This window comes from Columba livia, chromosome 2, assembly GCF_036013475.1.
Source record: "Columba livia isolate bColLiv1 breed racing homer chromosome 2, bColLiv1.pat.W.v2, whole genome shotgun sequence".
NCBI classification, from domain to species: Eukaryota; Metazoa; Chordata; class Aves; order Columbiformes; family Columbidae; genus Columba; species Columba livia.
In genome coordinates, this window is record NC_088603.1 from 118,381,157 (window position 1) to 118,884,380 (window position 503,224).

A 503,224-nucleotide genomic window follows, 5' to 3' on the forward strand; every position below is an offset into this window, starting at 1 on the left:
ATCTGAGATGTGCTTACACCTATGTTCTGCTTCCAGCAGCAACATCTCAACTTCTGCTCTTGAAAACAACCAGAACTGTAGCGCTCGGCTTCAGGTTACTGAGTTAAAGCTTGATTCCAGTTAGGAAAGCTGAAGCGTTTGAAGCTCATCTTTTTAGCAGCCAACTCCAATTAGTGCTCATACCCTGGATTTTTATTTGGGATCCCCCTCACCTCTCATTGTTGTTATTGTGGTTATAATTTGTATTATGCCATTGAATTAATCTACAAGGATAGCTAAGAAAAGACAAGTGACTACTACTGTACTTCACACATATTTTTTTAATGCAAGTTACTAAAACTGATCAAACTATTTTATAATTATTACTTTCACTTCTTAACTCCAACACTCATAAGCCTCAAACACAAAAGCAGGAATTCAACTGAACGACTATTAGGAGTGTGATGGACAGTGGTAGAAAAGGTGCTTGCTTTTCTGAAAGCCAGAAGGTTGAAAAGGGTTTTTTTCTCTTTGCAGGCCCATAAATTTATGTTAAAAGAATACGTGCTGCCAGAAAGATATAGATATAGAAGATACATAGACATAACAGATACAGAACATGAGTTTTATTTCCTGGTGTTCTCTCAAAACTGTATTGGTAAAGAATGAAACACTTAAAAAAACCCACAAACCTTCATAAATATTCCACAAAACAGAGAGTGTAGAAGAATGCATATATGTAAAAATGCAATTTCATGCAGTCATACTTCAGCATGTTCTGTGTCTGCTAATAAGCCCATCAAAGGATGCAGCAGTAGAGAAGCTATACTAAAGAGAGGGAAACAGACTGGTTACCAGGTGTGGAACATCACAGAGCAAGCTATGACACAAGTAACACAATATTTGAGCATACTGTGGAAATTATATTGACACGTGCTAGTCTTTGATTTAAGAAACTTTATTGATTTAGGCATCACGATTCAGATGAGTGGTTGGTGCTTAAGACCCAGCACTCAGGCAAGCCAGGCCCAGATGTAAGCAAAACCCACAACCACGTGTTTTACTGCTACACTTGATGTTCTTACTGTTTCCATGCACACCTATGCACGTTTAGAGGTTATCTTACGGTTATGTTTTTCAATCTGAGGTGTATTAGATTTCTTTTCCAGACAATTCTTAGAGCTGTCTTCCAAGCTGTCTATCCTTCATGCAGGACTGTGGAAAGAGCAGTGAAAGAAACCTTAGTCTGTAGCACATTCCCTTGTGTCCTTTCTGGAAAATTAATGAGTTATAGCCTAAGTAAAGAGGAGATCTAGCTGGCACCAGCAGATGGGCATTACAGCCTGAACAAACTTCCATTTCTTGCGCTGCAGTGTGGATGAGACAAGCATTAAGACAAAAGCCCAAATCAGAGCACAGTTAACTTTCACTATAGAAAAAGCGTAATTGTTTTAACAACTGTGGCTGGGATGTTTGTAACAGTTCAAAGTTTACTAAGTAAATGACCCAAGCATGGCTTTCTGCAGCTCAGGGGGAAATAATTCAAGGCCAGATTTGAATCCAGTGAAATCAGTAGGGGAATTCCCAGGTCTTCAGTGCTGTTTGCTAATTATGTGTAGTACTGAGAGGAAAGCAGTGATTTATTATTTCGAAAGAGTGGGCATGTTGTACCACTGGTACATGCAAGAAAACGTTGAACAGCATAACTGCTCCACAGGTATGTATGGTATTAAAAAAAAAACAACAAAGAAACCCAATATCAAGACAAGTTATATTCTTAATCTGTCAAAATGGTAGGAAAAGAGATAAGGGCTCAGGATGGCTTAGAATGAAACCTTGGCTTTCAGTTTTCATTCTGTTACAAGTTATATTAATAAATTAATAATGATGGAGTTTCTTGCATAGGGAAAGCTGCCTAGTATGGCAACTTCGGCTTTTAATAATTTATGACAGTGTCTTGTTTATTCCCTAACTTAAAGCTGTGTGCTATGCAACAGCCTTTATCTAGGAAGCATCTAATAGTTCATTCCTGCCTACTTCAAGTACATAATAAAAAGCAGAGAGAACTCATGCAGGGAGCAAACCCCAAATGATTAGCTGCCAAGCCAGACGAAGAAGGGACTAATGTACTGGGAGGAATGGGTAAAGAGGGAGCAGCATGCGACACCTCAGAGTACCCTGGAATGTGTAACACATAGGACTGAGGCAGTGCTTCCCTCCCCATCACTGCATGGGCTAGCATAAATCTGTCAGTATTCAGGATGTCTATGCTGTAGAAGAAGAAAGCTTTCCTAAGGTGGCTAAAACCAGTTTAGAGGCTCAATTTAAGTTTCAGGCTCTTTGCAAACTTATCTTGGCCTGTTAACCTAGTTTATAACTCATGGCTATTTAACCTGGTTTATAACTCATGGCTATTTAACCTAGTGTCAGCACTGAATGCTAGAAAATGATCACATCTCTTCTCAAAAATTGCTCTATTGGTTCCAAAGCCAGTTGTCCACTTGCGGTTTCAGTTTGCCCAGCTGAGGGACCTTGTCACTGAATGATCTTAAAGGTGACCTCCAATTTTGTTTGAGTGACAGCTGCTTTTTACTACATCAGCAAAAATATTTAAAAAAACAGAGTTTTTGTGTTTCAGAACATGGCTAGAATTGGCTAATGGTTAGAAAACAAATGAAAGGAAACAATTTAAGCAGTGTAACCAGTTTATGGCTTGTTAGCTGTAACAGGGCTTCTCCCTCTGTGTTCGTTCTAGAGCACGCCTGGAGCGCTGGGCCTCATGCTGGGGAAATGGCCACAGTGTCAGTGGGCACTCGTTGATGAGACACATAGTATTCTGCAGAGACGTGACATGTGGCCTGGCCTGGTTCCCACAGTCCGTGTTTAATCTTTGTGATGCTGGAGTTAGTTAAAAGCCATGGATATTACGGTATGGAGAATCACACAGCTGAGGAACAAGGGGTGCTGCATATCATAGGATACCAGTTGTGCTGGATGTGTCTGGTTGCCACACTACAGCAAGGAGATGGGTGACTCTGGGCATGTACAGGCTCCTGTGTTACCAGCAGATACAGTTTGTATGGGAATCCATGTGATCTCTATACATTTACTACCTGGAAACTAAAAGTCATCTGATCTGAAAAGAACATGCATCAAAGTAGAGTGAGCAGAAGCTGCTGCCTTGCGCAACAGCAACAAGTGTTTTCTGCACTGATAAATGGTAACTTGTAAGGCAGTTCTTCCCAGTTCTGGCCTGTTCACAGCACTGAAGAGACCTTGCAACCTTACTCTCAGAGTAAAGCAGGCTCATAAAGTACGCATCACGTGTGAGGGGATACATTTAAAGAAGATGTACCCTGTTTCCCCAAAAATAAGACAGGGTCTTATATTAATTTTTGCTCCAAAAGATGCGTTAGTGCTTATTTTCAGGGGATGTCTTATTTTTCCAAGAACAACAATCTACATTTATTCTCGAACAAAAAATAAATATTTATTCAAATATAGTCATGTCATCACATTCTGTCACATCTGTTACATCTGTCCTGCTACATACCATTGGCAATTAATTTAACTTTTTTACATGTATAGCTGTCTGGACACTATTTAAATTGACTTTTTTCCAAACTCTAACTAGGGCTTATTTTTGGAGTACGGCTTATATTTTGACCATCCTCAAAAATCCTGACAAATCATACTAGGGCTTATTTTTTGGGGTAGGTCTTATTTTCAGGAAAACAGGGTATCACAAGTAGCAGGAAAAAAGCAGAGTCTTGGTTTGGGGAAATGCACAGCTGTACCTTTTGGTTCTTAGCTGCTTTACGACAAATTTTGGAATCTGAAGGTAGGTATTCCTGAGATGAACCTGTGGGACTCATCATCACAGAGGACTCTTTAAACACACAGCTTAATCCTCATTTCCTCTGCTGCAGATCACAGCTCCTTAGAGGTTTGCTCCATATTGTCATGATGATGAAAGAAAAAGTCCTAGACAAAATATCACATAAAGGTCACTAGTCAATATACTCTATTAATAAATAAACCAGGCTTGAATCCATTCTTGGGCTTTGAGGGCAAGCGGCATGGTACATCTCGTGACCATATAATTAAACTCTCTTCCAAGTCAGGGCAGCCTCGTCCATAGTGCCTACTGAAAACAAGTCCTGGCTTGTGTTATCTCCTCACAGTGCTGGGAGAATGCCAGCTGGCAGGGCCTGGCCCAGGCCAGGGAGCCGGCTGATAGCAGCAAGGACAACCACAGGGCAGCACCTCAGCTTCTGCTCTGCCCCCTTCCAGTTGGCTACCGGGAAAGCCTGCTGAGCACTGGCCACAGCACTCCACACCACTTACACAGTTCCCTTCTTCCCAGCTCTGCTTTGGATTACGCCAGCTCCCTCCTGCCAGCCTCAAATAGCATGGATGCACAAGAATCCCCTCTCTCTGCAGCACAGATATGCTGGGCTTTAGCAATGCTTAAGATGAACTTTCTGAACTTGAAAGGATCTTCTTGACTGTACATAGTCAGCAGACCCCATCCACTTTTCAACATCTTCTTCCTTGGGCATCGCATTACTTAAGGTTTTTCAAGAACAGTCTTTGCAAAGTCTTCAACACAAGGGTACGCTATGGTCATGACAAAAACAATTGTGCTAAAGTAGTATTAATACTGGACCTAAAAGAGGAAATTCCATTTCTGAAGTTACTAAAACATATGAAGTGTGGTGTTATCAGTACATCAGTAATTTTAAAATCTTGTTGAATTAAAATAACAGGAAGAACTTTCGTAGGAGTAAACTGGTCTAACGATTGAAGTTTAAAAAGTGCCACTTTTTTCCAGCCCTAAATATGTGCCTGCATTTTTTTTTCACCATTTAGAGCCAAAACAGAGTACTTTGATGATAGATGTTCAGTTTCAGCTTGGAAAGTCTTACTTTCTTTGCACTTCTCTTGTTAAACTACAGAGACATTTTATAAAAAGTAGGCAAATACGCCTCCTAAATGTTACCGTCTGTCAGAAAGTTATGTACTCATATTTCTTTTATAGCACAGAACACAAAGAAATAGCAGAAGACATAAAAATGTCATTCATCACGAGATACAATATGCAGTGCTTGGTGGTGGGATGCTGAGGTGACCGGGCTTGTGCCCAGTTTGTAGCCACCCTGCTCTGGTTGGCAAGTGGGGAAGCCCCCAAGGCTGGAGCCCCTCATGGCTTTATGGCCCAGGGGCAAGGGCTGGTAAAAAGATGCTGCCCGGGTATGTTGATTCATTTAAAATCTATTTTTACTTTTGATTCTTAAACGATCAGCTATTAATTTTTTATTTGTATGAATGTAAGAACTTAACTCCATTTGCTTCACTGAAATTAGGCATCCCCTGAGGTTTCTTTTTTTCTCCACAAGTCTACAGCTTGCCTCAGCATAGCCATGCAACATACTGTGAAACGGTATAATTTAGTTTATATCAGAACTGACACTGCAGCTTTGGGATTAAAAAGACTGAAGTGTTTCATGTTGTTTCCTAGGAAACCATAGGAAGCTTGGAATCACCAAACCGTAACACAGTCTGCCAAAGAAAACGTTACTTTGGGTCTAGACTGGGGATCTGCCTGGGATCTAGCCTAGGCTTTGGGATCACCTCTTGCCTGTGTTGTAGTTGAAACTTAGAGCTAAGAGTTTAAACATTAATAACAGAGCAGAAAAAGCTAGCAGCTTTAACAGCTAGAGTAGATAAAGCCTATAGATCATGCTATATGAACTGTAACAACCATATTACAACAGGCTGAAGAGCTAACTGCAGAATCGGCCAAAACCAACCTGGGAGGGTGTAATATTATGTAAGAATATGACAACATAGCAATCTCTTAGTAATGAAACAGCAAACAAATCAAACCAATAAAAAGCAAGAAGACTCCAGACCTCTTTATTACTGTTGGTCCGAATTATTGCATGAGGGGTGGGGAACTTAACAAAGAGGGTTTGACTTTCATAAAGGAACCTATTTTTTGGCTTGTGCAGAAACCTACAGTCAAACCCTATCAAAGTCAAACCATAACCAAGTTATGGTGGCACGCACACAAGTAATTTCCTTAATACCTGACAGATCCATAAAAATCCAGATGACCTTGAAAAACAGACCCTAAAATACATAACAAGTTTTTTTTTCCTCCTCTATCTCACCCAATTAAGTGGCTTGGATATTTGTGACTTTTAAAACTTTACTACGGAAATGACTCAACCCACAACCTTTATGTTTGAATTTGACATTGTCCTTACCAGGCTTTATACACTGGAAAGCTTTTAGAGTTGTAACTTAATGCTCCATTAAGAGGAAATTAATCCAAAAACTCATGTGAGAATGAAGGACAAGCACATTCAATCGATAAAAACCACATTCTCCAAACTTCAGTAATTTAAGCCTTTTTATATTTTGATTTATTTGTATAAAATACATTGTTTTTCTTTGAGAGAGAAGTTATTTCTACACATGGATTTAGAAATACCAGAGCAATCAACAGCACCACCAATAGATAAATACTCTTTTTTTCTGGATGGCAATGAAGAAAAACAGTTTTATTGTTAACAGAGATTTCGTCTTTTTCATAGAATTTTTATGCAACAAAAATACAAAAAGTAAAAACATTCCCTGAGCAGCAGCAAATTTGATCTTGAGCACAAACACAGCCAATCTGATAAAAGAGCAGATTCAAGCTATTATTTAGGCCTGTGAGAACACAGACATGTTTGTATATGTAGATGAAAAAACAGTTCTTCAAAAATTATATAGCTAATTGTGTTCTGTTTTCCAAAAGTATAATGCACAGAAATTTTTAACAGACTTGAGGAATAACTTACAGGTATCATGCAACCTCAGATTTTGTCAAGAAGCTCAGCATCTACTATTCTTTCTCTACAAAAACATTATTTTAAAAAACAATCTCAGGTCTATTTTAATTCCTAATATACAGGGTTGTTTTCAGACCCGTTTCCATGTCGTTTCAGTACTTTTTTATGGACAACACGAAAACAAACAAAGGAACCTACTGATTGGGTCACCTTCTTGGGATTCTACAGAAGTTCCTCGCAGGGGCGAGCATCTTGGAATCCTTGGAAGAAGTTTATGACCAGAAAAGAATAATATAGACTCATTAAGCAGATCAGACTTCTGTGGTCCATGTATTTCTCTGTGATTTAGCTCAAACATAACCTATTTAACTGAATGGTGCAACAACATCCTGCTTCAAATATCAAAGAAAACCAGTTTGATTATATATAATAGAATTAATTTGTCAGTCTGGTAATTTCAGAAGAAATACCACACATTTTTGGAAGGAAGAGAACACGGTGCTTTTAACTCTGTTTTGAACATAACAATGAAAGGCAGTATGGGGTTTGGATGGTGATGTTCCTGGCTCTCTTCTCTTTGCAAAATTTACTTTAATTAGTGGCAGTTTTATAAAGGGAATGTGAGATGGGTATTGGCCACAGGGTACCTTGGAAAAAATACAAACTGTAAACTATAGACGTACATATATGTAATTAGGGTTTAATAATAAAAAATGCAATCATACAGTACCTTCTGTCAAAATGTAAGTGCTTTACAAATTTTAATTAAGCTATGAGATGCAATTATTACTATGATTATTATTACCAGGATTGTTTATTATTCTTAATAGCAGCACTGACAGCCGAAGCAATGTTCTCAAGAACATGCAAACGCAATGAAAAATAACCTATCTGTCCCTTTTCTGCCAATGTTTCCACCTTCATCAGAAAATTGTTTTCCAAGATCATCAGTCCTTTTTTTTTTTCCCTTCAGTTAGCTGCAATTATCATTTTCTAGAAAAGATGGTCAATTCAAAGCAGTTTCAATTCCAAGTCCCTCCATCTTGGCACTGACATTACCCATTTTACCCGGAAATTTATCACCTTATTTGTTGTTTCAGGAGTTAATCTTAATCACAGAATCACAGAATATCAGGGATTGGAAGGGACCTCGAAAGATCATCCAGTCCAATCCCCCCACCGGAGCAGGAACACCCAGATGGGGTTACACAGGAAGGCGTCCAGGCGGGTTTTGAATGTCTCCAGAGTAGGAGACTCCACAACCTTCTTGGGCAGCCTGTTCCAGTGTTCTGTTACCCTCACTGTGAAGAAGTTTCTTCTCATATTTAAGTGCAACCTCCTGTGTTTGCACCCAATGGCTTAACAGTAAATGCATTTTTCATAGTGTCTTGCCTTACGTTTAGATGCTACTTGGTTAAGTGTGTAGGCCAGTGGTCAGACTCCTGTGCTCTGTTTATTTCCTTGTGGTGCCCAACAGCACCATTCTTTTGACCTCATTAATGTTGATAAATATGTAAAGGGCGAGTGTCAGAGGATGGAGCCAGGCTCTTCTCGGTGACAACCAATGACAGGACAAAGCGCAACAGGTAACCTCATCTAGGTGTTCCTGCTCCGGCAGGGGGACTGGACTAGATGATATTTCCAGGTCCCTTCCAATCCCGAACATTCTGTGACTCTGTGTGTGATTCTCTACACCGTCCCCTTAGGAATCAGAGCTGCAGCCCCTCGGGACCTCGGACCCCTCGCCATCCAAAAACGGAGGAAGAGCAAAGCCGTGATTGCAGCGGTCCCCGCAGAGCGCATGCGCACACCACCTCCTCCCGCAACTCGGCAACCTCTGCCTTCTCCGCGGCGTCAGCCGCGCTCCACCAATCAGAAGCCGCGGCTCTCGTGGCGCCAAAGCTGGAAAGGACCTGGGGGTGTGGCCTGCGGCTCCCGCGCTGGGAGCGGGCTGGGGGGAGGAGGGGGTTCCCTTTTGCCACGCCCCCTCCCCGGGGCTTCCCCGCCATGTGACTGCGGACGTGGCTGCCTTGTCAGGGGGCGATGCCCAGTAGGAAGGTACCGGCGGGAGGTGGGGGGGGAAAGCGGCGCTTCTTCACGGTGAGGGTGGCGGGGCACCGGAACAGGCTGCCCAGGGAGGCTGCGGAGTCTGCGGCTGCCGGAGGCGGCCCGGCGGAGCTCAGTGCTGGGCTCGGCCCGCGGGGGCGGGGAGTTCCCGCCGGCTGGTTGCAGAGCGGGAGTTGTGTGTTGGCGACCGGCTGCACTGCGGCGGGAAAACGGGCCCCTCATTTAGGTGTTCCCGCTCCGGCACGGGGGTTTGAACTAGATGATCTTTTGAGGTCCCTTCCACTCCCTGACATTCTGTGATTCTGTGGTTCACCGCCTTCGGGGTGTTCTCGATTGCGCGGCGTTGACGTTTTCTTCATCGTTATACAGTGAAGGCGCAGCCGTACCGTGGGGAAGGTGTAATTCAGCCTTTTTATTAGGTGACAGTCCGGGGAAAAGTGCAGGGGGAGTAAAGCTATGAGAGGAGAAGAGAGTTGACAAAATTGCTAGCCTTCATATTATTTTTTCAAGTAGCTTTGGGCATAAACGGGAGTAGAGGGAGAAGCCACATGCGCTTTATTTTGATCTCCTCACTTTGGTGCGTTTGGTGCTACTTGCAGGGTAGCGATCAGGATGCTGTCCGATTTGCAGCGCTTATGGTAATATTGAGGTACTGCTGAAAGAGAGGCTACAAGTGTCATGTTTGCTCTGTAAAAGCTAATAGAGTTCAAACGATAGGTCTGGACTGTAAAACATTTTGTTTTCCTTTTAGCATATAGTTAAAATGATGTGAAAATGCTACACTAGTTTTTAAATGTAACTACATTTTAAAGTATTTTTATAGAAGAAAATGTCAACGACAGGCTTAAAATAACTATAGTTCCTTTACGTTACTTTGTAAGACTGACACTATATATTTTCTTCTAAAAGCGTTGGAAGTTCTTGACTAGTGAAAACCTACACACTCCCACTGCCAAGGTTGAACCAGCTCTTGTTGCAATGTCATGAGAGCTTATTATAACAGTAGTTTCTTTTGCAGACAAAGATAATGTTTCTCATTATTATATCAATGAAAACTATACAGATCATGTGAAAGGGCAGCGGTCTTCTCCACGTGCTGACTATTGTTAATCAAACCATTTTACAAAACAAACCAACCTGATAAATAACAAAAAGATATGATGCTGTTATTGTATCCTAAACATTTTGGATAACTTAACTTTGTGTAAGCTTTTCTAAAACACATCTATTTTAACCATTTTGATAGAGTGCAGATTTCTGTCTAACTAACTGATTGGCACCAGTTATGAGTATAAAGTACATTTTGATAGTGTTCTTTTTCCATAAGGGTTTGGTGGGTTTTTATTGTGTGGTTTTGTGTGTGTGTGTGTGTGTGCGTGGTGGGTTTTTTTGTGTATGTGTGTTTGGTTTTGTTTTCTTGTAAGCATATAGTAATTTATACTGTTGCTTGAATAAGCACGTATAGGTTAAAAAGAACCCCGATGTTCAAATGGTAAGATTATATCCATATATGTGTGTGTGTATACATATCAGTCAATGAGAATAGCCTTTTATTAAGAGTAGTAAAAATCGTGAACACAAAGAAAGATTTTTAAACTGTGTTTTAAAAATACCAATCTCAGCACATCACTATCAATAGGAAAAGTATTTTCATGTTGTTGGGGTTTTTTGTTTTGAGTGTTTTGGTTTTTTTTCCCTCTCCAAATGCACACTGATGGGATGGAAAGCAGTGTGCCAGGTCATTGTGACTGTGGTCATACAGTCCAGATTTTTTAATGAATGATTACAACTTGATGAGGTCCTTTCTCAGTTAGGATCGTAGGTATCCTTGTGAATTGTCTTTGAAAAATATGTGTACCGGTTTTCATACCAAAACAAGAAAATCTCGGCTTGAAAAAAAACACAGACTGTTTTAATTCTGCAACCTTTATTTAAATCCTCACTTGAAGGTTTAAAATGCATGGATGTTTTAATATTAAATTAAAACTTCACTTTCTATCCAGGCACTAAAAACAGTAATTATGCTTTCAGGACTTACTGGCATGAACACTGAGTTTTGCTGAAAATGGGATGCCTGCTGTCAAATTCAGTTTTGTGCTGTCTTAAAATTGGGCTCTTAAAACACAAGACTTACTTATTTTAGTTTATGAGTACTTTTACATGAAGTATATGAGGACAAAAGTGAAAGATTGGCTCTCGGTCTGTGTTTGATATTTTTGTGTGCTTTTCTGCAATTGTTCCCTCCAAAAGGTTTGTGGTGTGGTCGTTGTTTTGTTTTTGTTTGTTTCTCAGGGTTTTTGTTTGTTTGTTTAAAAAACCCACAATAAGTCTCTGGAAGTTAGAAGCGCTATTTTCAGCCCTTTGGTGTTTGTTCTGCTCTGCGTTAGAGAAGAATGCGATGATTGTATTGAAATACTTCTGAGTGATGCCTTAGTGACATGGCTAACTTCTGGATTTGCATGTCCATAGCAGGAGGAGTTCATGTAGTGAAACATTTTGTTATTGTTTTTGTCCTTCAGTTTATGTTGTCTTTTGTGTTAGAGAATGTGAAGTGTCAAAGAAATGTCACTTGCATATGAGGTAGATAATATATCTGGTCACGTTTTCCTGGGGGATCATTCCGTGGTTTTGTGGAGCAGCCCAAAGAAATGGGATTATCTGGAGTGTAAAGGGTTGTGTGGTGAGTAGTCTTTGAACATATGACCCCAGTGACTTCATACAGGGTCCTTCTGGGATACAAATATTTGGCATAAGTATAGATTGGTTGAGTGGAGTTGTTCTAGATAGGACTGTAAGGAAAGTTTAAGAAAGGAATGTTGTTTTTACAACTGATCTGGCACCTGACGCCAGCAGGGGGGAAGGACTGAGAGACATCAGACTATGAATCCTTAATGTAAAACAAAGTGTCTTCGAACTAATCCCAGAATGCAAACTCGTTACTGTATTTATTGTTAATAAAATATGCTTTGCTGAGAGATCCTGCCTGGGCCTATTATATTGGCAAGATGATTGTTTCCTACAGGACCGTCTATTTAAAAGTCAAATCTAGCCCCCTGGCCCTATACTTTTAGTAGTCTGTTGCATAATCCTTACATAGATTTGTTGAATTTTCGGAGTGTTCCTCCTTTTTTCTCACACCCATGTAGGCTGACTTACCCTTTACCTCCCTGAAAATAACTAAAGGAGAAATGGGGGAAGGATTACTTGCCATGCCTTTGACGTGGAGGGCTTGATCTAATTCCACCAGCAGGAGTAATTTGATTTTTTTCACTCCTATAGAAGGAACTGCTCCAGAGACAGAATGCAGTGAACAGAGGTCAACAGGCAATTTCTGTATCAGGTAGCCAGCCTAGCCTCTCCTTTTTTAGCTCAAAATTTCAGAGGTCGTGTTTTGTCTTCAGATGCTCTACACAATCCACGAGATTCTTTGCCTGACTCTTTGTTTTCTAATCTTTATTTTTTCATGAGGTATGCCAGGTCTACACAATCTAGCACTTTCAAGCCTGATTCAGTGATTTTTTTTATTTTTCTTTTTTAATACCAATGTCTTGTTTCTAGACACTGCATGCATAACATTAATAAATTACCCAAGATATTTGTTGTATGCCCCATTGTTATGCCAGAGGGAAAAGATTATGATTAACCTTGTGACTTGAGATTAAGAGAACTCACTGTTGTTGCCGCATTCATTTGGGAACAGCATGGCCTTTAGATTAGCTTCATTAGAAATATTTATTCCTGAGAGAAACAAGTTTCTTAAGACATGAGTTTCTCTGTTGCCTTGAAGCGGGCTGGAGTAGAAGCAAAGAGCCTTTAAACCTTTCTGTTTCTGTACACCAGCCGGTGTATTCCTCTGTGCCAGGGTGTCAGGGAGCAGCAGCCCCTGCGTTGGTGGCCTTGCAGGGACAGGATGAAGGTCCCCTCCTTGGCACAGGAACCATCCATCATCCCTGAAGGCAAAGAACTGAATAGATGCCTCGCAGAGCTGCTCCCAGCTCCATTGCACGTGGCCTCCCTGATGATGTAGTGCATTTGTCCTTTGGAGCGTGGTGACATTAGCTGGGTGTGGAAAGTGCAGTCACTGTGTTTCTCTTCAGTTCTTTGCATTGTAGTCGTCATCCAGAGGGAACTCCCTGGTGTCATTTGTGTCCCTGAGAGTTTTTTCTTCCGAACTGCACTTGTAACTTGTTATATACCTATGTCTGTAACACTTTTCTATTGCACACAACATTCCTATTACAAATTTTTAATAAAAATACATTTGTGTGTTTTATATCTGCACACAGATGTCATGCATGCTCAAACTATATACATTTTATATGGCATATTTTTCTTTAAAAAAGTGTTTGGTGTATGTGTGTATGTACCTGTATACATGCACCCGTAAGTATATATGCATCTATGCAGTGCTACTGTGACAAACTCCTGCTCAGTAACTGTGGATTTAAGCTGTAGGTCCAATTTCCAGAGTTCATGTCAGGTATTTATATGGAGAGATATAAATTTTCATGGAGTCTGGGATGAGGAGGGTTGTCTTTAGGGACTGTTCTTTTACTATTTATTTTTTAAGGTGGTGTAGGATGTGGGAAATAGTGGGAAGGTACCTACATTAAAGGCATGGAACCGTCAGTATCAACAATTGTAAGTCCTTCTCTTTCTCTTACCTCCAAATGGTATCTGCCAGAAACTTGCAGTAGCTGAAGAACATCTTGTGTAGAGGCTATATTTCTTTACTTGTTCTGGGACTTCAGGAACTTTTCAGTTTTTCTCAGTAACTGTAGTGGCTATAAATTTCTGTGTAGTGGTAGCAGAAGCTGTTAGATTATCCTGTATCTGGGGAGCAGGATGTGTGTGGCGAGACAGAGAGGTAATTAAGCAGACCTGTCAGTACTGACGGTTTTTCAGGTTGTAATTAAGCTGACATGGTGTCAAGCAGCTGCTGGAGTGGTCCCACTGGTCCTTGTATCCTTTCTTCCGTCACTGTGCCAGCTGTAGATAACTAGTGCTTCTTCCCAAAGAAGTTTTCTGCCTGCTTGGTTCCTCATCACCATGTCTGCACGGGGTCTGGCGAGTGCTGAGCTCTTGGGAAGCACAAGTGGGGAAGGGCTGGTCTATCATGAGGCCACCTGCACTGAGACATCCTGGTACTGCTGCTCTGAAAACCTGAGCAGCGCTGCCCTTACCCAGGATAGTGGAATGGAGGATTAAATAACACTCTTCTGTTGTTAACAGCCATTAACTATTAAAACTCTCTTTTTGCCTGTCACAGACATGATTGTCTAGGTGCCTCTGAAGGAATATTCCCAGCTGTTTAAAAGGCATTCCCAGTGCCATTTCGTGCTGCACTCTAACAATCTAAATATAAGCATAACCATCTGTACCATCTAAGCATAAAACCAGCTATTTGTTCTACTCATTTTAGCATTTTTTTTTACCTTGTCAGCTGTAAGCATACCCTTTCTACATATGTACCCTAACCCTTCTTACCTAGGGAGATGGAACTGGCATGTAGCTTTTATCCTACCTGTTTTTATATGGCATTCCCTTCCCAGATCCTGACAGTTGTGCACCACCTCAGCTGCCACATTTTGCTGCTCATCGCCTGCCTCTTGCGCTGTGCTCTTTCCTTGCTCCATTGGTATTGCACAGCATAGAGAAATAGAGAGACTGTGTCTGTCAAGATATTTAGTGATTTTCAGAAGAACATGGATGAGAAACTTAACAGAGTCGTATCTAGTTCTGTGTTTATTTGGCTACCTAACAACATAAATCTATTACAAAGCCTTGTTTTTTATAATAATGAGCATTTGTGTGGCTTTTTCACTTGTTTGCAACTGTTTGCTCTTTTAATTGGCCATCAAAAGCAGTGTATCGTAAAGCCGTGCTGAAATGGTAGTGCTCTTTTTGGCACATATATATTCTTCAAAACTGGAGTGTCCCATTTAAGAAACAAGCTTAGATGAACTGCATTTTACACTGTAAATTTTTGTCTGTAAAGTGCATCTTGCAAAATCATCTCGAAGCTGTGAAAACATTTGTATAAGCAAGACTTCCTGCACTGGCTAAGGTTGAAAAAAAACCCCATGAAACGAACCAACCAAACAAAAACAAAATTAAAAAATCAAACTAGAGCTGTGCTGGCTGTACTGCTGACTTGGGGCCTGGCAGAAGTCTCGCACTCTGGGGAATGCGGAGGTGAAGTGAATGTCTCCAACTAGAGTAAGGCCTTGCCGTGACATTTGGACACAGAAGCAAAAAATGTGTCTTGACGTGTTTCAGTTATTAGTATTTTCCTCATCCACACTTTCCTCTGTGCAGAGCCAGGAGTACTTACCAAGAGGGCAGCGCAATGCAGACATTCATGTCTAAGCTGCAAATGGAGTTGTGGGCCAGCATCTCCACTGGGAGGAAAGCAGGATTTAAATTCTCTTGGTGGAATAACGTTAACCCTTCTTGTTTAAACCGCTGTGGCCTCCTTACTTGACATCATGTCCTTATTAAAGTGCTTTTGATTCCTTATTTAATACCACATCAGATTCAAGGTTGTACTTCTCATTTATGTATCTGTGGGAGCAGTTTGACCTTGGTGATAGTGACCTCTTGTGGTAGCTGCTTTGCGGTGTAAACACCCGCAGCGGTTTTAGAAGAGGTTTTTAGCAAGGCCAGCTGCTGCCAGAGAAAACTGCAAAGCCCATTTGTTTTACTTTCTTCATGCCACGCGACAATAGGACCGGCTGACTGGAGGGGTGAATCGGGATGCTGCTCACTGTATGGTCTTGGAGAGTTCTTGTTCCATTCTTGCAGGCACTCAAAATATGTAGAGGAAAGACATACACATTATCAGTTCCAAAATGGACAAAAGTTACCAAAGACTTTTTTTATTTGCATATGTTTCATAGTTCAAAGTGTATGTTACAGTCCTGATTGACCAGCCTGACTGAAAATGTACTGGTTAACATAACTTTGGAGTAATCCCTAAATACAGAGAGGAACTGTAGTTGCTTGAGAAAGTGTATGAAAAGAAGAAAGATACATTCAGGCAGATAATATGGTCGGCATTTTGTAAGATAAGTTTCAGTAGCAGAGTGGGCCAAGATGTTTATTGTGCTCAAGATCAATTTATATGTATAAACTGGGGTAGAATCCTAAAACAATAACTTTGGATGTGGTAACAGGCAATTCTTTCAGCTTCAGCTATTCTCAGACATTAAAATCCATTGTATGGAATTAGCACTGGATGCTAATCAGCATCCTGTTCTGTGATTTATCTAATAGTCCAAATGACTTCCAGCGTCCCAGGTAAGAGGAAGGCAACATTTTGTCTACAGTTTTTTAAGAAATGGTTGTGAGAACAAATGTAGTTCTTAAAGCTGAAAGAGTCTGGGGTTTGTTGGTTGGTTTTTATCAGAGACCTGAATAGTTATTACCTAGTTTGACCTCTGAATAACATAGAATTCAATCAGATAAAACGTGAGTTTGAAGGAATTATTTAGTTAAGATGTATTTTCCTCAGCTGTTCCTGTTCAGGACAATATTTTCAGCTTCACTAGGCAGCTAACAGGTATTACAAATGTAACTTAGATCAACAGAAAGTAGTGTACTTATAAAAAATTAAATTTACCCACGACATTTGGGTTGTTATATAATGTTGCATAAAAAAATGCTTGCAAATGTTCAAGACTTTTTTTCCCCAGCTTATTAAAAATTTGAACTGATATTTGTAAGTATTCAGAAGAAGTGGCGCTCTGGATTAAGTAAAGTTCACTTGGAAATAATTATGTGTACACAGTGTTTTTAATGGGTTAATTTTTCCTTGTAGCGGAAGCGATTTTGGAATGCAGAATGTACACCCTTCCCAGATGAGACACCCCTACAGCTGAAAAAATCGAATGTCAGGACATCAGTGGCTCTTACTTCGATTTCCAATGCGTGGCTTAGGTGTGGGGATGGTTTTCAGAGCACTTCAGTGCTGGAGGTAAAATGCTGGCTTACTTAACTGTGCAGAAGATGCAAACTCACAGTTAAACCAGTTTCCATGCTTGACTGAATTATAAGATGTTGCTTGTTTGTTTCTCAATTAACAGCATATTGGTATATCTGTTAAAGCAGATGAAAATGGAAAACAAGTTTACGTAAGGGCATTGTCTTAATTTTCTGAGCGTACATTAATATGTTCTAGATAGCAGGTATCACTTGAAAAAATTCAGTAATACACTGAGGGCTACAAAAGTAATTTGACATATGGGATGGAGCACTGCATTTCCTAAAAAATATGGAACAAAAAGACTCTAGTTTGTATCTGAAGATTTTTTTTGCCAGATCTGAAGAGTATGTTTGCAATAATGAATTCACTATAGAAAATTCTACTTTTTGATGACTCTGAAGGTGTGGAAGTTGGTGCTGATGCTCTTTTGGATGATATATCAAATTATGCTTAATTTTTTGTCTGTGTGTTGGTCTTGTTGGTCATGAGCAGAGATGTTCAGCCAGCTCTGAGTGAGGAGTGTATTTTGCTGACAATGATCCTTATCCAAGTTGCTTTGCTTTTTCTTCTGATACTGGGCAGTCACAGTGTTGCATAGCTTATGTGATTTAATAAAATCACAGACAGGGCCACTGGGTGCTTCTTTTTGTAACCTTTGAGTAGGGCACATGCTTTATCAAGCATGCGCTTCCTTCCCACTTTTAACATTTTAATGCTGAAAATACTGGCTCTTGTTCTTCACAAGATCTGATGTGATTCTTCTCACAGTCACAGCAAGTTTGTATTTTCCAAAACAATGAAAATTCGGCTTTTCTATTAACTGTTCTCATGCTTTACTATCTCAGTTGTTATATAGCAGTCCAGTAGAACAGAGAAAAACTAATTTGAAATTGTGCTACTAATTTGTGGTGGATGAATAACAAACAGTTGTGAGTATGTTACTATGTGTTAAAATTGTCTTTAATGTCTTGGTGATTAAATCTGTCTCCCTGTCTCTTTTTAATATAGTCTGTGAGATCTACTGATAAGAAATCCAGGATTAAGAAGCATCTTGGACCACTGTTAACATCTGCTGAAAGTGGAGTAGGTATGTTATAACTTTCATATTAGCATTGTCAGAACATTGTAACTTTGTTTTGCTTTTTATGAAGGTAGAAGTTGGCTCAAAATATTGGTGGCCGCCTTCTTCTGTTATAGTCAGAAGCTAATTTTGATAAGAGACATGGTCACGATGCTATTGTGATTGGGCTCCTCTGTTCACTTAGAGAGCCAGAAATACGTTCTGCAAACCTGCAAGCACTTCAGGTATTGCTCTTGAACAGGTGAAGGAGGCATCACCAACAGTGTATATAGTGTGTGTTCTGGCAGGGAGAGGATACTTTAATTCTTCACATTTTTAAGAAGAGGGAATGAGAAACAACCCTTAGCTGTCTAGGTGGAGGGCGAAATAATTCTCTCCTGCTAGAGACAGACATGCAGGCATGAGTGAAAATGTGTGTTTTGTAGGTATGAGCAACAGATAGAAAACCAGAATTTTGTCAACCTCCCGCTTTCACCGTCTCCTGTGTGTACACAAGTCTGTTTAATATTGTTACAGAAAAAGAACTCTAGGCATAATAATGAGGAGGAGGAGGACTTACTGACTCGACTGAGTTCTTTCCCTTTTTGAGTCCAAAGGAAAAAAGGAAAAGAGGCTGCAGTGGCTTCTTCAGTCTTTGTGCTTGCTCTAGCAGCTGTGCTGCCTCTGTTGGAGGGAAGGGGCCTACTGGGCACCTTTTGGGGTTCAAAATCATGCTTTTCCAGATTTCTGAAAAGAACCTCTCTGTTTGCAAGAGGAGACATGGTTGTGTTTCTCTCTTTTGGGCCCTCCTGCCTAATTCCAAATCCCCAGTAAGTGTCTAACTTCTCACTTACCTAAAAAACTTCAGTAGTTTTAGGAAGTGGAAAATTCTGCCTTCCTATGGTTGCTAATTTTGCGTGGTCCACTGTAAAGCGTTAGTCCTTTTCTCCTTGCTTTTGTATTAAAAATGATGGAGAAAGGTATTTTGAATTTAAATGTCACACTTCGAAAACACAACAGCTATTCTTCATTACTCCTGAAAAGCTTAGATTTTTTTTTCTGTTGAGACAAAACTAGAAAGTCATCTCTACTGATGGCATACTTCTATTCGTTTGTTATTCGTTGTATAAAGCCAGAGAAATCCTAAACCCAGAATTCTAAGGACAGTCTTTATTTAAACCACTTAGTGTTTTGAAAGGGCACATGTTGGAGCATTAGGACTGTATGTAGAGGACTGTATGTCAGACAGGCATTACTTGTCCTCTCTCTGCCGAAGGACTGGTTGACAGACTCATTGTATAAAATGAAGCATTAGCATTTATTGTGGAGAACCAAAAGGAAAATAATGCAGGTATGTGTAAGAAATACGTGTGAGTTCATGTTCCAGTATTCATGTCTGATGCCTGGTGACAGAACTGATTTTTTTTTTTTTTCCAGTTCAAAAATAATAGTTTAATTTTTAAGACGTTTAAGTTTAACAATATCATATTTATGTAACAATCTAACACCTTACAATTCTTTTTAATAGGATTTGCTGCTGCTGAAAGCTCTAAGGAGGCTGAGGACATAATATGGACCTCTAGTGGCAGTGATTTTTCAGATGATGAAAGTAAAACACTGATTTCAAGGTTACACAGCAAAAAAAGTCATGCTTTCAAAACAGAGGTATCACCTAGCAGATGTGACTTATTGTTAGAGGACAGTAGTAGTGAAGGTAAGTTCAAACACAAGAAACCATCTGTCAGCTTCAAGTGCCGTAATGAAAATTCTTTGAGGTCATTCCGACAAAATGACATGATCTAATCCTATTTCAGTTAAATCAATTGGTGATTTTATCCTGAATTTCATCTGAGTATGGAATAGCACTTAGTATAAATTATGTACAAAAAATTTAAACTTTGGAATAAAGTAGTTGGGCAGGTTATACATAGAGTAAAGCATGTCAGTTCATTTAAATATATTATAGTTTATTTGTACCACTTTCTTCTCTGTGCTGTGGCACAGATACTTGGGTTGTGAACAGCTTTCTCTGCATGCCCTGTTCTGCTGGTGATATTGCTCTCTGCGTCTACTGCCTAGCTGTGGCAGACTTTGCAGCTGCAGATAGCATCATGTTCTGTGATGGGAGTTTTCATTTCAATACACAGTATTCCTTTTTTCTCCTCTTAGCTGCATGGTGCGAACAACCATGAGTTTTGTTCTTAGGACGTGCTTTCTAATTCAGGGAGCAGGGGATGACAGAGGGGAGAGAAATGATTTAAAAGTGAGGCTGAAGACAGAAAAATGTTTACTTGTGTGCTCCATTGCATAAATGTTAATTAGGATAGTGTTTAATTTGTATTAGAACTCGTTAGAAAGTATTTTCAGTGACTACTTCCAGAAAAATAAATCAGGTTAGCTTTGTAATACTTCAGCCAGATCTGAAGTATTACAGCTAGACTTGACATCCTGGATGTCTGGCAGTGTGCAAACACCACTGTGAGTTGGTTCTTTCATCCATATTTTTGTCATGGATTTAACAGTGTCATTGACGTATCTGATAATTATATTTTATAATGCCTAGTAATTTTCTTTTCTTGTTTTGGAAATGGAAGTACTTTCCATTTTCTAGACTGCAATCTAATACTCACCAGTAATGTTTCTAACCTGCCATTAACATCATTCTGTTGCACTTGTTTCCTGCAAGTATATCCTGCAGGTTTTAAGCTTTAATTCTCTTTTTTTAAGGGACAATTCACAGACTTAGTTTTACTCTTGTCAGATAGCAAAATTTGGTTTCTCTTTGTAAATGGAGAAACTGTGATGCATTATGTTTCTTCTTGAAGGTATTGAGAAAGTCCAATAATTTCCTGTTTTTCTTCTAAACCCAAAAATATATGGAAAGCAATTGTTGAAAGCAGCAGGTAGTGAAAGAACTGTAATTTCCATGCTTTTTCAAGTAACCATCATATACAGTAATTACAGTATTGTACGCATGCATCTCTGTGTGTGTGCATATATATGTGCAGTTTAAGTATGGGGATAATAGCTGAGAAAGTGTTTTTAAAAGTGACATTCCCTTTCACGTGAAGTTCACCTTTAGAGACATAGTGTTAGTACTTGAGCGTGGCAAAATAAAACACACCGTCTTGTGTTTTATTAAGGAATTTATATGGCTGTCACAAGTTGCACGTGGCTTGCCACTCAGCTTCAAGAGAGACTTCTTTGTGCTACCTGGTCACTGATGTCTGTGTTTAAAATTTGTGATGGAGCTTTCTCATAGTTAGAAAGGCATTCATACGCATGAAAAGGCAGAAACACCAGAGCTATGTGTTTATTTGTCTGAGTGACTTCAGAGTTTGCAAGTCCCATGAAGAAATCGGGGATTTAGCCTACGGTAGCACTGCCAAGCCCAGAAGGTGCTGCTGCGGTTCCATGGATCTGTACAGATGCCTGGAGCATTCTGCAGTTGCCTCCTTTCTCTCCTGCCTCTCCCCTGTATGTTACTCTTGTGGTGTTAGAAATGTGACTTTAACAAAAGCAAAAAAGCAAAACCAAAAAAGTTTTCATCCTTCCTCCTCCGAATATGCTCATTTATACAAAATACAACAAGATTCTTCCTCTGAGGCACTTGGACCTGCAGGGTGGTGGGGCTGCTAGAGCAGCTCAGCTTCCACTGCCTTCAGGAGATCCTTGGAGGTATGAGTGGAATTTTAGAGTGGCATTAAACACCACCTGGTTGTGAGGATGGTGGAAGGACTGTTCTGTATCTCCACCTTTGTTTATCGCCTTTTTCTTTTCATAAACTCAATTTCTTCTTGTGCCTGTTTCTATTAATTTATCCTAAACAATCCTCTGATTTGCAGACCTGTGTATTTAGCCATGGTATTTTAGGTCAACATTTCAACTAGGTTTTTAATTTCTCTGGGGGGGTTACCACTTACAGCAGATGTTAACTTACACCGAATTTTCAGCTGTGCCAGGTTGCCGAGGTATTTGCTTAGACCAGTTAATTCTGAACAAGTGCACTTGGAAAATACAGTGCAATTGGGGAAAAAAGAAAGCCTAACTAGAACCTAGGAAAACTAAAAACTAAATTAAAAACCCACTACTTACCTAAGCAGTTAAATATACTGCATTCTTGTGGGCAGTACTTTGAAAACTTCTTTAAATGTAATTTATATATCTTTCTTCACAGAAACTTCTATTGTCTGCTAGTAGGATTTAGCTTTTATGAGAGACAGGATCACAAAATAGTTCATTGTAAAGATCAGTTGAACATATGTAAATAATAACTTTGCACTTTCTCCCAAGTGAGGGATAATTGTAACATTACTCTGTTTGACTCGGTGCTTATGAATAATATATGGTGATTAAGATAAATTATTTTTGTAAATATTTTTATTTTAGATGAACCAGAATTCATTGATTGGGAGAAGGACAGTGATTCTACCGATAGGTGTGATGGATCAGAAAAAGATGACAGCTCACTGGAGATATCAGACTCGGACTCCTGCAAAAATATTAATTCTCTGCCTGTCAAAGAAGAGAATGATGAGCTTTGTAAGGTAAGAAACTCAGGTTAAGAAAAAAGAAGTTTCTACTATAATTTCTACTATATAGTTTCCACTATAATATTTGATTGCATTTAATTTGGAGGAACGTGAGGTTTTTGCTTACCTCATCTCTTCAGAAGAAATTCTGTAAACAAGAATTTCAAGGCATTTTCTCTGACTGCCAAACCTCAAAACCAGGCAGTGTCCCACACCTGGAGCTTGGCAGTGTGGTCACTGAGTCACGGGTGGCTGAGGCAGGAGGGCACCTCTGGAGATCCTCTAGTCAAACCCTCTGCTCAAAGCAGCATCAGCAGGTTACTCAGGAGTCTCTCCGGTTGGGTTTTGAGTGTCTTCAGGGGTGGAGATTCCACAACCTCTCTGGGCAGCCTCTGCCAGTGTTTGGTCACCCTCACAGTGTGGAAGTTTGTTCTTAAATTTAGGTGGAATTTCTTGGATTTTAATGTGTGTGCAAAAAGGTGATGAAGTAAGTAGGTTTCTCACTGGAGATATGGTAATCTGGATTTTTTACAGCCCCTGGCTGCCTGTTGCTAATTAATGTCCAAATTTCCAGTAATGTGGTGGGTGAGAGAGTTATCTGTTTATTTTCAGTACTTTGAGACCTTGGCCATATCAAATCCAGGTATCATGACTAGAGCGTGTTCTGAGAGCGATGGTAAGGTACTAACTACAGGATCACCCACATCACTGAAAGGTGATGCAGATTGAAGAGCTCGGGAAAGGGGCAGCAGTGGATATTGAATCATACCAGCTAAGATTTGGTAGTATTTTTTTTTTTTTGTAGAAAACATAAATTTATTTATAGAGAAGGCATGCTGGATCAAGTATAAAAGGTGGCAGAAATTTTGATCTTTATTTAGTGTCTTCAGTGCCATGACTTGTATTAAAAGACTGGAGATTTGACACTATCCTAGGCGAAGTTAACTTTTCACCTCTGGTGCTGGGGGCTGCCTGCACCTGCAATCTTGGAGGATCTGGTCCCATCTGGAATACTGCATTACGTTTAAGAAGGACAAGGAATTACTGACAATACTCCAGTGGCAGGTAACGAAGATTATCAGGGGTCTGGAGCATCTTTCTTTGGAAAGACTGAGAGAGCTGGGTCTGTTCAGCCTGGAGAAGGCTGACATGGGACCTTGTTAATACTTTTAAATATCTCAAGGGTGGGTGTCAAGAGGATGGGGACCAGACTCCTTTCAGTGGTGCCCAACTATAGGATGAGGGGGCAGAGGGCACAGACTGAAGCACAGGAGGTTCCATCTGAATATGAGGAGAAACTTCTTTACTGTGAGGGTGCCAAAGCACTGGAACAGGCTGCCCAGAGAGACTCTGGAGTCTCCTTCTCTGGAGACATTCAAACCCTGCCTGGACACATTCCTGTGTGATCTGCTCTGGTGAACCTGCTTTGGCGGGTGGATTGGACTAGATGATCTCCAGAGGTCCCTTTCACCCGGCACAGGGGAGGCTTCAGCTGGAGGGGGAGTGGGTGGAGGGAGCTGGAGAGCCTTGCTCGGGCAGCCCCGGCCCAGCGAGTCTGGGCTGCCGGAGCTTCCCAGGGCCCCGGAGGAGCTGAGGACACGCAGCCCCGGGCCCGCTCCCCCGGCGGCGCTGGGCCTGCGGGCGGAGCCGAGGCGCTGCGGCGGGGCTCCGGCAGAGGGCGCCGCCGGCTCGGGCTGTGCGGCGCTGCCGGGGGCGGGAGAGCGGCGGGGCCGACGCTGGCAGGCTGGCCTGGGCGGAAACGGGCCGGGCTGCGGCCGGCGGTGGAGACAGGAACGGGCGAGGCTGTTGCCGCAGCGGATTAAAGCCTTACTTAAATCCGTTTAAATTTATGTATCGATTCTTTATTAAAAGTCACTGTGAGAGAGTATGATGCCGTGGCCACACGTGACCTGGCTTCTGGCTCGTAGCAGAAGGTGTCCATAGCAGTTTAGCATCTGTAGCTCAGAGTTCAGCAAGGGCTCATCAATTACCTGAATGCAGGGTGTAGCATGGAGGGAGTTGGTCTTTTCTCCCAAGCAGCAAGTGATAGGACATGAGGAAATGGCCTCAAGTTGCGCCAGGGAAGGTTTAGGTTGGATATTGGGAAAAATTCTTCACAGAAAGTGTTGTCAGGCATTGGAACAGGCTGCCCAGGGAAGCAGTGGAGTCACCATCCCTGAAGGGGTTTAAAAGACGTTTAGAATCAGGTTCTTAGGGACATGGCTTAGTGCTAGAGTTAGGTTAGGTTATGGTTGGATGTGATGATTCTGAGGGTCTCTTCCAACTGAAATGATTCTATGATTCTATTCTATGAAGTACTTTTCAGGTTTGTGAAGAACTGATTTAAAATAGCTCCAGTCCTGGGTGACAGAAGAGACCACACAGTCTACATAAACCTGGGAAAGTCCTGGGATTTATGCAAGCAGTAAAAGTTGTTCTGCTTTTATTGTACTAGCATGACTTACCCCAAGGTAGATGGAGAGTTGGATAAATGTTATGAGACACATTCATATTAGTAAATGGTGCTCATGAGAGGGCTTTTTCAGATGTAACTGTACTTTAATAAAAGTTTTCAACTCTAACCAGAATAGTTATGCTACTACAAAAGATATGGCTACCTTGAGAATCTAAGGATGCCTTTGCAGATTTCCATTTTCCCCTTCCCAGCTGGAGTGCTGTGCAGTGGGAGTTTTCATGGGTGGTCATCCTTACCAGGAAACTTTCTTCTGGGAATTTGGTGTATGCAGGAGGGTAAATCCCCAGCAATTGCTGTGGCTGTTGCAGGCTTAGTTTTGCTTTACTTGGGATATGCTGTTTTCCTAGAAAAAAAAATGCAGGCAAGCTGTTTGAGAGGTTTCCAAGAGAGAACAGAAAAGCAGTGTTCACTATAGGAGGTCATTTGCTGTATGAGTATTCTTTAAAAGGGCCTGTTAATTATGTTGCCTAGTTCATAGTGGGGGAAGGAAAAAAAGCCAAATGTTGATATATCATCATTTTTGTGGTATTTACTAAATCTCTGGAACCTAATGGAGTGTGTGGATAATCAAAAGACCATGAAATTTATTTTACCCCACTTCAAAATATGCCAAATACCAAGAGGTCCTGGAGGTTTAGGATTGCTGCCAAAATAGCTTTATGGTAGTATTTACCCATGGTAGGGCCGTACTAGGTTTGTAATGGGAAATCTCAAAAAATGAATAACTTCGCAGCTTTTTTTTCCCGTGTACATACCAACGGATCTAATTTGAAAATGACTTCTATTCAGTGATAATTAACTACATAGAAAGACTTCATGTATTGTTTTGGTATGAAGATAAAACTCTTGCTTATCTGTAGGGTGTAAAACTACAGTCACGATTCAGGTTATGTTCCAAGTCCCTGTACTGTGTCTTGCCTATCAACTCGCCACCTCTGATGTGTAAAGCTGCTTGATAGAGGATAATGAGGAAGGCAAGTTGAAGCTGGTCTTGTGGTGAGCAGCAGTTAGCTAATTTTTGGTTTTGGTTCAATTCAGAATTTTTGAAGAAAACATGTGCAAGATATGACATGGTCATGCTTGACTTTGTATAGTTTTAGGGGGTGGGAGACTTTATTTTTTAATTTTTAACTTTCCTTTGACCTATAGCTGGTGATGCAGGACAGAGATCTGGCAAGACGTGATACCGGATGGTTTTATTCTGAGAGTTCCTCTGCTTCAGGTTGCCTGTGGTGGATACCTAAGTTGAACTTTTTATTGGAGACTATGGTGCTAAAATAAAAATTAACATTAATGGTTAATATTTAAGCATACATGTTTTCTAGAAAAGTAGTCACCTCAGAATTGATCCAACATATTTTTATGCATTGGTAATGACCATTTTTTGCCTGACTTGCACATAGACCTTGTCTCATGAGCTGAAGTTACATATTTTGTAAGAATTGTTCATCTCTAAATTATTTTCAACTTCTAAATGTTTTAATGCTAGGCATTAAATGAAATTCAATGCTCTTGTACGTTAATTCATGTCTTCTGCCATACTGCAGGAACCTTCTCTGGCCCTGTGCACTGAGTGGCATCTTCCATACTCAGATCCCTTCTTAAAACACCTTCTGTAACTCAGTCCCTTCAAGTAAGCCAGTGTTTTTCTGGAGTATATAATTTTGGTATCTTACAGAGTATGGTCTTTTCTTTTTGTCCCGCATGTTAAATCTACTTATCAGTTTCCGATGGGCAGCCAGATTTGCTTGCTTTATATGCAAGACGAGTGAGATTTATCCCAGAATGGTGTGAGGAGAATTTTTCGCCCTTGTATTGCTAATGTGTAGGAATTAGGTAGTCTTCTGTACTTGCTCTGTAGCACTAATAAGGTTTTAACTGGTTACAGCAGTCCCTCTTTATTGCAGAACGCACTAATAAGCTTGTCTGCTCATCTTAACTTCTAATTTGGATGAAGTTAAAAAAAGCCACATGGTTAAGAACTCATTTCTTTTAAATAAATACAGAATGGTAATACACCCAGAGTATCTTGCTGTATGCTGACAGACAACTGAAAAAGCAAATTGCCATACTTTGTATGTTTCAAAACTTTGTTAAATGAAACACCATCATGTTCTCAGCTCTCTACACTGCTGTGGGCTATGTGTGCTGACAGTGGGTGATCTGATGTTGTTGAGTCTTTTGCAAAAATTGTTGTAATCTTGTGCAAAAGGTTAATATTTGCGTTTTCCCTGAGTGAAGAACACGTTATTTGAGAAGTCCTTCATGTGCATGGATGTATGTCAATGTATGTCTTTTACCTGAGACCTTCTCATCTGTGAAAATAAGGTTCACTCAGTCGCTTAGTTCAAGGCTTTATCGCTGTCTTAACGTTGCCTTTAAATACCCCAAACTCTGTCCTTCTCTGAGGGGGATTCAGCACACCTAATGAAATTCTGAAGAGATCACTTAAAGGGTGAGTGGGCCAAGATTTTCCTGTTATTTCTGGGCCTGCTTTCATGTCCTTACTCTCTTGATCCATTATAATGGTAGTTATAACTATCATTTGCTTTGTAATTAGATTTAAGTCTAGAACTATTGTTGTGTAACAGAATTTAAAATAGGTTATCTCAAGGTAGGGAATCATTATTATGGCAAATGGAATTTGTGTCATCCTGTCAGACTGATGACTTAACTCTGATAAAGGGTGATGATACGACCATGTTATTGCAAACAATTATTTTTGTCAGTCCATTACCGAAGGAAGCTTATTAGAATATATACAAGAATACCCACAAGCGTACTATTATTTCTAAATGTGCACTTCATGGAATAATTCAGGTTGATAGGGACTTCAAAACATCTCCAGTTCAACCTGCACAAAGCAGGCTCAGGTGCAAGATCAGACAAGGCCGCTTAGTGCTTTATCCAGTTGGATCTTGGAAAACTCTAAGGATGGAGACAGCATAACCAGTCTGGGCAACATCCTTCTTTCCCTGCCTCTCTTCTCACTGTTTCCCCAAAAACTGGAACCTTACTTCTGTGGGTAGAACTGGTCTTTTCTGGCAGGGCTCCTCAGGTGGGGTTTTTAGGCATGACTGTTAATCAAAAGACTGCAAGTTAATAGTGGTACAGAAACAAATGTTTTTGCATTCATATCAGCAAGGTGGAATGATTGATATCTGAACTGCTAGACAAAACTTAACTTGTGTACCAGCTGCTTTCTGCTGCATCCCACCTGCAGGGATTGATTTTAAATCAGGATTGAAGATGCTAATTCAGCTAATTCCTAGCTGGCTCAAATGTTCCTTGCTTTGGTGGTTTGAAGCATCCTGGGAAGACTTTTCTTTATAATTCTGAGAGACAGAAGTTCAAATCTTAGTGTAGCTGAACCGGCTCATTATCTTCCTCAAGAATGACACAGTCAGTCATATGAGTGTCTTGACACTCATTAAGTGTCTTTCTGGTGGTGTAGAAATGTTGGAAGTCCATGCTGCCTGTTTTGAAGGAAGTTTCTGTGATCATAGTTGCTACACTTGCAGGTGCTTGCATATATGTGTGTCTGCTCTTGTAGGTGTTGCAGAGTGTCACGGAGGTAGCTGTGCTTCTTTATGCCTAGTTTGTGAAATTCTCCAGATGTCTTATTATCTGAATGTAATGGCGACTCCTATGTGCCACGTCCTGGGTGTACAAAATCTGACGGATCGCAGGAGGTACCACAGTGACATAAACAGACTTTAGACCTTGTGCTGTCATTCCCAGACTGTATTTTTCTGCTGTTTGAAGCACTAGGCTGTTTGTGCATGCTAATCCAGCCCCTCGGCTTTGTATAACTTAAGGCTTCAGCTGAGCCCAATGTTCTTTCTTGCACAGCTCTGGAGAGGAACAACTTTAAGTACAGCTGACAGCATTGCTATCTCAGCATCCGCGTACCAAATGCTCTCCTCTTTGCTGTCTTCCCCCCCTCCCCACCACGTTTGCCTGGTGATTTAAACAAGATTCAAGTGGCCTGTGTTAGTTTTCTTGCAGCACACATCTGCGTTTCCTCAGGCCTGGCACCTCTGGGCATTGTAGCTCTCTTCACAGCACTGCAGAGGGGCTTCAGGAGTACTAGGGAGAAGGAAAGTGACATATGTTTGCACCGTCAGGGCCCTACCTCCATCTCAAGATGTGAAGCTAAGAAAGAGGGTCTCTCCTGTCTCCCTTTGGTAGCCTGACTGGTGCTCAGCAGAAGAGGCTACAGGGAAGAGACGGGCATGTGCTGCCAGGAGTGCAGTGCTCCAGGTTCCAGTATAAGTTGGGGAACAACCTGTAGTGAGCAGTGTAGGGGAAAGGGACCTGGGGCTCCTGGTGGACAGCAGGATGACCATGAGCTAGCACTGTGCCCTTGTGGCCAGGAAGGCCAATGGCATCCTGGGGTGTATTAGAAGGGGGGTGGTTAGTAGGTCAAGAGAGGTTCTCCTCCCCCTCTACTCCGCCCTGGTGAGACCACATCTGGAATATTGTGTCCAGTTCTGGGCCCTCAGTTCCAGAAGGACAGGGAACTGCTGGAGAGAGTCCAGCGCAGGGCAACAAAGATGATTAAGGGAGTGGACATTCTCCTGTATGAGGGAAGGCTGAGGGAGCTGGGGCTCGTTAGCTTGGGAGAAGAGAAGACTGAGGGGTGACCTCATTAATGTTTATAAGTATGTAAAGGGTGAGTGTCATGAGGATGGAGCCAGGCTCTTCTCGGTGACAACCAATGATAGGACAAGGGGCAGTGGGTTCAAACTGGAACACAGGATGTTCCACTTAAATATGAGAAGAAACTTCTCCACAGTGAGGGTGACAGAGCACTGGAACAGGCTGCCCAGGGGGGTTGTGGAGTCTCCTTCTCTGGAGACATTCAAAACCCACCTGGACATATTCCTGTGTAACCTCATCTAGGTGTTCCTGCTCCGGTGGGGGGATTGGACTGGATGATCTTTTGAGGTCCCTTCCAATGCCTAACATTCTGTGATTCTGTGAAAAGGATGAAGCCAGAGGAGTTAACAACATTAACAGAAAGTGAAGGCTTTTGTCTTACTTGTTTCTGCACCTCTAATGAGAATTTCTGTTGTTTGCCATTATGGATCATTTGCTAATAGTTTTGCGCTCTGCAAAGAGCCATGAGGACAGTGAGAAAGCTGCTGGGTTTTGATTTGTCCAACTTTATCTTCATAACTAATTCCTGAAGATATGTGTCTCCGGACTCCTCAGGCCAAATTGGAGGAGAGATTGGTTTGAATTTGTTTGAAATCCATTTTGAAGGAAATGGTGAAAGAGAAGTTTTAGTGGAATGCATAAGACCAATCTTAAACATTTCTTGTTCTGAAATATGTGCTTTCTAAATACTGTGGTTCTGGAAGGAGACCTGAACAGAGTAGATTGGCTAGTAGCTTGAATTCTTTAAAAACCTTTGCTTCAATCTTCCTTGTAGGTTGTCACTTTGTTTTAAAAATAATTTAATGATCTTTCAGTGGCTGGTTCTGTAACCCTTCATGCCACTTTGTTTCATCAAGCAGAGGCCCGAATATATCAGGGAAAGTAAAATGCTCTTTTACTACCAGGCATGTTTTTTGCATCCAGTGGTGAAGAAAATGTTTCTTGTCCTTTTAAGGCACCTGGTGTAGTTGCAGCTTGCATCTTTTCACAAGTGAGCCTTACTGGTCTAGGGGTTTGTGGCAGCTATGCAAGAAACGCATATGTATGGCTATCTGGAAAAAAAAATGCATGTGTAATACTGCTTATAGAATGGCTATTAAGTGAAAAGAAGATATTTAAATGTCCAAGATAATCCGGTTCCTGGTAGAACAAGTAAAACATGAGGTATACAAAAATCATCCAACTATCCCTTTATTTAGGCTTCATCTTCTTCAGAGTTTATTGTCACTTTTCACCAAAACAGAACTGTTCCTTTGGTGGTAAGGCTTTGTATATATAGGCTTTTTGTAGAATCGACCGAACTGTGAAGATCATAGAATCACAGATCATAGAATGGTTTGAGTTGGAAGGGACCTTAAAAATCATCCAGTTCCAACCCCCTGCCATGGGCAGGGACACCTTCCACTAGACCAGGTTGCTCAAAGCCCCATCCAGCCTGGCCTGGAACATTTCCAGTGATGGGGCATCCACAGCTTCTCTGGGCAGCCTGTTCCAGTGCCTCACCACTCTCATGGTGAAAAATTTTCTTCCTTATATTTAGTCTAAATCTTCCTTCTTTCAGTTTAAAGCCATTGCTCCTTCTCCTATCACTACCTGCCCTTGTGAAAAATCCCTCTCCAGCTTTGTTTTAAGTCCCCTTTAGGTACTTGAAGGCTGCTATAAGGTCTCCCTGGAGCCTCCTCTTCTCCAGGCTGAAGAGCCTGAACTCTCTCTCTCAGCCTTTCTTTGTAGAAGAGGTGTTTCATCCCTCTGGTCGTCTTGGTGGCCTCCTCTGGCCCCTCTCCACCAGGTCCGTGTCTCTCCTGTGCTGAGAACTGCAGAGCTGGATGCAGAACTCCATGTGGGGTCTCATGAGAGTGGAGTAGAGGGGCAGAATCACCTCCATCAATGTCCTGGTCATTCTGCTTTTGAGACAGCCCAGGATACAGTTGGCTTTCTGGGCTGTGAGCACACATTGCTGGCTCATGTTGAGATATAAGTGAGATATGGAAATAAATTAAAAATATCTTAGAAAACACAGGAAGATGGAAGTTTAAAAACTTCTGTACTAACCTTGGGGTTATTATGAAACCCCCAAGGTTTTTCCATTGTGTTTCTCCCCCTCTTAGTGGATGAAGCTGTTGTACATCTGTACTTGTTTTTATCTTGCATGGAAGGAGGCAGCTATGTGGGGTTTTTATTTTGTGGGGTTTTCTTAAGCCATGCCACTGTATCTTTTGCTTGGAAGGAATGCAGTTTGATAGTATAGGGAACAGGACGTTTGTTCTTGACTCCCATTGCAATGTGGAAATATGTTGGGCAGATAAAAGAGGAGTAAACGAGGGCAAAACAAATGGAATAAAACTGAGAATGTTTATAATAAAACTTAAGAAATTTGGAGGTGGGAACTTTTGTTTGGGGGGGTGGCTTTCTTGGAGACAATGAGTTGGGACTGGGGTGGGGTGAAATCTTAGTGTCTCTCATATCCAGTTTGGCAGGGTCTGTGTCATGTTTTGTTGCTGTTGCTTTGTGATAAACAGTTTCTATACAAACCTCTGAATCATCTGTAGATGACAATTCAGATTTACAGTTGTTTTGTTATCAGGACACTTACATTCCAGACTAATAACCCTGGTGACTGATTAACCCTTTCTATGGAGATAGTCTGTAGCGATGGGCTAGAACTCTATAACTGTAACATGTCAAAGAGGATTTTGCCTGCTCTGCAGGAATCTGTTAACACACACTCATGTAAATGCCAGCTGCATATAACCCTGCTCCCACGCTTTTTTTTTTTTCTCCATTTAGTGTATCACTGTTTGCCTTCAGACCAGGGCAGCAGCCTTGACTGCTTGGTGGTTTTGTCTTTGTCATCAGTCTCTCTGGAAATATGCTCATAATCTGTTACTTTATATGATATCTCTTCCACTACTGCCAACTCTAGCCCAGCTTTGTTATTCCCTTCTTGGACACACGAAGAAGCTGTTCCACCTGGCTGTTGATTCCCTGCTCAGTCCCAGCACAGTGACATACTTTTTGACTCAGTCCCAGTCATCCTCCTCCCACTCTGTCTCCTCTTCCAGGCATGGTCACTATTTCACTCGCTTGTCCCCATTCACCCTCGCCTGGTCATTGCTCCGTCTCAGTTCACTGGTTCTCTCTTGCCTAACACAACTGTTTAGTTCTGTGCCACCAAATGCTGTCATCTGATTGCAGCTCTTCAGATATGGTGGCTGCAGTAGCTCCTCACATCATGAGTCTCACCGGCGCAGTTCTCTTGTGGCAGCCTCTCCAGTCTTCTGCACACAATGACTCTTGTTTCTCTGTGTGTTTTTCTTGTCGTTACACTGGTGGAGGAAAGTTCTTTTCCCCCTTTGAAGGTATCCTGGTGGTGCTGCTGGGAAGTTTGATGCTTCTGAGAAGAAATGGCTTGTTGGTATTTTGCAGGCACCTGGAAATGGGAAAGGGACCGTTGAAGCTAAGTGAGAAAAGCAGATCGGAACTGTCTGCTTGTGAAGGCAAACACAATGGGCAGAACAGCTTCATCCTGACATAAAGCAGTCATGGACAAGAAGGGTTGAGGTTTGTGTTGGGGTTTAGCTACTCTGAAAGGCTGCTAAAAACAATTCAATTTTAAAAATCCATTAAGTTTGCACATCAGCTGTACTTGTGGAGGCTAGTTTTGGTCCTATCATTCATGAGAAAAAAAAAGGTGTGGTGGAATTAAAAAGCTTTGGAGCAAGTTGGTAAGAGTGATCAGACGTATCGGATATTTTCTGCATGAGAAGAAATTCTGTAGAATAGAAACCTTCATCCTCAAGAAGAGCTTGCTGTGGAGAGGACATGAAAGAAACCCATGAGTCACAAATAGATAAAGTAAATGGAATTACTAGGTACTGCATTGATCTAGGAGACATCAAGTGAACGTAGCAGGTTGATTCAACATTAAAAAGGAGTTTATTCATCTGACCATATGAGCTGCGGAGTTCCTTGCCACAGGATTATATAGATGCTGAAAGATTACATGGGTTCAAAGCTAATTGGACAAACTCATGGAAGACAAATCTGTTAAGGATTAAATACAAAGATCTTGCATCTAGTTGAAGCCGCAAACCGGAATCGGGGAGACTGTTCTGTGGCAGCGTTGCCACATGCTTGTCCTGTTTTAAACTCTTCCCTAAACATCTGACATTAATCATTGTTGGAGGCAAAAGTTAGGGGCTACAATAATCCTTGGTATATTCCCCTACAGCTGTTCCCATGTTTGCGTGCTGTGGGCTTTTCAGCGTGCATGAATTTTGTCCTGTGTCCATTGCCACCCTCAGTGCTTTCTCTGCAGAGCAATGGAGAAGTCACATACCAAAACACGATGTTGCAAATGGGTCCCCACTTGGTGCAGTGCCGCAGGTCCCCTTTGTAGCTCTAATTCTTTACCATCTGTTGCTCTGTGTTGCTTCTGCAGGGTGTTTTTTTCACAGTCTTGTTTATGATTACCTCATGTTTTTAATAAAGCTTTTTGAACAGACATGGGGATGGTGAAGAGCCTTTGAGGCAGCATAGATTTTGTGGAGGGTGATGGCTGCAGCCAAACTTGCCTAGGGAAAGGTTTAGCTTCCCTGGAGTGAGCTGGTGACAGGCTTCACAGACTAAGTTTCTTTAACTTGCTTGATTGGGTGAGGGAGAAGTGCAAAGGTAAGGTTTTGTTTGTTTGTTTTTAATGGAAATCTTTCATTTTTATTACTTAAAAACATCGGTGGTGCTGAGTTTCATTGTGAATTTGGTGTGTTCCAGTAATGAAGTGATTTGTCTAGGATATGAAGCACTCCAGGATCTTTGGGAATGGGAAGACAATGTAACTAGCAGTACAAAAAGAGTAAATACTATAAATCCGCAATACTGATCTTCCTTTCTGGGGTAAGCAGCGTAATTGCAGCCACCTTTCAGAACATATATGTGAATGCATGAGTGTATAACGGTGTGGTCTGAAGTTGGAAATAGGTGCATAACACTAAAGTAATAAAGTGTTATTCATGAACTGCTGACACAGGATTATATTGGCCTCCCAAATTTATAATAGTATTGGGAGAAAAGTGTAAGACTATGTGAAATGTTGTGTGGTGGCAGAAGGGAGGATCTGTTGCAGTTTAGGTGCCTGCTGAGCCAGAAGTTGCATTGACAATATTAAGTCTGAGAGATATTATGAATTTTATCTTTCAATAGCTTGCTCAGTCCCTTTCTGAACCAATTTAAGTTTGTGGTCTCCAGACAGAATTAGAGAAAAGACCATTTAGTTGTGGCAATTGCAGATAAAGCATTGTATTTCCTTGCGCTCTGTTCTTTGCAGACATCTATAGAGAAAAGAACTAACAATATTACAGACAGCAATGTAACAGTTTTATAGAGCTGCTTGTAAAACCAGATTATATAGCTGCATACCAGGAAATGTCACAAATGGTGAGCTTTGGCTAACGTGTTCCTCCTTTACAGGACTTAACATGATCATCCTTACAATGCAAGATACCTGTGGTGTGTTGGGAGGATAGAAGAGTTTTTGTATGGCTTTTAATTACTGTTTTAGAAAGGAAGGGTCAAGGCAGCTCTTTGCACAAAGAAGCTTTGTCATCTGCCTCAGCCTGTAGTTATCAGAGGAGGAAGAGGTGAGGAGAGAAAGAGATGTATTGTTCTCTTACATAGTTTGTGAGAGAAGGTTGGATTAAAAATATCAGGTTATGTAGACTTTTCAAAGGATTAGAATATTAGTATGAACTTGGGACAAGGAAATAAACCAGGACATAATTGCCACTCTCATATGCCTAAAAAGCAGTGAGCCAGACATCAGATTATAAAATTGTCAGTTTAAACAACAACAAAAATCAATGTTTTTACAAGCAACAAATCTGAAAAAAAAATGCAGGAGGGTGATTATTCCCATATAATTTTTAACCTTTACATGTACTTGAGTCTCATTTTCCACATTTTTTTTTCCCTTGCAAACAGTAGAGCTAGATTTTACATTGGTTTTGATTGGTGGTTTACACTACCTACAGTTTAAAGATTCTGTGATTGCTTAAGTGGCCATCAGAACAGTGCAGAGAATTGTTTTCTTACATGGCTTTACAATTTTGGAAAATGGTTCCCATACATATTGATGGTTTCTTAAATCTAATGAGCTCAAAGCAGAAACTACATCCGGGAAAATATCTGTTTTGATTTCTTCAATTTTTAAACAAAACATAATTACCAAAAAAGATGAATCATCACTTTTGTTGATAATGAGGATGCTAAGTTGATTCATCACTTTCACGTATGAGTCTAAGTGAAAAATATTGCACATATCGCCTTGGTTCTGTTGTGCATGCTGAGTATTTGTAAATATTTAAGTTAGTTAACATCATCACAACACAGGTCATTATGTTGGGAGCTAAGTGCAAGAAATAATCGGAGAAACGATGGAAAGGAAAATCAGAACATGATTTTACATAGTACTGTAAGGCAATGCAACTTCTGTGCCGCACCTGTGGTGCAAGTCACTTCTTAAAAACAAGAATGACAGTGAGATTTAAGAGGGGGGAAAAACCCCAAGAAGTTGTACTACATTGTTATAAAGTACTGAATGTGCTTTTTGTTGCTGTACGTATAACTTTGCAACTACCTTGAACATTCTAAGGTTGGCATTTCTGTATGTTTAATTAAGCAGTTGCTTGTGGAAAATGACTTCAAAAACTTGACTGAAAAAATGCTGGAAATTATCTGCATGCAAATTGCATGTTCTTTTAATTCTACTTTCCTGTTACTTAATTGCCATAAATTAATTTGTAAGCATTTTGTAAAGCGGTGGTGGAAGTTTTCTATCAGTCTTGCATGCTCCAGACACTCTGAACAGTCAAAAATAATAATATAGACCATAATAATTCAGCTTTGCCACAGTCATGATCCTTGTCGTCATCACACATCTGAAAAAGAAAGACTACTGGTGCTATAATGTGTTGTGTTTTATTCTAATATTTTGAGCAGGGAGGGATGATTTGAGACCACTGAATGCTAATTTCTTTTGCTTTGTTACCATGCGTATTTTAAATGGAAGAACAGCAAATGGATTTAATTTTTATGAGATTTGCAGCCAGTAGATCTTAAAAATTCTCCATCTGCTTGTTAGCTGCACTGTGCTCCAGTTTCAAAAAGAAGAAAGAAGATGGTAATGTAGCTCATGTGTTTTCCTGAACTGGAATGAACTGGAGTGAATGAATGAAATGTTCTGAAGGAGATCCCCAAGTCATAGGAGTATTGTAGGGTTTAACTGCAAGAAAAGTATTTTACAGTGTATTTTTTTTCCTTTGGCGCTATTGACTTTTTAAAAATGCACTTCATTGCACAGGCTCTTTATCTGGCACAAAGTCATTGAGCAGAGGTTGCCACTCCTTTTTGCCTTTTTTGGTACAGGTCTCAGCATAACGCTCCTTAACTTTTTCTGAGGCTTCTTTAGGTGTTGCAGCAATAATACACCACAGTGACTAGAATGGAAACCTATGGCTGGTGACCCATCTGTGGTCGCTTCCAATTACTTTCTTTGCTGACATTAAAACCATTAAGTTGTACAATATTGCCAGATTTCTGTGGAGTTTGGTTTAAAAGTGATGGAACAGGGCTTTTTTTTTCTTTCTGGGGGAAAATCCCTTAAACTGGTAAGTCAAGATGCTCCCTTGGGAGGTTCTGGAGTTGCAAATCACTTCACTGTGGAGGAGTATTTCAGGGGAAAAGTACTCATGTGCTTTGCACTTCTGTGCTCCACGTGTCTCATATAGGCCACCGTCCCAGGTAGGATGCTGAGATCAACGAATCTCTGGCCTGATTTGTTCTTGCTGTTTTACTTTGTTTCCTTGATCTCCACAATTTTTTTTAGTTGCTGGTTTATTGTGCTTTTAAGTCCTCGGCTTCTAGAGTCTGGTTAGCATGTTATCTTATGTGGCATTATGCCAATGTTTATGGGCTTAAAGCAAAAGGAAGTTCTAGTTTGCTGTTTACATCTAAAATGCAGAGTGAATCCAACAGCTTACTTCTGTTTAGTGAAACTGAAACTTTCTACCTGGTGCCTCCATCTCTCTGGCAGATGTTAGTCCCCAGTATGTTCAGTTTCTAAAAAGAATAATGCTTTAATTTTTGCTAGATAAAACTAGACTAATTGCATGTGTAGAAATATAAACAAACAATGCTGGAAAAAGTTAGAAAGGAATTCTTTTGTTTGGCTTTATGGGCTTAACTATGTAGTGTTGTTGCTAGAAGTCTTAAAAACCACACAGGAAAAACTGAGGCAAACTAGTGCATAATGAAATGGAAGCATAAAACTAAAGTGAAGAAAGTGATAGGTAAGGATGTAAAAGAATTAAGAAAAAGTGAGAATGAAATTAAGACTGAAGAAACCAACTTGAGATTTTATTTAAATAAGATGTGATTACAAATCTGTTTTAACGTTATGAAACTCTGTAGAATCCAGAAGCCTGATGGGTTGTATGACATTGTTACTGTGGTTAAAATGTGGTCAGTGCTATAAGTGTGTGTGTTTGTTTTTAGAAAAGCACCAAGCTGCTCTAGCTTTTGAAAAAGAACACACACATACACACTCCCAATCCTAAGCTGCAATTGGTTAAAATAAAACCAAATACCTAGAAATCTGTTCCTATATGTAGCTGGCAATGAACATCATCTCCTTCACTGCAAACAGTAATAACTTGTGTTTAATACGTTGAAAGGTGTTGAGTTTTGCATGCATAGTCAGATCGGTGCAATTTGTCTGCCTCTGTCTGCATTTATTGGAACCACAGATGACGTAAATCCCATTGTGTTGCCCCATAGGTCGACAGACCTTTTTTCCTTCACCTATTTTCTGTGCTTTTCATCTGGTAAAAAGTAATTTCCAGACCAAAGTATTATGAGGACTGAGAGGTCAGGTGTTATAAAACAGCAATAGAAGTAAAGTGTGTTGACTTTGAATGTTCTAGAAGCTGCAATGAACGCTAACCTTCTTCTGTCATTATCCTGTTTTTACTCGCTTATGAATGTGATTGTCTCTCTCATGTGCTGTTGCACTTCCTGCTTCTCCAAAGTCATGTTTTTAAGTTGCTTCTTCACTTACGAGTCACTCTTTCATTATGGATCTGTCCTAGATTCTGTTCTCTGACCCTCTAACCGGATATTTTAACTGTGCTGAAAAATGGGGGAGGAGAAAGTAGGCAAACACGTTAGGTTGTCAGGTTCTGCAGCATTACTGACATGTCCCATGAGTGCTCTGTGCTTTATTAGCAAATGACCCAACTCTCAAATGAATAAATCAACATGTTAACGGAGCTACAAGGTGTTGCTCTTCTTCAGTATCTGAGTCTTGTTTACACTTATTTATAAGGAGGATCACATATCTAATATAATCTTCCCTCTTTTGAATTGACAAACGGTGTTGTATTTAAGAAAATAAAAGTATTCCTCTTGCCTACGTTGTTTTCCTACCTGGCAGGTGTGTAACTAGGTGTAGTTGTGTGCTGCTGTGGTTGCTTTCATATGTGTATAGTTGAAGATGGTTAGAGGTGCATTCATGGCTCAGGATTCAACTGTGCTTTGAATATAGGACTTTACCGTTAAAATATAGGGGTGTATGAGTGTTTTGTTGGTGTGTTTTGTTTTATTTTGTATGTTCAATAAAAACATAACACGCTGCAATTGGAGGTCTTAATTCAAACAGTGCGTACTAAAGTCAGGGAATGTGTTACTCTGGTTTTGGTCTTGGTGCAGCTAATTGCATCCAATCACTTGAGATTCCCTAAACCACAAGTGAAAATATTCCAGGACTTAACAAATTGAAATACTTCATGTTCCAGAGAGATGAGGTGGTTTAGGAGAGGGGCAACGGAGCCCAGGCCTCGCTGCCTTTTGTGTTCAGCTACAAACCATGAGGTCGCGTTGCTTTATCTTTTAGTTGTAAGAGATCCCAACTATTTTTTTTTAAAATCCCATTCACAGTCTCGAAGCGTGTAAGAGCAAACGATCTTATTGAATACATACTTTAACAATACAATATAAAAATGAACCTCGCTCTGTTTGAGCTAGTAGTCCTGTGCCCTTGCCCAGAGGCTGTCAGCCGGGAAGAGAAGTGGCCCGTGTGACTGCGGCAAGTGTGTCACATCCTGCCCTCAACTCTGCCCTCCTTGGAGGCTCTGGCAGGCTCCCTGTGGTTTGCTCACTGGCCAGCTGGGAGTGGCTCCAGAAAACCTCTCTAACCTGTGGATCTGGTTCTCGAACAAACTTTCAGACTTAACAGTATCTCGGCACTCTTTGCCAAGCCCAATTAGGAGAGGAGTGAGGGTGCTGGGGCAGGCTTTCAAAGTTTGGTGGAGAGCTCACCTGTAATTTTTTTGACAAATTCGTGTGTATTCAAAGCATGTTGTATGCGGATCACTGCGGGTTTGTCGTTGTGGTTTTTTGTTTGTTTGTTTTTTTCCTTGTCAACCCAGTAAACTCCTTTGTAAACATGAGGCTACTGAAGAGCTTCCCTCTTCTGTGAAAATCTTCCCCCTGTCTCAGCTGCAGGAGTCGTGTTCCTGGCTGTGTTTGGAGGGGAATGGGCAGGTAACTGCTTCGACATTAGATGCGTACATTGTGAATGCCAGCGCATCTTTGTTAAGGAAGTATGAACTGCTTCTTCCATGGGGATTTTTAAGGATAACCTATCAAGTCAGGGCATGTCACTGGAAACTTACTTGCCTTGATAGGAATTCCCTGTCATCTGTGTCCTCAGCAGTCCGTGTGTTTCTTACTTAAATGCCTTCCTGTAACTTAACAAACTCTGAATTCACTTTATCTCTGCTACTTATTTAGGTGCCCTCTTTGATCTGGAGCCTGACTATAGAAAGATGACATTAGAAATTATTACCTCCATTGTTGTTTCTATTGCTCTGTGAAAATTTTCATTTATATGTAGTTGTGTAAAATGATCATTAATGGTTTATAGAGAGCTTTTAAATTATTCGTTCGTGAAGTAGTACCATTCTCTACTTTGTCCTGATCAACATTTGTGGAGCATTCTCCATATGTGAATGTGTCCTTGGTGTATCCTACAGAGAGACAAAAGAAGACATTTAAGAATTGTATTTTTCATATCTCCCTAGACTTTTTTTACCTTAAGATGCAGTTACTCAGAAAATGGCATTTTGAACATCAAAAAATATATCAAGAAAACATCAAACACGTCTTCTTTCTCATTATTTTTTTTTTAATTTTTGGGGCATTAAAGCACATTTTTTTTTTCCCCACTGTTACAGTATCAGAGCTAATACTGTTTTAATTTGAAAGACATAAGCAGGGTTCTGGTTGGAAGAACTTTTGAAAGGATTTTCTGTGATGCTAAACAGGGACAACTGAAAGGGTCTAATTGCTTCCTGTACAAGTTTTATTGTCTCTTTGGTTAACAGATAGTTTATTTCTATAGTCGTAATAGTAGCTTGCAGTGTTTAATAGTCAAGGTGAAAAATAATCAGTGCAGCTTTCACACATAACCCAGGCTCCTGATGTTGGAAGGACTGGCCAGGGACATGGATCATCTCCTAGATGCGTGTGTTGCATGTCTCATTAGAGAACCTGTAACTAGCCAAAAATGTTGTCACCTTTTAGCTGATGGGTGAAGGGTGGTGGAACACTGGATTAGCTATTAACTGATGCGCCTGTTCAGGTTTGCACTGAAATAGTGGAAGCAGCTCCAGTGGGCTGTCCAGGTAGGGAGCATGTTTGCCTTACCGTCTCCTGTGTATCCCTCTAACCGCGTGCTAAGCTGAGGGTGAGTGTGCTGAAAGTAATGAAGGTGAAGCTGGATCCATCTTTCTGTCGTTGTGGCTGGAAGGTGTTGCTGGAGCCTTGCGCCGTCAGGACGCTGCGGGTGCAGGTGGCAGGTGACTGGGGAGAGCCCACTCAGCAGCTGTCTGTGAGCTGGTTTTGATCCTGCATCTGCAGGTATCAAATGTCTCCATCAGTCACTGAAGAGGAGGATAGGACATCAGGAAGAGAGGCGGAAAAGGGACTAGACTTTGAAGAGAAAGAGGGGGAGTCCCAGACAGAGGAAACATGGAGAAGGGAGATAACAGCCATATGGTAGGTGTGTGAAGGAAGTACATCAAGTTCACGGTTCATTAAGTTTATTCAGCCTGTTCTCCTTCTACTTGTTTGCTTTTCATCTCGCGACAAGAGTGTTAGCACAATCTGTTTGCGAATGACATAACTGCACGGCCGCTCATCCCCTCCGGACGTGTGGCACGAGGTGCAGGCCGCGTCGCCTCTGCGCGAGGGCCGGGCGAGGAGGTGAGTCAGGGGCGGCCCTGGCGGTGCCACAGCCCTGCTGCCCTTCCCGCCCGGCTCGGCGCCGCGCTGGAATTTTCCAGGTAGGGCACAGGGAGAGGTGAGAGGGAGAGCGCGTGGGACGGAGTTTGGACAGGGGAAGGCTCGTCCTGAGGAGAACTGCCCCCGTGCCGAGCTTCTGGTGCATGAGGGAACACTAAACGATACGAAGAAATCGGGGGAAAAATGCAGCAGGCGTGTTTAAAAACGTCTAATGCCACCTTTGCATTTTATTACCTTTTCATTACCATTTTCCTCTATTAATTTGAAGCATACACTGACTTTTTATTTTTTTCTCTCTCTCTCCTGCGTAGATTTCAACACATTTTTGTGCGGGTGCCAAGAACACTGTGTTCTGTTAAGTCACGGGGTGACGTAGGGTGCTGGCCGGCTTCCAACCTGGGTCAAGTTCATTCAAATAAGTTTCAGTGGCAGCTCTTGCTGCCTCAGCCCTGTCAGTCCCGCCTTCGCATGGTAGGTGGCTCTGTTGCGTTAGTTTTCCAAAGAGCCTGAGATTTCAGGGCTTTGAATTTAACAGGCTTTTGAATTTTCTTTAGTGATTGAGGAAGGATTTTTTTAAAAGAAAAAGCCCAATCTCACATGAATCTGTGAGGACAGAGGAGATGGCCGTGGGTTTAATGAGCAGAACAAGGTCCACAAGTTGTAGCGTGTGTTGAAGTGTTTTCCTTTCTCTGCCCACTGATTGTTGTTATTTGCCTTTTATTCCTGTGCTTGTAATGGCTTTTAATCACAGTGTGTACTTCGTGCCTTTAAAGAAGGAGCTACTCTTGAGGTTCCAGTGACAAAATCCTGCTCGTGACGAAAACAGACGAAAAGGCACATAGTGCATGAAAGTGGCAATAGCTGTGCTAGCTCAGTCTCTTCCCCTTCCTATGGGATTTTGTGTTTTCTCTTAGCCCTGGAGCTTTGGACTGCTCTTAAAAATGCATTAAGTAAAGAAATCTCTTCTTCAGGGTGAGCTTTCTGTGTGCAGGATTGTCCCTTGTCATGGTGTTGAAAAGACAGACCGGTTTTCTTGGTCTCTTTATTCCAGCTTCCCTTTCAGGGCACTGTGTTGTTGCTACTTTGCATAGTAGCATACTTTTCCTTCCTGTAACCCTACCACAAATCACACTAGATCCCCTCCCCTTCACTTCCAGTAACTGCTCTGTGAGCAATAATTTTGGAACTACTGGCAAAATAAGAGTCTTTGACAAGCTCATAAAACCCTTGCAACAGGATAGCAGTTGTAATGCCAGACACATCACTAAGTGGTCTCTAAGACAACCGTTGATATTTTAGTATTTGATGAGAAACCCATTCTTCCCGTTTGCTTCTGGGATATATTTTTTTGACTTAAGAATGAGATCTCTGGGAAAACTTAATGTTTCTAGGGAGAGGTGAATGGAGAAGTGAATTTATGGGTTGCAGTTTAGATCTGTTTTAACTGTCTCTTATTTGGACAGATTAGCCATTTTAGTTTTGGGGTTTTTTTCTTCTTTTGAGTTGTGCGCTAAGTTTCTAGGTCTTGGCTCACTTGACGTTTGGCTTTTAAGAGAGAGAAATGCAGTGGTGCCAGGTTCCCATGATTCAACACCCACTCCTGAGTTACCTGTCAGTGCTTGCTGGGCTTATCTTCTCTGTGTGGGAGAGTGGAGGATGATCAGATTTGTGTTCATCACTAGGTGTCACTCACTTGCAATTACTTAAAGTATGTTTCAGGATAAAATTAAAAGAAACAAAAAAGCTCTCTTGCTTCCTCCCTCACCCAAACTGGGTGTGTATGGGGGAAGGAAATGGTGTGAAATCTGGAAAAGAATTTTTTCCCATCCTTCTTTCCAATAAAACTATTGTATGTGGTGTTTTTTAACTTTACTGCTTTATCGAGGATCTTGATCTGTATTTTTGTTATCCTTGTATAGTTCTATTGATGCAAGATAAAATTTTCTCGTATATTTTCAACGTTGTTTTCTTCCCTCTATTATCAAGCAGGCGAAAACTTAAAGAATAGCAGATAGCATTGTGAAAGATACAGCAGTCTGGCCCAAGGGAGGTGCAGTGATGGAACTATAGGATCACTTGACAGAATGCTTGGAAGAAAATGGAGATTACAGGACCCATAAAATTGTTCTTGGGACTTGACCACAGAGCTATGTTGGGCAGAGGATGATGAATAAAAACTGTGCACGTATGAAGATGATTTATACTTCTGTTATCTAACAAATTACGTGGTATGTGGTGCCTCAGCTGGGTCCTTGTCAGCCTTCTCCCTCGTCAGGCAATTAGTATGGGGAATTTATGTTCAGTTGTTGTTGAACTACAGAATACTTCAAAATTTTAACACCAATACTGAAAATATTAGAGGAGGAGAGGAAGAAGGTTAAGCATTAAAACTCAATAGGTTTGTTCAGAGCTGTTGAACATACATCAAATGCTCTAAATATTTTATTCCAGAAGGAGAGTTTCCAGAGAGTGTACAAGTGTCCATGTGGATAACTGGAAACTTTATTGGCAAGGATGACAATACTCCTGTATCTCCTGCCCTTTCCTTTCCTTTTCTTTTTCCCTTGAAATGTGTCTTTTATCCAACCTGGTTCTGTCGTTTGGTTTGAGGGCTGGTACTGCTGTGGATCAAGGTGTTGCATAGACCCTGCCTCCCCTCCTTCCGGTTCAGCTGAGCTGAGTCTGTGTTGTGCCTGAGTTTCTCTCCTCAGGAAACTGAACCTCCTGGAGGATCTCCAGGCAGTGCTCACTGGGGAAGGTTCTCTAAATGGCTTCAGTGGTGTTAAATGTGGACTTTGACTGTCAGCAAAAAACTGGTGAAAAACTACAGCTTGTCAGTTGTGTGTTTTACACAGAATCACAGAATATCAGGGATCATCTAGTCCAATGCCCATCCGGAGCAGGAACACCTAGATGAGGTTACACAGAAAGGCGTCCAGGTGGGTTTTGAATGTCTCCAGAGAAGGAGACTCCACAACCTCCCTGGGCAGCCTGTTCCAGTGCTCTGTCACCCTCACTGCGGAGAAGTTTCTTCTCATATTTAAGTGGAACCTCCTGTGTTCTAGTTTGTACCCACTGCCCCTCGTCTTGTCATTGGTTGTCACTCAGAAGAGCCTGGCTCCATCCTCATGACACTCACCCTTAATATATTTATAAACATGAATGAGGTCACCCCTCAGTTTCCTTTTCTCCAAGCTAACGAGTCCCAGCTCCCTCAGCCTTTCCTCATAAGGGAGATGCTCCACTCCATTCTCTCTCCTGCGTAACCAGCCGTGTTAGTTTAAAAGGTCTTGCTTTATACAGAAATTACCTTTCCCCCTCTTTTCTTATATAATACATTATTAGTGGTGGGTATTTGAGATCAATGACTTCTCTGTGAAAGGTGACCTAAGCCAAGGAAAGCCCTCCCAGACAAAAATCATTACTGCTATGGACCCAGACTGATGATTTGGTGAGGGTAACAATAATGTTGCAGGGGTTGAAAATACAATGAGAAGAGAAGGAAAAGATTTCTGGTTTGTTTATGCCAAATGAGATTCTTAGTTCCATCCTACCCCTCTGCGCAACATATGTGTGGATATCCATAGAAGTTCTGCGCTAACCATATAAACAAGCAAATCTCTTAAGCTCTGTGTCAGACCCTATGTTTGTAGTGTCTTTGCTGGTATTTAGGCCTTAAAACCAGCATGAATTTCTTATTCTAGTTGAGAAGAAGACACACAGCCTCCACTGATACCTCTACAGATATGACAGAACTCTTAATCATAAGATTTAGTTTCCCTTTGCGAAGATTATAGGTTAAAAGATTCATCTCCTTGTTCTATCTTGGATTACTAAGTGTTTGTGGCTGTGTGTCACTGTAGTTATCTAGTCCGCATGTTGTATTTGAATTTAACAGAGAGTGTGTTTGGATGAATAAAGTAGCATAATTTCCTTCCCTTCCCCTGAAGGAGAGGTGGGTTTCTTTTCAAGTATGGCAGCTATTATGACTAACTGTTTAATTACACCTTTAATCAGAGTAAAATATTTTAGATACACAGTAGCCCCATTTGGCCCCTCACTGTTGAACTGAAAAGCCTCTAAAGATGCATAGTATGGCCTGTAGTCATCATCGTCACCTTTAATCACTCAGCGTATTTAAAGCCACTGTGCAGGAGTGTGTATGGCTGCGTGATTTACTTTTGGGGATAGTGGTGAGGGCAGGGAAGAGAGGGAGATATTATTGTAAATTCCTTTCTCTGCCTCTAAATCTGCAAGGATGCAATTGTGTTTCTCTTCTTACTGTCTCTGATCATAATTTTGCCAACACTCAAGAGATTTCTTCTGCAGTTCTCTTGTGTTTGGAGGTGGACATGTCTCTGAAGATGTGGGGAGAAGTTTGTAGGACATTTGGGCTGCTGACATTTTTGAGAGGCTGATGGGTGTGGGAAACAAGTTGTTCAATGCACACTTCAGAGGCACAGCCTCCAGAAAGCCTCTCTTCCTCTGAACAGTGAGCTAAGTGAGCTTGTCCTCGCATCTCCCCAAAGACCCAGCTCTGCTACTGTCTGTCTCATTTTAAGCAAGCTAAGTGTGGGTCTCTAATTTCTGGCATATTGAAGTTCATCCTCAAAATAACAAAAATGTACTGCTCCAACTAACATATCAGTTTTGTAATTTACACGCTCCACCCTCCATGTTAATCCTGTATTTTTAATAAAGCCTAATAAGTGCTGTTTCTTGCAAGCCTTATTTGTGCTAGCAGCTGTTTTTAAAAGAAATCTTTTGCTGTAGTTGAAATAGTTACTTAAGTATTCTGCTCTGTTTCATGTTTTGCCTGATATGTTTGGTTTACGTTCTTTTTTTTTTTTTTTTTGTGCAAAGAAGATGAATAGAGGAGGAAAGGAAGGGGCAGATGTCACATGGTGAAGAAGGGACAACACCAGAATGGCAGTTCTGTCAAATAGAGCCAGATGCATGAATTTCACAAGGTGGCACATATGGCTCATTTTTGTTTTAATCCCTGAACCTATTGTAGGCTGGTTTGGGGCTACAAGGTTAAATGTTGTTGGGAGAAGAACTAAAAATGGCCAAGAATACTATTCGAGGAGGTTAGAAAGAGCTCAGGGTTGTGCTGTAGCAACTGATGACACATGGAAAGGCCCAGAGTTCACAAGTGAGCAGATCTGTAGTTCCAAGACAGATGTGCATGACAGTTTGCAGGCTTAAATATGTGTGATCTATTTTACTCCATCAGGAGAGAAAAATTTTGAGCATCATGTTTGCAAAATGACTATGCCAAGGCTAGACTTTGTTCCCTATTACTGCCTGTTTTCTCACAACTTCCTGGGTGTACAAACATTGCAGAGGGATGTCGGTACAGCACAAAGATAAGGGCAACAAATTAAAACATAATAGAATGGGAAAGCCTATGTAAAAATGTGCAGACAACTGCATTCAGCACAACTGTTGATGGCTTGGCCTTGAGCTCGGTGGAGCTGCTGCCGCCCGACTGCCAAGATGTGTGTGATGTAATCGTGCCAAGCCCACGCTATCATGGTATTACAGCAAAAGCTGTGTCTGAACTGGGCACATTCCCAGTTACATTCAGGTACAGTAACAAGGTAATTGGAAGGATTTGCTAATACCGTATGTGTATAGTTGCAACTTGAAGTGGGTGTTTTGGGGCATGAAAGGCAAAGTATGTCTCTTTTGCTGGCCAGGTACTAGTGGACGTAATCTTTAGTCGATACCTTTTTTTATCTAACTCTTGTATTAAATGACCCTACAAGCGTGCACTGCTTCCCCAGCTGCAGAGGAACGTTTGCTGATAAGATGTAAGAATGGCTATATAGGATAGACGGAAGTTCTGTCTAGTCCATCGCCCCTGCTGTCCTTGTGACCAGATGCCCACAATTTGGACACTGGGTATAAATGTTGGCTAAGGTAAATAGATTAACTGGCTGAAAATCATAATGCCAGTTGCTTTGCTGCTGGCTGCACATGCATTAAAATGATCCCCGACCTTCAGAGAAGACTAGGTGCTTGAATGCTAGAAAGTTGTGAGTGATAGGGAAAACTTCAACAAAATTTAGCAAATGTTCTGGTTTTAAATACATTTGTTATGTATTCTGTAACTGAAAAGGTGCATAATACGAATGTCTTGGTATTGGACAGACAGTTTTAAGGTGTCTAAATCTAGTCTGTCTAATCGGTAAATAGGTCTGAATGTAACAACTGCTGGGATATCTGTTCTGTCCTTTCAGAAACGTGCAACTTGACAAGAGATTGTTTTGTTTTTTTTTTAATTGGGGACATATTCTTAAGATATTTACATAGACTGAAATTGAGCTTGTTTATGTGGTTGCATGCAGTTTCTTCATGCAACCTTCACAAACCCTTCCTGCTTTCTGAAGTTTTTGGAACAGTTAGTTAATTCTAACTCTCCATCTTCCTCTTTGACTGAAATTTGCAATTTCCTTTCGAGAAACAACTTCCTATTGAGTTGTAACTTATCTGACCACTTTGATGTATTTCAATTTATTTTTTTAAGCCCTGAGTGCATTGCAAAATCAGTGTTGTCTTCACAACTTGAATTTCTGCACTTCCCGAATTGGGGAAGTATAGAAGTGGACAGGAACTCTTCTAACTAACAAATGAAAATCCGGTTACATTGTGCTTCGTCATGCAGTGTCATTGTAAAATTCCAAACTGCAGTAATTGAAATCTGGTTAGGCAGCTAGAGAGGACTGAGTTCTCACATATTTGCTGTGATCAGCATTAACTTAGGGAGGTTTGCCTTTTGGGAGTTGTGTGGATTTCTAAAAAATGCTGCAGCATATTTGGAGGCTGATACAGAAACGGGCTGATTTTTTGCGGTGCAGCTGATCGTCATGCCAGAACTACAGGAATCTAAGTCCTGGCCTGCAAAATAGCCATTAAACTTAGATTTAGATGCCTGTGTTCTGTATACAATGAACAGAAAAGCTTAAGTGCTGAATGCCAGGATTCCTAGCTACTGTCTTTCTAACCAAGGAACGCTTAAGCTCCCTGTTGTTCCTGGATTTTATCTAATGCCTGTTTGATGTGGAACAGGGACTGGAGCTCTTAAAGACCCTTTGAACCTTGTGGTTTTTTTCCTGCAGTGGCCCAGCCTTCAAGGGAGAGGTAGAAATGACCTCCTCGTTGCTTTGTTTGGTGGGCTGAGTGCTTTCCTGAGAGGGAGGGATTTGAACTCTCTTAAGCTGAAGATCGTTGTGCTAGAATTTGGGTTTCTTGCTGCTTAGGCTGAAACAGCTGGAGCGTTACCCAAGAGTTATGTGGTTACTGTTGTGGATGTGCTTGTCAATGTGAGCAATGCATACAGCATCTTGTGAGTGGAAATCTCTGCAGAGCAGAAACCCGCACCCACTGAATTAAGCCCCTAGACAGGGTTAGGTACAGAAGTACCAACTTTGTACTCACAGGCTTACATGTGACACAAACCACAAGTCTGCAGAGTTGCATTGCATCTGGGTATGTCCAGAAGCAGTGTTTTAAGAAGTTCTTGAAATATTAGGTACTGAAAAAGCTGGGTTCATCAGGAGGCTTTAGGGACAGGAGTGGAAGATTTTGTGCCTGACCTCTTAGACTTTGATGTCTTAATGCGATCAAAGTGCCTCTCAGAGTCTGAGTCTTAGCTCTTATAGCTGAGGATAACCTTATGTATTTATATGTGTAGAAAACTTGTAACAGTTTTTATTTTTTCTTTTGTGGTCTCTCTGGAGCTATAAAAGTATCTATAGTCTCCTATTTTGTGAGGACAATTAAGTGAGGACTTTCAAAAGTCTTTTAAATGTGAATGCCTGCTTATGCTAAATTCACATGTAGATGCTTTGCAGTTCTGCCTTTCCCACCTGTGGACACTCAGCCTTAGTGGTGCTCAGTGCTATTATGTGGGAGTTGGTGTCTAGCACCTGTGCAAAATAAGCTTGAGAGCCAAGTTGCCAGATAGAGTTGAGAGTCACTTGTGAAAGTTTTGTCTTGAACAGCATCTCCCCAAACCACATGAACTCATGTTAGATCCAGTCTTAAATGTCAAGCTTTCTGACTCAGTCCTGTGCTTACACCACTAGTTCACATTTTATTGTGAAGGTTCATGTGTTCAAGCAGTACTTCATAAACATCATGTGCTTTTTAAAGTAGATCCTTGGGTTCCTATTACAGCTATGTTTTCCTCTCCTGTGTCTGAAACAGAGAATTCCCCAGATTTCTCCCAAGAGCATTTTTTGCAAAGTTCTGGGTTGTGGTCTCTCCTTAGAAATGTTCTGATTCAATTTTATTTATAAGTCACAAGCAAGCTCTTTTGGTGGTGGTTGCCATCTACAGCAAATTGCATTCCTCTGCTTCCACCAAAGTGGTTTTATATATTGTCTGACAGACCACTGTAGACATCTTCTGTGCTTCTTTCTGCCAGGGCTGTATCTATAGAAAAACCACATTTGTGCACACAGTCTTCAGTTTTGGCCACGATATGTGGTAATATTATGATACCTACAAAACCCATGCACATAAATCCAGTGGTGTTGCTTTCACAGAAAGCCTGATTTATATGCTTTCTGGATCCTCTCCCTACACTGTGCTTTTTAAATGGTTGTCAAATGCAATAGAGGAGCTTTTCTGATCAGCCTCTGTTTTTCTGGACTTCCGTACTTGCTGTTCAGGACATGAATAAGGCATTGGTTTAATGTTATCAAAGTACTATTTTATCAGTGTAGCATCTCTTAAAACTATAGAACCTCTTGGGATATTTGCTTTAAGTTTTGAGTTTTTGAGTAGAAGAAAGTGTCACTGCTTCTGCTTCCTATTTTTGTGCGGTATGTTTCTGAAATCCTTCAATGTAAAGTTAGCTGACATGGAAGTCCTGCAAATATTTTCCTATATTTGAAACCAATTTCTAGAGTAGGTATGTGTGTGTAGCAGATTGTCATTTGGAGTTCAGTTTTGGGGCTAGGAAGAGTAGATGTGTCGGCACATGCATCTGCTTTCTGTGTATACTGTTCTTCCATTTCTGTTCAGTAAAATTTATGTTGAATTAAGTTAGTGAAGGTAACTGAAGTTGCTCTTTTGCAAAAAGCGGAGCGAATTGAGGAACCCCTTTATAGCCAGAGTCCTTATGGCTTAGGCAGAACTAGCTGTAGGTTAGCATTAGCTATATAAAAATACACAAAGACAAACCTAGAACTGGGGAGAAAAGTATGTGGCGTTTCCTAAATGGAAAATGACAGTTTGTTTAAATATAAACAAAGAAATGTAGATGCTTGTGCTTGGGGTGTAGTGGGGGCGTGTGCATGTACACATGCGTTTTTTCACCGCGGTGTTTGAGAGTGTGGGTGACTTGTTAAATTGAATTTTAAATTTCTCGAGTGCTTTTTCCTTAAGAAGTGGTTGTCTTATCAGGTAGTCTAAATGTAATTGTACATGTTTGCTATTTTGCATAGGGTAGGCTTTGCGTTCCTTCTATAAGTGCATTCCAGGAATAATAATACTTATATTTGGCCTAGCGATGCAATTTTCCAGCACTTCTGTTAATAGTGAAATGGAAGAGGAAAAAAACCCCTATTTGTTTGATGGTAGTCTTGCAAATGAACGCAAATGCTCAACTTTTGATCTAGAAACTCAACTCCTCCCTCCAAAGTGATTAGTACACAACAAGATTTGTTTACTTTTGGCAATTTGAGAGGAAAATACATTTTAAATGTCTAAGATTTCCAAGTGTAAATTTGGCAGCAGTAGATGTCAATAAACATGTCAAAAGGATTTTTATCCTGGAGTCTTGATATGTGTTATATTACTACTTTGAATTGCAGTAGCTCCAGTGAAAATCTTAGGGAAGTGTTTTGGAAACAAGGGTTAAAATAATGCACTTGTGAGTGTATTTTTACATTAATTTGACAGCTGAGTTTAAAACTAAGAAACAGTCTTTTCTACAAGAATGTTTAAATTCTTGTCTGAATCCTGAAGTTATGTTCCCCTTCATGCCTAGCCTGAATCATCTTGCAACACTATATGATGCAGCTGTGTTTGTTTTTATTTGAATTTTCTTAACTAACTGAATATTTTGCTTTATTTTAATAATGTTTATAATTAGTGTGTAGTTTGCTTTTAATGAATTAACTCTAGAAAAAAAAACCATGGTACCTACCATTCTGCTGTTGTCTAAACACTTGCTTTAACTTTGTCTCTCCTTATTTGAGAAGAATTGTAATACACTGGTAGATCTGTGGTAGTTACTGTCCTACATATAGAATGGAAAATACTGAGTTGGAGTCTAAATCATTAAAACAGCAATCAAGATAAACTGATTGGGCTTTTGGCAAGCAGAAAGCAAGATTTTGCTCCACTGCCCTATATTGTACCCTGAAAAATGACCCTTGAAGCATGTGAAATTCTTTGTTCTTTGGATTTTAAAAGTCTGATTTTGATTTTATTTTTAATGACAATGAACTCTGCTGCAATGCCTTGCCCATCTTTCTGACCAGAATAAAACTACTGTTGTTGCGAGCTGGGGAATGCAGATCATCCAGATGACAGTTTAGGTTACAATATGCACAAGCACTTCTTTGGCGATTCGGACTGGGGTATGGAAAATGTTGCAGTGTCTTAGGTAGTTTTAATTGATTCTGAGGACCATTTGTTGCTCCTCAAGTAATTTGACTGCCTGCTACCCTGAGGTCTAAACACTAAGAAAAAAAAAATCATAGAATCATAGAATGTCCTGAGTTGGAAGGGAGCCACAAGGATCAGTGTGTTCAACTCCTGTCCCTGCACATGACAACCCCACAGTTCACACCATGTGTCTGAGGGTGTTGTCCAGTCTCTTCTTGAACACTGTTGGGCTTGGAATCTGATTAAAATAGTTGCCACTAGGGTAAAATCGACACAGTGGATGCCAACATTTCCACTTCTGCATTTAGTCAGTGAAGCCGCCTGTATCAGATGCTTCCTAAAAGTGCTGCAGCCGAATGCCGGCGCTGCTCGAGCGCTTCCTGCAAAGTGCTGTTCCTGTCCCTCTGGTCCCTGTCCCTCACCCCAGCTCCTCAGTGCTGAGCGCAGCTCCCAGAGCCAGAGCTCCAGCTGCTGCTGTTGGAGAGTTCGCTGCTGTTTAATAAAAAATGTTTTCCTTCCATTTGCTCTTAGAACAAACTTCAGGCCTCGTTTTGTGGCCCCAAACGTATAAGGAAATTGCAGCTTGCACAGTGTTTTAGTTGCTTCATACGTAACGTGTAAGTTTTTGAACAGAATGCTGATAGGTCACTTACGAGTTCAAGGAAAAAAAAAGATTTACAACACTTTAAAAAAGAAATCATGCTAGTTGCAGAGTTCATTGTGAAGGACAAATATGACAAGAGTATTTTTACTTTGGGAAGGGGAAAATAAGCAGAGAATGTCTAATGGTATCTTGAAGGACACGTTTTATTTTTAAATGCTCTTCCTAGAAGCTGAATTAACTCGTGTTATTTTAGCATTATCTTGTCAGCTTTGAGGTTTTTGTATTTTAAAAAAAGAAAACAGGAGTGACACACCACCCTGTGAATCTTGCAGAGGTTGCATTTTCCATGTGTAAATACACATTGACATGTGCTCATCTAATAGAAAAATATGACAGTTCTACGTGATTTTTCTCCCCCCACTTCCTAAAGTAAAGCAAGCATTGATTTCAGAATGGAAGTGAAATTGAGCCATCACAATCACTTGGTCTGATTTGAGATAGAGGAGGCATGAAGCCAAAAGATGCCGGTGACTGCTGTGGAAACCAGTCAACTGTTGCTTTTAAAAACGTGTTCAAGTGTGAAGACATGCAGCGAGGTTTTCTTTTTCCCTTTGCCTGTAACTGAGAAGCATTATCTTAATTCTTTTTAATCTTCCTAATTTATGCAAGCATTATAATCCCTATAAGGAATTGCTTAGTAGAAATCTCTGCTGTTTGTATTTCAGGGCTGTTTTCTTTGCAAGTTCTGCGTGCCAGTTGCTAGCCAGTTCTTAGACTCACAGTCCATTGAGTGTAATTGTTCAAGGATTGTATTTGATTACTGCCTTACTGGGACATTTCAAGTGTGTTTTTCCTGGTATGTTTGTGTGGTCTGCTTATTTACCAATGAAAGTTTAAAATATCTGTAATTGTCTCCGTGTGTCCTTTAATGTACATTATACCCATATTATGGCAATCATGTCACTGTATGTAACATAACACATATATATTACAGCACACATGTGTTTTTATTCTAATCTAGATCTCAAAGGAGTTTTAATTGGTCTTTGCTTTGAAATCTTTTCATGTACTGTGAACAATCAGTGCAACTAAATGTGTCAAACTTAAGACAGTATTGCAGCAATTAGCACCTCTGAATTTCTCTATAGAATGTGTATTGATGAAAACATTACAATTACCAATTACAGTGTGTTACCCAACGGATGGTTGCTTTATTTTCCTTCTGCTTCTCCAAAGTGTAGGTGCATGATCTAAAAGAAAATCTTTAAACTTAGCGTTGGGCTCCTTTGTTCTTTGTCCAAACAGAATTAATTTTAGCGTTGTACATTTAATGCATTTTTGTAAACTACTTTTCTTGTTTGGTGTTGTTTGACTTACTTGGAAAAGCAATTAACTGGGTCTTCTGCTTCTTCAGTCTGCATAGAGGCTCTCTTGTCACTGTTAGAAATCAGCTCAGGTGAAGGTGCTGCTTTCGTGTGCACACACGTCCTGTCATCACTAACACAGTATTTCAGACGTGGTAAGACATTTCCTGCCCCAAAATGTTAGCTGCTTAAAATAGTTTTAGCAGTGCGAAAAACATGAAGCAACATTCTGGAAAAGGTAGGCTGTGGAAGGACTTCTGGAGAGGAGGGAAAGGGTCGGAAGGAGTTAGAAATGAAGAGGAGGGAAGAAATGAGGCGACTATTTTAGGCTTTGGGGGCAGTACCGCAGGCACTGTGAAGCAGTAAATGGGGCAAAGGGGAGAACAGTCAAGTGAGAAGAATGCGGAGTGAGTGGGAGTAGAAGAAAATGAATGTAATGTGCTGCGCTGCGCTGCCCGGCAGCCCGGTGTCCCCTCCAGCTGCCAGGGCTGGAGCTGCCGGAGCTGGAAGCGCAGAGGCTGAATTTCAAGACGTGTCTGTGTGTACTTCTGTGGAAATTATGAACAAAAGAATTTCCACTGAGTGCTGAGCATTATTGCAGAAATGATGCCTGTGTTGCGTTTGTGTGTTATACAACACTCGTGCCTGTTATGTTTCCTCTCTCGTTTTTTTTTTTTCCTTCCATTTTTGATAAGTGCTTTTCTAAGGGGTTTCACAGGAAACTGCAGGCAGATCGACCGTAAATGAGAAGTTGGTGTGTGTAATTTGTATTTCACAGTATCACAGTATGTTTGGGATTGGAAGGGACCTCAAAAGATCATCTAGTCCAATCCCCCTGCTGGAGCAGGAACACTGAGTATCTGTGTGCAATCTCTCATTTAGTTAGTTATTCTGGAATTGCTTCCTTTCATCTCAAAAATAACACGCTTGCAGTTGTCACCTGCTTTTTGAAAGAGAATTCATAATGCGGAAGATGTTCTAAAGTCTTCGACTATTCCCTGTTCAGTCTAAACAGTGGCAGAGGGGTATTTTCTCATGGTTTCTTCTTTAGAAATAATTTTTTTTAAAAGCTTGCAGGATTGCTATTCATGACTGCATAGGCTAGAGGTATAAGAGAGAAACAATTTTAGAAGGAAAGATTGAATATATTTAGAGCAAGCGATCTATTTGGAGTAAGAAAAACTTGACATACTTTTGGGACCTGTAGAAGGGCTTAGTGCTGAAAGCTTGTCTATTTTCCCACAGTTATATGTTTGTCTAGTAATATTACCTCTCATTACAAGTATTTGTTCTCTCTGAAGGCTCTGAACAAAACAAGATTGTTGCTTGAAGATGGAAATGTATTTCCTCCCTTAACAGTTCCTATTGAATCCTGCAGGTGTTTAGTCTAGGTGCTTTAGGATTTAGCTCATAAATAGTAATTTGGCTTTTAATCATGCCTTTCAGTTGAGTCCTCTTTTGTTACATCTAAGCTTTAACCTGGATGATTACCATAGCATCACCTAAAATAGAGACAATAAAACTGAGGTTGCATGGCCTGAATCCACTAACTTTAATAAATGAAACTGAATGAATAACTATAAACAAAGAATGTGAAAGTAGGTTATCAAACCATGTGATAACATCAGTTCCTTGGAAACATGAAAGTACCTATTTCTGTGTCAAGAACTAAACCCTGTTTAAGTGGTATTATAAGCTGACTGCAATTTTGTCATGTGCCCAAACTGCAGTGCATGATGTTGAGGCTTCTATGCGAAATGATGTAATTATCGGCATGCCCTATCAGAGTCAGGTATTTGTATTTGAAAACCTGGGTCTCTGTCATTTGGAGGATCCTTATCAAGATGAGAGCTCAGCTGCGTGGGATAATACGCAGTTGCAGGAGAGGAGACCTGGTTCTGTCCCTGTATAGTTTGCAAGATGCAACACGTGAAGTGGCGTCTCCCCCCACCCCCCCATTTTTTTTAAGGAAGGAATGGAGAGCAAGGGTTACAGTAATTCACTTGAATGTAGCCTTGGCTAACAGTATGCATAAATTGGTCCAAATTGTCTTTAACAGCCAGTCATTTTCCCTGGGAGAAACTGAAAATGTCCTTGTACGATGGAAAAACAGAGCAGACAAAGCAGAAGAAACACTTGTAGGTTGTCTCTATTGACATTTTTCGGCATTTTTGCTTCTGTTAGAAGTTGACTAGTACTCCGATCACAGACTGATGGAGAGAACAATGGTACTGCAGAAAATTAGGAAGTGAGAGATTGACTTCTTAACACTAAAGCTTCATTGACCTCCTAAAATGATACTTCTAAGAGGTGCAGTTGCAGCACGAATGCTGCAGATGCCAAGATTGCAGCAGGGTTTTCCTTACACTCCATATGGTACAAATCAGTATCCCTTAACTGCTGCTGGGTAAACTTCTGCTTTGTACCTTAATAGCTCACTGTTCCCTGCTATTCCTTCCTGCTCTTGTGCCTAGCAGACAGCTTCTTTTGTTCTGTCTTACCTTCAGAATCACTATTTAATTTTACATCTAAAGAGTACACTTAGAAATAAATGCAGTGCTTCTTGCTTTAGTGATTTATTTTGTATAAAAACGCACTTGGGCTGTGAAGAGAGCCTCACCTGTTTCGGTCGGCTGATCCATGCCTGAGAACAACCTGTTCTGGGAGAGGCAGGCTGGAACAGCTCGTGGATGTATCTCCAGAGGTACAGCCTGCTAAACCTGTTTGCCTTGCAAAAGCTGAGGTTTCTGCACAGGATTAGAAGTTATGGCTTCGATTTCATCTCCCTTACCACTTGTGTATTCTTTACCTGGCTTTAAAAAAAGAAAAAGTCATTACATCTATAAAAAGTTTGTTGTTTCACTGCTCTCCCAAAGTTGTTTGTTTTTTTCCAAAGATCACCTTCATGTTCATTTTTTTTTTGTACGTGTGTGTGCAAACTCTTATTCTAATATTACATTTTCCATTCTTGTTCTCTGAAACAGTTAGTGCTGCATGCAGGATGCTGCCTGCCAATGGTGTATGTGTACAGGATTGTGTGAGAGCTCAAACCAAACAAAAACATGCACCTCTCCCTTTACGAGAAAGAATGCACAGCCAAACATACTGCATCCTAATCGTCACCTCATTTTCCACTTCAAGGCAGTATGATCTACGCAAGATATGGGAGCTGATAATTGATGATACAAGTTATTTCGTTGTTATTTCATGTGTGATATAAAACATCATTTTGTGGGCTGTGTAGCATGCTTCAACTTCCTCACTCTTTGAAGTGTAAGAGGGAGTTTTCCCATTCATGTCACCCTCCACGCCTTTTCTTGGTTTCAGAAACCGTGCAGGAAGCCCAGCATCAGAGGATAACTGGCAATCGAACTTGACAGCAGCTGTATCGTTCCACTAAATTCTGCATTTACATCAAAGCCCTTCCAACTCCTGCAGTCCATGAAAGCATCTCTGAAACTGTCCCGTTTGCTTTTCTTTGATAACAGCTATTGGTATTTTCCTTTGAATTTCATCATACTTGTGCTAACCTTTTAAGACAGTAGCGAATGCAGCTATAAGTTTTGATGGTGCTTGCAGAATGAACGGGGTCAGACATGGGTAAGATGTCCCCAGGAGATCTCCGGAGGGAAGCCCAGCAGAGTAAGCAGTGGTGCTAAAGGTTTAGTAGCTGCCTCTAGGGATCATCACCAATCAGTTTCCTTTACCGTGGAAGCTCTGGGCTGCTGGATGCAGTGAAGCCTTTTTAATTAGTCATAGAAGAGAAGTCCTAACCACTTGTTTAAAGGTCTCAAAAACACCATTAAGAGGAGATGAGGGTGCAGTCTGTGACCAGATTCTGCTTTGAATAATTACAGTGTTGCTGCCTACACTTCTCCGTATTCAAGTAGATACAGCATTCTTCTTTGCTATTTGGCATAAATGATTTTGTGTGCTAATAACTACTGCATTCCAGCCTAGGGGTGGTGGCATCTAGGAGACAGCGAAAATTCATTCCTGTGTCTGTGTGAGGTTTAGTGGTGGCTGAGCAGGGAGAAAAAAGCAAACCCTTTGTCAGCTCAGCAATAGTTGCTCTAGGAGAGTCCCAGACTGACGCTGGAGGTGGCTGTTCTCGTGCCCTGGAAGAGCGTATGGCCCTGTTTGTTTCCTGCCGTGGCAGCCACAAAGTGCTGGTGTGTGTGGGGCAGAACATGTCATTTCCTAGTGCACTGAACCAACACCACTGATAAATATTTAGGACAGCTGAGATGGTCTGGGCGCATGTGCTGAGGAGGAATGCTGTACTTAGCTAAACAACCAGGCATTATCTGAGATCCATTTTAAATATAAGCTGCCTCTGTAATAACACTGGGTGGTTGTTCCAGATACAAAATTTCAGTTAATCTGCTGTGTCAGTTTGGGCTTGCAAGTCCAAAAATATCTTCGTAGTGATTTATGTCTTTTCATTGTTATTCTTTTTCGTCATACGATTATCTCTGCCCACGCACTGCTACCTCATCTCGCACGCTCTGCGTGCTGTTCCTGCGGTTGTTCCGTGAGAAGAAAGCTTGGTGTCACCCACAGAGCGGCACACGCCTACCTCTGCCTTCAACACCGAGTGCCTGCTGTGAGGGTATACCTCAATTTTCTCTCTCTACAGTGCAAGCAGCTAGCTTACCAAAAACCAAATTATTTCTCAAGATACTAGGAAAATATTTGGCGTAGACTTCAGTGCTTCAGTTAAAGCTTCAGAAAACACGATGCTTTGAAGAGAACTGCAAGTTTTAAATCCTTTATATCTTTAATTATCTTTATAGACCTGAATAATATCCTGGACTCTCTGTGCACACAATTAATTTCTGTTGATTAATTAGGGGAAACCTTTTTTCTTTTACCTTTGCTCCCTATAATCCTGCAAGCCAGCTTCTGGTAGCTTCAAGCATTCATTAGCATAGCCTGGGCCTTTGACATATTGCGCTGGTGATTTATGCTTTTGAATATTTATTGTAGCAAATCCAGTGGCTTTTCTGCCCAGTCTTGTTTTTTGGAAAGTACAATGCAAAATATAAAATCTCCTTGCAGTTCCTTGGGGTAGAAGAATCCCTTTGCCTGCATGACAGCAAAGAGTACCAGCAGTGCAAATGTAGCATTGCTTCTCAGAAAGGAAGGCTGCATAAAAGGAGAGGTGGTAGGACAGTTGCCTAAGTTCACTCTGTGTGTGGAGAAATGCAAATTAATTCTGCAAAGAATAAGGAAGTGAGAAAAAAGTCCATGAGAACAAGCAGGGTATAACAGAAAACGCTTTCAGAGTTAAAGGCAAAGATATGTGAAAGAACAAATAGGAAAGGACATGCCACAAGATTAATTTTCTTCTGTGTGTACAGTGATCAGTGTGTAAAACTCTCAAATACTATTTCCATTTCTGACATCGCTTGGCTCTGTGACTTGAGAAAGATGGCACCCTTAGGGAACCAGGCTGAGAAACCCTATCAGGTCTTTTGCCATTTGAGCTGAGCTGTAGTAAGATAATAGGAGGGAAGAAATCTATTACTTTAGAGGAGGGAAATGAGTGACTTTCATCTGTAAGAAGTTATTTCAGTGTGTATATAGAATTAGATAGGCATTTTTTGTCAGTAATAGGAGACCTGGACATACTGCAGCATACTGAAGCATCTTAGTTTCAGCTGACAAAATTATCTGGAATATGTGTGAGCTTTTATTGAGCATCATATCTGCAAAGCATCTTCTTGCCAGCTGGAAAAGATTTACAACATTTTCTCAACCTACGATGACTGAACAAGTGAAAGCGTGTAACTAATACAAAAGTAGGCTGTATATACTGATACTTTTCCACGGAAAAGTTTCACTGAGTGATACATCTTGGGAGGAGACCAAGGGGAATAAGAAACTCTCCTGACTGCTCCTTGCCTCTAATTAGTAATCAGTGTATGAGAATGCCTCTTTAAAAAAATACAATGTTTTTTTTTTAGTAGGATTGGTATGTCAGCTTTCTTTTTGTACAGAAAGTTTTGTACAGTTCTGCTTTCTGGGCTGAAGCTGGAATCTTCAAGTGGAAATTTAACACTTCTCATATTAACTTACTGCTGTTTTGTTGCTAAGAAATAGTAAGTGCTTATTAAAGTGATCAAATACAGATATTTCTTACTTCCATCACTATTGAAGTGAACAAGTATTTTTTTTCAGACCTTTTAAAAGCAAATGCTGTGCAAATTACAGAGGAACTCCCTAAGAACTCGCAGGGTGTTGAAGGCAAAGCAACAGGCAGCTGAGGGAAATCTCTTGAGAGTGAGGGAGGGAGTACTTGGTCACCAAAGGAACAGCATTGTATCTGTGCTGCCTGCCTGCAAAATCTCCATGCTTATGGAATGCTCTCTTCAATGAAGTTAAAAGTTTTGTCTTTGAACAATTTGGGCCAGGATTTTACTATTTCTGTGGAGTTTTGGTGATTTTTTTTTTTTTTTTTTTTTTAATTAATTTAAATTGACACAGGTAGTCACATATTCTTTAGCAATCTTAACTGTTTAGCCAGGGGGGATATTTGCTGCCTCTCATTCTGGTTTCTGTTTTTACATTTGTACCATCCTCTATGTTAGCTAGTCCTGGTGAGTGCTGTCAAAAATACAACATCATACATTAATTCATCTTGAGAGCGCTCTCAATGCATTTTGATTTAAACATAAATATAGGGTCCTGGATGCTCAGCTACAGTACTCAGTGACTTCTTTGTTTTCCTGTAGTCAAATCATATCAGAAAAAAATGGCAATATTCTGTGCATTTTTACTGAAGTAATTTTTCCTTAAAGAGCCATAAAAGGGGAGCATTTAGAACCTTTCAAATGAAACCAGTCACAGAGAAAATTGATTTATTCTAAAAGTAAACAAAATGAGCCATGTTTGTCATTTTAGTGAGACAGAGATTGAGGTCAGCCCCTGCAATTTTTTTTCCCTCAGCCCTTGGACATGGAGAAGTGGGTAGCATCACATCAAAACAGAGTGTGTTGTGGCAAGGCCATCATTGGAAATGGCAGGTAAATATTAGTGAACAGTCTACAGAATCACAGAATGCCAGGGATTGGAAGGGACCTTTAAAGATCATCTAGTCCAATCCCCCTGCTGGAGCAGGAACACCCAGATGAGGTTACACAGGAAGGCGTCCAGGCGGATTTTGAATGTCTCCAGAGAAGGAAACTCCACAGCCTCCCTGGGCAGCCTGTTCCAGTGTTCTGTTACCCTCACCGAGAAGAAGTTTCTTCTCAAATTTAAGTGGAACCTCCTGTGTTCCAGGTTGAACCCATTACCCCTTGTCCTGTCATTGGTTGTCACCGAGAAAAGCCTGGCTCCATCCTCATGACACTCACCCTTTATATATCTGTAAACATTAATGAGATCACCCCTCAGTCTCCTCCAAGCTAAAGAGCCACAGCTCCCTCAGCCTTTCTTCATAAGGGAGATGCTCCACTCACTTAATCATCTTTGTTGCCCTGTGCTGGACTCTCTCCAGCAGTTCCCTGTCCTTCTGGAACTGAGGGGCCAGAACTGGACACAATATTGCAGATGCGGTCTCACCAGGGCACCAAGTATTTGGAGTGATTGGGACACATGGGAGACAGTCACGGAAAACCCCAGGATAGGGGTGATTAACTTGGGGGCTCAGGGGCTGGAGGAGGGGATTGAGGGGCCAAAACTGAGCCTGTGTGCAGTGCGGAGCATTGTACCTTCAGCCACCATAACAAAAAATTGATATATTTTGAAATAATAAGCAATGTGGAAAAGTAATCTACTTTTAGTTTGACACTTCTCTGTGCTTAGCAATGGCACTCTTTAGAAACTCATAGTAATTACTGGGGATATTATTTGAAACAAACAAACAGGGAAAAAAAAAAGGAAGAAACAAACAAAACAAACCCCAAACCCAAACAAAACAACAAAAACTACTCTTAAAAATTCAGCTTCACTATGTTTAAGATATTGCTAATTGATAAACAATTACTTCATGATTTATCAATGTTTGTTTTAAAGTGAACCTAAGAAATTACATTGTTTTTTTCTTGCCAGCTGTCTACCACTGTAATATTCATAGACGTGCCAGCTTATTTACCTGAGACTTGAAAAATCATATTTGTATGTTTTGCAAATAATTTTCTCATTTCTCTGTTTCTGATGGTGGCTACAGTGAAATAGTGTGTGGAATTGGAAAGCTGAGCTTTTGTTCTTTGTTTTTCTTCTTCATTTTTATAGCTTCCTCTTCAGGAAAAATTTCCAACTGACCAGTTAAAAAAACCCAAACAAACACCAAAACACAAACTCAGACAAGCAAACTAAAACCAAAAAACCCCAAAGTATGGTTTCCGTAGGGAAGTTAAGTCTAACAAGTATACAATAACAAATATTAGCAGAAGAATTAAATGATTTATTAAACAATCTTTATTTAGGAAAGCTTCTTAACTCTTACAACAATCAGTGGGATTAAAACATGTGCTTAACTTGAAGCACATCCCAAAGGCTTTCTTCATATGCGTTTTACTTGCTCAAAGAACTACAGGTTTGCATCCTTTTTTTAGATGCAGTGGATATCATAGCAATTAAGCAAAATTAAATCTTTCCTAAAGCAAAAGAGCGCATTGGAACGATGCTTTAAGAATGAAGTGCTTGCTTTTTGCTTTCGTACTGTTTGAAACCTTTTATTTCTGGCTCTTTTCCAATGTGGAAGGAGTTTGTTTTCAGAGAAATATTGTTGCCAAGGGACGAATGTTGACTGTGTTGTGTTTAGAACAGGCTGATACTAATTACATACTTCTAGCTGTTCTTCTCTGGATAACTTTAAAAAAGGTCCTTCCAATTTCCAGAATACTTAGGTAAGCTCTCAGAACATGAACGCAGTGTCTTCATCATTTACATGAAGAACATATTAAAGAGCTGGCAAGAGCCGAACTCATTTTTGTGCGCAGTTGAGAAATGTTGGCTTCAGATGATTACACTAATTAATAACATACAACAGCTTTGGTGAATGTAGTGATTTCCCTCTCTTTCCTCTTTTATCTTTAAAGTCTCTATTTGAGCCGGTTGTCAGACAACCTGTGTGGGGAGCTGCTCACTGCAGCAGACCAGGGGAGCAGGTTCATTTTTTCAGGACCTGTTCTGTGACTGGGGCAGTATGATCAGGAGCAAAGTCAGTCTTTGGGGTGTTGCAGTTCCCTGTTGATAATGTGAACCCAGTGTTTTGCATTGGGTTTTGGTTCTTTCAAGGATCACGCTGACTTGCTTAACTTGCCTTTTCTACAGATGAGATTTCTGCAAGCCTCCTTGAGCTGGGCTAGTGCTGGAGGTCCCAGTGACAGGACTGGTACTGTGTTCACCCCACCAGAACTTGCACAGAATCTGGGTTTTTTTTTCTTTTCCAACTAGCTCCTGAAGACTGAGCCCAGCTCATGTTTCTTAGTCTTCTGCCTGTTTCAGGGTTATAGATTGTTTCATTCTGTACTAGGTAAAAAGCCACTTCCTAAGTATTTTTGCTTAATACCCAGTACTTTAAGAAATACTGGGTCAAGAGACCATAATGTACATAACAACTATACAGAACTCACCCTAGGGTGCCAACCCAGCTCCCTTGCCCTACTTGTGCGGAAGCCCTAGAGTAAAATAAAACAAGCTGAGCCAAAGCAGGTGAATTTTCCCCACCAGCCCTCTCCTCAGCCTTCCATGTCCCTTTGCAGACTTGTTTTTGGGGCTGCTTCTCCTCTCATCCCTCCTTCAATGGGCTGAGTTCAGTGTGTCCCGTGGGTTTCTGGGAGAAGAGCTTCAGTGAGGTTTTATGAGTCTGATCGCCAGCCCTTCTTGCTCATGGCCTTGGCGGCTGACCAGGGATGGATCCTTGCTGGCGCTATTAATACCTGGATGCACCCGGTAGCTTATGCTCAACTTCTGAAGCCTTCCTGGGAAGCTCTAGGCCTGCTGGACATGGGTGAAGGCCAGCTTTAGTGGCCAAAATCTTGTTTTAACAAAAGGTTACATACTTTTTGCCAGCTATGAGTTCTCAAAAGAGTAATGTGTTGCCTCCATTCAGACTGGAAGCCAGCCTGCCTTCTTACTTGAATTCTGATGTGAAAGCTCCTTTTGTCTCAGCTTTCCTGCCAGTCATGATCCCTGTCACTCAGTAGCCTCTTTCTGCTTTCTCAAAAACTTGGCTTTACTCCTGACACCTGTCTGAAAGCTTCCCTTGGTAGAGATAAGCACTGGCTTACCATTTTGATAAATTTTCCAGACCAGGTTCTTTGAAAAAGTAAATGTTACTCGTCACAGTTGTCCCTCAAGACATGGTCCTTATATTCAGGAGTTTATGTTGACTTACGAAATACTATTGTGCATTTACAGTGAAGCTGCCCAAGTTATATTAATCAATAAGCTGGCATTCAATTTATGGATTATTAGGGAACATAAATAACTGCCTACATAAACCTGTACTACCTCATTAGCATTCTGTTTAAATAGCTTTGTATTTGTATTTGTTTAGACAACTCCGACAGACATTTCTGAGTATTCATCCGATAACGACAGCGTGGGAGAAGGAAAGACAGGCCCAGCGACCACCGCTCCGGGATCCAGTGAGAGATTGGGGCCAAGGCTGGGAGTGGACACTGGGGATGCTGCAGCACGACCGGCCAGCGAGTGGCTGAGGTCTGCGCAGGCCCTGCTCCGCACCCCCGGGAAGCAGGGGGGCAGGGCCCCCCGAGCCCCCACCGAGTCCGCCAAGAAGAGGAAGCTGCTGAGGTAAATGTGCTGTCTGCCTTAAAGGATTTATTTTTTCTATTGTAAGTAAAAGAATACTTACAGAAGAGTAGGAATGCATTGCGAGGATAAACATTATAGAGATGCAAATTACAAAAACATAAAGAGTGTATTTATCTCTAAACAAGCACACAAGGCAAGAAAGAGTTCAGTTTTAATATCTGTGATGAAAGCTCTCGATCTGGGACTCCTGTGTACAAATTGATACGGTTTTTGCACTTCTAATTCTTTACAGTGCCTTACAGATGTGTGAGCGTGTATATCAATATTTCTGGTTTAGCTTGTAACCATTTCATTGCTTTCTGCCTCACCAGATAATCTGAAAAGTTCCGTACCTCTGATTTTGTTTAGATCCTCTCCAGATTTGTCAGGGTAAAATTGTCCAAAATGCTGTAGTAATGGGGTGGATGAACAGTGGTGCTGAATAGTGCAGGACAGAGTGATATTTAGGCAAAGGTGGGATGTATTTGTTAATCTGAAATGTAAATCTCTGGGACTAAATTAAATACGTTAAACAGATATCTAACTGCTGAAAGAGAACAGCCTGAGCCTGAGCAGTGGGAGGCCGAAGTTCACAATTCACTATTTCTCCAACTCATTACAGTGCAGAAGCCATCACTTTCTATGTTGAATTAATGAAAGTTGCTTTAACTTCAATGGTATATGTGAAGATATGCTTCAAGCTATGGAGACTACCATTACAAGCAGCACTGCTATAGATATATATTGTAGTTTCTTTTTACTTTTTTTAAAGCTGATTCTATGCCCAGTAATCAATCAAGCAATTACTTAAAAAGTAAATCTTCACTTTGGTTAAATAACCATACTTTATTTTTCTTTAAAAATGTTCTTGGCTATTTCACAATGCTGACTCAGGGAACAGTTTTGAAAGTCCTAATTACTGAGGATCTGTATCCTTAGAAGTGCTTTGCTTGTGCAATCAAGCTTTATTTCTTGTTACTTTAAAAACGTAAAGATACAACTGTACTAGGTCAGACCAAAGCTGTAACCCCCACAAATGCCTTTTAGTGACCAAAAACAAGTATGTGTGAAGGTAATAAGAACAGGACAAGCGTATAGTGATACTTTGCCCAGATGCACTTCCAGCTTTCAGCAGTTTATTGCTTGGGAGCTGTTTGTTACCCTTAGTGGGTTTGTCTTTTCATGAGTTTGCCCAGTAGTTTTCTGAAGTCATAAAAACTTTTGCCTGCTGCAATAGGGTTAGAACTCCCAGGGTGAGGAGTTCTGTAGCTTAAACTTGAATGTGCACCTATCAGCTTCACTTGATGAGCTCTACTATCAACAGTCTTCGTGCAAAAATAGATTTGACAGCAAAGATACTCTAAAGCAAGTGTATAAGAGACTAAATAGCTTTGAAAGGAAACAAACAAGCAAAACTAAACAAACCACTACGATATAGAATGCAATCTGTCCAGAGTGGCCAGAGGAGCAGAGCTTGCAGCATTTTTCACTCTTCCATCCTGTGGTTCCACTTTGAGTTCCTTTGGGAACAGGGAAGCAGACAGGAAATTCCTCAGTTATGAGTTTTGTTTATCTAGTTATTTTGCTTGTCCAGGTAACTGTTATCTTTTCACTCTTCATGTTCAGGGCATTAATTCCATGTGTCTCTCTTTCTCATCCTTCCTTTTACTGTTGATGGAGAACATTTTCACTGGTGTGCTAGCAGTGGATATAAGAGTCTGCATCCTCAATAAGAGAGCTCAGGTTTTCAGTGCTGTGGATTGAAAGCCAGTTTGGGGAAGGTGTAGGGTCCTGCACCTGGGGAGGAATAACCCCAGGCACCAGTACAGGTTGGGGGTGGACCTGCTGGAAAGCAGCATTGTGGAGAAGGACTTGGGAGTTCTGGTCAACAACAGGTTGACCATGAGTCAGCAGTATGCTCTTGTGACCAAGAAGACCAACAGTATCCTGGGTTGCATTAAGAGAAGTGTGGTAAGCAGGTTGAGGGAGGTTATCCTCCCTCGAGGATAAACAGGTCGAGGGTGGACAAGGAATTACTGGAGGGAGTCCAGCGGCAGGATACAAAGATGATTAGGGGTCTGGAGCATCTTGCTTATGAGGAGAGACTGAGAGACCTGGGCCTGTTCAGCCTGGAGAAGAGAAGGCTGAGAGGGGATCTCACCAATGTTTATAAATATCTCAAGGCTGGGTGTCAAGAGGGTGGGATTAGACTCTTCTCAGTAGTGCCCAATGATGGGATGAGGGGCAATGGGCACAGACTGAAGCACCGGAGGTTCCATCTGAATATGAGGAGAAACTTCTTTACTTTGAGGGTGCCAGAGCACTGGAACAGGCTGCCCAGAGAGGTTGTGGAGTCTCCTTCTCTGGAGACATTCAAACCCCACCTGGACACATTCCTGTGTGATCTGCTCTGGTGAACCTGCTTTAGCAGGTGGGTTGGACTAGATGATCTCCAGAGATCCCTTCCAACCCCAACCATTCTGTGAAAGGTTTGTCAGCTTCTTGATTGAAGTGGCAACCTGTTCTTTCTGGTTGTATAACTGAAAGTTACATAGCAGTTGTTGCTTCTCCTTTTCCTTCCTTCCTACCTCTGCTGCAGATCAAGGCCACAGCAGAAAAAGCAGCAAGCAGGGCAAGTCATCCTGCAAGCTGGACCTGGCCCACAGGCTCCCACTTGGAATTGCTCCCATTTGGAACTGTGTATCAGGTAGAAGAGAGCCGAGAGCCTCGGCTTAACTGGGTTCTCTTTGTCCAGGCTGATCCCTGGGGAAATGTGGGTTGAGCAGAGATGGTGCAGGTGGTAGAGCTGTCATCTTCCTGTGTGAATTCCTGTGCAAGAAGTTCTTCTTTGAATCCAGGCCATATTAAGTATACTTACTTCATGGAGGAGTCCTGATAGGGGTAGAATAGACCTCATGTGTTTTTTGTTTCCACTTTTAAGCAAACAGATAATTTCTATTTTCATCTCTGCTGCTTGAGATGAATAAAGCTGTCTTCAAAAGGAAAGAGAATATTTAAAAAAATTAGCTTAGATTCTCTGAAAAAATCTTATACTGTGTGCAACAGTCTCTTCCAGATTCTTTAGGCACACTGCAATCTATGTTTATATTTGCATTACCTGATTGCAGCTATGCTACTGTTAGCTCAATGGCTCCATTTTTCTGTGTAAGGTCAAAGAAAACCCCTTAACATCCCCACTTCCCCCCAAACCCCAGCTAAAAGCACGCAAGCAACCAACCAAAAAAACCAAACCAACCAACCAAACAGAAAACCCACAAAGAAAAGAGCCATAACAGTCTGTGGAAAAATTCAAATAAGTTACTTTCTACTGTCCTCTCCTCCTGGAATCCTTGTGGTGCTAAAATGCAAATGAGTAGTTGCCTGGATGGGAGGAAAGAGTATTGTGTTTTTGATCCTAGTACAGATGTAATTGTCATACACTACAAAAATCAAGATGTAACCAAACTAACAGAAATAATCAGAAGTAAGATTATTATGGTTGATTAAAATAAATTTTGCTGATCCTAGTGTTAGAAATTTGAGTGTAAATTCAACAACTTTGGGTGGAAATAAAAGGAGAAACGCATTTCTGTCTCCAAAAGAACATACACAATATACAGCATTGCTTATGATGAGAGAAATTTGAAGGGGCATGTTGCAATCCTCTTCTGTTAGGAAGTAAGTGGGGTTTTGGAAAGTAATTAGCATCTGCAGACAAGAAAGACATGACAAAAGCAATTCCTCCCCCACCATGCCTACTGACTGCTCTGTTCTGCACCCTTGCCAAATTCTTGTATGTTTTCATGTAATGTTAGGTTGTTGGTTTGTTTGTGTTTTTTTCAAATTTGTTCTAAGTAAGGATTGTTCCTCTTTCTGCCACCATCCACAGGGGAGAGCAGGTGGTCTGTATGCTTGTGTTTGTCCTTCAGGAGTGTTGGTGGTCCCAGACAGGTTCTAAAGCAACCTGAAGGGCTGTGCTGGTGGAGGTGTCCATCTGTCATGCTACTAGCAAAGTATCATCTCTTTCATTCACAGTCATTAATACCACTGCTCCTGGACATCCTTGCCTTAAACATTGTTTTGTATGCCATGTTGTGTAGACGCCTTCCTTTATTGAAACAAAACTGGTGACGGATGGGAGTATGAGTGGTATAATTTTCCCAGGTCTTTGTACTGCACCCATGAGCTACTAAGAGAGTTAGTTGATAAGGATGTGCTACTAGTGGTACCTGATACTGAGGTGGATCGCCTTGGTGATCAGGTCAAGAAATATTGGGTTTAGATGTTCCTACACTTTTATTCCACCACAAGGTTTCAGTTTCTCAGCTTGAGTTAACACTGCATGGGAAAATAATGCAAGTGATTTGCAAACCTGAGGGGAGAGAGTATATACTGCAAATAACAGTTTTCAGGAAGCCCTTCTTTTTAGATTTGGAATTCTTGTTAATGCTACGGGGTGAAACGTCTAAACTGCACTAGTTCCAAGTCTCTCAAAGTTCCCTTGTAAAAGAAGGTAGAAGTGAAGAGTATTGAAACATCTCTAACTTTGTTACATTTCTTAAACCAGTAAATGGGTTAATTCACTATTTTTAAAGAAGAAAACTCAAAATGCATGCACTCAGCGTTTTGTCTACAAGTAAACTTTTCTTAAAGGTTTAATGGATTGTTTGCTTTTTCTAGTAAGATTTTATTTCAATCAGGAAAAAAACAGTCTGGGTTTCAGTGCAGGAAATAGATAAGTTATATAATGTTAACCCTGCTTTTAAGTCTGTCATGGTGCAAGCGCTTTTAGTAGTGAAGAACAGCTGCTTTAGCTTTTTCTTAATTTTTTAATATTCAACTGTCCGTCTTTAGTTTCATAGTAAAATAAAATCTTGGGAAATTCTGTTAAATTGTCTCATATCGACATGTATGCAGACCACTTACAGATCTGATCTGCTAAAATTAACTTTTGTTATCAAAAGTGGAGAAAATTACAGAATGTCCCAGTACTATATGCAGTAAAATGAAACCCAGTTGTCACATGAGGCCAACTGAGGTCCTGAAAATAAAGGAAATTGCCAAGGGAGGAAGGAGCTGGCAAAAAGGAAGCAGGATTTCGCTCTAAAATTGGGTCTGCTCTTTCTCACATGCATCCGCAAGTAGCATGGGGGTGTAACAGCAATAGACTGGCCCTTATGCTGATTTTAACTTTTGGATTAAGTTTTCCTTGCTGTTGAATTTCTTGTTGGATTAGAAGAATATAACTGAAGACTATAATGGCTGCATTACAGATGTACCACTTGTAATCACCAGCAATATACACCAGCAAATTGTTTTGCACTTGCTGAAAGTTAAAATGTCTTTTCTTTTTTAGAAAGTGTGGATGGTTTGACTAGACCAGATGTTTGGTGTTAACAAACAACAAACAACAAACAAAAACCAACCAACCAAACCTCACTTTCCTTAAAATAACAGATTTCTCCCATTTTGCATGCCCTGTATTTTACTGATTGGTATGGCTTAGCAAGGTACAGTTGTTCCCCATCAGAGATAAGTAATTTTGATGCCTTTGGTTTGTTTAATCACAGAGTTTGCTTTTCTGTTGTAGGATCTCTGCTCAGGCAAGCCCAAACCTTCAGAACTGCAGGGAAGGCTCTTCCCTTCTCTCGTGGGGCATGGCTGTTCCCCCCTCAAAACTGGTTCCTAAGAGTCTTTCTCTCACCTTTGTTACTATTTTCTATAATTGTGTGTGAGCTTGGTGCTTCATTTTTTTTCTTTTGAATATGCCCTTTTAAAAGGCCAAGAAAGGGATAACTTATTTCTGGGAAGACTCTCCTTACTAAATCATCTTACTTCTGCTCACAGCCTCTGCTGTAAAAGGTATGAAAATCTGAAATAGGGTTTTTTTTTCTGTGAAAGAGTATGAAGAGCCAAAGAGCTGTGCTAAACTTTTCAGTGGTGGTTGGGTTTGTTTTGTTTTTCAGTGGCTGGTAATTAGGGGCTGATGAATGTTTTGAAACCCATGAAAGGAGCAGGCCCCAAAAGCTCACCTATTCCCAAAGATATTCCTAAATTATTTCAGATATTTTATGTGAGATAACTTGGCGAAGTAGAGGCATGCAAAAATCAACAGCCTATGAAGTTTTACTTAAAATCTTTCGCTGGAGGCCATATGGGATGTAGAAAGTGCTCACCCACCCTGTCCTCAGCAGTACTGACATCTCTCTTCCATCTCTTCCTTTATGCTGTCCGAGGCATCTAGGAACTGGAAACCAAATCTCACCCAGGTGAAACTTTGTAAATCTAGTTGTTGAGTCAGAGCTTGAGTGGGGCTGATCTGTAAAGCTAAAATTAGTATTTCTGAGCCCTTGTTACTTCACGAAGTAAACAGCTTCTCTTCTGTGCTGTGGAGGAGGTGGGCCTCTGTACAGGAGACTTGTGCTTGTGTGGCCAGTATTCTTCAGTCATGTCTTTCAAATGTAACCATGTTACTTTGTACTCAAGGACACAGGGTAACAGTTTTAAACTAAAGGAGGGGAGAATCAGGCTAGACAGAGGAAGAGATTTTTTTACAGTGAGGGTGGTGAAACACTGGCCCAGGTTGCCCAGAGAGGTGGTAGATGTCCCATCCCTGGAGACATTCCAGGCCAGGCTGGACAGGGCTCTGAGCAATCTGATCTAGTTGGAGATGTCCCTGCTCATTGCAGGGGGTTGGCCTAGATGAACTTTGAAGGTGCCTTCCAACCCAAAGTATTCTATGATTCTGTGAACTTGAACTTGAATGCTGACTTGAACTGTCAGCATTCAGTGTTGCTTTTTATTTTGCAGGTTGTAAACTAGCTGATAATAGCTGATGGGTTTGCAGTGTTGACAAATTAAATGGCAGCATGCTTAGGAGTCCTTTTTTCTTCTTTAGCAAGGACCCATGGAGTGGAAATGGACAGCAGTGTGTTGCAGGAGTCGATTACTTCACCAGTTAACTTGGAAATATGAGAGGAGTTCTCTCCTTGCTTAGAAAAGAGAGGAGGGAAATTGACCAGTCATGAGACAGGGATATATTATTTGTGTAACATACAATGTTTTAAAATACATGGAGTCCTGAGTAAAGTGTATATGAGGAGAAAATTCAATAATGAGATGCTTAAGTGTTCACTGTTCTTAAATTCAAATGAAATCTGGAAAGGAGTAAATTTGGATGAATGTGGGGTTATTTTTGGTAAGCGCCCTGCTGAATGAAAACCTTAATAAATAAACACAGAGCGATCTCCAGCGCTTTGGAAAGATTGAAAATGACTTCTCAAAACACAGCCTGTTCACTAATGCGTCTTCCCCTTTGCCCCATTGGAGTTAGAAGCTAGGGACCAGCAGTGTGAGAGTCACAGATCAGGCTCAGTGTTGCCTTTCAGTGACCCTTGTCACATACTGGCACAAAATTCTTCAGTCTTGCTGTTCAAGTTTGTGGAAAGGGGCAACCACCAGGAACTGAGCTTTTGTACTAGATGCTGAGCTTTGTTATGGTCATCAAAGCTTTCTTTCATGTGGATGTTGTTGGACATGGACAGCAATGGCAATATGTTGTTGTAAATACAGTATTTCAACAAGCTCAGGTTTAGTACAGAAATAGAACGTGGATTTCTGCTTGTTAAATCTGTCTGCCCTCAGGGATTTAAAGGAACAAAATAGTTGTACTGAGAGTTTAGTGATTAAAAATAAAAAGGTTGTGGGCAGTGGAGATTGTATCTGAGCAGTTTGGCCTCAGTGAACAGGCTTTACATTAACAATTTGACAAATGCATTCAATTTGCTCATATTAAAACATTTTTGGGGGCAAGTTTGAAGTGCTGGTGCATAAAGTATGCATCTCAAATTACAGTTTTTGTTATTTAAATACAGTTTGTCTGTTCTCTTGATTACAGAAATCACACATTAGTAATCAAAATATATTTGCCAATTATATACATATACACACACACACCAGATGTTGAGTTTGTCACGAAGGACAATTGAATGCATCGTAAAGGCCAGATCTGTGCCAAAGGGGAGACTATGTTTTTCAAATCTTCATGAAACAGCTGGATGCAGAAACAAATACAGACTGCAGATTAACCAACACCTGGTACTGTAGAATCCATTTTCCACCTTTAATGCCCACAAACCTCTCATATCTTGCAAAATTAAGCCAAAGAGTTTCTGCAGCATAAAAAGTTGGAAAGCAAAGGGACTTTTCAGACAGATAATGTGTGGACAGTGAAAAATAAGTATTATTAATTGCTACCTTATATTAAAAATATAAGCCAGAAGTTATTTCTGTATGATAGAATCTATGCCAAAAAATGACTGTTAGTCTCAGTAAAACCCAGTTAGCTACCAAAGACTGAATATAGAATCATATCATCGTTTATGTTGGAAAAGACCTTTAAGATCATCAAGTCCAACTGTTAACCTAGCACTGCCAAGTCCACCACTAAACCTTGTCCCTAAGCACCACATCTACATGTCTTCTAAATACCTCCAGGGTTGGTGATTCCACCACTTCCCTGGGCAGCCTGTTCCAGTGCCTGACAACTCTCTCTATCTAAACCTCTCCTGGCACAACTTGAGGCCATTTCCTCTTGTCCTATTGCTTGTTACTTGGCAGAAGAGACCAATACCCTCCATGCCACAACCTCCTTTTGGGTAGTGGTAGAGAGCGATAAGGTCTCCCCTTAGCTCCGACTCTCTCAGCTGTTTCTTATCAGACTTATGCTCTAGACCTTTCATCAGCTTTGCTGCTCTTCTTTGGACATGCTCCAGCACCTCAATGTCTTTCCCATAGTGAGGAGCCCAAAACAGGATTTGAGGTGGGCCTCAACAGTGCTGAGTATGGGGGACAATCACTTCCCTGGTCCTGCTGGCCACCCTGTTCCTGATACAAGCCAGGATGCTGTAGGCCTTTTTGGCCACCTGGGCACACTGCTGGCTCATGTTCAGCCAGCTGTCGACCAGCACCCGCAGATCATTTTCTCCCAGGCAGGTTTCCAGCCACTCTTCTCCGAGCCTGTAGCATTGCCTGGGGTTGTTGTGACCCAAGTGCAGGACCTGGCACTTGGCCTTGTTAAACCTCATACAATTGGCCTCAGCCCAATGATCTAGACAGTTCAGATTCTTCTGTAGAGCCTTCCTACCCTCCAACAGATCAACACTCCCACCCAAGTTGGTGTTGTCTGCAAACTTATTCAGGGTGCACTTGATCCCCTCATCCAGGTCATTGATGAAGATTTTATTAATAAACAGAACTGCTCCCAGTACTGATCCCTGGGGAATACCACTTGTTACCAGCCGCCAGCTGGATTTGACTCCATTCACCACAGCTCTTTGGGCCCAGCCATCCAGTCAGTATTTTACCCAGTGAAGAGTGTGCCTGTTCAAGCCATGAGCTGCTCATTTCTCCAGGAGACTGCTGTGAGAAATGGTGTCAAAGGCTTTACTGAAGTCTAAGTAGACAATATCCACAGCCTTTCCCTCATCCATTAAGTGAGTCACCTTGTCACAGGACATCAGTTTAGTCAAGCAGGACCTGCCTTTCATAAACCCATGCTGACTGGGCTCGATCACCTGGTTGCCCCATGTATGCTTTGTGATGGCCCTCAGGATGATCTGCTCCATAATCTTCCCAGGCACTGAGGCCAGACAGACAGGCCTTTAGTTCCCCAAATCCTCCTCCAGACCTTCTTTAGGTAGTCATCACATGTGCTAACTTCCAGTCAAGTGGGACCTCCCCTGTTAGCCAGGACTGCTGATAAATGATGGAAAGTGGCTTGGTGAGCACCTCCACCAGCTCCCTGAGTACCCTTGGATGGATCCCATCTGGCCATCCATTGCAGCACTGCAGTTGAGAGAGTCAACCCAACTCATCTAATCTCATCATATCATATCATATCATATCATATCATATCATATCATATCAGTAGTTTTCCAGCTGCACAATGGCTTCCAGGTCCTCCTGTTTGTTGCCCATGTTTGTGCATTGTTGTAGATGCTCTTCAGTTGGGGTGTTGATCCCACCACCTTTTGAAGGTGATTCCCTAATTCCTACATGACCGTTCTCAGATGCTCCTATGGTTTCTAGCACGTCAGTAACCCTTGCATCTTTGCTGCTGCATGGATCTCCATCCCCAGTCTCCACTGAGATGGCAGGCCGAAGGACCTCGCTAACACACTGGTCCTCAAGTATTGGCATGCCACCCTCAGGCTTACCTCTAGCAGACCTAGTTTTATCCCTTTCCCCCTTCAAATCTAGTTTAAAGCTCTTTCAATGAGCCCTGCTAACTCCTGCGCAAAGATCTTTTTCCCTCTCCGAGACAGGCGTAGCCCGTCTATCACCAGCTGGCCTGCTGTCGGGTAGACCAACCCACGATCAACAAACCCCAAATTCTGCTGGTGACACAGGGCTCGGAGCCAAGTATTGATCTGCTGGCTCTTCCTGTATAAAAGCTCATTAGATGTTTAATGATTCAGAGATCTTCAACTGGGAATAATGTTATAGTAATTTTAACGATTCAGCTTTTTTCATAACATGGAGTTGGTTCTTACATTGAAGCTGGCACCTGATTAATACCATGCTCTGCTTTGTGTAAGCTCTGTGTAACTGTCGTATCTCTCATGAACAGACTCTGACTGCATAGTTCACAGTATCTTACAGAACATACAGAAACGTTTTCAATAGTGTGGGTACCTGTACTGTATGTGAAGGTATTAGTAGTTTTCAAGTGCCATTATCATAGAATCTGTTAGAATATGTAACAGAAAGCACCTTTTTCTTTGTTTTGTGTGTTTGAGCTAAGGAGGAGGTTGATCCTCCTGGGTTTGAGGTGGTGTTTAAGTATCTTTGTTTCTACCTTTTAAAATAAACAAACCATAAACTACTCATTCCTTCTCTTGCCATAGAAATTCCTTTTGTGCATGGCACGTCCTTGCATTGAGTTTTCCTGTTCCACAATGTGTGAAACAGACATTATAAAAGAAACATTTCCGAGGCCAGTTGAGAACCTCTCATAAATGAATTCGTTGTTATATTTTATAGTCTGCAGCCAAGCAGATGCAAAATGCTTTACAATGTTTTCTGTTTAATCTATTTTTAACTGCATTTGGAATGTGAATGGAAGTATGATGATTAATAAATATCAATAAATTTTATGAACACAAAGGGCTGCTAAGGAAAGCCACATTTTTTACTTTTCATGGACCTTTGTGATAATTATTATCCTAATACAGACATGGTTAGCAAATTAGTGATGAAGTTGTGTCAGTGAGACCCTCCCTGGCAGGGATATCAGGCCTGAAACAGGAATGGTGTATTACTGCCATGTGCAATAGTCACAAACCCAGGAATTTGATTTCCTTTGTGCTATAGTGTGTTCCTGCCATAGGTGAAGCAGCAGTGGGCTTATAGCAGAGCAGGAACTGATTGACTGGACACAACCATAGCTCTGTTCAGGGAAAGGGGGAGAAACCAGGCTGGGAGCCAGTAATAGCTGCTCTCTTGTGTAGGTTCCTTAAGGCTTTCTAGCATTATGTGAACAAATAAAATATATTTCTTTGACTGTTGTCTGTGGAGGGAATGGAGTGGGGGTTTAGAACACTCTGTTAAATTAGTTTTTGAGCTACTAGCTGTATAGCGTGTTGCTATAGTCCAACCACAGAGCTCAGTTGCAGACTGAAACCTGCAAGATTTAAGCAAGCAAACTCAAAATGCATTTAACTGCTTGTCAAGGTTTGGTTGCGGGGTGACAATAAAACCGTGGCAGATGTATTGTTGGCCCCCTCTCCTCCCCCTTCAGCCCCTCCCTGTCCCCCCTTCCCACTAAGGACAGGCGATTGGAAGGGAAAGGAGGACAGAGAGAAGAGAGCTGGAAAAATTAAAAATGTTCTACTAATGCTACCAATAAAAATAGATAAAATAATACAAAATATACAAAACCAATCTTGAAAATCCCAGCAACTGCTCCGGCAGATGTAGGGCCAGCACCCAAAGTCCTGGACTGGACTCTGCTCCAACCGGAGCTGGATTCAGTCTGTCACCAGGCCTCAGTTCACAGGGACGACTCACAAGGTTCTCTCCTAATGTCAGCCATAAAGAAAAAAGGACGAGATCCTTGTGATCTCCCACTTTTATATGAAGTATCATGTGAATGGGATGTTATACTCGGGCAGTTTTTGGTCACCTGTTTCTCGTTGCCCCTCTAGCGAGATGTGCATCCATTCTTATCAATCACCTCACATTCCATTGCTTTGTCTACCAAAACATATTTCTGGCTTTCCAGGGAAATGCAGCTAATATGGAAGCTTTAGCTGACAGGCAAATTCACTAAAAGAGAAACTTGTTTTTAACAAAACCAGGGCACCGCTGCATTTCTAAGCCTACCTGAGCTGGCAGCTACCCATTCCAGGATGGCTCCTGTAGACCACACAGCCAAGCTGAATTACAGCTGCATCTGAGAGCAGTTCCCTGGCAAGAAGAGAAACTGGGTGGACAGTTTGCTGGAGTTTGTAGAACTGTCTTGCCCACAAGTGTTGCGGTGTGGGAATGCTTGAGTGTTAAAGTTTTAGGGTGGATGTGGATGAGCGGAGTGTTATCAGCAGTGTAGATTATCCTGTATGAAGTTCTGTGCTTGACTGTGCTGCTCTCAGTACCAAAGCTTCCATTGCACTTCTCTGTATTAGTTGCCTGTGTCTTAAAGTCCGTGTAGAAAGCAAGAGTAAATAAGATTGTTAGGCTTACCTGGAAGTTCACTGGAGCCCAAGATTTCCCAAATACTTTTGTTTGTTTTCCTCCTTAATATAGCAGGTTTTACAGCTTCTTAAGTGTAGGTTCTTTATTTTGGGGTTCTGGGCACTCTGAAAGAGTCTGAGTTTCTCTCTTCCCTTCCTGAACCACACCAGCCATAGAAGAGATGCTGTAATGTAAACTACAAAACTTTTGTGGATCATTCTGCGGCAAACGTGGCTCTTGTATTTCAGAGTGTTCACTCTGTGATCTTTACTACCAAGATGTTTAGCCATGCCACCCAACAATTATTGTGATAGTTACGATTTTGCAAAGTATATAGTTCGTTAGAAATTCAGCTGAGACTGCTGACTACTTTTCATATAACCTGTTGACTTGTCTGCAGGTGAAATTTCTTAGTAATTGCTAACCAAAGAGACTTTTACAGTCTGCCTGAAGGGCTGCTTAGCGTTTTTAGCTTCAGCTTGGTTTCCACAGGTGTGAGTCCTCCCAGTTTCACATTTGCTTTACCAAGCTGTTTGGCTTTTTTTTCTAAAAGAAATAATTCTATTCATGTGCACAAGTAATCGTAAGGTGGTTGTATGTTACCTCTGTTGATTCCTAAACCACTTTAACCCAAGGACACATTTCACCTTAGTAGAAATCTTTATTGATAAACTAGATAGTACCTGTTGTGGAAAAGCTTGTGCTGTAAGGAAAGAATGAAGTAGATTTTTAGGCAGACAAGTCATTTGAAGCAGAAGAAACATCCTCAAATACTCCCATAGTAGTCCAGAGCTCTTCATAGTAGCCCAAAGACAGCTTCCAACACATTTGTCTTTTTGTTCCTAAAGTCAGAATTTATGTCTTCTGGCTTTGTATCCAGGTGTGGGAATTGCTGTAGTGTTACCTTAAGTGTATTTGTGCGAGATGCCACTCCTCTGCTCCTCACCTTGGGAATGCCAAATTAATTTCATCTTGGAGAGCGTTCAGACCACTGAAACTGCACACTTGACCCAGCTTGTGAAATGAATCATAGGGTCAAGTATGGGTAAAAGAATATTTTTGTGATCACTCCTTGCCAACAGACAAACAAATCTATGAGGAAAAAAAAACCCAACCTGTTATAACTGGTGGTTACACTGGTTTGTTTTGAATCTGCAGTTGTCTGTGGTATCTATCAAGGTATAAGTGCAAAGAAAAGTTGGGAACTTTTCATTACAGTCCCTTTGCTGGAGACGGGGCTGAAAACATGAAGATTTTGGACACCCAGATAGTGAAAATGTTTTATTGTGTGTAATGACTTTAAGTCTATGGTTTTTTGGGAGTATATCCATTGGAAAATCAAAGTTAGGAGAACCAATCTGCAAAATGTGATTTTACTGTATGTTTGTCTCTAAGGGCCAAAGCATACGTATTCCCTCTGTCCTAGGGCTTGTCACTTGGCAAAAACTGAATACTGGTTCCTGGCAAAACTGAGCATTCCTTTATTCTCTGCAGGGGTGGCCTGGCTGAGAGATTATGTCGACTGCAGAACAGAGAAAGATCTGCCATTAGCTTTTGGAGGCATCAGTGTACTTCAGATGCTAAAATCCCCTCAGGTAAGAAGCATTATACATATACTACTATGAGAAAATATTACTTAAATATGTGTATGTATGGCCCACATAGGGGTACAACCGGAGTGTATAGTCTTTGTGGTTTTGCCTGAGTTGGGTTTAATGCTCTCTTGATTGTATTTTGAGCTAATATTGCATTTCAGCTAAATATGATGGTTTATAACATCTCAGTCATCAAAAGTGTTTGAATGTAAAAGGTAAAAAACTTGTGAAGAGTCTAGATGGAGGCTATTTAAACAACTTGATTTCCAGCATCACCTTGGGAAATGGTGTTTCCAGCAGGTTGTAGGACAATTCAAGGTTTAATTTATGGGTGTGCAGATGTTTTTTTGGTTCTTCCTGTTTCTGTATAACCACCTTTCCCTATTTCCTTGTTCATTTTTCTTTGGCTTCAAGTCAACCATATTCATGGATACATGCTGAAATGGTGAATGACAGCAAATATGGACAGATAGACCACAACCAAGAAATGAGTGTGAAGAATAACTACGGTGGGCATTTCACTTGAAAAGAAATGGTGGGAGTTCTGCGAATTAGTTACAAGTGACTGACAGCACCACCTTTCAGTAGTATTTCTTGAGAGATGATGGGTTCGTAGAATTTAAGTGTAAAAATGGTTAGGTTTTTTGATCAACTTGTGTGTGTGTGACTGTATGCTATGAAATCTCAAGCATTTATTGTGCATTTAGCCGACTATTTGTTTTTGAGCACGTATTAACTGCCATTTATTTTTCAGAAAGTCCTCGGGTCTTGATTTGAAAACATGCAGATGAGGGAATCTATCACTTGCCTTATGAGTTTGTCCTTAATTCCACTCCTAAATTTTTAGAAGTGGGTTTTCTTCCAAATCTGAGTTTTTCTGGCTTCAGTTCCCCTCTTTTGTTTCTCGTAAGGCTTTTCTCTATTAGATTAAAGAGCTCTTTAGTATGTGGCATTTCCCCTCTCTGGCACTTGCACAGCAAAATCATGCTGCCTCACAGCTCTCATACACTGAACAGACCAGGCTCTTTAGAGCTCTCTAATGCATTTTTACTCATCTTCAAGTGATTTGCATGGCTTTTTACTGTACCCTCTCAAACTTTTCAGCATGGTCTTAAGAACAAGCACAGCCACTCTGTATGTATTCTTCCAGTTCTAGTCTCATCAAAACCAGTGGCCAGGTCCAGTTCATTACTCAGCCTCCTGTATGTTCAAGGCCTGTTGAGTCTGGTTTGGCTTTGGTGATACTGGGACTTCACGTTTAATTGATTGTCCGATATGATTTCATAACTTCTGTAGCTGCTGTTTTCCAAGGTCCAGTTTCCCACTCTCCAGCTACTGTTTTTGTTTCTTCTGCCTAAACACAGGGAAGTTTTTGAGCCATATCCAGCTTTGCTTCATTTGAGAATGCCCAGCTAACCATGCAGTTCAGATTGTTGTGTATGTCAAGCCTGTACTCTTTTAGTCATACATTTGTTGAATTTGTGGTATCCACATGGTTTCTTATATAATTTTTAACTTGTTTTTATGTCATTGATTGAACCATTTAACAGCATGAGTGTTTACTTTCCCATCCTGCTGGAACTGCTCTCCCTCAGTTATAATTCTCCACTGGTAAAAAGCTCTAACTGTAATTCACAAAGTTAGTTGTCTGAAATATTTTTTTAATTGCATTTCACTTAAAGGATATATTACTGATAGTGAAAATGGTCGTTTTTTCATGAGAAGGTTGTACGATTTCAAGTCACACCCAAACTGTTGGCTAAAGCTACTCTCACAGTTTCTCACTGGAACTTTAGATGGCTTATATCCCTTGGCCGCTTAGATGTTACATGTTCAAAATGGCACTCATATGGAATCGTAGAGTCACAGAATCATTTGGATTGGAAGAAACCCTCAAGATTATCGAGTCCAGCCATAAACTAACTCTGGCCCTAAGCCATGTCCCTGAGAACCTTGTCTATATGTCATTTAAGCCTCTCCAGGGATGGTGACTCCACCACTTCCCTGGGCAGCGTATTCTAATGCCTGACAACCCTTTCTGTGAAGAAAGGCGACTTCTTCTTGTGCTATTGCTTGTTACTTGGGAGAAGAGACCAACCCCCTCCATGCTACAACCTCCTATCAGGTAGTTGCAGGCAATTATAAGGTCTCCCCTCAGCCTCCTTTTCTCCAGGCTAATCCACCCCAGATCCCTCAGCTGCTCCTCATCAGACTTGTGCTCCAGACCCCTCACCAGCTTCATTGCCCTTCTCTGCACTCTCTCCAGCACCTCAGTGTCTTTCCTGTAGTGAGGGGCCCAAAACTGAACACAGTGTTTGAGGTGGGGGCTCAGCAGCACCGAGTACAGGAGGAGAACGGGATGTTAAATTTCTGACCTAAATTCCTTACTTACTTTTCCAGTCACTTTGCATAGATCTGATGTCAGGCTAGCTGATCTCCAGTTATTGTAGGTCACTTTGTTTGCCTTTCCTGAATACTGGCGCAATATCGTCATCCTTTTCAGTCTTCTGGAATTTCCCCAGTATTTGAACACTCACTAGGAAGTAATACCAGGGAACCAGAAATGTCTTCAGCCAAGTCTTTTCAGAACTACTATGTTGAAAATTATGCAGGCATGCTGACTTAAAGCCAATCAAGCCTTCTGCATTTCATTAATCCTCCACCTGAGTTAGTAACAGATAGGAGATCATAATTCTTACATGGTATGAGGACATCCTTTTGCTGCTTCTGAAATATGGAAAAATTTGATATTGAATAAGTCTTTGTAATAAAATGAAAAGGTTTAGTTTTCTCTATAGTAACAGACCTGCAACATTGCTAATATGCTAATATTTATTATTTTTGTCCTAGCTTCACACGTGTCATTACAAAACCTTGTGTTTGACTGCTCACCATTTTGTTAGACTTTAACGCCTAGGCTGAAATTTTCCATGTTAAACATCTGCCTCTGGCTGAATTCCTTTCTTTGATTATTCTTCCTTCGTTCAGAAAATGAGTCAGAATTTGTGAGCTTTTTCTGAGAAAAAGGCTAGGGGAAAATACCTTGCTCTATTCTAAAGTGCTTTTAAAGAATTCTGATGAGTGTCTTCAAGACAATTTAGTTTTCGCAGAAGACGAGCCTTTTCTTGGATGTGCCTTTTGTCATAATGGTGAAAATCTACAAGAACTTGGACAAGTTAGAAGTCTTTAGGACAAACTATTGTTCCATTTACCCTCTGAGCATTTGCGAAAATTTCTGAAAGATGCTGAACATGCCATAACTTGGGAATACACTTCAACTTCGCAGCCTAAATTTAATTTCTGTTTCCTATTCTTTATTCCAAAGCATGAAGATGATAATATTATCATTAAAATAGCTGTGACAGTATTTTGTGTACATTTTTTCATCTAGGGCAAAATTAATTGTTGATAGTTTTGGTTTTAGAATGGCCATACCGTTTCATGTCCCTGAAATAAAATTGGTGTTTGGTTTGGAAAATGTCAGTCAGAATGGTTGAAGTTTTAGTAATTTAACTAGAATTTAACTAGATAACCTTCTAATTGCTTCTAGGCTAGAAATGTGAAGTGTCAGCAGAGCAAATTCATGCCACTTTCCACTTTTATCTTCTTAGGCTCATACTAAGGGTGTTTCACTAATCCGAGATTCTTCTTGTACTTTGCTTCCCCTTCTGTTTTGCCCAGTAATATCTCTAAACCACACTGTTTCCAGGACTGTTTTTGAAACTGGCAACACAAATAGCAGAAAAAACTTCTCAAATTACAAACTCAAATGAGTTATCAAAGGAACTCGAAGATTAATGTGGGCGACTGAAGGAACTTAGTTGCTGGGAGAGCTGTCACATCATTCTGGATATCACATAGACATGCAGGCCAGAAGTTCATTGCTAAAAGGCAAAGGGGAGCAATTTCAAATGAGATCAGTTTGAAGTCCTCCTTCCATTTGAGATTTAAGGAAAAATGTTTCCAGAAGTGCAAGCTGTCCCCCTCATTAGGCATTTCATGTCACAGAATTTTATGCCTTTGTTTTGCTGTTGTTTACTTTTACATTGCATCAACATCTGTGTTATCCACAACCCCTTTGTTTTGGCTTTTTTTATTTATTTTTTTTTTTTAATTTTTTTTTTGTTTTAAATTCCTTTCTGTTTGCTCCCCTGACCCCTTTCTGTAAGTAACCATTGTGGTTTGGCTGTCTCTTGGTCGCTGGGATGAATCACCACCCCAGAAAAGAGCGCCTCCTTTCAGCACGCCATGTCTGCCTTTTATACAGTGCACGGGGGTCTCGCTTTTGGCTGACTCACTCTGAAGGGTGGAAGAAATCTTCATGTTTTCTCCATTTTGACAATTTTGGGTAAAAATTGCATTTGGTAGCCAGTGCTGGCTAGATCCTTGCTGTGGTTCATTTCTAACAGAGATGAATGTCAGGCTCTTCCCCAGATATCCTGGTTTTTCTTCACAAGATATAAAAGGGAGGGTGTGGGGTGTGCAGTCCCCATAACAGCAAGTCTTTGATCAGTCAATCTGATGGTTTGAGAACACTGTGTGCAAGGGCTTCTAGACTATTTGTGGGCTTTCTTTTTTTCTGTATGCAGCACTGCAACTTCCCCATGAAGTTTCCTGTTTGGACAAAGAGGAGACCTGGACAGTTGAGAGGCAGAGAAAAAAATAAAAACAACACAAAACACACACAAAAACCCAACATGCCCCCCAACCACACACACAAAACAAAACATCACAAAACAACAACAACAACCAAAACAAAAACACCCCCCCACACCCCGTTTTCCTGTCAGCATCCACTGGTTATATGGGAACTGCGTGATGCAGAAGAAAAAACAGTGCTTTTTTTGAGTTACATTCAGACAACTTTTCTGTCTATAGGAGAGGACACTTAATATTTGAAGGGAACTCATGTAGATTCCTTCTGCACCTTCTGAAATTTTGTTTTCTTTAGATTTTATTTTCTATTGTTTTCCTTTTCCTTGCAGTTATCAAACCAGTTCTTTACCTAAAATGCAGAAGCATGTTGTTCTCTAGCATTTGTAATCTGATACAAGATATTTGGTCTTTGTTGGCCTGAGATTAAGATTTGGGATTGGAATACAGTTGAATTTGAGTAATAAACTGGTAATAAACCCAAACCATTGATGTTTCTTTCCAAACTGCTCCTTCCTCTCTGGAGTAAGTGACTCTCAAGGGGCAACAGTTCTTGGTTTGCTGAGGCAAGTGGAACGCACACATGAGGGAGGAGGGTGAAGCCCCAGAGATGAGGACAGGGTTTCACAGCTCACATCACATTTTCAGGGAGGCTGCAAGACTTAGAGAACATAAATAATCATTCCCCCACTTCTTGTTTCAGTGACTAGTTAAGGTGGTGGGAAGAAAGGATTTCAGCAGCTTGAATGCCATGAGACTTGCACAAAGATTCATCTGTGTAGATGAATAAAACAAGGATAGTCCTTAACAGAGTTTCATTTTACCATGCAAAATTCTTCTAAAAACATGAAAGTCCAAGCTTTGCTAGTTGTTGCTTATTTTCTTAGTTCTTGATAGTTTGTTTTGTTACTTAAGAGTTAGTACTATAAATTAGAGACATGGCAAGCGGCCAAATTTATATTTGTCTTTTTTCTTTCTTTTTTTTTTTTTTTTTTGCTAGGCAACTGTCTGAACTTGTTACAACATTGGGAATGAAAAAAAAAATCAAATGTAAACTTGTCTTTTTCAAACAAGCATTCTTTGTATTATTTTCTTCTGAGAAACAATAATGGCATGCACAATCACTTTAAGTAGCTTACATATATTCTTGTAAAGAATGTATGTTTAAAGCACAGCCAAATTCAGCAGCTTTTTTAAAATGAATATAGATATGGCGAGAAGCCATCATGCCTGCAAGACTCGGTGTGTTTTTGAGAAAAATCTTTTTGAATGGCTTCAGAAGTTACCAGCCCAGTAAGAATAACAAACAAGATGTATAGATCAGTATAGCAACCACATGTTTTTGCACAGCCTGTGAAAACGTTGGCATCTCCACCTGGTTTTCAACATTGACTTTGGATTGCAAGGGTCTGCTTGGTATCTACCTGCTTACCAAGTTTGTTATGCCTGCACCTGCAATATTTTACATGAGGGAGGAGGAAGAACAATAATGGGATGCCAAGCAAAAGAATGCCTGTTGTTTGCTTTATGCCTGTAAGCTGACATTTTATACTTTTTACACTTGAGAATGATGGTAAGACTTTGTGGCCTGAACCAGAAAATGTAGGTTTGGCTATTCTTCCACTGCAGATAGTAAGTGCTGTCCCAGGAGAGTGTCTAGCAACTGCAGTTTTGGAACTCACATTAGACAATTAGAACTTAAATTATGTTGGTATGAAAACAATGCCTTTGATAAAAATAACTGAGGGAGGCAAATTCAGAAGTGTGTTGCTAGTTTGCTTTATTAAACAAGGCATAAAATTAGGTTTTCTTTGTTTACTTCATACTTCCATAATATGTATCTGATCTTTCCATCACAATGAAATGCAGAAATTGACTTTCATTTGTAGTGCAGTAAGTACTGTTCCCAACATTAATTGCCCAAGATTCTTTGTACTTTCAGTGGGAAATGTTATTTTATAAAAGCTTTTAACTAGGATTAGTAGAAGTTTGACTTCAGTGTAATACCTGTATTTCTTGTATTTCATATTTCTAAAGAATTTGCCAGTTAAGTAGAAGTATAATTTAACTTTTCAGCCATATTCTTTGGAAATGTCAGCTATGTCAGGCCAGTGCAAATTTCCTTCTAAACTGCAGTTCATATATCTGATTTCTTTGATAGCTCTTTGAGCAGAAGTAACAGTAATTTGTTTTTCTTAAAAGCATCTGTCCCTCTCCCATATCATTCGGGTCTCAATAAGATCAAGAATTGTGCATTGTGACTGTTTAGCTGGTAATAACAAAATCAGGTTGTCCTGACTGCCTTTGCACAAAACAAATATTTGTTAACAGTTTTTCAAAGATTAACATGACTTCTAGCGATCTCATCTTCCTCCCAATCCCTTGGGTTTTCTTATGAGTTTGTCTTCTCTTTTTCACAAAGGTCTACTAATATGAGTATCATTTTTTAATTGATTTAAAAGTGTTAAAGTACTTTCCTTTTGCCTCTTGCCCTGCTTGCTTGGCTTCTTTCATCCATGTGACTTATGGGATAAGTCTTGTGGCTGAGGAGTTTCTCTGTTATTTTGTCATTCTTGCTTTGCATGGTAGTCCACCTGTATATTTACTGGTATATGTGTGTGTTCTTTATTAGTGAAGGCTTTTTACTATCACAATAATAATCATAGAACCATAGAATCATTTACGTTGGAACAGACCTTCAAGATCATCATTAACCTAACTCTGGCGCTAAACCATGTCCCTAAGAGCCTTGTCTATATGTCTTTTAAACCCCTCCAGGGATGGTGACTCAACCACTTCCCTGGGCAGTCTGTTCCAATGCCTGACAACCCCTTCTGTGAAGAAGTTTTTCCTAATATCCAATCAGAACCTCCCCTGGCACAACTTGAGGCCATTTCCCCTTGTCCTATCACTTGCTACTTGGGAGAAGAGACCAGCCCCCTCCATGCTACAACCTCCTTTCAGGTAGTTGTAGACAGTGATAAGGTCTCCCCTCAGCCTCCTTTTCTCCAGGCTGAACAGCCCCAGCTCCCTCAGCTGCTCCTCATCAGACTTGTGCTCCAGACCCCTCACCAGCTTCCTTGCCCTTCTGTGAATTCTCTCCCGCACCTCAATGTCTTTCCTGTAGTGAGGAGCCCAAAACTGAACACAGGATTCAAGGTGGGGCCTCAACAGTGCTGAGTACAGTGGGACAGTCACTGCCCTAGTCCTGCTGGCCACACCATTTCTGATACAAGCCAGGATGCTGTTGGCATTCTTGGCCACCTGGGCACACTGCTGGCTCATGGTCAACTGCTGTCAATCAACACTCCCAGGTCCTTTTCCCCCAGGCAGCTTTCCAGCCACAATTCCCCAAGCCTGTAGCACTGCCTGGGGCTGTTGTGACCCAAGTGGAGGACCCAGCACTTGGCCTTGTTAAACCTCATACAACTGGCCTCAGCCCAACAATACAGCCAGTCCAGATCCCCCTGTAGAGCCTTCCTACCCTCCAGCAGGTCAACACTCCCACCCACCTTGGTGTCATCTGCAAACTTACTGAGGGTGCACTCAATCCCCTCATCCAGGTTATTGACAAAGTTATTAAACAGAACTGGCTACTCTGCTCTTCTTCATGCTTGCATAGGAGTATTTTTTTTTTTTCCAGAACTCTACATTGCTTGGCATTTTACTAAACTCCAATTTTCTTCTGTGTGTGTAATATCTGTTCTGTGTGCTTATAGTTCACTGTTTTCTGTATTGGTACTGAGACCTTTATAAAAAGTTATTTATATCTTGTATCATGTACGATTTTTACATTCAGATGGGCATATCACGTCCTTCAGCCCTTTTGGTGAGACACATTCCCTCAACATCACAAGAGTTTTAAATTCTTATGGAAGAATGGAAAACTGAAAAATTCAGGAGCACCCACTGTGCTAGAGCCAGCCTGCCTTTGCTTTACTTGTGTTTTACTGGTGGTGGTGCTGTTACTGGTTTTATCTCTGGGGAGCTGGTCTGCGTGGAGGTGCACTGGCTGTCCCAGCCAACGCGTTCGGATCATGCAGAATGTGGTACATTGCCCCCTGGCCCAGCTTCCTCTTCAGGACCTGGGAGGTGTTGCAGACCTCAGTTTGTTGTTCCGAAGCACTTCTCTTCACCCTGTAGGGCTGCTAGGGACCGTTCTGCTGCTGGACTTCTATCGACTGACTCTACAGAGAGTTTGTTCCCTTTGGGAGTTTTCCATTCATGCTTACAGATGCTCTTTTGGAAAACTTGGAACAGTAACATTTTAGCAAAATTCACTTGAGTGAGGTGAAACTGCATGTCCTCTTACTGATGTGACATCTGATGCATCTCCATGCATCAAGTCCCATGGATCCTCTCCCTGCAATGTGTTCAGCTCCCTGTCACTACGTAGCAGAAGAAACATAAAATATGCAGTCCCCAAGAGATCATAGTTTCCATATTTTTCTTCTCATTTGTCTTCTTTATTGGTAGTTACAGAGTTGTTAAAACAAACTTCAGAGTTTTATTTCAGGCACTGAAGCCAGAATGTCTGAACACTTCTTTTTTTTTCTTTTTTTTTTTTTTTAAATTGTGCTCCTCAATATTTTTCCTTTTCTCCTCTGCAAACTGCTATTTGGTTGTTAAGAGTCAAAGCTGACTGGCTTTCTTCTTAGCCTCCCTCCTGGGCATGGCCAGTGCATTATCCGTGATCATGTACATTCGGTGTTGATGTGGCTTAAACATATGCATCTGCTGTGAAGCCACTTTGTTAGGTCTGAAAATAAATGTCATTCACTCTGCCAGAGACTGTAAAGTCATGCTGAAGTTTTCAAAAGGCTCAAGATCTCAGGGTCCATGATCTCCAAAGGGATAGGGCATTTATAAGGCATTTATTTTTTATCTTCCTTTTTTTTTTTTTCTTCTTTTTTTTTTCTTAACTCTCCTGGAATTCAGAGTAATGCAGAACATCTGCAAAGTACTGCGTCAAAACACATGTTGATGTCATGGTATATGACATGGTATATGACTGAAGGGCAGCATCACCCTGTCTGCTAGAATAATAAAGAGAAATGAAAGGAACTAACCAGGGAATCTGATGCATTCAGTGTGAAATTTCTTTGTTCATTTCCCATGTGCTTGAAATATCTTTGTGGATTAATTGAGCTACTTCATGTCTGAGTTGCAAATTGGAGTGAGAGACCAACATCTCAGAGGTTACCTGGAATTAAACTACGGACATAAGAGCAGGTCTGCTAGGTGGTCAAATTGGGAGTTCCTCTACTTTAGGATCCTGTTTCTAGCAGTGACAAGAGCTACCAAAATGCCTGGGAAAAGTTGTAACAGGGCTCACACTTGATGATATGTCCCCAAAGTATTCTCCCAACAATCTCCCAAAGACCTCTGACTCAGGGACTTTCTGAACGAGAACTAGTGTCTGTGTTATTAGTAGTTCTAAGTGATTTTTTATTTCTCTTTCCAAGAAGTTACTGGTTGTTTTTCTGAACTTGTGCATACAATGTAGACCTGTTTTGATCACACAATTGTGAAGGATCAGGCTTTTTTAGAGATTATGTCCAAGGTCTTTGGCCAGGTTTGTTCCATTACTGCTGTTGCCAAATAGACCTTTCCCTGTGATTGCAAAGGTTCTGCTAACAGTAGCAGTGAGAGGTTGATGTCCCATTTGCCTGGGTTTAGATCAGGATTTCATCATCTGTCTCTGAGAAGCATGAAGATGTGGCTCGTGTGTATGCAGGTGGGATGGTGCTGAATGTGCCTGTCCAGCCTCCTCATGGCAGGGATGCTGGATGGCTTTTGTCAGAGCTTCTTGTTTCCTGGCTGGGACTCGAGGGAGGTTCTTGTCAATCATGAAGAGGCTTCACCAGAGATACCTCCCTGCTTAAATGGCTTGTTCCTCCCGCCAGTCAGTCTTGCCTGCTGGTTTCACTCATTCTGGGCCACTTGTGAGGTCTGGAGGAATTAACTTGTTTGATCATGGTCCATCTAGCCATGATTTCTGTTTGTTGCCTTCCAGTGGGTTGGCACTTACCACAGCAGTGTTCTGCAAAGGACTAATGTGACCTTATGGGTGGAAACTAATCCAGCTCATCACTGATACCTGGATTTTTCTTGTACTCTGCGACCAGCCTTTTGAATAACTAGTAGCCAGCATGTTGCTGCGTGTCTTTGTGAAGATTTTGTTTCTTATATGGAAAATTGTGTTAGAAGTGAGGGAGCATTACAGTCCCTGGTGGCTGATTTTCCCTCCTTTTCAACGGTGCTCTTTAGAGGAGGCATGTTGGATATCCTAAATACCTCTTCAAAATTCAGACTCAGGCAGATTTATCAATGCCTTTCTATCTTGCTTCTTGCCACCTTGAGCCTTGTGTATCAGGGACTGAATTTATACGTCATGTCCCTGGGATAAATAAGCTCTCTTGTTTATATTCATGGGGCCAGATCTTTCAAACATCCTTGAGCCTGTGTCAGTGGATGTTTTCTCTGACTTTCCAGCTGACTCTGTGTGAAGGCTACAGGAAGGTGCGGGAAGGGGCAGCTGTCCCTGCCAACCTGTGTTCCCGGGCCCCCGAGCTGCTGCAATCCTCTGTCACCAGGAGCTCAGAGAGCCCAGGGCTTCGCTGAGAAATGCACCGATGTCTGACACTGGTCAGGCAGCTGTCTCGGTTTCCATCTTCATCTCCCTCAAACATTGTGTGGCTGCAGAGGCATCTGGCACCGAAGACGAGCTCTGTTAAACTGTCCTCAAATTGCTGCGTGAGTGGAAGGTTTCTAAACGCACCCAGGCAGCTGTGTGCTCACTCTGTGAGTGTGCATGTGGACTTGTCTTTTAATGGGAGAAGAAAGGCTACCTTCAAGTAAATAAACTGAAGTATTTTTCAAACGAGCATTACATAGGTACCTGCAGTTCTTAATCCTTCTCTCTTTCACAGAGTCCCTCCACTACATAGTGTTACACTTATAGTTGGTGGTGGAAAGATAACACTAGATATGCTCTGACTCATGTTTTCGTTACTGTAGTGTGGTGTTTATCAGTTGTGGACATTGAGGCTCAAAGATGATGAAGGAGAGTCTGGCCAAGAGTTGTAGAACATATGTATGCTTACGGTATCAAATGTGCCTGCGGACTACAGACCTTGAACAGCCAGTATCTCTGTTCAGTGACTTCATCTTGCCTGTCCTTCCTGTGTGCTGAAGGAGCTTCTTGAGGACAGTCCAGCCTGGGCAACACAGAGGAAAACAAGTAACAGGATAGTGTCTGAAATGGGCTTAGTCCAGCCTGGTTGGGCTGTCACTGAAAAGAACCATCCGCCCTCCATCCATTCCTGCCCCACCTCCCCCTTTCCTATCACTTGTTCCTTCCTCCTCTACTATCTGCTCATGTGCTTTGGTGGCTTTGCCATTAGCTGGATTAGCTCATTGAATTTTGTTAAAAACTAACCCTGAAGAAATAAATTTATGAGTGCTCTAGATAGCAGAATGGGAAATGAAGGAATAGGCAGTGTAGGAATGGGCAGGATTGCAGCACAGTTATTGCTTGCACCTTTAAAATGCATATTATTGTAGTGTATTCTTCCTTGTTTAGGATTACTAGGTATTGCCCTGAAACCTGCACATCTGCATGTTTGAATTTCTTGAGCCACAATTCTGCTTTGCAAGTGAAATTAAGTGAACAAGGAATTCAGCAGGCAAGTGAAAACTTCTGTGAATTGTCCATGGGTGAAAGAGAACATTGCAAAAACTTAGTTTAAGTTTTTCACATGGATGAACAAACAAGTAAACTCTGGAGGCTGTAGAAATTGCAGTGATCCAGCCCGTCTCCTCACCCACAAATTCTCCCTTCAATGTGCAGCCACATATGTTTGATTTATTTTTGATTGACATAACAATACAAGAGCCAAATGAATTAAAAATGAAGCTACGTTCTGAACTTCGGTGTTTCATCACATGCCAGGAATCCAAAGTGTTTTGCCGTGTTGTTCGAGAGAGCGTTCTATCATCAGCAGTAATAACAATTTCTGAGTAATTAAATTAAACTATCTCTGTGCATCTAAATAAACAAATAGATTGTGGTTCTGCAGAATGTGCATGTGTGCCAAGTGTGAGACTTGGCTTGTTGTTAAACTGTGCTGCTGTTAGTGGAGAAGCGTTTAGCTACATTTAGTATCAGCTTCCAGTGCTTGCACCAACTGTAAGACTGGCTTGCAAGAGACGATGTTACCTTGGTAGGGGTTTTTCCCCCAATGTCTTTTAGAAGCTTTCATAAAGATATAGTTCTTGATTAACCTAGTGGCTTTAGCTGTTTTATATAGAGGTTATTTAAAATAAAAATGTTACTAGGTTGTCATTCATTGTCTTCAACCTACTTTATCAGCTGAGTAACATATGCTGCTGACCAGCAAGAACTGTCATGAAAATCTGCACGTAAGAAATGCGTAGTTCAAAAGTGATGAAGAATTTCTCTCATGAGCTGTCTTAATACTTTTTTTAAAATAAACTGTTAGTGTGTTTCACAATTGCATTTGATTTTTTTAGTGACTTGTTTTTTAAAGGGGATGAAAATGCAAATTGTGCAGTATGCCTAGAGGGGAGAGGTAAATGCTCAGTTACTTTGAAGGCTGCGAATTCTTGTGGTTGGGAGAGTTTGTCCATGCCTGCCAGATGACTTGGGGTTGACAGAGGACCACAACTGCAGCTAGTCAGGCAAAACAGAATTCAAGTGTGAATATTCTCCTTGCCTTTATACACAGAAAACCAGTCTGCGCTCACACTTAGCAGAATTTTGCTCATAAACAGACCTTAACACAGCACAGTGAGCATTGGGGGTGACATTGGGGGGTTACAGCTTCCCCTGAGAAGGTGACAGAGGCGAGGAGTCATAGCAGTGGCAACCACCTCTCCTCATCAGTCCGTCTTAAAGGACTTGGCAGAAAGGTTCAGTTCTCCTATTCCCACTTCTCAGATCTGGAAAAGGAGGTTGAGCTGTAACGGCTCGGACAGAAATGGCCTATGTACCCCTATGGGGGACTTGCTGGTGGAACCCTTTATCCTGCTGGAAAATACCGGTTCATGGGAAACAGAATGATTTGCAGAAGCATGTTGCATGTGATGAAAATTTGGTTCACATAAAAGTGGTCTTGAGAACATTTCAGTTTTGTATTTCAAAATTACTTTATTTCAGTTTCAGTATAAAATGTAATAAAGACTGGGGAATACAAAACAGGGACAAAATATTTTCTTTTTTTTTTTTTCTTTTTTGTAGAATTTAACTTTATTTAATAAACCTGAAAGATTTTAGGGCCCAGTTTCTTTGGTTTGGGTTTCTTGAGGGTTGGGTTAATTTTTTTTGAAGTTTCTCATAAACTGAAACTAAAATATTTTGATTTATTTTCCAAAGGAAAGGCATTCACAATTGTGAAATGGGCCTTAAAATAAACAAACAAATAACTAGTACAGCTCTGCCATTAAGTTCCAGTATCACAGTCACAATTCCTCCCCTGCTTCTTCTTTGCTGTGGGAAGACAATAATTTATATCAGCTGTTTTTCTTGGGATGCTGTGTTTTTCCCCATGCAACTTGTGACCCAAAATGGGTGGAATTTGGGCTCTGCTGCCCCATCTCCTGGCACCCTGTCTTTCCCCACTAACTGCTCGTGGCATTTGGCAGGTAGATAACAATTATCTCCTCTGTGACCAGAGTGCAAATCTGAGCAGGGCTGGGTAGGAACAAGAAGAAATCTGACATAATCTTACAGCACAGACCCAGGTCTGTCTGAGTAGCTGCTGCCTTGTGCAAACTGCAAAGGGAACCGGAGTAAGTTCCTTTCAGTGCAAAGTTGTTTCTTGTTCAGCATAGACAAAAGTGCTTCAAGTGGAACTGTGGGGATGCTGGTGTCCTTGTTACTTTAAAACAAGAGAGCCTTCTGTATCCTGATTGCCTGCTGATAAAATGCATGATCAGTTTTGCAATAATTATTTTTAGGCAGTGCATCTATCTTGTTCCTTCTTTCTCCACATCCATCTCTAGATATGAATCATCAACTTTTAGATGCTTTGTACCTAACAGATACTCTTCTAACTTGCTCCCTGTCAGCTGCTGCTTTGAGAAGAATCAAGAAGGGCAAACACAGCTTTGCTTTTAACACAGTGTGATTATTCTGTTTAAAATGTATTTATTTTGTGCAGTATCTAATAAAAAAAGACTGAAGAAAGTGAAGTGGATGCTAGGTTAAAAAGTTCATACTTGATGGGAAAGGGCTTCTTGTAAGGAGTTTGTGATTTCACTGGTGTTTGGAAGAAGAGTTGGTAGGCTTTTGTCTTCACAGTTAATAGAATCTACAAAGAAGAGGTAAATGACCAGCAAACCTTAACATAAGCCTTTTGATGGGGCAATGTATTCTACTCATATGTGGATTTTTCAGAGTCAGGCAGATCTGCAGAGAGCAGAGGAATGCACATCTTCAGAGTGCCAGAATTTTGTTTTCCTCATCCAGATTTTGCATTTTTATTTTTTTTCATTTTCATTTACTTTCCAGATAAATCTGGTGTTCTAATTGTGAAGATCTTAGAAATGTTTGAAGAGTGTACAATGCAAGTTGCCATCTGCCAGCAGCTGGAACAGTCTCCTGCTGCCCTTTCATCCGAGGATGCTGTCGTCAGTGCAGAAGAACCGATCCTCAAAGTCCTCTTTGCGAGAGAGACAGCAGCTCACCTGAAGAGCAGGCCACAGGACGTCATCCATATCTACCCTCCATGGTGAGTAGGGAGCACTGGCCACGTTTGCTGTCGCACTGCAGAGCAGAGCGGGGTTGGTGGAATGCTGGTGGCGTTGTTGTAGGAAAGACCTTGGGGGTAAGGGGGTAGCAGGGCTCTCTTGTGGTCATCTGTCTCTGGCAGCTGAAGAGACTTTGACAGATACCTTAAAGATAGCTCAGATAACAACTAAATGTGTATCATGATGCCTCTAGTGTTGCTCAGGGCTTCAGTTTTGTTTTCACTTCATATTTTCATGTTTAGAGCGATAGAAAGGCCTGAGCAATGTCTTATCAATGATAAGGCCAATAAAGTGCATACTTTCTGGTAGCAAAGTAGTTCAGGAATGCTCATCTGTTGCTGTGAGCATGGGTATAATGTTTCAGTGGAAAAGTCTCTATTAACTGTATAGCATTTAGCAAAAACAACATGCAGCTAAAAAAATGGGGGGAAAAAAGAACAAGAAATGAGAGATTCACACTGTTCTTAAGGAACTGGTAGACACCGTTTTGGTAGTTCCACGTTGCTGCTGCTGTCACTGTCTTCACTTCCCCAAGTCCCTCTTCACTGCCACCATTTCTGGAATTTTTCAAAATCTTTGGTCTACATTTGTGACTTTTTCTTAATTGGATTACTTTCCTGATTTTCAAGGGTCGCATAAAGTGATGCAACTAATAGTAAAGGAGCTGCTTGCTGGTGGCTTTAGGTTCGAAGGTCTACTCTTCATAAAAATTCAAGAGAACTTTGAAGTAGGAATATTACTCTTCTTTTCACTCTTTTCCACTCAAATTATAAAAGAGGAAATATTTTTCATCTGATGTATTTCATCATTCATTACCTGAGTTTTAGCCTCCAGCTGCAGTAGAATCCTGCCTCTACTGTTTGACCATATCCTTTTGCAAAATACTTTTTCCTGTTTTGCAAAAGTCCATATCTGTTTTTTATCTTCCTTGATAGCTGCACATCTTTTTTTGGGTTCAACAGTTTGTAATCTTTTACTTCTAAAATGTTGTTGAACTCTTTTTGGAGGTGATTCAAAAATTAAGCGAAGATACTTAATCTGTGGTTTAGTATGGCTACAGATACAACTATTGATAGTTTAGATGTAAGTAGATCGGTAGCTAAGGGAAATACAGTTGAATATCAAGTCCTAGTCTGATATGTCACTGCTTTTTTTTTTAGTTCTTCCCACCCCTAAGGTACTAAAGTTTGTTCTTGTTTACCTTTTCCTTCAACAAGCTTCTTCTCATGCTTTATGTTTGCTTTTGTTTCCCCATTTTCTTGTTTCCTACAAACTTCCATCTCAGTTCTATCTTTCTCTTCAGGTTTCCTCTGTTGTTTTTAAACCACGAGGCATTGCATTTATGCTGCTGTACCTTTCTGTGTAGACCTTAAACTATAAAAAGATCTTTGTACCAGCAAAATTGCTTCAGTTAGGGTGTGATTCAGCTTTTTTTTTTTTCTTTTGCTGAATGGCATACTGTCGGTATCCTCAGCACGTGTAAGTCTCAGTCTGCTCCAGCTTATTCCGTGTCTGCTCTGGGAAGATGTAACTGCACTGATACGATCCTTCCCAGACTACAAGCCTCTGCAAACCGTACTAGTGTGGTCTTCTCATTTGTTTAAATTCTTAGATGTTCTGGACGTAAAACTTATTCCTGTATATGTGTAAACTGAGATTTCTTGAGACAACTTCATAGCTGTCAGTCTTCCCAGAAATATCACTTTTTATTTGCTTATTGGTTTTTATTTTAGTAGGATGTGCTTTTCATGGAAGCAAAAGGTTATTTCATAAACCCAGAATGTTTAGGCAGGGGCTATGTCTGCGTTGTTGGAGTTGCTTTCCTGAACCATGTGCCTCTCAAGGCACTTTATAGAGACATTAGTCAATAGTGGCAAAACTGTGTTATATCTCATCTCTAGTCCTATGTTCTATCATTTTGGAATTATCTACATGTCAGTTGTCTCTTTGTTTACTCAACCAGAAGCCAAAGAAGTTGGGCTGGATACTGTTAAACTAAGCCTACTGGGGGCAGGGAAGGGGGAGGATGATGGATGTTTTTGGTTTAGATTATTATTTGGCACTTTTAGTTTACATTAATTAGAAATTGGACTTGTACACTTAATGGAAGTTTCCTCTATCATGTTTCCAAGCTTCTATTCTGTTAAACTCTGACTTGAGAGCTCTGAATGCTGAAATGTAGTTTGTTGCTCTGCATTGAATTTGTACTTCGGTTGTTAAAAACAAATACTGTTTGTGTTAAAATGCTTTCCTATTGATTCAAATGTGCGACTAGTTTAAAAAATCAATTAACTAAATCTACCCCTGACATGGTGATATACACATATTTACATATCTTATTGATATCACCAGTCTGAGGCAAAAGGGAACAAAAAAAGAAGTAGATGCAGGGGGAGACAATCCTTGAATGACCTGCGTGTAGCTGGGACACAGCACATTGAGCATTGCCATCCTGTATTTTGAGATACTCATATAGCAAGGCAGAATGGGATGAGATGGGGTGATTTATAAGTGGACTGCTGCTGCTGCTGTAAAGTGGCATCCTGAGAGTAGAATGTCCTGGTATCTTTAAAATAACACCCCAGAATTATGTTCTTTGTGTTTTGCTTTCTGCCAGGCAGCTGAGTGAGCAGGTAAGATGCAGACACAAGGCTGCTTTGCTTCATGAGCAAAATGTGAATGCATCATTTTGGAGCTTTTGTAAAATTAGACTTTGCTTTTGTTACTGTATTGTATGTGTTTTGAACTTGGTGCGCAACTTGGTATATGAAAGGTCTCTGGTGGTAGACTTGTATAAATACTTTGGGAAGCAGGGTTTAGTGATTTGTTGACATATTTGTTGGTATTTGTTTGCATACAGAGTTCCATGATACCTCAAAACTAGACTAGATGCAATTTAATTGATAAAAGATTGACAGGAGGCTGCTTGTAAGAATCTAATCAACCTGGACATTGCTCATGAGAGCGGTCCCACTGATTTTCAGAGGAGCTTTGTGTCAGAGTAAGAATTAGCAGGACTGAGCTCTGATCTTTTAAAACTCTATGTGGATTTCTTTGGGTCTGTTGTCTCAAGGTACATAGTTACAGTTTGAATGAAAGGATTTCATGTGAGAATTGTGACTTGCTGTAGGGAAAGCAACCCCGATAAACCGATTAACGTATTCAAACCAGCGTGTCTGGTGGCAGAAGGTGCTCAGCTGCCTGACCTGTGAGCTGGCTGATGGGAGCCAGCTCTGATCTTGAGGCTACAGAGAAGTATTATTGCAGTATTACTGGATCCAAAAAAAGCCTCTTAACTTGGGCACATCACATGAAAACGGTTGCGTGTTTTGGGCCGGAGCTGGTTTGTGTCTGGCCAGCTGGGAACACAACAGGCAGAACTCAGCCCTGCCTGCCCCTGCCTGCGCAGGCTTGCCTGTGGTTGGCTTTGCAGTACCTGAGCAATTTCTTGGATTAAGATTTTAAATGAACACCTCATAATTTTTATAAACTGGATCTGAATCATTAAATGTTTTTAACAGCTGGAAAAGGAAAGGCTTATTACTGAGTATAATTAAATTGATTACTAAGGCTTTATTCACTTCACAGAACTACATATCCAGCAAAAAGTGAAAACTGCTTCATACTGCAAAGATACAAGAGAATGGGAACAAAGGCTTTCCAGTTCAACTGGTGGTGATTTTATGGCTTCAGCTTACCTGTTTTGTTTTTTTATTTGTTTGTTTAACTGTAAAAACTATAGAAATTGTTTACCATACCTAAAAGAAAGTGTTAGGAGTTGATATTTTTAGAGAGTTGAGGATTCATTTTTCTGCTGACATCAGGGCTTGAGGAAAGGCAGTTTCCTTCAGATATTCAAGATAAATTAACCTGGAGAAAATAGTGCAGATAAGAATTATTTTCCTTGCCACTGAATTTAACAACTTTGAAATGTTTTTTGTGTATTTCTGAAGTTAAATGACTAGAAGTGCTTTGGTATTAATACAGTTATTGGCAATAGCAATGTAAACGACAGATCACGTTTGATTTGGACACGCTCAGAGATCGATCCGTATCTACTGATAGTGAAGGTCTGGTATGAAACCTTGAGTTCAAGAGGTTGACACGCTGCTGGTAACTGGAATGCTGGGATAGTAGGAAGGGGTCAGAACCACTTTGTGTTCTGTTCTTACATTGCCTGTAAACACTGGCCATTACACACTGCAGAAGACAGGATCTTTGGCTGGATAGTTGCTATTCCCTGTGCAACTTCTCTGTGCTTAAAAAAAAAAAAAAGAGAGTTTATTTTAGGAACTCAATATGGTAAGTATATAAAACACTTAACTCTGTGACATCAACATGCAACTTCAAAGTTGTTCTTTAGTTTCTCTTAACCTATGAAACCACAGGGAATCATAATTACTCAGCTTTGAAAGTGTTCCAGTGCCTGGTGAAAGTGTTTAATGTGGACTTCTCACTTCAGCTTGCGTTACACTAGATTCAGTCTCTCCTCAGTGAAAGAGGTTTAGAAGAGTCTGAATTATTTACTACCAAGAAGAGCTGATACAAAACATTGCTGCAGATCAGCTGATGGCAGTTGCTGTAGAAATACACAAACGAGCTCTGAACAAGTTAATGTATGGGAAGCAATCTAGCTTTGTGGACTTTTCTATTCTTCTACTTCAGAATTAGCCTGGTTATGTCATAGGCTGTTTTGTTGGCTCAACAACAGGACTTACGATAAATGGATATATTACTGTGATTTTTGCATTGTCCTGCTTAACACGCTGTCTTACATTGCATGGTCTTACATCATCTTGGTGAGCAGTGAGAGTACCAACATGAGGAACTAACATGAAATAGGTGTTGTGAACTAGTGTTACTGGTGTTAAAGAGGGTTTTCTTTCCATTTGATAGAGACTTCTTACCACTGTTGCTCTCACTAGTCAAGGGAAGCATTTAAGAACATTGTTACAGAATACCTCCCTATCACAAGACCATGTGAAAGTAGGATCTTGGGCTTCATTAATAATGAAATGCAAAAACAACCTACTGCTGCTCGGTAAGAAGGAAAGTATCTATATCCTTTAATTTTGTTCTAATTCCTTAAAGGTAAAATACAAATACAAATTAAAGACATGTAGGGAACATCTTTCGCATACATTCAGTTTCTCCACTGACTGCACAGAGAGAGGCAGCTCCAGCTGGACAAAACTGATCTCTGTGCACTATCTTCCTTTGATGAAATCTAAGCGTTGATAAATCTTTCTCTCTCTCTCTCTCTTTATATATATATATATATGTATATATATACACATACACATATAAATACTCAAACAGATGGAAAAGAGGGGGAAAAAGATCACCAGTCAGATCTCTCCCATCGGAAAAGATGTTCACTCTGTCTTTACATTCTTTCTTTGAAGATGTTACAATAGCAGAGTGGGAGAACCCTGATAAGGGGGACAAGGCTCACTCAGAAGATAAAATTCTACAAAACTTCAGAGCTGTAAAGCCAGTGTGGGCACTATTTCTAAAGTACATATGGGAATGGCCTTGGAGCCAAAGATCAGATCATATCATCTGCTTGGAATTGCTTCTCAGAGATCATGCAGTTGTGAAAATTGAAGCTTCTTTCAGAAGAAGCTGGAGCAGCTGCAGGATTTTTGCAAATGTTGGTTTTTTTTGTTAGAATATACCTTTTCTAATGCAATCACTTCAAAAGAGATGAGCTGTCTTTTGAGACTAGGAGTACATATACTTTTTTGTGAACTGAAAGTTGTCTCTAATAAGCTTTCAGTGTAATTTCTTCAATACTTTTATTGCTTTATCCGTTTTGACAGTGCAGTCCTTAGGATTTTACTGGTTTTTCTGTTTTTAAAAAGAAATTTTATTTTTTGTCCATCCCCTCACGTAAAGGGAGAAAGTTGTATCTGTAGAGCTGCTCAGGTATATCCTATTTTATGTCTCTAGAACTAAAAACAGTGCGGCATTAGTATTATTTGTGTTGGTTCACCTTGCATGTAGAAAAGCAAAATAACACCATATCTTAATAATCAAATAAATGAATAATTATGTTCCTCCATCGGTGGATGACATAATTGTAAAAATACAGAATTATAAAACCTTGATTCCAAGAGGAAAACAAGTAATTTATGCCATTTCTGTAATCTATCACAACCTCCTGAAGCAACCGATACCCAATATTTCAGATATGGACTATGTCTACTAAACACAGTAACACTTTTACAGTGAGATAGACTTGTTTATTTTTATAACTATGGCATAAATAGATGTACTATGTGAATGTCACACGTAAAATATTAGTACAGTGAAACACAGAGATGAAAGAGCTGCTCTCTATGAAAGGGATTTTCCACAGAGGAAAGAGTGGAAACGCGCTTTGGGAAGATGGGATCCTCCAGATAGTTAATCCAGAGTCCCGTAGAAGATTAAAACTGGATTTTAGACATGCCTGTCTGTCTCTTGGCTAATAGCTGATGGTATCTTGACACAATGAAAAGGGGACTTTCCACTGTATTGTACCAATGAAGTACTGGGTGTTGTTGATCTGTTTGTTCGCTTTCAGCCAAACCAGAGGGCTCAGAAGCAAGCAGTATGTTTGCAAAGCGGCAGCTTGGTTTTTAGAGCAAGGTTAAGATGCGTTGTTGTCGGCACAGAAGCCTCGAGCAGGGGCAGAAGACGTCTGTCTGTCTAGACGGCTGTCAGAGTGGGGGACGCGCAGTCAGGTGTTGCCCCCGCAGTCTGCCCAGAGCTGTTGTTGGTGGGTAACGCTGCACGCCCCAGGGAGCCTCCACTGGGATGACTTTCTTCAACATGTGCCACTTCACCTGTTAGAATAAAAGAAGTGTAGAAAAGAGGCAGGGAATATGAATAGCCTAGTTTATGCTGGGGAGTGGAGGGCTCTGCATTTTTGTTGAATACTAGATACCATCCAACATTGATCCTACTGGAATGATTGTAGCATCCAGTTAATGGGAAAAATCTTAACCACCTCACAGTGGTGCTTACATGTAGAGGAATTAGCATACATTTGAGTCCATGTGTTTTAGGAACAGAAGAGGAAAAATATGTTTTTAAACATGCATTACTTGCAGTCAGCGGTGCTGTTTATGTTTGAATTCTTAAGTTACTGGAAAAAATATTCAGTGAGAATGAAAATGCTCCATCTTAATAATCACAAAATATTCTCATCCTGAAAATCTAATAGTGTGTACTTTTTTTTTTCTTTTAATGAAAGGTCTGTACTTGAAACTTCCCAGCTTTTATAAGTGAGGAAATTCCAAACATTTTGTAGTGACAGATACTGTTAGTGGGTAGCTGTCCACTGACGTCAAAAACAGAGGATGGCGAACAGCTTTGTTCAAGTCAACGAAAAATGTACCGTCTTGGATAAACTCTGTGTTAGCAACGGAGCTATCAATGATATACGAGCAGCTTCACATGAGCTCCCATGTGCATTCAATCCAATGCTAAATTCCAGATCTTGTTTAATGAGCAACTGATGGAGCCAAGACCTGGCACTGCACAAAATCCTGCAGTCTGTTTTATCCAGTCATGAAGGAAAAACAAGCTAAATAAGTTCAGATGAACAACTTCAGAATTACTGCACGGTTATTAAAAAACTGTGATTTGTATTCCTCTGCTAATGTTTATGACTAACACATTTGGGACGTGTAAAACAATACTTAATTTGTAAAAGGACTGTGTGCCAAAATTCCTCCAGTAGTTTAACCACTAAAGAGCAAGTTTTGACTGTGTGAATGCGTTTGTTTAAATGTTTAAGATTATCAGTAATCAGCTAATCTTTTTTAAAAAGTTACATTTTGAAAAATGATTATTTCTTTTTGTTGGATTGGTGCTCAGCACTTTCGCTTTGTGACATACAATGTATTTCCATAGCTCACCGTGAAGAAACAATTTTAAAGTCGAGTGCCGTTCTCTTTAGTAGGTGTGATTTGCTACTGTAATGGTAGGTGTGTAGCTACAGTAAGATTTTTGCATGCAGTTCTGTGTGCAGGCTTTGAATATGCTTGATGTTTTCTACCACAGTTGGTTTTCCTCCTAAGCATGCTTGTGTCTTTATGCAGTTTTGTATGGGCAAATAGATGGACGAAGTCTGAATTTACCAGATTGTCATGTCTGGTGATAAGGCGTGCTTTCTCAGACTCTTCCTCCTGAATGTCATGTTTAAGAGTAGGTAAGCAAAAGTTAATTACTATGCTCCTAGCAGAAATAATAATTAAAACCCCAAGTATTTCAAAAGGGGAATGCTGCTTTCAAATATTTGAAAAATCTGGAATGTTGCTACCCAAGATGCAGTATTTAAAACATCTCTGGTATCCTGGGGGAAAAGGGGAGAACAAATTTTGCTGTTACTTCTACCAGGCAGATTGCTTTCAGTAAAAGCTCATAGAAAAAATGCCCGTGGTTTTATGGAGTTTTGGCTGCAAAAATGTACTTCGGTATATAAAGTAGTTCAGCTGTGAAACATTCATTGCAGCCTTTTGTGTGTTTGATGAAGCTTCTCTTCCTACCCATCTTCTGAGTCAACATTAACTGTTCAGATTGCCATGTATTACTCTCCCTGAGTGGCAGACTCCTCTGACAGCTTCCTGAGATGTCCTGAAAAAGTATTTCTCTTGTTACTGTCCCAGTACAGCCTTCTGGCAGACCAGGCTTCTCCCAGCAGAAGTCCCAGAACGGTATCCATGACGTTAGAAGTGGTGTGCAACCATTAATCTTACCTTTGGGGGATTCACTGTGTGTTTTGAAAGCCAAATCACTGATGTGGCTCCAAAAAAAACATACTTGGCAGTATGCGGGAAGGGGGTTTTTTGTGTGTGTGGTTTTTTGGTTTTGTTTTGGTGAGGTTTTTTCCTCTCTTAATCTCTTCGGACTCCTGAAATGATATCTCTTATGTCTTCCTCCTTGATAAAAGAGTTAGAAAGCCAAGTGAACATTTCTGTGGGTGTTTCTGGTTTTGATGGTACTTCATCTCCCCCCTTCTTAAATCTTGGATTTTATTTTTTTTAATAAGTGGTGTGTGTTTGTTGTAGAGCAGATCATGATGATGGGCTTTTCATAGCGTTCCTGGGAATCATTGTCTGTTGTCAGTCTCCATGGTCCTTGGCTGGTGTAGAAGAGAGGGCTGCACGTCCACCTTGAAGCTGCTGCTGCTGTTCCCAGCACGTCTGTTAAGTGCAAACCCAAGTCTGTCAGCATCTTCAGCTAATACCTTGTAATTTGAACTGAGCCTGTGAAGAAATACCCCCTTTAGACATCTCTGAAGTATTGTTGGAACAGACATTGTAGATCATAACTACTCCGAAAAAACCTGGCAGACTATCTGCTAGAATGCTGCGTGCTATAACACACTGAAAGCACTGAACTTGAGAACACTTCACATTCGGTATAAAACCATAAATTGCCTTGATTGTATTTGTGTTTTCATTTGTCTTCCCAGCATGGCACAGCACGTCTGCCTTTTGTGTTTCCCGGAAAAAAATCACTCCTCCGAGTCGAGGTTCATTTTTGAGAAATGTGGGGAACGCAACTATGTGAGACTTGCACATTGCATTTGTGCCTTAGCCAGTACTGCTGGTCTTCTGGTCCCCTGAGCTTGTCATAAGTATTAATTTAATAGGGCTGGTACTATTTTATGCATTGTGAATGTACAGATTGAGGAAGAAGTAAATTTTATTGATACGGGCTGTTGCTGGAATGTACAGGGTTTGTAGGCTTAAAGGAGCCCAGATGTACAGTATATGTATATCATAGTTGTTCTTCAAATTTTTTTAAGAACTATACTGTTTGTATAGAATAGGATAGTTCTTTATGATCTTCCCAAATATTTCATACCTCCCATCTCTCACACAAAAATAAATAAGCTGTCCATTATTTTCTTTGTCTTTTTGCAGCCTCCTTTGCCTGACACTCTTGGTTTGCAGTTTGAGAAGCTGGGCGTGAGGTGATTGTTTCATTTTGCTGGGTGATATTAAACTCTGGGAGTTTACTTTCCAATCCTGCTGTATAGAAGGGAGCCATTTGCTAGCTATACTCAAAATGAAACCCATTTTAAAAACAAACATCAACATACCTCATTATCAACTGCTAGAACAGGCCACCTAAGCCTTGAGAATTGCCTTTGGTTCCTAGTTTCTTCAGATACGGCTGCAATTTCCTGATTTTTGAGGACTGCCATTCAGGAAGGAATGGAATCCCATTAGGTTTACTCGTTACCCTGAAGTTGCCCTTAGCACCAGCTCATCTTAGAGGAGAAAACAAAGAGGGGGAAATTATTTCCACAACCTAAATATAAATTACATCTTTTGAGGGAAAAAGAAAAACAAATGCCACCACCAAACCACACTTATGTAGATTTATTTTTTAGATTAGAACAAATATAAAAGTATTACCTTCCTGTGTCTTCCAGCTGTTAATTGGTCAGGATCCTTACCTGCGATCACAAATCTTGTTCTCAGGCAAACTCTACACATTGAAGATTGCCTTTGTGAAGAGGTCAGAGCTTTGAAAATATGTGTAATCTTACATGTAAAGCCCTTCTCTGTCTATTTTCAACACCCATTTTCTCAGTACAGGTATTACTTGGTTGCGGTGTTGATTTTTTTGAATCTTTTCTTGAAAATTGATTTCCTGTTCTATCAGCTGTGCTGATGTGCTTTGGCTATGTCTAGGTAGAGCCATTTTCCATCCAGAATGTGGACTAAATTTATTAGTTCATACATTAAATTTATTATTCGCTGTAGTTTGTTTATTTAACTGCTATTATAATGCTTTATTAACTTTTATTAATGCTTTATTAGCTACACATGTATTGTGGACAATTCAGAGGAAAATATTCCCTGCAAGCAAGCAAGGCAAACTCCAGCCTTACTGTATAACTTCATCAGATGTTAAAACTTAAATAAAGTTAATATATTGACATGTGTGAATCCTACCTGATGAAAATGTAGAAGCCGGAGTAGCATGCATGGCTTGTTATTGCTCTTGACCGAAACTGGGCAAGATCATAATCTGAAATGAGAGATCCTCAAGTCTGGGCATCAAGAGAGATGTACTCTCCTCCCCTTACCTTCTGCTTTGGCTTTCCTCAGCTTCCTAAGCTATTTTGGAAGTGACATGAGCAGTCATACTGGTGATGCATTCCTTATTTTACTATATCATGAAGAATGTTTTCCCTTATTATATTTCCCTTCGTCTGCTGCGCTGCTTGTACCAGACCTTTTGTGCTTGGGACTGCGCTATACACTGAAGCAGTTAAATAATTTGCTTTGAAAAGAAAATCTGTTAAGTCAGGGTTGTTGAGCAGTATGGTTTGCAGCGTGGTCTTGCGGTGGCACCAAAGACCCAGCTGAACCCACCTGGAGCTGGGCACGGGCTGGGGCTGAACCGCGCAGGGCGAGAGCGCTTCAGCTAGTGCTGTGAGTCATAGAATCATTTCAGTTGGAAGAGACCCTCAGGATCATCGAGTCCAACCATAACCTAACCTAACTCTAGCACTAAACCATGTTCCTAAAAACCTCATCTAAATACCTTTTAAACACCTCCAGGGATGGTGACTCCACCACTTCCCTGGGCAGCCTGTTCCAATGCCTGACAACCCTTTCTGTGAAGAAATTTTTCCTAATACCCAATCTAAACCTCCCCTGGTGCAACTTGAAGCCATTTCCTCTCATCCTATCACTTGCTACTTGGGAGAAGAGACCAACCCCTCCATGCTACAACCTCCTTTCAGGCAGTTGCAGACAGCGATAAGGTCTCCCCTCAGCCTCCTTTTCTCCAGGCCGAACAGCCCCAGTTCCCTCATCCGCTCCTTATCAGACTTATGCTTCAGGCCCCTCAGCAGCCTCGTTTCTCTTTGAGAAAGCCCTGCAAACAGGAATCGCCTTACGCAGCGCAGCGGCGGGAAAACAGCGTTTCCACAGCGATCCCCCGGGGCAGTGGGGCTGCGGGAGTCCCGGTTCCCCGGGCCGGGCCGGGCGCCTCCGCCGCCGGCAGCCCCACGGCCCTGCCCTGCCCTTCCCGCCGGCTGCGGAAGGTGGCAATGTTGTCAGCAAAAGCCCAGGTAAAACTGGTCCTGGGCGACTGATATTCTCCGAGATAGCCTCGGCGTTTATTTGTCCAGAACTTGTTCTGGCGTCAAAGTTTCACATCCGTGAAGAAAAAGTCTGCAGAAGAGGGTTTTGTTTAGGTTTGTGCACCAGTGACTTTTGCGCAGCTTTTAATAACTCGGTACATTATCTGTTCTGATTGTAGGGATGTGCATGAGACAGTCACCACACTGTTTACACAGTTTCTCCTCCATAACTCTGTAGAAGGCCGTGTGCCATTTAGTTTAATGCTTTTAAAGACTTCTCCACACTGGCTGTCATTGACCTTGTACTGACCAACCACCCTCCACCCACAGAGCAAAACTCCCGTCCCTAACTGAAGTTTCATTTCTGCAAAACACTTGTAAATGTTTCTGAAACCCACTGTAATTTTCTGTCCCCGTCCCCCAAGATGTTTACAAACTTTGAAGTGAGTTTGCCAGGAGAAAAACTGATAACTTCTCTGCTTGCCATGAGTTTTAAGAGCTGTGACAGGCTTCTAACCTGCTGAAAGCCTAACAGACCTGTTCCTGGGTTTGGTGGAGATTATTTTCTCTTCTCCCTCTCCCTTTCGCTGTCCTTCTCCCTCTCCCTCTCCTTCTCCCTCTCCCTCTCCTTCCCATTTCAACTAAGTCCTTGAATCTTTTTAACTACTCAAATGATCCTCTCTAAGACTTTTTGTGTCCTGTGATTTTTAACATTTTATTTATGCTAATTCTCCACCCTTGAGGGAAAGCACACAAGTTCTTGGTTTGTGTTATCCGATTCCTTTCCTTTTGACCCTCATCTCTGGATTCTGCTGTGAAAATCATCACTGATTTTAAATTATCATGAAACCTTTTGACATATTTAATTACTGGGTTTGCCTCTCACTGTGTGTTCCATACCAAGCCTCTCAGACGAGATTTAATGGATTTCATCCACTTACGAGGTCAAATGGGGCAAAAAATACATATTCTTGATGTACTTTATGGTAAGCAGAAAGCAAATAATGTCAAACTCCAAAGAGGAAACAACTGAAGATATGGTGGGTTATTACTACTGTAATTTTTGTAATTATTTATTTTTGTAGTAATTGCAGTATTGGTCTTCTTATTGCTTTAAGAATAAAGTGCATATGAAGAAACAATCTTGGGACTTTTCTTTCTTTAAACACTGCTAAGTAATGCAGTCTCATACTGTTGTGATAATAGTAATATGCCTGTCTAAGCAGTAAAGCTAAACAAATCGAGGTGAAAACTTTGCGATCATAAAATTTTCACATTAAAGGAAATAGTTGCTACATGCAAATATAAAACATGGAAATAAACACATTTAAAATTTTTATTTTCTCTTTCCAAACCAAAGGGAAAGAAGAGACTTCCCTGTGATTTCAGAGTATTGTTAACAAGCCCTCATAGCTATTAGAAGCCTGAAACAGTAAACAGCTTAGTAACAACATAATTATATCTATAAACCTAACATCCCATTAACTCCCAAAACTTCTGTACAAATGCTTCCATTTTACATTACAAAAGAAGTTTTCTGAAGTCCATTTGCCCAAAGATTTTAATGGAACAGCTTAATGATTTGACCTCAGATCTGCGTGTCCTTTTTTTGAACATAAATATGAATACCAAGACAATTAACCCGGTAATTTACCCAGGCGTACTGAGCTGAGGTTCTGCAGGCTGGTATTGCTCTGAGCGCAGTTGGCATGCTGTCTCCCACACATTGACGGACTCTCGCTCAAGCCCATATGGGCCCTCCAAGTGCCTTAATACTGCGGGAAGTTCACCCTCAGGAAGCTAGGTTCAGATGAGTATTTTAATTTTCTGGGGCACCAAACTGTGGAATGCTGCTGCAAAGTCTGATGATCGTGGTCTCTTAGATCTGAGTCAGCAAACCCGCTGCTGTCATTCCACCACCACGTCCAGCCAGCAGCAGGAAACAGCGACACACGGAAAGAAAAACTGGGGGCAAAAGGAGGGAGCATACTTGCAAAAACTAAGGACAGACTTCAAAGCAGTGTTTGTGTAGTGCGAAGAAATTGTCACCTTCTCCCGGTACCAGCCTTCCAAAACCCCAGCAGGAGTTTTGGTTCTCAGGATCTCTGCTCCTAGCCCTGTGTATTGTTAGCAGCTGGCATCTGTGCTGTTTTGTTTACCAGATGTAAAAGGAAATCTATGAAATTAAAACAATTTTTCCCTGTTTCTGGTCCTTTGCAGTTAGAAGTATCTGAAGTGTTACAGAGCACACTGTTGGCAATTGAAATTTTAGTGTTGGTGAAAACTACTTATCCATTCAAACAGATGTGTAAACAGAAGAGAGTCAATGTCTTTTTCTCTCTGATTTCTGGGTATTATTCAATTTTCTGCTCTCGTTCTCTGCACTCATTGTCTTCTAAACCTTGCTACTCATTAATTAATCCCTTTTCTATAAGTGCCAGAAAACAAAGAGACTTCTCCCTCTATAAGTCAAGTAACCTGCTGTCAGCTTGCCAATCGGTAGCAAATCTGTACAACTCATGACTCTGTGTTACTCTATTGGTGAAAAATAATATATTTTTCATGAAAATATGTTCAGTTTTCTGAGGCTGAATTTCCAATCTAGTGTCCCCCTCATCTGTTGCTGGCAGATGGAGATCAAATCACTTGCTAGGTTTTTCCAGGAGAAAGTTGGCCCTGGTAGCATGGCAGTGTGTGCGTGGAACAAGGCCCATGAGTCACAGGTTCTTGAGGCGGCCTCCTCAAACACATCTGAAGCTTAATTCTGTGTACCATGCACAGAAGGGAGTTCTCACTGTGACTTCATTCATGCTTTTGGCACCCCAGTGTTATTTCTGGTGATAAAAGAATAATGGAATGAATAAGCAGCTAAAACACAGGAGAGGAGAATGAATTTAAGCTTCTGGGAAGCTGAGAACACACCCCAGCTCTCATCGCTTGTGTATGTTGTGCCCATCCTGACTTCAATACTAGGGATTAAATAGTCAAACATTTTAAAATATTCATCTTTCAGAAATTCTAGAGTCTGATTTTCGGAAGTGACCCGGTATGATTATAAGTCTGATGAGGAGCAGCTGAGGGAGCTGGGGCTCTTCAGCCTGGAGAAAAGGAGACTGGGAGGAGACCTTATCACTGTCTACAACTACCTGAAAGGAGGTTGTAGCGTGGAGGGGGTTGGTCTCTTCTGCCAAGTAGCAAGTGATAGGATGAGAGGAAATGGCCTCAAGTTCAGATTGGATATTAGGAAAAATTTCTTCACAGAAAGGGTTGTCAGGCATTGGAACAGGTTGCCCAGGGAAGTGGTGGAGTCACCATTCCTGGAGGGGTTGAAAAGGCATATAGATGGGGTTCTCAGGGACATGGTTTAGTGACAGTTTTAGGTTATGATTAGACTCAATGATCCTGAGCATCTCTTCCAACCTAAATGATTCTATGATTTGCACGTATTTACATTTTGATAAGATGAAGTTTGTTTAAAAAATAAAATATCTGAAGGAAAAAGGGAGAGCTTTTAAATCCCTAATATATAGCTGAAAAAAACCACTGTGTATATCTATCTCTGCATATAGTATAAGATAAAAAGTAGAAAATGGAGAAGAAATGTCAGGAACTAAAAAGTGTGTAGTACTCGTAGTATTCTTCAATGGCTGCAGGCCACCTTAGCTTGAGCTTGATTTTAGAAGTTACCGAGGACATATTTCACTTTCTTTGCCTTTTAGCTTAGAAAATCAACTAGTTCTACTGAATCACTACTCTATTTTATTTAGGTAATAGAATGTTTTTGTTTATTTCCTCCTCCTGTTTTTCAGTGATAGAAACTTCTTGCACTTTCCTTTTCTCTCATTTTGTGGCAAAACATGAAAAATGGTAACTGTATTTAATAGTCAGGTGTACTGGTGGCTGTCTGTTGACATCAGGGAACTTCAGTTAAATTTATACATGTGTGTGTAAAAGCACAGATCAGATGGTTTTTTCAGAAGCCAGTGGCTGCAGGAAGCTGCCTTAGTGCTTTTCCAGGTGCCCATTTAGTTTTATAAAATAAAATTAATGAGTTGTCATGTTGTCACATTTTCTGACAATACCAATTTGTTTATATGCTGCATCATGTGAATATTTGTGACCTCTGCATAAGAGGGCAGAAAGGTGGTTTGGGGTTTTCTGGCTGGTCAGATGTGGCCAGCTGGTGTAACCAACACTTGCAGGCTCCTTACCAGGAAAGCAATGTGTTTACTTACCATGTGGTTCTCCAGAGAGCAGGTTTCCTTCCAAAAGTCATAGTTAGCATGAGGTTCATCAGAGGGTAGACGTATTTATTTGACCTTTTAGGAACAAGTTCCTACATTAGGAGAAAACCCAAACTTTTTTTATTTCTTAAATTGCCACAAATGGAGTGAGAAGCTGGGGAACTGGGACTGACAGACTACCTGCATGTTTTGGAGCCATCTGGGTCTAGCTGAAGAGCTAGAATAACACTGACAGCATCTAGCTGATTAATTACGATTCATATTGAAAGTGATACAACTGTCTTGCTGCTTAGTGTTTCCAGAACTGTATTTTTTTGTTGTGGTCAGTCAACACTGAGAAATTTGTATTTATTATGTAAATATTTGGTGGGAGAGTGATATACGCGAACTCTTGACTACCACCAGTCATACTCCGTAGCTATTCAGGGTGAGTTTTGGCTTCCTTTGCATTCCCTGGGAAATAATGATTAAACTAACATCCACACATGAGGGTTTTGTCGGTTTTGGAGTGATGAAATTACATATTTTAACTCTTTGTTACATGATTAGAGACACATGAAATTGAAAAGTGTTTCTTGAAGAGCTCTTTCTTCATGTCCTCTAGAAACGAAGGTTTTTCCATATTTTTTCCACATTTCCTAACCTACCTTCCCACTCCCTTGGTGTGGTGGAGCTCTCCTTCAGCTCCACCATGATCTGGTAACAGCTCCTTTTTACACTTCCCTGTCTTTGCTACAGTTGTTTATTAAAATGTGTGGGGATATATTTTTTTTCAGGCAGGACATGTTGTAGACTTTTAAAAATTTATGTCCCAAACGCACCAGACTAACTGGACTAAATGTATTAAAAGGATTAAACTCCCCGACTGCAACTTAACCTAGAATCTCTATTATGTAACTTTAGCTATTATAACAGTTGATTTAAGAGCAGAATAAAATAATGCCATTTATTGTTCATGTATTGTGATAAATGAGGGATGTGCTGAGTTGAAATCCCACCCCGTCTCATTTTGTCATGCGTTTGAAGGTAGATATTGTATGACAGGTGAAAAAACGGAGAAGATCCGTGTTCCAGAGCCGTGTTTGGTGGATGAAGGCCGCCTGTCCCGGTATCCCTGTCGCGTCACGGTCTCTCGGGAATGTCTTAAAAAGTGAAAAAAACAAACCACCCCGCGGGAGCGCGTCAGTGTTTTCCTTGGCACCCCTCTGCAGCGTGCCTTCGTGTGGAGAAACGAGACCTAAAATGAAAGAATCATAAAAGGCAGCTGATTTAAACCTACCAGGGACCTGAGGTTTATCCGAAGCAGATAAACTATTTAAGGGCAAGGAGAAGGGGTATGTGGGGTGGCTTGAGCCCACGTCAGGACTCTCGGCTGGGGCACCATCGCCCCGTCCTAGGTTTATTTAAGCTCAGTATTTGTGTGGGGAAGGCAAGTAAACACCCGGAATGATACGCAATCTCTTAAATAAACGCGAGTTTGGCTTTTTTTCTGCAGGACGGAGAACTCAGCGGGTGCCATTGCCGCCTCAGAGTTTAGCGGCGAGGAGCTGGGGGTGACTCGGTCCCGCCGCCGGGCCCGGGCCGGGGCTGCCCGGGCCGGGCGGGCCGGGGAAGAGGGAAGAGGAGGGGGAGGAGGAGGAGGAGGAGGAATGCTGCCGCCCTGACGTCAGGAGCTGCTCCTGGGAATGTTTTGCATTCCTCTTCCTGGCAGTGGTCAGGTGGCTTCCAGCAAGAAGGAAGGAACAGACGCTTCCAAAAAGAAAAAGAAAAAAAAAAAGGGGGTGGGTGTGCAGGGAGCGCGCGAGGAGGAAAAGAACACTTTATAATAAAAGTATTGTGGGGGAGGCACTTTTATTAAAAGCCAGATTGGGAATTGGAACCAGATGTTCCGCATTCGAAGGCTGCACGAATGTTGAATGCGTCTGTTAATGACTGTGATGGCTGAGGTATTTGGCTATCTGCCGCACTTTAATCTCATTGCTCTGTATTTAAAAACGGTTGAGAAAAACATCTTTTTTTTTTTTTTTTTTTTTTTGTACCCGACTTAAAGCAGCTTCCTTTATACAAATGTTAATTAAAAAAACAAAACAAAACAAGATTTTTCTGGGAAAATAGAAACGTATGTGAAAGCAAACTCTTTCTCTCTTTGTTAACAAAGTACTTCCTATTCACTTAGTTCTCTTTATTGTCCCTGTCAAAATTACTTCAGATAAGTTAAGAGCAGATGCTCGATCTGAGGTGGGTAGTGTAGGAACTGTGTTCACCACAGGCAGTACTTGTCCAAAGACAGACCCGAGTGCATGTTACACCTCGGTTTCAAGAGCAGTGTCTCCACCTTGGTGGTTGTACACCCTCGGGAGTACTGAGCACCCAGAGCTTCCATGGGGACTTCTGGTTTGTGCCCCAGAGGGGTCGAGATACCTGGCAAGACCACAGCCTGTATAGAGCAGGCAGGTTTGGGGTGTCTCCCAGGCACATGTGCATCCTTCTCCCATTGCCAGGCTCTGCTGGAAGGAGAGAGGGAGCTGCAGTCATGTCTCCCTTCAACTGATAGACATGGTGATGCCCTAAACCCACTGTCTCTTCATCATCTTTCTCTGTACCCCACTGGAGAGCTCCCTTTTTACCTTTTGGGGCTTGGCTCTGGTTTTTAAGAATTCTACTTCCTCAGGCAGGGGACAGATCCTGCCCAGGGCTGGTGCAGCAGAGCCGCCTCTGGATTCAGGGTAGGAGAGCGAATACAATTTAAATTGCACCACAGGCACTTGCCAGCATCCTCATCCAACACAATTTTTAAATTATTATTAACCTTACATGTTCCTATTCATCAAAACTGCATGAAGTACTGAGCTTATTCCCTGGGCAGTGTATTCTGGGTGGGGGGGGTGTGCAGGAAGCTGGCAGGAGTGGGGAGCGTTTTGTAGTTTGGGCGAAGTTTTGCTGAGCTGCGTCTGGAGCCCAGGTGAGGCCCGTGACCGCCGCCTGTTTCCTGGTACGGGCTGAAGCGGGGAGGCAGCTTCCTGCTACAGGGTGGATGCTCTGCTGAGGAATTTCCAGAAATGCTGAGAAGTGCTGACTCACAGCTTACGGCCCGGCTGGGCTGAGGGGAGGTTTTCGAGTCCTTGGCTGAAGCCAGGGAAAGAAAAAAAAAACAACAAAGTTGCTGTAATGTACTGTTTTATTTTTAGCAAGGGGGGAGGCTGTGTTGCTTAGGATGAAATGCTCGTGAGTGGTTTCAAAATGACAGACACTATTAATTTTTTTTTTTCTTTTCTATTTTTAGAACTTGGAAAACAGGTTGTTTTGCTGAAATACAAACACTTCTCTGTTTCCCCGTTAAATGGGTTGTTGTAAAGGAGCCTTAAGGAGTTCCTGCAGGAACGCTTTTACCACCACTGCAGTTCAAAGTGTCCTTCAGACCAGGAGATACTGAAGTATTTGAGACCGAAACTCAGTTGGCACCTACTTGCATGTATTTCTCACTTCTGCTGAGGTGGGACTGCAGCTCCCAATTGTTGGAGCTGAAATGTAGCCAGGTATTTGATTGCTGCTGTTAGGAGATTGTTGTAAAAGCTTGGTGCTTGGGTTTCATCCTCCCTTGGTTTTAGCAGTCACTTCACAAGTAATTGGCTGTGCATTTTCTTTCTGAGCAGAAAATGCCCTTTCCTGTTCTCTGCTAATGTTAGTTAGAAACTAGAGTGAGGGAGGAGTCATTTTGAGCTGTATCACCTCTCAAAATATAATTTTGGTTATTAGATTGTAGGGACAAAGTTATCCTTTTTTTTTTTTTTTTTTTTTTTACGTTTAGTACATTTTTTTGAACATATTCTTGTGTATGCATATTATTTGTCTCTTGAACAAGCACCGAGTACTTTGGGATGATCTCCAATATATGCACTGTCCCACAGAGTATCCTAGATGGAATACAAATTTGTAAAAACTCTTTTACACTTACTTCTAATTTCTAAAATTTGATAGCAGCTATTCTTCACTCACAGCTCTGCACGTCTGTGTATGGAATAGTTTGGAGCCCTTTTTTGCATCTTACTAGTGAACTATGTAAGTGAATGGTCTGCAGCCTACTTCTAACCACAGTGCCAATAATTTTTGAACCTATTGCATAAACCAGCACATTTTGCACACACAGACCCCCCCAGAGAACGAAACCAAAACCTCGTACAGTAACCCTACAGCGCCTGGCTTGAGAATAACTGATGTGCAGCTTCCCTGAGGAAGTAACTTTCCCTCTTGTAGGTGGATTGTGTTTGGCTGCTCTCCTCAGTTTTTGCCCTGGGACTGAGCAATGGTATGTGTTCATCAGATCCTCATCCGACAACACAAAAACGATACTTCCATGCAGGAATTACAGGAACATGGTACAAGGCTGTTTCTGTGATGTGCAATGAGCTGATTTATTAGCTCACCACTGTGAAAAAGTCTCAGTCTTACTCCTTTTAATGGAAATGCAGTCCTTGCATGTGAGCTGTTGGTCATTTTTGCAGACACAAATCACCCGTAGGCCGTCTATGTATCACAAAATTTCCCAGTCAAATCCACTTTTACTACTGACTCTAACCTTGTCAGCTACCCATGTCCTACCCTTATCTGCCAGTTCACTCCAAGATTTTACAGCAGCTGCATAATCTCTTTTAAGAGTCGCATAAGCATCTTTTCTTTGGTTGTGTCCTGGCACCCACCACTATACTGGGAAAAATAATATAAGCCTTACATTATTTCTAGCCACCTGTCAGTAAATTCAGGCGAAGAGCCATGAACTAACAACCTTGCTTGTGCCTCCTTTAGATAGATGTGTCATCTGACCTGGGTGAACATGCCTCAACTGGATTGCCTGACTCTGGATAACCCCTGCTACAATCCGCTGTGACTTGACCCCTTTCCAGTTTGGATGAGGCACAGAACGTACCTTTTACCAAAGATTCTGTCCCCAGACTTTTTTTTTTTTTTTTTTTTTAATTATGCATGAATGTTGTCCAGCTTTCCAGGGAACATGTTGGTACAACATGTGTCAGTGTAGTTAGAACATCTACTCATTTTACGGTCAGCTTTTTGTAATTGAATCTGCCCTAGTTGAATCCAGGAGTCCTTTCTAGTAATATCATACTTCACGGACTGGTTCCTGTCTTTAATGCTGACATGCCCTGCAAAGAGCTTTCAGCTTGAGGCAGTGGAAGCTCGTGCCTTCTCAGATATCTTGGTCTCCTCGTGCTACCTGTTCTTGCATAGCTTTCTGATGTCTCCACTATTTGATATGTTTTGCCGCTAGCTGCACTACAGCCTTGGTGGCTGTGTGAAATCTCAGCGATGCATGTCTGTGCTTCAGCTGTCACACTACTTATTGTGTCGTTGTCTTAAGTAATTTCTACTTTTGATCTTGAGGAATTTCACACACTGTTCCTGTATCTTCAGTTAGGGTCATCATGACAGCCTATTTCTTTGTGATTATACTGGATGCCCAAAAGAGCGAGAAAACCAGGTTAATGGTAAACCTTGAGTAGTCAGCTGCCTTATCATTATCATCACTTATGTGATAGCATTATCGTTAATTGTCTCTTCGTATGGCCATAGTAGTATCTGTTGGTGTTCAGAACAACGCAGCTCAAGAGCTGAACTGCATTTTACTTTACTGTTTGCTGCAGGGGGTGGATCATACATTGATTTCTTTGTAAAGATGAGATTACAGTGGTAGAGAATGAGACATTTAAAAACTAATAGTCAGAATTTGAGTATCCTGAGTAGCGCAATTAAGCCAAGTTGTTTTAGTAAAGATTAGAGGAAGGCTTTGTAAGAAATTTTAAAGAATAGCAGACATATGTATGTGTACATCTGGATACATGAACGATAAATTTCAAGAATGTAGTCTGATGCTTATAAGCAGTTTGAAGCAGTGGTCTTCTCTTTGAGTTTTAATTGTTTTCTCTTATTTTATTTTCATTACCATCATGAGCCCATGGTGTAAGCAAAATCAGAAGCTGGGTCACAAGCTATCATTTAAAACTTAAACTAAGTCAAGGTTTGCCTCTTCCAAGGTGAGTCAAATGTGATGTCAGTCTGCTTCAGGGTTCCCATATGTTGTGGCTCCAGTAATCAATGTATCAAAAAAATGAATGCATCTGCAGCTGTTGAAGAGACTTGTGCCAACATCACTGATTTTGTGGCCTGGTAAGGGCTTCATTACTAACACATATTCACATTGAGAGCCTTGTGGATTCTACAGCTTCAGTGCGTACCAAAATCTGATCATCTGTGTGCCTAGAACTGCTGGGTACCATCAATGTCATAGTTTGGTGATTTCCTTCCTATGTCATTTATTCCAGACTCCATTTCACAACAACTGTGCTGCTGTATAGCTGGGAAAATGTCTGTCTTTCTGCATTTCTGCCTTCCCACAGTAATACATCCTTCTGAGATAATGAAACTGTCAAAGGATGCAGGTGGGATCGTGTATACAGAAGGCAAATTTGCCAAGGAACAGGAACATGGTTTTGACACAGACATGTCTGTACTAGCAGGTAATGTGGTATAGTAGGAGCAGCTCTGTGGAGTTAGAGTTGCTGTGGGAGATGTGGTCCTGCTATACACACTGTGGGGTTTTACTCAAGATGGGCTGTACGCTGGTCACGGTGGACCAAATGCCCTTTAGCAGTTGGAGCACAGGTTTTTAGTTTCATAAGAAAAGAATCCCTTTTTCGAGCTCAGAAGGCTGTTCCACAAGCCAAACCTAAGCACAGGGAAGACTGAGAGATTGGTTTCAAAATCACGGCACTGATCTGAACTGCAGGACTGGTGGGGTCACACCCATGGATGACCAGACATCAGACCAATCCATCTTTCCCAGTTTGGCTTGCTCGGAGAATTCCTATTGTCATACATACACACAGATGCACAGTTGTAAACAGATAAAACCCAGACAATAAGCTGTTTTTTTTTAACATTAAGAAGAAAAAAAAAAAGGATGTTCAGCTTTTAAATACCTGGGCATTGCTCAGTCTGGTAATGGTGGCTGTGAAGCCATCGTTGCAGCTGACAAAGGTCTGGACCTTGTCCAACTCCTTTCTCTTCTGGAGGCTCTAAAACTGTGCTAAAATACTAGCCTTGTTCCCTTGTAGCTAGTATGTATGAACTTGAAAGAGGTCAATTTTCATTCCCATGGCTGCCCCGGAAATCTCTGGCAACCTGTGCCATACCATGTGTTTGATGACACAGCAAACAGATACTTGGAATGATAAGTGGGGAAACCAGTCTTAAATACTGTAACTTTTTATAAAGGAACAAATTCAGAGCTGACTGTGACATGGACACTTAGCAGAGACTTCTCTGTTAGCTAAGGAATGTAAGATGGTGGTCCTTTACCCTGTTAATGTAAATACAGAATTCTTGGCTCTTTCAGGCTTAATTTTGGTGAAGTGATAGGAGAGAGGTATCACCCAGATAGAATAAAGTGCACACACCACAGCTATTGCAGACTCTTGATCTCCCCAGCATCCAGCTCAGGTTACTGAGGTTTCCATCCAGCCGAAGTACGCAGGTTCATGTGGACTTTTACCTTGTTCCTCTACAGAGCCAAATCAGAGCCGGGAGGTATAAGAAGGCCAGAGCAGTGCGTCAATCAGACCCAGTCAGGTTTGGGCATCTTTTAGCACACTGCTACAGCTTGCTCTTCCAAACAGAAGCTGCAAATAGCCAACATGCAAGTAGCAAGTTTTTAGAAACATTTATTGTATACAAGTGAAACACTAAGCTGGCAAAATGTGCATCGATACATAATTGCCTTGGAGACAGGGTTGCAGTAAGCTTGGGTAATAAAAACTGGGCTGAGAAAACAAGTGGTGTAGCATACGGAACGGATGGTTGCTTTATGAATTTTTCCTTTTCCTGTTTTCCTCTTTCTGTAGAGAATATGCATTGCCTTGAAGACAGAGAAACAGAAAGTCTTGGCAATTTCTGGTATGCCAGAGACTTTGTTCTGCTCAGTGAGGAGGGGTGCAGTTCCCAGGAGAGACCTCAAATACAGTAATTAATGTTCTTCCTCCATGTGGCGGGCACTGTCTGTATTTGGAAGCATCTGAGCTTGTGCTTGAATACAAGTCACGTAGCATTTTTATTGATATAGTGAAGAGCTTGAGTGTTTTTATTCATGATACTTGAGGCTTCGCTCCCAGACATAGTTTAGAAATGCGTGACATTCCTTTTACGTTTCGAAGTGAAAAGTGAGCCAGGGTGAGCAGGAAGGACATTCCGTAGCTCAGTGAATCTTTTAGCAGTTTTTCATTGTGTCATATTTGTTTTTATAGAAGCGACTTCAAACTAGGGCAATTTGAGCAGCAAATTAAATTTTGCCTCGTATAAAACCTGCTTATCTGTAAGGGGTTATTAATGGAGTCAATTTTTATCAGGATATAACATTTTCCTCTTTTGACAGCCTTCTCTCAGACTGATCAAAACGTAGTATCTTCAAAACAAACAATGTTTTTAGTTTTCCTTCCTTCTTAGCTTCCCCAGTTTCCCTAACAGTGAAACGCTAGTAACCTCATTTGAAATAATCTCTGTTTGTATCCATGTCTTTTATGGCTGGGATGTGGTTCCAGTAATTCTGCTATGTAGGAAGTTACTTCCTATCTTAGTCATGCAATATATCTTCTTGTATTTTTATTTCCTCTTGTTTCAGAATATAAACATTGGCAAATATTATCTTGATTTATTATCTCCCTGTTCACCATCGCCTCTTTCTCTCTCCCTGTTTTGAGGAAGAGTAATAAAATGCAAGTTTGTTCTTTTTCAACCAGAGACTACTAGTTTCTGTGAAGAAGAATGTCCCTTTTGTCTTAAACACACTTATTTTGTTTTTTTTTTTTTTGTTTGTTTTAACCTGCATGGAAATAATTGCGATCTGAATCAATGCGCCTTTTCTGTAACCTCTCTGAACTGGTAGGAAAGAGTTAGTGGCCTGGAACAAAGATTTTGGGCGATAACCTCAAATTTCTTAGCAATATAACATTGCAAATGGACAATTCTGTGGTCTAGCAAATACATGTAAACATTTTTAAGATCCTGTTAATCTGACTTTGGGGTCACGAAAGAAGATGGCAGCTAGCCCAGATACCAAATAGTGACAGCACAGGGTCAGAGTTTTTCTCTTTAGGCAAACCTAAATTTAAGACAGTGCATGTAACCTCAAGTCTGCCAAAGCCCTCCCGGGTTCACAGTTTGTTCAGGGACAGAGGAGGATCATATGCCGTGACCTCGTATGCTACCACCGTGTCATGGTAGTCCGTGTCACACACCTGGACGTGTGCCAGTCATGTGGTCACAGTCTTGTCCCCATCTCTGCTGGCTCTTGGCCTGACACACACTCGAATGTCTTGTAATACAAGGAAGGAACATAATCAAAGACTACTAGCTGAGGAAAAGCAGACTTTGTATTCAAAATACTCTTTACATTCCTGATTTCGTTTGGTTTGTGCCACAGACTTCCCATAAAACCTTCAGCAATTTATCTGTTGTGAGCCCTGATTTGGTGTAAAAAAATGAGAGGGGCTGGGAGGGGAAATTCCCCTTTTCTTAGGGAGTTTGGATGAGCCACATGAGAGGCTGCTGTAGTTCCCAAGAGCAGCAACACACTGAGGGAGACTTAAAGATGCTTCTGGCTGCTCCTTTATGAGCTCTGTCTGAATCTTGTGCTTTTTCTCTCTAGAGGCGGGTACAGACTCGTCCTTAGGATGTATTTGTTCATACGGAATGTGAGAATATAGAACACATCTAAATTTATTTACTGCTGACTAGCCAGAGAATTTCACTTTGGATTTGAGAGGAAACAGGAAACTTCAGCTCAGACCAAGTAATTTGTGTTGTAAGCAGCTAAAGAAAGAGTAATTAGAAAAGGCTAAGTGGGACATAAATAAAATTGGAGGTTAGCAAGTGCAGTCTGTTCCAATGGGATACATTTTAAAGCAGAAAATAAATACACTGTGAATTCAAGACATTTCCATGTATAATATATGTTTTACTGGCTAATGCTGCATTTTCTTTTCCTGTTATTTTCTGAGTATGTACCATTAACTGTGTTGTTACCACATCTTCAATGTAAAAGCCAAATATTTAAGACCACAATGCAATATACAGAATATCACCGCATGAAGTCGTCCTAACAAACCAACACAGGTAGCTCTGAAGCAATTTTTGAAGCTTTTCTGAGAGGAAGGCCTTTCTTGTGGGAGAACAGATTTAATAGCCAGGCATGCAAAGTGTATGAGGGGATAGCCCACCCTTGGTTTTGAGCGAGGTTTCCTGTTAAAGCAGCGGTGGAAAGTGTTCTTCCCGGAGGAGGACGTGTGCCGTTCTGCTGTGTTTGCCTGAAAAAGCTGAATTCGGTCATTGTGTCTGTACTTTGGCTTCTTTCCCACTGTGAAAGTACAGAGCAAACTCCTGCCTGCTGCTCCCTGTGAGCTCGATATCCTCCTCATTGAAGACCAGGGAAAAGAAAGGGGAAAACCCGAGGAGGTGAGTGAGTTCATTTACATACTGCGCCGGGACCAGCACATGGTTCAACACGTGATACAGTAGTGAAGCCTTTTGGGGAACTTGCTCAAGCCATTGAGAGGCATTCCCAGCTGCAGAGATCCAAGACTGAAATTTCTTGCTCACAAGCAAGAGTGAAAGTGCTTTATGACTTAATTACAGAACATTAATAACATGTTTTGTATTTAGTAAGACAGAGAGCTGGGACAGTATTTGAGTTTTATTGTTGTGTTCCTGTTCTTGCTCTTAATACTTGAAGTGTTTGGTACTTGCTGTCATTTCTGTCTTAAAGGTCTGTGTCTTATGGTCTAGCTGATGAGTTAGCTAGGAGGAAAGGGCAAGGAGAAGCACCTAAAATGAGCTACATTGATGGTCATCTTGCGCTGTGACATCTGCTTGGACACTTTTTTTGTCTTTGAAATTGGGTTGTTTTACAGTGCTGTTTTACTCCATTCCTGAGCAAAGAGCCATGACTGCTGCCCCAAGATGGGGTGTGTGCTCCTGCCATTTCACCTGTGCTGTCTCCAGCACACATCACACCCTTCAGGGAACAGTTTCTGTTCATCATCTCTGCACCAGTATTTTCCTGGGTTGCTGAACTGAACCAGCTCACAGACATTGGGGAGCAGGTCTGGGCCCTCCCTCCCTTTTTTAGGATGAACCAGACCTTAGATATGCTCAGCTGAACCATCTAGCCTTAAGCTTTTGTCTACAGTAAGAAGTTTTTCTGGATTCTGAAAGGATTTCAAGAAAACATTTGTATCTTCTTTTCTGCATTTACTTTTGGCTGGAAGTTGACTGTAACCCGTTACAACTGGGTTACATGCAAGTGGAGTAGTAACCTCTTAACATGGTTTAACATCTAACAAGCCAAGAAAAAAGGCCTTGTTCTAAAGTATGTTGTTTAGTAGTATAGCAGACTTATGAAGACTGTAGCTTGTAGTGCACCCTGTTTAAGAATAAATTGCATTAGGATAATAAGCATACTTATGGTGGTATAATTGTGTCTGTATAGTGAAATACAGTGTTGGTAACTGAACTGGTAAAGGCAAATAAGTGCAAGTTCATGTGGACAAATAAGAGGTTGAAAGGCCTGCATGAACACAGGCGTCTATATCAGTATATTGAGCCTCCATAGAGATATAGCACTAAGATCTTAGAAAGTCTATAGTGGGTTTGAGGGACATCTGGAGGAAGAGGGTAGTTTTGTTTGGGCTGAGGGAAGATGGAGCTGGAGAAAACCAGCCATATGACACACAATGGGAAAAAGCTTCGATATGCAAGTCTGGTGAAGGGAGGTAGTTCTTAACTTTTCTGTCCTCATGATTTTTTATGGCCAACGATACCTTCAGCAGTGGACATACATCACTAAAAGGATTGTTTCTGGGTAAGAAATCTCCCTAGTTTCCCAAAAATAAAAATAAATTCCATGTCTTGCATGGCTGCACATAACTATGACTGTCTGGTCTACCCTACTCCTAGGTTGCTTTGTATGGTTTTGGTCGTTCTCAAAGGCATAGTTAATTTTCAGTATCAGTTCTTTTCTAATTTGGAGTATAAGGGAGGGAAGAGTGAAAATTCAGAGTAAATTAAACCTGTTCTCTTCTTCGCATGTTTTTAGTTACTTTGAATGCTAATAACCAATTTTATACACGGTTCAAGAAACTGCATCTCCTGAGACTTTTCAAAGAGCTGTGGGGCTTCTCTTGGGTTGGACTCAACTGAAAATATGAGACGTGTTTCTTATGGTCTCAGTTGTTCCTTAAAGGTCAGAGCACCAGTTTAATTTATGACTCAGCACTCTAGTTACTAGAGTCTAGGTAAAATGGAGACTGTTAATAATTTTCACCACCATTTCTCAATTTAGAAGCAATGTGTTCCTTTTGCACACAAAAAAGTGCTTGTTTTCTGCCAAAGTGTTAAAATTTCAGTTAAGAAATTATAAATTTCTCCACTTTGTAACAATTGAGTAAAGAAGAATTCAATCTCCGCTTGTTCTTCTTTGTGGCCAAACACTTTTAAGTAAGTGATTTAGGAGGTCGTATTCCAACAGGCGGGTTTCGTTTCTGGTTATTGGAAAGTGAATTTTTATCTTGTGTTTGGGAAACTGTATCTGAGTTTGGGTAGAAATAAAAGTGTATCGCAAAGATCAAGACTTAGAGAGAAAATCTTAATAACAAAATAGTAAAATATAGTTTAAAAAAGAGTCTGCATAGGCTTATCACGGAATCTTGGAATTTTTGTTCATTTTATGGTTACCATTAAAGCAAAAACATCATGACATTTCTGTGAATCTTGTGTGATCAAGGCCTATAACACTGAGACCATGTTTATATTAATTTTTCATTTAAACATTTAAAAGTGAATACTTATCTGTCCTATGATTGAAGTTCCTGTTGCCTGCTACCAGCCTGGCAATTTTTGCTCTTGCTGGATTTTTCAGTGTTACCGTGAAAGGAGCTCCCTTCCTTAACATCTTTCTTTCAAATGACGAAATTCAAAGTTGGTGTCTGGATGACAGCGAAATGAGCTTTAAACCATTGTCATTGACCCCGTTTCAAGTAAAGATGAACCTTTCTCATTTACTGAGTGTTGCATTTTAGCTTGATCTGCTCTCTCAGGAGTTTATTCTGAAGGAATAAAACTTGAAGTATATTCTCAGCTTGGTTTTAAGTAGAAAAGCTCAGAAACAGCAGTCGTCAAAGCTGGCTTTGGCTGTACGTGGTTTTGGCCCGGGCAAATGTACTTTCTGCTGAGGGGGAAAAAAGAAATTGCAATCCGTACCAGCTTTAGCAAGCCCTAATAAGGGGCTAATACGTGCCAACCTCAGCAGTCTCAAGAGCCCTTGCTCAGAGAGAGGTGGGGGTTTGCCCAGTCCTGACGCTTCTGGCGGAGGGTTTTGGGAAGCCGGGCTCTTCCTTTCCAGAACAGAAATCCCTCTTGCGACACAGCACTTTCCTCCTCGCCCTTGAAATCTTGGAATCTGTAATAGAGGCATGCAATTTTGCTTGTGAGGTATGCAGTCCCATGGTCCCCTTCACCTCAAAGGCAGCTTGAGAAAAATCTCTTCTTGTGTCTTTTCTCCAAGGCTTAAATAGTCTTTACATTTAGTAAGTCCTTCTGCTGAGATGCTGATGTAAAGATTTGTGTAATGAATTGCCAACAGCCCAAACTGAAACATTTGCAATATGAAGCTACTTGAACAATTTCACTGTTCTGTCTTTTTTTTAACTCATACTGTCGAGGGACGGTTTTTATTTTTCCCCTGGCTCAAACATTTTGGAGTTTTTTCAGCATTTATTGAACACTTGGCTCCAAAAGGACACCGAGCACTATACTAGAGGTTTAAGATCAATTCCAATGATAACTATGTGCTCTCAGACCTTTAAAAAATCAGGTGTTTTTTTAAATCCAGGTATTTTGTAGGCAACTCACTGCTTGATACTGGAGCTGGAGGCATCGTGTTATCATGAATGGATGAGTTAAACCTTTGAGTGAATGCTTAGAAGGATAGATGACCATACCTGTATGCGGGGTAATTATCTTAGTGGAAATATATGTGAGCACTATATATCAACTTAATGACAACAATGGAAGTTATGCTATTGCAACTTTGACACTTTAGTCCCCTGTTTCCACTGGAGTTGACTGGTTCATTGCCTTTTGCCTGCCCTCCATGGTCTGAGGAGCAGTCTGAAGCTTGCTCTGTTTTCCTTGCAACTTCTCCCTTGGGCTGCCACATCCCTTTGTGCTTTATTTGTTGTCAACTTGTTTGATTAGATTAAGGAGGGATTAAGGGATCCAGTACTCTTAACAAAAGGCAACCCATCATTTATAAGTTTGCAAACATAATGTAATTACTTCTTAATTCCTTGTGTTAAACAAAAAGGGAGATTATTGAGCAGATAAACCCTGACAGTTTTTTGTGACAGTCAGATGAAGGCAATTTGCTGACTCAAAGATGTGTGTGCCGAAGATGAGTAGCCCCCACAAAGCTCAAGTTTTAGTTGATATGAAGAGCTTCAGCTGCTTTGATCTCCTTGTGATCCAAATAATACGCTCGGTCAGTCCACACCGATTTCTAACTGTTTCTGATATTCCGTAAGGAAAGGAGGTTTTGTCTCCACTTGGACAACTTGGGATTTACCATTAATTGGTAGTTCAGCTCTCTTTACATTAGAAGTGGTAAAGGATAAAGAAAGGAAAGTATTCAGCTTTTATTAAAAAAAAAATAATGTTTAAAAACCCTAACACCCATTTTGCTTCTATTTCTGCCATTAGCAGAGCTGTACTAGTGGTAATTCTGGGTAAAACAGTCATAAAACTCAACAAGGAAAAAAACCTAAAAGGTAACTTCCTGTCTTGGTCTCCTTGCATTTGTTTTTTTTTCTGCTTTCACAAATTAAGGTAAAAAGCTCTTTAAAACAAAAGAGTAAAACAAAAGAGACATTGAGGTAACATACTGTGTGCGCTCTATTATGTAGGTGATTTAAAGGAGAATCTCAGTTATGAGCAGAACCATTTCTGTACAGGTCCTGTCAGTTTCAATTTTGTAATATTTTACTGTTTGAAATTTGGCATCTTGATTTCTAGATTTTTTTTGTAGGTGGTGTTTCCTGCCTCTCATGTGGAAGCGGAATTGAGAAGTGTTTCTCTGGACAGCGCCATCCCCATACACTTTTGTAACTCCTTGGCAGTTGAATGTTTCACCTACTTTATTCTTTTGGGGTTTGGTGTGCATTATTTTTCTTCTTTCTTTCTCTGGCTTTGTTGTCTATACTCCATATTATGATTGAGACTTTATTATACCTCACAGGTCTGTAACTGGCTAATTCTGAGCTGGCTACCTGCAATATATGTTCTGTGATAATGAGAGCAAACAGCAGGGCTTTCCTTACATGTCTCTGCCAGGCTGATGTCAAAACACTGATATCGGAAATGATGCCACCAGTTGTGTGGCAAAGGTTTCTGTTACCTTTTTTTTTTTTTTAACCCAAGACTCTGACCATGATCTGCTATGTCGCCGTTGAGCTCTTGCCATGATGACTCACATTTTACCATAGAATGAGTACCTACAGTTTTTCTGTCGGCCACAAGGCACTTGAAATGAGTTGCTGAAAGGTTTGGAGCCTTGCCTTGGGTGTAATGATGAGCTTCCTTATAACAAGCTCTATTTTAAAGAACAGAGATTGTAAAGCCTTTCTGAAAGAAGACTGAAATTAACTCTGGATAAATTGTGAATGACTTACACTGACATGAGATTAGGGAACAGTTTGAGAAAAATACTTAGATTGCATTTGTAGTGTTTGTGTTCCCTTACTTCTGTCACTTCTGCTAGCTTGGGATGGGGACTGTTTGGCACTTCAGTTTTGACAGGGCCTAGGTTACATGAGAAGAACAAAGACGGAAGCAGCTATTGCACACATGGCAGTTCCCGGTTGTCTACCACAACTGCAAGGGAACAAGTCGCAATTGGTGTAAGTGTTGGAGAGCATGTCTACTTTGGAAGTTGGGTTTTGCATGTATTCATTGGTGTGGGTTTTTTTTAAGGCAGTAAAGAGCGTGAAGCACAGGATGTGTTAGAGGGTTTCACTGGCGCTCTGACACCCGAGGCCCGTGGTGCACCCTTCCCTCGGTTGTTGCGCCTCCACTGACTGTTCCAGCCCCTGCACGATGGCACAGCCTCGCTGGCACAGCCTCGCTGGCACAGCCTCGCTTCCGCCGGCATGGGGCTGACGGAGCTCTGCCAGGACCTGGGTCTGACCAGAGGGACTGCTCCAGCTATAAGATTTTCTTGTTCTCTTTCTTTTTTTGAGGGCGAGGTTTTTTGTTTACTTCATTTTTCAAGTTGGATGAGTTCTTGATCTGGTTTGCACAGCCCACAAACGTGTCAGCCTAAATGGGGGGTTGGGGGTGCACTACAGGGTGAGTGTATTGTGAAGCCAAAGCTTCCTTTGCTGTGTTGCTATGGACAAGCTACCATCCTTTCTACCTTCACTTCTCATTTCACGAATTAAAGGGAGAAATAGTTGAACTAAGTCAGGAGTTACAAGACTCGTGTTTATCAAAACTGTTGTGTGAGCTCTTTAATTTTCATGCAATACTCTAAATTCTTCAAGGAAAGGATACTATTAAAGAACTGGGTATTGCTTTCAGTTGTCTTACCACCTGCATTTTTAGAGATTAATGCAGTTAACAGTTTTAATTTTAAAAACACCTTTTTCAGTAGGGGGGACATCGTGTGCTCTTAGACACAGAGCTACCCATGCTGGGGTTCCAGTTGTCAGGCCAATAGCTCTTTCTTGTCGCGAGGACTGAAGCGGCATGCTTAGAAAAATGTTCAATGGATTCAGAAAATCTGTATGTTTAGCAGAGATTCAGAGAAGTCACAAATGGTCTCCTTTCTGTTTTGAATTTCCACTAATCATGGTTGTCCTCTAATCATTATTGTCCTTTTAAAATCTGCCAGAACTAGTGTAAAACAACCTCTTGTTTCATGATTTGCTGTGACATATCAGCTGCAATAGAGCAATGACACCCGTGAGCAAAAAAAAGTATTGTTTAATAGCATGAGATACAAGTTTTTAGAGTTAAATTGTCCATTACCTTCTTAAAACATAGTTGCAAAATGAATGCCTGCAATACAAGATTATTGCACTTGGGAAATACAGTTCCTGAGCTGCACCAGAGCATTTTCTGTTAGACTAAGTTAAGTGAAATTGTTGGAACTAATAAGTGTTTTCAGTCCTAAATGTGAAAGTCCTTGTTTTAGTTTAACTTCACCTCAATTTCCTTCTGCGCTTTCTTTGTCTGATAGAGGCCGATACACCCACGTACATCTACAAACAATCACCAAAGCGATGAGCTGACGAAGGCGTTTCTCTTGAAGGCTGAAGGGAAGGGAAGGATTGATGTTGCCGAGACACGCCAATTGTTACAGGCTTATGGAGCCACACACCTGTGTAATTAGTGAAATGTGGGACTTCACATTTGGCAAGTGATATCTCTAGTGAGTGTTTCAGTAGACATTTGTTGGAAATAGGCGTTTTAGATTTGCGTGGTTGGTTTCAATGGGGAGGAAGGAGTTGGCAGAGTGTCTGGGAGATTAAGACTTGCTGTGTGAATAATATGTAGAAGAGGTAATAGGCTGATAAAGGTGGAGTTAAAATACTCTCGTCCCTCAAATACTAAAATATGACTTATGTTGTACTCACAGTAACTTTCCCTTTGAGGTATCTGGCTGAAGACTTAGATTTAACGCTGTCTTTGTGACTTATCTCCTCACTAAGTTGAGTGGGCTCAAGAGCAAACATTGCCAAGAGTGCAGGCAGGCCATGGGAAAAGGACTGTGCTTTGGTTTGTGGCTGCGTACCTTTATGAACGTTTATTTCTGTGGAAGCTGCAATTTCAAAAATAAGATTGTCTGAACGAGTATTGCCAATTGTGTTTCTTCTTTACTGTGTTGTAGTGGCATGAACATAAATATTTCCCCCTCAGTTCAGGAATCGGCCACCCTTCTGCTGAACAGTCAGAATCTGGAGCCAACAACTAGGTGAAACAGTCAGCTCTTATTTTCTTCACGACATTCAGTTTCAGTCACACAAATAAAGTAGGATCAAAAATGAAGATAAATTGCAGAAACAGTCATAATGCAAATCCTCAACTTCTGATGTTTATCAGACGAAAAAGTAAAGAAATGTCTAGTGCATGGTATTCAGTAGCATTCCCGAAAGCAGGCAAGGAAAGACCCTATTCTAGGTAACTAAGTGAGGGCCAAAATATAATAAACCAGGCACTCTTCTATTTGCCATCAGCCGTCATGGTGCTTATCTGTGTTAAAAATCTGGGTTTCTTTTTTGTATTGGAGCAGCTAAACTCTGATGCAACCCCTCTGTTTGACTTCCCGTGGTTGTAAAAAAGGTAGTGCAGCAGTGGAACTGGGGGCCTTAAGGCAAAGCACCCTTACCTGTACTACTATAAAAAACTCGAGGGATAGCTGTGCCTCAAAGCCTTATACTTTATTGCATTATATTAATTTTGTTATTTAAAGCAGTAATTTTGTGGCTGATTTACATTTTGTTTATAAAGGGAAAATAAATTATTTTGGTTTTATTTTTTAGGCACCAAATAAATCTTGCCAGCATAACCAGTTAACCTTGTAATAGCATCACTGAGATATTAATGTGTGCACTACCTTATTTTCTGCTTTATCTGACCTTTATTTGTTTATTTTAATATCCTTTGTGGTTGTTAGTTACGTATTTTTGTTGTAGACAGTGAGGGATTTTGGCTTCTGTTCAGCAAAGTTTAGCCATTGCAGATGCTTGCAGCATCACATCCTCTTGCAAGGCGTGAGTGCTTGTGATTCCTATCACTAAACTAGTAGAAAACTAACCAGTGAAGGGCAGGTGTCCTCTTCAGCTGGGTCTGGGAGAGATGGACCTGGTTACAGCACACCACATGCTCGTGGATATATTACGGTTCTTGGCTATGTGGTCATGACTATAACCACGCTATATCTGCTGTGCTGTTCGCTTCTTCAGAGTCACTTGCGCGTTTTCAGTGTGGGACTGTGCTAAGCACTAGTGTTATTCCCATTTGTGCAACCGTTTGTCAGTTAGGCTTCCACAGTTTGGAGATAGGTAGGAGAACATGAACTGTAATTCTTCGGTGTGATACCATGCTAGTTTCTCAGTGGGTGTTTTCCTTGATGCGTGACATCTGATTTGGCTTTCAGGGACATGAAAAAACCTGTGAGTGATTTAGTTCAATTTTCTTGAAAGTCTACTGCAGCGTTCTCAGGGTTGAAAAGTAAAAGAAAGCAGAAATAGGAATGGAGATCTCTTCTCTTAGCTGTATCTCTCTATCCACAAAAGTATGTGGATGAGAAGACCTTCCTCTTTCCAGCATCAACGAGACAGAGATGTGGGGCCTTCAAAGCTCATGTAGTGAAAACCACCTGCAGTGACCAGGGACATCTTCAACCAGATCAGGTTGCTCAGAGCCCCGTCCAGCCTGGCCTGGAATGCTTCCAGGGATGGGACATCTGCTGCCTCTCTGGGCAACCTGTGCCAGCATTGGAACAATGTACCATCTTGGAAAAGAGGTAGATTTAACTAGAGGAAGCAGAGAGCAGTCTGCAGCAAGGTTTCGTTATGATTTTTCATAACCCAGTGAAGCTGCCTGTGATGTGCTGCTGGAGCTTGCGGTGCTGAGAGCAGCTGATGCTGTGAGAACCTGTGCAGAACTCACCTCTGCAGAACTCACCTCTCCCGCTTTGGCAAGGGAACTTGCCAGGTGAGCGATTGCCCCTGTGCCGTGCTGGCCCTGACTGGGCAGCACGGCGGGCAGCGTGCCGCTGAGGGCAACTGTGGTATGGCTGTGCCAGCGTGGGCCACGCATCCTTCTGTGGGAAACAGTGAGAAGGACATGGCCAGTTCTGGAGCGTATCCCCTCTTAAGGACATCCAATGAATCTCATTCTGAAGCTGTTTGTTTCTGTTCATCAACTGTAAAGAGAGACAAGGAGACTGGTTCATAAGGTTTGCTAGACAAATCTCAGCCTTAAATGTCTGATAAATGTTTTAGGCTTGGAACGTCTCCAGTTATTTACTGATATCTTAGTGTCTAATGTAATACTTCACGTGTCCCTGCAGACGGTGCCACTCTACCCATCCATATGACATGATATATTTTAAAGGTTTAAATTTATGGGAATGCTGTAGCTGAAGTGAGCAGCAAACATTCTTACCATAAACCTAGTACAACTGCTGTATTTTATTTTAGATAGACAAATAAATTGCTATTTTGGTAAGCAACTGTTTTCTTTCTTGGCTCCAATTACTTGGGTAAACAAGACTTCTAAGGTTGTATTTGGAAAGACTGATGCTTTGTTTATATTACCTCTTTCTGTTTACATATGTGCTCAGATTTAAGGTATTATAGCTTTAGAGAAAGATAGGTTTAACTGTAATACAAAAAACCCGATAGCAAAACCGTCATCTTGCACTGCTGACATGTAGTAGATGTGCTGCAGATCACTTCGTCACATGAATGTGAGAAGTGAGATTCCATTTAGCAAATTCTCCTTAGCACCCAGGCTGAAGAGTTGGCAAACTGTAGAATAAACTTATTAACGTAAGCATTTTTTGTTTGGATGCAATGATTATCATTTGTTCTCTTTGAGAATTACATTCGTGTTACATCCTGCTCTTAACAGAGCTCATGGCAGTTGCAATTTGTCAAAATTTGCCTTCTTTATGAACTTTGGTTTTGCTGACAAATTAAATTCAAAATTAAAACAAGAAATTGAGTTTACACTTTTTTGCTGCCAGGATCCTTCCCCAAAGATGGTTAGCATAAAGTTCTCGGGAGAGACTCATATCCTCTTCTTTTATAGGAGGTGTTTTAATGAGCCACCTGAAGGCAGAGAGTAAGCAAAATTACTTCCTTTTCTTTTTCCATCAGGATTATCACTTAGAGCAAGTGTTTTCAAACAAACATTAGAAGTCTCTTGCTGTGTTTACAGTTTGGGAGGAGGGCATCCGCAGGTAGGTTTTTTCCATGTGTAAGTTTTATATTCAGTTTCTGTGAAAAGCGTAGAGATATTTCCCTGGCGTAAAACAAACACATATGTATATGCCAGTAGATAGAATTGCTTTTGTCATATAATGTGTGCCCTGTAGCAACCTTAATCTGGCAGCAAGGAGCACTTAATGTCGAACTAACTGAACTGATTTTCAAGGTAAATAGGTGAGGTTAAGGGACATAGCAAGGGGACCTACTTTTTTTACTTATTTACTCATTGAAAATTATACTGATACAAATGGTATAATTATCTCAAAAAAGCTATTTGAAAAACGGACTGGCCTCTGGAATATTTTCCATGTTGAGCACGAGATACCGTGGCTGCACATCCCTGCAGTCCTTGTCCTGCAGGTCTCTGTTTGACCTGCATTTGCCCTGCGCTGGTTCCCTGAACATGTGTTGGGATAGACCTGAATTACGTCCTTTGATTGGGGAACCAGACAGCGCTTGTCAGTCTTGATGTCGAAACCCTTTTTGTCATCCGAGGGTGACTCTGTGTTCTGTTCTTCCTGGAAGTGCCATCCCTTTCCCTGGCTCAGAGGGGAAGAGTGTGCGGATTTCAGCGCTCGGGGGGGATCCCGGCTGGGACTGCGAGTTCTCAGCCGCAGAGCCTGGTTTTGTGGCTGCGCCTGTTCAGCTGGCACTTAATCATAACACTGTTAATCATAACTCTGCCTTTGAGATCCGGCACCACGGGGTGATGTTCGCTCGTTGTTGGAACACTGAGAGACAGAAAAACAGCTGGCAAGAATCTTTCCGGGAAGAAAGAAAGAAAGAGAGAAAGAGAGAAAAGAAAGAAAAGAAAGAAAGAAAGAAAGAAAAGAAAGAAAAGAAAGAATGAAAGAAAGAAAGAAAGAAAGAAAGAAAGAAAGAAAGAAAGAAAGAAAGAAAGAGAAAGAAAGAAAAGAAATAAAAGAAAAGAAAAGAAAGGAAAGAAATAAAGAAAGAAAGAAAAGAAAGAGAGGAAAGAAAGAAAAGAAAGAAAGAAAAGAAAGAAAAGAAAGAAAAGAAAGAAGGAAGGAAAGAAAGAAAGAAAGAAAGAAAGAGAAAGAAAGAAAGAAAAGAAATAAAAGAAAAGAAAAGAAAGGAAAGAAATAAAGAAAGAAAGAAAAGAAAGAGAGAAAAGAAAGAAAAGAAAGAAAGAAAGAAAGAAAGAAAGAAAAGAAAGAAAGAAAGAAAAGAAAGGAAAGAAAGGAAAGAAAGGAAGGAAGGAAGGAAAGAAGAAAAAGAAAGAAAGAAAGAAAGAAAGAAAGAAAGAAAGAAAGAAAGAAAAAGAAAGAAAAAGAGGAAGAGAGGGAGGAAGAGAGAAAGAAAGAAAGAAAGAAAGAGGAAGAGAGGGAGGAAGAGAGAAAGAAAGAAAGAAAGAAAGAAAGAAGGCAGCATTCAATACAGAGTCTGTGTTTAGATTTTTTTTTTAAATCTTCTCACCTGCAGTGTTTGCTGTATGTCTGAGTCTGTTATAGTAGCAAAGAGACATTATTATCCTTTCAGAAAGTGCAGCACACATGATACAGGCCGAGCCCAGGAGCAGTGGAAGCACGGTAAAGGCTCAGATAAGATGATACAAGTGAGCGCAGAAACAAAATGCTTTCTTGACATTTTACTAGTCATTAATTCTGTGGCATGAATTACCGATTTTCAATATTCTTTCACTGTGTTTTCTGGTCTAGCATAGTCTTTTTTTCCCATCTGTGCCTACTCAAAATTTTTGCCCTTCATGTGTACCTCTTTACTATTACATTGTTATTAAAATGCAACAGCAACATCTACGTGGCAGTACTACCTAAATAGAAGCCAACATTGCACATAGGCATGTATTTTGTAATGGACATGTAATTTTACCACATTTAAAAAATTGTTTGATGGCTGTTAGGCCTGTTTTTTGGTGATTTAAGAACCTGAAAACGACAGCTTGGAGAACAAATAACTGGTAAGCTGCCACAGTTGTGTTTAGTGTGTGTCCTTATGCCAGGTACCCTCTCTGACAGCACGAAAGAGAAACTCCCTGGATGGCTTAATGAGGCTTTCCAAATTACCGTGTGCTCTCCTGCTCAGTCACAGCCAGACCTTCAGAGCTCTCTGTAGAGGCCACCTGCCTTCTGAAGTGGAAGGGGGAGGGTTTGGGTCAGGAGGATTTACATTTACAGAGAGCTGTTGTGGGTGACAAGCATTTTGGTGCTCTTTATTGGGAAGAAACTCTTGCGTGTATTAAGGTCTTGAATTTTTTCAAAACTTTTTTTTTTAAGCCTGATAAATCCCAGAACAAGTTTAGAATATAATAAAGTGAAATCTGCTTGCATCTCAAGCCTTTCCTGTGTTCTGTGATGAGTTTATAAAATTAGGGATTTGTATACTCAAATACGTAGCCATGCAGACATAGGTTTATGACTGTCATTATGTGATTGGTTGGGTCATGGTCTGTGGCAGCAAAAGGCAATATACTGAACACTGTCAAGACAGGACGAGCTTGGGACATACAAAAAATGCACATAATGCTTAACTGCTTTTCACAATCTGCTTTTCTGTTAGGCTGTGCCTTTATTGGCATGGAGGCAAAGTGTGGTGGGTGTGATGAACAGACCAGCCCTATCAGATGAGATAGGAGTTCTGCCTATCTGGGTACCCTGTCTCCAGGGGTGCATGTCGGTGGGGGAATAAAAGGACTGGGCAAACACAGACAGATTCTTGCCTGGATTAACTTGCCAGCCTTCAGCAAACTTCAGTTCAAGGATTTCCAAGGCCAGAGGTTGCTTTTCTGCACTTGGCAACATTTATTTTAAAATGCACTTAGGCCAGTTTTTATGGGAAGGACAGTAAGTTACATTCAGTTTAAAATGAGTGCTCCTGTAGTTGAATAAGGCTTTGAAATGAGATTCTCTAATGCTGTTTGGTTCTGTATAGCTGGTTACCCAAACAATACCTGAATGATGAAGCTCTGTTTAAATAAGCTTCTTTAAACGATTTTCAGCCCACATGTACGTGTAACCACAATGTAGAAAGCAAATATGAATGTTTGACAGATAAAGACAGTGGTGGTGCAGGAATTTGGAGGACAACAACAAAAAGAAATTAAAAGACAAGTGATCTGGGGGTAAGGTTGTCTAAAGAAAAAAAAAATCCACTTCATTCCCTCCCCAAATTTAGGATGTGGGTGTTTTTGCTGTGTATGTCAGCCTCACAGAGGTCAGGCTGTGGCAGACAGGTCTCTGTTCATGCCATGCAGCTTGGCAGCAGGCAGCCAGAGGGGCTACTGACAGCGATAGCTGAAGGCTGGGGGTTCCGACCCTCTCCCCCGAGCGGGCAGCGCTGTTCTCTGGCGGGCAGCCCAGGGGAGCTGGAAAGCAACATGCTCTGCACAATCTCTGCCTCTTGACCAGAGACAGTCAGGGTCGCAGACGTGAATATTATCTTTGTGACGCTTCAAGCGAGCAAACAGATTATTTTTTTCTTTTTTCAAAGGAATGTTGCATGCAGGCAGTTGAATGTAAAAACGCCGTATCAGATCTTTCAAGAGCTGTTCCCTTGAGGGGATGTTGGGTCAGCTCAGCCGCCCGGCCGGGGCAGGGACAAGGCAGGGGAGAGGGAAGGGAGCGCACATGCGTGTGCATGCACTTCTGTGTGTGTGTGCACGCACGTGTGGGAGTCACGGAGTGGCCCCTTTTCCCTTGATGAGTCCCTTGTGTCTTCCCTCCGATGGTAACTGAGCCAGGGAACTCCTCTTTTTTCCTGTATCATAGTCCGGGAATCTTGCCCTGGACATTTTGTTAGCCGAGCACATTTACATAAAGGAAATCAGTCCAACGACGCCTCTTTCGAACAGTGTTTGTACTAGACAGTCTTGCACTGGTTTCAGGTGTGCTCCTTTTTTTAAAAAAAAACTGATAAAGAGCAAAATACAGAACACTAGTAGCTTTGCTTTAAAAACAGATGTATAAAGGTGTTAAAATACAATATCCTAAATACATTTACTTGCACAACCTAAAGCAAGAAGGCACTGACATTATTGCACTTATATATGTTTTTTCCACATCCTGTTTAGTGATGCAGTTGAGCAAGAGAATATTTTTTATTTGGTCCATCTTGAATTGCAAATGAATACGAGTGTGAAGCATCAGGAGGAGCAGCACGGGAAGGGTCTTGCAGGGTAGCTGCAGACCAGAGTATGCTCCTTGGGAAAGGAGACTGAGAGAAGCGTGCCCTTGGTCTGACTGAAAAACAAGGGGACAGTCTTTGAAACAGAAAACCAAATAAATAAATAAGCAAACAGGGAGGGAGAGGGTCTTGCCACCAGAGAATTTTGGCTTACACAGGGATGAGTTATCAGCTGGCACAAGTATATTTCTGTTGGAGTTAGAAGATTATTTCTAGCTGACAGTACTTCAGTTGTAGTGGGAGTAGTCAGGAGAAAAGGCAGGTAGTTTTGCTGGAGCCTCATTGCTTTGTCAAAGATATTTTTCTCCTGGTTTTGCCTGTGGTAGCACCTGACCCAACTCAAAAACAGGGCCTGGTTTGATCCTGTGTATGTAAAGCCTGGCCTATGTAAAGCCTGTATCTGCTGTTATTTTAGCAAAGGTACATATAGAGTGAAAAATCTGGAAAAGAAAAAGAAAATGCATGATGATTCCTTTATGAGAAGTCAGTCAGCTAGGCCTTCCTTAGATTCAGATTTATCAGGTTTTTAAATCTGGCTGTAAAATCCCTGCTTCTGAAACTTGGTATGAGCTTCCAGGCCTGAGAATAGAGATGGCATCCTGTGTTAAACTACATGGGATATGTTTCAGCCCCTGACCTGCTTACAGTTGTTTATTTGGTAAATGTGTGTGTAGAGGAGTTCTTTCACCCTCTATTGTATAAACCTTTCTTTGTACTGGGTAATTTCACTATTGCTCTTGGAATGTCATTCTTACTTTAAACTTCAGGGTTTTTTGCTTTGCCAAGGCCAAGATTTCCATGATGGCACACCTTCTCCCTTCTGTTTCTCTCTGTTTTTCTCCAAAATCTGTATGTTTTTGCAGGTGTTTTCCCACAACTTCAAAGGCTTTGTTTCTGCTCTTTTCAGCAGAGCAGGCCTGGGTGCAATAGCAAGAGGTACCTGTACTCCAAAATGCTCCTTTCCCCTGGAAGTGTGTTGCTTCTGCAGAGCTCTTCAGCTGAAGCGGGTTGTCCAAGAACCGGCCCTTCATGTGTGACCGTGTGTCACAACCTCACTTCTGCCGCGACTCTTCTCAGTTTGTACAGGCTGTTGATGGCCCCTGTTTCGGTAGGTGTGTTTGTATCAGGCTTGTAGGAGTTTTACTGTGTTTATGATAGTGCTTCAAGCAATGCAGGTTGCAGTTCTGTTTTCTTAGGTCCTCTAGGAAAATACAGATCTCTTTCATGTTCTGAAAAAGTTGGCCCTAGGTTTTCTTTCTGTAATGATGTGTCTGGTATTTTCCCCTTTCTTTCAGCTTGGTTTACAATTAGTTTCAAGGAGCTGTATTCATATGACTGTGCAACATTGAGAATTGTGGTAGGTAAACTTGGCTTATTGGGATGGTAGATGTTGAATCATTTTAAAGAAATACAGAAAAAGACGTCTGTGTACCTTTTTTTTTTAAATAGTAAGGGCATTCATCTTGCTGCTGCACCTGTAATTGCCTTCTATCTGAAGCAGATAAGACTCTTCCCTTCTAGAAATAAATATTCTTTGAAACAGAAAAGCAAATCTGGAACATGCTGAAGCTGTGTAGCCTCTGAAGGCTGATGGGATCACAAAAAAAGCAATCCAGAGGTTCATCCATCTCATTGCATTATTGAGTCTGCTGTGCAAAGTCACCAGCCCTCTTAGATGAATCTGAAAAAAGAAATTCTGGCATGTAAGAATAGTGTGATACAGCATGAAAATTCTCCCAGACGTGATCTGGTGGCTGCTTGTTGTTGCAAATGTTCAGTGAAATAAAACAAAAATTAAGCAATGACTTGGAGACCACAAGTATAAGATACCAATATTATAATTATAAGCTTTTGCTGGTTCTGCACAATTATGTCTTTAAAGTAATGCAGGAATATTAAGATTGCTTTTGATTCAAAAAAGAAAAAAAAAAAAGACAATGTTAAGGACAATGTTGAATTTAATGTTATTTCTCAGAGGGTTTTTCCTTGTTTCAAGTGTAAGAGAGCAAAGGTATAGAATCAATCTGTTGTGATTTAATGGAGAAGATATGTACTATCACATAGAAGCAAAATGACACTCTGAAAATAATTCTTTTGAGTGATAACTTCAAAGTACATGTACTATTGAAGGCTGTTTTCCACCCTGAAAAGAAGAAAGGTATTTTGTTCATCACAGCAAAGCGGTGTTTCTGTGGCAGGCTGAAAGTTTGACTCAGGCTGTGTCTACACCAGGATGTTTCAGTAAGAAAAATTCCCACTCCTGCTGCTGGCACTGCTGTCTTTTCAGTGATGACTCTGGTGGGTGGATTACTGTAGGCAGGACTTCACCTAAAATAGATTTCTGTGGTACGTGGCTTATCCTCACCGCCTTTACCTTTGTTACACATTTATCAATGGTAGCAGCAAATACAGTGGAAAAATGGATTTTTCTCAGCTCAGTAAAGGTGAAACGGACCACAGTGCAGGTAAATTTGTTCTAAAACCTGCATAAGGACCTCTGGAGCTCTGGATGGCAGCTCTCTGTGTGGGGTCCAGCCAGTTCCCTTTGCCTGGTGCCATTCAGTGACACCTCCAGGCTGCTGCCCACCTTCTTGCAGAAGCAGAGTTTGACCAGCTCGGAGGAACCTTCAGCTTTGCTGTTGTGCTCCATGGCACTGAGCAAGCTCCTGCTACCTTTAGTGATCCCTGCTGTGCTAGCACAGAACCCAGAACTACTGCTACTTTCACCTACTCTCCCCGTATTAAAGTGTTGATGGCACTGGATTTGTCTGTGTAAGAAAAGAAGCAACGGCACCAGGCCAGACCAGAATTTGGTCTTGCTCCATGTCCTGGCCAAGCAACAATAGGAAATGCCCAGAGATGAGTACCAGAATGACGGGAGGAGTATAAGAACAAGTCTGATGGGAGTTCTTAGGTTCGTTTGTAGTTATGTTTGTTTGTTTTAATATTAGGTTTAATAATAAAATACTTAAATAAAATCAAGCATATGCGTATATTGAGCTGTCTTTCTGAATACTAGAGTTTGCTCAGGGACAGGTATTTGTTCTTGCTGCTGTGCATGTGAAGACACTTGTGAGCGTGTGTGCAAGCACGGACTCGTAGAGAGTCCTCGCCAATAGCAAATGCCAAATCTCTGTGGGAGAAAATGGTGATGTTCTTAATAATCTCTTCAAAAGGTTGAATAATGTGTTTGAAAATTGAATTTATTTGTTAAAGTTTCTTCGACAATCCTCCAAACTTGAACCAAATGGCCATGTACCCTGATTCTCTTTACCTTGGCCAGCAGTTCTGAGGTCAAGTCCTTCTCTCTGACACATGGCCCTCAGCTGCTTGGGTGGATATTGCAGAGCTCTGCTGGTCTGACAAGCAGCTTCTCCTGATACCTCAGCAGTGGTGTCACTGTGTAAGAGGGGCAGAGAGACCACCCTCACCTTTCCACCACAGGCAGAGGACTTGTTGGTGTAACCTGTTGCCTCAGATCTCCAGTGTGTTGTGGTGCCTAGGAAGGAAATAAAGAATTGGACACCTTCTGTACAACAGAATACTATGCAGGTTTCCTTCCTCTTCAATGGCAAACTGTGGTCCTTATACTCCTATGGAGCTGGAGAACATGTTCATGCTCCTGTGGGGTGCTCTAGAACTAGGGCTGGAGGAAGGATTTGACCTTTCTTACTAGGTAATTGTAGGTAAATGCAAAGTGCACCAATAAAATTATGGACTCTGTCTTGTTACTATCCAGGAATGTAGTTGTAGTGTTCTGCTAGCTTTATTAATGTGTCAGAGTGGAGTCAGAAACATCATGATGTCACTACAGAAATTCACGGTGCATTCTTAGGTTGGAATTTCAGTCCCCCAAATCAAAAATACGTAGCAGAAGTGGGAAAACGTCAGAGAAGAATGACAAGGAGAGCTTTGGAGCAGCTTCCCTATGAGAAATGACTATGATTACTAGGTTTTTTCACCTTGAAAAAGCAGTGTCTGTGGGAGGATGTGATAAAGGCCTGTGTTAGGAAGCGCATCGAGAAGGGTGATCGCTCATTGCCTCTTTTAAAAGCAAGAAGTGGGGGGCAGCAATGTGACCACGAGGTGACAGATCAAAACAAATAGAAGGAAGTGGTTTCTCACATGCGTGTAATTAGGCTGTAGAGCACTGTGGATGCTGCAGGATGTTGTGGATGCTGTAAATGTTCAAATGGTCAAAAAGCAGGCCCCTAAGTTCCTGGAAGAAAAGTCTACCAAAGACTGTTAATTAAACAGACACTACTTCTGCCCTAGGAAGCCCCTAAGCTGAAAGTTTTTAGAAGTTATTGTTCTGGAGAACTTTCACTGGGTGCTTGCCTTTTTTTTTGTTTTTAATAGTCTTCCTCAAACATCTGTTGTTTGCTCCTGTAAGCTGGAGTAGGGGTTGGTGGGCCTCTGATCTCACACCGCTACAGCCATTTTTGTTATCTCCGACATTCACCACGAGTTTTAATATGATGTCACTTTGCAGTTTGCTGGCTTCCCCTTTTTTCACCTTTCAGAATCCCTCTGATATATCCCTGTAGTTTCTGGTGGCTCCAGTCGTCATCCCTCAGCCACCTCAGACTCTACGTGCAGTTTAGCACTGGGAGCAGAGAGAAGAAGTCGTCTGAGTAATGATCTCGTGGCTAGTCAGACACAAGCTGATATATGGGGTAAACACACAGATTGGAATTCTTTCATAACATCTTGATTATGAAAAGATAACCATGATGTTTATATCTCCCTAGTTACTTGTAAAACCCTCACACTATGTGTGGGGGGGAATGTTTTTGTTTTGTTTTGTTTTTAAAGCAGCTTTTTTGTTTAATGCTTTATTTTGTGCAGTGTTTTTAATAATAGAACTTTGCATATTTTAAAAATTGATTTGTGCCTGAGTTTTGTGTTAGGTGTTAGAAAAGTCCCAGGATCACAGCTGGAGTAGTTTGATAGCAAATTCTCTCAGAAGTATTACCCCAATGAGCTCAAGAGATTTTTTTTTTGTACCAGTTTGTACGTAAGTGCAGCCTGTGAGTGGAGTTTTATGTTTGGTGGTGCCAAAGGTTAAGCTTTGTCGTGATAAATTGTGGTCCAGAATGCTAGAAATTTCAGGTGCTTTCTTCACCGACGAAGCCAGTGGCTGGAGGGCTCTAAGCAACTTCCCAGTCTTGGCAAAGCCTGGTGTTCCTGGAGCTGCGTGAGGTTTGCTTTGATACCCACCCGGGCTTTCCTACATCAGAAGACCTGCACATCCTTTTCAGTTAGCCCGTGGTGCAGCTCCCTGCAGAGGTCGGAGCACTGGGCGTGTGATACAGCCGTGCATAATGTTAACCACAAGCTTTTTATAGCAGAGCTCTTCTTAAATGTGAAAATTTCCATACAACTTTTTTTGTCTTTTTCATGCTACAGGGTGTCACATTTCAAAAGGCAGCACTATGGCAAGCCAGTGGTTAGTTTATATAATTACTTTGAAATTAGGAAAATGATATAGTGATAAAAAAGTTGGCTTTGTGTGCAGTAGTTTCTTGCTGGAGTGATTTTTTAGGTTTACAAGTAATTTTGTTGAAAATAAAATATTATTTTGCTAAAAGAACTTATGCTACAATAGAGAAGATTTTTTTTCATTACTTGTGTTGTTTTGCTAATTTCCTTAGTTTGCTTTTCGCCTAAGCGTGAGTGACAAATGGTAACAGATTAGGTTATAACAATATATACATTTAATAGCTATGTATTCTTTTCTCTGTGTGTTTTATTCATGGAATGAATCCTCAAACAAAATATTTTTCCAATAGGGAAGCAAAGCAAGTGTCTAGCTGTTCACAAATAAAATGCATCAAATTCTAGAAGCAGACATTTTAGACATAGCATGAGTAGCTTTTTTTTTCAGTTGTATCTTCTGCAGAGCTGCTGTTCTGAGGTGCTGAAGTTTCTTTGGAAACATGACACAGTTGAGAATTGTATACGTGACATACATGACTCTGGACATTGGTCTGGCTGTTTAATACTATTTCTTCATGGAGAAAAGAGTACAGTCAGCCTTGAGAACTTGTACCACAATCATCTGTTGCTTTGAGTAAGATAATTTCACAGAAAGAGGTACCAGCTGATTTTTGTTTTCTGTCTTTGAGGGGAAGAAATTTCGCATTATGAAAGGGTGAGCTCGCAAACACAGTATTCATTCAGATTGTTCGGCTGATGGTAAATGACACGGATGGAGGCTCGCATGGGAGGGGTGAGATTACTCACTCGTGGATGAACATTTGGTTTGGGGCAATCTCTAGGCATGGCAGAAGGCAGATCTGTTCCTAATGGCTTTTCTATTTGGGCTACATATTAGGAAGATAGTTATTGTCCTTGGGTGGTATATGGGCAGAGATCCATCTGGACCTGGGAACTTTGGTGGGTTTTTTTAGATTGTTATCAGTGTTTGTTCAGGCATTTCTTGGACACATTACAATTTTTCACAGGTAAAACATTACAAATGGCACTCAACCCCAAGCGAGCATAAGCAACTTCCTCCATATTGGACAAAATAAGCGATTCCTAGAGAGTTACGGATGAGTCCTGTATGATGTTCCTGTGGGGGATGATTCCTCATGCTTCTGGGCAGCAGAGTAAGGCTCTGGCATGCTTTTATCCTGCACGTACTACTGCTGTTCCGCTTGCTGGGCGCTAAACCTTCTTTGCACAGAAATCGTTGTTCTGAGACTTGAAATTAGCCTGTTTCATAATTACAGTGCATGTTGTAGGTCATTGAAATGTTAAAGAGTGTTCGGTTAATGCAGTGTATTCTTCCAAAAAATGCTCTAGGCATTTTACACTTTATAAAAAAAAAAAAAAAAATAAAAAGCCTAATAAAATACGCAGGGCGAGCAAACAAAAGAAAAGTGCGTTCTGTAATTTGAAGCGATCCAGAGCCGTCTCGAGTTCATGAACCAGCGCCGGCGTTTGATGTCAGCAGAAAGGAGCGGAAGCCTGTGGTTTGTGAGCTCCTCGCTGGCTGAGCCCGCGGACAGGACGGGCTGTGCCGGGGGCACCGCCACGCAAACCTGACGTCGGCAGTGGGATTCGGGCCCTGCCTCGAGCCGAGACTTCGTACGGGGCCGTGCTGGAAGTTTCTGCGGTGTTTGGTATCTCATGGTAGAGCACGATTAATGGGGAAGTAGGCTCGGACATCTCTTGTGCCCTGCCAGATTGCCGTTTCATCATAGGAGGGAGGAAGAGAAAAAGCAAGCTCCATCCGTGGAGAGAGAAGCAAGCTGCTGCTGGAAAAGAAAAAAAATAACGTTATTGCCTCATGTTCCTTTAGCATGTGACCAGTTACGGCAATTGCTGATTGTCTGCATACCAGGAAAAAAAATGCCCTGTAGTATAAAAAGTTCACAGGCTCTACTTCAGGTCATTACAAGTGACCTTTCCTCTAAAGGCAGTTATTAAGGAAGTCAGCTACTAATCCAACCTTTAAATTTAATTTGCTGAGCAAGAAGAAAATTGGAGAGTACAAGAGAGGGTGGATTTTTTTAAGTCTGTAGTGAACTTTATTTTCTTTCCATTGTCTCTGTGTGATTTGCTGAATGAGATGACGTCTCTCATTCTTTGAAAATAAGCTTTTAAGTATAACGAAGCAGAAAGAAAAGAAGAAATTTAAGAAAGGTCACAAAAGGCTTGAGAAACACATTTAACACTTTATCCATCAAGAGGATGCTATGGAGTATAGTCTGCATCCTGCAGAGTGGGGCTGCTTCTGGCTGGAGATAATTTGCAGCTGGAACAGATGCAGAAGGATGAGGGGATCAGTGATGGTGTCTCAGGCACAGGAGCAACACGGGCAGCTCAGGACCACGGGGTTTGCTTGGGGAAGTGATTTTTTTTCTCCAACTGTTCCGGCTTGACAGACTTTCTTTTCCTTAGTCTGTATCTTTCAAGCAGACAAGAAGAAGTAAGGAGTGTGTGTATGATGTTTCTAACATGGTTGCCGTTGAGGCAAAGAGAACAGTATGAGCAATACACAGTGGCAGTGTGGAGTTTTCTGCCATGATGATGATTAAAACTCCCATCCCACAGAACTTGTTTGGCCTGAGAAATATTAGGAAGAATTTCTAGAAAAGGAGAGAGTTCACATTCAATCAGTGCATATTATATTAATAGTTCTATTCTTCGGATTGAAGTATATATATAACACTTGAGAATAACAGATATATATCTTTATTATATATTATATAGATAGAATATACATTATTTTCTGTATATTGTATATATGCATATAGAAATATAAAATATTTTCACGTAGCCATCCACCTGTACACAAAACAGTGAACTTTTAAAATTTCATTTCAATTGGTTATTATTTCTATTTACTGCTAGTCCTTTCCATTTCTTATAGGGAGGAATCTGTCCACTGAGAAATAGGGAAGAGTTAAGTAGACTGCTGTGATAATTCCTCTGACCTAGCTGAAGAGTTACTGCTAAGTCAGTGGACACCTGTGCAGGTCTAAAATAAACAAGTCATTAGGGAAAGTGTTTTTAGTGAACTAATTGCAGGTAAGAAATGGGGGGCTTCTGAATGTGTGTCCCTTTTTTGCTTGTGGAAATGCTGAGTAGCCATTAATTTATGCATTACCCATGTAAAGATTTGATGGAAACTGAGCCGAGAAAGCTCTTGTACTCAAGGCATGAAATGCATAGGCATAGCAAAACCATGGTACATGTAATTTGGGTATCAGTAAAACCTACCTGCTTTAAAAAAAAAAAAGAAATAAAAAACTGATCACATATCTGCACAGGAAAATAAAAATAAAACCATAAACCTCAGAGTTCCTGCGAATGATTTGCTACTAACGTCAGTATTTTTTTAGAGAATGAGATGATTTAGATCAAGCAAACATTCTTCTGACATTAGTGACGTAACAGTCTCGTGTTCAGAGAGATTTCCTGTTTACTTTGGGTCTGAACACAGACGTCTCAAGAAAGTAGGTGCTAAAATTTTCATTCCACATTTGCACATGAAGACAGCCCAAACTGTTCTGAGATCTGTAGCAAACTTTACAAACATTTTTGTTCTTCAGAAAGAGTGGGGTAGTGACAGTTTAAAAATCTCACAAGATCAGAGATGTCTTGGTTTGCTGACCAAGCCAGTTCCTCAGTTTTCATCCTGTAATGCAGAAAATTACCAGGCAACGTCCATTTGGCAGCCTTGTGAGCTACTACTCTGAAAGGCAGAGATCATCTTCCTGTTGCATTGTTTTCCTAATTATAAAAAACTGGGGATTCTATATAAGAACTTACTGTGACTCTTCCTATTCTTTTGAAAATATGTGTGCATCAATTTCCATGTAGCTGTCCAATCTGTAGAGAATGAAGGAATCTCTTACAAACAGACCATGGTCAAGATCTTGTATGGACCAAGATCGGAAATAAGTATTACGGACTGAGGTCAGAAATAAGTATTTTTGATGGGGGTTTGGTTTCATTTGGTTTGTTTTTCTAACCTTGTATGGTTGCATTTTGAGAAATAATGTCATAGATGTGAAAACTTGCTTTGTCTCCATAATGTGAGTGTTGGGCAGTCTGGAGACTGAAGTCCTGAGGTTACTTCTGAACTCAGGTCACCTCAGCTTTGCTGCCAAGGCAGGAGACCTTGTTTTACTCCCAAGTGATACAAATCTAATAGTAGAAAAACACAGCCTGCAATAAAGTCGTGAAGTCAATTTTGTTTCTGTTTTGATGGTCTCTAGAAAATGAGATTACTGATTGTTTTTGTTAGCTGACTTCATTAGATTTGTATCCTGTTGAGTATAAAAGGCGTCTTTCTAAAATATATGATTGTGATACTAGCGTATGAAAAAATCCCAACATTGAGATATGCTTTGGCATTAAATTATTGTTTGTTTAGGGATTCTGCAACCATTACCTTAATCTGCTGGGGTGAGAAATCGCTCTATGTGAAGCTGTTTGGGAATTTACATTATCACTAGAAACAAAAACTGGGTCTCTGTGAGCAGGTTTGTGACAGCAGCAAACGTACAGGCAAAATAATACATGGCATATGTAACCTCATGTAGGTGTTCCTGCTCCGGCAGGGGGATTGGACTAGATGATCTTTTGAGGTCCCTTCCAATCCCGAACATTCTGTGATTCTGTGAAAAGCACAAGATTTTGCTTTTAGAAGAAGGAGGAAGCAGAAGGAACAGCTCATGGCTGGCTGCGGTGGGAATGAATTTGGGTCAGTGGGACACACTCACCAGATGGGGACATCCCACGCTGCAAGAGCCAGGCTGGGTTGGATTAACACAGAGCAGGATTAATAATCTTGCGTTCATTGATTTTTACCTCAGTTACTGTACTTAGGGGTTCCTGGTGCTCCTGGTTCTGCGCTGACAATGTGGGGACACCCAGCAGAGTTTGTGTGAAGCCCGATGGGGTTCTTGGGGCTCATCAGCTCAGCAGCTTCCAGGTGCAGGTTGTCCCTGGATGCCATGGAGCTCCACTCGCCCAGGGCTGTGCCTGAGCTAATGGGGCTGATCCAAGCTGAAGGTATCTACGGGTTGGTTTATTTGTGATTTGGATAACACAGCTTTGAATGTTTTAGTGGCAACTACAGAAAATAAGGGAGAAAAATGCAACACAACACAAGTTTTAAAATAGTACTTGTCCGTGGTTTAACTTGTAATGGATTTGATGCCACTTAAATTATTTATTTCCAGGCAAAAACTGCTCCTCAAAAATGCAGATGTTCCTGTTATCATGAATACATATTTTAGTCAGAAGGTGCTGCTCAGTGAACATTCAGAAACAAGAGAGAAGACATATGGTCTTACAAAGATGCTTATTAGGAAGCATATTGTATCTTTGGCACAGACATTCAGACTAGATGACCCTGATGATGAGTTACACCAGGAATCTTCAGATAATCAGGTAAGGTCCATTTGGTTCACAGTTTAGCACTTGCTAAGAAGTTGGAGATATTTGGAAATCATAACAAAAACAAAATTTCTACATTACTGACCTGTTCAGTTTCCACTTTCATTTAGCCAAGGCTGAATAATCTGCAAGTGTTTGTTTTAATAATATTTTCTTAGTGGAGGCTTTTGGCCTATCCAAATGCTTAACTGCTGTGAGGTTATTTTGCTGAAGTCTCACTACTGTGCTAAATAGTAATTGTAGCTTGGTTTTTCATTTATTTTTCATTAATTCTTTATAGCTGAACGGCTAAGCTTTATATGAAATAAAATCGTGTTTTCTGCTAACTCGCTCAAGATATTATTTCAAATAAACATTCCTTTTTCCCACTCCTGTTGACTGGGAAACTCATTTCCTAATCAATCCTGTCCTTTCGTTAAAGCATCGATTGCTAACTGCCCTTTCCCACCCTTTCAGTTTGATTTCTTTCCTATTTTGAGTTTCTTGTATTAAAATGACTACTGACTATGCATGTCTCTAGCTCTGGTGGTACAAGCTGAAGTATTTTAAGCTATCTGGTTTTCTGATAGTCTGTGCCAGCACTTTCTGAAAGAAAGGCTTTATATTGGCCACCCAAAATCTTTCTTAATATTTGAGAATTTTGGCCTTACGAGTTTGATGAACAACTCTGAGTGTCAGCATTTTTTACTTTATATATAATTACCATTATAGGCCAAATCCTAATCTCCTTTCTTGCTTCAGCTTTACTTTGTAAAAAGCTTCTGCTGTGGTATTTGAAAACCAGAACGATTTACTTGTTCCTCTCACGGTTCCTAACAAACAAAACCACTTCATTTAAAACTCAGTAGACTAGTTTTATTGCAGTCGCTGTGTAGACAAGTGGGTAGTGTTATACCACAATTTTCCTTTAAATACTGCAAATTCTCCTTCTCTACTGGTGGATAATACTTAAAGCATGACTCTAATACTCTGAAAACCTTTCTCAGCACCCAGCTTCTTATAAAAACAGGTTTCATTGTGAAAACAGAATTTTGGCTTCTGCTGGGAAGGAGCCGATGTATATAGACCATGTTAGTCTATATCTGCATAAAATTTTTGTTAAAAGATATTTATTTAAAATTTAAAATTAATGAAATTGCTAATTTAGATTAAGGCAAAATGTAGCATAATTTTATTAATACTATTTATTTTGAAAGTTTGGATTATTTTATTCATAAGATCTATTTTGGAAGTAGTGAAAAAATAAAGGTTTGTACTTTCAAAGTTTTATCCTTTTCGTGAATCATCTAATTCTTTTACATTGAAACATTCTACATTGAAATGTGTAATTCTGAGAACTAACTCACTATTCTATAAAACTAGACACCTGTTCATTTTCAACTTAATCTCAAAGTCCATTCAAGGTGGATTTTACCCCTTTTTTGGAAGAGTAAGGAAAATAGGAAGGAAAGAATACCAGAGAAGTAAAAATGAGGGTCAATTCAAGGGGAAGAATCATAAACACTAATATCATTTCTGTTTTTCTGCTGGTGTCACCGTCATCTCTCATGGATCGAGTTAGCTCAGTCCAGAGCACCAATTAAATACAGGAGAGCACTGTGTGCTCAGCTCTCTTGAGTGTTCATTAAAAATCCACCATGGATAATGGCCATTAGTCTCTAAATTAGTTTAGGTGCAGTATGTGTTTTGAAACTGATTTCGCGCAGTGATTTTTCATGCTGAAGTTTTACTCTTTAGCGCTACATTATTTCAAGGTCCCATGAAATGCTTCTGTTAATGTATTTTCCTTCACCAGGTCGCTTGTGCTCCACAAATTCACCACAAGTGTGATTGGAAACAGCATTCCTTAGCACAGGGTGCTGTTAATGATTCTCTGCTTGAAATGGTGGAAAGCCAGGGAGCGGTGGGATGGAGAGAAGCGCAGGTCCGAGTTGTTATCCAAAGGGTGTACTGTTTGCCTGCAAGAGAAGCTTACAGAAGCCACGTTCAAGGAAACAAGCCTCTTTGTGCAACATCCATCATAAATTCAGATCCTCCGAGTGTCAGGTGAGTAATAAGATTCATGGGAATTTTCCTTTTGAGACTGTGATATATGAGAAACCGTAGGGGAGGGAGTTTGGAAATTTCATCCGTAGTCATCAGCTCGCAGGGAATAAGCACAAGTTGCAGGGCTCCTGCTGGAAGTGGTGTAGTTTTTTAATAGGTATAGTGTGACACACAAGTAGTCCTGCCCAGAGGAGAGAAGGATCTGTCTATAATCCATGTGTTGCATCAACAGATGACAGGAAGATTGAAAACTGATTAATGGGAAGTTAATTTAAAACCAGTGATGGTCATCGACATCTTACACTGTTCATTGAGTTTCACAAAATAACTGTTACTTCCAATTTACTTAATTCAGTCTCCAGTATGTTCTGCTAGTAAGTTCTGCTCATAGGGTGGTCTTTTGAAACAGAAGAGAAATACATAGAGAGAAGGAGCAACAAAAGGCTTTTCTAAAAAGGTGATTTCGCACAGATGCCCTTGGAGAAACATAAGTATACACGTGCAAACTTCCATTGTGAAGCCACTGGAAAAAGCTCCTATTGGCTTCTGGAAATCTGAAGGTCACAGCAGTTCAGCTGCTCTGCAGTAAAAAGTGATCTGGTGTCAAAACATTAACACCAGTGCAGAAATCTTATACGCAAAACCCATGGAGCACATGGATTTAGACCAGTGGTTTAAGCCTCTCCTGTTTTAGTCTTTGCATCCTAGCACTCATCTGTTTTCAGTGTAAGGAATCAAGAACGGGACCTTGTTTTCTTAATTACAAAAGATACATCAGTCACAGTTTTCCCTTCTGACCGGTACTGAACTGTTGAATCCTTTCCTTGTCCTTTCATGATCCTCAAGGTTTGAGACCAAAGACTGATTTCAAAGTCTTTCTCAGCAACTCTCATCTGAGATCACTGTGTTTATTATTGAATTTCCTTCCTTTGCTTTTGCACTAACTTTTGATTCATAGAATCATAGAATCATTTCAGTTGGAAGAAACCCTCAAGATCATTGAGTCCAACCATAACCTAACCTAACTCTAGCAGTTAAAATCATGCTGGCTTAAAATTTTAAAAGTAGAATACATTCCATTTTGTTTTCACTCAGGAAGCTGATTAAAGTGAGTTGCAGTGGCAGAGCTTATATAAATCTTCTAAGTCCAGCTTTTCAGGACATTAGGAGATCCATCTTCCTGCAGAGTTTAGGACCTGAGTGAAGATGTGCAATTAGTTTAAAAGGTTTCATTGAGAAATCTCCAGATGTAATTTGCAATAGGCTTTGAAGGGATTCTTCAAAGGTTTGAAGAATTTGAGTTCCTGTAAGCCACCCTGCTGGTATTAGTAGCGTGCTCACAGGTCCTTCTTCCTGAGCTTTTGAAATACAGAAATTCTCCCCATTCTTGCCACCTTGTAAGTTGCTGGATAATTTACAGAACTCATTGATGAATAAAATTTCTCCAGGAGGAATTTAGGAAGATTATTCTTTCATAAAATGCAGGCTCTGTCATCACCCACAGAAAAGTAAGTATCAGCAGCCTTGTCTCCAATATTTTTTAAAAGCTCCTTTGCACAATAGTTATATTGACTTTAACGTGCATTTCTTAAAAAGTAATCTTTTTAATTTATCAATTTATATAATTTATCACACAATCATCTTGTGTGAATACATTGCTTTATACTTAAGTCTTTCTTTTTACAATATACTTTTTTTCAAGTGAGAGGAAAACTACTTTAGCAGCCCCACATCAATATGTGATTTTGAGGACAGTATTCCTCTGTGTAGATTTTCTCCCAGGGCTACATTTGACCAAAAGTCAAGGCAGCTGACAGTGTATTATTCAGGCTGATTTTTAACACCACCAATTCTAGCAGAGTTCAAGCGATAATACCCTCTCCATTTCCTTTCCAACTTTTAACCAAAAGTATACTTGAGATCACACAATTTGAGGTAGTTAACCTGCCTGAGCCCACACCCTTCCCAGGAATGGGGTGAAAGAAAATAGAAATCCCAGATTGCACTTCTTACGTCAATCTTGAAACAGGAATAAAATAAAAAATGGGGGTCCAGTGTTTCCGCGTACATGCTGTCGCTGAGTGTTCTCACACACAGTTAGTTGTTCAAATGGTCTCTTGGAAGTTCCTCAAATTTTATAGATGTCGCAGCACAAAAAAAGAGCCTGATGGTTGTCCTTTGCAGCTATTGGACTGTCTTTTGGATCCCAAAAAGAAAAATCAAACCACTTTCTCTTCTGCAAAGAAGAAAACGAACGCTTGTAGAGACGGAGGAATGGAAAACACCTCATACTGCTTTATCAGCTGCTATTTCCATGGCTGATAAGCATCCACATGAGACTTTTCTCCTCTATCAAAAATGTCTGTGTCTGTCACCTGATAGTGAGCAAAAGAGTCCAACGCCCTCTGGCAGTCCTTTGAACCAAGTGATGGCTCATCCTTTGTAATTAAAATCAAAACCAAAACAAAAAAACCCAAACAAAAAAAGAACAAAACCGAAAAACAAACCCAACAACCCCCCAAAAAACCGGCAACAAAAAAACACCACCTGCTTTTTTTCTTTGCAAACTTCTTGTTTTTGTGAAGTAAAACTGCCACGAAAGCAGCGTTTGTATTTTATGAGGCAAGATGAGTTACATAATTAATTGTTTTGTAAACAAAAGTTTCTCATTAGTTATCAAGGTAGATGAACAGTTAATTGATTTGTATTTTAGACAGGCTGTTTTATTGTGTATCTTCTTTTGTAGCACTCCACAATAACCTAGATGCTGTTGCCACAGGGAGGCATAAAATCACATTAAGATGAAAAGAAACATGAAATTAAATGTGGAGCAGGGGACACGATGCATTTTATTCAAGGCATCCAGTTTCTAGAAAGAGACTGGCAAATTGTGGGGGAAACCTCTATTTTCATTGTGAGGAAATGGATTCATTTAAATGGTTAATACTAACACGGATAAAGCACAGAAATTACTGTAATGCCTATATGCGTCTAGCTTTTACTGTTCAGGAATACACATGTATAGAATCTGGCCTTTTACCGATAGACAAATGGATACGTCTGATGGGTTTAAGTCTGTTTAGCTGAGGTATCTAAACCATTTTCCGAGGATGCTGAGAAATCATTAGAGACTAAAAAGTTCTCTGGCTTGTGTCTGCATAAATTGGTCTCAAGTTCCCTGCATTATTGTCAAATAATTTGCCTTTCCCCCCTGTAATTAACTGTTCTTGCAAATGGACTTTTCATGCTGAAGGAGTTCCATGGGGGGGGAAAAAAAAAGGAAGAAAATATGACTCTCCGAGACTGTCTGCCCCTTTCCAACATTCCTGGCATACTTTTTGCTGCCTTTTCCCCTCTGAAGAGAGAGAGACTTTTGCAAACGACACGACACGTGTTTGCCTAAACCTGATCGCTTTGACTCGTTTTGAAAAAGGCCTGGCTTACACGTACGAGAATACCAAAGAGACTCCAGTCAACCTGAGGAGCTTGCTGGCGCTGAGGTGTCTGACTCACTGCCTCGGCCTTGTACTTTGTGTTCCTGGGCTAAAGCGGTGTATAATTTGGATTTTGCTCTTGCCAGTATCTGTTTGTTTTGAGCGGGCCACGTGAGTTCAGTAAAAAATAGAGCTGGTCAGTTTTGTGCCTTAAAGGATGGGGCTGGTTGTGTGGTAGTTGGTGAAACTAAAATAGACACATTTTTAGGACTAACAGGCAGTTAAACTGGTCAGAGCGCTCAAAAGATTTGGATGAGGAGGCTGGAGAGAAAAACGTGTTTTCTGTTAAGAAGGAAAAACTAATATAAAACAATACTAACTGTAGCTGTGAATCCACATTTTAAAATCTTTATGGGTGACTAAAGAAATTTTCCATTCGCTTTTCTTGGTGTGTGTTTTGACCTACTTCCCACCTGAGCGTTAGCACTCTGGCCTGCTGTAACTTTCTATTCCAAGAACGCAAGAACGACAGTACATTTACTTTGAAAAGTAATGTGATGTGCCTCTATCCATTAGTCATCAATAGCTCTTTTGGTTTCACTCTTTATTTTGTTTTCAATTTGCCAGATCTTAGAGAAGCGGAAAGTTCAGCTACCATGCAAGCAGGACCCTTGGGGAGCAAAATATTTACAGGAGCTGAGGATTTGTTGGAGTGGCTAGAAGGAATAGAAGTGTGGGGAAAGTCACATTTCTCTTTCTGATCAGGGTCCCAGAAATACGATAGTCAGTTGCTGGGATTCATTATGCTCCGTTCCTATGTAATTCTGTGTAAAAAGGTTTTATTTGCAGGGGTAATCCCATAAAACTAACTCGTTTCAAAGTTGTGTTTCCTTTTTTCCTCTCTTTCTTCATCTAATGATCTTTGCTGTTTATCTTAACACAAATCTAGTCAATGGGTTAACCTGCCCTAAAAGTTGAGAGTCAAGTGCTACAACTGGCGTACCGAGTAGGTGGACTAATATATTCAAAAATCACCCTTCTGCTACAGAAAACCTAGCTTAATTTTTATAAAGCATATTGAAATAAACAACAACAACAAAAACCTGGAGGTCTTCTTATTTGAAAAGAGCCCAGATTGGAAAGGACTGCCTTGAAAGATCCATATTCACAGATGCTAACATCTGTCAGAATGTTTTTTGTGGCTGACTTAAATCTGTTTACAGCATTCCATTTGTTTTTTGTGTTTTTTCAACAAAACATTTTAAATGGAATGGTCATAAATGCAAGTTTTAAAAAATTACATTATGTTTCTGGGATGTGATTTTTCAAGTGGGAAATAAACAGGAAATAGGTAACTGAAGTGCAGTAGAGAGTACTCCATAAGATACAAGTTTTCTCTGATTTCTCCTTTTCAGATCCTTCTCAGAAGTGAAAATGTGTGCTTTTAATATTCTTGCAAAGTAGTCTAATTGCTAATTGACAGACTTGTAATAGTTCTCCTAACAGCTGTGGTTCAAGGTCTAATAACCTGTTTCTGCTTTGAAGTCTCTCTTTTTTTTTATCTTTTATTCACAGTTAAGACTCCCTGACACTTGGATTATTCCCTTTTGCTCCACCCTGCTCTATTTGTAATTCTCAAACTGGAGCCACCAAAACAGAGAGTGAGGACAAAAGACTGTTGGATAAACAGCTTTGGTATCACATTGTGCGGCTGAGATTAGATTTTGTTATACATTTAACATGGTATCTTCCCTGTGCTGTTGCGCAGATAGCCCTGAAAGGCTGTTTTCCCTGATGCTGATGCTGCAGACAGATAGATAGAACTTGGGCTTCTTCCAGTGCCACTGTAGTACAACAATTTGTTAATTTGACATTACTGTTTATTTTTTCAGTGCTAAATATTTACATAATCTTACTCTGTCCAAGGGCAAGGTGAAAGCACTGTTATCTGATATACTCTGTACAAATTTTAAAAAAAGGACCTCTCTGCATACACCACCATTTTTCAGCCCTGCGTTGGGAATAGGTGATTAAATAATCTATCATTCTGAAATATGTTGGGGCGATGGTAAAAGCTGCTGATACAGAAAACAGTCTCAAGAAGACAGTAGCCAGCATAGACCACGAGGGATTCGGTCTCTCTGGAAAGCAAATGGGCAGGAGCAAAAACCAGCTGTCAGATGGCCAACATTGTGTGTGCAGGCTCCTGTCTACATCTAGCAAAAAGGAGACACTAGTTGCCAGCTGGTGTTTCCTCCATGCTCAAGTGCTTGGACTCATCAGTGAAGTGTGCACGTCACACCCCCTCCCAAGCCTTTTGTTGGTCACGAAGGAGGAGTAGCTCTACTTATGATATATTCCCCATGATAAAGAAATTGCAGAGATATGGAAATAACATAGAGAGGCAGATAAATGGCATGGAAGCCTCATTATGTAGAGCTGTGTATTCACCACCACTGACCTTGGAACCATACCTTTTCATACCTCCCACATCTGATGTTTGCATACAGGAAGCTGGGGAAGATTTATTGCACCTGAACACCTCATTTCCCGCTGATGTGTGTTTTATGGCTGTATCCACCTAACTGTTTGGTTTTTTTTTTTCAAGGCAATATGTAAATGGAGGGAATGGGAAGAATTATGTAGTCTCCTGTATGTTATCCTATAGTGGAAACCAGTATAGAGAGTAGAAAGCGAACAATTTGGAAAGGTAATTTTCCAGGCCTAGAGCCACAGTCAAGGTATGTGCTGCTCTACGTTGTCTGATTTACACCAGGAATAGTAATTTTCCAGTACCTGTTATTTGTCAAGAATTATTCTAAGATGGCCTACGTAAAAGGTATGGAATCTTTCCCTTGGTTTTGACCTTTCTTCCCCTTGAATTTTTGTATCCCTGAAAGTTATGAGGTTGACAGAACTGAGAGCAGAAATCTTCCATGTGTATTTTACGCCTCTACCTTTCACTGACTACATGACTTCGGTCCTGACCTGAAGGAAGTGTTAAAGTTGTGCTGGAGCTCTCTGAAACTTTTATAAAAGCCAGATTGTGTCTCTGGGATTTGTTTTCCCGCTACCATGGTACAGAAGACAAGGACCATGAGCAGCCATAATGTTATAAATGCCTAGATGGATACACACTGAGCTAACGATTGGAAGAGAAATTTAACCACCCAAATATTGCATGTAATTTTCATGCAGCTTGTGCAGGTAAACACTCTTTGTATGCACAGCCTTAAGTAGCTGCATAGACCAGCGGATGTGCCAAGAAACATCAGTGTAGACTTAATACGATAGCATGTTTCTGAAGAGGAAGATTCTTAGAAATAACTTTTTGTCATCAGCTTTGTAAAAGCTGCTGTTTGGCTATAACAAATCAATACTCCTTGTAAAGGCATTACAAACATATCTTACCCTTTTGGGAAAAAGGATGTCTTTTGTCCCAAAGAGTGTGGAGTCAGGAATACTCTTTCCTATGTGGTTTTAAAGTTATGGGCACACTTAAGTAATTAAGACAAGACAGAGTCTGAAAGGAACAATATTGCTGGGACATAGGCCTGTACGTCTCTGTCTTAAGCTTTTATATACTTTATCTTATACAACACAAAATATTAACGTACAGCAAACAATACAAGTAAAATAAAGCTCCTCAGAGAAGACAATCTTAATTAGTTCTTTCAGTAAGCATTGTGGTTTAAAATTAGTACGTAACTTATAAATGCACTTAACAAAGTTATCTCATGCTCACGTGCCAGTCCTGCCTGGCTGCAGCACCTGCTGGTTCTGTTCAATGTCTCGCAGCCAAAGGCAGTCAGCAACATCACGCTCACAGGGATCCGCTGCAGGCTCTGCTGAAGTCCTCAAACTCATTTTGGTTAATGCCTCAGCTCCCTCTTTGGCTAAAGGGACATTCACAGGGTTTGGGGAACAACATGCTCCTCAAACGAGTAGAGTGATGAGCAAAGGCCTGGGACGAACTTACTGTGTCTTACACTTCACAGTGTAAGGACTTGAGTGGAATGGTAGCTAAAAGAGATTTAGTTATTTTTGTAATTTTAGTCATACAGTAAGAAAAAGTGACCTGATACATACTGCGTGATATATGTTCAAAATGTTTTTGTAACTCAATGAATTCAGCTACTTGATTTGAGGCCTGTGTTTGGCTGCAGCATGAGCTCCTCTGGACAACCTGCTTTACAAGAGCTTAAGGCTAGGACTGAATGCAAAATGTATTTCAGAGAAGGTTCACGTTTAAATGGACCAAGAATTATGTCATGTAGTTCCAGAGTGTAGTTTTTGGTTGTGTTTGTATTGTGGGCTGTGTTTCATTCAATATCACATGATAACAAGATTTCATATACATATTTAAAAAAATATATATTTCTCTGTATCAGTGGTTTCCCAACTTGGGCACTCTTACTTTTGGTGGTATGCCAGTCATGGAGAAGGATCTCAAAGAAGCAGCTCCAGATCCTGCCCTTCTGGAGGTGCTGAGTGAGCCATCGGGCAGTTACCACCAGCCAACTATGGTTGTGCGGCTGCTTACTCCAGCTTGGAGATACTTACTGGTCTGTGCAAGCAGAGGTGGCAGGCCTACACCTGAAAGCTGACTTCATACGGCCACCTCAGAGTGCGGTGAGGGCACTGGTTGCTCCCAGTAGCCTTTCTTGTGTCTGCAGCAGTAGAAGGAAGGAGGCAAAGATGGAACTGAAAGCACTGGGCAGGCTCTCCCTGCTTTTTGGTAGGTCCTCTGCCCAGGACGTTGTCATCCGCTGTTTCACATACACACAAACGCGGATAGCAGGGAGAAGTTTCAGAGCAAGACACAGTTAAAGTCTCTAGAGTGTTTTCACTTTCCCTGCGTTTGTGCTGCAATTTGACACTTTGAAACTTCTGCTCTCACCGCATGATCATGTCTTCTGTACAGCAGCATCATCCTTACCTAGGAGGATGGCTTTAAGGAAATTATTATAACACTATAAAATTATTCTGTATTTCTGAGTTGTTTCCCAACTATTCTAGGCCAAGGGCAGCCATGTACTTAGGAGTGCCTGCCTGGCAGGTGGGGTACAGTCCCTTCCACAGTGATGCAGTCATGGTCCTGATGCAGCATGTCCTGCAGGAATTCCATCTGCAAGGATGCGTTCCCCTCTGTTTCTGAGTGAGTGAACAGAGGAATTGCAGGGAACGTGCCATTAGTGACGTGGGACAGGAGGTTGCACTGGAGTCCCAGATTTTCAGAGGTGGGAATTGTGGTTGGGATCATGGAAACAGAGTCCCAGGTGAGGGAGAGCATGGTAGGTTGTGGGAGAAGGAAGTAATGCATGGAGCTGAGGTCCTCGTATAAGCAATGTGAAAGTGGTCATAAGGTATTAAAATACCATTTTGTGGGAGTTACCTTTCTGTCTGCCCATTAATTTCCCTTGAGCCTGTGTAGTTCCTGCTATGGATTTCCTGAGGCAGCAGCTTTCTCCGCTATTGACTTCAAATATGATCTAGGCATGACAGCTACAGATGTTCTTGTCTTTGTCCTGCAATGATGGGATAACCCATTTTCCCCCACCTCTGAACAAATGCCAAAATTTATAAATTCAGTTTGAAACAAGGAAGAACATGCAAGGAAATTTATTTGATTGGAACAAGAAGTTATGTCACATCTTCAATATAGAACTGTAAATTAATGGGCCATAGTACCATAATGTAAACAGGAAGTGGGAAAACTTGTTAGCAAAAACATTCAGTGCTAAATCTTTGCAAAAATGTTTTTATTTCTTTATTATTGTATTCAACTGTAAGAAAATACAGAACTAGAAGGAATTGTGATGAGCCCAGCGGAGTGGGTAGCAAGCCAGCGTGCGTGGCCTCCCAGCAAAGATCCGAAGATCTGTCTGAGGTCACCTGCTGAAATACAGAGAAGCAGACAAAGTATCTGCTTTCAGTATAAAGCAAACTTATTTTAAAATAGCAGATAAACAGTCCAATAGTCAAAGAGTAATGAAAAATGTTTGTGTGCAGCACGGTTTAATAAAAATTGCTGAGTGACTAAAAATTGCACTTCAATATCCTGATGATTTGGTCTGAACTTGCAGCCCTGGAGTTGCATGCATCCTCTTTTCCATTGAGTGGAAATAAATGTTTTTTCCCTTTTCTGTTTATATACTGGATAAATCTGAGTCTCTTTCTTCTGCAGTTTTGTTTTATATCTGGCACAATAAAAACATAAACCCTGTAGTAAGTTTAGAGAGCACGCAGAACTCTGAACGATGAAGCATCGTTTCTCTGCTCCTTGTATGTCATTGCAGGCATTATTTATTGTCACCAAATTCCTCACAGCAGGGCAGCAAAGCAAGTGATATTACAGCAAAACACAGCAGTATATTGTAAGAATCTGGCTGCGCTCAGCCTCAGGGCAGACTGACATTTTTATGCCCATGGGTCAGCCCCTCGGTTAATAGACATTTCCTTCCTTCATCCTCGCCGTCACGAGAAGCCCGGAGCTCCGGGTTGCGGGAGGGTTTGCTGGGCGGCCACGTGCCCGGTCTCTCCCCCGGCGTCCCCCGCGCTCGGCGCGTCCCTGCACACCCTGTTCGGTAAACAAGCTGCGCGGAACCAGAGCGAGCTGGTTCAGAGCAGCCGGTTCATTCACACAGACCACTTGGAAAGCGATGCCTTTGCGCAGCCCTGACGTACAGGCTGAGGGAAGCGGAGAAGTTAGTATTTATGTTTTCATTAATGCTTTTTATAGCTGCGAGCCAGCTGTAGCTAGTTAGCATTAGCCCAGGACATCTATTAGCGTGCAGACCTCTTACGCAGGATAAAGGGCTTCTGATGGAAACAGAGTTGTTACTCATGGTACTCATGGCTGTGTGTTTACATGAAGGCTGTTTGTGCTGACATAGGATATCTATTAGAACAGCATGCACCTTTTTATTGGACAAATCTTCCAGGATTCGAGAGGATTTTGTGTAAAATCCTTTAGTGTAGCAAATAATGAGATTTGCATCTTCAGATGGCTTATTGCTTTTTTAAAAGCTATTCTTTTTAAATAATGCTTTGCAGCTGCACAGATACAGAAAGTATTTTCTGTTTAGCTTTTAGGATGAGTCGGAAATAAGCAGTATTACTGCAAGTCTTGAACACTCTAGTTTGGACTGCTATATTTTTTGCTATGAATGATGTAAGTGGCTGGCAGTAGCACAGGATGAATTGGACCTAAGGGTTTGGCCCAGAGGAACTGATGGCTCAGCTATCCTTCTCTGGTTTATCCCAGTTCTTGCCTTTTTTTGTTTTCTTCCCCTCTTCTTCTGGAAGACAGTTAGTCAGAAGGGTATTTAAAAATAAATAACTAAAGCAACTGCAAAACAGAGAATGAGGAAGGCACAAAAAGTGCTGGCTTTAATGCTCCAGTATGACAAGCACCGTGGTCTCTGGTATTTGCGTCAATATGACACTTTCCTTTTCCGGTCAGTAAGTGTTCCCCAAACAATTCTGACAGCTCTGCTCCTCCAGGCAATGGCAGAGGCACATAAAGAAGAAGTAGGAAATTTTTGTCTATCCTCTGCTTTGCATTTCTGTAGAAGGTGTGGAATGAGCTTATTGCTTTCTCACAGCTAATTTAGTCATTTTAATAGTTAAAGGTTTGGAATGGAAAGTTTCAGGACTGGCTTCCCACTCAAGTTTTCCTCTCCTGAGGAAGGTAGATTGCACTGAAGACTATCACTGCTATTCCTGTTCTTCCCAGGTGTTTTGCCTCTACTTGCAGTGTGTTTTACAGAGACTAGAGAAGATTTCTGAGCCATTGTTAAATGGTCTCAGCATGAATTTCCATTCCTCTTATCTTTGTCACAGTCCCACCGATTATCAATGATGAACAACTTCAAGTCCAGGGGAATTCAGAACTTCATTGTAAAAAGCTTTAGTTTGCCTTGTTAAGCCTAGTCTCCTCATTAAAATGTTGATTACATCAGCCATCATCATGTCAGAATTATACCTCGACAGTTCACAAAGAGAAGCTTTATAATGCTGTTCTTCATCTGCACAACAGTATCTGTATGTGAAACTGCCCGAGTAGCCCCAGATGCCAGTGTCAACTCACATGGTTGAACTATAGTCTTACAAAAAGTCACGTTATCTCCCAAAATTGAATCACTTCTAATCTCCTGTTCAGATAAATTTCCTCCACCCATCCATTTAGGTACACCACCCTTAATGATCCACTTGAAAAGAATGTGACAGGCTCTGGGAAGCCCTGTGAGACTGTGGAAGCACAGCTCATGAATTATGCATGTTCCAGTGCCTACAGCTGTACCCTCAAAATGCAGGTGGGAAAACTTATATCAGCAGTATCTAGACTTCCTACAGAGTGTGTTCTGTGATTTGGCTCTGTATTACCTTTACAAATATGGGCCAAGGCTCAGTTCATTCCAGTTTCAAAGTCAGCCAGTCTTTTGAGGACCAGAAGAGTAATTTCTTACTCAGGCAAAGTCAAGCTTTGATGTGCTCACATTCTTCCTTTTAATGCAAACCAGCAAAATTGTGCTGGAAAGTTTTGTGCCATTTGGTAAATCCGCTGGAGACTTTTGTTCATTGTGACCTGATAGAAAACATTTTTGTTCGTATTTACTGTTCTCATAAATGCTTCATAAGCAGTTTTTGTGATGTACATGGAAATGACCTACCTGGTGTCATCACGTGCTGGCCCTTGGGCTTGTTTTGAATTGTTCTCATGTTCTGCTGTTCAGGGTCCTTTCTCATTTTTTCCTCATGCTCTTCTGATTGAAACTAAAACCTCTGTGCAAGAACAGCTGGAGGAATGTAGAGATTTGGGAAAAGAAGTTTTCTCCCACACAGGTTTTCCCATAAAGACAGCTGGGACAATCAGCATTGTGCTACTAGCTTTAGATATTGTGGACATAGATGGGTGTATCAGATACTGTATTACAGGACTGTGTAGCCTGAAAAGCAATGTCTTTCTCCTGCAAACAAAGGTGTTTTAGTGTTTTCTCAAAGTCCATGCTTCTGTGATATGTAATTTAAGGCAGACATAGCCAGATCCTGACTGAGTCAGTCTTCTGTTCTCTTTAATTTATGGGTCTTGCTAGTTTTTCCAAAACACAAACAACATGTGTTTAAAGGTAAAGAGGCATTTTTGACCCAGGAAAGGCACCTGGCTACAGCTTGGATTTTACCATTCCTCGAATGCTGTGATAGCACAGGATAGTACATTATTATGCTCTGCATCCAAGTGTAATATTTTTGACCAGATCTGGCAGGGGTTTTTCCCTGATTTTTCGGATGACATTTTCTCATGGCTTGAGGATGGTCTTTTTCTTGTGTGTTCTGTCTGTAGCATTCTAATGAGGCACATGATACATGGGAGGCATGGATAGGAGAGAGATAAAGCTGCAGTTTCTGTCATCAGGCCATGCTGGGTTGACAACCACTAATTTTATCTAATCTATTCACTATATACATTACTCCTTACTGTGAGTAATTGCCAATTCCCTTCTCTTGGCCCCTTTGCAAAATAGTTTAATGCATCTTTTCTCTCTCTGTATATATATGTATTATATTAGTGTATTTCAGATCTCAGAAATAATCAGGTTGCCTGCTTAAAAAAAAGGAGATGGTTGTCTTGGGATACAGATGTCCAAATGAAATGGATGCTGAAGAAGACTGAGCATTAAGGAGATACTGGAACTGGAGACCTTGTTGGTGTGGTTGTGGAAGCCATCCATACGTACTACAACACTGATAAAGATAAGAGACAGCAGGAAAATTTAACACTGATTTCTGCAGATTATTTGTGTCACCTATTGTTCTCTACACACTCACATTTTTGCTTCATAAAATCATAAAATCATTTCAGTTGGAAGAGACTCTCAGGATCATTGAGTCCAACCATAACCTAACCTAACTCTGACACTAAGCCATGTCTCTAAGAACCTCATTTATACATCTTTTAAACCCCTCCAGGGATGGTGACTCCACCACTTCCCTGGGCAGCCTGTTCCAATGCCTGACAACCCTTTCTGTGAAGAAATTTTTCCTAATATCCAATCTAAACCTCCCCTGGTGCAACTTGAAGCCATTTCCTCTCATCCTATCGCTTGCTCACTTGCTACTTGGGGGAAGATCCTTCTGTTAAAATTTGCTAAGTATGTGAGCAGTCTAAGTGAACTGTTACGTATCTCATGTGCCTAGTCTGATGGGGCGTAAACCTGATGAAGATTTCTAGACATTTCTATGATAATTGTCATGTGTAACTTACAGCAGAAGAGTGAAAAAAATCTCAGTTATTATTCATATGGTGCCATTTACCAATAATAGTTTTTCATTTTTATTTCTATTTGGAAACACTGAGCTAAGCTTCCAGACTAGTCTCAATTGGTGGTCTCTGCTAAAATGTAAGTTACAGTGTCTATAAACCAATTGTCACTTCATGTTGAGCACTGAAAACTATCAAATGGAAACAGTCTTTATATACCAGTGACTTTGACAACATCTTAACTACCCCTTTTTCCCCCAGTTATCAGTGACCTTTAACTACCAGTTTCCTCCACCAGACAAGTCCCATTTTCTCAGTCCACCACATCTAAAATCTAAAAACTCAGATGTTTTGTTCTCAGTGGTACCTCTTCTAGTATATTTGAGTGTGTTCTTGCAATTAGCCAAACTCACAGGTTTTCTTCATCCTGCTGTGAAGAAAGTGTTGGCTGACCAGGCTTTTCTAAGTAGGGGAGGAGAAGGGAAGGTAAGATTGGAGTAATGTTCCCATACTGGGAACCTTAGGTCAAGGGTGAATGTACAGAAAGGTGTTGACATCTTGGGAGAAGCTGCAGGCAGTGAGAGTGATGGTCTTGTTGAGCAGCTTCCTTGGGGACTTGGCAGGTTGGTGATGTGTGAAAGATGTGGTAGGGTTAATTCTTTTAATGAGCAAGTGCTCAACTATGCTTCCAGTCACCAGCTCTTCTGGCCTGTGTCTGCTAAACCGTCCAGTAGGGGAGTGGAAAAATAAAAAAGAAATCCAAAGCAAGCTCTTTTTATTATGAAATTATGACATTTTTGGTTTTCAATATAACGAGTTGCTCTGAAAATTCAGAGCCTTCAGCCCAAGCCCCTCACTTCCTCCACTGCCCCAGCAATGCAAAAGAAGAAAGCAGATAATCATAGTTTTCCTCTTTGCTGAAGGCTTACCTATATGCAGAATTCACAGGGAGATGAATGCCAAATATCTGGGGTGCACATTTAAACTCTGTTCATTTCCCACAGTTAAATTATGCACATATGCACATCTGAAGGGATTTTAGTCTAACTAAAGATTCATGCCAGAAAGTTGTTCAGCTTGTCCAGTGTTTTTCTCACTAAATGCTTCTTGAGTCACCTTCCATCTTTTGCCTCTTGGTCTAGGGACTAAGAGTTCTGTGTTTATCTTCATATCAGCAGTAGCACTCAAACTGGGTATGAGAGCTCCTGCCAACCCCTCCGCCCCTGAGAGGCAGGAGAGAGGGAGGACCGGGGAGGAGGCAGGGATGCTGATGCCATAGGGGAGTGGAGTGGAAGGGGACATCTGGGTGGCGGAGGTCAGGAGGGCCATGGGGGAAGGTGACCCCATGGGAGACGGCTGCTCTCACAGGGCTGGGCGTCCGCACAGGCAGAGAGCAGGAGCCCAGAAAACGTGGCTCCTGCTGTTGCTGAATCCCACCCTGCCAATTCTCCATGGAGGCCTCTAGCATGGGTTCAGTAGCTCCTGGCAGCCAAGGGCTCTCTGCATTGCTCATTTGTCCTTTGGCTAGAGCTCACGAAGCACAGCTCCATCAACAGCTTATCACATGCTCTGCTCTTCTTCCTGAAGCAGCACATGCCCTCTCTCCTTTCCCCTACTTTGTGGAAGGCTTAATTGTGAACTGCTGTTTCAGAACCCTACGGTTTGCTTGGCTTCTTACCCTATGTAAGTGCATTCCCTTGCCAAAGAACTAAAAATCTGTTATTTTTAAGACGTGACAATTAAGGTGATTGCAAAATGGCTAGAGGAAGGATGAGTTCGAGTTACGTCACTGGGACCATGCAATATCTCGGCAAAGACTAATGCAGCACAAAATGAAGTGTATTTACAAGCATGTGTAGTGTTTGTGAGGTGGAAGCAACCTCTGCCTATCGATAGTCTGATACTTTCCATTATGAAAAATTCTCGTGACCTTTTATTTGCAAAGCTGTTTCAACCCCATTGTTTGCCATAGACTTTTGATATTCAAAGGGGAATGCCCTCAAGGTAGGAAAATACCTTGTTTTCTTTGGCAGCAGCTATGGCTGGCTCTAGCGTGGAAACAGTTGTGGTTGCAGAGGGAGAAGAGGGAGAGAGAAGAGAGGTAGAGTTTCCTCCTTCTGCCGAAGAGGTTCATGTCACTTGAGGCAGGAAATATTTCAAGATGAGACAGATAGTTAAAGTAAAGCTCTTCTCAGACCATCCTCTGAATTACAGCATAGACTACGTGGTCCAGCTGTCTCTGTAGAAGCGTCGCACGGTACTTCCCATGCATGTGGAGCAGCAGCTTGGGTGGCACTTACTTATAGTCAGGCCCAGGGCTGGCAGCTTCCCACTCTCACCCAGCAGTGGACTCCAATGTTCCCCTTTTCAAATCATAACAGACTCTTCAAGCTATAGACTCTGCTAATGCAAATAGAGATTCTCTAACCATATATTGAGAAGCACAGGTGCAAAATACTCAGAAGAGATGTAGTACCAGATTTCCTGCAGTGCAGAATATACGTCCTAAAAACTGGATGTGTCATCTGTTGATTTCAGAGCACTTAACCTTGTCACCTTCAGACTCCTAAGGCTGGAAGGGTTTATAAGTTTTGTTTATATTTGCCTCATGCATTAAAAAAAAAATCAAACCCACAATGACTTAGAGTGTGTGGGTTTTACATGTGTATTTATACGTATGAGTGATACATAGAAGCTGTGTGTTTATTCTTTCTAGACCCATGTTTTCTCTCAGAGCAGCACAGCCTCTTGCAGTTCTGATTTTTGGATCAGACTACTCTTTCCATTTTCTGCTGGTTTTTCTGTTGTCACAGTGCAAACTTCACATTTCTATACTAGCTAGTTTGCAGTCAGTATACAATTTCTTCATGCATTTAAAGTCATATCTTTTTCTCTCTCCCCAGTTCAGTATTATACAATAGAAAGAGATGAATGTTGCTAAATAGTCACTATTTGTTTTCAGAATTGATGTGCCGTGTAAAGCAAATAATTGCACATACAAATAGCACTGGTGCTCACAGCTATTTCTCTTGGATACGCAAATAAAGGTTTTACACACTTGTAAGGTCACATTTTGCTTGCATAAATGATCTTGTTGCACTATGTGCAGTGTGGTCTTCCAAGCATTGTGGGGAACATAAAAAATGTCAACACTACATTCAGATCATTTCGGTATATGGCATACAATATATACCACTTACAGAACATGTGGAATAGGGCAGTACAATGATTAGAATTTTATTCAGGAATTTGTATTTCTTTTGGCTGTTTCATGTTTAAAGCAGTTTGTACATTCAAGGTGAAGAAAAGTTTTCTCTGAACAAATCAGCTGATCTGGGCTAAGGAGCTGCTTCTCTGAAAGGAGCAGAGAGATTGGAAAGAACACCAAAAAGTAACATTGGAGGTGTGGAGGAGTAAGGAGAGTCAAGGGCAATGCGGGACCAGTTCTTGAGGAGTTGTGCTAGAGCTGAAACACGGCAGTGGTCACTGATGCTCTTCCAAAAGGTGAGGACAGAACACTGTGTGCAGAGGGTGGGCTTGGGACCAGCGTCTTCTCTTTGCTCTGTATTAAAAAGGTATAGAGGACATCAAGGTATAGATACAGAAAAATAAATCCCAGAATGTGTTAATCTGCGGGCAGGGATGGAAAAGGGAGGTGGGGAAAGAGAATGTGGGAAAAGAAGGAGGTGAACATTCATTTTTTTTTACTGTGGTTTGAAAGTTGCGCCTAGCATTAATTGATGAGGATTTGGTTAAGTGGTAATTGAGTAACAATGTATTAATCAGATAATCATTAATTCTGACCAGATAACGAGGGAGGTTAGGAGAAACTGTGTGTTTAAACAAGCATGATTTTCCCTGAGAGCAACTATCTATTAGAGGGGCTGGAGAGAGTGGGCTACTGGACATTGCAGTTTTGCTTTGTTTGTCAACTAATTCTTCAGACCCCGATTTAGCTGGTTTTCACAGTGGATTGACCCAGGATTTGACCTTGCTTCCTTTTCGTCCCTCGCTCATCTTCTCCTCAGAGGTTGTGTGCACCTTCATTGCTCATGTCTGTGGGTTGCTGGGATTTTCCCACTTCTAAAATGCATCTCTCTGTGTCATTCTCTTAAGTTGATGCAAACCACCAGCCAAGTGTGAGTAATTCTTTATGAGTAACTGAAGAAACCTTATTTTGAGTAAAAGAACATTTTAAAGCTTATATAGCTGAGAAGGGGAAGGAAAGGTGAAGTGACCTCTATGTGAAGATACTTTCCTTTAATTAAAAAAACAAACCAAAACAACAAACCCTTCATCCTGTAGGGCTTTTAGGTCTTGATTACATTGTCAGGGTCTTTAGGCTTTCTTCATCTTTCCACATCTTGTAATTTTGCTAACAGCCCTTGATATTATGATAGCGACAAAATACAAGAATTCAGGTAATTGCATGAACAGAATACTAAAAAAAAAAAATATTCCTTATAATTAATTTTTTCCATCCATAAAGACTTATACGTACCTTCTTGCTTTAAACTAGCATAATGGTGATAAACTAGCATTTCTGATTATATTTAAAGCTGTCTGGTGAATGTTTTAAACAGGTGAATAAAAAATTCACCTTGCCATTCACTTGTTGGAATAGTCTGAGGCTGGCTGTTTAGAAGAGAGGTTAGGTAAAAGGCTGAGGAAAGATGTTGCTATTTGAATATTTGAGGTGATGATTCATTTCAGGCCTTAAATGAATAAATATTTTTTAACTAGCATATGTTTATTTAGGTCCAGATTATAATTTATGAGTTGCTTGACATTCCAAAAAACAGGCAACAAAAGATTCCTTATACATAATTTTAAAAGCTGTGGCAAACAGGTAGGATTATCTGTTTCATGGTGTCATAATATCTCGATGTTTTGGCATTTTACCCTTTTGTCGTTTCCTAGAAGAAATATAGTAAGCCACATGCAAATAAGTTTTTTATTAAAAAAAAAAAAATAACAAACCACACTTCATTTTGGCCGTATTTTAAATATATTAGGCAACGGTTGGCCATGTTCTGAAATCTCCAATGATCTGAAGTGGAACGCAGCATTTTATCATTCATCAGTAAGAAGCTTCAATTAGTGCACCAGCATTTTTGAACAAATATGATTAATGCTTGAAGTCATCTGACTAATAATACCAGATAATGAGTCCTCCCAGTTTCCCTGGAGAAACAGGCCATCATTTGACTTGTGGAATAGTCAAACAAGTATGGTACTTGAGGCTTTTTGAGAAGGATCAATCATTTAGTTCCCAGGAACTCAGTTCCCATTAGTTCTACTCCCAGGAAAACGTTCCTTTTTCTCCTGTCAGTTCTGGTTTTGAATTGTTTTGTGTTGTCCTCAAAGGGCAAACGGTATGATGACACCTTTACACGTAGTTGTGGTGGCACACACTGCTGTGAAATTAATTCTGCCATATATTTCTTGTCTGCTTTTTAAGAAGATTAAATCTTCGGCATATGTTTCCATTGGACATCTGAGGAGCAAAATTTGCTTTATTGTTAATGACTTTTCCTTTTACAGGTATCACACCTTTACGGAGGTACCATGGAAAGAAATCTTCTAGATGTTTGCCTGACTTTTCAGGAAAACATACACCCTAGGTTTTGCTATACCAACTGTGCCCCAGAATTATTTTTGAGCTACATTGGGGAGTTTATAGGAAGTTGCATCAATTATTGGAAGTACTAATAAAACTTTGGCCATACCATGGTCATGATAAAATTCTGAAAAGCTGCCTCACCTTTGCAGCCTGACTGGAAGGAGCTACCAGGTGGCTCTCAGGGGTCTCTTACGTGGTCCAGACTCTTCAGTCTTGACAAGCAGAGAGGGAACAGGAGCAGAATGCCCTTCCTAAGGAGCCAGAGAAGAGCAGCTTTGGAAATTATTTGCTGCTGGGGAAATCTGTGTACTCTCTGGCATACCCACACGCTATACATTCAGGAGCTGCTCCTGGGTTAGCTGCATGTTTGGAATGGCTATTTCAGGATGATTTCCTACAGTTGTTGAAGTCAGGAGATGTAAATGGTGCAGGTTTAATCCTGGGATAATAATATGAAAGTCATTAATTTAGTGATAATGAAATCCATCTGCATGTGCAGGGAAGCAGGACGTGGCATTCGGTCTCTTGGCTCAGGAGCCATTTGGCATGCATAGTTTTGTGGATATAAGGGAGAGGAGGAGGTTATCTTCTGTTTTCTTAATAGTTAAAATCACATAAGGTTTGAACTGCAGCAGGGGTGGTGTATGTGTGGTTGAATTTTCTGTGGAGAAAGTATATATCTTACCTTGGTCAGAGGAGGAAGAGAGCTTTGATATCACTCATCCACACACAGCCAGGCCAACGTGTTCCTGCTCGCCGAGTTAGAGTAAGGTTCTGCTCTCTGTACACACTGATCAAAACACATCTGATAGAGGTTCTTAGATGTTCCTGTAGATTTCTCAAACTTAGACAAATGAGCAAGCGGTAGTGCCGAGGGCTAAAACCAGGAGAAAAACCTGTGTTCTGCCTTTTGTTACAACCATGCATATTGTCCTCTTGAGCCTTAGGCCCATCTGCAGGATGGCTTCTTCCACTGGGGTGAATAAACTGTGTTTTGTATTTGTTTAAAATTCTGAAATCTTCTGCAGACAGAACATGTTTCATATTTAGAGAGAAAATCTTCAGATGGGCTTCATCTTTCAGGAGTCCTTTGGAGCAAGAATGTTTAAAACATTGTGTCATAAAATGAATTGCAACAACCAGCTCTCAGAGGCTACTGGAGTTCAGTGAGAGGTTTGGGAAGTGACCAGCAGTTATGTATTACATCAGGTGTTGTAATAAGTATCATTACCCTTGTAAGTATTTCACTTCCTCTGTAATGCTAAATCTAAGTGCAAGTGTCCATAGGATCCAAATAATTACTACTATATTATCACCATATGATGGAGCAGCCTATTTGGTGTGCATATTGACATATGGGTAATGCTGTCCCTATATGAAAATAAACGTCGTGTGAGTTTGCGAAGGATAAACAATGAAGAGAAAATTAGTTTCACAATAATAAAAGCTCCGAGTGCCTGTCAGAAAGGAGCCTCATTTGCCTTGCTGAACTTGATAGTTGAAGACCACCCTTAGCATTGTGTGGAGGGGTTGTTTTTGTTTCTATTTTGCCTGCTACCTTTGTGAGAGGAAATATTTAATAATTTTTTCCCATGAATGTTTTCCTGTAGCTCTCCGAAATTAAGAATGTCTCACTCTACAGGAATGTGAACTAAAAACCAAATAAAGCTTGTAGGCTTCACAACACAGTCATTCCTGCCAGTGCTCTGGCCTGTGCTTAGTGATGACCCAGAGTCTGACGATTTATATCCATTTAGTTCTTTAAAAACAGCAAACATTATTTATTTTCATTTTTTTCCCTTTAAATGAGCAAGAGAGATCTTGCTGGTTTTGTCTCTACCTCCTGATTGTAAAAATGTTCACATGGGTAGTATTTTGCTTATTATGAAAAAAAAAATTAACTGTTCATAATTCGTGTAAATACAAAGTGATAAATGAAAGAAAACCGTGTTTTCAACAGTCTCATTTACCAGCTGATCTGCCTGAGTCTCAGAAGAGGAAATGCTAAAAGTAAATATGTTCATTTGAATGATAATTTTTCACTCTAGTATATTTCAACAGTTGCAGATATCACTGGAGGATTTTTTAAACAAATTTTAAATAAAATTGTGTATAAATGAAAGTCAGTAAAGCAGACCATTAAATAGCATCCACATTTGGACTTCTAGGTGAGTTGAACAAATTCAGTAAACTGTACAGAAGATACATGAGAAGAAATACGAGTCAGAAGCATAGTGGCTGGCACTTGGACATGAACTGAAATTTGGGTTTGAAAGCCTGGACTTCAGTTTTGAAGACTGTGTTTTAAATATTTGGTGTTAGTGAACTAATTCTGGTAGGGGAAATTAGGTTATGTGTTTGTGTGTTTTTGTAGTGTACAGCTGTAAATGCACATTGGAACACCGAAAAGACTAAATGAACTTTAAAATCTTCAAAAAAGTAAACTTTATAAAAGTGAACTTTTTTCTAACATGTTTTTCATTAGAATGGCTTTCAGTGGTTTTGAACTGTTTTTTTCTGTTCCTTTTAGGTAGCTTGCATTTCTAAATTGTTTCATCTCTTCTGCAGTTATAAAATCAAAATGTGATATTGTTTCTAATGTTGCATTTTATCCTGTAATTCATGTAAATATTTTGTGTAAAAGTTATTCTTACAAGAGTTATTTTTACAAGATATGAGGATTCAGACCAATGTTTCCACCAAAGCCAAGCCTAAGGACAAATGTTTGAGGCACGAGTGTAGTGATGGACCTTCAGCCAGTGGCAGAAGGCCCATTTGTTTTTCTGCTTCATCTCAGGTATGACCCAGCCTGTAGATGATCCCTTGTTGAGGAAGTCCATGATAAATTATTCTCTCTCTCTCTAAACTGACTTAAAATTAGCCTCACTCCACGTCCATCTCTCCATCTCTTGACCTGGAGAGCTGTCTTGTCACTGCTACATGCCAGGGTGCCCCTTCAGTTGAGCTGGAACAGCTGTTTGTGATGCTAAGTCAGCAAAAGCTGGTGCAAAAGACAAATAGAATCATAAAGTGGTTTGGCTTGGAAGGAACCTTCAACGCTCATCTAGTCCAAGCCTCTGCAATGAGCACAGACATCTTCAACTAGATCAGGTTGCTCTGCACCCCATCCAGCCTGGCCTGGAACATCTCCAGGGATGGGGCATCTACCACCTCTTTGGGCAACCTGTGCCAGTATTTCACCACCCTCAGTGTAAAAATTCTTCCTCATGTCTAGCCTGAATCTCCTCTCTTTTGGTTTTAAAACCATTACCCCTTGTCCTGTCGCAGCAAGCCCTGCTGAGAAGTCCATCCCCTTCTTTCTTATAGGCCCCTTGAAGTACTGAAAGGCCACAACAAGCTCTCCTCAGAGCCTTCTCTTCTCCAGGTTGAACAACCCCAACTCTCTCAGCTTGTCCTCACAGGAGAGGTGTTCCATCCCTCTGATCGTTTTTGTGGCCTCCTCTGGACCCTCTCCAATAGGTCCATGTCTTTCTTGTACTGAAGACTCCAGAGCTGGAAGCAGTATTCCAAGTAAATAACTTAGTTCTTGCCTGTGAGATGTGTTTGTTAAAGTCAGATCAGTTCCCTGATCTGATTTCTCATGCTGTCTTGTCCTGATTGTCATCACGGTTGTGAGGGAGGAGGGTGGACATGTACTACAGCTTAGGAGTGAAGAATCAGTTGTTAGGGCAGATACACCTTCATCTGGTATCTCCACTGAATACTTCCTGCCATGAAACTGGTTTTTAGTTTGTGGATGCTTAATGTGCATAATTTTTAGTTTGTGGATGCTAAATGTTGATGCCACCTGACAAACAGTATTTTTAGTCTGCAGGTTTGATATGGAGATATATATATATATGCATCAAAGTGTGTGTGTGTGTATATATATAAATACCCACATTTGCTTATGGAAAAAATGTTTTGTTTAAATCTCGCTATTCTTGCAGAGCATGAAAAATACCGAATTTTATGATCTGTCAGGAAATTCTTCCAGTGGGTATGATTTCAAGTCGTAGTTAAGAAGACACGCTACAGAAAACACAAATTATCTTGACATCTATAGAGCACTCAAATGCATGTCATGTGAAGCTGGACATTTTCCTAGCTGAATATGGTCATTGAAAAGTTTAGTTTGTGGGGAAGTGTAGGTGGAGATGTTAATATTTCTTTCATTACTCAACTAGAAATTTGAAAACAACGTGAAACGTTTGCTGTGTCCTGAGATTGCCTATGTTAAATGTCAGTCCAGAACTGCTTTTAATATCACAAATCTTATACAAAGGAAGTTGAACATGGAAGGTAAATTTGTCTGTTTCTGGGCAGCGCAAGTATTCTGACCCTGAGCACTGCAAATTCTGACTTCTGTTTTGTTTGGGCAGCTTTACTTAATTATATAAATACAACCTTATGTTAGCCGAGATAGTAGATATCTTTATTTCTTTTCACATGGCATTCTTCTGTGTCTTACATAGTGCAGACTGGCCTCATGACAGTATTTTGATTTGATTACACAGAGGTGTTGGGAAGGACTTGAAAAGACAGTGGAAAGGCATTCCTTGCCTTCTCCTGCTGTTATGGTTGTGTCTTGGGAAAACTTCTGACTAAATCCCACTGAAGTGCAAAGCTTGAGTGGAAGTTTCATGCTGTACCTTCAAATGCTGCTGCAGTACTGAAAGATAATATTCTTGCTTTCTGGGAGCGTCACTTTGTGAGCAGCCATGATAAGATTCTAAGTCATTTTTGTGTGATGTGTAAATACGCGGTACTTTATCTCTGCCTGGTGTAGGCTTCAGATAAATTATTCTGAAATCTCCATTTACATGATGTAAGTTACATGAGAGTTGGAACTGTAAGAGGTATTTCTGTAGTGGAACTATCTGTTTACCTGTATACCAACATACAAAATAAGGCAAGTGTGAAGCTGTTGTGATGAATTTTGGAAGTGATGGTCTGCTGGCAATGCACAGCTTTGTTGGCTACCCAATAACCATTCTTGTATAATCTTTATAAACCACAATTTACCATTTCTAATTCAATTTTGAATTTTTCCAGCTAGGTTGTACACTTGTAAAACTGTGTAATGAGATACTTTAAATATATGCCTAACATATATGCCTAGCAGGTTTTATTTTGTGACTTTAGAGTACCAAAGGTAACATTTAATGTCTCTGGAGATTTTGTGGACATTAAAGAAGTAAATAGGTAAAGAACATCTCTTTAAGATTCTGATGTAAGTGCAGTCTATTTTAATATTAATTATTCCTCCCAAATTGTGCTGTCTGCTCCCTTTTTACACAGCAACCAGGACAAATGAGGTGTAATCCATTGACACTTCAATTGTTTTTCAACTTAATCTTAGTCAGATCAACCTGCAGGTGAAAAAACTATGAAGGATGTAAAATCCAGACAATCCATTCCCCCTTACAGGGTTTCACCCAGCGTGATACTGAAATCATGCAACTCATTCCACAACTGCAAATACCCAAAGTTTGAATCACTTCATAACTCTTAACACCGTGGTCAGGGTTAGGCAATCTTTTCTAGCAACTTCAATAAACTGAGTCAATAGAACAAGAAGATCAGTTTGGTGATTACCATAATTCAACGGTTTTAACAGTAGCTTCCATTTGTGTGTTTCTAAACCTGAATAAATAACACCTTATAAGTGCTCTTGAAATAGATGAATTGTCACCATTGTTCTTCAGGTAGGCAAAAATACAGGTGATGAGGATGGTGCTTTTCCCAAGCGTGTGTCCTTCCAGGTCAGCATCAGCACTCTCTGTCTAGGTGTTGAAACAGATGTTCAGAAGCGATAAGCTGTTCCTACAACCTCATTTTGGAATAACTGCAGACAGTGTTTCTCTCTGGCACCTGGTGGCTGCTTGCTTTCTTACTGATGCTTATAAGCACTGATGCTAGAGAAGTTACCCAGAGTCCCAAGACAAATCTGCAATGATGCTTTAGGATTTCTGTTACTCTGTTTCTGCCTGTAAACCAAAAAGAAGTTCTGTTTGCTTCCAGGTTTTCCCCTATTCACCATGATCTTTTGTTAGATGGTGTATTTTAGCTAGAAAACAATGTTGCTCACTAGGGAAATATGACTGCCTTCTACAAAACATTCTTCCCACTTCATCAGTTAGATGATGTCAGTATAACTGTATTTACAAAGTTGATTTGCCCCAGGTCCCTATCACTTAATAATAATTAAAAATTACAATATAAAACATGCAATGAATACACTATTTACATTAATGCTGTAACACATTAACATCCCAGCTGTAGGATTAAAACTATTGTCTACTCTGTGGAATGAAAAAAAAAAGGGGGACACTGGGAATCTTTCATTGATGTCTAACATTGAAATTTGGGGTCGGTATGTAATAGAGGTCAGCATATGCGGCACTGAAAAACACGTGTAGTATGGCAGAGTAGGAAGAAAGGGGAAATGGATGGAGGAAGAGGGAGATTTATGAATTCAGATTAAAAAACTGTAGAGTGAAACCAAATGTTCTCTTGGTGTCTCATCCCAAATCAGATGACACTAGATTTGTTTACCCTACAAGAATAAAAATGTTTGTCTGTGCCGTAGATAAATAACTTTTTGGAGTATAAAAATTTAGTTATTAAAAAAACATTGCATATGTGGTATACAATTTTCAGCATTGATTTGGCTGGCAGCTGGGAAAGCTTTAGCCTTTCCAAAGAAAGTCAGTTCCTCCTACTGTATTATTCTGCTATCTTTCAATGCTTTCTCAGTCTTCAAGCTTTTTCTTGGGCATTCTGTCTTATCAGGTCAAGCTAAGCTGGGAATGTACCCCTGAAGCAAAATGCTTTTTTATGCCTTTGTAATTACATATTTGGTTTAACACTATATGAAAAATATATGTATTTTTATATGTGTATATTAGTTTACAACTAACTGTGCTTAGAGAGAGGTCTTTTGGTCAAGAAAGGAAAGTCTGTGGTGAATTAGGCTTCTGTACAAATTTTAAAAAGTCCAAAATCTAGTTCTAAGTGTGGAACATTTTTATCATATTTTGTGGGACTGCTATTAAAAGAACCTATTTAGGTAACTGGCTTAAAAAGAGCAGTGAAATATGGTTCATGCCTGTTGCCATTTCGGAATTATAATTAGTGATAATGACACATCTAAAAGGGGCTAGGTACAGGTTGTAGTGACCACTTTTTTTCCAAGAAAATTCTCCTGAGTGTTTTTCCTTCTTTTCTTTGGAAATGTATGTAAACCACCTTTGAAATCAATAGGTGATCTGTAAAATCCAGGTCAGATCCTGCAGTTGCTGTTGGGAGTCAGCACAGCGTCATGCCTGGCCGAGCGTCCCGCTAAGGGAAGGCAGGGCAGCAGAGGAGGTTGGAGGAGCAAGTCCCTTTTCTTGGTGAGGTTCTGGATCCTCACTGGCTCTCTCCACCAGCTGCCCCAAACCCCCCTGGCCATGTTCAGGGCAGGCTGCTGGTCCCACACGCAGCCTAGTGCCTTCATATCTGGCGCGTATGATGGCAGGGGTCTGAGGTTGATTCCTCAACACTGGACACTTTCAGGATTCAGCTGGACAGGGTGCTGGGCCATCTTGTCTGTACCATGCTTTTGACAAGAAATGTTGGACCAGATGATCCTTGTGGTCTCTTCCAACCTGGTCTTCTATGATTCTGTGATTCTTTGTTCAGGTTCAGGGCCTGGACCCAACCCCAGTAGCCCCCAGGAGACAGTCAGAGCCACGTGGGACCTCCAGGGATGGTGCTGGCAGTCTCAGCCTCTTGGTGCTCTGTAGAGGACCCAGGCTTTTTTTGGTTTTGCTTTCTAAATTTAAACATTACCTTTTTTCCCACTAAGTTTCTACTTTTCCTAAGCTTCAATTGGCTATTTTTAACAACCAGAAAGAGTTAGAAGCCCAGAAATTTACTTTTATTTTGTGTAAGTTCTGTGACTTAAAATTTGCACACAAAAGTTGTTTTCTTGTAGCTTTCCCTACAGTTTTGCTTCTGCATAAAAAGAAGTTACATGTTCGAACATATTTCTACAACTATTATGAGAGAAAGAGAGGGGAAAATTATATAGTACATTTCCATCTCTCACCATTTAGCATTGCTTCTACTTACAGGCATACTGGCTAATAATTCTTCGGTGTGCTGGATAATCATGTTTTGTCAAAACAAAGCCTTGAAAATTAATGAATATTTACTGCATTACAGTTTTGAAAAATATTTCTAGGAAAAATGGCTGGGAATTCTTAAAAGAATTAATTTTCTGTCAGATCATCTTGTAAAAAAATGAAAACTTTCTTATGAAAAGCTGCTACAACCAACTGAAAAATTGTGAAATTGCTGAAGTGCTGTGTTTTGAAACAATGCCATTTTCCTACTCTAAAACCACTTGTGTAGCAGTTCCATCTCAGCTATGATTTTTTAACTTAGTCTTTTAAAATTAATAAACCAAAATGCTTAGATTGGTCCAAGTGGGATTCACCTTCTGTGTTTTCATTTATTGTGTTTTTGTCTGGTTGACATTTTCACACTCCTGCAGGGTGGAAGTTAGGAAACGTGCTGGAAAATACCTGGTCAGAAAGCACATGTTATTAAATATGTAGGCATTTTGTCTCCTATTCTTGAGAATATAGTTTGGCAGCTTTGCCTATATTTGTTTTAGTGTATTCCCATGTTTTAAATTTAGGCTCTTTTTGTGCTTCACATTAGGCAAATGTGATATACATAGTGTCACATGATCCAAAATCAAGGGTGTCTGACATTACCTGGCAGTGGACATAACACCATGAACAATGCGTCCCATGACAACAGACAATGCATGAAAATTTGGCCTATATGCGTGTGAAATATCATCATTTTTATATGCTGGTGGTTCTCTGCGTCTTATATCGTGCATCTAGTAGGAAGGAGCCCCCTCGAAGCAACCTTCAAACCTCCTTCTGATGGCTCCGGAATGCTTGCTTTGGGGAATGGGGGGGAGCAGTCAGTGCAAGGAGATTCTACTTAACAGAGAAACTGAGAGGGAAAAATACAACTGCTAAGATGCTGACAGTACTCCGAAAATGCAAATACTAGCCCTGTTGCGTGTCGTTAAGAAGGATAACCAACAACCACTGATATTTAAGGAGCTACGGCAAAGCTTTGATCTGTTTTTTGACACAGTGGGGATCAGGGCTTGTACCCAATATCCAATGCTCTGTACGCCTGTAGAAGTTGTCCCTGCCTTTATGCTTCCTCAGCGCAGTTCAGTGGAGTCTCAATTAGGGAAGGTACGTGTGACAGGAAAAAGAGGACACGACTAGTGTGACAATACAGAATACTATCAACAGGAAACTGCATGTTTTAAAGACAAAAGGTATCTTGTTATCTTGGCTGTGATGTTCCATCTCCTGCTGGCCTGCAGTGGGTGACAGCTCCGGAAGATCCAAACTGTGTTGAGCTGTGCTTCTCCAGGCCTGTGCTGAATCACATCAGGGGCTGTAACACCAGCACGGTGGCAGGAGAACAATGTGCTATTGTTGATATTCTTTTGGGTAAGACAAAACCAGAAGCTTAACCACAGAATATTAAATCACCTCTTTTGGCATGAATAGATAGGTTTACTAAGGGCCCTAATCCAGTTCTAATTTACATTGTTATCTTCTGTCTCTCTAAACTCTTCCTGTAGTTTTGATTAGATTTGGTCCTCTTTTTTTCTTTCCCTTGCAATATAAATAATGAGAACAAACTATGCTGTACTGATATTTGAACAGATTCTTACTTTCAGGACTGTTTTCTTTTTTGGGGGGAAGGGAAAATCAGAATCAATTATACCACACATGCAGTTCCTCAGTATTCGACCAGGGTTATTATATTAAATCCAGTGTAATGACTGATTGTGTCATTACAATAAAATAGTATTCCACATGCATGAGATATAAAATAAGGACTCTCATCTGTACAGAGTTAATTGTGATTAAGATGCTGTAGTAGAGATTTTTTCTTTTAGACCATTTCCCACTAGCACATGTAATTTTTGAAATCTCCACATGTATCCAAAGTTAACCAAAATGATGAAAAAAGTGAGAGATTCTCTATGCACATCCTAATATTACCCAATTAAATTTATAAAAAACAAAACAGGATATTATAGATTTAAGATTCTTTTTTATGTACTGTGTGCTGTGCCCCAAGTTCTGATCCTGCTAAAAACGATTCCTTGAAATTATGGGAAATTGTGAGTGTGATGTTTATAAAATTACTTCAGTTTACGATCCTTGATTTGTGTTCAGTTTAGGTAGTTTTATAAGAGAAACATGGAATTTGCATGAATGATTGAATGAAATCAAGGTGGAGAAATGTTGCTGGTGCTGCCCAGGTGTTTTCTCTGCCTGCTATACGTCATGAAATGAGGCTCATTGAAATCAATGGAAATGGAGTGAGGTTTGGATAATGGCTCAGTCCTGCTGCTTATTTAAAAGTAATTTATAAAGACCTAAAACAGAAAATAGGATTTCTCATTTTGGAAAGTTCAAATGGAATCTTAAAAGGGTAATAACACTTTTATTTTTTTCATTTTCAAATTGGAAAACTGCTGCCACCTGCACTTCCCTTTCAGCAGCAGTTATTATGCCCATAATTTCTGATATTAAAAAAAACAAATGTCTCTGGAGAAAGTGCTTCATCAGCGATGGTCATAGGTCATCCACAGGATTACACAAGTGTGGCCACAGACCAGCATTTTTTTCCTTAATCTCTAATTACCAGAGACATGGAGAACAGCAAGGTGTAAGAAAGGAAGTGGAGAAGAGGTAATATCAGAGAGCATTTCCTCCTGACCTTTGTTTTTGTTACCTTCCACGTTTTCCTTCTGCTGTTGCTTCGTCTCCTAACGATGTCCCATTGATTGACCTCTCGTTTGCATTCCTCTCGGCTGGATACATTTCCTCCTGAAGCAGGGCATGATGGTGGCCTGCCACCATGGGGTCAAAATATGGGGAGTCAAAGGACTCTTTCTTGTACATGGGTTATAACTGCACCCTAAGCAATTTAGGTTTGTTTCTTTCTTATCCTACTCCTGGGAGTTCCTCCAACAAGCAGAGGCTGTAGCTCCACCACATTCTCCTCTGGCTTCCCCAGAGAGAATGAAAGAATCATTTTGGTTGGAAGAGACCCTCAAGATCATCAAGCCCAACCTAACTCTAGCACTAAACCATGTCCCTGAAGGGGTTTTACCAAAGTATATTGCTTCTTTCCTACAGTTATGCAGCTGATAACTGCTCTCCTCAGAGCTGCAGCATGAGTTGGATCAGTTGGGTCCTTCATAGATAGCACTGTGAACTGCCCACCAATTTGGGGACAAATTTGGCAGGCCAAACCCACAATCACAAGAGAGGAACCATGCTTTTCTTGTGAAGGTGTCGTGCTGGAAGGGAGGGGGTTAAATGACAGGGTGCCCTTGGAGCAAGATGAAGTAAGTGTTCAGCAGCAGTCCTGTCCTACCAGTACTGGCTCTTCCAGGCTTGGCTGGAGGCCATGGTGGAGGGCAAAATGGTGGAGTGGTGGGGACAGTCCTGAGGCTGCTTCTCCGGGCTGCTGGGCTCAGCTTTCTGGCAGCTGCCTCCCCGGCCCAGGATCTGCAATGGGAAATAGGGCTGCTCGGTCCTGCTCTGTCACATTAGAGCTCATCAGGGCAATTGTAAATTCAGCAACTGCTGCAAAAGATTTATGAATAAATGGAGAACAAAGGGGAGGAAAAGCAGGAAAAATAAAAAAGTTTCACATTTAAAATATATTTTTAAAAAATCTGAAAATCAGGTTTTCACTCACAGACCTGAATATACATTTTTGCACTTGGTGACATTGCTTACACAGAATCTTAGAGCTTGCAAAATCAGTAAAACCAGGGAAATATCTTCCTTCTCCTCTTTCAGTTTTGCAAATCATGTGTTTTTATGATTATAAATAGCTAAATCAACAAACTTTTACTGACTAGCGATGTTAAGCACACTTCTGTTGTTGACTCTTGGAGCTATTTAAACTCCTGAGTGCTAAAAATTAGAATTCCCTTTGGAAAAGCTTGTAGCTTTCATTGAACTCGGTTGGAACCCCCAGTAAGAAGCAGTTAATAGGTAGGCTGTGGTGGCTCCAGCAAAACAAGATAATCAATTCCATCTGCTTTTCTAATTAATCACCCTTAATATTGAAAATCAGGGACATCATGAACTTGCACAGTAAGCATATATTTTGGAGAGCAGGATTGCAGTTTGTTGCCTCAGTTGCCGTCGATCAGTCCGACTCCTCTTTTCACCTCCCAGAGAGAAGCTGGGGGCAGCCGCCCCCCTGCCCAGCAGCTCATCTGTCCACCCCAGGCATCCTCTGTGCGCTCAGGCCGCTGCAAGGACACCACGCACCCCGAATTTTTGTGTTTTTAACCAGTTTTGCCTGTTCTTGTCAGAAAAGGAATGGTTAAGAGGGATGGATAGAACGCTCTGTTTGGGACTTCAGTTTTCCAAAATAAAGTATGTAAGTGAGGGAAAGGTTTCATTCAGTTTTGGCATTGCTGTCTTAAGTCGGTTTAAGCCAAGAAAGACTGTTATTCCACGCTGTTTGCCGATAGTAGAAAGCTTACATATCAAATTGATTTTTTTTTCCTTGAAGGGACAGATCTCTTATTTGCTGTGCAGAAGAGATTGTTCTGTTAACAACTCATCAAGAAAGAAAAAAAAAAAAAAAGGATAAACAGGATTAACTGTTTACTTTAAGTGAGCCGAAGTCTGGTTGTTTTTCCGAAGAAGAACACAATGTACTGTTGTATCTGGTTTCCAGAGCGGTGTTTATCATAATTCCTCGTGCGGTGGTTGGTAGAGTGCTGGGAAGGCTCTCCGCCCACTCGCTGCTCGCTCCCTTCCCCTCTCCCATTGAGGCCTCCGGCCAGGACTGCGAGATGGAGCGAGCTGTCCTGGCTGATCTTTACTGCCTGACATGAGCTGACACTGACCCAGAATAAAATAACAGGGGCCGTTTCCTAGAACTCTCGGTGGACTGCTGAGAACTGCTACCACCGCTCTGGTAAACACGCGAGGCGCACACACAAACACGCTCCCTCTCCCGCATTTAGAAACACACCTAGGAAAGGCAGCCGCAGGAGCAGAGACAAACAGCTGAGTGAAAAACAGAAACGGCAGACCCTGCGAAAAGGAGTGGAAAATTGCCTTTCTGCCAGGGCAGGAGCGCCAACGTGATATCACTTCTTCTGCTTTTCTTCTTTGCTCTTTATCCTGCCTTTTATTTCAGTTAATATTATCTTTTTGTGCTAGTTCGGTGGGATGATGTGGCATTGAAACAGCAGAATGCCTTATTAAATACAGACACAGCTCTGTAAGAAATCCTGCAGTGTTATTACATTTCATTTACCCTTCACATGCTTTGGGGAAGCACATGTGCAATGCTATACTACTAAGAATGTGTTTTAGGATGTTCTGTGCCTGCTGAATGGACAGTTACTTTTTTTAATACTCACTTCACATTGTTTTTTTTGTTTGTTTGTGTTCCTTTTTTTTTTTCTTTTTTTTTAAATTCAGTCTTCTAGAATCGCATTCATTGCCTGTGTGGTTCAGAAGTAAATCTGGTGAGTCCACAAATAATACTGTGTTGAAAGATAAGCGACCCTGGTACTGCTGCTGCAGTATTCTTGCTTCATTCCAGATGCTGTAATATTGTAAAGCCCTTGCCATGGGTTTTGCAGTGGGACTCGAGAGCTATCTAAGCCTGGTAGCATGGAAAAAATGGGTAGATACTGCATGGAAGCCTTCTCTCCATACATGCATGCATACATACAGATATATATATAGATAAATATATATATATAGCCTCCTCCTCTAGCTCAAATGGGATCTAGCACACAGAATACGCTTTGTAGACCTGCCCTCCTAGATACCACTATTATTCAGCTGTTGCTTTCAGTTCACCCTTTGAAGACAGGACTTTTATTCTGCTTTTTATGTATGAGGAACCGAGGAGTGGAGGAAATATAATGTGGCAAAGATGGTGCGAAATGTTGCCAGAACCAGCAGTTGAATGCTGATTTTCTTGGAAAGGAGGGTGCTGAGCACCTTGCAAGAGAAGATCTTTTGGCAGCACCTCGCCGACTGTTGGAAATCTCATATGCCAAAACAATAATTACCAAGTCTTAAGATTAAAAAAAATAAACAAAGAACCCCTCCTCAGATTCATAGATAAGTATTTTAAATGACTGGGTGGTAATTACACGTTATATTTGGAACATGATTTTTCTACTGGAGATCATCCATAAGAGAGACTTGCAGTTTTCAGCTGAGGCTGTAAGTTTCTTAAATGTAGATTTTGACTCTTGATTAGTAGATCATGACATACAGGAAAATAATGTTTACTCTGCATTGTATACTGAAATAACCAAGGAATTGTAAAGGGATTCCATTCTGAAGGAGCTGAGGAACCTGAGGAGTGTGTGCATCATTATTTTTTTTTACCAACTACAATTAACAGCATACTGAGTCCGAAACAAGCTGGGATGATCTGATGTGCTTGCTGTTTTGTTACCACCCAAAATTGTTTTTATTTACATAACAGGCTGTACGGAATGGATGTTAACAGAAGGACCGTAAATTACGTGCAGCGTCGTGTTGTGCGGGGGAGATGCCTGGGGGATCAGGAGGGAGGAAAGACTTGCTGGTTTCTTGCAGCTGAACCTTTATACAAACTTTTAGGCAATACTTAGAAAGTTATTTTTCTGTGTCTTCCAAACCAGCCATCACTATAAATTTTTACTTACGTGGCATAATTAGTTTGGATTTGAAATATTAATATAGAACAGCTTCAATATTTGTTTATGAATCTGAGTTAAGTGAAGCTATCGGCTGATACTGAAAATATTTCTCAGATGCAACTCCGTAACTCCTTGAAATTTTCGCTTAGGCTCCAGATTATATTTGAGTGGATGTCAGGAATGTCTTTTTATGGTTTTAAATGTCTTGTTTACTTTTGAGTAAAATTCTGTGTACAAATAAAACGCACACATCAGCAGTTTACTTTGAAAGTGCACTTAGAAACAGCGTCAGATGGGGGGTTTAAAAAGTTCATTCGGTGACACATGAAAACTTTGTAGAAGAAATGGTTTATGCTGAAAAAAAATGTCACGTGTGAAGCCGTGTTTGTCATTGCAAGTATGAAAAGCTGTCTGGTTTTGTGCTACACCCGTTCTCGAGAAGCTGTACGTAGTTTCCACCAGGCAGGTGGTGTTCCATGTTTCGAGTGGGAACATTTACAGAGTGGTGGAGCTCCATTCTCTGCATGCATGTTCTGCATTAAGAAGGGAGCCCTGCTGATATGTTTGGCTCGTGCAGGTCTCTTCCTACGCACAAAAGCCATTTCCCACAGAATTGCTGCTTCCTCAGGTCATAGACAGAAAATAGTAGGTGGAAGGATTAAACTGAATGAAGAAATGGAAAAAGCAATCAACAGGCAGGGATTCATGCAAGACACTGTGAAAGTTGCATCTGATTTTCCAGTTTGTATTGAAGTAAGTGACTGTTCAAGGAAATGAATAAAAGTAAGCAACAGTTATTTTATAACCACTCTTACTCTTTTTCATTTTTTTTTTAACACATGCATAAAAATGTAAGGAAAACCAAGGAAAATCCAAAATGATGGGCTTGGTATAGTTACTGTAGTGAGTTATTGCAAAGCATGTTATATAAATACTCACATGCTAAGAGTTGCCTGCAAAGAAAAGATTCCTTTCCTGACACGGGGGAGGCCTCTGCAAAATATTTTCTGTTTGAGATGCTGAGATAAGATTTGATTGCCCTGGTGATACTCCTGTCACATGTGCAGTTTCCACCAATACTTCTGCAAGGTCAGCCTGTGTCTCACTGGAGGGAACCAGAGTGTCTGGTGTTTAACTGTGTGCGCTGCTCCTGCTCTGCCAGGTCCAGCACTCCTGAACAGCCTTCTCCTTTCTCTCCTTCTGGGGCCTTCCACAATTGCCGAACAAGAACTTAAATGATCGCAAACTTCACTTTTCAGTAGAATCATAGAATGTCCTGAGTTGGACGGGACCTGTAAGGATCATCAAGTCCAACTCCTTCCTTGCATATGACAACTCCAGAGTTCACACCATGTGTCTGATGGTGTTGTCCAGTCTCTTCTTGAACATTGTCAGGCTTGGGGCCGTGACACCTCCCTGGGGAGCCTGTTCCAGTGCTCCACCACCCTCTGGGTGAAGAACCTTTTCCTAATGTCCAACCTAAACCTCCCCTGGCACATCTTCCTGCCATTCCCTCGGGTTCTGTCATTGGTCTCCAGAGAGAAGACATCAGCGCCTGCTCCTCCTCTTCCCTGTGTGAGGAAGCTGTAGCCATGACAAGATCTCCCCTCAGTCTCCTCCAGGCTGAACAAACCAAGTGTCTTTAGCTGCTCCTCCTATGACTTCCTCTCCAAACCCTTTACCAGCTTTGTAGCCTCTTCTGGACACTCTATAGCAGCTTAATATCTTTTCTATCCTGTGGTGCCCAGACCTGCACCCCGTGCTCCAGGTGAGGCCGCACCAGTGCAGAGCAGAGCAGGACAATCACCTCCCTCGCCCGGGTGGCAATGCTGTGCTTCATGCACCCAGGACACGGTTGGCCCTCTTGGCTGCCATGCCACAATGTTGGCTCATGTTCAACTTGCCATTGACCAGAACCCCCACAGAGTTGCTTTCCAGCATCTCGTCCTCCAGTCTGTATGTACAGCCAAGGTTGCCGTGTTCCAGGTGCAAAATCTGGCACTTGCTCTTGTTAAGCTTCATATGGTTGGTGATTGCTGAGTTCTGCAGTTTGTCCAGATCCCTCTGCAGGGCCTCTCTGTCCTCTCAAGTGTCAATGGCTCCTCCTAAATTTTTGTAATCAGCAAACTTAGTATTCCATCAAGTCCCACGGCCAAGTAATTTATGAAGACATTGAAGAGTGCTGGCCCTAAGATGGATCTCTGTGGAACCCCACTAGTGACTGGTCACCAGCCTGACATAACCCCATTTACTAGAACCCTTTGTGCCCGGCCCATCAGCCAATTGCTCACCCACTGCATTGTGTGTATATCCAGCTTTATGCTAGACAACTTGTCCAGGAGGATACTGTGAGAGACAGTATCAAAGGCTTTACTGAAATCCAAAATGATCACATTGACAGGCTTCCCTTGGTCAGCTAGTTGGGTAACCTTGTCATAGAACAAAAGTAAGTTGATCAAGCAAGACTTCCGCTTTGAGAAGCTGTGCTGGCTGGGACCAATGACTGCGTTGTCGTTCAGGTGTTTTTCAATAACTCCCAGAATAATCTTCTCCATGATTTTGCCAGGCACAGAAGTGAGACTGACAGGCCTGTAGTTGCCACGGTCATCCCTGTTGCCCTTCTCGAAGACATGGACAACATTTGCTTCTAGCCGACTGGGACCTCTCCAGATACCCAGGACCATTGAAAAATCATGGAGGCAGGTCTCGCTATGATATCAGCCAGCTCTTTAAGTACCCTTGGATGAATCCCATCAGGCCCCATTGACTTACAGGGATCTAGCTGGAGCAGCAAATCCCGTACAAGTTCTGGATTGATTGGGAGTTTATAATTCTTGCAGCTGTGGTTAATTTTAAACCTCCCATTCTCAAAGCAAGTTACTGCCATTTGGGTCATCTCAGTGCTTGAAACCAGAGCATCAGTCTGGGTGCTAGAAACATAGAACCACAGAATAGTTTAGGTTGGAACGGACCTTCAAAGTTCATCTAGTCCAGCCCCCTACAATAAGCAGGGACATCTTCAACTAGATCAGATTGCTCAGAGCCCCATCCAGCCTGACCTTGAATGTCTCCAGGGATGGGGCGTCTACCACCTGTCTGGGCAACCTGGGCCAGTGTTTCACCACCCTCACTGTAAAAAATTTCTTCCTCACATCTAGACTGAATCTCCTCTCTTTTAGTTTTAAACCATTACCCCTTGTCCTATCGCAACAGGTCCTGCTGAAGAATCTGTCCCAATCTTTCTTATATGCCCCTTTTATGTACTCAAAGGCCACAATAAGGTCTCCCTGGAGCCTTCTCCAGTCTGAGCAATCCCAGCTCTCTCAGCCTGTTCTCATAGGAGAGGTGTTCCAGCCGTCTGCACTTGGAAGGAATTATGACCAGGATTCTTCTTTGAACTTGACATTCCCCTTATAAAATGGAAGCAGGGGTGCTTATGTTTTCCTGTCTACCTGTGTACCTCTGCAACCATGCATAGAAGGGGTTAGTCATTGTCACCATTATTTTTTGTTTGTATTGGTGAATCCATAGTTATGCTCTGTAGAGCTTCAGTCACTATTTACTGGCAGCAAATCACATGGATCACATGGAACTCTGAATCTTGTGTCTCCCTAAAGACTGCTACAGCAGGTACATAGTTTTCAAAAGGGAACATGAAGCAGTTTTTGATCTGGTGAATACAGTGCTTTTAATAGGAAAACCCTTCTAGTGTTATGTGGGAGTGGGGGAGTTGGATTGTTGTTCCCTCTCTGTTTAGAGCTGTGGCCTGAGCTTTGATTTTTTCAGAAATAATACGGGTATGGTGAAAGCAAGGAGCGCATAAGGTAGGGATAAATTGAATCCCGGTAGGGTGGTGTCCTGCAGGTTGCAATTTGAATCTGAGCCGTATTAGCAGGAGTGAATCAGCTCCACCTTGAGACTTGACCAGACAAGTTGCTGAATTGGCGTTGTGTTGTGTTGTGCCGCTGGTGATTAAGGGAGAGAGGGGGTTTTTGTTTATGTGTGTTTATGTACGTGTGCTTTGTGCCTCTGCGAGGACCACACCTCAAAGAGATAAGAGGTCCTTCTGACAAACAAAGCAGCAGCAGCTGCCTCTTGGATGGTTAAGATAAAGGATGAGCAAATATCAGATCTAATACAATTCAACTAGTTTTCAGGCATTTCCCCATTCTCCTCTTTCCCTGCCTTCCAAAGAAAGAGTAACTAATGAAGTCCTTGCTGAGCATGGTGAAGGTGGTGGCGTTTCCCTGGTTATCCCGCTCCTCCTGCTGTACTGCACGGTTTAGCTGCGCATGAGGAAAAGCTGCTGTGGGCCACATGGTTGTCCTTCTGCCCAAGGGTAAAATAATTATTTGTTAGTTAAGATCTGCTCGTGACAAATTTCTGCTGCTTGTTTTCACAAGACTCAGTAAAGGCGATCCCTGTGTCATCAGTCAGTTCTGGCCTCCGTGCGCTCTCATCTCTGCAGGCAGATCTTCATTTTCTTATTCTTTTCCACTGGCTGCTGAGGAGGCTGGAGGTGACCAAAGCTGAAGAAGGTTTTTATTGCACTCACCTCTCCAGGAAGTCAGCTGCCCAATACAAAGCAGTAGTGTGGAGAGAGGTGATTTTCCATGCATAAAAAAGTAACAGTAGAAGAAGGTTTTACCCTTTATCCATGAGGAGTGACTAACTAGGAGAAGAGCATGGCAGAGTAATCCTGTAAGCTTCTCCAGATTTCTACTGGGAGATATTTTCTCCTAAAGATGAGCACAGTCATAGAAGTAATGCAGAGTAATCAGACCCATCTTCCTCCAGCCCTCATCCTTGCTCCTGGCTATTAACAAATTAACAAAGTCTTCCCAAGCATTTGAATGAGACTTACTGTGTCATTACTTAAAAAAAAATAATAAATAAGAAAAAAAAGGCTAATCTCTGCTTCACTTATTATTCCCTATCTTCGCCCCCTTTGTTATTACCAGTGACTCATACTTCACCTTTCCCTTAGTCTGGCGTCGCCCACACTCACTCCTCTGCTGACTTTCCTGCTACCCCTTGCTTCTGGAGTGAATTTGCATGAGAAATTTAAGTTTCCAAAATCATATTTGAATCTCAAGTCTTACGCAGGGTTGCATCCTATTGTCCAAAAATAAAGGTGGCCTTTTTTCCTCCCTACATGAGCACTGCTGATAAAAATGGTGATCTTGCCCTTTTTAACAACAGTTCACTACTATGCGTACTGACAAGGCTGTGGTAAAGGTATGTCTTAGTTTATTAACTGATTCAGTACAAACACCGCATTTTATGGAAAAAAAAAAAAGTATTTGTGATAGATGTGCACAAAATATAAATGCTGAATTCCTGGAGGCAAATACTCATTCTGGATTTATAGTTTGTCTCATAATTTAGATGTGGGTTTTCATCCTAGTAGTGAGCTTCAAAGGGGGGAAAAATCATGGGACAAACCATTGCTTTAATCACAGTCATACTTGCTGCTAAAGCTTAATTTGCAAGAACATTTTTCTGCAATATGAGAGCAACACTAACATGGGAAAATAATACAAATGCACTTTTCTCGGAATGAAGTGAAATCAAGGAAAAAAACAATGCCAGTGAGGAAGTTAAGGCTATGAATCAACAGCCTCTGAAAGCCACTGAACTACTGTGAGTGATGCTAACAGTGTGTGCAAAATCCATTAAGAACAGAACCATTTTCATAGAATTATAGAATGATTTGGGTTGGAAGGGATCTTCAAAATTCATCTAGTCCAACACCCCTGCAATGAGCAGGGACATCTTCAACTAGATCAGGTTGCTCAGAGCCCTCTCCAGCCTGGCCTGGAATGTCTCCAGGGATGGGGCATCCACCACCTCTCTGCGCAACTTGTGCCAGTGTTTCACCACCCTCAGTGTAAAAAATGTCTTCCTCATGTTAAAAAGTCTGCCCCCAAGTTTGAGATTAGTTCTCCAAATGCATTGCTGAGTCTGTTGTGGAGTTCAGCTTATTTAACAGTAGTCATAAAGTAGGAAAATCAGTTGTCACTCAGCATTAAATATGTATAGCATTACCAACTCAACCTGTGTGAGACAGATCAAATGGTGTTGAGAGTATTTCAAGATTTTGTCATCATTCATACTGTTTTAGAAGTGTGCTGAAGCAGGGAACATGCGTCTGTGAAGTTCTTTTCATAGCATCAGTTTGGGATATTCCTTTTCTCAGTCTGCAGTTGGGTAACTGGAGGTTATTTGTGAAATTCTGTCCTCCAATTGAGTGAATATATACATTTCATTTTAAAATTGTGAATACCTTTTGGATGCTGTTAGAACAAGTATAGTGTAGTGGATGTCTGCTCATATCTATGGTCCTGGCAGAGCAAAAGTACTTGGGGTTTGGTGCAAGAGGTTCTGCAGCTCTGTGTTTCTTCATGATGCCAATACTCATGAATGTGTTACTAATGTGAATGGGAACATTAGTGATATAAGCCCCAAGTTACCCAGTTCTTTCTTTACTTCTGTATGTTCATCTTGGTCATAAGATGACCATTCTCCCATCATATGACCTGGGATGTTGTGCTGCATACACCAGACAGCTGGAGTGGAAGCTTCAGCTTCCTCATCCTGCCTTGGAAAATACATCCTTGCCTAGAAGTGGTACTCCACGCAAACAGGAGTTCACTTCTACAGAGTTTATTTTCAAGGAGCTGATCTGATTATGATTATTTGGCTACAGATTTTTTTTTTTTTTGGTCAGATCCGTTTCCTATCCTAGTCATTAATGCTACCACCACAAAGGGATGGAAATATGCAGCCAGAGATGTGGGGATTTGAGACTGCTATGTCTGACAGCAGCCATCTCTTTGCTTGTCTTAAAAGGACTGGGAAAATGCACTTTTAGTGACTGATGTGTTTGGCACCAACCAAGCTAATTTTATTTGGGCAATTAACCTGTCCCAGAGGACTTAATATGAGCCTGGTGCCAGCTAGTCTGAGACTTACTTGCATTCAGTTATGGCTCACTAAAGATATGAGAAATTCCAGTGATCAGTTAAGAGACTGCTGAACTGATCAGATATGAAACGCTAACTCAGTTGGCCCTTGCTTGCTCCAAGATACAAAGGCCTAATTTCTCACAATTAACAGTCACTGGATGTTTTGTTAACATAGGCAAAACTGTTTGCTTTGTTTTTCCTGTTCCCTTCAATCTGATTTTCAGAAATTTCCAGAGTGTGTTAGCTCTGTTTTTCCAAGCAAAACAATAGCATGAGGAGTTTTAGTCCAATCAGTTAAAACTCGGGAGAGTTTTTAACCGGCTGCAAGGTCCTGACACGGAAAGCGTTGGGCAGCTGTAGTTCTTCTGCTTCTGGGCTGTCGTGTTCATGGCTCATCAGTCTTTGTCCTTTTGAGTTGGGGATCATCTTGTGGTGCAAATCCAGAAATTGTCTCATGGGTTGGTTTACACAGAAAATGTAAAGAGTGACAGAGCTGTTGAAGACACAGGTTTATACTGTTAAAAGTCACCCACTTTCTAGGATGCGAACGCCACTCATCCCAGAGATCAGGGTACATATCCTTCCAGCCTACACATCACAGCAGCATTTGGTTTCCTCCTGTTGGTCATTGCTCAGGGTAGAAGCAGAGTTTCACAGCTCTAAAGGACTTCTGAACTTCGGCAGGCTGTGTAGGAATTGTACTTAAGATTTCTTTGCCTGGTGAAGACTTTGTGTGAGACCCTTGTAGCTAGAGATAACGGGGGAAATACGGGAGCCTTTGTTAGTGTTTATCCTACCACTCCCTGGTCCTCAAAACCAGCACCAGAATCTGAAAAATGAGGACTCTCAGCTGATGTTAGCACAGCTGCTGATGTCTGAAATGCTTTGGAGTTGCGACCTGTGTCAAATCCAGCCCTCTCAAGGGTGTAAGCTGGAGTTAAACGGTTCATAATGAAAAAGGAAACTGTGATTAGTGATCTTCCATGTACCTAAGCTTCCCTGTGAAAAAATACTTGGATTTCTTCCAGAAAAATTTGGGAGCTCATTTAATTTAAAATGTGTTTTATAAAGATATAATGACTACTGTTGAATGCTTTCAGGATGCGTATAATATGTTATATGAAGTCCTGCAAAAGCAGTGGGAGTCAGCTTGCTGTGAACAATGGTGCTGCTCTGGGGAGGTACTTTTGCCAGGTGCCTTTGAAATGAGCCGAATTCTGCTGCCTAGTGCACCCCAGAGTTTTATTTAGAAATAAAGATGCATGTGCTACCCTCAGAGGTAACTTTTGTCTCCCTTTGAAAAGTTTCCATGCTTAACTGTCTCTTTCTGGGGCAATTAAACCCATCACAGCGTGACTCATGCTATCGTGGCTGCTCATCTCAGGTGCAGAATCTTGTGAAATGCATTTTTGACTATCTAAATATATGACATCCACTGATTTTGCCATATCTGCTATGACAGTAATATCTTTTTGAAATGCCAGCAAGTTGGTTGAGTGATATTTCCCAGCCCTACAGACCCTACTTGCATAGATTACTTTAATCAAATTGTTTGTTTAACAGGTTCTTTAATTACCTCCTTAAAATAGTTCCTCTGGGCTTCTTCATACCCAATATTGAATATGCTAATCTGCAGTTTCATGTTGTTGGTTTTGGATTGCTTTAATAAAAATTGACATTTCACTCTTTTTTGCATCCTTAGGACTCTTGTAAAAAAGTTATAGAAAAACCTAATGTTTGCTTTGCCAGTTTCAGTGTTGGTGATTATTACTTGTGAAATATGTTGCCTTGTTTACTTCTAAACAGAATTTTTACATCGATATACATGCATGTATGCTTGCATCATTGCTCTGTCTGCAATGCAGAATTCACTTCAAGCAAGGCAAAAACTCAATCTTCTTTTCATAAGTACACAAACCACACAGTGCATGACAGTTTATTTATCTAATAACCTGTGGAAGCCCTTTATGCTTTTTTTGGTCATGCTTCTCTATTTCGTGGCCCTGTTACCTCCTGAAAATATACAGGAAAAAAACTTTGATGGTGTTGATTTTGTTTATTGATACATTATTTGGTAGAAATTCTCCAGATATGGTAGAGAATAAGACCTGTCCTGAAGCTTGTAATATAATTTTCATAAATTTATGAACTCTTTTGTTATGAACTGGAGGGAGGGAGTAACGGAGGAATGTTTTGCAGGTTGTGCCTCCTTGTCCAGGACGCCTATGGGATGTTCAGCGAAGTGCAGTTGCAGTCCCTGCGCTCTGCAGAAGACGTTGAGCAGTACTGCAGGAGGTGGGAAGGAAAATCCTGCTGCTTAGCTGGAATGAAAATCTTGCAAAGAACTACAAGAGGAAGGTGAGAACAATTTGCGGCAGAATGTATTGCGTCCTGTGGCAGGCAGAGGTGATCTGCCTTTTTATTTCTGTTACCAATATTTTTTGGAACAACTTAATCTGTCTTTGTTCAATTAAATGTCTTCATTGCCTTTTCTGGGACATCCAATAGAACTTGGGCCAACCATACTCTAAAAGGAGCATAAATAAGTTAACACACGAATACACACTTAGCAGAGAAAGGAATAGAGAAGAATTGCCATATGCAATATTTCATAAAATATGAGTGTTTTCTTCCTCTTCAGTAGATTCAAAGACTGAAAAACACTAGTTTACCTCCCTTTTGTTAAAGAACTGTTTAGTACATTATGCTTTTCTACAGTACTGCTCAGTATGGCTCAAAGTTTCAAGCACAGACTTTCCCTTAGTATAAAAGACCTTAATTCAGTTACATCTATATGGTCTTAGAAGCACAGTTTATGTTTCTTTAGAAAAAAAACAAACCTAAAATCTTGCAAAGCATAAAGCCATTCTTATTTTGAAATAAGAATGTCCACAGGCTTACAGAAAAATCCCCCTGGATAAGTAACAAATTGACTTATGGTACCTCTCAGATTTTGCTTATTCTGTGATTTCTTTTACATTCTTTGAATAAAATAAAATATCTTTAATCAGGAAAAGTAATTCAATAGATCAAGTAGCTTACAGAGTATCTTTCTAAGGAAAGTGACACGGTGTTCACATGGGGACCTATATAAATATAATTAGATTGGTTCAGTTCTCAACATAATTTATTCGTACAAGCATCCAATCTAGATAAGCCTTTGCTATTAGAATGGCTATGATATTTCTGCTGACACTTTTTTTCCCCTGTTGAAAAATGCTGTTTCATCAAAACCGGAATGTTTCATGGAAACATTATCTATTTTGGAGACAATTTTCTTCAGAAGATTTTTTTCAGGTCCAGAGGGAGTGAATACTCTCTCTCTCATCCTCATTTCATGAAAACGTTCAGAAAGTCTCGTTTTTGTTTCATATTGGAACAAAAACAAATTTCAAAGCCTTGAAATGTTTAGCAAAATGGAATTGTTGTTTTCCAGCCAGCCCTATTCAGTATGCTTTTCTTTTTATGTACTTGCAGTGTTAATTTTCAGATCCTTTGGATTTCAAGCCTACTTGCATTTTTATGGAGCTTTAATAACAAACACGTCTTCTTATTTAATTATTTTATTGGCTTTTTTTTCTAGTTACATTTTTTCCAGACAAATTAAATAATGGCTTTGGAATTCTGGGTACAAATGAAGTTTTACAACTGGCTGCTGGTGTTTCCAGTACTCTGCCTAACTAATAAGAGACAGACTTTTCTAATGTAAATTGTGTTTCAAAGCAGCAGTAACTTACTTCTGGCTATTCTGAGGAAGATTAGAAGATACTCTGCTGAAAATGCTGGTGGCTCAGCTGGAGCTGTGCTGGTGGTAACCCTGCTAGGAAACATTAAAAGAAAAAGGCTGGTGTAGCTTCAGGGACAGTGCAGTGGTTAAAACGTGATTTCATTGTACAAGATGGGTGGGTGGGGGAATTGTTCAGGGGGTTATGTTTTCCTTAATTGTTTTAGCCTAAGTTCTGCTTTATAGCTTGTTATTACTTTTAAATGTTGGGACACGTTTTGTGTCATTCTAGGTGTGATGGAAACCACAATAAAGCCATAGCTGAAATGAATATAAGGGAGTACTTATTCACACAAAGCATAATTAGACTGTAGAACTCATTGCCACTGGATAAATGGGTTTCCAGAGCCAGTGGTGTATCCAAGCACATGATGGGATATGCCTATGAGTGCCCAACCTTGGCTCGCAGCACATGGGTGAATAAGAACTATGTGGTTTGCCCTGCTAGAAAGACTGCTGCCTTTTTTTTGGAAGGAGATGGCTTTTAAACTGTTTGTTTCCTGCAGTCTGGCAGTGGCTTTTAAAATGGATAAAAGGGAATAAAATGTAGGAAATATGAGGGAAAAGTCATGACAGTCATGACTATTTTTTTTTCTGTGCCTTTGAAGCACATGATCTGGAGAAAGCCAGGAATGGCTGATAGGATCCCATATGTGCACGTTGTCCCGCAGTCACATGGATGGCAATTGCTCGTACAGAGACAGAGTGCTTCCTCAGTCACTCTGTGAGACAGAGGAGATTTTCTTTCAACAGATATAAGAGGTTCTCAAACGTTTTGCATCAATGGACCACTTTTACTGTTGAAAAAAATTTTCCAGGCCGTCATCCATCTTCATCATCAAGTATTTAAAGTACTATTATCCATTCCACTAAATGCAATTTTTTTGTCACTGTTTTAACCTGAAGTTGCATGTCAAGGACTAAAAACCTCTAATAAAGGGTATTTTACATCCAGGCAAAAACCTGGCTGTAAACCTGACTTTGATCTTTGAAATGGATCTGTACTGTAAGATGTGCTAAAAAAACACTAAACCCATTTCTTATCCTAATAAGAAAACACTTGTTTTGCAAAGGAAAAGTGGGATAGAACTCTTACAACCATCTCCTGTCTTGACCAAGATCAACCCTGTGAAAAATTAGAATTATTATAATCTTAAATTGAGAGAAACACTGTTAATGTTCAGTATTGTTTTTGAATACTCATATGCTTTAACAAGTACTAGGCTCTTGTACTAGGTCATTTGAAGGTCTTTCATTGATTTAGGCTCTTTTCAGAGCGAGTCCCGTACCCCGCATAAAACGTAGCCCCTGAAACCATCCCTGCAAGAAATCCTTGCCCTTGCAGTCCCGTAGAGAAGCGGTGTTGCCCTTTGCAGTCCAGTTTCTGGCGATCCTGTAGGACAGATGGGTAGGACTGAGTCACGGCGAAGTTGCCGTGGCTTCTTTGGGGTCTTCTTTCCAGCAGTTCTTCTAGTCTTTTCATGGGGCTGTTGAATGAGGTAGGATCCAGTGTTGTCACAGCTGAATTAACAGCACTTATGTGGTTCAGCGTCTGTTTCTTGACACCTGTTCACCCTCTCATTCATACCTCTCTCCTACCCTTTCTACGGCTGTTCCCGGAACTACACACTTAGTACCAGCAGAAAAAAGAAAGATACAGTCGTTTAAAGAGAGAAGAATGAGGAACACTCATTGATCTGCCACTGGTGGTGTTGGCTCCTTAGAGTTGTCTGTTCTCTCTCATCCTCCCACTGCCTCATCTGTCAGTCTTATAAATTCAGCCCCTTGAGAGAGAGGAAGTGAGATTTTGACGGTGTACTGCTGGAGGCAGAAATTTTGGTTAAGAATCTGTATGCAGTACAACTGAGATGTAACCTCCCTGTTTTAATAGATCCCAAGGCATGTTTCAGGTATGTCCGGTATAACCAGTAACTAAATGGATGCAATTAGATGCAGGGGCTGAGCACTCACTAAAATGCCTCGGGAGTAAATAAGCTATAAATTGTCGCAGTCTGCTGCTTCCTGCCAGAAGTTAATTTCAATGAGCTTGGATAAACTTTGTAGTTACATATCTCTCTTTATCAACAAAAATATCAATTGTATGTTTTTAGACCTGACTGGAGTTCTGCACAGAATAATAATTTGGATTTTGACAATTTGTGTCTTTTCACCTGATTTGCCAAACACTGAGTTGTTTTACTGCTGAGTATAGCAGACCTACCTGCTGCTTCTCTTTATGCTTTCCTGTAAGGTAGAAATATGAGGAGTTTCTATTCAGCAGAACAGCAAGATGACACCAGTTTATAAATGAAGGGAGAAGGAAGAAATACTTCAACATCATAAATAATTAACACAGGGTGTCAGTACTGATTTTGTCCTTAAATTGAAAAAATGCTTTAAAAGTTTCGAAAGAAGGTGTAACTGTTGCATAGATAGTGTTAAAATCCACACTTATGCTGGGGAGAGTAAAACACTTCGAAGGATACATCAACTCATAATCTTTGGCACACGACCCAGCCTTTAACTCATGGCAGGTTCTTCCACAGTATTTTGCTGTGCTACCTGTTGCATTTCCCTCTAAAGAAAATCGACTCTGAATATTGAGTTCATCAACCAGTGTTATGTTTCTCTGAGAAATGTCTGCATTTTCAAATAAAGTTGGCTTCTGTTGTTTGTCATTCCAAACTTTCAAATGTTAGGCAGTGAAGTGTGAAATCTCCCTGTGTGTCTGTAGTGTTGGTCACTATTGTGCCTGAGGGTTTTCTTTCTTTCTTTTTTTTTTTCTTTTTATTTAAGTCACGTACTTCTCTGGCCTCTCTCTCTTTTTTTCCTCTACTCTTCACCATATACTTTATCTTCTTTTTCCTTTACACTCAGAAGAGAAGACCACTGCTAACTGCTATATAAGAAAGTGTTTCAACGGCTGGACGTTGACAGGAAATGTAATAGCAAGAATGCTCTTCAGAGCAAGAAAATCATAACTTCCTTCCTTTGGTTTTCCCTCCTCCAAAAAGACTGCCATCTAAAAGAGCCACCCACGTCTCTGAGGTTTTGAGGTCCCAAAATGCTTCAGTAATTGCTGCGGTTAAAAGTTCAGTTTCATTTAAAGCATAATTTCTATAATCGCTTTGACATGTTGAATATTTGCATTACCTTTTAATTATTTTTGGTGACCGCTTATGTATCAGAGACAAACGTATTTTCCACAGTTTTCTTCTCTTTAACAATCACAGGCTGCTGCTTGTATCTTCAGTGCTTCTGTCATGAAGCTGTTCAGTAACCAGCATTGGAGAATAGCGTAGGCATGTCCATATTGAATCAAAAGTATTTTATATTATAATTTCAGTGTTTTAATGTAATATATGTAATTTCTAATATACTATAGAAAACTGAGTTATTAAAGTATGTAAAAAATTATTCAACAAAATTATTTCATCTATCTAAAAAACACTTACGGAAACAAAGCCAGCAACACTTCCTCTCTGTATGTTTAGTAGGCTCGGATTTTTACTTTATGATTTTGTCGCTTTTATTACTGAAGTCTGAGAAAATACAGTGTCGCATAGCTTGTGCACTGTAAGGTCTTAATAAGTCAATTAAAGGGAGAGCTAGCCTACAGTAGCAGCTTTATATTTGGATTGCTTGTCTTTTGATAGTTGAAGCTTATGCAGTCTCGGTGATTATTACTGAATTTCTTTTCAGTTTTGAGCAGGGAGATTTTCACAAAGGGCTAGGAATTGCTTTATTTTTGAGGTCTTAATGATTAAGACTGATACTGCCAAAAGAAAACTGGGGTGTTTTAGACTAAAATTCGGAGAGTAGGAGAGGAGTAAACAGAGATGTGCCAAGTCTTGAATCCACAGAGCAGAGCTGTGGAAGATGTTGGAAGAGAATCTTGTCACCTTTCTTCATAAGCCCTACTGTAAACCTTACATCTTTCTTTCTTCTTTTCCTAGACATTGTTTTCCTTCTACTTTCTTTAATACTGCTAAAATTTTCTCCCTGTAGTAACTTTCCCCCGAAGCTCTGATATGATTATTGAAATCAAAAAATCCCCCCCCAAATTATAAACTGTTGTGTTAAAAAGTAGAATCAAGCATGTCACATGCAAAGTTCTTGGACCAGAACTGTAGATGAAACTGTATTTGTGAGAGAAATAAACAAAATGTTCTTAGTAAGGTACGAAATACGTTTCACATCAGAGTCAGTGAAATACAGTTTTGAAAAATCAAAATTTGGAGTTGATTTTTGCGGTATAGCTTGTAGTGCGAAATGAATGAAATTTCCATAGGATCAGAGTAGATGTACTGAGACTGTAGATACCAGTTTATCACTCTACTAGGTCTAAATATAATTACAGTGGCTTTTCTCTTTAATTTGCATGCTTTTATCAAAAATCATAGAGTGAACATGTATATGCCTGTGTGCACATCTGGATGTATGCCATTTGACTGTGCAGTGAGGGGCTGAACAAGCCAGGAAAGTTAGAAGCAGAAGGGGACTTCTGTCTCCTGCTGAGCTGTGGAATTGAGACGGAAGGTGTTTAGGTGAGGAAATGAAGCAGCTTCTTCTGTACAGGGCAGCACAGTCACCATCTATGGCAAGAATTGTGGGGAGGGAGAAGTAAATGCTATTTTACTAGTATCACTTGCAATCTTCCAGTTATTTTTCTATGAAGCAGTTTAAGACAGTTTGTTAAATAGTTCAAGATTAATTTCTGCACATGCTCCATGTGTATTTTGCATTTTCTCAGGCATGGATTCAGCCTCTTCAAGGGTATGGAATCTGTAAAATTCTCTGACTGCTGTCTGGGTGCACAGCAGGCAGTTCGTGTTTGTGGATACACAGAAAAGACGTGCCAAAGTTCAGCAACCAAAATTTAAGCTGAAAGAGATGCCTTTTGAGCACATAGGATAATAAAAATAATTAGGGATACTAAAAATAATTATTTGGCATATTATGTATACATACATATGTCTCTGTGTGTGTATATAAATGCATGCACACATATATAAAAGTGTCATATACAACCGAAACCTGAAGCTGTGGGTTTGCAGAAGAGAGGAGTACCTGTGTGTAGAGGACTGCCTGCCATAAGTCTGTACTTCTGTGTAAGTCTGTACTATAATGCTCCTTTAGAGTTACTGGTGGCCTTGCTGTGTTGCTGATGAACAGTGGACATCTGCATATTTAATATGGGACAAAACAATTTTTACCATAGATTTCAATTTAGCATGGGAAGTAGGGGGTTGAATCTGTAATTTGGAATCTTATAGATTATTTCTGTCCTCCTGCTGTGGATTCAGTCTTTTTTTCCTTTTTTTTTTTTTTTTTTGTTTTGTTTTAAGGGAAGTTATACAGTATTACAAGAGTCCTTGTCTCTGAAAGAAAATGAAAGTTACTCAAAATATGTGTCTTTTTTATCCTTGACCCTGTTTCTTCTCACTTCTTACACTACTTTTCAGAAGTCTATCCTTTTGTGACCAGAATGATTTTAATTTTTTTAAAATAGTGACTAGTAATTATATTTACAGAGCAAAATTTTAAATTTTTTACTTTGTCTTCTGTTGCCAGAAAGGCTCTTTGTGCACTTGGGGGCTGAGCATGTTCCTTCACCATAGCACGGAGCCAGCTGTTCATCTCTCATCATGACTCTATACCTGAAGAAGGATACGCACATTGGATAAAATACACCCACTGTTCAAGTCAGATTGAAGTGGGATTTGAGCATTGCTTGGCCAATAAAGGGAACGAATTGTATTCTTTCTGTAAGGATAACGATTTTCTGCAGAGGAGGACACAATGTCTTGCCATTTCTCAGTTCAAGAAGGACAGGGAACTGCTGGAGAGGGTCCAGCGTAGGGCAACAAAGATGATTAAGGGAGTGGAGCATCTCCCTTATGAGGAAAGGCTGAGGGAGCTGGGGCTCTTTAGCTTGGAGAAGAGGAGACTGAAGGGTGACCTCATTAATGTTTATAAATATATAAAGGGTGAGTGTCACGAGGATGGAGCCAGGCTCTTCTCAGTGACAACCAATGATAGAACAAGGGGCAATGGATACAAACTGGAACATACCTGTGCTCTACCCCTGCCCTCATGCTGCACGTTGCATGAGGAAGGCCACGCGTGTACCTGCCTGAGTTGTACTCAGTTGCTATGCTCTCTTTTTGTAACTCTTCTTTTTAAAGTCCCAGTCAGCAAGACCAGTTGGTTCCACTCGGCACTGGCCTTCCTGTGACTGCGAAGAAGATATTGTTCTGTACGATACAGGACAGAAAAGAAGTGGTCAATTTGCTGTAAAGTCTCTTTAACACCCAAGAAGCGTTGCTTTGTGTGTTGTAATGTTCTCACTGTTAAAAACAAACAAACAAAAAACCCCAGGCTCTGAGCTCAGCCTTCTCCTTTTACAGACTCAGCGATGATGCCCTGTAAGTCAGGTTCATTTCTGTAGAAGAACAGCCCATTTGTGTTTCTGGTCTGTTCACTGGTGTGGAGAACACGACTCCAGATAGCAGTGTCATCTCTTTAATCTGCCGGCTTGTTACCTGAATTGTGAATCGTGAGCTTTATTCCACAAGATCCAGTCTGAGATTTACATTTAAGAAACTTCTTACAGTGCTGGTCCAAAGGCATCACTATTAACACTGAATCATAGATGGTATCTGGTGCTGTATGAAAAAACGTGGGAAGAAGTTCACTGCCTATAGACACACAAAGTCTAATTGCTTAAGGACCTGGAGAAGAACTAGGGAAATACAGAAATGAATAAGCTTAAGCAGAAGTGAGCTAAAAGCAGAACTTTAAAGGAGGGTTTCTGTGACCCCTTGAATAGAAGCAGCATATTGCAACATGCTTCAGCCCTGTACCAGAACATGCCTTTTCCTTCTTCTGAACAGTTGAATTTAGAAACTGATATTACTTTTAGCAAGTTTGGGGCTTCATTTTTTTTAGAGCTGTTTCAGAAATAGGGGCTTTCTTAACTGGAGGAACAGACAACGCGTTCTTGGAAGCAGCGTGGGATTAAAATCCAGATCTCTGTGCTTCAGCTAAACAAGACAGAGAACTAGGACAAGATAACTGAGAGCTTTAACTCAAACATGCATGCCTCTTCAAGCTGGTTATCTGTAGCTATTTCCCCTCTCTGGTCTGTTTTCTTGGCCTCTCTCTCAGATGTTCCTGCCTCTCCTGCAAGGATGCTGTACCAGCTGACAGGGCAGCCACTCTCCAGCTTGACACGCTAAAGCTAAAGAGCCCGTAGCATGCTGGGCTCTTAATTCTATGTTTGTTAAAAGTGGGAAACTTGCAAAATAAATTAATAAAAACCGTAACTAAACAAGCAGCTGTGTAGGAAGGAGACCACCTTCTGCACATGTAGTTAAGATAACAAAATCTTGCCTGTTTCTCTATGTGTGATAGTTGCTGACTTTCCTGAAAGCAGTTACAATCAGCTGTTAGAGAAAAGCAAGAAATGAAAATGTTAGAAGCAAAACTTTAAAAAAACTAATAGTGGTATCCGTGTCCTTCCCAAGCCAGCATTTACCCCAGTTGCCCTGAATTTTCTCATGTAGCAGGCCGTTCTTGGCAAAGGATTAAATATGATTTGCTTGTCACTTAATGTGATACATCCCTTCCCTCCCTCTCCACCCTGCAGCAGAGATGATGGAGATTTAACTAGACCAAATCAAAACCAGCTCCCAGAACACAAATACGATATAAAATTGTTTTCATAATCATGCAACGGTTTAAATTATATTTCGTAATGAATCTTTTTAATATAATGTGTAACACTGTAAAACATTTTAAACCTGATTTTATTGGTCTTTTTGAAGGTCATTAGGACTTTTTAGTCTGATAGACAGTTTGTGGCCTCCAGCAGTGCCTGTAAAAGTTCCTGGGCAAAGTCAAGACTCTGAAATGGTAAGTCTTGATACTATGGAAATGTATTTTTTCACTCACAACTGCTATTTTTGTTAGTAGTGCAATTGTGTTTACTTTGGGAATCAGATTCTCTCCCTCTCTTCATCTTCTGGGTTTTGGAGATTAACTTCTGTCCTAGCCCAGCTGCTGGAATCAGGTCTATTACTCATTAGGATGATTTTAATTGGTATTTGTCTCATGTGAAGACAGTCAAAGGATAAACACAAAAATTATCTACTAAAAAATAATGAGTGTTTCTGTGGTTTTAGGGGTTGGTGAGGTATTAAAATGGCTTTAGAGTATGTTACCATGCATTTGCAAATATAAAATTGCATCTTTAATTTTTCTTTAATTGGCTTTTGTATTTGAAAAGGAGTTCTGTCGTATCAAGTGTCATTTTGGTAATACGAGATAGTTTGAGAAGCTTCTGGGTAACCAAGTGCTTGTGCCATCCTGCTGTTCTCGTATAGCTGTTCTTTGGGGAAGAAGTTTGTGGTATTAGAAATTTGTGTCAGAGCCTAGAGGAGTCAATGAGGATGCAAATTCCAGAGAAGAAGAAGCTGGAAATAAACAAGTTTCAAAACCAGGGGACATGAAAGGTGGATATAAGTAGTTATTTCTAAAGTCTTCTCTCTGCAATGCAGAGAGCTCTTTGCAGGGGTTTATGTTGAAGAATAAAAAGTTCAGACCTTGGTTATATATAAAACCAAGACTGAAACCAAGTGAAACAGCTGTTCTTGCCTGGACTCCCCCTTTCATCTAGAGGTTTCAGAAGTCTCAGAAGAATGGATTGTTTTATGCAATAAAATACTGTGGACAACAGAACAGGAATATCCATGGATGGAGCAAAGCTCTTAAATGTTGTTTAGCAGTGTTGTGACTCTCATTTGTTCTTCATTTTCTCTATTTTATTAGCAATCTAAAAATGGAGGAAACTTTCCATAATCATGAAATTTGCACTTCTGTCATGGGTTTGAAATACTAATTCATTCCACAGAGGATCAAGTCTCCTTACATTCTACTGCTGCAGGTTTTTGGCTGGGTGGACTTTTTTCAGTTGAGATACATTTTTCTTGATACAAACAGTATAGTTTCATGCACAGTTTTATAGAAGCAGTTTTGTTCATAGGTACATAAATCATATTGCCAGTATGCTGATAGTATTGTTGAGAAGAGATCTGTGAAACTGATTTCTTTTGAGCCATATGTACATTTAGTTACCTTCTTCAGTGCTGTCAGAAGCAAACAGAATTTGAATTGATGCCTCTTGCTTTTTTTTCCCTTTATGCGGATTATTTTATAATGAGTGAGCAGCTGTCTTTAATAGATTCATATTTCTTTTATTAAATGAAATGCTTTATTAACAACAAACATCGCTAGAACAATATTTTACCATATCCACAATAAAAATTCTTTATTAGCATTGTCTTTTTTTTCCTGAGAAACCTTTCTAGTTTGGGACCTCTTTAAGTGGTGATTGATAAAGTTGTTACATCACAATACTTTTCAAGGGGTGGGAAGAAAAATCTGGCATAACACAAAGAGAGCAGCTCTTGTAGCTGTTGTGTTCCTGTTCTTCATTATCTCCTTGTGCTGTCCTGGAATTAATCTGGCAGCTTTAAAAGTTTGTCAGCTGTTTACTATCACAAAAACCCACCCACATGCAAAAGTCCCCAAATCTCAGAAAAGTTACGGATGGTAGAAAAAAAAAAAAAAAGAAAAAGAAATAAAAATTAAGAAAAAAAAAAATAATCAGTGCACTCCTACCACGCAATAAAAAAATGCAAAACCAACAACAAGTACCTTGAAATAGTCACAGTGTTTGCCAAGCGTGCCGGATCATGAGATGATGTGATGAGTATCAATGTCAGATTATGGAAAGAGTGATACACACAAGCTGATTTCACTTAAAACTTGTGAATGTCAGTTTATTAACTCAACTTCTACTTCAGATAGATGTTATTAACCGTATAATTTCGTTTTCCCATCCATCTTAAAGTGTAAATTGTATGGTTCATTTTGGCTATTATTATAAAGCCTGACTGACCAAATTAAAGTGCCTTTTCTAAGGTCACATTTCTTTTTCTTACTTTTTAATAGGTGACAACTAATCTTCCTCCTCCCAGCTTCTGTTATATTCTTACTATTCAGTCTGGTGAAATACATGTGGAAGTGGATGAGGAAGAACAGATTTCTAATTTGTACCAGCCACCAGCTGTTTGTGGTCTAAAGGAAATTCTTCAGGTAATCTGTTTTACAAGTCAGATAACAAATACTTTGTACCACTGGATTTCTGGTATCATGTTTGTCTCATTCCCTGTTTTTGTACTATTTTCAGATCGATGGTTGTAGTGAACGTTGTAGCTTCTGGGCGCAAGTGCTATATCTGAGGCAGAAGGTAATCTTTTCACTTTTAGCAGAGTATTCAACGTAAAATCAACATAATGTTTATGTGAAGAAGCCAGCATTTATTTTGTTTAGGGAAAAACAAAGCCTCCCTGGATTATCTTCAAGAGTTGTATGAGCAAAATTATCATCAGGTCTAAAATGTTTGTGAATGAGTAAAATGAACTGCATCTCCAGTTTCAATACCATCCAGTCTAGAAAGTGAATTATTTCTGAATAAATTACTGTCTAACAAGAGATAATATTTCACCCGGGTGAGGGAGCTTGCAGGAAGTTTGTTGAGACTCAATTCATAGCTAAGTGCTGTCCTTAGATACATAGCAAAAAGTTCCCAGTTGATTAAGTGTCTGGGTGTAGAATTTAACAAATTATGGTTATATAAAAATACAGCTTTGCTCTTTGCATGCAAGTGTGTGGACTATTTTTGTTCACTTCAATAGAAGCCCCTCAGGCAAATCTGGCTTTTATGGTCCAGTTAGTAGAAAGGAGGAACTCTTAGGTAAATACATCTGCCGTCCATACTTTGTTGGAAAGCGTATAAATATGTTTTATTTATTTGTTTCTGAATGATGCTAGAATTTTCTTTCAAAATGTTGCAAACTCCCTCAGTAGTTAAAGGAACCTTTTGCCGCTGATTTATTTATTTTTTCCTGGCGACTGTATGCTGAGTACAGCCAGCACTGAATTCTGGTGGAGAATAATTTGCAATTGTCCATCAGCTCCACAAGAAACAAAGTGTGAATCAAAGCATATGAACCAAAGACAAAGAAATTCCAGAACAGCCAGCAAAATAGCTGGAGATGCTTCCCACCAGCATGAGACATAAATTTAAGTTAGGTCTTGCCCTTTTGCTTCACAAGCCAGTGAGTTATGATTTGATTTTTAGGCAGGGAGTACTTTTAACTCCTGAGCTGAGGAGTATCTCTTGTGTTTTCTCTGTGCTAAGTGAGAATTTACTGTGACATTTGCAAATGTGAAATCAGGGCTGGCTTGATGGGATCTTTAGGATGTTAACTGAAAGATGGGCACATACATGCGTTAACTTCTATTTCCAATAAACCTGTTCTGTTAAAACATAAATCAGAATTACACACTAGTGGTACCCTAGCCAAACACTTTCGTTTTGAGGAATGTCTACATCTGAGATGCTGTGGGTCATTCGTATACTTGTGTAGAAGCACTTAATAACTAAGTTAGAGAAGAGATGAACCATGCAGGAACAGATGTGATTTTGAAGAATAGAAGCTTGTCTAGCAGGAAAAAGGGTCTGTGATTTCTTCTTGCTACTAGGAGGTTTATTAGCTGCTTTGTAATGGCTGTTCACTTACTGAACTGTAAGCACTAAGTTTTCGTAAGTGAACAACATAAGCGCTCATAAATTTTTTGAAAGTAACATTGGAAGAGCAATAGAAGATATTCCTCTTCTGCATAACTTGTGGCTGATGCTTCTGGATAACTGCTCTAGGAATGTAAAGGTATTTACCTGCTGTTAGTGTTCTGCTTGACTTATCCTCCCAGAAGAAGGTCACAAACAGCAGCTTGTTTATGGCACTTGCCTTTGCCAAGAGGACGTATCCTTCTCATGCAAAATCACCAAGTCATATTAAGGGAGGAAGGGACTACATTGTGGTTTATTTTGCAGATTTATTAGGTAATCTACTACATGAGCTAATTCAAATGTACTTTAAGAATAGCATTTATTCGGTGTAGCTACAGTATTCTGAGATACTGCATTTGTGTGAAGGAGGAATGGAAATATGCTTTTTTGATTACTTAGAATCTGTACTGTGGTACAGCAGGAATATGAGGAAATATATTCCATCTGTGGTTAAGGAGCTGTCCTTCCTTATAACTCAATCCTGCTGCTATTTGTCTGTTGTGTCCTCTCGGTTCAGAACAAATTGTCACACATAGCAAGATGATGATTTTATACCAACTTGTGATTTTTGCTGTTACTATGATTTATTTTTTTTGATGGTTCTTATGAAAGCCAGCTTTTAATGTGTTAGTAATTCTTATGGGACAGCTGTAAAAATTCTTTCTTTGAAGCTATCCTAATGCTATCTGCGCAGAGGAGGTGCTCAAATATATGTAGTTACCAGGCAAAGAAACGACGTCAATGCAATAGGCAGCATATCTTTTATTAAGGCATAACCACAATATCCGAGTTATGAATGTTCCCAGTCATTATTTGCAATTACTGCATTTGTTCTAAGAGATGCTAGCATGAAAAAAAAACAACTGATTGGGTTTTGTGATTAATGGTTTTAAGGTTTGAATTCAATTAAAGACAAAAAGTTGGGGTTCTCATTGCATTACCTCATGCTAGAGACATGCAACTTTGAGAATGAAATACTTATGTGATATGTGTCTCTCCAATAGTTGTAGTATTTCATTTTCATTTAAATGTTCAAAGTATGAATTTTTAATCAGCAGACTAATTAAAAATAGTAACAAAAACTTTTTAAATTAAGAAAAATACTTTGATCTTAAATATTTTGAAGGATTAGAATCTCAAAATGTACGAGTTACTTGGACTGATAAATGTGAAATATGCTTTGTGTATTAAACCCATATTTTCTAAAGCATGAGAAAATTCACACACAGATATTATAAAAGGTGTGTTAAAAAAAGAAAAGAAGAAAAGCATGAATCTCCAAATTGTAACCCATCCGATTTTGTTAGAGATCCTGGAATAAGCACCAATGTAATGTCTGCCTGGTCTGTCTTGTTCATCATCCCAGTGTGAAAAATTTAAAAAACACTACTGATTTTGTGATAATTATTTTTGGATATGAAGGCTGAGATGAACCACATCAGTGGTTGTGATACACCTTAATTTAGTCACACCACAGTATTTTTATACCTGTCTTAGGCAGAAAACTTATATCGTCATTGTGAATTCCAATGTCTCTTGTGAGTTATCTGCTTTCCTATGTCTCTGCGTCATTCAAATATTTAGAGGTGTTTGTTCAACAGAAAGAAAAACTCCAGCTTCATAACTTACGGTAGCAATTAGCCAAGGACTGGTGCTCTTGGGAGACAGATAACAGTACATGGAAATTTTGCTCACACAGGAATAATACTAGTAGTAGCATTAGCCTTTTTTTTTAAGGCAAAAATTATGTAAGTCTTTGTTCATAAACAGAGCCAATTAATTTTATATATATAAAAAATACACATATGATATAAGTATATGTAGTATATATAGCATAGATTTATTTTTAATAAAATATATTTTCAAATCCCTAGTACAGTCCAAGTGAGTTAAGATAAAGCATGATAGCTGATAGAGGTAAAGCCAAGATTCCAATGAGTCAACCTCAGAAAGTTAATTTGAGGTGGAGATGTTTGTATCTGCAGCAAGGAATAATAAAAAATTCCAATAAAGCTTTGATTCATTATCCTGTATGAGCACTAAATGTAATAATTTCTGTTAGCTTTATTAGTTATTTAAATATGAGGATGTTACTTCAGTCATTCTGTCTACTAAAAGTAAGGGCTGCGTTCCAATTTTGTATATATATGTGTATTCTTTTTTTAAATTATAGACTAAACACAGTGTTCCTATAAATCAAAGAGAGATTTGGTTGTTCGTGACTGACTCCACATTGCAAAATGTGGCTCATATCACTCCAAAAGTTGTCGCTGTGTCAGTCACTGCATCGTGTGTCCTCAGCACGGAAATCACGGAAGCCCTTAGCGTTGCCTCGCGACTCGTCTTCTTCAAGGATGCACTGTGGGGGAATGGTAAGATTTACGCCTGGTTTTGAAGCGGTTGGAATCCAACTGGAATAGCATCCTAATCTCTGATACTGCAAACATGACCTAGAGGGACAGAGACTTTGATTCTCAGTTGACGATAAGACATTGCAAGTTTGGGGAGAAATTTGAAAGGGGTTGTCATTAGAACTTTCCCGTAAGTTTTCTGTTTTACATTTATCACTTGATCTCCAAAGTGAAGGAGAAATTCAGTGATCTTGTTCTATGTCCATCAGTTCTTCTGTCAGTCTTCCCTGATGGCTGTGTCAATCAAATTTGCTAGCAGACAGAAAACTCAAAGGCTTGCAGTTGGACTAGATGGTCATTGTAGGTCCCTTCCAACTGAAACAGTCTACTTTATTAAGAAACTTGGTTTCATTTGTTTTGATATTCTTGCAGAAACTTGCTTTATTGAATTTACTACCTCTAAAAGGAGTAAAAGAGTGAATCTAGAGACTTGCGTGTCCCTAGACACAGAATTTTTACAAACTCTTCTATACCACCTTAAGTGAGATTTCACCACCATACAGATCATGTAAGGATGGTAGGTAACTTTACTTCCATTTTTAGTTGCTCCTTTTTGAGGTCCAGGTATGGTTCTCTATGGTGCCTGTATGTGTAGTTCACATCTCCCACCTTCAGTCACTTCCAAAATGTTAGTGGACTGGAAACACCTACGTGTGTAAATGGCGGTGTGTCCTGAAGCAAAAATCTCTGCTTTGGAGAGAAAAACATTGCATACACCTACTCTTTGTAATGTTGAAACAAAGACCACCTGAAGGGGTGCCCCAGCTTATTACCAGGGAAGATATTTGCGGGGAGCACGGTGCATTGCAGTGAGAGTGAAATCGGACTCTCTTCTGTCATGTTTGAGTTTTTCAAACATCTTTTTTTCCCTGGGAGTCAGAAAGCGTAACGAGAGCATGATGCATGTGTCACTGAAAGCAAAATATTTTGTCATTGAGAAAACCTGATGGAGTCTATCCATCTGTTTAGTAGGTGGCAGAGATGGTTGTCTTTATTGGCCATGACAATTAACGTGGTCACCTTTTTCCTTGTTACTGTACTGAGTTGAAATGTCTTTGTTGGCAGGTAGGATTATTTGTGTTGAACGTACTGTTCTCTTATTACAAAAGCGTCTTTTGTGCTCGGCTGCCGGTGCTGACCTCAGTGAGCTGACTGGCCCTGTCAGACTCGATGAGCTGGATTCTACAACACAGGCCAACTCCATCTGTGCTGTAAGAGGTTTGTATGGCCTTTCCTGAAATGAATGCAGTTAATTATTTGTGCTCACTTTAATCTTTTCGGTCTTCGTATTGATTTCTTGCACAAACAGCGTGGAGGGATAAAAAAGCACAGAGTTGCTGGAGGTCATTGGAACATTTAAGTTTTTTATACTTCTTTGTGGGCTCTGTTTGCCTTTTGCTGGCCAAGCTCTGCACCCACTCACTCATACCCTAGAATAAATGTTTGATGCACCTTCACCATCTTCTTTCAGGACCCTTCTGTTCACACCAGCCTTGTTGATGTTGGCAACAGTAAGGTATACCAATATTTTTAGGCAGATGGGTGAGATATACTAGCCTGATCCTAAATGGTAGGGGTTAGTGTCTGATTTCCATGGAGCTTTGCTGCAGTGGGGCAATTTAATATTTCACCATAATCATCTAGCATAACTTGGCCAATATTTGCTCACCAGCCACTTTGGATCATTGCTTTGTCTAATATTTCAGTCCTACCACTAACCATGCAGAAACATTTCTTAAAAGTATTTTCTAATATTTCCTAATCATGCAGAAACCTTTCCTACTGTGTATTTTCTAATGCTTTGTCCAGTCAGCTTCTTAAACCTCCCAGTTGTACAGTACCTATAGGGAAAAGTCCTTAAAAGCCCAATAACTCTTGTCCTTTCTTAATTTAACCCTTATGACTCCAGGAGCCCTTGTAGAAAATTCTTGATACTGTTTACACCTTCAAGTGTTCACTGGAGCATTTGAAATGAGCTTTAAAATAATTGCAAATAATGGTTACAAATTAATCCTTCTAGCTGTAACTTGATGCACTGAAAAGACAGTTTGAAACCACTCAAAGCTGTTACTAAACATACCTTCTCTTATGGTATAGCCACAAGTTAGCAAAGCCTCTGTGATTAATAAATGAGCACCTTCCAGTGATGAACTCTAACACTGCATAATGTAAAATGAGCACAACTGGAGGCATTTCACTCAAAGCCTTGTTTGTTACGTACATCGCGCATCAGTATTGTGAGTTACTTGAAAGATGTTTCTCTCACTGGGAGTGAAATACTTTTTGGCTTCTTTTTTTAATAGTTAATGCTAAGAATTATCACTTATCCAGTCGTAATTTTATAACTAAGTATGAGAAGTGCCTGTCTTCTTTTGTCCCATTGAAAGTGTACCGAGTAGGATAAAGCGAACATTTCTCTGTCCTTTCTTTTTCCAGTAGAGCAAAGAAAATACACCTTCGTGATCTCTTGGGTAAACAAGTACTTACTTTACACACATCAAGGTGTCACGCATTCCTTGTTCTGTATTACAGATGGAAGAAGCACAAAAGGAGAAATTAATCCTACAACTTGTCTTGCTTTATCTGAAATGTGTCCAGGGTATCTGTTAACAGTGTGTTCCCACACGTTTGTACTGATGTAGAATATAAAGTGTCTGCTTTGTACCTATGCTAATGCTATACAGAGATGGTAGCTCTCACTTTTATGTGTAACTAAAATTGTTTAATAGCATTTAAGATATATATCCAGTGTTTTGGAATTCAGTTAGCTATTGCCTGCATCTTTGTACTGAAGAAGTAAAATTAATAGCATTAACCCTACTTTGTTGGTGGGAGCACATGTATTTGATGGAGTAACCCATGAAGGAAAATTTATCATCTCTAAAATACCCTTACTGTCTCTGTCTCTTAACTCAGAGAGTTGTTAGTCTGTCTTTCAATGGGAAGCAGTATTAGTTGCCACGTTCATTCTTTTTCTTTGTGCCCTCCTTTCACTTCCTGTACTTTTGGTCACCTACATGTGCTGTATGTGGGTCTCCTCTCACCTCACACTTAAAGAGGCTGCAAAGGCTTTATTCTACCCCTTCCTGAAGTAGTACTTCCTCCTGCTCCTTCGCAGTCATGGCTGCTCCTCCTGGCTCTCAGGGATTCAGCAGGCTCAACCTTCCCTAGAAAAACTTATTTTTAACCAGTGGAAAATGCAGGTGGTCACTTGAGTCCCCATCCTCAGATAGGGCACTTGGTCACAGCGTCAGAGCCTCCAGGAATGCTGGGACTGAGGAGGGGCTCAGGCCATGCTGCCTGACAGATTTTAGGTAGATCGGTCATTTTTTGGAAGGTGTATAAATAGGATAAGTTAGATTGGAAAGAACCTCTGAAGTTCCTCCAGTCCAGATTCCAGCTCAAGGTGGACCCTGAGCAACCTCGTACAACTCTATAGCTGCCTCAAGCTTTGGGCAGGAGTTTGGACTGGAGGAACTTCAGAGGTTCCTTCCCCATCAAAAATGACAAAGTTACAGTCCAAGCAGATGCACTGAGTTTGTCAGAAATCCTTGTTTCAGGGAGGTCCAGTCATATCAGCTCTGGGATGGAGAGTGTTGCTCTTCCACAGATGAGTGAAAACCTGTGAGTGCTTTCTACTGGAAAGTTTATTCTTCTTTTAAAGATGAGTCTGTGGTTCCCACCTGTGATCTCAGGATTAATGGATTTATTTTCATATGACTATGCATTGCAAAGTAATTTCTTACCTCTTTTTGCTGTATAGTAGCAGTCAGGATAACTTAAATGTTGGCAGTTAATACTGCACAGAACTTTTTCCTTTTAACCATGCTTATGAGCAAATTCTAGTTAGTCCATACCGCATATGTTATGTGGGAATATTACTTGATTAATGATATTTGCTTAGTATATGACTCACCACTAATGATTGAATTTTGACACTGGATATTTTCGTATTTAAGCTCTTACTCAGGGGTGGGGTTTTTTTCAGTTTCCTTCTTAACAGTGTGAATAAAATGGGGTCAGTCAGTTTACCTAGGTTTATCTTTTTTGATTGAACTTTTCCCCTTCCTGTCCATTAATCAGGGTAACTGAAAAAAAAAATCTACACATACATTTTTTGAATGTTTCAGATGTGTTGCTTTTAATCCTCAGCCCTTCTTTGCATTCATCACCAGAGACCTGTTTTTCCAGGTGTTGTCCTATTATCAGTTTCTCCTTAATGGTATCAGCCACAACCCATAAAAATAGACTAGAGGTAAAAATTGATTTGAGCTAGGTGTGTTTCCGTTTAAAAGAAGAATCTCAGGGAAATATCCAAAAGGTTTGTGAACGTCAGGCAAAATCTAGAGCCTTGACAAAGATGTGCAGCAGTTCAGCAGCTTAAACCTGAGAAATCACTTTGCATGCAGAATGCACATGACTGTCACTGGATGTTTAAACTTGTTGCTGCTATGAGTTGTCATCACTTCAGTCATGTCTGGTGGTTTTCTCAATGGAACTCTACGTTGTCATCAAAATATACCTCTCCACTAGACATAATCTCATCAGTATGATCCTGATTCCTTTCCTTCAAATGTACTTGAATTATTTGTGCACTGGTATCCTGCAGCTGCAATATGGCACACAACTGAGCGAAAGTTAAAAGGCTTAGAAATAGATCTCTTGGAAAAGGGTCTTTTGTTTTGGTTTTAAGTGATTTTTTAATGAACAAGGAAATATTCAGCAAACTAATTGGTAGCTTTTATTTTCCATGACCAAGAATCATAGAATCACAGAATACTTTAGGTTGGAAGGGACTTTTAAGATCATTGAGTCCAACCGTTAAACTAGCATTGCCAAGTCTACCACTAAACCATGTCCCTAAGAACCTCATATATACATCTTTTTTTAAACACCTCCAGGGATGGTGACTCCACCACTTCCCTGGGCAGCCTGTTCCAATGCCTGACAACCCTTTCTGGGAAGAAATTTTTCCTAATATCCAATCTGGACCTTACCTGGGGCAACTTGAGGCCATTTCCTCTTGTCCTATCACTTGTCACTTGGGAGAAGAGACCAACCCCCTCCATGCTACAACCTCCTTTCAGGTAGTTGTAGACAGTGATAAGGTCTCCCCTCAGCCTCCTTTTCTCCAGGCTGAACAGCCCCAGTTCCCTCAGCTGCTCCTCATCAGACTTGTGCTCCAGACCCCTCACCAGCTTTGTTGCTCTTCTTTGCACTCTCTCCATCACCTCAATATCTTTTCTGGAGTGAGGGGCCCAAAACTGAACACAGGATTCAAGGTGGAGCCTCAACAGTACTGAGTACAGTGGGACAATCACTGCCATAGTCCTGCTGGCCACACCATTTCTGATACAAGCCAGGATGCTCTTGGCCTTTTTGGCCACCTGGGCACACTGCTGGCTCATCTTCAGCCGGCTGTCAATCAACACCCCCAGACCCTTTTCCCCCAGGCAGCTTTCGAGCCACTCTTCCCCAAGCCTGTAGTGCTGCCTGGGGCTGTTGTGAGCCAAGTGGAGGACCCAGCACTTGGCCTTGTTAAACCTCATACAATTGGCCTCAGCCCATCAATCCAGCCGGTCCAGATGACTCTGAATGGCCTTCCTGCTCTCCAGCAGATCAGCACTCCCACCCAACTTGGTGTTGTCTATAAACCTACCGAGGGTGCACTCAATGCCCTTGTCCAGATCATTGATAAAGAGATTAAATAGAACTGGCCCCAGTGCTGAGCCCTGGGGAACACCACTCGTGACCAACCGCCAACTGGATTTGACTCTGCTCACCGTTCACTCCATTCACAGAGAAACATGCCCATGCTGTGGCAGAAAGCATCCTACCTTGTAGTGGCAAGTACTGATGGAAACTCCTAGTTTATCACAAAAACTGAAGAATCAGGATTATGCTTGTAACAGTGCAAGGGGTTACATACACAGAATTGCTTATTTTGTCAGTGAAATCCATATTGTTCATCATACACATAGAAATTGGGTCATAAAAGTTGTATCCAAGAAGTACCTTTCTTGATCTTCAGACTTGGTGTCCTTTGAATTCCCCAAGAAAATCATGGTTATGTGTAGCTCCCTACTTCCTGTCAGTCCTTACCCCAGGAGAACCAGGAATGTGAGGAATTAACAGATCTGGTCTTACAGACCAGTCAATGCAAATGCTTCCTAGGCTCCAAGGGGTTGTTTTCTTGAGTGTGGTATGAAACTGTGAGATTTGTGCTCAATAGGAGCTGGAATCTTTAATCTTTACTTCTGTTGTACCAGCGAGGGTTTCTTTCAGTATAATTTGATTCTTACAGGTGATTCACTTTGAACACTTCAGAATACTTAGATGTATTTCCTCCATAAATAATGCTCATAATTTCAGCAAATTATTACCATAAAACATAATACACTCTTTACTGGCTTTTCATAAAACTTTGAATATATTTTTTCTTGCCAAAACTATCAAGGCCTTTTGTATTAGTCCAGAGTATCTTTGGCATTTCCTTCTTAGTCTGTGAGCCAGATCCAATCTCTGTTAAATCAGTATAAATGAAGAATAACTCCTTTGTTAATAGAATTTAACCTGCATTGTTGTTTTTGAAAGGGACTGGGTCTTCTCATTCATTTGTGTTTCTTAAATATTGATATCAAGCTATCTGACCTGATGATTTTTATAGCTATTTATTGCCATGAAAACATCAGTGGACAGACCAGAAAGAAAACAAACAAATAAAAATCAGAAAATGAACAAAAGCCACACCAAAAGAATTGAACCTGTTAGGAAAAGTTAATTATCAATTATCTGCCTTCTGGTATTTTTAGAATGTTATACACTCTGCCTTACTGTCATCCCTTGTCAGAGGGATGAAGGAGAAAGGGAGTGAGATTTTTGGAAGAGCTGATGCTCACTCCAGCAAATCTTAAGCTGAGAGTCAGAAAGGATCAGGCCTGCTGTGAAGCCGGGAGTGACTGTGTTTGCCAGTTTACTGTGAGTATCTTGAAGGAATCTCATCTTCTGCAGGTACTGTTGTTGGGGTTAATGAGAGCACTGCTTTCTCCTGGCCGACATGCGACAGATGTGGCAATGGAAAGTTGGAGCTGTGTCCCCAGATCAGGTGAGAGTCAGCGTGCTCTGGAGCACTCCAGGTGTTCTGCAGATGTAACCAGAACAGCAAGAGGTGATGCAATGATTCCTGCAGGCACGGGCTGCACTTTGTTCCTTCCTAAAACTAAGACGTAGTATTTTTATTGCTGATAAACTGATAAAACCTGCAAGGTTAGATTAATGTATTAAGAGAGATACAAGTAGATAGGAAGTTGTTTGAATTTGCAGTTATCTCTTTTTTTTCAAATTAATCTTAAAGTATTGTGTATAAAGATTTTATAGCCCACTGCATTATAATATTAGTTTTAATAAACACACGCATAAATCACAGATCTGATTTTAAGCTCCTTTAGAAGTAGGTTCTTGTGTTTGTCTGTCTTACCTTGTTACACTGTGTACCACCAATTCACCTCATTTTCATACTGAACTGTGATCTTTGCTGTAATTTATGTAAGTGTGGAAGAGTGGTGTTTCAGACCTATAGGATTTATAACTTTTTTAAAAAGGATGTTGAATAATTCTGGGGGCACAACTGTCCTGAATGTGAAGACTGAGGCTATAGGATCTGTTACCACCTGAAAAGCTAAACCTACATCACATTGGCACGTTCTTGAAAGCCTCCCCTTTGGCTGCTTAGCCATTGCGATCTGGCAGAGGCTGAGATACGTGATGGGACAAAAGAGGAGAAGACAGTAAAAAGAAGGAAAAGGGGGTTCTTTCTACAGGAAAGGCTTACAATAAGCGCAAGTAGAAGTTGGGTGGGTTTGATCCCGTTGAAATAGATAACATTTTCCTAAATATTATAAGCTTTACCACTTACATTTTGTTATGTATAGCCTCCAGGGCAAAAAGGCAGAAAATAAAATTAAAAAAAAATATTCTCCTGTATTTTACTATCAAGCAAAAAAATGAGGATGTGAGTATATGTTCACATAATAGTGTAATTCAATTAAAAAAAATCTCTACTCTGAAAGACGCTTTTGCTTCATTTGGAGAACAATGTAGCATCAATATTTGTTCAAGGCGTTATTCCAACAAGAACTTATAGCTGAGCTTAATTTTATGCCTATGACTTAAGTGTGTGCTGAAAATGTTGAATGTTTGCTGAACGAGGGCCTAAATCAATCTTACTCGAGCCAAATCTATACTATAAATTTTCTTTTGCCATAACTTTTAGAAGGTTGTAAGTGTAATATTTGCTTAAGTGGGATGACTATAAATAGAAACCTTTCCCCATGTTGCCAAAACTTTATAAAAGGAAGAAGAGCTTAGGTCCTCTAAGAGAGTTACTTAGCTCTACCAACAGAAGAGCTCTACTTGCTGTTATCAACTGAACCTCTGCCAGGGCTTTTGTACTAAAAGTCTACCTACAAAGTATTTTAGAAAATAAGCTAGCTGGTCTTTTTCTGTGTTTTAGTTTATGACTGATAGCTTTCCCATTTCTCTCTTGTTTTTCCATCATTATTTATGTTTCAGAGGATTGCTGTATTGCAACCAGTGCTCTGAGGTTGTCGTTTCACCAGTTTTGAAAATGCAGCTGGAAGTCTTCTTGAGTTGTCCCTCCCGATCTCAAAGTACAGTAAAAGTAAAGGTATGGCATGAAGTGAACTTCTGTCTCTTGAGTGTAGTGAGGCTAGGTATGTGGACATGTAGGTACTCTAAGGCACACTTTTATAAACAGCTCTGTCAGAAGAAAAACTAAAATATGTACTAGTATCCCATAATTTAATTGGATACTAAACTTGTGTTTCATTGGACTGAGAACCCAGTTCCCAGATCTTACTCAAATAATACAGTCATTGAGTTCACCGTGAGGTTTGCAAACTGTTTTACGGTCCAGCTGAAGGGCTTTGTTGGGTTGGGCCTTGGGAAACCTCAGTCTCCACAGCCTAGAAGGAACATGTATTTTTAGATTCCCATTCTGAACATCTTTTGTGTCACGTCTCCTCTGCTTTCTTAGCCAGAGAAGCAAAATCAGTCTATATTAAAATGATAAATCTTTGTTCAACATGACTGTTTTCATCTGTGAACAGAAGGTCTTTGCACACATGAAACTTTTGTCATGAACAAAATCTGTTAATGTTGTCATTCCAGCTGTTACAGAGGTCCATCTCTTCTCTCCTGATGTCTGCCGCTAATGAAGATGGGGTAGGTACAATTAATGTTGACGAAAGAAAGCTCAATTACATAATCTACTGTAGAGGCAGAGTACAGGAGACGGGAATCAGGTGGGAAGATACACAAATCGTAAAAATGAAAGGGATTCCTGGAGGTCAATGTCTGACCTGCCACTCACACCGGGCTATTGCCACTGTGTAGGTGGGTCAGCTGTGACTTCGGCTGGCAGGGTCTTGAGAACCACCCAGGATGGAGATCCTGCCTTTCCAGGCAGCTTGTTTCAGAACTGGTAGGAGATTTCACTAGAAATAATGATTTTTTTCTTGTGTCCGGTCTGGGATTTGGGTGGGCTGGTCCCTTTGGCAATCTCACCTTCCACCAGCTGGTGCCCCACTATAAGCATGGGCTGACACCCTCCTTTTTAGAAGAGGGATGCCATGAATGGGATGTGCAGACAGCTCTACCTCAGCTGCAGCTCTGCAGAGCTTTCTGCAGACACCTCTGTGCACAGACATTCAGAGCTGCAATGGGCAGCACTGAGTTCTACTCCATTTACTGACTGGGGATCTAAAGACAGCAAAAATACAGTCTAAGCCTCTTTTTTGGGCTGGTCTGCTAAACCATGTAAACCACAATTACTTTCTAATAGCACAACTATGAAACTACTAGCAAGTGGTAATAGTAGAGAAATTTGCAAAACACATAGAATCATAGAAAAGTATAGGTTGGAAGGGACCTTCAAAAGCCATCTAGTCCAACCCCCTGCAATGAGCAGGGACATCTTCAACTAGATCAGGTTGCCCAGAGCCCCATCCAGCCTGGCCTGGAATGTCTCCAGGGATGGGGCATCTACCACCTCTCTGGGCAACCTGGGCCAGTGTTTCACCACCCTCACTGTAAAAAATTTCTTCCTTATGTCTAGTCTGAATCTCCCCTCTTCTAGTTTAAAACCATCACCCCTTGTCCTATCGCAACAGTCCCTGCTAAAAAGTCTGTCCCCATCTTTCTTACAGGCCCCTTATAAGTATCAAAAGCCCACAATAAAGTTCCCCAGCACCTCCTCTTCATGCACAATAATACTTTGTATGAATGAAACACACGTAAAGCCATGAGGATCCATGGGCTAAAGTACAGTTTATGTGCTCACAAAGTAGTTATTCCTTTAATCTGAGATATCAGAAGAACCTTGACGTTTGGCACAGTGACCCAGATTTATCGCAGGGGAGGGAGGCAGCCGGGTAGGTGCCTGGCTGGCATTGGCTGCCGGATGGAGCGGCACCTTCAGAGGGTGATTAAATCCAATTAGAATCCCGAGATCCCCCCCCACTCCATTGCACGTGGAAGGGAGCAAAGGTCAGCTCGTCGTCTTGTTTAGTCATCCCAGTTAAATATCTTCACTTAGGTGACACGTATTGGGGTCATTTTGCTCTCCCTGTCTTATATAGTCGTCTAGCATTTTGCTGTTACGTGCTCTGTGGTTTTGATGGGATTTATGAATAATATTTAAAGTGGAACATTGCTCTGAAATGGTAAATTATTTTTCTTATGCTGGAGGGTGTGTATTTCATTTAAGCAAAGAGATACAAGAACTTACCAAAATATGTTTGCTCTTTTAATAAGAGTTAAGTCTTGCTAAGTTTCACAGGATGTGTCTGGTTTGGTTACAGACTGACAAAACGTAGTTCTTTTTTGAGTTATTAGAATTCAAACAACCTCTTTTTCTTGTTTCATTTTTTATAATGCCAGTATTTAGAATTCTAGCAAGTTAGAAACATTTTTTTCCCCCTAGCTCAAATGCAGAGATAACTTTTTTCCTTTTTTCCTTCAATAAGAGTTTTCCGTCTCTGAACTGCTGCATTTTAAAAATCAGCACATCTCAAGAAAGATTAATCACAAGAAATAATACCACTTTGAGGTGGCATTTTTTAGCAAGTGCTGCTGGAGTTTCTAAGGGAGTGGCTTTGTAATCACTTCTTTTGGCAGGGAGGTCAGTTTTAGCTGGCACTGCCCTGGCCACTTGTTCCTTACCTTGTGACAACCCTTCTGTGACACCAACATAGCTGTTTGTGCAGCTGCGTGGTGAATTGGACTGCGGAACTGGTCTGGGGTAAAAATAATATAGGAAAAAAAAAAACAGAAAAAACAGAAAAAGGTTGTTTATACCTTGAATCAGGCAATAGATGTGGGTATCATACACATACCTTTACAAATGCTTAACCCGGGAGAGCAGGGACATGGTCAGAGACTGGTCCCTCTGAGGAGAGAAATGGGTATAAAGCTGCCACCTGAGACTGCCCGAGGCCCCCCTGGGCCAGGTATCAGCCATCGGTGTTATCAGTTCTTCTGGTAACGTGCTCTCTCGTCTTAGAGAAATCACCCCAGCCTCGCATCCCTCTCCTCCATGCAAAACGCAGGCTCTACGGATTCGCTCAGGCACAACTCATGTGCGTAAACTGCCAGCTGGCTCATTAAACAGAGGGACTGTACAGGTGCCAGTGATCATAAGCGATTCATGATACAACACAAAATTAAAAGGGGGGGATTAAAAAAGAGTTACAAAATACTTTTTCGTTTAGTGGATCTATTAGCTGAGGTAATCGAGATAAGGTTATGTATATACACATTGCTAGCACATGTGAATTCCTACGAGTGTCTGAAAGCTAGATGAAGGGAGCACATGTAGGTAATGCTTCAGCAAAATTGAGTTCAGAGTCACAATAGCGTTTTTTTTGTTGTTTTATCTTTTTTTTCTTTTTTAAACAGCCCATTTTTAAAAGCCTGGTAGGGAAGCAGCACTTTAAGCAGGAGTGAGATCTAATTATTGAAAATCCTATGCGTTCGTGCTTTCCATCGGTTCTGATGCACCTTTATTTTTTGAGTCCTTAAAAAAAATATTGTCTGTTGGAAGAGGACCTTACACCCTGCATCTTCCAAGCAGAAAGCTGCTTAGAACAGAATGTCCAGGACTGTTTGTTTTAATCAACATGCTTTTATCACTGCAGAGTTATGAGGTGCAGAGCGTGCTGGGAAAGGAGGTGGAGTTATTGAACTGCTACGTCCACTCCGTCACCAGCCACCCCAACTGTGTTGCACTGGAGGAAATCGTTCTTCTGGAAGCGGCAGACGGACACTCGGCTGAACTCTAGTCAGCTACTACAGTATCTGTGGACTTTGTAATGTGGTTATCTGTTAACTAGTGCCACAGATAATGTGTCATGCAAGTGTGATAAGTATTAAGATAGTTTTTGACAACCGTGATTTACAAAGCACCTTGTGCTAATGCTGAAAAAAAAATCTATTAAAATCCTATCAACTTTCTGAACTCTTCTTTTTTGGATCTGTTCAGAATTTAAGAATCCAGTTCTTTGGCATGTTTGCTGTTCATGTATGTAAAACATCTTGTTCTGGAGTTTTGAATGGTTGTAAATTTTTTTACAATATTGTATTTATTATGTTTAGATGGAAAACTGCTGTTTTTGAAATCAATACCTCACCATAGGGAGTGAACATTGGTCTAAGCTGAGTTTTATCAGCGAATTCTAGCTGCACCAGCAGCCGCAAAACACCGCGTTGTGTGCGAATTCCAAGTTGTAACATTTGTTATCACCTTGCAATAAATGTTGTAAAGATGGAGATTTTAACAAAGCTTATATTTTGAAGTGTCAAGCGTATGTAAAGTTAATGTTTTACAGCTGATTGGTCTCTAAGCATAGAAGTGCTGTGTTATCTGTAGCTTCCCAGAGAGGGGGGGTTTAATTATACAGTTTCTGTTATGGGTAACAAGTAAACTGATGTGTAACTATCCTGACCCTGATTGTACAGGGACATGGATTACAAATCAGATAAATAATATCAAAAATCTTCCTATCTGTGCCTAGTTTAAGATTCAAGAATTAATATAGGAGTTCAGTCAGAGGCTGGATTTTTTCCCCTTTCCTGATATTAAAAAACCCCTTAGAGGTCAGAAGAGGAGGAATGGATGGTTTTGCACAGGGCCTGGAATGCATCAGAACAGGAACAGCAAACTTGGTGCTACCAAAATCATTCCTGCAGCTGAGGCTGACAGCGCATTACATCACGATTACTACAGTGATGACCCAGCTTTTGAATCTCCCTTTTTTTTCCCCTCCTCCAAGCATTTTAGTCTCTTACCTTCCTCCCTGTAAGGAAGAAGAGGACATCGGCCCATTCCTGTGCACAGGCCCTTTTAAACCAGTTTCCTCTCTCCTGGAAAGCATGCGCTGTTGGAGATGCTTGTCCTATCATGAAGACATTTTTCTATCGGTGCCCAACAGATGCTGTCACCTTTGTGCTTGCTCTGTTGAAATTCAGACAAGTAGCCTAACCTTTCGTAATATATTCACTCAGCCAAAGACTGGCATTGTTTCCTGCTTCACTTTCACTGGCAGTGATCAGTGAAAGTGGCCTGCTCATGATAGCCTGCAGAGAACTGAAGTGCGTGTGGGCAACAGCATCTCCTTGGGGACTACAGCCGGGTCAGACTTAGGAGCATGTTAGTGCAGGGGCAACTTTGCATTCTCTGGAGTGAAAAACCTGCTTGGAAGGGTTTTTTTAACAGGAATTTGAAGTAACGGCGTTCTTGTGTTATACTTATTTTTTTTTTTTTTAAATAGTTTTCTGGAAGTCCTGGCCAAGGAGGAGCCCCTCTTGCTGTGCAACTTCTGCTCAGCCCCAGCAGCAGCCAGTGCATGGGCAGCTGCTGACTCTGTGTCCCACCACAGCCAAGCAGCCCCAGGTGGAAGGTGACTTGGGAACCACCGCCTACAAGAGTCCCAGGTGGTCTCACCGCTGCATCGGCTGCCTTAGAAAAAAACCCAAACCACTGTGCACCTCACCCCCACTTGTCCTCACCTCCCCGTGTCCCCCCCTGCCTTCCCCAGCGTGGCGCGTTGGCAGCAGCTCCTGGGAAGCCAAACTTTGTCCCTGCCGCCACCCCACTGCTTGCAAGACACAGAGCAAAGGAGAGCAGGGTTGATTTAAAATGCTTTTCTTTTTTATTCTTAGAAATGCTGTAAAAATTGATATAAAAGGTCGAGCATGCTCAGTCTTTACTGTCTAAAATACATGGGGTTTTGAATCATTTTAACAGATGTACCATAGCTGCATCGGTACGAGTAAAATGTAGAAAAGACGAAAACTACCATTACAAAAATAATTTAAGGGGAGAGAAGAAAAAAAAAAGATATTTAGCTTTTTTAGCTTTTTTCCTTTTTTTTTTTTTTTTTTTTTTTTTTGCAAGTTTCGTGGTGAAAGACCCAGGCGTCGCCCCACGTCGCTACAACATTCAGAAGGCGGCCGCCGGCCGGCGGGTCCCACCGCGGCTTCGCGCCTTTTGCCCGGCCCGGGGCGCCGCGGCACGGCCCGGCACGGCACGGCCAAGGCTCGGCAGGGCTCGGCACGGCCCGGCAAGGCCCCCTGAGGTATTTATCCACGTTTCTCGCGGAGTCCGTCTCTCCGTCCCGCTCCCCCCTGGTTACCGGCAGTCGGTGCCCGAGCCGGGCTGCAGGAAGGAGGCGCTGGGCAGCTGCTTGAAAAAGTGCCGGAGGCTGGTCAAGTCCCGGGTGAGCTGCTCGATCTTCTTGTGCAGCTTCTCGTTCTCGGCCGAGAGCTCCAGCAGCTTCTGCTGCATCTCCTGGTTGCGCCGTTTCGCCTTGTCGCGGCTCTTGCGCACGGCGATGTTGTTGCGCTCCCGGCGCTGCCGGTACTCGGGGCTAAACCTGTCCACGCACTTCTTGCCGCCGCGCTCCTTCCCGCCGGCGGCCGGCGGCGGCGGGACGCCCTGCGCCGACCCGGAGACGGCGGCCCCGGCGGCGGTGGGGCCCGGGGAGCGGGTGCTGCAGCTGGAGGGGGAGCTGCTGCCCGGCGGCTCGGGGGAGGTGGGCGGCGTGGGCTGCCCGCTCAGGTTCATGATGGTCTGGGCGCAGGTGGCGATCTGCGAAGGCAGCAGCGAGGAGGAGATGTCGCTGTCGCTCCAGTCCGGCTCCTGCTTCAGGGCGCCGCGGGAGGAGGAGGAGGAAGAGGAGGAGGAGGAGGAGGAAGAGGAGGAGGCGGTGCGGGGCTCGGCGCCCAGCAGGGTGGTCATGGCAGCGCCGAGGTCCTTGGCGGGGTCGCGGCCGGCGCCGCCGCCCGGCGGCAGGTACTCGCCGTAGTCCCCGCCCCGCTCGGGCTTGTGGTTGCTGTTGAAGAGGTCGGCGAAGAGCTCGTCGTTGCACAGCTCCAGGTTGGGCACGGCCGACATGGAGTCAATGTAGGAGCTGAAGTCGATGGCGCTCTCGTCCTCGTACATGGCCGGGGCGGCGGCGCTCAGCTCCGCCAGGTTGGTGCCGCTGCCCCCCAGGCCGCCCCCCGCCTCCTCGCCGCTCATCCCGCAGCCGCCGCGGCCCCCCGGCTTGCAGGCGGGACCCAGCCCGCCGCCACTGCCCACCTTGGCGTCGTAGAAATTGGCGGGCTCCAAGCACCAGTTCTTATAACATGCCGGGGAGTCCAGGCTGTAGAGAGCGGCTGCGCTCATGGGCGAGCGGGACGCGGCGCCGCACGGCCGCGGCGCGGGGGCTCGGGGCCGCGGGCACCAAACGCCGCTCCGCGAAGATCGCAGCTCCAGCCTCCGCCACGGGCAGGTGGGGAGCGGGGCTGCTGCTGCTGCTGCCGGTCCTGCTGCTGCTGGTGATACTGGTGCTCCTGCTGCCGTCCCACCGTCGCCTCCCCGAGGGGTCGATGCGGGTTCGGGTCACGCCGTATGGGGCGATATGAAGCGGGGATGGGACAAGGCGTCTCTGGACCTGGGAGCGAAACGCCCGCTCGGTCCCTTCTTATACGGCGCCGGCCCCGCCTCCTGCCCCAATGACGGGGGAGCGACTGTTGCCGGCACCCCCGGGGACCCGGGGGCGGGAGCGGGTGGGGTGCGCGGCCGCGGAGGCTGGGCTCCCGCCGCGGAGAGCTGCCGCCTCCCGGTGGAGGGTGGCCGCGGGCGGGGGTGGCGCCCCCGGGGGGACGGCACGGTGCGGGGAGGGGGCAGACTCCTGTGCCCGCCGAGGGCCGCCCCGACGCCGCTACCGGCCCCCCATTCCCTCTGCAAGAACGTTTATTTTCCCTCTTCCTGGCTTATTTCCACGTGGGCCATCGGAAAAGCTGTCGGAAAAGTCTCATTTTAAACCCCTACCACGCTGCATTCCCTCCCCCCGCAGCTTCCCTTGGGTGAGCGATACGGGAAAGATGCTGCCTGCCCCACGCGTGTCTCTCTGTATCTCCTTAGCGCCCTCCCGAGGCTCCGCTCCTGCCGCTGGAGCACGGGCAGCTGCACCCGGGAGGGCTGTAAATCCCCCCGCAGTGACGGCGCGTCTGCTTGGGCTGCTTCTTGCAGGACGTTCCGGTGGGAAATGGGTCTCCGAGGCATCTTTAGCTGCTTGGCGCTGTCTGGGTGAAGTTAAGCCTCTTTTAAAAACTTGCAGTAATTATGCACATTCCCTCCCTCCCCCCTTGTATCCAATAAACTACTACTATTAAATTGGCAACTATCAGAGAAATTAAAATATTTTCATTTCAAATATGCAAAATCCTACTTTTTCCAGTTACATAAAGCAGTTTAGAAAACAAAACAAAACAAACAAAACAAAACAAAACAAAAAACAACAAAACAAAACAAAACTGGCTTAAACCCCCAAGTGCTCCATAGGCCAAATTACAAAAGAAATACCAAAAAAAAAACTTTTAAAAAGTCTATTTTAAGGTGTTCTGTTGTTTTTTTTTTTTTTTTCCAGAAGACCCAGCTAGATTTATGACCACTCACTAGGATTAGCCCAGCCACTGACTTTTCAGCCCAGCACTCAGATGACACTTCTGGCTCGAAGCTGTGCCCTGCGGAGCGCTGTGCTGCTCGGAGGTGGCTTTCTGGGGACGGTGGGTACGTGCCAGTCATGCTGGGCCTGCCGCCTCGCTCTGGGCAGGGCTCCATCTGCCGCTACCGCAGCTGTTGCAGTAACGCAGCGTTTTATCGAAGGGGTGTGTATTTTAACACACAGAGTTGGGACTGGGCTGGTACATGCTCGCCTTTTGGCTGTAAACTCCTCGTGGGAAGGCTTGTGGGATGAGGATAAGTGGGCTCTGCCTGGCAGGTGAGCTTTTGCCTGGAAGGGCTTGGCTTTGCTTTTAACCCTAGTGCTGCAGTTAGCCCCATGGAGATGTTGTAAATAAGCTTGATTTGGTTTGCTTGTTTGGGTTTCATCACGCAACTTTTATCCATGTCACATTAAGCACTGAATTTGACAGTGCTTGTTTTCTGGTTGTTTTCTTTGGGTTTTTTTGGTGCTAAAAATTTTCCTTTTCCACATTGTCAAAACATAATATGCCCGAAGCAAGTTGTTATTTTCTGCCCTCCAGCACTGGGGTACGCTCACGTCGGGTGACTCTGCACCACCTGCCCCCAGCCTGGCTGTCCAGCAGGAACTGCAGCTGCTGTCTGGTGCTGCTGGTCCTTGTTTCTTGGCATGAGATGTGGAAAGGTGGGTGCATGAAGCGTGGGAAGTTAGGTCAGAAGCACAAGGCAGTTTGACACCCGCTGTCTCCCCCTTGCTCTGCAACAGGGTCCATTGATTGCTGGAGGGTGATACATCTCACCTGGTTTAGCTATAAAATTATGATTTGTCTTGGAAAGCATCTCACTGAACTGTTTGTATGTGGAACTGTGCCTATGCTTTCAGCTCGCTGAAGTCCTTAGCCCCAGAGGGCATCACTAGGCGGTGTTGGTGTGCAACTGCACCAGCCCAAACAGTCTCATTAAATGCCCATCCCACGTTACCCAAAAAAAAAAGACTCGATTCCCAGCCAGGTTACTCAGCCCCCAGTGGGCACCCTGCTGTATGGCAATTAGATTCTCAAAAGTCCTCAGTAAACAGCGACCTGCCGGGAATGGAAACCCTGTGTAAGCCCTGATAGCTGCCACCCGTGTCACACCTAAGCCCCATCACAGAGGTTGTCATCAGGACCTGGAGGTGTGTACAGAGCTCATGGTCAGACATGTCACCACCTGTCCCCCAAAACCAAGCACCGAGAGCTGGCCCCTGGAAGGCAAGCTGGTTGTGTTTGTTGCTGAGCCTGAGATGGGTGGTTTCAGGAGCACATTTCAGGGTGTTCCCCCATGGGCCATGTAGATTTTGAAGGCCTGGGGCGGTGGTGCTACACCTGCAGTGAAGTGTCCAGGAGCAGGGGAGTAAGTGACACTTGTTGCTTACCAAAGCGCTGGCCCCGAGGCAGGACAATGTCCACTCTCTACTGTTTCCTGGGGTGGATTTGGCTGGTACCTTGGCAGCTAGATCTGTTCCTGTCTGCATAAATAATTTCATAGAGACTGAAGCAGAGACAAGCCCTTGATGCCCTCACCCATCCTGCTGAGTACCTGACCCACTGAATCATGGCTTCGTCTCCAATAAGTTTTAAACAGCAGTAAGAAACATTTGAGCATCTAAATTTCAGAATATTTTCTCTAAGACTTGTTTGAATGTCCTACTCCAAATCAAGAAAAGAGAAGCATTTACACCTGGAGAGAAAGGACAAGAAACCTTTATTTAAAAAAACATTTGCAGAGGAAAGACAAAATACTGAATTACTCTGGAGTGTGGCTGTGAATCCCAGAGAAGCACCAGGACCCTGAACTTTCCAGGGACAGCAGTTAAAACACACTGTATTTCTTACTAGTTTTTCCTGATAAATGGGGGCCAGGCCACCAGGGAAGGCAAGGAAACAGGGCAATGCTTCAGCCTGGCTTTAACCCTTCCTGGTCTCCTCTCCTCTCAACCCAGCCAGATGTGCAGGACTTCTTTTGGGCAGAGGGGCCAGGAGCCTGGCGAGGTTGGGCTGGTCCTGTGGAGCCCATGGAGCCTTTCTCTGCTCTTGGGGTGCGGCAGCACCAGCAGGACACCAGCTCCTGGGGGATGCATGGGCTGGGGTCAGGTGGTTGCGGAGCAGGACTGCGGGAGGGACACCTCATCCAGGGGAAGCACCTCACGGTGCACCATGGAGTTTCACAGGAAAATGGTGGCTCGACAGTGACAAAGAATCACACACAGAATCACAGAATTGACTGGGTTGGAAAAGACATCAGAGATCATCAAGTCCAACCCTTGGTCCAACTTCAGTCCAATCTCAGTTTAAAAACCTCCAGGGACGGCGAGTCCACCACCTCCCTGGGCAGGCCATTCCAGTGCCTGACCACTCTCTCTGTAAAGAATTTCTTTCTAATATCCAGCCTAAATTTCCCCTGGCAGAGTTTAAGCCCATGCCCCCTTGTCCTATTGCTAACTGCCTGGGAGAAGAGACCAATCCCCACCTGGCTATAACTTCCCTTCAGGTAGTTATAGAGAGTGATGAGGTCACCTCTAAGCCTCCTCTTCTCTAGACTAAACAACCCCAGCTCCCTCAGCCTCTCCCCATAGGTCTTATGTTCAAGTCCCTTCACCAGTCGTGTTGCTCTTCTCTGGACCCGCTCCAGCACTTCAATGTCTTTCCTGAACTGAGGGGCCCAGAACTGAACACAATACTCCAGGTGTGGCCTCACCAATGCAGAGTACAGGGGAAGGATCACTTCCCTTGTCCTGCTGACCACGCTATTTTTGATACAGAGCCACCTGACAAGGAGAAAAAGGGGGAGGGGTGATTTCCCTGGTTTTCTCCTCCTCCCCAACAAGAAGCAGTAGTGCAACGATCATTTTGTTCCACAGCTAGAAGACCGGAATGGCACTTGAGGGCTAACCAGGGAATGGGACATAGAGATGAGCAGATGCAAATTGTTTGGGGAGAGTCAAAAAAACCTGCCAACACTCTCCTAGGGAGGGACAGTGCCTTCCTGAGGGTGGTGTTGGGTCTGGTAAGGCAGCGCAGCGGCTGCTGGATGGACCCTCCCTATCCCCTCATCCCACCTGTGCCAGGGCTCATGCCTCCCCCTCATCCTGAATTGCTGCTCATCTATTGTCCTCACTTGGGTCAGCTCATTGCACTGATCCAGCCTGCAGCCACCTCACTCCTACCAGCTGAAGGAATTTCTTTATTTTTTATTTTATTTTTTTTTTAGTTCTTTTAAGCTCTGTGCTCTGACTCCCTGCAGGTGTTTGAGCCCTGGCAGTGCCAGCCTGGGCTGGGTTTGTTCAGCTGCACCTGTGGCTGTTGAGTTGCTGAATTAAATCTTCCACATACCCAGGCTCCTGAACGGCCAAGTGCCACCGCAGGGAAACGCTTCGGACCCTGCACTCCTGGTTTTCTCATGTTCTTTGGTGGGTGCCCTAAACCTTTTTCCAATAGAGGTTTTGCATGAGTTTCCAGCAGGAAGGAGATTAATGAGATCAAATTCTCGGCTACGTCTTTGGCCTCACCAAATGAAATGTTGCACAGTATCATTTACCATGAGTTTCATAGACAGGTAGACTGTTACCTTCTCTTGTCCCATCAAAAAGGAAAAACAAAACAAAACAAAACAAACAACAACAACAAAAGCAAACAAAAAACTGTAAATAATGTGGAAACTGTAACCAAACCATTTCCAGTCCTTAGCTGCTGCTCCCTCCCAAAACCTTTTGCAACAAAAAAACCCTAAACACCCTTTTTTGGACACGGTTGGCTTAATGTAGGAGGTAGCTCTTTGGTAGTTTTGCTACCAGACCGGTGACACTGTTTGGTGCTATGGGTGATTGACAGGCTGTGACCTTTCTGTGTAAGTGCCATTTCTTACAGGCAGCATATTTTAACAATGAAATTTTTGAAACCTAGCTAATTTCCAGATGAGGCACATGGTGTTAATGAAGTGACTTGGCAGATCCCCATCCTCAGTACTTGGGGGGGAAAAAAATAAAGCAGCGGTAATCCTTATTTTAACTCCTTGATTTTGAAAAACGTAAGTTTGGGGGGAAGTGCCTCTAAATGTAGATGCTTACTTCCCTGACTTCAGGAAGCAGCTGGCCAAGCCCTTCAGCGTGAGGCTCAAAGAGCTGTAGGAAACTCCTTATTCCCTGCATGAAGATGGGCCTAATTCAGTGTTTTTGTGGAGAGCTCATAGGCTCCTTACTGTGCCCAAAAATGTACTGGTGCTGTACCACATCTCAGCCTCAGACACCTCCAAATAATATTTTAATTGTGGGGCAGTGATGGGGACTAAGTAAAATCCTGAGCACAACAAGCAGCATGCAGGAACCTCTGTATCAGCTGGGAAAGGGGACTGCAGGCTGCAGGGCTTTCCTCTGTGCTTAGCAGTAGTAGTATTTTTAGTTAGAGTGAAATTATGACAGCGATGGTGATGACTAGCTTGAACACGAATATTACTCTATATGCTAAAAAAAATGCACTGAGAATATATGCTAATGGTTTACATAGCTTTTTAGATACAACTAACGAATTTCCAGATCTAGTGCACACCTGGTTATTTAATCTGAGAAGGAGATATTCTGCTGTACTTGTGGATAGTTACTATGTTTTGTTTTGCATCATGAGACCTGAAGCAGTCCCTGACTCCAAGCCACATATCATCTTACTCTTTTCTGGAATCCAAACAAACCCACCCAGTAAAGCCCTGAGCCCACTGACTTGAGGTTTTCATTCCATCAGTCCTTGCCTTGCTGTTTCATGGGCGGGCTCCATCCTTTCCATTTAACTGCTGTATTTTATGGAGAGCAGCACTCTCCAGTCAGGATTGGGTATGGCAGCTGTGATTGACATCTGTCAGAGGTTATGTTCAGGCTTGTTCTGTTGCACAGGGAAAGCTCCATTAGGACAATTCCACTTGCTCTGCATAGGATGTTTCTGCTCATGAAAACCCAGCAGCTTTGTGCTTTGCTCCTTACCTGACACCTCAATTTGACAAATAGAATCCTAGAATCATAGAATAGTTTGGGTTGCAAAGGAACTTCAAAAGTCACGTACTCCAGCCCCCTGCAATGAGCAGGGACATCTTCAACTAGATCAGGTTGCTCAGAGCCCCGTCCAGCCTGGCCTGGAATGTCTCCAGGGATGGGGCATCTACCACCTCTCTGGGCAACCTGGGCCAGTGTTTCACCACCCTCAGTGTAAAACATTTCTTCCTCACATCTAGCCTGAATCTCCCCTCTTTTAGTTTAAAACCATCATCCCTTGACCTGTTGTAAGGTGCCCTGCTAAAAAGTCTGTCCCCATCTTTCTTACAGGCCCCTTTTAAGTACTGAAAGGCCACAATAAGGTCTCCCTAGAGCCCCCTCTTCTCCAGGCTGAACAACCCCAGCTCTCTCAGCCTGTTACAACCCTCTTATAATCTTCGTGGCCTCCTCTGGACCTTCTCCAACAGGTCCATGTCTTTCCTGTATTGAAGGCTCCAGAGCTGGACACAGTACAATCTCTAGTTGGACACATATAGCAGAGGTTCTCAATTGTAGCACTTTTTAAGGGCCAAATGGGAGCTTTTCACTACTGTTAGTGTCATGGATGTGTTATAAGCTTTTTTGCGCTGTTTGGGACACTTTCACCTGCCCGAGGCTTTCACACCTGGACCAAGGGCCCTTTGCTATGGACTGAAAGGGTGGCGCAGGGCAGCAGTCATCCCAATGCCCTTGCCCTGGACGAGCCAGGCTGTGCTCCTGCTCCAGCCCCTTCCATAGAATCATTTCAGTTGGAAGAGACCCTCAGGATCATCAAGTCCAACCATAACCTAACCTAACTCTAGCACTAAACCATGTCCCTAAGAACCTCGTCTAATTCCAAAAGGCCCAGGAGGACTTGGCTGGTGCTGGAGGGAGGTGCATTGTACATGAACATCTCTTGCTGCAGAAGGTATCAAAAGTCCTATGAGAAGAGCCTTGTTAAATGATAAACCTAAACTTTGTCCTCTGCGGTACAGGTCAAAGTACCTAGTAAATATCTGAGGTATGTGCCAAAAGTGCAATGAAACACCTACGACCAGCCACTTCATTTCCACATGCCTCCTTGCCTTTTGATGCAGCTTTTTATTGGGCTTTAACTTTCTTGTATTTGTAGAGTGACAGTGTGAAAGCTGAGTGCCTCGCCTAACCAGGCCTTAGTCATAATGCCACCGTCTTTATTGATACCAGAGATTAAAGGAACAAAATGGACTTATAGTCTATATATACTTGTGTAAGATGTCTATCACACACTTATGAAGAAAACGCTGTCCATTAATTATCTCTCTAAATAGTTAAATGTGCATGTTTTCTGTGATTAAAATGCTGTAAATTATCTTTTGAAATGAGGTATACACTGGAAAATCTGGTTTTATTTTTAAATATATGTTTACAGAAATTACAGCTGAACAATATTTTTCATTAATAAAACCTGATAAAAATATTCTGAATTTCTTGATTTACAACACTACTGACATAAATAATTGAGCATATTTATTAAGAAGGAAGGTATCAAATAGCAATTGTTGCTGGAGAGTATCTGAAACAAAAACAAGCTCCCCACTATTCCTTAGGCCTCAGTGAGCAATATCCTGAGTTTTTCATGGAGTTTTTATGCAGGAGGCAGATCCCCCTGCTGAAAGGTTCATTGGGGACCGGTGCCAGTGGCAGCCCTGTCCCTCAGCAAGAGGGGGACAGCTCCATCGCGAGGGAGGTGACAGGGAAAGCTCACAGACAGTGAAAGGGCAAAGACTCATTTTTATTACACCTTTTATAATAACTATTAAAAGCCTCAATGGAAGCGATCCTCTACAGTGAATTGTGGGTAAGAAACAATCTTGCCACCAAGGTTACCTGAAGATTGGCTGCCGGAGAGGAACAGCCACATGTGGTACAACCTTGGCACAAGTGCAGCGGCTGTTCCTGTGCGGAGCTGCCATGCTGCTGGGTCGGCCGGGGCTGCTTTTGGCTTTGCCCAAACAAATTAACACTTCCAAAGGACAGAGATAATGGAGTATAACCTCGAACTGTTAAACAACAATCTGCTGGAACAAACTGCCACAGTCTCATCATTGCCTTCTCATTATCCAGTAATGAAATAATCACCCAAATACTTTAGGTGTTATGTAAAGCTGAAAGCCATTTTCTGTTTGCCATGTGCCTCACTGTTTCTATTAATATGAAAATATTCTAGTTTTAATTACAAGTAACATACGTCTGCAGAATGGTTTCAGCTGATTGTCACCAAGGTCTCTGTGAGAGACAAAAGCACAGACTTTCACTACAAGGATGCCTACAAGTTTGCAGGGTTTGAATTAGCACTTTCCTCTGAGTGATCTCAGGGCCTTTCAAATAAGTCCTTAAGCTCTGTGGCCTCTCCAGTTCTTTCTATGTTGATTTTAACACAAAGACAATAAAGCTGCTTTGCTGACCACATATAAGAAAAATAATTTCTAAAAAGTCACTGTTTTAATACAGCTTTAATACAAAAAAAAAAAGCATTTTCTATATTAGTCAAGTTAACCAATCATGATAAAAGTGGTTAAAAGCTTTTTTTTCCTTTTGGCCTTGAAGTTCTGATCTGGTTGCAGCTGTGTCAGGGTACAGGTCCCTTGGCAGACTGGGCTTTAGCGAGCAGCCCCTCACATCCAGGGTTCCCATCCTTCCCAGACTCTGCCAAGAATGTTGGGGTCTGTCGCTTGATCGATGAGGCATCTCACTTGGGTCTCTTCTGAAAGTCCGTTCTCCGGCTCTTTGGCTCTGATATTATGATCAGGATTACCGCGAGCCACAGCTGCAAAATCATTATAAGAAGGCGATTTCTCATGGCCCAGGCGTAGTTCATCACTAGAATTGAGAGCACAGAAATAAGCTCTTAGTGAAAGCAACCAGCAAAAATCTGAGATGGATTTTTAAATATGAAACAGTACTTGAGCAGGATTCATGCTGCTCTATTTTTCAAGATGTGGAGACTGCTCAGTAGTGGTAAAAGGCTTGGCCAGTGAAGACTGGTGATTTCAGGTACCCTTTACTAGTGAATATTTGTGATGAATATTTCGATCTTGTTAACTGCCTTTAACTGAAAGAAGGATGCAGCAGTTTACATCCAAGCTGTTATCTCCTTACCTGCCCTGCTGATTTGTGTCTGCAAGAAGTATTTTGCTGCCTTTTGCAGTTCAGCCTTGACCGCAAAACGGACTCCTCCCAAGTCCTGCACTTTTCAGTATTTGTATGGTTTTAAAACATACTTGCTCTCTTCACTTTTTTTCTTTTTTTTCCTTGATTAATCCAAAATGTCTTTTTAAAAGAGGATGGAAGGGATTAATTGTACTTTAACCGAACTTCAAAGACACTCTGACTTGAGCCAGACTTGACTAGACTGATATAAATAAACTGAGAATACCATCAGATTTAAATTCCATGGTTTTGGGGAGCAGCTCACCTCCATGCCTCCCATACAGCTGGTTCAGGTTCCATTTCAAGCAACTGCCCAGCAGAAGCATATCGATGCAAATGCTACCCCTAGCCTAAAGGCTGTGGCAACGAGCATAAAGAACAGCAGTCTGGGGAGTGAGAAGTTAAACAGGCTCACGGGGTGGGGATGTGTGTGCTGCCAGGAACAGTAAAACCGCTCAGAAGGCCTGAGCTGGAGAGGGAACATTCACAGGGAGATATCTGGTGTTTTGGCTGGCAGGGGGATCCAGAGAGCTTTTGTGGACCAAAATGATTCTGACAGGAGATTTGTTGAAATTTTGCCCTGTCTGCTTCTTCTCTTTCCCTAGCTGCCATTCCATCTGAAGGGAGCAAAATCTGACACAGGAGACTGCCAAGGCTCGTAGTGGAACAGTTTAAAGCAAAAGGAGAACATCTTACCAAGTGACTGCGGCTGGATTGGCACCCGTAAGCTTTCTTTTGACATAGCTGACTCTTTGCAAAGGGTACCAGTTTACTTCAGATGTGTTTATTTCCTTAATCCACGTGCCTCCTTTTTTCAGCTGTCTTTGTTCAAAGTTCTACAGAGAAAACAAATTTGCCCTATGTATCATGAATTGCACACTTAAAAGGACCTTTAAGCCACTACATCATAGCAAGTCAAGCCAGTAATTCTTAACTGCATATGCAGTGGACAACAAAGTAGTAAGATGATATCTAGCCTGCTTTTAACTTAAAATTTAATTTACAACTGAAGTTACTGAAGCACAACTAGTATCAGATTTTTTCCTCTGTAATTATTAGTTTGATATATACAGTGTTGTTGTGTAAATTCAAGAGGCTCGATGCAAAACATTGAAAATATTTATGCTGCTGCTGCCACAAGTGGCATAATGCGACCAAGAGATACCCACGTTTTTAGGATTATCACGCAGATAAAGAACAGTACACTGATAACACAGACACGCACTACTATTCTTTGTCCATCAACATAGAATTCTGTCATTTTAAATCTTTTAAGCTCAGTTACTCTGAGAAATTAATAAAAAAAAAAAAGAAAAGGAGCACTAAAAGACAGCATCAAATATTTTCTTTTCCAGCAGTTTTACCCTTATGGCAATTTAAGAATTTTCACATGAAGAAAAAGAGGAAAAATCCCACCTTCCAGTCCAAAGAAGGCTCTTTTACAAATACATCCATTGTGCTGATGAGGAGATCGGGATCCCTACGATAAGCCCTTAGGGCATGCACCATCACACTGTAAATGAGACCCCACTCTTTCACTGGCATCATCAGATTAACAAACTGGCGAGTCAGACGAAAGGGCATCAACTCTGGCACACCCAAGAACTAGCCAAGGGGAAGGACAGACAAAAGAAAACAAGATTTAAGAAACCTTGGAACAGAAGAATTAGAAATAAGCATTTTGCTCTTTTTAAGCTTTGAAACCCTCTTTGTCACTTAGCTGAAAATAACTTGCAACACAATAGAACAGGACCAAGTTGTGACATCAAAGCTCTAGTCAGGAATATTTAGTGACAGTGGTTGAAAGCATGGCTGAACTATACAAAACACCACCATATAGACTCCATGAAATTCTATAGCTCCCTTCATGTCTGAGAATATCTGAAAACACAGATTTTACTCTATTAACTAGAAATAACTTGTAAAGATTATTTTGCATCAGAAAAATGGCAAATGAGGAGCAAATTCAGTACTGAGAATACAATGCGTAATCGCACCTAATAAATGCAAAAGCTGTAACAAATTAATTAGAGAACAAATACCTGCGTAGCTGAGCCAAATGCATATCCAAAGTCTATTCCCACCATGCCACCTGTCTCCTTGTTAATCATGAAGTTGGACAGATGTCTGTCTCCAATACCAAGTATCCAGTGGCTGATGGACATCAGTGCGTGAGAGCTGGCAAAATGGGACCGCAGGGACAGGAAGGCTTCAGGAGATGTACTCATTTTCACAAAGGCTCGCCTTAAAATAGAATTCACTTGTTGCACACAGCTAAAAAGCCAACATCGGTTTCACAATGTGTAGTCATTAACAGCGCACTTACCGCAGCAGGTCTTCTGGAACGCTACTTTCCCTGCTTTTGAAAGACATCACTGTTTCTGTTCGGCTAGCGTTTCTACAAATGAATGAAGGAATAACGTTAGCTACTGAAATAACAGCCCACCAGATGTTAAAAGTCAAGATGTGTACATGACTGCATTGGCACGTCATAACCCAGTGAGCAGTACAGCAAGCAATGCAGAGTTTGCCCAAAATTGTTTATTTGATATTAGAAATACCCCCTCCTCTCTTTTTCTCCCAACAGTTATTTCCCTGACTGACATTTCTTAACACAAACCTATGTAGTTCTGTCAATTTTCCCACAGATTAATTAGATGGGTCAAGTTTTAATGCAGCAACATTACTGTGCCCTTTCTGGTTGGACAGTCTCTTCCAAGCAGAGAAACCTATTATCGTGGCCTTTCAGTACTTAAAAGGGGCCTATAAGAGAGAGATTTTAGCAGGGCCTGTTACGACAGGAAAAGGGGTAATGGTTTTCAACTAACAGAGGGGAGATTCAAGCTAGATGTAAGGAAGACATTTTTTACACTGAGGGTGGTGAAACACTGGCATAGGCTGCCCAGAGAGGTGGTGGATGCCCCATCCTTGGAGACATTCCAGGCCAGGATGGATGGGGTGCTGAACAACCTGATCTAGTTGAAGATGTCCCTGCTTATTGCAGGTGGGGGTGGACTAGATGACCTTTGAAGTTCCCTTGCAACCAAAACCACTTTATGATTCTATGAAACTAAGGCCCTAATTAGGCCTCTCAGCAGCTTGCAGAGGCTACACTGACACTAGGAATTAGTGCAGCACAAAGGGAGGCAGCAGCACTGAACAGGTGGTGCTGAGGACATCCATGGCCTACACATTTGGGGAGGGTGACTGCTCTGGCCTAGCCCATGTCTGGTCCTGGGACCTCAGCGCTGGTGAGCAGCTGGAATGTGCCTGGGTGTTGTCCTCCCAGTCAAGTTTCCTCTGACAGGAGCCAGTTTATGTATGAGGAGACAGCTCAGCCACGGAAGCCAGCGTGAGATGAGCGGGGGTGGTGATCGGGAATTTACTTCAAAAGCACGACTGAATACAAGTATTAACGTAGACACAGCTCAGTTAAACGAGTCAATTTTCCTTTAAAATGCAAGACACTTACTTAAGCAGGTTATTAGCTCACCAGAAACATTCCACCACAAATTTCACTTCCCCCTGTGCTACAGTGCTAGATCTAAGCAGGTGTAGAAATTCCTCCAAGAGGATGCTCAAGTCACGACCCCAATCATCAAATATTCTCAAATTCTCAGTGAATCACAGTGATTTTCTGTCCAACTTCAGCAGGTGCTCTGACTCTGAGGCAGCTTACCTAACTGCATAATTAGGAATAAGACACGTAGTAAATAAAGTTGAAGAGGAGCATCTGCCTCTAGACACTTCCTTAAGGAAGTGAGCAAGCTTCTGGAAGCCTTCCTGTGCTCTGGTGTGATTTTGGCAGTATTAAACTCCTCCTGCAGAGCACCTCCAGTAAGACAAAGCAGTACAGCAGGCAAAACAAAACAAAAAAAGAAGATCTAGCCACCATATTATAATGCAGATCATATTTTTCCTGGAATCTCTACAACTCTGTGTGTGTGTGTGTGTGTGTGTGTGTGTGTGTGTGTGTGTGTGTGCACACTCCAGTTACTGTATTTTACATGCAGTTCTCTTTTAAAACCTACCTGTACATAACATGGTATCGAGAGATGCCTTGTGCTTTCCCACTCATCTTGTACAGCCACTCAGAATAGGTAGCACGAGGTCCTTTTTGGCTAAGGAAAGAAAAAGGTGCTGATGATTTTCTTATATTTTCTTACCATTCTGTACTTGAATACCCCCAGGCTGTGCTGCTATAACAGAGGAGGTTTTTATGCACAGGAGGAGTCAGGAAGCTACAGCCTATGTTAATTTTAGCCCTGCTATGGAAATTATGTTTCTGCAGTCAGCGCATAGGCTGATCCATCCATCCATCTCCTTCCCCCGGCTTTGAATGCACTTCAGTCATATGTGACAGGAGATTAGACATCTCAAAGGTGTTAATTTGTCAATAGGTACCGTGAAAATTAGATGCTGCCTTGAGAAGAAAGGCCCAAAATAATTTCTCCAGGGAGGGAAAGATATTTTTAACACAGTCTTGTATCCATTTGAGAGAGCATTATGCAGCCTACCACAGTATGTGCTGCTGTTTGTGCATCCAAACAGGTAGAGAATGCAGGAAGGACATCTGTTATCTCCTCAGTGTGTAAAAGAGAGGAGGAATGGGGGCTTGAGGTATTAACCCATAAGCAGCTGGTCTTCATTAGTTGCACTGCTTATAGAATATTTTTTCTTATAGAAATATTTTTCTCCCATATTGACTAAATACACAGGACATTAAACTTCTGTTCCAGAGAGGCAGCAACTCAGCAAGCACCTGCCTTCTCTCTTCCTTCCAAAGCAAGTTCTGAGATACAGAGCTCCTTTCCATGTAAGAATTGTTTATCATTTATAGACGGTGCAGCCCATCACTTTGGGATAAAGAAAAGGACTACAAAACTTCAGAAAGTCATTCCCTCTGTCCCAACCAAAATATCGCCTGCAAGGATTTAATCAGAATTTTCCTTTGCAAGTGCTGTCATTCAACCATAGCTCAATATAAAGGGTCTTAATTGAATTGGTTGAAGAACATGTGGGAAAATATTTAAAGTCTATACATAACAAGAAAATAAAGGTTTTTTTTTGATAAATCAGTAACTTTTTTTAGAAAGACACTGATGATCTACATTTAGTATATTATTATGGAAATTTTCTCCTCTTATGAGGTGGTTCCATGTGAGTCCTCCTCCACTTTCCCAGTCAATGAATTGAGACCAACATAATAACACTGCTGTTCACAAAAGTGAAGCATACAGCAGTAACGCAAGAAGAACTAAACTGCTCACAAATCAAATAACTGTAGAAAAAAAAAAAGAAAAGGCTCTTTGGAGTCCAACCTCCACGCTGGAGGTTCCTCCCACCTGCCCCATAAACAAGAGAATAGTAAAAATAAATGGTGACAACAATGCTTTGATAAACCCAAACAGAGATTACGTACTGTGAACAACATTGGTAAATAAAATCACATTTCTAAATTCCAGGATAGAAACCGTCTGAAATACTAGAATTGGATCAATTTTACAAATATTCATCCTCCAATTACAATCAAAAGAAAGCTAATTTATTCAAACCCGGCATTTGTATAAAAACAGAGAGTGTTCTTTTACAGTTGTATTCTCTGCAGCTATTAACCATATTCTCCATCCCTGACTCACTGTTGAACTCAGGTTCTGAACTGTTCTGCCCCTGCTCCCCTCCCCTTCGCTCCCCCTCGCAGACCTACCCATTTCCTGCCTGATCAAATCAAGAGATCAAAATCCTTCGCTTGTAAAAATCAATCTGCTGATAAGGAAATGGTGATGATAATGACGTCACACATGATTACAAGCCTCTTGTTTAAACAAGCTGGGTGGAGGATACTCCAGGTACAATGGTACTCATTAAACAAACAGTTGCAATTACTAATTTGGGTCAGGAAGTACAAACTGCCTCCTTGCTTATGGGTGCTTTCATTCCGTTCTTTTAAAAGAAGAAAATGCTGCCACATGATTGTCAGTATCAAAAAATCCATTAGTAGCGGTCTCTATTAGAGCAAACAGCTAAAGCAAGCATTACCTGTTATAGTTCACGTCTTCCTCTTCAGACATGCTATTCTTAAGGAATTCTTTTAAAGTACAAGTATTTTCCAGCCACTTGATGAGTCCCAGTCTGGAACGAAAGAAGTCAGAGATGTGAACAAGTAGCTCAGAGTTGAATTTCAGAGGAATACCACGAATAAGAAGCAACATGTTTTAGTGCCTGCTTGCTAAAAGAAGGTTGAAAGCTACCAATTTAAATATACTCTGAAAAACAGTTTCCAGACAAAGCAATTTCAATGTTGTTTAAAAGGTAAAGAAAAAAAAAAGCCAAGACACAAACCACTCTGAAGCAGAATCTGGCATACAGAAATCTCACTTTCCAACGCCCCAACAGTAATAGGTGTTAACATAAAGATTTCTGTCCCTTCAAGATAAATGCCTACCTTGTTGTCACAGGGATGACCTGGTAAGTTTTTAACTGCATGTTCCTTTGGCTACACATAGCATCTTGGGAAAGGATAATGTTCATAACATCAAACAGCTGCTCAATACGTTGGTCTTGTCGCAGGTCTTCACCACCTTTGACAAGAAAAGGATACTCCTGCTCGTCACTGCCTCGGATTGTTATACGTTTCGGCTTCCTCAAGGATTCCATTACACTTATCTTGGAAAAATGACAGGAAAAAGCAAAATATTTGTGACGGAAGACTTGGCCTTACAGAATAATCACTGAAATTAGGCATATCTATAATTCCTAGATGGCATAATCAAGTTGCTCAATTACTACTAGAGAAACAAATTCCAGAGCTTCCTTTAGATGCCGCAAGATGCACACACAAGCAACAACCTTGTTCTTATTTTTTCAAATGGAATAATACGGACACAAATTTATACCACACAGGATTTTGACTCAAACTTATAAACATACCCGTTCATCAAATCCAGATATTTTTGCATGGTATTCTGGCAGTGGTTTCCCTTTTCCATCATACTGACCTGAAGGGACGGTGGGGAAAAAAAAAAAGAAGAAAAAAGTTAACATAGACTGATTTTATTTTTTTTAAAGTGTGTTTAGGAACAGAATACACTTCCAAATATCTTGTCAAATTGGCAGAATGATTAACTGTGAAGAAAAGATTTTTAAATGCATACAAATCATATGATTTTGTCTGAATTACTAATATGCTTTCCTGTTAAGCTGTTAGAATTGCAGCTCTTAATGGTTTCAGAGGCCACATCCTTTTTGAACTGGATTTAAGCATATATTAGATTTATATAGCAGATTTCCTGGAGTCAGGTCTTTAAAAAAATACTAAGTTCTTAGGTAAGAGTTACAATTTTAGATACAGTTTTAAAAATCAGGGCTTCAGCATAAGAACAGATGTAAGAGATGATGAATGAACAGAGTTATTTCAGATGAAATCTACCTCTGTATAAGGCCAGAAAGAAGGGCCATATGGCCAGTGTAAGAAGATGACCTCATGAACAGCAGCTTTCTTGTAAGGGAGACAGTTCACCACCGACGCTGAAGGGGAACTTACCAGGAACCTCTAGTTCGTTCCTCAAGAACTCAGCTCTGAATTCACTCATCCATGGTGAATATTCTTTCAGGTTTCTGGGTTCTTTATGGGTTTTGTTCATTTTTGAGAGGAGGGAAGTTGCAATTGCATCAAAGTCACTGGCATTCATGTCCAACAGTTCTGAACCACCTCTTCCAAAATGATGGTCGAAGTCCTTCCCAAAAGCCTGAGGTTCATTTATAGAATGGAATCCTGTTAACATGGTGCTAGGAACTCCCCCAAAACACCAAACCAGTACCTTCCTATCTACACACACGGCTTCATCTGGGCTCTGAAAACAAATCAGTCCTCCTTCCACTCCAGTTCTTTTTTTCTCCATTATTTCTAATCTGTCAGAACTCCTCATTGCTTGTTTGGTAGACCGACTAGCTATTATCTATAGAAATATCTTCTTTTTACCTACTCAGTGATATCAAAGATCTGTAGAATTAGATCATAAACCTTTTTGCCATGTCAAAACCAGAAGCTAATCCCTTTTCACCTTCCTCCAGCTGCACTTGGATTCTAGATGAGCAAATCAATAACGTTGCTCATCGAACTTAATACACATACCTCTCATTTGGTTACAAAAAAATAATATTAGCTAGTGAAATATTAATAGAAAATATAAATATTTAAATTTGTACCTATTAAACAAACACAAATTCCATTACTAATCTAAATATAGGATTAATGTAAAAACATGTAATTGATGCCTCAGTCTTTAAATGTTATTACACTTTCAAACTGCTGTAACAAAAGCCAAAAACTCCTCAACTATACAATTTACAAATGGTAAAAAAAAAAAAAATACACATGGATAGATTAGTTAATCCTTCTCCCTGCTCCCCCGCCCCCAGTAGGAATAGTCTGTGCTTTATGGAAGGTGTGGGGTTTTTGTTGGGTATTTGATTTGATGGTTGGGTTTTTTGTTTGTTTTTTTGGTTGGTTTTTTGTTATTTTTAAAAAAATGAGCAGCAACTGTATTACACAGCAAGCAAATACAGCCTAATTTCATATATACATTATTTGCTAACCAAAAGATATATGTATATGTAATACATGTCATCAAGCTTCACGTATTAAGATAATTTTTTGTGTTGTGTTAGAAAACATAAATTTAAATGCTTTATTTGCCATCTCATTTATTATTTGTGATCTGCTTTGAGATAATTTTGGGTGTAAAAATGTATAAAATAATATTTTAAAATTATTTTAAATATCCTGAAAAAGTGCAAAGACATTTAATACGGATCCATTTAATAAACAAAGCATTATCTGCAAGTAGTTAACTGAGTTGACTTCTTGTGTTCGTAATTCAAGGTTCTAAAAAAAACAGATGTCCCCTCTTGGACCTCATTGGTTTTAGCAGCTTGGAAAGATACGTAAGCTCCTTTGTTTTTTCAATGCCTGATCATTTTTCTCCCAAGCTATGAAGGGACACAGCTATTTCACTGAAGTAAATAGAGAAAATATTATCCTTCTGAAGAAGAGACTGCCAGTCAATGTCTTTATCACTTTAAATCTATTCCCAGATGATCACCCAATTGCTTTCTCTGTTAAAATTCAAGGCAGCAAATATTTAATAGCCCTAACACTATTTTAATTAATATAATCCAACAACAGTGTTCAATTTATGCATGACTGGAATTTCATGTTAAGAATAAATGCAAGATTCTTATTATTTAAGGTACATAAATAATACATATGAGATTACAAGCCTGAAGTATGCCACATATTAGAGCAATTTTATGTGTCTGTCAAGAGATATATATTTTTTTTTCCCCAGCAAGGACACTAGAAACTATACAGTTATCCTTGCAGCACACTTTGTTTCTTCATGAATACTGACTGCATCATGAAGGTAAAGAGTTCAGAGCCTGTGCACCATCACCCTGACCCTCTTCTCCTGAAGCCACCAGTGTGTGGAAGGAATGCTGCTCTCCCTCTTCCCCCCTGCAACAGAGGGGATCAACCTCTTCTTGCATCTCCCCTGCTGTTCTCTCCCCATTCGGTTTAATTCAATAACAATTAAAAAAAGAAAATATATATATATATATATATATATATATATATATATATATATATCTCCACCAGCACTACTTATAGTGTCCTTTACTAGTGCACATTTCAGCTTTTTAAAGAACCATGGATTTTTTAAGTGGGCCAAAGTACATTCAAATCATCCGAACAACCAAGCGCAGACTGTTTTGTGCCTGTACCCTGGATGGCTCAGCCTACAGCTGCTCCTCTCCCTCTATCCCCACCCCGGCAGCACCACATCCTGCAAATTTTCATTCCCGCACTCTTAAGTTCAAAGTAATTATCAGACACCCAGATTGTCTTGAGCAACATATTGAAAGGGCCAGTATGCCCCTAAATTCCTAATTACCCTTTTTGAAGTGCATCACCTCACATCCTCCACCTTCCCTGCTCATGGGGTAGGAATCTCCCTAGAGACACTCGTCTAAGTTTATCTAATGCTAATATGACATATGAACGACCATATGGGAGAGACCTGGATGCACCCAGCCCTGGCCATGGCACTATGCACGTACAGTACAAGCAAACAGCCAGGCTTCTACAGGAGTATCACTCTCCTGGCCTCCAACAGTTTGCAGCTGAGGGATTTCTGGACCCAGAAATGTGTATTTGCATATAAAGGCTCACAATGTGTTTTATCCCTCTCCATGCTATTCTGTACTTGCTATTCGAACCCCTGAAAGCAGACGTAACACCCTGCAGCAGGAGGTCAGGTATAATGAATGAGGAAACACTTCTCCCTGTTTGTTTTCAACCTGCCATTTCCATACAGCATTTACTTCACGCCTGGCACTCCTGATATTAAGAGCTTCATTGCATCTGGCCTCACTGTGTCTTTTCCAGCTGGAGGAATGCTACAGTTGGTTCTTGTTCAGAGGTTATTCTGTACCTCTGATTATTCCCACCGCTCTGAATGTCATCCAGTTTCTTTATGTCTACACTGAGAACTGCAGATGAGGACTACGGTATTCCAGAAGCAAGAGTCAGAGAAGGCTACTATGTCAACATATAAATCCATGTTTTGCTCTCTATTCTTAAAAAATAGCTGCTTTTCTTTTTTCACTGCTCTTGAATATTCACAGCTGATGTTTTCACAGAACTATCAGAAATCAAGATTTTGTTCTTGAATTGCAATAGTCAGCTCAAACCCAAAGCATTTATATATGAAACTAGGGTATTTTTTTGCCATATGCATCACCTCATTCTTCTACACTGACTTTCTCTATTTTAGATCTCATTTAGCTTTGTAAAGTCCTCTCTGTAATTCTTCATAGCTGTAACCCTAAATAACTTAATATCAACAGCAAATTTCAATAGCATGATAGAGCAAAACACCCCAAAGTGCTCATATGTCCTTGGCAGCAAGGGAAAAACCAAGGCCAGATTCCTGTGCAGGTTCATGGATGGTCAGAGAGGCCCAGGCCCTGAGAACCTGGCAGCGTGCAGGCACAGGGTGGGCAGAAGCTGAGTAAGTGGGAACATTTAGTCCTGCAGGGCAGTCAGAAGTGGAAAGCGAACTATTAAAAGTCCATAGCTTCTAGCAGAGAAATCCCAGTCCTGTGCTCCTGACTTGGTCTCTTCACAGTATCACAGTATGTTTGGGATTGGAAGGGACCTCAAAAGATCACCTAGTCTCTTGTCTCATCCAGTCCTGGAGCACCTGTAAGAGCTGTGATCTGGTCCCCTCTTTTGACTTTCTAGTCCCTTCTAGAAAAGCACATGATGCCAACACTACTCAGTAATCACACATACCTCAATAAACCTTCTCCTCAGCAACCCAAGGCCAGGAGCCTCTAAATTTCCCAAATTCTTATACATTCCTTCGTACATTTCCTTCAGCTTATTTTTATTCCTCTGAGCTTCTCTCAACTCGTTTCTGACATCCTCAACCCAATCCTGCAAAGAGAAGGAAACAGATCAATAGTGAGAAAAAGTTTACAGACTCACACTCTTTGGTAATCTGCTCAAATTGCATTTAGGTTACTGTATTTATTAATAGTCAATGTGTCTTTTGACAAGCAAAAGAGCAATCAAAGCACTATGGAAATATTTCCCTTCCATTCCATTTCCAGAGAAAATATTTCTATGTAATAAAGTAACATAATTATGTTCACTACCATAGTGTCTAGTGCAAAGTAAGAAATCCCCTATGGGCCCAGGAGTGGTATCTAATATAAGATGAGAATCCTTTGGATGATGGACTCAGAATGTAGACAGGAAAGCCCAGCAGAGAGCAGGGAAAAGGCAGAAGAACACGAGTAGTCAGAAAACATACAAATGGCCCCAAGCAGTAATTCTGTAACACTTTTGGAACAATTAAGGAAAACTGACCATGGGACAGGGCAGAGACCCTGAAGGAGAAAGCTGAAAAGCACCCGTGCAGAACAACCAAGAGGGGGAGACCATCACCAGTAGAAGCTGCTGACAGCACCCCAACATCATCACCAGTTGATTCTGGGTTGAACTGCTTCCTGCAGCTGTGGTGTCAACTGCGGCAGCCTCCACCCAGTACTCTCCTTCTTAAACGGAGGGTGAGGAATGAAGGGAAAGGTAAGGAGAAGAAAAAAAGAAAAAAGACAATTAACCTTAAAAAGCATTATGGGATTTGACAGCTGTTCCAGGGAATGAATAAAATCTTGAACTACTCCTCCCTTGTCCAACTTATTTCTGATCCTTTAAAAGAAAAAGACAAAATGCATCACAGAACAGGAACTGCCATCATCATCTAAGCCTGCAGATAAGCAATGCTCCAGATCGTCTACTATGTTTATTCAAGAATCTGACTAAATAATCTGGGGCTAAGTAGGACTCCCTTCAGAACTCTCTCATGGGCTGCATGACTGTCCTTGCCATGCAGCTCCCAATTTTTTAATTAAGCATTATACTACGAAAATAGGAACTTGGTGGGGGAACAGAAAGCATATTTGCAACATAAATGGTTATTTATTGCATAGTAAAACAATGAAGGGAGGGCTTGTAGAGGAATGCATGTGCTGCACACTTAACAAGTAGAGAAGACAACAAAGAGCTGTCATTCCCCAAAAGATAATGTGCATCCATTTCACTGGCACTTGCTGAAGTCTGGTAGGAGCATTTATTCTATTCAAGTATCTCTACCCTTGCTTGGTATTACAATGATTCTAAATGTCCAAGCTACCTTCATCTTCATCTTTGATGGGTACTGACTGTCACTGCTAAGTCTGCTACAGTAAGAGTCTAATAATGCACTGAATTTCCCTTCACCCTCAGCAGAGTAGGAAAAGGAAAAAAGAATCTTTGACTACCACAGAATTACCAGCAGAAAGGGCTTGCCCGCTGTGGTCTTCTTGTTTTTCTTTGAAAAAATTCTAACTTCCCACAGCCTGAAGACTGTATGTACTCAACACTTCAGAAAGTATTCAGGCCACCAACCTGAGTATGTCTAATAGTAAGAGAGCTTATGTATTGGTTTTCCCTGTGCCTTTAAATGAAAATTCAGTGTGCATGGGACTACCCCTAAAGAAAACAGTTTCATTAGAAAAAATAAATATCTCCACTCCCAAATAATAATAATAATAATAATAATAATAATAATAATAATAATAATAATAATAATAATAATAATAATAATAATAAACATACAGAAGAGCTACTCTGATTGCAAATTCACCTTTCTACAAACTCCTTGTTCTTACAACCAGCTGCAGTATCTTTGAAACAATAACTTTCACTGCTGATCATGAAAGGGTAGATGATTGCCTGCGGATAGGTATTTGCGATCTCTTCAACCGTATGCTGCACCGCTACTGCTTCATCCTTGTCAAGTAGTGCCATCATCTGGCTAATCCAACCAATGAACTGCCAACAGGGAACTGAAGAAAGCTGCAAAAACACAGGCACTGCTTTCAGCTTTGGTCCTCCTTGAAAATATCAGACATAGCAAACACAAACAACACTGCTCTGTGGGCCAGCCTGACAGACAAAAACATGTGAAGAGGAAACAAAGAATATCAACTCAGTTGCACAAAATAACCCTCAATGAAGCAGATTTCATTATTACTATTATTACTATTATTACTACTACCACCACCACTAACTGCTGCTGCTTAATAGGTTTTCCTTTACAAAGATTTGGAGTTTGTTGGCCAAGAGGAGGCTTTCTACTCAAACTTGTGGCTTTTTTGTCTGGATACAATAATTTTTGATCACCCCATACAAACAACTCAAAAATTTGAAGGGATAGTTCAAACATCACTGGGTTGAAGTCCTTGTTTGAGTAAAAAAAAAAAAAAAGCCAGGAAGGAGAATACTTTAACTCCTACCACTGTTTTTTAATTCCTTCAATTTTAAAGAGGTTTGATCTTGCTGATATATATTTACTTCAGTAGAGCATCCCCTGACAATATACTCTATGCTCATCTCACTCCAAAAGCTATTATTACTTTTGAAAGGAGTGCTATGATTTATTTCCTTGTGATAGCATGAAATGTGAGACCAGACTCCGATCCCTTTCCTCCTGTCTCATCCCTTCCTAAGCTTCTAACAGAGTTTAAGATCGGAGCACCAGTCTTCATCTCACAGGAAGAGAGAGGAAAAAGAAATGCCTGGTGAAGTTATCTTCTGGGTGAGGTTTGTTCACTGGACCAGGTGTCAGGTTCTGTTTGAACGGCCAGAGTTTCACCGTGGCCACACCTTGAGCACCTCACCCGTTTTTGCTATGCTCTCAGTTTCTTGGGATAACTAAGCCGCGTTTCTGTCTCTCTCAAATTCTTCCTCTGACAGGCCCTGGCACCCCACGAGCACCAGCACAATGGGCTCGGAAAGGCGGGCAGGCCAAGGCAGGAGCGGGCATGAGTCACAGAGGACATCTCAGCTTCCCTGTCCCACAGCAGGAGGGAAGGCAGCGCGGCTCACGCTATCCTACCGCAGAATGGCAATGGAGGGACAGGCCGTGGAAGGGAGGAAGAAGCTGTAGTAACCTCCGATGGAGAGGGAGAGGTGGGAGAAGTGGAAAATGAGCCTGGAAAAGCTGTTGGGTTTCCTGCATACAGGAAACTCAACCTACAGAACTAAGATACGTTCCTCACCCTAATCCTACGCACTTTTATCAGCCCACTTAAATCATTCAGAAGGAAGAAAAAATGCAACAATTTCTGCCCAGCAGCTCTCAGACTAACATTTGGAATCAAAATAATGATAAAAAGTTAAACTTTTCAGAAAATTAGTTCCTGTCCATATGAATTAGATTCAGCAAGTTACAAAAAAGACAAGGAGCAGTGATTGGATAAAATTGATCTGATTTACCTGAGGCAAAACTTACCAGTCTAACCTCTCCATCCATCCAACCTCCACCCCCACCTTTTAAATGTGATTTATAGCAACATTCGCTGCCAGGAAAATGGAAGCAACTAACCTCTCGTGCCACTAGACCCAATGTCTCTGCTGGATATCTTTCAATTATTTGCAGCAGTCTAGGAAATCTCAGCCTGGCTTCTCTGGAGTTTAGTTTTAAAGCTTTTATCATTTTCTCCACCACAATAGCTGGGAATAGCTGCAGATCTGCAGTGCTAATTTCTGCCAAGAGACATAAAAAAAGAACTATCAGAAACACCATCACTCATTCTATGTCTTTGATCATCTGGAACATTCATCTTTACAATTCAGTATTTTTTTTTCCCCATGTATTTTGTATTTTTACTTTGTTCTCCTTCCCATCTGTTTGAACTGCACACATCAGCAACACATGTTCTTGGGGACTGTAAGGATTAGCTTTATCAGGAAGCTGCATCACTGCTGGTATCTTGCCTGCTTTAAACACAGCCCTGCTGCGGTCTGGGAAGGAACAAGAGAAGCATCTGCTGGATATGATATATACCTCACAAGTGAGAGGGAGACTATGAGTGATTCACTAGTACCAAAGCTAGCAGTAATTTTGGGAAAAAAAAGGGAATATAAATACTGTTGAACTAGAGGACAAACTGTTCCATTTAAATTCAAGCTGTGCTACTCAGGGAGATCTCCTGGGTATCACAAAAGCTCATGTGTCACAGATAAATCCATCTCACACGCTCAGTAGAAATCCTGACTAACCAAGCAAGCCTTCTTCTTCCCTACGCAGATGTTGGTCACAGAAACCAACCAAAGTCATATACGCATCGATAACTCCCATCACATCTACATGTTCCATGGAGCGGGACTGCACCTCCTCTTCAGACTTCCTTGCGGCACTGCTGAAACTCTGAAAAGCCTTCTTGTTCAGACCTGCCAATACCTGAAATTCAATCATAAGAGAAAAAAAAGACACGTTAGCAAGCAGCATTCAACAACTATTTTTGAAACTGGAGCTTGGTTGCAAGTCTTCAGTAGATAAAACTTAACTGTACTAGAGGTTTTGAGCAGCTAATACAAAGGAAAAAAAAAATGGGGTATTATTTCTAGCAGTAATTTCCAGAATTTTAATTTCCACAATTTCCGATGGAAAAATATAAGACATGCTTTTGTCTTTGGACATGTGGAATTTTTGTAACTGTACAAAAGTTAATGTTACTAGAATTTCTGCAAATAGTTAACAGAAAACATAATAATAAAAAATGCCATTTTTTCCTAAGACATATTTGCAACATCTGCATAACAGCTATACTTAGAATTTGTGTTTAAAAAAGCACGCGAACTGTTTCGAATATGATGTCTTTTTCCCTATTACAAACATAGTCATAACTAATCATACGTTTCTAATGCAGCACACGCAATGAAGGATTTGACAAGATGCTTTACAACTCAATGTTTATAAATCAAGTACATATGTTCTCATATTGCCAACAAGCTTACCAACCTCAGATATTGTAGCTACTGCAGTTACTAAACATACAAAATTGCTGCAGAGCAAGCTGGAACAACTGAAAAGTGCCATAACTGAAATTAAATAGTTTATATTTCAGGTAGGTACAAAAGAAACTACCAGGATCAGAGTACTGCTTAGTATTAAGCTAAAATAAGGCTAAAATCCTTAATCTTATAGAAATATCTGGTTTCCCAGTCTGACTTATCTGATACAGAAGAGCTTTTATGCTTATCTTTCAGATTTCCTTAAGAAGAATGCTCTTCATAATTACATAATAAATGAAGCTTAAGCTTTTGCTCAAGCTTCTACACACAGGAAAATTTAAAATCTTTTTTGCAGCAATCTCTTCTTTATCTGCTTTTCTTTAAAAACCATAACACCACAGATCAATAACAACTTTTTACTGTTAATTGATATGGTTTATATATAAGGATCTTCATCGTAGCTTTAGAAATTAACAGAAATAAGTCAGCAGTGGTACTTAAAATTCTTAATCAATTTGACAGACAAGAGGTCAGTGCCACAGCACCTGAGAAAATTGACAAAACATGCAATTTCAAAGTTGACCAGCATATGCTCCGTCTTAAAAAAAACCCTCTCCTCTCTATCACTAAAATTTAGATAAAATGTGTATCAGTACCATGAAGACCACTTTATGAAATAAAACATATTGATAGCATCAAGAAGGTCAGAAATGCCCAACTGAAATAAAGTCATTCTTTGAGGAGTTTTGCATGCAGGTGCTATGACTGTCTTTCCCCTCCACAGAAAATGCAGAAACAGAGAAATACAAGAACACCGTCTCAAATAAAAAGGCTACAGTGGTGCAGAACTCTAGGAGAGCAGAAACCAGACAAAAAAGCAACCACAGCATTTTGTTGCTGGTGGTGTTTTTTCTTCCCCTAGCTGGTGTTCCTGGACAAACCACTGCTAAAAGCAGATGGGTTTCACATTCTCTGTATAAATCCATACCCACCACTACCTACTTAAGTACTGAGTACAATACTGAAATATCCAAAAGCTTTTCCCCTCTCATTTACCTTTTCAGGACTCTCAAGACTTTCTCCTGACACGACAGATATTTTTCCAGCTTTTTCTTCCCCAATTTCCTTAAGACATCTTGGATCCTGACTAAGAGCATTGGCCATGATGTGGTATGTAGTACCCAGAAGAAGATTCTGGTTTCGGGAGGCCATTATATTCTTGCTAACATAGTCAGATTTGGTATCTTCTGTTGGAATTCAAAAACAAAGTTGGTAATTCGACAACAAAGCAGCTTTGTATAATAAACAAGGTGAAGCAAAGAGAAGGCTGTTACCAAGCAGGGAGATGGTTTTTAACACTGAGAGTACGCGTTCAGGACAGCTCTGGTTCCAGCTGCAACTATGCATGAAGCGGCAATAAGCGTGATTCCACCTCACCAGCCAGTCTTCTCTTGTTTTGGTGTCTTTGCGCAGGTCTTTCAGAAGCTTCTTGGCAACTGAGAAGCTGTTCTGTATCCAGATTAAGACAGAATTTTCAGATAATATAGCTGATGAGGAAATAAAAACCCTTCTACAACCAAATTAAGGGATGAGAGGATTTAGGTAACATAAGTAAAGCTATAATAAGCTAGAGGTCCACTTCTCGTCAGGTCTCATATTCAAAACCAGATTTGTGCTAAAGGAGAAATATGAAAAAAAAATGTTGGACAAACTGAAGAAATTAAAATAATTCTTTCTGTGTGACCAAATAGGCATTAAGTGTTCTGTAGTACAAACATACATGAGAAATGTAACTTGGTTTATAATACCATTACACAAATCACTTATGTTGGTGCTTTGATGAAAAGTTTCATATAAGTAACATTAAAGGAAATCTTACTTTTAATTTACTATATGTATTCTACACAGCAATAATTTTATATTTGGTTATCACAGTGCTTAAAAAAACCCTCTGTCACTGATTGCAGATTTTTGCAACATGTCAGAAGATGAGACCTCAACTTAAGTATTATTTTTCTTGTCTTAAGCTTGAAATACCAAAGGCCCATCAAAGAAAGCTGTTTCACTCATTTTAACAGCCACAACCAAAACAAAATTTCTAAGTCACTTAGCTTTAGTTCTTTATAGAAGTGCTAACCTAACAGCATTAAGGAAGACCATAAAAAAACCCCATTATCATAAAAATTTTCATCATTTCTGACTAAAGTAAATGATATTGATTCAATCTGAATTTGTTTTCTTGTACAGAAGAGATTATTTGTAAACAAGAAAGAATAATGTTAGGTTGCAAGCATCCCTTCCATTAAAGACTGAAGCATTTCATATACTTTATTTATCCGCCCTTTGGAGTGTCAGAAACCATCTGTGGATCAAAGGGGTCTTCAGGCACATTTCCAGTAATGACAACTCATCATCAAGTTTTTAATGAACCTTTAGCCACATGTTTTCTTTCTCTGCAGAACTGAATTTCTTGAGCTTTTGAAATATCCTGGGCAGCAAGGGCAAAGAGAGACAAGCTCTGCTCTGGCAAAAAGGTTCCTAAGGCAACCTACAAGGTTTTTCCACCTGTAGTTTCTATGTATTTTCTCACAAAATTGGAAGCTATCAGACAGTACAGTCACCTGTTTCCTGGCACTTTCTAGCATCTTCATTTTCATGTTAAATTTGCAGCTTTTAATCATTGAGCAAATGTCTTCATCCTGTTGATCCACTTCCATTTGGTCACCAGCATCATATTCTTTATCCACCTCCATACTATCATTGGCCTGATCACAGAGAAGTTTCTCCTGCAGCTTGTCAAGAAAGAAACACCTGCACAAGGACAACAGGAGTAAAAATCACTCCAGTATGCATCCAAGGGAATAAACACTCAAACGTGTTGATCTGCGTGACACTACACAAAGCTAAGAAAAAAAGGCAAGCTATAGTGATCACTTCTAGCAAGGGTTAAACATACTCCTTGAAGAGCCTAGGAAATCACAATCAGGGACTGGTGACTCTGAGAGCATTTCAGGATCTTGAATTGATGATATTAAGTATTAGAAAACATCCATAATAGAGTGGGAGTTTTTGCTAGTTTCTTCTTTTAAAATCATATGAATTGATGATATTAAGTATTAGAAAACATCCATAATAGAGTGGGAGTTTTTGCTAGTTTCTTCTTTTAAAATCATAACTACAACCTCTATGTTCACCGAGCAATCACTTGCATTCCAGCTTGACAGAAGTGCAAACAAACAGAAGTCTTGTTTATATAGTATAAGCACCAGGCTGTGTTTTATGCTGACATGCAATTCAAATATATATGACACCAAGACAAGTAAACAGGTACTTTGAACTTTGTGTTGCAGAAAAGACCAGTGACCATACTCAACTTTTGAAAGAGAACTGCCATGAGCCACTGCTAAATCCTTTTCATTCTACAACCAGTTCTACCTAATTTAATCGCATCCCTCATTATGTATTATGTATATTCAATGCGGAGGACAGCATTGCAGTCTGGAGTAGAGCTTGATGCTAAACAAGGCACATCCTTCATCACCCATTTAAGATGAGATAAAGGTTGTCTATCCACACGTAGAAGTGTATATAGACACGCCGACAGCCCTTCAAGTAATGAAGGTTATGAGAGTTCGTAAAGGACTAAGCTATGCCATGTAATTCACGTAATATTTAACTTCAAAAAGCTCTTCTGTAACCACACTTTCCCGACACCCAGAGATAATAAAATAAATAACAGAGTACACTGGGTATCAGCAGAGTTGTTAAAGAAGTTATCACACAGATTCAGAGAATATCAGGGATTGGAAGGGACCTCAAAAGATCATTTAGTCCAACCCTCCTGCCGGAGCAGGAACACTTAGATGAGGTTACACAGGAATGTGTCCAGGCGGGTTTTGAATGTCTCCAGAGAAGGAGACTCCACAACCTACCTGGGCAGCCTGTTCCAGTGTTCTGTCATCTCCACTGTGAAGAAGTTTCTTTTCAAATTTAAATGGAACCTCCTGTGTTCCAGTTTATACCCACTGCCCCTTGTCCTATCATTGGTTGTCACTGAGAATACCCTGGCTCCATCCTCGTGACACTCACTTGTTATATATTTATAAGCATTAACGAGTTCATCCCTCAGTTTCCTCTTCTCCAAGCTAAAGAGCCCCAGCTCCCTCAGCCTTTCCTCATAAGGGAGATGTTCCACTCCGCTAATCATCTTTGTTGCCCTACGCTGGACTCTCTCCAGCAGTTCCCTGTCCTTCTGGAACTGAGGGGCCCAGAACTGGACACAATATTCCAGGTGTGGTCTCACCAGAGCAGCTACTCCTCCCAGCTTGGTGTCATCAGCAAACTTGCTGACAGTGCACTCTATTCCCTCATCCAAGTCACTGATGAATATATTGAATAGTACTGGTCCCAGTACCGACCCTTGAGGCACTCCACTAGATACAGGCCTCCAACTGGACTCCGCCCCATTGACCACGACTCTCTGGCTTCTTTCCTTCAGCCAGTTCGCAGTTCACCTCACTACCCGATCGTACAGTCCACACTCTCTCAGTTTAGCTGTAAGAATGCTGTGAGAGACTGCATCAAATGCTTTACTCAAGTCAAGGTAGACCACATCCACCGCTCTGCCATCATCTCTCCACCTCCTTATGTCCTCATAAAAGGCTATGAGGTTGGTGAAGCCATGTTGACTCCCCCAGGAAAGGAGAAAAAAAAAATCTAGATCTGCACTGGAAGAATGGATTGGGATGAAGATAGACACCACAGGGATGTCATAAAACCCTCAAATTTGAAAAAGCATTCCAGCTTCATTACAGCTAATCCAAAGGAGTCTCCAGAGGACCTTTGTTCTTTCTAGCAAGAGTCACACAGCAGAAATCTCTAATTACAGCAGTGATCATTAACTTTCTTACAAACACATGAAACACTGATAGTAACTGGGCTGGGCTTCTTTCGTATACTCCCTAATTTTAGAACTGCCTATGAAGTAGGTAAGTATTTTTTGTTCATAACAGACCAGCCATTTGGGTGGTTTCATTGAATTAAATGCAGCTGATCTACTCAGTTACAAGTCCATGTGTTTGAGGGCTGCTGAAGTGGGGTATTTGTGCCATGCATGTAGTCTCTGATGGAAGAAAATGCCTGAACTGAGATTTACATTTCTATACCAAAATGTGGTTTATTCCCTCGACCTCCATTTGCTTCTCACTACACGTTAATCACACAAAAAACAGTTATATTGATAAAGTTATTACAACAGATTAAAAAAAGAGTAATATTCTGGATCAACAACCTCCCATATGAAAACAAGCAGAATCAGAAAAAGCCCCTCTCAGAACTCAACAGGCAGACAGAACTAAAGCTAACCCAAGAATGTAATTTTACCGATTTGTAATGATATCATCCCAGATGTTCATAGGATCCATTTTAGCATCTGGATATCTGCTTGTCCAAATTCTGAGAAGTCTCTTAAGGGAAGCTTGTGAAGCTAAGTTACCTAGAAATCAATTAAGAATACTTTATGTGCATCTAAATCCAAACAGCTCAAAAAAGGCCTAAACTAAACATAGTCTAACATTCATACCACAAAACTGCAATAAAACAACCCACTTGCATTTCCGGGCTTGTATTAAATGCACTACTTGGTGATCATATTGTTTTTGTTTATTGCTGAAACACAGGAGATTCAATAAGCACATCAGTGTCAACTGTCAGTGGGAATCACCAGTGGGTAGTACCTTTCTGTACAGGAATATGCAGGAATGCAGTGGAACTGTTAAGTAAATTCAATACATAATTCAATTTATATGCATAAATTTGCATTTCTTGACTACGTCTCTAGCTATAAATTGTATATCACATCCATCTTTTAGTTCTGCTAACCACTATTTGCTACTGAAAGTTTAAAATTGTTACGTACATTTTTAAGAGAGATACTTAACTTTTATCACAATAGTTAGGCTAATAAAACTTTGCAATAGAACACAGAATTATCTCCAAGCCTATCTTATACAATTGCAATTGTTCTTACTATCAAGATGACAATAAGAAGTAATTTCAGACCTTTGCTCCTTCAAACAGTAGTTCAGTCCTCTAAGAGTAGACACAGAAATTCAAAGTTCAGATAACCAGGATTATTAAACACAATGAAAGGAAAATCACTTAAGAAAAATATTTACTTCTCTTAGTCATAAAATTGATGAAATCCTGTATTTCTGTCAAAGCTTGTACAGACTGCAGCTTTGTCATTCGACTTTGATATAACAAACTATCGATGCTGGAATAGCTCTGAAAAGAAAGGGAAAGAATGGAAGATTTCATATACAGAATTTACAGTATGGTTCTATTCAGTTCTTTACAAACTATTTGATGCTGCTATATATTATGGTCTACAACACAACTTTGTAAGTAATTTAATAACCTGTAATCTGAGAGCACCTCTGCTTTGGACAACTATAGAGGCATATGCTAGCTGCAATTTCTGTCCTAGGTTTTAGGACAGTCCTACAGTCTAACCAAAACTTGGTAACACATGGAACTTGTAACCTCTCAAGTTAATACTCTCTTTTTGAGTTTGTTCTGGGGACAGGAGGCTTCTGAAAGGGTGAATGAAATAAAATTGCTATTAATCTGCACAAACAACTACTCTGAAAAACTTCTAATAGATAAAATAGGCAAAATAAATTAAAACAGGAGGATGCACTCCACTGGTTTGCTCAACCTTCATCATTGTACACAGTGAATTAAAATGAAGTTTTAGCGTGTGATTTGAAAGCACCTAGATTTCATTGTATTTGGGCGTTTCTTTCAAGAGTATAATCTATCAGCAGTAACAACAACAACAGTTTCATTTTTCCATGAGTTTACATAGAAAAATCAGACCAGAGATAGCAGAGACTGTTACCTGCATGAAGATCTGCATCCCATTGCTAATGTAGTATTTGGCTCTGTCAAAATCATCTTGCAGGATGTAAAGGAGACTAAGCTCTTGGCTGTAATGCATTTCTATAATGGCTTTCTTCTGTTCTGTCTTCATTGCCTCATCAATAAAAGTTAACAAAGTCTGGTCATTTTCCCCATTGAGCAGCAACTTCAATTTACTGCGTATTATATAGGGTAGATATGTCTCCTACAAAGAGAAAACAGTCTTTATTTCTAGGAATGGAATACTAGATGATCAATTTTTTATTATCAGTGGCAGACAAAATAAATATAAAAATATTTTGAACAGATTTCTTAAATAATTCCCCTTTAGACAAACTTCAATTTGCTAACAAATCATAGCAGCCTTTTCTGATAGGCTGAAGAAGTTGTTAGCAAATTCTGCCAGTTTCTAAACCAGTGGTTTGGTAACATTTAAAACATGAAACAAATAAAAGTGATAAAAGCAACAAAAACATTGCAAGAAGAGAATGACGAAGCTGGTCCTATATGATCAGCCATAGACTCAAGGTAAAAACTAAACACCTCAAAAACAGCAGAAATTGTTGCTTCCATTATATCTCAGACTCTCTGCTAATTTCCATGATAAAAGTAACTTTAATAACACAACTTGCAAATAATGCAAACCCACAATCACATTACTGTAGGACATCCCTGCAGAGGCAAAGACAGTAGAGTATCAAGGGATTGATTTCTAAAAACCTGAAAAAATGGATCACTCCACGTTTTGCTTAAGTCTGGAGGTTTTCCACTATCGATATTAATGGTAGCACAATGTTCCAGAGACTTCCACTCTGTGAGGTGGTCATAGCATTCCAGAGATGCAAGTTCCCAGAAGTCCTTCTCCACTTCTGCTGGCTCTCCGTCTTGCCAGTCTTCTTTAGAGAGTGCCTGGGGAATGAATTTGAGGGGGAGGAAGGTTCTCAGCTGGAATCTGGTACTAGTTTCAGTTTTCAGTCACCAGGAGCTTAACAATGATTCATTGTCTCATAAAAATATCTATCCATTTACCAGAATGTGACAGCAACATTAAAAGTAGAAAATTCTGGATTGTCAGTATTTATATAAAAATTAAATTCAGGTAACCATCTTTAGTAAACCTGCGTTTTTAAAGAGTAAAGACTTTAAAAGAAGGCTAAAAAGGTCCTTCGTCATTTTAACCCACTCTAACTCAGATTTTCTGTTCCATGAACACAAACAGGTTGCTCTCTTGGGGTGGTAGCTCACCCGTGGTGTTTTACTTGTCTGCCCAGCTGATAGCACATGTGAAGCTTTGTAGCAAAGAGTAAAAAAATATCACACTGACTGCTCTGTTATGACTGGTCACCTGTTCCCATGTCCTGACAGACTGAACCACTGACCAAACAAAACACAAGAACATTTTCAACAATATGCTGCTTCTCAAAATGTTTAATTTTGGCTTTTTAGTTTCAAGTAATGAGATTTATGAAAAACTCTTGTTGGCATTTTACCTCATCATAATATTTAGCTGCTTCGGCATAATCACTCCTTGCTTCTGCCAACAACGCCTTCTGTGTAATTTCCTTAGTCCCAATCTTACCACTGAAAATGCCACGAAGGACATCGTAATCCCCAAGAGATCGGTACAGCCTAGTGAAATTGAAAAGGGAAATATTTTCATTGGTTGAACAGAGGTATATCAATGCAAACATAAGCTATTTTTAGAAAGAATAATTTAATCAGCAGTAATACTAATGGCTTGTAATAGTACAAAAATATGAAGATCATAAACATATATTTAACTAGATAAACTTCATCTTGTAGGGTAATGGGGTAATGTCTGAGCAGTGGATAGTCCTGCAGTTGAAAAGCTATGAAAATGATGTTTTTCAGCAGTCTGACAGCATCATCAGGGTGCACAGCTGCTAAGTCTAACTACTCTAACTGAAATACAGTAATTAACCGTCAAGAAATTAAAAGCATATCTAATGCTGAAAGAAGCAAAGACTAAAAAAAAATCCCATAAGCCATAAAGGCGGAGCTCTTCACAAGGCAAACCTAAATGGGAGAAAATTGTCTCAGCCAAGAACTTACTTAGCAAGTTCGATCCACCTGATGACATCTGGGGGAAGCTCTGTCCTCCCGCGCATCCGCTTGGACGGGGGCTCCTGGGCAGGGGACAGAGCCATCAGGGCACGTTCCAGGAGAAGGATGCCCACCGGCTGCTGTAAACTTGCCAGGCAGCTGGTGCTCACGTTAGCTGAGTCCAGTTCTAGTAGCTCTCTGTGCTGGTAACTCATCTCCTATAAAATAAAACAAAGCTGGTGTTGTAGGAAAATAGGAAATTAGGATTTTAGGCCTATATCAGTGCTATAAGCTGTGCTGCTAAGGCTGAAAGTCTCAGCTTGTCCCCTGTGTAGTCCTTACCCAGAACCACGAGCGTGGTTACCTTATGCTTGCTTTGTACCTTTAGTTAAGACATTGATAAATGCTATTCTTAGGGTTGCTGATTTCTTTGCTAGACTGATGAACTATGGATAACAAATGAGACAGGTGGAACTTCAAAAGAAGCTAGCCCTGCGACCTGATGACCTGTCATTCTGTACTTGCCAAGAAAGAAGAAGTGGAACCTGCAGACCACTGGAACGGAAGGAACCTGAGGATATCGACAGTGATAGATATCGACAGTGATAGACAATGATAAATTTTGCTTAGTTGCATAATACCTGTTAGAACCCTATATAATGACTAGTTATACTGCTGTATGATTGTCACTCTCTGAGGAGGTGACCCAACGCTGCTGTTCCTGTGAATCTTCTACAATAAATACTGCTCAGAGTAACCCACAAGAGTTCGAGTCTCTATCCAGTGCCTACCTACGACCTTTTTTTCAGCTGGTATCTACTTGGGCTTAAATTAACTGAGAGTTACCTTCTAGAAATCACCTATTTGGTATTCCTTTTCTTACAACACAAGCTTAGGCAAGAAGCTGTTAAATCTCCAGAAGCTCCCAGCTCTGGGAAAATGAATATTCTCCTCCTGTGCAGTTGCTCTTCAGATAGAGACCAGTAGAGAACAACGCTTCTACTTCGTCTGTCTCAAGGGTACAAGACAACTCTCAACAGAAACCCACAGGAGTCAGGGAGAGGTAGATGGATGAGATGGACATATTCAGAGCCTCAGTCTTTCCTCCTGGTTGTTGGCAGCATGGTGCCTGCTACTCAACAGCTGCCTTTCCCTTTACCTACTGAGTAGTGCATTTCTGCTGTGAGCCAAAGGCACAACTAACCACGATGTCCTCTCTGAGCTGGAGACTTCCTACCCACACACTTCACAGAATCACAGAATGTCAGGGATTAGAAGGGACCTCAAAAGATCATCTAGTCCAAACCCCCTGCCGGAGCAGGAACACCTAGATGAGGTTACACAGGAAGGCGTCCAGGTGGGTTTTGAATGTCTCCAGAGTAGGAGACTCCACAACCTCCCTGGGCAGCCTGTTCCAGTGCCCTGTCACCCTCACTGAGAAGAAGTTTCTTCTCATATTTAAATGGAACCTCCTGTGTTCCAGTTTATAACCACCGCCCCTTGTCCTATCATTGCTAGTCACTGAGAAGAGCCCGGCTCCATCCTCATGATACTCACCCTTTATATATTTATAAACATGAATGAGGTCACCCCTCAGTCTCCTCTTCTCCAAACGAAAGAGACCCAGCTCCCTCAGCCTTTCCTCATAAGGGAGATGCTCCACTCCCTTAATCATCTTCGTTGCCCTATGCTGGACTCTCTCCAGCAGTTCCCTGTCCTTCTGGAACTGAGGGGCCCAGAACTGGACACAATATTCCAGATGTGGTCTCACCAGGGCAGAGTAAAGGGGGAGGAGAACCATTCTTGACCTACTAACCACCCCCCTTCTAATACACCCCAGGATGCCATTGGCCTTCCTGGCCACAAGGGCACAGTGCTGGCTCATGGTCACCTAACCCAATTTGAGTGCACCACAGCTTCCATTTTGACTCAGGCAGTGCTGTAGTAATTTAGTCCTGCCTGACTTAAAGACATGACAAGATTTCTAGCAGGTCTTTATCATATTTAACATCAGTCCAACTATAGAATAATCTCTTTTTCAGGGATAAACATTCTTGTTTACCTGAAGGTTTTTTAAAATACTGAAACTATATCCCAACCACAGGCAAACATATCAAGAAAGTGGCAGACAAGTTTATCAAAGCCAGTGTCTTTTTGTCAACTAAGAACCTAAAGTTGCAATAATATCTTAACCAAGCAGGAATCAAAAACCCCTACAACACAGAAAAGGGGTAATATAATTTTCATTACAAGAAACAGCACTGAGTCTTAGCATAAAAATTAAAGTTTGATTCTTGCCAACACTATATGTTCAAGAATACTAAGTGAAAAAAAAAAAAACAAAAAAAAAACCAAAAAATGCTATTGGGAATTTGTAACAGGATACTGTGAGAACAACCAAACTACATTTCTATGATAAACGACAACCACCACAAAAACTACAGAATAGGCATTTGGCAAGCTCATTGAACAATTTGTATAGTTGAGATTCTCACACGAATAAATTTGTACTCAATAAAAAAAGACAAAAATAACAGCTTCTTGTAGCTCCCTGAGTTACAGACCAGGTGGATCCCAATGAGGATTGCCGGCTATTCAGGCAATTTCAACTAGCAGTTTCTACCAAACTGCACATGTGCCCCAGACACTCCTGTGTAGGGGCACACACTCCTTGGCTGACAACTTTTTGGAGTTATGTCAGGGATGCAGTGACAACTGCATAATCTAGAAACCTAAGAACAGCTTTGCTAAGGCAAGATCAAAAGGCCTTTTCTCAGGGATGCCTAGTATTTTTTTAAGCTGTGTAAATGTAACACTACATCCATAGAATGAATACCCTCCCAAACTCACAATTTACTGACATCATCCCACATCAAAGGAGATACCTTTCTATTTAGTGCACTCTGGTGATGATTTGATCACTTATCTTCTCAAAAGCAGAGGGAACGTTCCTTGCTCTGGATTGCAATGTTTTCTGTCTTTATTTGCACCACATGTTCAAAGATTAGGACAAATGGCATCCAAGCTGGCCTGACCGCTAAAATATTTATTAGGTGATTATATGTTCTTCAGAGGCCAGGTATCTCTATGGAGTCTACGTAAACTATTGTCAAGAGGTTAACTTCTTTCTTAGTATTTCAGCTGGTTTTTAATCTGTCCTGAAAGCCAACCCCAGAGCCTCATAGTCAATTTTAAGATTACACCTGTAGACAAAACCAGCTCTTTTTATCACCAAGTTACTCTCCTGATGGTACTTGAACCGGTAGAAGAGTACGAAGTCCAATAACCTGAAGGAAACGGCAGTGAAGCAGGAAGCCCTTCTGAAACAAGCCAATATTTATGATACTGTTGGCATATGGGTAACAGCAGCTCTATTTCCAAATGGCCACACCATTAGGACAGCTTTCATGAACCAGATGACAGCCTCAGAACTGTGTGTTCTCCCTCTCTCAGCTCTCTCTCCTGCTCCCTCTTGGGGAGAAGACTTCCTCTCACTGCTGTGCAGGATGCTCAAATACCCAGGCTGCGGCTTGCCTTCCTGCTGCTGGTCTCTCATTAGTAAATGGGCATGGCAACAAGACGCTCTTATTGCTCCTACAAAATCCATTATTTTTGACTAGTTTGAACTTACCTGGCTTTTGAGTCTTTGTTTTACACCTATTCAGAAAGAAAAATTAGCCTACCACAAATGTTACTAATAGGGTCTAACGAATAGCATAATTGAACACAAATAATAATACTAAGACAGAGAACCAACAAATGCAATGTCAAGAGGGAATATTAACAGACAGCTATTGTGAGATCCTGGCTCAAAAAATATAAAGACAGCCCAGAAAAATCCCCATAGCATTTGACCTTTTACGCAGCTGCACAGAAAAAAGTAAACAAGAAATTACATTTTTTCAGATGTGTAAATAGAAGTACTAAGCAGCAAAATTTGTCACTGTTTAAAAAGCTAGTCCAAACTAGACGTTTATCCTCTATTACGAATGATACTTACTATAACAGAGTATTTAAATTTCCATAAAGAAAAAAACATTACCTTCCACTCAAAAAAATATTGTTTTGAGAGCTACAAATCAGATGCAACATTAAGATCAACACAGTTGACAAGAAACATTAATACAGTGGCAATTAGTATATAATAGGTGCTTGGACAAGTGTTTTTAATCTCCCCCAAAATCAGGGTAAAGGATGAAATTCGCAACCCATTCCAGGTCAGTATATTCTTGTAGCAGAAAGGCTTGTGTTTCCTTTCCAGTCAAATGGTTGTGGTGCACCCACTCACTCTTCTGGGTTAGGGAGTCCTGCCCTCATTACTACAAGTCCCCAGACAACTACTTCAGGGGACTAATTTGAAAAAATAAATCAGAGTTGCTGACAACAAACAGTCTGACAGCTACTGATATCCTCGAGACATCAAAGTGTTCCTCAATAAGTACTTCCCAGAACCAGTAAGATAAGCACAAGACACCGAAGTAACCTTTTCAATAGATCTTGTGGCTTTCTTTTAAAATCAACTCTATTCTTGTTATTGATGCATTAAACTCTACAGATCAAAAATTGTAGAAACATTGAAAAAACACAGTTTGGAGGCTTGAATTACCTTGTTCAAAGAGTCACTTGAAACAACCACTGGGTTAACAATTCTCTTTCCATCTGCGTCTAAATTTCGGTGAGTATTTAACCTTCACTACCACTGGGTTTATCACACATTCAAAGACATTATATTCAGCTACTTTCATGCCATGTAGCAGGATTTACCTGGATGCACGCAATGAACGGTGGGAAGTAAGACTGGCTCATACTCAGGAAATTATTGAAATCATTCAGCAGCTTCTGGACGATGGATGTTTTCTCAGAAGGAGACTTAGATTTTTCTACCTCATGAAAAATTCCACCAAACAAACTGCTGAAAAGCTGCTTGGCAAACGTTGGATCTTTCTGTAAATTACAACAAAAGCAATAAGGCCACTAAATTTTGCTGTGACACAATAAACTAATAAATAAAATTAAGAGTTATGATCCACCCTGTACCTAATCCCTTTGTGGAAACTCTTAGGGAGTGGAGTAATTAGCCTGGCATGTACCACACCTATACCAGGAGTTACAGTACTATGCATTCAAATCCCATCTTAATTCTTCTACATAAACTCCAAGACAATGTAGGTTGCAGGCCAGAGAGTTGGTGGAGAGGATGAAATTCACAATTTTCACAAATTCATGATTCCTGTTACAAGAAGCAGACACCCAACATCATCTTACATACACCACTGCCAGTGAAGAGGGTTTCAGGAAAAAACAGAAGACATCAATGCGTGAGGAAACCTGGACCTAACACTGAGGGAGCCAACAAAGCAAGACAGACCATACAGACAGACAGTTCTGAGATTTAAAGTCATTTTCTCAACCCAGAAACACATCTGTATGTGTAACACATTCCTGTGCCTCCTGGTCTATCATGGGACTGCAGTTTGGTCTAAATCTAATGCTATTCAGACAACCCATGCTTGTGCCACTTCCTCCATTTACACAGAGATAAGGGACCATCAAAAGAAATTAAAGACAAAGGTAATCAGGAACACTGTGACTTCCCAAACTCTGTAAAATGGGATAGGTTTAGCCTACAGTTTCTGCCATTCTCAGGTAGGAAAAGGAATATTGGATCAGCTTTACTGAGTAGTCCAAATCCAGTCTTAGACACAGTAACTTCATTTGTATTTTTACAACTCCACTAGAGCCATATAAAAGAAGGAAAATGTCTGTTTTATTGCTGTACAGTGAGATATCCTTTGCAGTAATGTCTGTAAAGATCACCACCATCTGTTACTCAAGCAGAGGAACCCAGAGGCAATAGACAACAGCTGATGTCCCAGGTCCTCAGTGTTCAACTCAACTGTTCAAGCGAGGCAAGCTACACAGCATCTTCTCTCATCACTGCACCAGCCCAGGGGTAGGAGAAATGCTCCCTCAAAACTCTTTAAAAGACTCTTTAAATGCATGTCACAGTGGCTGACTACAAAACAACAAATTAACTTTGAAAGCAGCTGCCCTGTAAGAACTGAAGGCTTCACAAATGACCTTTGAAAAGCAGACAGACCTGGGCAAGGCCCTGCAGAGGGGCAATGAGGCTGCGGTATTCAATCTGGATGTCAGGAAGGTCTCCTACTCGGTAACGTCTGTACAAAGTAACCTGGGCATCACACTTCATCTTCAGCTCAGATTTCATCTCCTGAAATGCATTGACCATGTTAAAAAAAAAAAATCATATTACTTAGAAAGAGCTGTATCTAGATAAGACAAAATAAACAAGAGAATTTCTGAAGTGTTTTATAAACTTCTGCTGTGCTTATTAAACAAATACACTTTCTATAAAGCTGTAATACAGTTAAACTCAAAATTATCTTGGTAAATTAAAACTCCAAAGTCTTGTTCAGACTACTTCAGCCATTAACTTTTAATATTAATGTCCTCTAGTTCCTGCTTCCATACCAATAATATTTAAGTCACTTTTAAATAGAATTATTATGATTGACAGCTAGTGGTGTGCTACAGTTTAGTAAGTCACTGCCTGCCAGCTGAGCCACAGTTGTCCATTATATGATGGTTTTCAGCCTGGCCCAGGTGCAAAGTAAAATAACATTGCTAAAGCTAGTCTGTTTTATTTCACACAATGGGATGGAGAAGGGAAGGAAGAAGGATGAATCTGGTAGAGCTGATTCCTAACAAAATGTAAACCAAACCATAACAAAACTTTGTAAACTGCAATTGCTAAATAGCTGCTCTGCTTTTTGCTGAGGCTTAAAGGAATACAATTAAATCAAACAAGAGCTACTACCAGATACAGACAAAAATATCTCTCTTCCTCTGCATTCCTTCCTTTTCTTAGCACTGATACGCTATAAGGAAAACAGCAGCAAGTTTAGAGGCTGGGATTTTATTTTTAACTACTGCCATTACCAGTTAAACCAGCAGACAATGGGTGGATACATACACTGTCAGAATGACAGAGGGAAAGAAAGCTTGAGGATTTTTTTTGTCTTCTGTAAACCCTTCGTAATTTTGCTGTTTGAGCCATTTTTTTTTTTCTACACAACTTCAAAGGGATGATTTTCAAAATACTTTCAAGAGAAATATGCTGGGACAAATCAGGACTTTGCTAAAGCTATTTGCAAACACATTCTTGCTCAGGACCTACTTTTTCCTGTTTTGCCTGATCAGGTATGCTATTAATGCAACCCACTGAGTTTATTTCATGTGTGTTTATGTGCAACAGATCTTTTGAAAGGTATGAGAGGTCCTGACACCATTCATAGCCTCCTCTGGTCTTTTACTGTGGAATATCACAGGGTTTTTTGTTGGTTTTATCTTGGACTGTCATACAGAACACATTTACAGGTTCTCTCTTGGAGGGTGGGAGGAAACGGTAGCTTTCGCCTGCAAGTAAATATAAATTGGCTAAAATAGGCGTTTGTGTGGTTCTTCCAGACATAAGTTCTGTTTACACAGTTGTCTGCAGCTGTGAAGAATTATAAGAGAGTCTCAGACTGGTAGCTATCAGTCCTGGGTTCCTTTGCTCTTGTTCTAAATGCTATCATTTCTGGATGATAATTTATGTTATTTTTAGTAACACAAACCTCAGAAAAACTGTTACAGAGCTTAAAAATACTTAAACTTATTGTAAGTACATAACACAACCAGGAAACCCACCATGGCCTTGATAAACACACAAATGATTGTTACTGACATTCCTTCAAGTTAAAAGTACACAACAGTTCTGGTTAGTCCATCAGCTGTATCACATTTTTGAGTTCACCTTTAGACACTGGATACTGTTCTCCAACTATTTCTGCAGAGTACTGTAGCTTCAAGGCTCCTAGTTTCCAGGATGACACCAGTAAAGAGCCTCCAATAGCTGTTACAGATTCCAGCACAAAAACTCATTTCATATACACCAAGTGGTAGACTGGAAAGGTTATCACCCAGCTCTTTCCTCACTCTTGAGAGTTAGCATGATCTCCAGATAAAACCTCCTAAAGCTCTTAAAGTAGCAACCAGTATCTTACATCTACCCTTTCTTCACAAAGTCACTTCTACAGATGAAGTACAAGACTGCAAATGGCATTAGGACTTCAGGTTTTCAACTTATTGGGATTGACAAACCTGTTCTCTTTTCTGTTCAGCCACACCTTTCCTAGCATAAATCAGGCTGAGTTTCCGTTTGTCCTTCAAGAAACGCCTCTGTAGTCTTAGAATTTCTGCTCGTTCTTCTATACCTAGGGAACATACAATCATGTTCAATGCTTTTCCTTTCTCAAGTAAACTTCTGATTTAAGCATCATGTAATGACAAACATCATCTTCGCATTTACTAGCTCACCAGCTAGTCTCCTAAGTTGCATTTTCAACAGGTTAATGCAAGGCCTTTCAACAAGATAGCAAATTAAAACAAATTAAGTTGTTGTTAGGAGAAGAGTTCATAAGCAATTATATAAAAATTTTAAGCATATGGATGCAGTATGAGGGTCAAATCATTATGCTGGGAAAAGCACTAAAATTCCTGAATAAATTTGCCCCATATGACAGATTTATTTTAAGCTCTCAAAGGCAAGTACGGCATTTGCACAATACTCCATAAAGTATATAGCTCCCCGCATAGACAAAGTGCTAAATATATTCAAAGATTTGGTAATAATAATAATAATAATAATAACATAGTGCTGTATTTTTCAAGTTCCTATTACAGAACTGTCACTGGATCAACCCCTGCTCAGGACAGCCATGGAGAAAGGCCACTTCATAGGCCGTTCACTTCAGTCCATTTCCTAGGAAAGCACAGTGACCAAACAAAATCACACCACTACAACTGGTAGAAGACCAGGGACTGACTGGAAGGTCAACTTTCTCTTTCTGTAGTTCAGCATGGTCAATTCAAAAAGTGCCATGAAACACCTCCCGGGTATTGAAAAGGTCAATTTTTTTATATCTCTGTGCCTGAACTTCTACTGTCATCCTTCCAGTCAAAATTTTAATGACAAAGTAGGCAACAATGAAACTGGGAGGAAATGGGGAGAAGCAGCCTAAGCCACTCCAGAACAGTACTGATATTTTTCAGTTATCGACTGGGTGGATGAAGGAGCATTCTCAGAAAACAGCAGGTAGTTCCAATGCCAGAGTGCAATCAGTTGCACATTGTGTCAGCACAGCTGAAATGGTTCAGAAAAAAATATCTGTAAAGAGATCTCTTCTTTAAAGAGATAAGCAGTTACATATAGAACAGAAGGAACAGAATTGTCTGACATTCATGCTACAGTCGCCTTAGGGAGAGGTAGGAACGCAAAGATCACACCAGCTGGTTTCTCATCTAGTCAGTTATTTCGTCCAGCAACATCTAGTTTTGAAATTCCTAGCAAAATTGTAGCTTTTTGCCACATTCCTGGAAACAAAATCTCTTCAAGTTGAACCTCAATTAGAATGTCTCAAAGATAATGGACTGCCAAATAACTAACGAAGATGGTCTATAATAATGTTTCTATAGAAATTGCATAATGAGGTCTGCAAACCTTTAGTTTTGCTGTCCACCTCATCTCCAGGCAAACCCAGCCTTTTTTTCCCAAAATCTGGCCCCACTGGTTTAAAGGCTGCTTGTTTAAATTTTTCACTCCGTTTCTTAACTAACAGCATGGATGACGATACGGATTCAGAGGATGAAGGAACTGTGTACTCTGCCAAGGTGTCAATGCTGCTTCCAGTCATCCAATTAAAAGAACTTCTACCACCTGTAAAAAAAAAAAAACACCACGTAAAAAAGCTGTTACACATCCGAATATAAACTAAGTGAAAACATCTACAAAGAAGGTCATTTTCTTCCCTCAAAAATACAATTCCCAGTGTTTATGGGCAGACCAGATTTCAAGCTGTTTGGTAAGAAACAAACTTCTTTCACGTTAGGTAGAACATAAAATATATATGAGACTAATAAAAATGTGAGTGGATGCTTTGTTCCCATAAAAAAGCCCTTGAAAACAAAACATGAAAAGCATTTACACTTTCGCACTTAAAATCCATAAGCAACAGGAATAAAGAGATTGAAATAATTCCTGTAGCTAAGCAGAAAATTTCAGAAGACACTGGTCTGGACTCACTGACATGCTGTGTAGGTGTAAATTCATACTGTCGTTGGGTCGCCCTCACTCGACCACCGACTGACCCAGAAGCAGAAAGGGACCTTTCTTCTGATAAATTCCTGTGGATGCTCTGAGAAGCCTGAGTCTCCACAAACATAGGTGTGAGTATGGTACTTCGATAACGCCAGCTGGAATCAATTACAAAGTCCTGGGAATACAAAAAGATTTTAATAAGAACAGTAAGAATGGAGGCTTTTTGCATTCCTTAAGACAGGATAGCAGAAATTAAAGTACAGAATTTAAAATATTATCCCACGTACAGGGGTGGAACTTGACTATAAAAAAATGAACACAAAAGTTCTCCATACTTCAATAAGTTCGCTAATTTGGACTGGTCAACTGAGGATTGATTTACAGCTCTTGTACTAATATTCCTGTTTCTTCACAATTTTTCTCCACCTTACGGTGCTTCTCTCCATTACCCTCTTTTTTAGGTATTTCATTACACATCAACTCTACTTGGTATATATAATTACTTTAATTAAAATTTTATTTTTTGAAAAGAAAGCAATATTATTGCCCCCCACAAAATCAAACTTCTGATACTGTGCTTAATGCATGACTGCTGCGGCTATTAACTATGGAGTACAAAACACACTTCCAGAAACCTCCTTCGCTATGTCATTCTTGTCCAAGTGGTAACTACACTAAGGACTGGAATTTGTCACACGGACGCACACAAGACAACACATGATAATTCACCTGAAACTTGCATTCAGACAGTGGATGCTCAAATATTTTTCTGGAATAATCCGGGCTCTTGCTAGTCATTTCAAGCAGAAAATTCGTGATTAGACTTAAGTACTGTGTTTCAATCTTGGTGGAATATAAAGAATTTAACAACACCAGCATGCGATCAGGAATATTTGCAGGTAACCTTGTCTCATAACTCCAAAAATTCCTAACAATTAATCTGTAAAGGCAAAGAATAAATTTATTCTTAGTTATCTGCAAGCAGAAAACACAACACTATCAAAAAAGTCGATTAAAAAAAAACAAAACAAAAACAAAAAAACCCACCACAATAAGGTTGTAACACCTTCAACTAACCCTTTAATGTCATGAATCTTCAACTGAATGATAAAAATGTCCTCATTCATCTACCATGCTCTCTGCCATTTACCTGATATTAAAGGTTTACTCGAAAAAAATATTTCCATTAGGTGGTTTTCCTCTTGAAAAGTGCTAGGGGTGGGTAAGAACAGGGAACTCCCATTCTATCTTCTGCTTCACCAAAAACATTTTAAAAATCCAACATCTAATCTATTTTTGTGTGTCTGTGTATAGTAAAGGCTGCCTTGTTGTTAAAAGCATCCAGAACATAAACGCAGAATTAGGTCTAAGATACTGTAACAACTTCTCCATGGCTCAGAAGTTTGTCCAGAAGTTCTGTGCTTCACATAAATTCGGTGTAACAGTAGGGGACAAAATTTTGCATATTAACTTATTGGAAGAAAAGGAAACAATGTTATCTCACTATTACTCTTTGATACTAAAATACTCTAAAAAATCTCTAAGAATCAACTCTTCCGAGATAGAGCAATTTAAGGATTTATTGCTTCAGTCAGTCATCACAACACTGTTTACTCACTGCAGTTCGGCATTCTCATCAATCAGTCCTTGAACCAGGATTTCTTTTGCCAGTTTGAGTATTTCCTGAGAATCACCATCTGCTTGGCTTTCTGGATCACTGATTTTAAGAGAAAAATCTCTCTTAATGACTTCTCTCAAACAATCCATTGTAAATTAAGAGGATGAAGACAGTGGGAGCAAAGGAGGAACATGCCTTTCTCATAAAAATCTCAACTTGATATCACTGCATTTGTTTTCATAATATGAGATCTTCATTGCCTTGTCTCACCACTACTTAGAAAAGTAAAAATCTGAAAGCTAAATAATGCACATTAGGTATTACAAAGGCCAAAAGGAATTCATTCTGAGTTTGCAAGGTTAAACCTGAGGAAAAGGCAGGGAATTAGCTTGTCCCAAGTGATGCTGGAGTAAAAACTGCCTGTACTTTTTCTTCACAACAATTATCCATTCAAATAGCTCAGTTATCTTGTGAAAAAGCATATAACACAACCCAACTAAGTTAGATGAGTCAACATCTACCCACTTGTCAAACTGACTACATCCCTACCCTAAGGGGTCAAAGACAAAGAACACCTTTATCCTACCAGATTGAAGAGATCCAGATCATGCCAAAGTGCTTTAATACACCTTCTAACTATAGGCAAATTTCTCTAGTGTACAGTTCTTACTAGTTACAAATTCCAGCAACAAGAAAAGAAGTGGAAGCATCAGAGCCAAGACCTCTTCTATCACCATGCTGTGGTGATGAAAACATCCCAGTTCTGGACTAAAGTTCAGGTTTAAGTCTTTGTCCCATAGTGGAAGGGATAAAATTGCCACCAAAGGCCAGAGCTACTTGGGGAAACCACAGGCTCAATTCTTCTGAGAACTGGCAAAGTCCTACACTGAGGGACATGTGCTCAAAGTGTCACAAGCATTTTCACTCTGCTTGTGACAAACCACTGAAAGAAAACATCTGCAGGGAATACATACCTGTAATTATCATAAATCCACATCAGAATATCATACATGCGCTGTCTACATATTACAGAAGGGTGAGAAATGAACCCCGATACTGCAGGAAGAAGTTCTTTAAGTTCTAGTGGTTTTAGTTTAGACAGCATCTTGTACACTATATCCAAACAAACCCTTTGCCTTTCATCGTCCCTAAAAAGAGAGGGGGGGGGGTGGTGGAAAAAGAACAGTTACATTGCTTTTCTTTTCACTGCTACACAGAGAACCAGAAGATCAGTTGAGGTTTTAGCAATAATATCTGGATTTGCATAAAGGGCTTGAGGTAAATAGTTTTGAGTTCAACCTAAGAGTGAGAATATAACTAGACTAATACATACAACAGAAATTCACATCCCAGTGGTGTTTCACCTTAACGCTATTTAGGTTTTTTCTTTGTTTTTCACAGCCATTTAACCATCTTAACTCCCAAATTCCATGAGCTCACATTAGGAGAGCAGTGATCAAAAAATGAATGTAAATTATAAATGCTTCTGAATGTAAAAACGTTGTGGTCAGCACAAAAAATGTTATCAAGACGTTTAGATTATGCATCCACATTAGTGATCACACAACCACTCACCTGTGGTTCATGATCTGGGTAAAGTCTTTAGTCTTTAACTGCAAGTGAAGATCAGGTATTTCTTCTGCCTGACACATTATTACTTCCAGACAGTAGGTTTTCATCACACCATGAAGTTTGGGTATCAAAAAGAATACTGCATTCATAAACCTTTACATAAGCAGAAGGCCATAAAGAAAAGCAAGTTATTGTCCATTATTCCTCTAGATCTAAAATGAACATACCATGTAAATCATGATATACCTGTCAGCAAGAGGTGGGAAATTCTTAACAACTTTGTTCAAGCATTGAATAAACTTATCCTGCTGGGTGTTCTGATGTTGTTTTAATTGTCTTATGACACAATCATAAACTGGATCTTCAAGCACCTGAAAATGAGAATGACAGTAAGACAAGCACAGCCATGAAACTCATAACCATCCTAATGCCACAGAGTTCTGTTGCTGTACTGTTTGATTCTAGTGCATTTCGCCAGGTAAGATTCACTTGCCTCATCTTGACATTTATGGGGATTCGTGGCTAGTGTACAGTTATGCCTGGCTGAAACATATGTTTGCCTGCTTAGACAATGTATTTGTGAGCTTTCTTTGATTGGTTTGGAAGAAACACCTTAATTTGGAAATACAAGTTGCTTAGTATGTTTATGTAAATAAGTAGCTTCTCATTCACTATGGCAGATTTCCAATTAATGACTGTAAAAAAGCTAGTATTTTTAGTGAAAAGGTGAAAATAATCAACAGCCTTAACTTAATATCAAAGAAATAGGGCATAGGGTAAAATGTTTGCACCATCTTTGCTCTTGCTCATTTACTCAAAACACTGTGAAAGAGAAGCCCATAGGAACTCAGTTTATGAAATATGCTCTACAAACTGTGAAACAATAACCAGAATTCAATTAGGCAGAGAAAGAAGTAAAAGCAGTGGGGGAGAGAAGTAAGAATAACCTACAAGGTAAGACTAACGATCCACCTAGCCCATATCTTGGTATTTTTGTCTCAAATAACAGCTGCAGAATGAAATTTAGGGGGAGCACATGAGCCTGGCTGCATTTTGTCCTCCTTTTCCCCCATACGACCCGACGTGCATCTGTCATTAGGTCAGGGATCCTGGAATGCACACCTTGTTGTCTAGTGTTTTTAGAACCTGTTTACGTTTGTTTTGTACATGAATTTGCCTAATTTCTCTTTGAACCCACTGATGCTACTTACCCCTAGAACCTCTTCTCGCAACAAATTTCAGAAGTTAACCAAACAAAACAATGAAACCATGAAAAACAAAATTTAAATGTACCATGCCAGTGTTGCTTGTTAGCAAAAGCTGAACAAAGCCACAGAAAGAGACCATTCACTGTCAGCTCCAAATCAGCAGAGCAAAAACTCCACGTTTAGTCTTCTCTCAAATTCTTTTCCTCTTGAGTTAATAGCTTAAAACTTTTACTCAATCTGTTGTACAAGGACTGTTGAGTTTTAAACACATTCAATTTTGGGGCTGAATTGAGTAGTCATAAAAAGACGTACACAGAATTAAGACAGGAACGGTCAAACACACAACACAGTTCACTTACATCTTCTCTCTCAGCAAGGTAATGAAGAGCAAGTCCCAACACTTCTGCTGCAGCTGCATAAACTTCTTTATACTTCAATAAGCCCATGTTGCTGGCCAAAGCCTGAAAATACCTAACACAAAAACCAGACCTGCTGTAAGCCACTACTCCAGCCTCCAATTTTAAACTGAAACAAAAAACTCAGATGAACTGCCTAGGGGAACAGCAACTGCTTTTAGAAGAGCTGAATACAGCAAAACATGGATTTCCACCTGCAGTGTCTCAATTCCCGACTCTGTTAATTCCCATGAAACTGCAACCCTGGGACCCACTGTAAAAAAGCTTACGTTCTCTAGATATTTTCCAAAATAAATGTGGTCTGCAGTTTGCCATTAGAAAAGCATTACATCTGACAGACAATAGAAAAGGGATGATGGGGCAAACAATTCTGACGAGCAATCCAGCTCCCATAGTTCATGCTGAGAAGTTAAACATGCTCTCTGTCTTAAGGTTTTACCAGAATTCTCCAAAAAGCTGCATTTCTCACCTGACGCGGTCTATTTCACACTTTGGGTCAAAGGGAGGTAAATTGTTAGCCAGAACAATTCCCAGCAGCTGAATTCCCACTGAATTGTCCTTTGTATCAGGATCTCCACTAGAAAACTTTTCAAATATTAAACTGTTGGATAAAAACAAAATTAATGATATACATGAAAGCCCCAAAATATACACACCATAAATCACTCGCTATGTATATACACACACACACAACCCCACCCAAACCAGCAGAAAGCATGCATATATGTATATACACTCCCACCAGCAAAAAGCATATATTCAAAAGTATTTAGCTTCAATGAGGAAGTCTAAGAAGTCTTAGTCAATTCCCTGCAACAAGTTCTAGAGCACAGCAGATCACAGAAGTCTTACTACGAGTGCACCAATATTCAGTGATAACACTCAATTTCAACTAAAATGTCTTTGCAGAGATTACTCCTGCTTTTGTTGTTGCTGTTGTAATCCTCTACATGTTTTCCCTGTCTCCTTGTTATTTTGCAAATTAAGTTACAACCTTTGGAGAGTCCAGTTCTGAAGTTCTACTGTCAGCTCTAGGGACAAAGAGTTTACTGTTGCAGATGAATTTACCTTTTCATCTCCTTTGATAAAGTGCACTTCTATTTGTGAAATACTGATAAAATAAACAATTGTCTAAGTGCTTACCTGTAAGGTATGGAGAGACAGTTCTTCCAACACTCTATAACTGTCTTTATGATTTCTAGATTGTGTCTGAACACAGCTCTTTCTTGGTGAAAGGCATTCTTCATTAAGAATTCAAGCAATCTGTTTGCTAAAATCTCATCCTTAATACTCCCCTACAATGAAGAAGAACAAAAAGAAACATAGTGGCTATGCCATGAAGACATATTGTTTTATGAAAGCAAGCAAGTAAATAAACTATTTTTGAAGTTAATATCTAAAAGAAACTGTGGACTCACGTAGAAAAGAGCATAATAACAAACTCATTCATTACCAAAGAGTCACAATAATATTAAAACTGAACTTTACATTTCCTTACTTTGGGAGTGGCTACACTTGTCCAGGAAAGGATAGTAACTACTATTTCCACTACCATGTAATGAATCCCTTCACCTCCGTTATTCCCAGAAACAACAAGCTGCAGCAACGGACCAAGCCACTGCTTTGCATAAGGTCGGAAAACCTATGGAAAACAGGAGAATCAATTACCAGTCACCAAACTATTCAGTGATCTGTTGTTCAATGATCACTAAAGGTTAGACTTAAATCAACCTCTTAGCACTTCGCTTAACCTCTAAAATTTTTGTGGTTGTTGCTTTAAAGTAACTTTAAAATAGAAAGTATCCGTAACTACATTCCTCACTTCTGCTTAGAATCCTTTAACCAAGTGTTTATATAAAGTTAATTATTTCACTAGGACACACATAATACAGCTCTCACTCCGAAAACCCATTCTTAAAAGATTTGAAAGACTATGCCATTCATCTACCCTTCCATTTCAGACAGCTTTAGTAAGAAAGTACCATTAAGTGGGTGTTAAAGCTTCTTGAACTCATTCTGAAATTCAGCCTTTTCGAATTTTGGGTTTGGAATATTTCAGACAGAAGCATTATACTTTAAAAACACTGTATGAAATAGGATGAGAATGTTTTACCCAAGAATGAGAACGTTTCTTCTTTATGCTGTCTTAATATCTTTCTGCAACCAGAACATCATTTAGCTCTAAGGATTTCCATAAGACTCATCTGTGACCATTAAAAAACCACTGGTTTTGCTCCTGCATAGGTGGCAAACAATCAGCCATAGCTCTTGCCCAGTATCAATGAATCAATTACTTACAGTTCACAGAAGACAAATAATGTGGACATTGTCTACTTCGAGAAGTAGAGTTTGGGAAAAAAAGTATTTATGTTACACTTCAAATACTTCCACTATCTGGAATTTTGGGCCATTAATGCATTTCCTTTTACCATGGCAAGATAATCAATTTGAATGCCCCAAAAGTCTCAGCTGATGAAATATTTTAACCTACAAGAGTTACACAGTTGATATTATAATACAACCTGTTACGTTAACAGAAAAAATGTGTCCAAAAAATGACTCACATCCTCAGTATTAACAATAAGTTTTGCAATGAAGAGGCGAATGTTTAGTGGTACTGATGGATTTCCTAATTTGCCGTGCAGAAATTTCATCCAGAGAGGAAGATCTACTGGTAATGTCCCCTGAAATTTAAAAGAGATGAGCAAAAAATCAAATCACTTGGATTAAACAGTCTTACCAAGCCAAAGAGCTCCTAGATTGAGCCATGTGCGCCTCATAATATAAGCAAGAAAATTAATAAATAAAGGCATTCAATCCTCACTCCCTTTTCTTGGTGTAATTAGTGAAAAAATGCAACTTTTGGGTTAATACTGGCCTCCTCTACTTTGGGTGTGATCTGGTTCCTCTGCATATGTTTAATCAGAGTGGTGAGAGAAGCCATACATTCATGTTGGTTGAGTTCATCCATTTCCAACTCCATCTCATCATTTAAAACCATGTATTCTGTGGGCTCCTGAAAACAAAACAAAAAAAGACGCTACTATGATTAACAATAACACTACATTTTCTTTTAAATCATGATAATGCATGAGTCATTCTGATCTTATCTGTGTTTACAGATTTGACTGTACGCTCAGTATGTGCAACAGGGAATACATCAAATGTGGTGTTCAAACAGACACCTCCCAAAGATACGTACCAGCTGTGCCCATCTTTTACTTCCTGTGCCAACAGATGTCACCCTCATATTACTCTATTACCTGCCAGGATAGGTGTGGCAACTGCTGGAAGCAGGAAGATTTAGCTGAACCTCACAAATTACTTCATTTCACAGATGAAAGAATGTGTTAACACCTTTCACAGGGGGAAGGTCGTATTTTTATGGATGTGCTGTCTCACACTGACTAGCAATCACCACAATATCTTTTGCTACCCAGAATAGATCACAAAAGAAAATTGTTTATAGTTAGAAACTACAACATTACTACACAAAGCAGACAGAAACTACATTTCTGGTTAACTTTGCTGCAGCTAAAACACCTCCTTAATCCCAAACATGGAAACAATTTGTCTTTACAAATGTTAACATTTATTTTGACAGATTTTACAGCCCTTCTTTCTTTTTTATAGCAAATACCTATCCTATCAGTATTACTCTTGATGTCTCTTGATTGATTTTGATTGATTGATTTTGTCAGGCATTGGAACAGGCTGCCCAGGGAAGTGGTGGGGTCACCATCCCCGGAGGTGTTTAAAAGGCATTTAGATGAGGTGCTCAGGGACATGGTTTAGTGCTAGAGTTAGGTTAGGTTATGGTTGGACTCGATGATCCTTAGGGTCTATTCCAACCAAAATGACTCTATGATTGCAGAAAGAACGCAACTTCAAGTCCTGGAACATATTAAATAAATAAATCTTCCAAAAGCATCAGTTAAATACAAGGTGCCACAACAGCGATACAAAAAATAACATATTTGATCATGTATTCCATGCATTTGATACAACCAGCTTGGTTAAGTGCCTTCAAAAACAAAAAGATGAGGGAAATTAGAGGAAACCAGTTGCTGAACAGCAAAATGCAACTACCACTAGGTACTCCTTAGTGCACACACAGTCACAATCCACCTTTCTACAACTCAAGCTGGACTTTACTCACATTACTCAGGTTTAGAAACCCAATGCTCTAGCATTGCTTTTCTCCAGCTGTAGACGGTGGAGCAGTGGAAGAAGAAAAATGACCAACAGAACACAGCCCAAGTCACCTCTCTCATGTTCTGGAGGAATCCATTTCTTAGTTAAATAGAACAAATATAGGAGACTAGAAATTTCAACCCCAATAGATGTATGCAATTGCTAGAAAGCATAAAACTTTTCTTCCTCACAGCACTTAATTCAATAAATTACCTTTCTCCTGAAACGAGTGCTGGTAGCTGTAACATCTTGGGAGCTATAAGAAAAACCTTGGACTCCAGTAGAAAAATCAAACTGACTCATTTCCTCGCTCAAACTGCTATCCATCATGTATGATGCAGAAGCTAAATACTTGGGTTCATCTGTATAGGAAAAAAGAATAGGCCATTAATCAAGGTAATTACAAGAAACAAGCCTTTATTGGCCACTAAATCTTGAGGGTGGGTGGGAATCGGTTGTTACATAGAGCACATTGAATGCTTTTATTCCTGCTACTGTAGAAGCCAATTAGCAACACATCAGTGAACACTGTATGAAAGGTAAGATGACATTTTTTTCACAGTCATAAGTGACTTCCATACCTTGATCGCTATTCCCTGCATCCCTGGCCTCCTTTCTAATAGCAATGTATCGCTTCTTCCTTTCCAGAGGCATCTAAACAGCAAGAAATCAAGGTTGATTTTTTTTTTTTTTTTAATTTACAGTTATTTATTTACAGAACTGCCAAAAAATGATCAAAACCATTTAACATGAACGGAAATCCCATGTAGTAAAATTATTACTACAAAACAACAGCTAAATTACTTATTCCTACAGCCGTTTACTACCAGAATGAGTATGTTAAAAAGTACATTCCACTCACCTCAATTTCTACAGGAAACATATACTGATGCTTCAGGTCTATCAAATTTTCAAAAATCAGCAAGTTCTGTGAACGAAAGCATGTTTGGAAATATCCAAATTATAATGCTGTGCACAATAACAATTGCTCTGAATGCATTTTATTTCTTCTTAAAAAAACCCAGATCCACAATATAGACAATGTGGCATGTTTTCTCTTCTAAAACAATACTGTTAAGAAAATTTTGCTATTCAACTACTCAAGAATTTAAAACGCAGACTATAAAGAGAGTATCTCTTATTCAAGTATATTTCAAGCACTAGAGAAATTAAACAATAGGGTTTTCCTCATATTTTAGATGAATTATTGAGAATGGAAGGAAAACAGGGTAAATGTATCACTACTTCACCCATTCCCAAACAGATGGCAAAATCTGCATCAGCAATTCATATTCTGTGAAGAATGCAAGAAAGTCAGCTACAACTCCTTCTATTGCCTCACCAGGTAGTTTGTTAGTATAATTGCACGTCATTCAGGTTTGATTTATTGCAATAAGGTAAAATCACTTTGTGTCTCATGCTCTGAAAGCCTTCTAAGAGCAACAACAGCTTCTTACCTTTTCTGGTTTTTCTGTAAAAAGAAAGCCTTGATAAAATTTACTTTCAGTGAAGACACAACTGATAACAGCAATGGCACAATTATACGCTGCACAATGATACTGTCTCCTCTCCTCCAACAGCAGACCCTCTCCTGCCATGTTTTCTGTAAATGCATCATAGCATGACCTTAAAACAGAAACAGGCAAGAAAACACCATCAGAAGTCTCTTTTTAAGAAGCACAGGAAAGGTCCCAGTCAAAGACCAAAGAATTTCAAGAGAACTTTGTTATTATAGAAGTATCAGCATTAAACCACCTCAGACTTGCTCAAGTTCTCCACAGCTATACTGTGCTAAACTGGAACCATTCCGCAATGCAAAGACAGCTTCCCCAAGTATCTACACAGCAGTCCTAAACGTCAGGAATACCATGATAAGCCATTTTCAGATAAGATGGAGATATGTTTCAATTAACGCACAAATCTCTCTCATGGTCTTTTCCAAAGAAATTATGAACAGACATGTATGCTAAATGATGCTATAGATCAGCTAGAAAAAAATGGTTTAGATGCAATTTTTACAGGTCTTTTGTCCCCAGCCATTTATAGATCTTCTGCAAAACACAGCCAAGAAATTCTTTAAAGTCCTCATAGGACATAGTATTTTAAAATAAAATTAAAACAAAACAAATTAACAGCAATTCAGGCATCTCATATTTTTTTCAGAATATTGAACAAACTAGATAATACTAATTAGCACATCTATATCAGTATTACGATTTTGTTCCCTTCTGCAGCGGTGATTAAACCAAATTACACCTACTGGGCGTGCTGCTGTATTATGAAATGTAAATTAAAATCCATCCCATCTTCTCATCAATCATATTAATACCTATCTTACAACATAGAACCATCCTCCAGAGGAAAGTGTAACTATACTGAAACTGAAATTGTGAAAACACAAATCAAAGGCCAAGAATCATACAGGAAAAAAAAACCAAAACAAAACACAAGCTTAACAAATAGAAAAAAAATGGCTAAAAAAGGAGGCAAAAGTTATCCTGACACAGAACTATAGTCTACAGTAGAGATCATTCTATCAATACAAATTCAATATTGTGTATTCCATTTAAAATCAAAAGCTACATCACGAATTACATTTACCCTTGAACAAATCAATCTTCTGCTTTATATGGCATACTTACAAAGTCTATCTGCCCAAAACTCAATTAGAGATCAAAATGAAATAAAATAAATAATAGTCTTACTTTATTAGTGTCTTGGTAAGCTCATTTCCTTCTACACTCATGGAGCCACGGTAAGCTTGGTTTATTTTAGAGTCCTTGGAGTAAACATCCTCTTTTGAAAGACGCACATACATCACTTCTAACAGCTTGTAATATCCCATTTTCTTGGTGACTTGTGTATAAAAAATACATTCATTGGACTGGAAATAAACAAGCAAAACCTCAGAAAGAGATTTCCTGGATCCTGCCCTTCCTAAGTTGCTCTGCAGTTACTCTAGTTTCTTCTAAAGAGCTTTCAGCTCACTTGTACCTTCTAAAACGGAGAAAAGAGTTGATGATAAAAGACTGACAGATTCCGAGTTCCTGTGTAATACAGTTATTAAAACTATGTCGACCTGGTCTTTATCAGATGAGCTGTCTTAACTACAATTGGCCTAAATCATTATAGTGATGTTGGAGTATAATAAGCAGAATAGCAAGTAATGGCTCAGACTCATTACACCTGTAAGTATTAATAAAACATTCACACCTGCACCATACTGGCTTTCATTCATTTTGTTTTTAATAACTATTATTAAATTTGGATCATTTCAGCTTCTTGTTTGTCCTGCTGCCTTTAAACAGCTGCATCAGCAAAACCATGGAAGTGAAGAACTACAGCAATAGAAGAGACCTCCACTGACAACACAATCATGGCATGTAACTATACTCTAAATCGGAGGATAGGCTGTAAATAAAGGAAGACCTGTGCTCGAGATCTCTCACTGAAGGATCTTTACAAGGATTTGAAGATAAATTTCTTTCTCTGGAAGGAAGGCACCTAATTTAAGAGCTTTCATTATGGAGCCTCAATATATCTTTCCTACAATGTTACAACAGGCTACAACGTTATACAGTTTTTGTATTTGACAGAATTTCAGACCCCTTCAGATATATATAGATAAATTCCACTTTCAACTTTTTTTACACAGTAGATATGCAAACATACATTAACTTCAAAGGAACAGTGTGTTGGGGAATAAAGTTTCAGTAATAATCAAACTATGAAATTGGCACAAACGTCTGCTCCAAGATACAGAAAACTGGAAGCAAATGGCTTCAATTATTGTTTCACTCAAGGGTTACGCAGAATGTACATACCAACGCTGACATTTTATTATACCTTCCTCAAGTAAAAAAAGTAAGTCATACCTTTGTAAACCTGGAATTAAGTGTATCCATAGCCTGTACTATAATCTTGCCAAAGAATTCTCTCAGCGCATCCAAGCTGCAGTGCCACAAGAGAGTGAGGAGGGAGCGATCCACAAATGCTTGACGAGTTTTATTTGAAAGAAGTTCTTCACGCTGGAACATTTTGTGAACAGTGTCCAACAGTATCACCTGTTTGTCAGTGGTGCTCCTAAACAAGACAGTAATTTCAAGATGAAAACTCTTTTACTAGACTCCATTTATGTCTCAAAATCTTGTGAGTGACATTTAAAATTTTTACTGTCTGCATTACCCTCCTGGGTTAGCATCCTACAAGACATACAAGATCAGGTTGAATTGCCACTTATTGTGCAGCTCTCCAAAGAAAATCTCAGCTTCTTGCTCTGCAACAGATGGTAAACTTGTTCGTATATCTTTGTTAGTTTAATCCAAAAGCAACCATGAGCTTTCTCAGTTCCTTTTCTGTAAACAACCTAAAAAAAAGTATTTATCTGGTACACTTAAAGAACGGAGACAAACAAGAAGGAAAAAAAGGAGGAGACTTCACTGTTATCAGGTCCTTCCGTGATGTATCAGGTGTTCCACTACTAGATGAACTGTTGTTCTGAATAATTTTGTAAAAGCTACAATTGCAAAAATGTGACTTGGGCATAAGGTAAATGACTTTGTCCAGGAAACTACACACTCCAAAATAGTCAATACTTCATAGCCCATCATGAATCAGAGTGTTTGGTTTAGAAGAGACTAAAGACTTCTTCCGTGGACATAACATGTTTGTGTCTACAATCTGCCACTCTGGAAACATTCAATTAAATGAACATGCTCTTGTATTTTCAAATGGGTTGAACGAAGTAATTCACCTTGAGTTCAAGTGCTATCAACTTAACTGATCATGTGGTTATACAGGGATAGCAAATACAGGTATCACAAACAGTTACTATCTCCAATCAAATTCTGCCAGAATACGCTAATCTACACGGGGCTTTACAAAACTTACTCACATGTTGGAAGTGTCACCTGGAAGTTGGTGCCACTTGTTCACACTTTAGAAATATTTGGGTAATGTGAAGGCAAAAGTAAAATCTGAATTAAAGCTATTATGTAAAACTTATCACTATTGCAAGGACGACATAATAGAGGAAGCATATTTGCTTCAGTAAAAATTCAGTGAGAACAAGAGTGAAATCTAAGAAACTAAACTCACCTTCTGGAAATTCTTTTGAAGCTGGCTTGAAATAAGTCCTCCACACAATGTCTACGGTCCCTACAGAGAACTTCTGTCATCAACTGCAACAACATTGGACTCTGAGACAATTCTAATGCATCTAAAAACTGAAAAAGAAGTAAAGCATAACATAAGGAGCCACACTGGATCAAATAAATTCCACTTAATTATGTAACTATTTTTCAATACTGATCAGAAACAAATGCACAGAAGGATATGTTGATTTAATGTGTATTTGTACATTAAACTTCTGGATAAAGACACAACTCAGAACAGAAAGGCTGATTTCCTCATGTGAATTGAGGGTCTCTCTAATTCCAGATCCTGTAAAACATTGTTTCCAGACATAGTTCACTCAGGCTTCTAATGACACATCTGTTAAAAATACTGACCTTCTTAGTGCAGTCTACATAATTATTGTGCCTCAAGGTTCCTTTGGTAAACTCATCAGACCTCATGGGAAAATTGAAAGCTACAAGTTGATCAAGAGCATTCTTAAGGTCATTAAGTTTTTCTCCAGTCAAATTAGTGAAGAATGGGAGAATTATCACTGCTTGGCCCTGAAGAAAAAGAAAGTGCCGTTTCACACCAGGAAAAAGAAATCTCTAACTACAAAGCAAGCTGATGGGACCACAAAATAGGAGCAGTGGCTGTGCTTATTGATTCAGTGGCTTAGCGTATGGATAAAGATATTTAATGTAGCTGCTCATCATCAGGTGCTAGTTTAGAAAACAGCTTTGGTTACTGCTGAGAGTTAAAAGCTTATTAATACCGCATTGGCTGGCATGGCTATGAATAAGACCTCACTCTTCTTTTAAAGCAAGCATCCATTCTCACACAAGTGACTGATTTAATGCATCATTTAATGCATCACCTGGCAGCTAAAACAAGATCCCAAACTATTTATTCTGAAGGCACAGGAAAGTACAAAACTCTGCCCAGCTAAAGGCAGGCTGGTAGAGCAGCAGCTCTGCAAAGCTGTTTCATTAGTCCACAGTTTTTGATCTTCTAGTCCAAACCTTATGCTCCCAGCACCTTCTATAACTTCCACTGTCAGCATGCAGTACTTGACCTCCCTCTCCTGACCAAGCCACATATAGCAGCTGATCCATTAGTACTGATCTCATACTTGCAGACACGGACATAAAAATCATGGCAGATATTTGTCATTTGGCCTGTAGGAAATGACACTCCTTGCTAAAAGCCTGATTAGCTGTTGTTTCTCAAATTAACACTTCAGAGTGCTAAATCATTTGCAATTGACAGTAATTTTTTGCCTAAAAATTACATGCCTTCCATCTGGGCAAGAAAAAGAGCACTTAAAACCAAAGCATGACAACTGTGATATTGCCATCTATCTGAAGAACAAAAAGGATGATTTACCATTTTTTAGGATGTTGAACAGGAGAATAAAAACCAGAAGTGGTGCCCATGCTACTGGTGGTGCCATGTTTACTAACGTGAAATTTAGGTCAAATAACAAGGAATTTCATAAGCAATTAACATTCTAATCTGAGGAGGGCTGGGAAGCCACTGAAGTGAGTATTTTACCTTGAGATTTAAGCCTAAATCCTGATCAGTAAGTAGACTGGTATACGTATTAAAAACAGCTGTAAATGCTTCATGATTGGTATTGAAAGACACTGAAGAGTCTATCTGGAATGACAGAAGAAAAATAAATTAGGATTTTTTATTTTTCTTAAAACTAGCCAAAGAGATCATTGTATTAACCAACAATAAAAAACCCATGAGCTATAGAATTGTTTCTTTCAAAAAACCACACTGAATTAACAGAAAGCACATACAGAGTAATTTCGGTTTTAAAAGGACTATCAAAAAGAATTGTAAAAGCTCCTACACAGTACAAACAAACTCATAATACTGAATACTTTCCAGTTGAAAAAAACGTTAAGCTCCCTCTCCAGGCCATATTTCCTGCTGATCACTCCACTGCCAGCTAATACAGCAATACAGCTGACATTCTGTGTCCTAATATGGCTTTAAAACAATTCAAGTTAAAAATAATTAATTATAAAAAAGAACAAAAAAAAATTCTCAATAAGTGATCTCTGTGTACATTTGCATTCAGCTTTACAAGTTCCTAAAAAATATTGATACCGTAAGTAGATACATCGTATCTTCAAAATAGAGAAAGAAAAGACCAAAAACTCAGAGTAACAGAAATCAAAGGTCTTTGAAATAAAGATCTTTCTGCAGTCTATTGATATGGGTAGAACTCCTCCATTGTGAGTTTCTGGATGCAAACATGACAAAGAATTTTATCAGAGGCTGCTCAGTTCTCAAGTTTACACTCTGCACTTGTATCAATCCTCCAGAAGGAAAACTGCGTACCTGCAGTACTTTTGCCAGCAGGGTCAAAATGGCCATTTTGCTCTCGGGAGATGAACCTTTGGCCCACCAGCTGTCCAGTTTCCTCCAGTTTCTCAGTACAGCTGTGACCAGTTTCGCTCCTTGCTGCTTGCGTACAGTTCGCTCCCTGAAACTCTGATCTAACATGCCATTCAAAATGCTACTGACCTGGAAAGAAAAGCAACAGGTTGATATTCTTGCATCCCAAATGAAAGGATGACAGCAGCTCTTCATTGGTATGGGCAATCACAAAAAAAAAAAAAACAACAAAACATCACACAGCAATGCTAGATCTAAATCCCAAAAATACACAGAAGTTTGTCTGCACACACTTTTCAAAAAAGAGACTTATATCAAATTTACTCCTGTTTCATTGAGGGTACAATGCAGCAACTCCTTCCCATACCTTTTATGCAAATATGGAGAAATAAACGATAATCCAAAATATCTCTATAGATCAATACTTGGAAATTCTATTTAGTGTGAAGGTGAGAAATAGGAGAAATAGCACATCGGCTAACCTATTTGCATACATTTTGAAAAGAAAAATAAACCATGGCATATCAGATAGGAACCAAGTATGCTTCAATCTCTATTCTTCAAAAACTAATGGTCACTGACTTCCTAACCTGACTTCTGCATTCTACTCCCAAACAGCTGGCAATCACCTAATAAACTAGATCAATGTTACCAACCTTGTGATTTCACCAGATTTGGATGGATACAGTAAAAGTAAACCTTACATTTTCTTCCCATACGTCACAAATGCATACAACTGAAGAAGAGATATCAGATGTAATCTATAATACATACATTTTTTAAAGGCCACATAAAGAAGAAAAGCAGACAGTAAACGACAGAAAAGTGTGGTTTTGACCGAATTTGGCTATTTACCTTAATTAAATGAATGAAGTGAAGGCTTTTAACACTATTGCCACACTTAGCCAGTGTAAATTAGTAGCCCATCATTTTTGTGACATACTTTTAAAAGTAAATCTACTGTGACATGCTCTGCATAGGAAACACTACAGTCATCACAAGCCTTTTGTCAATTTCTGGTATCATAAAAAACTATGCTCCCAGCGTTTTAAAATATTACTTGGAAGCAACACCTTCAAGCATAGCATCTTGGATAAAAAACCAAAGATTCAATTATTTTCAAAAGGATGATCTGCTTTCCTGAGCATCTTTTTAAGCAAAAGGGAATGTGGACTTAAGATCTTTTTGACCCTTCTGTTTGTCAGACACACTGAAAGAAGGCTTCTCAACTATAACACACTGCCTTCATGGACCTGTAGGTGAGCTATACATTAGTAAGTACTGTGGACCCAGAGGAAAAATCTGTTGAGCAAAACATGTGGTGCTGAGACTGGGTTCATAACATTTTCCCTGTATTTATTTCTGGCCACAGGGTGTCGTGCATGGGTATGTATTTGTCTCTCCTTTTGATATTTACATCCAGGTCTACTTCTGTGGACTAAATGGGTGGTGATTTGAGTTCATTTTCCAGTTTAGCTTTATCCAAAACAAACCCAGTCCACATGCTCTGGGATTACGCTACAATAAAAAAGCACAGTAAATGGGAACCATCAGACTTGCTTTGAAAGGACATTCTTAACCTGAAGTACTATGCAAAAAACAATCATGCAATTCACAGATTTCAGGATAGGTAATAAGTAAGCACTTTCCACTCAGTTTGATGCGAGACGACAAAGAGCCTAAGTTATTTCAGGTTGCCAGAGATCATGAAGGTAGCGCCAGAAGGCCATGACAAAAAAAAAAAATTAACAAAAACTATCAACGCAATGCTGTCCAAAGTGCAACCAAATGCACTTTTCCCCCCACTACACACTCAGCTACATCCACTTATACCAACAAAAAAAGTGTTACTTCTAACATTCACATTTGACTTTGCCCTTTTAAAGAAAAGTCTAATACCATTTGGGGATTGCTGACAGATGATTCCATAAGCTGGACTACGATTACATCCAGGTTTTTCAGCAGCTGTTGATTGATGGTTTCTGAGAACAGGCTGTAGAAATACTGTCCATGAGAGAAATTGATGAGGTTCTTCTGGGATGCTCCTGATAATGGCACAGATAACACCACTGTATTCAGCAGCAGACTCACCAGCTCCTCACACTGTGAAAATGAAGGTACAGAGTTATCTCAAGCACATTAAGTTCCACACATTTCTTACAAAAGCACATGAGTTTTTAAAAGCTTACATCCCAAACTCTTATGTTACCAGAAAGCACAAAAGAAAGCACAAACAGAACATTGAAATGCTTGTTATCTAAAATTGTCACCCAATTAAGCCAAAGAATACTTATAGTTCCTCTGTAGGGTTATTAAAAAAACATCAGCCGTATCTACCCAAAACGTGAGTAGAAGATTACCGGTGATAAGTACTAAATGATGATTCAATATTTCAAGCAGAGAACTGTATCCTACCTGGTCATCAATAGCAAAGGCTAGCTGCAGGAGTCTATCAGCTAATTGCTTACTGCTGATGTCTAACGATGGAAGAGCTATCCCTTCATCCCCAGGTGCAATACTTTTATAAACAACTGAAAGAAGCTTAGAGCCAACTGAGAAATGGGACCCTCCATCCTATGAAAATAAACAAACAAGTTACAATTAATATAAGCTGAAAAAAAAAAAAAAAGGCTTTTCAATCCACCTGTGTAGCTAATGAAAACACTTGAACTCCAGGTTATCTTCTTATAAAGCGATGCAAGTATACCATGACAAGACACCATTCTAACTGAGGAAAAAGATTTTATAACCAGGTAACCTGTATACTAAGTTCAGAATGAACTAACAGGAATTTGAAAAATCTTCAAAAGATTCCTGTCCTGCTCATTTTTTTTTCAGATAACACTACTACAGAAATAAAAAAGAACAGCTTAGCGACAATGTGTGGGCCACAAAAGGTAAAACGTTCAGCTTTTTTAGTATCACCAGCCTACAGACACCGCTCTAGCTTTTCTTCAGACAGAGGATATAGGACAAACACCCCAGAGACAGTAAATATTTTGTTACTTCCTCAATATATATATTGCTCACCAAATTCTCAGTCCTTGCAGCTGTTGCAGAGCCTGATTTCCTTCAATTGCCCAAAGTAAAATAGACTGACTACAATCAGAACTTAGTAGAAATAATTCTTTTGAGTAATTTAGCCTAGACCCCTACCCCCATCTGTTCTCCACCCTGTTTTCCTACAACTCAGAGCCACTATATTGCTTCTGATAAGCTGGAAAGTATTCATTTTCTAATTTGTCCCCCATCACTTTGAATGTTCTCTGTCTAAAAATGTGTGAAAAATGGCTCCTTTATGGGATAGTAAATCCTGATTTTTTGAGCTTTCAGTCTTGTGAAGATCACTAGAAGGAAGTTTTAAGTAGATTCTGGTTGCTTCCAGGGCCTGGAAATTGCAGAAAGACAGAATTATGAAGATCATTCTGACTTCAGTATTGTGCTACTCAGTTTTGTAGAGTAAACATCAAACATTTATTTCTGATACTATTCAACACCAGCTCTTCATTGCTGATCTCATTTTACACAACTTCATCTGATCTATTCTCTGTTTTCATATTGTCCTTTTACACAGGCAAAGATCACCACTATTTTCTGGATAAACAGTTACCTGATTGTGAAGAACAGAATGGAGCAGGCCAGATTTCTGGAGTTGCTTGCAGGCAGAGAGGACAGCACTTAACCTAACTTGATCAAAACGTGCATCTGAATTAAACAGATCCACAGAACAAAGGTCCTCAAGGCTAAAGAAAAATGAGAAGCAACAACATTACACTGGTGGGGAGCGCCACACGTAACTGTACACAACGTTATTTACTTTATTTCTCACCATTTCTCACATTTGTTTGGGATTCATGCTTACCAGAAAGCCCCTGCTTACCTTTGTGGTGTGATTCTTTTCTTTATGCACAGTTTCAAAGATTCCTTGTAGGGAGATTTCATCAAAGCTTTCATGAGTCTTACTGAGATATCCGGGAGATTCTTCATGACTTGCACATCAGCTATGTTAAAGCCTACGTGCGATGGATCACACACTGTCATCACCAGAAGCTCTATAAGGTTTGCATTAAGCAATTCCTTCTCAAGTAGCTAGAAAGAATAAAACATTAAATAAAAGCTTTATTTAAAAATCCATTTAGATTTTCCTATTTTGTTCTTCATAAAGTATCATTAGTCCTTGTATCTAAAATGAAACAAAACATTGAACAGTAACTTAGCACTACATACAAATTCTCTTTCTCTATGAAATGTTTGACTTTCAATCAATCGTTCTAATACACAGTAATTAGGTATCTATAAAAATATACATAGAATATGTTACCTCAAACTGCACATAAGATCTTTTATGTCCGCATAGACCTGTTTCAGTCATGATTATACACCTGTAATCACCTTGAAATCCAGAGGCACACCTCTGTGCACACTTAGAGAGTAACTTAAAACAAGAGACAGTCACAGTCTCAGAACTAAACAGGCAGAGTAAATTTTAGAAAAGACTCATAAGTGTTACACTTCATAGAGTTAAATACAGTTTATATTGCACTAAAGCTAGGCAAATGGAGAGACCTGAGTATCTATACTGAATTCAAAAAAGAATTGCCACAAGCTTCCTTTCTGCCTTTTAAGCAGTTATCATCTCCACACACTGAAGGCCATCAAAAGTCACAGAATCATAGAATAATCTCAGTTGGAAGAGACCTTCAGGTTCATCGAGCTCAACCGTAACTTAACCTAACTCTAGCACTAAATCATGTCCCTAAGAACCTCATCTAAATGCCTTTTAAACACCTCCAGGGATGGTGACTCCACCAGTTCTCTGGGCAGCCTGTTCCAATGCCTGACAACACTTTCTGGGAATAAATTTTTCCTAATATCCAATCTAAACCTCCTGTTGCAACTTGAAGCCATTTCCTCTTGTCCTATCAATGGCTACTTGCTAAGACATGCAAGAAATATTAATTGCAAGTACTCCATATAGAACGACAATCTCACAGTCAACATACAGCTGGAATAAACAGGAAATATTAGTTCCTCTAATCAAAACTACATCAACAACTAAAATTCATCTGTGCAATATAATTCCTTTCACTTACACGCAAAGACCGTAACAGTTTGCAACACTTAGTCATCAGTTTCAATTAAAGCGCTGCTAAATGATGTTCTCCAGTAAACTAACCTCACAATGAAAAATACAAATCTTTAACTATATATTTTTATCTTTTATCCACCATATATTTCAGTGCCTACCTTCCAGAAATCCTGCTGGCACGTTTCCAGGATCATGGTGACAAACTCCATGATTCGAACTATAATTGTACACTTGCTGTAGTTATACACATCTTTCTCTTGTGGACTGAATGTGCTGCCCTTCGAACTGCAGTCAAAGTACTTCTCTGCTGCATGGATATCATGCAGAGCAATAGTTTCAAGGAAGAACTGCACAGCTTCCAGGAATGAAGATCTTTCATCTACACCTAAGAAGAAACAGACTAAGTTGAAGGGATAAAGCAGCTCTCAACTTTTAAAAATACTTTGCGTTGGGAAGAAAACAGTTGAATGGAGATAACAAACGGAAAGCCACTACATCTCACACCAGTGTTTTCCAATAGTCATGTGCCAGTTTCAAACATTAACACTCTGGGCAATGAAGGGTAGCCTTCTACTTACTGATCATTACAAGCACTTATTAACAATGATTATTTAGGCATGTGTAACAGAAAGCATAAGACTTTTATATCCCTAGTTATGAATAATTTAGCCCTACGTTAACTGCATCCAACAATGACCTTACAGTATTGTTTTAAACCAAGACAGAGACAACACAGACAGACTATCTAGAACTTCTACAAGACCCGCATGAATAATTGAAAGAAAAAGATTTTTAAGAGACTCAGTGGCTACACAGGATACTACTATGCACCTGCTCCAAATTCAAATACGAAGCTTTTGGACCTGATGCCACTGAAACACCAGGAACTGAAGAAAGGAAATGTACAGGGCCTGAAGTGAAAAGGGGACTTCTTTCATTGCTTTCCAATAACTCCCTTCAGACATTAATAAAGAGCAGGTAAACGGCTTTGGAGAGATTTAAATTAAGAAAAATAAATCTCTTAGTAAAAGAAGTTGCTGGTGACTTGATGACTGACACACAGAAATTTAAAAGGTATATATCCAGGACTAAAAGGAAACATTTTAAGATACACTATTAACAATGTATTTCTGCATCAAAGAACGTCCAGTACAACAACTGCCACTGAAACCTTTGGAAGAGGTTGTAAAATTCATTAACTCCACATTTAAGAAAAAAAAACTTAAATTCCAAGGTAAGAACTCATCTTGGATGGACTTTGCGTAACAGACATGAATTAACCTAATGCAACAGTGAATTGCTCACACAGTATTTCATGAGGTTTGATCATTCGTAGCTCAGAGAACGTATTGTAGCAGTCCAGCGCTGCTAAGAACATATCCATCCAGCGCATGACAGTCTGTAAACTGAAGGGCTCCTGCATTCCATGGAGTGTTGGCTGAGAAAGGATCCCAGATGGACTTTTAGCATCGCTGCCACCTCCTTCAAATTTGTTAATGAGGAAAGAAACATCTTGTTCTTTCAAAACATCAGCCAGCCAAGAAGATGGAGACTTGTTTCCTGTAGAAATAAAACCAGATATATAAATTCTCTAAGAAACACACATTTCAAACTAGCAAGGAATTAGAGGCAAATGGACTGATACGCCTAAACTTTATGTTTTAAACTGGATCTTCTAGTGGAGAAATTATTGGTTCTGGTCCAGCCTTAGTCATGGTACTTAAATGACCCACAAGGAAGAGGCCAATTTGTGAGATGCTCCCACAAGTTTCCAATCAGCAAATACTGACTTCATAGCTGGATATAACAGCAGTTCTGTGCCTGTGAGTTCTCTCTCCTGGCCAGAGCAAAGTTCGCAATAATACCATCTTCTATGCTTACAAACCTCCCAGAACCCCTGAGGTTCTCACAGTATTTGATTTCCAATATGAGCCACCACTCAGTTTCTATTTAACAGCACTGAGTGAACATTTACTTCAAAACCAGTTTTTCTGGTAATCAGTACTTTGCACAGAAAACACAGACGTAAGGCATGCACAGCATCTAGAAAGCAAAGATAATAGCGCACTGTGACTTACAATACCTGGTAATAAAGGAACAAATTCATAGAAGAGCTCCATAGATTTATGTCGGCACTCTGTTTGCGGTCGTCCACACTGCACTAAGAGCCACATGACAACGTCCTGAAGACACACTGACTTAGTAGCTGGAAATCCTCTGCACAAAAATATTAGGGATTAACAGTCCTCTTGACATCTACCAAGAAGCCACATTCTTCCAGTTGAAAAAAAATCAAAATGTTTCCCAAGCATTATGCATGTCTTGTATCTATCTAACCACAACCCATCAGCACGACAAGGAAGAGCTCTTCAACAAGCACACCCTGCACTGCTCTCATTTGCCCCCACTCTGTTATGGATCCCCAGAGCACAATCTTTGCAGAAAAATTTTAAAAGGCAGAATTTGGTCTCTTTCCTTCTCTTTGTACATCTCAAAAAGATAAAAATGGAGACTAAATCTTAAATAAGCCCACAGAATTTCCCCCGTCCCTAATTATCCAGTTTCCTAACTTACCATGTGCCACAGCAGTGACCTAAGTCCCAGACTCCACTTGCCTATTTCTTTAGGGTCACAGAATAATTCAGGTCAGAAGTGAGCTCAGGAAGTCTCTAGTCCAACCTCCTGCTCAAAGGCGGCTCAGCTATGCCATCAGAGCAGGTGACCCAGTGCTTCATCCAGCCTGATACTGAATCCATTCTTGCTTCTTTGACCTTTTTCACTACCTCTCTTTAATCACTGATAATCCTGCTGCAGCTTGTTCTACTTCTGCTAACACTTACAGCAACAAAAATTAAAAAAAGAGACTTGGGAGGAGTTTCCTCCAAATGCTTTGTAACACCAGTGCTAATGTTGTTATAAATGCTGCCATGAGGAACATCTGCTTTTCCGTCCCTTCTGTTCTTAACAAACTAAAGAAAGTTCTCTGTTCCAGGCTCACCACACTGGAATACAGAATGTCCATTATGACCCTTTTTTATCATGTCCAACATTTCTCACCAATGGTTCAACAGACATATCAGGAGATCACTATCAGTGACAGTCACAAGATGAATTCTCTATTCATCCTTAAGTATTAATGGAACGATGTACATCATTAACCAAAATTTAATATTTGAAAAGCAAAAGAACGGTAAATTGCTGACCGTGGCACTCGCCGTTTTCCTTCCTTGTTCAGAGAAGGTGCTTTATGCTTAATTATGCGCTTCAGGTGATTAATAGCATCACAACATTGTTGAGTGGTACCTGTTAGAAAGAGAGAATTGACATGTATAAATAAATGCTACTGACTTAGTTAAATGAATCAAGATATTATCACTACAGAAACGGTGCAAGAGACTTACACAAAGGATAATGTCTATCGCCTCCACTACTCTGTGCTTCTACAGTAAATTTTTCAAGGCCACAGAACAAGACCATAAAATACCAGACAGATCAACACGGCCTGAGCCGATCATGAGGCCTCTGCTGTAAGACTCTGTATTCTATTTTCTGTGCTCGTGCTTAGAGAAACTACAATTTTCCCATACAAATATTTCTTCTGCGATATCCTGGACTATTTCTCTGAAATAAATAGATATTTGTAACATCAGCTTTCTTTTGGTTTATGTTCTAATTACTATTAATTGATGAAACTTCGAGTTGGGGGTGAAAAAAAAAATAAGAGAAGAGCAAGTTTACTGAAAAATCATTAATACTGTGGAAGATGACAGATTCTTCACACAGCTACATACTGTTGTAGAAAATGACAATGCAAACAGGAAAGAGCACTACAAAACCATGGAAATCTTCCACAGAATACAGAGAAATGCCAATTTTTGAAGCATTTAGTTTGTTAATATTGTTTGTAAGTATTTAATATATTTAATACGTTAAAATATAGAAGAGTAGACTTCAATATTCTCATCAAGCCACATTTTTACAATATGTAACTGCAAAACCAAAACTCCAATCAAAAGCACCACTAGCATTTTCAGTATTACCATAAAACCGTAAATCATAGCAAATGTGAAAAGGTTCTTCCTCTTGAGCACAAAATCTTCCATCTTTATATGTTGCAAGGCGTTGATTCAAAGAGTTCCTAACTAGATACCAAAGGACCTTTCCATCACTAATGAAAAATCATTCTTCTTTTGTTACAAAAGTAGGCACATTTACTTTTCTTCCAGTTATACATTCATGGTTTGGTTTAGTTTTCTGTTTTTAATTCAAGATAGAACAGGATGACTTTTCTTAATTCCATAGTTAATTAATTATAGCTCACCTAATGATTTCTCATCTGTATGGGTTAAGGCTAGACTTTCCAGAAATACAACCAATGCTTCAAACACAAACTGCTCCACCAGAGAATTTTCTTCCCTTTAAAAAACAGGAATAAATATGAGAAACATGAGTAGAAGCAGCACTGAGTGTGAAATTCTAATTAAAAACCGAACTAAACCATTGTAGAGATAAACTGCACAAGATGTTTGTACAAAAATATATGCACAAACCCCTCTAAAAGAACAGCAATGAAGATTCACTGATCACCTTTTAAAGGCATAAATAATTTCCCATAAACTGGCAACAGAAATCTACACTTCTACACTCCCCACTTGCAGAAGGCCTAAATTACAAGATTAAAATTAAAAATTAATAAACTGAGTAACTCAATCTTACAGCTATTTTACTTATGAATAGAATGAGTGCCAGTGGGTGACTATTTGAGTTCTACGTGCAATTCTTTTTATTTCCTTGAACCTTTAGTCCAAGTTAGCTACTGTTCCAAGCTCTGTTCGCTCACCTGAACTCTCTGTAGATGCTGTTAAAAGCAAGTGCTGCACCCAGTCTCTTGAAAGCACTAGGATGGAGAGCAAGACTATACAACCGTTTAAAAAGAGACTTGGTGTTCACTGGGCTTCTCTCCTGCTGTCTCGGTGTTGTCTGCTTAATAGACCATTTCAAAAATTCTCGCACGCACTGACCACAGAAATCTCTCAAAGTGCTGTCAACTGGATCCACTATGCCACTCTGAAATTACACAACATTATTTCATTACAAGACTGAAAAAAAAAAAGAAAAGGGCACTGTCTTAGTGCAGTTATTAGAGCTGCTTATTTACACAGTATTATTTCTAAGTTAAAAAAAAATGTACTCACACTTTCCCAGACGTAATAGCCTCAAAACTACTATTATCTAAGAGAAGAGGGAGCATTTCCAGCCCTCACAGCAGTGGATTAGGGTGCAAAGATCAGGATTTCTATTCCCATCTCAGCTACTGAGCGGTCTGGAAGTCCTGTCTAAGTAATTTTATTCTCTGATGAGCCAGTTTCCTCTGCTTTAGAAGTGGTGTGGCAACATTAATTGACAAAAAAATTTACAAAAAGCACTGCAAAACCTCCTGATCTATCTTGCTTCCAGCTACTTTAGGTCAGTGCAAAAGCCAGTTCTAAATTTAACCCGTTTGCTCCTGGTGAAAGCAAATAAGCTTAGAGGAAAATTAAGCACACATCAAAAGTAACTTTCATTCAGAGCAGGGGAAAAAGTTCAGTAGTTCCTTGTGTACACTGATGATAAAAATAGTGTTGCATTAATCCTATCAGCACTCTAAAGGCACTACTTTATTTTGAGAATGTTCGAGAAACAGATAAATCCATCAAAATCTCAGTTACGAAACATTAAAAGATCACAGCATTGATAACCTGCGCTCCTTTCAGACAAATAAGGATCCAAGAGACCTGGTTCTTTCAGCAGTATAATAATGCTAGTTAAAAATAAAGTCATATGGCACAGAGAAAAGAAAAGGAAGACTTATGACCTACCAAGATAGCTTCCAGAAACACCACCGTATCTTGACTTTCAAATTTTTTGTTGTTTGTAAACCAGTGAATGAGCTGCATGACTAAAGGCTCATACAACTGTCTTGTTACCTGAAAAGAGTAAAAGTCAACCACATTTCCAGGATTAATATATTTCTGTGCCATTTCACTATTAAAATATATATAAAAATTTTAAAAAATAATCTTATTTTATAAAGGATCTATGAAATTAACAATCAGCTTCACATTACATTCCCATATTTGAGACAGACAGAAAACACTGCATACCATGGACTGATATACTAATATACAGCCAAGGAAACAATGAATTTAGGTTTCGAGCTATATTCTGATCTAAAATCTCAATATTTACCATAAACATAATTCTAAATTGCAGGATCTCAACAATTCTACCTGTAAGTCAACCTGATCAAATACTCTCATTCTATAACATAAAGAACTATTAAATATACTTGCTTATAATACAGCATGTATGCCCAACGTGCATCGGTTTGGAACAATTCAGACACTATTTACCTATGGTTTATGTTCAGCCATGGGCAAGCAAAAAGGGTTTCATTCAAATTGGTAACATGGCTTCTTGTATATTTTAACAGAACACAAATTTGTTCAGTCTAAAAATAAAATCTGGATGCCAAGGTCCAAACAGCAGTCTAAAAAGGCATAAACCCTGTTATTTCAGTAGAGCTGAACTTATGTGTCTATTCTGCTTTGTGTAGAGAAGGAGAAATACCAAGTTTAAGTTTTTGAATTAAATGCTTAGCTTAGTTTTTGAATTAAATCCTTAGCTATATCAGGCAGCTACAAATTCTCTCCCAAACACTTTTGTTGTGGACTGTAGCTTTACACCCATCCAATATTGAAATAAACAACTTCACTTCAAATTAACTAGTTACAGCAAAAGAAAAACACAGAAATCAAATACAGCAGTGAAGAGCAGCTACTAGCACATCGTTTTGAATGAACCTTGAAACCCTCATATACTGGTACACTCCTGTGAACTACACTTCATTACTGAAGTCTTTGAAAAGGCTTCCAATTCCACCCCATGCTATCCCCCAATCTTGAAAAATCTATCCTTGACATAGCTTACAAAATACTTTACAATGGGGGAGGGGGTAGTGGAGGAGAGGGGGAAAAAAGGCCATGTGTCAGGATAACTTCCAACAGGATAACTTAGAAATAAAATTATAAATGAATTATTGCATTTAGAGGTATCTCAAACAAGCTAAAATGCTTATAAATTAATCTGCTTACCTGGTCTACATCACAAGCAAGACGAAGCAGAACTGGAAATATTCGCTTATGTAACTGATACATGGGTGGGGGGCCCTGACATCCTTCTGGCATCTGAGATGCTTTCCCCAACATATACGTGACTATGCTATGTAGCAGCTCACACGCTGCAACCTGAAATTTAGAAATCCCTTTGGTTATGCATCCATTACTTTCACAGAGAAGATAAAATTGTAGGCAGGAATGAAGCAGAAGAAAAGGTGTACTTGAGAAATCACACCAATCTGTGCTAAATCACCATTCCAGCAACAGGTCATGTTCACAGAAGTAATTCACACACATTCTAACTGGCCTTTGTCCTTCTGTTCTAGTCTCTGTCATGGGCAATCACTTTTCAGCTGGAGAAATTGTCACTGAGGAAGTCACCTATTATCACGTTTTCAAGGACACCTCCATTCTGGACTGTCTTTGGATACCAATGTCCCAAACCAGCAAAGCAGCAGATAGTTGCTGAAGTGTTCTGTTGGACTGGGCACACAAGCCCATACGCTAGGCATGAGGAGGAGGCCAAACAACACTGAAGATCATCTAGTTTTAAATTTTCATTTTTATGGTAAGTCTAACTCTCAAAGCACAATGGTGTCTGATAAACCTTATACCAACTCCTTGGTTTTCAAACACTCAGAATAATGTCATCACGAAAGAAGCACAATGCTATCAATGAAATAATTAAAACAGATCTTTCTTAACAAGGAAGACATTATTTTAATTGGTATTTATCAGCTAGCGTAAAAATAAATGCAAAAAAAATTCAATACTTTTGTTTGTCTGTCGCTTGCAGAAAGAGCCAGCTCAGTCACACGAGGCAAGAATAAATCCAAGTAGATGACAGGCTTCATATCTGCAAATGGTACAGCGAAGCTCAGACGCTTCTCAGTGTCCCAGGATACACATTTCTTCATCATCTCTTCTGCAGAGGCAGCTAATGCATTTGAAAACACCAAAACAAAAAAAGAAAACAACCCACCAACTTTTACATAATATACACACAAGTATTTCTGTAGCTCAGTCAAAAAAAATCGGTAACCTTCCAACTTCAACTAGATTGCCACAACACGTTAGTGCTTTATAAATTACTGAATGTTATAAGTACCAGAAGTACGTTAGGAGGTCAGCTTTATTTGGACATCCAAACAGATATTTAGCCATCACATGGAAAAAAATAATTGAAGCCAACATTTCAGGAGACAGCACCAGCAGCCTCCAGTTTCCATGTCTGGACACAATTATAAACTCATAAGGCGCTGAATCATACATGGGTAAGAACTTTTGTCTCCTACTGTTACAAACAATTCTTGAAGATCAGTTCAGACAAGCAGATCTAACATAAAGACTCCTGCAGCTGTACAGAGAACAACAACATTTATGACTATGTCCTCCAAGGAAAACTGCCGTAATCACTGCCTTTTCTCTCTATACGCCCGTATTTATTAATTTGGTTAACAAAGTCTGACCACGCTTTGTATTTGATTTCCAGGGAATAAAGTTACTTTCCCCCATATTTCTGAATAGCAATAGAGAAGCACTTAGTGGAAACACAATTGATTGTAAAGGCAGAATAAACAACTCTAAGCACTAAAAGAGAAGAATAATACCTCTTTACAACTAGATTAATTTTTAGACTTAATTTTGTGCTGAATTTATCCCTTAAAACTCACGGTCAGGTACTTACAGTATGTTTTCCCATTCTAGTTTAAATTTGATTTAATTTAATAATTAGATTATAAAGCTTATTCACAGACTGAACAAACAACTTTTTTTGGCGGAGGCGCTCAATTGAGCTCTACTACCTAAACCTACTGAATGCACGGTGAATTTTAATTCATAAATAAGTAATTCAGCGTTTTTTTGCAGTTCTGCAAAACTGGATTAAGTGGGAATTTTAGAAAAGAGGTGGAAACACATATTGAGTTGTGACTTGTGGCAAAGTTTTAAAACAGCTTTGCAGAGAGAGGGCAAAGGTGGGGAATAAATAAAACCATATAATCCTAATGTGTATAATTTTTGCCTTTAGCTGAAGTTTTCTATAAATTTTTTGCATTCCATACTTTGCCCTCCTGAACTCCAAAACTGAATAAAAGCAATTTTGCTTAAGCAAGAGCAATCAAAACCAGCTTTCCTTGAAAAGCTCATGCATTCCTACAAAGTGATGTTGTGACTTCACTGAAATGAACTTTCGAGAGACAACAGACGCATGTAAACATTTTTATTTATGCTCACAAGACACTCACCTGTAATTAAGTTGTGGTTGATTTGCCCTCCCAAAGATCCAAGAAGGCGTGCAACTCTAACCCTTACTGCTTCCAAAGAGGAACTGTCATCCTAAATAATTCAACAGATTTGTATTAGTGAAGAAAGTTACTTCTATATATTAAAAAAACTTGGTTTACATAGTAAATGCAGGTTTAATTAATATATTAACACATAGATAAAGAACCTGTGGTGAGGAGAACTACATCAAATGAAAACAGTTTTAATTCCATCAGAAAAAGAGGGGAAGCATATTCATCACATTTTGTGGCCTTTCAGTTGCCATTTCTCAAGTAAAGGTTATAAAATTTTATCATCACAGTTAACACACACCTGTATAATAATGTAGTAGTCTAAAAAATTGAAAGAAATATGAAGTATAAATTATGCTTTTCCTGTGCTTTAATCCCAGAATTTAAAGTTTAGATCCTGTATCTATGTGCAAGCAGTCAGCCAATTTTCATAAGCCTCATTCAGCCCATAAAATTCACTCATTTTGCTAAAGACTAGAAAAAAAATATATATATACACACACAAATAACTATTAATTTCATGCCCAAAAAAGGTCTATTCCAAGCTAGTTTGCACAGCAGAATATACAAACAAAACTACACTTATTTTAAGCTACTTGAGAAGCCACTGGTCAAAATAATCAGTATAATTGACTTCTAAAACTATGGAACAATACAAAAGTTAGTTAAAAAAAAATAAAAAGCTACATATTGACAAAATTTACACAGTGCACCCTTTCTAAGCTTGAATCTGATTTTAGGTGTAAGGAGTTAAATTGTTGTTTGCACAATATTTCAGCTGGGCAGCAATGCAGACTTATAAGATTTCTTCAGTTCCATTTCCCTGCTTCATTTCCATTCTCATCCTAAAATATAAGATCTTTCCAGCTGTGCTGGTGTAACAACTCTTTGAGCCACACTGCAGTGTGCAACTCACTGAACTATCTAAGGCAGAAACAACCCTCAGGAAAAAAAAAAAAGCTATGTATGTAAGAAACAAAGAGAAACTGAGGGAGATGATTAACTCACATTTAGTTCTAAAAAGAATCGGTGTTCTTACCCACGAAAAAGTCTTTGCTTTTCTTAAACGCTGTATCACAACTTTGTTAAATCCCTTCTGGGCTGCTCGAGAAAGTTTCCTTATTTCCCAGTTATTCTGGGATTCAGCTGACCAACAAAAAAACCAGCGTATTAATACCAGCTTATTTTACCTGCACCTCATGCATCAACTCATATTTTCTTTAATAAAACCCACCTTGGTTTTGCCCCTCAGTTTGTATTTTAATGTGACAATTATTCTTTCATTTTAAATCTTCAAGTTAAGGAAGTCTCTATTAGTGAAAAATCAGCTGATTTAAGAATACAAAGGACAAATCATCAAGAAAATTGCTAAAATTCATGGTTGTTCAGCAGTAACAAATCCTATTTTTTAAAAAAAGCTGAATTTTTGTATGTAAAAGAAATTACATTGTTCCAATCACTAGAAACACAATATAGACAAAAAGTAGGTCACATTCATGCCTCTAAGCATAACTACGAACAATTTATTTTCCTCTCCGTCAAGACTAAAAAACTATTGCCTGTAGGTACCTGTAGACGCAGAGTTTTTCAAATAACCGTCAAGAAGAGGCAGAACATCCTTGTAGTAAGGTTGCATTATGTGTCTGGGGATGTGAGCTGACCAGTCTTCTAAGGCATCCAGTCCCAGATTGGCCATTGGGGTACAGCTAAGGCCCAGCTTAAATGCATTCTACATGTCAAATATAAAACCAACAGTCTTTCATTTTTAGTGACTGCTATAATTTGAAGGGAAAAAACACATTTGCAAGCATTTAACATCTAATACATCTTCCTTCTTAGTAACTTTTGCCTGCTTAACAACTCACTCAAGATCAGCACAGGAGATATGTATTATATTGCAACACTCGCACTAACAATAGTAAAGTCTGACAATTTACTTACTTATCCATAAATTCAAGTCGTTTGTATTCTATCCCACTGAAGATAATGCAGAGCTTAATGGTCATCTTACTTGCTCAACAGGATATTAACTTTGCTCCAGCATTTTTGTATGTGCTTTAGAAAAAAGATGTAAACTGTACATCACTTTGACCCACCTGCAGCGCAGGAATATATGCTTTGATATCAAGCATGATGATTTCATGTGGTAAAGAGAGCAAAAAATTCAGACAGGAAGCCAACAACTCATCCTTATACTGTTTCATTTTTGCTGTAACCTAGAATTGAGATAAATAGGTCAAAAACAATCATAAACTTTATAAGATCTTGATTTGGCTATATCAATCTCCATGTAAAATACACAAAACCAACATTAGAAACTCATTCACATGCAGATCGTTACCAGGAAGTATTTAATGTACAATTATACACTTATTTTGCAATTGTAAATCAGTAAGTGACCAAGATACCTCTTCTGACATTAAGAAAAAAACATTCAGAGAAACATCTTACAATCCTGCTATGTTGCATAATTCAAAAAGTCAGACTACTTCCATCATATATGTAAGATTTCCCAGAAGGTATAATTTTGATTGAGTCGTTTATGCTTATATTCAGACTAAGAAAGTTAGCCAGCAAAATAACTTACCTCTTTTCCAAACTTTGCAAACAGTGCAAAGCAAGACCTTTTTTCTGGGTCTTCAGGACATTTTCTGACACTCTGTGGACTGACACCCTACCAAACAGAAAACACAAGTCAACAGCGTTAAAAAATGTAGTACAGGTTACAAACACGAACTACAAGTTGAACTCAGAATAAATACACTGTCTAATATGGAATCTCTATCAGCGATAACGTGAAACATATGTTCATTCCCTCGAAGTTTAGAAACTAACACTAACACCATCTCCTTTTTGGAATACTCTTAGTATTACCCCAAATGAGCAAGATACATCGGACGGAAAAATAACTTTCCAATGGCTTAATTTTCTTCTCCTTGCACTTCTATCTAACAAATCATAAAAGAAGAAAAAAATAGCGGACACCCAGGTTGCAAGAATACACGTGGAATAAGAAAACAGCAATTCACAACACCATCTACAGTTGAAGCATTTATACCAGTAAGCTCCCAGATTTCCTTCACTTGGTGCTGTCACTAGCAGTGACAGGGTCAGTCCTGGACTCTGTGGTGGGCTACACACGATGGGATGAAGAATCGTCACTTTACAACAGCTTCCATACCGCAAATGGTGCATCTACCAACAGAGCATCATATTTCTGGTAGAGATCAGTGAGTGGAACGCAACTATACTCCAGAAGTTGAGTAATTAGCCCATTCGCATCTCTGCTGTTCTGGTCAGATTGTTTCTGATACCCAAGCTGTCTTCCGTACTGCCTGCACTAAAAGCGTGTTTCCCATCTCATCCAGCTCAAGATTTCAGAAAAATCACTACACATGGACAGTGTCTCTTCAGAAACGGCTTCTCATCTAAATTTTGACCTTCTCTGTGCTTGTGACTACAGAGGGAAAGGATGCAACAAACACTTGAAACAACCGGCTAACACTTTCAATGAACTATTTTCCATTGTGCATAAAAATCTTACATATAAAGAACTGCATCATCATTAATGTAACATGTGACGCCTTTCTTAGGAAAAGAGATCTCACCTCGAAGTATTTTATTTTCTTGGCAATTTTCATCGTAACAGAAAGCAGCTTGTAGAATCCACTAATAAGAGGTAGTCTCGTTGAATGTATAATAAGCTCGTAACCAAAGGAATATACCCACGGGTTAAAGTATTCAACATGCTTCTCTGGAAGTATCTCTCTAAAACAGATGAACAAAAAGCATAAAGAAAACAAATAAAGACAACAACCAAAAAACCCACCCAAACCTGAACAAAATATTTATTTTTTTTAATTTTTCCAGTCCATACAGGAAAGATAATTATTGTTATAACAGACCAGCTCCAAAGGCAATGAGGGAATAATGACATGCTGCCTTGTGAGGTATTGGAAGACTTCTATTTTGCTTTACAGTGCAAAGCCATTTCTTTCTCATTATTAAATTTCTATAAACACAGATACACACATTTCACATTTCATTACTGAGACATACTGCAGTATTGCTGCAAGAAAGAGACTGGACCTTCACAGGCAGACAATGTTATACCTTTCAGATAATGCCCTGTACTACTTTATGAAGACTATTTCTCGTGTCTTAAGTATTTAGGTTACACGGCCAGTATAAAAGTTACAACATACACTAAAAGACAAACCCAAATAATGAAACAAAACTGAGCTGATGAGTGAGGATGTTTTCATTTATCACCCAGATGACTGAAACATACTTACTGTCTTCCTGCTAATTACCCTGTGCATTTTGAAATATGGTATACCGTCATCAAGTCAGAAACAGCCATAAATAAATAAATCTCTCATTAAATTTCTTCCAACCACTTTGTAACTTGCGAACTACATAAAAACATATAAATACCTGCAGAATTCCACTAGATTTATAAAGGCAATGAAGTCTGTTGGCTTTGTTGGCTGCAGGTTTGAAGCAGGGTCAGAAGTAGGCCCAACCAAAGCACCATCAGTTTCATTTTCATCCTGAAAACAAATATTGAAGCAAGAACACTGGATCTGTGACAACACAGAAAGCATGTACACCTCTTTCTCCAGATAAACAGTCTCCTGTTTTTCTAGCTGCTACTAGCTGGTCTGACATAGACAAATGACTAATAATTGACACATCAATAATTCAAAGCAATAATATGGGATGCTTGCTCGTAAGGAAAAAACAAGTAGAAAAATCACGACTACTAGACAACAGAGCAGGCATCACAGATCCTGTGAACTTTTTCCAATTCTGATGTTCTCACTTCCTAACGCTGCAATGCGATATCCAGAAATACGTAGAAAAACATTGACTAGTATCAATATTACCTCAAGGATGCTATGAGAAGCTATATAAGCATAATGAAAACAAAACAGGTAATGTGATTTTGGTTCCCCTACCACAACAGAAATTAATGGACAACTCATTAGGACTCACCTGTTCATTAACATCCAGTCTCTGAACAGTCAGGTCCAACTTCTCAATAATCTTCAAAATAGATTTTAAAAGTTCATCATATAGCAAGCGATTCAAGGACTGCAACGGTGTATTTGCAGTAAGAAAGTTTTCATCTTCAAAAACGCATTCCTTTGTAAGAGGAAAAAGTTCACATTTCAAAACACCAATGAGAATTATTCTTTGAATTTACAACCAAGATTTGAATGATTCAGAGAACTTGGCTTTAGATGTTCCTTGGGTATGGAAGCCTGAATTCACCTCTGTTTAAACCATTTATCAGTCACAAAATCCAACTAAATCCAGAACACAGCTCTTCTACAGCATGACATTTGGAAAAAGTCTAGGGTAAGAAAAGCAGCAATAAGACTCAGGATTACTTTTCCTTTTGTAATTCCACGTTAACTATGCTTTTACCTTCATCGTGTCACAGTTCAGTAGACTTCTAAAGAGATACAGATAGTCCTTATACGTTGGTACTTTCCACCTCCCTGTCTCAACCTCTGCAGCTTCACGTGAGTCTTCGGATCCAGAAGTTCCTTTTCCAAAAAAATCCTGAAAAGATAGTATTTTTCAGAAACACTGCATATGCACGTACCTGACGCAAGCCAAAATACAATGCAAAATAACTTTTGCAGGTAGAAACATGCAATGTTTTGCTGTCTCATTTAACCAATCTGAAAAGAACACAAAACTTCCAGCTCCTTTCAAAAAAATCTCTAAAGCTCTTCTCCTTCAGTGGTCAGTTATTTGAGAAAATCTGTAGCTAGCCTGCTGAACAGGATTAAAAAGCTTTGAAATCCTCTCTTAACACAAACATCCAGTAAAACTTTTAAAGTGTTCAAAATCTGTTAACCTGGAAGAGAGATGGATTACAACCTTCTTCGTTACATACAACTTGAGCAAACAAGAAGTGCAGAGAACAGAAGTGTATTTCCTGTCATTTTTTTCATTCAGTACAAGAGGCACATCCTCATTATTCTGAGCATATATAGAAGAACACAGACTAATTACAAGCAGGCCACAATTCAAAATGAACAATACTATTTTTGCTTCCTTGGGCCTTCCACTGTTTACTGGGTGAGATCTTAAAGAACTGATATGTATAGTCTAGGAAGCTAAATGGAATATGTTTAAACAGTTACTTTACCTTCGAAAACGTGATTGGCTTGGAGAAGATTCTGATTAATCCCTGATGTACTGAAACAAAAAAAATTGCCTGAACAGACTTAAAAAGGCACACCATCCATATCACTCATTATGCTAGCAATGAATTAAATCAGTCTTCTGTTTTCTATATTCTGTTGAGATGAGGGACAAACAAAAGAACACAAATTTTTCTTTAATGACAAATATAGGCAAAACCAGAGCGATAACTCTAGGATGTTTCACAGAGAATCAGTTTTGAACCTGCTTCTTATTTTTTCTCACTACTGCTTTGACTTTCCCCTGAGTCTCAGTGCACTGATGATCAAGGCATTGCCCACAATGCCCGTTCTGGAAAAGGCAAAAACTCCCAATGACTCTCGCGGACACAGACTTAGCATCTCCATTTCAGCACGGTGCTTGGCTGCACCACATCCCTAATCAAGAACATGGAAAACAATGAACATGCCACAGCAATAGAGAAATGCCACTCGAAATAATTGAAAGAAACTACAAATAAATTCTGAAAATCATTGTGAAGAGATGTCAGCATGCTAGAGGCTACTAGAACTGTCAGCTACCAATGCTGACACTTTCACCATCACGTTCGCTGAACTGTATCTCACTAATCACATATTTGGAATTGTTATTATTACTACATACAAGTTCCAGAGGATAAAAGGATCACAGTTCTAATACAGATGGCACTTGCTCTACCTTCTATGATATTTTGTAGGGGTAACTGAAAGAATATTGAACAGATTTTTTGTACATTTTTCAGTAAAATCCCTTTCTCTCCACAATATTCAGAACAGGAATGTCTTATGTTTAAACAGATTATCACAAAAATGTATCCTTCTGGCCTTGATTATAGATATTCTGTCATCCAAAACAGTTAAGTGTATTCCCTAAGTGACTTAACAATGGATACTGAAAAATAACACAATGAGAACCCAAAACCTCCATTACTAGAGGACAGGAAAAGCTTCATTTTTGACTCCAAATGGCTATTTCACATCTCTCTCTTAGAAACAGTTACTCAATTTAGGAAAACAATACAAACCACCAAAAAACCACAAAGTTAATATTGCAGACTCACCCACAGTGCTAACAAAACTCCAGAGAACTGGACCTTTTCCTGAGAGGGCTAGAAATACCTTTATTATAGATCTGCAACAGACTAACTGCATTTTTTCACTGTGTTGTGGAAAGCTATTGATCTGTAACACAACCAGATGTTCCAGAACTGGAGTGTATACTTCAGGAATCTGGAAGAAATAAAACCAAAACCCCCCAACATGTGAACACAATGATTATAATTCAGTATCAACATGAAGAATTATACTAAATTATTTCAGCATCACGACCTGCTCCGAGAACAATAAAAGACTAAGTAAGTGAATACTTCTTAGATACTTAAAAAACCCACCCAACCAACCAACGCCAAAAAATGAAAAGACCCCAAACAAAACAAACATAATAAGAAAGTTTCCTGGAACACATTCTGGAAAGTAGCTCCTGGATGAATTAGCGCTTCATGCTTCAGTGGAACCAGTCTTAAGCTTATTAGAAAAGTACCAGTTTAATTAAACAATAATAACACAGCAGTATAATCAGTTGATCCTTAAAAATCTGGAAACAGATTGTAAGAGAAAGTCTTGTCTCCATCCCGGCCTTACTTCCCACATCCAGCTATGAGACCCAGAAAACCCTCAGTAGAACTCAGAAAGTGTAGCATCACAGGAAAATCAAAGTATCACCCCCAGAGAACATGCTAAGTGTCAGTACCAAAAGAAAAAGCAGCAATACAGTGGTATAAATCACATAAAAAGGTAAATCTACATCTAGATAAATAGCCTTTCCTAAAATAAATAAAAACCCATTTACATTTAGCCATCATGGTTTTATTACAACGCTCTGTAGAATTTTATTTAGTATATTCTGTGTATTTTCTTTATTCAAATAAAATCTAATAAAGTATTCTCTTGATAGCTTTCCCATCCCCTAGAAGCTAAAAGTCATCATACTTCAGATAAAGAAACACCTTCTAACATAGGTAAATTCACAGCTATTACCTTCTTATACATCCCTAGCTACATTAAAAAAAAAAAAAGACTGGTACTTCTAATACTTCACTTATACTTCACTTACTGTATCTATATGGAGTATAACGCTTGCAATGGACTGGAGGAAACTTGGTAGTTGATACAGATGGTCATCTATTGTTTCTGCTTCTGTGAGGTACATTTGCTTACAACGCTGAAGGAGCTCAACATACATGTCGTCAACATCCTTAGAATGTATAGCTTTACAGGGCTTACAAAGAGAAAATAAAATATTGATTTAGCAACTTTGTACAGGCAAGCAAACACAGGCTGTAGCACTAAACCCTAGCCAAGTCTTCATTGAAACATAATAACAGCAATCTTATAAATTTTTCCAGGAACTCAATATAACTGAATAAACTAAATTTAAGTATTCTACTTGCTACATATATGAGAAACATGGTTATTTGCAATAAAATAATAGTTCAATGATGAAGTGTAATTTATCATAATAGTAGTTGGACTTCTAGTGACGTGATTTCAAACCCAGCCTGGAAAGCATGGAGTTTGGCTGCAAATATCTTAAATATAGCATTATGGATACTAATATTCACTTATATTTTGGGCTAGCTGCACTAAAGTAGTAATTGCCTTATCTTAATGTGGCTTAACCAATTATCATTCACAACCTACTACTATTTAATATTTAACCCAGCAGCTCATTTTCTAAGCTTTTATTGTGCTGGATCTGCACAAGCAGAGGATAAAGACCAGTCTTAAACTAATGAACAAGTGGAAAGCATCTCAAACAGTAGCATTTACACAAGCAGAGTAAAATTGTAAAATGAATATTATATGAAACCTAGCTTTAAATCCATTCAGTATATTGCTTTATGAGAAAAAGATTCCTGCACATACTGCTGCAAAGAGCCCATATCCACGAATGGCAATGGACAACTCTTTGTTGCTTGAATCCATTCTTCTGATGATTGCATAGAACTGCTCCATGAAGAACTGCAACTTGTTCTTGTGTCGCTCTGCATCCTGAGCTATCATTAAAGAAATCTGTAAAGCAGATCAAATTCTTGAAATTTTTCTAGAAGCATGAAAAAAGCCACAAAAATCCTGCAGTGTCTTAAAAGATACCTAGCTCATAGTATGAAGCACTTCAAACAAAACAAGTATTTGTTAAACGGATTCACTGAACTTTCCAGCACCAAAATATCCCCACTATTTCAAGAAATTTGACTTTACTTTAGTCTCAGAGATCCCAGTGAAGTTACAATACCTGCTTGAGGAATGAATCTAGTGCAGAATTACTGGTTTTCTTCAGCTCCTGATTTGTGTGACCGCACCATTTCCACATTACTTCAAAGAGGGAGACATAGTTGTCCAGGAGCAAGGCACCAAACTGAGCAGCATGCCAGATGAACAGCTGTAAACCAGCTGCAATTTAAAACCAATTCTCATTAAAACCCAGACTTACATTGCACTTTTCAAAAACAGACTATATAAGTCCAGGTTAGGACTTCAGTTAGGTATAGCTACCATGACTGGAGGGGATAAAATGTGTTCTTCTAGCCATTACAGTATTAGCTTCCAAACATTAAGAACTTAAAAATAACCCTCCAAAAATCCTCTTTTAAAATGCACACTATTATTGAAAGCATAGCTGTGTTTTGAAGTGATTTACATTAACAGTGAAAAATAAACAGACTCTACTGGCTACAAATAATAATACTAAACCACATAATTCACAGGGCTTGGTTTCTGTGGTCAATATATATACTCAAGGCCCCATCTCCACCAAACTGTGACGCAGACCAATAAAGAATTGAGAATATAGGTAATTTCACAACCTCAAATATAAGCATAAATTAAATTTCAAGATCCTTAATGAATTAATGTTTTCATTAGCAGACTGTCTTTAAAGAGGGTTTTATCCTTTACAGTTGCCTTGGGCCTAGTACCCAGACCTTGCATTTTTGCAATTTCTACATAAGCCACTCACATTTCACAGGACAATTTCTCATTTTCTTCACGAACTTCATTTGTTCCCAATTTTCTTGCCCTTCTTCCAGTGAAATTCCCCTTTTCTTCCTTTAAGCCAATCCACCATCTTCTGTTTTCTCTGAATTTACTACATTCCTCTTGTTTCTACTCCTGCTACATTCCCTTCTCATACCAGGGTTTTCTACCACTCCAGGGGAGCAAATAGCATCAAGTATAATGCTGCTATTCATAAGATGATTACACCTTGCCTAGTTTAACCAAACACATTTAACTCCTTAGACTCCAACTTAAAATACACCAGCTTTGCCCCCGATCAGCTCAGGAGACTGAAGACTAGAGCCATCCAAAGACAGCCAGTAGAGAATAAACAGCTCCAGACAGAAGAAACCCTTTTATGTACAGTATCCACCTCAGTATGAATTGAGATAATTTACAGTCTTACCTAGATGTACTGCGTATCGCTTCTGATCAACCTGTAATATCAGAAAATGTTTGTCACATGTGGTTTATTCTTCATCAGGGCTAATTCATTTATGCGGAACAATTAACACGTGGCAGATTTACCTGTGGATTGATTGCCCTCATTGCAAAATCAAAAATCTCCTTCGCAGTCTGAGGATCTGTGAAACAATCCAATAAATATTTCACTACTGACATACAAGAGGTAGAGTGAAGACAAAGTGGTGCTGCTTGTTGGCTGTATAATGGCAAGAATATATTGAACTGTGTAACTCACATAGAAAAATAACATACCTTCATCCACAGACTTAGTAAAGTTGTACATGAGTGCAGCCAGGCCCCTCAGACACCCTACTACAACTGGTAGCTTGGGTGCCCTTGTAGCTGATGTCATCTAAAAAAAAGTGGGAATTGAAAAAGTATTACTCTCAAGCTAATATAAATTTACACCAACGCTTCCCAGCTCCTAGAAGTGTAGATAAAATAACATGTTCCAACTTAATACAGTTATATCAGCAGCCACCACTGTGAACACAAGTCCACAAAAACATCTACTACTCAGAAGTCTTGTATCATCTGGGAGGGAACTTAACTGCAAAAGCGTAAAAAAATCCTTTGATAAGCATGAAATATGTTCCACTAAGATTACCACGGAAAAACTTAGCACACACTAGTGTCTTAAAAGTGCAGAATATAGGAAAGTGAAGTTCAGTGGAACGGTGATATTTACCTGAAGTGTAAGGATTTTGCAGCTATTAGAGCCAAAATCAGAAACTACCAGTGTATAGAAATACAACTTTTCTTGGGCACTACTGCAATGATCATCATGTGCCACTTATTCTCACAGTACATTGGTTAATTCATGGTCACTGATGGCCTTGAGATTTTACTTTGAAAGCTCCTCAGAACCAGAGAAAACAAACTTTAACATTCCTTAAGGAAGCACTTATGATTGTCCAGTTAGATTCCTACAAATTGTACTCATGGCGATAGTATTCCAACATTCAGTGCTACACACATCAAAGGCAAAAAAACAAAGTAATGTAAGAGTCCAAAAAGAAATTCCAGTCATACCTGTGTTTTAAGCTCTCCCAAATATGCTCGGAATAGTTTTTCAGAATTGTTGATCATGTCACTAGGCTGGACCTGTCCCAAAACTCCCAAAAGCTCATAAATCTTCTCCAGTACTAAAAAGTAATTTATTAAACATTAATTACTGAAATCATTACTTTGGCATTTCCATTACAATTCCTGTATGACTTGCAACCATAAAAAACTGAGGATTTTAACTGGTGATTAGCATGTGGGAAAGACATCTCTTTATGATGTATGTATGTATATCTGTCTCTACATACTATGATGCAAAGATGCACCCTTCTCTCACATCAGTAAGTTAAACACATTTACTCTTTTCAAACATGGCTTAGAAAACTGATTAATAAAGGCCATATCGACTGCGGAAGCATTTACCACTAATCCAAGTTTGCTGCTGGCCTTGAGGTTATGTCAGGCCTCTTAAGTACTACCAGGGTTAAGGTCAACAGCTCAGAGAAGGCCTGAGTTCAGACTAAAGGGTTCTATGCAAGCACCACAAGTTTTGTAAGGGCTAAACCTGCCAAGCCAAGATTTCAGCTGCAACTAGCCACGACCATCAAACTAGAGCTCACATTAGTAAGCTTAACACCATCAAGAACATAATCGGGCAAGACAGGAACTAATGAGCTCACATTAGGAGACACAAACGTATTAACTATCGCACTAAAACTACTGCTCTGAGGATAAAAAACTGGATGGGGTTGGAATAAAGTTACGAATAGCTTTAGCAACCGAGCTCAGGTTCACATAAACTTTGACAGGGATGGGCAGCCTCTGTTTTTGAGAAGAGCACCCACTGGAAGGACCAGAACCACTCTTGAGTCTCAAGGTTATACGGGTATGTGTTATACAGGTATAGTTATAAAACAGGTGTAAGAGGAACTTCAAAGGTTCAGCTACACCAGGTTGCACTGAACCTGGGGAAAAAAAAAAGTATTCTAGTATTCTGGCAAAGTTAAGTTGGTTAACGAGAAGAAAGCTGGAAGTACTTTCAGGATTTAGGCATTCAGGATCTAATAATAACAGATTAGACATACAAATACTCTCTTGTTGGAAATCTTAAGACAGATCTATGCTTCAATTCAGTATGAACTGCCACCATCAAATTAAATTACATGATTTCTCCTGTATGTTAGCTCATATAAATCTCCTAAGAAAGAGCTAACTGCATGTTCATGGTCAGAAGACCTGAACACATTTTACTAGCTCTAAAACATTACAGCTACCATCTTTAAACACACCTGCCTTAGGTATAGCAATTATACATTTCCATGGGGTATCATCCAACAAAAACTGAGTGTAAATAAAGCAAAGGACATTGACAGAAAAACTAAAGCCTACCTGTATCTGGAATTTTACTTTTTGTGGCAAGCTCCCCATAAAATTTATTAAATATCTCCCCAACTTTCATTTCTTCCATCAGACAGGAACGTTGTAAACTTCGGAGCAACTACGATAGATTAACAAAAAAAGAAAAAAAAAAATAGGAAAATAATTAATATCACTACCCCAATCCTACTTGATGTAAATAAAAACACAGTTCATACGTGTAACTTCAGCTTCAGTACGTTATTCAATGAAAGAGATTTAAGGTGACTGGTCCAGGCAAGAGAATTGGCATGAAATCTACTTTAACAACAAACTACCTTCCTATATATGTAGCAGAATAAATCAAAAGGTAGCTTTGTTTCTCATAAACAAAATCAAGTAGGTGCAAAAGCATTTGCAAAACAAGGATCTAATGCATTCTAAGGAAGCACATTATGAAATTACTGTCTCACACAGTAACAAAACTTCATGAAAAAAAAACCTTCTCCACACCTTTAATATACAGTGCCTAACGTAGCCTATAAAAATACTATGTATCAATGTATAACATTATAAAGTAAGAATAGAATTGACTAAACTGGGAGAAGACCTGCAACTGCCCCCAACACAGCTGTGTCTCGATCAAGCAGATGAAGGAAAGACACATCTAAGCAACCTACTGCAGGAATATCAATGACAATCTGTAGTAAAGACATATCTCTTATTAACATCTAAACACCACACTACCACTATTCTCTTGCTACTACTGAATACAGGTTTTCTGCATAATATAGCACAACTATAGTAATACAAGATATTTTCTACTTTTTCTATAATAGAAAGAGAGATTTATAAAATACATTTTACCTTAATCAGAAGTTCCAGAGCTGGGATTTTACATTTTGCTGCTCTGTCTTTTGTATAAACACTAACACAAGTTTTCTAGATGGGGAAGAAAACTGAGATTGTAATACTTGTAAACAGAGAAGGGAACTCAAAGGTAACAATGCATTATTCATCTACCTCTTTAAAGTATCTGTTCCTAACAAGTTTAAGGTTTTTTAGAAAATACTAGAATAAAAATATTCAGTCCTGAAAGCAGCTTCACTGACAACACCGCAGCCCTGTCTGACATAACGATAAATCCCAGCTCAGGCAAAGAAAGTGCAGATTCTGGAATAAAAGGCACATCTAGCAGATTTTCTGCCTTGTTTTCTTACAAAACATGGCTACTAATTTGAGATCAGAAAGTGCAGAGGTGCAGTCAAGCATTACTATGCAAAGCAGTATTATTCAGCAATCTAGACTCAAGGAACCTCATTTTTAGAGGTATTGTAGCTTCCACCAATTTCTCTATATACTGCAAAAGTAACAACTCAGCAAGAAAAAATTTTAAAAATCAGTATCTAAAATTAACCACCACCTATAGAAACACTTAAAATATTACACCTAAAGTATTATTTTAGTATGTATAAATTAAAAGTTATAGTTATTATCTTTCAATATCAGTAACTTCAAAATTAATATCTATAGTGTTTTATAAAGATAGAATCATTTTGGTTGGAAAAGACCCTCAGGATCATTGAGTCCAACCATTAACCTTACTCTGGCACTAAACCATGTCCCTTAGAACCTCATCTAAACACATTTTAAACCCCTCCAGGGATGGTGACTCCACCGCTTCCCTGGGCAGCCTGTTCCAATGCCTGACAAACCCTTCTGTGAAGAAATTTTTCTGAATACCCAATCTAACGTTGGTAAGCTGATAAAATCAAGCCTATCGTTCAAGAAACAATTCCACACTTCTCTGTTGTATTAATTACACTTTATGTCGACGAAGTTATTTCAGCTCCGACAAGAACACAAGATGGCTAAAGCAGATTAGGAGGGGTGAAGAATAGTTATGAATCTGTTAAGGTATGAGACCCACCAGAATTGTTTCAACCATTTGACAAAGACTTTTAGGAAATCATTTTCCTTTACCCACCTTAATATTACAGGCATAAGGATGAACTTCATCACCAACTTTTTCCATAAAGACACAAAGAAACTTCAGTGCTTCTTCCCTGCAATCTCGAAACTGAAAAGTGAAAAGTAAAAAAAAAAATAAAAATTTAGTTTTAACATGTATAACAAAATACGCTGTTCACATAGGACTATTATAGAATCATTTTAGCTGGAAGAGACCCTCAGGATCACTGAGTCCAATCATAACCTAACCCTGGCACTAAACTGTGTTCCTAAAAACCTCGTCTAAACACATTTTAAACCCCTCCAGGGATGGTGACTCCACCACTTCCCTGGGCAGCCTGTTCCAATGCCTGACAACCCTTTCTGGGAAGAAATTTTTCCTAATACCCAATCTAAACCTCCCCTGGTGCAACTTGAAGCCATTTCCACTCATCCTATCACTTGCTACCTGGGAGAAGAGACCAACCCCCTCCATGCTACAACCTCCTTTCAGGCAGTTGTAGACAGTGATAAGGTCTCCCCTCCGCCTCCTTTTCTCCAGGCTGAACAGCCCCAGTTCCCTCAGCCGCTCCTCATCAGACTTGTGCTCCAGACCCCTCACCAGCTTCATCGCCCTCCTCTGCACTCTCTCTAGTATTTCAATATCTCAACGTTTATTTTAAAATTAAAGTTTACCAACCTACCTCCTCAATGCCGAGAGATCTGTGGATAAAGACGAGCAAGCCGTGCTGCTGGGAAAACACCAGGGACAGGTGCAGCGCTGCGGGGAAGCAAACGAACCGTCAGGCAGGTGGTTTCCTCCGCAGGGCTGGGCACCCCTCGGCACGCCCCAGCGCCTCGGACGGGACTGGTGCTCCTCACCAAAAAACACACACAACGCGGGTGCTTCTGGCCCCCCCGTGGACTTGTGCCCCCATCTCTGCCCCGGGCCGAGGGAAAGCCGACCTGGGGCGGGCGGGCCGGCAGAGCGGCACGCACCTGAATGTTTTTACAGAGAGAAATGGCTACTCGGGGCAAGAGACCGTCCCTCCCCGAAATGAACCTTTTATGTCGTGCCAACTCCCCTCGGGTGCCCTGTTGGGCTCAGGGAGCGCGGGCGGAGCCACCCGCAATGCCCAGAGCTCTGTTGTGTGTCCCCAACGCTAACGAGCCGCCCCCCAAGCTGTGCAGTTGCTGCTTTAAAGACACCAACGAGGGAACAGCCGCCCCGCGCCTCGCTAAGAGCCCCTGAGACCCCACAGACCCCGACCCCACCGCCACCCGCGGCAGCCGGACCGGGCCCCAGGGCGCACCCTGCGCGCCGCCTGCAGGGCTGGTGAGGCAGGTCTCCCCCAGGCTGCGGAGCAGGCTGTAGCCGTGCATGGCGGCGCCGGCATCGCCGGGCTGCAGGCAGCGGTGCAGCTCCAGCAGGCTCTCCTGGACGCCAGCCATGCTGCCCCCGGCCGGCAGCGCAGTCAGCGGCACGAAGGGAGGCGGAGGCGGAAGCGGGCGCGGAGGGGGCGCCCCCCTGGTGGATCCAACACAGCCAGGCGGGGGGGACAAACTCCGTGGCATCAGGACTATTCCGGGCAAAGAAGGGCGGCACGATGGTGTAACGGGTGGTGTCAGGGGAGAAGATCTGGAGGCATCTTGATGTCTCTCGCTGCGGGATCGGCTTAGTGTACGCATACAGCAACCTGTGAGCACTGTTTCTCTCTTTCCCCCCCTCTGCCGTGAATGGACTGCTCCGATCTCCTCACGCCTCCCTGCCCGGCCACAGCACTAGTTTTGCCGCGAAATTCGGTCGGGTGCGGGCCGTTCCATTCTGGGCTGGGGGGGGAGAGGTGCCATTGCTGAGTACAAACTACGTCTCGGAGCACAAGAGGTATCCCGCATTACCCTTTTGTCTGTATTGCAGCAGTTCGAGGAGGCGCGTCCCTCACCTAGGGGGACCGAAAGGTTAATCTCCTTCCTCCTTTCTTTCTCTGTTACTCATCCCCCCCTTTTTGCATCCGTTCGGCGCTCCCGCTGCGATCGCGTCTACCCATTGGCCAGAAAGCCCGCGAGAGTGCGCGCACGCTAGTCGCTTGGCGCGGAGTTTCGTGGGGCTGCCGAGGTGGGTGGGGGTATCGGCTGCTGCCCCTCTGCCCCCCACCCTCCCCGGCTCAGCGCTCGGCGTGTGTGGGGAGAGGGAGGGAAACCCTCCGGTCGGGGCTCGGCCGGTGGTGGCGCGCCCCCAGCCCGCGTTCTTCTCGCCGCCCCCCTCGCAGGTAGGACCGCCGCAGGAGCCGGAACAGCGCCATGTCGTCGCCCGCCTCCACCCCCAGCCGTCGTCGCGGCAAGCGCGGCCGGGAAAGCAACCCCCCGACTCGTAAGTGCCTTGGTGGAACGGCGCCGGCCCAGGGCTCGGTCCGTTTCGGGGCTCGGTCCGCCTGCTGCGGTCACGCTACGATTTAAACGCCGGCTCTGCTTATGTTTTGCAGCACAAGATGCCCGCTCTCCCCCTTCACAGAAGCCAAGGACAGACGACTCCACCTCCACCGGCGACCTGCAGCCCATGCCCACCTCCCCGCCCGCCGAGGCGCAGAGCCCCCGCGCCCCCGATGCTCTGTTCTCCAGCCCCCCGCAGTTCCGCCACGCCGGTACGCCGGGGCAGCCCCGGGACTGGGGCAGAGCCCGCCGCTATGCGCATCCCTGTGCGGACCGCGGGGGCACCCCGGGGGCACTTCCGAATTTGAGTTTAGCGTAGTGAACGGTACAGGGTCGTACTCGGTGTCAGGGATGCAGATCTGGTCTTGCAGCTTCAGATTGTTGTGGGAGTATGTATCAGCGGTTATGCCTCATTCTTTTATGTATTTTCAGAAAGGATAACAAAATTATTTTAATGCAGAAATCATTTGATTGCCATAAAAAGCCTTTCTTGCCTTTATAAATAGGAGTGGTTTTACCTGCAGTAGCTGTTGTCATGTCACTTGTATTACAGCCCTAAAAATACTGAAGAGTTATGTTTCATCTAAAATGCTATGTTTTGACTTTTTGTGCTTGAAAACCAATTTAGTTTTAAAATGCAGTACTAGAGTTTTCTGATGAAGCTTTACTAGAACTTAAGATCTTTCAGAAGAGATGTTAATGAAAAGGTCTAGGTAGGCTTGCAACATCCTTATTGCTTCTAACTAAACAGTGGAATTGTGACGCTGTTCACTTCATGACAGAGTTAAAAGAATGAGACAAATATAGAGGATGAATTTTAGTCTGCTCTAAATGTAAAATATCTTGAAAAACATGTTTGCCTTTTGTTTTTTTTAATAGCTATTCCTCTTGACTTTGATGTCAGCTCACCTCTGACTTACGGCACACCCAGCTCCAGGGTGGAAGGTACTCCACGAAGTGGGGTACGAGGAACACCGGTGAGGCAGAGGCCGGATCTTGGGTCCGTCCGTAAAGCCAGACAAGTCGATTTACACTCAGATGGGGTAGGTGGATATCTCAGATTTTGCATCTGACAACTTCTTTTTAAACAAATATGCATATTTACCTATGCTTAACTTGTTTCCACGCAGCTGGCTGAGGATGTAGTAGAAACCGAGCAATCTCTTGGGCAAAAGCTTGTTATTTGGGGAACAGACGTTAACGTTGCCTCATGCAAAGAAAAATTCCAGGTAGGTTAACAACTTATTTATTCCTTTTAATGAAGAGCTAGTTTGATTTAAACAAATATGAGTTGAACGTGACACGAAGTAGGTGTATGTACTACTCAGTTCTATTCATTTTCCCCTTCTCTCCGTTACCTCCGACATTTAGAGATTTCTTCAGACTTTCATTGATCCGTTAGCTAAAGAGGATGAAGACATTGGCTTGGATCTTAACCAGCCACGCTATATGCAACGCCTTGAAGAGGTACTTGTCACGCAGCAAAATTGAACTTTCATTTTTCAGTCTTGTGTGCTATTGAGCTAAAGGTTTCTTTTCAAATGTCTTGCAGATTAATATGGTTGGGGAACCATTCCTGAATGTAAATTGTGATCATCTAAGATCATTTGATGAAAATCTTTACAGGCAACTGATCTGTTATCCTCAGGTGAAGTAGTGCACTTGTCTTCTGGCTTTCAGGTGGCCCTTTCATATTTCTAGCTTTAAATATGTTTAAATGCAATGTGTACTTTGTATGATCAGTGTAATCTCTGTAGTTTCTTACTTAATATAAAATGTATTGTTTCATCATAGTTGAAACTTGATCATAGATACTATAGTGAGTACCTCATTAATGCAAACTGCAATGTCCTGAGTCCGGAACTTTTCCCCCCTGCCCCCTTTGCAATACTCAAATTAATAAACTTGATGTGAACAGCAAGTTTTGTGTAGGGAAATGCACAGCTGGTGTAACTTTTAATCATTCCTGGCTTATCAGCAGCACATAAAATGCTTCATGCAAAAATATTTTGATCTATGGTTGGTTGGTTGGTGTTTTGTTGGTTTTGTTTGCTTGTTTGTTTTGTTTTAACCTTTGTAAGCTTAATGGTTTCTAACAATTTTGTACAGGAAGTTATCCCAACATTTGACATGGCTGCCAATGAGATCTTCTTTGATCGTTACCCTGATTCAATATTAGAACACCAAATTCAAGTAAGGCCGTATAATGCACTGAAGACCAGGAATATGAGAAGTCTAAACCCCGAAGGTAAACTTTGATTACCATGTTCAAAAAGAATCTTAATGATTTACATAAACTTATTTGATGTTAGCATAGAATTACATGAAGACTGTATAAAACTGTACTTGTGGTCCATCCAGACCAATGTCTTGTTTATGTAAGTCTGATTCAGAAGCAAATGCAGAATAATCTGTCCATAAAGGAAATATTTCCTGCCATCAGCTGCTCATGTTCTTAGTTCTGCAAGTGTGAAGGATTTTTTCTGTTGTATAAATACTGTAAATTAGAATATTTGTACTACGCATTTATGATTCTTTTTGCTTCATCTTAGTCAAAACGCTACTATGTAACCAAATATCTACCTTCCACCTAAAAATAACATAATATGAATTTTGAAGGTTATTTTAAATTTTTAGAGTATGTGATGATGCTAGTCTCTATATATTGTAGATATTGATCAGCTTATCACCATCAGTGGAATGGTCATCAGAAGCTCCCAGTTAATTCCCGAGATGCAAGAAGCATTCTTTAAATGCCAGGTTTGCGCTTTCACCACCAGAGTAGAAATCGATCGTGGCAGGATTGCTGAACCGTCAGTATGCAAGAACTGTAACACAACGCACAGTATGGTACTGATTCACAATCGATCCATGTTCTCCGACAAACAGATGGTATGTTGCACTTCAGTAGTGGCTGAAATTAATAAGCTTCTAGTTTTTGCTTCCCCACCACCCTAATATCATCAATAGCATTAAAGTATGTGTCTTGAAACTGAATATTTTGGAAAGGGAAACGTGTTTTTGAACATGAAAATGGGTGAAAAAACTTGGCAAAAGGATAAGTTCATACTTTGTAGAAGCAATGCATTAAATGAAGCATGTATGCATCTTAATGTTTCTGTATGGAAGCCCTTTTATATATAATATGTCTGCTACTGTCTGGATTAGGTGAGCCTTGTCTGTGACAGCATTTTGCAATTAGCTATACCGGTGGCAGCCAGCAGAATTCTCATTTTCATCATACCTTTTTATTAGAAATTGGTTTTGCTGTTTGGGTGGGGGTATGTTAATAGAAATTCTGTTACATACTTTGTGGAAAAGCTTTGCTTTTTTGAAACTGTTTTTTGCTAGATCAAACTGCAGGAGTCTCCTGAAGATATGCCAGCTGGACAGACCCCTCATACGGTTGCGCTGTTCGCTCACAATGACCTTGTTGATAAAGTTCAGCCAGGCGATAGAGTTAATGTCACAGGTAACATTTGGTTTGAGTATTTGCATCTTCCTTTTTCGCTGATCATAACTGTGTATAAAGGGACCTGATGGGATGTACCTGCAAGTGCTGAGGGAGCTGGCCACTGTCTTTGTAAGGCCACTCAGTTATCTTGAAAAGTCATGGGGACTGGCTAAGATATTGGAAGAAAGCCAATATCATTCCTAGGGCAAGAAGGAGACCTGGGGACCTACAGGCCAGTCAACCTCATTTTGAGCATGGGAAGGCGATGCAGCAAATAATCCTAGAAATTATTTGTAAAAATCTGAAGTGCAAGAAGGTGATTTGGTGTAGTCATTGTGGATTTACAGTAGAAAACAACCTCGTATGAAAAGATGACTGGAGCAGTGGATGTTGTTTTATCTTCTTGTCTTGACTTCAGCAAGGCTTTCATCGGTGTCTCCCATAACATCCTCATAGACAAACTGATGGTGTACACATTAGATAAGTGGACAGTGAGATGGATGTAACTGGCAGAACTGCTGGGCTCAAAGCGTTGTGATCCGTGGCACAAAGTCCAGCTGGAGGTTGGTCACCATGGGTGTACCCCAGTAGTTAGTACTGGGGCCAAAGACTGTTGGATATCTTCACTAATGACCTGAATGATGGGACAGAATGCACCCTCAGCAAACTTGCAGACAAAAACAGAACTGGGAGGAGGCAGCGCTTGATAGACCAGCAACCCTCCTGGGCTGCATTATGAGGAGTGTTGGCAGCAGGTGGAGGGAGGTGATCCTTCTCCTCTGTTTAGCACTGGTGTGGCCACATCGTGAGTGCTGTGTCCAGTTCTGGGCTCTCCAGTACTAGGGGGATGTGGACATACTGGAGTGAATTCAGCAAAGGGCCGTGATGACAACTGTCGTGCACAGAAAGGCTGAGAAAGCTAGGACTGCTCAGCCTGGAGAAGTTCTGGGGGATTTTACCAGCATGTTTATAAATACCTGACTTTAGGGGGTGGGGGTGGCGTCAAGAAGACAGAGCCACACTTTTCAGTGCTGCCCAGTGACACCACATGAGGCAGTGAGCACAAGCTGAAAACAGGAAGTTATGTTTAAATATAGGAAACCTGTTTGGGTGGTCAAGCCCCAGCACAGGTTGCCTAGAGAAGCTGCCTGGAGCGTCCATCCTTAGACATATTGAAAACCTGACTGGACACGGCCTTCAGCAACCTGTTCTAGTTGACTCCAGTTTGAGTCCATGGTTGGGCCAACCAATCTCCAGAGGTCTCTTCTGACTTTGACAATTCATTCTGACAACGTGAGGAAGAAGCAGTATCTTAAATAGTGTCTGCTGTCAGGAGAGAGAAAACATAGAGTAAGTCTTGTGATCCTGCAACCACATTTTCTAAAACAACCGCTATACTGGTAACTGTTAGAGATGCATTAGAAATCTGTTACTGAACTTGGCACTTAGAGGGAAAAGCTGACTTTAGACAATGGAGCAGAACTTTCAAAAGCATCAAGCCTTAAGTTTTTTTTTTTTAAATAATCAAGCTTTTTCCTTCTTGAGAGTACTTGTGATAGGAATGTTTAACACGTATGTGCCTGCAAAATTAGGGTCTACCTGACTTAAATATATTCCATTCATTTCTGCATGACTTACTGGTACTGGAAAATAAACTGAGTAAAGTATTTAGGATGTTTTGAACAGCTTTCAAAGGAAAAGTGTAAAAATTTCAGGTTTTGGAGTTATGTTTCTTCATATCTAATGCTATGATTAAAATTTATATTTAGGTATTTACAGGGCAGTCCCAATTCGAGTTAATCCAAGGGTCAGCAGCGTAAAATCCATCTTTAAGACCCACATTGATGTCATACACTATCGCAAGACGGATTCAAAACGCCTGCACGGTGTTGATGAAGAAACTGAGCAAAAAATGTTTACAGAGGAACGTGTGGAACTCCTAAAAGAGCTTTCTAAAAAAGCAGACATATATGAGAGACTTTCTTTAGCATTGGCCCCAAGTATCTATGAGCATGAAGATATCAAAAAGGTGAATCAAATTCTGTATTTGTCTTCTAAGAAATGTATTTATATACTAGTATATTTATAATTATTGCTTGCTATAAAAATGACAGGCTTCAAAATTCAAAATACATCTTCAGTAGTCTTAAAACTGCATGGTCTTGTGGGAATGGAGTTGCCTATAAGTGTATAGTAAGTTTTTTAATGGTATTAAGGTGTGTTAATTAGAGGGAAGATACTGAAAAGGCAGGAAAGCAGCAGAACTGGGAAAACTTAATTGCAGTATTCATCTTGGACATTTCTTGAAAGTTCAGATTACTAGTGATCAAGGAAAAATAAGTAGCTATAACATTGTAAATGATTGCTGCAAAGAGGCATCCACAGGAGAACTGTAGCTTTAAAATGACGTGGTTGAGTCTGACTTATGGAATGTTAAAATGATTACTTAGATGTATCCAAGAAGGGACTGTACCAATAAATTATTCAACTGAGATACTCCCACTTCGTAATTGTAAAAACTACCGTCAGTAGTGGGTCTCAAGGTAATGTCAAACACCAAACTGTCCTCTTTTATTCCTTTGTTTTTTTCTTTGTAGATGTGAACATTATCATAGTTCACAGGTTTCTGAAATGAGTTGAGTCGAGTTCAAAACCATACAATGATTTCCTGCTGAAATGGAAATACGATAACGACAATTTCATTTGTCATTACCCCCTCACCACACTAAAAGGCCCATCAGGTGTAGTGAGTGGAGTTGAGGAAAGCTGGAGATGCTTCATCAAGGGAGATCTTCAGGATCTGACCAAAATCTGTTCACAAAATACAAAATTGCTATATTTAATACTTGACAGCGCTTTAAACCAATAAGTATTGGAGAACCAATACTTGGGGACCTTGAGGAAAATACAAATGGGGCAGGTCACGCTTCTTGTAACTACCAAACAGGTTTGGTGACCTGGCCACGTTGAAACTGTAGTTAAAATGTAGGAGTAGTTACATTTACACAGTCCTAAAATTATATTGGGCCCTTTAAAGGCAACCATGAGGCTGATCTGACCCCTGTGAAAATGAATTTGACACCTATTTTCTAAGTGAATGAGAACAGAACTAATTACAAATAGTTCATTGCGTGCCTCTGCAATGTTTCAGTGCTGTAAGAAATTGTGCAGAGGCTTTACATAAAGCAGAGTAGAGTTTTCCTCACTCTTTTCATTGCTGTTTACAGTATCATTGTCACTATCACTTTTTTTTTTTTTTTTTTTTTACTATTATATATGTGCTGTTAGAAAGAAAAAAGAATACTGGGGAATAGTGAATTTTAAACTAGTAAATATGAAAAGGAAAAAAAATTCCTCCCTGATAATTCTAGCTAACTGATAAAATTACAAGCCTATGTTTATACTAATAATTCCAGTAATTTCAAAATACTAAAGTTAGTTACTTTAATTTCTTTACTAACACTGAAAGCATATGCTTTTTTATAGGTAGTATAAAGGTTGAAGCCTTGGTAAATCCAAATGAAATACAAGATCTTGAACACTTTTATATTCTATGGTCAAATGAAGAACTTTTATTGAAGTAATGCTGTAACACAGTAAAGCAGTTTTCCTGAAAAGTATAATTTTATTAGACTTGACTAAAAAGCTGATAAAAATGGCACTTTTTTAATGATACAAAAGAGGTAATAGTACTTTGGTCCTACATGAAACTGCCTTACGGAAAGTAGTCTATTCTGACTTTCCTATTGTCAGCAGAATTTGTTATGAAAATTCTGGTTACACAAGTTTTGGAATAGATTTCGAACAAATCTAATCGGAAACTTTAATTATAAGCTGAGTTTGTAGACCATAGCAGTTCAACTGTATGTTTGTAATTAACTGGAATTGAGGATATCTATAAAGAATTAACTCTTTTAAAGGCTTCTAAAACAGTTTCAAGTGTTTTCTTCCATATCTGAGTTAATTTTAGCAGTGTTTCTGTTCATTAGATGTTTCAGTTCAACAGCAGGATTTGCTGTGTTAACTATACAAGTGGTGATGTTTTGATTTTTAAAGAAAGAATGTTTTTGTAGGGTATTCTGCTTCAGCTTTTTGGAGGATCAAGAAAGGATTTTACTCACACGGGAAGAGGCAATTTTCGCGCTGAGATTAACATCCTTCTCTGTGGTGATCCTGGTACCAGTAAATCGCAGCTGCTCCAGTACGTGTATAACCTGGTTCCTCGAGGCCAGTACACATCTGGTAGAGGCTCAAGTGCGGTTGGTCTTACTGCGTATGTGATGAAGGATCCAGAAACACGGCAGCTGGTTCTTCAGACAGGTGCTCTAGTGCTTAGTGACAATGGCATCTGCTGCATTGATGAGTTTGATAAAATGAATGAAAGCACAAGATCGGTATTACACGAAGTTATGGAACAACAGACTCTCTCCATCGCAAAGGTAAGTTTGTTTAGTTCAGGTTCTCTGCACTAAGCACTGTGTCTGCTAGGCAGCTGAAACAAACGAAAAATAACAGAAGAACAAAGGATTACGCATTTGTGGTGGTGTCAGTGAATCAAGACTAGATTATTTAACAACTCATTTACAAAAAAAATACAGCTTTTATAGCAAACTGCAGATGGTTTTGTTCTTGCTTTGCTCTACAAGGGTAAAGAACCCATTTAATAACACCAGTGGTCTCATGAAGCTGGGGTTGGGAAATGTTTCGCTGTCACATAGTTGGAGCTGGTTTCAGAAATGCTTTTATTTTGACAGGCTGGAATTATTTGCCAACTGAATGCTCGTACGTCTATTCTAGCAGCAGCTAACCCTATAGAATCACAGTGGAATCCAAAAAAGACCACTATTGAAAATATCCAGCTTCCTCACACACTGTTGTCAAGGTACTCAGCTCCCACTTCCATGTCTCACTTTTATGACATGCTATAGTAGAACAGTTGTGTTCTTCATAGTGTAGTTGAAAACTTTTGTAGCATTTATTTTAAATGCTGTTCTTATGACTTCTGTGTGAGCAGAAAACTGCTTTAGTGTTTACGTATGACCTTTAACAGAAGATGTACTGCGATCTGTAAGATCTCTTTATTTGCCTCTGTCTTGGGTTTATTTTCTGTTGTTGTATGATCACCTCCTAGAAGAGAGTTATTCTGAAACTTATAGCCTTGATAATTGAAATTATCAACTCAGGATGCTTTTCTTAGCTCTGTAAAACTTTGAAAGTGAAACTGATTGGGGAGCTTCGAGCAGAGGTGGTAGAATCTGAAGATCTTTATCTGCTTGATGTTGTTCTGTAAAATTCAGTTGGGGCAGGTGGCAATGGTAGCCTTTTGGGTGACAGCTGCTGGAGAAACATTTAGCATCTGCTGCTCTAAAATTAAACAGTCCATGTGCTGCAGTTGCATCTTGTGAGGAATTCCCACGCTAGCTGGGAAGTACACCAGATATTCTGAGGACACCTACAGCTTAAAATTCAATTAAGAACTGCTTAATTTAGCCATTCAGTGAAAAATTGTACCTTAGTACAGGTATACTGAATGAAACTAGGCTTGAGGAGCATCTCAGTTCCACCATTTACTGGATTTAAGCTTATGAAAATACACAATGGACTAGCTAAAAATGTCTGCATATAGTTGAGCATAGTTGAATATATCGTTTGTAAAATTATAAACAATTTTTTTCCAGGATTAAACCACAACTGTTTTTTTATTTACACATATATTACTTATTGTTTTTATATGCCTAAAATCTGTATGTTTTTATATGCATAAAAAACTATATGCTGCTGCCTTTCAGGGCAATTTCTTCAGCAGCAAAAGTTTGTTCTCTGTATTTGGTATGTGTGCGGAATTTTTTTGTTTGTTTGGTTTCTGTTTTAAGAAAACCTGTGAGCCTTGAACATGGGATTTGAATTTTGCAGAATGCATCTCGTTTTTAAAGTTTCAAGTCCACTGGATGAAAGCAAATCCACTGTGCTGTTCTGTATTTTAAGAATTCTAGAAAAAATATCTTTTCAGTTTAATAGAGCAACTCCTACTTAAGAATAGGAACTAGTAGTCAAATAACTCCTATCTCTACTTGTTAAGTCAAAAACCTTAAAACTAACTACTTTAAATGACAGGAAAGTATACACACTAATACTGGATTCTTATCCTGTTCAGATTTGACTTGATCTTTTTAATGTTGGATCCACGTGATGAAGCGTATGACAGACGTCTTGCTCGTCATTTGATTTCACTGTACTACCGAAGTGAAGAAAAGATGGAGGAGGAATACATGGACATGGCAATATTGAGGGATTACATTGCATATGCTCGTAGTTATATGAATCCCAGGTTAAGTGAAGAAGCAAGCCAAGCCCTTATTGAGGTAAAGGAGTTGCTGTTAATAATGGTCTGAGTCCTTATTGACTTGTAAATGTGGCAAAGTCTTCTTGTATGTATCCTTCCTATTTATATATAATTTTTCTGTAAGACTCTATGAACATCTCTAAAAATAAATAGCATTATAAAGGAGATCAGTACAAAAATCATTCTGTGCTCTGATTATTAGCTTTCAGATAGAACCAAAACCAACCTATCACATTAATAAAAGCATGAAGTTCTACTGAAATGAAATGCGTCAGTACAGGCAAAAGTACTATTATGTAAGAGTAGTCCTAAGTTTTTAAAGTTATTAAAAACTTGACTCGTTGTGGCTTAATTGCTTTATAATGGAAATGTGTGTATGTGATGTGGTTCTACTTCACTGCGGAAGAATTGTGAAGGTACATAAATAAGCAGAAACACTGTTTGGAACAGCTTGCCAGAATTGCTAGTATTCTGAAATAAGAGCTAGGGGATGAAGGGGAATCTGAAAATAATAGAAATAACAGGACTTACTGAAATGTTTAATGACTGTCTTCAGGCATACGTGGACATGAGGAAGATTGGTAGTGGCAGGGGAATGGTTTCTGCATATCCTCGACAACTTGAGTCTCTGATCCGGCTGGCAGAAGCGCATGCTAAAGTACGCTTTTCTGAGAAAGTGGAAACCATTGATGTAGAAGAAGCGAAACGCCTCCATCGGGAAGCACTGAAACAGTCTGCTACTGATCCAAGGACTGGAATTGTGGACATATCCATTCTCACTACGGGTTGGTGTTTTCATAGTGATAAGGCTGGGATGCTATTGGGCTTTCTTAATTTTAAAGGTAACTTAACCCGTCCGTCTTAGTATATTTCTAAAAGGTGTTTTCTTTTAATAAGGAATGAGTGCAACAGCTCGTAAGCGGAAAGAGGAGTTGGCTCAAGCCTTACGGAAGCTTATCCAGTCAAAGGGAAAAACACCGGCTTTGAAATACCAACAACTTTTTGATGATCTCAGAGCACAGTCTGATACAGTAAGTTTCCTGCTTTGTTTTTACATTTTCATGAATTTTAAAAGCATGGTGTTTTTCTAAATCAACATTATCTTGTTCTCAAATCACATTATGGAGGGAAAGCAAAACACTGATTTGTTCAGCTGATGTGACCAGAAAGCCAATTCTATGGATAAATGAGCTGAATCTTTGCTATACTTTAGTTTATTCTAGCTTCTGAAATAGCAAATTCAGCTTCAGGGTTCCAAGCCAGATTTCCAATTGCAAAAAGAACATTCTAAAGCTTAAAAAGCCTGATAAAAAAATTGGTAGGAAGTAAGGCATTTTCAGTCTTTAAAGTATTCCCCACCACCACCTTTACTTGATTTATTTCTTTTTATTAAGGCTATCACTAAGGAAATGTTTGAAGAAGCACTTCGTGCCTTGGCTGATGATGACTTCTTGACTGTGACTGGAAAGACTGTCAGACTGCTCTAAGTTGCCTTTTCTTGCAAGCCAGCTGCCAGGGCTTCACTTTGCCTCACTTACAACAGTGTCAGCCTGCGAGACCTTCGAGATTTGGGATGATCATTCGCTATGACAAGCACAGCTTTTCCTTACAAGTCAACTTCCAGAGCTTTACTTTGCCTATTATACTATATTGCCAGTCTGCAAGACTTTCAAGATTTGGGGCTATCATCTGCTATGACAAGTGTAGCGACGATTAAGTGGCACTTTCTGTCAGCACGCAAGATTAAAAAGGACCTAAAAATCCTTAGCTGACTAATGCTATTTACTTTTTAGCTGAATGTATTTACTAAGATGTCAAGTGCCATGTATTTTTAAGAGGTTTTGTAGAACATACTAACGATGTTGTATGTATTTCAAATTGAATTGTAAAAATTCATCTTAAATGACTCTTTAGTAAATGCAGTTTGACTATTAGTATTGCTGTAATCTGAAATAAAGTTATTGGTCTTAAAATGGCTCTTTAGCATTCATTCAAGTGAAAGTGAACATATCCTGTGTTGAGCACTTTTCAATCTAGAATTCTGCAATTTTAAGGAAGCTCTCTGTGAGAGCATGAAGGAGCTTTGTGCTTTTTTCCCTCTTTTTTTTTTGTTTTTCACTTGACTGTACATCCTCAATGTAAAAAAGGCTTCTACTTGAAACCAAATTATCTTACTACACATTTAAGCATGACTGGATAAATATAGTTACCCACCTTCAGTATAATCTCATAATCACTCCTGAAGGAACAAGGTCCAGTAGCACGTGACTGGAGAATCTTCCGTCATTCTATGCAGGGTAGATGCTCTCAGCCATTGCCTGTCAATAGCTGCTATTGTGTTCACAGTTGAGCTACAGAAGAGTTCCCTAATTTACTTCAGTGCAGGCTGCACTAGGCTGATCTCAACTGCTTGCTGAGCCCTTTTAAGCTGAAATAAATACTCCTATATTCTGTGCCAGTGCTTCCAACAGAAGGAAAGCAAATTTCCCCCATGCAAAAGGAAGGGAGCACCTTAAAACCTATTTTTTCTTGCTATTGGTTCATTATATGAGCACAATACTGTTTAACTGTAGTTGAATTTTCAGTGATTTGGGTTTTTTTTGTATAAGGGAGGAACTCTCGATCTGTCCTAGAGTTAAAAACACAATGTATGCCAGACGCATTATATTAAGCCACAGCCCTCTTCCCAGTCTTGTTTATTAGTAAACAAGTCCCTATCACCTCTTTTTGGCTTTTACGGAATGGAAGGACAGTTAATGTTGTCCTTCTCTGCAGAGGAAGTCTAGGTTCCCTGACTCAAGGCTCAAAAGTTAGATACAGATAAGCTGAGATGTCAGGAGCTTGACATTTCTCTTCAAAAGAAGATTCTGTAATATAAAATTCCAAGCTCCCTTAAATACCAGAACCACAGATTCTCTAGTGGTGCTTGTCTTACAGGATCTTGCTTTCTTCTCTGCCATGCTACTAGTTACATATTTTGCTTGGAAAACAACCATCTCATGACTTTTTCCCCCCAGTAACATAACCTTTATTTCACAGTTGCTATTTGCCTTTTGTGTGAGACTGATAAACTTAGAAGCAATTACTTTTTTACTTTTTGAAAGCATCACTTGCATACTTTTCCCATAAACACTATTTGGTCCTTGAAGTACAACTTCAGTTCACAAACCTTTCTGTCCCATTTTTCTACTCTCATAGCTGTTAACAAGATTATTCCTAACTACTTGGTACATCTTGTCAGACAAAACACCACCATGAAAGCTTTTTAAATAAGTTTTTGAGTTCAGAAAGCTGAATTAGTGTTTTCAAAAAATAAATAATTCAAATAGTGATGCATCTGGCTCCACCAGCAAAATTCCTCAAATTAAAATTGCTTGTCAGTATGGAACGTATTACTTTAAAACAGAAATGGGCCTATTCATCTACTTGCAAATTTTAAATGTAGACTGAATTTCCTAGCCACAAAATGGAGTGTTCTAGGAAACATAAGAAAGTTTTTTGTATACAAATGGATTTTGGCTCCCTTTCAATTTAAGATGACTCCTAATTCACAGTGTTTTTTTAAGTAAAATGCTTATTAAGAGTTACTCTATTTAGTGCTTACAGGGTTACTTGCAGAATTATCCCACTAGGTGGCTCTTGAAGGCTGTACGTAGTAGTTGATTTGTTTTCAGTCTGCAGCGAAGACTGCAAGTGCCACTCCATAATTAGGCAGCTATAGAATGTAAGTGCTTTTAAACAGTCTTTTGGTTAAAAAACAAACAAACAAAACATGATTAAAAGATTTTAACCATATATGTGCTAATTTAAAATGTACACAAAGCAAGAGGAAGATTAAAACTAATTTATGTATACTATTTTCCTTACTCTATGCAATAGTCTGAAACTGTATATCATAATTTACTGCTGTATTTACCCTATGCTGTTACTAGTTATAATTCAGCTCATTTACAAAACTCAAGTCATTTAAAGACTAGCATGTGCAACCAGGGTAAAGCACCCCTGCCAGAAATGACAGAGAAAAAAGGCATTGAAGTCTTCCATACATTCTACAAGTAATAATGAAAAAGTTAAGCCTACTGGCAGAAATTATTTGTAACAAGTTCCTTTGAGAAAACATAATTTAAGTGACCTGTTATCTTGTCTAACACTGTAAAGGGAAGTGGATTGTGAAGTGAAATGGAATTAACACTCTTCTGTTTTTCTAGCACAAAATGCAATCACCACTTAACCATGGTGGGCGAGGAACCAGTACCAGATAGACCGGAAAATGTCATTTGCTCCCACTGTTACTGGTTTCAAAGCTGGTACTTCATTCTCTGCAAGCAGAGGTTTGGCTGGAAAGCAACTTGACCCTGCTCTTCCCCACTTGTGTTAGGTGCTTCAGCAGGAGCAGATGTAAACACCTAAGTGAGAAACATCTGTCAAGATTATCCTCCGCCCATCACAACTGACATAATGTACTACTTAAGACTACATTCTAGTTGGCTTCATCAAACTTCAGTCTGATTTTTGGCAGTCACTCTGGAATTGCAGTTTTGTCATCTTAGAAGGCCTTAAGACTTCCAGGATTACCTCAGGTAAAGAAGAAAGTGCACTGCAGACTGCATGTCAGATAGTTGGTCAGGGAAGTGACTCTATCCCACGTTTGCAGTGTATTTATCTAATTCAGTAATTAGAGCTGCTGCATAACTTGCCATCTGGATACAGCAGTATGGACTGAACCAAGTAAGCATTTTGTATTTTTTTCTAACTTGGCAAGACCAGATGTAGTCTTGTAAAAATACATGCATAGTTTACTTAAAAAGCATGAGATTGATCATCTGTGAGCTAAACTGACAGTCAATATGGAGGTTGTAATCCAATTCTCAGTTTGCATGGCCATCTTACAATAATGTTTACAGATACCCTGGCAGCAGCTTGAATTATTTAATGCTCAAACCCAAAAAGCTTGTTAATTGTGGTTTGTAAGGTTTCCGAGTATAATTCGTCTCTACAACCAGGCTCTTCTTGTCACTGGCACAGGCTCCAAACTGATAAAGAACACAAAGTAGTTGTGTTTGCTACTATGAAAAATATTTTAGAAATCCTAAAATCTGAGCAGAAGACCTACTAATTATATTTTTATAATTACTATATAATTACTTTGTAGATCTGTAAAGCATTCTCTCTCAAAGACCTGTATTTTGATTGCAGAGAAAACTTCAATTTCTTCAGCGACTCCTGATCATGTCTCACCTGGTAGGAGTGGGAGTAGGTTTGGATTGCTTTTGCCTAAATTCGAACCCCTTTCCTAATGAAGCGTAGAGTTTCTAATTACCATATTTTGTGAGTGGAAATCTTATCAGGAAACCACTGCAGTGACTGCATGGTATGTTTGGAAGATCTTGCTACATCTTCAAGTTAAATTGTTTCTTTTATAAATGTGATTAAAAACCCCACATAATTTTGATGTGGGTTTGTGTGTCAACTATCTCTTAGACATTATAATGCAAACTGTTTTTCTAGTATGGAGCAGCCTTTTACTAGTGCAACTTACTGACGAATTGGGGTCAGGTTTGCAATGCATCTAGTTTGTTAGTCTTGACCAAACATCAAATGCTTCAGACAGAATACAGAAAAAATGTTAACGTTTCCTCTAGTAATTAAAACCTCTCCTAGCTCTGAAGCAAGAGCAATATAGTCTTTCCTAGCCTTGTTTATTGAAAACTAGTAGGTACAATAACATCTAGACTCTTGAAAATACAAATAACTAGGTGTAAGAAAGCTACTAAGCTTTATTATGTGTAAGATAAATCAGAAAGTATCTCTGATGACATCTAAAATAAATATTAGGAAGTAGAGGAGCTTTTCACCCTTCCTCCATTCTAAGAGGTTAACTTTATTGCAGTCCTGGTGCAAGTTCTTTTGTGACTTCTGGGCCATCTAATTCCTAAAGACACCAAAAAGCTTAAAACATTCATCATCAATAGTTCTGAACACCTCATACATGGGGGGAAAAAAAAAAAAAAAGGCAAAAAGCTGATAAACTGGCTGTTCTGAAAATTATTTTTTCTTGTTATAGTCTATCATACCGCCCAATACTGTGGTTTTCAAGTGTCATTTCCTTCCCTCATCCCCAAAAGAAGTAACCACAACAAACCCTTCAGAGTTTGGCATTTCTCACCCAATGAAGAAATGGTTGGCACAAGCTTACTGAGCTGGGGAGATTTCCTCCCTGGTTCTAGTTTTAGGCACAAGCCAGCAGAACTTTCCAGCTGCCAATTCTTTCCAGCAGCACCAGCTCCAGAGTTGAAGCAGGAGAATGCAAATACTATTCCAGCACATAAATGCACATTACTACATTCACAATGTAAAGCCAGAGAGAATTCAGCCTTGGTATCCAGGCACATCACGTCCATCAAGTGAGCTGAGCTTCCAACCTCCAACAATATAGTTAGGCTAGGATGGCTACCTGCATTGGTATTTATGACCTTATCTCAGTTTTAGTCAGAGTATCTTACCTTTGCTTTTCAGTGCATGTACACGTGGGTGGGAAGATGAAGAAAGGGGAGGCACCTTCAGCATCCAGCTAGTTCTTAGGCCATCTTCCAGTATGCAAAGAACAGCCACTAAGCTCATGCTTGTATTCAGTAACAGTGAAGCTCTAAGGCCAGACAAATATACAGACAGATTTTTTTCATTAATTTGGCATGTCCTTACACTATCTTTCTAGGTAAAAAGAGTCCTGGCAACATCTGCTTGTTGACAGTTCCACTCATGTTCCATCAACATACCAACCAGGATCACACAGTTCCTGTAACTTTAAAAAAAACAATTACCTCGGTGACCTTTATTAGAAGAGTCTCATGGAATCCACAATATATAAACACTCCAACCAAGCTGAAATAAATATAAACAAATGAGTCAAAGTAAACCTCATTATCCAGCTTCTCAGCAATACTGCAGGGGCTAGCTGTAGAAATCCATCTAAATAGTTCCTTACTGTTCTCAGCTTCCTCTCAATAATTGAAAAGAGCAGCCCCAGGCTGATCAGATAGCTAAAGGAGGCTTAGCACTGCTTTACTTGCAAATATGAGAATGACCCCAATAGGTAAGCTATTTCCCCTGAAATAAACAATAAAATTCCCAAGGGTCTGGTACTGGTGATTTTTTTAATAGCAAAATACAATGCTATGTAGACCTCCCTCAGCTGTACAAAGCAGCACAACTGCCTTATGTGGTCTATTTTATCTAAGTGCAACAACCAGGTTAGAATCCTTGCACAACCCTTTTGGCAAAACTTGAAGGTGGATGTTACTGAGAAATATTTCAAACTCTCTACTCTGTCTTCACTTCATGAAGAGTAAGGGGGCGGAGGGGGAAAGAACCTATTTCCTTATTTGAAGAGATCTTGGAATTCTCAGTCGCTATCCCAAAAGAAGACAAGGTATTCTTTCTCTGAAAAGACTCATAGTTAGACATTTTTGGGAGACAGATATGTAAGTTATCTTCATCCATGCTTCTTAGAACAGTTGATGAGATAAGAAATCACACATCAAAGACAATGATCAGGAATCATTTTTATGAGGCAGGTTTAATAAAGGATGCTGCTGGGACAAGAACCCAGTGCCAGCACAGCGTGTGCCGAGAACAACCCTGCTGAAAATAAGCGTGTACACGCTAGCTACAGGCACATCCCAGATTCTTGTCACAAGGATGGCATTTTAGTCTGGCGATTCTTGGCATCTTCTGTCTACTAGCCATATTAACAGTAGTCACTAAGACTGGTACACACTTTTTTAGATATGCTGTTAGAGAAGATCCTTCTCCCTAGGTTTCCTGTAGCAGAGACCAAGGCATGGATTCCAGAAATTCTGCTAAAACAAATAATTTATTTGCAAGGTACAGCACAGAGCAGCTCGAGATGGGTCCCTCCTGAAGAAGGACCTCAAATAAAGATAACCTTAGGCAATTATACCCCCACAATCCAAGCCCCTACCCCCTCGGCATCACTTTGAGCCAATTCCAAAATTATAGTCTAGAGTCTCCCCATTCTCCATTGGATGTCTTAATTTTTGTCAGGCAGGCTGTCAATTACAGTTTTGACCTTCAGTTGCTATTTTGCACCAACAGCTGGAGAAAATAAGTGCTTGGTAATAGCCAAAATATTATTCTGTTAGAAGCCGTTCTGTTCCTTTACTTATCTCCTGGGACACAGCTTCCCTTATCTTCCAGCTTGAAGACTCTCTGGCCTTTTTTACTTACGAAGAAAAAAGTTCAGAGGTCCACAGCTTGCAGAAGTTATGCTAAGCAAACTTACTTATGCTAAGTGAATTCTATATAAGCAGTTTCTAAACAAGTTCTATAAGAAACAGTACACCAAATAACTCAGTAAGCTAAGGCAGTCTATTCCCTAAAAATGCCCAACAGTTCAAGTGGCAGGTTAAGTTTTCAGCCTCCAAAGTATAAGGAGACACACCAAGAAGTGGAATAATACCAGTGTTTTGCTAGTTCCATGCACGTTCTCTTCCTTATCACGGACAGAAGATGTGAAGAAATCAGCAGGCCTTTTTGCACGCTGTAAGATGCTTAGTTAAAACTCAAGACAGCAGATTTAGCAGCACTGGTCACTGAGATCTAAAAAGCTGCACTTGCTGTGCAGCTGCTTCCAGAAGTGTCAGGGGGAAGTGCACCGAAAAGAAACACACAACATCTGGAGAAGGATCAGAAGAAACTAACAAGGTGTTAGGGGAAGTCAGTGAATCAATTAGATGGTTGAGCTTATCTCTGAAGCTCTAACACAAGTGTTGCAGTCCATCTCAGCCTCCTTTTAAAGCAGCTCTGCAAAAACAGGAGTAGGAGAGAAGGCTAAGGAACTCACTTACAACCTGCACACAGACCATAGCTAAAAGACATAGTCACTGTAGCGGGCTTGCTAGGATACAGACAGCTTTTACCCTTAAACTTGAATTGACTGATCCAGCTCATCATACAACATCTTCAAAAAGACTGTAAATGAAAAGAAGATCCTATACTTCTGGACAGGGACCTGAATGGGCAGCCAGGGAAGGACAAGTGTCCTAAAATGCTATTTTCCACTGTCTCAAACTACACCCTAATTGGACAGGTGGACAAAAAAAAAAATACGATCAGGTCTGTAACCATCATTTGTCCACTGTTTTCCATAAAGCCCGGAAAAGTGTCATGTTGCACACTTCTCTTTCTGCCAAATTTGACTTGAACTCATCAGGAAGAGTCAACAGTTATGACAGAGGAATGACATAGACAGTTGTATAACTCCGATTTTGGTAGTAAAGCACACCAAAAGAGAAAGAAAGGGAGGAAGGGAGGGAGGAAATCAGTTTTGCCCCAACTAAAACAAAATTAACATTTTACTGAAATGGTTACATATTTTGTTTTCCTGGTTTCTACTTCTAGGTATAACAATTTCTGTTTAAGAAAACACTGGAGAATGCGGGCATCGATCCCGCTACCTCTCGCATGCTAAGCGAGCGCTCTACCATTTGAGCTAATTCCCCCTACTTGATCCCATTTTTTTTTAAACAGGGATCACAAAACTCTGATCTTCAGAGTGTATTTAAAATTGCAGTTCTGTACATACAACACAGGTTTCTCTCTCATGCTCTTGTCTCTCTGTTCACAAAGGAAAACAACTTCAATTCCAAAACAGGTGTCAATTATTAATAATAATTTTGTAATATTTCATTTAGTGTTTCTGAATGAAGTAGTAAGAAACAAGATGAACCAGAAAAGACATATTTTTCAAGTATATAAAATAAAAAAAATTAATCACTTGCAATTCATGAGAGAAAGTACATTCTGGCATTTGTTTTTCCCACCATGAAAGTCAGTTCCTTTTTTAAAAAAATATAAGTTAATTATTTTAATTTATTCTAGTCAAACATATGGCAATATTTAAAAAATAAGCCAAGTATGTCTAAAAGATAATAGCTTATTTTACTTCAAAATTCCAGTTCAATACATTAAAATATCTGTAGTTAACTGCTTTTTCTCCCACTTTAAAATAAAACATCACACTGGAGAATGCGGGCATCGATCCCGCTACCTCTCGCATGCTAAGCGAGCGCTCTACCATTTGAGCTAATTCCCCGCCCTCCAACAACCCACTTTATCTTGTAACCATAGATTATTACAACCACAAATGCAAACTGCTTTCCTTCTACCAGACATGCTCGTTTATCATAGGTAGTAACCCCAGAGCACCTGTTCAGAACACTTGGCTACTATTTGACATTGACGTTCCCTATTTTTTTTTGTCCAAGATGACATGACAAACTCCCCAAGTAACATGACAAGGCACTTTGTGCTGACCTGAATGACAAACTCATGACCTGCAGCCTTTCAGTGCCACCCAACTCACACGAGGTTTATCCTTCTTTGCAGAGGGCAGCTGCTGCTTCTGTGCTGAGGGATGTCACATCACCAGCAATGCAGTGGAGCAGCTTGAAAACAATACAAAATTCACATTTGCCCTGACATCCCCTAAAACAGGGGTGTCAAACTCATTTTCACCAGGGGCCACATCAGCCTTGTCGTTGCCTTCAAAGAGCCAAATGTAATTTTAAGACTGTTTACAGAGACCTAAAATTACATTTATACAGTCTTGACTTAAAACTAAATCAAATGGATTTAAGTCTTGCATTTTTGAATGCTCGATTTGGTTTTAATCAACAAAAGCAAATACTTGTAATAAGCTACTAGATGTGAAACTGGTTTTGAGAGCAACAGGAAAGTAAAAGGCTTTCAGAATAGAATCAGAAATGGTGCGTGGCTTCTTTCCACTCCATGGCAACTCAATAGCTCTAGTTTCACCAGTTTCAGTTAACGCTAATGGAAACTCAATAGTATCCACTCAATAACTACAATTACATACTAACTAAAAAAGGATAAAATATTCAGGTACACTTATGCAGTCTTCAGCTTTTATGATACTTCTCTCCTCTCTGACCCTCCTCATCCTCCAAACTGTTACACATGAACACATCTTCTAATCAGAAATACCATAGAAATTACAGCATGCTACTCCTCCACACTTCACTTGAGGAACTTGGAATTTTCCTGTTAGCACAAGCAGAAGAGGCAAATGCTGGCATCACATCGTAATGCAATATACAGCTGGTAAAATTATAAATACCTCAGAGAAAAAAAAGAACAAAGCTATTTTAAAAACTATGCTGTGCTCTCTTCTGCAAGGCCTACTTGTTCTGTGCAGAGAAATCCCAAAGGGTGTTTTATCTAAACATAACTTTATTGCAATGATAAAGATGACTGTCTTAGAAAGCCAAAGTCAAACCTGATTAAAGTAGCTTGTGTCAGTTTACATTGGTGTTGCCGAAGAGTTTATCAAAGTGATCTGTGTTAAATGAAGTGGACACAAGTGGATATAAAGGCTTCACAGCTGAAATACCCTAGAGAAATGAAAAAAAAAAATGGAATTAAGAAGGTCAGGTTATTTTCAGCCACACAGGTATGAAAGTTCTCCCCAAAAAAGTGGAGAAATTATAAAGTTTTACTCGCCGTCTAACATGAACACTCAGCAATCACAACAAATTCAAGATGACAAACCAATGGGCTGTCAATAATATGAAACACACATTTTAATATGAGAAAATAGTCCTATTGCAGAGATATTTCCTCACCCTTATGTGACTTTAGCATCAAATAAACTCTTTTGGGAGCTCAACTGTTCAAGCTTTAGGCCTTTTTACTGGAAGCAGAGTAAGATTTGGGGGTGAAGAACACAGAGATGTAATCTACCGTTTTTGTACTGACTCAGACTGCACAGGGTAGATAAAGAAAAATGCACATTGAGCTGAACCTTGCGAAATACATTATGGGAAATATCCCAGCTGCAGACGTGCAGCAGGCTGTCACTGAGCCTAAGATGTGTGCTTGTGAGAAGGAATGAATCCACTTTTGCATATTTGTTTTCTCCTCCAGTTTATTTCAGTGAGGCAGAAAAAGTCAGTTACAATATACTGCAAGAAATAGTAAGAACAAATCTTCATTTACTGTTGTGCACAGATTGAGGTAAGGCAGGAAAACATTTAAATTCTAGAATATCTGCAGTGATACTGTGGTTTTAGTTTCACATCTTGGCCTGAATCTGTATTGCACTACATTTGAAGTCCTACGTTATTTGAGCAAGTTGTAACTACGTGATGCTTAATTACATAATTTATTCTCTTTTGACTAGATACTGTCATCCAATAAGTTAAATCCATTAGAGAAAACCACCAGCACGTGTATTGTTGGATTACTGCAAACATTTTACTTTACTAGCAGAACATACTTTTCTGCATTTAAACCGCAAGTGATAAGTCTTCCATCATCTCATTTTCATCGTCTTTGTTGTTTAATAGTATCAGTGCAACCATTCCCACTGTAAACTACATTTTCACTCTTTAAATCCAGAAAGCATTACTCCATTTAATAACCTGCAAACAGAGCTTTTCCAATGTGCTTCTTACTGCAAAGTCAGTTAGCATGACTATACTTGAATTTTTATATTTGTGATATGTTTTTAGTAACCCCATATATTTAAGACACAATACTATTTTAACTGAACCATCAAAGTAAGTTAAGTATTGCTTTATCAAAGTTACACAGCAGAAAATGCATCAGTACTACCGCTTCTCATATGTCAAGGGAGTATTCTGACTGTTATGCTAACAGGCTTTCCAACTGAACACAGCGGTTATTCAGTGTCATTAAACAAGCAGCCTGACTCAGCAAAATATAGCCGAAGAGGCCAAGCTGTGATTCGGCAGAAGTGAAACCGGCGTCATACTCAACAACAACGGGGAATTAGCTCAAATGGTAGAGCGCTCGCTTAGCATGCGAGAGGTAGCGGGATCGATGCCCGCATTCTCCAGTGTTTTGAGAGACCGACCGTCCATGGTACCGTTAGATTTTCTTCCGTAAATTGTTCAGGGTTGTGAAACAACATATACAGCTAGATACATATACTGTTCCATAAAGCAAATAAGACGCAAGTTATACTAATTAGCAGACTGCACTTGTGAACTGTCCAAAAAACGACTTCTACTAATGATCCACCTAATACTACTGTTGTTATTCTGCAACACAGAAAACTGCTGTCCCTTTACAACTGTGTTGAATTTTAATGAGCATTTTAATTTTTTAAGTGTTTTATTATATGAAAAGTTAGTGTAATAGTCTATAAGAACATTTAAAAGTAAGTAGCTGTCTACACGAGAATCAGCTCACTGTAGAACTAGTTTCTCTCCAGCTACCTTGCACTTTTTGTATCTAGGATGGGCATGACACACTTATTCCTAAACTGAGTTTCAGCTGACATTCAACCTCTCACAATTTCACTCAGTTTCTTCCTGAACCCATAAGAAGAAAATAATTTGCATTTTAAAAAAAAGCTCGTTTTTGATAAACATTAACAACTTAAACCATTCATACTGTACATGGGCTTCTTTAAATTGATACATTTTAATCCTTACAAAACTTCTACAGAAAAATGCATCTAAATGTAAAAAAGCCCCAGAACATAAGGTACTATATACAGGGTACTAGAATCAAAGCACAGCCAAAAAAAACCCAGGAGAAACAGGGGTATCTGTCAGTGTGCTTTTGTTTCTTTATTCTTTAATGATCCATGAACAGGAATCTTTTTTTTTTTTTTTTTTTTTTTGTACAGGCAGCTACCCTGCTACCCTAATTTTAGACAAAAAACTAAAAGCCGACAAAACAGAAGATTAAAGGTCTTCCATTTCCAAAACAGCGAAACAAATTGGATCAGCTAACTGAAAAGACAAAGTACAGTTTACACATCTGAGCGACAAATGGAGAATGCGGGCATCGATCCCGCTACCTCTCGCATGCTAAGCGAGCGCTCTACCATTTGAGCTAATTCCCCTCCGTACCGTAGAGCGCTGTTTACTCTCCCTTTCTACTTCGACGTTTCACAATGACAGCATAACTTCCCACAACTCACATTTGTGTTTGACCCGCTGTCTCAAGTGCGAACAAAACTTCCTACCAAAACCGAAGTTGTTTTTCTACTCAGCGCACTGGCAGCTGGGCAGTCACACCTGCTGCTCAAATTCCAATCCCTTACCCGAAGTTACCGGTAGGCGATAAGAGGGCACAACTTCCCAGTGAAATGCAGAAACAATTAGGTCTCAAAGCACCCTGCTTTTGACAGCACTAGTGGGAATTTTGCCTAACAAGAAATCTGGGATCCTTGATGTAACAGCACGTGTTTCTTTCAGCCAAGCCACATCTGCATAACAGAAGATCTGTGTTTCCAAGCAACTGAAGACTTATGTTCACACCAGTTATGACTGTTTAGAGAAATCTGGGTATATTTAAAGACTATATTTTTCTAAAACAGATTTTTCCTATTTATAATCCCTAGGTGGAAGACAATCAGCTGACTACCCATTTCCACATTTTATAATATAACAGACATGACAGAATAGGTAGAGTTCTTCCAGTTCTTCCTCTTGTGGCAATGGAGTTGTGGGCCCAGGTTATTCAAGGGGTCAGGGGGGAAATAAAAGCACCCAGGCAATCAGAACACTGGGAAACAAAGTAATAGTTCTCATCATCTGTCCACCTCTCTCAGGAATATTTAAGGTGTGACTATATCACCAGATAAACATGCACTCTCACACATACATATAAAAATCAAGAACACATAATTAAAATGTAAAAAAAAAATAATAAAAAAATCATGGCTATAATGCAACAGTAGCCAATATTCTGTCCAATGGTTTGGTTTCAGCTCTGCAAGATCAGAGTCATGCGACTGTCACAACAGTCACGTACCAACATGCTTCATGAGTTTCAGCCTTTTACTTCCTCAGTATCTACACACTGTCATTTAACTTGGAGGATATTTTAGTGAACCCTTCAGAAATCTTGTAATAGTCTGAAACTTCCTTTTGCTTTCATTCTGGGGGCAAAAAAACCCAACCAACCAACCACCAAACAAAAAACCCAACCAACAACAAAAAACACAACAAACAAACAAACCCCCAACCCAAAAAACCCCAAACCAAACCAAGAGAGAATTGTGAACTTTTACTGAGTATTATAAATGTAGTAAATCTTTGCCTTTCTGGAAAAAAAGCGTATCTGAAATTTATTAAGTAACTATAAAAATAACTCTCAGTTTCTTTCTTGATTTGCCCACGATCCTTTAAGGCACATATATATATATGACATATAAAGATTCTTCAACTGTCTCCTCTCTAAGGACTCAGTGCTTTCAGGAAGTAGCATAACCAAATTCCAGCCTTTGCAGGACATTTAGATTAATACCTGAATAATATATACTTGATTTTTTAATAACTCAGATTATATTTGTGTTAATGAAATAAATCAGAGTAGCTAAGTTCAGAAGATTTTGATGAGCCAAATAGTCAAAAAATACATCCTAAGTCATCCTCTGTATGTACAGTTCTTGCCATGCGACACATAATTCAACAAGAATGACTGTGGAAGTCCTCTGAGCTCAGCAACTTAGTACTTAGCTGTAACCAAAAGTTACAGATTCAGAGACAGTGGAGGTTTCTTGGACAGTACAAATCCCTCAAAGTCAACCTATATGTAATAATGCTTTAAAAATATTTGACCATCTCAATTTTAAGACAGAAACAATTATTTGTGTGGCATTTCCTCCAGACTCGGTCACCTGTTCAACTTTGAATCTCAAAAATAGGTGTTAGCAAAAAAACATTTAAAGCAGAAAATCTCAAATTTACAGTTGCACATGTATGAAAACTTCTACTACTGTAGAAAGTTATAACTGCAGAAAGCATGGGGATACTCTGCAGAGATACTTAGGGCTTTCAAATGCAACACCACACCCTCATCACTTTTCTTGCAAGTTCCATTGACAGCATGACAAAATTTCTGAATGCAATTTCTTCTGAACCTTTGGCTTTCTTATCTGAGAAACATACATTATCCTTCAGCAATACAAGTCCCTTCCTTCTTCATTTTACTTTGCCCATCATGGTATCTCTAATTTCGGAACACCACGTGCATAGAAGTCTTAAATGCTGACAACAGATTTTAGGAATCTCACAGCATGACATGGCTCAGAATATGCAGTGCTTCAAAATACAGCACAGAAAACCTCTAAACAACTAAGCGAAGCCCAAGAAGACCTGCAATAACAAATTCACTATTAAGATAAAACAACAGCAGCTGCTTAAGACATAACCAGCTTTTTTTTTTTTTTTTTTTTAATCCAAAGGGGCTGTGGGAATATTATTATTTTAGGAATAGTAAAACAATTACCATAAGAAAAGGAACAGAGAAGGTAGGAGAACCAAGGAGGTGAAGGAGAAGCAGCAAGACCCTAATTATCATCTGTGTACACATAACGCAGGCATGTCGCAAGAAAAGCCAGAGGCCACGAATGCATTGCAAAGAGCAAGTTTTATTTTCGTTACCTCTCTACTGGGGGATCTCGGAAGCCACACCTGAGCTCCCAGGCAGAGGTGACACCAGCGGGGACGCAGGCGCTGGTAAGTTCAGCCCTGCTGGAAGATCACTGGGCCTGCTGAGCTCGCCTGTATTTCAAGGCTTCAGGCAGGCGCAGCCTCCCGCTCTTTCTCACAACAAAGCAGGAATCTCAGCCATAGCGATAAGGTGCCTAGAGTTTCTCACAGGCCTATGTTATCTAACACAGAGGTTCTGCTCATCAAGCACACAAGTGTGATGTGTTTTTTGTACAGACAGGTGCAAGTCACTTGAGTATAGTAACATTTAACTAACCTCCTCGCCAAGTCTTCTGCTATATTCCCATACATCATTGACCAGAGAAAGAAGAAATACTATTCACAAGCTAGCACTCCTGTTAGTTATACATTAGTTATATTAGTTATAAATCACTAACCTCACTTTCTGAAATTATCAAATGTTGCTGCAGCATACAAGATGCCAACTCCCTCACTAGCTGATAAGGACCTCTGGTCTAATCCTGAATCCCTGCACCAGAACTCCTGTAGGCACTCTCCCATTAACAAACTCCAGTATCTTGTTACCTGCTCCCTCACTCTGGATGAAACAGCTGGGTTTGGAAAAAAATGTTTCTCCCTCTCTTATGAAAACATAACTTGGAAAGAAGCATCTGAAAATAATTTGTAGAAGATAATTAAGTTCTTACAGCTGGAATTATTCTGCAGATACCGCAGACATTTAAGTGACCAGCTGACTGAAAGCCCCACTAGTCAGTATGTCTGGCGAAGTAAGCAAGCCTGCTGCCACTTCTGGTCTGGGATGTTTTCATACCACCAGTTGAAATCTTGCACCAAGAGCTTTGAAAGGTCCAAAAATTCCTTCGCTTAGTCATACAGTAACTAGAAACACAGCACTTAGTTATGATGAAAACATCCCAGAGCACCAGATTGACTAAATACCACTTTCAGAAGTGACTCAGAAGTTATGTCACTATACCCTTCAGAAACAAACTAGTTTTAAATGAGTTGGCTTGATTACTAAGAATTCCGCTCCATATTTCACCTTGTTTTAGCCAAAATGCCTTTTGCTCTCTGTATGACAAAAATAGGTGATCTAAAATCACTCACAAAAAGCATTATTTTTCTCCAAACAGGAATACCTAAGTCTAAGCTTTGTATTAACTATCTCAAAGCAAGTACAAAACCAAACCCAAACAAACAAACAAAGCCAAACCTAACCAACCAACCAAAAAAAAAAAAAAAACCACACCAAAATACCACCCAACCAACCAACCACCAGACAACTGTAACCCTTACCAATCTCCATTTGTGTTTGGTGAGGTTTTTCAATTTTTCTTGATACTCCTTCCAAACATATATTACCCAAGTCTTAAAAATACCTATGTTGTACAACAAAAAGAACCCTTCTAATAGTGTTTGTATTAATCATGTATAAGCACAGCCCAGGCAGTTCAGGAACAGGCTTTCACTGTGCTAGCTTTTGAATCGTAAAGCACATATACATGACTTAATGAAGAGAAGCCCCATCAGGCTTATGACAGCCGGTCTGTCTTAGGACAGAAGAAGCTTCTTCCCAGAACTATTTCTGTTCTTAATGGCCACAATAAATCTTGAATTGTTGATGAAGATCTTATTGATTGCTTACAAAATGTTGTCTCTATTTTACTATAACTCATCATTTCATACCCAAACCATGAGACAAAAACAACCTAAAAAAACCCCAAACCACTAACAAACCAGCAAAAACAAACCAACAAACAAAAAACCTAGAAAGAATTGTTACTTTTAGTAACATTTTCCACTGCTATTACCTTTTATGAGGAAAATCAGTACAGTCCATATGAGACAATATAACATGTTGTAATATTAATGAAAAAAACCAATGTTGGAAACAGCTTAGCCAGGAAACCTAGGTAACTTCGGTTAACATTAGCAGCCACAACAAAAGCTTGCAAGGGCCCAAACAATACATATTAACTATGCTACTTTTGTAAAAAGTATGAAACCATAATGTTCTTTGCATGTATTTACCAGATTGGCATTTAAGATAACCTAGCGCAAAGGAGGCAGTGAGCTCAGATGTCAGCTCAGAGAGAGATCTGACCATCCTTTTATGCTACTCTTTGGCACCTCTATCTGGACCACAGAAGAACCACTGTCATGATTTCAACCCAAACCTTAGATAACATTCCAAACCCGAGAGTAAAGTTAAAGTACCGAGAAAGACATCTGAGTTATCATCTCTTTCTCTGATGCCACCAGTGGCTTTTTAATTTCTGTCCAGATAATCATAAGGCTTGGCAAAGATTTCACTCTGTTTCCAGATGGAGACAGAGTAAATCACAGAATGTCCTGAGTTGGAAGAGACCCACAAGGATCATCAAGTCCAACTCCTGTCCCTGCATATGACAACCCCACAGTTCACACCATGTGTCTGAGGGTGTTGTCCAGTCTCTTCTTGAACACTGTCAGGCTTGGGGCCGTGACACCTCCCTGGGGAGCCTGTTCCAGTGCTCCACCACCCTCTGGGTGAAGAACCTTTTCCTAATGTCCAACCTAAACCTCCCCTGGCACATCTTCCTGCTATTCCCGTGGGTCCTGTCATCGGTCACTAAAGAGACAAAGGGTTCATGGGAGTTTTAAAAAAGTTTCGACATTATATGGTTTGTGTTCAATGCCTTCTTTGAATTAAGATGGCAATAAAGAAAAATTCTATTATAAATTTTACATACTATCCAGCTTCTCATACCCCTTTCCAAACAAACTGTTTAATAATCAAAAAAGGCTGTTACAAAAGCAGTGAGATTGACTCTCTGAATCCAAACATCCAGCCTTTTAAACCACCACTGTAACAATTCCAATTTGCTCCACATCCCTTGTAACTCCAAAAAGAAGAGAATCCTTGCTGGTTATGCCTCGAGCTCCACACAGGCCACCTGGCAAATCAGCTATCGCTAAACAACACATAAAATATTTTGCTCATGTTTCTTTAGTGGCCCTGCAGAGCTATCGATTTCCACAAAACACTGGACAATGTACTTATCTTTCAGATTTGTATCCATCTTTCACTTTTGGTCCAAAGGTTAACAGAGGTTGGAGTGCAAATTTTCCTACAAGACTGAAGAATATTAAAGAGTCCTACATCCTGGGGATTTTATAAGGAACATAACTAGTAAGTAAAAGAGAATTTACCCAGAATAATAGAGCAGTTTTAAAAACAATAACCTCATCCAAAAAAAAAAAAAACAAAACAGAAAAACAGCCGAGGAACCGGTTATACATAATGATCTGAAAAAATAAGTTTGGCTGTAATGTTCAAAGATTAGAGGTTTAAGGTACACAGAACTCATTGAAATCCAGTGTATGCTTAGCATCTGATTACTTACTGATTACATATGAAAATCTGAAAGCCTTTCTTTTTAAAATTTATATGCTACTGTACTATACAGTCATTTTAGAATTACTACAGGGAAACCAGACCTATCAGGACAAGAGCTGCATTCACCGGTGAAGCTATCTGCTTACAGTGTACTCAAAGCACAGGCACAGCACAAAAACATCAAAACCAAGCTGAATTAAAAACACAGAAAGTTCAATTTTACACCCACTTCAACAAGTTCTTCAACGCATGTTACCCTCCAATTTGATTTTTCCACTTCTTTCTTGGGTTCAATGATGCACTCTGAGGCACAGAACAGTAGTAGAAGTGCCCCAGATGAACCCACAAAACCACCTCCTCCCCTGAGGAGCAGCACACCCCATACACCCCCTCCTCCAAGCATGCACCCCCATGACCTCAAAACTAGATTGTGAGACCCTCCAACACCACCATCTCGATCAGAAAACCCCCGAGGAAAAGGCTACAAACAAACCTCCTCCCCCAGCTTTGCCTTTCGACGTCCCCAGCCCAGACAGCCTCAGGTTGCCAACACCCTCCCCGCAGCTCCAGCAGGTTCCCGCCTTCCCGCCCCCTCAGGGCTCGACCGCGACTCTGCGCTGCCCGGGCACCGCCCAGTGCTAGAACATTCTTTGGCGGTAAATGTGCGTGTACCCCCCTTCTCCTCCCAAACCTCCCACTCTCCTCCGAGCAACCGCTGTCTTTTTTTCTTTAAATATAGGTGGCTCTGCGATAAGAGGCTTGCTGTTGTACGAGCAGAGACGTGGTGCGGCTCGGTCCCTCCTCGTCCTTGAGGGTGTCGCTGGGATGGCGGTAAGTCTTCAAAAGCGAAGCCTTGCCCGTGTGATGAGCTTGGTGGCCAGCTCTGGTGTGCCCTCCCGTGGCTAATATCGCATGCTATGTCTCTGTGGGGAGAAGGCAATGTTAGAGAGGATTTTGTCTTAGTTTTGCCAAATGTGATGGCTGTAAGTAGCAGGAATAGCAGCTGAGTGTGTATACCTTTAAATAAGCTTATGTAGTTGGTTTGTTTTTTCAGAATGTAAATTTATAATTAGGCTTATGCTCACACATTTTCCTAGGTATTGTTTTAAGCATGGAAGCTGGAAAAAGTAATTTAAAATATGTATATTGAGCTGTGCTTAAGGATGGCAGAAGTCTCACAACCATATTCCTGGTACTTTCTAGCACTCGAGAGCACGACTGAACTAACTTGGATATACAGTATATTTTTCTCTTTTTTTTTTTTCTTTTTTTTTGGGGGGGCGGGGGTGTGTTTTTATTTGGTTTGGTTTGTTCTTGTTTTTTTTTTAGAAAAAAAAAAAACTTCAGGCTGGTTTGCAACTGCAAAACCTTCTACTGCCTTATGAAAAAAATCTCAGCCTTTGAATCTTCAACACTAAACATCAGGTTAAAATCTAGCAAGAGCAGGCAGTTTCACTAGAGGATGGGAAAACCCACTTTTAATCTCTCCTGCTGCTAGGTCTGGTGGAATTGTGTAGGATAATCTTCTCCAGTCTGCTCCCTTCTTCCTCTGTTCCTTGTAGTCTCTAAAAGTTTTGGGAGTAACTCCTCTCCTGGTGCATTTGTAACTCTGTTATCTTTGCATATTGCTAAATATTTTTCCTGAAAAAAGTAAAGGAAAAACAGGAACTCAGAAGTTTCAGGCTGGTTTTCTGAGGGCAAAGCTAATACCTCTGTAGCTCATGAATGCTCTTTTTGCTAAATGTTGTTAGTAAAATTGCAGCTACTTCAACAGTTCTCAAATGAATAAAAGGTTATGAAAAGCATGTTAATAGTACTTGATAACCTGAAACAAGATCAGTGCAGATTTTGACATGTTTACCAGTCAGTTAAGGCTATAGAAGCAGTTGTATTGATAGTAACCATCTCTAAACACCTTTCTGTGAGAAAGGCTTTATCCTTCTGAAGATAAAGGCAAAAATAAGGCATTTAAAAAACAAACTATAATAAAGGCGAAAATAAGGCATTTAAAAAAACAAACAAACTATAACAGTGTCCAACCAGGAAGGTACTCAGGGATGCCTGGTGTAAATCTGCTCTTTGTCATCACTGTTAAAAATGATCGACATTTACTATGGAATAATTAGTGTTGGTTAGCTACCTCACTTTAAATTCCTACAGATGATCAAGTAAGCAGGTGCTATCCAGAGTCCAAAGGTGGTTGATTCTGCGTAAATAAGGCTGTGTGAAATTCATGTGTTCCTTCAGTTGGATTTTGCGACATGGTCTTTACTATAAATGAAATGCTTGCAATACGAAAGCTTCCCCAAGTGAGAAATATGGTTGCAGTTTTTGTAGCTTTCCTAAAGGCTTTCCTTCTGGGTTGAATTTTTTTCATTTAAGTCTGATTTGACAGGTATGTGCAGCTGACGATGCCTTCCAAGGGTCTCCTTAAGCTCTGTGTTGCCAGTAGTTGATAAATTGTTTTAATTAAGTTTCAGAAAGAACAAGGGCTTTTTTTCTTTTTTATTACAGAAATCTATAATATTTTCTAGCTAGTGTTTTCAACACAAAAACCATATGCTAAATCTTACATGCATGTTCTAGCAGCTGCCACAGAAAAATGAATTATTTATGTGGCAAAGATCTCTCTTCCATAAGCATTACAAATACACCAATTTCATGCTGGTTTTAATCTTTAAAATATTCTACAAACATTGAAAAAATACATACAGTCATTCATTCACCCTAAAAAAATTAACTCTGGTAGGACTAGCTGTAGTACTAAAAAAAAAAGGGGCATCTAATGTAGCTTAAAGATGGCCATAAATCCACAGTAGCTTTATTCCTGATTATTGCTCTTGCAACATTCAGGCTCTTAGAGAGCTGACAACAATGTTTTTTTTCTGAATACCATTATTCTTTATTCCCCTTCTGTGATTTTTCTTGTGGCTGGCACTGTCAGGAAACCTGTAGCAGATCAGTGCTGAAGTGTGTCAAGCACGGAGTGAATACTGCCACACAGAATAAAGACAGTAGGTTACTTTTAAATATTCCTAGGTTGTGTTGCTACCTGCCAAAGAATCTGGCTCCAGGAACAACTGAATGGGTATGTACAGTAGCTCCAAGGCATCTGTCACATGTCAGGGCTAATGTATATAAACCAGCAGATTCAGTGTCACCAGAAGCCAGTGAGATGACGCAGAAACAAGCCAGGCCAGTTAAAAACCAGTCAGATGGCAATCTTGCCTCCACTTGTGCTCCCCTTTGATTTCCTTTAGCCTGAGTTAGACCTGATGGATGAGTAACGCCTCCTGTTCTGCTGTGGAGTGAGAAACATGGCTTAAGTTAGCAAAGAGTTATTGTCTGGGGTAGTGCCAACACAGCATAAGAACAATCTCCTTTACTCTGTAAATCAAGAAATTTAAGCAACATAAAATGTCACCATGTGGTAGATTATAGGCTATATAACTTGGCTGTATGTGCAACAGTACACTGAGCCTACAGAGAAAAGCAAGACTGCACACTACTGTGTGCAGGCAAAGTTCATAAACTTTTCTAACCCTTCAGAGAACAAGCCCGAATTTTATACATGGAAGCAAGCTTATGTTATCGAAGAGGTAGCTGAGAGACTTCTGTTGTTAAATTATTAAGTAGGGAAATTATGTGAAATGGAATTCAGCCTGGGTTGATCAACTACAAGTAAGTGCACATTGTTGCAAACTCTTTCCCATCATTGAGAGCAGCTGTGTGGAGAGGGACTCTGGGTACTGGTGGATGAAAGATAGGACATGAGCTGGCAGTGTGTGCTTGCAACCCAGAAGGCCCGTTGTATATTGGGCTGCATCTAAAGGACTGTGACCAGCAGGTTGAGGGAGGTGATTCCAGTCTGGTAAGACAGCACCTGGAGTTCTGCATCCAGGTCTTGGAGCCCTCAGCACAGGAAAGACATGGACCTGTTGGAGGGGGTCCAGAGGAGGCCACAGAAATGATCAGAGGGGTGGAACAGCTCTGCTGTGAGGACACGCTGAGAGTTGGGGTTGTTCAGCCTGGAGAATAGAAGGCTCCTGGGAGACCTTCTTGTGGCCTTTTAAGTACTTAAAAGGGGTCTGTAAGAAAGATGGAAACAGACTTTTTAGCAGGACATTTTACAGCAGGGCAAGGGGTAATGGTTTTAAACTAAAAGAAGGGTGATTCAGGCTAGACATTAAGAAATTTTTTACACTGAGGGTGGTGAAACACTGCTACAGATTGCCCAGAGAGGTGGTAATGCCCCATCTTTGGAAACATTCCAGGCCAGGCTGGACGGGGCTCTGAGACAACCTGGTCTAGTTGAAGATGTCCCTGCTCATTGCAGGGGGTTGGACTAGGTGACCTTTGAAGGTCCCTTCCAACCCAAACTGTTCTGTGATGGCCGAGTTCAGGTTTGAGGCTGTCTGCTGAGAGCTTTCCCATACCTCTCCTACCTCCCTGATCACACCCCTCCTTTCACTTTGTGTGCGGGGTTCAGGGAGGGAAGCAACAGCAAGGAGGCTGGGGGAAGGAGGGAATGGAGGGGCGGGTGGCAGGGGGATTAGGGAATTCCGAGAGCTGCCGGTTGCGGGACGACCTGGCCGTCACTGCCCTCTGGCGGCAGCGGCCGGCCTGGCCAGCTGGGCCGGGGCTCAGCTCCCCCGGGGACCGCGCCGCTTCCCGGCTGCTCTGAGCGGCTGGAGACCGGGGGTGCCAGGTGGCCCTGTTGGTGAAGTTGGTGTCATTTTTCTGACTTCCAGGCGGATATCGAGAGGAGGACTTGTGCAATCAGATGCTTTTTCCAAGTATATCAATTGAATTATTAGCGGTAATAGATAACTCTCTCTCTAAATCTGCATTTTGAGTTAAAAATGAAAATTAAAATGTGAGAGATGGCCTGTTACTGTACATAATTATGTTCCCTGTCCACGATGTAGACTTTATCAAATCATGCAAGCATTTGTCATGCTTGGCTGTGTTCATTTTTCAGAATGTCAGTGTTTTAAGGACGTTAGAAGTTACATAATAATTATAGGGAAGTGCATTTGGTGAGGTAATATATAAGAAAAATAATGTAATAAATAAGGAAAATAAATTTGTTTTGATTTCACTTGACTCAGTTATCCCAGAGGAACCAGCCACCTTCCAAAAGGATATGTGTGTGCGTGTATATATAGATCTCTACACGTACCCACATATAAATTTATATATATAGCCTTTGACTATAAAACTCTGTTTCAATCAAGCATATAATATTTTTCACCCCTTAAATGTCTCATGGAACAGGTATTTAATGTGTATGCTTTGAAAATTGGAAAGAACATGGGTTTCCTTGTTGAAATTGGAACAGTTGTTCGCTAAAAGTTGGAGTGGTTCTTTCAGTAACACATTCGGTTTCCTGTAAATAAACTCAATCTTCTGGAGAGCTTCTTGTATGAAAACAACTACATTACAAAGACTTACTTATGTTGCGAAAGAGAGAGATTAAGATTATTCTGGTAGTGTGTGTGCTGAAAGATGTATCACACGATTCCAGCTGCGAGTTGCAGTCAGTTGTTGGTGAGTGGAAAGAATGACTCAGCAAGAAATAATGAATTTATAACAGTCAAATGTGGCTGCACTGTAGCTCTTGTAAGTCCAGAGTGTAACTGTAAGATTCAAAGGTTTTTTTTTCAGCTGGGGAATTAGCTCAAATGGTAGAGCGCTCGCTTAGCATGCGAGAGGTAGCGGGATCGATGCCCGCATTCTCCAATACATATTTTCAACATTTTTGCAGCATTTGAAAACTTTTCCTATTGACACCGAATTTTTCTTGCAGAATGGTATAAAGAAACCTGAAATGATTGTGATCTTAAAAAGTTAACACATTGTTTTAAATATTTCATTTTCTTCTTTTCAAAATCATGTGTTTGGCCTTTTGCATGCAGGGAGAAACAATATAAACTTTGCATGAAGTAACAAAAGTTACTGACATTTTATTACAATAATAAACGGCATGAACAAGTTATATTGAAGAATAAATGAGGTATTTTTTAAATGTGTACTTAAATATTTGATTTATTATCTATTAGTTAAATTTATATTATTATTTAGTGTATAATTAAGAACATTTTGTATTTCTGCTGTATTATTCATTATTTTTGTTCTATTTTGGCTGTGTAGGCTATTTAATAGAAACAGTGTGCTTAAATATTCTATAACTCTCTTACTCCTGGTAGCAAGACTGTGTCCTTCGCTTGTGAATTTTCAAATCTGTGAAATACCATGGAAATTTTCTCTGTAGATCTATGCTTGTACTTTTTAAGTCTTCATGTGGCTTTTTAAAATTCTGATTTGATTTTCTTAATTGCTCATTCAGGTATTTAACTGCTTGTACTTCCAGGTTGATGCAGCGTGAGGAGATGAGCCAAATGTACTTCCTATAAATACAATGAATTTGTGCAGTCACGGTCTTGGGAGTACACATATTAAAGCAAATAGAAATCAGGAAACAAAAATTGTGAACTAGGTTTCAAATACGGAGACACTGTGCTATATCAGTGTACAAGTAGCACCTGTGGAGAAAGTAAAGGGGCCTAGAGATCCTTCCATGACATGACCAGAAAGGTGTTAACCTCTGGATGGGTGGGATATAAATTGAATTTGCTTATTTCTCTTGTATTTGCCACATATTGAAGAGAAGAGAGCTATTGAGACTTGGAGACTATTAAGTCAGCGGTGTCAGACTCATTTTCACCGGGGGCCACGACTGCCATTCGCATAATATTGTGCTTAAATGAGTTACGCAAGTTAGTTACTCATTCTGTGAAAAATTTGTTTGTACTAAACTTGCTGGAAGTTACTGTTATCCTGTGGGTGTCTGCTGGAGCTTGAGAAAGGGTAATAATTATTCCTTTCTTGTCTTCTATTGATACTTTGTTCTAAATATTACTCAGAAAATCTTTCCGGGGGTAGGATGAATCTTGTGGACCATCATCTGGTAACTCTTTCTCCAGTGTTCTACAGCAAGAGGGCTGTCTGTAGAGTCTCCACTCAAAAATCTCAACTCTGTGAAATGCTTCTTTTAAATAAATTTATTCCACAACATGGTGGTTGTATATTGGTTTTCTGAGCTGAGCGTACTGCACACAGAATCACAGAATGTTCGGGATTGGAAGGGACCTCGAAAGATCATCCAGTCCAATCCCCCTGCTGGAGCAGGAACACCTAGATGAGGTTACACAGGAAGGCGTCCAGGGGGGTTTTGAATGTCTCCAGAGAAGGAGACTCCACAATCTCCTTGGGCAGCCTGTTCCAGTGCCCCTTCACCCTCACCGTGAAGAAGTTTCTTCTCAAATCTAAATGGAACCTCCTGTGTTCCATTTTATACCCATTGCCCCTTGTCTTATCATTGGTTGTCACCAAGAAAAGCCTGGCTCCATCCTCGTGACACTCACCCTTTACACATTTATAGACATTAATGAGGTCACCCCTCAGTCTCCTCCAGGCTAAAGAGCCCCAGCTCCCTCAGCCTTTCCTCATAAGGGAGATGCTCCACTGCCTTAATCATCTTTGTTGCCCTACGCTGGACCCTTTTCAGCAGTTCCCTGTCCTTCTTGAACTGAGGGGCCCAGAACTGGACACAATATTCCAGGTGTGGTCTCATCAGGGCAGAGTAAAGGGGGAGGAGAACCTCTCTTGACCTACTAACCATCCCCCTTCTAATACACCCCAGGATGCCATTGGCCTTCCTGGCCACAAGGGCACAGTGCTGGCTCATGGTCATCCTGCTGTCTACCAGGATCCCCAGGTCCTTTTCCCCTATACTGCTCTCTAACAGGTTGTTCCCTAACTTGTGCTGGAACCTGGGGTTGTTCCTGCCCAGATGCAAAACTCTACACTTGCCCTTGTTATATTTCATTCAAGTTTTCCCTGCCCAACTCTCCAGCCTGTCCAGGTTTCGCTGGATGGCAGCACAGCCTTCTGGCGTGTCAGCCACTCCTCCCAGCTTGGTGTCATCAGCAAACTTGCTGACAGCGCGCTCTATTCCGTCATCCAAGTCATTGATGAATATATTGAGCAGTACTGGTGTCAGCACTGACCCCTGAGGCACTCCACTAGATACAGGCCTCCAGCTAGACTCTGCTCCATTGACCACAACTCTCTGGCTTCTTCCCTTCAGCCAGTTCACAGTCCACCTCACTACCCGATCGTCCAGACCACACTTCCTCAGTTTAGCAGCGAGGATGCTGTGGGAGACTGTGTCAAATGCTTTACTATAATCAAATTCTAAGTTTTCTTACAAGGGATGCTGTGTGATATTTGACAATAAAGTTTATAGAAGTTTTTTGCTATAATGATTACCCTATTTTGACCAAGTTGTAAGCAGTACTTGTATTTCAAAGAACTCCTTTATTTTTGAAGAGAGTGAGAGGTGACTTCACTACCACATGTGGGCACTTGATTGTTTGGAAGAAAAGGAACTCACGCTACTCAATGTGTTCAGCTTCTAGTTGTCAGCTCTTTTTCCTCTTAAGTTCAACGTTGCAAAAATCCTTCGTTTTTTTTTCCCAGTAAACTTCCCACACCATCAGAAGAGTGAAACAAACCAGCTGTTAGAGTCATTCAGCACAGGGTTTCTCACAGACACCCGTGACCTTATGTTTTTTTCTCCTTTTGGCCTGTTTTATGTTTCCTGTGGTTACAATTAGTATTGAAATAGTCTGTTGCTGCTAACCATCAGGTGGGTCCTACATCTAGTGGGCAGGTGTAGACTGCAAGTCTGCTGTGTTCTTTCAGACTCATAGAATACAAGTTTGCTTTGGTTTGGGAAGCTTACAGACATATTTGTATTGTGTCTCAGAAGATACACAGGTGCACTATTCATTATCAGCAGAAGGTCACCTAAAAAAAACTTGATGAATCCTTCTGAAAAAATAAGTGCACAGGCATTGGGTGCTGCTTTCTGGTCTTGGAGCTGAGCAGCTTCTGGTTTTACTGCAAATAGAAGCACAGGCTGGGGAAATGCATTTTGCTCCTCCTGGCTGCATTCAGGGTTACTACAGTGCATGAAGTTAGTGTAGTGGTCTCCAGTGTTCCTTTTGCACTTGCTCTTGATAAGAAAGTGTGTACACATAACGCAGGCACATCACAAGAAGAGCCAGAGGCCACGAATGCATTGCAAAGAGCAAGTTTTATTTTAGTTACCTCTCTACTGGGGGATCTCCGAAGCCACACCTGAGCTCCCAGGCAGAGGTGACACCAGCGGGGACGCAGACGCTGGTAAGTTCAGCCCTGCTGGAAGATCACTGGGCCTGCTGAGCTCGCCTGTATTTCAAGGCTTCAGGCAGGCGCAGCCTCCTGATCTTTCTCACAACAAAGCAGGAATCTCAGCCATAGCGATAAGGTGCCTAGAGTTTCTCACAGGCCTATGTTATCTAACACAGAGGTTCTGCTCATCAAGCACACAAGGTCAGTAAAACAATTAGTGTGATGTATGTGCTTTTTGTACAGACAGGTGCAAGTCACTTGAGCGTATTTACATTTAACTAACCTTGCTAAGTCTTCCGCTATATCCCCATACAGAAAGACTAGGAAAAGAGGGACAATGCATATAGTATTTCTTTTTTTTTTTCTGTTCAGGGCCACAATATTTTCTGCAGTGGTGTTTTAATAGAAGAGAAAAATCTTTAAATATTGCTGACTTTTTTTTTCAGTGTTTTTACTGTTTCCATTGAAAGAATATTGAAATAGGCTACAGGAGAGTGTCCCTAAAATCAGCTTGTTGTGACAACAGGAAGCTCCACATATCATTAAAATGCAACTTAATAAATAGTTTCACTGTACTTGTAAAGTGTGCTTCTAATTCTAGTGATGTAGATAGTGAAACTCCTGCTTTTTCCTGTTACAGAAATTGGGTCAAAACTAGTGACTTTATAAAAGGAAATAGAACTCAATGGAAGAACTAAAAGCTATGGCAGATTTATCATTTTTTATGTATGCACAGATAGCAGCTATTGTGTTTGATCTACAATGAACCAGCAAAGGAAAAACAAGGGGAGGCAGACTGGTTTATGCCCACGGGTGGCAGTGACTTCCCATCAGTGAAGAGGCTTGAGGGTAGCTGGGGGAAAAACATTTTGCATCCTTGCTTTTTTTTTTAAAATCTCTACCAGAATTATGAGTTTAAGACTCTCTCTTTATAAATTGCAAAGCAAATAATTGAGTGTATTTATAAAACAGCATATGGATGTTGGCACTGGTTAGGGAGGCATGTACTGGACAGTCATTTTTGTGAGAAAACCGCTGCTGGCAGCAGCCCTGTGCTGGGGCTGTGTGGGTCCGGGCTGGAGCCCTCTCCTGGGGGCCGTACAGCGCTAACTAGCAGCGCAGGTCGGGGAGCTTCTGGTTCGAGTGCATTCGGCCTGCGTACGTCTTCAGGTGGCTTCGGTGAGCGCTGACGAGGCGCGCTCAGACGCTGCTGTCACCGAGATCTGTGAGAGAAGCCGTCTCTCCGTACCTGCCAGCACGCCCCAGAAGCGGTGCCGCTCTGCGGCTGCGGATCCCGGGGAGGATGCGGAAGGCGCTAGCGGCAGCGGACGCCTTGGGCAGGCCCGGGAGCCGCAGGCTCGGCAGGCAGCGCAGCGGAACCCCACCGGCCGGGCCCGCAGTGTGGGGCCCCGGCACCGCTCGGGTCCCGCCCCCTCTCCTTGGCCACGCCCCGTCCGGCCCCGCCCTCTCGCCTTGGCCCCGCCCCCGACGCTCGCGCGTCTTTCCCGCCCCGTGCCTTTTCCGCGCTCCAGAGCTGCTGCTGTTGCTCTGTGGGAAGTGACGCGTTGCGTCAAGCGGAAGTGACGAGCGTTGCGTGCAGGCCCGGACCGGCGGGGGGGGTTTGGACAAGATGGCTGGATCCACAGGTCTGTGAGGGGGGCTCGGTGGGCCTGGGGCTGGCGCGGGGAAGAGGGGCGTTGGGCTGGTGCTGGGGAGGCGCCCCGTGAAGGCCGGAGGGGTCTCCTTTTTCGGGGCGGGCGGGCAGGCAGGGGGGCGAACCCTCTCTGACGGGAGCGACCGGAGCGGGGAGGCATTATCCTCTGACGAGGAAAAGGGAAGCCCTAGGGCCGCCGGGCAAAGTTATGTTCCAGGCTGATCTCTCCCGTCTGTAGGGCAGCGATAGTCCTGTGAGAGCTTGGCCTAAGGGATGAATGGTGGGATGAGTGGCTCCATTTTCTGTAATGAACGTAGTGGGGTGCTGGAGGAGACTTTCACCTGCTGAGCGACAAGAATGGATAGATGTGTGTGTGTGTATAGAGCATATCACTAGCCTGGTAGCTATCACTAGCTTGGTAAAAATGCTGGAGTAAAAAGATTGGTTCTTAGGGACATGTTCTAGTGCTGTAGTTAAGTTATGGCTGGACTTGATGACCCTGAGGTCTCTTCTGACCAAAACAGTTATATGATTCAATAGTTTGTGCTGAGTGCTGATGTACCATCTGGTGAGTATAGAAGTCATGGTATAGCACTGTCTAAAATGAGGGGATTTTCCTTTTTTCCTCTTGATGCAGGGGGGAAGAGGTCAGGCCTATGTGGTGTTCTGGGGCAAAGGTACTTCAGTTTGGTGGTGACTGCAGCATAAGGGGGGAAGAGGAGTGAAGCATCTTGTTCTCTTTTACTAGATGAGCTTTGGAGCTAAACAGTCTCTCGTATAGGCAAGTGGAAGGGAAAAGAGCTGCAAGTCATCCCAGGAATCCTATATCAGCAACCAGTATAGCATGTGTTGAGTATTTGCATGGAAGACTATCATGGAAGGTGGTGAAGAAGAAAGGGACAAGAATATTGTTTCAAATACTAAATGCAGAAGTTTAAGAACACAGTTATACTGTCACAGTTTAATTTAATTAGAGGCTTGAAATATAAAATAAGCTTTCCCTGGTACAAAAAGCTGAAGTCTTCAGGGCCTCATTTCCCCTTCTCTCATCCCTGAGTCTTTATAAATGGGATTGGCAGTACTCAGGACTGAGGAATGAATTGACTTCAGTGGTCAGTCTAAGGTGAACATTGGCCACTAATTTATTTCTGCTTCCAATCCATTGGATCATTGGAGGACTGAGACTATAACAGAACAGAAGAAACATCCATGTATTGAAACTGATTTGGGTACCCTACTGCTGTTTCTGTGAGGAGGGCTTGGGGAGTTTTTTTGGAACAGGAGAGTCCTCTCCAATTGGTAATGTGCATTTGGGGATGTGAGATTTATAGAGTGGAATTTAGTAAAGTTACAACAAATTGGGGCATAGAGCAGCTTTTCCAATACTGTGAAAGAGAAGTCCAAAAAGAGACGCTCTTGCCTATGATAAGCTGAGCTAGAATGGATATATGAGAGAAACTAAAGTATTTACTTGGCTATGAATTACTGAATTTTGTTTTGTTAAAATGTATTGCCATACTTCCTTGTGTTTAAGTTTCAAAGGATTTTATTGTTAGTTTTATTACCTAGCAACTCCAAAAGACTTCAGCTTATGTCTGGGATCTGGCCTGAGTTTTCTCATCGTGCACAGGAAGTAAAGTTGGTTTAGGTCATGTGTATTGAGCATTGGCGTTTCACATCACAGTCCATTCAACCTGGCTAGAGCAGAATGTCAGATACTAAAAAAATTGCATAGTATGAAAAGCTATTTTCTTCCTACAGAACATTCAGCTCTATAAGAAGAAATATTTTTTTACTAAGCTTTCTCAGTTTTACTGCTATAAATGGTCTTTAAAGTTTTGCATGTGATATTTTAAAATCTCCTATATATGCTTACTCAGTGTGATTTTGTCTCAGAAATATAGGCACACCTAGAATTCAAAAAAAGACGGAGATGTAGAAAACTATTTGTACATTTATCTGTTCCGAAAAATGTGAAGTGCTAGTCCTGTATGTATATATGCATTGTTCAGTAAATGAAATTGTATTAAAATGAAGCGAGCAGACAGAATCATCCAAAAAAATGCTGGAAAAATTAGTCAGTGCTTCTAAAGCAAAATACTTGTTCCTGTGGTGAAAATACTCTTGTCTTTTCATTGGTATATGCATAGATTTGGGGGGCTGGGGATGTTTGTTCTGTTCTTTCCACATAATACACAGAAATTTAGATATTTTTTTTTTTTTAAGACTTCATTCAGAACTGCCCTTGTCAGGAAGCTGTGTTATACCCATTTGTGGAGCAGGGAAGGGAATGATTTACTATAGATGTAAGATTTAACTCTACATAGCTCTGTGATTTTTTCATCTGCTCTTGCTGTAAAGTTCAACTTAATCATTTATTTCAGAAAAAAAAATTAATGTTTTGGTTGCATAAAGTCCAGGAATTAAATTCTAGCCCCAAGGAAGTCAACAGGAAAACTTTCACTAAGGTCAACTGTCTCTAGTTTTATCCCAGAAATTCCTTTCCTGGGCTCACTAGTTCTTTGAACAATCTTGTAAAAAAATGGCATGCCTTTAACAACAGGTAATTTACTTTGAAAGTAGCTGTTCTGTAACATGTGGTAAAGAAACTATGTATGTCAGCATTATATTGTTTCCAAATAAGTATCTTACCTGCTTTCTAAAATAATCTATATTGATTGATTTTACATGTAAATATTACGTATCCTAGAAACTGACATTTGTAAGCTACAGTTTGATTGATCTTCTAATATTGCAACTGCTTCTGCTTGAAGCTGGATTTGAGTTGTTTGTATGGGTCCTGCTGGAGGTCTTGGAAAAAACAAGTAATTTTTTAAAAAAGAGAACAGCTGTTGTTGATATGATCAGCCAATTTCATATTGGTTATCTGGAGATTTATTCTATTGACATCTTTGAAAATACAGAGCAGAAGATGTAATTAAACATAGTGTCAGGTCAAAAGAAATGATTTACCAAAGCATGCCATTTAAAATTACTTGTGTAACTTGAGAGAAAGAAATAGACCAATAACATAATTAAAATAAGTTAATTCAGGAGTTAATTTCTGCTTGTCCATAATTTGTGTTTTACTTAAAATTACATCTATATCCTATACACATAAGGTATCTAGCTAAAATGTGAATGTTTCCTAAAAACAGTGATCATGTCACTATGTGGTTAGAACTTATGTGTGAAAAGATGAGATTAAGGCAGCAGTGTCTAATACTCTGCTCTCACTACAGGCTGCTAAAGCTTTTGTCTCCTTCCCCTTCAACCCAGGGCTTCAGTAGCTTGGGGGAGGGTGAATGGGGCTCACTTAATGAAAATTCCTGTTGGTTTGCTGAAACTGCACTCAGGGGAAGAAAACTGACTGATCTACAGTTAGCAATTCTATGTGAGATTCCTGATTTACTTCTAGTATGTAGTCACCAGTAACCTCTATTGAAAGCATGCTTAGTGTCTTTGGAGGGGCACAGCTAGATTCCACACAAGTATTTTTTTCTGTAAAATCGGTATTTCTCATTTTGAGATATTATAGTCTTTAAGGATTAATTGGCTTCTTTATGTGACTTATGTTACCCATGCAAAATTTTATTTGCCTTCGAATTTACATGTCATTGATTGAATAGAAACGGCACAGTGGTCCATGTCAGTGCCTTGTTTTCTTAAGTTTGTTTTTTTAACTTCTATTTGCAAACATTTAGTGCTGGTGAAAGCAGTTCTAAGTGTGCATGACTGCAGCTGTAAGGAAGATGATATTAAAAATGAAGGACTGGAAGTGGTTGTGAGTGAATTCATTCTTAACTCCCTGAGCTTTGCAGCAAGGACTGACTGTATCTTTCCTGATGACTGGGGTTTTTGTTGTTGTTTCTGTTTTGTTTTTAAGAACTTTTTTTTTTTTCCTAAAATCCTCCATTGGAAAAGATTCCATAATTTGAGATACTGTTTCATAATGCTTTCCCTTAAATCCTTTGCAACTCTTCATTTCAAATCAAGCTGTTATCTATCCTGTGCTTAGTGGGGTAGAGACTGATGGATTACCATAACCTGTATTCATAAGTGGGATGTAGAAGTAATGTTTTAAAAACTATTTTTTTCCATATAGGAGTTGGGGTATTTTAAGCTTCATCTCTAGAAAACTTGTGTGTTAAACTCTGTGCAGGTAGGCTTCTCTTTTCCTCTGAACTGTTGGATGCCCATTTCCCTATTCTTTCTTTCCTTGTGGAGGAAGTAGTTGTCTATTTTTTATTTAGTATGTTTTATCTTTGAGGATGTTATTGCTCCCTCCCTTTTTCTCTATTATGACTCCATCACATTGTTCACTTATCCAGAACCTGTCCAAGAAGTCAGTTTAAAAGCTGTTTAGAATTTTACAGTCCTTATAAGCACAGACTTCTTGAAGCTGCAAGTAATCATACAAAACAAAAGAAGTCAAGTACTGTATTCTATGAGGCAGCAAGCACTCTGTGTGGGGCATTTTTCCATCCTGTCCTATGCACAAGGAATTGCAACTGTGATTGTTCTGCTTGCTTGAAAACATTTTGGCAAGCCACAAATAATTTAGATGTGCTTCAGCTGAGTTGAGAACAATCTGGCTTACAAAGGACTTTTAAACTATATATAGACCATCAGTTCTTTTCAGCTCTGTGGCATATATAGGCATATATTTCTTCTTGAAGCTTTGCGTGTTTTCCGGTCTTTGTTGCTGTTATTTTACAACTCTGTCTTTAAATATAAGCCCAGTAACTGTGTAAGAGTATGCTCACAGGCTAAACACCTTACTTCTGAGATAAAAAAGTGGCCTGCTTAGTAATCTTCTATTTGTTTAAGAGTTTGTTTGAAATTCAAGGATGTTATCAGGCATAGTATGAAAGCCCATTTCCTAAGCTATTTTGCACAATCCTGGGAAATTTTAGCCTGGATGAACATACAACACACAGAGGTACAGGAAGAACTGCCTTTCAGCAGTTGGAGGCAGATGGTCCATACTATCAATCTGAGCATGGATGAGAAGAATTCTCATGTGTGAGAATAAGATTGCCAAATCTTATGAATAGTTGCTGGAGTTGAATTACATACATATTTGGTAATGTTGTGTGTTTTGCCTTACAGAAGATTTTTCCAAAGGCAGTGTTAAGTACATGATGTGAAACTGTTCAGCCTCATTTTGTTGACGGACCCTTCCTCCTCTCTCTCCCTACTCTTACATGTATTTTCCTAGACTATAGCTTGTGTTTTATCCAAACAAAACTTGATGCAAGGTCCTAGATCAGCTTCAGCTACTCATGTAACTTAGATTTTTGTTGCCTTGCTGTCTCAACTACACTGTGGGAAGCTCAGCACGTGTTGTGGAAAGACAAGAAAGTGCTATTGGGGAAGTATTCAAAATATTCTTGGTTTAAGCTGTACTCAGAAGGGTTTTGCTATATGCTGCCTTGCGCAGAAGAATGTTTTTCTTTGTATTTGTCATTTGGAAGACACTAATGAGATATAAATCAAACAATATTTTGAATAAAATCAATACATCAGGGCAAAAACTTACGACTATGAATCTGTTAGACTGGTTCTGAATAACATGAGCTTCTGTTTTACAGCCTTTTCAAAAATGTGTGGTGCCTTAAGTACGTGACTCTAAATCATTTCTAGTTAGCATTTTGGAACAAATGGAGCCTTCAACACTTAGAACTTCAGAGCTCTAAATTAATCCTTTATTTCAGAAGGATGAGAAGCTTCAACTAGATTTAAAAAACATTGTCTGAAAAATTATGCCTAACATCTAGGTAGACTCAGTATCCCCTTTTTAAAAATTGTTGCATTAGACATTTGAAATGCACTAAGAAAAAAAATCACCTTTGATTGCATTTGTAACTATTCATAACTGGATAGTTGCATGGGTTTGAATTTTGCTTGAGTAGATCAAAAACATTTTTTCCAATACATATAATGTCCTTTACTCAGGATACCAATATAGTAATAATAAAGTGTCCAGTTTTATTCATATAACTTAGAACTTTTTTCAAGGATGAAGTTGTAAGCTTTCTTCTCACTGGAGTGGAATATGTCATATGTAAATATTAAGTAATTTGAACTTTTGAGATATGCCATATAGACAATAGCAGGCTGAAATATGACTGTCAAGACTCATGTAGGAAAATAACATAATGGCAGTTCGAAAGAATAATAATGGATCTCATTATTTGGTTTACATTGATAAAGGATCTTCATGTTTTGGACTGTGGGTGGGTGCTGAGTCATGTTGGAAAGGACCTTCATGCAAGTCTTAGAACAACTGTTTGCTAATCAATGGCTTGTAACCCGTTTTAGACAGCTTTACAGCTTTGCTAAACTAAGTCCTTGATGCTACTCTTGTTATCTGGGTCACACGTATTTTTACTGTTGAAACAGACCCTGTGAAAACGACTTTGTGACAAGAGATATTGGCCTTTTCTGGGTTCCTCTAATCTCCCACTTTTCCTGTCCCCTTTGTCTGAAACAAATTTTTTATGTCATCTTACTTTAAAAGGTACCTTAAAAAGTATGTATTTGAAATCCTTTTTCCTCTCTGCCAACACTATCTCAGGTTTAAAAAAAAACTTTCAAAAATTGAGTCTTTTTGCCAGTATACCTTTCCTTTTGCTTTTCATGCCTTTATTTAACTTTGTTTTTAATAGCTTAATTTGCACTAAGCAAGGGTATGTTTGGTGTTTTTTTGGGTTGTTTTTGTTTTTTTGTTTTTGTTTTTTTTTTAGTTTCTGAGGAGAGTAATTGGAAAGATTTGTCTGATAAAATCTTGATTCCTTAGTCTGTTAAATCACAATTAATATTGCTGGTGGTTTTTGAGGTGACAGGTATCTTTTCTAACTCCTCTTTATTGGCTTCCTGCCTTGTGTTGTTTAGTACAAAATGAAACAGCAATAAAATTCTCAATTTGCTAAGCATCACAGTGTGTCATTTTTTGTAATCTGTCACTTCATATATTATACCAAAACATATGGGAAGATAGTTGAACCATTTAATATCTCATCTGTGTTTCATGCAGTGATTTCCTATAAAGAGTTTAACTTTTAAAACGTAGTCAGCCTATGCATTTCCACCCTTCACCAAAACAGCTTGGATGTCAATTGATGTGCTGTTTAGTGACTTAAGTGTTTAATTTTTGGATGTTTTTTCTTATGGTTGGGCACAACTGGACATGCAGTGTTTGATGTAGCTAAACTCCAAGGTAGCGATGGTCTTGTTTATAACAGAAAGCTTGCACTTAGGTATAATATAGACTGTTAAATTTGTGCAGCTATAATTGGTGCAAATTTGTAAAATGAGTTTTACACAATTGACACAAATTGTCTTTTAAGACTGCAGTCGGTGGTTTTTATACTATGGTTTTCTACTGGTGTGCTGACTGGTTTTTTTGAGGTTTTTTTTATGAGATATTTTAATTATTTAAACCTTGTGTGTGAGCTTTTTCAAGGTGTTTATTTTTTTTTCTCTTCGTTTTTGTACTAAGAGCTTGCTTGTGCCTTCACTGTTTTGTAGTCTAACAACATATGTGTCTGTAGTGGACCAAGCTTCTATGTAAGTGCAGTTTATATGAGCACCATTAGTAATTTCATGCCAGTAACTGTTCTCAAGATGATTGTATTTGTATGAAAATGCAAAGATAGGCTGAAAGGAACTGTAACTGTTGTTGTATCCTTGCTAAAACAATTGAGTTCAGTTGGAGGTTTTCTCAGATCTGGACTGTATTCTGTGTGCGCATATATCCAGTCTTACCTGCTCTCTGTGCTGCTCCTCACTAACGTACATACCATGGCTCTTACTTACTGTTGTACCTCGTACAACTTTAGGATGTTTAGAGTATTGTTGCTACGTAAAACATCAGGAGAGTGAAGAGGGTATTTGGAAATAGGTCTGCAGGAGATGAGGAATGGAGGTTTTCAGCGAGGCGTGAATCTTGGTAAGGAGAGATGGTGGAGAATGGGAAAAAACTTGCCTGGATTTGAGAGAAATGTCTTCTGCTTGGGTGCTGGTGGGAGGGTGGAAGAGCATACTGCTGTGACTGTTTCTTGGCTCCTGCTGGGAAGTGTTCCTCGGCAAGTGATGTAACTTCATAAGAAAATGGCAGCCATGTCTCCTGGTCTGCTGCCCTTCTGGGAAAGGGGTGACAATGGGGAGCAGGGAAGTGGAGTGGCCATGATCATGGTTAGAAGTGAATAAAAACTAAACAGATACGATATTTTCCTGGAGGACGTTGACCATTGCAGGAAGAGTCCCCTCCACAAGGCTATCTTGAGTAAATAATCTGATTAATTATCAAACAGAATGGTATAACTCAAAATGACTAGGAGCAGTTAGCTCACTTTATTCTGGTTACTTAAGAGGCAGGATCAGAGAAAAGTAGGGAGGACTTCCTAGGTGAAGATGCTATGACAGTGGAGCTATTGTTCTGCTAGTAACTTCTCATAATTAAAAACAGAATTAATGAAACCTGAAATTGCACATAATTTTTCTTATGAAGTTAAACACTTGAAATGCCCACTCTCCTGCAGAAGTCGAGTCTGAGATCTTGTCATTCTTACTTTGAAACCAACAGCAACTGAAACATAAAATAAACTGGCGTTGCTTTTGCAGTTTTAAAATGCTGAGATCTCTTACTTCAGCATAAGAATTTGTGGTTTAAGCTGTTTTAAGGTGTGTTTGTGACATCAGGTGTGTTTGTGACATCAGGTGTGTTTGTGACATCAGGTGTGTTTGTGACATCAGGTGTGTTTGTGACATCAGGTGTGTTTGTGACATCAACTGCTAGTGCTCAGATCTTTAGAAACTTGCTTCTTCCCTTCCCACCTCCCAAACTAGATAAACATTAGTATTGTTCATATACTGAAAGCTTCATTAGGATTTCCTGGTGTGTAAATATACTATTTTTTAATTAAATGCAAAGCTGTGGCTGTGTAAAGTGAGCTGCTATTACTACCTCTCCGTCCTTGTGAGGCTGTCCATCACTATATACTACGTTCTCTGTTTTGTGAGTGCAGCTGGTAAGATGTGTGTGATAGTGAAATGAGAGCTTTGGATACCACCAAATGCTTCTGAGGTGGGCTCAGCCTTGAATGTGGGAGCTGACAGGTAGTAGATCATACTTGTGCTTACGGCTTTTTCTTTCCAAGTTTGGAGTCTTCCTGTCCCTAATCATGCAAGTATAAGGTTCTGTTTTCCTTTGAAGACCTGTTGTACTGTATTTGGCACCTGAACGTGAAATATGAGATGGAGCAGCTTAAGTTCTATTAAATACAAATTTTAACGCAGGGCAACTAGAACTATTACTGCGAAGAACAGGTCAACATTGTAAATATCATTTTGTTTGTAATTTATCATTTCCAATTATTATGGGTGGTAGATAACTGACAGTGTCTTAATGGTATGAATAGGCATAATGAAACTGAAAGAAAAAGGAAAGAAATTGACTTCTGTAAATCTGTGTTCTGTCTTCAATGACATTACTGTTGTTTTAAACAGTAGTGTTTGTGCCCTACCCTAAATATATAAATACTCCTACACCCCTCCAGACCTTTTCCTCTCAGCCAAAATGCGCGTGCTGGGTTGCAATAAATGACCGAGGCTTCTGCTGTATTAATATAGTTTCTCATTAGCTACCTTCTTAACACAAGCTATGTATCAAACATTTATGACCATGGCCAGACCCAAATATGAAAGAAGTTCCCGTTGAAGTTGTTTTCATGGAGCCTAACTTCAGTTTTGAGTGGTGTCTGTTAAGATACCAACAAAGGTAAGATTTCATTTAAGTGAAATAAATAGAAATTATCACCAGTGTAATTCTGAAAAGGAAGACTAGTTTGGTTAGCTTTAGCTGAAAGGTAGGTTTTAAGATGAAAGTTTATAACTTCCGTACTGCTGTGACTGTTTCTTGGCTTCTACTGGGAAATGTTCCTTGGCAAGTGATGTGACTTCATAAGGAAAAAAAAAAACCAAAAAGACTGATGAAATGCATACTTTAACATCAACATAGTTCCTAGAACTGCACATCCTCAAAGTCTTTCAACCTGTGTGCTTTAATTTTTTAAAAAATTTTAAATATTGTGAAAGGCAAAAGAAGTTAACCAGTTACAGAGCTCCTGCATAGTCAAATATATTACGTTTTATATAAATATATACATAATTTTAGTCCTGCAAAGTAGTGGAATAAGCCATTTAGTTCTTACCAGTTCTGTTGAGTACAGGTGATTTCTTTAATTCTTGCAAGATGACAGTTTTCTAATGTCTAGGGTTGTAGCAAAACTGGCTTTAAATTATGAGAAAAATTGAACACATTGCATAAATAACTATTTGATGTATACCTTTTCATCGATGTACATCTGTTTACTTGAGTTATAAAAACTTAGCTGGTACTCATTAATTCTGGTAGTTAGTCATCTTGTTTGTCTATTTGTTTTGGGATGAATAATTTCATTTTGCATGGAAATGGATTTTTACCTGGTTACGTCAGACTTGTTTTTATTTTTGAACTTCTGTTGCTAGAATTTTTCCACAGAGAAAGCTTAGTTAGTCAGTCTTCATGAGTCTGCAACTCTAAACTGCTGTTGCTTCCAGCTTTGCCAGTTGTGGACAGTCATGACAAATCTCTGGTCAACTGATTGACACAGTACATAATTTAGACACTAGCAAAATGGAGAAGAAAGCATTTGAGATCACTTTTTTTGAGGGGTTTCCCATGGTTAGTTTTGGAAAGACAGACTGCTCTAGGGTCTCTGATATCTGTTGTCTTTTTATGTCATCTTTCTGTACTGAGTGACTTTAATAAAGTTCCTCTGTATTCTGTTATCATTGATAGAAGTGCATCTTTTTGTTTTTATGTGACAAAATCAGTGATGACTGGAATGTTCCTTTAAAAATATTATACTTGCGTTATGTGGTGTTTCATCCATACATGCTAGAATTGCTTAGTACCTTATTCACAATCCTGTTCAATGCGTATGGACCACACGTTGCTGCTACGTACCTTCATTACACCGTTATAACATAGTACTCTCCCAATTGAAGTTAAAAACTGTTAATGCAGAATATTCCGTTGCCCAAATTTCATTCCTTTGGGACATAGTTGCTCAAGGAAAGTAGACAAAAATAGTGTATGGTAAATGTAGCCTTACGAATACTACTGATAGACAGAATTCTGAATTTGAGTTTTTCTGAAGTTTATCAAAACTTGATTGGAAAGCACCCACAATTCTAAGAAAGCAGAAGCTTCAATTAACAGAAATATCCAGATGTATCAAACCCATTTAATGAAGGTACAGTTTTCTCAGTGCAGGCTGACTGTACATTCAGTAGCGCATGGTTGGGTTGATTCACAGATTGAGTTCCACAGCAGCAACTGGATGCTTTTGCAGTTACTGGAAAAAAATGTCTTGTTTTTCACTGAAAATGGCTATTTGCCTTGAACAAAAACCATGTTGTTTTCTTCAATAGTAGAAACAGTACTTTTACTATGTGTTTAGTAACGTTCTTGATTTCAAACAAACAAAAAGTTTACTGTTGAATTGCTGCCCTCTGCTACTAATGGTGGTAATAGTTCTTTTGGAGACAAAACTCCCATCTCCAACCTTGTTAATAGGTAAGCTACTAGAAATACTTTTGGTTTTAGAGCCAGGTTACTGTGGTCAACCTCAGATAGTAAGTCAGCCATTTTTTGTGTGTGAATTCACAGATTATTAATATTTTACCAGGCAAAAGAATATGTGATGTGAGCAGGGTAACTGGCAAACTAAAGTATAGATGACATTTTAAAAAGTGTTTTGTTTTTTTGTCTGTCCTCCAAAAATTTAATTCCACAGGAATATATTCTGCAGCCAGAACAAAATATGTTAGCATTTCACTTAATGCTAGCCCTGTTTCCCCTTCTTTTTCTGTGTATTGCCCATTTCAGAGCCTTGGCTAGTTTATGTTCTTTTTGTGGGTGTGTGGTACATTGTTGTTGTTAGTACAGTATTTTAGCTTCTTCCTCTATTTTGTCCAGAGCAAGATGACTTCTGAATTGTTCAGGCTGAAAGGAACTTGATATTTTCTATGTTTCTCTATGGAATAGAGATATTTTCTGTGTTTCTCTTCCTGCCTCAGGAGAAATTGTATTATGGCTTAGAGCTTGCAAGGCTGACATCCCTCCCTGCTTCCTTGTCATTAAAAAATACTTATTTTTCTGCCAGCCTGAAGCTGTTAAATGGGGTTTGAGAGTTTTCATCACCAAGCTATACACAGTTTTTTTTGTTTCTCTTTGCTGGAAGTCCATGGGCAAAAGATTCAAAATTCATACATTCAGAAGTGTTTATACTGCAGACTTTTCCTGACATAGCTATCTCAATCAGGAAGAATAGCATCCCTGACAATATCCTAGCTGTTTTAATGTATAATTTACTGATATAACTTGTTCTTGAGTCCATATTAAGATTTGTTTTTATAGCTGTGTTGAGGAGTGTGTGGGCAGCATGCGGTGCGCTGGTATAATTACGGTAAAAGGTTCCTGGTATGGATGTAACTTTGAGGAGTGATTTAAGCCAAGAGCTAAGGAAGATTTTAAGAGAAACTGAATGTTGGTGTGAATATTGTAATAGACAAATATTATAAAAATAGTTTTGCGTATAACAGAATCTCACACTTGAAGCTCTGAGCCAGTCTACGAAAAATTAGGGTTATGGCAGCAGGGAGAAGAGCAGAGTGCAGATTATCCCACTCATGTCTTGTTACATGGCAAAGAATCATTTGACATGCAGGGAGCTTGGACTCCCAACTGTATTTGCAGGAGTGTGTCTGTGTGAATTGTTTAAAAATGTGGTTTAGTGTAGCCAGTGTGTTCTGTCAGATTTGACCTAAGTGCAATTATGTGTTCTGTCTTGATGCTGATTAAATCTCTGTACTAGTGGGTGATCTGGCACTACCAGCTGTGGAACTGTCTTAACATACTTAGCAAGAGCAGGTTCCTCCAGCTAATTCCCCTTTATTGATCCAGTAAAAACTGTTGGTCTTACTAAAGGATATTGAAGATTCTTCCCATCCCCCCGTCCCCGTCTCCGCCCCTATGTTTTTTTGGGTTGTGCAGATTCTGGATAAAGGCATAGCTCTAACTTCTTTTTTAACTTGTCCTCTGGGATAGTGCACTTCTTGCTTCTATTAATTTGGTGGTTGAGAATGTGATGTCAGAAGTAACTCCATATGTATGAAAGCAAACCTTTCTGCTTAATTTAAGTCTTTATTTACTGATTCTGCTTTTATTCCTTTCTCATTGTTGCAATTAAAATAATTGTTAATTTCACAGATTTCTGATGGGTTCCAGTTTATGTAGTACCATTTCATGATTAAACTTCTAAATTAAAAACTATTGGTGCCTGTAAGCATGAGTGTTTCTTGTTGTGTTTTTTTTTCTTTTTTTTTTTTTTTAAGTGAAATACAGTTACTTACACTCTTTGCAAACTTGGTAAATAGTGTTTGACAGTTCCCATGCAGAGTTTGGGGGGGTCAGGAGGTATTTATCAATAAAATCCATAGTGAGGTAATCTTTGCAGAAAATCTGAAAAGAGATTGAGGAGAAGTTTTTTTTTGTTTTGCTTTTTAGCCTTGATGAACCTAGCTGTATGTTCACCTTGAGAGTCTTAGTCCATCATACCAGAGAGTTGTGCTGGGTGCAGTGCTGTACCACAGCCATTGTTTACTGCTCCTACAGCTCTGCCAGTCATAACAATCTCATGACTGCTTTAATCCCCTTCACTTCGAGGCGAGAGGTTTTAGCTGAGGGATGATTGTTAGGGAGTAGAAAAACCCCACCTGTCTACACTTGCCTGATGCCAGTTAGTGGTCCCATCAGCAAGTGGAATTGGGGAGAGCAATGTTTGGCAAGCCCACGGTGTTGAAAGGCTGGAGACATTTCTCCCTTCAGTTGCTACTGCTTGTTCAGGAAGGCACACCTGAGGTCTGGTATTCAGCTGAAGCATGGGAGTGGTTTCTGTAATTTCCTCTTGCTGATGAGCTGCAAACTAGTTCAGAAGGATGTTGTTTCATTGTCAAAATTCTGTAAATAAAATACTGATTCTTATTCAGATTCCTGCAAGGAATATTTCGAAGTTTTTAGCAAGTACTTGATGAGTTATATTGGCTGGATTAGAGACAAAACTCCAAGATGTATGTGCACCATTAACATACAATTTAGATTGTGCCCTCTGGAATACATAAAATACAGAGTAAAAAAATTATTCTTCTTCTCACTATTGGGAACAAACTTAATTTCCAAAACATCCAGACCATCATTACTTGATCTTCTGGATAAAAGTTTGTGAAGTTGTTTTACTGGAGAGAAGGTGCAATCTTGTGTAACGTGTCTTTTGTTCTTCAAGCCAGGTAGACTTGTATTATGTGAAGGTTATAGTATGGCCAAAGCAAACATGTAGAGTGCAATAGTGTGTGCAAGTGCCTGAGTGGACGCTCAGGACAGCATTAGCATTTAATTCCAGTTCATTTTACTGTTAGTTTCTAAGACTGTAATTATGAAGGGTTTTTTTTTTATCCATTGTGTTATTTTATTTTAATGGATTCTGTGTCATTTGTCAGAAATCTATCAACAATGGTTTTCTACTAAAACATTCAGTAGTGATTCCACTTGAAATTTGAAGTATTGAGAATAAAACTTTAAACACATGTGCTAGGAAAGAGTGACCTGGTAATCCTTTGTTGCAAAAAGCTCTAGCAGACATTAATAATCAAGATGTGCACAGCTTGCTGCTCTGCCCCTCTGATGTCAATTGACAAATCAGAGCATCTCTTTGGAAATAGGATGGGAGAGGTTGTTGTCCAAGTCTTAAATGTAGAATTGCATAAAAAGAAAGATCTTGAGCATTACCTATGAACTCATAAATAAAGAAATAGAAAATGTTTGGGGAAGTGAACTAACACCTTGAATATTGAAGTGCTTTTAAAAAATAGTGAAATAGTGGTTTTATCTTAATTCATACAATAATTTCTGGTGACCTTGACACAAATGTTTGTAGGACTGTGTAACTTTCTGAAAGGGAACCTGTTTGAACATGTATTTGGGCCAGTTTTAGTTGAGAATTAGTTTTTTGGTGGTGGTGTTGTTGTGTTTGTTTTTTTTTTTTTTTCCTCCTGGGGGTTTTTAAATGGATTGGGATCTTGGTAAGGTGGATTTTTTTTTTTTTTAAAACATTAAGGTGTTTTGACTCTTATTTTTAACCCCAGAACAGTCTTTTTCTGACTTAGTTCTTGCACTGGTAGGAATGTTAGTGTGAGGAGCCTGAAACCTGCTGTCAAATGTTTTTGTCTCTTTTCAGAGCAGATCTAAATTATTTACTGGCGATTTTCTGGAGCTTTCCCACATCCATCCCTGCTTCCCTTGGGCAGTTCAGGGAGCTGGTGAGCACAGAAAACTTAGTGGAAAAAATGTGAGGAACACAAGACAGTCAGTCATAAAGGGTTGTTATTTTCTAGTAGTTGTCATCTTCTACAGTTTTGCATGTCGAGCACAATTTTATGATACAACTGAGCCAGCCCAATGGCTTTTTGCCACAAAAAACTCCCTCATCCCCACACCCATGGTTTTGCAAAGGCACTGAAAGACACAACAATCAGCTCTGGCATTTTGTTGATCTTTCTTCCTGAGTCAATTCTGTTGATTAGCTGGTTGGATTTGATTTTTGCCTAAAGGAAAAACAGCTTTTTGCTGAACTGGTGTGCCAGTTTAGCTCATAGAATAGAGGAGCCTGGTTAGTACAATAGCAAGAGTCTTGGGAGAACATGTGGAACCTCTTCTCCTGGCAATAACCAGCTGGGTCATCTCAGCTGTGCCAAATGGTGATGGCAGGTCATCAGAAATAAACGTAAACACTGTTTTCTACCATCTTTCATGTGATTTTTGAAGAGGTAAATTGTAAATCAGAAGTTCTGCAAGAATTCTGAGAAATAATGGATCAAAGCTGCTGGAGGAGACTAGGAGACTGATTGGGTGCTAAAGTTTATCCTGCTGGTTTAAATTTTTATTTGTTTTTTTTGTTTTCAAGATTAACATTGCCTTTTACTGGCAGACTCCATTCCAGAGCACATATGAATCTGGAGCAAAATTAAAACCTTGTGCTCTTTAATGTCATAGAAACGCAATTGACAGTTTTCATCCCTACTCTGAATTAGATATGTGCATGTACAGGTCTAATGTTAATAACTAGTCAGGATGGGACCAAAAGAATGGTGAAATGAATTCCAGTGAAGCTTTTTGAAAGGATCTATGCTTAAGTATTGAGTAATTATCTGCTCCTTGATGTATGGTGCTAGTATTTTCAGGTAATCATATGCGAACTCTTATCTGTGAAAATAAGCTTCCAGAGTAGTTTAACTCCATTAAAATGTATTTTTACATTGAGGCTATTTGAGTTTTTGCTATCATGACTGCACTTTCATGCTAGTACTCCTCAGATCTCTCTGTGAGCTGGAGTGGTTTGTTAAGCTGTCAGGCGACTAACCAAAATGTATAGTTTTCTGCTCAGTTAACAAGATGAAATAGCTCATTATGGGCTCAGATGAGGGGCAGTACAAAAGCGGGAAGGAAGGTGAGGCCATACATGAGTGATTTGATTTCCTGGCCCTGTCCTGATACTATGCTCTTAGTGCTTTTCCTGGGGAATTTGAAGAACTCTGAGGCAGTCTTCTGCAATTTTTAGGAGCATTTCCTTAGTCTGTGTTATTTATAAAAGCCCCAAAACTTGTTTTAAGCACAGTTTAAGAGAAACCACAGTCACACAAGATAAGCTATTTGAATAGTTTCTGAAGGGTATGTTTATCTATGCTGGTCTGTATGCCTATGAATTGAATGAATAATCATGTTGTATACTATTGGTCTTTATTTTTCGCATAGAGACCTATTGGAATACAGACTAGGGTAATGTACAACCTGAAATCACAGTGACTAAATAACTGATATGAAAAACAATGCTCTTCGGCTTCCGTCTTTTTCAAACTTGCGTAGCAGGTATTCCTTGCTAACAACTTTGTATGTACCTAGTCTTTGAGTTTTAGTTTTATAGAGTACTTGGATTCTTTCAGTATGAGAAAAGATCTCTAGTAAAAATCATAGAAAACACTATAGCTGTAGGTAGCTGTAAGAAAAAATATAACTATAAGCAGCTGTAAGAAAATTGAACTTGTAATATTGCTACTACATCATTGTGCATATTTTATTTGAAAATAAAAGCATACCGTGATTGCATACACAAGTGCTGATCAGCTTTGTTCCCTTCATCGGTGCTGAAATACCATTTTAGCTTCTGTGATGTAAAGCAATTAAGCATCCACTTTAATACCTATCTGTATCTGTCTGTTTTCATGTATAATAATAAAAATTCAGTAATTATAGTTCTGTAAGTGAATATTGGCTCTCTTTAGAGGCAGTACATCTCCGTATTCTGTTGTGAATATGTCATTATCTCTAACAACTTAATTGTGTTTCTGTGCTGCTGCTTTTTTTCTGTTAAGTGGGAAGAAAAATCACTCCACTAAAAAGTATTGATTTTTTAAATTTGTTTTCAGATACTAAACTTTGGCTTTTCTTTAAATCAGATGAAAATGTTTCCATCTTTCTCTTACAGTTTACAGTTAAGATGTTTGTGTTAAATGTTGCATTCCTTAATTATTTTTGGGGGGAATTTGCCATATCAATTTTAATGTGGATTCTAGTTGACTGGAACTTGACAGACAGTAAATTAATTTGGAAATACACTGGCTCTAAACAGTACTCTGCTTGGGAAAGAGCATCTGAATCAAGCCATCTCAAACTAAAGAGACCTCTCTTATTTTCTCTTTTATAGTTTGTATTGCTATCACTTGGTAGTAACAAGCTTCAAAACAATTGGAGTGCTAAAGAAATTCACCCAGGAAATATTTGTTTGGCTTTGAAAATATATTCAGCAGTTCCTAGTGCATAACACGTAAAAGCAATGAAATTGTTTACCTTTTCCTTAAATGTGAACAGTATTAATGACATTCTTCACTTTTCTCTAGTTAAAGTACCTCGTAATTTTCGCTTGTTGGAAGAACTTGAAGAGGGGCAAAAGGGAGTAGGTGATGGTACAGTAAGCTGGGGCCTTGAAGATGATGAAGATATGACACTCACCAGATGGACAGGAATGATTATTGGGCCACCAAGGGTAAGTGTGATTAATTGAAATGTTTTTCTTAAGTTTGTAGGGAATACAAAATGCTAAACATGTTACTTTGCTACAGTGTAAAGGAAGTAGTTAAAATTCAATGTATGAAGTTGTAGAAACACTTTATATTCATGTTAGAATTTATCACTTCCTGACATGTTAGTAAGTGTTTTCAGTGTAGTCTCCCCTAATACATGTTTCTGCAGCTGTCTGTATAAACGAGTTGTGATTTGAGACTTATTACTGACTTGGAAATACAGGCTGAATATATTCCTACTATTCCTGCACATAAATGTATAGTGATAGTAAACAGGATAACTGTCTTTCCACAGTTTGTGATATGTGCCTTGTAATTTCCATTCTGTAGTAAACTGGCAATATGTTTTTGACTTTCACAAGTTTTATAAAATAGTCTTACAGTATATCAGTTTATCCATTTCAGTTGAATCATGCCTAAAGACCAAGCAGTTTTTAAGTACCTCTAGTAAGATAAAATATATACACAAAGTTGAAATCCTTCTGAGCTTTTAAGTTCTGTATAATGTCATCTAGGCTGATAAAACCTGCAAGAGAAGGAATCTTCTCTTATCCTGAGTATCAGCCTCATCAGATATGAATGGATACATCTTTTGTGCATACTTGCTCATGAGTTACAGTATGATACAAAAAATCACTGAGTAAATGAGAGCTTTAAATGGTATACTTCCAGTAGCTCTAAGTTAGCATATGTCTTTCACTGCTAACATGAGGTTACTATTTTGTGTGGTGTTCAGCGCCGCAGGGGTTATTGGAAGAACTATCCAAGACAAGAGCTGACATCAGAACTTGGCCTCAGTGGTGATGAATGCTTTCCAGAGTTAGATTAAGTGTAATTCAAGCTCCTTTTGGAAGTCAGAGTTAGTTGCATCTTGCAGCAGACTGATTTGAACATCTGTATAATTGTGCTGAGCTCCTAAGATTTGGGTGCATTTGAGAGAGAACCAATTTAAAATAGAAGTATAATGATGATATGCTTCCAGTACTAGTTTCTGTGGAATCACAGTGTTTGAATACCTTGTAAAGAAGTTTGTAGTCTTACGGGTTTTGAAAGGAACTTGCTGACTGAAATGTCTCCCTGACTCTCCAAACAGCCTCCAGAACTACCTGTGACTGTTTTCTGGTTTGACCTAAGGTAGACTCCTAACATGTGTTTGAAGGGAGTGATTATTATGTACGAGCCCATGCTTGTTAAAAAAAAAACAACAACAACATGGGATGCACTTCTAATTCTGGTCAATATATATTGCTGTCATTTTCTTTATGAAAGGGTGCACACAAGTAATATTTTTGGGCCATTTCATGGACATGCTGTCTTCCTGATAGAATGGCTTGGAGTACGTGGTGATTGTAGAAAGTGAAAGCCACCAGCTCCCAAGCCAGTGGTGGCACCTTGAGAATTGCATATCTAGTGTTGGGGTTTGTAGAAGATGGGTCCTTGTGGAATTGAGTGATGTGGGCAGTTAGGCAGAACACTGAGAAAGTTGATAATACTCTCCACAGCATCAGGTTCTTCACATATGTGGCTTCTCTAGAGCTGTGCAAAAATTGCTTATCAGGTTGTTTTTTTTCTTGCTTCATTTGAAAAGTGAACTAGCCTGGAGGTAGGAGGGGAAGGTTGGTTGGTTGTGTTTTTTTTTAATTAAGGGAAGCATTTTTCTGACCACCACCCCTTCCCCCCCAAAAAAAAACAACAAAGAAGTGGTTTTAGGCTTTTTTGGGGAGCTGGCTAGGGATACTTGGCTTGCAGCAAAACAGTGACTTGGAAAAACTGAATAAAATTGAGAATCCACCTAGAGAGGAATGAGAGAAGGAGAAAGGGTGCTGTTCTTAGGATTTTTCAGAGTTGGGAGCAGTGTATACACCTTTTGGCCTGTTTCCAGTATAACTGACAGCATCCCTCTCTGGGGAAGTAAATTGTTTTGTCTGAGTGAATAATGAGAATTTTTGTTACTGTGTTTTCTTGCTGTCTGTAGCAAGACAAGTTTACTTTTATTGGGCCCTCAGCTTTTAATGGGAAAAAATAATAGATTTTTTTTTCCTAAAAAAAGATGTCCTGCTATGCCTTGTTTCTTTCTGACTCACTTGCTTTTAAGTTTTTGTGGCTTCTTGAAAGTGGAGGATTAGGGTGCTTCAGTAGTTGAGTTTCCACTCTGCCTTTTAACTGGTCACAGAGTGGACTGTCATTTGATAACTTGACTGTGTGGTTGATGCTTGGAGGAAATGACAGCTGGTTGTTGCAGAACAGGTTAAAGACGGTACTTCTGGAAAGTTCAGAGGTGCGTTACTACTTTTGGTTCATATTAGGTGTGTCTGTTGTGCCAGTGGAAAGACAAGTGTAGAAACCGGGTTTATCTTCCTTTTGGACCAGAGGCGTGTGCATCAGTAACCAGCAAAGCCACCGATACTTTTTATTGTGCATGGCCTACTTGATAAGATGAAACAAACAAAAAAGAAGAGATGGATTTCTAATTGGACTTTCTCAAAATATATTTGCACTTAGAATGATCTGTGCCATGGTCAATTTGGAGTGACATCTTCTACAAACTAGCTGTCAGTTTACCATTCAAAGTTAGCAAATCCTATAGTAAGCCACGCAATCCTCAGCTATGGAAGGCTTAGATATCTTCTAGAGTGTTAATTACTTCTAGAATATGTTTTTTGCAAGTACTATTTGCATCTTGTTCTTGATTGTGTCTTAATTGTTGAGTTATTGGTGTCTTCGTCTTTCTGTATTTCCATTTTTTTTTTTTTGCAATGTTAGATTTTTTTTTTTTTTACAGGGAAAAGCGGTAATTTTTGTAAAGATTATTGATTATCTTTCAGCCCCCTACTGTGCCAAAGTTGTTTTGGGAATGCAGGTGGGTAGGGAGGATAAGAGTAAGCATGATTTTTTTTTTAATAAAATTTTATTCTATTAAAGCTTTTGTATGGTGTAGTCAATAAGTAGTGTAATTTATACATATTAATCAAGTAATCAATATAACAGAAACAGCAGAATATCAATCAGTAAACCAAGCCCGTGAAGTTGATACATAGTATTTACGATCTATAATTATTTCACGTTCCTTAATCTTTATTCCTCTTGCCTTTGCCTTTTTAAAATTTATTAATATTCAGCTTTCAGTAAGATGCATTAGTCTGTCTTTTTGCTTTCTAGACAAACTATGAAAACAGAATATACAGTCTGAAAGTAGAGTGTGGACCTAAATATCCAGAAGCACCTCCTACAGTTAGATTTGTAACTAAAATTAATATGAATGGAATAAATAATTCCAATGGAATGGTAAGTTGAAATGGTAAGATCAACCATGTTGTTAATCTGTACTATAAATTATTTCTGTGAACAACACAGGTGAGGAAAATGCATGTTGGACAGAGCTTTCATATTTAAATTTTACAATATAAGTACTTGGTTTAAATCAAATTTTGGTTTCCTACTACTTCAAATCTTTAGCTATTTATAATATGCTGGTGGTTCTTAGTGGCTTATCAATGAGATGAGCATTATTTATAGAATTGAAACAGTTGCTTCTTTTAAATGAAACTGAAGATTTTAGTTTTGAACAGAAAAAAAAATAAATGTTTAAGCTGCGTGTAGCCATTTCCCTTGTAATACTCTTATAAAAGGACATTAAATACATATTGTAGCAGTATTGCAAACTTTATCTGATGTTTCCATTAACTAAAAATTAAAGTTATTCCCAATGAGTCTCACTCTTGATGTATTATAGTAACTCATCTGTAATGAACCGATGTATTTAAACTCTTATTTTCTTTATACTGGGTTTATTCAAATCCAAGGTGATTCTGAGCTTTGATTTTAAAGACCAGTTTGAAATAAGGTACTTTCACTGATCCCTTACCCACGGTGTGGTGAGTTTACACCCATGAGCAATGGCAGCAGCCTAAGCCAGATTGTTACTCCATTCCTTACTAGGTACTTTAGTCCTGTGAGTAGGCCTGAGGTACTCCATTGCTCAGTGGAAAGAGGTGTGAGCTCTCTTGTGTTCGTGTTGGTGTATGTGCATATCAGCAGGAGATACAATAATATATCACACTTCTCTGCGTGTATGTTTGTCTTTACTGAATGCAAAGTAGTTGGGTTAAGGTAATATTTAAAGGTGAGTCAGAGAGCATCTTTGGGATTTAAATAATTTGCAAGATTTAAAAGAAAGATGGACTTGTGTTTGTGTAATTAGCTGTATTGCAATGTGAAGCTTAAGTATCTCAGTGACCATAGCGGAGGGAGAGGTTCTCAAGGGTTTGTCTGAGCTGTGTGTTAGGGTAATGTACTGGTTGGTCATCTAAAACTAGTGCACTAACACTTTGGAAATAATGTAAAATTTATTTGAAACTACTCCTTGCATAGCCAACAATTTTACTCTACCTGAACATCTTTACTATAAATTACTATCTACAAACCAGCTGTTGCCCTCCATCACAACTGTGACTTGTCGCCTAAGTATATGCGTTTATTAAGAGGTTGTAACTAGAAAAAGCTGCCAATCTGGAATGCAGCAGAGCTTTTGGTATGTTTATAATACTATTTTCATACATCTCCCTAGTAATGTGTTTTATTCTGACTCCGTCAACAAGTATGCTCTCATTGCTTCATCTGTGCATGCCTGAGTGTGTAGCTGGTGGTTTCCAGAAGCAGAACTTCAGACTGCAGAGCCTGAAGGCTCATCGTTACAGAGCCACTTGGCTTGAGCTTTGTTTGGAGAAGTCTATGCTCCTTCAGTTTGCTGAGGAGCAGGGTGAATACCATGACAGGAGATCCTCATGGTTGTTTTAAAAGCACTCTTAATCCAGTCATTGCTACAGGAAAACTTGATTTTAATAGTTTTATAAGCTTATATAAAACCTTCATTTAATTTTTCCTCAAGAGTTCTATAAAGTAGTATATCTTATGAAGCATTTGCTATCCAAATGCATAGCTCATTTTTTTCTAATGGTTTCCAATAGGACTAGACAGTACTTTTAATAAAAACAGTTTTCATAACTAATGAATTTAAAATGCATTTATTATGTAATTTTTAAGGTTGCCCAGTATGTTGCATTTTAGCTTATTTTGCCATTGTGCTCACTGGAATCTGTCAGATAAACTGGGGGTACATTCGACATCTTGGAAAAATTCACATTGCTTCTCCCTGTTTTAGTTCCTTCTTGTTTCTTTCAAGCTGTTCTCCCACTTTGTGATTGTCTTTCATTTAATAGATCGTAAGTGGTTTGCTACATTCTTTGAGTGAATGACAAAGTTTCATCTTCAGACAAGCTCTACTATCCATGCTTCTGCATGCAACCTGTTTTTTGACATGTGTTCAGCTTTTGATCACATCGCTTATACATTTCATGAAAAAGTTGGTGACTTGAGGTAAAGAGACCTGACATAAAGGGCAACTGAAATTGTACGGTGTAGCAGTATGACCATACTACAACAAAACATTTATAATGTTGCTACAGCACACTTCACAGGAGATGTGTGCCAGTTAACACCCGAGGAAAATAGGGCCCCCAGTGTGAGTTTAGAGGCTGGTCATTGCTGGTGAGTTGGAATGTTACGGGTGGAGGGAGGAGATGGGTATGTGCCAGAATTACTGGGGCTTTAAGGAAACCAACCTCATAATTGCCTTGTTGGCAGCAGTTCTCAGCCTTCTTGACTTACAAGTCCCTTTACATGTTATGTGAAAAATGCATGTGTGTAAGGAATTTATCGATACTGACAGTTACAAGTTTATTGACTTTTTGTTTGATTATTTGGAGAGAGGAGTTTTGCTTGTAAGTAACTTTTCCATCAGCAGCATCTCTTCAGGGATCCCGGAGATCGCTATTTGCTAAATTTAGTGTGGGAAAGGAGAGAGCTACTTCAGGTGTATTTTATCTCCCAAGACTAAACTTAGGTGCTTAAGTCACCCTTTTAAATTGTCTTCCTTTTCTTATCCGCAATTCAGTTTTTGTGGTGTTTTGTTTTTCAGTTTGCCTATGGACCTACTGCATTTGTACACATAATTGGGTACTAAATTCAGAAAAGCTAGTCCAAATACTTATATAGGGCTGGACACAATGCCTTTATGTGTTAATGGCATCACTGCTGTAAAACTGTATTTAAATTACCACTCTTAATGCTGTGGGGTCTTCTCTCTTGGAGACTTGTGTATCCTGTATTGATACAACGCAGGTTGCATTCTGACGTGCTATTTATTTTCCCATGGACTTTTGAGAATGTCTGATTTTTGAATCTGTGAGAGTTCTCTTCAGCAATCTGTCTTGCAGGATTTGCAATCACTTATCTTCATTTAGATACCATTTAGAGCTGGAAAGATTTGTTTCATTTAAACTCACTTTGGATTTAGCTATAAACCTGTAAACTGTTGTCTGGTTATTTCTTGAAGTATGTTTGTTGTAGAAGCAGCAGTTTGCTACTTCTTGAAGTTAAGATATTCGGAACATTATAAACACTGAATACTTTGCAACACTGTATAAAATTATTTGTTTTCATTTCAATTGTTTAGAGGGAAAAATGCATGATACTTATTGTTTTTATTGCTATTCTTTAAGGATTTATGATGGTGTACCCCTGGGATAAAATAGACTTCAGATTGCAGTTTCCAGCTTTATTAGCCTTTAAGTGACCTTGAAATTTTTCCCTCTGTGTCCCAGGATGTGTACTTGAATATTAACTAATGTTTTTGTGTGATTCGAACATAGTTTGTGTCATTCTTCCAAATATCTTATCATCGCTCTTCATAAAGGGAATTTATTGTTTACTAACTTGGAAATAAATTCTGCGACACAGAAAACAGAAGCTGAGCCAAAATCTTTACTGCTGCAAGATGTCATGAAAAAAGTTGGTAACTTACAGAAAAGAGACTTGAGATAAACAGCAATGGGAATGTCCTGTTCCAGCAGTCGTTACTCAGAGAACATTCATCACATTGTTAAAGCAGAGTTTACAGTCTGTGAGTTTGTTGTTACAATTTCCCAGCTAAAAAAGAAAAGCTGGAGGATCTTACTTTGAAGTAATGAGGTCTCATATTGCAGTACAGCCAGTGTATGTAGAATTGCATTATTTGGACAGCACTGGTGACTGATTGCTATGTGCTGTTGTTGAGGCAGATCTCCAGACCTGAGGGAGCCGGTAAAGGCGAAGTTCAGAAGTGAGGTGAGGGAAGACAGTCTGAAAGCAGAATTTCCAGGCTGAAGATAGACATTCATGTGGGGACTCCAAGAGCAACTTCCTTTTCAGATGTTTTTTGCCAACCCAGTCTTTATCTGAACAGATAATGATATTAGTTTTCTTTCTATAACCTATCATAATCTAAACCTACCTTTTTCTTCTTATCCATGTTGGTTTACCAGTGATCTTCTTAAACTTTTTTTTTTATCATATGGGCTTCCACCCTCAAGGGCACATCTTCTGTGGCTGGGAATCTTCTTTTGCAACCATTACCTAGTCCTTGATAGTTGTTCACTGTGGTTTCTTTCCCCCCTATTTTTCTCAGGGAGATTGTATTTTTTTCTTTCTTTTTGACAGATCAGTGACACATAATGTGATCTCTCCTCAGATAGTTTAGTATTGTGATTCAGACTAACATGGAAACTTTTTAAACTACTGGCCTGCCGAAGGACTTAAACCAAAGCATTCAGGGAGTACTCTCACGTTTTGTTCCATTTTGCTAAATTGAAGAGGATGTCAGGTTAGCTGCAGAGAGGTATTAACAAATGTTAGTAGGTGTGTCTACGTGAGTTGTGGAAATAAGCTCTTAAACATCTGCAGCTATATGCTAAGTGAATACAAGATCTGAGCCCTTGTTTCTTCTGTTACTATGATACTTTACCACCATGATTTTTTATTTTCTTTCTGTAGGACCCTATGAGTAAAAACAGTGTTCTCATGCATTTCTTGTGGCATTTTCTTTATAGAGAACAATTTTGAGTAGCGTGGTATTTACTCTTCTAACTTTATTCTAACTTGGAAATTAATTAATGTTGTTACTAGTTTGCTGGGTCCAGCTCATTGCATAGAAACTCTGGAGTGTCCTTTTTTAATCTTATCTGGAAGGATTGGAGAGGAAGAGATCTGTAAGAGCTTGGTACCTCAGAACAAAGATTCAGGCTAAGTGATGCCTTACTTAACCTGCTAACTGATAACAGGAGTCATCTCTTATCAGAATTTCCCTTTTACTCACTGGTGGTTTTATCTAATAGTCTGCTTTTTAAGGGAACCTATTTTCCAATTGTAAAGATTATTCTGCTCTGCTATTGCTTTTTATCTAGCACATTAAACCAAATACTCTTTTAAAAAAGTAGTAATAGTAGTCCAGGAATTACAGTGATAGTCTGACCAGTGTTACTTTCAAAACCTTTGTGTATTAGCTCATACACTCACGCAGCAAGATCATATCAGTTTTAAATACCCATAATGGAGCTTTCATTTTGATGCTCTTTGTCTTCCTAATTTATTAATCTTTGCAATAATTATTAAGTAATCTGACTGCCTTTTATATTGTGGTTTGATGATACCCTGTCTTTGTCAGCTCTGCTGATTTTAAGGGGTTCCTGACTCTGAGAACATTATTTGTTTTAAGAGAAATGCTTATAGTGATGAGCTGTGAATTGGATCAAGGATCCTGCTTAGAGACTTCTTTCCAAAGTGTTTTTTAAAACTGAGTGGGTTCAGATCAGAAAGCAGCTCCACATACATTCTGTGGTTCACCTGAGCTGATACATGATAGTAGTACTGATAAAGGAGCAAGTTCCTAGTGGGAGAGAGCAGAAATATCTTGGGCTATAGTTGTATTGCTGCCCAAGCCAGCAGGTTGTTAAACCTTGGCCTCAGTTTCCTCCTGCAAAAAGATTTAGTCTCGTCTAGCGTTCTGAAAATAAACAGCTTCACTTCAAACAATCTACAAATAAAATGTCTGTGCTAACATTCTTATTTCTGACTCCAGTGTAGTTTTTTCTTTGTTTGCCCTAGGTAAGATGGAATAAGACACTGTGCTGCCATGTGGGCTGCCTGTGCTATGCTGCCAATGGAATTCAGTAGCGTGCAGTAGCTCAGTTCCTGTCCATGGGCCTGATGTGCAGTTGCACAGCTGGAGGCCCCTCTGTCGTCTTAAGTTTCTCCTTGCAGGGGCTGGGTGGCCACGACTTACCTGCTGCCAGGACAATTCCCCACCTGACTTTCAATTGCTGACTTACCTATGGAAGCCTCCCTGTTATAATATAATTGTGTAAATTGTCCCACAGGTTTTATAAACGCATAGGAGAAGTCCCATGTCCTTTCCTTTCAGTTCATATTCAAATTGGTAAGTGATGTACAGTAATCTTCATGGCTCCGTAAGATGACTTACTGTAAGAAGGATGCAAAGAACTAAGAAATGTCCAAACATCATGAATCAGTTATTTCAATATTTCAAGCCATTTCTTAGTATACATAGTGATTCTTGATGTATCAGTGATTCTGATGTATCAGAAGCATCACGTAGTATCAATGTAAAATAAATCACTAACAAAACTTGTAGCAAGGGGAAAACAAAATAAATTTTCCTTTAGAAAGGAATCCTATGGACTCTTTGTGTGGCAGGTTATTTTAAAGAACTGAGGAGAACCCAAGTGTATATATTGGCATAACCAAGGTGATTACTGTTTTCTTTTTTGTGTGTAATTTGAAACTATTAATACATTGTACAAGATACGGCTCCAGTTTTGCGGTGAATGGTTCACTTATCTCCTCCTCCTCCCCCCCACCCCTTTCCTTCTTGCTAATATTAGTTTCAGCACAGATGGAAGGGTGCACCTGCATGGATTTCATTGCAGAATCTGTATCTGTTTGTAAGTATGCGGTTGTTTTCCTTAAAATGTTTTATGTACACAGGGACATTTTACCACAGAGAAAGTGTCAGGGAATGCTTAGACCCTTTTGTAGAACAATTAGGTCAATAGCAGTTATTTATGTAGAGTTTTGTCATAACTTAGAGCTCTCTCTTCTTTTTTCAGGTGGATGCACGGAGCATACCAGTGTTAGCAAAATGGCAAAATTCTTATAGCATTAAAGTTGTACTTCAAGAGCTAAGACGTCTAATGATGTCCAAAGAAAATATGAAGCTTCCACAACCTCCAGAGGGACAAACTTACAACAATTAATTTTAGCCTATTCTCAAACTTCTGTCTTAAAACAACAACCTTCTACTCATGTTAATGTCTTGATTAAATCTCACAATGCAAACACCCACACATTTAAAAGAATTTCCGCTGGTATACATGACCTGGACATTTGTAAGAATATATATAATATATGTATGCCCAATATGTTTTCAGGCACTATGGGAGAAAAAGGCAGCACAATTATTTTTTTTCCTCTTATCGAGGCACTGTCATTTAAGCATAAGCCTGAAATAGCCTAGAATTGGAATTCAGGTTTTACAAGATGAAAGCATGACAGAAAGTGTCAGATTGCTGTGGAATAATATATGTTTCTGAAAATAATCTCTTGAGAAGGCAAAATATAAATGGCATGCTTTATCCATCTTGCTTAGTAAAAGAGCTGCAGTTAAATTTGTTTTAAAGTAGCAGGTACAGTGAATACCGTTGCTCATCTTGTTTAATTTTGCAAGGGTGTGGGTGCCGACTACTAGTAGTGTCACAAAGTATGTTCAGGATTGTTTTGATACCTGTATTTATAAAATGGGGGGATTGATTTCTGTTAAGCAGCTCCTGTGTGTTACATGTATCGGACATGGCAAATATTTGTTTACGGTCTTTGTTCTAATAAACCATGCATTTAAGTTTTAGTGAAACAAAGGAAATGTATGGATATGTGATTGAGATTAAAGTTAGTCTTAAAATGTAAATAAAATGTGGAAAGTGTCTGAGGCTGTGCCATTTCTATAATAGTGATGTAATATATGTACAGTAACTTGCAGAAGTAGTGGAAAGCCAAACATAATATTGCTGCTGGTTTTACATGCACCTTTTATTCTTTCCACTTTTGTATGTGTCGTTTACTTGGGAGGTCAAGGTGTTGTGTTTGTTGCAGGGAGGAGTTGCAGGGGAGTAAGTTCTGCCATCTGTAGTACCACTTCTTTAGACAAGCTTGCATTGTGTATCTGTATATATTTAAAGCAAAACAACCGCCCAAAATAACGCCGAAACAAAACCAAAAAAACCTTGCCTCTCCCACTTCCCCTCTAGATTCTTTGGAGAAATGAGCATAACTTTCAGTTTGCTTACTTGACCTCTGAGCAGTTTTCAGACCACATTGCTGAAGTCTGTCCTACTTCTCAGTCCTTTGTCTTGCTTTTGCAGTTAATGCATTGATCTTGCATCTTTTCCTCTTTTATGTTCCTTGCCTTTTTTTCTTCTCTGCTCTACTTTTACCTTTTCTGGAACACACACAAAAAAGAAACTTCAGAAAGCTTTAATAAAAATTACACCTGTGGTACAGATCATCATATTTCTGTCTGCATTCCATGTATCATATGCTGTGACACCAGTCTCTTCGTAGCTAGAATGCTTTCTGCCTCTCCTGCAATTGTTGGTCTGTTTTTTCAATGTATTCTGTCTGGTGGGAACACTGGTTTTAGTTGTGTTACTGATTTCTCATAAGAAAGCAGTTAATGCTTTCCTTTTGGAAATGATACCTTCTTTCCCCACCCCGCCTCCCCTCTTGGAAAACTCAAGCCGTTGTTCATTTGGGTGAGAACATGTAGCATTGGGAGTGAGTCAGCTATTTGCAGTCAAAATTTTATTTAGTGGTTCTTTTGAAAAAGTGAATTTAATCCAAAGCCATCAACAGCCAGGTACCTTTCTTTGATATGCCTTTGCCTATTTCTGATGTAAAGAATGAACCTTTAAAAGCAATAAACTAGGTGGTGTGTTGTGTTTTGGGTTTTATTTTTTTCTAATGGAAGGTTTAATTGGTATTTGTAAGTTTACACATTTTAGACAAATTGGGCACTTCCAGAATTGGTGGATTTGTAGCTGCCAGCTACCTCGTGTCTGTATTTATATAACATATAATTTGTGATGGTTTGGCTGAAGTGCATTGCAACATTTTCTTACTTGATTTAATTTGAATTATTTTGATGCCATTAAATCTTTTTTCTTACACTAACACTGCTAATCTATATTTAATCAATTAAAATAATGGAACCGTACAGTTCTGAGATGTGAATTTTTGGGAAAATTTCAGCGTAAACTACTGAGAGAATGAGAAATAACTCAGACTGTTACATGGTTGGTGACATAATGTAAGAGACTGACTTATTCACAAAGCATGAAGAAGAGCTGGTTGGTTGCTTGGTTGTATGTGGTGCAAGTTGATCCTGCTGCAGTTATTCCTCCTTGTCTGTATGCTGACTATTTGTATCTGTGATAATCGGCGTATCCAGTTATAAGCAGATATATTTTGCGGCAGGAAAAAAGTGGTGGAGGGAATTGGCTTGATCTCTGACACCAGAGTGTGTAACATGAAGGATGACTGTAAAAATATTCCTGCAGTGATTTTAAATGTGTTGGGTTTCCGTTTTGCTCACGCTGGAACCAAGTCTAAGTGTAATCAATTATGAAATTTTAAAATGTCTTCGACTACTGCATAAAGTCAAGAGCCTCCTCAAAACTCTTCTGTTACCTGAAGAAGATTTTGAAGTACTGCTGCTTACTCTCCTCCAGAAAACTCACATTGTTTTCCAGGTATCTATGTTTGATCGGTGTTTACTTAGTAATTGTTTTCATTTTCTTGTGGTTTCTCCTAGATGCCAGAATTTTATTTTTCTTCTGTTCTTTTGGTAAGATTTGAACTTTCTATTTGTCAGCAAATGTGTATTTTTTTTTCTTTTTAAAACTGTATTTATACATCTTGCAAAGTAGAGCAACATTTTAAGCTAGTTGCATGCAGGGCAAAGAGCGAAAGTTCTAAATGTTTTTTCAAATAGCGTTTGAAAATTTGTTTTATGTTTGGTGGTCACTAACTGAGATTTAAACTACCTTCATGCTCTGAAGCATTGCCAAAGTTCTTGTGTTTTGATTGTTCGAGGGAGGGCTAAGTTTACTCTGAAGTAAATTAAAAACCCCTGAAGACGGTGTGATTCGTGCTTTGTAAACCTCAAGGTATAACGAGTAAGCCTGTGGAAATACCTGCATTGCCAGTGATGTGCCTTACTCATTGATAATAAAGTACACAAAGTGTTGTTGCAGGGTGTGCACCTACCACCTGCCCAGATGGCTCTTGTCTTCCTGAAAGCGCCTCATGAATAGTTGACACCCAGCAAGGCAGAGGCAGGAATGAATCCCTCAGCTATTATGAAATAAATGCATAGAGTTCGCTGTTGTATAGGGGATACCTAAAGGAAAAAGTTAGTGCATTGTATGACAGTTGATCAGCTATAATAATAATAAACTGGATTTTAGACAACTATTTGTGCTTTACATGGGTACTTACATGGTGAGCTTGTGGAAATGTGTTTCATGTTTAGTAGCATTCAGGGCCTAAAAATATGTATTATACTTCTCTTACGCTATATTTTGATGCAGAAGGCTAATTTAGCTGGCCACCTGGTAATCAGCCCATGACAGAGGCAGGATGTCTGATTAGTTTTTTTTTTTTGACCTTTAGTTTTTGAAAACTCGGCCAGGTTACCCCTTCTGTGAGTAGTCTCAACTGCTGGAGAAGGAGGAATAAACTGGTATTAAGTCTGAATATGTGTTACTGCAACAAAAAAGAAGTGACTTAAAATGACTGTTGGTCTTTTATGCGAGTAAATTCCAGATGGAAGTGAAGCAGTGGGACAAAATATGGTGCTCATATGTTTTCCTAAATGATGTGTTCAAAACTCTTTTGTGAAGCCTAGGAAGATTTCTGAGACGGGGAGGTATTGGAGGAACATGATGAATGCCTGTGTTCTTTCTCTAATAATAATAATAAAAAGCTTTAAAACTTGTTAATGCATCTGTGTTAATTCTACATAATGAAACAATTGTGGGAGAGGGTTTTCTTCTTTTACCCATTCTGGCGATTGCATTATTCTCTGAAACACTGTGTTATACCTTTTCTTTTGCAGACCCAACTGATCATGGGATAGAAGTTATATGAAAGATGTATTTCTTGCAATGCTGGAAGTATGAAAGTGACTTTGTTGTTTTGTATTTTCTTTAAAGCTGCATAGCTCATTTCACTAGCTGATCTCAACTTCTGCAGGAATGAGTACTCCATTCAATGGTTAAAATACCGGCTTTCTACATTGCCTTAGTGTTAATGCGATTTGTAACTTGTTGGTGTGGTTTGGTTGTTTTTTTTACTAAATGGATATGTACCTTCAGCTCAGTTGAACAGTTGTAAATGAATGTATAGTAAACTCCGTTCTATGAAATATGTGTCATATACCAGCTCTCAAGTAGCATTCCCATATTCAAACAGTTTCATGAAGTTTTTCAGCGTTTACTGTTTTAAATAGCGATAAAAATAAAAAGCCTTTTTAAATTTATACTAGTGCCAAACTATATAAATGGGTAACTTAGTGGATGATGTTGAGACAATGCACAAATAACCAGTGCTTCGGATCTCTTGATATAATGCATGTTCTCTGTCCTAATTTATGACTTTTCAAAATTTCTTAACAGAAGCATCCCAACCTTCGGCTTTTAATATATGCTGTATGGATAAAATGTAAACATGGTTTTGTGATGTATAAACTATGCAGTTTGAGTTTAAAAAATGTACATATATATATATTGTATGTTTGTTAACTCTGAAATATTGAAGGAATGGCTATGCAGACATAAGGAAGGTTTTAGTTAGCTGCTTTGCTCCCTGATGATTATCAGAGATGTGTAGGTATGCTGATTTAACACATTGTTTTCATTTCAGATTATTATTCCTGTATTTTTAAGTGGCAGAAGTGAGAAAGGGAGGGGGGGAGAAGGGTTTGTTTTCCCCCTGCAGTTTCTACTGATTAAAAATTATTAAGAGGAGATGAAACCTGGTAGAGGTAAACGCATCTGTTACTGGCTTGACTTGAGAATAGAACATGAAAAATTGGCTGTTGTTTTTCCAATTGTCACAGGCATAAAAGCTGTTATAATTAGGATGGGAGCAGCTCAGACAGTAGAGCTGTGAAGTTATTGTGAAGATGTGGAAGTGTATCTAGGAGATCTTTCCAGGGTCATGAAAATTGGATTAATATGGGAGAGAGGGCTGAACCTTGTGGAATGACTTTGGGAGATAAACTGGCACTTGGAACTTGTCAGATTCTGCTGGACAGGACTTAACCCAGTTCTATTAATCCCTTTCACTTTTTCAAGATAGAATGTCTTTAGAATATCTTCATTTAAAATTCTTAAACATTGTGGTGAAGTACAGCAGGTTGCAGTGACTCATTTCTTTTAGGTTTTGATAGGCAAAACTTGCCACTGTGAGGAGCTGTGTAAACCAAAAGCGTGGAAATGTGTGATGTTGGTGGCTGGCTCTTCAGTTCCCAGGTTAATCTAAGTCATTGGCAGTTTTAAGGTCTTTAAATGTGCAGGTAGTTGATGGAGTCATCACTATTAATGAGAAAAGCCTACACTAAAAGCTCTTTGCTGTTCTCCCAGTATAAGACAAACTGCCAGCATCACTGACTCCACCTTTTCTGACCAACAGTTTCTTCCCCCATTTGTTGTCTGCTGGGCTGCAGTCTGAGGACAGAGCATCATTTCTCATTGTTGGGTGGTGTGTCCCTCTTTGAACTGTGCAGTGGTTCACTTCTGACAAATCTCTAAAATAACTCCTTGCCACAACATCACAGTGTTAGGACTCATGGAGACAGTCATAGTCACCTTGATTTGTCTTTTCCGAAACCACTTTCTGTTGTGTGTATGTTTTTTTCCATATGAAGATTAAATTTACAGTCATCTCATACTACTAACCTGTAACGATATATTAGATTTGTTACAGCCTTATCAAAAAATGTTTCAAACATCTATGTCCTTACAGTCAGCATCAAATGTACAAGTCATTGCATTTAGAGCAACATTCTCCTGCTAAGTTAGTGTTACACTTTAGTTCCTCAAATGCTGTGACTTTGAAGTACTGAAATAATGTGAAATGAAAACTTATAGCCATGATGTGTCTAGTTAGCAATGTTTTTATATTGCTATTCAATCACTATGATACTTGCTTCCTTTCCTTCAGATTGCACATCAAACACTCATTAAAAACCTTTGATTGTCACTTTAATTAGTAGTGTAATGGTTTTGATCTTCCTAGTGGGAGGCTGTGAACAAAGTACTTATTTGGAAGCTTTTTATTCTGCTGCCCTGCTTATAATCTGTTACAATGTATACTCTGAACTGCTTGTGTTCCTTGGAGTAGTAACTTTCTTCTGGCATTTCAGATACTCTCCACTTTTACCTTCAGATTTGTTTGGAATTGTTGTGCTGTTCATTCAGTGTAACAATGTTAAGTCTCAATCTCTAATGCTTTACTGTATTTTTGTAACTTTATGATTCTATACTATCTATATGATAATTAGTATTAAAACAGAAGCCAATGAAAATGATACACTGCTTTACTTAGATGCACAAATCACACACACAACCCTAACAAACCTGTACCCGAAGACAAGGGGGTAGTGGAGAGGGAAGGAATTAATATAATTTAAGTATATAGAACTCCTGACCCCATTAAAAAATGGGCTGTTCTTTGTCTACATAAAACTGAGGTGCCCACTAAGTATTTTCTTGTTTTTACCTGCCTAAATTACCCTGTGTAGCCATCTAGCTGTATGGGTGACCGGTAATTTGTACCTGCGTAGGAGTGGTTTAGTATAACCATAGCAAGAATTAGAATTCTGTTGTAGGTGCTTTTATGTGTAATAGCTGGAATCTGATTTATGTCTATGCTATTTAAAGACAAGTAGCAAAATGTTTTGTTATTAAATTAACATGTTCCTAATGCTGTTTGGTGGGTAGTTCTTATTTGCTGTGCCTTGTAATTTAGTGATACTGCTTTTGTGTTTTCACAGTATTGGTTGGGATTATCCATCCTGGTCTTTTAATGGATAAAGAACACATGCGTGTGCATGCATGCACATACTCTCACACTTAAAAAACATTTAGGTGAATAAAATCATGTTGCTCCTTCTCCCCAGTTACTTGGGAGAGCAGTTAGGTGAGGCAGCTCAAAACTTTTGTGTTGAAACAATATAAACTAGTGATAATCATCTGGCAGCTGCATCTCTTCTGTTCACCACACCTCACCACCAGCAGTGGTCCAGCCCTTTGCTGATAATCCCAGTTTGAAGGGCGCTACTTTCCAGCTCCTGACTGGAGGCAGCCTTGCTCAGTTTGCGTTTGCTTTGAAGGAGGAGAGAGCTGGGCTGGTGTCTGCCTGCCCTCCTTACTCTGCTCTTGCCCTTGTGTGAGGAGTCCCCTGCTCTGTGTGGAAGCTGCTTTGGGGTGGAGCAAGGAGTCCTGTGGCTCCAAAATGGGGTCTTGGCAGCTTGAAAGCACACTTTTTCCCCACAATGATACTTCACAATGCTCTCCCAACTATTTAAATTTATAGCTTGGATCCCTAAAGCATTTACTCAAAGTGTGTAGCTACTGGTGTTCTGTGGTGAAGACGACAAAGTGCAGATGTCTCCTTTCCCTCCTTGTCTCTAAAGCAGCAGTTCACAGTTAGGCTGAGGTAAGAACACTTGTGAGTAGCAAAAGCCTTGCAGAAGCAGGTCTCAAAAATCAGAAATGAGTGGAAAACCTGGGAACTGGCCAGAGCCTGGCTTCTCTCCTCAGGGGAGTATTGAGAAGGTGTTCTTTCATCTCTGCCTGTGATTGCCTTTGTCCACGGCGAAATCTGAGCTATGGAAGCTCCTGGTTAAGCAGAGAGGTCCTTGTCTGATGTTTGCAGATGAAAAGTTACTGAGGAAAGCAGGGCAGTCCTTACACAGACTTTACAGGACACCCTTCAAAATACTTTACAGAAGAAAGGTGAAAACTGATGTTCAGCATCGTGGGGTGTTTGCATGTGGGAGCATACTCAACAATGACAGCCAAAATGCATAGACTAGGGGTCAAATTCTGACATGGCAATTAAGCATTATCTGTTTCTAGAAGAGGAATTTCTGGTACCGAATGCTTTTACAATCCCAATCTGCATTTGCCCTCTTTATCTAAGTATTCTGAAAATAACTGTTTCTCAGTTAAGGAGGGAACTTGTCTTCAGGTTTCATTGTAAAGTAATGAATGAATGCCCTGTATGTGTACATGTTTTGTCAGGCCATGTCTCTCCTCTGTAGAGTCGTTTCAACTCCTGCATCTCCGGGATGCAGCTGCGTCCCCTGCAATCTCAAAGATCACTTTGCATTTTTGCCTTCTAGTTTTTGGACCCCGCCTGTTTATGCACTGCTTCTCAGAGGTTCTTGAAATGTTCAGATAAGCGAGCATGCTGGTGGGTTTAAGTTAACTGTACAGGAGAGGGGGAAAAAAATAGAGGGGTCAAAGTTTGAAAACCCATTCTTATTCCATTTTGGTTTTTGAAATCTGAATGCATGAGTGCCCCTTAGAATTTGCAGTATAGCTGAGCCGCTGCTGCGGAGACCAGGTTGGATTCCTGTCTGTTGGAAGAGCAGTTGTCAGCTTTGTTATTCTGGCAGCTAGGGACAGCAAAGGCAAGTGCTCAGGTGTGCCCTTAGGGATGGTAGTGGTATTCCTGTTTGAGGAAAAGCAGCTGTCCTGTTTACATAACAAATGATGGTCACATGGAATGAGCTATATCTGTGTTGTCTGTGAGCAGTGTGGCTTAGCCTCACCCCTTTCCCCTAGAAACTTAGCTTTAGTTTCAGGGTTTTATTCTTCCACTTCCTCTATTACTTGGTGGATTTTGTATTTCTGTGTATGCTGCAATCTCTGTAGTACCCAGATCTGTTTGCATATACCAGTTTCATCTAACACAATTAAAAAATGACATAATACAAATTCCAGTGTTCCAGAAATAAAGAAGTGGGTTAAACGGAGAACTCATGGTAGCCAGACTGGGCATCCCTGAGTGAAGCAGAGGTGGGGTCCCAGCCAGGAGCTCTGCTCAGGTGCCTGCTTTTCTCATCCAGACTCTGCTTTAAACGTGGAATAGAACTGCTTAAACCCAGCTTTTGTACAAGCACAAATTAGCAGTCAAATCTCAAAATGTTTTTGTGCTTAAACCCAAAACTAAGATCTGAGCTACTCTGTTTAATAAAGCATTTACCACCTTTTAGGTAAGAACAAGTCAAAATCATAGAACCTGGAATGATTTAATTGATGACGCAATATGTGTTCATTGTCAGATAACTTATCTTTGCCACCAATAGATCCATAGAGAAGTTCATTTTCCTACATCTATCAGGAAAGTAACGTCAGTTTTTCTAATGCATTTGCTGTTGCTCATAGCCATTCACACAATTTCTAGCAAGTTATTTTCTAAAGTCTTTGGTTTCTACCTAGACCACTTTTCTTTCTTAACTTTCTTTTCTTTTTTTTCTCAGACTGAGAAAACTCAGGTCTGGAATTTGCATAGTACTTTTCAAATCTCTAGAATTTAGCTGCAAACAAAACCCCCACAGTCATGGGATAAGAAATTAGACTTAGGCTGTTGCTATAATCTGATCTGGAGGTGTTCCCCGGCCTTGGGCAATGTGCCTTGACAATGTGTTTCATGACATTTGAGCAGTGTGAGTCGTGGGCCACAAGGAAACCTTCAGCATTGCAAAAACCATAGGTCCCAAAAGCTTGGTTTCAGATATTTTGTGTGTGGCTTGGGTAAAGATCTTTTTTTTTCTCTCTTGCCATTTGGTACTTGCTCACCGACGACCAGGAACTATTTATTTTTCCTCATTATTTGAGATGAGACCTTTCCAAATTGGTCCACATGCAAGTAAGTGGAGAGCAGCAGCAATCTTTGTCTACTCTGTCTTCAGAAACTAAAAACACACCTTGGAGGTTGCAAACACTCGGCATGTTACCGATTTTTATTTACAGTAAATATTTGACACACATCAAGCCTTTTTCTGCTTTGATTGAACTGCCAAATTGCAAACTACCTTGGGTTAAGTATCCAAGCTGTAGTGAGCTTGGTAGACTAGCAAATAGTTCTTGTCTATCTAAACAGAAATGTGACATGTAAATTGGAAGGAAATTTTGTTAGAGAATAAGCTTTTTTTCTAAGGTGCTTATATAATACTGAGAATTCGGGGTTTAACTGAATGTCACTGCAACCTAGATTTTGTTTTATTTAATTAAATTGTGTGATCAGGCTAGTGGATCAAGATCTTTGGACAGCCTGAAACACAGTGAGTGATCATCTCTTTAAAGCGGTCAAAGCCTCCACGGCTTAAGCATCCTCTGAACAGCCAGCAAGGAGCCGGTGTGGTAATCTTGCTACAGTGGTTGGTCTGTTCTTGGAGTGACTTCCTCACCAGAGAGCTCCAGCTCGGACAAGTTTTTGTTGTTGGGTCTGTGTGTGGCCCCAGCAAAACAAACCCAAACACCAACCAGCCAATCTGTGCGCCACAGCCACTCCATCCTCCTGTGGTTTTCCTTTTCTCTCTCTTGCAGTCCCAAGGAGGCTGATCTTGGGCACACGTTGTTCTTGTTGGCATCCCAAAGATTCTTGGAGGACACTGCAATGTCATCACTTTTTTCCCATAGGACACACATGGAAGATGTTGAAGAGGAGATGTTAATGGCAGAAGATCATGGGCCTGATTTGATTCATTCTCAGGATTTTAGGAGGCAAATCAGCGTCAGCAGGGGTGGTTTAGCATATTACCACTGCAAGGAGGAGGAGAGAGAAACACCAGTAGCCCATGAGAGTTTGGATTATTTGCCTTCACACAGTAAAGTTTATAAGAAGTGGCTACAAGAGAAAACACACAGGTAAACTTACCTTAAATATTGTTAAATTGCCTCTAAGCTATGGGTAATTTGGACAATCCAGGGAGATGCCTGATAGCAGAAAGAATTAAGATAACATTATTTATGGCTTCTGTAGATAGGAAAATACTTCAATAGAATGTAGAAGGGGCTAAGTGGCAAACAACTTTGATTAAAAGCATTTTTTGAAAGTGCCTATGCCTTTACTCTTTACAAATTATTGAATATGCAAAGAAATGGTATTAAGTACTCAATTTATGCAACTTAAGAGACTTTGCAGAGGTTTGGAAGAATGTTTTCTTACTGAGAGTTTTCTTGAAATTCACTGGCTCTTGGCATAATTTGCAGGAAATGTGGCATTTGGATCTCAGTAGGGATGCCCTAGTCCTAGATGATACTAGAAATAAATCAGAAACTATTATTGGTGCACAGTTATTTCTAGACCTATAAGTTTAGGAAGGACAGAAACTAGAGGTAAAGGTTTACACGTTTATGTGATAGGTGCTCAGTGCTTTAGTGGCAGTAGAAGAAAACAGGAATTACTTTGAAATGAGTTCTGAGTGCTCTACTGAATGCTTAATTACTGATTTGCATAATTGAATTTTGAGGTGGCATCAAACAATAAGCACCCGAAAGCAGATTGTACTGCTACTTACATATTAAAAACAAACAAAAAACAAAAACAAACCTGAAAAATGCAACCACGTTGCTTACTTAAATAGTAATGGCTTTCAGCTGGAGGAAGAGTTTTAAGTATGCATTTCTAAAAGACATATTGGCAAAAACAGCTTCTTATGCAGTCATGGTTAATAGCCAAAATGCCCTAAAAATGGAACTTTTGTGTGAGAGGAAGCATGGCAAATAGCTCTGTGCTGAGAGTTAACTGTGTTTTCCTATTTCTAGAAAAGAGTGGGATCGGTGGCTGCTGATGGGGCTAATTGGAACAGCAGTTGGGATGCTGGGGTTTTTGACTCATCAAATAATTGACTCTCTCATCAAATTGAAATGGGACCTGGTGGAAAATTACTTGCAGGTGAGCAAGCAAAAGTCAGAGTGACTTCTTCTGTGTTTGTTTATTAGAAGATCTCCATTGTGAAGTTTTAACTGGCTGGAGGTGCTGCCTGTCTAGGTGGCTGTGGATGGCAGATATTCTGTGGTGCTTTGTGTGAGGCAGGGGTGTCAAACTTATTTTCACTGGGGGGGTCACATCAGCCTCGCAATTGCCTTCAAAGGGCTGGATGTCATTTTAGGACAGTATAAATGTAATTACTCCTACACTTATACAGTCCTTACACAATCCACATTAGCCTCTCGGTTGCCTTCAAAGAGTGCCCCACCATGAAGATAAGTTTGACACCCCTGGTGTAAGACATGCTTTGATGTCCTTTTTTACAACTTAGCCTGTAATACAGTATAATATCTGATGGAATTCTTGTCATAAGATTGAGGAAGGCAGTCTTTATAATATTGTGGCCTTCCTCTTCTTCCTTGTACATAGGGAGCATCTGCTGCATCTGCTATTGTTGAGGTCCAAGGGAAGGGATTAGGTTTCTCTTCAGGTGCTTAGTGAATGCAGACCTGGCATCAGATATGCCACTTCTTTCCATGTTTGCAGCAACCATCTATTGCTAATGCTGTACAGAGATTATTGTGGAATAATTGATTTCTTCTTGATGGGTATCTTCACCTCTGTGATAATTGGGATGGTGGTGGTAAAAATCACTAAATGGCTAAAACCAATGTAAAAGTTAAGGCATTGCTGACCCTTATGGCTTGTTTTTCTCACTTGTAGACAGAAGCGGGTTGTAAAATTTTCACCTGTTTTGTGATATCTGTGGTAGATAGTATGAATATTGAAGAGCTTCTTGTGAGAAAAGGGCTTTGGGCTTTTGTTCCAGCTGAATCCCACCCAGGGAGGGTCAGGCATCCTGGCAGCTGCTGCTGGGGCGAGCCTGTACGACCATCACGCACAATGTGCAGCCAGCCGATGCAGAAAATTGTGCAGAAGAGAGCCAGGGTCTGTGCTGACTGTGCTTCTGTGCTCAGCAACGGAGGCAAGGAGCTGCAGGATGTGGTCCTCAGTGCCCAGGGGAGAAATTTCCCCTGAGTCAGCAGAAGCTGCAATCCAGAGCAAGGTCCAAGCTGCAAGGGTGCAGCTCTGCAGGTTTGGACCTGCGGGCAGTGCCTGGGACCTCCCACTGAGGCTGGAGCATGGCTGATGAGCTCCTTGTCTGCACAGATATGGTGGGACAGCTGACACTGCCGGAGCGCTGCAATGGCTGGATACAGGCTCTTCAGGAAGGACAGACTGGGATGGAGAAGAGAGGGTGTTGCCCTTTTTGTGAGAAAGCAGTGGGAGTGAATGGAGCTCTGCCTTGGGACAGATGAGAGGCAGCTGAGGGCTTGTGGGTCGGGGATGGAGGGCACATCAATGTGTGTGATGTTGTTGTGAGTGTCTGCTGTTGACCACCAGATTATGAAGAATTAGACAAAGCTGTCTTCAGACAACTGGAGGGAGTCTCGTATTCACTGACCCAGATCCTCTTGGAGACCTTTAGTCATCCCAGTATTTGCTGTAAGGACAACACCGCAGGGCACAAGCAAGTTTATGGAGTGCATTGAGAACAATGTCCTGATAAATAAGAAGAAGCTAATGAGGAGACGTGCTCTGTTCAACCTCATACTTGCAGACAAAGCAAAACTGGTTAGGGATCTGAGGGCTGGGCACAGTGACCATTTCTGCTGCTTATTTCTTTGTTCTTATATCTATAGCAAAGTACTCTTAATAAGAATACAATGCATATTTAGTTTTTGAAGGTACATGGTCCATTTTTTTTTTTTTTGAGGTTCTTGTGAAGTTTATCTTCAACATATGCTTTTGGTTTTGTGATGTTTTGCCATGTTCTCCATCTGTTTCTTCCATCCTTTCTCTAAATGGGAAGTCTGACCATTTAGAAGTCTGGTGGTGTGCAGGATCCTGAGATGAGGGGAAAAAACCAAAAAGCAGTTCTGGACTTCAGGAGAGCACGCTGGTCTGTTCAGGGCTCTGCTTGGCAGAATCGCCAAGAGATCATCCTAGAGAGAATTGGGGTCTCAAGAGCGCTGGTTGATTTTCAGGGATTATCTTCTCCATGGTGAAGAACAGTCCATTGCAATGAGCAGGATATCCAGCAAAAGATGGCAGGGAGATCTTTGCAAAACTCAGACATAAAAAGGAAGCACACAAGAGGTGGAAGCAGGGACAGGTGACCCAGGAGGAATACAGAGGCACTGAGTGTGCAGGGATGGGGTTAGGAAAGCCAAAGTGCACCTGGGGTTGAATCTGATAAGCGATGTTGAAGGGCAACAAGAAAGGAAGGAGGTGTCTACAGGTACATCATCAGCAAAGGAAGACTTGGAAAAATATGTTGTTGAACAGGGTAGAGGACTTGGTGACAAAAGACTTGGAATAGGCCAAGGTACTTGACACCTTCTCTGAGGGAGCTGGTTGATATCATTGGGAGGCCACTCTCAATTATCTTTGAAAAGTCATGACAATTGAGGAGAGGTTCCTGAGGACTGAAGGAGCCATTGTCACTCCTGTCTTCAAGAAGGACAAGAACAAGCATCCAGGAAACTACAGGCTAGTCAACCTCATCTTGACCCTTGGGAAGCCAATAAAGCAAATAATCCTGGAAACCATTTCAAACCATGTGAATGACAAGAAGGTGATTTCGCTTAGTCAGCATGAATTTACAGCAGATAACAACATTCTACAAGGACATGACTGGAGCAGTGGATGTTGTTTAGCGTGACTTCAGCAAGGCTTTCATCACTGTCTCCCAGAACATCCTCATAGACAAACTGATGGTGTACACATTAGATAAGTGGACAGTGAGATGGATGTAACTGGCAGAACTGCTGGGCTCAAAGCATTATGATCAGTGGCACAAAGTCCAGCTGGAGGTTGGTCACCATGGGTGTACCCCAGGAGTCAGTACTGGGGCCAAAGACTGTTGGATATCTTCACTGATGACCTGAATGATGGGACAGAGTGCACCCTCAGCAAACTTGCAGACAAAAACAAAACTAGAAGGAAGCAGCGCTTGATAGACCAGGTGATTGCGTTGCCATTCAGCGAACAGCCTCCTGGGCTGCATGAAGAGGAGAGTTGATGATCCTTCCCCTCTGTTCAGCACTGGTGGGGCCACATCCTGAGTGTTGTGTCCAGTTCTGGGCTCTGCAGTACAAGGGGGACATGGACATGTCCTCCACCATTCTCTAAAATCAAGATAGCAGAATAATGCTGCCATTTGCTGAAGGTCAAATCCAAATCACATAAATGAAAGGGAGGACTTATTTTGTGGAACAAATGGAGGCTGAATATACCAGAGGGAATATCCAAGAAATGAACAAGTTTAGGTTTTCTATGAGTAAAGCATATATAATGCTCTTGGAACATTATTTCTCTAGGGTTTCTTATATACAAACTATGCGTATGTTTATAAAATGTATAAATAGTGGATGAATACATGCGTATACATGTATATATGCATTTGTACGTATATACATGCATGTGTGTATGTATACACACTAAAGTATAAATAAAGAATATATCAAAAGAAACCACAGTTTGACTCCAGGGCATCAAAGCACAACAGTTACACACACGGTTGGTCCTGTTGTGTTACATAATTTGTCCTGCTCTATTGAACAAATACAGAGGGACAAGAGGTAAACCCCTACAGGTTCTGACATTACAAACACATAATTCCTGTTCTGGAAGACCTTCCCGTCTAAATACCTCCTCCTTCAACTGCAGATGAGAAAAACTCATTTTTGTGCCCTTTGTTTTGCTGTTTGGCTGTGCCGCATCATGCACTTACAAAAGCTGTGATGGAACATGCTGCCGGGAAGGCTGTGGTGACATCTGTAACACTGTGACCTCAGAAATGCAAGGGATCTGTTTGACCTGCATGCACAATGAATCACAGCTGAGCACTGCGGAAGGTGGCAAAGTATATGGGAGCTGAGGAGTTCTGGAGACAGCGCGGCTGCGGTCAGTCCAAGCACAAACAAATAAACCAAAAACCCAGGGAGACTGAATTGTGTTTTTTTCAATGTGAAAAGAGCCAGTATGAGAGATATCCCTTTGGTTAAAATAAAGCAGGGAAGAACTTACTCACTTGTATTCTGTCTACTAATAACAGCTGCAAATCCATAAATGTAGTTAGTCATGTTAGACTTTGAAGCCTCCATTCGGGCAAAACGTCTCATCATGACACCACTTAGTGTTTTCTTGTGCATGTTCTTGAGGTCCTTTAACGTTCTTCTGCCCTGAAAAGGGTCTGGATGAGTAACACCGTATCCTTTATGGTGCTTTTTGAGATGAACAAAAAGTCTTGATTCTGAAAGTCGTCATTCACCTTACTGTTTCTCGCTGCCATCCTGCTAAAGAGCCTGCACTGCTTGTTTTGGTTTCTGCCTTTGGTACACCCTCTGCCCACAGAAATCTTTGCTCATTAAAAAGCAGGACCTAGTCTATGGGTGCTGATGTAGTAATCTGTTTGTTGACTGGACAGGATGGCAACTTCCACATGACCTGGCTGTGTGTCCTTGGGTTGGGGCTGGCTATGGTGGTTCTCTCCTCAAGCTCGGTGCTGGTAAGTGTTATGTGTCCTATGCAACAAGCCTATAACACTGTGATAAACCAAATCTCTTGCTCTTCCAAATACTGATTAATTCAGTATTTTATTTAAAAAAAAAAAACAACCCATCCTCTGTTATACAACCTACTTGGAGAGGCTTTAAGCCTAAAGCTGGATTCTACCGCCCATAACTTGTATAAAAGTGTCTGGGGTGAAATCAGTGGTGGTGGCTCTAGAATTTACACTTAGCATGTGGTGTTTATAAAATAAATACAAGTGGCAGCTGGTGTAACTTGTGAAAACTGGGTGTTTGGAAGGGGCCTAAGCCAAACACCATCAGTGCATATAAAAATTACTGTTGGTTTTAGATTGATCTTTTAGCTGTGCTGTGTGAGTATCATTTGCTGCCCAGATTAATACTTTTATGAGGCTGCAAGGCTAAAGCATGGATCTTTTCTGTCATTTACTGTCCTGCTGTGTTCAATTTAATTTTAGACAGGTAATTAACAGCATAGGTGAGAGAAAAGTGAATATTTTACTGAACTTCCTCCAAAATACAGCAACAGCAGGAAAAGGGAAATTGCTGTTATATAGGTAATAACTGGTGAGTTTTAAGCTGTCTAAAATCTGAACTGCCTGGACAAATCATGTGGGTTCACCAATGTACCCTGCCCCACAGGCAGCCTGTGCAAAGGCAAGAGGCTGGTTGGGTTCAGGCCCTGGGAGGGTTGGCAGGGGCTGGAGCAGGGACCCTCAGTTGTTTTCTTCTCACAGTAGCCCCAGTACACATACAAGCAACATTGTTGGGAGCTTGAATTTTTGCATGTAGACAGAAGTTACATGTATATCTAGGTCACCTGTTAATTTTCAGAAAGTTTGTGAACAGAGCAAGGTGAAAACTGGTCTTAAAGTGTCCATAGATGCATCCAACACATCAGCTGTTGACTCAGTTCCTCTGTTTTTTCGTTTGTTCATTTGTTTGTTTGTTTTTTTCCTTTGCAGTTCATTTGCCCAGCAGGTTCACCATCTGGCTTGCCAGAAATCATTGGGTATTTGAATGGTACTTCTATTCAACATCTTTTTAATATCAAGACTTTTCTAGGGACGTTTGTCTCATGCGTGCTGGCTGTAGCCTCTGGGCTCTTCTGCGGGCCAGAAGGCCCCATGATCCATTTGGGGTAAGAAAAAGCAGACAAAAGTTAAAGCTGTCAGACTGAGGATATGAGTTTGCAATGTCTGTCTTGGTGGCAGCGCAGGCTTAGAAATTACTCTGCATTGGGAGCTCTTCTCACCTGTGCTGTCCCCTCCCTTGAACAAGAGCAGCTATTCAGGCCATGAAGAAAAATGTTTTCTTGCTGTGTTTCTTAAATATTGGCTTGGTTCCCTAGTGCAATTCCCCACGAGGCTCAGCAAGCAGTTATTTGGACAATGGCAGTCAGTTTTGTTTCTGAAAGTAACGCATCCCACAGCTGTGGCCTGCTTTGGAGATGCCTGTTGTTCATGCAGTAGTGTAATATGTTTCTAGGTGGGAAAAAGTAGACTTTACAGTCTTTTTGAAGGGTGGTGTTTTTATTCCCCCTTGCTATGTAGAAAGAAAGTGAATCCCCATCACCTTATTCTGATCTGGGGCCTTTTGAGATGGGGAATGTAGAATTGCCCGCTTCTGCTCTGTAGGTCCGAGTGGTTCTTAAAATGTACTGTGTTGCAATACAGCCAAACTTAGTAAGGACTGCAGGCCAGATATTGGACTTTGCTGGTTTGATAAGTGACATAATTTCCTGTATTCACTATTTAGAGGAGAATCCTGCTGAACTTTATTGCCATTATTAAACCATATCTTGAGTAAAGATGGTAAAACTTTCCTCTACTAACACGATATAGATGCTTTGTTGGCTGATTTGCTTTTTTTTATTTTTGATCCTTTTGGAAAGCATTCATCCTTGCGGATTGTTCTCTACCTCTACACTGCCCTGACCAAACCTCTCCTCCTCCTCACCACCTTGTCACGTTTTCTGTTACTCCGTGGGTTTATATATATTTGTTTATTTGCACAGAGGTGCAGCACTCCAGGGAATGACTCAGATGTTCGAAAATAGGAGGGCATGGTTAGTCAGAGGCAGCCACAAACCTTTGAGACAATGATTGCCAAGGTTTAGCTCTCCCTTTAGGTTTCTTTTGTTTTCTTTGCTTTCAGACTTTTGTCTCCAGGAGCTCAGAGGCTGCAGCTGTGATTTTTATTTTTTCCTTTGTGCTGGGTTGGTAACAGTGATGCATGAGCCAAAGAATTGAATCATATTTCCATGAAGAAAGTCAGCACGGTATTAACGTGATGCCTTTTCAAAACATAGGAATTAAGAGCTAGTTTAATTTAATTTAGCTGGAACCCTTCACCATTTTTATTAAATATAAACACACATAAGTTGCTAAAAGCCTCTGAGAGATTCGTTAAGGCCCCTAATTTAAGTCTTTCAGAAAAGTCTTCCAAGATTATACAATGGATAGATTTTTCATTTCACTAAGGGTTTGGATTATTTTTCCCCTTTTAAATGTATTTTGAAGTGCTGCCTGGGAACACGCTGTAATAATTTAAATCATTACACATCTTCTCTTACAAGCAGGGCTGTTCCGACTGCCATGGTTGTTAACCTGGGAACAGATGATTGAAATGATGGGCTATAGTCTGACGTGTCACCACAGTTGGGCAGACCTTAACATGCAGTTCTGCAAAAGGCATTTCATGGTCCATCAGCACAACACTCCCTGCAAAAGAAACATTTAAGTTTCCAAGTCAAGAATCTGAAAGTCTTTAATAGCCTCCTGCTTTATGTCAATGGGGCTTTGCATATTTAAAAGACACGTTCAACATTTTCCATATTTAAATCTGTTGAAACCAATCTAGCTTTGCTGCTGCACGCCAGCTAAGACTCTGTCTTCCCCTGCCTTTAAACCCAGACTGATTTGTGAATAATTTAGGAAAATAGTGCTCTCAATTATACAACGTCACTTTCAGTGCTCTCCTGGGTTGTGGCCTGAGCCAGCTGCAGTCGGACACCCTTGGAATCCACCTTCCGATCTTCACCAGGTTTCGGAATTCAGCTGATAAGTAAGTGATGGGCAGAACTGGGGGCTCTGGGGGGAGTGCCCCATCATCCACCCTTGGAACCCCGGGGGTGTCCATTGAGTCACTGGCAAGCCAATTGCATCTGGAAGGGAAACAGATGCTGCTCCAGCAATCTTTCAGCTTTCCTGCTCTTTGTCACTTTGGAGTGGGGAAAAAGCCACCTGCTCTAATTAAATAAGCTTGTTTAATTAGACAACTTTAAAGTTCTTTAGTTAAGGGAAGGTTCACAAGTTGTTTTATCAAACGCTTGTGAAATAATACATTAATACTGAAGACCTTTTCTCATTGCTTTCTGGGTTGTATAAAGAGGGAGAAAAAAGCAGGATTTTTAGCCATAGACTTTATCATCAAAATAATGATGCTGGCCCACGAAAAAGAGAGCTGATGGGGATTGCACAATGTGCACAGGGGCCCCTTGTTTTATTTATCTGGTTTTGAAAAAGTAAATTGTTTGTGACACTTTTTTAATCTGACTTTCCTCTTCTCATGCATGTCTGTTGGGTAACTCTGGTAAACTTTTTCTTGTGAACAGTTTTACTGAAATTAATGAGATTAGTTTCCAGAAGAAGAAATTATAAACCAGTTTGTCTTCTGGGTGGTATTTATTTTCATGTTGACAAACAAAGCCCTATACAATACTGTTGCATTTTTTTTTTCTAAACAAAAAAAACTTCCATGTGTTAATTTTCTGAAGAAATATAAAGAATTCAAATAAACTGCCACTGTAGCTTAAAAGAAAATAAAAAAGCACCAAAAGGAATATACGGGATCTCCTTGGCCTTTAGCCTTTTAAGATCCATCATTAAAATAAATCTGAGACATGCTAGTTAAACAAAATGTCAGTCATGGAAGAAATCAGCAATTGTGGTAAGAGAAGCAGCAAGAACTTTGTTTTTCTCTGCAGGATCCAGTTATAATAAGAAAGAAGCATTAGCTTGCAGTCAGGAGCCATCCTGGGAGAGACAGGTTGTGTGGAAGTCCCCTTCACAGAAGGGGTTGTTGGTGAGCCGCAAAGACCAGTTTCAGTCTAAGCGAGAGGTCACTTCTTTACAAAGACCAGGATGAAAGAATCCCACTTCCCTGATATCTTTTGGAGTTATTAAGCAGGCTCAAGAGATGTGCCCTCTCCAAGGACAGTCACAGACAGGGCAGTAACTCAGCAAGTGTTATAATGTTGAAAGATCTTAAGATGTCCCTCCATCAGGCAGCAGTAATGGATGTGTAGGAGGGGGTCCAGTTTCATTGTTCATGCTACTGGTGGAACTCATACCATGGAGAACTGACTGGAGCAAGAAGCTGGAGACATCCAAGCAAAGCCCGCCCAGCTTTTACTGAGTGCAGTACCTCTTGAGGTCCCTGCTGCTGGAAACAATGTCACTGTGAAGATACAGCGTGCAGGCAAAAATCCATGCACAGGGGTGTCTGACTTGGCATTTGTTAGTTGGGAAATATCAGACTTAAATTTGCCTGGGCAGCTTTACCAGTGGGTTTTGTTAAGGGCTTTGCCACATGAACTCTCTAGTCTTTTCCCTTACTTTCTGTTCATTATCCTCATTGCAAACCATCACAACAGAGAAGTCAAAAGAGCCCCCTAATGTTTGAAGAAGATAATAGTTTTATAAGCTGGTGAGCACTAGTGATTAGTACATTCATTATATGCATCAGCATCACTCCAGTATCCCCTGCCAAGGTTGGACTCAAATCTAATTTTTCAGGGCAGAATTCAAGCATAATTTTATTTCCTCTTTCAATATCCTTCCCTCTGTTTTGCACATTGTGGCCTTCTTTAAAAATGTGATATTTGTTTGATGCAGGATGTTGTTTTTGTATGGTGAAATGGATGCATTGGAAAGAAAATTATGGGTGTGTGTGTGAAAATAAATAATAGTGAATGTATAAAGGGGGACTGTCCATTAATGACCATTAATGTATTTCTTTACAACACTATTTCTTCTCTTTCCTCTAAATCTAAACCACGCCTGGCACAACTTGAGGCTGTTTCCTCTCATCCTCTCACTTGTTACTTGGGAGAAGAGACCAACCCCCTCCATGCTACAACCTCCTTTCAGGCAGTTGCAGACAGTGATAAGGTCTCCCCTCAGCCTCCTTTTCTCCAGGCTGAACAGCCCCAATTCCCTCAGCTGCTCCTCACCAGACTTGTGCTCCAGGCCTCTCACCAGTTTCGTTGCCCTCCTCTGCATTTATTTCAGCCCTGTGACTGCCCTGCTCCAGGGTGTGAAGTGGTACATTAGGCTGGTCAGTGCTGCCACATGATATGAACAAGTGGTCCCCGTGCTATGATGTTATAGGACTGAGGGTTTTGACAAGGCCAGAGCTCATGACAGACAGATCTGAACTCAAATCCTAGAGATACAAGGCACTATAATAACCCCAAGATAAGTTAGCAGGTCTTTAAATTCAGCCCTATAAACCCAGATTTGACAGGAAACTATGTTTATAGTTTGGTTTTTTTTTTCTGTTTTTCTCATTATCCAAATTTTGATTCTTCTACCTGCTGCAGGCGCAGTTTCATTACAGCTGGTGCGGGAGCAGGGATAGCTTCGGTATTTCGTGCCCCCATCGGCGGGCTCTTGTTCACATTGGAAGAAGTGTCTTCATTCTGGGACATCAGGCTGGCCTGGCAAACCTTCTTCTGCTGCTTGATGGCTACCTTCGCCACGGATTTACTGTCCTCTTCTCTCTATGGGTTTGTTTACAGAGGTCATTTTGGATTTTTTGAAGCAGAGAAAAGAATTTTATTTTGGGTATGTACTGTGTGGGTGTGGGAGGAACTGGGAGGAGGAAAGGCGGTTATATGTACAATTATCAGATCAGTAGATATGAAAACCTTCACACTTTACATCTGGTAATCACTTAGATGCAACACAGGGTTGTTTTGTTCTAAATTAAAGTGAACAAATAGGCAAAGCATCTACTGTTTGCTTATTAGCTAATCATATAAGTTATTAAGATAACTTTCTGCGTTGATGCTGGGTGGGAGAGGGATACTTTGAAGTAAAGGAAGAAGCAGAGAAGCCCTTACATAGGGTGTCCTCTGCTTCTGTAGCTGGCTTGAGCTCTTCATTGTTGCTGCAGGCATTGCTGTACCATGCCCCTGTTCCTTGGTGCTTACAGATTAAACATTTGAAAAATATAATCACTGTTTGTTCCTGGTTGCACAATGGAGGTGACCTTCAGCCTCAGCTACCTTTACTTTATTCCTTCCAGCATGGCACAACCTTGGTCTTTGAATCTTACCTTGTGTCTACCTAAAAATAGCTGCTTTTATCATCATGTCTTTTGCTCATTTTTATTGCAAGATGATTCAGTAGTTATGTGCAAGTATCATGACCTTCACTTCTTCTTGCCTAAATATCCTTCTTTGTATTTGACTTGAAGATAAATTAGCTAGAAATGAAACTCTCGTCTTCTGAATCCCAGTTCAGTTTTTGCTACTAAGTAAATTTTTCCTAAGGTAATTCCCTGATCACTTTCATTGACGTCTGAATTTCTTCTGGCTTGTATCTCTCTAGCAATGCAGAAAACAGAGATTATGGTATTTTCTTAATGGAGGCATATCTTGGTTGGGAAAATGGACAACATTTTTTTTGTGTGCATGCTGTCTGATACAATGATTTTGCATATGTTTTGCTAAAGTAATTGGGGTATATTTGCTTCCCAAAAGTTTAGCTGCTTTAAACAGAGAAGACATTGGTTTTTCAACGCAAATCCTTTTTGTGAACCAACTCATACACTGTGCAGTCCCCCAAACAGTTGCGGTGATGCAACCGAAAGATACAAATTTGTGGCAGAAAGGTGAGACTACACAGGCAGGGAAGAGGTCAGACCTTCCAAAGTCAGATTCATTGCCGAAGCCAAAGTATTGTGTAACGGACAGCTGCACGCACAGGGGAGAGGAGATTCACTTCAATTGCTATTTTACAATAAATGTAACTCTTTTAACACTCCTTTCAGGATGTTTTTTGTAAAGATCAGTAGATTCTGTCTCCTTCTATATTGTCTTAGTGTCATTAGAGGGAAAAGCTAGCAAAAATTATTATCAACATGATTTCTGGCACAGTTCAGTGTTTTTTGGCTCTCAATGTGGTACAGATAACCAGAAACATTTTCATTTCACTGAACACGGGGCTCAGGGGAAATTTTGCTTCTTTCATGTTTTGCGGCACTAACCAACACACTTTACAGCGGATAAGCTCTTGAGTTGAAAGATTGTGGGTTATATTTCTCAAAAAAATTCATTTTCTTTAGTTTTATTCCACATAGCATAATGTTACAATGGGGAGTTTATTGTACTCCAGAGCATGAGATTTTCAGGAAGCTTAACTTTATTTTTACATAGGCCATTGGATTATTTGTAAAGGTGAAGCTTGCTCTGTAGGTAACAGATTTTTCTTGGTGACTGGCCAAAGCCCGTGGTTGATACTACGGCAAAAACAAGCAATACACTGTGCCACCTTTCATTCCCAGCCTGTGGAGCACTTGCTTGACTTTACCTTTATTGCCACACACATGCAGTGTAATGTGCATATATTACTTTAAAACAAACATCTCAGTATGTCTTTCCCTTAGGAAAAATGGAGGTAGGGAGAGAAAACAATAAAACCACAAATGTCTATTTTTAATTTTAATACAGGATGGGAATTAAGTAGAATATATTGCACAATATTTGGATTCTGCAAGAAATAAACCAGATTTTTTTCTACTTCAAGTTAAGCCACTTCTCTCTAAATTCAATGTCTTAAACATTAGATGTCTTTAAATCCTTTGGCAAAGGATGGATTTTGTTGCAGCTATTGGTAAAAATAGCATTATTAAAGTTTTGCTTAGTACATAGAGTACCTACGTATGTGACGGTTGTAGTCCTGATATAAGACATGATACACATTAATTCTTTCCCTACTCCCTGCAAGTGTAACCTGTAGGTGTTGGGCTTCTTGTGCCTGGGAATGGCTGCTGGGATTCTCCCTCTTCCAGATCTGGTTTCTCAGTGAGCAGCACCTGATGGACCAGCTCTTTAAGCTGGGCTGGACTTTGACCCTGACATTCCTCCTCTTAGGAAATACCACCAGTGTTTAGTGCAGCTGCCTGGTGGATTTGTTAGCATCTAGGCTAGTTGTAGGAAGAATAAGTGTCAAGAAGAAGAGGACGACAAAGAAAAAACGTTTGAACAATAAGAGGATCTGTGTAGTTGCTCAAGCAATTTAAGGCAGGCTGACAGTTTCTCCTGTCTGCTGCCCCTAAGATTACACCAGTTTAGGGGTTTTTGCAGGCAACCCTTGACATGCACCCTTATAGTTTCTTGCCAGCTTTCTGAGGATTTTGTGATCTCTTCTTCTGTCCAGATCCTAACCTTGGCAAAAAGCTGTGTAACCCTAAGCCTTGGCTAAGGACACAATATCCTCACAGCTTTTAATAGATTGCCACTGGTCTATCAGCCCCTTTTTGTTGGCTGGAAGGTGAAATTAAAATGTGATATTTCTCTCATCCTTGCTGCCTGTTGAGGAATCAAGCATAAAATTCGATTACTGTTCCAGCCGCCAGATTACATTCTGTGCTTGTGATTTATTGTTCTGTGAGTTGTTCCAGATCAGCAACAATTTTTACAGTTTTATTTAAATAAATTTACTTATAAATTATCTCAATGCACATGGATTCAGGTTGACACTTCATAAATGGACTCTCCCAAATTATGATGTAGATATAGACACAGTGAGCAAAGCTCTGGTTCAGCAGAGTCTTTTGAGGTGTTCATTAAGGCAAATATGTTGTATTATTTGGATGTAACCTGAAGTGCTGAGTGCTTGTGGTAACCAACACCAGTGTCTACCTGCTCGTTCTGCTCCTGTGAGGTGTGCAAGAAGAGTACACCATGTCTCATGAAATCAGCTTTAAATTAATTAGCTGGACTCCTTGAACTGCAAGGAAAGATTTATTTCCTGTATGGAAATTACTTGGTGGCTTCAGGTTTTTAAGAGAGGATGCAATATTTGGTGTCACTGGCAGGATGCTCAGAACTTTTGTTGTTTTCTCCTTTCTTTGACTCAGGTTAAGAACTTGCTGGACATTAACGTCTTGGCCTTCATTCCGACCATTCTCCTTGGAATGCTTGGAGGTCTTCTGGGAGCTCTCTTTGTTTCCGTAAATATAAGGATTAATAAATTACGTATGCAGTTCTTTAATTCAATTCCAAAAGTATCCCTTAGAAAAGCAAGCAAACTGTTGGAAACTGTACTCATCCTTGTAAGTAAATAATGTGGTTCTCTTGATTCTGTAATATTTACAATGGCTAATGAGGGCAGGTCATAAATTGCCTGGATGGAAAAGTGGATGTCACCTGCTGGTACTTGATAATGTACAACAGAATACAAAAAACATGGATTTACAAAGTACATATAGGTATTTAATGTTGGTGGGTATATAAGAATGGAGAAGACTTTGTGTTTTGTTTTGGTTTGTATTTTAATGCTTGAAGTATTTTACCTGTAGAGTTGCTCTCCTACTGCTGCTCTGATGGTATTACATCGACCTAGTGACATGTAGCAGTTATGTTGATATGATTTTGCATTTATCTGCAACCTATGGAGGCTGTCACAAGTGTATTTTATCTATTTTTCTCCATTTTTTCTTTCTAGTGATTGATCCTCTCATTACCTCACACAGCTTGTTCATGTAGCAGAACCAGGTGGATGTGCTCCTCCACACCTCTGCACCTGGGCACTTTTTCAGCTGTTACATTGGAAAGAACAGTTAGGAGACAGTTAGCATAACCATATGTATTTTTACTGCAAAGGAGATCTCTGCCTGTTGTGGGAACAGATGCATGAAAAATGAATCTTGTAGGTGGTTTAAAAGTTATGGATAGGTACAGAAAACTTGCTGGAGCTGACTGTGTATCTGGAGTCAGTTACGTGTAGTTGTTACTGAGGTAGGTCAGCCTGGAGCCTCAGATGTCCTGATAAGGCATGATGGGGACATTTTACCTCTAGGCTTTGGAGTTTCCACTTGGTATTGTATGGCTTTAAGGACGGTCGTGCCATTGGAGTGAAAAGGGTATAGACAAAAGGTTCCCATATTTTGAATGTTTTCATAATTTTCATTTTTTTACTTTGGTTATAACTTATGTATGTTGTTAAATGTGGAGGAAGGAAACCTTCAGAGCTTTTCTACTTCACTTTTAGTAAATTGTGCAAATTTGTGTTTCTCTGCAAGTTTCTCTAGAGAATACTTGCTTGTTATAATTTTTCTTTTTTTTCCCCACCATTTTTGAGAAAGTCTTTCTGAGGAGTTTTCAGAACTTTTAAGTGTTGAGATGACCTTTCTTTAGGGAAATGGGTGCACACTGAAACCCCTTTCTTTCTGCTCTTAGGCAGACTTGCCAGTATGTTTTATGTATGCCAAATAGATTTTTCTTATATATACTACTGTATACATTCTCTTCCCTCCTGGAGAGAGGGTCACTCAATTGTAGACCAATGGGTTGGCCACACAGATGCTCTCCTCCCATCAGCCCAAACATGCCTTCAGCAACTGCTACTCCGAGCCAACAAAAGCACATAAGCTTCAGGGAAAAGCACTCACCTTGGCTCAGGTCAGCAACCTGGATGATACTGGGAGGAAAACAATTAGTATTTTAAATAGAAAAAAGGAAACTTTTGGAGCTTTAGCTAGTGTGAATTAGTGTGAATAACTACAGGTTGAGGCACACGGTCAATTCTCTGGACACTCTCCACAGATTGGTACAGAGATGCATACATTTCCCATAGGCTGCACTATTTTTCCTCTCCATAGGGTCAGAAAAGAACACTTCATTTAGTCCTTGGAAGGTGTGCATGCTATGGCAGTCCTTGTCCCCTGCCTAGTCCTGCTCGTTACTCAGAGCAGCATCCTGCTTGTTGGGTTCTCTGTTGGCACATCAGAGGTGAAATCTAACCTCTGGGGGGAGGAGGAGGAGGAGGAGTACGGGTCCCTGTGGATGGACTGTGGTGAAGCAGGCCCATACCGTCCATAACAACTGGATATCAGCTCCTCGTAGCAGCAGGATGTTGGATTCTCAGTTTCTAGCCACTGTTTGCTCAGTCTATTGCTGAGGTGAAACACCTTAAGGAAGCTCACCTGAAGCGTTTGGCTTCCACATTTGAGGGACTGGGTAAGGTAGGTAGGGAAAACGGATTTTCTCAGCTCTAGGGAGAGTCTTTCCACTGCTCAGCCTTCTTTTGTCATGCTATCAATTTGCTCCCATGGACTTTGTACTGTTGAGCACTGCGATAAGACACCCTAACAAAAATATCAGTTTTCAAATGAGCACGATGAAGAGTAGAGTCCCATGTGTGACTCCCATTAGTCCTGTGTAAAATACACAGTTTCCAAAGGACCTCTGTTTGTGAGAGGTCAGGTTTGTAAGAATTATTATTTTAACAATTTGGAGCCAGAACACTGTTTGACGACTGCTTCCCATACTATTGGGAAAGGTTGGGCTTTCTCAGGGAACCTTACAAAAACCTTGCATAAACTACTTAATGCATAAAACCCACACAGTTCCTTATTACTGTTCAGAAAAAAAGAAAACAAAACAAGCCACAACATAAGCCAGCAAGATGCAGTGTGTTAGAAAGTACTATAGGATTAAGCTCAAGATCAGCTAGCAAAGATTTAGTGTCAAACAGAAAGGAAATGCCTCCTAAGAGTTATTTTATGCTGTTTAGGAGTGGTGCCCTACTGACTCCAAGAGTTCATGGAGCAGTTAGCACCTTGCCAGGTCATACCTGAAACTGGGAGCACAGCATGTGTTTTGTAGGGCTGTAGTGCTTACAAGAGCTTTTCTGTGTATGTATTTTTGTCTTAATCTTTGATTTTTTTTTTTTTAAATACTGTGTGTGTGTGTTTGTTTGTTTACATTAACTTTGTAGCACAAATTCTTATTCAGAATGTGTTTTCCGTTTTATTAGCTCTAGAAGATCCTGCTCAGGTCACAGTCATTATTTTATTATAACTTGGCAAAAAAAGGCAGGAAAGAAACTGTTTGATCTGAGAGCCACACATTTTTTTTTTGTTGTTTTTAAGAAGCTCACATTATTAAGCAACTGAAAGAAACTCTGTCACAGTGACTTTAACCAAAAATAATCTTGTATAAACCAGTCTGCATTTAAACTTGGAAAGAACCCATCACGGTATCTTCCACACCCGCAACATAACCCGGAGTACCATTCCTTTGACTGGAATTGAGTATCTAATCTTCAGCCCATAGATTAGGCTAAGCTGTCTTCCTAAGTGCCCTTCTGCCCCTTGGCCTGCGTTTGCTTCTCCTCAATTCATCACCTTTCTCTCCGTGAGGAAATCACAATGTAGATAATGTTTGGCCAAGAATCTGGCAGAGCTATCTTTCTTTTTCTAATTTTTTTATCACATTGACTAATGCTTCTATTCCAAAAGCTCAGTGTTTCCGTGGGCAGGGTGGACAATTTAAGGATATATGCATATATGCTTATATATTAAGCTGTCAAAACTTTAAAAGGTTACTTGAGAGGACTACTTTTTTTTCTACTTAGCTGTGAAGATAGGCTACTGCTTTATATATGTAGCCACTGGCTCCAGGCTAGCTGTGCTCTTAGCTCCTTTTGGACTTTGGGCCTTGGCAAAAACTTGACCTGGGTTTGAACTGTCCCAGAGTTAAGTTTTCAGAAACAAAACCTGACCTAAGCTTTATGAAGACTGAACTACTCCCAGTTTCATCTGTCTTTTGTAGATGCACTCTGCTCATAAGCTTATAATCTTTGAGATACAGGGAAACAAAGACTTGAGATATGATTGTCTGAGAAATTGTCACAAATGCACACAGCTGAATCTCAGCTTGAGGATTTCTATAAATGTGCTACCTGAGCAGTTTTATAACAATTCATGGTGTGCATGAAACCTTGTGCTTGGAGTATATGTTTTTATTACGGTTGTGTGTTCTAGCAATTTCTCTCCAGATGCCTACTGAAATATTTTCTATTTTTTTTCTTTTGTTTTGTGTGTGTGTGTGTGTGTGTGTCTTAATTTGTTTAGAAATGTAAATTGATCTCAACTAAGTTGAAAAACTTAACATGAATTTTCAATGAAATATAACTGCGTTACATTGACCTATTTTATGTTGAAAAAATACATAAAATTGAAACACAGTCATGTCTTGTAAAAACTTCTTTTGCTTTTGGTGAATGCAAAGCAGCCAGTGAAAACACCTTCCGCTGTGCTCTCTTTCAAACGTTTTGGTTTGATTCATGTTTACTTCAAAATGGGCATATGGAAAACTAGTAGAGGGGTCAGATAAATTCTGTTCATCCATTTGGGTTGCAATGTCTGTGTCTCTACCGTATAGTATGCAATCTGCTTTAGTCATTATACTTGTCTAGTATTGCTAGGATGTCTAGGAACTTCTTTCTGTTGATTAATTGAATATTAGTCCTTTTGTAACATCCTCCTTAAAAGGTAAGGGAAGCAATAAGCTTACAAATTAGAAACAAGTCTTCATCTGTTCATACTGACCAGGGACTTCAAATTTGCATAAATCAGGAAGTAACTTAAAATGAAGCAGTGGATTGTTTTTGGCACACAGCATAATTTTAGGTACCAACCAAAAAACTTAGTGCTTAATGTAAAACATGTAGATCCCAAGTCCTTGTTGTGCAAAGGCTGCAGTGTTGGGCTGGTGGCCTGCGAGGAGCTCTGACTGAACATGGAACGTGGTGGGGAGGCTGGGCACACGTAGAGCACCTCGAGTGCTGCAGATCTTTCTCTCCGGAGGGAGAGGTGGCTCTCTGGTGGCTGCAGAGTTGAAGCTCAGTCCTCTGGTTGCAACAGCTGAGTCCCTGAATGTAGATGGGGTGAATCTGGGCATCAGTGGCTGCTTAGGAGCAAATGCTGATCTTCCGGGATATGTGAGCAAGACAAAAGGACAAATCCCTTGTGGTAACTGCTGGCGCTGCTGATCTTAGACACTTTTCTTCCTTTTTTTTTTGGTCTATTTCTACATCTCACGATAATCTATTTACTTATGTCAATACCCGCAGGTATGTACGACGACTGTTACAGTGTATTTGCCATATTTCTTTTCTTGCACTCCAGTCATAAGCGTGAGAAACTACCAGCTGAGCAACAACTCAGAAATGTAAGTAGGCAGAGTCACCAGGAGCATATCTATGTAAATACAATTATTAACCATTTACCCCGGTTAGTTGTTAAAAGGATTTGGGATGGAAAAATTTGACAGTGCATCAGAACTGAATGTTTAAAATGAATTCATGTAGATACAAGAATCACACTTAATCTTCTAATTCTTAGCTTCAGTCAACAGTATTGTCAGAGGGACATGATTTGATCAATCATCTATGTAAGAACACTAATAGGTAAGACATCAAAGGAGCATGCCACTACAGCACAAGCTGTAATCCTGGGACTTAAAATGACAAAAATTTTGTTAATAACCAGGCAGGGAATATGTGGCTGAATGGCTAGGGATTCTAGGGGTGATGCAGTTGAAGAGATCCTTGAATCTGATACAGGTTTTGCAGTCCAAGTTCTTTCTTGAGAAATACCTATGAGGAATCCAAAGGAAATAGAAAAAAATATTGCTCAGTTTGAGGTTAAATGACAGCTTGATTTCACAGTCATTACAAAAGTTTACTACCAACTTGTAGTTTTGTAATTTGTAAAATTATGAATTCCTAGTTCCAAGTGGGCAGAACAGTAAATACGGACTAACTTACCATAGGTGGCAAGAGTCTGAACATCTTATTGAAGTATATAGAAAGCAGACATACTTTCCCATTTTTGCCACCAATTCTAGACTGTTGTTTGACTTGCAATACCTGGCTCAGTATTGCTTGCTATAATATATATTTACATATTCCTTATAAAAGCAAACTTTGTTACTTACTTAGTACCAGGACTTGGTAAGTATGGGTATTTAGATTGCTACAGGAAAAGCCTATTTCTTCACCCTGACATCCTTTCTTATTTTAAAGACTAAATGCTTGCAAAATGTTATTTTTCAAAACAAAAGTAGGTTTTCTCTAAAGGAAAAACATATGAAACCATGATAATTTCATGGCTTTGTCTGTCTCTGAATCAAAAATAGCGAGGCTGATCCAACCTAGGGTCTAAATGGTCTTCATGCCAATTTTTCATTTGGTGTGGCTACAAGTTACAGACAGTACATCCTGTTGAAAATGGATCAGTCTGAAGGGAATTAAGCATCAAATTGCCATGGACTTTGCAAGACCATGCATATGCTGAAGGTAGTGATGAAGTCCCTAGTGAGCTTGTAATAAGGTGCAAGACTAAATGTGGAAAAGAAGCTTGTTCACTGTTCCCCCATTCTTAGAAATTTAAAAAGGGAATTATGATTGCAGTTGTGAGATTTTAGTTAGGATCATTTAGATTGGGCTAATCTCAGTATAATCTGAGGTTCTTACTGCTCCAGAGACAGGTAAATATCATTAACATTTGAAGATCCAATAGGTTAGTAACAGACACCCTTGCCACTTTAGGATATTCAATAAGAACTATATAACAGAAAAACGGTAAGATACTTAGTTTTGTCTTCTGTACTGATCCAGCTTGGTGAAGTGTGTGTTTTTTCTTTTAAACCATGAGAGTACAAGAGCTGCATCTCCAGGTAGTGCTGTATGTGGCTATACCAGTATGAAGGTGCTTCCTTTTAGCATAGCTTATCCTCATAAATTTATACTAGAACAGTGCTTTCAGTAGCATTTTGTAGCACCTTCAGCAGAGCTTTATAATCCTGGGAGAAAGAGGAATAGGAGGTCATGGGGAGGCAGGAGAAGGACGTAAAGAAGTGATGGGCTTCTTCCCTTAGCAGGTCTTGAAGCAGCACCTGCATCCCTGCAGCGTTGTAGTGCAGTCCTCTCATCCACACCAGGGAGAAATTAATCTCGACTAAATACACTGATCTGAAATGGGAAGTGTTAGTGGTACAAAACCCTGTGTGTAAACAAGCCCTACATCTCCATCCTCTGTGCTTTGTTCTTCTTGCTCAACCATGCATTTTAATTGTAAAAAAAACCATTGCTTTTATTGTTTCTCTCTGTTATTTTGGCATTTCTGCGAGCTTCAAATTGCCTCTCAGGTGTACTGGTTTTTGTGTGTGCAGTCCTCTGCTGGTAGTAAAGACATTGATATAGAATTTTAGGTTCTGTTACCAGTGGGTTGCACAACTATATGAGTTCTAAAGCAGGATGGAGTAATTAAGTTTATTATTTTTTATTGACCATAATGAATTTAGAATATGTTATTGTTTGAGTGGTTGAACTAATGAAAAAGCAAAATACAAGATTGGGAAGTATCTTGTGTTCCTTTGGTTGCCAATCTGGGATCTGGAAGAAATTTTCTTGCACTAATTGTTGGCTGCATCTTGAGTTTTCTGCGTAGTTCCGAGCAGGCATTAGGTGGATCAAATACCACAGATCTCCTGCTCTTTGTTCCAGAAACAGAGTTTATATTGTTACTGTTTAGGTTGTGGCAATGTCCAAAACATGCTGGGTGCTTTCCAAATGGGAAGAAGGAAGTTCTGCCAGCTTGGAGGGTGCAATTGCTCCAGATGCCAGAGATTGAGACAGTGTCCAGGAATAGTAGTGCTGTACAGAAAGGCTGGTCATGGTCAGCGTGATAGCTGGCAGTCTAAGTTGCAAGATGTTGAAATACCTGGTGCCAGTATTTACTGAAGGAGAGCTTTAAGAACATGTTGGACAAACATTTTTTAGGTGTGGTTTTGGTAGAGCCTGTGCTGCTGTAGGAGAGGAAATCTCTAAGTCCTTCCTGCTCTCCATGGCACTCTCCTGTGCAAAGATTGCTAACTTCAAATACATCTGTGAGCTTGGGATGCTGTGCTTACCCACAGAAAGATTTGTCAGGAATGATAAATTTTTGGTCTGCTGATCCTATTTTATGGAGTTACAATGATATGTATGGGCAAGGAGATCAACTCCAGGATGGGCATCTTGGATTTTTTTCCCCTGTTTTCTAGTTTTAGGCAGTGTAATGTGATCCCAGTTCTGGAAATTTTGGGTTTCAGCAGCAGGAGGTTTATGCAGAGGAGTATGAGCTTTAATAAACATTTAGTAGAACAATTAATAAACTGATCTAGTAAACTAGATTTATTAGTTAATATAACAACTTAATTGGGAGATGTAAAGGAAAGTATGCGAAAAAATTATGTCTAGTAGATGCATTCTGTACAGGCACAAAGGGAACTTATGTTCACCCATTTAATTTGTTTGTTTGTTTGTTTTATTATTTAAGCATAAATCAGTTCAAGAGGGAAATTTCAGAATATAGCTGTTCATCAAGCACGTGGGTTGGTCCAGATGGAGTCAGATATTCTAATCAAACCTTCAATCAAGGTAAGGGGATTGATACCTGGCAATAAAGTGAATTTATATAACTTGAGGTGATATTTGAGTATATTTTTGCATAATGTAGGTTTTCTTCAGAGTAATCTAGTGCTCCCTTTTGAGAGATATATCAGAACTAATTTCCATATTTGAGCCAAATATGCTGGCAAGTTCCTCAGTTATTACCTCTGAGAGGAATGGGGTAAGAGCCCTACTGAAGTAGTACAATTGCCTTTCTTTGGTTTAAATAGCTGTAGGTTCTCCTTGTTTATATTAAGACTAACATCACACAGACCAGACTGGTAAGAAGAAATGTTTCTTGTTTTCCTGAAAGTGCTCCAGATGCTGAAGCTGTCCTGTAAACTCCAGTTAACTGGTCTATGTACTTTGCTGATTTTTTTATCAGTTTTAGGCAAACAAGAACTACCACATGAGAACTGCCACTACCATGTGTTTTCATAAAGGATCCTTTTAATGTTTTGTATTTCCCCAAATCTCTTCCTCTGTGTTGCAGCTGCTGCGCTTCTAGTCGAAAACGGGAAGCAAGGGATCACGTATCTTTTTAAACGTGGGACTCATGAAGAATTTGGATACGCATCCCTCTGCACTGCATTGGCATTTTATTTCATCCTCAGCTGCTGGACAGCAGGTTCTGCTGTTGCCAGTGGCCTGGTCATTCCTATGCTGTAAGCTTCACCCTTCTTGGTTTAAGCTTCCTATACAAAAGGCCCATGTTGAGTAGCAACAATTGTAAGCTGAAAGCTTGGCAATAACAAAGCTATAATTGCTTGAAGGAGGTTATATAGGTGGAACAGGATGGTTTGCTTGGAAAGAGATGCTGAAATTGTGGAAGAGAATAAAGAAAAATCATCTGAGAATAGCTGTGGAAGGACCATAGCCAAACCTGTGTACTTTACAAGTATAGATTGTTCAAATCCTTTGGGGACCCAGAGTGAGTCTTGGCTGCTGCCTTCATCTCTGTAACTGTAGAAATATGGGTTCAGATCCAGACTTTTCATCTGTTTCTTATGCATATAATAGCCTGAATCTTAATCTTGGACATCAGCACCCTAGACTTTGGAGAAAACTGTAGTTAGGTCTTTTGTTGTACTTTTAGAAAGCTGTGGTAGACCAGAGCAAAGTTCTTACAGTAATGTCGAAAAGTTTAATGTTCAGTAAGCAAGAAGACATGGTTGGAGAGTGAGTATCCAGCAAAATGCAATTTAAATACTGGAAAAATTCTAAGAAATACAGTTGTGTGTGCAGCCTTCTGCCTTTGCCCTACCTCTGAGTATTTGCCTCCTACCCTCCCCAAACTGTTGTCTAACTCGTTTTTTAATATGCAATGTTTGGTGAAACATGATGTATTTGGCTGAATAGATATTGATAGTCAAGTCTGTCAGCCACCTCTCATGTTTGTTTCTGACCTGATAACCTAATTTTTATAACAACGCTAGAACTAATAGAACTGCATCCATCAATAGAATGAATCAATTTAATGAATAAATGGGAAAAAGTTATGAAATGGTGCAAGGTGATGCTCCCCAAATCAGATAGTATGTATCATACCTATGTCTATTGAATAAATAATAATAAAAATTCACAATTTCTGGAAGGTGAATTTCTGTATAAATCCATTTCATTGGCTGATCTGTATATTTTATTCCATGCATATGAAATGAAATGCTGTATCTGATGCCAGCAATTACATGCCCAACTGTGCTCAATTTTGGGTTGTTTTGCTTTTCAGTGTAGCATATGGTTGGTTTGAGGACTCCTGGGTTCTCTTCACAGCTTCATCTCTACTTGGCTTTGGGCAGGTCATTAATAGCTCTTACTCCATTTTGCCCATTGGTTAGATGGCTGTAATATTTTGCTTGCCAGCTTTATGGGGTGCAGGTAGATTTAATTTGAAGAAATTATATAAGGCTAGAACTCTAGAAGTCCAGGCTTTTTATCTGAAATATCCAAGTGTATATGTTTGTGACCTATGCTTTTGACTGTATACCCATAAAGTTCATTCTCATTTGGCTTTGAAGAACTTCAAAAAATACATACTCTAAGCCCTTTGTCTTCAAAGTATGGTAAATCTGGCATTTTTGTGCTTGTGTTCGGCACTAAGTAAATGCTCATGCAATAACTTTTCTTGGGAAAGCAGTTACTATGGAAGTTGACAAAATTAACCTGGAATCAGCATAATATTAGAAGCATTTTGAGAAAAAACTAGCATGGCAAGAGGACTGGTCTTTTTCTTCTTGCGTACAGGTACACAGGAGCTTTGTATGGCAGGATAATCGGTTTGATCCTTGTTTCCATTTTTGGTGTTCAAACTAATGAATATGGAGCATGGATTGATCCAGGTCTCTTTGCTGCTGTTGGAGCTGCCTCCTTTTTCAGCGGTGTGTCAAGGCTAACCATCTCCCTCACTGTGATAATGGTAAGTATGTTTTCAGGGATTATTGTGGCCAAGGTTAAGTTGAGCTTTTGCTGCTGCAGTTAAACGAACTAGATGAATGATTGGTAGCCCATGCACATTGAAACACAGAAAATTATATTATTGGCCTGGCTACTTCTAGCTTGTCTAAAGAATTTTCTTTTTGTGGGACCTTTTATTTGTGAAGTGTGAGTTTGGAAATAACACTTTGACTGAGAAAACTGACTATCCCTTTTCCTATTTTTTAATTTTTTGGGGGGTTACAAAAATGATAACGGTGTCAGTGGTTTACAAACAAGAAAACAGAATATGCTAACGTTTTTCCTACTGGATTACAAAAAAAGACAGTAGATCACACTGCTTGGCTTGTGAATTGACTTCTGTTGGGGCCGAGGGCCTTGTGCAATGAACCTTTTTATTCTGAGACTGAATCTGGCCTTCTGGATGGCATAAATGAAGGATTTTCAGTAGTATAGGCAAGTGATGCAATGAGAAGGCTCCCAGGTTTCTCTGGTGAATTTATGCCTTATAGATCTCAATATTTTGAGATCCCCTTGGAACACATTTCATATTTCTTTTTCCTGCCCCTCTCCATTTATAACAGAACAATTTGAGTCCGTGCTGCAATACTTTCTAGGCAAATATCTGAAAGCTAAAGGATTGGCAAATAATAGTCTTACAATTGGAGAGGATGTTCTTTGCTCTCCCCGGTTGCAACACCTGGGAACGGTGAGTTGTAAGATGCAGCTGAAATTCAGCTTAGTCAACAGAGAAGTGATGTTGAGGTCACAGGGGGAAGCTTTCACCCTTCCACAGCAGGACATTCACATCCTATGAGTGTTACTGTGTGTGGAAATTTCACCCATGACTAAACCCAGTCTTGGCTGTCTGACTGGCTTTGCCCAAAAGGATCTCATTAAAATCTTTGCAGATGTCAGAATTCACATGGAGTGACCAAGCCAGGATTTTCCCTCCTAGTATGCTGTTGCGCAGTGTTTGATAAAGTAGCTGTTTACCGTCACTTGCTCAGAACTGGGTTCATTTTAGTGATAGGTTGTGTAAATTATGTAGAAAGCATTTTTTTTTTTTTAAATGTTTTAGCTTGAAAGGTGGTATGTGTGCATAAAAACTTATCTGTTGTGAAATAATAATTAGATTGATTATGGAAAAAACCCTACTTCAGTGTCCTCTTGGTACTTTAGCACTTATTCATTCATGGCAACCCTGGCAGTACATACAGACCAGGGGACAAGTTGCTGCAGAGCAGCTCTGCAGAGAGGGATCTGGGGGTTCTGGTTGATGGCAAGTTGAACATGAGCCAACATTGTGCCCTGGCAGCCAAGAGGGCCAGCCGTGTCCTGGGTGCATCAAGCACAGCATTGCCAGCCGGGCGAGGGGGGTGATTGTTCCACTCTGCTCTGCACTGGTGCGGCCTCACCTGGAGCACGGGGTGCAGGTCTGGGAAACACAGGATAAAAAGAATATAAAACTACTGGAGAGTGTCCAGAAGAGGCTATGAAGTTGGTGAAGGGTTTGGAGAGGAAGCTGTAGGAGGAGCAGCTAAAGTCACTTGGTTTGTTCAGCCTGGAGGAGACTGAGAGGAGACCTCATCACAGCTAGAAAGGGAGGAGGAGGAAGGAGCAGATGCCAATCTCTTCTCTCTGGAGACCAGTGACAGAACCTGAGGGAATGGCAGGAAGATGTGCCAGGGGAGGTTTAGGTTGGACATTAGGAAGAGTTTATTCACCCAGAGGGTGGTGGAGCACTGGAACAGGCTCCCCAGGGAGGTGTCACGGCCCCAAGTCTGACAGTGTTCAAGAAGAGACTGGACAACACCCTCAGACACATGGTGTGAACTGTGGGGTTGTCATATACAGGGACAGGAGTCAGACTCGATGATCCTTGTGGGTCCTTTCCAGCTCAGGATGTTCTGTGATACTATGATTAAGTACAAATTCACTCTGGTATTTTTGCTTTTATCATTGCTGTTATGCATCTTTTGAACCTTACTGTATGATTTGTTGGCCAGCTTACTAAGTCTGTAAGACTTGAAGGGGAAAATGTTGGTGCCTGAACACTAGGTGTAAGTTTTTTGAGAGCCCAAATTACTATTAAATCTATGTCTTTTCCAGAGTTGGCCTGAATTTTCTTGCAATGGCTCAATAAGTTTTATTTTAAGTATTATTTGTAAACCGTTACTTTAAGGTCTTGCTGCAGATATAACTCCTTAGTGGCAAAAGCAGTTGATTGACATCTTCCTTAGATTTGTGCTCATGAGGCCATGCTTCATTGCAGGGAAGTGAGAAGTGATTATGTGCCAGAACACTTGCTGGTCTTGGATGACAGAACTGCGTTTCATTCACGTCCAATAGAGAGAAAAAAACCTACGTTTTATTTGCTTTAGTTTCTCCTGCCTTCCACATTACCTGCACTTGTTCTTTTTTTTCTTTAAATGCCTCCCTGAGCATGCATGTACAGCACATGCAAAACAATAGCTGGAAACTGTTAAAGAGAACCGTAGGAAAATCGGTTGAAAAGGCACTAGGAAAATGATGAGGATTGCATTGCAATGTGTTCCGAATTCCCCTAGGTGTCATGTTATAACTCTTCTGCGCCTCTCTCTGCAGAAGCAGATTGTGTTTCAATTCATGTTCATCCAAGAAAAATAGCTGCATTGCTTGAGGAAATATTAATTTTTGAGGAGAAAAAAGATCTTGGACATGACAATGCAAAAACATAATTAAAAGGTTGTGCCCTCAAACCATAAAATGCACATATTTTTCCCTAGATTGTCTGATGGGTTCAAAAAGAATTGAGAATGTTTGCTTTGGCTTTTCACACAGCCTTCCATTTGGAAACAGTTATGAATGTGGGACTTGTAGTGAACAGGTTTGTAAGACGCTTTTCTTTTTCTTTGTTTTTTTTGTTCTCATGGCAGACCCCACAGGCATCTGCTCACCTCTTCTTTCTTGGCTGCCTCTTTCTACCCCCCATGCTGACACTTGACCCTCATCCTCAGCTCTTTGCGGCAAACGGTAGATGTGGTGACATTTTCCTTGGCAAGTACAAGGACCAGCCTTATGACTTGCCTTCCCACAGCTTTCTGTCTCCCACGTCTTTGTAAGCATAATGTGTCCCCAGCCTGCTGGCCTCAGGGTGCTCTATATGTGGGAAAGGGAATAACATCTTCCTACAGTATGTTTTGTCTCTGGGTCATTCTGTATTTTTATCATTCCTTCTGTATTTTTACCTCTCAGTTACACTGCCTTGCAAGGGTTAAAGAGGAAGGATGACAGTGGGCTGGCTTAGGAATAGTGTTCTTGTCCTGTACTGGTGATACCTCCGTGTGCAAGCTGAAAGAAGCTTGGTTTATATCCATTTGTATCCCTGGTCCCCTGAGATGTCTTTCTATTTCACATGATGGAAAATAGCCTGAGTCTCTCCACTTTCTGTTTCTTGCCTGTTCTGTTCAAACAGAATTTAAGCGGTATATCAGTTTATTGGCCTAATTTATTTCTCCAAGAAATCTCTTCTGATGGATATGGGGAATGCAATTAATTCTAAAAAAGTTAAGACTCAAAACCCTTCTCTGAGTGTGAAGCACTGAAGTGTCAGGCTTTTGACAGATGTAGACTAAAGGAGAAAACAGAGTGTTCTTGAGGCTTTGGAAGGGGAAATGCAATGTCATTAGATAAACCAAATGGAAGTCCCTATAGAGGATTAAACCACCCAAGGTCTGTCCTTGAGTCTCTTGCTGTTGGAGGGTGTGGCTGAAGCCAATGAGTGGCTTGTGCTAATGGGCAGATGTTGGTACTGGAATAAAATTACCATCTGCTGGGTGTTCAGAGCAGTGTGAAAAGTTGCTTATTGATGTCTGTCTGAGTCTACAATATGGCAGAAATAACAAGCTGTATGTAAATATCATCTGGTTCATAAGACAGTACTGAAGGCTCAGAGATCAGCTTTATTTGTGGTCTCTGATTTGTTTCTTGCTCTCTGGTTTGTTCTGCTCTCTGATGCCTAAAGCAAGACAAACACGCTGGCAGAGCACTGTATGTAATAAACTGCACTGCTGTAGGTGACCACTGTCCTATAGTTAGAAAATTGGGTATATTTGTTATCCACCTTCCATTAAGAAATGAAAATGAACAATTATTTGAATAAGAGCAATAAAATAACTGTATCAGCAGGTAGTAACTATTAAACCCTAACCTTTCCCCTCTTTCTGCATTTCTTCAGTGCTTCTAATTTAGGCAAAATGTGCTTGCTTCAAATTATAGGCAGGATGTATAGTTGCAAATTCTGTGGCTAACCTTCTCACTTCCTCAGAGAGAATGACTCTCAAAAAGCTTAAGTCCTTTCACAAGAAATTTAAGTGGAGCATTTGTTGTGAGCACTTAAAGTGGATATGACAGGCACATCTTGTTTTACAGATGTGATGTGAGAATACTGCACAACCACCCGATCCAGTTAACTAGAGGGAAGTTATAAGAAGAGCAGAATGGTGAAATATGATGTTAGAAAAGTAACCACAAGGCTCCTAAAATATGTGTAACATCTGTCTCATATCCAGTGCAAGGTTTTCATAAGAGAGCTGTGTTGCTTAGTGGTTGTAGGATGCAGGATGCTGCATTTTGAACCATTTGCAGTAGCGATGATGCAAGCAGGAGGAATAATTTTGAAAATGCTAAAACAATTATAAATTTTGAATCTTTCCTTGTTGAGTGAGGGTGTCATATAATGTCATGTAGCTGGTTCTTGAAGATCAAACAGTGAAAACAATCACAGCTGCTCATGGTATTGCTTGTCTGTATTGCTAAAGAGAGCATCAGGGGGCCAGGAATTCTCATCGATTTTAATCAAATTTCTTCTAAGTGAGGCCTGGATGACAGCTCTATTTTACACGCAAAGATGGATAAACTGTACATTAACTGGGCAAGAAAATGGTTGCTTGGATTAAATGTAAATGTTAATGGGTGTAAATTCTGGCATTTCTTCTTGTTTAATGGGATGCCAGAAAAAAGTCTTTATAGCTGTGTCTTTCAACATGCTTGGAGTAGTTGGATTGTGTTATTTTCCAATTCAGCTTTCTCTTCTATGATACTGGAGAACCATGGACTGAATTGCCAGCACCTGTGTTTGAGTCTCAATTAGTACCTGGTTATACCTCTGCAAATCATTAATACTATCCTCTTTTGAGTGGTGTTTTGGGGGTGTATAATTAATATTTTTTATTAGTTCTTCTAAAGTTTAGAAGTAGAGAGTCTTTTAGTGGAAATGCTGGTTTACCCAGTGAATTGCTTTTCCTGTGATGTTTTGCCTGTCTGTCAGAACATGAACAACATCTCCTCGGTTTTCAGCTCCAGCCTGCCTGCTGTCCACCATTACCTGTTGTTGTTTTACTTGTCTGCTGGTGGCGTGAGATCTCCCTCAGAAGGGAGGGAGCATGGCTCTGGCCACTCTGCACACACTACCCGGTGTCATTGTGTTTGGCCACTCTCTGGGATTTGTCCTCCTCTATTTGTGAGTGCCCGGGACTGTTTGTAGGCAACGACTAGAGCCTGCGAAGGAGTTTTGTGTTACCCAAGGTGGTGCTCCTGCAGAGCTAGCAGGACTCAGAGGTGCAAAGCATCTTCAGTGCAAACTGTGCCTTATGTGACATTTGTTCATATACTTGCAGAATTTTGGGGTCTTGCATTAGTAAGAGGAGGGGACAAAAGAAATACCCTTTAAACAGCTGACTGCAAATCACCCTTAACTCCCAACTACAGTGCAGGTGCTTTTCTGTAATACACAGTTTCCAGCTAGATTGTATTTTATTTTGTTTTAATTTTTAAATGCACAAAATGATCACTGGCATGAAGCTGGGTGTGTGTACAGGTGCCCTTGTGTTCTTCCCAAATGGAGGAGCAGCTGACCCTGAAGTGACAAGGCTCAGGAGCTCGGAAAGTGGAGGCTGTTGGATTTCGGTCCATGACAGCTCTTTAGGGCAGGTCCTACGGCATGAGTAACTACAGGAGGCAGGATATTTTGCAAAATGTCAAATTAAATTATTTCATCCATCCTTCTGGACTAAAAAGAAACCAGGGTTGTTTTCAGCACATAAAATGTGTTGTAACACCTGACAGTTTGAAGAGAAGGGGGTTTCTTTTCAGGCTTGTAATGCCACCCAAAATACTATCCTTTCCTTGATAAGGATCATAGTTTCCTGAGGTGTGAGGAGAAAACTTCTCCGAGGGCTGAGTATGCTTTTGGCATACAAACAAGTAGAAGAACAAGCTGATCTGAGATACATGAATATCTTGTTCATATGAGAAAAGTTATTGTCAAATAAGATCAATATGATCTTATGGTCAGATACAGCAAAATGTTCTTCAGTGCCTAGCTTTGCGGTGGGAGTGACTATAAATACAGTCTGCAATAGCTTGTTTTTTCAGCACCACCCTTAGAAAGATTTAAAAAAATTTCCTTTTACTGTTTTTGACTGAAAATGAGGACTTTGGATTTGTTTTTGCAAAAACCTTGGACATTTTGTCAAAATGCTGAACAGCTGAAAAGCAGAAATAGAACAAAAAATATTTAAAATGTCTTACTATAAGCTTTATTGTTTCATGCTAGCATTTTTCTGTAAGGAATTAAATATTTCCCATGAAACACCGAAAAGACTTTCTTGGTATGTTCAAGGAAGGAGAAGGCAATGCAAGGTGCATCATGGGAGATGTAGTTTAATCTGAAAGGCCAAACTGAATCCAAATTTAAAATTCTGAAGAGATGCCACAATAACATTCCAAATGAAAGCTTTTTGGGTTTTAACCTACAAAAATACTGCTCTACAGGGATGATAAACGATTTGTCAAGTCACTGGAAAGATTAATAAAAAATGTATGCTTGAAGGGAAAAATGAAAGAAAACCCCTTTTTCTTTCTGAATAGTAGCCTTGTGAACCCAGCCCGAGAAAGTCACAACAAGTCCCCTCTGATTCATTCATTCATCATCTGTAAAGAACTGAAACTATGGGACAGTTGGTTAGTCTGCAGGTGATTCACAAATTAGAAGAGAATCCAGATTTAACTCTAATATAGCTGTTTCAGCTTTGGCACCAGGTTTTTATCAGTAAACTCGCATGACCAGATTGTACATGGGTTCACTTGGCATTGAACTTTTAGAAAGTTCAGTTGTGCATCTGAAATATTGGAGTTGAGACTGCATCTCTGTTTTAAATGCACACATTGGAAATTAAATTGTAACATGAGAAGATAACATTTTATATAGTCATTTTGCTGGCTCTAGCTTTCAATAGTTTTAAAGGTATTTTATAAATAAAGTGATCTAATGTATTACAACATGTATTTGTACATTTGGGACATGTAAGGCAAACCTTAATGAAAGTTCATGAGAATTTAATGTGCAGAAGTTATTTTTAATTCACAATATCTTATCTGTTTTTAATTTTTTTCAAATTACAAAATGCAATTGGGCTGTCTTATGTACTCATTCTTTGCCAACTCTAATTTGTTTCCAAATTAAAGACATTTTTCAGTTACATTGTCATGAAAAGCATGTGAAACCATGAAGTTTTGTTATATTTTTAACTTTAAAGCCTTCAGAATGTTGCCAATTGTGCTTTTTTTCCAAATTTTGAGAAAATGATTTATCTCTGGGACAAAAGCTACCACAATAAGCCTATCTCCCCCCCAATCCTGAGGGGTTTATTATCATCTTAAATTAAAACCCCTGTGTAACTGTATGCTGTAATGAATGGGGGCTCAGGGCCAGAAAATTGTGTTTCATCATTGCACCCAGCTGGAACAGGAGCTGCTGCTGGGCTGAATATGGTCTGTTGGTGGGAAGGGGGCTCCTACTGTAGCTCCTGAGAGGAGCAAGTCCCTGAGGAGATGCATGGTCTCCGTTCTGCCCAAGACGGGTGGAACAACATGTTTTCTTTTTGCAGTTTCAGTGTCTTCCCCGAGTTTTTGGAAGAGGAATAAGACTGGATCCAGGACACATATGTGGTGGTGGGTGCTGGTGAAAGGTGTGCTACTGCTGCGAGAGAGACTGAATGGAAGCAGGCACTGTGAGGGCAAGCTGTGAAAGAATGTGGAAAAGTAGAAGCACTGTAGAAGAAAGAAGTGTGAATGGTACCCAGGGGGACCTGTCCCAGTGGCAGCTTCTCTCTCACTTTGAAATATGAAAGAGTGATGACAGAAAAACTCCTAGGATCCTGATGGCTGTGTCTCATGCAAGCTTGCAGAGCAAGACCTGAGCTGATTTCTTGAATCTCTAAAAAAAAAAACCAAAACCAAAAAAACAAAGCCACTGAAAACTGGAAATGGTCACACAGGTTGTTGTCCACTGGTGAATTATGCAGCAGCAGGTGACTTCTACAGTTAGTGATGCAACTTGCGAACCAGCAGGGCCTGGCTTTAGAAAGGAAGAAGTTGCACAACTGTGGAGGTACCTGGAGTGGAGTTCTCTGGTGCTTCAGATCGTGTAGCATGCCAGCTGACCTCAGGTTACTCTGTTTATACTGCTCCCATCTCGCAGTCGTCTTCAGTCTGACCCTTGCTCAAAGAAAAGAGAATTTATTTGGAAGGCTTGAGTCATACTTTTCCCTTTCTCCTCCTTGTTTAGTAGATCGTGTGCAATACTTGGGAGGGAACAGACAGAGACAAGGGAAAGAAACGACTGTAAAAAAATTAGTACATCCTAACAGTGCAATTTGGCAGCACAGAGCTTGGGAGATGCCATGCCTTCCTCTGACTTGCTCAAGACAGAAGGGCATGAAGGGGACATTGGGCTCCTGGAGTAAACATAGCCCAGTGCTCTGGAGAGAAAATGACAAGGAGCACACAGCTGCCTGTCAGGAGAGCCATTCCCCTGTGAGAAAGCAGTAGAATGCTCTGGAAAACAGGTCATGTCAGCATCTGTCATGCTACAGTGGTGTAGGTGAGGGAATATTTGACTCTTGCTTTAGAATGTGTACACATATATGTGCTTTGGGCCAGGGAGTATTTTCTGGACTGCTGGTTAATAAGGCACATGCTATGGAGTCCTTACCAGAAGGGCAGGAAGGTGTTTATGCCAGCTCAGCAGTGAAGTTCAAGTTCTTATCTCCTTAGATACTTAAGAATAGTGCTGTTACTCCAGCAGGGTTACCCAGCATTGAGTTCAGCTTTGGTCAGGATTCTTTGCATGGCCAGAGTCTTCATTTTAACTCTCCATGAGAGAATGCCACGTGGTTGATTTTCCACCTGATTTTGGAGGGGAAAGGAAAATCTTTTGCAGAAGCTGGGACAAACTTGTATTATTCACATAATGTTTCCTTTAAAGCAGGGAGAGGAAGTGCTTAATTATTTGGAAACTCATTTGGCAGGTTCTTGCCAGAGCTACGCTGTTTCATGCATCAGCCCGCCACACTTAAACACTTTAGGGCTCACTTAACGTTTTTGATTACACCTGAGATGCATCACAGAAATTGTTTTGACAGGGCTGAATTTTCTGTTACTAAGCTACCTGCCTTTTTTCTAATGAAGAGTTTAAACCCTAGTCAAAACAATTTTTCAAAACCTCCAAGCCTACAGTTATTCTTAACAGGGTTTGCTCTGCATATGCTGCCTGTCAGGAGGAGCCCGGTGTGTTCAAATGGTATATTTAACATTATTTTGGAACCTGATTGCAAGTGATGTCACCTTTTTACAAAGAAGGGGAGATGCAGAGCAGTGTTGTACAGATCCTAGTCTTACTCAAATTAATCCCCAAATAATTGGAGTAACAGTGCATAATCAGCAAACTGTTAAATACATTAAGTCCGGCTGTTTTCTGTTGAATTTGCTCCAACTAGGGGAAGAGCACCGTGTGTTTTTTGGCAGTAGCCTGTCTGGAAAATGAAATAAATGAAACTGTACTCTCATGGAGAAGGGCATGAGGACTGGTTTCATGACTTCACATTTTGTAATGCTCTTCTTTAAGAAACTGCAGGCTTGGTGAATGAGTACCTATACTAGTTTTGAGAACATCAAGCTTTTGTAAATTTTCTGTTCTGATACTTAAGGTCTAATCTCCTACTTAAGTTAAAGCTGAAATGAAGTTTGCAGCCTGTGGTGCAGAGCATTTATCGAATAGCCTTGGTAAATCCACTGGCCCGTCTGCAGCTACCTGTAGTCACGAGGGCGCTCTCTTCTCCAGCCTTTTCTAGACCTCAGAAGCTGGTGCCATAAGAATCGTGGCATTCTAGAGATGTTGGTTTTGTTATTGCTTAAATATGACTGAGATTCATTGCAGCTGTCTAATATATTTTACAAAAATGCTCATGAATCATAATTTAAAATATTCTGTGATACTGTGAGTTTTAAAAAGTACAAGGTTGCTTAGCTGGGTTATTACACAGAACAGTGCTCGTTTTGAAAAGATTTAATGAGTGAGCCTGCTGAATATTTAGGCATATTCAGCAACACACATACACAGCGCTGCTGTTTTTATTAATAGAAGGTTCACTTGACACAACATGCACCAGTGTTACCTTCCTGAGACACAGATTTAGATGGCTTTGAAACCTCTTTTCATGGTTTGGTGTCTGCTATGTACATGAGTTAAAGAGCCAGATTACAAAAAAAATCACTGATAGATATCTTTCAGGGGATCTTGGCAAGAGTCGCTGCTATCACCTATACTGTTTCCGATATCACTTGCATCCATTGCCACAACCTGTCAAAACAGGTGTATTTATAGGCCTTGAGGGACTGAAACAAGAAGTCAAACATTTGCATAGCATCTTCAGTCCAAGTTCCAAAGGACTGAGGCTCAAAGGATTTTGATAGGTTTCCAGGGATTACTTAGCTGTGATGGGTATTTCTACGCTCTCTTTAGCCATCTTCTGCTGCTGCACTAGGTCTTGGATTTAGAAAACACTCTTCTTTCCTTTAACAAGGAAATCATCAACAAAATGCTGGTTGGATTCTGAAAAACTGAATATTTAAATCCACATCAGAGAAAACTGGGATGAGATCTCATTGAACATTATGAATTAAGGCAAATTAAGCAACACTGCACGAGTGTGATTAATTAGAACTACTTTGCTTAAAAAGTATGCACCCTGTGCTAAGAAAAGTTTTCATGCTCTGTCTTGGCAGTAATTAAGCTCTAGGGTGCTAGAGGCTGCCTAGTCCATGTAATGGCCTGAAATAGTTAATGGGGTTGCACTTTGGAAGAGGAAGAATCCCACTAATTGTGCAATCCTGCTGGCACTGGGGTTTGGCAGGACATCCTCACAGTGAACCTACCCTGGGTGTGCCACCCTTTGTAGAGTGTGATGTACAGTATCATGTGCCTGAGAGTGCAAGAAAGAATTGTTTTCAGCAATGTGAGGGAACCTGAATGCATAACTTTTTGGGGCTAGCATGACAATCGTATCTTTTTAGGAGATTTATGTTTACTGTATTGCAGCATCCCACTTCTCCAAAAATTTCCAGCAGTGATGGTGATGAGTGATAAGGAGATACACTAAAGCAAGTTGAGTTAATGGATGTGGTCCTAGGACTGTAAAAAATTTCTTGCAGGGCGAAGTGCACAAGAAAGGAATATCTTTCACTTAGTTTTAAAGAGAGAGATTAATGGAAGTTCAGGGAGGGAGTATCCAGCTGGATCAATACTTGAAGAAGGTGCCTCTTTTGGCGTAATCCCAGATGAGAATAGCGGACCATGATAACGGCACTTCAAATCATAGCTTTGTCAGCACATTATTACATGGGAGGTAAAGTGACTCAAACGTTCAACACACAGGTTACTAAAGACCAGCAGATAATAATCCAGAGATTAAATAAATTGAAATGCAGATCTGCATTGTTTATGAAATGGCTGTGACGATACAAATAACTTAATCCATAAACTCCTGTTCTCAAGAAAGTTGCATGAACAACTCTTTGACTGGTGTGAATAAGGAATTGTTCTTCTCTTCTTTATGTCAAGGGATCAGCTTGCAACCTTGTTGGCATTTGCTTCTGAGCAAGTAAGAAATGATCAAAAGTTTTCTGCTGGTTACAAGCCCTTCACCCTTTGGAAATCTTCTGTCGATCATGAACGATTTTTTTTTTTTGTTGTGTCTTTAATCAACAGTAGCAAAAATTTCAAATGGAAGAAGTTCTGGTTGTATGCAAGAGAAACGAAAGGTGCTTTCCTGGGGAAGTGTGTACTCTTCCACAAAATCTGGTGGCATGGGGACTGGGAAACTGCCCAGAGCTGGTGTTTGGTGCCACCTGCATCCTCAACTCCAAAACTCTTGGATTTGGTTGGTAGTATCAAGACTTCATGTCCCTTCCCCATCCACCACCTTTTTAAACTTGCTCTCAGACGTATTGTCTTATACCCTTGTCCAGCAGCTACTTGTTTTTTCCCATTTTTTTTCCAAATTCCAGGCCCTTCAGTTAAGTGTGCGTAACCGTGTGAAAAATGGACTATGGTCTTTATATCATGGGAAGGAAGCAACTTTTTTCTTTTGTTTGTTCAGTTTGCCAGGCAGCTCCTCTGTTTGAACAAACCTTGAAAAATGAATTTGACTACAAAATGATTTTTTTTTTCTTATTTTTCTTTTTGATAGGCCCTCTCTTCTGCATTTGTTATTGTAGGCTGTAAGTAGCAAAAGAACTCTTAGGCAAAGTGGGTTTTCAGTAGAAGAAGGAAAATTTATTTGCACTATGTAGCTGGCTGAAAATATTTTCTTTTACATTATTAGAAAGATCACGGTTTCAGGGAACATTCACTGTATCAGCAGCCTTCCATCTAATGAGGTTGTTTATGCTCTGTTCTCTGAGCTGGAGTAAAACCTTTGAAACACGTTAACCGCAATTTCATTGAAGAGTGGGGAGGGTTTTTAAAAGTGAGCTTTAAGTAAACTGCATGTTTTTGAATTTCCTGGGCAGCTGCCTTTCTCTCTTTGATGTATCGTGCCTGGTGATGCCGTTAATGAAATGCATAATTATGTGTTATATAATAAAACAGAGCTAACATGAAGGTGGCTAATAGATTATAATGATGTGGAGGCCTGAGAAACTCAGGACCATGGGGGTTGTTGAAAAGTGCCTCCGGTGACAAAGAAGATATTTAAAGAAGTTGGAATAACTGTGCTAATAAATTAATTGTCGTGTGTGTGTGCGTGTGTGTAAATGCCATTTTTCAAGATTTTGTATACAGAGAGAATATTGAAAAAAAAAAAAAATAGGTGTAATTTACTCCGCTGCTGATGTATGAAGTGTCAGTGCCGAGTGCTTCCAGCGCCTATTAGCGCTGCTGGCTTTGCATAGACGGGTGCCCTAGGCAAAAACATTTTTGGCACAGCCTGCTGCACCCATAGGATCAAAAGGAAAAAAAGAAAGTCTGGCAATATGCACAAGAGAGTAAATTGAATCCTAAAGACCAGCCCCTAAAATGCAGGCTTGGAATGAATATCAATAAATGAAACATCATGTTTGATGGCTAAAGAGTTGTGGGCATTTGGAGGCTGCCCCCAACTTCCCTGCTTCCCTTCTCTGCTTTTGTCACCTTTATTTTATCTCTCCCTCTGTAATACTCTGCATAATTTGTTCTTTTCTTAGATTCTTTGGGAACTGCTTTGAACAGATAGATGTTTTCAAAGGAGAGGCTGCATAACCTTCCAGCCCTGGAACACATGGGCTCCTAATGGTGCTGGGCTGTGGCTGGACTTGCTTGGCTGCTGGTCTGGTCTTACAAGAGCCTGTCCACCGGGAGAATTAGAGCTCTGGCGTGAATTTACAGCCTGCTAGTTCCTTGGCACTAATTCCCTGGGTGGATGCTTCTAGTACCTACTAAGAGTGCTTTTGTGCAGTTTAGCTTTAAGAGTGCTTTTGCATGAGTTCGGCAGGCTCCTTTTTGAAGGTGAAGTATGTTGTTTTTTCACTTCCCAAGCGCCAAGGGTACCCAAGCGGGCGGTTAGTGCCGAGTAGCTAATACGCAGTAAATTCACACCCAAGCCGACCGCACGATAACTTCCTCATGCAGCCGAGTCCCGAGGCTCTGCACTTTGTCTCTCTCAGCAGGGAGCAGATGGCCCTTCTCTAAACAGGGAATACTAATAAAGCCTTACAAAGAGCACATATATGCGTGTGTGTAGGTTTGTGCTTGTCCATATGTTTATATAAAATGGCTTGAATCTATCACAGTTCTTGGATTAACTTGTTCTTCCTTGAGTTTTATCAAGATATCCTAAGGAGAACTTAGCTGCTGCATTGCCATCGTCCTTGTTTAATGGACTTATGTTTTGATGAATTCCTCCTTTTTCTTCAGCACTAAGAGTGCCATACTTTTCCTTTTCCTTCTATGAGTGACTGCATCTTTTGTGTGTGAATCTTTGTTACGATTCCCTTCCCCTGCATGTCTTATTTGATCTCTGGAGTTTATTCTTGTATTTTTTATGCTTTTGTGGCTAATAAGTGTTCTCCCATAACTTGAGAACCTTCAGTAAGGAAGCAAGGTTTTCTCTAGCGCTTCAAATACTTGAATGTGAAATTGAGTCAATTATTTAATGAAACTTTTGGTTTAGGCTGGGCTTCATAAATAACTTGATCTATATATAGTGTACAGCTTCACTTTATCTTAAGGTCCCATAATGGGTTAAATTTTCATGCAAAGTTTTCTTGAAGTTTTGTAAATTATTTTATCTCTCTTTCATGCTCATGTTTCTAAGTCATCTGCAGGTTTGCTTTGTATTTTTGCTCTAGTATTGCCTATTTCTACAAAAATTGCCTCTCCAGTTTCCATCTGTAGCGAGAGTTCAAGACAACTCTATCAGCTCTACTTTGGCCAAAGTTTAAATTTACTTACATACAAAAGATATTCCTGAGAATGCTTTTAACGTGTCTTTCTTTAATGACCTCAGCCATACTAGCCTGCCAAAGATAAACAGCAGGCGTTAACTCTTGCAGAAGGTGAAGACCAGTGCTGAACCCAGAGGCACTTGCTCAGAGCATTCAACGGGGTGTTGCAGAGAGGAGCCACCCCCCTTCTTCCCTCCCAGCCTCCAGATTCCAGCACTCAAGAGGGCTCTAGGGCTGGGGAAAATCAGCACAAGCCTCAGTGTTTCTCAATAGCAGATGTAAAATGCTGCTGAATATTTGTGAGAATAAAGGATGAGGCCCAGCTTGACTGTTCCCACTAGAGGATGGGAGGGTAGGAGGAAGGGATAAAATGAGATGAAAAACAAGGAGGGGAGCCTGGAAAGCCAGGCTTTGGTTCTTGCTATTCTGTATAAGTTAAAGCAATTGCTTGAGAGTGTTTTTTAGGGTTTGAGTTTCAAGAATTTTTAAATTCAGAGTTTTACAGCATTTTTATAGCTTTTTAGAATGTTATACTATTAATTTTTAATGCTTGTTTTATTCCAGAAGACTTCCCCATAGCAAGATACTTTAAAAATAACCTTAAAAGGAATCCACAATAAAGGAATCTCCATCTGTGTGAACGAGTTGTGGCAGATATGATGAAACAATCCTTAAAATCCCACAGATGCTGTTTTCCTTTCAACTGACATGTTCCTGGTGTTTTTAAAGAAAACAGTTGAATTCTACGTTTAAAAAGACATTCAAAGAATGTGGTGTGCGGTGTTATTAGAAATCCTTGGGCAAGCAGAAAGGACAGTTGCATGACCCTGTCGTACATGGCTGACCAAGCCATACCAGTCCCTTGTTGGAATATACTGTAAATCATCCTGGATGTTATCTTTCCAAACCCAGAGCAGAGACAGAAGGAGGGTGAGAGTGTAAAGCCTGGATAGATTTGCTACAGTTTGTCAGGCAGAGATGTGTTTATTGGCATTCTTTGAATGAGGTCTATTAAATGGCACTGTGCTGCAACTTATTTTGTCTGAATTGGAGAGAAGTTTCTGGGCAAAAGCCTCTTAGTGTTAGGAGGAAAGTTTGCATATTTAATCCCAGGATAATTGTTAATGAATAACCCTTTTTAGTAGGATGGAATGGTAGGGGAAATAATGGGAAATGAAATGAGATAGTAGTTTTTATTAAAAGCTGTGTTAAAGTAGCATAAAGATAATATTTTTGAGCAGTCATTTTCCCCATGAAAAATATTTGACTTTATTGTGAGTTGGGCTTAAGCAGTATTAAGTACATTCACATTAGTCTCTACTTTTTGTGCAAGGATTCACTCCGAATCCTTCAGTTAAAGTTCCTGCTGCTTGATCTCCTGAGCTGGACTTCTGTTCAAAGTATCTTGTTCCCTTTTCTGGCATCTTTCAAGGCAATGTTTGTACAAGGAGCTTGTTCTGTCAGGAAGCAGCAGTATGGGAAAACAATTTTATATCTCCTGAGCTCAGCAAGAAAGGAAAAATATTTGGATTTGTTTGCATTTTTTAGTTTTTGTCACAAGGCCAACCTATTTTAAGCAATCTGGCTACTCCATCTCTACTTACCCTCCTCTGATGCTTCAAAATTATCACAGGCCACCTGAAATATGGGAATCAGATGTGAGGTTTAATGTAAGTGCAGTGTTTCAAGCTGATAGGAACGGGAGGGGGAGCTGTCACTGCACTGGCCAAAACTCTCTGGCGGAAGTTTTGATTGATTACCTGTCCCTGGGAAATGAGGGGGAGCGCCACTTTTAGCAGACTGAATTGCTTCCCGCTCCCTCGTGAATGACCATTGTCATTGTCTTCAGTTATATGAAAAAATGGAAAGTCCTTTGTTCTCTTTTTTTCTTTAGGTAGAGATCACAAATGATGTCCAGTCCTTGCTACTGATAATGCTGGCTGTCATGGTGGCCAAGATGGTTGGTGACTTGTTCAACTCATCCCTGTACAGTTCCCTCCTGAAGCTGAAATGCATTCCCTACTTGAACGTGGAGCCTTTTGTTCGTCACAGGAGAAAATGGTGAGGTCACTTATGCTGCTGATCTGTAAGTTTTCAGTATCATGTTCTACATGGAAACTGTGTGGGTTCTCTGAGACCTGGAGCTTGGAGGGAAGAAGGAGTAAAAGGAGCCCCTGATCCTGAACAACATCCCCACAGTGCAATGTGCTGTACAAACAGAACAGAAGAGACTGCCTTTCTCATCAAGTTTATGGTGGGATCTGAATTACCACCATCACCAGTGTCCTGAGAGCAGCAAGTGCTCTATAATGCCTAGTTAGTTGCTTTTTGTTAGTGGTCCAGTTGGTCCAATGGAGAATCTAGTAGAGGCTTGCACAGAAAGTTGTGACTCTGTTTCTTGTGAGAAGATGCCAGAGAGCAGAGGAACAACAGACTAAGTAAAGTCCCTTATGGTGGAGTTTGCCTTGCCTGACTTCTGGCTGACTAGTCTGGGCTAGGTGTTTAGTACCATAATGTACCAAGATGTACTTTTTCAAGCAGGGATTTCTGTCATCCAAGGATAGCAATTTAAGGCAGGGAGGATGAATTATCTTCTGGAATTGACTTCACTGACTATAGGCTAAATTACTAGATTGGAAAAATCTTATGTTTTTAGTGGTCTCAAGTTGTGCCAGGGGAGGTTCAGGTTGGATATTAGGAAAAAATTCTTCACGGAAAGGGTTGTCAGGCATTGGAACAGGCTGCCCAGGGAAGTGGTGGAGTCACTATCCCTGGAGGGGTTTAAAAGGTGTTTAGACGAGGTTTTTAGGGACATGGCTTAGTGCTGGAGTTAGGTTAGGCTGTGGTTGGACTCGATGATCCTGAGAGTCTCTTCCAACTGAAATGATTATATAATTATGATATGATTATATATTCCAAACTGTCCTGTGTGTCTTCCAGTGTGTGAGCCAGTGTCAAAAACTTCAGTCTCCCTGTGGGCATTTATAATCAGCAATAAGAACCATTTTATGTCTGGATCTACATTTATCTAGAGGTAGTGAAAACTCTATACTATTATCTTCTATGAAATAATTTGCACAGATGGTGATTCTTTAAGATATTATTTTGGAATTAATTATACAATGTGGTGAAGAAATAGAAGGAAAATTGAATTTATTTATTTACCATAGAAAGACTTTTGTTTTCCTTAAGGCATGTTTGGGTAGTATATATTCATGACCAAAGCTATTTGCAGGACACATTAGCTGTCGTTTCTCCCAGTATTGAGGTTTACTAGACAATCTCTTAGTTTCAAATAACCCTTCAGAAGAATAAAATGGAGGTTACTCATTCTGTCCACACTTTATAACTTTCTTCCAAATGTAGCCATATCTGAAAGTTTTTAGCAGGCACATTTAATGCTGGGTATAATCTAACTGTACTTGAAATGGGAGCTAAAAAAAAAGCCAACAATGTGGTAGGAGGAAATAAAAACAATCTGTGACATTATGGATGAGTTCTATATGTACCATGGCAGATAAAACAGAGGGGAAGAAGTCATAAAGTTTCCTGTGGTATTCCAGTTAGATGACAAGTCCATGAAAAGAATTATAGCTGCTTTCCTGGTTCAGAGTGAGGTCCTATTCACTTGAAGGACAAATATATTTAAAATTTCATTTCCCTCCCACTCCTTTCCCTTTCTCTAAAGGAACATTAAAGAAAGTTTCTCATCACAGAATATACTGATACTCTAAAGCAAAACATGTAGTATCACAACTTGGTAAAGATTTTATAGCTAGACTCTTCACAGTCTGCCAAGTTTTAGTTTAAATCCTCTTAGACATCATCTGAATAGGCTGATAGGCATCTGAACTGACAGATGTAGTGGCCAAGCTGCTCTCCATCATATTTGAAAAAGTCTTGGCAGTCAGGTGAGGTTCTCAATGACTGGAAAAAGAGAAACATCACACCCATTTTTAAAAAGGCTAAAAAGAAGGATCCTGGGAACTCCCAGCCAGTGAGTATTGCCTTTGTGCCCAGGAAGATCATGGAACAGATCCTGCTGGAAGCTACATTGAGGCATTTGGAAGACAGGGAGGTGACTCGAGACAGCTGATATGGCTTCACAAATGGCAAATCATGCCTGACTAATCTAGTGACCTTCTATGATAGAGTGACTGCATCAGTAGACAAGGGAAGAGTTATGAATGACATCACTCGGCTGTCTGTAAGGCCTCTGATACAGTTCCATACAACATCCTTGTTGCTAAGTTGAAGAGGTGTGGGTTTCATGGATGGGCTATTCAATGGATATGGAGTTAGCTGGGTTGTCACATCCAAAGAGTTGCAGTCAACAGCTCGATGTCCAAATGGAGATCCAAGGGGTGTCTCTCAGTGGTCCATACCAGTGGCCCACTGGTATTGTTAAGTATCTTTATTAATGACATAGACAGTGGGATTGAGTGCACCCTCAGCAAGTTTGCAGATTACACCAAGCTAAGTGGTGCAGTTGATACACTTGAGGGAAAGGATGCCATCCAGAAGGACCTGGACAGGCTTGGGTAGTGGGCCAGTCTGAGCCTTATGAAATTCAGCAAGGTCCTGCACCTAGGTCAGGGCATCGGTACAGACAGGGCAATTAGTGTGTTGAGAGCAGCCTTGTTGAGAAGGACTCGGGAATATTGGTAGATAAAAATCAGATATAAGCTGGCAACGTGTGACTGCAGCCCAGAAAGCCAATCATATTCTGGGCTGCAAAAAAAGAAGTGTGGCTAGCAGGTTGAGGGTGATGATTTTCCCTCTCTGCTCTGCTCTGGTGAGACCCCTCCTGGATTACTGTGTTCAGCTCTGGGGTTCCCAGTACAAGAAAGACATGGACCTGTTAGAGTGAATCCAAAGGAGGGCAACAAAAATTGTCAGAGGGTTGGAACACCTTTCCTGTGAAGAAAGGCTGAGAGAGTTGAGTTTGTTCAGCCTGCAAAAGAGAAGGCTCTGGGTAGACCTTATTGTGGCCTTTCAGTACTTAAAGGGGGCTTATAGTAAAGATGGGGAGAGGCTTTTCACCACAGCCTGTGGAGACAGGGCAAGGGGCAACAGGTTTAAACTAAAAGAGGGTAGATTTAGATTAGATATTAGATATAAGTAAGAGGTTCATTATGATGACACTGGTGAGGTACTGGAACAGGCTGTGTTCAAGGCTAGGCTGGATGAGGCTTTGAGCAACCTGGTCTTCTGGAAGGTGTCCCTGCCCATGGCAGGGGGGTTGGAACTAGATGATCTTCAAATGTCCCTTCCAACCCAAACCATTCTGTGATTCTATGGCACTGGCCCATTTCTTGGTCTCTCCAGCACACTTCTTGGATGCTCTGTCAGCCTTGTTATCCTCTCAAAGAAATGAAGCTTCACCATTCAGCCACCTTAGGCCTCAAGGATTTGGAGTGAAGTCTAGATATGTCTTATAGCTCAAGTATCCCAAATTCTGAATATAGACTCAAGGGAACTCTGGATTTATATTTTGTCTCTTAAAGTCATGTCATCATTGAAACAAATTGAAGCCTAACATAGAATGTTTGTAAAAGAAAAAATAGTCTCTGTACCTGTTTCCTTATCTCTGTTTCCTCATCACTTCTGAACATCCTTGAAACCTGAGTCAAAATTCTACAGAAAGGTGCCTGGCCATGACTTTTCTTTCCATGTGTTTTCCCTGAGTATCAAGATTTCTCATTTGTGTTGTCTCTGACTGGTCCCGCAGCTAACAAGATGCTGTGGGAGCCTGAATATCTGCTTCTCTAGTCTTTCTTTTATCTCAGAGTGACCATCCGGAGTAAGTGAGGCTCTGCTGTTTTCAAGTTCCACTTATTTGCAGAACTTTGGGAGTAGTTTTACTCTTTAAATGCCTATACCTAGATGTGATTTTCACAGGTTATCTCCTTTCTCTGGTTGTGGTTGGTCAAAATCTTGCAAACATGTTATTGTTTGGGATAGTGTTGGTGACACAGTTATGGGTGTGGCAGATCCTACATCCTCTTTGTTCAGTATCATTCTGCAAGATTACAAAATGTATAAACTGTGCATTGCTGGATTTCCCAAATCATAACAGGGACAGAGGTCGGCTGTGTAGGAACTGGTAGCTGCATATGTTTATAAGCAGGTGATAGATGTATTCACTGTATGCAGAGTGAAAGACTTGGATAACTAACAGCTTGTCTAAAAGTTGTGGAAATGTCATATAAGTTGTGATCCTTCTTCAAATGAAACTGAAAAACCTTCAGAAAGCAATGCCTAGTTGGTAGTGGGAAGGAAAAATGAGAAACTCAAGAGAACACATGATTTTAGGTCATCAGCACTCAGGCTTTTAGGGAGAAAGCACAGATCTTCTGTTTCCCAGTTCTTCATTGGTGCTAAGGGTGAAAAGATCTTCTGTATTTGATCATTTGTTGATTCCATTTCCAGAGCCATGTAACACCCCCAGGTAGAAGATATGTTAGACACTGAACTGCGAAAAGAAAATAGTCTTTACATAAACAAGGTGGGGGGTGGTGTTAACACCCAGATCCACAAAAGAATTGAACTCCTAACTGCTGTGGAAACCAGGGGGTGCATTAAGAAGCTGAACTATGTATGTGCCCGCTATGAAGACATCTCTGTAAATACTGTTACATGTGAAACTGGTGGAAGGGAGACCTAGATCTTCAGTGGTATTTGACTACCTATTATAATTCACATTTAGATACTGACATCTCTGGATGCTTTTCTTCCTATGAAGCAGAGAGGCTTGAGATTTGTTTTCTTAATCATTATTTTTTGGGGATGCCATTGAACACTCAGCCAGTTGCACTCCACGCCCTGAGCGATGAGGCTCCAGGCACAGGTGTATCCAGTACTGAGCTGCTATGGTGCACTGTTATTTCCAGCTATGTCAAGCAACACTGTAAACACCCCCCTTATAAAAATCTGGTTCACTGGAACACTCAAAGCTGCTGGCTTCCAGGGAATGTTCTTTAATGAGGGTAAGGAGTACTTGAACACATCTACGACTTGGCAACCCTTCCTGCTTTTTATAAACTACTATACACTTCAGAGAGAAAATATCTTAGAGGCTACTTTTTAATGGGACAAGTTTACTTAAGAACTGAGTGGAGCTGGTGCCAGTAGTTCTGTTTTGTTCTAGCTTAATATTAGCCTTGTCAAAGTTCTTATAGTGTCTCCTGGGTGTTTCTGTATTGCATACCATATAAAGCTGGTTAGGGGAGCCAAGAATTTTGGCTGGAATATATATTATAATGGTCTCATTATATTTTTTTCAAGTGTATCAGAGGTGGCCCTGTATTAAAGATCCATGGAGCAAAGCTGATTTTTTTTCTTCCTCTCTCCTAGTGTTGCCTTAGCCCACACCACAGACATTGGATCTAGAATTTGCGCCAACCCGAGTTTGAGGGTATTTGGGATCCAAGGTCCTGGTTTGGCCTGTTATAAAATTTGGGGTCATTAGCAAACTTTTAGATGAGGCTTTGGATTTTAAAACTCACCAGACTTTGAGGGGGGAGGGAGGTGTTTTTGGTTTGGGTCTAGGATAGAAACTACCTTAGGATTCCTTACCCCTCTTGCTGACGCAAGTGTTCATTCACAGACCACTTACTAAGATGCATGTTGTGCATCCCATCTTGCCTCTTTGAGAAGCTGTTGTGTTTTATGGCTGCTTGGTGCTTTCATCCTGAGAGGCATCATTAGGGGGTGGACTTGGCATCGTTTTAACATCAGAGGGCATCCAGCCCATCTTTTGTAGAGTGTTTGCGGTGGAAGCTGGATCCTGTTCTGGCTGAACAAAGGGAAAAGGCAGCTGCTGTAACAAAGCCACATTTTGTCTGGGGAGAACCCTGGCTGCTACAGAAAAGATGGAGAGAAGGTGTTGGGATATGGGTGAGATTTATTAAAATTACATTTGGGCTTTAAGTTGCCTCTATGTCAGGCTCAAGCAAACATGGCAAAGATCCATCTTTAGTGCCTTTTTTTGTCTCATCTCCTGTGCTGGGTTTTGAATTTAGTGTGATCCCATTACCTGAGAAGCAACTGTGCAAAGCCAGGAACATCAGTGTTGGTCCCCTGACAAAAATACTATGGCAGAGATGGTTGTTGCTTTATGTGCATGGAAGAACAGCAGCATGGCCTTGCCTTGTTTTTAATGTGGGGTTGATGGCACCCAAACAGGGTGGGGGATAGGACTTAGAGCTTCCTCCTGCCCCTGTGTCAGCTCCCACAGACCTCTGTGGGAAAGTCCAGCCTGTCTTCCTGCACTATCCTTTTAACCTGGGAACAGGCTTCATCATTCTCAGGCCTTCAGCCTGTGCTTGACTCCAGATTATCCAGAGCTGCTCCTGAAAAAAACAAAAAGGTGAAGACCTGGTGCACATGAATCTGTGTAACTAAGGTTGTTTCAATCTGAACATGAATGGAAGATGAACTTCCAGCTGGGCAGAGTTACTGCTGTATATTAACCCCAATACTTGTGTTATTGATGCACTTTTTGCATGACAGGTGGTGACGAACAAGGCGAATTAGATTTGTAGTTTTCAGGAGATTGAATTATGTCCCTTTATAGGATCTTGGGAAACAACAAGACTCAATGACACTGAGCCGTCTACAGAAATGACCTAATGGGCCTTTTCAGCCTTAACCTTCGGAGACCAGACAGTGTTTTCTTAGAATTTTTTACTATTAAATTTCATCCAAAATTTCAAATTTAGCATGAAATTATTTCTGTGTCCAAATTTGAATAATACCTCTTAGGAAAAAAAGAAGCAAAATGCAACCAGTATAATAATATTAACATGATTATTCAGATGAAACAAGAAGAGGATGGCTATATGCAGGGACACAGGAGACTAAGGGGGAATGACTGTTCTGTTTTCAGGTCTGGCCCACTTCCTTATGCTGCTGTGACCAAATTAATTTATTTTTCAGTCTTCTCAGTTACAGAAGGGAAATTAGTGCCTATGTATCTTGTGAGGATTTCAGTGTCTCTTGTCTTTTCAAGTATTGCCAGGTTCAAAAGTGGAAGGCCTTACAAAAAGGCAAAATTGCTTGTGAACTCTAGAAGAAGATTTTCAACCTGCTCTAATTTTGACTATTTAATGAAGTAACTACCTAAAGGTATTGCATGAATTAAAATTACTTTATGTATTTAGATTAGTGAAAACATACAGAGATGCCCAAGATTCTGGTTGTATTACTGTTTATTTTTAGAGCAGAATATGAGTCAATAAAATAAATTACTCTTCACGTGCTACAATAAATACCAGCAGATATAACCCTTCTTACAACCTAGAAGAAACCTTTCCTACCCTTAGCTGTTCCCTTTCCTAAAACATCCAGGATGAGAGCTGTCGCTGGTGCTGTGCCCTCAAGGTTAGGAGCTGCAGGCTTGTGTAGAGTAGTAGACAAGGAGCAAGTATGGGGCTGGCTGAGAGGAAAGTTTGTGGAGACCCAGCCAGCATCACTGACCTTTGACAGAAAGGGCTGGAGGTTGAGTAACAGCTCACTGCTGACCTACTGCACTTGGAAGTGTATTGGTAGTTACTGCAGTCCTCAGAACTAAATGTATACAATAGAAGCATGAATAAAAAAAACCAAAACACAATGACAAGGGTTGTGAAGATGAGCCAACAAGCTATCTGATTTAAGCCTTGGAGGAGCCTGTAAATAATGTTTACACAGGGCCTGTGTACTTGCACAATTACCTTCCCATGAGCCCAAAATGTTTTACACTGGAATGTTTTCAGGCTCTAAGAAATTACCGTTTCTGATACGCCTGAAAGCTGCAGGCTCAGCTTCTCTGTCACCCCATTTTCTTCATGAACAGTTAAAGCTGGATTCCTCCATCCCTGAATATGCAAAATGTAAACGGCAAGTTCTACCCAGGTTATATACTGATTGTGATCACAGTGTGCTAAGAAGAAAATGTTTTGAATTTACAAGTGAATGTTGTACTGTAAATTAAAAGCTAGATGCAGCTACGTGATCTGCTTTTACTATAGTTCATTAGAGGTGAGAGAAATTGATTTCCTGTAGCAGGATTTTAAGAGAAACAAACTTATAAGAAATTAGAAAGACTGGTTTGGTGCAGTTTGTCAAAACTTCAGGGAGAAAGTTTGGAGGCACAAACAGGTGGATCAAATATAGCGAGTTTTGAAGTAGCTATTATGTTCCTCTGGTTTCTGTCACAAGGCAATTCCCTTACCTGTCCAAAGGAAGGTCCCTGTTAGAGTGTGAATGGGACTGTCATGAGGTTGGCAAACCTGCTGTTCATGCTGTGATAGTAGATGGGAACTTAACACGAGTTTCTGCTTCTTGCTGTAAGGTCCATAATGAGTGCAACACAGTTCCCTTTGACTCATGGAGAAATCTTTGCACAGATGTCTTAGCTGCTGCTGCAGCCTGCCTGATGTTGAGGAAGGGATAACAAATCCACCCTGACTTTTGGTATGTTTTCCATTTCTGGGGAGTCCTGTGAAGCTGAAAGAAGTGACTTCTGCACACTTTCCGCAGAAGGAAAGGCACTGAAATGGCATCTGGAACTAATCACCTGTCTTTCACAGCTCGCTGGTGGGCAACGAGTGAGCTGCTCCAGCTCCTACATGCCCTTACGTAAAACATGCACACAGCGACTTTCCGCTGTGGGAAACTTGAGACAGCTTCTTCTGGCCCAGTGAAGAGGTGACTGTCTCCCTTTTGGCTCACCTGGCAGGACAGGCTGCTTGTACAAGCACCACCACAACCTTCAGATGTGGTAGGATGCAGGTGGAGGGTGAGCGGACACACACAGAGAAATCGCATCCAGCCATCAGATGGGGTATTCCACTAATTGGTTAAGTCTGGTCTGGTGTCTGGCCACCATTTGGCAGATACTGCCAGTTTCCACTTAAAGCCAGCCAGCCACACCAGAAATCCAGCTGTGATGGCAGAGTGGCCGATCTCATGAAGATGTCATGGAACAACAGTTTGAACTCATTCAAGAAATGGTGGGTCTGACTAGAAGAGGGCTTATGTCCCCCAGGAGTGTTTGCTGGACATCCATTTATGTGAGAGTTATACCTTGGGGTTCCCGATTACACATAAGGATATAATTTTTGTTCTGGCAGTGGGAACCTAAAGCTGAAAGGGATTCTCTTTGCTCTTCACAGATATCTCACTTTTTCTGTTCCTGTGAGTGTTGCTATGTGTTCTCATAAACATTAGTAGCTTGTCAAAGTGATTGTCATGATGGAAAGAGTTATTTATTTACAAAGAGGAAACAGATGGCACAAAATACTTCAATGAATTTCAGCATATTTGAAAAATGAAATTTTAAATATAGTATCAGTTTTGCAAAGCAGTTAAATGCTATTTCACACAGTCACAGGGGAGGATTTCTTCAGTACAAAGGGTGTACATAGAAGCCACAGCAGAAATTAGGGGAAAAAAAGGCACAGAATGGGGTAATTTTATGAAAGACTATAAAGCTATGAGCATAGTAACTGCTGCCATTCAATACATGGAGTTGTGGCAGTAGGTGAATGGGAGATGAAAGTGACCGCAGACTGAAGGAGTCTGAGGAGGCTGAATATTGGTGTTGGGGATAAGGAAGCAGAGAAAGAAAGCAAATCAGACACACAAAATCTCTTCCCAGAATTTGAGGACCTGTTTCACTATAAATACATTGTTAGGTACAGAGAGGTCATCACTCATTTTTTTGGAACAGCAGATAAGTAACGCCATAATTCATTATCTTATTTTTAACTGGAATATAAGTATGAGCATATTCTCCACTTGTAGTGATGAGCCCTTGCCATAAGTCATAACCTAGGAAAAAACATGTGCTTCACATGAATGATACTTAGAGAGCCAGGGGCATTAGAAAAAAAAAAATATATATACATATATATGTTTTTTTTTTTTTAATGATGAATATTATGTAGAAAGTTGCAGCTTACAGTATTTTTATGAAAAATTAGTTACGGTTCCCAATGTTCTTGTGGTGCAAGAAGTGGTCTAGCTTTGTTTTACATGTGGGAATGCTGAAGTTGGAGGGGTTAAATGCATTTCCCAAGGAAGTTGTTTGTAGAGCGGGAAGGAGAAGAGCATTTGCTTGAAATCCTGGTTATAAGGGTCAAAACTTTCTGTTTTCTGGACTGGGAACAGGGTATAATCTGTATCTCTAGATACCCAACGTTATATTTTAATAACCTGATTACACTTTTCCACTAGAAAGTGTCTGATTCTTGGAGGCACTGAGCAATTTGAACTCTTTTTCATAGTTTTTTTCCAACCGTATTACTTTGGTTTACTCATTTTGTAGTGTGTTAGACCTAAATCTCTGTACCTCATTTTGACTAAAAGGTCATCTGATAATCCATGTCTGATTATTAAATCATATATTGCTGTCACTGTCTATTCCCAACCTTTTTAAAGCCAACATTTTTAACATCCTAGTCAGTGCTTTCTTGGACCAGGCAGAGTGGAAAAGCTAAGGTGGCTGGTACAGTACATGAGGGTGGAGGCCCTGAATGAAGCTTTTATAAAAACTGTCTCACAGGAGCTTTCCTCCCTGCTTTCCAGTTTGGATTAGGCTTTTTGGCATATGTTTGCAAGAAACACATCATGTCATTGCATTTGAACTGCAAGAGCCAGCTTAGTATTTTGTGCATTTCCCTTGGAAATTGCTCTGCAATGATCTGTCCGGAGAACATGCGTTTCCCTGTTTGTTTAGTTATAAGCAACATCACGGGGTATTTATTTTAGTGCTCAATTTACTTGATTTTTTTCTTTCCTATGGAAGTTTGTTTGAAACATTTCTTTGAATTTAAATGGCTTATACTGGTGTTATTTTGAGAAGTTATTTTCTTTGTCTCTGGTTAGTTACAATGCCGGGGCAGACAGATTTGACACAAGCTTAGCTTTTTTTTTTTTTTTAAAGATTCCTACAGGCTCAGATAATTCTTTGGAAAATACAAGGATAGCTGAATCATTCCCACTCTGAATACAGTAATAATAAGTAGTATGTCCACCAGGGTTAACCCATTAGATATCAAGATAGCTAATCCATCCGTGGATCTTTCTTAATATGTATGTTTATGCACATTCATATATGTTCTCTCTAGAGCTGGGTAGGCGTTGCTTGCAGGGGTCCTTTCTTGACCATTCAGCCTTGGCAACCTCAGTGGGAGGGTGTTTGCTCCTGGGCCCCTGAGAGCTTGGGTTCTGCAGCATCCCCCATGTCTTGGAAATCCCAGGTGAGGGTTTGGATCTCCCATGGCTGAGGTGGTAACCCATTTTTGATCTCCCACATTTCCACCAAGTGTAGTCTTCTACAGGTCATGTCTATTAGATCACAGAATCACAGAATGTTAGGGATTGGAAGGGACCTCAAAAGATCATCTAGTCCAATCCCCCTGCTGGAGCAGGAACACCTAGATGGGGTTACATAGGAAGGTGTCCAGGCCGGTTTTGAATGTCTCCAGAGAAGGAGACTCCACAACCCCTCTGGGCAGCCTGTTCCAGTGTTCCATTATCCTCACTGAGAAGAAGCTGCTTCTCAAATTTAAGTGGAAGCTCTTGTGTTCCAGTTTGAACCCATTACCCCTGCTGGTCTTCAGTGGCCATGTTGTAGTGCCTTGTCTTGGATGCACAGTGCTGTTGATATATGCATGGTTGGGAGCAGGTGTGTGCCAAACAGCTGGTTGTTTGGACTGGGACATTTCCACACATGCTACTACTAATCAGGTGGGGAAATGCACAGTTCTGAATAGAAACACCAAATTGAGATACCTTCAGGCTTGAGTGGAAGTAATGAGCAGGCACTGTCAGTAGCTCTGAGTATTTAGATACCTATACTCCCCTTAATACTGACATGGCTAAAGTAGGCTGCTAGTTACAATTTGTAAATTGTTTTTTGGACTTGCACTGTGAAAACTAAGTCAAGAACTATGACCTTATGTTTTAACCTGTGGTTCTGCATGTGGTCTGCTGAGCCCGCAGTTTTTAAGCTGCTGTTTGAGTAATTCCAGCATGTGGATCCACTCACATGATCCTTTACCCATTTATCCCAAGGTCGCATGCACAACCTAATTCATTTTTTTTTAAAGCTACATCTATGCAAAGTAGGTGGGAGCTGCCATTATTCTAACTTAGTAGTATTTTATACTGACAGTGTTGGTGGGAAAAACTTCATAAGGGATAAAGGAACAGAGAAGCAAGCTCTTGGCAGAAACCCCTCAACATTCAACATACCTCCCCCATCAATCCATCTCTTTTCCAATACACAAAGGCTTTCTTATCTGTTTTCTTTGTTTCTTTTTTGTCCTGCAATTTTTCAAGCATTAGAGAGAGACAGTTTCCCAGCAGATTATGAGACCATGTGGAAATCCAGTTGTCTTTAGCGTACAGTAGTTGCTAAACATATATAACTTTCAAATCCTTGCAGGGAAATAAGTGACAGAGACATTCAGCTGATGCAAACAACACATTTCACAGTAAGTGCTGTGCTATCAAAAGGCCTTTAGACTGAATAGCCAAATGTCCCTCATTTAAGGATGTTGAGGAAGCCAGGACCTGGGGATGCTGGGAAGCTCGTTGTCTTACAGTCAATATAAATATTTGTAGATATACTGAACGGAGAGTGAACTCTGCCAAAATGTTGGCTCCTGATTTAACTACAAGAATCTCTCACTCAGTTTAGTGTTCAGCTAAAATAGAGACAGCAAGGAGTCATAGGCCTTATCTGCTGTGCCAAGTTCCACTGAAAACTGATTTTAAATAGATCTAATTAAATGAAAACATATCACTAGCAGGCATGTGCTTACATCAACACAGAAGGTGATTTTATTGGTCTAATTTAACTGTGTTTAAATGTGTCTATTTCAGGGGTTAGCACTGAGTGGAGCAAATCAATTTTGAAATTAATTTAATTTAAGTGGTGTCCTTTTCCAGTGTAACGAGGTTTTATAGAGCTTTTTGTTTCTGTTTATTGATCTCTGTGGTGTTCTACAAGCCTACTTAAAGAACCATTTTTCCACAGAATTCACTTGCAAAATGACTGAATTCAATCATCTGTACAAGATTAACGTTTCTGTAGTACATATATACTATTCTATTATATAGTGAGATCAATATTGGCATGTAACTTTTGGATAAGCTTTTTCACAGTTGGATTTTAGCAAATATCTTGTTGAAAAGAAAATTGGTGGGCCTCTGACAAGTATGTAGAAACATTTTTTATAACTTTTTAAGAAAAAAGGAAGAATGGATTTAAATGTAAGTGATTTCCCGCAATGTTGTGAGCTTATTTGCAATGAGGTTTCTTTAAAGATGATAGAGTGAAAGAAAGCTGATAGAAATAAACTGTATTTATAATGTAGTAGCAGCTACAAGGCTTCATAGCAGTGTGACTGGTTCTGTATTAGAATGAAAATTATGAAATAAATGTGTTTAGTTTTTCTGGCCAAATGAAGTGTACTTAAAAAAAAAAATGAATGCTCTCGTCTCAGAAAATGCATGAATAGCAGAAACTAGAACTGAATAGCCCTTATATTTAGGAATGTTCATAACACAGGTAAGTAAATTTAGTGACCTCCAAACTGATAATGCTCCCTTACGCTAACTGCTGTCTCAATTGTTCTGAGTCCTGACTGTGCTCAGACTAAAAATCACTATAAGCATTAAGCAAGACCAAGACTGATCTCCTGAGAACTATTTATACAAGATGTGGTGGCCAGTCAGGGCAATAAAACAATGGTTTACAAGAAGCCCAAATAAAACCTAGAGCTGTCCTGAGTAGGACGGCCTGTGGCGAGTCAAAGGGTAAACATTCTCAGTGCAGAAAGAGGAGGGTGGGAGCGACAGCTAAAACAGATGAGGGCAAGTCTGTAAATAAATCCAAGCAAGCAGCATTGCCTGTGTTTTCATGCACCTTGGTCCCTGGAGTGTGTTTGAGTTAGGATTATGCTTCTCTCCCACCCTCCTTGAAGTCCTTTTAATAATTTGAAACTTGCATAAAATATAGAGTAAACCCTATTCGAAAAAAGTTCTCTTGTACTGCATGTTGTCTAAGGAAGCCTTCATGTTATGATTAGATCTGTTATGGTTAGGTCCTTAACAATTTATTTCACTGGGAAAACTTCCACAGGATTTAACAGCATCAGGGTCCAAACTACATTTCCATGAATCATTTCAAGACAGTTTACCATTCAGGGATATTGGCTTATTACCAAATGACTGTCTTATTTATGTCATAAGGCAGATTATCTTCATTCCATGTCACATCCAGTCTCATGGATGTGCTCTTGAAAGGAACCTGAAAATTTGATATCATAACGTTGGTGAAATAGCCTTAATACTCTAACATATTACACTACTATAGTGAACTACGTTTTGGTAGAAAATGTTATCACGTGTCCTATAAAATAAAAAAATATGCTAGATCTATTTTCATAGAATCATCGAATGTTCTGAATTGAAAGGGATACACAAGGATCATATGCCAACTGCATATGACAACTCCACAGTTTATACCATATGTCTGAGGGCATTGTCTCATCTCTGTGGCTAGAGGTCTGTGTCTCTCCTTGAGATAAATCTAATAATGTAAGAAAGATCTACTTGATAAAATACAAATGCATGTACCTCTCTATTCCATATGAAAAGACATTTTCAAAATGGTAAATGGAATGTCCTTGCTTGAAAATGCATTGTGAAACCCAGGGCTTCTTTGCATAAACACAAGCATGTGGCAGCGGTGGCACTCACCAGCTAAGCAAAGTAGCATTGGGAGGCATTTGAGCAGTTTTGTAGTTGTGCAGGAGGAGGAACCCACCAGCGGTGGGGACCCTGTCTGCAGGGGCTGATGCCTGGGCATGACACACATTTGCTGTCTAACCAACTGGTGGGCAGCACGGCTACCTGGAGTGCCGTGGGCATGGCCTGGGCAGCTGGCATTGCTGTTAGTGGGCTAGTGCCCATAGAGGTGCCTGGGATGGGTTTTAGGCTCATGTTCACTGTACTCTCCTGGTGCTTCTGTGAGTTTCCTTTGCCATCTTTGGATATTGGCTGCTGCTGGGAAAGGTGATCCTGGTAAAGGTGTATTGAACACTCATCTAACAAGAGCCTGAACCCCCAGCTATGCAGAGGGGGCCCCAGGAAATCATGGTAGATGGTAGGTGGAAAATGGAGACTGCCAGGATGGGGAAGGCTGAAGACCTGTGACTCCTGGCAGTGTGAAAACAGCTCCTTCTTCACTTTCAGGTCTGCAACTGCGGAATAGGTTTAGTGCTCTGGTAGCAGATGGATGGGGACACATGATTTAGTGACATCAGCCATAAAGCAAGACATTCAACACATTGTTTACTTCACTGTCTACCAAAATGGACTCCCAGGTCTCTAAAATTAGTTTAAGAGTTCAAGGAGAAGTGCCAACAATAGCTAAGGACTGAGTGAAGGATTACTTGTGGGAACTTGAGCCATAGAAGCTCATGAGACCAGATAGGCTGAATCCAAGGGTGCTGAAAGAGCTGGCTGATGTCTTTGCAAGGCTGCTGTCTTTCATCTTCAAAAGGTTGTAGAGATCCTCAGTGATGATAGAATGACAAGTATTGCACCCATGTTCAAAAAAGACCAAAAGTTCAGCACAGGAAACCACAGGTCAGTCAGCTTCACTTTTGTCACTTGGAAAATCATGAAGTGAGCCCTCTTGGAACAGGCCTCATGACTCATGAAGGAGAAGGTGGTTATTTGAAACAGTCAGCATGGATTGACCAAAGATAAGCCATGCCTGACGGATATGATTGACTTTAATGCAGAAATGATTTGATTTGTGGATGGAGGGAGAGCAGTGGATGTAACTTACCTTGACTTCAGCAAGGCTTTTGACACTGTCTGGCATCATGTTCTTGTATCCAAGATATGATGTTACAGTTTAGAGGCTGAACAACTAGATGGTAAAATAACTGGTTGAGTGGTTGGCCTTAGAGGGTGGTGGCTAATGGATTATATAGTGCCTGGTGGCCTAACAAGTGGAGCACTGCAGAGTCTATCCCTGGCCTGTTTAACATTTTCATAAATGTAATGGGGGAGACAACAAAGTACACTTTCATCAGACTTGCAGATGTTGCCAAACTGGGGTGGCCAGGGCTGGACCACTTCCACTGTGAGGCTGCAGGACTGGGGCTTGTTTAACCTGGAGCTGAGGAGGCTTTGGAGACACCTGACAGTGTGCATTCCCTGGTTCTTCTGCACCAACTATTGGAGATCATTGAGAAGATGGAGCCATGGTCTTCACAGTGGTGCTTGGTAGGAGGACAAAAAACAACACGCATGAGTTGAAAGAAGAGATGTTCATACTGGATATGAGTAAATACTTTTTAAAAAGTGAGGATAGTGGGGTAGTGGCACAGGTTGCCCAGGGTTGTTATGCAGTGTCCATCCTTGGAAGTTTTTAGGACCTGGCTGGAGAAAGGCCCAAGCACATGGTTTGAGCTCATGGCTGAGTCTACTTTGAGCAGGAGGTTGGACTAGAGAACTGCTGAGGTCCGTTCTGACTTGAACGATCCTTGATTCTTATGATCCTATAGATACAACTCCGGTTTGGCTTGGTGTTTTTCTGAGAAGCAATATATTGGTAAAGGCTTTCTGTAGCCAATTCTATTTAAAGATGTCTTGGCCTTGTAACAGTCTTTCATAAAACAACTCTTTTGCCTGCTTGTCTCCTCCAGTCCCAAAACAAGGTTATTCTTTAGAGCAGCAGGCAGACTTCTCATTGAAAGAAATGTCACTGACAATGAGCAGTGAATCAGGGCCGGTCCTTAGTGTATTCTCACATCTGAAAAAGCTGACTGATGATAATGCAAGGTCTATAGTTGCTGTAGACAATACAGACACTTTATAATTCCAGACAAAGCCAAGATCACAGAACTGTATAAAGAGCTCTACCTCTGGTTTATACAAATGACTGATTTGGCAAAACCTAAGGATGTTTCATGGACTTCTGCAGTAATGTGGAACATTTGCTTTCCATGAAACAGAGCAAAACTGTAAGGCTGTGAAGATACAAAACCTATGTACTGCTAAGAAATATACTCTAGAAACTGCTGGAATGTAAGAGTATTCACATTGCTCTTATTTAAAAATCATTTGGGGATTGCACATGTTTAATGTAATTCAGGAAGCAGCTATTATCATTAATCATGTTTTCACATTGTGTCCACTGTACAGTACTTTTTATAGTAATACAGTGTATAGGATTTCTAGACAAAGCTTAAGGCAGGCAAATACAAATTTGTATCTAGTCTATGCAGATGGAAAAGATGCAGAGATTGAAGAGAAATCTACTCATTTAGGAAAAATAAAATTACTGTCATGGACTGTTACATGCAAGAAACAGCCACAGCAGCAGACTTCTGACAGCAACTCATCCTGAGCAGCAGCTGTGGTTCCCACTGGGTTCCAGCGCTTGTACTGCATCAACTGGTAGCACCCAGTGAGATTACGACTGAAAAAATCCATCTCTTAGGGATTTTTAGGTTTTGTTTTCACTAGTTGATACTAAATTCTGCACTCAGGCATTTTGATTTGCAAGGTAAACTACTGCTCATTTTAATTCAGAAGCAAAATGTGGTTCAGAGAGGTTCATTTTTCCATAAATTGGTGTTCTGGTGCCTTGAAACATGGATCTGTAACAAGAAGGTGTTCTGAATTGTCATTGCTTGCAGTCTGTTTCATACAACTTGGGATTGGTATGATGTGATTTGACATGTATAAGCCTGTTCTTTTCCAGGATTCCTTTAAATCCACCTCAGTACAGAAGAAGAAACTTGTTTCACAGCTATGTAGGCGCCATTTATGAAGTGCATTGTCTTCTCGGTTCGGTTACTCTCAGGCAGGTGGTCACATCACAAACCATGAGAGTAACTGGCCTGAAAAAATAACCTCATGTCTCTCAGAAGGGAGGACAATAATTAACAGCATATGGAAAGAGTTGCTTTACCACAGGGATGAAAGGTACATTGGTAAAACAGGATGCGGGCAAATTTATGGTCCAGTTGTCTCTGTCTGTGGTTTGTGTCAGCCTGTGTCTGAACGAGAGATTCTGGCTTATGGTGTGTCCAGATGATAGAAAAATTAATGTATTTTTTTGAAAATGGAAAATATAAAACAAGCTTAAAACTAGAGCAGTTCATTGACCTCAGTTGTTAGAATCTGGCCTACTGTAATTCCACAGAAATTACTCCTGAACTTTGTGGAAAGTATCTTTATTTTTCATTTCACCCTACTGCCAGAAATAGTGGGTACACACATTCCTCAGTTTTTTATGTTCAAATTTCCTGAAACTTTGCCTAGAACCTGAAAAGCGTTAGAACATACTGGAAAACCCGTATACGATTTTTAAGCTGTCTTTGAAGGGGCTATCATTCTAGCTGCTACCACAATCACAAAAAAAACCAACCAACCTATTGCAATGATAAGCATAAGCCTGGATTTCTCCAAAGTGCTTAACTTTAAACTATTTGATATCAGCCAGAATTCCAGAGGATTTCAGCTCTGATTTAAAATCTTTTTTTAATGTGAAAAGTCATGCAAATTGATAAATGAGTCTTACAATATCCTGTCTAGGATGACCATGTCATGCATATGGTTGAATTTATCATGTATCTCACACAAAGAAAGGCAATGCTTGATAAGCAGTTTTATTGGGTAATTACTTTTTCTTTCTTTTTTTTTTTTTTTTTACATTTGCAAATAAAGCAGATTCATTTCCAGCTTGAAGTAATTTACTAACACATTATAAACTTGTCAAATGCTAACATGGCACAGTAAGCCTCATTTCCTGTTTACTAAACAATCCTTTGGCTGTCTTCTTTGCGTCTTCCAGGTTGAACCTGGAATTGTTCTCTGCCAGCGACATCATGGAGTCTGGCGTCAGAGTCCTTCACCTAAAGGAAAACGTTGCCTGCTTGGCTCGTCTTCTTGCAAGTACAAGCCATGGCGGATTCCCAGTGGTTTGCAGGCCTAAGCCAGACCATGAAGAGGTGTTCCAGGGAACCATTAAAAGGTAAAGATGCTATCAAATTGATTTCATGGGATGTTTCTGGCCGTTTATCAACTTTTATTTTTTTTCTTTAAGCATCTGTTTGTGAAGATTGTTTGGTGTGGATATGATACTTGTCCCTACTTTATTTAGCATGAACAGCAGGTGTCCTTTAAAGAAAGGACCTAGGTCCTTTCTAGTACCAGGTTATTTCATCCGGGATTTATTGAAACAGCACCAATGAAATGATCTTACAGGAACTGCAGAAAAAGGGGAGAATTGCCCTTCAGAACCTTAAAGGTTCACTGAGAAAGTAATTTAAAAGGATTTGAATCTAGTTACTCATGAAATGTCCCATGCCAATTCAAAGCTGTGCCTGTTCTTTCTTTGCAATTTTTTCATTTTATTAGCATATGCTTTTACAGGAAATGAGTTAACATAAATCATATCCTAGACGAGATAAGCAACGAAGTCACTGGAAGTAACATGCTAGGGTAAACAAGAATTAGACTAAAGGAATCCTTGCCATACGAGGACTCTCAAAAGGCATATAAAATCTCCTGATAAACGAAGTATTTATGATACTGTACTTCATATGACTACAAGAGTGAATTCTTCTTTTCAGGAAGGTATCTTAAGACTGTCCTTTGAGTGGTGGGTCATGAGTGGGAGAGTCAGTGACTTAATTTCCACCTAGAGGAAAGGAGAACATGCGTATGCACCTCCTACTGCATAGGTGTTCATGCAGCAAGGCCCTATAAATTATGCTTCCAATAACTGTAATATAAACACACAGCCAGTTTTGTATTGTAATATCATAATATTTCATAATTTGCATGGTGTCTTTTGTCCTGAATGGCTGTAGCTGTACATCTGGTTTTGTACATAATTTTTTTAGTTTAATGCCTCAACTGCATAGCAGTTGGGAGCTATCTGTGAGCAAACAAGGAGAAAAGTATTTTCTTCTGTTGGTCTGGATGGGGAAAAATGTTATCTGTGCATCATCAGTGGAAATTTGGTTAGGACTTGGTCTGCTTGCCTGCTTTATAACAAATTTTCAAGGATAAACTGCTGGCAGCTGGATCACACAAACGTAGCTCATAGCAATGTGGTCAGCTGCCCTTTTGGAACATGATGATCGGAAGGGAGTGAATATTTAATAAAAGTTGTGAAATTGCTTCATTGACAAGTGAAACATTTCATATGAGCCTTTTAGGAAGAGAAATATCTGCTTGGAACGAGAATTGTACAGTGGAAATAATTTGGGTCACAGTGGCTTGCAGGAGCAATGACATCAATAATTGCAGTATCACATACATATATGATATGTATACTTGTTCCCTCACTGTGATGCAGTCATAAACATTATTAATAATAAATGTGCTAAGGCACTAAACCCTAAATTTGAGTGATAGTCTGCAGTGTGCACCAATCTGAAGATGCTATGTAACATAAACTAGCGTGCTTTTTTAGTTCTCAGCTGTCCACCTCAATGAAACTAGAAAACACACTAACAACTGATACAGCTAAAGTTCCTTTTAAATTCATCTCTAGTCTCATCATTTCCTTGTTAATTCACCAGATCACCTTGCAGGGAGCGTACCAGGCTGCTGAGGGGTATGATGAGTTTATGCAAATTCCGCTGTGCTTTGTAATGCAGAACAAAGCGGTGTGGGAGGAAGCAAAATAGGGAGATGGAGGGCTGATCATTAGTACATCCCAAAGAGAGGGGCCTTTAAAATATGTGGATGCTACCTGATGGTTCTGGTAACTTGTGGTTTGCTTAATCCTCAGAGCTCTTTTATGATATATTCTGTTAGAGTCCTAAGTGGGACTCTAAGTGGGACCCTGTCACTTTCAGGATAAATGAGCTGTTGTTAGACTGTTTTGAGTTAAACCAAGATAATGTTATACATGGTTGACAAAGAAGCAGCAAATGGCTTTTTTTGGCTAATTAGTTGCTCACTCCAGTGAAACACACACAAAGAAGTCTGGGAGCATGCATTTAATTCTGGGATGCTCTGACACCCCTTCATACCTCAGTATGTTTCCAGCAGCCTGAGTACTTGTCTGATGAGTTCTGGGTGCCTTGTCCCCAGCAGGGACCATGGGTGACTTCGCTGTTCTGCTGTTCTCACTAACACTGGGATGGGAATGCTCTGCAGCCATCCTCTGAAACAAGCCTCCAAAAATGTGATGTGTCATGGAATTAGTGTATTCATAACCATAAGTAGTTAGGATTTGGGTTTTCCATTGTACTCATAAAATTACAGCTCTTGCAGCACGTAACTGTTAAGACCAAGATGAGAAATGCTGTCAACTCCTTAAAGTAGAAGGGTGCTGTTCAACCCCTTACCCTATGAGAACAAATGCAATCCCACGAAGAGGTGACATGACCATAGGAAGAAAATGCAAAGTTAATTTTGCCTCTTGTACATTGATGATGTTAAAGTGGAAAAAATGTGGCTTGCCTGGCATGTTTTAAAAAATGTGGCTTGGGGAAGATGCAAGAATAATGCCATGATGTTTTTCTTGTCATTTGTCTTGGGCATTATTATTGATTTTCAAACTTTTTTTTTTTTTTCCCTAGTACAAAAATGTCATTTTTAGGTTAAAAAGAAGGGGACAACAAGCTAATGAAGGGAAAGAAGTAAACAATCTGCTAAGCTTGCATGAAGGCAGCAGCAGCTCATATTTTTTTAATACTGTTTCTTATTCATGTGTTTCTCTGTACTGTTTCTGCTCATGAAGTAAGTGTGGATGAAATATTGTGAATTTGGACCAAATGTAAAAGTTATTCAGTACCTGCCTACACTTGAAAACTGTAGTGATAAGAGTTGCTGTACAAGGACACAGGGTTATGTTTTGTAATACATACGGATGATTCTGACCCTTTGAAGAGAAAAGCTCAATGTCAGTTCTTACAAAAGCGAGGACTGTGGCCAAGCAATGTTGGCTGGAGCTTGCATGGGCCTACAAATGCACCTCAATGCTGGCCTGCAGCAAACACCCAGATACTCCAATTTTATTTAAAAAAACCCAAAACACCCCCCCAATGTCTTCCAGATCTGCTCAGTGGGGACAGATTTTAATCCCACTCTTTATGATCTGAATGGTACTGGGGATCAAGACGAGATTACCAAACACCTTTTTACATGGGTGACCTAAATCTGAAGCTGTTATCTTCCCCAGTTGTGTAAGCAGCAGAGACTAAAAACAAAAGCAACTACTAAAGAAAACTTCTTGGCTTCAAGATTGTTAAAGAGGAAGCAAACCATAGCTGAGAAGCAAGTTTCCAAAACAAAGATCTCCTTAGAGTAATAGTTTTGACACTTTGCCATAAACAGAGCTCTGTGCATGCCTGGGAAACCCTCGCAGAATTCAGTTTTAGGAACGTGTGGCTGGTGAACTCGATGCATGAAATTGATGGGGATGGTTGACTAAATGTGTGCAACACAGAGGGTTGAGGGACCAGCTCCCTCCTTCATTTCTCCCACAGTGAGGATGATACATGCACATTAGAATAAAACAAGCTATTCTTTTGCAGTGCAGCTGAAATGCCTCCCCTATTTGCCCCCAGCAACCGCAGGAAGGGAGTTGGGCACTTATGAATGTGTTAGGCCAAAGTCCACCGAGAGCTATAAAAATCATGCCCTAAATGGCATGTTGTCCTGGCAAGGGGGACAACTGTACCCCAGGTGGAATTCATTCTTCAGAGAGACCTGAGGACAGGACCACTGCCTTCCTTCCCAGGAAGTTTCTGCCAGAGACACTGCGTGAGACTGTAAATGCATATTGAGGAGTTGTTGGGAGGTCCCCTGGCTCTCTTTTGTCTTGGCTGCTATAGTCTGTGGCTCTGGATCCTTCTCCAGTGGGAAAAGATAGAGTTCTGCTTCTGCCTAATTTCTGTGGGACCCAGTCTGAAAAAAAGAACAGTTTTTTCTCTTCCACATATGTTACAATGTACTGGTGCAGGGCTATTGTGGGGCAATGAAGTGGTTCTCTGACATGATGAAGAGATTAGACACATCATCACTTGTGTTTTGTTGCTCCATTTTCTTTGCCAGAGATTACTTTATAATATTAACCACAGTAAAAACAGAAGACATGGAGAATTTGAGGAAGAAAGCTATAGGTAACAAATTTCTTTCCCCTGGCTGTGGACACAGCTGGGATATAACATGGAGGGTGATGATACTTCATGGCCATGAGCAATGTCTTTGCCACCATGCTGCTCATCCTCCCATGCATGATCGCTTCCCTTCACGCACATGCATTGACACAGAGATTATTTCTTCCACCAAAAAGGATGAAAACTTGCTCTCTACCTAGGTGATTTTTTCCTGAGGTGCTGTTTATCCCTTATTATATGTAGGTTTCCTGCATATTTGTGACTGATGAATACCATGTTCCTCCCAGGGACTGTTGTGATGTCGGTGGCTTTTCTTGCCTTTACTTCACCTTTGCCAAGGAAAATGAAGGAGCAGGGTTTCTGTACTGCAGCTAAATCCTCCCTGTATTGACTGAAGAAAAGCAGGTGCATGCTGGTGTCTTGTTAGGCGGAGATCTGTTCCCGCCATTTCCTTTGAGGAGAAGTGGTGTGGAGAGGCAGAAGCTGGAGTGCTGCCCGGCAGTCTTAATTTCTGCCTTGAACACAGCTATGAGACAATTTTCCTGGAGAAACTACTGGGCTGATGAATATCACTGAGTAGTCTGTTTGGGAGTTTTACCATAACAAATAATCTGTTTTGTTCATGCTTGAACCTCTCAGATCTGTACCGTACATAGCTCTCTTGTTGTAAGGCTGAAGGCTGGATTCCTAGTTTTTGCCTTTGCACTCTTACCTACATAGCTGTTAGCCATTACTCTGCATTCTGTTTGTGTATCTTTCAGCTGAAGGAAATATTTTTTTTTGCTTGATTTAATTTGATTGGGAGAAAGTAATTATGGAGAAACCACAACATCTCTGACTGTAAGCAGACTGTACAGAATATATCTGTCCAAGCAGAAATGGGTAGAACTTGGTGTTCTGCTACTTCTGTACAGGATGTGACATTGTCTCTGCATTTTTGTCTGTATTTTTTCACCTAGGAAACCCCATCTCTTCCCACCCATCAAGTTTACTGAAACTTCAGCATTTGTGGTTGTTGGAAATTGTTATTTTTGGGCCAAAAAGAAATTTCAATAAAAATATCATAAGTAAAGTTGTAAAAAATCCTTGTAGTTTACCATATTCATTTTGAACTGTTTTATTACACACTTTTATATCCTATATAGGAATGTACTGACTGTGTAACTGCCTTACTCAAACTCAGTTTTGTTTGATGCACATGAAGTGTTCAGAGTCCCTAACTCTCATTTTCAGAACAAAGCTGTAAATCCAAGATCCTTTCAAAACCAGAACTTAGTTCTCTAAATGAGAAAATAAATCCATTCAAAAACTGTGGTCTTCCTGTAGTCGTAAAGTTACAAAAGCTTGGACTTTCAGAAACGCCTAGTTAGCATCACTGACTGAAAGCATGGCTTCCCATTTGAAGACATTTCAAAAAGTGTAATATCCCACAAAACAGATTTTATTTGAAAATCCATCTTAAAATAAAACTCCAATGAGAGATCTTGTTCTGAAAGGTGAGTTAGAGCCTGCTCCTCAGTGTAGTGATGGGAATAGCTCTAAGCGGTGTGAAATTTCCTTGAACACGTCCAGCTGGCCTGAGCCAAGCTGCACAGGCCGCAGAGCGCAGCGTCGCTGCTGTGACCCTGCCGGCAAACCTGCGGGTCTTCATCGCTCACGCAGAGATGGATGTGGAAACTCTCACTTCAGCGGGGCCAGCAGTGCTGGCAAGAACGCTGAGGGCTACATCTTTCCACTTCGGAAACTCAGAGGAGTGATTAAACACAGCTTGATCAGCAGCAAACCCCCTGCTCTAATTCTCGCTCAAAGGATGTAATGTGTAAGGGAGGCGAAGTGCCAGGGAGCTGCACCTGAGAGGAGGATTTCTGCCTCAGGTTAGTCCCTGGTCCAGAGTCAGAAGTACCAGCGGAGGGAGCCAAACTACGTTTCTGTTTGCAATATTTCTTTTGCTGCTGTTCTTGCTGCCTTGCACTTTCTGCTTCCTTTGTGGTAGGAGGAAGCCAGGTACAGAACAGTGTGTACTCATAAACCTCCTACTTGATGGCCCCGCTTTAATTTCCCGGCTTGTAAATTGGTATGGGAAGGGAGATACTCTGCTTTCCACAATCGAAAGACATGGTAGAGCAGCTGTTCCTAGTAACAATAATGACACTATTGCTGAGACAAACATTTTCATGATGATGCATGGGAACACTAAATCCAAACCACATTGTTTAGCTAATGCATGCTTTCACTCCGCTAAAGGGGAATGTCACATAACTGAAAGTAAATTGAAGAGATCAGAGTTTAGAAAATATGACAAAGTTGAAAACTTTAAGCTGTATTACATGGTAACATCCTTTACCAGAGAAATCATTGATCCAAAATGGTGTATGTGTATTTTATGGCAGTTTATTAGGTATGACTTGCCTCTGCTTCGTACAGTGAACAGAAACTGTTGTGAGTCAGGAATGCTTTCTGCCAAGCACTTCAGTAAAAGTGAGCATAGCATATTGATATGTGCTGTGGGAAAGGAGATCTAGCATTGCAACATATTATAGATATGTCAGGCTGTAGGTATGGTTTCTGGTATTTTTCTTTAATCTGCCCTCCCAGTTGGGACTAATGAAATACTCTCAAGGCGTGTGTGTACACATGTGTGCAGAGAGTCCACACACACTCATTTAATAAGGCAATACCTTTATTTTTCTTAGCAAGAGGAGAAGTGCTTGCCTTCACTAAGCAGTGTGGTGCAACAGCTTAGGGACAAATGAAAAGTTAAAGCTGAACTGAGACCTGAAACATTTAATTCATAAATTAATTACTGTGCTTAGCAATATCTACCTTAATATTGTGACAGCCTTGCTGCTGGCATTCTTGAAATAACTGATATAGATTTGAAAGCTTCTTGGAGACTCTTCCTTCTAGCGCTGTTATGGAGAGGTTGCTAAGTTTAGATCACAGGAATGCAAAGTTACTCAATCAAACACGGAAGTTTGCAAAGTTCATACAATAAATTGAGATAAAAATGGTGTCTTGTTTCTTCCAAGAGGATCATGGACAGCTTTCCCCCTTCTTCCTCCCCAAGGCTTTGCTGTATGTTCTGGGTATGGTGATTCTAGCAGGTTTGATCAAAGCTAGAAACACCGTAGGTAGTGGTTTGAAGGCTGCATCTAAACTCAGGCAGCGAAGAAGAAGAAGAAAAGGAGAGGGGGAGAACATTAGGGACTTGATAACTATTTTTAGGTGTGCAGACTAGAGAGCTGATGGCAATATCAAAGTACTTTTGTGATTACTTGGTTTTCGTGTTAGAGGGTAGATTCTGTCAGCACGTTGTTTATTTTTACTGTCCAGACTCCTGCTTTTGAAAAGTTGATCCAGTTAATTTCAATGATGCACTATACAGTTATCTTGCCTATTAAAATAAATGGAATCCAGCACTTTCAACAAAAGCCCTTGACATAATGTTCCTCCCATGTATTGTCAGGGTCTTGGGGCACTGCAGCTTATGAATAACACAGATGGAGGAAGGTTTATAGAGTCTGGGGCAGTGGTTTTATTTCGCATCTGAAGCGCAAAACTTTTCTTCCAAAGAACAACGTTATATGATACTTTTAAAATTAGTAGGCCTGTTTGGTCATACAAATAATTGTGCAGGTGCTGTAGGACTTTGTGATGGAGCTCTTTGGAGGGAAAACTGGAGTGCTGCAGAAGCTGTGTGCTAAGTCAAAAAGCCAAATTAAAAGCGTATGCAGCCTCACTGCAGCATGTGGGTGGCTTTTAGGCAAGTGCAGTGTGTTGTTAAATGTTGAAATCAAATATAGACATGGGGAAAACTGGTGTGTGAATGGAAAGACTGATCACATACTTGTCCTGTTGTTTAAATGTGTGGTAGGTTCCTCTGAAATTGAAAATCTGCCTGGTAACAAGCCAGCTTGTATGGAAATACAAATCTGATCCTAAGTCTTTGTCATTTTCTAAAATCTGGTCTTTCTGTGTGTTTGAAATACTGAGTTTGCGTTTACAATTTAGTTACAGCTGCCCTTGCATTTTCATGTTGAGGCTGTGGACTTACTGTCTGCTCCTTCACCCTGATGATGGTGACCACAAAACCAGATAGCTGGCAACATAATTAATGAATGTTAACCTCAAAACACAGGTCTGAGGTGGAAGAAATCCCTGTTTTGTAGACCTGAAAACTGAGGTAGAGAGATTAAATATTTATTCAGCATCCTTTGAAAGGCTGCGGCATGGACAGGATTTGATCTTTGCTCTGGAAAACCTCAGTCTGGTACTTGATAATGACCTTTTTTCATCTCGTAGGTAACATGCCAAAAATTCATGCAAAACTCCTTCTTGGTTTGAAGAACAAAATATTAAGTAAACAGTAATGATTCAGGCTGCCTAACTTGAAACAACCCTGTAACCCTGAGATTTTGCTGTGAAAGATGAAGATTTGGTGGATTTTAAAACAGTTCCAGGGATGTGATGATCCAATCCTTATCTACTGCCAAGCTCACCGTATGCAGATTACTCTTTTTTTACCAGTTAGAACAGGCACAATGCTATTTGAAGTCAGGAAAAATGCATTTAGTCCACTAATGGCAATCTCACTAAGAACATAAAGTAACAATGATTCTTAAACAGAATTTACATTTTACAGTTGATATACAGAGTTTCTCTCATTGTGCCCTTTTGGAAGCATTGCATGTTTATGCTAGAACCTCTGCTGAGAGCAGAGCAGTGATCAAACCCTGCAAAATCCTCTAAGCACTCCTTTCATTTTGACTGCTGTGAAAGTTGAAGGAGCGAGATACTAGGTCTTATCTGCAACAAGTTTTCAAAACCTTTTTCATGTAAAATAATTTACACCAGCCAGGTATCATGATGAGGAAGGATTGTGAAGGGTTTCAGGGTACCATGTTTAGTTATTTTAGTGTGCAACTTATTGTTACTTGTTACTGTTCTTATGCTATCATTTTTCAAACTGACTGACATAAACCAAAATTTAGTAATTGATGTCACTGGGTTTTAAACATGTCTGAGAGAAGCCAGTAGGTTTTTAATACAAGGAAGGGACATTTTAAAAATTCTGCTCAGATTATGTTAATCGCTGATCCCCACTGAGTTGGACATTGGCCAAAACATCAGATAAAATCAGCTAAAGAATAAAAGCAAAGCAGGTATCTTTGCTGGATTAATGCAGCAGAGTGCACCTGGAGTACTGTGTTCAGCTCTGGAACCCTCAACATAAGACAGACATGGACCTCTTTGAGTGAGTCCAGAGAAGGGCCACGAAGACAATCAGAGGGCTGGAGCAACCTCCCCTATGAAGACAGGCTGAGACAGTGAGGGTTCAGCCTGGAAAAGAGAAGAGAAGGCTCTGGGGAGAGCTTATAGCAGCCTGCCGGTGCCTAAAGGGGAACTAAGGAAAACCGTAGAGGGGCTTTTTACAAGGGCATGTAGTGATAGAATGAGGGGTAATGACTTTAAACTGAAAGAGAGTAGATTTTGATTAGTTATAAGGAAAAAGTTCTTCACCATGAGGGTGGTGAGGCACTGGAACAGGCTGCCCAGAGAAGCTGTGGATGCCCCATCACTGGAAATGTTCCAGGCCAGGCTGGACGGGGCTTTGTGCAACCTGGTCTAGTGGAAGATGTCCCTGCCTATAGCAGCGGGGGTGGAACTAGATGATCTTTAAGGTGCCTTCCAACCCAAACCATTCTATGATTCTGTTAAATATGCCTAAAACTTTCTGAAGCAAGCTAAAAATGTTGCTTCAGGTTCTCTACTCTTCTCCTCCAACCCCACTGTGTACATATTTTATCCACTAAATTTGGGAGAGTCCTGTCCTGAATGCTTTTGCCAGTGACATCATCTTTTAATCTTCCTTCTGTTCATTTGCAGCTACTTTGGAGCTGCAGTTGCTTTTATGTCACTCCCCCAATATTTAGAATTTGTAGTTTCCTCAGATAATTGGCAATCTTCACAAGAAGAGTGACACAATCAGCTGTCAGATACTTTTCATTCCTGACTTTCATGCCAAATCTGACATTTGGATATTGGGATAATAATGTGTTATCTTAATTAGGTGTATCTTCATGATGCATGCTTTATAACAGATAGAGCATATGAAACTACTGCAGTGCCTTGCCAGGGTATCTTTGAAATGAGATTCCCTACTTAAGGGTTTTCTTCCTTCTTAAATAAATAAAGAGTAAATGAACAATTGCAGAGTCCAAGTTTGAATCCTAGCACTTCCTGTTAAACCTCACAAAATAGTGCAAGAAACATGTTTGGTCTGCTTTCTAAGGCTTGATGATGTGATAGGAAGGATGTTGTATGTAACATCAAAGAGTGGGGTTGTTATACCTCTGAAGCCTGACTTCTGGAAGTCCAAATGAAATAATGTATGTTCATTTTTCTCCTGAATATGGCCGTTTTTAATAGGCTTGGATTCTTATCAGAATTGTTCCAATGGTTTCCTTCATTGTGTTTGTGTGTGCTTTTTTTTTTTTTCACTAGCCAAATTTCTCTCACACTTCCCAAGACCCTGTTAAGTGACTCCCTGCTGAGTTTAGTGCCGAGCAAATTGCAAACTGCCAAAATTGGCCAACATACTAGTGATGAGCAAACGTTTCTGCTCTTTCAGATCATGGTGAATGTTGCTGTTTCTTTCTTTTTTTTAAAATTATTATTATTTTTTTTTAATTCCAGCCCATGCTATTGAAGTGGAAAATAGTGAAGTCTGGACTATGGACAGGCCTGAACAGTGTTTTGGGCCTGAGCATGCAGAGTCTGGCAAAGGATCAGGGTGGATCATAACTTTTGTACTCAATGTCTATATATTCGTGTTAGGATTAAAATCTTGAGAGTATTTCTGTGTTTGTCCTTGAAATTGGCTTTTTGGAGCTGTATGTGATGATCTTAGACACAGAATTTAGATCTGTGTATTTATACCTCATGTAGAACAACTACAAACCTGTTTGTGAAAGACTGTAAAATGGGAACCTTTAGGGCGCCCTGCAGAACAAAGTGTGTAGTGCACCAAATGTAATTCATAGGCCATGACTGGATTCATTTCTTCTCCATATCTTCTGCTGTAGTGAATATGTTATAAGTATATTGTATTTTCCTCCCTTTCCTCCTCCAAATGTAGCCTTGAGGGGAATAGATCTTGCCTGTTGTAGCATGCCTGTGCTGTTCTTAGGGTGTTCTCATGATTGTCCTCAAACCCAAGTCCATTAATTGTCTATGTGACATGTCTGTATGCTGGCATGCACATGGCAAGAGGCTCAGGGCAAGGCAGTGACTTCCCCAGGAGGAGAGATGTGAGCTCAGGGCAAAGTACTTCTTCAGCAGAGTTTTCTCAGCAGTTAGCTCTGCTGCAGCATTGTGGTCTCCTTAGCAGTCTGAGAGAGATTTTATGAAAACCAAAGCTGGTCAGATATTAAATTAAGACAAAGTTTCAGTGCTCATAAAGAAGACTAAATTCCTTGTTTGTCCTGTGAATGGGATGTGCTTTAAAGGTAGGAGCAGGTGACAGATTCCTAGGACCCCTGGCTGTGCCAGAGATTTTCTTCAGAAGTCTTATATTTTCCACAAGTTCTTTTCACTCTCAGGTTTTCACCTGTAAAAGGGTGATACCTACATCCCAGTCACAGGCATACCTACTTATAAATCTCATTGAGAATCTTAGGTGAGAGACCAAGGCTGTGTCTGCACTAACAAAATGCAGATTTCGAGACTGAATCTACAGAGTGAAACAGCTGACTGTTTCAGGAGAAAGGGGACTGCTCTGCAATGCTAACCAACTGATGGGAGCTAGAGGTCATAGGATAGTTTCCTTCAGAAGCGTGTTCCAGATCTGAACTAAAATGTGAAGGAAGATGCTTCCAAAGTATCTTGTTATTAAGTTGGAGAAGAGGTGAACTATATAAAATACCTGAAACGTGAAATTGCAGACAGTTTAAGATAATACATTGGAAACTATTGTTACATCTTCATATGTGGCAGCCCAATACTATTTCATAAGCTTACTGTTTGCTTTTTTTTTGACTCTTTACAGTTTTGTTCCAGCTTCATGAAATGCAGGACAAAGAAGTACACAATAGTGAAGGGGTGACTGGAAATCAAATAATAGAACGGCAAACAGCCTGCTGGCCAGGGCAACCAAGGGGAACGCAAGGACCTGGTTGTACAGATCCCTGTTTATTCAGCATAGAACCCCTTCAACAGGAGGAATTAAGATGTACCATACATAGACACTAAGCCCTCATTATGAAGGAGAGTGTGGAGAAAGGGCTTGAACCCGGTTCTTCCATATTCAGTCCCCAGGGAGGGCACTCACCACCAGGTTTTGGGGCTGGCAGGCACATTGTCTTAGTGTAAGTCCTCTGCTGTGGAGTGCTGATCTTACCTTGATGCAAACTAATATTTCCCAGGAGACATTATCTTAAAACTAGTAAATACCTATAAGAAGTTTTATTTTAAAAATAAATAGTTTCTAATATGGAAAGATCTATCTGAAAAATTCCCAGCTTAAGCTTGGAGTTCCAGTCACAAAAGCCACTTTGTACCTCATTTCTCTTTCTCTGATCCCCTAATGAAGGTTGTGTCTGCTCTTCTCTGGGTCCCTCAAGCTCATAATTTAGCAGTGTGTTGCACGTCTTTGTACTACTGTAGTAGCTCTTACTTGTAATCACAGAGCAGGGCTAACATGATATTATGTTGCAAAACAAAAAGCTTTGTGGTCATCCCCAGGGTGTTTGTTATATAAATATAAGTTAAAAGGCTGGAAGTGGATAGTGTGTGTGTGGAGTGTGTGCTTGTGTAAGCAAGGAAACACTAAGATATAAATGATAACTTGAAATATATTGCTTGTCAAGGCTTTTTATGTGTGGTGCAGAAGGGGAGAACTCCAAAAGAGGTTTGAAATGATGTACTAATTGATAAAGCTATCCATTTTCGTATGACTAAGTCAGCAAGAATATGAAATACCTTAATTAACTCTGGAGTGCAGTACTGTGACAAGAGGTTTCACCAATGATTTAAAATGACATGAATTTTTGGCAGATCCTATGCTTTAATGTAGATGTTATTTAAGAAGGATGTGGGAAGAAACAAAAGTCTATCTATCTATATTCAGATAACTGTATTTGCTTACTATTTGTATTGTCTTGTTGGGTGCAAACTAGACAGTGCATGAGCCGTTCCTGCCAAGCAGGTTGATCCAGGTCAAGAAGAACATGTAGGATAGCTGATGTCCTATAGCCAAACCTAAACCAGAAAACATCTGTGTGATGCTGCTATTGCTGATAGAAATATGTGGTCAGCCCACTAATACTCTATCCATCACATATCTGATGGTAAAACACTGTGTGCTTGCTTTTTAAAATTTGTCCCTCATAGTGAACATAGTCCTCTCCCTCTTTTGCACCTTATTTTTTTGTCAACCTTAGGTTAGAGCTGTGCATGCTGCTGGAGAATGAGCACATCTTTGAATCAGAGGCAAACGACGAGTCTCTCTCCTCTTCTCTTCCTCTCTCCTATGAGAAGGTAAACTTTTTTTCTTTCAACTCTTTGCTTGTTTAATCAGCATGTATATCAGATGATTTAGGATGAGCTCTCCATGAATGAAGAGATAAAGTAATATATGTGGTTGGGATAAAGTGGTCAGGTATGATTTAAAGGATGAGCAGAGACCTTCCGAGGACAGCTGTCATAAACTATAATACTACTTGGAATCTGACAGTTGTGCAAGAGTGCTGGCAAAGAAATTCCTTGCTCAGATAGGCTGTTCTAATCTTCTCTCTCTCAACTTCTTTGTGGGTAGCAGAATTATTGTAATATTTAATTCTGTATGGGATAGCACCTCTTTGAATGACGAGTGTTTATAAAAGCTTTCAAACTTGAAAAGCATGTAGCATTCTTCCCTTTGATAGATGACGAAAGGATTTTTAGGAACAGTAAACATCAAGTGTGGTAGAAGAGAACCATGCGTTACCAAGGCAAGACTATTAATGGAGGTTTGAGCAATTTATAGAGCCACAACTGGAAAGTCATCCTGTATTACTGAAGCTTGGTCTGCGCACAGAAATCTGGCTGGTAAAACAATGTTGAGAAGGAGCAGGGCAATTATGTGTGGGATGAGGTGCCAGGATACAAACAGGTATTCCTATGGAAGAGGGCTGAAGCTCATTTGGTGGCTGATGCCAGTTTAGTTGTGTTTTTCTGCACTATGTTATCATGTAATTACCACTTAGTGTGTGAATTTTCACAGCGTGAAAAACCTCACCCTCAAGCCAATATAATTTACATTGTCTTAATAGAGATACAGTTACAGTAAAGGAAAAAAAAATATTTTTGTTACTGAAGACTGTTTTATTTTAAATTGCTAATTTAAGCCTTATTGGCAAAAGAATTTACGAAGTTGGGACAAGCTCTGCCAGTGGAGCTCTGCTAGAAAATTTTCTCTTGAGTCAAACTGGAAAGCTTTTGAACCTTGGGTTGTAATGCACAGTGCAGAAGAAAAGAGAAATGGATTCTTGCCTATTCCAGATAACAGTCGAGAAGCTGCCCAATCCGTTGCGCCTGACCATGCTGCTGAATCTCTACACTACAGATCCGCGGTATCAGCAACTCTTCATCAATCTGGTAAGACTGAAGCCAACTCTAAAAACAAACATTTCCTCCATGAACAATGTGTTTGTTATATTTTCTCATTTGTTTATGATGGCTGTGTCAGCCGCACTGATTTACATAAACACTGCCAATCCCGGGATGTTACATTCTCAACAAAAGTAGCTGAGTACAAACAGCATTCCGAAGTTTTAATTCATATTGTATAAACATAACAGATGTTGATAAAATGAGCCAAAAAGAAAATACAACAAAGGAGACCATTTCAAGGGGGCTTTTGATTAAAATACATTCCAGATTGACAAAATGATACAATGTTAATGGAATAGATCATTTAAATGTCATTATTTGGCTCTTATAGTCCTATAAAGCAAATATAAAGCAATGCTTTTGAGATTTTAGGCTCCATTACAGTACAGTGCCTATACATCAACTTATAAATAAAGCTATATTTCTTTCCCTTTTCCTTTTTTTTTTTCTTTTAATCCCTGCTATGACATTGCCACATTTATTTCCTAAATACTGCATTGAAATACTGGGTCCAAAAGCAATAATGTGTTTGGTATGCTGAACAAGGCCTAAAATAAATAAATTATAAACAAAATAAATGTATATTCTGCCTTGGAAAATTTCCAGTCTACAGCACTGAAACTGAGTTTGGGACACACTGTGAAATCCAGACGAGAGACCCTAATTCGAATGGTTTATATTTAAAAAGATATAAGAACAGGTCCTCTTCACTCATGTGTAAAGAAGATAGGACTAAATTGGAGATCTGTCCAGTCTGAATTCCTTGTGTTGAGAATGGCTAGGAGAGAAAAGTTATAAAACCCACAGTGCTCCTGATATCCATAATTTATTTTGGTTTAAAAGTTTCCTTTTAATAGATGGGGAAACTGAGGTGGAAAGAGGACACCTGGCTTTCTGAAGTTCAAGCGGAGGTCGTGCATAGGAGAAGCAGCCAGCTCAGCTGAGATGCCATCCAGTGCTCATGCCATTGGGCCACACAACTTCTTTTTATAGGAAACATATTCCACTCAGTTAGATTTCACACTGACACCTAGCTTTTTAGTACCTGACGTGATCCCTGAAGCACAAAGTTTAGTGTCCCTTCCAACAAACTGTTTTTGTCACTCATGAAAGCTCTGTTTTTGATCTCCACAGAAATGCTCATTGTGAATTCTCAGGCTTAATGGTTTCCTGTGGCAGTGAGTTCCACAGCAAAATTATATGCGGTATAGAAAAAGGAAATCTTTTTACTTTTAATTTTTTCCTCCTTATGGCTTTGAACATTTCATCAGTCCTGTAATGAAAGGAGAAGAGACAGGTCCCTCCATACTGTGCATTTATTTATATTATTTTATCATCTCTTTGCTTCATTTTTCCCCTGTCTGGGAAAGGATATGCTTGGGAAGCATAATACATCTTCCTACATCTTCCTTGACAGAAACTGGCCAAGTCATAAGAAGAAGACTGTACAATTATGTGAAAAGTAAAAACTTAGTGAACACCTATATAAGCTATAAAGACCAGCTTGGTTAACAATAAAATGGTCTGCAGCTCTGGTTCTATCAAGAAACAGTTATAGCCCTCATAGTTTTCAGTGACCAGAGTTTAGTACTTGGAGGCCCTCTTCTTCTCAGAGTCATATGATTCTTTTCTTTGTCCTCTTCCTCACAGTGTATCTTCCTATGTGAAGTGACTTTTAAAAGCGTTTGCTGCAAAATACTACAGGATGTCATAAATGGTTGTGTAATGAGATAGCCGCTATAAAAAGTCTTAAGACTTAATAAATATTGGGGTCACTGACTATTTCAAAGTAAGAACTCTGACCATATCAATGGAGCTCAACTTTGCTTTTCTAGCCTGTGAGACTTGGGTACATTCCAGTCATAATAGTTTATTTAGTGTGAACGTAATGGTTCACCAAAAAAAGAAAGAGTTTTTTTACTATGGTATTTCCTGATGTTTTAGGTATAATTGGGGATGGGGAACCAGGAGAGAAGACCTAATGTTCTTATTGGCTCCTGTCCCTCAAGCTTGATGCCTCTCTCTCCCTGGCCTCCTTCCTCTGCTTCTCCTCTCCACCCCTGCGGCAAGGGATGCCCTTGTACTTTTGTGTTCTTCCTATGTCTTCTCTCTTTGCTTTACAGGAGCCATACGTAAATAAATCAGCAATGTCAGTCCAAGCTCATTTCTCATTGCATCGCACCTACATAATCTTTCGCACCCTAGGGCTGCGCCACCTCACTGTTGTTGACCTGAAGAACCGAGTGGTTGGGGTGATCACCAGGAAGGACCTGATGCCTTTACCACTGGCGGAGAGGCTCAGGCTCCGGCTGGCTACACAGGCCCCTGATGCAGGTGAGCAGCCCCTGGATTCAAGGCCATGGATGTGTTCTTAGTCTTTGTCACTTCTTTTTGAGCCTGTGTTCTTCTTCAGGAAAAAATAATCAGAGATTTTCCACTTGATCCCTTCTGGAGAAGAGGTGCTTAAAACCTGTTGTGTCCAGACATGTGGGATTGTAGCCCAGAGCTATGTCTTTTCAGCTGTTTGGTGATTGCAAAATTCATTGATTTACACGCTTCTGAGACAAAATAAGAATTCACGTGTTTATGGAAGACGTACATAAAATCTGATGTGAAGGATGGAGGTCAAGAATGCTCTTGTCACGCTGTGTCTATGCCTTCCAATGAAAAAATGCCATAACCGTTAGCAGCAGTTATGTTGGCAAAGACTTTCAGTGAGGACTAAATCTTCAAATTCTGAGTATCTGCGTGTTAAAAAAGAGGATGTTTCCATGCAATGTTTCTATGTTAAGATATGTATGTTTAACTGAGAGGAAATGCTGCCTTCAGAGAGGTGGACAACTGAGAGGAACAAGGGATTGGCCTTTCTTATTGGACTACATGCGTTAGAAATTGAAAGGGAGAACTGTACATAACAGAAAGTTATTGACTGTGGGGCTCTTGCCAAATTCCCATCACACTTCTCAGTGAGAGAAACTTGACATGCTTTTCTGCTGCCTACATTTCTTTCAATTTCTCCTACTCCTAGAATAGGCTCTCTTTCTCTCCTTCCACCTGATAACATTTTTAATTAAGTTCATGTGCAGTGAGATATGGGACTAATAATTCTAATAATGGAGAAGCAACATGATAAATTGTGGGAGTGGTTTTTGTGTATACAGCATCATATTTACAAATTGAGCACAGATTAAATAATTCTTTGTGATTTTTGAGTGATGTAATATTTGAGACCTTGGAAAGTGATGTTTGTCAATAAAGGAAAATGAACAATTTTTTCAATAAAGGTGCTTTTAGATTTTCATCTATGACTTTGTAATTGATGTTTAATTTTCTCCTGTTTAATACCAGAGGAATTCCCACAGATTTGGGTATTAAAATCAAACATGTGCAAAAAAAATCCACTACTATTAATGTTGTTATAATGAATACCAAGGAAAAATAGTATTAGTTTACTGTTTATAGAAACTTGCCAAAATTCCTGAAAGTAGATTTCTGGTATTTGAATCATGCAGCTTTGAGTCTCCTATGAATCGAAGATTTGTTGGATTTTCTCCTGTTTTCCCTGCTGGATCTTGTCTTTATTATCAATAATGTTGCTTTTCTAGCACCACAAAGAATGCACAGCACTTTGAAACAGAAGTGTCCAGTCAATGCAAATAGCTGGCAACCCAGAAACTTATGAAGGTACATGAGAACTGCTCTTTAAATGATCAGTTAAAATATGTCATATGCAAGATGAGAAATGCTTTGCAAATCATCCAGCAGAGAGACATAGAGGTGGATGTTTATTTAGATCCTGTTACAATTAGTAATCTTTTGCTCATAAGTACATTAGAAAGGTCATTGTTATTACTGATCTATGCCTCACCTACCCGAAAATATGCAAAGTTCTTCTTGAAGTAATTAGGGTTTGTGTGCTAGCAGAACAAGAGATCTAATCTTGAAACCCATTGTGATTTCCCTTTAAATCAGCAAGAATCTCTTCTTCTCTTGATAACCAAATCTGAATGACCTTGCCCTGAATTTGCATTTTTGGTTCAAAGCCCATTGCTGTTTTCCTTTTCCTTGATTTATTGCATACACAAAATATCACCCTACTAAGCCCAGAGTAATGTAATTTCTTTTTGCTTACAATATCTGGAGCTAAATGATTCCGTACAAAATGTATTTGGGGTGTACTTTGCAGAGCATGAGGACGGGAGACAGCCAGGATGTCTGTAACTTGTTACTCAACTTTGAACAGGTCACTTAAATGCCTGGCATATCATTTACTCTGCCTTTAAAGCTGGAACAATGATGCAGATCCACCATAGTTACTATGAAAAGTATCTATGTGAAAAATGTTATAGGAATATCAACTGTTTATAATAATATTTTGTGCAGACCAGTTTTGAAAAGCAACGCAGGAACAGAGCACTGGAACAGGCTGCCCAGGGATGTTGTGGAGTCTCCTTCTCTGGAGACATTCAAAATCCTTCTGGATGCCTTCCTGTGTAACCTCATCTAGGTGTTCCTGCTCTGGCAGGGGGATTGGACTAGATCGTCTTTTGAGGTCCCTTCCAATCCCTAACATTCTGTGATTCTGTGATTGGCTTTTTTTATTGTCTCCTTGTCAGTAACAAGTGCAAATTCTAAGGAAAGGCTCACACAATTTACATGGAACTTCTTGTAACTGTGTGGTGAGCAGCATGGGGGATGGCATGCTGCATTTTTTCACACATTATTACCTAGTTCCATAGCTAGATGAGGTATTTTTTTTGGAATAGATGTGAATTCATAAAGGCACATGAAACAGAATTGCCAGGACCTCCTGAAACAAGTAACTCCCTTATGTTCTGGACTCCAATGACAAATCTGTCTCATCACAAGCCGTAATAGAGTAACACATACAGGAAAGTGAAAAGAGATGAAATTTGTAGGAAGCTTTTCATCAGTGTGTGATTCTCATGATCCTCATATAGAACAGAACTCTAAGGAATAGGGGTAACAAGTGGACATGTCATTTGAAACTCTAGCACAAGATATTTCTGGTTTTATTCTTGTCTGCTTATCGTAAGTCATACATTTTCTGTTATCTCTTCATATGATCTGAACCAAAGACTAGGTGTTTACCGCAAAGATGCTATTTTTGTATGAAATAAATTTTTAAATGGATTTTCACAGTTTCTGAACACATCTGTCTGTGACAGAGATAAAGGACTTCACAAAAAAATTAAAGTCAGTAGCATTGATTTTGGTTTGCGCTAGGCATCGATACTTCTTTCATCTCATCCTCCTTTATGATGGTATTTTCCTAACACTTCTCCTTCTCTTAAACTGAAATATGGCTTAAAACATGGGCAGACTGACCTTTACATCTAGGTTTGAAGTACAGCCATGAAAAATTCTCGCCATTCAATTAGAAAAAATACTTTCACATTCGAAATATTAAACCGTCTGTCCATTACATATCCCTATGAATGCGCATCATCTATTGTGAGAAGTTTTTTGTGATATGCAGCTTAAATGTACTGTTTCATGGGTTATCCTGTAATGTGCATGTTCTTGTGTTAACGTATGTAACTTTGGTGGTGTTTTTCCTATCATGTGATACTTTAGAGTGTTTTTAAACTGCCCAGTTTATCCCACTGGAGAACCTTTTAACGTTTTCTCATTTTCTGATTGATTCTTGCTTATGTTTTTAAATGAGATATTGTCTTTTAATCACGCTGAATTGCTGGCCATGAACAGTGCAGCCTAACAGAGGGAGGACAGATGCAGAAATTCTCAGTAATACACTTTATATAAAAAATGATGACTTTAAGGATACAGTGACCAACACTGCTAAAGGTACTACTAATAGGATATGGTCTGTCTTACTTCAAGTCTGAGATAGCTAAAAAAAGGGGAATGGAAATGTAAGTAGCTATGTACTCTGTAAAAGTAGGGCCTGGAAAATCACTGATGAGGAGGTGCTGTAAAATGTTACTGTTGTCTCTGCTGCCCCTTTTTACATCACTGCAGCTAACAGAGCTGTCAGTGTACCTCTGGTGATCATGAAATCACTTAATGAAATGAAGTGTAACTGGCTCTCTACTGAACTAGTGGTTAATTAAGTGTGACCATCAAGTGATGGGAACCATAGTAGTATACAAGGGAATGCTTGTTCATTCCTGAAAGGCCTATTAAAGCAAGAGGAAATATGTGATCAGCACAGTTGTCTGAATGTCTAACATGGTGTGGCGTGGGAATGCTGGCATCAGAGTTCAAACACATGAGGAGTGACTGCTGCTTATTTGAGGTACTGAACAAACCAGAATAACTTACACTATCTGATTGTAATCAATGCCTAGCACACTTCTGAGGGACCAAAGCAATGAAATGGTTGACTAACTTGCAGTATCTCATTAAACTGGTGAATCTTGTTTGAGATCACAGATTGTGTGCAAAGACTCACCATTCTGCCATTGAGGCTACTTCTTCCTCCATACCAGTAAAGAAACCATGAGGAATTACTGGTTTCTGCATATTTTATTTTGAAGGGGTTACAGAAAAGTATTTATATTTTTGTGCGGTTTGTATTTGCGAAGAGCTTTGTGGATGTGTCACAGCTTCTGCTGTGACGTTGCTATAATCACCCCCCCTGCATATGGTGAAGCTGAGATGTGGATATGAAGTAGCCTTCTAGGGATTGGAAGGGAGTCTGTGGCAAATCTAAAAGGAGAACTTCAGACTTCTCACTTCTTTTCTCAATATTAATGTCTTACTTGTAGACATAAAAGCCAGCACTAAAGGAAAGCATGGCAAGTTGTGTGACTTGTGTCCTCTCACATGTTGTCAGCTTTGATACGCAGGAGAGAAGTGTTTCTAGTGTGACAAGGCTGTCCCTGGTATTAATGCAAAGAGCAAAGCCACCCATGCAACAGGGAGGGCTGTGAAGACTGTGCAGGAGACACTGTAGTCCTCTGTAAGTGCTCTCAATGAGAATGCAGCCTGGAAGCCTTCCTGAGGCACATGGGGTACAGCTGGTCAGCACAGCAAAGAATGGGACCACTGCTGGGTTACTGCATTGCAAATACAGAAGGCCTGGGTTTCTGTGAAAGCATGAGATGGAAAACAATAAATGCACAAGACTTGATATGTCTGGTATGTGTGTATACGTGTGGATGTGAACTTGTAACTATCATTTATAATTTAGAAATTTAGAAGACAGGCTAAGCACTGGATGAGGATATATATTGCCTTTTAGGAAAAAGAATTGGGGGGGGTGAACAAACTGTGTAACTTGAACTTCATTACCCTACAATCATGCAAACTACTACCTGTAGAAATCTTTTTAATCCTTGGGGCATAAGCAATAGGATAAAGATTAGTGCTGATGCAAGTTAAGGGTTGAGAGTAGGGTACAGAGGTAAAACACACAGAAGGGATTTGAAATAGCTTGGTGAATCAAGTGCCCAAGACAGTAGTGTCTAGCAGACCATCCAAATAAGGAGGAGTAATAGCTACCTAAAAGCCATGACATTTCTTTAATCAGTCTGGGTGGGTTGCATCTCTGACAGAGATCTTTCTTGCACCTTGTGTTTAAGATGAAGACCACCTAAAAACATCAGCTCTTGAACTTAGAAAGCTGAGTTTCACAGATTCACAGAAGAATTTAGGTTGGAAGGGTCCTCTGGAGGTCATCTAGTCCAACCCCCTTCTCAGAGGAGGTCTAACTAGATCATGTAGCTCAGGGCTATGCCCAGTCAACCCCCTGACAGCCCAAAGATTGAGACCCCACATCCTCTATTCCAGTATTTGACCATGTTAATGGTCAAATATTTTTCTTATATCTAATCAGAATTTCCCATGCTCCAACTTGCGCCCATTGCTTATCATTGTGCACCTACAAGAAGAGTCTGGCTCTGTCTTCTCTGTATCCTCATATCAGTTATTTTCAGAAGTCAGGTCTCCTCTGAGCCTCCTCTCTTCCAAGCTGAATGGGCTAATTTCTTTAAGATGCTCCTTCTATGCCTGTACTCTAGCCCCCTGGCCATTTTGGTGGCCTGCTGCTGGACTTTTTTTTTCCTGTACTGTGGAGCCTTCCCACCATCTCTGAACAAACTTGTATAGGTGCCACACTAATCTTCTCTGTATCATTCAACATGATTTCATTAGAACATGATTTCATTAGAAGATAAGCTAGAACAATGAATTTTTTAAAAAGAAGCTTGGAGACAATGAAAATGAGAGAGTCTTAACCTATTTCTGCCTTCTGCCCCATTACCCACTGTGTCCTTATGTTGTTTTTTTTCTCAGCACAGTTTTCAGTGGCTTCCTGCACCATAAAGAGTCTTCACAATCCCCTCTCAGCATCCTGGGAGAAGTATTTATATCAGCTTGGGCCCTTGGTTGTGTACGTGTCCTCTGCCTCTCTCAGAGCTCTCCTCTCCCTGCTTCTGCTGCAGGCTCCTCCTCCTGGTGCATTTCTCTGCTCTGTCTGACCTGCTCTGCACTCCAGAAACTTTTTCCACAAAAAGTTGCTCAATTGCTCTTGGAAAAGGACAATTTCCTCCTCCTTCCAGAAGACGCCCCCCAAGTGAGGGCAGCCACATTGTTCTCTGCTGTCTCTTGAAAGGAACTTAATGCCTATGAGCACACAGTAACTCCAAATGAAGAAATTAAAATTGTACACTCAACATGTTAACAGAAACAATCACTACATTGTTTTGAAAAATTATTCATTAGGGTCTGGCCATGATTTTGGAAATTACTCAGGGTGGTTTTATAACAGTCAAAAAACGTAAGGTGCTGTGTGTGAGGTTTTGGGGTTTGGACATCTTTTTCCACAACTCTTTACATTTGTCAGCAAGAACATACAGCCCTTTTGACAGCAGGACTTGGGTGGGCTGATGGTTGCTGGATGCGGTAATAGGAGGTTGGCAGGACACAGAATGATAAACTTCCTTGTCAACAGCCTTTCTGACTTTCTCAGGACAGGCTGAGCTTTGTACCTCTGCATCTTGTTTCTCATGTAGTCCTCGGTAGTTTCTCTGGTATGGGTTAATTGATTTTGTATTTGTTTGCTGTTGTTGTTTTTATGTCTGCCCAACATGGAACCCTTCTCAGCCACAGATGCTCATTTTGTATCTATTATTCCCTGCTTCGTTATGTTCCTTCCCTCAGTCAGAAAGAATTCTCCTTAAATTGTTTGCATGTTGGTGGCAATGGAGATGGAAGACCAAAGAAAATAAATAAAAGACCTACAGTAAATGTTGAAAATGGGGTCCTTCCAGCGTGTGGGATGGAAAATAAGGCTGCAAGCACCACTAGGGAGATCTCCAGTGGGGTAACCTCAGCGATGAGAGCCAGAAGAAGAGTTTAGAGAGCGTCTCAAGAGGAAGCAGACCAATGGCTACATCTGCATGCAGTCAGGCACTTTCCCAGAAAAGTAAGCTACTGGCATAATTGGAGACCATGCCAAAGGGCTCTGTAGGGCCCTTTTGGCCTCTGCACCTGCATTTTCTTCTTGCAAGACCAAATTATCGTGTAGGGTTGGTGCTCACTGAGGTTTCTCATGGCATGGAGTTGGGATATTATTAAGATAGGTGCATAGACCAGAGAACTAAAACTACATTTGGGTACTGCAGGCCAGACGCCTTAATGCCCCACCAGTTCATGGTTAATTTGTGGCCACTTTCTCTTCGATATCGTGAGCATTTACTGTTTGTCTCTCATGCAGCATCTTTTTATTTCCTATTAGTTGCAATGCAGTTGTATTAACAGCATTTTTCCACAACGAATTTCATTGTGGTGTTGGTTTTTTTGTGTTTTTTTTTTTTCTCTCTCTATTTCTGCTTTGTTTTCTTTTCTTTCTTTTATAGTTAGTTGGACATTATTTCTTCATCCTTGAGACTGTCTGCCTATTCCTCACTGCTTAGCATGGGAATTCTTTTGTTTGCAGAAATTCAAGAAATTTTGCTTGATGTACTTCAGAGCCCAGATACTGGCATAGAAAATGAATCACTTTTGGTCTCTACTTGCTTTTCCTTGTTACAAAGTAATTTTCCATATGTGTGCCAGGCTTTGAGAGCTCCTGTTTTAGGGGGTCTGAATTTCCATTGCTTTAAGGCAGAGGGCTCTGAATTTCAATTGCTTAGCACTGCAGGTGTGGTCAGAATAGCCACCTTCTCTGTCCATTTGCTTGCTAATGACTTTGAAGGTGTAGCCCAAGTGGTCTCAGAATAAACCTCCTTAAAGCAAGGCAAGCTCACAGCCTCGTTAGGGTGAGATGTCATCTAAGTGAGATTCGCCTATTTCATTAGAGTTTTGTGCACTTCAGTGAACTTGGGTAGAGCTGTGTGAAAGGTCTCTGCAGAAATAAACATAGCAGTTCGGGGGCTATCTGTAGTTTTTCTTAGTGATTTATATATTTTAAGATTAGAGCTAGCATTTTGCAAAATGCTGTTTGAAGTTGTTAATCAGGTTTGCCTGAACAGACTGAACCAGAGAGAGGTAATTGGTTAAGATTATAGCTAAAAGATCATGACCTCTCACTGTGAAATGTATCAGTATATGTTCTTGTATAGGTCTGTTCTGTGTTTTTTTGGAGAAGGCACTGTCAATGAGATAGTGAAGAATACTTCTTTGTCATTTGGGAGTAGCATCTCTATCTCAAATCTGCTGTTGCTAATGGGAGTTATTTTAACTAAACACTTCTGCGTTCATTCGACTTGCATTTTGGACAGGAATAGTGCTATAAGGTGAGTTTTCAACTTTTTACAAATAAAACCTAACAGGGAGCCTTTACACAGCACCACAGCACCCACAGATACAAACCAACTTAATAAACTGTCACAATTCATGTAGTTACTGCCAAACCTGATTCATTTTATGAATAATTTTAGTTGGATCTTAGTGAGAAAAAATGAACAGCATGAGCAACAAATTTCCAGACAGAAACATGGAGGAGGGAGAGTATGTATAGACACAGTCTGTGGGGGCCTGTGACTTCACCGCGCTTCACACGATAAGAGGGTTCACTTCGGGAGCCGGTAATGGGACGGAGACTTGAAAGGCCAGGCTGCAGGAAGCGGGGATGGTGAGTCAGGACATGGCAGCCTTCCCTGCGAGTCATCCTTGAATCACTGCCCTGGTGCTGCTCATAGTGGGAACCGGATTAGTAGAGATGCTGCTCCTTCAGATGGGATTTCAAACTTGGGTTGTGAGCATGATATGTCGTTAAGCATTACGTTCTGTTTCTTCTCGAGAGCATGGATTTCAGGTCTCGCAGCTGGTCTGATCTCCAGTTTGGCTGCCTGTGTTTTGCAGCCACCCCCCTCCGCAGCGTGCACGGACACACTGTGTCTCCTTTCTGACCCCAGACCCCATCCCCCTGCCACGAGTCCCTTCCCGCTCCCGTCTTGCTTCTAGCCAAAGCCACGGCATAGCCGTAGACCTGGAAGTTTTGTGCATGGTTGCTAACTAGCTGTAATTTCCTGTTACGTGCACATTTATTTCCTATAGCGTTTGATCAGTTTACAGGGAAAGGAAGAGATCTATGTTGGGGAGTGAATAGCATCATTAGTGATTGTAGGGGCACTTGTGAGGAGGGTACGTGGAGTGGCTGGTCAGGCAGGCGCCATTCAGGCCACAGCTTGGAAAAGGCACCTTACGGAGTGCCGCGTTCTCATCTGTGTCGCTTTTGACGAGGAGGACGAATTCCACTTCGTGGCGGATTGTAACCCGCAAGGAGGCAGCTCCCAGCCGCGGCTGAAACGCCGCCCGCGCCGGGCGGGAGACCACCGAGCGACACCAGCCGACGAGGCAGAACGGCGCCACCTGCTCCGCCCTCCCGGCGCCTCGGCCCCGTCCCCCGCCGCGGCACGGAGCTGCCGCCGGGCCGCCCGCGGCGGCGCCGGGCGGGCCCCCTGCCTCGCGGGAGCCGCGGCGCCGGCAGCGGCCGCTAGATGCCGCCCGGCCCAACGGCTTGGCGGCGGCTGGCGCGGAGGCCGGGGCGGCGGCGCGGCGGGGCCGCGGCTGTCCCGTGGCTGTCCCCGCGGCCCCGGCGCGCCCGCCCGGGGAGCGCCCTCCCGCCTCTGGTGCCGAGCCCGGCGCTCCCGGTGCCGCCTTTCCGCCCCGCCAACCGGCGTTGCCTGGAGGTGTGTTCCGGAGCGGGCAACTTGTCGAGTTTCACTCCTCCGGAGGGGGTTGGGGTCGGGTGAGGGGAGACAGGGTCAGACACAAGCCCCCGTGGCCAGGCAGGGCCACCAGCCTCATGGGTCGGCGTGGCCAACGTCCGGACAGGGCTGTGACGGGGACTAACGGCCTTGGGCTGTGATCACATGGGGCTCCTGAGCCACGGGTGGGTTGGGAGTGCACTGGGCAAGATCACCAAATTCAAGCACTGGCTGGGGTTCATGGGGCTCCCTCATTCAGGGAGTGCAGAGCGACCAGCACAGCGGTCATCTGGTGGTGATGGGGAGGTGCCAGGGACTGAAACCAAGTATTCTGTGCATTGGAGAGGTTCTCAAATGATCTTGCTATAAGACAAACTGACAACAAGCAACCCTCCATTGGATTACAGCAAGTAGTTTGGATGCTGAATTTCGGTAGCAATTGACTGTGTTGCCCTTCTGAACCTTGTGTGTTTCAGTTTTCCCTCATCCAGCGTACCACTTAAAAGAATGGATACGTTGACTGTAAGCTTGGTTTATAGGAGCAAAATCCTGTGAAGAACACAGACCCATGCTGTAACAGCCGGCTGGCTGTGTGTGTTCATTGGGGAAAAAGTCAAGAGCAGTCAGTTCACACTTCAAGACTGGCTCTCAAGGAGGCCAAGGCCACAGAGATTTGGGGATTATTCATATTTCAAGGCCAGTTTGCGATATAAAATTGTTTAGGGACTACAGGAATATAAGCAATTGCCACATGTAGTGGTGGTTCTTTTTGTTGTGTTTTTTGTTTTGTTTTGTTTTGAGGAAGAGGTTTGTATTACTTAAAAATTGCCTACCCTTGCTAATTTAGCATCTGTGTGGAATGCTGTATTGTCTGGCTCCTGAGCGAGCAGATAGCAGAAGTGTAAGCACTTCCTGCACAGCTTCTTTGCCTGCGACCTGGACCGACCCCATGAATGTCGAGTCGGGGTGAGCAGTATGGGACTGGGATGCTTTCTCCTGTTATCGCTGGTGTGTTAACCTAGCAAAACTGCTTAGCTTCTCTGCTGAGCTTGCCACATAGTTCCATCTGTAATGTAAACATTTGTCAACTAACTGCACTGAAACCACAATTTCATTTTGTGTAGGCTACCGAACAGCTGTCAGAGGGGAATAACTTTGGTTATCGCTTGTCTTAACCACCGTCCTAGATGCAAGAGCTTCTGAATGTCTTTATCCTTGCTTGTCTTTCCTGCTTTTGGACTGGATCCTTCTCAGCTATATGTTTTCAGTCTCTCGATGTTTAAATAACCCCCAAGAGTGTGCTGGATGTTATTCTGCAGAACTCAAGTAGATTAGACAGGAGCATTGAGTTCATCGGATCGCTATGGATCCAGTCAGTTCTTCTGTGCACCTCCTATCCATTAGTGCCTCATCTCTAAGAGAATTTGTGATATTAGTTTTGACAGGATGCATTATTCTGTACAAGGTTGTGTCTTAAAATCATGAAACTATGAAAAGAGGATTCTCAGGAGAGCATTACTGTAATGGCAGATGAGATGAGATCTCTGAGAATTTTTTTTCTGTCAGCATGGACATGCATGTTGCTTTCAAAGTGACAGTAGGCTATGGGTGAGCATACCTGTGCCACAAAATGTACCACAGACATGGAAATGTTTATTTTAGGAAAAACGCCCCTCGCATATGTTAGTATGCCTTTAGCAAACAATAGCTGTACTGAGCCCTCACCAGACTTTTTGAAGTCAAACAGGAATGTCAAAGCACCTGATCCTGCAGAGCAGGCTGTCCATATATATGAAGGAGCCTTGGAACCTTCATTCCAAAGTCGGAGAAGCAGCCTCATTGAAGAGATGCTCATACAGACAGTCTTCAAGACTTTTGAAATTTGGGATTTATTTGGCTGAACACCCAGGAACTCATATATTAAGTTTTCTGTGACTCATACAGCCTGTCTGAACTTTTCAGGTTGAAGAGAGGAAGGGATGAGCAGGTTCACTTGTGACAGAGCTTCTTGTTTTGCTTTGAACAGAAGGTGTTTAGAAAGACCTTTTTCATCCAAGTTGAATTCAGTGACTGGGCAAAAACAGGAGAGAAAATGCTGGTTGTGGGATGGTGGTATTGCCAAACCTTTTTAGCTTCCAAGGAAGGTTTATTTTGGCAGAATGTTAAGCAATGCTTCTTGGGTTGCTTTTCATTTGGGGAGGCTGATGGGAAAGATGCTCCTCCCTAGGCACTGAACTATAAATATTTGATTTTATACAACCAAAATGCCTCTGAGTAGACATGGAATAAGTGATGAAAAATGAGCTTTTACCAAACCTGTGGAATTCATTTGAACTTTGCCAGGTGTTTGGCTGTAAGACTGTGAGGTCCCATATTTAACAGCTCATATACTTTGCCAATAGTATGTGAAGTGTTTCATTATCTTATATACTGTAGTTGACACACATCAGTTTGCAAACGAAGAGAAATGGTTTATGATATTTGTGGATTCCATGTGCTGTTGTAGCCATGAAATGACGTGTGGTGTATGATAAGACAAATATAAAAGAAAGGAAGAGCTCATATAGCAAATATAAGATACTTTCAAGTCTATGATAAGTAAAACCGTAAATTGTTAAGTAACATCAGTATTCTGATTTTTGTCTCCTCTTATAAATGCCAGGAGTAAAACAAAAAAAAAAAAGGGAAAAGAAGCCTTCAGCTCACCCAAGATGTTCAAGGAGTATTTGGGACAGATGAAGAGCTAATTTATTTTGAGTCTGCAAAATAACCAGGGTTTTTATCAGAAAGACCAAATTTTTCACAAATTAAAGCTTACTTTAGGTGGACAAGCTTACCAACTGCATACTCACACCAGTTCCCAATATCCAGTGAAGTATTTCAATGGGTATTAAAATAATTAATACAAGATTCTGGTTGGATTAAAAGGTCTTTGTGTGTATTTTTGTGGATGTTTTTTCCCCCTGTGGTGTTCTCTCTGTTTTCTGAGTTTCAGTCTTTCCAGAAAAAAACCAAAATGCTTGAAACTTTGACCCACTTCTCTTTTAAGTAAACCTCTGATTGAACAAGTCTTTAATGTGTTGCTTTGCAGCAGAGCAATGTGTCTAAGCGTGCACTTCTTGATGTCTAAATGTTTTGCTGAGGTAGGGTCTAAGGATGAAAAGTGACTGCCTATTTACACCAGCAGCTCCCCAGACATGGGAATCCAGTATGTTGCAAGAGTGGTGATGTTCGCTGTGGCCGTGCTCATGGCAGCCTGTGTGGTCCTGCCCTCCCGGCCTCAGCAGCCTGCCTGGAGAACTGGCAGGAGCGAGCTGGCCGGGACACCTACTTCGCTCCCTGGGTGAGCCCACCGAGGAGCCATGAGGCTGCTGCCCAGCTGCAGTGAGCAGGGCAGCTCGGGGAGATCTGCTGGGCATCACCAATTGTAATCCAGAAAAAAACAAGCCCCAGGTATCAAGAAGAGTGGGGAGGAGAAAGTTAGGCTATGGAAGTCAGAGCTGGGAGGTTCTCACCATCCTGTTTTCTGCAAGGATGTTGGCAGATTCAGACATGCTTCACAGAATCATAGAGTGTCCTGAGTTGGAAGGGACCCACAAAGATCATCAAGTCCAACTCCTGTACTTGCATGTGACAACCCCACAGTTCACACCATGTGTCTGAGGGCGTTGTCCAGTCTCTTCTTGAACACTGTCAGGCTTGGGGCTGTGACACCTCCCTGGGGAGCCTGTTCCAGTGCTCCACCACCCTCTGGATGAAGAACCTTTTCCTGATGTCCAACCTAATCCTCCCCTGGCACACCTTCCTGCCATTCCCTCAGGTTCTGTCACTGGTCACTAAAGAGATTGGCACCTGCCCCTCCTCCTCCCCTTGTGAGGAAGCTGTAGACTATACTTGTGGTGGTTCTGCTCTTGGTTAGGGCCTTTGTCAGGTGCATTGTCTTAAAAGATCTAATGAACTTTTGCAAGCGAACAAGAAAGCATGCCATTTGTCTGATGCTGAGTTTTGATATTGGTAGTAGTTTTCCCCTTGAGGTGATTTAGGACTATATAAGATGATTTTAGTGAATTTTTTATTATTATTTCTAGTGCATTTTCTGTACTGTAAACACTGGCTGAGTGAAAAGGTCAAAGACAGTCCCACCCCCCAAGGGACTGGAGTCCAATATTAGACATTTAACCAAGAAATGATGAGACTAGTCAGTGGGGAAGGCAAGGTGATAGGAGGGCATGGTAGGAGTAATGTGTATATGTATCTAAATTAGTAGATTGCAATACCTGCTTAGATGCAGGTGATCTCTAGAACAGCATATTTGAAGTTGTCTGAATTCAATAGTTTCTTGCTGAGAAACAGGCATTTCTAAGAGACACATTTTTTTCTTTGTGTTTAAAAGAAGCAAAAGTCAAGAAACTTCTAAAGAGCCTAAATCTTTTGAGCAAAATAGCAGAAATAAAGCTTTCCACTGAATCTGTCTTATTTTTGTAGACTCATAGAATACCACATTGGAAGACACCTCAAGGATCAGCTGTTCCAACCTTTACTGGCAACAGCACGGTCTGGACAAGATCACCCAGAACCCTGCCCGGCTGAATCTTAGAAGTGTCCAGTGTTGGGGAATCCACCACTTCCCAGGGGAGATTATTCCAATGGTTGATTGTTCTCACTGTGAAAAATTTCCCTTGTGTGTCCCATCAGAATCTCCTCGGGAGTAGCTTGTACCCATTTCCCTTCATCTTTTCCATGTGACTCCCTGTAAAAAGGGAATCTCTGTATTTGTAGCAACTCTTTAAATACTGGAACATGGAGATGAGGTCTCCCCTAAGCCTTCTTTTCTCAAGGCTGAACAAGCCCAGTTCTTTCAGCCTTTCACCTTTTAGCATCTTCCCAGACCTTTGATCATCTCTGCGTCCCTTCTCTGGTCCCTCTGCAGCCTGTCCACATCTTTTTTGGATAGTAGGGACCAAAACTGAACACAGTATTCCAGGTCTAGCCTGACAAGCACTGAGTAGGATAATGACTTATTTCTCTCTGCTGGTGATGCCCTTGTTGATGCAGCCCAGCATCCTGTTGGTTTTCTTTGCCTGAGCAGCACGCTGGCCACTCATATTGACCTGCTTGTCCACCAGGACCCCCAGGTCCCTTTCCACAGAGCTGCTTCCCAGCTGGGTAGATCGCAGCCTCTGGTTTACATTTTCCCAGGGGCAAGACCTTACACTTGTCCTTGTTGAACTTCATAAGGTTCTTGTTAGCCCACTCTTCCAGCCTATCCAGGTCTTCCTGCAGGGTGGTTCTCCCTTCCAAAGTGTCCACTGCCCCACTAAGTGTGGTGTCATTGACAGACTTCATCAAGGTACACTTGGTGCCATCATCCAGATCACTTATGAAGATGTTAAACAGCATTGGGCCCAATACCAGTCCCTGGGGAACCCCACTCGTGACAGACTAACAGTTTGAAAAGAAGCCATTTACCGCCACTCTCTGGGGACAGCCAGACACTTTTGTGGTTCTTCTCACTTCTCATGACTGCACAGATATCATCCATTCATATTCCTGACATGACATCTGAGAAGCCATTTCTCTGGCACTGATGATGTAGCAGTAAGGCCAGATGATTCCTATGTCAACTTTCTGCATTTGCTGCATAACCTCCCTTTTGAAGAAATGACCTCATTTGGAGCACGTAGCATATGCAAGTCCGGATTCTACAATGTTTTTTGGCCGACAGCAATTTGATGTGACATTATGCAATGTTTATTCTCCCAGTTTCCACAGTGGAGTTCTCTATTTTGTATTTTATGTCGGTTGCCCGGACTCTATACGCTGAATGGACAGAAACTTTTCACGGACGTCAAAAATGATCAGCAGTTTGACTATGGAAATCTGTATTTTAAAGAGGCATAAATTTAGAGAGGACTTAAGAATGTTCTAAGTGTTAGTCTGTCACCTATTTCTACTTGTTGGACAGAAAATATTTCAGTATTGTGTAGCTTTTTGTGATATATATAATGATTAGTACGTTTATTCAGGATGAGGATAGCAGAAAACTTCTGAGAATGCTTGTTGGTACTCTTCTGAGTGGTTTAACCCCAGATCTGGATCAATTACTGATGCCCTCTGAACAAGGCAGGAAAACCAAACATACCTGTTTGGGCCTTACAAAATGTCCTCCAAATAGCCTTTGAAAACATGAGCATGGGTACATGTTTTTTAACATTAGTGAGCTAGTGTTTGATTTTGAATTCCTGCTTAAATGAGATAAACATCACATTATTTGTTTTGATCAGTAATAACCTAAATGAAATGTCATTAAAATACTTGTGAATAATTAATAAAATCAAATCACTGACATTTTATCAGGTCTTTGTCTAAGACCTTAAGATGAATCTTGTGAAAACATGCGATTTACAGGAATTGAAATAGAAAAGCCAGAGTCCCAGCTGCCTAAAACATAAACCAGTACAATGCAGAGAAGGAAGTTACAGTTGAGGATACCTGGAAATTGAGATGTAATTTCAATATTCTTTCATCTTTGTACTAAGACATTAGTGTGTGTAGAAGTAATAAGGCATGTCTGTATTTCAGTGCACATCATCTTCGGTCTAGGAGTGCTGAATGTGAAAATAATTTTTTATTTATTTTACATTTTAATCAGGATAAAATGACAGTTTTAAAGTCACACAGTGCACATAACGAGATAAGCAATGCTGCTTCAGCACAACTTGCATGTACTGTTAGAAAGAGGTATATACTTAGAAAGCAAATGACAGCCCTAAAGTTATGGTGATATTATAAGGCATTGAGTATCTTTTATATCATTCTTACAACCTTGGCACACATGTTTTATGCTCAAGAATTTAATTTCCTTAGTTTTATATTTTTTACAGTCCTTAAAATCTGCCATATATCCAAGAATGGATATAGACAATTATAGAATTTCATAAAACTTAGTATCTTGAGGGGGGAAATCATTAGAAAGCTGAATATTTGTATCAACATTTTATTTACAATACTGCTTATTCTCTCAATGTATGCTCACGTTGTTGTTGGGAATTGCATATGGTGAAGTCAAGCAGAATTAAGGTTACATGAGCAGATAATTAACAGATAAATGTAGTATATCTGTGCTCTGTAAATTAGATGTTGGTCTTAAAGATGGTTTTCAGAAGTCCTGGTTATGTTTTTTCACTTAGCTAAATTTCATGTTCTTACATGTTATTTTTTAATCCAGTCTATAGTTTTTGAAAACAACAATATGCTTTATGGTGGCTGATGATTTTTGTTTAACTTATTCTACGCATTGCCATGAAATAGTCTTATATTTCAATGTAACTTGGAAATACGATCCATTTATTTCGGTGTAGCTAATAATGCCCTGGACTCTGACTATTGTCATGGTGTTAATTCTCCCCAGTCTCTGTTATGCTGGTCTGGCTTGTGCAAAGAGTTTAAAAAGGCCAGAAACTGAAGACCACCGACATTGCAGGGAAATAACACCTGAAAAGTTCCCAATCTTACAGTCTGCCCTCCTGCTGATGATGAGCAATAGCAGACTTGATTTGGGTTTATTTGTGGATGGCTGTTTTCTAAAAAATAACAAATGAAAGAAATAAATCAGTGCAGATGTTATATGACATTTTATCTGCTTTGATTTGTTGGTTGCTGTAGCATGACTGTTAGAAAAGGAAGTACTCTTTCTATTTTGCTGCTGAGAACATGCTTAAGCTTCTTTCATTTACTGTGGTACATTTATGTCATTTCTCTGCCTTTTCCTTATACTTCCAAACACATTCTACCACCTTTTATTTATTTGTTTGTTTGCTTGCTTGATTATTTATTTATTTTTCCCCAAATCCACATATTTTATAGTCATCAGTTCTTACCCAGTTGAAGTTCATAATCCTTTTTTTGCACCTTGGGTCCATCTTGCAGTTCCTATTTGGTTCTTACTTTGGAGAAAAGCCTTAGTGACTTCAGCAGGTGATCTCCTGGAATCAGCTCTTGGTTGTGCCCTACTGAATGCATGATGTCTGTTAGAGAAATGCAGCTGAAATCACTGTGCTTATTTGTCTGGTGACAATCTGAAACTGTAAGCCAAAATCTTTATCAGGAGTCAGGCACTCCAGAACTGCTCTTTGAATTTGATTTATTACTGAAGTCTCATTGAGCTACTTGCATGTTGGCCAGAGCAGTAAAGGGAGATGAGACCATAAGGTCAGTACCCTCCTTTCAGAGCCCAAAGAAGGAAGCATGGGAGTGGATTTGCGGCTCTCTTGAGAGACAGGTTCAAAAAAGTCTGCTATTGATTGGCTTGTGTGTTGCCTCAGCAGCTGAAAGGTGCTTTCGTTGTTCAAATGATGGACTGTGGAGTGGAGGTGTCATGTTCACATGCACACCTAAGGCATGTGCTATAGGACTGGGGGAAATGAGATCCTACGTTGTTTTTATATCCAGAATCTGCTCCATTAAGTTGCCAGGTTCTTTACTAGTTTCCTTGAATGCAGAAGTGTGTCTGTTTTGCAGGTGTTTTTTTTAAATTATGTTTCATTGTGAGGAACAGATCTTAACCTGTGGTGTTTTTGTTTGTTTGTTTGTTTTCCTAAATGCTACATTCATTTTTGGAATCATATAAGCAATTATTAATACCCAAACAGTTAACAGTAAAACAAAAATGTTCATGTCTTTGATTTGGATTTAAGTCTTTGAATAATCTTGCTGAGCCATGCAAGATGTTTCTATTGTATGAGCATTTGAATCATCGCTAATGAAGTTGGCACAGTTGTGAGTTGGTTTTTTTTTCGTTGGTACCTGGAGGCCTCACTGCAGTGGCTGGAGGGTTTGGTTGTGTTCCACATCTCACGGTATCACAGGACACTGGGACAGTAGTTGCCTCGGGTAAGCAAGAGAATATCAACACTGGCATCATCAAGGTTCGTCTTCACTCCCACTTTGATCTGCTCTGGTTCATTTTAGCTTCTCACTTATTTTCCTCAGTGCAACAACAGGAGACCATCATAACTCAGTCTGTGCAGAGAAAAAAAAAAGACTGAAGATGGCTTGATCTTGTTTTTTCTAAGTATGAGCAAAAGTAGGTAATACTTCAGAGTTCTTTACTTTGGCAAAGATGGTTTACAAAATTTAAATACTGGATATTTAAAGCTAATTAGATTTGACCTGAGAATATATTGAAAAATAAGAGAAGCAAGAATAAGTAATTATTGGAAAATCACTAAGGTGTATAGTGGACTACCCATAAGGAAGACTTTAGAACAAGATAACTTTCTGAAAGATTTGCACTTTACATCAACAAAAAGTTATAGCCTGTGTGATCAGGAAGCTTGTTCCAAATGGTGGTTTCTGTTGAATTTCTAGAAGATAAAGAAGAATAAGAAGAGACTTGTCACTTCTTTTTAAGTTACCAACACCTCTTGGCTTTTCTGTCAAACAGGCCTTACTAAAATTGGCTTGTATCTTGACAAGAATGATAAATCTTTAAACTCTGCACGTTTTCCCTGTATTTCATTTCTAAATGAAAAGCTATGCTCTCTCCAGGAAAAAGAGAACATTCAATGTTAAAAATAATTAAAATGTGCTAGTTTGCAGTGCTAAGAGGCTTCACTGAGGTTGAAGGGTAGGAGAGGGAAACTTTCTCCCTCCCTTTTCTTTAAATTGCCCAGGTCCTGACCTGAGGTTTGTGGGCAGAAACATAAAACTTCATCCATTCTCCTCTTGCTCTGTCAGCTCAAGAAGCAAAAATAATGTATCTCCCGAAAGACAGCAGTGAAATTAATGTGGGATTTTGCTTGTGAAATTAAGTCTTCCCTTCCAGATGGGGAGGACCTGGCGTCATCCAAGCTGGTGCCACTGCGATGGCTGTGGGACTAGACCTGGCTTCTCCCATCTCTGTGGAATGTGGGCAGAGCCATTGTCAGCCCCAAGAAGTGCCCTAAATTTATTCAGCCCTGTGGAAGCATCCTGTTTGGGTTGGGAGTACTTAGAAACTCAGAAATTATATTGTTGTGAGCATGCCAAAAGGTAGAAGGAATGAAAGCAGTTACAATATTATAATAGAAAACATACAGGAATAACAGAATAGCTTTGCTGGTGGAGAAGAAGCACAATACATGAAAATGCAGGTTCAAACAAGCTAAATAAAGTAACTATCACAGTAGGCCCATGGATTCCAACTAGAAGGAATATTATAATGTTGTGGTTACAATATTGATCACTTGGTTGGGCAGCTAACAGTGAATGTGATATGCTAAGAGAGAGTAAAAAAAATCACAATAATTATGAAAAACTTTTTATAGACGGTGTAAACATCATATGGGCATATAAGACAGAGGTGGGTTTTATTTGGTTGGTTGGTTTTGTTTGTTTTTGAAACCATTAATGACATTTCATAGTAAACAGCCAAAGAACAAACAAGAGAAGAAACAGCTTGTGATTTAGGCCTGAGTTACTGTGCCAAAAGATACCGAGGAAAGAGCCAGTGTAGCAGCAATCACCATGTACTGAAGCCCAGCCTCCTTGTGGGCGTGAAAGAGCTGCGTAAGTGTTAGATAAAACTGAGGAAACCTCTCTAAAAGGAAATTAAACCAGCCAAAATGTTACATTTCTTGAAGTGCCACGAGGCATAAAGGGCGGTTTTATGGTCATTTTGATAGGTAGTATGCACTTTCTCTGAAAATGAGTTTCTAAACAGACTAAAAAAGAATAAAAGAAATAAAAAGATGTAATTGAATATGCAGAAGTCATTCCAAAGTCATTCCAAATAAGGAACATACAAAAGAGAATCAACTTTCACAAAATGCATGTCAAACCATAGTAAGGTACACTATAAAGATTTTAAACAAAATTATGAAAGACATAAAAGTAAATAAATTAACTCTTCTATTTCAAACACATTAGAAGTTGAAACTCTACTGATGAATCTGTGGAACCAGAAATATGATAGCATTGTACTGATATTTCAGTATAGAGGAGCTTACAGATGCTACAACCTACAACTTTTTTTTTTTTCCCCAGGAGATGAGGCAAATAAATATATTCTAGTTGAGGTAAAATAGTTTTAGGCTGAGTGTAATATAACTTGTACAAAATTCTAAGGACAGATGCTTCTTACTCAGGAGTTTCCATGACACAAATATGAGATTGCCAAATTGTGAACCGGAGTGTGTGTCCGAGCTGTTACTGGCAGAGGGAGGGAAAGTTTGTGTTTGTGTTGCCAGTCTGGAGTGTCTGATTTTGTGACAGGCAGGCTGTTAGAAGCTAATTAATGAAGGTTAGTGGAGGAGCCACAGGGATGTGGATGATGAAAGATTGCCATTGCAGTTTTGCAGCCCTGCTTCACTATTGTACCGATTTTTCTGAAGAAGTCAACATAGGGCAGTTGGATGCTGTGTGCTGCCTCTCCCAGATACATGATCCACCACCAACACCGTTCCTCTTAGAAAATTATGGTGTTCAATAAGTGGGAAAGTTCCCGTCTGAGAAGGACATGAAAAGCAAAAATTTAAGTCTGCAGAGTAAGGTGATTTCTTTACTAGGGTCTACTACTACATTAGTGTGGTACACAGGCCTATCAGTGTATTTATGATAAGACAAAGGACAAGGTTGACTTATTCAAACAGGGAAGTCTTTTGCAGGGCAGTAGAAAAAGGTCATAAAGCTTAATGGGTGAAAGATAAAGTGGTGGATGAAATTCTGTGTTAATAAACATGAAATAATCCAGTTAGAGAGGAAAACCAACTGTGATTGTATGTTATTCGATGCAAGACTCCACATTAGCTGTTACTGTTCAGGGACGAGACTTTGAAATTGTTGCAGGTAGGTCTGTGCAAACTTTAGCTCACAGCTAGTCAACAAGAGAAGTTTTAGGAATGAATAAGGAGACAGACAGTTAAACAAAACCATCCCTGACTTTGCTTAAATACAGTATAGATTTTCTGTTTCTAACAGGCCAAGTAACTAGATGTTCGTTTACTTAAGTATTGACTGATTTCATAGGAAGCCAATCCGATTAAAAAAAAGCAGGCTAGAAGGGTGATAAAAGCATCAAAATGTCTAAATGAAACTTTTCCCGTCAAAAATTAAGATTTTAGAAGTCGCTTTCCAAATTGCTTCTCCAAGCCCTTGCCATCTGTGGGACTCACAGATTCTGTGAGTTGGCTATACTTAAAAAGTGTTGTGATCGATGTGTCATACCATGACAACCAAGAAACATCAGGCTATTTGGGAAACAATGTAGTGAGTGGCTCACAATACTTACAGAGCCATTTCAGTATCTCTTAGCATGTAAAGTTGTCTGTGATCCTCGAATTGGCAAACATCCTTAGGTTTTTTGACATGTAATGGTATGGGGTGAAGTTTAATAATGTTTTATTTTAGAGGTTACAAGCTAACTTTAAAAATAATTTTGTAGCAAGTGACACTTCATGTGCAAATCATTAGTATAAAATCAGAGTATTTCAATGTTAATTTTCATTAGGGATGCAAGGGAAAGAGGATGCCAGGTGAAAAGCAGAGGTAATGTCTTCTTGTCAGGGGAACAGAGGTATATAGTCATGTAAATGTCATGAATTTTATTAACAGTTACCTTAGTTTTCTCATTTCCATGCTTTCTGGGATTTGAAGAGAGAGTGTCATGTCTCCCCTCCTTCCTGTGCAATAAATAGTTAACAACATGGGCTTTTTCAGTGTCCTGGGGCAGTCCTTTGAGTTAACAATTAACATAGGAGAGACACCCCATCAGTTATTGTTTCAGCCTCTCTTTCTGCAGACTCACAAAAGTATTCTGGGTCATGGTTGGTGATTTCACACTCAGAAGGATTTCTGTTAGCCAAAAGAACTAGATTATTATTATTTACTTAATGTCAGCATAGATTCTGTAGGCTTTGGCAGAAATGACGAGGACAATTGGACTTCCATGTGTTTGAGATCTGACTGTTACACAAATTTAATCCTTAACAGTATCCATCAGTTAAACTACATAAATATGTGTATCTATATATACATGTAGATATAATGAAATCTGTATCGCTTGTTTGTTACTGTTGGACTGCCAACATTTTTGGAAACACATAATGATGCCTGTTGCCTTAGCAGAAGCTGCAGTAACTCTATTTACTTAGCATTATTTTTTTGGATAGGCTCATTGACTGCTGTAAGTGCCATCAAACTCAGGCTGAAAGTTTCCAAACTGAGACAAGGTCTGCCAAAACTGAAAGAATTCTATTATTGTTGAACTCTAGATGCCTAACATGCAACTTTCAAACAGCAGTGCTTGTTATGGGAAATACTGATCAACTGGGACCCAGAAGCAGGCAACAAAAAGACATTGCTGGCTCCAAATGGCAAATTCCCACTCTGAAAGGGCAAAATGAAAGGAGGTAAGGGATGTTTACCAAGAGTACTTGTTATTTTTCCTTTCTTACACACTTCTAAATATGCAGTATCCTATTTGAAAGAATTTCTCAACTAGGTGAGACTTACATTTCTTGCAACTGATCAAACTAAAGGAAAATAGAGAGAGGAGTGAGATCAGGCTGGCTAGTGTGAATGAGGGTTATTCTAGAGCATACCATCTGACTTTGATTATATTTTGCAATTTACTGTAAATACCCTTATGATAATTTCATATTTTGGGGGGAATTCTTCAAACTTCTACTCAACTAATTTCCATGAGAATTTATATGAATAATGACCTTGCAATTCTTGATGTGGAAGTAATTCTCCTCCTACTCAATGCTACCATGCCAGCTTGTCTAGTACAACCACAGATTTCTGTGTGTACTGAGCTAGGCCAAGCCTTGTGAAATGAAGCTGCATGAGGCTGCTTCGCTTTTCCTTCATCCTAAGAACTGTATACTTCTAGAAAGTGCAAACTTCATTCCTAAACCTGGGAATGACTGACCGAATCACTCACCTTTTTTTTTTTTTCCTTCTTTTTTTTTTCTGATTAACATTTTTGATGTGTTGTTCATTTGGGTTTTTTTGATGTCTGTTGATGTCACTTGGAATAAAAATCTACAGAGAAAAATACCTCCCTACTTGCATCAAAATCATAGAATCATCAAATCATCGAATCATAGAATCATTTTGGTTGGAAAAGACTCTCAAGATCATTGAGTCCTACCTAACAATGTCACTAAACAATGTGCCTAAGAACCTCATCAATTTGTCTTTTAAACACCTCCAGGGATGGTGACTAAACCACTTCCCTGGGCAGCCTGTTCCAATGTTTCATAACCCTTTCTGTGAAAAAAAATTTCCTAATATCCAATCTGAACCTTTTCTGATGCAACTTGAGGCCATTTCCTCTCGTCCTGTCACTTGCTAGAGACCAACCCCCTCCATGCTACAACCTCCTTTCAGGTAGTTGTAGACAGCGATAAGGTCTCCTCTCAGCCTCCTTTTCTCCAGGTTAAACAGCCCCAGTTCCCTCAGCTGCTCCTCATCAGACTTGTGCTCCAGACCCCTCACCAGCTTCATTGCCCTTCTCTGAACTTGCTCCAGCACCTCAATAAATGCTGATTTGCTTCCTTTGCTCACTTCTTTTTGTTTAAGGAATCACCAAGGTGTTGTAAAGGATAACTCATAATGGGGAGCTGGGATACCCCAGCACAGTATGACATGATGACATTGTCCACTCTGAGATATGAACAAGGCAGACTTTGCTGCTGGTACTGTGCTAAGTTGATAGGGAGCCTGAGCAAGGCTCAGAAGAGGGCACATGGTGACCACTACAGTTCTGGTAATGGCAATGGTTGCAGGGTATTTGTACTCCCAGTCTTGCTTTAGGGGCATAAAAACTCACACATAACTAGTCAAGAAACAGACATGTATCAATAAAATAAAGCCAGAGTGTAATTAAAGAACAAAACATGACAAACAGTGCATTTCTAGCAAATTGCAACATGCCTTGGGTGGAGTTCTAAGGCACGAGGCCAAAGGTTGAATGGCTTTAATCACCCAAGACACAGAGAAAACCCCTAATGCCGACAGTGCTAGAGAAAGGAAGAGTGGGATGGTGTGGACAGTCTTCCTGCATGCAGTTTAGAAACCAAGTTTTGATTTTATCCTATTTGGGTACAGAACTGTCTCTACCTCCTACCTGCCTTTTGCTGTGTATGGCCCCAACTGGTTATCCTGCTAAGAATGACAGTGGCAGGTCCAACCTGTTAGTCACTTGTTCAGCACCCAAGTAGATCTAACGTGTGGAGCAGAAGTTTTACCCTGGATTAAGGTGGGTTTTTTTCAGCCTCTGTGCCTGGGCTGGGATTTCCATGCTCAAGAGCACTGAGAGCAGCTGCTGACTCTGGTATGGCAAAAAGGAACTAGGAGAATGAGAGGATCTCTGGGATGCTGTAAGGTGGACTATCTAGGGGTCTGTGCTGAGTCGAAGGCTGGGGAGCCTTCAGGTGACATATGTGGGGTAGCAGACATCCTGTGATCATGGACTTTGCCAGAGAGGCCCAGAGGATGTGCTGGAAGTCAGAGTTACACTGTCCAGTGAGGTGGGACAAATGATGAGTGAGACTATTTCAATACCTTTCAGTGTGGATGATTAAAATGTAATTGTGATACCACCAGCTGTCCTGATGTCTACAATTGTACCTCTGTACAGGGGACTGTGAGATATCAAGGAGCTGTGGGTGGGATGGCCACCCTCTTCCTCTTCGTGCTGACCTTCTCCAAGTGACCTTTCTAAGGATGTGAAGCTTTACCCAAGAAGTATGAGGTGATTCTTGCAGGTGCAGCATTTCTCTTACCCTGTGTTCTTCCTCTCTGTTATCTTCTGGCATTGGGCTGGAGAGATAGAAGACTTCTGCAGACATGTCTTCTGCTGAGAACCACAGCTGGCAGCAGTATGTCACTTCTCAGGGAGGGGCAGAAGCTGAATCCATCGTGCTTGCTGCAGTGGCAGCTCCCAGGAGGGTGCGAGAGTAACAGGCTCTTGGAGAAGAGGCCTTGTGAGGTGGGAGCCTCTGTGTCATGCTGGTCATAAAGTGTTCAAAGCTGGAACATGCTGATTCACAGAAATTGAGACTGTTTGTGGGAAAGGGTTGGCTTTCACAAATATGTTGACTTGAAAACTATTGTGGAAATAAAGTTTTGGAACTGTCAGAATGTTTTGGTAGTTTCTAACCAAATGGCTTTCTCCATCAAAATTACTTTTCATTTTGAAAATTAAATTTAATAGCATATTTAAGAAGTGGTATTGAAAAGATATATTTTGAAATTGTCAAAGCAAAATGTTGGCCTTGGACTCCAGTTTTTTTTTCTTTGCTCTAGATTTTTAGCTTTGAAAATTTTAATAATTTAAACCTTCCTTCTCAACTTTGAAGTGTGGAGAAAAAAATACTGATATCTAGAAAACTGTTTACAGGGAAGCCATTTCTCTTTCAGCTTAACATAATGGACTGTACCCTTTTGACATGGAGTAACCCCATTTAAAACCAACAAGTTTCTAATAAATTCACTTAAAAATAAAACAATTCTATTGCTACATAAGCCACCTTTTACTGCTGCAATTAGTCTCCCACAAGTACAACCAGGCTTTCTGATTTTAGGCTTAAAATTATTATTGATGATTGTAATGCACTGAAAAGAAACCAAATACAGATGGTTAAGTTCGAACAATGCTTTTCTCACACAGTATTTAACCTTCAAGAAAGTCATAAAACAAAGAAGTCCCAATTCAGTAATGTGCAGCATGTCCTGCTGATGTGTTTATTTCTGTTGCCTGGATTTTAATCACTGGGATGTGCTCTCTTCAAATGTGATGCTAAACATTGCCTATTATTCTAATGCATTTCCCAGGAAAGTGCATTCTGACTAGCATGCAAAGTGCAGGAGAAAAAACAAGGGGGATTATTATTATTATTATTATTATTATTATTTTTAAACATGGTCTTAAGATAGACAATGGTTCATTCTTTCAAGCCCTGGATCTTATTTATACTGTTACCAGTTTGGCAAAGGGAAAGGGTCTTCCAAGTGAGTGTGCATTCCAGTTGTACCTACAGCCATGCAGTGCCAGCGGGACATTCTCTAAGTGTGCATTCAGCTCCTTGCAGCTCCCTGTCACACTTTCTGACCCCACCATGCCAGGAAGCTTCACGATGCAGCTCACAGCCTCACCAATGTGCTTAGTCAAGCTTGCAGGGC

General features: G+C 40.2%; 6 protein-coding genes, 2 long non-coding RNA genes and 5 other non-coding genes across 22 annotated transcripts; 8 read left to right on the forward strand and 5 right to left on the reverse strand.

Moving 5' to 3' along the window:
• The first annotated feature begins 8,750 nt into the window (after nt 1-8,750).
• SPIDR (scaffold protein involved in DNA repair) lies at nt 8,751-221,485 on the forward strand. 3 transcript variants are annotated; one of them, XM_013368108.3, is made up of 20 exons: nt 8,751-8,879; nt 16,708-16,863; nt 17,881-17,959; nt 19,461-19,646; nt 22,322-22,479; nt 65,061-65,317; nt 79,544-79,644; nt 94,832-95,051; nt 147,392-147,602; nt 149,404-149,654; nt 192,931-193,089; nt 202,345-202,432; nt 204,533-204,676; nt 204,771-204,830; nt 208,390-208,588; nt 209,693-209,845; nt 215,639-215,732; nt 217,199-217,313; nt 217,817-217,870; nt 220,843-221,485. In XM_013368108.3, exons 1-20 carry the CDS (start codon nt 8,865-8,867, stop codon nt 220,984-220,986), a joined length of 2,844 nt encoding a protein of 947 aa, XP_013223562.2. In that variant the 5' UTR covers nt 8,751-8,864; the 3' UTR covers nt 220,987-221,485. The 3 variants fall into 3 exon arrangements, with proteins under 3 accessions (XP_013223562.2, XP_021147709.2, XP_021147710.2); XM_021292034.2 differs by lacking the exons at nt 147,392-147,602; nt 149,404-149,654; XM_021292035.2 differs by lacking the exons at nt 8,751-8,879; nt 16,708-16,863; nt 17,881-17,959; nt 19,461-19,646; nt 22,322-22,479 and adding an exon at nt 32,045-41,710.
• A 1,347-nt stretch (nt 221,486-222,832) lies between these two features.
• CEBPD (CCAAT enhancer binding protein delta) lies at nt 222,833-225,222 on the reverse strand. Its single transcript, XM_065053493.1, has one exon. The coding sequence runs from the start codon at nt 224,370-224,372 to the stop codon at nt 223,335-223,337; it is 1,038 nt and encodes a 345-aa protein (XP_064909565.1). The 5' UTR covers nt 224,373-225,222; the 3' UTR covers nt 222,833-223,334.
• Nucleotides 225,223-225,884: 662 nt separating this feature from the next.
• LOC110361058 (uncharacterized) lies at nt 225,885-239,285 on the forward strand. Its single transcript, XR_010470554.1, has 4 exons — nt 225,885-225,972; nt 226,238-226,359; nt 234,510-234,627; nt 235,260-239,285. It is a non-coding gene; the product is annotated as an uncharacterized LOC110361058 (long non-coding RNA).
• Nucleotides 232,081-317,255, reverse strand: PRKDC (protein kinase, DNA-activated, catalytic subunit). Its single transcript, XM_065053483.1, has 86 exons — nt 316,880-317,255; nt 316,271-316,347; nt 315,604-315,696; nt 314,484-314,558; nt 313,650-313,758; nt 312,288-312,400; nt 311,508-311,607; nt 311,319-311,374; nt 311,197-311,227; nt 310,030-310,187; nt 309,660-309,806; nt 308,848-309,012; nt 307,796-307,964; nt 306,701-306,750; nt 305,968-306,105; nt 305,533-305,682; nt 304,972-305,087; nt 304,143-304,302; nt 303,122-303,208; nt 302,631-302,750; nt 302,104-302,263; nt 301,574-301,680; nt 300,484-300,574; nt 299,011-299,174; nt 298,214-298,366; nt 296,939-297,046; nt 295,921-296,147; nt 295,402-295,496; nt 294,284-294,383; nt 293,164-293,297; nt 292,386-292,640; nt 291,239-291,465; nt 289,872-290,080; nt 289,602-289,734; nt 288,407-288,565; nt 287,891-288,094; nt 285,935-286,120; nt 285,134-285,238; nt 283,975-284,142; nt 283,562-283,689; nt 282,340-282,547; nt 281,170-281,348; nt 279,922-280,090; nt 279,327-279,392; nt 279,046-279,118; nt 278,678-278,826; nt 277,149-277,286; nt 276,835-276,954; nt 275,769-275,912; nt 275,414-275,565; nt 274,740-274,871; nt 274,214-274,325; nt 272,893-273,017; nt 272,650-272,799; nt 272,049-272,222; nt 271,075-271,173; nt 270,186-270,396; nt 269,442-269,631; nt 268,860-269,075; nt 267,461-267,573; nt 265,398-265,529; nt 264,062-264,241; nt 259,307-259,515; nt 258,724-258,862; nt 257,954-258,142; nt 257,214-257,438; nt 256,489-256,597; nt 255,695-255,806; nt 252,934-253,123; nt 251,647-251,821; nt 251,369-251,559; nt 249,578-249,758; nt 248,901-249,061; nt 247,158-247,369; nt 246,094-246,181; nt 245,261-245,404; nt 241,448-241,652; nt 240,835-240,902; nt 240,350-240,570; nt 239,944-240,036; nt 237,936-238,025; nt 236,231-236,302; nt 235,947-236,148; nt 235,321-235,509; nt 234,601-234,740; nt 232,081-233,574 (listed from the first exon to the last, which is right to left on the reverse strand). Exons 1-86 carry the CDS (start codon nt 317,253-317,255, stop codon nt 233,370-233,372), a joined length of 12,645 nt encoding a protein of 4,214 aa, XP_064909555.1. The 3' UTR covers nt 232,081-233,369.
• Nucleotides 317,140-329,766, forward strand: MCM4 (minichromosome maintenance complex component 4). 4 transcript variants are annotated; one of them, XM_065053489.1, is made up of 17 exons: nt 317,140-317,265; nt 317,837-317,937; nt 318,050-318,208; nt 318,876-319,039; nt 319,127-319,225; nt 319,368-319,463; nt 319,549-319,644; nt 320,106-320,244; nt 320,668-320,888; nt 321,348-321,468; nt 323,220-323,479; nt 325,524-325,889; nt 326,205-326,332; nt 327,605-327,812; nt 328,350-328,578; nt 328,691-328,824; nt 329,188-329,766. In XM_065053489.1, the coding sequence occupies exons 2-17, from the start codon at nt 317,868-317,870 to the stop codon at nt 329,278-329,280; spliced, it is 2,583 nt and encodes an 860-aa protein (XP_064909561.1). In that variant the 5' UTR covers nt 317,140-317,265; nt 317,837-317,867; the 3' UTR covers nt 329,281-329,766. The 4 variants fall into 4 exon arrangements, with proteins under 4 accessions (XP_064909561.1, XP_064909559.1, XP_064909560.1 ...); XM_065053487.1 differs by lacking the exon at nt 317,140-317,265 and adding an exon at nt 317,325-317,525; XM_065053488.1 differs by lacking the exon at nt 317,140-317,265 and adding an exon at nt 317,356-317,451.
• A 7,475-nt stretch (nt 329,767-337,241) lies between these two features.
• On the reverse strand, nt 337,242-337,314 carry TRNAA-AGC (transfer RNA alanine (anticodon AGC)). Its single transcript has one exon. It is a non-coding gene; the product is annotated as a tRNA-Ala (tRNA).
• Nucleotides 337,315-337,834: 520 nt separating this feature from the next.
• TRNAA-AGC (transfer RNA alanine (anticodon AGC)) lies at nt 337,835-337,907 on the reverse strand. Its single transcript has one exon. It is a non-coding gene; the product is annotated as a tRNA-Ala (tRNA).
• A 2,711-nt stretch (nt 337,908-340,618) lies between these two features.
• On the forward strand, nt 340,619-340,691 carry TRNAA-AGC (transfer RNA alanine (anticodon AGC)). The gene has a single exon. It is a non-coding gene; the product is annotated as a tRNA-Ala (tRNA).
• Nucleotides 340,692-341,635: 944 nt separating this feature from the next.
• On the reverse strand, nt 341,636-341,708 carry TRNAA-AGC (transfer RNA alanine (anticodon AGC)). The gene has a single exon. It is a non-coding gene; the product is annotated as a tRNA-Ala (tRNA).
• Nucleotides 341,709-348,310: 6,602 nt separating this feature from the next.
• Nucleotides 348,311-387,673, forward strand: UBE2V2 (ubiquitin conjugating enzyme E2 V2). 4 transcript variants are annotated; one of them, XM_065050199.1, is made up of 5 exons: nt 348,311-348,327; nt 348,405-348,496; nt 376,620-376,765; nt 379,962-380,087; nt 386,804-387,673. In XM_065050199.1, exons 3-5 carry the CDS (start codon nt 376,721-376,723, stop codon nt 386,948-386,950), a joined length of 318 nt encoding a protein of 105 aa, XP_064906271.1. In that variant the 5' UTR covers nt 348,311-348,327; nt 348,405-348,496; nt 376,620-376,720; the 3' UTR covers nt 386,951-387,673.
• TRNAA-AGC (transfer RNA alanine (anticodon AGC)) lies at nt 353,335-353,407 on the forward strand. Its single transcript has one exon. It is a non-coding gene; the product is annotated as a tRNA-Ala (tRNA).
• Nucleotides 358,578-368,549, forward strand: LOC135578616 (uncharacterized). The gene is made up of 2 exons (XR_010470555.1): nt 358,578-367,247; nt 367,302-368,549. It is a non-coding gene; the product is annotated as an uncharacterized LOC135578616 (long non-coding RNA).
• Nucleotides 387,674-387,922: 249 nt separating the features above from the next.
• LOC102085612 (chloride channel protein C) lies at nt 387,923-477,220 on the forward strand. 2 transcript variants are annotated; one of them, XM_065053490.1, is made up of 17 exons: nt 387,923-389,592; nt 390,865-397,690; nt 398,591-398,720; nt 403,249-403,329; nt 404,317-404,492; nt 406,325-406,417; nt 408,957-409,200; nt 412,502-412,696; nt 417,502-417,599; nt 420,752-420,852; nt 421,358-421,529; nt 423,109-423,280; nt 439,997-440,163; nt 458,978-459,157; nt 472,706-472,802; nt 473,805-473,900; nt 476,039-477,220. In XM_065053490.1, the coding sequence occupies exons 2-17, from the start codon at nt 397,440-397,442 to the stop codon at nt 476,288-476,290; spliced, it is 2,505 nt and encodes an 834-aa protein (XP_064909562.1). In that variant the 5' UTR covers nt 387,923-389,592; nt 390,865-397,439; the 3' UTR covers nt 476,291-477,220. The 2 variants fall into 2 exon arrangements, with proteins under 2 accessions (XP_064909562.1, XP_064909563.1); XM_065053491.1 differs by lacking the exon at nt 387,923-389,592 and having other exon boundaries at nt 390,743-397,690; nt 476,121-477,220.
• The last annotated feature ends 26,004 nt before the right edge of the window (nt 477,221-503,224 follow it).

Bases quoted from the DNA above. Each gene is read 5' to 3' on its own strand.
- UBE2V2 (XM_065050199.1), top strand. From the start codon at position 376,721: ATGACACTCACCAGATGGACAGGAATGATTATTGGGCCACCAAGG. The intron at 376,766-379,961 runs GTAAGTGTGATT...TTTGCTTTCTAG, and splicing joins TGATTATTGGGCCACCAAGG to ACAAACTATGAAAACAGAAT. The intron at 380,088-386,803 runs GTAAGTTGAAAT...TTCTTTTTTCAG, and splicing joins TAAATAATTCCAATGGAATG to GTGGATGCACGGAGCATACC.
- CEBPD (XM_065053493.1), bottom strand. From the start codon at position 224,372: ATGAGCGCAGCCGCTCTCTACAGCCTGGACTCCCCGGCATGTTATAAG.
- LOC102085612 (XM_065053490.1), top strand. From the start codon at position 397,440: ATGTCATCACTTTTTTCCCATAGGACACACATGGAAGATGTTGAAGAG. The intron at 397,691-398,590 runs GTAAACTTACCT...TCCTATTTCTAG, and splicing joins CTACAAGAGAAAACACACAG to AAAAGAGTGGGATCGGTGGC. The intron at 403,330-404,316 runs GTAAGTGTTATG...TTTCCTTTGCAG, and splicing joins TCTCCTCAAGCTCGGTGCTG to TTCATTTGCCCAGCAGGTTC.
- MCM4 (XM_065053489.1), top strand. From the start codon at position 317,868: ATGTCGTCGCCCGCCTCCACCCCCAGCCGTCGTCGCGGCAAGCGCGGC. The intron at 323,480-325,523 runs GTGAATCAAATT...ATGTTTTTGTAG, and splicing joins AGCATGAAGATATCAAAAAG to GGTATTCTGCTTCAGCTTTT. The intron at 325,890-326,204 runs GTAAGTTTGTTT...TTATTTTGACAG, and splicing joins AGACTCTCTCCATCGCAAAG to GCTGGAATTATTTGCCAACT.
- SPIDR (XM_013368108.3), top strand. The intron at 65,318-79,543 runs GTAAATGTGCTG...TATTCTCTGCAG, and splicing joins AAGAAGAGGAAGCTGCTGAG to GGGTGGCCTGGCTGAGAGAT. The intron at 149,655-192,930 runs GTGAGTAATAAG...AATGTTTTGCAG, and splicing joins TCAGATCCTCCGAGTGTCAG to GTTGTGCCTCCTTGTCCAGG.
- PRKDC (XM_065053483.1), bottom strand. From the start codon at position 317,255: ATGCGTACACTAAGCCGATCCCGCAGCGAGAGACATCAAGATGCCTCC. The intron at 296,148-296,938 runs GTAGGTCATAAG...GTGTAATTTCAG, and splicing joins TGTTTCTGGAAGCTATCTTG to AGTGGCATAGTGGATCCAGT. The intron at 282,548-283,561 runs GTGAGTTTAGTT...TGTCTTGTTTAG, and splicing joins TTCAAAAGAATTTCCAGAAG to GAGCACCACTGACAAACAGG.